This window comes from Ochotona princeps, chromosome 7 (assembly GCF_030435755.1).
Source record: "Ochotona princeps isolate mOchPri1 chromosome 7, mOchPri1.hap1, whole genome shotgun sequence".
NCBI classification, from domain to species: Eukaryota; Metazoa; Chordata; class Mammalia; order Lagomorpha; family Ochotonidae; genus Ochotona; species Ochotona princeps.
In genome coordinates, this window is record NC_080838.1 from 4,279,553 (window position 1) to 4,856,268 (window position 576,716).

Below are 576,716 nucleotides of genomic sequence, written 5' to 3' on the forward strand. Positions count from 1 at the left end.
CTGCTGATGGCCTAAAGAAAGCAGCAGAAGACGGCACACGTGTCTGAGCTTCTGTCATGCACCCAGGAAGCCTGAATCATTCTCCTGGCTTCTGCCCAATCCAGCCCTGATCTTTGTGTCTACCTAGGGAGTGAACTAGCAGTGGATGATCTCTGTTTCCTGCCCTCTACCCCTGCAACTCTTACAAATAAATAAATAAATATGTGTATAAAGATTAAATACCTAACTTATTAGAGGACCATTTATCATTCAAGAATTTCTCTTCTGTTGAATGGTTTTCCCCATATTTATCACATCATGGCTGAATTTGCTCCTGTGTGATTGTAAGATTTATTTGTTTTTATTACAAAGTCAGATATACAGAGAGGAGGAGAGAGAGAGAGAGGAAGATCTTCCGTCCGATGATTCACTCCCCAAGTGAGTGTAATGGCCGGTGTTGCACCGATCGGAAGTCAGGAGCCAGGAACTTCCTTCCGGGTCTCCCACACAGGTGCAGGGTCCCAAAGCATTGGGCCATCCTTGACTGCCCTCCTAGGCCACAAGCAGGGAGCTGGATGGGAAGTGGAGCTGCAGGGATTAGAACCGGCACCCAAATGGGATCCCAGTGTGTTCAAGGCGAAGACCTTAGCTGCTAGGCCATGCCGCTGGGCCCTCCTGTGTGATTGTAAAAGCTGCCCCCATTGATCTTCTAGGATGTTCTGGTTGCATTCTAAAGAGATGTGTCCCTCAGTAATTCAGATTACATCTAATGTTGCATTTATTTCTTCTCTTTATGTCAGATTGCTATGCTAAGGTCAGTGATCCAGCGGAAAACGCAGTATCACATGTGAGAGACACTGTGTCAGGCAAGAACAGAAAAGGAAATTTTCATGGGAGTTTGAGAAGAAAGCACTTCAAAACGACAATGATCAGCCATATTAAATACCACTCTAAGTCTAGCAAAACAAGGGCCAAGAAGTGACTACTGGGCTTAGAAGTTATTGGCCAATAGATGGAAATAATTAGTCCCAAATTTCCTGGAAAGAGAACACTGTGACTCCTGGGAGTTAAATATATTGAATAACCAAGGTTGTACTGACGATTAGATGTAGAACTGGGTTTAGAACCAAACACTAAACTCAGGCCTTCTGAAGTAAGTTCCGCATCATGGTAACTGCAGTCCAGTGAGGGGACTCCTGAAGACTAGCAAGGCTTTAAATAAAAAGGAATAAACTTCAATAAAATTATAGGACACAGGGCTTTGCATTTCATAGCAGAGTCAGAGCAAGCAACAAAAATGGACCAACCATTACAAACCAGGGTTGCTTGGGTCAAAACACATGAAGAAATCAAAGGAATGCTTTGCTGATTCTATTGTGCTAGATGATTCCCATAAAAGAAAGGAAGGAAGACAGGTTGCATGGGAGGGGAGGAAGAAGGAAGGGAGAGAGGGAGGGAGGGAAGAAGAAAGATAGGTTGGGAGGAGGAGAGAGTGGGAGGGAGGGAAAAAGGAAAGGCAGGTGGGTGGGTGGGTTAGGGTTAACCCACTCAACCTATGTTACTAGTAATACTCAGGGCTTAGATACTAGTAATCTGACTCCTCAATTCCTTTTATTCACATGTTCTCTTTACCAAGTTTTTAACAGAGAGAGAGAAATAGGGCAAATATTTTAATAAACATACATTTAGGAAGCCAGAAGCAAACACACACACATCCCCAAATCATTCAGATAAAAGTGTGGGGGGGGGGGCACTTTGTTTACTCACTTTTTAGTTGGACACCTATCCTTTGACTGGTTCACTCCCCAAGTGCCTTCAAGGACACCCAAGGAAGGCCAGAGCTGGAAACTCAATCCAGGTCCCCCATGAGTTCCAGGCATCCAAGCACCGGAGCCATCGCCTGCTGCTTCCAGAGGTCTCAATCAAGAAACTGGAATCAGAACCTGAGGATGTTTCATGTCCAGGCACCCCGCGATGCAGTCATCCGAACCAGAGAAAGTGCTGCTAGGCTAAGCCTGCCCTAGCCAAGGTTGGAACAGTTCCTTCCTCTTCCTAAAAAACCACAACCACCACCATCACCACCCAAAGAATCTCGTTGGATGACGAGGGCCAGGCTTGCTCTGCCATTTGCAACTCAGGAATCGGAGGTTTCGAGACCAAGGAGGGAAAACAGTATGGGCCTGCTGGCTGAGAGTCAAGCGGAGAACCCACCAGCTAGCAGAATGAGAGGAAGGTGGATCCCTCTCCAGGGATTAAGCAAGCCAGGAGCAGGCGCCCAATCCCCTCCACTTGGGGGGAGGAGAGGAGAGGTGGTGCCAAGCCAAGCTCGCTGAGGGGAAGGGCCTGGCGGGGGCTCTAGCTTCCCAAAGTCCAAGTGTCATCACTGGACCTTGATGTCTTTCCTCTCCAGGGATGCAACAACCCCTCTCACTTCCCTCACAGCCTTACCTCCCCGCTACAGAGGATGTGGGGTGCAGGAGGCTGTAGGGTTATGCCTCAGCAGGGCCCTTGAGCCCTGAGGGCCATCTCCAAGCCCATGCCTGAGTGTCCAACCTCCAAGAACAGGAGCTGGAGCCAGAACCCTACTGCCCACCACAAATACAGTGGGCACTAATCGCCCAATTGCTAGGCGACTGCACTCCCGAGGTAGGACTTCCAGAAGATTGGAGCAGTACCTGAGCCCAACTGGCTCTGGTCTCTGCTATGGTTGGAACTTATACTCCTCAGGTAGGCCCAGCCCCTTTCCCAATGCTGCCTCTGAGTATTGCAGATCCAACATGATGGATATGTGAGCTCCGAATTCACCCCCAAAGAACCCCGGGGATGGCATCCAGCCAGGACCCTGTTACGCGTGCCGAAGATACCAGGACCTCAGCAAACATTACTAGGTCCCTACGTACCCAACTAGGTACCAAGCAGGGTGCCCAAGAGGCATACTGGGGAGCTATAGCCTGGTGGTTAATTTGACAAAGAACTACTCAGTCTTAATTTTTTTGTTTGTTTGTTTCACACACAAATATATTTGTCTTTCTTTCTAGTCCCTTTGTCGCTTCTCTCTTGCTGGACTGAATTTAGGGAGGTGAACATTTTGGTCAGAAGCAGTACAATCTTCAAATAAAAGCAAGATAAAACCCAGGTTCGTTCTTTGACGAGATGGCTATTGAGGTTTACGGATTACCTGATTGCCTGGGCAGAAAAAAAATGTGGAAATAATAGTCTTACCCACTTTCCTGTAGCCCTTGAGCCTTTGTGCCCTAATTAACTATGTAAGGACTGTGAGAAAAAAAAAAAAAAAGAACTGGGCCCCCTCAGTGGTTAAGACAGAGCAGAGGGACAGAATTCCCAGATGCACATGGAAGATATCACAGCCCACTGGAGCCTAGAGAGGACATTTGGTACCATAACAGAGGAAGGAGGACAGAACAAATTGGTTAACTAGCCCAGGCAAGCCTTGGCAGCAAATGTCTGGCCCAATGGAGACTCTAAGGTAGACTATGTCAGCCAGTGGACCTTAGAAGGATTTCCTTATCTTTGGGTCAGCAAGACTGGCAGCATTTCAGAACTATCAAACTACTGAAACCACTTCAGCAGAACCCTCAGCATATGCTCCACAGTGGGGACTGTGGTATTACATTGGATGGTCATTCTCCATCCCTAGGTACTGAGGCTGCTGGGAGGCTAGGTGTGGCGTCTCCTATTCTCTCTACCCTTCTGCCATATACAGGAAGAAGAGAAAGGAAAATATGGAAGCAATGGTCTCATCCACTTTCCCCTCTGGGCCCTTCTTGCCCTAATCAACTATATAAGCATCCGTAAAAACAAAATTTTAAAAAAGAAAGAAAGAAATGGAGTTGGGATTACACACCCTAGTCACTCCTCTCTGGGGTATGATCTCTCAACATGTGTCTTGAGTCTGCATCCAGTATCTGAACCCATAGTTAACATTTACTGAATACTTACCAGAAACTGTCCTAAAAGCTTTACCTAAAAGAAGTCTTCAGTAGGATATTTTAAATGTTTTAAATGTATTAGTACATTCCATAAAAATCACCCAGTAAGACACATGATATTACTATTCCCATTGGACAATAAGAAAACTAAGAGAAATCAGAACCTTTCCCAAGGTTGCCCATCCGGAAGTCATCCCAACAGGTTGCTTCAATGAATATACTCAGTGAAAGAAAACTCACTGTAGTGTTATCCAACCAACAAAACAAGCCTATGGGATGAAGTTGACCCTTGTCTCTGCATCACGCACAAGACAGGGAGAGGCTTTGCAATACTCCTAGACCACAAGGTACTCAACAGTGCAGGTGAGATGAGAGTGGAAAGTGTGGGTCTCAGTGCACTGTGGGACCAAGAGGCCATTCTGTGACTCTGAACCACCACACAGTGGGAGAAAGAATTTACCATAATGGGTCTGAGGCTTTCATGACTAACCTGCAGCCGGTGCACGCCTGGGTCAGGCTTGGTGCCTTGGTGCCTTCATGCCCCTTCTCAGGCCTGACCCTGAGTTGACCTGTCTCATCTTGCCACTCCCCACTTCCTGCCAAGAATATAACAGGCCCTTGGCTGAAACTGGAGCCAGTCCAGTCCAGCCATGTAGCCTACAGCTGGGACAACCTTTCTCCTAGAAGAACACAGAAATAAGCATCCATACTGTTAGGCACATCATAAGCTCTTGCCCCTTTTGTGGCCTTCAGGATATTTCAGGAAAGGATAGTCAGGGACCTTTTCTCCCTACCGTGGAAAAGCCATTGCTTCCACAAGGGAAACCAGAATAATCAGTTGTGGGGGACTGGACAGGGTATCGCCTGACCACATGAAGAGCTGGAGGTAGCTTGGCCCATGACCCTGCATTCTCACTGGGCAGAGTGAGTTTGTGGAGGGCTCTGGGAACTAATCAATGGGGAAACACATGATCCCAGTGGTGACACACCCCTTCCAGCCCCCTGCATGTTCTCTTTGGCACATGCAATGCAAGGTGCAAGGGAGTTCAACACAGCATGTGTCTCCAGAGCAGCAGGTGGCAGAGCCTCATGAAGGGGTGTGGAATGAGCAGAAGGACTCCCAAGATCTGAGAAAGAAGCAGAGAGTGCATCCACATCTGGGTGATATCCCTCTGTCACCAGAAATGCCAGGTGGGTTCTTTCCTCAGCTTAGTGTAGACATACAAAGCTGAGAATCTGTTGCAGACAGAAAAGTCAAATTTGTGAAGGGACTAAGTGAGCAGGGAAGGAGAAGAAGCAGGGAAAACACCTCCCTAGAGAAGACTGGGAGGAGGGGTGCATCTTGAAAGTGGAGGGGGAGAAACATCAAAGATTTGAGGAAAGGTTTTGGGATTTTAAGTGTTCCCTGACCCCTCCTTGTTGGGCAGAGAACCTACAGGTAAGATGTTTCCCATTGGTGGTCTCTTAATCAGTTAGGTAATGGGTGGGCAATGCTGGTGCCACCCACCTGAAGGTGTGGCCAAGACCTCAGCAGGCCTGGATGGTCTCAGACCCCTCTCTTGAAATCCCACATCCTACTTCTGTAGGGGTAAAGGGTGATGATGTCGTCTGGCTACTTCCTGCTGAAACAGGGCATCATTCAGGTAAAGGGGCTCCTGGAGGCATGGGATCCACAGAGAAATGGTTCGAATCATCCAAGTTGCCATGGCAGAAGTTGGTCTGGTCGTCATACAAATTTGTATGTTTAAGGCCACCTGGAGTCTGAAGACCCCTAATCAGGAAACAAGCACAAGACTGAAAATTGTGTACTCCAAATGGAGCAGCCAGCATAGAGGTAAAGGGGCCCATCTAGACTAATTTTCTCCAATTAAAGGCTCAAAGCAAGCAGGCGGGCTGTAGCGTAGCAAGTTCTGGTTCTCAGAAGAATCCCAATATCTAAGGTGGCAGAGACAGAAACATCTCTGTTCAGGCCCCCATTTCCTGCGCCATGCTAGTTCTGGGACTCCAGCCAGTTCAAGTATGTCTTGGTTTTACACTTGGACACACTCGTCAGAATAGCATGTGCTGGGAGTACTGAAATGATACCTATGGCTAGCCCATGGCATCCAGATGTATGCTGAAAACCACAGAGGAAGGAGGTGAGGGTGAGAACAGCACACTTGACTCGCACGTGCTAGACCTCCCATGCCTTTGGGAGATTATCTCCGTTAGAACAAAATGTGCCCAGGAATGAACAATCTGCTCCTGTTGCCTGCACCATCCTAGACCTAGGCCTCTGTCTGATCCAAAGTGTTCCGGAATTTGTCTTAACCTCAAGTTGACAAGCCTGCTCAACAATGGGCCTGAAGCTATAAGCCTGCATGATGATGTTCTTAGGGCCCCATCCTGCTAGCTGCAGTGATGGTGTCAGGGGACAGGATGTGCGGAGGGCATATAGAAAACACTTATCTGTTAGGTGCCTTTTTGAAAAGCAGCTTTAAATCCTTCAGTTGTTCTCAGGTTGGTTTTTGCAGAATTCAGTTGACAGGTGGTGCTGAGCTCAGACCATAGAGTCAATATCTACCTCAGGGAAAACAGCCTTGCACATCAGGGCTTAAGACTAAGCCTGCAAGGACCTTCACCAATATACCTCATCCCCAGTAAAGGGACCGGTGTCTGTGGAATAACTAGGAAAGAGTGGTAGAAGTGGAGATGTCTCCAAGCACAAGTCCACAGCCAGAGATGCCTCATACAGTTACTTTGAATGGATCTTGGTCCAGGGGAGAAAGGCAAGGTAGAAAATTGAGCACGTCTGTCTAGCAAGAAATCGACCATTTGAGAGCCCACCACCAAGGATATCAGAGGCTCCTCAGTATGAACCCGATGGTGGGAACCTGGATAGGAGTCCCTGGGACCCATCACTGGGGGGTCCTGGTCAGCAGACCCTGCTTCCTCCGGAGCTGGGAGCACTCTGATTTCCAATGATCCCCCTTGCAGATGGGACATGGTGTTAAGTTATTTTAAAAAGGTTAGAGTTCTAGTTCATACGCTAGTATGATATTATTACAGGCAGCTAATTCCCACAACCTGGTTCTTTACCATGAGCTGAAAACACCAGACGCAACAAGGTATCTTAGGAGGTTTATTCCAGCGGGGCAGGAGTGGGGTGGAGGTGGTGGAGATCAGTGGGGAGGAAAAAGGAGAAAAGCGGAGGTGGAGGCACCTGGGTCCCTTTATGTCAGGTAGGCCTACAAGGCGTGGGGGGCGGGATTGGGAGCTATTGAGGACAGGCCCCAGGGGATTGGTGCCTGCAGGTGAATGCCTAGGGATGATTGGTGAGTGGGCGGGGTTAGGGAAGAGGCTGGAAGGTTGAGGGTGGGATTCTCAGGTGGAATGCCAGGTTACATCTGATTGGTGGATGGCTGGACTGGCGCGAACTTCGTGAGCTGTGAGGAAGAGGAAATGTCGCTGGGTCCAGGGTGGGATATTCAAATAACTCCTTATACATGATCCCAGAGGGAACTCCTGGCCTTTGGTTCGATGGTACTCCCTTCAAAAATGGCCTGGCCTCCCACAGTTGTAGCAGCACCAGAGGGTCCTTTTCCCTGAGGTGGAGCCACTCTTAGCAGCCATCATTTCACTGTGGCAACTGTCTTTCCACCTTTCCTTCTCAAAGTCTCAATTGCAATACACAGTATTAGCTGCCTAGATCAAATGGTCCAAGGAGGACTGATCAGAGTCTGTGATAAGTGTTTGCAGCTTTCTCCCGATATCTGGGGCAGACTGCACACGAAACTTGTCCTTGAGGACTGCTCCACCCTCCAGCGTATATGAGTCTACATCTGTGACACAATCACCCCCTTGAGGTGTTCCAGAAAAGTCGTTGGTGGCTCATTCTCCCCCTGATGAACAGTGGTGAAATGGCTATAGCTCAAAGGCTTAACTTTTGCTCTTCTTAATCTCTTCAAAATACAATAAATGAAGTGATTTCTTTCCCACGCATGTCTTTCATCCTCTGGGTCTCAGTTGGGATTGTTTGTGGGGATTGCCTCTGCTCCAATGGGGATATTTGCCTTGTCTCTGATGCTTCTCCCCCGGGTTGCATAATAAGTGTTTCCAGCACCCTCTCTTTCTCTAAGCAGGTCAGAGTGTTGTCTAACAGTAACATTACATCCTTCCAAGCTAGGTCATATGCAGACTGGAGCCATTCAAAAGTTTGTGCATATTGATCAGGTTTCTTGGTGTAACTGCCCAAATCATTTTTTATTTCCGTGAGTTCTTCAAGAGAAAGGTTTATAACCAATCTGTACACCAAATTCTCCTACCCCCACTGCTTGAACAGGCAGCATTGCATCTCCCTTCATGTCTGGAATAAAGTCTGGAATAAAGTCTGGAAGCTTTGTCCTTTGATGTCTGTGGATAAGGGGGGAGCAGGGTATCTCCAGGTGAGATAAGCAGGGATTAGGTCCATGTGGAAGAGGAGAGGATGATGGGATCCCTTCAGGTGATTCCTTCAAAGAGAGAGGAGAATCTTTACTCACTTGCAAATTATCTTTTTCCTTTGAATCTGAAAGTACCAACTCCCCAGTTGTCTGAACTAAGGTTTTTTTCTATTCTCCCATTCTTAAGGTGATCCCGGAGATGGATAAATATCCAGACATAGGAAATTTCTACACACCTTCCCCAACTGTCTACAATAATTGTCCAGTTCTGAGATAGTATGGTAATTAAGAATCCCTGTGGAAGTCCAAGTTTCAACATTAGCAAGAAAGTGTTTGGGCCAGGCCTTCATGCAGAAAAAGATAAAGTCCTTTTTGTTCACAATCCAGAAGCCAAATATCTCCCAATTTTTAAGGATACAACCAAGAGGAGTCCATGAGTCCACTCACAAATTCTGAGATCCCATCTGAGCAACAAAGAGGCAATGAACAGAGAGACTTGCTCCTTCTCCCTTGTCTATCCTATGCCAGAAGTCTGTGTCAGAGCTGGGGGCAAGTGTAGTCTAACCCCATACGCGGTCATTACAGGAGTGGGCCTAGTGTCCACTGGGTCGAGTTCCACGAGCTTGGGGATCACCACTATTATCCCTGCCTCACCCCACCTGTCCCTGACCATTGGCTCATCCCCTGTGGAGGCTCCAGAACCCTACGTAACCATTTCTCCACCATGATCCATTTTCCTGAAAAATGTAAAGTAGCTCCCAGAACTGATGCTTACTGCTTGAACTTTCTCCTTAGCCTAATCAACATGAAAGCCCACAGAACTGTGCGTGGTCTCAGTTTGGCTTAAAATTGGCAAGGCATCTAACGGGAATGTGGCTTATAACAGGCTTGCCCCAAAATGAACTGGTTTCTCAAATGGAGGCAGATAAGAATCACAATCGGAACATAAACAGAAGGAGGTCCTAAATGTCTCAAAGTTCAGATTCCAAGCATATCCCTCCCTTTTCTATGGCTGATTCTGGCTTCAAAGGGGATCAGGTTTCTACCTGGCTGCAGGTCCCCTGAATTCTTCAAAGACTCCCTGTGGCTATCAGAGCTTCTCAAGGAACAATCTCCTAACAGCGCAGCACCAAATGTGGCATCCCTTTCTAAGGCTGTTGGGTTTCAGAGGCAGGAAGCTGCTTAGCTGATAGAATGGAGACAGAGTAAGAGGACTGGCCTTTTCTCAACTCATCTGGGGATTGTAGTGGGAGTCGTCCAAAGCGCTGCGTGAGTCACTTTAAGGGATCAACCCGAGCCGCACACTCCTGGGTGTGGCCAGGACTCTCACTCCTCCTCCAGTAAGCCCACCGGGAGCTTGGCACTCACTAAGTACCCGTTCAAGAGGTTGGCGTTCAGAATCCACCTGGGGAGTTTCTAGTCACACAGAAGAGTGGCCTCTGCCAGAGACTGTCAGTCCTCCTCCAGGTTTCCTCCGAACACGCGCACCCACAACCTTGCTCCCAAAAACAAAATGAAGGTGACAGGAAAGGACAAATAGGTGGTTAGGGACGAGGGCCTCTGAACGCCTGAATAGCTGCCCTTCCTAACACCTCCCCCTAATAATCCAATCCCTCCAGAGGTTCAACCGTAACTAGGCCGAGACCAGGGGCTCCATGTTCATGCGGAGCCACGGGGTGCCAAGGGTCACTTCGACGGGTGCAGTCCCACTTGAGGGAAGGCGTACAGACCTTTGAAGTCTTCTGCCAGTTGAGTCACGTGGCTCCCATCCAAGTCACTTTTTTCACACCCTACGTTGGGTGCCAGGGAAAATATGTTACCAGAAATGCCAGGTGGGTTCTTTCCTCAGCTTAGTGTAGACATACAAAGCTGAGAATCTGTTGCAGACAGAAAAGTTTATTTGCGAAGGGATCAGGTGAGCAGGGAGGGGGAAAGCACCTCCCTAGAGAAGGAACATCTCTAAAGTGGAGGGAGAGAGGCACCAAAGGTTTGGGGAAGGGTCTCGGGATTTTAAGTGTTCCCTGACCCCTCCTTTGTTGGGCAGAGAACCTACAGGTAAGATGTTTCTCATTGGTGGTGTCTTAATCAGTTAGGTAATGGGTAGGCAATGCTGGTGCCACCCACCTGAAGGTGTGACCAAAACCTCAGCAGGCCTGGATGGTCTCCCCTCAGCAGCCTAGATCCCAGAGCTCCAAAAGCTAGCAGGGTCTTTTAGCAAGAGAGTCCCTCTGATCCATCCCTGTCAGTTCTCAGGGAATACAAAATGCACAGGTTCTCCATGGCTGAAAGCACTTCTCTGGGCTGTGTTGAATGTGACAGCTCAGAGAATACCACAAGGGCAGAGTTCCTGATATGTTTCTGGGATGTGTCGATAACCCCGGGTTCTCAGAAAGTCCCGAAAGTGGAGACTACTTATCACAAGAGGCTATCTCTTTCCAGGATGAGATCAGCTCAGGCAGTAAGCTGATTGGCCCAAGTTGGAATCTGGACATGGTGTTGGAAAGACCTCTTTGCCTGATTCAGTTGCTGGCTATTAGACAGGATGCAGATCCTATTGATTAGATGAAGTGCAACTGGGTATCTGGGTTTCTCGCCCCTAGAGTTGATTGGATAATTTGCATTGTACACTGACACTTGGTTGATTGCTGTCTTAGTTGATTGGATGATTGCTGCTTAAAAATTCCTGAACACAGGGCCTGGCATGATAGCGTAGTGGTTAAAGTCCTTGCCTTGAAGGTGTCAGGATCCCATAATCTAATCTCAGTGGCCCTGCTTCCCATCCAGCTCCCTGCCTGTGGCCTGGGAAAGCAGTCAAGGACAGCCCAAAGACTTGGGACCCTGCACCCATGTGGGAGACCAGGAAGAAGCTCCTGGTTCCTGGCTTCGGGTTGGCTCAGCTTCAGCCGTTGCAGCTACTGAGGGAGTGAACCATCAGATGGAAGATATTCTTCTCTCTATATCCGCCTTTCCAATAAAAGATAAAAAGATCCTTAAAAAAAAATTCTCGAACACAGCTGGTCAGGGATGCTGCCCTCTTGCATTTACAGTGGTATGGGACAGTCCACCAGTCGGCAACAGCCAATGAATAGACTCCCGAGCTTCTAAGAGTCTACCTCCGACTAATTGGGGGGATAGATCTGTCAGCTGACAACATGAACACAGTGGGAGGTGTGCAGTTTTGACTTTGGTGTTGCCAGGCTTTTGAGCTACTCGGTCCCTGCCAGCTGTGAAGCATTACAGACTTACAGACCCTCACACAGGGATCATTTGGAGATCATTGACACAGTTCCCTTGCCAAATAGAAAGTATCTCCAAACACTCAGAAGATCGGCACCCCATGAGGCCCAGATAGGACCTTAAGTCCCTCCCAGGCCTGTACACATCTGCATTCTGTGTTAGGGGTTTTGATCTGAGGCTACACTTTGCATGTGGAAGGTGGACATTGGGCATTGTGTGTGCCTCACCATCCCTGAATCAGTGAAAAGAAGAGAAACCTAACCTTCAGACAAGAATGTATACACAAAGGAATAGATGGGAGGATGTCTCAAAGACAAAAAGCCATATGGTGCTTCAAGGGGTGTGTACCCACCATGCGTCCTTCCTGTCTCGGAGTAAAATTGCTTCATCACCAGCAGGGGGCACTATTACATCAACTATTAAAGAGAATGCATCCGCCAACAGAGGACATTCAAATAAATAAGAATGTCTAAGTTCTTTGAGTCCTGAGCACGTTATAGTCTATGTAATCATAGATATCTATAATGAGATAAGCTATGTAAAACCACCCACACAACAGATATCTCCAAGCATCTCAGGAACTGCTGCACAACTAGATTAATTTTACAGAATCTGTTCATTAACGTTTAGTTACTAGACAACGACCCTATGACCTGAAGCAAGTAAAAGAACCATCACATGTACTGTTTGATGTATCATCAATAGCAAAGGGTTTTGCACATCCTTGAGAGTGCTTTAAATGTTCTGGGAAATGGAATCAAAGAGTAGGTGAACAGTTGGTGGCCTTTGAAGAGACTTTTTATTCAATTGAGAGAGTAAGGAACAAACACAGAGAGTTTGTATCCACTGGTTCATTCGCCAAATGCTCACGATGGCCAGGGCCATGCTAGGCACTCAGTCTGGGTCTCCACATGAGTGATAGGGACCTAGTTATTTGAGTCATCATTTCTGTCTCGCGGGATTTGCATTAGTAAAGTGCTTGAATCAGGAGCAGAGCCCAGAGTTCAACATAGGTACTCCAGAGTGGGGTGGGGTGTGTCAGTTGCTAGGTTCAATGCAAGCCCCTGTAAACTTCTGAATGTCCTTCGTGTGTATATTTAGGAGATATTTATTTTCTAAAAAAAAGCATGCTGACATGCAAATCATATCCAAGGTATTTCATTTTAAAAATCTGGAAGTCTTGGGCCCCACGCAATAGCCTAGCAACTGAAGTCCTCATCTTGCATGCACTGGAACCCCATATAGGCACCAGTTCTAATCCTGGAAGCTCCACTTCCCATCCAGCTCCCTGCTTGTGGCCTGGGAAAGCAGTCAAGGAGGCCCAAAGCCTTGGGACCCTGCACCCACGTGGGAAACCCAGAAGAGGGTCCTGGCTTCGGTTCGGTTCAGCACAGCTCCGACCTTTGCAGCCGTTTGGGAAGTCAATCAGCAGATGGAAGATCTTCCTCTCTGTCTCTGTCTCTTCTCCTCTCCATATAGCTGATTGTCCAATCAAAAAATAAATCTTTTTTTTTACAAAAAAAAAAAAATCTGGAAGTCTTTTCTGTGTCTATAAAATTTATGGAAAAATGGAATAAAACATAATGTGCATTTTCTCTGAGTTAGAAAAATACGTATTTATTCATCTATTTGAGAAGCAGAGAGAGGAAGGAGGTGAAGAGGGAGAGTTTGAAGCTGAAGTGAGAAGCCAAAAACTCAATCTAGATCTCCCACAATAGTGTTGAGAGCCCAAACCCTGGAGTTACCACTGCCCAGGTCTGCGGAAGCAGGAGGCCGAGTCAGGGCCTGTAGCTGGGTATCTTACCCAAGTGCTCTGCTGTGGGATGAGGCAGGGTAACCCCTACACCACACGACTGCTCTAACGGGTAGTTCTTGAGTGGACTTTGTGTTGCAAATAACAGCAGACACAAAGCCTTGCTTTTGTGGAGCTTACATGAAACACACTTTGGCTAATATAAGATTGTATTTTTTTAAAAGATTTATTCATTTTATTACAGCCAGATATACACAGAGGAGGAGAGACAGAGAGGAAGATCTTCCATCCGATGATTCACTCCCCAGGTGAGCTGCAACAGGCCGATGCACGCTGATCCGAAGCCGGGAACCAGGAACCTCTTCCAGGTCTCCCACGCAGGTGCAGTGTCCCAATGCATTGGGCCATCCTCAACTGCTTTCCCAGGCCACAAGCAGGGAGCTGGATGGGAAGTGGAGCTGCCGGGATTAGAACCGGCGCCCATATGGGATCCCGGGGCGTTCAAGGCGAGGACTTTAGCCGCTAGGCCATGCCGCCGGGCCCTAAGATTGTATTTTTACAATAATGCTTTGATATACCTCACTCCAATTAAAAAGACAGCTCTCAAATTGTGTTGGGCACATTTTTTTCCTTGCAGAAACTCAAATGCAAACCTGGGGAGTTTGCATTTATTGTAATTTCCCGGACATTCCAAGGTCCTCCATGGTAGCCTACAACCTCAGAGAGCATTAACTATGTATATACTGCTTTTCTTACATATGAATCTTTATGGTAAGTTTAATTCAGGAATTAAGCATGGTAACAAATGATAAAACATCACGTTAATATACTTCAATACAGTTTTAACACTTCCATGGTGTTTCATTCAGGAATTTCCCATTTAATGTTTTCAGACTGCATTGGATCACTGGTAACTGAAATCAAAGGATACAAAATCACAAGTGGGACAAAACTCTTGTAATTAGATATAAAACAGGGAGTCCTTGGTTGAGGAGAATAAGGTTGAGGAGAATAACATCATTGCTCTATAGCATTAACACATAGATGGCTTTCTTGTGTTGTCTGGTTAAATTTCACCAGGTTGCTCTCAAATTCTACTTTCCACTGTGCCTCCTTCCTAGGCTTGCCACATTTCTGAAATGCCAAAGATACATGGGAAGAGATATATTGCCACATCTCTGAAATACCAAATATATACACACACACACACACACACACACAGACATATGTAAGAGAGAGAAAGGCCCTCCACACAGGGACCTGAGGGTGACAACGCTGAGCTGACCATGAACTTTCTAACTAGCCCCCCTACAAACTCAGCAGATGCCACTCCATCTAAAATAGCACTCACCCCCTTTGTTCTTCTTGTTCATGACCCTAGTGACCAAGTGACACCAAACACAATTTTGTTTAACTTCTCATTCTCTCCACTAGAATACAAACTTGAAAAACAGGGGCTTGTTTTAGTCATTGCAATAAACAGGACCTGGCAAACAGCAGGTGCTGGTCTGGCACGCGGCAGAAGAACACCAAGGAGTGTCGTCTGTTAACCTGGCAACCAAATTTTGGGGTGCAATTTGATTAAGCATTATTTGAAGTGTTTTCCTAGAATCATGCCATATGATTTCTGGAATCAGAGGCTTCTCCAAGTCAGGGAGATGTGAGGAAGTGACGAAGGGGACTTCCAGCTCCATGAGATTGCACGGTATTAAACATTAGTGAAATTCCAATGGGAAAACTAACCTGAAACATTAGCTCATTAAGGCAGAGTGGGCCAAGAGGCCCGGAAGCACTGATCTCTATCAGGCTGCTCTCTGACCTAGGCAGGATGCAATTTCGAGCAGTTGGTTTCCTGGATCTTGGGTAACAGACTGTCCTCTGTGCTGTTCACAGAAGATGACCCATAGTCCTCTAAATGTTGGCTGTTTCTCAGCGGAAGAGCTTATCCCAGTTAGTTCTGCATGTAGGCTGTTCCGTGAACCCCCAGCCACAGCTGTTCTCAATCAAGACAGTGATTTACATTCTAAACGTTCTTGCAAAACATTCAACAAATATTTGGGTTTCTGACTTACCTCGTTTTGCAAATTGTCTCTGTGTTCACCAAGCAGAGGTCACAGGTTAACCAGTCAAGGTTAAACATACACGGCCATCGCCTTCCCCAGATGAGGCAAGGTCCTCAAAAATGTCAGTACAAAGAAAGTTTTTGTACACAGAGCATTCGATGGCTTTAAAACTTTGCAGGAAATCACATTACCAAAATAAGTGAACTGAGGTCGTTAGAATGTAAAACAAAGACCCAAATCTTCTGTTTTGTTGGTCCTCACTCAATATTGCCCGTGAAAGCACACATGAACAGACGAATGACATCGTTTTGTTGATATGATAACATCTGCTATTCTCCTACTTTCTTTCTTTTTGGGGGGATGCATAATGCTTTTTCCTCTTCTGATAATTTATATAATTAAATGAGGAGAGTTTTTGCCAGACAGAGGGATGTCCACAGGCGTTATTTAGAGTCACGCCAATGCAGTTCATTATAAAGCGCATTCTTATGCAGCAACATGGACACTTTGCATTCTTCATGATCTAACCCGACAATGCCTCAGTGAGGCAGTCATATTGCATGTACCCAGCAATATTTCTGTTTTTGGTTTATGTATTGAAGCTAAAAATCCTACTGTTCCTAGAATACCAAGAAGGCATTTTCATTTTCACTTTCTCTGAGCTATCTTTATGCACACAGCAAACATTCCAACAGACAATTGTCGTCTTGTAACTATTATGTTGAACTGGTTGTTGGCTATGCCCACAGGTTATATTCTTTCTGGCTAGTTTGAGAAAATACACTTCTGAGGAGCTGGCCTATACATTTACTGTAGGTCTGTAAATGGTTTGCATACCTGAAAAATAGATATATCATTGCCAGAATTGATTCAGACTTTCTCGGCCTACTCAGTGGATGAAAGGAATCCTATTGCGCATGAACCAGCGCTGAAAAATCACTTCTATAGAAAAATGACTAGAAATGCAAGCTAATTATAAAGCAGTTAAAATCTGGGCTTAAGAAAGACGGTAAAAAACTGTCTAGCCATCCTTGCCTTTAACCCCAAGAGGAAGATATAGAAGCAGACAGTTACATGGGTAGACAGCATTCACTCTCCCATACACATTTGTAACCATACACATTATTTTTTTTGAATTCATGAGCTGTACTAGGAGCTAAAACAAACAGTAAATAACTGCTAACTTGCTCTGTCTGTGTCCCACACTGGATTCAGAAGTTCTTCATGATTGCATCTAGCGATGTGGCTAAAAGCACAGGTGTTGGGCTCCCAGGTCTGAGTGTCTGTCTGTTCTTGCACAGTAACATTACAAAGATCACATAACTTCTCTATACCATGCAGATAATCATGTTTACCTCCCAATCTTATCATAAAGATCAAATGAGAGCATACAAAGCAATAACAACCCCCCCCCCAAAAAAAAACCAGGAGAACTGGGCAACAGTGTAATGTCAAGAATAATGTTTCCATTAGGACATCAGGCCTCTTTCATTTGCTACCAGATCAGAAGATCATTGTTAATAAATACAACATAATCATCAAAATGAAAACTTGACAAATAATGTAGGAGCAAGATGAACAAAGACATGAAGGGTCATAAAATGAATTATTAATATACTGGGAGACTTTAAAAAGTTTGTGATAAAAAAAACGTGTTTTGAAAAAAACTGTACATGGATTTTATTTTTTTTTTTTTTAAGATTTATTTTTATTACAAAGTCAGCTATACAGAGAGGAGGAGAGACAGAGAGGAAGATTTTCTGTCCGATGATTCACTCCCAAAGTGAGCCGCAACGGGCCGATGCGCGCCGATCCGAAGCCAGGATCCAGGAACTTCTTCCAGGTCTCCCACGTGGATGCGCACAGTGTCCCAAATCCTTGGGCCGTCCTCAACTGCTTTCCCAGGCCACAAGCAGGGAGCTGGATGGGAAGTGGAGCTGCCGGGATTAGAACCGGCGCCCATATGGGATCCCGGGGCGTCCAAGGCGAGGACTTTAGCTGCTAGGCCACACCGCCGGGCCCAACAACAAATATACTTTTAAAATCCATGTACAGGGCCCGGTGGAAGAGGTTCCAGGTTCCCGGCTTCGGATCGGCGCGCACCGGCCCGTTGCAGCTCACTTGGGGAGTGAATCATCGGACGGAAGATCTTCCTCTCTGTCTTTCCTCCTCTGTGTATATCTGGCTGTAATAAAATGAATAAATCTTTTTAAAAAAAAAGTATATTTGTTTTCATTACATTACTCACAAACTTTTAAAAATATCCTTGTGTAAGAAAGTTATTTCCCAATCATAAAATAAGCATTTAGATCGGATTGGGGAGGGGTGAACATAGGGTCTGGGCATTAAAACTTCCAGCAGCCTGTTGGCTGCTGGGGGGTGCCAGGCCAGAATCGTCTCCATGCTTGGAGCCCCAATTCCAGCCACTGTGTACATGCAGTGACCTGTCCTTGGGTGGCCAGTGTGCCATTAGGCACCAGGCTCTGCCTGCTGGCCACCCAGCGGCCAGATCTGGGGTTTGGGGCTTTGAATTGCTGCTTAGGTAGCTCCATGTCAAGCCCACTGTGCTTCTGGGATGTCAATCAATCCTAAAGATTCCTAATGACAGAGTAACTTTTCTTTTGAAGGTAAGCAAGGGTAATGAGACCTGGCAGGTTTGAAAAGAGGGACCAGATGATCTTTATGGATAAGACTGGTATACAAAACTCCTATGAATCCTGTGTAGAACTTGTTATCACTAAACAAAGCTGAGCACCGAACACCAGTCCATGCAAAAGCTAAGGCTCGGGGCTTGTCTAGCAGGATCATATCCTATTACCTGACATGAGGATGGATCAGGAGATGGGTCACGTTAGGCAAAGCTGTGACATTAAGTAGCACATGAAAGAACCATATCTGGGGGTAGATTCTGTGGGGCATGTGTGGGCCAAACCCTAGTATGGGGTGGTGATGGACTAAGTTAGGTGTGACTAAGGAGCCTGCCATCACTCACTGGTAAAGGAACCAACAACAGTCTGGACTGGTCAAGGCAGCAACACTCAAATGTGCATTCTGAATAGGGTGTAGGATGGGCCGGGCTGCATCATTCACCAGCTCATACAAGGCCAAATGGAAGGCCAGACTATGCTGGGCACTGGCCTAAAACCCACTGCCATGTATGAGAACCTGGTCAGGGAGTGGATCAAGTGGAGGAACGTGGGAAACTCCCCTGGTGAGTTATAGCTCCTGCTGGTGAACACATGGTCCAGACCTGGGGGGTTGGACAAGCTGGGCAAAGTAGCTCCAGTGGCTGGCAAATGTATGGGTTGGTAATGGAACTGGTTGGCCCAGGCAGGACTGAGCAAACCTTAGCTCACAAGCAAAATCAGAAATCAGGATGGAGCACAGGTCATGCCAAGCTAGGTTCTTACAGCTACTGGTCAGCTTGAGCCAGGAACACTAAGCCACAGCATCCAGGGCAGGGTCTGGAACAGGTGAGGGGCTGTGCCAAGCTGAATCACAGCAACCACAGGCATGTGTGCGATCTATGGCTGGGAACAGTTCTGGTTGGGGAGCTAAGGGGACACCCTAGCTGGGTTGAGATTCCTAACAAGGAGTGTGGGGGCTGGAGTGGGGGTGGCGTTCTGATCTGGATAGGGCTGTAGTCTTCCTTGGCACAGTGGATTCTTCAGTGACCTCATCGTGCTTGGAATAGCGAGACTGGCAGCAATTCATAACTGTGGAACTATCAAAACCACTTGAAAAAGACCCTCGGAGCATGCCCTACATCAGGGACCTGGGATGGGTGGGAGATTAGGTGGGGTTTCTCCCTTATCTTCCCTTTTAGCCCAGATACATGAAAAAAACAATGTGGAAATAATAGTCTTACCCACTTTCCTGTAGCCCTTGAACCTTTTTGCCCTGATTAACTATGTAAAGATTGTCAAAAATAAAAATAAATAAACATTTAGATTATAGGCAATGTGAGAGAGTATTATTCCAAAAAATAAGCCTACTGACCTCTCAATGAAATTAAAATATCATTTTGACATCAACACTTAAATGCTGTTTTAAAAAAGCTTGCAAGCTGAAGAAAACTGATTTAAGAAATATTCTTCTTTCCTGGAATTCATTAATCATTTACCAGATGAAAATTTGGCCCAAGCATAGAAGAGAACAACTGGTAAAAACTGATAAGCGAAGTGATACTAGACAGAATGCGGAGCTAATGTGGGCCACTAAATCACTGCGGTCCATTGCATCTTGTCCAACATACTTGAGACTGTGGTTCAAAAAGTAAATCTTATTTCTAAAACCGTGATAAGACATCTTATACACAAGCCAGTAAAAATGCAGAAAGTATAATACATCTGCAATAGAAGGTAGGATTGTACATGCATCTCTATATAGCTAATGGAATCCAACCTCCAGCTGCAAGAATTACTACCTTAAATTCAGTAAGTACATACCTTACATTCTTCAGAAAGAAGGCCACAGTGACAGCACGCTTTGAGCATACATTGCATCAAAGCTCTTATTAGCAGGAGGGGCACTCTCTTACAAGGCACATGGTCTGGTTCTACTACCTCTAGATTTTTGTAGAATTAGTGTAGGTAGAATCCCTGCCTAAATTGGACAATCAAGTGTTTTCTTCTTTAGGGAGCACAATAGAATTTACAGTGGGTAATTACAACGAATCATTTACTTTCTTATTATTAAAGATCTATTTACTAATTTATTTAAACCTTAAGGGACAGTGAGAGAGGAAGAAAAAAAAAAAAGAGAGAGAGAGAGAAACAGAGATCTTCAGTCCAGTAGTTAGTGTTGCAACACCTACAATAGCCAGAGCTAGGCCAGGCTGAAGTCAGGGCCCAGGAACTCTGACCAAGTCTCCCACACATGTAAGCCAGAAACCCAAACACTGGGTCCTTATTCACTGCCTCCCAGGAGCATTAGAAAGAAGCTGAAGAGGAAGCATGGAATTTAAACTAGAGACTCTGACATAGGACATGGTACTATAATACTTGGCACATCGAATCATCTATTAACGTGCACTTTCTAGAGCTCGAACAACAAAACTCATCCCCTATAAACCAAATCCACTGATGGTGGTACCTCTTACAATTCTAGCAAGTGAAATTCCCATTTATACAAATTTTATAATCAAAACATGTAGTAGCTCATAAACTGTATAAGCATTCACTTAACCCATTTCTTTTCATCAAAATGCCCAGCACATTATGCTACTAATCCTGACAACCATCCTGTGATGTAGATACTACATTGAAAATACTGTATTATTTGAATTTTTCCAACACAATAAAGACCACCAGGGACTTAAGCCACTTGTGCCCAAGAGACACAGCTGGTAAGTTGTAAAGATAGGACTCAAATCCGGGCCAATGGATTTGAGAGCTCTTAGTCTATGCGTATGCTGTGTGACTGGGCTATCCCCTCCTAACAGGCAGGGCAACGCCATACCTAACTGACATTTCCCACTAAAAATCAAGGCATAAATACTAGCCCAAGTAAATCACTGTGATAATTACTATTTTCAAGCAGATAATTTTAATGTATATTCCAAACCCTAAAGATACAAAGAAAATGAAACCTTCTGCCCCACGCCGTCCTTTATCTTCCCACCCTATCCCTACTACAGTAGCAAACGTGGATGAACTCTAAAGTATACCTTTGGAAATGCCCAATGTATACACTAGCATGCCTCCATATATATTCTATTGCCTCTTTTTAAAAGACGCACAAATAATAGAACACTTCCTTTTTTTTGATTTAACATATTTTGGAAATTGTTTCATATAAGTAGATAATCTGCTTCATTCTTTAAGAAAGCAGTTTCATATCCTGGTACATAGTCATTCCACCATTAATTTAACCATTAGCCTTGCCAAAGGCACTTACTTTTGCAATTTTGAATTTTTGAGAGGTATCAGAAATATAATCTTTCAAGGGTAACTTCAGTCAAATTCAATGTAAAGCATCAGATAATACTTGAGTGTTAAATATTTCTACATTGGGTACTGTGGCCATGAGAACACCTAATGAGACTGTAGTGGCATGTGTGTGTAACGTAAAGTTGCTATAAGTGCTATGGAAAAGGTTACCTGCCCTCCAGGATTTCTGGGTTTTGTCTTGGAGGGAAGAAGAATCATGAGGTATGCTCTTATGGTTTTGCAGGATTTGACAGGCAGAGAATCAAAGGTGTAGATGAAGGCAAATCAGGTAGAGGAAGCTATGAAGAAAGAAAGAAAGAAAGAAAGAAAGAAAGAAAGAAAGAAAGAAAGAAAGAAAGAAAGAAAGAAAGAAAGAAAGAAAGAGAAGAAAGAAAGAAAGAAAGAAAGAAAGAAAGAAAGAAAGAAAGAAAAGAGAGAAAGAGAAAGAAAAAAGAAAGAAAGAAGAAGAGAGAAAGAGAGAAGAAAGAAAGGAAGGAAGGAAGGAAGGAAGGAAGGAAGGAAGGAAGGAAGGAAGAAGAGAGAGAGAAACTATGTGCAAGCAAAGATGATGTAGGTGCACTATGAAGGCTGACATGCAGCCCCGTTTGTCCAGCTCTTGCAGGAATTAACAACAGACTGGCTGAGAGAGCAAGTAAAGGCAGCAGAGACACTGATCATGTCTCCACCTATTGTGATGGGAGACGGGGAGCCACTGAAGGATCTTGAACAGGTGATTGTCCCAATCAAAGCCACATCATGGAAAGATCAGACTAGCAGCAGTGTCACAGCTGCACTTTGCTGGTTTGGAGAAAGAAGAGCAGGTATTGCCAAGCAGAAGGAGAGAGGCCCTCCTCCAGGATGCCAACAATGTGAATGGAAAGGAAGAAAATCAAGATGACAGTGTGAAAACTCCTGAAACAGCAAGCTAGCTGTCTCTTCCACCAGCTAAGAAGATGAGATGGTAGAGCCTAAAGGGCAGAGGAGAGATATTTGAAAGAGGCAAGACCTTGGGTGATAGCTGTCACTGATCAGCATGGAACAGGAGCATTGTATTTGTTTTCAAGTTGAAATGTAATTCTTCAAATGTGAAGACTCTGAATTATCGAAGTGTTGCTGCTTCCCTCAAATTAGATATCTTTCTCCCACTAATCTATTTTCATTCTTGGAAGTAAGCTTGGTTTGTAGTAAGGTTGATTTCCGAGGAGGCCTTGAAGAATAGGTATAATAATAGCTGTAATACACATTTCAAGTTATCAGTAGGAGGTGATAACTCCTATTCTCTCAATACACAGGGGAGCTTTCCAGGGTAGAACAAAGACAATGGCCCAGTCCTGACTGCTTTTGTCCCTCTTCCTTCAGCTGTGCCTCTGAGAGTCAGTAGAAGGGAGGCAACTGGCCCTCCCTCCTGCCTCTCTATTGCATCTCTCCTTAGACAAAACCCATCAGACACTTAGGGAATGTCTGTATGGTGTAAACTTTTAATTAGGGAATCTCAACGGAACTTGAGCTGTGGTTATGCATCAAGGTGAAGGAATTCATGATGGGGGAAGGGTTTGGGGTGAAGGGGGGGGAATCCCAGTACCTATGAAATTGTGTCATGTAATGCAATGTAATTAATGAATAAATGAATATTAAAAAAAAAAAAAGAGGACTCCTGGCTTGCTTGCCCTGTGTGACAGGTGCAAAGTCACAGTTACTCCAGACAAAGAAAGACAGAGGGCTCAGAAGCCCCTGGGAACTGAGGCTCTCTGAAGAAGGCCAACATAGAGGGACAGCAATGTCATTAATTCCCAGCATAGTACACTGCCGACTAGGAGGAAGCAAACACTCCAGGTGCCAAAGCTGTGGGTTAAAAATAGTTGTTACCTCAGCCCTGAGCTAGGAAAGGTCTTGGGTAATTGCGTTTAGGTGGCAGGCCCCTCACAAGGAGGGGCTGGGCCCGCCCTGTGGGAGGTGGGATCTCTGTGTTTGCTGTCGCCTCCTGCGGGAAGAGGTTGCATCATCATGCAGTCCCTGGCTCTTCTCCCTCCGTATGGCAAAGTGAATGCTTCACCAACATTGGAGAAGCTTTTGGATCACAGGGAGGGGCGTGAGCTAGCCCTAGAGAGGAGGAACTAAAACGTGCCTGCAAAATCTCTCTCTCGGAAGCCAACAGGGCACAGGTGGCAGCCTGGGGAGGAAGGGGAAAGGTGTCCCCACCCTTCCCGGAAGGAGACCCCGTGATCAGCTCTGGCCACTGGCAGTCCTGCCGGCCACAGGCTGAACTCACATAAAGGGACAGTAGAAGCCCCGAAGGCCACAGTGCTGACACTGCAGGGCTCGGAGCACCGGGCACCCAAGACATCATGAGTTGGTCCCTGCACCCGTGGAGTTTCAATCTCCTCCTCTGCACTGTTTCATTGCTGTCTTCAAAATGCCAGGCCGTAAGTGTGCTGGTCTTCAGATTGTTGTAAGTGAAAAGCTGAGAAAATAAGACAATGTGTGATAAACCAGTGAAATTTATGGACTTTTTTTTTCCCCCTTTAGTATGTGGCTACCAAAGACAACTGCTGCATCTTAGACCAAAGATTTGTAAGTACCTTTTAAGGTTTCTCACTTGGAATTTGAACCGCAAAGGGGTGGAGAAATAGAACTCTCTCACTCAGGCCATTTGGCAGCTTGAACGTTTTAGAAATGGGGGGACTTCACAAAACTCAAGGAAAATCAAATGGAAAAATGAGAAGCATTTTTCCACTAACTCTTCAGAAAGAAGGGAGAGGAAGAAGAGGCTCCTCGTTGTCTAGGTTAACCTATTTTTATTTATATTGCCTTAAAGTTTTGATTTATTATTTTACTTGAAAAGAGAGAAAGACAAGAACAGCTCTGGCATGTGCTGGATCACTTTGCAAAGGCCTACAATTACTAGATCCCCCAGGCATCCAGGAGCGGGAAAGCCAATGTGGATTTCCCATGGAGGTAGCAGGGACTCAGCTGCTTGGTTAGCACAGCTTTTTTCCTGGGCAGGAAGCTGGGCTCAGAAGCAGAGCTTGAACTCAACCTTGCGAAGTCTTATCCACGGAATGAAGGCAAACTTCCCATATAGCATTTCATCCGTAGGCCAAATGTCCACACTGTATTCATATCTTATGTCCAGGTCTTGTCAAGATTTTCAAGCAATTTCATTGTTATATTTGCAGGGTAGTTTTTGCCCAACCACCTGTGGCATTGCAGATTTCATGTCTAATTACCAATCGTCTGTGCACCGGGATCTCGAGACGTTGGAACGCATGTTAGATCAAGTGGAAAACAGGTCATCCGAAGCCAAAGAACTGATCAGAGAGATCAAAAGCAGCTATAATCCAAATGAGCCCTCAGCACCAAGTGAGCACCAAGTGATCTCCAAATGAGATCATCTGCTAAGTTTTCTTGCGGGTGTATCTGTTGTCCTATCTGCGCATGTGTTTTTTACCTTACTGATCTCATATTACAGATAAGATAGAGAGTGCTACTCAGCAATCCAAGAAAATGGTGGAAGAAATAATGAAATACGAGGCGATGATTTTATCACATGAATCAAATATTCAGTAAGTATGCTTATTTAAATTACCTTCCGAGACTTAGTTTTTATTCAACATTCCATGCTCTAGTGGGAATATTCATAGCTGTTTTTATTTTCGTTTATAACATTCAGTTGACAGTATACCTGGTTATCTTGTAGCCTTCTTTAGTGCAGTATTGTACTGGGCATAATGGATTTTAATAATTATACAGGAGAAAGATGTTCTAGAAGTCTTCAAATTTGTTACTATGGCTATGTTTATCTAAATGCCTCCCCATATGTCTTGCAATATAAAATAAAACTCACATAAACATGTACATTGAAAATAAGATTCCCTTCATGACAATGTCATGAAAATGGTGAGAAATTGGCAAGTAGAAGTGTAAGAAGGATCTTGCCTACTAAAGCAAATAATACTGTAGCAGGAAAAAAATCTCAAGGAATAAGTTTGGTATTGTAAAGCTATGTGTCAATTGTGACACACCAACACACAATTCTGTATTCTGCCCCTTCATCTGGAAGTAAAACTTCCAAGAAATTCACAAGCTTTTTGAACACGAGACCTGATGAAATTTTAGTTTCTATTCTACTTTTATTTTTCCAAATTGTTCTCAAAGCAGCCTGAGAAGTTGAGGTCAAACATGGCTGCAGGGATATGGCCTGGCAGTTTCTCCTTTGTCTGGTGTTAGAAAGCCATTATTATTGTTGTTGGGATTGTCATCGTTATTGTAATTTGAACTTTTGCTAAAACTGGAGAGTGTTATACGGTAAGACAGAGGAAAGAAAAAAACAGCTGAAGAAAGTGAAGAATTTGTTTGCTTTCCTCTATATTCAAGAAAGACAACAACGGTTTATGCACTGTAGCATTTTATGCTTTATGCATATTTACAAGCGCCACAAAAGAAACCACAACATCAGGTGTTTTACTTCCTCCAGCTCTTTTCCCCAAGTTATGAAAGCAGAAACCCTGGAGGCAGGAAAGGGCCTGCTGTTTTAGGTGGGAAAATGGGTTGAAGTCAGTAAACAGTGCATTAGAGTCATAGGGAGAAAGCATGTGCGAACTACTGAACAGAGCCTTTCCTTCTTAATCACCCAGGGGTTTGCACTAGCTGGGCCCCTCGCTTGTGGAGGTGGTTATCTGTTTGCCCTTTGTGCACCTGGAAAAACTCAGCAGGATCGCTCACAGTGACCTCTGTCTGTTGACCAGGACTTTGTGTTCAGAGAGTTTAGGCAGAAGATGCACTTCAAATTTGTACTCCCGTTGTTATTAATCCCTCTCTCTCCCTTTCTCTCTCTCGCTCTCTGTCTCTCTGTATGTATACTTTTCAAAGCATGGAATTTTAATTCACCCCAATTTAGTAATATCCTTTTATAACTGTCCTAACAATGGAGTAAAAATTTATCAGGCAGTAGTTCCTGAAAAAATAAGAGGATTTTGAAAACTATGCAAAATTACTCTTTAGAAAGAGTTTCTCTTATTATTTTCTTGTTCTGTTTGCAGATTTTTACAAGACATATATGACTCAAATAATCAAAAAATCATTAACCTGAAACAGAAGGTAACCCAGCTGGAAGCCAAGTGCCAGGAACCCTGCAGGGACACGGTACAGATACATGACATTACAGGGAAAGGTAAGTGAGATGTTTACAATGCGATTATTTCCATCAGTGCAAATATACAAAGGAAAGCAGAGAGTACAAAGGGACTTCCAAAAAATTGTAAAGAATGGGACTAAAAATATAAGTTGATTTTGCAGCCAAAAAAAAAAAAAAAAAGCCTGTTAGAATCCATGCATATGAAGGATCTTCAATAAGTTCATGGGAAATGTATACATGAAAAAAATGCATGGATTCGAGGTCTGTCTCATGTGTGCCCAGGACCCAAAGACTGGGGAACCAAGCATTGACTCAGGGTCTAACTAACAGGCAGCTGAAACAGAAGCAGAGCAGCCAGAGCCCAAACCAGGCACTCCAATATGCGGTGTGGGTATTCATGGTGGCCACTTTACTCCTATGCCAAACAGCTATACCTAACATATTTTAAATTCCATTAAATCCGATGACTCTAATTTCTCATATTTTTCTTGAACACTTCAGTATAGTTTATGCGGGTGATGTTGTGAGAGCTAAGGATATATTGAGAAATGACTAGTTTGCGTTGTAAAAGCTTAGATTCAAAGCAGGCACCACCTTCCTGGATTTAGTAAAAAAAAAAAAAAAAAAATTCTCCTTCAGATTGTCAGGAAATAGCCAACAAGGGAGCAAAACAGAGCGGACTTTACTTCCTCAAACCTCTGAAAGCAAAGCAGCAGTTCTTGGTCTACTGCGAAATCGATGCCTCTGGAAACGGATGGACTGTGCTGCAGAAGGTAACTTTGGCTTCACCCCAGGTTTTACTGAACACCTGCAGTGTTTCAGCTGTCAGCCAGATGCTTTCCCAAGCCCTTGCTCCAGTACTCACTCCAGGAGTTGGGTTGCCTTTACCTTCAGAGCAGGAGACCAAGGTGCATGAAGTATCCTGCCCCAGATCACACAAGTGATAGCAGAGTCCAGATTTGAACCCAGGTGGTCTGGACCCAAACTTGTATGGGATGTTCTGCCTTCTAAGTCTGCCATTACAGATTCCTGAAGATACATACTCACAATTCTATGGTCATAAAGAACTGAAAGGGACTTCTCTTATCTTGTGTGTGGAAGCATTTGTCTCTCTGGAAGGTAAACTACCCCCAGAGGACACAGCCAGACCACTCCAAGACAGCGGCTGCTTGTTAGTTCTGCCACTTTTAACTCCTGTTGTAGGAGGTGCCCACCAGAGTGAAGGACAGATGCCATGGGTTGGTAAACACAAGATGCACACTGGGTGGACTTGCGCATCAGTATAAGACTCTGTCATAGCAAGCTTGAGTTCTGATGTCCTCTAAGTGCATTTTAATACTGTCACGAATTTAGAATCAATCATGTGCCAAGCACCATTTCAAGTATTTCTCACATTCTCCTGCTTAATCCTAATCCTATCAGCAACATAAGAACAAGCCTCCATAGGACTCTATTTGCTAGATGAGGAACCAAGGCAACTTTCTCAAGACCACTTAATTGATAATGGCATTAATAATGGCAAAAACATCTCTTTCCTATTTTCACCAAAACATTGATAACCTGTCCTTCGCGTGCACCAGTAATGCATTTCTCTCCTCTCCCATGCATTTGTGTAAATAGAGACTTGATGGAAGTGTGGATTTCAAGAGAAACTGGATTCAGTATAAAGAAGGATTTGGACATCTTTCTCCTACTGGTACCACAGAATTCTGGCTGGGAAATGAAAAGATTCATTTGCTAAGCACACAGTCTGCAATCCCATATGTACTAAGAATACAGCTGGAAGACTGGGATGGCAGGACCAGGTACTAATTACAATAAATGTTCAAACCGATCATTGTAGAGATTGCCTGGAAAATGTGTTTTCCACCTAGCAATAGAACAATGGCAAAGACAGCATAAAAAATTTGCAAGAAGAACATCCAGTCATGTTTCTCAAATTCTGTTTGGTTCTTAAGAAATCTAAAGCAGATTCTTTCCAGGATGGATCTGAGTGATTGGGAGGTACACCAGACTTACTCTAGCACCGTGCATAACTAAAATTGATAACTGAGATCTTACCATAGGTCAGAACTTGAGCATGGTGAATGCAGTTCAAAATAGCTGTTAAGAGAGATAACAACTGTTCTTCGTTCCCTTTGACCAATTGACTTGTCCATGGTCATATTGCTGGTAAATTGCACAGGGGGGACTGTTTTTCAGAGTTTGACTCTGGAAACTACCATGTTAATAACTCCTGGTTTAGAAGTAAATTCGGCTTTTTCGTGACTTTTCAGGGAGTTAGTGGCCCTTATTTCTCTCATATAATGACCCAGCTAAAATTTAATTGGCTAGCTCCTTTGATAATCTAGAGTCTGATATCTGGAGAAAGAGGTGGAGTATCTAATGAAGTTGCAGGAAAGTATACCACCCTTTTGTTGTATTTATACAATGGTGATAAATGTTCTGTCTCCAAGCATGAGGATTTTTGTTTCATTTTTAACCCAGGAAATACTATAGGCAGTAAATCTGTGAGATCGCCTTTCATTTTCAAAGTCCTGGAGATTGGGGAAGAAGCTAAATACTTCCTGGAAATCTCTGCTTACCAAGGCCCATTCTTCATTCTAATGCATGGGACTGCAGCCCTCTTTCATGACTTGCTCTTTTGGTGCATCTCGCTGGCATTCCTGTGGCTCCTGTTGGCCACATGCACATCATTCTATTTTTATGATGCTCTAGGGAGACCCCACTTCGTCACCACCACTCGTTCAGGGAAAGAAATATCGTGCCTATAAGATCTCCCCCTTCAAGGGATATGTGTGCCAAATGGAGCTGTAAGCATTCAAGTTTAGACTATTAGTTTATATAACTCAGACACTTTATAGTTACATTTGGAAAGCGAAACATTTACATGAAAGAGGAACTGTAAAATTAGATCCATCTTGAATCTCAGCTTGACATTAGGATTCAACAAGCAAAAAAGCATCTACCATAGGTAAAGATTTTGTTCTCATTGGGATGCCTTGCGGGCTTCTAGATTCATCCAAGGAAGTGCTGAGATCTGAACGGGTTTACACATTCACTAACTCTTGCAAGAATTGCAGAAAGCTTTGTTCAGACAACACATTTCAGCCTCAAGAAGCAAAGAAAAACTTCCAAGCCACTGTCCATGAGGAAGAGGTAATTCCAGAGACCATTGAGGAGGTCAAGCACATGATGTCTCTGTTCTCTTCACAGCACTGCAGACTATGCCATGTTCAAAGTAGGACCAGAGGCTGACAAATACCGCCTGACATACGCTTACTTCCTTGGCGGAGATGCTGGAGATGCCTTCGATGGCTTTGATTTTGGTGATGATCCTAGTGACAAGTTCTTTACCTCCCATAATGGCATGCAGTTCAGCACCTGGGACAATGACAACGATAAGTTTGAAGGCAACTGTGCTGAACAGGATGGATCTGGTTGGTGGATGAACAAGTGTCACGCTGGCCACCTCAATGGAATGTATTACCAAGGTATCATTGTATTTCTTGGTTTCAAAATGAAAATGTAACAAAGACTTTCATAGAATATGGGAAATAGGTATAAAGAAATGAAGTATGCTAGTAATGATAGTGTAATTTTTGGCATACAAATAGAGAGGAAGAAGCTTATGCCTAAAACTGACCCTTCTGTAAGAAATAGACCTGCCCCCCTCCAAAAAAAATATCTAGCAGTTTGTCACTGTGCCTGAAACTTCCATCACCAGCACTGATACTTACAGTATTACCTTTAGACATTCCACACCCACGATTTGGAGGCACTAACATTATTCATATTCCTTGAATTTGTTGAATACCACTTATGTGTGTCAGATACAGCCAGTGAGCAGTGAGTCGGGGATTGGAGGAATGGAGTAAGCAGCAAGGAAGAGCTGACATGGGCAAGGGCTCGTGAAAGCATGGAGAAGAGTCGAAACTATGGCATGTACATTTATGTTAGAATGAGGTTTGGAATATCATTTGTTGGCTGGAGTGGCTTAGAAAAATAACTTAACATTCTGAGAGAGCTGACCTGGCCAGTACACCTGCTAGAGTCCTCTCAAATATTACAGCAAACTTTCATCTTTCAGTTGCCAAAATCTAACTTTCTCTGTGTTCCAACAAACCACATGTCTAGAGGACTTTCTCAAGGAAGGTGCTTGAGTTGGATGATCCAGCGTAGCCATGTTGTTACCCAGCACTGTGCATTTGTGTTAGCCACACAACCAATCCCTTTAGAAAATCCCATGATACCTGGTGTCCAGGAACAAGGAGAACACAAATCTGTCTTTGCTTTACTTCGTAAGGAAGATGTAAAATAACATTCCAGAACTGTTTCCCAATACCCTCACACTGTCTTCAGTTAACCAGTGGTAATCATGCTTTCAGGTAACCTGAGACCATAGTCTAGTCAGGGAATTTTGGGCTCTTACCCTCCATGCTGATTGAGGAAAAGATGCTGAGATAAGATGGTTAAACAGGGAGAGAGCATAACATGGAAACTTGGGATCTAGTATTATTGGTACATTTGTGGGATCGCTGGAACTGTAAAGTGCCCCACAGATATAAAGAGTTATTGAATAACAAATATATTTTAATTGCTAATCAAAATTTTTCAAATCTAATAGATATTGTCAGTTAGTGTATAATAGTGTAAGAAATGATATGCCAAGCCATGTACTTTGTCATAGTTCTTTATAGACGTTCTGAGCTACAGAAATGCAAGAGCAGTGATCAACACATCTCCACCTTATTTCAGGCGGAACTTACTCAAAAGCATCTACTCCTAATGGCTATGATAATGGTATCATTTGGGCTACATGGAGATCCCGCTGGCATTCCATGAAGAAGACTACAATGAAAATAATCCCATTCAACAGACTTTCCATTGGAGAAGGACAACAGCACCAACTGGGGGGTGCCAAACAGGTCAGGCTAGACCAGCAGGTTGAAATAGAATATCCTTAATAAACACTCAGGAATGTTTTGTAAAGAGTTGACTATTAATTTCTATTGACCTACAAATTTCAAAACCTTCCAGAAAATGTCTTTCTCTTTTCTCTTGTCATATTTATTAATTTTATATCTTCTTAAAACAACATTTATCCTTAAGAGAACATTAAAACTTTCTGTGGATTATATTCCAAAATTACTAAAATGAGAGTATTAATGTTTATTTGACGAAAAAGCATTTTTACTTATTTTCTAAACATACAATAATAAAACTATGAGTTGTTTACATTTTTGTAATTATATTTGTCATTTTGCCTTGGCAACGTTTTGTTGTTTTGATTATTTCTTAGGTATTTTAGTATACAGTAATAGGAAAAAATTTCAGAGTTTTCAGATTCATAAGTATTTTGCAATGCTTGAATGCTTGTTACCCCTGAATAATTTATGCTTATTTCTTCTTTTTAAATGTAGAGAAGTATATCTTTTAACATATTTTTATTTCTGTTTATATATTCATAGGCTGGAGACATTTAAGAGACCATTTTAAAAGTGATGTGCTTTTTAAAGGACTTTATACGAACAGAAATATATTTTTCCTATGGGACAACGGACGTTTCAAAGCATCATTTCACTTTGAGTACAAAGAATACATGTTGAAGACTCCGCTAACCATTTTATGCTGGTGATAATTTATCTACATGCATTTGAATAAATACTTTGTTTCCTAAGACTAGCCACATGATACTTTTACTGATTATTAAAACCATTACTTATCATCCCTTTAGTTAAAGCCATTGGACAACCATGAGTAATTGCTGAGCCTTGGTTGTATGGTAAACATTATACTTGAATCTCAGGCAGTTATAAAGCTATTAGAAATCATGGCAGAGTACATGTAACAAACAGGAAATGAAACAATCTCAAAGGTGGTATAAGAACACAGGGACGAATGACAACAACACACTCAAGATCCACAGGGCCCTGAGGGCAACTGGACACAGAGAGGGCTTGGAGATTCTCCTAGTACTCCTTTAGAACCAAGCATAGAAAGCTCAGAGAACAGGACATACTCACTCTGTAAGACCAGCATCTCACAGCAGGGTGCTTTAGTAGATTTAGAATTACCTACTGGTGACCTGGAAGGTGAGTGGAATGGAGCAATTCATTCCTCCTAAACTAGAGACGTTGGGTGTCTAACTAGCTGGGTTCAGAAACCAGCTAGGTGTGTATGTGTTACTGCAGGTTGATTGTGGCGTCATGGCCTAACTTGTGAGGGAAGAAACTGATTGTACTGAAGTTCAGATCTTTGTCTTTAGATTTCCTTTCTGTAGTAACTTTCCTGATTCTCTCACTTCCTCACTGTCATGAGTCTCAATTTTAAAATACTCTGTAGATGAGGTAAAAATTTTTAAGTGAATGTCTAGGTATACAATCAAATACTGATGAATCTGTCTGATGAAACAGGAATGTTGATTCACTGTTTGAAGCACTCATTTGTTGATGTGTGCATAAGGCATTCATTCCAGTGCCTTGCCTGTAAGAAACACTGTGCTATGTGTTAGAATGTTCTCTATGCGAACCTGTTCTCTTCTATTCAGTTCTCTAATTTTCAGATTCCAAAACGAAAGTGGCACATCCCTTTAGATCCCCATTATTCCTCAGGTCTTTCAACTTGACTTCCTTAATAATTACTTTTCCTTTTTAAAGATTTCTTTCTTTCTTCTTGGAAAGGCATATTAAGAGACAGAAGGGGAGACAGAAAGATCTTCCATCTGCTGGTTGACTCCCCAAGTGGCCACAACGGCCGGAGCTGAACAAATCAAAGGCCAGGGGCCAAGAGCTTCCTCTGAGTCTCCCACCTAGACACAGGGTCCCAAGGCCTTTGGCCATTCTCTACTGCTCTCCCAGGTCACAAGCAAAGAACTGGATGGGAAGTGGAGCAGCCGGGACACGAACCAGTACCTATATAAGATTCCAATATATGCAAGACAAGGATATAGCCACTAGGACATTACGACGGTCTCCCTCCTTAGTATTTATTACCTTAATCTACTTTTCCATGTCTACAGCTACTATTATAGTTGAGATACACATTTTGCCAGGCTAATGGTGATCATACCTTCTGGTTGGTTGGTTGGTTGGTTGGTTGGTTGATTTTTTCTTGGCTCCAACCTCACTGATTCTCACCTTTGGTAAGGGTTCAAAAAAACTTTTAAATCAGAATTGAAGCAATCTACCGTTTGTGAGCCCACAAAACACTTTGGGTGAACTGTTTGGTCATAAATAAGGATGAGTTATGTAAGTTTTGATAGCATAACATCACTCCAATGATTTATCTCAAGACTAGCTTTTTTTTGCCTGAAATGTTATTTTTAAAGTCACTTTTTAATAAGAATATAGCTATATAGGAAAATGTAAATACAACAATAAATTTAATAGTAGTGGGAATTTTAGAAAATATTTGATGGTGAACAAATGAGCAAGAAAGGTGTTTGATTAGTATAAAGGAATACAATACAATAATCACACAATAAACATAATTTCTTTGCATGAGTATGGAAACACCCATGAAATAGTAAAGATTTACAACATTCTATTTATTTTCATGTTTTTATTTAATTTAAAGGCAGGTAGAAAGAGATAGAGAGGTCTCACCTTCTGGTTCACTGCTGAAATGTTTACCATCCTCTGGTTTATTCCACCGATGCTAACAGCTGGGACTGAGCCAGGCCAAAGCCAAGAGTCAAGAATCCCCATCTTAGTAACCCAGATGGCTGGCAGTGCCGCAACTACTTGGACCGAAACCCATTGACTCCTAGAGTGCATGTTAGCAGGAAGCTGGAATCGGGAGAAAAAAACAAGACTAAACTCAGGGACTCTGGAAGCCTGGAATGGGAAGTGGGCTTCCCAAGAGAAATTGGAACAAGTACTACAAATAATCACCCAAGTGAACTTTCAAGCTGAAAAAAAAAATTCTATAATAAGAAATATGCAATAAGTATGCATGTACTTTGAACAAAATAGAATCTTAACACATATCCTTTATACATACTTGTTCTTCAGCCAGTCTATAATATAAAATCTAGCACAAACAATAAAGCATGAAGTGGATATAAAGAAGTCCAACGAATGTGATTTTTTTCCATAACCACTTACTCACCATTTACACTACACTTTCAAACAACAGTTTAAAGTCCATGATTTGGTGGGTGTCCTGGGTACATATTTGATTTACCTATTGGGTAATCCAGAATAGAACGAGACCACTGACTTTTGCTTTAGATATAATGAATGCACATACATTTTGCAGTTTATTTAGAAATCCAACAAAGTAGAAAAATAGGGGAATACCTGCATTTCTGTTCATTATTAACATCCCGTGATAGTACTTTAGAGGTATGGGCTAAACCATGAAGCATCAGAAATTATTTCAGTCAGTCAAGACATGTCTCCACAACTAAAGTGGAATTGAAGTTATCTTTTTAAATCTACTTTATAGGAAAAGAAGATTGGGGGTCTCCTAAAGGCAGAGTGCTTCCTTCACACCTCAAACCTCAAATAACCATCATTCAGTCTTTCCTCTCACTTTTCTAAACACACGGAAGCACGAGTCACTGTGACATAGAAAGGCCAGGTGCAAAGCCTTACCCTTTGGAAGACCTGCAGAAGGAAGCTCCCGAAAAGGAAAGTATTCAGACAGATGTACAAGAACTCTGACTTCAAGCTTGCAGAGACACACACCAGTATTTCTAAATACGTGTCAGATGTGCCTGAGCTTTTCTCACGCTTGCTAATGTTTAGTGCTTACACTTTACAGATTGTATTGTAGATTTGTGGATGGGTTGGAAATGAATGGGAAATCAGACAGTGTATTTCCAACTCTTACCTAGCTCTAAATTCCATGACTCTAACTCTAACCTATATAAACCAGCCAAGGTATTGACAGCAGATGACTTCAACTTGTTGTGATGGTAAGGGTAAGAAACAAAGTACACATTCAACCCTGGGGAAAAACAAGGCTACCTGATCATTTCTTTTGCATTTTGATATAGTTTAAAAAGTGTAGGGGGAAAAGTTAAGGCCAGTAAGCGAAGTCAAGGCAGCTGCATACAACAAACTGACACAGGCTCAGTCAGACATGGGAGGTATTTCACTTGCCTCTGTGGGGTCTCTGTGTATGTGTGTGTGGGGATACATACTCTATAGAGAGAAGTCAAGTTCCTCATATATCTTGTTTGCCATCCTCACTGTTCTAAACTGGGAAATTTGATTGATTGTTTATTACTCATATTTTCTTTTCTTTTCATCTTCCTCTTAAAACAGCTTTAATGAGTTAGTCTTCATTTGCATGCATTTGTCTTAACCATGGATTGTTTCCTGTGAACAAGATTTTGAAATACATAACTGGGCTGTGAAATGGAGACTAACATCCAGATGTGAGGATACAATGTAGTATGCATTTCTGCTTCCAGACAAAAATGGACTTACAATGAAACTGTTTACTCTTTCTTGACAATAGGATTCTGGACTCTCTGCCATTGTCCATGCTCACAATGATGGACATGTGACTGTGTATGAAGAACTATATGTTAGTGATGATATAGAGGAACTAGGTGGGGGGGAGGGAACTGGGAAGGGGATAAGGGAATATGGAACTGTATCATCAAATGATAATAATAATAATAAAATGTAAAAAAAAAAAAGATGCCTGGGGCCTGGCAAAAAAATAAATACATACATGCATACATAACTGGCACCATGCCACAAATCAGGAGTCAGAACATGAATTCCCAAATTCTTTGTTACAAAAATGGCATGCAGCAATCTTTTTCTATATTATATTTGTTTTGATTATATTTACAAACATAATATAAGCATTTGGATCTAATAAGAAAATTAGGAGCCCTATGTTTTTAATTTCCTTCTTCTAAAAATTTTCATTTTTCTATTACTTTTATTGGATTTATTTCTTTTTATAATATAGTCTTTATAATCGTTTCTTTTATGTAATAATTTCTTGATTGCAATTTATAAAATATTAGGTATGTGGCTAAGTCAAAGATTTTTGCCCAAGTTAGTTCATCACAACAAAAACTTTGAAGATTGCCACTAAGGTTTTCATTGTAATTACTACTGTTAAAATTCCGCACTTTTTAAAAAGATCTATCTATAATTGAGTACTTTATAATTCCCTTTGATTTCTTTTTGAACCCAAGAGTTACAAAGTGAATGAGATTTGGTCCCAAAGCCAAATTCAAAGCTTGTAAATTCTGAAACAAATGCTTTCCTTTAATATCACCATTCCTGCTAGGGCGTGAGGTGGACTAAGCAGGGCTGGCCCATCAATCCACTGATGTGCGCAAGATTTGACACCGAGAGGTTCATCAGGAGGAGCTTGACGACTCCTCTGTCAGGACACAGTTCCTGCAGGTGAGCGCAACAACCACGACAGGGAACAGCCCAGACCAGGCCAGGGAATGGTACCCACCAGCATACATGTGGCTTACATCTGGGGCCAGCCAGGATAGGCCAGTTTATATCAGCCACTGGCAAAACTGAGAACCAGAATGGTGTATGGGTCAGGCTACTCGGGCTGTAAATACCAGCCAGCCTATATTAGAGCTAGGACAGGGGGCTGTCTGGGCTGCCCTGGGCTAGGTTGTAACCCCCACCAGTGTGAGCTGGAACTGGGAGCAGTACCTGGCTTGGCCAGGCTACAGCACCCACTGCCAAATGCCAAGATGAGGCAGGGCATGACAGAATGGGCATACCACTCAGCTAGCACACGTGATACTAGGGGATAGGGAATGAACACATTAGGAGCTGCCTGGAGCTCCCCTACTGGACCACCACTCTCAGTGGTGAGAAGGAGAGCTGGGATTGGGAATACCAGGTTGGGCAGGGCTATAACACCTGTTTGCCTCATGTGAGCTGGAGCAGGGGAAAGCCAAACTGGATTGACTATTCCTACTGGTGCACGCATAAGCAGAAAGGGTGTGGATTGGTCGGGCTTTACTGCAGCACCAGCTGGCAAGTGTTGGGACAGGGGGCAAATTCTGTCAAGTTAAATGGCAAAACCACCTGGAGAACACAAAATCCCTGACTGTGAGCGGACCCAGTAGGGAAACTGTGGGAAACTCTCCGAAGGACTGCAACCCCCACTGGTGAACATGAGAACCAGGACAGAGGCAGGCATGGCTAGACAGAGTGGCACCCGCCAGCAGATGTGTGGACTGGGTAGTGGAGCTGGTTTGGTTAAACTAGGCTTCAACGCCCATTGACATGTATGAGAGCTAAATGGGATGTGGGACAGACTGGACCAGTCTGCTGTACATAATGGCAAGCATGGGAATCAGGACAGGGGGTGGGTCTGGTTGGGTTATTAGGAATTGCTCCAAGCAGATTACAGCTTCCATTTGTTTGTGTGGCCAAGTGTGTGGTGGGCAGGATTGGGATGAGCTGCGACACCCATTGGTTTGCATAGAAGACATGGCTGGAGACAGAACTGACCCAGCAATCACAAACATCAGTGTGAGTGTAAGCGGATTGGGGCAACAGACTGTGCTGGACCCTGTATCAGTAAGCACACACAAGAATCAGGTCTGGGGTCGTCTCACAGGTTTCTTTGTGGATCCCTCAACTGAACCACTGATGTCAGAATTCCAAACATGAAGAAAATTACAGGGTCCATGATGTAACCGTGGAATGCTTGTGTCAGAGCTGGGCCTCCTAAGTGGCTACAACGAAAGAGTGGACAGTATGGCCGGCTGCACATGGAGGAGATGATGGTACATTAGAACCTGTAGAGGACACCTGATACCAGAACAGAGGATGGAGGACAGAACAAACTGATCAACTACCCCAGCCACATGTTGGCAGTTAAAATCTGGGCAAACAGAGATTCCAAGGTGGACTATGTCAGCCAGTGAATTTTGGAGATTTCATCATGCTTGGAGTGGTAAGATTTGCAGCAATTCAGAACTGTTGAACTATCAAAACCGCTTGAGCAGAGCCCTTGGCGTCCACCCCACATGGGGGACCCTGGGATGGTTGGGAGGCTGGGTGTGGCTTTCCCCCTTATCTCTCCCCTCCCCCCAATACAAGAAGGAAAAAAGAGAATGTGATAATAATGGTCTTACCCACTTTCCTGTAGCCCTTGACTCTTTGTGCCCTAATCAGCTATGTGAAGATTATCAACAAAACAAAAATAAAGGGAAAAGATTTTAAATGCTTTCCTTAAATTATTGTCTAAACTTACAGTAATATTGGGTATGATGGTTTGGTGGCTAAAGTCCTTTCCTTAAACGTGCTTGGATCCCATGTGGGCTCTGGCTCATGTCCCAGCTGCTCCACTTTCCTTCCAGCTCCCTACTTGCAACCTGGGAAAGCAGTGGAGGTTGGCCCAAGGCCTTGGGACCCTACACCCAGGTGGAAAACCTGGGAGAAGTTCTCGGCTCCTGGCTTTGGATTGGCTCAGCTACCACAATTGTGGCCACTTTTGGAGTGAACTTGAAGATGGAGGATCTTCCTCTCTGTCCTTCTCTCTGTGGATCTGACTTTCCAATAAAAATAAAAATAAATCTTTAACTTTGCAGTGATATGGTCAGAGTATAGCCCTGTTGCTATTGATTCTCAGGAGGAAAAAGTTTTGCAAATGATTTGGGGACAGAGGTTTATTGCACAATTAATACATCCCTTTAAAATGCAAAAATCATATTCATTCCACAGTAGCAATCTAGAAGTAAGAAGCCCAATCACATCTTTTTCTGATAAGAAGGAAAAATTACAAATTCAAATAAACCTTTACTTTTTGGCCTTGTTAACGCTAGCACTGATCACTGTAGCCATTGGGCTGTTCTGAGGTGGTGAACAGGTTGGTCTTTCAAATAAAAAAAAAAACAAAAAACCTCTCAGCTCTAGTGACAGAAGAGCTTTCTGGAAAGCTAGCTGGCACTGTTCCAAGCTCTTGTTCAGTTCAGTCTCACTGGGAAATAGTTGAAGACACAATAATGACAGAAGTTCAGGCTCATGACATTGAATCACATTGACAAGCGGGTCAGAAATGTATTTCCCCAAGTCAAAACTCGGTGTTCTTAGCTCTTACTCCCATTATACGCCTTTGCCCAGATTTTCACTGGCCATGGCAGAAGGCAAATGATGAGGCTTGAGGTAGATGGAGAGACGTCTGCCTAGATAAATCTGAATGTTGACTCTCCCTAAACAAACAGCACAGGACAGACTCCACTCTGTGACACTCAAGGACAGAGAGTTAAATTGTGACCTAACTCTAACAGACCTTGGACTAAAACATTCGGCTCTCTTTACAGCAAAAAGCTGCAAATACAGTGTTTCCTCAAACATTTAAAAAAATACCTGCCAAATTGTTAAAGATTATATACTGTTACAGTTTTAGTGATTTTGTGACTATTTTATTCAGTGAAGTAATTCTATTGAGTGAAATTGAACATCTCTTCATTTGATTTTTGATTTTATCCCTAGCCTGTTTCTCACGCAATTTTTTAAACTTTTTCACTTACTGAACATTATTTAGTGGAATATTAAGATTTTGACTCTAAGTTAAAAATGTTTTATCAAAGAAAATCTGTGCTGAGATTCCTGGATGGCTTTTTCCAAAATTTCTGTTTAACCAAAGACTTTACCCGAATTTCTTTAAATTGCTTTGATCTTAATAATGAACAGTCTATTAAAATGAGATCCCAATGAAAACCACAACAAATTAAATATGTATGTTGGTGTTCAATCCTCCCATTTTTACATGCAATTCCATGCTTACTAAGACTCTGTGAGTTTTATAGGTGATGTCTCCTCATTACATAACTGTTAAATTAATACCAAATGAAGTATAGAACTTGCTAATACTTATTCAGGGAATCCCATTGAAACCAGAAGAGCACTGTGCTTGAATACAACTGATTTAAGGTACGTGAGGTTAGGATGAATTCATGCTGTTGGTATGAACATCCCATTTAGTACCTGTATCATGGTTTTACTTTTCAAGAATAGCTTTTATGCTTATTATACATTTAATGTAAAAAATAGCTTATCTAGTCAAATCACATTATAGATAAAATGTGTTTATACCGAAAAATCAATTATTTAATTCATAATGTAGTTTGATATTTTAAAAAGGGTAGAATGATGCCTAGCCTAGTGATTAAGAGACCTGATCCCAAATTGGAATAGCTGAGTTTGATTACTGTCTTCAGCTCTCTGACGCCAGCTTCCTGCTAGTGTAACCCTTGGGAGGCAGCAGCAGAGGCTCAGGTAACTGTGCCCCTGCCACTCATGTGGGAGGTTTGGGTGGCATGCACAGCTCCTGGCTCCAGCCTGGCTCAGTCTTGAGCAGCATGGGCATATGTAGAGCAAACAAGTACAGGAGAGCACTGTGTGTGTGTGTGTGTGTGTGTGTGTGTGTGTGTGTGAGAGAGTATGTGTGTGACAGAATGTGTGTATGTGTGACAGTGTGTGTGTGCCTTTCTTTTTGACTCACAAATGAATAAATCAAAAAAATTTTTTTAAGATTTATTATTATTGGAAAGCTGGATATACAGAGAGGAGGAGAGACAGAGAGGAAGACCTTCCGTCCGATGATTCACTCCCCAAGTGAGCCGCAACGGGCCGGTGCGCGCCAATCCGAAGCCGGGAACCAGGAACCTGCTCCGGGTCTCCCATGCGGGTGCAGGGTCCCAAAGCTTTGGGCCGTCCTTGACTGCTTTTCCAGGCCACAAGCAGGGAGCTGGATGGGAAGTGGAGCTGCTGGGATTAGAACCGGCGCCCATATGGGATCCTGGGGTGTTCAAGGCGAGGACTTTAGCCGCTAGGCCACATCATTGGGCCCTAAATTAAAAAATTTAATGAAAAGAAATGGAACACATGGAAAAACTCAGTCTCCACTTTCAACACCCATCTGTTTCTCTCTCTCTCACGCCTATATGACATGTAAATGTGTGCAAATGTGTATGCACAGACTCATTACTACTTAAAGAAATCTTGATTTATTTTTAAATTATTATTTTGATAATCTTCACATAATTGATTAGGGCACAAAGAATCAAGGGCTACAAGAAAATGGCAAGACCATTATTATCACATTTTCTCTCTCTCTCTCTCTCTCTTTTCTGTACCCGTGGTAAAGGAAAAGATACGGGGAGAAGCCCCACCCAGCCTCCCAACCATCCCAGGGTCCCCCATGTGGGTCATGCTCCAAGGGTTCCGCTAAAGTGATTTTGATAGTTCAACAGTTCTGAATTGCTGCAAATCTCGCCACTCCAAGCACGATGAAATCTCTCCAGAATCCACTGACTGACACCTTGGAATCTCTGTTAGATGTTTAATGTTTAAGTAGAAGCCCATGAAAATATGCCTAAGTCCCACCCTCACACACACACACCAAAAAAAAAAAATAGTATTACACTATTGGAACATGACAGATCTTAATTTTAAAATGCTAAAATATTTTACTAAATGACCATTACTTTTGAGACAGTTACATCATAAGAAATAAGGTAGGTTTATTTCTTGACTAGAGAGACTAAAGCAATCTACAGTGTGACAGAATCAAGCAGCCAAAAGTAAACAAAACAAAATGTCCCCTTTTTCCTCCTCTCTTTCCCAAAGATGTTTCAGAATCATTTCCAGGCATTTAAAGAATTCCCATCTTCTCTGTTCTCTGAGGTCAGAGTTTTGGTGAGTTCTGCAAATAAGCCTTCCATTAGTCATTGCTCCGCAATCCGTGATCTGGAATCATTCACCTGTCACAAAAGTGGCTTGGTAAAAACCTTTGCAACACTCGTGCAAGGCAAGGGACAGACAGAGGAAAGAAGGGACATGGAATCAGACAGCTAGGTCAGTGTTTCCCTCTCATTCTTTATTGACAAGTGGATGTTGTGAAACCCAAGCAAGCATTTAAAATGCCAACCATTTCCCAAGTTCTTGCAATTTAGGCATTTCAAATCTAGAAAATGATTTTAGTGCTTCCTAGTAATTCATTTAATACCACGTTTTAAAAAGGCACTCTGTCCTGACAAAATTTCTATCATATTCTTATTATTCAGGAAGTAATAGGTATACAAAATCAAGCAGGGTTTGTTTTTTAAAGATTTATTTATAATTACTGGAAAGACAGATCTACAGACAGGGGGAGAGACAAAGATCTTGATTCTCTCCCCAAGTGGCCACAGTGGCCACAGTGACCAGAACTGAGCTGTGCCAAAGCCAGGAGCCAGAAGCTTCTTCTGGGTTTCCCACCCAGGTGCAGGGTGCCAAGGCTTTGAGCCATCTCAGCTGCTTTCCAGGCCGCAAGCAGGGAGCTGGAAGGAAGTGGAGGAGCTGGGACCGGAACCAGAGCCCATACAAGATCCCAACACATGCAAAGCAAGGATTTAGCCGCTAGGTTACCACACTGGGTCCAACCAAGTAAATTTTTTATGACAGAAGTCCAAAGTATTTTTCTTAAAGCAGCTTGCATTTTGAGACCTGAATGAAATCTAACAATTCAAGTAATACTTTACACAAAGTGAAACAAAGCACAAAGTATAAAATCATAAATCACTTTTTGCTCTGAGTTCCAACAGACTCTGAATGTATTTTACAGAATTTTTCTGTTGTTTCATGTTAGTTTAAACCATACAGAAACTGTATGTACTCTATGGCTTTACTTCCAAAATGTTAATTTTACATGGATTAATTATTAGCATTACACTTATTTGATTTGCTCACTGATTTTAAGCAATTTAAAGGTCAAAGATATACATTATGCCTTATCTCACACACAGTGTATAAGGCTGGTGAAATGGTGTGTATACAGCAAGCAATGATTGAATCAGACTTACTAAACTTAAAATAAATTGATAAAGAATGGAATGTTTCCCAATATCCATCTGTTTTATTCAAACATGGAGTGTTTTCCTATTTCCTACCATTTCATTCAAAAGGAAGCTGTTACTTTGTTTGGCTTCACATTAATCTGCTCTACACATGGTAAATATCTAGATGGTGTGATATATCGTACTTTTCAAGTGTCAGTTGTGATGGGAATGTATTCTTTATAACTGAGACATAATTACAGCTGCAGGGTTTCTGGTCTTTCCGTACATCGTAAACACCATATAAATAATAATAAAAAAAAAACTACTCCAGTCCTACAGATGTCAATGTGTGAATTCCTGAATTTAAATATTTCTAACTATGGGACATTGGATTATTTTCTAAAGAATTAATAAGTCAAACATTCCTCTCAGAGTTAAGGAAAATAAGAAAGTCTTAAAATGTTCATTGAACATGCATACTATGAAAACCCTAAAGGGATTCAAACTTTTATTTTGCACCAAAAAAAGATTATCTTTTCATTCTGTTGTTACACACACTTTTCAAAATATTTTCATTAATATGAGAGGAAATAGGAAATACACAGAAGATTCCAACTGAAGCAACTGAAAAATCTCTTTTTTTTTCTTCCTTTTTGCTTTTGTAAAAATACTCTCACACACTTTTAAAAATAATACCTTGAACATTTTTGGTTGTGCCTCCATCTGCATGCCTTCGTGTTTTTATGGGAAAACAAAATAAAGCTGTTCCTCTGTCTCTTCTAACACGGTTCATTCATGGATAGGAGGCCCAGGTTAAGAGCCTCCCAAAACCCCTGGCTCAGAAATTCTGACTGAAAGAGAACAAGGAACTTCTTGACATGAGGAATTGGAGCAACCAAGGTGCAATTCCTAGGCGTCCTACTGTGTGTGCGTCTGATAGGCTGCAGGTAGGATTTAATATAATCTTCACAGTACTCTTCAGAGTTAGTTCATTTTTACAGATAATTACATTAGTGCAAATCATTTAAACAGTTGGCTCATGTGACTTGATTGAATCCGGATCTCACACTCCATGAAGCCTGCTCTCCAGCCATCACGCTAGCTGCTGTCATTGTGTCATGGCAGACTGCCATTCCCAGGCTTAGTGATGGAAAGAAACATAAGCAACAGCCCGAAAAAGTGAGCAATTTTTAAAACACTGTTATTCGTTTATTTGAATAGTAGAGCGAGGGCTTGGCGTGGTAGCCTACTAGCTAAAGTCCTCGCATTGCAGGTACCGGATCCCATATGGGCACCAGTTTATATCCTGGCTGCTCTACTTCCAATCCAGCTCCCCGCTTGCGGCTTGGGAAAGTAGTCAAGCACAGCCCAAAGCCTTGGGAACCTGCATCTACATGGAAGACCTGGAAGAAGCTCTTGGCTCCTGGCTTCAGATTGGTTCAGCTCCAGCCTTGCGGCCACTTGGGGAGTAAATCAGCATCAGCAGAACAAAGAGCTTTCTCTCTGTCTTTTCTTCTCTGTAAAATCTGCCTTTCCAATAAAAATAAATAAATATTTAAACAGGAAAGGAAATGAAAGGAGAGGGGAGGAGAGGAGAGGAGAAGAGTGGAGAGGAGAGGAGAGAAGAGAAGAGATGAGATGAGATGGAGAGCGAGAGACCCCATCTGATTCATTCCCAAGTGTAAGCAATGTCCAGGTCTGGGCCAGGCCATTACCAGGAGCTCAGAACTCAATCTGGGTCTCACATAAGGATCACAAGAACTCAAACACTGAAGCAATTATCGCTGCCTGCACAGATGCACTCTAGTGGGAATCTAGACTCAAGAGCTGAACTGGGCATCAAACTCAGGCCCCCCAATATGGGAGATGAGTACACCAATCAGCACCTCAACCATCACACCAAACATCAGCCTCTGCATACAGGTGTTGCCCAGAGTCATGGGGCACTATGAAGACAAGCAGAGCAGGGTCCACTGAATCACACAAGAGTGGTCGCAGCTTACAGAGGGTAGCCAGAGAAGGCCTCTCAGTGGACATACCATGCCAGCTAATACTTGGGTGAAGGGAAGGGATGAGCTACACAGATGTTGGAGAGAGCCATAGAGGGCAAGGAGAATGCCCAGAGGAGGATCTTGGCAGTGCCCTGAGATGGCGCTCAACACTCCAGCTGTAATGTAAGGGTAAATAATTTATCCTAATCTTAAGTGTGTGATCTAGGGGAGCTCATAGCCAGCATTAATGTCACTGGTATTACACAGTGTATAGGAGCATAGAAGAACAAGAGAATCCTTTTAATGGGAGAGATTAAATCAGATGCTCTGTAAAACGTAAATATTTACTAGATATAAGCTACTATTTTTACCAGAATATGTTTCCTATAGGAAGCACAATTTGAAATAAAGTAAGGCTGAAACCAAATAATTTATAGAATTCCTAATGAAGTTTAAATTTCAGATAAGTAGAGTGGGCACTTGAGCTAGAGGTTGAGACTTCCATATACCATATTGGATGACCTGGGTTTGATAGCTGCCTCTGGCTGCTGAGTCCAGCTTCCTGCTAATAACACACCCTGGGAAGAATCATGACTCAGGGTATTGAATCCATGCAACCCATATGGGAGACCTGGATTGAATTCCCAGCTCTAGGCTTTGGCCCAGTTTGCTCTTTGCTGGCATTTAAGAGGTTGGTAAATGGGAGCTTTCTGTCTCTTTCTGTCTTTGCTTTTCTATAATTTCATTTTCTATAATTTCATTAATTTCGAAAAAGAAGTGTTCATTTTTCTTTCAAAAATAAAAGATGTGGAAAAACTTTTAGATAAACAACGAGAATGCAATCTGTGTGTCTCTACCACTGTCTGAAGCATACTTACACTCAAATGTCCTTGTTCCTGGGATGCCTTTGCTTTTTCACTGGCTTAGTATGTGACCTCTAACCCAAAGATTTCTGGCTTGTTTTAATGAAATATAATTGACAAATAAAAATTGTATTTTCTTATACTTACAGAATAAAATTGAGTATTTGGTTTGCACACACATTATGAACTGATCACAGTGAAGATAAATAGCATGTGATCATTTTGCATCCTGTTACTAACATCTCTCCAGTCGCCCGCCAGACCTGTCAACCACCATGCCACCATTCTGCCCTCATCTTGTCTGAGTATAGCTGCTTTGGATTCCACGTGTAAGCCAGATCATGCAGAATTTACCCTTTTACATCTGATTAACTTCACTTGGTGCAATCCCCAGATTCACCCATGCTGATACAAACAGCAGAATGCCATTCTTTTCAAATGAATTATATTTCTTTTTATGTATATGTAATCAAAAATAATTTTAAAATTCAGACTGTTATTACTATAATGTAATCAAAGGGTTTTTTTTAAAAGTTCAGATTGTAATTCCTAATTGTAATTCCTGTATCACACGAAATACTTGTACTATTTGCTAGATCACAATTTCACAAGGCCTCTCTGTCACCTGTCCTGTTCCTTCCAGGTCTGAGAAGCACGGATTCTCCCTGTCCTTTTCAAACTCTGTTCCTGAATGTGGGATTTTCCGCTAACTGCTGGCTAAAGCTTTCAATGCTGCTATTTACACCTGCTTACCAGAAGCAAACAAGCTTAGAGGAATTGACTCAGCATTTCTAGGACACCAACATTCTACAGGAACAAAACATGTGGAGAGGTTTGACTTTGATTGTCCCAACAGGACTAAGGTAATGATTAACAAAGGCACTTGCTGATTTAAGTGTGCTGGGGGATCTGAGAGCAGAAGCAAGCTCCCTTCCTGCTGTTGGAGTCCATCTCATGAGCCAGCCCCATCCTTGGGAAAGATGTTTTCCATGAAGATCTTCCTCTTGGTCCTGTGTGTGGTGGGCACAGTCTGGGTATGATCTCCTTTATTTTCTATTCTTGTTTTCTCTTTGGTGTTTATTCCACAAGGAATTTGGAAGTCTCAGTTCTATGTCATGACACAAGGCCTTACAGCAGGCCAGTTTCCAGAGAGGTGTCACCTTAGAGAACACCGTATAATGCAACCCAAAAAGGAAGACCATGGAACAGACCAAATTGTCCAAATATGTCATTCAAACTGAAATTCTTACAATGGAATTTTTTTTTAAAAAAAGGAAAAAAGACAAGAATTCTGTGCTCTGGGCATTATTCTTTAATTCTTAATTTTATGCCATTTGCTCATAATAAACAGAATTTGGAGGTTTAATATACTTTTTCTGAAGGGTCTTTGCTTTTTAAAGACAAAAATGCAAGTAAGCAATCTTTAGAAATATAGCAAAATCATAAAACCTTAGTTGATAAAGCAACATGTTTTTTAGAATTATATCCTTTTAAGAGGAGTTCTGAATATTGCAATAATTTCTAAAATTTATCTCTAAAGGCCTGAAAGAAGAAAAATTTTATTTGACAAAGTTCCTAAAACACACCAATCTTCTAAGAACATGATAAAACCTGTCCAAGAAACTCACTTATCCAGGACATAAATTATTCAAGTTTATTTCTTGCTTAGAGCCATTGATAAGCTTGACATTCAGAGCAAAGAAATCAAAGCTAAAAAAAATACATAACTTTATTCTCTCCCTTGCAGCAAAATAAATGAATTAAAAACACTTGCTAAAATGACATTTTGGATAACACACGAGCTAAAAATATTTCCTCCATGTCCCTTATTGGGACAAGTATTGAATTTGTGTTTGTCTTTTATTATTATATCACTGTATTCCAAAATAAGCTTGAATTTGTTATCTTATTTTATTAAACAAAAGAATTATACTTTTTGCCTTAAGCAAATTGTTCTTGAACCTCTGAATTATTATTATAGCTTGAGTGTTTCTAAAAATGATTCTATAAATATTAACTAATTCTAAGGATAAACTAAGTTACCACAGTACAGTTCCTGTAAACTGGCAGTAGAAAATGAAAATATCGAAAATCTAAAAGCCATCTTCGTTCATGTGAACTCTTGTTGAAAGTACTTTTCATATATTTTTTCACCTCTTGGTTCACAGAAAAAAAAAACATTAACTTTAATTGTAGCATTTCTAATAATGTGTCAGTAAATGACTAATACTTTCAGTGTGCTTTTTTCATTCCACATGAAAAACGAATTATTACACGAGTGAATAAAACTGCAAGGCATTTCCAAGTCCTCATTAGTCCATTTGTGTGCCTGGTAAATTTGTGTCTGAATTACGGATTTATCTCTAAAGGCTACAGTAAAAACTTGTAATAAATGTTAATAAAGTTCAGTGTTTTCGGATTTTGTTTGTTTTGCTTTTTTCTAAGCACGAAGAGAAAAGAAACAATTTTTCATTGCATTTTTTACTTGGCTTTCTGTCTGCAGTCATGAATAAAATGAAAAAGTGGAATTTAGTCTTGTGATTCAAATAGCTGTCTTTTTTTCACAAATCCTTGAAGACCAACACTTGTGTGAAATGATGAGCCCAGTTGTGAAATGTATACTCCTACACCTGTGTTCCTCATAACGCCACAGATTAGGTATTAGGAATCTTAAATGGTTTCATTTTACAACGATTCAGTTATACACAATGCCATCTACCTTTATGGGTTACCATGCGTATCTCAACGCATACACACATCAGTCAAATCAAGCAACCTAGCCTTTCCTTTCCCTTAGTTTTCCTCTATATTTCAGCCTGCCAGTTCCTCTTGCCCAGTTCTTTATAGAAACTGTAACTCTGTTCTTCCTCCCTCTTTCCCAACACTTTCCAACCTCAGGTTATCACTATCCTGAATCCAGACTGACTTTTTTTATTCTCACATATAAAAGAAAGCACAAGATATTTAGCATTCATTGGAAGACAAGCCACCTGCAGCATGGAGGCTCTCCCTTCCCACCCATGCCAGGGTTCTTAATCTCTGGGCATGTCTTTTCCTCCCTTGGAGTCACAGGTTGCTGATCTTTCCTCGCCTTCTGGCTAACCTGGCTTCTCTGTTTTGTGTTTGTGGATGAATCGTTGAAGACTACAGACCCTGGAGAAGGTGAATTTTTAGCTGAAGGAGGAGGTGTGCGTGGTCCAAGAGTCGTGGAAAAATCACGATCTACTTGCAAAGAAACAGACTGGCCCTTCTGTGCTGATGAAGACTGGGTGAGTCACTGACAAGAGGCTAGGAGCTGCCTTCTGAGTGATGCCAGAGGGATACACCCAGCATGGCCCAGAAATCTTTTCCTGTGGAAAGCAGTAAGCAAGACCTCGTTATGTGTTTCATTGAAGACAGCAAATGAGAATAGGAATTTTGTCCCAAGAGTACCCTGTTACTGCCTCCCTGCTTTGGTGGTATTTGGTGCTTGTGGAGTGAACATGTTGGAATTGAACTGCCTGTTTGGGCAAGTACTAGGAAAGCTCACGATACTCTGGGATCTCACTCACAATTATGCTAGTCCTCATTAAGTATCTCTCCCTATCCTCCTAACTAGTTCTCGAGTCTTCTATGAAGCCGTAGGGGATACATGCAAACTTGCAGGATTGTTCTGGATCCAAAAGGTAGACCCTTAATATACTTTTCTCTCTTCAACTTTCAGACTCAAAAATGCCCTTCTGGCTGCAGGATGAAAGGGTTGATAGATGAGATCAACCAAGATTTTACAAGCAGAATAAGTAAACTTCAAAATGCACTATTTGATTATCAGAAAAATAACAAGGATTCTACCTCTGTGACCACAGATATGTTGGAATATTTGACAGGAAACATGGCCCAAGCCAACAGTAAGTATTACATATTTAGTGGTTTGACTTTGTGGCGATGACACTGTGGCAACAACAAGCCTAGACAAATATGTCTTTTTCAAGCTACTGTAATTTTATTCCAAGTTACTTAGTATACAAACTTGCCATCATGATAATCTTGAATTGTAACTTTGGCTTCTTATGTTTACCAAGTAATACAGGTTATGTTAACTTGTTTAGAACTTAAGGTGAAAACTAGAATCTAAATGTGTCCAAGAGTGTATACAGAAAGTGACACAGGGCAGACCTTTTGAAAAGGTGCATTGGTTTCTGTCTTATAGAAAAAAGATGCTCAGAGGTCAGTGTACCTGCTCAGACACACAAAATAGGTGCTGTCCTATGACTCCACTGAGCAAACTCTGTAGATCTGAAAACTTTAAAAATAAGCGGAGTCACATTTCCCTTTTTAGGGCGAGTAAGCACTGCATCCACTCTGCAAATAGGCAGTGTGGCCAGTGGGGTTTCACTTCCTAAAGCTTTGTTTTCACTCTTTGCATCTTCAGGAGACTCTTGATTAATTCAGCACTCGTGGTTCAAGGAGCTTGAAAGTTAGAGAGCTTGTGACACCAAAAAGCTTAGAAACAATTGCAAATTCATAAGCAGGAAGAACGTTTCAGTGGGAAATTCCAGCAATACATCCAAGCCCCCTGAGTAATGATATACTGAAATCAATGGAATGTTTTTCAAAATAATCATTTTTACCTCCTGATCACACTTCTGAAATTCTGAAGAAATTTCTTCTGTCTTTATTTGGATTCTTGGTTACCAGGAGGCCCATTTAACTGATATCCATGGATGACTGAGGGACATAACATTGTCCAAAAATGAGATGTATAATATGTTTGAAACATACTGATTAAATGTCTAAAGGGCAACTTACAAACCAATAAGACATGGGGATATTTGGAAGCAGGTTTTCCCTTTCTGCTGGTCATTACAAGTGAATCATTCGGCAGTTAATCCCATACCTGTGTTTTCCGTTGCAGACTATGACAGCAATTATAACCAAGTGGCAGAAGAACTCAGAAGCAGGATTGAGGTCCTGAGGCGCAAAGTCATAGAGAAAGTAAAGCACATCCAACTCCTACAGAACAGCGTCAGGGCTCAGCTGGTAGACATGAAGCGGCTAGAAGTAAGTGCATGGCCCTGACCGTCCATTTCCACGTTTTGAATAACAGGGAGAAGGAAAGTGACAGCCACGCACACTTCCAACTGTGCTGTCTTCTGAGAAAAGTGTTATAGAAGCATCTTCTACCTAAAAGTAGGAAGTATGTCCCTCCACCCCAGATGAAGAAAAAAGTTCAGAGATGCTACGTAAATGTTCCAAGGGCACATAGTAGTAAACTGTGAGAGCAAAGGTTTGATCCCTGCCAGTTTGATTTCAGTCTCACCGTGAATGCCTTAACGTCAGCCACACTAAGAGCTTTCTCTGAATCCATCCCGAGCCTAGGGTGAATTGGAGAAGTTCCCATTGTCAGTGACAGCTAACCTTGCCATACTCAACTTTAGCGCTCCCCATGTGGAAACCAAAGCTATACAGATCAGTAGGTCACCACAGCAAATAAATGAGCCATGTTGCCAAAAAGTAAATTAACGGAAAGTCCACAGGTCTCCTGTATTTGTTTGTATGCATTTCCATGTTTCTATCTTTCTTCCTCTCTCTCCAGGTGGACATTGACATGAAGATCAGGTCATGCCAAGGTTCCTGCAACAGGGTTTTATCTCATCAGATCGACCTAAAGGACTACGAAGAGCAGCAGAAACAACTGGCGCAGATCATTTCCAAGGACTTGCTCCCCCCTACGGACAGGCGATATTTACCACTGATGAAAATGACTCCAGTGACAGATTTCGTTCCCGGAGAATACAAAAGTCAGCTTCAGGAGGCCATTCCAGAGTTGAAAGCGTTAACAGAAATGAAGCAGATGAAAATGGTATTAGAGAAGTACGGTAGAGAGGAGAGTGCCCGAGGAGATTCTGTCTCTTACAGCCCAGGATCAGAGCCCGGAAGCCACAGGAACCCTACTCCAGGAGGTGACGGACACTGGAGTTCCGGGAACTCTGAATACGGCCCTGGTCGTTGGAATTCTGGAAGCTTTGGACCTGGCAACTTCGGCACCAGGAACCCTGGAAGCTCTGGAGCTGGAAATACAAGACCAGATAGCTCAGGCTATGGGAACACCAGGCCTACCAACCCAGACTGGGGTACATTTGAAGAGACTCCTGTAAGTTCAGGGACCAGGAAAGAATACCACCACACAGAGAAACTGACTACTTCTAAAGGGGATAAAGAGCTCTTGATTAGCAATGAGAAGACCAGGCCCGGTAGCAGTAGCATATCAACCACTCATCGTTCCTGCTCTAAAACCATCACCAAGACAGTGACTGGTGCTGACGGGCACAAGGAAGTGGTGAAAGAAGTGATACACTCAGAAGACGGCTCCAGCTGCCCAGAGGTCATAGATTCATTTTCAGTGCCCTCTTTTATGTCCAAAGGTAGCCTGGATGAGTTCTCCCTCAGGCACCCTTCCGAAGCCTCTTTCTTCGACACTTCCTCGACTACGAATGCATTTGCGTTCCCAGGTCTACTCTCTACACACAGAGAGTTACTGGAGGGGACCCAGTCTGTGGGCTCAGACTCTGACTTCACGCATGCCAAGGAAACCACTTCTCATCACCTCAGTGTGCCTGACAGTAGCAAAACTACAAGAAAGCAGATGGTGACCAGTCACACAACATTTAGCAGAGGAGGCTCTGCTGTGGACTCCAAAAGCTACAAGCTGGCCGACGATGCAGGAAGTGAAGCTGACCGCGAAGTTCGCAGACACACCTATGTCACCAGCAGAAGCTATGCTAAAACCCGTCCTTCCAGAGGTATCCACACTTCTCCTTTGGGGAAGGTTTCTCTGACCCCCTAGGCTCCCTCAACCCCCCCCCCCCGTACTTCTTTCTTAACTCTATTCCACTTCATTGAAACTTCTTTGGGGGGGCCTATATTTCATGTTAGCCTGTAATGGGGACAGGGACATTGTCTAATCCGTTTATCTCTGTATTCTCAAATGCCTAACAGTGCAGTCAGGCATCACTCAATAAATGTGTGTGAAATGAATGTATGAATTCTTCTGCAACTCAATTCTGAGTTTGTTTAACCACATCCCTTCACCACTCAAAATCTGTGCTAATGAGCTGTCATCGGATAGTTGTGTCTCAGCTGATGTTTAGACAGGGTAAATACCATGGTGTATGTGTTAAATGAAAGCCAGTCACCTTTACTGATGACTTGCTATTATCAATATATGCAAGTTAAATTCCATATCCATTTGAAGGAAATAACTTACACTTTATAGGTGTAAATGCCCCTTCAATTGCATACAATTCTATTCCAATGTAAGCACATCCTTTTCCTACAGGGTGGAAGAGAGGCAAGGAAGGAATGAAGGTAGAAGAGCAGTACTTGTCTTCTTTAATCTGGGCCAGGCCTATCTTTCTGAAATTAAATGAGAGTAACTTCTTCCAACCAGCTTAATTTTTTTTTTAGACTGTGATGATGCCCTCCAAACACATCCTTCAGGTGCCAAAAGTGGCATTTTCAATATCAAGCTACCGGGATCCAGTAAGATTTTTTCTGTTTATTGCGATCAAGAGACCAGTTTGGGAGGATGGCTTTTGATCCAGCAAAGAATGGATGGATCATTGAATTTTAACCGGACTTGGCAAGACTACAAGAAAGGTTTCGGCAGCCTGAATGACAAGGGGGAAGGAGAATTCTGGCTAGGCAACGATTACCTCCACTTCTTAACCCTAAGGGGCTCTATCCTTAGGGTCGAATTAGAAGACTGGTCTGGGAGAGGTGCCTATGCAGAGTATCACTTCCGGGTAGGCTCTGAGGCTGAAGGCTATGCCCTGCACGTCTCCGCCTACCAGGGCACGGCAGGGGATGCTCTGATTGAAGGTTCCACAGAGGAAGGGGCAGAGTACACCTCTCACAACAGCATGCAATTCAGCACCTTTGACAGGGATGCAGACCGCTGGGAAGAGAACTGTGCAGAAATCTATGGAGGAGGCTGGTGGTACAACAATTGCCAGGCAGCCAATCTCAATGGTATCTACTACCCCGGGGGCCCCTATGATCCGAGGAATAACAGCCCCTACGAGATTGAAAATGGAGTGGTCTGGGTCCCCTTTCGAGGAGCAGATTACTCGCTCAGAGTGGTTCGCATGAAAATCAGGCCTCTGAGGACCCAATAGGCTGAAACGTTTGGAGTGGAAGCAGTTCTAGTTTCTTTGCTTGTTTAACAAAGTGGAGGGAAAGCAAGGAAGATGTCAAGATTATTTACAACCTGCTAAAAAACTTCTCAGGTGCTATTTTATTCTTCTTTGTACTGTAGCTAAATGTAACAGAGACATATTAGTGCTTTCAAAAATAAAGTTACGTGAGTTTTTTAATCTCTAAATAGCTCCATGGGTCTTAACGTTCTTATAAGAACATGCTAAGGAACTCCGGTTCACTCTCTCAGGAAGGGGAAGTCGGAGGGAAGCTTCCCTTTGCAATCCTGAGGGTTGCTGTCATGGGGCCAAGGCAAGGTACAAGCTCACTGCATTCATTAGTCTTAAATAGTCCCAACCAACATTTTAAGCAAAAACTCATCCTGTGGAACAGTGCCTGGACTCTGCTGAGGAATACACAAAATATGTTCTTCTCTGTTTGGGAACGCATCCAGGAAGGCAGGGTATTAGAGCATTCCTTACTACTAAAATGGAAACTCATTCCAGGTTTCCATTGGAGACCATGATACACACTCATTTTTTCACAGAAGTTAATCAATTTCTTTCCAAATTCATGAAAAACTCATTTAAAAGCTGGAGCAAGGTGGATGTTTGGCATATTGATTAAAAAGCATCAAAGAGCCTGAGCTGAACTCCTGGCTAGGCTTGTGATCCCAGCTCCTTGTTCATTGTGACACTGAGGGGCAGCATGTGGTGGCTTAGCCACCGTGTTCTCTACCAATCACATAAGAAACTCAGCTTAAGTTCCTAGCGCCTGGCTTCAGCCTGGCCTTTGAGTTATGTGGCCATTTGGGGAGTAAAACAGCTGATGGGGACTCTCTCTCTACCCCACCTTCCAAATAAATAAATTTTAGTCATGGTGGTCTTAGCCCTTACTTCCACTTATTAAGTTATATTATTTTCTTGCCAGAACTGCTTGTCCTGGACCTTTGAATAAGCATAAAACTACCCTAGCAAATAAATACATCACCATTACATGTATAGCTTCTATCCCAACACAAGTGCATCCCTTCTCTCAAGAACAGAATGAAGGAGGAAGAGAGTGGGAAAGAGAAAGGTGGGCCATGGCTGGAGGAGCAGAGAGGAGGTGATCATCGGAGCTTGTAAGCCTGAGACATTGAGCTCAGTATTCCAGCATTTTCTTTGGTAGAACTGAAAATTCTGGATAAAAGAAAGGAATGTGCCTCCAAAATTCTGGACAATTGGATAAGAGCCTTTTTCACATTAAAGTCAGCTTCATTTCTTTCAGACATCAGAACCCCATGGTACTTCCATCCCCATCCCAGATACACACACACGAAAGCCTCCACAGATTTACATCGGGCATGGGAAACATTTCCTTTTCTAGAAAAAAAAGCTCAGTATGTTGGAATAGAATCAGTCTCGGAGAGTAAAAGGGATTGTGTTTGAGAAGGATCATTCATGTCTAATTTGTCTTGACAAGTTTGAGTTACTATCAAAGCACTAGACAAACCTCTTTCTGTTTACTAGGTAATAGCCAATATGAGCAGAAACGTGACAAAGCAGGGTACAGCTTATGCAAAAACACACCTAATGTCTGTTCACCTCACTTAGCATTTTAATTATAACCTATTTTTCTATGTGTCTATTTTTGAAACTAGGTATTACCATAGTTTTTCTGTCACAGAAGCCCATTTCAACTTGATGCTCATGCAATTACTACTCTTAAAATTACTCCTTGTAAGTGAGCAGTAACTGTAAATTCAGATTTAGTGTCTTGCCTTCAATCCCTTTCCTGCTCAATCCTTTAAACCGCGTGATGCCAGTGTGCATCCATGCTACCTTTTGGCTCCAACTGTTTCTCTTGGTTTCTGGCATGCCATTCAGTCATGCTTGCAAATCCGGTCAACTGATCATTTCCTCTCACAGCACTCCTTAAATGCAGGCATTTCTGTGGCAGTAGCATTAGTGCTCATCTTTGTCAGCTCACATTAGGTCTGGCACATGTGGCTTCAACAGAGCAGAAATGCACTGGCTACTAGGAGAAGGGGTTCCAGGAATGGTGTCCCTAAGTCTTCAAGGAAGCCCTTGGTCTACAAAAAGGTTTCATCTCATGATCTAAACATCATGTTCTAGGGGGGTCTGGAAAAAGCAGAAAACAGAAGAAGAGAGGAATACCCTTTTATCAAGGAACATCCGTGTTTGTTTCACTTCATTAAGTTTTTTAGGGCATTAAGAGGATTTATCTTCATTTTCTAATGTCCAAGTGTTTGAAATGTTCTGAAAGACAGACAGCAAGAGGTCCTGTCCAAATGCTGAAACAGCTGGGACTGGCTCAGGTGGAAACTGGGTGCAGGTCTCCCAGTGGGTGTCAGGAATCGTCACTGCCCCAGCTCAGCATCTGTCGTGGCAGGTTTGCAGCCAGGGCCTGGAGGAGGGTGTTGAGCTAAGGCACTCTGACAGGGAATACTTGGGTCCCACTACTGGGGTAAATGCCCACTCCCAATTTCCAAATGTTTAGGAAATTGTCTTAGTTCAACCATTTTGTCCTAATTTTATTTTAGAATTTTTTCAGCTTCTTTGTGGACAAGAATATATCAGTTTTTGTAAAGGAAAGGCCAAAATCAATGTATATTGTTATGAGCTACAATATTTTTATATTATCAAATTGACAGTATTATTAAATACCTGTTTGCTTTTCCTGTTTTATGTCATTGTCCTATCATAGTTAAATAGATATATGAATATAAATTTGTATTTGCTTTGTGTATATGTATATTCCTATATGGGGTGTGTGTGTGAGAGAGATGGCACGCTTTTGTTAACATTCATGACTGCTGTGTTGTAAGAATTTTCCTTTCTTTGACTGAAACTCTCTTTAACTGAAGCACAGGCATTTATGGCCGTTTAATCTCCTGCTTCGAGGATACCTTTTTTTTAGCGATTTTAGAACGTTCCTCCTTTCATGCTTGTTATGATACAATTGAGTTCCACTTTGTCAAATATTAGTTTTGTCATCATTTGTGACTTTCCTTTGCATTTGCCTACATCTTTTGACACATCATTTTATCTCCAATAAGTCTGTTACTTTGTTTAATGCATTTCCACAATTTTACTTCATGTTTACTCTTCAATTTTATTGTTTTCCTCCTCCCTTCAATAGTTGCATGCCCTTTTATTTTCAAAGTTTCTTTTGAACTTAGAAGGGATTCTTACAAACTGCAAATGCACGTTTAATTTTACATTTACTTCTTAAATATTATTCTTGCCCTAACGCATTCATGAAGGCCCCTCTTTCTTGATCTCTAAGCTGTGCTTAGGTTATCATTTCTAAACAGCATTTAGTTGAATGAATCGGCAAAGAAACGAACATTTTGCTGTGGAAGCACATCTTTTGACACATTTCTGCTAGAAAGTAAACTCAGGACTTCTTATACCTAGACATGAGTATAAGAATATTCAGCTACATTTGAACAACATATCTTGATAAATGAATCCCCACCGTTTAGCTTGAAATCTTCAATGAGGCTCTATTTTAGTATGCCTTGGCACACCAAGCAAATGTTCCCAGCATTACTCTTACACGTCCCAACTATGTTTTATATCCAGCACGTAATGCAAACCCTGGCCATGAGTTAAGGAACCTAAATTTAAAAGTTTTAGATCATTTCTTTCATTCTCTTACTACATAATTAAGTCCTTTTTATTATGGTATAACTAAATTAATGCTAAATAAAAGAAAGTATCTACATTGAATACATACATTGTGTTTCCATATTTACTTTTAGCCATTTGAATTACTTCAGAACAAAGAATTATGAAAGTCCTTAAAATATAAGAACTATAAGGATGCTTTTAATTGATAATGAATGTGGATCCTTTCAATAAGAGTGAGAACATTGCTATGAATTGACATGTTGGATGAGAAAACAGGAAGACCCTAACATCCTACATATAGATTCCAAGCACCTAAATTCTGCACATCATTTATTCTGCATTCTGAAACACTGTTGTCTGATATAATCTTGTCATTATTTTCTCAGTAGTATTATCTATCCAACTATAATCTGCCATCGGTTCCCAAACAAGTTACACCCTCTTTTTACTTGCAGAGAGAGAGAGGGAGAATATCTTCCATGAGCTGATTCTCAGACAGCCACAACGACCAGGCCTAGGCCAGGCCAAAACCGGGAGCCAAGAGTTTGAACCACGGCTCTTCCCCACATGAATGGCAGGGCCCCAAGCACTTGAGCCATCTTCTGCTGCTTTTCCCATGCCATGAGAGGGAAGCTGCATCAGAAATGAAGCAGTGACACATGAACAAATATCCCAAGTGATGGTTTGACTCACTACACCACAGCATCAACCCCAGGGCAGTCCCTTTCTACTAAGAGTGCACCTGGCAAGTCAGAATCAGATAGCTCATCCAGCCAAGATCTTTAATCCACACTGTGTAAAGGAAATGATAGCATATCAATATAAATACAGATTGGCCACAAAAGTGAACTAAATCCAGCAAAGTAACACAACATTAATTATTTCCTGAAGCAGTCTGAGAAGCAACAATGTCCAGATTTGACTGGACATGGAAACAGTACAAGTTTCTTGTGGGTAATAAAATTTGCATATGGAAATTATCTTAAGATTCATTCATTTTTATTGAAAAGACAGTTTTACAGAGAGAAGGAGATACAGAAAGAAAGATCTTCTGTCCAATGATTCACTCCCCATATGGCTGCAACAACCAGAGCTGAGTCAATCTGAAGTCAGAAGTTAGGAGCTTCTTCTGGATCTTCTGTGTGGGTGCAGGGTCCCAAGCCTTTGGGCCATCCTTGACTGCTTTTCCAGGCCGCTAGCAGGAAGGGAGCTGGATGGGAAGTGGAGCAGCCGGGACACGAACCAGCACCCATATGGGATCCCAGCACATGCAAGTCAAGAAATTTAGTCACTGAACTATTGCACATAGACCCAGGAAAGTTGTTGTGTTTATTTTTGCACTTATTGATTCACTTATGTTTTTCCTTCTGATTTAATTCCAAGTACTTTATCAATCTCATTTATACAGAAACATCGTTAATTAATGACAGAGACATGAAGGGCCTTAGCCATCACAGAGTGAGAGGTGGGGGGGGGGAGTTGCACCTGGAAAAGGAGTACCTGGGAAGGAGCAGCAAACTCATTAATAAATAAAACCTGAGCATTATAGTTTCCTCTAATTTTACCTGGTAGAAGCAAGAGTTCAAAACTGCATAGGTAGAAAGCTCATTTGAACCGACCAAGGCCAAACTGAGCTCACCAGCTCATTGCCAAAGGGTTTGTGCATGTTGAGTGTCAGATTGTTCTGGAAATAATTTGCTAAGTTCCCCTTTGCCTTAGTCCCCACTGGGTCAGTGACCTCCAGGCCGCCTGCCTAAATAAGCTGTTGCAAAACTGCAGTGGGGCATCTCCTTCTGAGAGATAAGGCAAGCTCAGAAAGCGGTGGGTGAAGCAGGGTGAAGGCCAGAGAGGTATTCATTAAAGTTGTCTTACTGGTTTGTGGAACTGAAAAACTTCACAACCACAAAGTAGGCACAGAAATAAATGTGATTCTGTCAAAACATAAGATACACATGCCCATGTATCTGCTCGTGGCACATTCAGGTTGGGAAAAGCGAAGAAAGGTATAGTGATGAATAAACTTATCAAGGTTTCCGTTCTGTTTAAAGTGACGGGTAGTACATTTGAATTTTTTCTGTGCTTCAAAAAAAAAAAAATTGGGAAGTCCAAACTAGAGAACCATCTGAGATTCAGATTTTTAGTGATTCTAGCATCAAAACCAATCCAGTGTTGAACATAGGCCAACGGACGCCTATCAAGTCATGAAAATCTTCCATGCTGAAGAGCTCACCTCATGGTCACCCTTTGAGTGAAAAACAAGTCAGATAATAAACACAAGCTGAGGCTAGATATGTGGAATTGCAGCCTACGTCAGAAAGTCCCAAATTTGACCAGCACCAAGACATTGCCAAGAAACCCTTAAGGACATTTTATTTAAGAAAACAAGTTCTTAGGCTCTTTCCATATAGAGACTCCGAGGTAATAACCCAGGATTAGAACCAAGGATTTGGGCTTTATAGAAATCTGTGGTTTAGCTATACAATGTGTAATGGTTAATGGAAAATGTCAGTTGAGCTTCTGCAGCAGGTGGTGTCAACATCTCCTGTACTTTAGCCCCATGTCGGGAACCTGTAATCAGCCTGGGTCAATCCCTCTGTTATCCTGGTCAGCTATTTCCCTTGACTACAAATTCCAAATGCATCAGCCCTAATTGAATAATGAAATATATTAGCATTTTTGTACCATCTTCCTAAGGTCATGTGTTCATCTGTGTAAATATAAACCTTCAAAAAGTCCATGGAAAATTGAAGTGCAAACAAAATGCACTTTTGTGCAAAAAAAAAAAACCAAAACACTTAATGAGCCATGTATATGAGGGGCCTGCAAAAATTTCATGGAAAAATGTATTACATGAAAACAATTTGTGCATAAGTTTCAAAGGATTTTTTTCACTTAAATTAATTTATTTTTTAATTTAATTTATTTCCAATTTTTCAAAATTATCCTTGGAGGGTTATTCTTTCTTTTTTTTTTACATTTTATTCTTTTTATTATCATCTTATGATATAATTCCATAGGCTCCTGCATTTCACTTATCCCCTCCCAAATTTCCTCCCCCCCACCTAGTTCCTCTATATCATTACTAAAATCTAATTCTTCATACACAGTCATATGTCCATTATTGCGGGCATGGACAATGGCAGAGAGTCCAGCATCCTATTGTCAAGATATAGTGAACAGTTTCATTGTAAGTCCATCTTTGTCTAGAAGTAGAAATGCATGCTACATTGTATCCTCACATCTGGATGTTAGTCTCCATTTCACAGCTACTGTACATACCCTTAAATGAAAAGTCATAATACAAAATCAACAATAGAAAGACAGATAGAAATTTACAATGCCATGAAGTTAAAGACATGTTACTAGATATGACAGTCTCCATTACACAGCTACTATACTTCCCCTTAAATAAAAAACCACAAAACAAAATCAACATCCGGGAGAAAAAAGAAATTAACAACACCATGAAGTTAAATAACATGCTACTAAACGACTAATGTGTAACTGAAGAAATAAAAATCAAGAACCTTCTTGAAGAAAATGATGCTACTGTATGATCTAGGAGTCATTGAATGATTTAATCAAAAGAAAGTGTTTTGAAAAGATGAAACTAACAAAAAGCAACCAAATCCATGCAATATAGTTTCCATTGATTTTTGCTGGTGAAGTGTGTTCTTCTAGACAATAACTAGATGAGTTTTGATTTTTAGTCCAGTCTACAAACCTATGACGTTTGTTTGAGCTTAAGCCCTTTACATTCAGAGTTTAATATGTATGGATGGTACTTTTGTCCTGTCATTTTAGGAATGGGTTGAGCATTGGTTTAGTCTTCTGTTGTCATTTTACTGGGATGTTCTTCACATTTGCCTTTGCTTTTGGTAGTTGCTATTCCTCTTCTCTGTGAAGAGAACGTCTTGAAGTATCATTTGTAGGGCAGGTTAGGAAGAGGCAAATTCTTTTAACTTTTCTTTGCCATGGAAGAATTTTATTTCATTTTCAAAGATAAAAGAAAACTTTGCTGGATATATTATCCTAGGCCAACAATTTTTTTCTTTTAGAATCTGGAATATGTCACTCCATTCTCTTCTGACCTATAACTTTCCTCTGAGAGATCTCCTGTGATTTTAATTGGCATTCCTTTATATGTCAACTGATTTTTTTCACATGCACATTTTTTTATGATTTATTTTATTACAAAGTCAGATATACAGAGAGGAGGAGAGACGGAGAGGAAGATCTTCTGTCCGATGAATCACTCCCCAAGCGAGCGCAATGGCCGGTGCTGTGCTGATCCGAAGCCAGGAACCAGGAACCTCTTCCAGGTCTCCCATGTGGGTGCAGGGTTGCAAAGCTTTGGGCCGTCCTCGACTGCCTTCCCAGACCATAAGCAGGGAGCGAGATGGGAAGTGGAGCTGCCGGAATTAGAACCGGTGCCCATATGGGATCCCGGGGTGTTCAAGGCGAGGACTTTAGCCACTAGGCCACTCCACTGAACCCTCACGTGCACATTTAAGGATCCTTTTCTTATGTTCGATTGAAGAGAGCTTGATGATCATGTGTTGTGGTGAAGATCGCTTTTGATCAAGTCTGTTGGGAGTTCTGTGCCCCTCCTGGATCTTGTTTCCCAATTCTTTCTCTCGATGAGAGAAATCTTCCTTTATTATTTCATTAAATACATTTGCAAACTCAGCTTCTCTTTCTACACCTTCTGGGACTCCCATAACTCTTATATGTGGCCTTTTCATAGTGTCTTTCAATTCTTGAACACTTTCTTTTTTTTTTTTTTTATTCAATAAATGAGGTCTCATTAAAATAACAAATCATAGTAATGGATAAAGCTGGGGGTATGTGATGTCTTTTTTTTTTTCTAGGGATGCCAGTAAGACTGGCCCACATGAATAAAAGCACCAACAACACTTGTTGGCGAGGTTGCGGGGAAAAGGGAACCCTACTCCACTGCTGGTGGGGCTGCAGGCTGGTACAGCCTCTATGGAAATCAGTATGGAGAATATTCAAACAACTCAAATTCAACATACCGTATGATCCAGCAATAGCACTCCTAGAAATATATCCAGAACACTTGTTTTATGAGAAACCAACATGCACTCCTATGCTCATAGCAGCACAATCAGTAATTGCAAAAACATGGAAGCAACCAAAATGCCCATCAACAGAGGATTGGATAAGAAAGCTATGGTTCATCTACTCCATGGAATACTACTCAGCTATTAAAAAAAACAAAATGCAGTTCTTTGTGGCCAAATGGGCCAAACTGGAAACCATAATGCTAAGGGAAATGAGCCAATCCCGAAAGGTTAAATACCACATGTTTGCCTTAATTTAAGCTGATATGATGTTATGTATAACATGTTATGTTTTGAATGTTATATGTTGTGTATAAACTAAAATTGAAGTGTAGGTGAGGTGGTCACAGAAGGTGGCTCTTGAACACTTTCTTAAGCCTGATCCAGCTCTGCTACCTGCTTTTTGTTTGCTTCCCCCGATGACAGAAAATATCTTCCAATTCTGTGATTCTTTCTTCTGCTTGCTTCACTCTATTTTGGAGACTCTCCACTGTACTTTTAATTCGCTCTACTGTGTTCTTAATTTCTGATATATCAGCCTTGATTTGCTTTATTGCTTCCTTAAATTCCTTGAACTCTTATATATGCTTCTCATTGTTGATCAGAAGCTTTAAAATGAGCTTTATGAATTCTGTGTGCCCCATTTTCTCGATGTCTTCCTCAGTTAACTCTGAGATTGACATAGGGTTTTGCTCCTATGAAGGGGAGTTTTCGGTAATATTCGTTGTGCCTTTGTCTCTCCTTTTGTTCTTGGTCATTGTACTTCTGGTTAGCAGAGTCTTCTCTTTGGGGCAGGTTTCTAAGCTGTGTCATCCACAGGTCTACAATGCAATTTTACTTGTTGCCGTTGGTACACAACTTTTTGCTTTCAGCCACTTGTGCCTCAACCCCCAGTAAGTTCCAGGTCTGGGTTTTTATGTTAGATTTCCACCATGGTCTCTGTAGCCCCAGCTCTTGCCTCACCACTTTCCACCTCCTGGGATACCGTGCTGAGGCTGCACCATTGTCTCTGCAACCTTTCTCCCACTTCCGGTTGGAGCAGGTCCCAGGATTAAAGAGATACCAGGTGTCCTATATAGTTAGGTTGTTGGTGGAACTGATCTTGTCAGAAGCTGTTGGACATTAGGTCTGCGTGCCACATGGACCTATTTTGACCCATACGATGCCACACTTAGTATTATTTTCCTGTAGTACCAGTGCTATCCAAGGACCTCAGTGAGTTCTCCCAAGCTCAGCACACGCGCAGTTCACTGTTGTCCCCACAGTCCTAAAGCTATTGCCACAGTGTACAAAATGGCGCCTGATGTACCACCACTAGAGTTCTTGATCTGCTGGCACCCAGACCTGCTCCGGATGGAACCTATAGAATGCCACATTGCTGCAGTTCACTGAGCCAGAAATGAGTTCACTCCCAGCTCAGCGTATGCTCGGTCCTTTCCCTTGCCTTTGCCTCCTTATGCAAAATGGCGCCCAATTCAGCTCTAGGGGGCTGACTGGACTGTGAAATCCACCCTGTTCTCACACTGTCTGTCTGGGATCTGCTGCTCTGTCTCTGCTCCTGGTCAAATCAAACGGACCAGCTGGATGAACAGTTCTTTGTCTGGGCCCACCTCCTAAACTCCCAGTGAAAGTCGCTTCCCACCTGGTTGCTGGTGGAGTTCCGGCTGCTGGTAGAGTTCAGATCGCTGTTACTGAATGCTGCTGGAGTATCAGTCACTGCAGCACCATACTGTTGTGTCCGCTGCTTTCCTGTGTCTGTCAGTCTCCAGGTGTCCCTCTGCCATTAGTTTGTCCTTTCCTATTTCCTGCAATATGTCCTTCTCTGCTTCATCCTGATTAAATGTTTTTCCGTCCATTTAAACGTGCCATTACCCTATTCCACCATCTTGATTCTCTGGGTTATTCTTTCAATACTTAAACTTCCAACAGGAGGTAGGGACTGGTGAGCCAGGAGTTGGGGCTACAGAGACCATGGTTGAAATCTAAAGTAAGAACCCAGACCTAGAACTCACTGGAGGGAGTAGTACAAGCAACTGCAAACAAAGAACCATGTACCAACTGCAACAAGTAAAACCAAACTGTAGACTTGTGGGTGACACAGATTAGAAACCTGCCCCAAGGAGAAGAATCTGATAGCCAGAAGTATAATGACCAAGAACGAAAAAAGAGACAAAGGCACAAGGAATATTACTGAAGACTCCCCTGCAAAGAAGCAAAACCCTTTGCCAACTTAAGAGTTCATTGAGGAAGACATCGAGAAAATGGAGGTAACAGAATTCAAAACTCTTGTTATAAAACTTGCTGTCAACAATGAGAAGCACATAAAACAGGCATTCAAGGAATTCAAGGAATATGTCACACTGGAAATGAATCAAATGAAAGCTGATACAGCAGAAATGAAGACTACAATGGAACAAATTGAAAGTATAGTGGAAAGTCTCCAAAATAGAATGAAGCAAGCAGAAGAAAGAATCTCAAAATTGGAAGATATTTTCTGTCATCGGGGGAAGCAAACAAAAAGCTGGAAGCAGAGCTGGATCAGGCTTAAGAAAGTATTCAAGAATTGAAAGACACTATGAAAAGGCCACATATAAGAGTTATGGGAGTCCCAGAAGGTGTAGAAAGAGAAGCTGAGTTTGCAAATGTATTTAATGAAATAATGAGGGAAAATTTCCCTCATCGAGAGAAAGAATTGGGAAACAAGATCCAGGAGGGGCACAGAACTCCCAACAGGCTTGATCAAAAGCAATCTTCACTATGACCATGATCGTCAAGTTCTTTTCAATCGAACATAAGGAAAGGATCCTTAAATGTGCACGTGAAAAAAATCAACTGACATGTAGAGGAATGTCAATTAGACTCACAGGAGATCTCTCACCGGAAAGTCTATAGGTCAGAAGAGAATGGAGTGACATATTCCAGATTCTTAAAGAAAAAAGTTGTCAGCCCTGGCTAATACATGCAGCTATACTTTCCTTTGTCTTTGATAATGAATTAAAATTCTTCCACGGTAAAGAAAAGTTAAAAGAATATGCCTCTTCCAAACCTGCCCTACAAAGGATACCTAAAGATGTTCTCTTGACAGAGAAAAAGAATAGCACCCACCAAAACCAAAGGCAAATGCAAAGAACATCCCAGTAAAATAACAACTGAAGACTAAATCAATGCTCAACCCATTCCTAAAATGACAGGACAAAATCACCACCCTTTCATATTAACCCTGAATGTAAAGGGCTTAAGCTCAACCATCAAACACCATAGATTTGTAGACTGGATTAAAAAACAAAACCCATCCATTTGTTGCCTACAGGAGACACACTTCACCAACAAAGATCAACGGAAACTGTACCTCATGGATTTTGACTTTTTTTTTTGTTAGTTTTATCTCTTCAAAACACTTTCTCCTGATTAAATTCTTCAGTGACTCATAGACCATACGGTATTATCATTTTCTTCAAGAAGGTTCTTGATTTTCTTTTTCATTTCTTCAGCAACATATTAGTCATTCAGTAGCATGTTATTTACCTTCATGGCATTGTAATTTTTTTTCTTCCTGTTGTTGATTTTGTTTTGTGTCTTTTCATTTAAGGGGATGTATAGTAGCTGTGTAATGCAGACTATCATATCCAGATGTAAGGATACAATGCAGTATGCATCTCTACTTCCAAACAAAGATGGAATCCCAATGCAACTGTTTACTACATCTTAACAATAGGATGCTGGACTCTCTGCCATTGTTCGTGCCTGCAATGATGGACAAATGACTGTGCATGAAGAATTATATGTTAGTAATGATATTGGAGAACTCAGTGAGGGTTGAGGGAATTTGGGAGGGGCTAAAGGACATTCCAGGGCCTATGAAAATGTATCATACAATTATAATAATAAAAAGTCAGATTTTAAAAATAAATAAAGATCTACAGAACAGACAAGACCATGCTTAAAAAACACTTAGACTTCCAATATTTATTCTTTTATGAAAATCAGTTTTTATGGCAAGATGATAATTCTGAATTTAAGTTGAGTAAGTACTCATTATTAGTAAGTTTAAAAAGTATGAGTTAGACCAAGCACTGGCATTAACTGTTGAAAAATGACAAGAATGGTCCAAAAGTTTCAGGAGGTCTTCCTGAGGGAGTTGATGGTTAAAGCAAGTTTTGAAGATAAACAGTATTTTCTCAGATGGTGTGGAAGGGACGAACCTGTTACTGATAAGGGCATTATTAAAAAGGCCTGATCAGTGGTAATAGTACTGCAATGAATTACGGATGTGGGAGAGCATGTTTAGATTCTGGCTCTGTTTCTTCTACTCAGAAGTGGGACCATTGCAACGTACGACAGCCTCTGTTATTTTGAGGAACCTACATACTGTTGGCCATTTGGACTATAAAATTTTTACTTTGCAACCAATGCCATATGGTTCCACTCATATGAGCTAAATGAAATAAACTCACAGAAACAGAAAATAGAATGGTGTTTGCCAGGGATAGTTGTCAGAGGAAAATGACTAACCATTCAGTAAGCGTAAAGCTATGATTATAGAAGCTGAAAAATTCTAGAAATCTTCTGTCCAACATAGTGCCAATAGTTAAAAGCCCAATATCGTGTGCTTAAACATTTGTTAAGAGGGCATATTTCGTGTCAAATGTTCATACCACAACATGACACAACAAAATAAAACAAAGGGACACACAGACAATTTTGGTGGGAAAGGATATATTCAATACCTTGATTGTAATGAGGGCACATAAATATATGTATAAGCTTATTGAAGTGGATAAACTGAATGTACGTGGATTTCCAAAAATACTAATTATCCTTCAATAAAACCGTTGGGGTTATTTTTACAAAGGACCTGATGAAAAACCATTGTGACCAGAATGTGGGAATAGAGTGGACAGGACAGGAGATGGCAACAGGTCCTAGTAGTAACAATTTTTGTCCCTCAATAAAGAATTCTGATTCTAGGAATCTGCATATAGACACAGAGAAAAGTAATCTGACCTGACTTTCAATTTCTAGGATAATATATTTATGGCAGAATGGTACGTGAAGTATGATGGATGGGATATACAAGTGTGCCCGCCATGGGACAGACTTGTAACAAGGAACCCAGGTACATGTTGAAATTGGATCTGATGATTAGTGAAGAGAGTCACAGAAATCAATAACATTTCTTTAGGTCGAGGATCAAGAGGTTTGAGCTCTGCATGACAAGTTCTCCAAGAGGATAGGCGTGGTGACCCAGCAAGCAGGGAGTGTCCAAACCACAGGACTTCTGAAGTCAGTTATAACGAAGTCAGATATAGAAGAGAAAGTTCTCTTCTACTCCAGTTGTAATGTGACTACATGAAAAAGGATAAAATAAAGGAAAAAAAAAATAATTGAGGGCATTGGTAGACCTGGCTTAAATAGAAATGGGCAAATTCTGCTTTCTACTTTCCTATTTCCCTTAAAACACATGCAATGAAGACATGATCTTGTGAGCACAATCCACAACATGGTGAAAATAATGAATTTTCATTAAACATGCTAATAAACATGCTAATAAACATGCTACAAAAATACTAATGCTCTGTATTTTAGGGAATATATAGTGGAAGTTTGGCAGGGACTGATATGTTCAGATATGGAGACAAAGTGCTGTATATCTCTATACATACAGACCAAAGATGAACTCCCAGGGAAAGAAGCTAAAATATCCTAACAGTAAGATGATGGACTCTCTGACATTTTCCATGCTACCTTGTCAGGAAACACTTGAATGACAGCATGATGGACTTAGGACTGTTTATGAAGGACATCCATTGTCAAACCAGAAGGGAAATCAATGGGGGGAGGGAAGGGCACCGGCAGCCCCAGAGCCTATGGAACTGTATCATAAAACAAAACAAAATACTTTTGAATGTAAAAAAAAGACATGATCCTTATTGTAATTCCTGATACCTCTGTTTACCTAAGTGCCAGACAAATGGTTTTTCCATGGAACACAGTGAGATCTTTGAATCTTCAAATATTCAGTACTTTTAATTAGTAACTGAGGTTGTAAATATTTAATTTATTGGTCACATGCATCATAAAATAAGGAAGCATTAATTTATGGCAACAGAGACTGATTTAATGAACACATCTTTGAAAGCTTTCTTTAACAGATGTCATATAAATAGTTTTAGAAGTAGACATTTAAACTCAGGTTTTTAGCAGGTCTCATGGTTTTCCTACATTAAGGACAGGATATCCCTCTTTCAAATAAAAAACTTTCCATAGTGAATTAGAATTAAAATTCTGAACACCAACTCTGTCCACAGTTATCCTTTTAATGATTTCTTGGTAAACAAGATAAATAAAGGGTACAAAATAAAATTGTGTGATCGCTTTAATGTTGTTCATCCTGTACATTTTTCAAAAAGTCACACAGTTGTTTGAGAGTTTTAGAGGGATATAACAAATGAAAGAGAATTTCAATAACATAATGTACAAAAATGGTATCAACTATAGAATAAAAATGTATGTTTGCGCACTATTGCTTTGGGAAGAAGGGTCTGATTTTCATAGACATCTTCTTCAGTGAATACCATGACCCCTTCCAGTTCATCCACACTATGCCATCATCTGTGCCATGCTTTGCCATGTCCCAGCTGTACTGTCCACCCCAGTAGTATCTGCCATTTGGATTAGCTGCATGGCATCTGTTATACCACCATCCACCGCCATCCTCCTTCGAGCACTGCTTTTGGGGATCTGTAGTTAACCTGGAAAGAAATGTTTTGGGGGTTATTAGAAACAGAACTACAGGTGGCAAATTTAATGTTCTGCAGGACCCACGGAAGGGCGTTACACCCAGTCAGATGCAGTGCTCACTCCCCAGAGCACTGTGTGTAACAGATCAAAGGCCTTCCCTGCTCTGTAAGAAAGGGAGACATGGGCTCTGGATGACCAATTCATCCAAGGATTACACTGATTACTTTCTAAGGAAATGACACGACTTTCAATGTCTTAATGTTAGAAAATCCTGAAAAGCAAAGATTTCACTATATACATTAGAATATGGGATTTGGCCATTTTTGTACATGTTTACCACTCAGAAATATTTTTTAGGGACCATTAATGTGATGCAACAAGTTAAGCCACCAGCTACAGCATCCTTCTGAAATCCCGTTCAAGTTCCAATTGCTCGGCTTCTGACCCAGCTCCCTGCTATTATGTCTTGGAAAGAAGTGGAAGATAGATCACGTACTTGGGCCTCTGCCACCTCAATTGGAGACCAGGATGATGCTTCTGGATCCAGATTTGGGCCCGGCCTAGCCCCAGCTGTTGCTATTGCAGCCATTTGAGGAGTAAATCAGCAGATGTAAGATTTCTCCTCTGTGTGTGTGTGTGTGTGTGTGTGTGTGTGTGTGTGTGTGTGTCCATCTGTAACTCAGCCTTTAAAATAAAAATAAATAGACCTTTTTAAAAATCTGTACTAAATCCACTTTATCTCTTGGCAGTTGTGTGACTTTGGATAGACCTCATCTGTTAAGTGGAAAAATAACACATCGTTGAAATGTTCTAGAGTGGTGCATAGAAAGTTCAGCTCAGTGGCTGAAAAACAGGAAGTGCCCAAGAAATGGTGGTCATTTCCAGCCCTAGCTCTCATTGATGCTGAGCAGTCATGTTCGTAGGGAATCAAGTTTAAAATAGGAACAAAGCACACCACACATACCAGCCATCATTGTCTCTGTCATAGGTGCTGAAGAACATGCCGTTGTGAATGGTCATTGTTCTGTTCTCTCCCTCCAGCTGAGACGCTCCATCCATGAGGGCATTCCCAGCTGTCCCTCTGTACTTGCTCACCGAGATCTGGTATTTATTGGCCTCATTCTGGATCGTGAATCCTCCATAGTGAGCTTTCACCTTGTTTCCTGTCCAGTCCTCCATTTCAATCAAAAGTTCTGTGGGTCCAATCTTGGTAAGCTGCGAAATCTTATCATTTCCAAGCCAATATTCACCTAAAGGAAAAAAATAAATCTCACCAGACTTGCAATCCTTGGGGACCAAATGACCCTGCGTTTCTTATCCATTAATGTTTTAACTTTTCTGATGAAATTCTTCTTAACTGCCTAAAACCAGATTCCCAACACTGTATACTTTCTTTTAGTAAGGGGAAAAAACCTATTTTAAATAAAATGATTTTATCTTGTGCCCCAAGTCTTTACCTGGCAAGCCACAGTATTTTTTCCCATCTGCATTGCTTGCAATGTTTCCAAATCCTTCTTTGTATGGATTCCACTTCCTGCCAAAGTCCACACTACCATCTTGACGGTTCTGAATCACTGTCCAGCCTTTGGTTGATAGAAACAAAAATCGCACAGATGAATCAATACAAAATAATGTCATTTTGAAAAACATTTGAATTTCATGCATTTTATTTGCTTCTATATTTTAGTGTTCCAGAATAGATAAACTGAGAGACAAATGTAAGATGAAAATTCTTAGTTCTTGGTTATTACAAGTGATTTATCTGATTCCAAATTGTGATTCATCAGTATTTTACATTTTTCAAAGTATTAGACTGAATTTCATATCAAATGACTCATTGAGAGCTATCTTGGTTGTCAGTCATGTTTCCTGGCATTTTATGGTATCAACAAGATTTCAAAAACAATGCGTCAGTAGGAACCTAACACTTACCCCCGTTTTCTGTGGTCATATCACAATATACTCTATATGGTTTAACAGAAGTATCAGGCTGAATGAGATACATCTCTGATGTTTCACCTCCTTTCCTGATAATTTCCTCACATTCTGTAAATATAAGATAACACATGAAGCTGAAGAGCCTACAGTATAATAACTTGGTCCTTAGTCACCAGTTCCTTAAGATACTTGGACATCGAGGAGTTGCATATTATAGACACCTAAGAGTAATATAATAGAAGCTAGATCTTCCTTTGACTGAAAATTGCTCTCAGTTTTGAGTTCTGTCTGCCACAGTTTCGATTCCACCTGCCCTGAATATCCATTTACATGCAGAACACACAGGATGGAGAATGTCCTGTATCTACCCACAGAACTGCCATCAGCTCAAGCAAGTGAGTACATACATAGGCCATTCAACCATGGGATCACCATCTTTCTGTTCCACCTGGCTAATAAAAAAACTGGCAAATGCATCAGGCTAACGTAGAGCACAACATGGCAAGGACACATTTGGGTGAGATATGTCATTATGTTCTTCTGGGGGAAGTCTAGTCAACTCTTTTTGGTTTTAGAGAGTATGAGTTCCTTCGGAACCTTTTAGAAGTCTGCAGAACTAGATACCTTTTCCAGACACAACAGGAATATTACAGCTGACAGTGCATGGCGTGCGGCAGTAGTCCATCTGAACCGAGACATCAGATTCTAATTTTTGTATTTTGCTTCTCAGGTTTTCCAGGATTGCACGGAGCACACGAAGGTTAGTTGGGATATTACTATTCACAGTCTCATCTATATATATTTTCTGCTTTTCTAGCTCTAAGGAATACTCATTTATTACATTTTCATTATCTGGAAAAAAAGAGGTTTTATCAGAATGGTCAATATATTTTCATCATAAAAACAATGTGTTCGATTATATAAGCATTAGTTTTATTTTCTGAGTCTAAACTAATAAACATTAATCTACTATCAAGTAGCCACTCAATATATTACATTTATGTGAAATTATTAGATTTACATAAATTAGTTATGCTTAATGACCGCAATAATAATTTAGCATAGACATTAGCTAAAAAATGATAGCCAATGATAAATCAATATGATTTTTATTTCCTAGTAAGGGAAAAATAGAAAGTATCTTTCGCCTTTCATTTCAGTTCAATACTTGATGGCGTGGATACACTCAGTTTGCTTTTGCAGGCCACAGTACGTACTGAGGAGCTTTGGAATCTACAAGAAATGTCATGATTCTTTTGAAAATAGCCCTAATTTGAGTATGCTACCCACTGGGATGGCCATGTTGGGCTCAGGCCCTAGATGATTCCAAATCATTCTGTCAACACTCAGCAATCAGTTCTCAAAATTCATATCAGTTATCATCATCCACAAGTAATAAAACATGTCAAGAACCACTCCATCAAAACCTCCATTGCTAAACCTATAAATGCCATATTTTCACTCTGCAAAAATCATCTTTTCAGCCAAGGGACAAGCTTCTTGTGGACTAAAAATAAGGAATCACCGTGAGATGTTTCTGAGCCAGATAGTGTACAACTGGCATTTCGCAGGTAAATTGTGTGTGTGAGGACCTAGCACCATCTGGTCAAGCTTTTCCAGAAACATGGATCCACTCAGAATTATGCATACTCACAGCCGTGTCATTGGTTTTGATTTTATAACTGAGAGTCAAACAGAAAACACAGGAACATCTACCTTTTGCTTGCTTCTGCCTCTTTTTCCACATGTCTTTTAGCAGAGTCATATACTGAAAGGTTGTGGTAGAGCTTTGAGAAACCTCATTAACTTTGTAATTTAAATCATTAACGCTGTTTTTAATTGACTTCTCCTGTCTTAGCAATTCCTCTTGCAACTGACATCCTGTTGGACACAGCACTCCCTGCAAGAAAAAAACCAGCCTGCATTAGACAAAGTACCTGGGTTATAGGTACTTGTTAAATAGCACACAGTGAAAAGAATTTGTGTTATTAGTCAATATAAAAACACTATGTGATATTGCTTATATAAGATCAGAAACTCTAGCGGCACCGTCATACTCTCATGAATATTAAAATATTTTTCCAGCCAATATTGTGGCATGGCCTGTTAATGCCATTTCAATGGGCTGGATTGAGCCTCGTTGCTCCATTTCAGATCCAACTTCCTGCTCATGTACCCAGGAAAGATGCAGTCGATGGCTCAGGTGCTTATGTCCCTGCTACTCACATGGGTGACCCAGATGCAGCTCTAGGTTCCCAGCTGCAGCCTGGCCCAAGCCCAGCCATCACAGCCACTTGCAAGTCAGCTAGAGGATGGAGGATCTTCCTGTCTATATCTCCCTCTTTCTGTCTATGCTCCAAATAAATAAATCTAAAAAGTGTAGTAAACGGACAATAATATTCCTTAACATGTGAGAAATACAATTAGGGTCAGAAAGGACACTGGAAAGCTACGAAGGACAAAACAACAACTATGTATCTTAATTTGTTACTGTGGGCCCAGATCAAAGAAAACAAGAAAAGGGAGCCTAAAGGGAAGACCTCATACATTTATTTTGAATTTTATTTCCTCAGTGAATAAACAAAATGACGGGAGGCTCCGGAAGGTCAGTGAAGCCTTAGAAGCCATGATGGATATAGGCTTCCCTGAGGAGAAGCGGTGCTCACCAGATCTGGGTCAGCGTGAAGGCAGCCTCCCGCGTCAGGCACTTTCCTCTCCGCTTTCTGTGGCCTGGCCACTGCTGTGGCTGGACGAGCCCGATAGCCACTTCCGCTGATGGGAGGTGGGGCGGGTCTCAGGCTGGGAAGCGCTTCCTTCTTGTCAAGGGGTCGATGACCACGGGCGTCTGGAAGAAACTGCAACAAACAACATGCAGGTGTCAGAGCAGATCCGAGAGGTGCCCATTCTCACACCTTCCGTTTACAGTGGACATTGTTCCAAGGCTGAGTCTTCACTTAAGGCCCACCAGTTAGGATATTAGTCAGTAGGCTGCCTGAGTGGCCTCAGTAGCCACAGACAGATCACATACATTTGATACGCTTATACCTAAGGTAAGTTTTGAAGAGATACCCTCAGAAAAAACTACCACTTAAGAATTGTGACAGCCATTGATATCTGATTCCTGTGCAGTGGAACACACAACACTGTGAGGAATCTACTTGGTTAACAGCCAATATGCCTTATAATCATTGTTAATCATTTTCCCATTTCCAATTTTTACAAATCAGTAATTAGGCTAACTCCTGTATGGTCATATACATAAGACAGTAAAAAAATTAATAGAAGTGAACTTTATTTAGAATTGATTTCTAATAATACAAAATCTGGCCCTAATACGTTACAAGAGGAATAAGGTACTCTAGAGCCAGTCTGAACTGAATTCTTGATTCTGTCACTTTATCAGTAAGTCATTTATTTGTTATTTATTTTTGTTTCAGTTTCTCCATCCATAAAAAAATTACAGCTTGCATCTGCCTTAGGAAATCATTGGAAGAATAAAGTAAATTATGGCACATGACATTCTCCAAACGATATTTGGCATATTATACGTGTTCATTATTATTTGTATTAGAATAACCCACAAGACATACAATAGTCCAAATGGCTTTTTTTTTTACTACTAATTCCACTTCCTCTGTTAACAAAATTGTTGATTAAATGCTTCTGCCATATTTCTTACATTATTTTTTGATGAAACATTATGTTTACACATTTCAAATAATTCTCAGGTGTTTGTATGATGCTTACAATTGCTTTCTAGTTTTAAAATATTAAAGATAGTGATGTGAAAAATACACAACACAGTACAAAGTCTTAGCTTGCACAAATTGTGTTCCTGTGTCTTTTTCCAGTAGTTTTATGCTTAAGGGTTTCATTACAAAGTAATAAATGACAACATTTGAAACAGCAGTTGAGTTCCCTTAGAATTAGTTGGAAGTCGTCAAGTGGACCCTATTTGGAATTTTTGCTCACATATTCATGAAATTATTATCATTTAACATTCAGTGGCTGACAATAGGACTGAAACTCCAACAGGAATGTTCCAGGTTTCACTGTTGAGTCACTAAGCTGTATGCACAGACACCCTCAAGTCATAAACAGCAGGAGGAAAAGCGTATTTCGTGTCAAAGACATGGTTCAACTACAGTTTGTATGCTCCAACACAAATCATACAGTGTGATTCATCTGCCTACTGCAAATGGAAACTCTGTTAAAATTATTTTATTTTACAGTGCCACTACAAGAAGTAGAATCAATGGTCTCACTTAGCTAGAAAGAAGTGAGAAATATTTAAAGAACTTATGCAGGTACTTAAGTCCATAAGGATATTTAAATAAATAACCAAAGCTAGAAAATCCATTTTCATGCCTAAAGGTCTAAATGGTTTCCTAGAGAGTTTTGTAAGTAGGAATATGAAAATGCTGAGCCAGTTACGTTCAAAGATGTACTTTTTTCCATTCTCCGTATTTTTCTTACCTTTTAGAATAAGAACACTTGAACTCCCTTCATATTGAACACACATTACAAAATTGATTACTGCATGTAACAATCACTGTGTATTCTTATTTCCAGGGCAACAATAATGTGTCCTATCTATGACATCTGATCATAAGATTTTCACAATAAAATTTGAATGCTTTACATATTTACTTTCCTAAATGCCCCTCTGTAGTTTTGATGTCACACCAATCGTAATAGGTCAACCAAGATAACATTTACCAAAAAAATGTGATACAATGAAAACATTAGACTGAACTTTGTTTCACACTAATAATAAAAATAAATCTAATTTCAATTTTCTGCGTGTTCAAACAACCATGTTTCATTTCCCGTACTACCAATGTTTTATTATGCTTTCAATTTTAAGTTATTCTAATTCATAAACATTAAATCTCAGGAGCTACATGCTATCTTGTTTCCCAGAAGCAACCTCTCTGCTGCACTTTTTCTTTTACAATATTGTCCTGCAAAACCTTTAGAGTTCATCCTCATAATTAAAATGATGTATTGCTGGAATTAAGTGAAAATTACAGCACTCAGGATAACAACTGAAAAAAAACTAAAACAGGATAACAATTTTAAAAAATGCTAGTTAAGACATCATCCTTGGAAAATAATGGTGACAAACCAAAAACAAGAAAATATTTTCATTCAATGAGAGACACTATGAAAATACTCTTCAAATAAAATGGATCTCTGAGCATAACAATTCAATCTCATAATGACAATCAATGTTAGTTTCATTAAAATACAAATGTACAATTATGATTATTATATATTACATTAACAATGTTAGTAACAATATATATTTTTAAAAATCACCTCATCATCGTAGTCATCAGCAGCTTGGGATCTAACTATAAAAACACACAATAGTAGATATAAGAGATGTTTCATGGTTTTAAAGTTTTGGAAGTTCCAAGAAACCAGCCTTTGCTCGTGGACTTACTGAGAGATCTTCAAGCCTATATATACTGAATCCTCTTCTAGGTCTGACTGCGGGGAAGGTTACCTTCCTTTAGTTAAAATTTAACTGTGTGCCTCACTTGTTGGCTGAACCATTTTATCACTTAGGCAACATCTTCCCAGCAAGAGTTATTTGCTTGTCATAGGACTACTGTTCTCTGCAGACCTAATTTAGAAGCAGCGAAGTTCTCCAATTCCTCCAATTGGAAAAACTGATGGGAAATTAGCCTTTCCTAAGTGAGCTGTGTATCACGCTTCCTGTAAAGGAACGTGTGTGCTGCCCATGCTCACCAAGAGTGTGTGACAAGAGAGAATCTATACGCTGCAGGCTTGACTGTTCTGAAGGCTGAGCCAGGATCGCAACCACCACAAAGTTACCAGAAATACTTAGATTCAGAGGCAAACATGCGAATCAAAGGAAGTGTTTCGCATCTATTTTAGATCATCGGAGTAACATAATAACAATTCATCAGAAAGAAACATTAGAAAGAAAATGTTCAGAGTTCATTTTATTTTGCTTTGACCAGCTTTCATTAACATATGTTCTTTCTTTAGCATAAGTTAAATGTTAAATTCTAAATATCAGAGTAGTTACTACTAGTCTATAGGTTTCTACATTAAAATTGCTATTGTGGTGATTAGATACATGCTTAATGTATTATTTTAATGTTACATTATATTGTTATAAAACCAATGATAATCTACCAGTGGCAAAGCTTTCTGCATATATTTCATTAATATATTTTCACACCCCATGTGATACATTTCCTATCAATTTTCTTAACTCTCTTATTTGTATTTATTGCAATCAGGATTAACATTTATACAGAAAGGCAAAGTCAGCAACCCAAATTCCAGCAAACGTGTTGTTAAAAAGTATTTTCTGTATTTTGAATGAAAAGTGGAAAATGTCGTTAAATTTGACAATTCACTTTGTCTAAAAGCAGGTTTGGGGGTTTATGTTTTAAAAAACAAAGATTTGCAGAAATAAATTTAAAACTATCATGTTCTTTCAGATACTTTCTTTAGTTTTCATTTCTTTTAGAGCAAATGCTAAGAGAAAAATCAAATGTTAATATATGGAAAAATTTACCTTTACAAGTAACAGATGAAAGCCTGGCACAATAGCTCAGCAGCTAAATCCTTGCCTTACATGTGCCAGGATTCCATATTGGTACAATTTGTGTCCCAGCTCTTCCACTTCTCTTCCAGCACCCTGCTTGTGACCTGGGAAAGCTGTAGAGGACAGCCCAAAGCCTTGGGACCCTGCATTCATGTGGGAGACCCAAAAGAAGCTCCTAGCTCCTGGCTTTGGATAGGCTCAGCTCTGGCCGTTGCGGCCACTTGGAGAGTTAACAGGTGGACAGAAGATCTTTCTCTTTGTTATCTCCTTTTCTCTGTAAATCTGCCTTTCCAATACATCTTTTAAAAAAGATAAAATTTCTTTTAATGACATGCATGACCAATAGACATTTTTTATCTTTTGAGGAAGCATAACCACTAAATTTTCAACCACTAATATTTTAACAACTAGCAATAGGAGCACCATTTAGTTCTTAATTCTTTGTTTATTCTTTTGAGAGGCAAAGAGAGCTTTCCCATTCCCCTGGTTTAATTCCCATTTTCTGAGGGAAAAATGTCTAGGCTGGGTGACAGCCAGAAACCAGGAAATCCAATTGGACCTCCCATTCTCCCACGTGGTGGCAAAGAACCAGATGCCTGAGCTGTGTCCTCCAGAGCGCGTGTTAGCAGGAAGCTGGAGCTGGCAGCAGGGCCAGATCCTGAACCAGGCACCTGGACATGAGATGCAGACACTCCAAGAAGCACCTCACCAGCAGACCACATGCCTGGCCCTGACCCATCATTCAACTTCCAGGAGCCTGTCAATTTTTTGCTGTTCTATAATTTTTTTGCTAGCCTATAATAAACTCTTGTTCCTCAAAGTGCCTTTCCGTTCTCATTTTGTTCTACTCTGCCTGGCATTGTTGCTACCATTCAGGAAAAAAAAAACAAAAACAAAAATAAAAATCAGAACATGTGCTCATTCATTTTGTAAACAGATTTTGGAATCTTTCTAAGTGATTGGAAGTGTGCAGAGGGTTGGGGACACGTTGACAAAGTAGGCTCACAGTGAACAGTTTTTGAGTGAAGGATTAACAGTTCTTCATTACACAGGCCTCTGAAGCCAAACTAGGATAGCTATTCAGTTATTCAATTCTGGAAACCACTGAAATCTACAGATGACCATAGTGAAGTTGAGAGAAAGTAAAGTCCCCAAGAACATACAGGTGGTAACTGCTAGTCTCAGAAACTGCTCCCGCTCCAGGCCCGCTGCACCTGGTGTTGTCCACAGGTGTTAAAACTGGCCCTTTTTGTTGGTGTGTTGCTTTGTGGTTTGAGCTTTTGGGCCAGTCCCTCTTCTTGAGACACACCAACTCACACTGTTCACTGTTTCTGTTCTTGCTTTGGCTTGTATTTCCATCCTCGCATATGGATGCACTGAAGGGGCAGAGGTAATGAGGTTTTTTTTTTTTTTTTTTAATGTCAGTTCTTCGATATTTCATGCATAGCCACAGTAATAGCCCATATTGCCTAATATTACAAGGCCGAGGATATTTTCAAAGGAAAGTAGTATGTTAACAGATTCCATTTATTGAAACACTTAGATTTTCAGAATGTTGTCATTGGTGGAGGGACAAGGGAGTACTATTTGCTCAGCTACCTTTTGGGGTCAATAGGGCAGTATTCTTCCTATTAGCTGATGCGGTTGCTTAAGTCAAGGACAGTAAATCAGTGACAGAAAACAGATTGTTGCTGCTCTCCAGCTGTGCTCCGACGTGAAGGACAGAGACCTCCTTCTGGGAGCTGACTGTCAACAAACTTCTCATGACGTCCACAACGTTTGTTGGGCCTGATCCACACAACACAGGAAAATGGTGTGTAACAGCTGTTGACTGAGCACCTGCTTTGAAGGAGCTAGTGTGCTTGGTGCCAGAGACAGTTCAGTGAGCAAGACAAAGGCGCTATAGCCAGGACAACTTCAGCCTAGAGCAGAGGACAGAAAGTGGAAGGTACATACACAGCTTGCACTGAGCTTGAAACAGGGGAAGGGAAACTTGGGGGGACATGCTAAGGGAGACTTCCTCTCCCTTAGAGCAAAGGAGGCCAGACCTTGGGATTTGAAACTTGTGCTTTGTATCAATCATCACATGTACTTAACTCTTAGAAAGTACTTAATATTAACAGAGCAAGTTTATGACTCTATTTCCCTGTGTAAATAGAAAACACAATATTCTCTTTGTCTAAATTGGTATAGATTTTGAGTTACTTTATCAAGTCTGTGTATCTTCCTTGTATTACACTTAGCTACCATTTTGGAACCACTGTTTATAGAAAAATGAATACTGAAGTGGCTTGTAAGCCAGGTTGAAGAGGAGCTCTTTAGTTTAGCCTGAGACCAGTGTGGCAATGACATCTGCAATTCGTCAGCCACTCTGCCCAGCATGACATGTGCCAGGTGAGAAGAGCAGGCCACAGCTCTACATTTTGTGAAGGGACTGCCTGTTAGCACAGCAAATGTTTGCATTTCTTATGGGAGCTGAAAAAGATAATGGCAGTGAGAGACAACCGAGCATTTTCTTCTAGGACTAGCTGCAAACCACATCTAAAGAAAGGGCAGGTGTACTTCCTGTCCCAAAGGGCATAGTGAGCACCTCTTACAGGGCTCTTCCCTTCTCCCCTAAGGAAACCAAAATGGGAGAACAAGGCTGCAGAAGTCTTAGCCATCCACCAGCAACCTAACTACAAGTGGGCATATCCCTTACCTGAGCTAACACAGTGATTCTCCTCCCAGTGTCACATTGCCAAAGGTAATTAGACTAAGAACCAGGTCAATTGGCTTGATACCATTTTCACAGTAGCATGCTAGAGATAAGGCCTACAAAATGTGGTGGCTGAAGTGACCAAACCTTGAGTCTCCTGATGTCATTCCAACAGATAGGATGAGCTAACCTTTGATCAGGTTAGACTGAGATGGCTTCTGGGGTTGCCAACCTAATCCAAAGGCTAGTTAAGATCAAACTTTTAGGAATACAACTGGTTGTCTTACTTCTACACACACATTTCACCTTAGAAAAGAAGCTATTCAATCAATCACATTTGGATATACTAGGTTTATATTACCAGTAGTAAAAATGGGGAAAATTGAACGTTTTTATTTTGTTGCATGTCAGTTATACTCACTTCAAAAAACTTTCATCATTTCATAACTATTTGTTGAACTGAATGAGCAATATTTTCTATTAAATATTCTAGAAGGCGTAAAGCATTTTTAAAGATTTATTTTTCATTTCTATTTAAAAGGCAGAGTTACAGAGAGAGGAAGAGATAGAGAGAGAGATGGTCTCCCATCTTCTGGTTTACTCCCCAAAATGTCCTCAGTGTCCAGAGTGGAACTTATCCAAAGCTGGGATCCAGGGAGTTTCACCCAGGTCTTCCACACAGGTGCAGGGACCCAAGAACTTAGATCATCCTCCATTGCTTTTCCAGGTTATCAGCAGGGAGCTGGATCAGAAGTGGAGCAGCGGGGACAGGAACTTGCACTCATATGACATGCCAGCACCTTGGGCAAAGCTTAGCCTATTATACCACAACACTGGCACACGTAAACATTAAAAAAAAGGTTTAAGAAAGATTAGTAAACACTTTAATGAGAAAACATAAGCCCTGTAAATAAAAAAAAAGTGGACAAAGGATTTATACAAACAAAAAAGGAAATACACATACATATTTGAGGGAAAAATACTTAATCTCTGAATCAAAGAAAGTTAGAAAAGCTGCTCTCTAGTTACACAAATATTATGTCAGGCAAGGGCAGAAAGGGGCAGAAGAACATGTCCAACACCTTCACCTACATCATAGGTAAGAGCAACGCAGAGGTATAGGATCTTAACCCATAATCAGTTCCTTAGGATTTCTTCAGTATTTCAACTCACCTGTATTAATTAATTTTTGATGGACTGGATTTTTGTGGGGATAATAAGGCCTACTTTAAGTTTAGATCCCTATGAAAACAAGCTGCCTGGACATGACAGTTGACCTCTGGTTGTGGGACAATACTTCCTCAGCTTTACCCCTATTTCAAAAAAACAGTAAATGGGGCGACAACTGTACTGCAAGAAGCACTTACAGAGCAATTTATTCTGTGCCAATCACTGTTCCCTGAACTTCACACGTAATTCTTCCAATAACCCTGAGGTGGAAGAATACACTTATTCCCAAAAAATAAATGGGCATGGAGGTACAAGAGGGAAAGTGGCCAAAGCAATCTGCAAAAGAAACTGAACCCTGCCTTTCCAACTCCATCGTCTACACTGTATCTGCTCTGACGGGCCATTTCTTCCCATTACACACAAAGCAAACTGATTGCTTACTGTTACGGTGGTCCTACTCAGACAAAACAAGCGGCTATGAACATATCGTTGCATAATGCTAGGGTGCTGTACATCAACAAACATACATACACATATATATGAGGAGATACATTTACACAGGTCATCTTTAGAAAGTGACTCAAGGGCCTGACACAGTAGCCTAGTGGTTAAAGTCCTCACCTTACACGCACTGGGATCCCATATGGACGCCGGTTCTAATACTGGTGGCTCCACTTCCCATCCAGCTCCCTGCTTGTGGCCTGGGAAAGCTGTCAAGGATGGCCCAAAGTCTTCGGACTCTGCACCCGTGTGGGAGACCCAGAAGAGGCTCCTGGCTCCTGGCTTGGGATTGGCTCAGTTCTGCCTATTTCAGCCTCTTGGGGAGTAAATCAGCAGACGGAACATCTTCCTCTCTGTCTCACCTCTCTGTTATCTGACTTGTACAATAAAAATAGAAAAGAAAGTTACTCGAGATGGTGAAACTTTACTAGTTCATTACTAGCTATGAAAGATTGCCTCTATTTACACTCCTGTCAAACTTTCCTCTCACCCTCATTAGTTCTCATCAAACTTGGGGTTTCATCAAATCTAAAACTTTTTCTGTGAGGCAAAACATGATTATCCATTTTTTGGTTTGTTCACATTTCTTTCATTGGATTAGAGTCATTGAAGACTCTACATCACTAGTCACCACACTTAATTTTCAGTAGTCGGCCATTCTTTCATTTCTTTTAGACTGTTTATCTTATCACTTGATTTTTGAGATTTCTTTTAAGAAAATTAGCCCTTTGACATATGCATGGTGGATATTTTTCAAAACTTTCCATTTACTCTTAGGCCAGGTTTATGGTATATATTACATGTATTCACACATATGACAAATAAGCATGTGACCAAATTGTAAATTCTTTTCAGGCCCTCAGTTTGGTATTTTGCTTCCTCTATTCTAAAGTTATTAAAGTTGGAATAAAACAGTACACTGCCTAACAGCAGGGGTTCTGAGGCTAGACTACTTGGACTAGAAACAGAAAGAAGTAGTACTATCCGCAACTGGATACATAAAAAGAATCAAACTTCCTATAAAAATGTGATAAAAAGCTGATACAAAAGGCACTAACACCTATACACGTGACCTAAAATAAGAAAGGGCACAACAGTTGGAGAAAAGTAAAGATTTTCGGTGCAGATGAATTTTAAACATTGTTGGCTACCAAAGAGTCTCTTTAGAATTTTCACCATTGCTTTTACACCAACAGACATGCCAACACTGCCATTAAATAACTTTCTCCAAATATGTTTAAGGAAAGCCCTCAGAAGAGTAGTAGCGACACCTGCTGTTCAAATGAAAGTTTGGGATGTCCGGCCGGGCGGGTATTTTTAAGGTTTGGAGTTCGGGATCCCTTCACTATCGCAGTGAAACTCAAAAAGATGTCTTCTCCAAGCGTGGAAAGAGGAGGCAGGTTCACACACAAGTACATAATTTGCCTGTAATACACAGAATTAATGGGTCTCTGATGAGAGGGTCACTCGAGATTTGTATGTAGCTAACAAACTTTCAAGCAGTCCTATAAATTCACGAGAGCGTTTGAAAAGGAGCAAACCTTAGCACAAGTTACTTCAATCACACATTGCTTTTAATGCATCTTGGCTTATAAATATTATTTCCAGGACGATCAAATATCTGACAACTTCACAAGTCCTTCTATTGTCGTCGTAAGTACTTCCGTCATGTTTACATTCCTCATTCTGTTGCCATTTTAAGTCTTTCCTGTAGACATTATCATCTATAGGTAAGTTACAATGTTATGTAATGTTATTTTATTCCTGGGGCATTTCCTCGCCAAGTCAGCCTTCATAGGCCACTTCTACTGAAAATAAACTTGTCAAACTGGCATTCAAATTCAGGGATGGCAGCATTTTCTAGAAGAAACACATTGATGTTCTTCATGAAGTAACAAGTAATGAATTCCTAAGGGAGATTGTTGAATCACACTGCCATACTCTCGCTGGATGTTCCTCCCACGCCCACTGCCCTAGACAGTGTCAGGGGAGCAATGGATGGAGGTGGGATGTGTGTCCATCTGCTGGCAGATGCCCACCTGCAGCCACTTCGCGGCTGTCCCTCGGCATTACTGAACCCATATTCACGCAGAGAGCTAGGAAGCAGCCGAGAACCATGCGTGCAGCTCCGGGGCAGCAAAGTACAGGTGGGGCTGTGCTGTGTGCATCCTACACGTCAGATCTCCTCAGCCCGAGCCGGCTGTTGAGCAACAGGAGCTTAGAGCGCTCCAGGCGCTTCGGGCCCAGAACCCCGAATCCGGGAGGCACCCCATCAAAGCCAGCAAGATCGCGAAAAGAACTGAATCCACGCAGGTGCGCCGTCCACATCCACCGCGACCCCGTGCTGATTAAAACTAAGCAGGTCCCTAACGCACGCTCCCGTCGAACTGTCTAGCCGTGGCCCCAACGACTCCTGCCCAGCCAGGCGTCTTTCAGGCACTTCCGCCCTCAGTCTGGAGAAGCCGTCCCAGAGCCCACCGCGAGCTACCACCAGGCCGCGGCGCGCTGGCTTGCGTCACATCCGGCGCCGGGGCGCCCACTCCGGAAGTGGCCGGGCGGCGGTGGCGGCGACGGCGCAGAAGGCGCCTCGGTGCCAAGTGTTCATTCTGTAGCAGAGCTGCGGTCGTGGCGGCATCATGGTGGAGGTAGCGTGGCCGTTGGACTCTGCGGAGGCGTGTGGAGGGCCGGGGCGGGGAGGAAAGGACGGCGGCTGCAGGCGGACGCCGGCCCGGGGCGGGGCTGGGGACGCCCCCGGAGACGGGTGTCGGGGTGTCCTCCGCCCGGGTGCGGGCGGCGTCCGTGGGCAGCTCGGCCCTGCGGCTTGCAAACGGTCCTCTGCATCTGCATGTCCCTCTGCGCTGGCCAAGGCTGTCCTCCCTGCCCAGCTGGCACTGGGCAGCCTCTGGCACGGACACTCAGACCCAGCCCCGATCGCCTCGAGGCCCCGTGCCCTTGTGTTTCATGCACCTGTTCCTGAGCCCGGGGGCTGCCGTGGTCGTTGACTTCCGCAGGCAGGTGTTGTGACCCAGTAGGGTCTTGTAAGTGATGCCCACCGCCTGGCTCAGTCGCCCTGCCTGGGCCCCGACCGCTCGTAGCTGCGGTGGCGGTGTGGACTGTGTGCCATCGAGTGTGACTCTGGGGTGCCGCTTTCCTTCCAGGAGGTGCAGAAGCACTCCGTGCACACGCTTGTGTTCAGGTCACTGAAGAGGACCCACGACATGTTTGTGGCAGACAACGGGAAGCCCGTGCCCCTGGATGAAGAGAGGTGGGTACCAGCTGTTCTCCTGACAACTGGGAGAAGAGATCAGGGCCACGGAGACCTTTTTCCGTTGGCTTAGGAACAGTAACACAGCCTGTCTCTTGGACGAATGCTGTTTGGGCATAATTTAAGCTGCGTTAACCTTTTTGGGGGGGCCCTTTATGGTCAAGGAAAAAATTACATTAACTAATTGCATTCTACAAATATCCAGTTGTTAGGAGCGCCCCTTTTAGATATTTATTTTATAATGGGGCACTCTGTGCTTGCCTTCAGCTCCCCGCTGCTCTTAGCACTGCAGAGCTGAGCTTGTAGCTGGCCACTCCCGCTGCCCCATCTTCTCTCCTTGCTGTGACTAGGGCCGTAGTTTTTGATCCTGCCTCTCCAGGCTGCGATCACATTATGTACAGAGTTCCTTCTTTGTCCTTTGCCCTTGTTTCTAAAGCTTAAGTCCTCCAGCAAACCTTTCTGTTCTATTTGTAAGATTACGTTTTCATAAAAGTCACAGAAGAGCTTTTTTTTTTTATTAATTATTTTGCATTATGTGACAGTTTCATAGGCTCTGGGAATCCCCCCACCCCTCTCCCTCCCCTCCCCCCTGGTGGATTCCTCCACCTTGATGCAGTATTACAGTTCAAATTCAATCAAGATTCTTTCCTTGCAAACATATACCAAGCATAGAGTCCAGCTACTTATTGTCCAGATGGGTTGAACAGTTTCTTGGGGAGACCATTTCTGGTCTGAAGTTAGAGCTGGTAGAATATCATCCCAGTCAATTAAGAGTCCCAATATAACATCAAAAGCAATTTGCAATATTATGGAATTGACATGGTTTTGTGTAACCAGTATGTTAAAAAAAAAAAGCAAGTCCTAACCACAACCTCTAATTAGCTCATTGACATTTCAATTTTAGTTTATATACAGGACCGGCTGCTGTATACCTTAAAATGGCTATAAGGTACCATTCAGCTGTCTCGTGTCTATTTCATTTTAGTATTTAGCCATTTGTTGTGTTGAAGTATAATTTTGCTGATCTTGGCAGATTTTAGGATAATCTAGACTGGCTTGTAACTCTAACAAGATATTTGTCGACATTTAAGGTGCAGAACCTTTTTTTGGGGGGCGGGGGGGAGGTGTGCAGGAAAATCCTCAACACCATGGTGAGGAGTAACTAATCTGTGTCCCACCCAGCGAGGCATGAGCCAATCCACGCCAGCTACAAGAATATTTCTTAAAATAGAGAATTAATGCAGTACTTTGACTATATAGCTGGTTAAGGTGACCATATTCATTTTTACTGTTTTTGTATTTAGACACTTGAAGGAAATGTGTATGGAACTTGAGGTATTTTTATAAGTATGTATTAGTTTCTACATCTGTTTAAGTCTGTTTGACCCATGGTAACTCATCATGAAGGGTTTTGTTTGCTAGGTGACAAAATGTTCCTTGTGATACACTGGGAAGCAAAGGAAAGACCCATGATGTGGAAGTGCAGTTAGAAATTTCAGGCTCCTTGAGATTGTGTTTAAATTCTTACCTGAAACTTTTTTTTACATATTAGACAGACATTAGATATTAAGCTATTGCCCCTGTCTGACAACACTTGGTTTTTGTGAATGTATGTAAAGTGTTTATGGATGCCTTGTTATGTTTGTAATTTTTAAATAGTCACAAACGGAAACTGGCCATCAAGCGTCGTAACGAGTATGGTCCTGTGTTGCATATGCCAACCTCGAAGGAAAATCTGAAAGAGAAGGGCCCACAGAATGCAGCGGATTCGTACCATAAGCAGTATCCTGCCAGTCAAGGTGAGTCTGGTACTGTCTGCAGAGACAGAGTGTTCTAACAGCACTCCTGGAAGGACTCAGCACAGCCAGCCAGTATTTTATAATTATACCAGCACTATGGTGGAAGACTTGATTTTTGTCGTGTGAGTAGGATTTTTTGATTGATGGCTTTTTTTTTCTTACAGAAAATAAAAATGGTAGCACAATGACAGCATACATTCTGAGGAGGTGGGAAGGGTCACACTGTAACAAAAAACAACTTAAGGATGACTGCCTTACTGTGAGACTGCTTCCTAGTATTGAGATACAATTTAAAGACAGACTGAGCATCGTATGCCAAAATGCTTGAGGGCAGAAGTTTTTGGGTAGTTTTCAGATTTTGGAATCTTTGCATATATATAATAAACCCAAGTGCGTTACTAGGTTTCATATATACCTTTTATTCATAATTTGAAAGTGATTTTCTTTAGTTTGGCTGTGTCATATGAAGTTAGGTGTGAAATTTCAGACGTTGCATGATATTTCAATATTTAGAAAGTTTTGCAGCATTTTAGATTTTGGAATTTTGTGTTAGGGATTTTTGTTCCAAAGAACCATTTGGTTAAAAGAAAAACTGGAGTGGATTGCCACATGATAAGCTCTTTATATGATACGATCACTGGCTAGCAAGTGCACAGACTTTGAGGAACTTGTATCAGCAAGTAAGGAGGAACAGCTGTATACATGATCTGTGCAAACGATGGTCTGGGCGTTTGTCCTAGAGGTGAGGATGCCAGTTAAGATGCCTGGTCTAAGTCCCAGCTCTGCTGTCAGTCCTAGCCTTCCAACCCGTGTGTAGGAGGCAGTGAGCGATGGCTCTCGTGACTCTGCCCACAGGAGACCTGGATTGAGTGCTCAGCTCCTGGCCCCGTTCTGGTCAGGAGGAAGCAGTAGCTGGGAAATGCTTGGGTCTTGAATGCTCATAATGCTATTGAAAATGTAATTCATGTCTTGTATATCTGAGATTTTAGTTTAATGTGGAAAATTTGAGAAATCCAGTTAATAATGGTAATTGAAAAAGATGACTTGTATCTAAGCGACATTCACCAATGATTAATTTACTTTCTTCTTAGGACAAGAGGTTGAGTATTTGGTGTCAGGTCCGCATCCATACCCAGCAGGGCCTGGTGAGTGAGTGAAGAGAATGTCTTACTGTGTTGTTGTTCATGTTTCCATGAATTCCCATTATCTATAAAATACCAGTGGGCAGGCACCCACATGTAGCTTTTCAGATCATAGCTAACTGATATTAATCTACAGTAATTTTGCAGACATTTTTAAACCCTTGTGTTTTTTTCAGGCACTATATTAGGAATCAAGAGACAATAAAACTGCTCCAAGCCTAGGGAAGTTTATTATCTATCTGTTTACATGCTTCAGAAAGGCATGTAAAACACTGAACATGTACATATGATAGAATTATTAGTACAAGACTGTATGGTGGGAAGGTTGTGTGGCAGTTGGCAGGTAAGCAGTGTACCTGGCCTGAGAGATAGCGAGCGCACTTGGTACTTGTAATAGGAACTGGGAGAGAACTTTGTGCTCTGCTTGTGGTAACTTAAATTCACTTTCGGAGCTTTAGTATTTGAAGAACTGCTTGGTTCTTACTTATGAAGGCGATGTTGGAATTTAATAGGAATTTAACTTTACTAGCTGGGACAGCTTTAATGCTTATGAGCTGATGAAATTTGAGGTTTTATTGTTTTTGTTTTAAGATTTATTTTTGATTGGAAAGCAAGATTTACAGAGAGAAAGAGACGAAGAGAAAGATCTTCCAGGCCTCCCACACAGGTGCAGGCTCCCAAGGCCTTGGGCCATGCTCTACTGCCTTCCCAGGCCAACAAGCAAGAAGCTGGATGGGAAGTGGAGCAGCCGGACACAAACTGGTGCAGATAGGGAATTCCAGCGCATGCAAAACAAGGACTTCAGCCACTAGGTCACCGTGCCAGGCCCAAGTTATGTGTTGTTAAGCAATATTTTCATTAGAAAGCTAGAAACAGGCCCAGCACCATGGCCTGCCTAGTGGCTAAATCCTTGCCTTGCATGCCTGGGATCCCATTGGGTGCCGGTTCATGTCCCAGCTGCTCCCTGCTTGTGGCCTGGGAAAGCAGTCAAGGGTGGCCCAAAGCCTGGGGACCCTGTACCTGTGTGGGAGACCCGGAGGAGGATCCTTGTTCCTGTCGAATCCGCTCAGCTCTGGATGTCGCAGCCACTTGGGGCGTGAACCATCAGATGGAAGATCGTTCTGTATCTCCTTCTCCGTAAATCTGTTTTTCCAATAAAAATAAATGAAATCTTAAAAAAAAAAAAAAAGAGACAAGCAAAAGTTTCGCGATAAAAATCCTGACTGGTGTATGTCTTCCTGTAGTATTTTGTTTTAAAAGCATGTGAGTGAAAACGACTAATGAGATTTTTTTTCTTTTAATGTTAATAGGTGTTGCTTTAACAGCGGATACTAAGATCCAAAGAATGCCAAGTGAATCAGCCGCACAGTCCTTAGCAGTGGCGATACCATCTTCTCAGGCCAGGTAAGAAATGCTGTGCTTACTATAAAGATTCTGAAATCGTATTTCACTGTTCACCTTTTTCCATTATGTACATTTGATTCTTTATAACAATGTACTACATTTTCCCTCACGCTGGCTTAAAAAATTTGGAATTAAGCGTTGGTTTTGCCGAGTACATGACTAGAAAAGGCATTGCTCAGATGTGGCATTTCCTGTCTCAGGGTTGATGCAAATCGAACTGCTGGTGGGAGTGAGTACCGACTGCCTGGGGCTTCAGACCGTCCGCAGCCCGCAGCAGGCAATGCGGTAAGATTCCCTGTGTCCGCTAGCACGGAAGATTTCCAACTCTTGGTGTAGGTTGCCTTATTTACCTTTATGCCAAAAGTCTTGCCTTAAATACTGAAGAATTCAGTACATCCTTGCAGTAAAATTATTCTTCTACATGAGCATTTAGAAACAGCTAAGTGAATAATTAGTATAGGTGACTGAGAATTTGCTGTGTGGTTATCTAACATAAAAGGGCTTGGCTTCTGCAGCTTCTTACGCAGTAGGCTTTAAGACGTGAACATTTCATAATCTTCATTACGGGCTTTTTTTTTAAATGTTCCATTTTCAGTGCTTTCCATCTCTTCAGGAAGATGTAATCTAGGCTTTTTAGGGGCAAGAACCTTGTGGGCTGAAATATTTTGGGGATCAGTAGATGGTGATAATATATTTCAAAAGGAATCAGCTAGTGTACTTGTTGAAATAACTTGTAAATGTTAGGGAATTAATGGAAAGGAGTTATCTGCTAAATTAAATCAGTAATGTTGGGATGTGACAGTGCAAGCATGGTGACAATAATACGCGTAAAATGACTGCAGTGACGTAGGAGCTTACAGAAACCACGGACAGCTTTCTAAAGCCTCATAACCACTGTGGTACAGGCCCTGTACTTCCCACTGTGCAAGTGAGATCCCCAGAGGTTACATCACTTCAGTATCAGTCACCTAGGAGGCTGGGGTTTGAACCATACACACTGATGTCCACACTTAAATGTCCTTCCTCACAAAGGTGTTTTTAAGTTGCTTTTTTTAAAGTTGATGTACAGAAAGTATAGCAGCGCGATAAACATCTCATTTTGGTTTCTATTTGTTTAATTGATTACATGAAAGCTTTGGTGTGGTGTGTTTAATAATATAATTTGTTCCATGTGTAGATGATTGTGGAGAGTGGCAATACCAAGAACTCTGCACTGATAGCTAAAAAAGCCCCTACAATGCCCAAACCCCAGTGGCACCCGCCATGGAAACTTTGCAGGGTGAGTGGATCTCCATTTTACTCTGCTGTGTGAAGCGTGATCGTTGTGCAGTTGATAGGAGCTGAAGAACAGAGCCAGAAGAGAAAGGCGTGAACTTGAACATGGTGGAGTGCTGGGACTTGGGAAATGAAGAGGCTTAGGCAATACCTTAAAAGGTACTGGGTAGAAACTTGAAGTAGTATGTACACACTTTGTATAAAATACAGAATGCAATATCGATGGAAGGCCTTTAAGTGTAGAAAGCGTATGAAATAAGTTTAAGAAAGTGAGATATTGAATTTGAAGGCCAAGGTATAAAGCAAGCCTGTTAGGAAATTCCCTGGAACCGATCAATTATTTTTTCGACTGAAATAACTAATGTTAATGTAGCAAATCAAAAATAAAATGTATGCACTAGAAAGTGCTTACCTAACATGCATTTATTATGTATCTGAATTGTACGAGTAGTCTTCAAATGACTATGTAGTGGAAGAGCATTTTCTTTTGCTGTGCAGGTCCAGTGAGTTGAGAGGTGTGGGATCTGGGTGGCCTCTAACTCGAGATGTGAAAGTTACATCATCAGAAAGCAGCTGTCAGCCCTGTTTCATCCTTGGCAACTAGTTGGTCCGCTGTCTTTGTAGTGCTTTGGTTTTTTTTAAATTTTTATTTTTGACAATCTTTACATAGTTAATTAGGGCACAAAGGTTCAAGGGCTACAGGAAAGTGGGTAAGACTATTATTTCCCCATTTTTCCCCCTGTATCTGGGGAAAGGGGAGGTAAAGAAGCCCCACCCAGCCTCCCACCCATCCCAGGTCCCCGATGTGGGGCATGCTCCGAGGGTCTTGCTCAAGCGGTTTTGATAGTTCAGCAGTTCTGAATTGCTGCCAGTCTCATCATTCCAAGCACGTTGAGGTCACTGAAGAGTCCGCTGATTGACATAGTCCATCTTGGAGTCTCCATTTGCTCAGTTTTTCACTGCCAATATATGGCTGAGGTGGTTGATCAATTTGTTCTGTCCTCTGTCTTTTGATGGTTAAGGTTCTAAGTCCAGCAGTTCGATTAGGGAGATCCCCAAAGAAACTTTGTCTGAGGTGATCCCACATCAGATTCTTGTGTGTGCTTGGCAAGTACAGGGCCCAGTATAGGTCATCGCCCCAATCAGCTTGTGGTTGCAATTGCTGGAACGGTTCTGTTTCCAGCTTGTCTTCCACTGGAACCGATGGGTGTTGCAGTCCATGCTGATTCTGCCCAGCACACACTTGGCCCTCACATAAACCAGTGCGAGCTGCAGCCTAGTTGGAGAGACCTCCAATAACCCCCACCAGACCCGCCCCCTACCCTGGTTCCCGTTCTTACCACTACGTACAGCAGACCGCTCCAGTCTGTCCCACATCCCATTCAGCTCTCATACACATCTATGGGCATTGAAGCCTAGTTCAACCTAACCAGCTCCACTACCCAGCCCACTCACATGCTGTTGGGTGCCTTTCTGTCTAGCCACCCCTGCCTCTGTCCTGGTTTTTGTGCTCTGGTAGCGAAATCTTTTCTACTGTACCAAGTCAGTGGAATCATACATAGCCTTTTTAAAAACAAAACAGATTTCTTTATTATTATGATAGAGTGACAGATTGAAAGTACATCTTCTGTCCACTGGTTCATTCCGCGCCTGCGCCTAGGCAGGCGGAATCCAGGAGCCTCGAGCCTCAACATAGCCCCCCACGTGGGATGCTGTCTTCCTGTGCTTTCCCAGGCACATTGGCAAGGAGCTGGATGGGAAGCACTGCCGCTGGGGCTCCTTGAGTGCCGACAGGATCCGGTATTGCAAGCAGCTTAACGGGCTGAACCACCACACCAACTCCTGGATGTGTGCTTTCTGAGACTAACTTCCTTCCCTTTGAGATTCCTTTAAACTGTTCATCTATATTGATTATGCATTTGTTTTTATAACTGAAGAGTTGTCAGTCCTTTCTGCTGATGTACCATAAATGGTGTGTACTTGCACTCGTTGAGGATAATTTAGTGTTTCTGATTCTAAAATCTGATTGTCAGGCAGTTTCGTATTTTAGTAATCTTAATATTTTAAGCTGTGAGGATAGAAGTTTAACTTATGGCTGTGTTTAGAATTCAGTGTGTTAGTTTAAGGGTTGAGTCATGTTCTTCTGAAATGCAGGTTATCAGTGGGCATCTTGGCTGGGTTCGCTGTATCGCGGTGGAGCCTGGGAATCAGTGGTTTGTTACTGGATCTGCCGACAGAACTATAAAGGTAATGAGGATCTAGAAAATAAATGTACGTCACTGGTCACCGCAAGCTGTGTTCTGTTCTACATTATTCCCTGGGACAGGAATTGCTCCTGGGGTTCCTCTGGTTTCTTAGACCTGAATATGAAATAAAATATATCGTTTATACAAAAATGAGTTCCAGGGAAGAGGCTGTTTGAAAAGGGGCATGGAAATTGCAGTTTTTTCTAAATTTTCTTACTAATTCCATGATGTTAAGGTTCTTCCCTTGCCTCATTATAAAATTAAAGGAAATTAATCTATAGAAAATGTGGAAAACAAAGCGTAAAAGAAAGCGGCCCCATACATAAGCCTACCAGTGTTGGATATTTTGTTTTAGTATTTATTTCTGTTCATGGGTGTTATTCCAGTTACTTCTAAGGTTTCGCCTGTGTGTGTAAATGTGTCTTTTAAAAATCATTCTTGACAGTGTGATTTCGTATCCTGCCTTTTCCACTTAGCATCTTACCAGCAGCACTTTCTTGTGAACACTTTCATGTAACACACAGTCTAGTTAGTTTATGACCTATTTTCTAACTGGGCCTTAAAACTTTTAGTTTCCTGAGTTTTGTTTTTCTGTTTTTAAAATGATTTTGTTTTTAGAGATACCAAGGAATGAAATTAATGCTTTTGAGATTACTTTCCCAAGTGGGTGAACTGATGCTTGCAGGCCCAGAGAAAAGTCATTTCAGCATATTGATATACATTCCTTTAAAAAAAAGCACACTAACATAATAAGTAGCCTTTTGAAAGCTGTGGAAACAGCATTTCTGATGCAGTAAAGCTTTCTAATGTTTCTTTCAGGCTTTTTTTTTTTTATATCTATAATTAACCATCCTTGCATTTAATACCATTTATATTCTTATTAGTAATACTAACCTTGTCATCTTACAAACATATTCCCAATTTGAGCTTCGCTTTTCTTTTTTCCCCCTTTGCTTTTATTTGGAGGAGGGTCGCTCTGCACACCGGTTTCTTTGTGTATATTTGTATCATTTGAAGACACATTTCAGCTGCAGGATTTTGAAAGTTTTCTGTGCAGTAACCAACATAAAAGCAAGAGTCAGTGTCTTTGATTGCAGATCTGGGACTTGGCTAGTGGCAAATTGAAACTGTCCCTGACTGGACACATCAGCACGGTGCGTGGTGTGATAGTGAGCACCAGGAGCCCATACCTGTTCTCATGTGGAGAAGACAAGCAAGTGAAGTGCTGGGATCTAGAGTATAACAAGGTGAGAGCGTGAAGGCTCTGACGCACTGCAGGACCCCGTTTCTTTCTTGCCGTACATACTGGAACTCTTCCTGCTTTGTCCTCAGGTTATACGGCACTATCATGGGCATCTGAGTGCCGTCTATGGCTTGGATTTGCACCCAACGATCGACGTGCTAGTAACCTGTAGTCGAGACTCAACTGCGCGGGTAAACAAGATGGGAGCTGTGTGTGTTTGTACACGCTCTGTGTCTGCCAGTGGCATGTTCACATTAGGATCCCATCCTTCGGTAGAGACTCGAGGCTAGCTGTCTTGACTGCGTTACTTTAGTCCCTGCATTCCTGACGTCTTTCATCTTCAGTTCTGTCTTCATCACGTTTGTTCATGTTCGTGTCCTGCCTCTGAGATGGGACACCCTGCTTGCATTTTGTCACCGTGACTCTTACCGAGTAACTCTTACGTCGTAGTCTCATTCTGCCCGTTGAACTTTCTGTGTACTGATCTGTCAGCTTTTTGTTCTGTGGACACCACACAGCTTATGGGTTATTATCCTTCATTGAAACACTTCCTGTGTTTTAGTCAGGTGTGCTTGCTTAGTGAATCCCCCACCTTGAGTTGATCCAGTCACCTGCTGTGACATGAACAGCAGTGTTCTCTGATCTTGTGGCTGTTGTGTCTTGATAGATTTGGGATGTGAGAACAAAAGCCAGCGTACACACATTGTCCGGACATACAAATGCAGTTGCTACAGTGAAGTGTCAAGCTGCAGAGCCACAAATTATTACCGGTAAGATTGTTGCTAACCTGTCACCGCCGCCACCGCCCTGCAGCGGCAACACTAAAAACGCCAAGGCATACTCTTGAGGGTCCGGGAAAAGCTGGCAACCGGACCCTTCACTGCCAAAAGCGGCTGCGTTTAAAACCTTCTCTCCGCTGCGCCTGTCCCCATTGGTCTAAGCTTTCCTACCCGCTTCTTCCGCCACCCTTCCTCCCATGTTCTGCCATCCTTCTTCCCACATTTCTTCCTGTTCTCTCTGCTTCACTCCCCAGTCTTTCTCCTTGTGGCCCCCCAGTCTTTCTTTCTCGTCGTCGTCTGTTCCATCTGTCCGTCCTCCCACTAGCTTTTACCGGCTACTTTTATATAGTTCTCCACCAATCACTTCTCCCTGTGGGTCCACTTGACGCTATCTGATAGGCCAGCAATTGCAGTGGGGCAGGGGGTGGGCATTAGCCTATCCCTGCGACTTCCTGCTTACCTGCTGGCAAGGCCAGCTCCGGCTCCTGGCCCTGGGCCAGCCGCCATCTTGCAACGGCCCCTCCCAGTCCCAGGAGCGGCTTTAGCACCCCACTCCCCACACCAACCTTCAGCACATTTATCAGAAACCTTTATGCTCATGCCTTTTATATTCACTAAAACTCTTTTTTTTTTTTAAGATTTATTTATTTTTATTGCAAAGTCAGATATACAGAGAGGAGAGACAGAGAGGAAGATCTTCCATCCGATGATTCACTCCCCAAGTGACCGCAACAGCCGGTGTTATGCTGATCCGAAGCCAGGAGCCAGGAACAACTTCTAGGTCTCCCACACGGGTGCAGAGTCCCAAGGCTTTGGGCCGTCCTCGACTGCTTTCCCAGGCCACAAGCAGGGAGCTGGATGGGAAGTAGAGCTACCAGGACTGGAACTGGCGCCCATATGGGATCCCGGTGCGTTCAAGGCAAGGACTTTAGCCGCTAGGCCGTGCCGCCGGGCCCATATATCCACTAAAACTCTTGATTTGTATTCTATGTGTAGTGTTTCCATGTCATTATTATTTAGTTTAATCATTAGCTTTTCAAATTGTATATACTAAAATTTAATTTTTTTATGTCATACAGTACCTTATAATAGCGGTCTAGAAAAATGACTGTCAGTTAATAGTATTGAAATTATTAGTTTAGAAGATAGGGCCCGGCATGATAGCGTAGTGGTTAAAGTCCTCGCCTTGCATGCGACGGGATCCCATATAGGCGCCGGTTCTGGTCCCAGCAGCTCCACTTCCCATCCAGCTCCCTGTCTGTGGCCTGGGGAAGCAGTCAAGGACGGCCCAAAGCCTTGGCACCCTGCACCCGCGTGGGGACCCAGAAGAGGCTCCCGGCATCAGATCGGCTCAGCTCCAGCCGTTTTGGCCACTTAGGGTGTCAACCGATGGACGGAAGATCTTCCTCTCTGTCTCTCCTTCTCTCTGTATGGCTGCCTTTCCAATAAAAATAAATCTTAAAAAAATTGTTAAAAAAAAAGATTTAGTTTAATTTATTTGAAAGAAATACAGAGAGGGTGAGAGACAGAGAAAAAAAGAAAATGTTTCATGTGCTGGGCCGAACACAGGAGCCAGAAACACCTTTCAGTTCTCCTGTGTGGGTGAATGGCAGGGGCCCAGCCCAGTTGGACCAAACTCCACTGCCTTCCCAGGTGCGTTAGCAGGGAGCTGGACTGGAAGTGGAGCTGGTGTTGGAACCAGCCCTGTTAGGGGTGCCAGCATTCAATAGCACATCAACTGTTGTGTTGCTGCTTTTAAAGAACTAACCTGAAAAGTAAGCTAGAATTTTAGAGCTGTGAAGAAGTAATAAAACTTTCATTTACTATCTATGTATTCATGGAAAAGCATGTGTTTTGTCTTATTTTGCAGCCTTGACCAACCTGTGTTTTGGTGTACATTGTATTTTCATTACAGGAAGCCATGATACTACAATACGATTGTGGGATCTGGTGGCTGGAAAGACAAGAGTGACATTAACAAATCATAAAAAATCTGTCAGAGCTGTGGTTTTACATCCAAAACAGTAAGTGTGCTTATCTATTTAGGTATTTTCTTCATTTCTTAGTCCACTACTAAAAATGTCGATATGAACTCTGTTTTTTGACACTCGTACGTGTCATTTCCACATGTTCAGCCTGTGCCACTTGTGTGCGTTCCTCTAATTTTCCGTATTTACTATTGTGTCATGTCCCAGGTAAGACAAGGAAAGTCTTCTCATGGTAACAGATAATGTCATACAAGACAGTATAAGTAAATCATGGTTAAAAGTTAACATGTCAAAATTGAAGTGATAGCAACTGGGTTTAACTCTTGGATGTAAATTGTAGTGGCCATTGAGACATAATCTAGATACTCCTGCTCTGAGAAGGAGATGAGTGTATGTAGGGAACAATAGAACCATGAACATTATAATTCAAAAGAACAGCTTAACCTCACACCCCATAGTTATGTCAGATCTTGTCTGTTTTCCCCTCCCTACTTAGTCTCTTTCTCCTCCTTCCTGCCTCTCCCCTTCTTCCCTGCTCCACCTTTTTTCCTCCCTCGTTGTCCTGGTTGCTTTTCCTTCTCCCCCTTGTCCCCTATCCCATCAAGCTCATCCTTTCTCCAAAACAGTCATGTAATACTTTGCCCTTTATGTGAAATATGACATCTGCACGTTTATTATGTTAGCTGAGTGTACAACATTGAATTGAAAGACCAAAACTAAGCTAGAATTCAAAATACATTTTGAAACTGTGAAGATCAAGTTAAACTTGGGATAAATACCTTGATAATTTTGTATTTTATTATGACAGTATTTGGCAAAGCTGCATAGGTCATTGAGTACACGATGAAAATACAATTGGCTTTTTAGAACATAGTCTTATTTAGTTTTGTTAATGTTGCTATTGATGCTTCTTAATCTGATTGCAGTTACACATTTGCATCCGGTTCTCCAGATAATATAAAACAATGGAAATTTCCCGATGGAAGTTTCATTCAAAATCTTTCTGGACATAATGCTATTATTAACACCTTGACTGTAAATTCTGAAGGCGTGCTTGTATCTGGAGGTACAGTAAGCTCTTTACAGTAAATATGTTTTTTTTTTTCTACTAGTGAATGAGTAAGCGTTCATGAAGTTTCTGCCTGATCACACCTGTGTGGTGGTGGCAGGTGCTGGATCAGAATGTGTTTGGTCACTCACCTGTGTGCTTGTGCTTACTCGTAATACATGTAGCTTGTTCCATAGGTCAGCCTCCTTTGAGTTCCCACAAGATAAGCCTAACCTAGGGTTTATGATAGGAATTGCCTAAATGCTCCCTTGGGTATTCTGGAATTTGTTGTCAGGTGTGTGTGTGTGTGTATTTAAGATTTATTCATTTTTATTGAAAGTCATATACAGAGAGGAGGAGAATCAGATAGGAAGACCTGTCCGCTTGTTCACTCCTTAAGTGGCCACATGGCCGGAGCTGAGTGGATCTGAAGCCAGGAGCCTCTTCTGGGTCTCCCACACAGGTACAGGGTCCCAAAGCTTTGGGCCATCCTCAACTTCTTTCCCAGGCCACAGACAGGAAGCTGAATGGGAAGTGGAGTAGCTGGGGACATATGGGATCCCAAGCTTGCAAGGCGAGAACTTTAGCCAGTAAGCTGCCACGCTGGGCCCCATGTTTTGTTTTTGTTTTTAAGATGTGTACTTAATTCTGAACTAAGAACAAGCAGAAGATAAACAGTCTATTGAGAATCTCTAGTGCTTGAGTCTTTGTAGCTATAGTCACTGCTAGTTTTGGACCAAGAAGCTTGCCAAGCTGAGCTACTGAAGCACTGATAAGTGTCCACGGTTTTCCTTGAAGCTGACAACGGCACGATGCATCTCTGGGACTGGAGAACTGGCTACAATTTTCAGAGAGTCCATGCGGCTGTGCAGCCGGGATCTTTGGACAGTGAATCAGGAATATTTGCCTGCGCTTTTGATCAGTCTCAGCTTCGGTTACTGACAGCTGAAGCTGATAAAACCATTAAAGTGTACAGAGAGGATGATACAGCGGTAAGTTCTGTTTCCTGTATGTTTTAAAACTAAGATGAAATAGGTGCATAAGTTTCACAAGTATCCCGTCATTTAACTTCCATAAAGAAAAATAAGCTTTGTAGCAGTAAAGTGCTTGTCGTGTTCAGTAGGATTTGCTCATATATTTCTATTTTGCTTTCATTGATGCTAGTGAGCTAATGGAATATTTTAATTTTATCCCAACTTCATAAGTTGTTAGAAAAATAGTACATCAAATAAAAACAAATAGATTATTATATAAATTAATTTTAAAATCATATGCTGTGGTGCTACTGAAATATCTAAATAAAAGTTTTATTTTACATAAAGCAGCTTAAACTGAACTTGTAATAAGCCCTTCATCTTTCTTAGACTAAGATAATATTGAATATTTAATGCCAAGTAGTATGATTGAAAATGCATACCTTGTTAGTATAAAGTTGATTATTAAACTAATAATACTTTAACTTTCTCATTGTAGACAGAAGAAACTCATCCAGTCAGCTGGAAACCAGAAATTATCAAGAGAAAGAGATTTTAATGTGACATTGTCTTTATGGTGGTTCTTTTTTATTTTTTTTATTATTATTATTATTTTTTTTTTTTAAGCTTGGCATTGATGAGGAAATCCTCTCATCTTGTGCTCTGGCTGGGAATATAAAATAGAAACTCACTTGCTGGCGTCATTGCTGCTCTGTATTTGACAATAATCTGCCCCCCACCCGCCCCATCCCCTATGTTTTTATTTCTAAAATAAATGGTTTGTGATCCTTGCAAGTAGTATACAGGTTTATTGAGTATGACTGCTGTAGAGGTGGACTAGTTTTACAGTTTTATTAGATCTCCTTTTAAACAGTGAAGGCTTACAAGGTTGCTATGATAGGATATGTTTTAGAGAATGCAACTTTTTTTTTTCAAATAATCCTTTATAAACTAGTATTTGCCAAGTAGGAATTAAAAATCTTGCAGTCTTATTTTAACTTACCTATGCTTATTCCAAAAACAGGTTTTGAGTGCATGTTGTATGAAATTCTGCACTAGATACTGGGCAGGAAATAAACATGTCCTCCTAGACTTCCAGTTTAGTGGCTTCCTACAGAAATTCTGCAAGTAGAGGCACCAGGGAAATGCCGGGGCGCTGGAAGACTTGATAGAGTGAATGGCATATGAGCTGTTCCTGAAATAAACAAAGAAGGAAGGAGTATCGTAAGAAGAGACGTGGCATGAGTGGTATGCTCTAGAAGGATTGTCTGTAGCAGCCGCACAGTGGGGATGAGGCTGACTCTCAGAGAGTACATGCTGTGGATTTGAATTCTCTCGCCAGCAGTAGAATAGCAATACTGCTATCGGATCCCAGGGAAGGTAACTCGGGTGATGCCCATGGAACTGTTTAGAGTTGGAGCAAGGCCTGCCATCTGGATTTTACAGAGATGTATTGAAATGCAGGCTTTCTCAATCCTGCCCTTGAGATCCAAACTCCTTATCAGTCAAGAGGATTCCTCAGACTTCACTCTGTGTAACTGAACCATGCAGATACAAGAAAACAATTGTTAAATGATACTTCAAATTAAGGCATTGTACCTGATTTTAAACAAGTTTCTAAATTATAGGTTCCCTGTCATGCATTCTGTAGCAGAAGTGACAACCTGTAGAGTTATGTTTTGTGGGATTTATTGAAAATATTTGAATCCTTTGGCCTGCTAGCTTCATTTCGAGGGAAGTGCCTGATATAAACAATCTGACAGATGCATACAAGCGATGTTGTTGAACCTGTTTTCTTTCATGGTTTAAAGTTAACCTCGGTGTCTATCTGTAAGGCACTGCTGAAGTAAGTTATGAATACCTTTGTGCTATTGATTAACTGTCTGTTACCCAAGTGAGAATTACCTAGACTATGAGGGCAAGATTTTCAAAATTTATGCAAAAAGAAAAAGAAATGCAGACATTTTTGTTAAGGTACTTGATGCTCTTAAAATATAATGGAGAATTAATACCACGTTACTTAAACTAACCTTATGAGGAACTCGAATTATGGGAGGACTTTCATGATCTGCTTTGTGTATGTCTGTAATGTTTTGATTTTCTAAAAACATGTATTTTATAAGCTAAATAAAACAAACAGAAACGCTAGCTCCCCTGAGAGTCTAACATGCCTTTTAACAGAAGAAGCAAGTGAAAAATGTTTTCACTGGTCAAGAAGAAATTAACAGTAACTTACCATTTTATCTTTTGTTGTTTTTGTGATAAAGCATTTAAAGTCCCGTCCTGCTATTTTGAAATATGATATATATAATTACAGATTTAGTAACCTTTTATATATTCTTACAGTATAAAATCTATGGGTTTGTACAAATGCCATTGGTCAATTAAAAAAATATCTCTGCGATCTGTTGTGATGGCTCAGCTGGGTAATCCTTCACATAGAAGCGCTGGATCGTGTCCCGGATGCCTCATTTCCCATCCAGCTCCCTGCTTCTGGTTTTGGGGGGCACTATTCCTCTTCTCTGTCAAGAGAACATCTTTGAGTATGATTTGTAGGGCAGGTTCAGAAGAGGCATGTTCTTTTAACTTTTCTTTACCGTGGAAGAATTTTAATTAATCTTCAATGACAAAAGAAAGTTTTGCTGCATATATTATCCTAGGCTGACAGCTTTTTGCTTTTAGAATCTGGAATATGTCACTCCATTCTCTTCTGGCCTATAGACTTTCCGGTGAGAGGTCTCCTGTGAGCTTAATTGACATTCCTTTACATGTCAGTTGATTTTTTTCATATGCACATTTAAGGATCTTTTTCTATGTTTGATTGAAGAGAGCTTGATGATCATGGTCATAGTGAAGATTGCTTTTGATCAAGCCTGTTGGGAGTTCTCTGATCCTCTTGGATCTTGTTTCCCAATTCTTTCTCTCGATGAGGGAAATTTTCCCTTATTATTTCATTAAATACATTTGTAAACCCAGCTTCTCTTTCTGTACCTTCTGGGACTCCCGTAACTTTTATATGTGGCCTTTTCATAGTGTTTTTCAATTCTTGAATACCTTTTTTGGCCTGATCCAGCTCTGCTTCCAGCTTTTTGTCTGCTTTCCCCTGGTGACAGGAACTATCTTCCAATTCTGAGATTCTTTCTTCTACTTGCTTCATTCTATTTTGGAGACTCTCCACTGTACTTTTAATTTGTTCCATTGTAGTCTTCATTTCTGCTGTATCAGCTTTCATTTGATTCATTTCCAGTGTGACATATTCCTTGAATTCCTTGAATGCCTGCTTTATGTGCTTCTCATTGTTGACAGCAAGTTTTATAACAAGAGTTTTGAATTCTGTATCCCCCATTTTCTCGATGTTTTCCTCAATGAACTCTTAAGTTGGCAAAGGGTTTTGCTCCTTTGCAGGGAGTCTTCAGTAACATTCCTTGTGCCTTTGTCTCTTTTTTCGCTCTTGGTCATTATACTTCTGGCTATCAGATTCTTCTCCTTGGGGCAGGTTTCTAAGTTGTGTCACCCACAGGTCTACAGTTTGGTTTTACTTATTGCAGTTGGTACATGGTTCTTTGTTTGCAGTCGCTTGTGCCACTCCCTCCAGCAAGTTCCAGGTCTGGGTTCTTATGTTAGATTTCCACCATGGTCTCTGTAGCCCCAGCTCCTGGCTCACCAGTCTCCACCTCCTGAAATACCATGCTGAGGCTGCACTGTTGTCTGTACAAACTTTCTCCCACTTCTGGTTAGAGCAAGTCCCAGGATTAGGAAGACACAAAGTGTCCTATATAACAATGTGGTTGTTGGTGCTGATCTTGCCAGAACCTGTTAGCTGTTAGGTCTGAGGGCCACATAGATATAGTTTGACCCGTACAATGCCCAAGTTGGTATTATTTTCCCTGTAGAACCAGTGCTATGCACTGAGCTCAGTGCATTTGCAGCTCACTGTTATCCCTGTGGTCCCTTTGTTTTTCCATACTGTATAAATTGGCACCCGGTGTGCCACTACTAGAGTTCTTTTTTTTTTTTTTTAAGATTTATTCTTTTTTTTTTTATTACAGCCAGATATACACAGAGGAGGAGAGACAGAGAGGAAGATCTTCCATCCGATGTTTCACTCCCCAAGTGAGCCACAACGGGCCAATGCATGACGATCCGATGTTTGGAACCAGGAACCTCTTCCGGGTCTCCCACGCGGGTGCAGTGTCCCAATGCATTGGGCCGTCCTCAACTGCTTTCCCAGGCCACAAGCAGGGAACTGGATGGGAATTGGAGCTGCCGGGATTAGAACCGGCGCCCATATGGGATCCCGGGGCTTTCAAGGCGAGGACTTTAGCCGCTAGGCCACGCTGCCGGGCCCTAGAATTCTTGATCTGCTGGCCTTCAGGTCGGAGAGCTGCTAGGATCTATCTTGGGTGGAACCTGCAGGATGCCACGTTGTTGCAGTTCACTGAGCCAGAAATGAGTTCACTTCCAGCCCAGTACATGAGCAGTACTGTCCATAGCCTTTGCTTCACTATACAAAATGGTGCCTAGTTTAGCTCTAGAGAGTGGTTTGGGCTGTGACATCTATCCTGTTCCCACTCAACCTATCTGGGACCTGCTACTCTGTCTCTGCTTCTGGTCAAATCAAACAAACCACCAGATTGGGCGGTTCTTTGTCTGGGTTCACCTGCTGGGCTCCCGGGGAAAGCCCCTTCCCCCTTATTGCTGCTGGAGTTCTGACTACCAATGCAGTTCGGATCACCATTGGTTGAATGCCACTGAGATAATCTGATCACTGCAGCACCACACCATTTTGTCCACCTGTCTCCAGGTGCCCTCTGCTGTTGTTCTGTCCTCTCCTAATTCTGGAATGTACCCTCTCTGCTCCATACTGGCAATGTTTCGCCATCTGTTTAAATATGTCCTTACCCTATTCTGCCATCTTGATTCTCCCACACTTGAAAAATTTTGCAGTATAGATGAAGAATGGCAACCTTATGTGCTTTAAATGTTGATCTAACAAAGCTACCTAAATATACTTAAGCGCAAATAAGGGAAATTGTTTCCTTTTATTTACAAATCCATGGAAGTCTTGTAGTAAAATAAGTGTCACAGCTCAAGAACAATAGGAAAGCCAAGGTGGTTCACTAAGGAAAAAGAGCCGCATTTTCATATATGCTGAACAAGCATTTCAATATAACTTAAAATGTATTAAGATTTATTTATATCTCTTTTTTTTAAGATTTATTTTTATTGCAAAGTCAGAGATATACAGAGAAGGAGGGACAGAGAGGAAGATCTTCCGTCCGATGATTCACTCCCCAAGTGACCTGCAACGGCCGGTGCTGTGCCGATCTGAAGCAGGGATCCCGGAGCTCTTCCAGATCCTCCCACGTGAGTGCAGGGTCCCAAGGCTTTGGGCTGTCCTCGACTGCTTTCCCAGGCCACAAGCAGGGAGCTGGATGGGAAGTGGAGCTGCTGGGATGAGACCCAGTACCCATATGGGATCCCGGCACATTCAAGGCGAGAACTTTAGCCGCTAGGCCACTGCGCTGGGCCCAATTTATATTTGGAAAAACAGAGTTAGAAGATGAGACAGGTCTTCCAACCACTGGTTCACTTTTTTTTAAAACATTGATTTCTTTTTATTGGAAAGATATACAAAGAGGAAGAGAGAAAGAGAGGAAGATCCATCCCATGATTCACTCCCAAAGTGACCGCAACAGTCAGCTGAGCTGATCCCAAGCCAGGAGCCTCTTCTGGGTCCCTCACATGGGTGCAGATCCCAAGGCTTTGGGCCTTCCCGTACTGCTTTCCCAGGCCACAAGCAAGGAGCTGGTTAGGAAACGGGGTCTCTGGGATTACAACCGGTGCCCATATAGGATCCTGGCACCTGCAAGGCCAGGACATTGACCGCTAGGATACCACACTGGGCCCCACTGATTCAATCTTAAAATGACTGCAATGGCTGTAAGTGGCCCAACATGGAGCTGGGAATCTCATCTAGCTTTCCTGGGCACATTAGCAGGGAGCCAAACTTACCCATGTTGGATGCTGGCATTGCTTGCTGCACTAGAGCATGGGCCGCTCAAATTTGTTTAAGACACTCCTGCCAACACATGGATATTTTAATTGGAATGAATGTAATTAATGGTACTTCATTAGAATATTACTAGAAATACCACTAGTGTTTAACTTTTTCTTAGGAGAACTTTCTAACCAATTTATCCACAAGAAGTTAGAAAATAAGAAGAAATCAGGAAGGAATGTGGTTATTGGTAGATAATTATATGTTTTATTTGTATGTATGAGTTTATGCATATCTATAAATGGCACCATGCTTTATATATGGAGGTTAACTCTATTTTTTCCCCACATATACACAATTTTTGAGTACAATATGCAACCATATTATACCAAAATCTTCAGTTTACATTTCTATGTTTAAAAACAATCTCAAAGCATTATATAATAAATTCTCCCCTTACCCCAAAAATGAGACTACATCAAATATACGAAAGCCTGGTTAAAAGAGAATCTGTCAGATGTCTAACAGACCTATGAAAAGGTGCTCAGGCTCCCTAGCCATCAGAGAGGTACAAGTGAAAGCCACATTGAGGTACCACCTAACTCCAGTGAGACTGGCCTACATTCAGAACTCAATGAACCACACCTGCTGGTGTTGATCTGGGGAGAAAGGCACCCTCCTTCACTGCTGGTGGGATTGTGGCTAGTACAACCACTGTGGAAATCAGTATGGAGAGTGCTTAGAGAATTGCAAATAAACCTGCCATATGACCCAGCTATCCAACTCCTAGGAATATCCAATAGAAATGAAATCTGCATGTGAGAGAGGGATCTGTAATCCTATATTTGCAGCAGCACAATACACAGTAGCAAAGACATGGAAACAATGTAGATGTGTGTCCAAAGTGATTAAACTGTGGTACGTCTACTCCATGGAATATTATTCAGCTATTAAGAAGAATGAAGTTATACTATTTACAACCAGGTCATCCCAACTAGAGACCATTATGCTCAGTGAAATGAGTCAATCACAGAACAAATACCGTATGTTCTCTCTTATAAAAAAGGAAACCGGCATGGAAAGTGTAACTTCAATAATCCGATCCATACTGTTTTGGTTTTGTTTTGTTTTGGCGGCATCCCATGTGTTTTGATGGTTTCTATTTCAGTTTTATTTATTTCAAATACTCTCTTTTCTCTTGTTGAATTCATTCCTGGCTCACGGATTATACAGTGGCATCATTTTTTCCAAGAAACTTTTGTATGTATTTGATGAAGCAACTGAATGCTTGATAATCTGGAATAGTAATAATCCGTGGGAAAGGTTATGCTCTTGTCCCTAGAATTTCCTGATGGATCCTCAAAACCGTGGGTTTCCCTGTAGCTCATCTGACCTCGGAAGTTCAGCAACTCCCTTGAATACAACCAACACTGCCCCTGGAGAAGCTGGAACCCCCAGTGGAACTGTTTCTAAGAAATGAAAAACTAAATTTGTTTAATATTCCTCTTGTTCCACTGCAGGTCAGGAGTGCAGAGAAATTCTCCACCTTAGAATGTTTGAGGAAGACTTCAAGTGTAACTTATTATTTATAGATAAGAAATTCTTAACAGCCTTAGATATTAGAAAGGCCATAGAAATTTGTGATGGGATCCAAGAACAACCCTGACACCCTCTTAAAAGCAGGATGTATGGACCCAGTGCGATAGCTTAGTGGTTAAAGCACTCGCCTCACACGCACAAGGATCTCATATGGTCGCCGGTTCTAATCCCTGCGGCTCTACTTCCCGTCCAGCTCCCTGCTTGTGGCCTGGGAAAGCAGTCTAGAACGGCCCAAAGCCTTGGGACCCTGCACCCATGTGGGAGGTCCCGGAAGAGCTCCTGGCTTCGGATTGACTCAGCTCCAGCCGTTGCGGCCGCTTAGGGAGTGAATCATCAGACAGATCTTCCTCTCTGTCTTTCCTCCTCTGTATTTCTGCCTTTCCAAAAAAAAAAAAAACAAAAGGGAAGTTGTGCATACAGAGCAGGAGAGGACCTCAGGGTGAAACAGGAGGATAAGAGGAGGTCTGTATCCTAGTCCCGAAGACTCCCGGAGGCCTCCCAAGTGCTTTTGCCACAGAAGCGATGGATACTTCTTCTGAGAACCATATCCCAACTGCCTAGGAGATCACAGGGCATATGAATGCCCTCGGAGGCTGAGAACTCTGAGGTAGGTCATTTCCTGTTGGATTTCCCACACGGGATGGTAGCAGGCCCAAACCCTCTCATAGGGTCTGCTGATATCAGAACGACAGCCAGGAGCCCCTGGTGGCACTCAGAGATAAAAGGATTGTACATTTCTTTTTTTTTTTTTTAAGATTTTATTATTATTGGAAAGCCGGATATACAGAGAGGAAGAGAGAGAGAGAGGAAGATCTTCCATCCGATGTTTCACTCCCCAAGTGAGCCGCAACGGGCCAATGCATGCCGATCCGATGTTTGGAACCAGGAACCTCTTCCAGGTCTCTCACGCGGGTGCAGGGTCCTAAGGCTTTGGGCCGTCCTTGACTGCTTTCCCAGGCCACAAGCAGGGGGCTGGATGGGAAGTGGAGCTGCTGGGATTAGAACCGGCGCCCATATGGGATCCCGGGGCTTTCAAGGTGAGGACTTTAGCCGCTAGGCCACGCCGCCGGGCCCAGGATTGTACATTTCTTTCTGGACTCAGAAGAGGAGCTTTCTCTGGTCCTTATCTAGTTCTAGCCTTGGCTCCCAGGCCTCTCTTACACCAATCATCAGGGTTGCTTGTGAGCCCCAAAATTAGTTCAGATAGACAGAGACTAATAAAGGTCAATTAGTTGATAATCAAGCAGCTTGTACCTTACTGATTTGGCTTTTCAAATAGAGAGAGACATAGATAAAAAAAAAAAAGTCTGGAACAGCCAGGGAAAAGGCCAACTAGCCTATAATCCCCCAACCTGTACTTACTGGTCAGGCTCCCTATTTGCTTCTCCTGGACTTTACTAGGTAGGATGTAGAGTTAAATTCTTCCTCACTCACTGGGTTGTTGGGGATTTCCCTGCTCACCTGCCTAAAACTTTTCTACTCTTCAGTTGTTAAAATGCAAAGTTCTGTAAAACCATGCTTAATCACTATATACTGCAAAGTTTAAATTGCGGCTTAATTTTCTCCCCAAAATACTTTATCAATTTATGACTATTAATGCTACACAAGATATAACTGCATAGAAACTTTGGTGTTAAGTTTGCACTCAGCTGTTATATCTATGATGGATGTTAATGTTGGTCCTCCCACTGTTCCTGTGCCACTCTGATTTAGGTTAAACTCAAAAACGTGTTAGCTTGGGAGAAAAAAAAAAAGGGTTATAGCAGCTGGTTGTGCATATACTAAAATTGAGATGCCAAAGAAGTAGTTACAGGATGTGGTTAAGAACTTGCATTTTCTAACATATTGGTCCCTCAACACCATGTTAATTTGATATGTCATGATGTTGTTAATTTTGATGTTTCTTCCTGTTGTTGAAGTTGTGTAGTGACGTCTCATTGGAGATGATATTCTACCAGCTCTACTTTCAGACCAAGGATGCTCTCCCAATGAAGCTGTTTATCTGGACAATAAGAGGCTGGACTCTCCGCATGGTCCGTGCCTGCAATGAAGGAATCACGACTCGATATGATCTGTACTACTGTGGCTGTATGGAGGAATTCAGTATGGGGGGAGGGCTTGGGGAGGGGCTGGGGGATCCCAGAGCCTATGAAACTGTGTCATAAAATGATATGAAACGAAAAATTTTTAAAAAAGAATCTTAAAAAATTATAATTTAACAATTTCAAGACATCTGAGAACATTTCAGGATATAGAAGTCATGATAAGGTGAGACTTATCCATGGGCTGCTTACGAAGACAGTAACAGAAGGTCTTAGAAAGCTAGTAATTTAAAATTCGTTTTTAGCTATTGTGCTATTTAACAGTATTTTTGAGAATATTTTATGCTAATTAAGATGAGATGCAGATTTAGAAAAAATATATAAACCAATTGTTGCTTTAAGAAAAAAACCTGTCACTGAATGGCATCAGTTCTCCTGCTTAGAATGCACAATTGTAGTGTTAAAATATACTCAAAGCTGCGTGTCCACTACAGGGATCAGTTTAGGTCATTTTTTTTATCAATCCCAAAAGAAATCCCTTATGTCCTAGCAGTCATAGCCTGACTCCAGCCACAGGCAAGCACTGATCTGTTCTCTGTTTTCACGCTGGTCTGACGATTCTGAACATTACACATAAGTGTCTCCAGACACTGTATGGTTTTGTCACTAACTTATTTCCATTAGAATATTTTCAGATTTCATACCTGTGGTAGCATGTCACGGTACTCCATTTCTTTTTATTGCTAAGCATTAATTCTTTTTTTTATTAAAGAGTTATTCATTTTATTACAGCCAGATATACACAGAGGAAGAGAGACAGAGAGGAAGATCTTCCGTCCGATGATTCACTCCCCAAGTGAGCCGCAACGGGCCAATGCGCGCCAATCCAAAGCTGGGAACCTGGAACCTCTTCCAGGTCTCCCACGCAGGTGCAGTGTCCCAATGCATTGGGCCGTCCTCGACTGCTTTCCCAGGCCACAAGCAGGGAGCTGGATGGGAAGTGGAGCTGCCGGGATTAGAACCGGCGCCCATATGGGATCCTGGGGCTTTCAAGGCAAGGACTTTAGCCGCTAGGCCACGCCGCCGGGCCCCAACTAAGCATTAATTCTAACATAGCATATAGAGACACTTTTTTATCATTTGGACTTTGGGTGAGTAAACTTTTCTACATTTAAAATAACCATAAAGCATTTGCATTAAGGTAGAGGTAGCTATCTGGTTTGGAGGAAAGGTTATTTTAAAAACTTTAATTTGTTAAGTTCAAAAAAAAAATTCTATGCCTTCGACATTTGATCCAGTCTAACATTTTTGTTAGAATGTTATAGATAATTATCTGATAAAAGTTAGAAATTTAAAAAGCAACATGGCAAAATAAATATGCAATTTCTAGAAAACTGGGAAAGCTTGAAGTTGCATAAAAGGGATATCATAGCTTATTAAAATGCCATTCAGGGATTAGAGATTACCAGGAAGTGCTCATACTTAGACCCTCTGTTAACATTTCATTGCAGTTACTATCTTTGTAAGCAGCACATGGATAAATCTCACCTTCTTATCATATTATGTATCATTAGTAATTAAGGTACTTATCTGTAATAGTATACAAGGGCCTGGCACAGAAGCCTAGTGGCTAAGGTCTTCATATTGCACATGCCAGGATCTCATATAGGTGGCAGTTTGTGTCCCCATGGTCCCAGTTCCCATCTAGCTCCCTGCTTGTGGCCTGGGAAAGTGGTAGAGAATGGCTCAAAGCCTTGGCATCCTGTACAAGTGAGAGAGACAGAGAAGCAGCTCCTTGCTCTTGGCTTTGGATCAGCTCAGCTCAGACCATTGCGGCCACTTAGAGACTGAACCAGTGGAGAGAAGAGCTTCCTCTCTGTCTCTCTCTCTGTAGATCTGACTTTCCAATAAAAATTAAAATCGTTTAAGATATATATTAAATAATAATAGTACATAAAAGTAATTTTATTAGTAAAATTTCAAGTAAAAGAAAAAGAATAAATTGCAAGCATGAATGTTTCCATTGTGCAGTGTTTATTTTAAATGCAAATGAAATATGTTTTTAAACTTTTATAAGATTTATTTTTTTGAAAGGTGAAGTTATAGGGGATGGGAGAAAAGAGAGAGAGAGATTTTCCATCTTCTGGATCATTCCCTAGGTGCCACAACAGGCACGGCTGTTCCAGGCCAAAGCCAGGAGGTAGATAGTCCATCCAGGTCTCCCACATAGGTGGCAGGGACCCAGCACTCGGGCTGTCTTCTACTACCTTCCCAGGTACATTGGCAGGGAGCTGGGTAAGAAGTGGAGCAGCCAGAGAACAAATCAGTGCTCCTATGGGATGCCAGCATCACAGGTGGTAACAACCCACTGTGCCACCTTGCTGACTCCCTAGAAAATACACTAAGAAATCACATATTGGTTCAAAGTGGTTCAAGTCTTCCTCCTTAAAGTTTGGACTAAAGAATAGAGAAAGTAGTGAAAATGAATGGCTGAGAAATGTAGGGACAAAAGAGAAATCTGAAGTCTGCAGTTCTCAGCCACATTTCCCTTTCCAGTGATCTGGAAGCTGTGGCGGCGAAGGAATGTCCACGTTGCTTTGTAAACTACAGACACGTACCTTGTTTCGCAAGATGTCTCCACTAAGGGTACCAGTTTTGTGTAACTGATGACACTGTTGTTTGTTTCCGCCTCCTGTTTCTCACAATGTCCATCAGTTAGCATTCCCTGACCGCCCACCCATGATAGCTGCCATCGGGGGAATTGGAGCGCCAAGAGTGACCAAAAATTTTGAATTTTGTGTTCCTTTTTTTTTCACAAAATCATTGGGTCAGTAATAATTCTCTCTAAATGAAATGCATGCCTGCTCTGTAAGGCAATGCCAGTATTTCTCCTCTTCCCTCAAATGTGTTCTCCATTTATTTTTTAAAATTTGTTTATTCATTTGAAGGGAAGTGGGATAGAAAGTGATTTTCCATCTGCTGAGTCATTCCTTAAATGGCTGTGATGTCTGGGTCTCCCTCATGAGTGGGGCAGGGGCCTGCTGAGTACGTGGGTCATCCTCCACTGCTGCCTCAGTCCTGTTAGTAGGCATCTGGCTGAGAAGATGATCCTAGCCTAACGCTGGTGCTTTGAAATCAAATGTAGATAGCACGAGCAACAGCTTGGCCTGCTGCCCCACAAGGCTGGTCCCGTCATTTAATTTTTGAAGTCCACTTATAGAAATGACAAATGCTGGGCCCGGCGGCGTGGCCTAGCGGCTAAGTTCCTCGCCTTGAAAGCCCCAGGATCCCATATGGGTGCCGGTTCTAATCCCGGCAGCTCCACTCCCCATCCAGCTCCCTGCTTGTGGCCTGGGAAAGCAGTCAAGGACTGCCCAAGGCATTGGGACCCTGCACCTGCATGGGAGACCCGGAAGAGGTTCCAGGTTCCAGACATCGGATCGGCGCGCACCAGCCCGTTATGGCTCACTTGGGGAGTGAAACATCGGAAGGAAGATCTTCCTCTCTGTCTCTCCTCCTCTGTGTATATTCGGCTTTCCCTAATAATAAATCTTTAAAAAAAAAAGAAAGAAATGAGAAATGCTGTCTTAATTTTTCCCGCACGCATTCAAACTCCCACTGTTTGTAGTCTGCTGACCAGGTGTGATCTGTTTCTTTTCATTTTAGGAGCTATAAAAGCATTCATGGTACACACACAGACACACACCTGTTTGGGTCTTTGTAAGAAAAGATGGAGGTCAACGTGTACAAACTTTTAATTTTCTGTTTTTTTTTTCTGGAGTTTCTTCTGACCAGCAGGCCCCAAGGTCACCCAGAGGTGATGCAACATTGTTCTTATGCAGCAAAAACACTGGAGACAAACTGGTGGTGAAGGATGTATGTTTATTGAGAGAAGTCGCAAGCTTATATAGCAGAAGGGGGCAGGCAGAAGGGCAGTCCTGACAATACTTCTAGGCAACAGCATTGTGACTAGCTAACAGATATGTCTATCTCTCTGGACCCTCCAATAAAGTTGAAGATCAGGAAGCACAGGAAATTGTATCTCAAGGCAGGCTGTTACCTGCTGAAATGCAAGATGAATGTAACATTTGACTTCCTAGAGTTGTTTACAAAGAAAGTCCTAGCAGAGTAGGGAAGAGAGACTGAGATGTAGCCCATCGCTCTTGTTGCATGCTCAGTGAACTGGCTGTGTTGGTCTGTTAGCCAAGGGTACAGTGTGCGTGCGTCTATGGCCTCCCATATGGGGTAGGCAGGCAGAAATCCAGATCCCACAGTTGTTTAAGATTCATTTTTCTTGGAAAGTTAGGTATACAGAGAGAAAGAGAGACAGAGAAGATCTTTTGTCCACTGGTTCTCTTGCCAAGTGGCCGCAGTGGCCTAGAGCTGAGCTGATCCGAAGCCAGGAGCCGGGAGCTTCTTTAAGGTCTCCAATGCAGGTGCAGCGTGCCAAGGCCTTGGGCCATCTTTGACTGTTTTCTCAGGCCACACACAGACAGCCAGATGGCAATAGGGGACCACCGGGATATGAACCATAGTTAATATGTTGATATGGGATCCCAGTGCATGTATGCAAGGACTTTAGCCACTAGGCTACCGCGCTGGGTCCCAAACTTTTTTTGAATATTTATTTATTTTTATCGGAAAGTCAGATATACAGAAAGGAGGAGAGACAGAGAGGAAGATCTTCCATCTGATGATTCACTCCCCAAGTGACCGCAACAGCCATAGCTGAGCCAATCAGGAGCCAGGAGCCAGGAACTTCTTCCAGGTCTCCCATGCAGATGCAGGGTCCCAAGGCTTTGGGCCATCTTAGGCTCCTTTCCCAGGCCACACACACAGGGAGCTGGATGCGAAGTGGAGCTGCCGGGACTAGAACTGGCAACCACATGGGGTCTGGCTACTTCAGTTAGTTACAATGCACATATTTGAAATTATTAAAAGAATACATCCTAACTATTCTTACCACACACTTAGAAATGAGAAGGATGTCAGGTGATGGGTGTGTTCATTGGCCTAATCATTTCACCAGTTACACATTTATCAGATCATCCAGTTGTACACCTTAAATGCATTTCTACGTGTCAATTATACTTCAATGTGCCTGCGAGAGGGAACCCATGCAGGCTGACACAGTAGCAAGTGTTAAGTTCTTTCACAAAAGCTGTAATATTTACAATACAAATCTGCTTTGCTAAAGTGTGTTGATTTTTGGCTCCATCATGATTAAATGGATCAGACAGAATAATCGATACTGAAGAATAAGACATTAAAGTTTAGTTTGGCAAAATCTGAAGCATACTAAATCCTGTGTCCTTTAAAACTGCTTGAAAATTGTGATTCTCCCAACGAAAACATACATCCTTCCCTAGCTACCTCTTGAGTTTTGTATTTGTGAATTCTCACTATTGAATCTTTTTTTAAAAATTAAAAACAATATTCAAAATGTTAAAAAGAAAATGAGAGGAAGAATAAAGCAGAGGCATGTCTTCCTGTTCTTAGATTTGTGTCTACAAATCACTTTGAAGCTGTTAAGTACTTAAAAATTTTTTTGAAAGATTCATTTATTTGAAAAGCAAGAAAGCACAGAATTGGGGGAGAAAAAAAAGGGGGAGAGAAATCCATATGCTAATTCATCCCCTAAAAGGCTGCAAAGCCAGTGCTGGGACAGGACAAGGTCAGGAGCCAGGAGCTCTATCTGGGTCTCCTGCACGGGTGGTAGAGGCCCGAGTGCTTGGAACATCTGTTGCTGCCTTCCTGCGCACATTAGCAGGGAACTGGCTCAGAAGGAGAGCAGCTGGAACTTGAAGCGGAACTCTGCGAAGAGATTCTAGTGTCGCAACTGGTGGCTTACGCACCATGCCATTATGCCAACCCAGGTTCTTCTGGTTTTCATTGTTGCTTCTTTCAAGACATAAGCTGCGAATGAGCAGTGCCATCTTATTCACCCATTTTCCGGAGTGTGTATCTGTAGATAGTCAGCATGCTTTGTTAGGTAGATAACTGACGTCCAAAATTCTGCTAGAAAATCAAGCATCACTTTCCAGTGATCTGATTTGCATTTTCTAAAATTTAACTTTTAAACTTCTATTTTAACTTTATTAACAATTCATGACCGATGAAACAGTTGTTTGTTAGAACTCTTTTAAATGCAGCAAATTTATTCTCTTAGGAATAAGAAGTATCACAAACAGCACACCGGATCCCGGTGCATGCAAGGCAAAAACTTTAGCCATTAGGCTGCCACGCTAGGTCTGGCAATACCCATCTTAATAAGTATAAGGTAATATGTGTATCATTGTGGTTTTTAACTTCCATTTCCCTAATTATTAGTGCTGTTCGACCTGTTTTCAAGTGCTTGTTGTTTACTTGCGTATCTTCGGAGAAATAGCTATTCCCATTTGCCGTATTTAACTTGAGTTGCGTTATTATTGTTTAGTTGTAGGAGTTCTTTATAACTTTTGTACAATTAAACTCTTATCAACATAGCTGATTTACAAATACTTTCTTGTAGAACAACTGATCAGATCAGTAGGAAAACAATTGATTAAAGCAACGACATTGGGAATCCTTGCTAATGTGGAGCCGGGCAAGTTGCAATCCATGGAAATGAACAGGCAATAGATCAAAGAGAAATGCTTCTAAGAGAGGTGCTTACCCCACCTCTCCACCCCAGGTGGCGTGGGGGGCGGGGCGCAGGGGAGGAGAGGGTGGGCCGGAACTAAAGACTGAGGAAAGGACCTGCTAGATGAACTAGCTGTGTGCTAGGAGACTCCCTCTTGCTGTTGAAACGTAAACCCCTTAAACCCTCCTCCCTGATGTCTAGAGACCATCGTCTTTAAAAAGTCTGATGCTGTTAGTAAGTTTTGGCTATTGGCTGGCAGTCAGTAGTCCACGTGTGTTATTATCGGCTCCTGCACCAAGTCCATCGCTGCAGGACAATGGACACTCTCTCTTATTTCATTGGTTGCCTTGTTACTTCTTTCGGTTTCTCCTATGATGCTTAATGATCAATTTTGATGTCTGATTCTCTTGTTTGTAATTTTTTGCCTGTTCTTTTGGTATTAAATCCAATAGATCACTGTCCAATTCAGTATTATTAGATTCGCCACTGCCCAAATGTTAGATTTGCCGACCACTAGGGAAAGAATAACTCGGCCAAATATATAAAAAGGAAGAACAGTGTGGAAGAGACGGGGAAGGGCCTTGTTAAAGGAGGAGGTTAGGGGAAGGGAAGACAGCCTTAGAGCGGCCGCACCTGGGGATAATTTCGCCATCTGCTCCGGGTTTGGTTGGAAGCAAACTCTGCCCTTCTCCGGCCCCCGTGGCAGCCCCAAAGTATTTTGAAGCTTTTCTCTTAAGAGACTAAGAGTTTCAGAGTGTTAGTTCAATTTAAGACTTTTGTTCATGTTGAATTAATTTTTCTATTTGGTGTGAAGTGTCCAACTTGCTTCTGTAAGTATCCACTTTCTCCAGCATCACTGTTGAAAACACTGTCCTGGTGTTGGCAACGTTGTCAAAAATACTTTGGGTATATTTATATTTATATTTGCATTTGTATTTATATTTATATTTCCAAAGTGTATGTATATATCTTGTGCCTCTCCTCCAATCCATTATCTGTATGTTTACCTTTATGCCAGTACCACATTGTTTGTGTTACTATAACTTTGTAATATATTTTGATATTGTGATACTGTGATGAGGTCATCGCAGTTTTCTTCTGCAAGACTGTCTTGACAACTGCCTAGCTTGCTTTATACCTAGGCAAGTGTTACATCCTGAGAGAAAAGCAGCTAGTAGGTGGCAGGCATTATGATCTGCTTAATGCCAAATTTGTGTTATCTATACCAGTATGCCACCATATTTTTTTTTCTTTAAAGCTATGTGGATAAAGCAGGGAACACCAGGCTGGGACAGGCCACCCCAGCCCACAGGCCAGGAGATTGAAGATTGCTATGGGGAAGGGGTCAGGGACCTCTAAGAGTGAGAGCAGCAGAGGACATGTTTGACAGGGGAGGAATGACTTCCGGTGTCTTCCGTGGATCAGACACTGCACTTGCAGGTATGTGAACAAACTGAGACAGAGTGGAGGAGGCACACCAGAGGGCATGTCTGGGTCAGACCAAATTGCCTGCACATGTGGGAGACCTGGGATGGGCTAAACAGCATCACTTACTGCCCATTAGCACACAAAAATGCTGCTATTGAATATGCTGGCTGGGCTATACCATAATGCCTGCCTATGAGGGTTGGAGCAGGGGTTTGGCTTCTTCAGTCTGGCTGCAGTACCTACCAGAACACTGGAGGACCAGATCCAAGGGCGGATTCTGAAGGGGACTTGTCGACTTGCCTCTGTGAAACTGCAGCACCTGCTGGCTTATGCAGAGAGCTGGGTGGGGGTGATGGGTGCAGCCAGGCTGGACCACAGAACTCACCTGACAGGGAGCCACCTGACATCCGCTGGAGCTGGCATTAGGAGGCTGGGTAGGGCCAGGCTGCGGCTGCTGCTGGAATATTGAAAGGGCCAGGACTGAGGGCAGACCATACCAAGCAGGGGCACTGCACCCACAGACTGAGAGGTATCCAGGACTGGGAGTAGGTCTCATGGGAAACTTGGGAACTCCTATACTAGGCTGTAGCTCCTGCTGGGGGGCACAAAAGCAGAGCTTGTAGTGGGCCAGGCCAGGCAAGTCTGCAGCACTTGTTAGCATTTGTGTGGGCTGGGTCTGGGGTGGACTAGATTGGGCTAGGAGCCAGCACCTACCTACTGCCTCTTACAAAAGCCAAAATAGATGTGGGATAGGATAGGCTAAAGCCGTGGCACCTACCGGGTTACATGGGAGCTGGGTCAGGGCATGGGCCAGGCTTAGCTAGGCTGTAACACCCACTGGTGAGAACCATAATTGGGTGCAGGCCAGTTGGTTAGGCACAGTACCTGCTGATGAGTCCCCAGGACTCACAGCTGTTTCAGTCTGGGTAGCAACACCCACTGGCAGTTGTGAGACCCATTGCTGGGAGCAGGCATCATAGGAGAACTTGGGGAATTCTCCTGCTAGATTGCAGCTCCTGCTGGTGACCATGAGAGCAAGGACTGGGAGCGAGCTAGACCAGGCTGGGCTGCAGCACCTGTTAGCATACCTTTGCTTTGGGTCCAGGAGCAAGCTGGGCAAGGTCAGTCTGCAGCACACACTAGCATGATTGAGAGCCAAGGTAGGGTGCAGTCCAGACCAGGTTGGAGGGCAACACCTGCTAGTTCACACAAGGGCTGGAGCCGGGAGCAGGCCATACTGGGCTAGGCTGATGCACCCACTAACAAAAACTGGACTCAGGTATGGGCCAGGCTGTTACACCTGCTGCTGAATGCTGAGCCTGGGGCTGGCCATCTCAGACTGGGCCACAGCACCTGCATGCCCATGTAAGACCCAGCGCTGGGAGAAGGCCTAGTAGAGGAGCCTCCAGGATTCCCCTGCTGAGCTGCTGATTCCACAGATAAGCATGAGAGCTGGTACTGGGGTGGCCCAGGCTGGGTTAGAGCCCAACACTAACTGGCAAGTGCCAGGACTGGATATAAGTCATGTCAAGCAGGACCACAGTTCCCACAACAGGTGCAAGATATGGAGCTTGGAGTGGATCTGGTAAGGGGACTATGGGTAATCTCCTGCTGGGCTGTACCTACCACCAGTAGGCACAAGAATCAGGGCTTGGGGTGGGCTAGGCTAGACAAATTGGCAGCACCTGTCGACATATATGAGGACCGGGGTCTGGGGGTGAATCAGGCTGAATGAAGTTGCAGTATCCATGAGTGTGCACAAGAGCCAGAAAGGATGTTGGTTGGGCTATGCAGAAGCAGATGCTGGCACATACCAAAACCAGGACTGGGAGCAGGTTGTTGGGGGTCAATGGGGGTTGCCCCATTTTGGCTTCAGCATCCACTGGTATGCATGAGGGTTGGGTCTGTGGTGAAGTAGTTGGGCTAGGCCACAGCACCCATTGCTTCATAGGGCTGGGACAGAACTGACCAGAGACAGCTGCATCCACCTGTATGTGCATTGGCTACTGCAGGTCACAGACCCAACTTGACCCTGCACTGGCTGGTGCACATAAGAGTCAGGTCGGTGGTCACCCCAGGTGAGGTTTCTTGTAGAACTCCCCAACTAGACCACAGGACTCAGACCACGGCCACAGGGAAAATGACAGGAAGTGTGGTCCGACTTTGGAGTGCTTGTATCAGCTGTTCAGGGGTACACAGGGGAAGTGATGACCAGCTCATCAAAACCAGCAGCCAACGCCAACGGCCTTGTGTTGTCATAGCCTGGAAATCAGAACAGATCTGACCACTCTCTCGGCCAAGCTTTACAGCATGTTACTGGGTCTGTGATGCACTGAGGTGGACTTGGTCAACCAACAGGCCCTGGAAAGATTCTCTCAACCCTGGAACATTGAAACCAACAGCTTCTGAGAACTCTCAGAACCACTCAAATAACACCCTTACAACATTCTTCCCCACATCGGGGTCTCTGAGTGTTATCAAATGGCCATCCCCTCATCACCAGGTGCTGACATAGTTTGATAGCAAATAGTGGCTCTCTCCTACTCCCCTGCAAACACAGGAAACAAACAAACAAACAATAAATAAATAAACATTTGTCCCACCACGTTCCTCCATACCTGATCATCCCTGCCCTAATCAGAGATCCACATGGGTACGCATTCCTCTCAACTATGTAAAGAATATTAAAAAGAAAATTAAAACTTCAAAAAAGAGACTGTTGGACATTTTGGTTTGCTTTACATTCCATATGACCTACAGGATGGATTTTCCTGATTCTGTGAAGGGTACCATTATGATTTTAATATGGATAGCATAAAATCTGCACAAGCAGTATTCACATCGGTGTTCAATTTTGGTGACACTGATTTTGGTGACATTTGATTTCAGAGCCATTTTCAGTGCAGTGTGTTTCCAGAAATACAAATATCACAGGACATTTCCTGCATGCCTCCTGGCTCAGTAGTCATGTTTCCAGTAGAAACATGCAAGAACTGCTTCATCTTGTTTTCCAAACCACCCTTCCTCCTGCACATTCCTATAGTGGCACTTACAAAATTTCTGCTGCTCAATTGACAGTTCATTCAAAGAATACATCCTATGCACCCTCCATCCCAGAGGAAAGAGACTTAGTGAAAAATAATAGGCCCACAATCAATGCAAACATTGCTTCCCACGTAGTTAAAACTGCTCCCACGGAATATGGGATTGTTCATTTTGCCTTTGAATTTTATTCTATTTTTCAAGTCTGTGAATTTGAACCTTTTGACAAGCCTGTGTTTCAAAATATGTCATTATGGTAGTGCTTAATTATTTTTTTCAGGTCTTTAATAATCATTTTTCTCACTCTAAGTCCATTCATTCACCTGTTTTGTTCACTTAGCCGAAACCTAATAGAACATACAACATGATTTTCAAAGTCATTTTGAAATAATGGAAACCCTGCCCGATCCTTTAAAGAAATGTTAATAGATTTTGAGAGGTATCCTAGCAACCACTCCATAGTGAAATTTATCAATCTCTCAGAATTTGCACTAAATCCATGAAACAGACACATTAATTTTAGTTTTTTAAGATCATTTTATAAAAATATATTGTTCCAAGGATTGGATTTTCTTACATATCTTCACTCTTGAGACTTCATTTAGTGACCATTAAAAAAAAACATATTTGATGTTAGCCTGTTTAGGTTAGCTTCTTTAGGGAGACTGAGAAACCGGAAAAGGTCAGTATTGCTGTAATTGTAAAAGCAGCCAGAAACTTAGCACAAAACACAATGCACATTTATATATATATTTTTATTTCCTTAGATACAAAATGACATTCTAGAGACTTCTTGACCCCAAGGACAGCTGAGGCATACAGCGTGTTCACTCACATCAGTTTTGATTTTTCTGGGTGCTGTACATTGGAGAGGATGTATTCAGTTGTGTTATCAGATATCAATTATTGTCAAATTGAAGTTTTAAAAAATCAATGCAGTTTGGACTAGAAAAGCTGCCCAGGTGTGTGGGCAAGTCAGGCATGATGGCATGAACCAAGCACACGTTCTGGAAGCTCGGAATTGAGCAGGCTAGTAAAATCAAATAGTGATAACAGTGCAATGCTAGATAACCAGGGAATATTGTCTGCATAGAAAATTCATCTATGTGAGCCAGATTCATTTGGTCATTTTGCTATCTCACAAAGGAAAAATGTACATATGTCTATGGGGATTTATAATTCATGCATTGTTTACAGTTTTGCTATCCGATTTGCCTAGTTAAATATGGGGACGTAATATAAGAACATGCACTTATGTAACCATACAATTATTTTGATTATGATAACTTAAATAAGTTTACTAGCGCTGCCTCAATGCATGCTGGTGAGCAAATGAATATTTTTAACTATCCAAAAGATGATATTTACTCTTCTTTTGGCACAATACCCACTTACAGAACTGGAATTGACAGACAATATTTCTCCTCTTGACATGTTAGGTATTAGGTAAAGATTTGTTGATTTCACCATACTAAGTACTCCCCAAAAGATTTTATGGATTCTATGAATATTTCAAACTTCATTCCGAGTTACTCTTCAGGTGTCATTTGAACTCTCTAATATTATTTTTGCTTTTGAATTTGTTTTTTCTCCATCTATGTTTAACTTGTTCATTTGAAGGGTTGTTGGGTCCTTAGTCTCTGGAATCCTGCTGAATTTGTTTCTTTATATCTCTGGTTTCTGGAGGGAGTTGGGTTATCACTGCTGGTTGGTGTGCTGTTGATGCTGTCTGGGGAGCTGAGGCAGCAAGAACCCACACTGTGGAGGTGAAAGATGCGGAAGTCCATTCACTTCCCAAGCATGACCCTATTGGGCTCCATCCATGCACAGCTCCCCCAAGTGTTGAGTCCCCAAACTATCTTTTTTTTTTTTTTAATTTATTATTTAACTTCAGTAATTACATTGTATTATGTGACACAGTTACATAGATACTTGGGTTCTCCCCACCCCTCCCCAAACCCTCCCACCATGGTGGATTCCTCCACCTTGTTGCATAACCACAGCTCAAGTTCAGTTGAGATTTCCCCATTGCAAGCGTATACCAAACATAGAGTCCAGTATCTTATTGTCCCGTCAAGTTCAACGGCTTCTTAGGTATACCCTCTCTGGTCTGAAGACAGAGCCAGCAGAGTATCATCCCAGTCAATTGAAAGCTCCAACATACCATCAGCAAAAATTTACATCATTATGGAATTAGTTGACATAGTAATGAGTAACCAATATGTTAAAAGTAAATGCGAGTTCCCAGCCACCTTCTGTGACCACCTCACCTATACTTCAATTTTAGTTTATACACAACATATAACATTCAAAACATAACATGTTATACATAACATCATATCATCTTTAATCAAGGCAAACATGTGGTATTTAACCTTTTGGAGTCCCCAAACTATCTTAACCAGGATGAATTAAAATCCCACAGGTCAGGAAGGCTTTGGCAGGCAAAATTATCGCACTTGTTCAAATTACACGCTTAGTTTCCTGTCACCTTGGAGGTCCTCAATTCAGTCTCAGAACACAGCAATTGTTGCTTGAATGGCTACTGTGTGCTGCTGGTTTCATACATTACACTTGTCATGAACGTCTGTTTGGAACCCAGGAAGCACTGTCCAAAATGCATTTCCACCCTTGTGCCTACCTTCTCAAGACACCTGGCAAAAGCCCTGGAAACGTGGGCCAGTGGAATGTGTGACTGCTCACTGAATCCCTCCCCTGCTTCTTTCTAGGCATTAAAACAAAACAAACAAAACAAAAACCTGATACACTCAATTCCTTTCTGTATACCTTTATAATCAACTGAGAGATTAAGGAAATGTAAGCCACTCTTTCCAGGTTCCAGAGATCACCAGAGGAAGAGACAAAAAAACCAGGGCAGAATATAAACTCAGCCTCAGCTAGTTCCATTCGGAGCCCACAGGAGGAACCAGGATGAAGAATTCCATCAGAAGACCAGAGGAAAGCCCTGGCAGAGAGGGACACCCGTGTGGGTGGGCTGCAAGAGCAGAGAACAATACTCCCCAACTTGTACTCAGCTTTACCTTCAACAAAGCTAAGCAAATTTGTGAGCATTATCTTTGGGGGGAGGAAGGAGGGGATTAGTGAAAATGCTGTTAGCAATTCCAGAGAGTCAGAGCTCTTAAATGGAAATTAATCATACAGAACTGATTAGTCCTAAGAGTTTGACTCTTTGGACCATCTCAAGAGTTTTCCAGAAAGTCTTAAACGACTTAATCTGCAACGCCACCTCCATAGGGTCTGCATGCATCCAGTCGCTGGCCTGGAGAACCGCCCGTTGAAAAGCAATGAAAAACAGCATGGCAGGGTGGCAACAGGCTTAATTAAGAGAGAAAGAGCATTAAGCTGTGTGAACAACAAAACGCTGGTGCTTAAGGAAAGGCAAATCCAGTTAAGGAGGATGGAGGGATTCTGAATGGGACTTAGGGTTTCTTTTAAGTGCCTTGAAAGTTGGTGGCACGAATTGCTTTGGAAGTCTATTTCTTTTTGGTATTTCTATGTACATCTGGCCCACTGCCATTTTTCCCTATCCCCCACCAGAACTTTTTCCGTTTGGCTCACGCATGAAACAAGGATTTTATAATACAGAAAACGGGAGATATTTTTGAGGTAAATGGTCAGAAAGTGGGCAAAGGTGCAAAGGAGACACACAAGGGGATGATTTCTCAAAGCAGAGCTGAGAGAGTAAGGAGAAAAGCAAGGGAAAAAAAGATGTGAGCCAAGGAGAGAACAGAGCAAAAAGGAAGGAGGAAGTTAGGAGGGGAGAGGCAGCAGGTGATGAGGAGGAGTGTGAGGGGAGGGAGGCAAGGAAGTTTTCCTCTGTATTGTGAGGTGGCTCAGGGCAATTTCCAAGGCTGGGGTCCAGGGCGCAGTTGAGGACCCGGAAGTGAGTGCTTTACAACCGAGACACTTGGTCAGGGTAGCTTAATTCTGGCTGCATGTTAGCTTTGCCCAGAGTTCTGAAAACTGTGCAGGTCTGTCTCCACACCCAAAGAGACACAGTGCTGATGGACCAGGGGAAGGAGGGCCTGGACATTGGTATTTATTTTTTGAATTGAGACATAACAATTGCATGTATCTATGGGGTACAGTGAGATATTTCAGCACCTGTACACATTGTGAAATAATTAAATGAATGTAACTCACATATTCATAAAAGCTTACCTGTAAGTGCCAATGCTCAGCTGGGGAGAGAATTTGGCATGAAGCCTGGGGACTGGGGGGAGGGGTGCGGGGGAGTGCGGGGGGGGGCAGCATGTGACTGGCTTTGTGTTTGTGGGACACTGTGTATGTCCAGCCCTGCATCTAGCCTTTGTTCTGCATTCGGCCTCCAAAAAAGAGAACCCTGGAGCTTCTGCCCTGCAAGTTGGCTTCACAGAGCCCCAGCTAACCTGGAAAACCAGGGCATCCCACGTAGTCATTCACGGGTTCATTCAGCCACATGCTTACACTAGAAAATCTTTGTAAATGTTCCGAGTCCCCTTTGGGTGACTTTTCTGGAGCCTAGATATATGATGTTGAAACCTATCCACTTCACTTGCATAAGGGAAAAAAGACCTCTAATTTTATCTCAGGATTTTCCATTAATGCCAAAATGTTTACACAATACAAAATTCTAAAGTTGTTCAATGAAAGGTGACTGTAGTTGAATTTTTAAAGCAGGGGACAAGAACTCCGAAAGAAAAAAGGAAGATGTATTAGCCACATTAATAACGACTCTTTAACAAACACTATATGCCAAACATTGTGTTAGGGGAGCCATGTAGGAGATTTAATTTTACTCATACAACTCCTATTCTTAAGTGGAGAGGGACTCCGGTGTCATTAACAGTGTTTGTAAGAGTTAACCTAAGCGTTTAAACAAGTTTTGTTCCTATGTCCAGAGAAATCACTGTGGTATAATAAATCATGGACAGTAACCTGAGAAAACTTGCTGCAAAACAACTCCACCCAGACTAGTTAGAGGAGCTGCTGTAGAACCGCCAAGCCTGGGGCCACTGACCCAGCAAGCAGGGAGCCAATCACAGCACCATGTGGAGGAAAGACGCGGACTCCGGAGCCTGGGAGCTATTGCTTAACTCCTGGGTTCTCCAAGAAGTTAAGGGTAAAAGGTCTCATAATTTGAAAAAAAAAAAGGCTGAGAGGTATGTGTTCCACCAGTGTTCGAGTTGCTGGCTGCTCAGTGGCACCTGTGACCTTACTTGATTGGTCAGTGATGTCATACATTCTAGAAGTTATGATTTACAGACTTTATGATGGCCATGTGGGTTTGCTTGCTCTGTGGGGTTCCAGGGAAGAGTTGCTCCCTCTGCCCCAGACCTGAAGTTTCTCTGCCTGGAGCTAGTGTTGCCCTACACAAACTTCTCTGGATAATACTGGCCCCAGGGTTTTATCTAATGGAGAAGCAAATAACTTCTTATGTCTGATGATTGAAACCTTGTGGGATCAGCTATCTCACTTGCTCAAGTCAGTGAATTCCTTTTGATAAAGGACAGGCAAGGACACCTTGTGCCAGGGGAGAAAAGCTAGAGGCGGGGGTCTTGCCTTTCTTTATATTATACAGGTTTGATGTCAAACTTCTTGTTTCTCTAAGTTATGCTTCCTTTGTTTAATAAATGAAGCATGTGGGCTCGGCAGTGTGGCCTAGTGGCTAAGGTCCTTGCCTTGATCCCATATGGCCGCTGGTTCTAATCCCGGCAGCTCCACTTCCTCTCTATCTCTCCTCCTCTCAGTATATCTGACTTTGTAATAAAAATAAAATAAATCTTAAAAAAAAAAAGAGTCTATAGGCTTTAAAAAAAAATAAATAAATGAAGCATGTGGAGTCTGATTCTCTATCTTGATGAAAATCATCATACGTATTTTGATTAAACTGAGCCACTTAGTACAATTTAATATGCAAATAATTCAAAATATTCATTGGAAAATACAAAGGTCAGCTTCTTTTGATGCAAAAATTAAGAGATACCTACACATGGTTTTTCCAGAATGCGCGTATTCCATGAACTTTCTGAATACCTCATGTGTATTTTTAGTAGATGGTGCTTCCGAATTTCCATTTCCATTATAAATGTTACTCATTTGCTCCTCCCGCCCAGCTCCCTTGTGAGGCCAGTAGAACAGATATCACCTCACCAGCCGGGGGGACAAGCCTGGGAATGCAATTCTTTCTTGAGAAAATGCTGCAAGAAAGAGCAATCCCATTTTGTTTTCTTTCTTGGCGATGTGAACCAGTGGGAAAAGTAAATGAAAGCTTCTATTCTGGCTTAGGCAAACACACAAAGAAACGTAGCAGCGTGACTTGTTCGCTCTTCACTGCAAACATTTTTACAAATTTTCATTTTACTAAAGAAGACAATCATGTGAATTGTTTCCTGCCTAAGCACTCTTCTTGAAAAGGCAGTCCAGTCTCCTAGCAACCAGCACTTCTCCAAATGAGAAAAACGTCTGGAGGAAGGGAGGAACCACAATCAGACAAAGAATAGAGGAGAATTCTCATGAGCCTGGAGGAGAATCAGAAAGGGTGTCTCAGCCTTCTGCATTCTCCCGGTGATGTCCTGGGGGGGGGGATGTCTCCAAACAGGGTCTCCGCAAGGTCAAATGCAGCGGCCCACCCTGCTGAAGCCTGGTGCCTGAGTCTTCTCCCATCCCCTTGGAATTTTGCTTTTCCTAAAAGAACAGACCTGGAAATACTATGCAACAGTGCTGGCCAAATAGTGCTCGCTGACCTCATGTAGTTTTAGGGGTGGGGAAAGGAACAGTTTTTCCTCTTCTATAGTCACACAGCATTTCTAGTCACACACACACACACACAAAAAAAAGATTTTGTTTTCTTCCCCTATATTACCAGTCCTGCAGTTCTGTCTGCAGGCACCAGCTGAGTGTCTTGCAGCGGAACTCAGTTCTGATGCTACCTGCTTGGAGAGAGCATCAGATGGTACAGATTAAGGGCTCAGTCCTACAGGACTGCCTCCTGTCTCGGGTGGTGGTGAGTCTTGGGTGACCTTCAGCCACTGTTCAACTTGGTATGAACAGGAGATTCTTAAGTCTCCCTGTCACGCTGGGTCATTTGCTAAAAAAAAGCCCACAGAATTTAGGAGAACAGCTTACTTACTCGAGCACCAGTTTATGAAGAAGAAGAAGAAGAAGAAGATGCAGAAACAGCCAGAGCACCTTGCATGACGTGGGATAAAGGCATGACACTTCTAGGACATCTGTAGTACACCACCTCTCTCCCAGCCCGTCACTGGAAACAGGAGGCAGCCAGCTCACCTGCATTCCTTTTCACAGAGGAAACAGCAGATTACAGTTCCAAAAGGCAAAAGAGTTAGTGAAGCCAAGGTCATTGAAGTACATCCCAAAGGTGGATGAACCGGTTGAGAGAAACATGGCACCCTTTGTTGCTGGCTTAGAGTATGAGGGGATGTTGGCTGGTGATGTGGCCGTGATGTTCATGATGGACACCTGGGACTTGCATACTGAAAATGTGGCCATGTACTAGATTTTTTCTGGTTTGGCTAAGCTTCCATTGTAGCAGGATACTTTAAACTACAATGTAGGCAGTCCTGCATGAGTTCCTGCAGAGAGAGGAGTCCTTGGTTTTTACTGCCAGAAGAGGGTCTTGTGGCTCCTCCGCAGGCACTCATGTCCAGGTATATCCCTGACACCTGCACAGAATCCCCACCTGTCCAGTGGGGATTTTATGAAGGCTTCATTGTGTAGGACTTGGGCACCTAAGTCAGTTCAACACTCCACTCTTCCGTCCATGAGGTGGAGAAATGGGTGTGGAGCTGGAAACGCCAACCCTCTAACCACACAGTTAGATTCCATGGAAGCCAGCTTCCTTTTGGAGGCTAGCAGAATCTCCAGCCACCAATTATCTCAGCACACAGGAAACATGGGAAACAGGAAACACAAAGAGGCTTTTAAAAGTTTGTATGGGGCCTGGCGGTGTGGCCTAACGGCTAAAGTCCTCGCCTTGAACGCCCCCGGGATCCCATATGGGCGCCGGTTCTAATCCCGGCAGCTCCACTTCCCATCCAGCTCCCTGCTTGTGGCCTGGGAAAGCAGTCGAGGACGGCCCAAGGCTTTGGGACCCTGCACGTGTGTGGGAGACCCGGAAGAGGTTCCTGGTTCCCGGCATCAGATCAGCACGCATTGGCCCGTTGCGGCTCACTTGGGGAGTGAATCATCGGATGGAAGATCTTCCTCTCTGTCTCTCCTCCTCTCTGTATATCCGGCTTTCCAATAATAATAAAATCTAAAAAAAAAAAAAAAAGTTTGTATGAAAGAGAATTAAAAGGTTGTATATTTTGGTGTAAAAAAATATACAACCTTTGAAATCCTACATACCTTTTTCATACATGAACTTTTTGAGGATCCTGAATGTCTACAATAGCTAGACTGGGCATGGCTGAAACCAGGAGTCAGAAACATAATCCAGGTCTCCCAGATGAGTGTCAAGGTCCCAAGTACTTAAACCCTTACCAATCCCCCCTACATTCATAGAAGAATTAGAAAGCAGAGCGAGTAATCTAAATCCCAGGGTAAATGCCTACTGCTATGTGTCATACTTCTTATTATGTCACCAAGTCATATGAGTATTTAAGTTTAGCTAAAATTCAGTTCTTTAGACCTGTCAGTGCTCAATACCACCCAGAGCTACTGGCTGCCCTAGTGGACAGATCTGAATACTCCCTTCTTCCTGGCAATTCAAGGCTGCTCCACAGCAGTTCTAGACAGGGCCAGCCAAACAGATGGAGTTGGAGGAACTTTAATTAGCAAAGAGTTAGCTGTGAGAAGAACCTCGAAGTTGCCTCTCTGTGTTCTGTCTTCACTACCGAAGATCCTCCCCCCTCAACCTCTGCAATTGGAAAAGTCATTTTGAAAACTGGGAAGTTACATGGTAAGTGCAGCTAAGGTTTGCAGAGGGGAAGGATGGGAGAGGACAAGTATAGCTGCCCAATCACACAGATAATGCTTTCTGCAGACTTCAATCTATAAGTTTATAGCAGCAGGAAGACCAGCAGCAAGCTAGTCACAGCCTCCAGGATTCTACCTCAAGTTCACCCCGGGCAGGGTACTCCAAAAGCCTTAGAAGTGAGGATTTTTGGCTTCCTTCATTTGGCCGGAACATGAGGAAGAATGCCATTTGTGTTTGTAAACGAAGAAAGAGTTTTAAAGGTAGATTACAGCATCACTGCAGGCGGTGGCTTCACCAGCGCCACAGGGCCAGCCCTGACAATCTCCTTCATGGCAGCATTGTTCATTTTACTGGGTGAAGGGGACTCTGGGAATGCTGATTTAGCTGAATCCATATGTCACAAACCAAGAACATGTCACACGGTGCAGTTTTTCATATTAATTCCAGCACTTTTATAGTTAAGTCCTCTTGTATAGAAAGTGTCCTGTGCTACCAGAAACCAGATCAAAGTTGGTATTTTCTCTTTCATGCAACTAAAAATCCTTTCTTCAGAAAGTATCCTTCCCACAGGTAAATCTGCAAAAGACTTCCAAATGGAGGAAGTATGTGTCAGCTAGAGAGGCAAAATAGTAGAAGCTAAACTATGAATTTATGGAGACTTAGACTTGCTGGAGAAAACCATGGATCACTAAAGAAAGGCCAAATAGAAGGGCTGCAGCACCCTGTGTATCCTTACGATGCCAGACATGATGCAATGGAGCAGCTGCGTCCACAACCACTCCTGCCCTTGGGGAATTGATTTTCACATGAATCCCAAGCAGGACCGATGCATAGAGCTGCTGAGGTTTAAAACACTCCTCTTCCCATGGCCACGGCATGCAGAGGTGATCGCAGCAGAGAAAAGCCAGAGGCATGGAAATCGCTGAGAGGCTGGGGGTTGTAGGCTGATGATCCTGTTTCCTGAATAAATGGAATTGACAAAGTAGCAATCGCAAACAGAGTGAAAGGCAGCAACACACACCTTCCTGGAAATCGCTGACTAAAGCATTATGCAAGGGGAAGACTTTCAAGCACTCCTAAAACTCATTTTGTGCAAAAGAAATAGTTTTATGCAAGCCCTCATGACTGCCCAATAGTGGTTTCCAACTAACTAAATCATAGACGCATCTGATTGGAAATCAAATGATCAGGTCAGGATGTAAACTAGTACGATACAACTGAGAAGTTCTCCCTAAACACAAACACACACACACACACACACACACACACACACACACACACACACACCCCTGGCCATCTGCACCCTTCCCTCCTGTGTCTAAGGTAAGCAGCTCTCGTCTCCTGCTTGTACTCATACTTTCACAGGGATCGCTATGAAACTCACCCTGCACTCCACACAGGAATTGAGGTGTGGGATCTCTGTATTTTTGGATCCTCAGAAATGTTTGGGTCTTCAGCACTGCTTCACTGTGGAATGAAGGCACTGGTGATGAGATATAGGATGGTGAGAGGAAGGTACCAGGCATTTTTCTGGCTTCTCAATGCTTGTGGTTTGCATTTGTGGGTGCCTTTGCACCCTCCCACAGCCCCAGCGAGGCTGACCTGTGTCCCCTTGGGCAGACAGAACTGTGCTCACATGTCATGCGTTCTCCTCTCCTGGGACTGGCCATGTGCACCCATCACTCCTAGTGCTACATCCTCTGGCCCTTCAGAAACGCACATCCTTGTCTCTCTTCACAAAGCAGGCCTCCTGCCCATGCACACCTTGCCTTCCAGGGTGTCATTGCTGTGAAGAGACCCAGGAAAGCTAATTTAACATTCTAATGGATGTCTATGTTCTAAGTCTGACCCACCTTGCTCCTGCCATTGATTGGTTCAGTGGAGACCCCAGAAGCAGCCAGAATGTCTAGGTCATTGGGAAGAAAAGAAACTACAGCCCTGATTAGGTCTGATAAAACACCATGTTGAGGAGTCTGACGAGGCTGATGATGACGGTGTGCGCTGCTATATGCTGAGTTTTCTTGCCTGTTTCAAGTCACCCTCAAATCAGTTGCATGAAGAAGGCACTGCTTGTGTGACTTCACTGGCCACAGAACCCAGGCTTTGGAGCAAGCGGAAGTGGACGGGATTATCCAGCTGGGACCTAGAGAAGGGACATGGTATGTCTGGAGCCTTGTTTCGAAACTCCAGCCACACCTTCCTCTCTGGGTCTGCTGACCATCCCCAAACTACAGAGAAACTAAACAAACCATCAAAGCATTTTCAGCAGATGGTGGTAAGGAGTAGCCCTGTTCACACTCTCAAAGACAGATAACCCCCATGATGAAACTACACCAGAGCACTGAAAAAGACAAAGCGAACCAAATGATTTTCTCTGATACGGGAGGAAAACAGCACCCCAGGAACACTGGTGCACACAGGCGTATTTGGCTTTTGGAAGTATCTGAGCCAGTAACATTTCTAAGGATCTCTGTGTCATTAGGAGTGGATGGTGCTACTGGTCTCAGTTCATCTCTACTCCCTTAAATTCAACTCGTTCATACTTATATATTGTTGGGAAAGCAGGAGAGGATAGGCCAAAGCCTTGGGTCCCTGCACGCACATGGGAGACCTGAAGCAGCTCCTGGCTCCTGGCTTCAGATAGGCTCATCTCCAATCATTGCAGCCACTTGGGGAGTGAATCAGCGGGTGGAAGATCTCTCCCTCTGTATATCCTCTCCATAAATCTGCCTTTCCAATAAAAATACATAAATCTTAAAAACAAAATTCTCAAGGGTATTTTCATGTGGAATGGTGCCAACCATGATTATCTAGCAACTTAACTCCATTCCTTGACAAAGTTGGTTAGGAAAAACATTAATATGCATATCCAAGTTCTGTTAAAAGATTTGTTCAAATAAGACAACGTTTCTTCCTATCCAAATGGTAAGTCTCTGCCTGTAGATTTGTAAACAGGAGAATGAATGTACCAAAAAAAAAAAAAAATCCAACGTAAGCAAATGAAATGCCTTTCCTGCAGTTTTAGGGAGAAACCCAGGCCTGATACGGGACACCTGCTGAACGACTCCTGGGTGTGCCTTGTGCCTGGTGGAATTCTATGCTTGACCTACAGCAGTACCTAAGCTGAAAGGGCTGGGCTTTTTGCAGGTATACCTCAAAGCTGGGGATTCTCCCAGGAAAGGATGGTGAGCTATGTCTGTGCATATATGGAGTACAAGGAGAGCTTCCGTATACTATGCGCTCCCCCACACAGTCAAAATCAGATCATTCGAATTGTCAAATCCATTTCACAGCCTCCAGAAGACACCTCCTGTGCTCTCATAGAGAATATTTTTGCTTCATGTGGAGGAAATGAATGTGCCTTGGCCTGAGTGATGCTAATAGCTGCTGACACACCAGATGGAAGTCCATTTCCACTATGTTTGCTCAACTGTTTGCGTCTAATGGCAGCTGTGGAAGTTGGCTGGTTGTTAGCACCAGAATGAAATCTGGGGAATTAGAGAAGGCAGAGTGGCAAGTTGGCTGGTTCCTGAGTTCCACAATCGCTCTGGGCCGTGGAAGTCTCTAGTGCTGTTTAAATTCAAACACTGTTTGGAAGTTTTTTTCAATATCCAGGTTGTGTTTCAATGTGAATGCTGAAGTTTGTTCCCCGAAAGCCTACCTGAAAGTGAAACCTGTATGATGCGGCACCCAAGGGATGAAGGGTTTGCTGATGTCTCCTTGGGTTGTGTGGAAGCTGTGTGGAGAATCATGTCTGAATAGCAAATGGCTCAATATGGAAAATTGGTATTGCAGACAAATATCTTGGGCTATGAACTGAAACTCCACCGGAACGTGTAGACTCCAAAAGATGTCTCTTGCAGGTGCTCCTGGCCCCGAGGCCCCATCACCTGCACGCAGCATTGCAGCTAAGCCACCTTCACCTCATCTCACACACACTCACTTCCGCCTGCTTGTTTGTTTGTTTGGGTTTTTAACATCACAGGCAACAAATACTTGTGTTTTTTCCCAGGGTCAACTGCCAAGATAATGTCAGCGTTTGAGTGCACCCAGTTGGGTGTGTTTCATCAAGCTGCCCTGGCAGAGTGGCGCTTGATGCAGGAGCTACTCACAAGTGGCACAAGCAACGTCGCTTTGTGTGACTGGTACCTGCAGGGTGTGAGGAGAGCGAGAGAAGAGGGCCCTGGATCCCCCTCAGTGTCTGCCTCGTAGCTGCAGCGTCCGTTACTGTGGCCAAAGCAGATGCCTTAATCTTGAAAGCTTCATTCTTAAACCCAATAGAACTCATTTAAGGAGAAAAACTGGATTTCGAAGACAATGTTTCAGACACTCAGACGAGTGGAAATGCTGATAGGATGTCAAGGTTACCCCAGGTTTCAAAACTTCTCCCAGTTTGTCGCCGTGACTATGACAGCGTGAGCCTGCCCCACACTACGCGTCTGGGCATACTGTCCCAGGATGCAGAGCCAGCTTCACATTTTATAGGACCAGTGATCATGGAGCCTACGTTGTTGTGAAGTAACAGGTATCTCACATGAATTCTGACTCGAGTCTCAGCTGCTTCACTCGTTACACAGCTAAAGTCCTCACCTTGGGGGCCCCAGGATCCCCCATAGGCGCCGGTTCTTATCCCGGCAGCTCCACTTCCCATCCACCTCCCTGCTTGTGGCCTGGGAAGGCAGTCGAGGACGGCCCAATGCTTTGTGACCCTGCACCCACGTGGGAGACCTGGAAGAGGTTCCTGGTTCCCGGCATCGGATTGGCGCGCATTGGCCCGTTGTGGCTCACTTGGGGAGTGAAACATCGGATGGAAGATCTTCCTCTCTGTCTCTCCTCCTCTCTGTATATCCGGCTTTCCAATAATAATAAAATCTTAAAAAAAAAAAAAAAAAAGATGCTTGTCTCTGGGCAGGGCTGCCACACTGCTCTCCTTTTCCTGATTGGTTAGAATGATGATGGAGAGTAGTTTAAAAGAGATACCACTAACCTGAAAAGTCAGCCTGAGGTTGCTGGACTGCTCCGTTGACCAATCATTTCCATGATGAATCTACTCAGACTATCTTCTCATATTGATTTATTTATAGGGTTTGAACTGCTAATTACTTATTGACTTGTGAAACACAAATTATTTATCTAGCATCTTTCCTTTGATGTCACATGATGCTGGCGAGCTTTGTGAAGACTAACGGACCTTTCCAAGCAGCTCAGTGTACCTACGCATCCAAGCCTGCCGTGTGTACTATGCTGCCTCTGAGAAATCCAGGTCTAATTCACTTGAAAACAATCCTTCAGAGAACAGACTTTTAAAAATATATAAGCTAGTGCATGTAGTAAAATAAGTAGAATGAAAGAGACAGAGGAAAACCAGACAATTTTTTTTTCAAAGCAGTATCTACAGGAGTCAGTGATTGTGTAAGCTATACATTTACTTTACGCATATTTTTCTCTTTATAATGCCCCTGAGGAACTACACTGGGCCTGTTGCTTGCATGTGTGGTTTCCAAACACCTCTTAACAATACAGAGAAGCAGCACATAGGGACATTTTAGACAACAGTGTTCTGCATATATAACAGTTCCATTAGATTGTGTCTCCTAGTGACACAATCATCTTAGTTTGTAGACATGCACTCTATGATCTTTGCACAGTGACAAAACCGCTCATGAATTGCTCAAAGGCATTCTCACTATTAAGCCATGTGTGGCTGGAGTGTGCTTGCAGCTCTTGCTGGTTCTTGAGCACTCTGGTTTCTGGGAGCCAGGTCTCCTGCAACTCAGGATGGTTGGTTTTATGATTTTTGAACTTGGTTCTCATGTGAAAACGCACCAATACAATTGTTTCATTATTTTGTTCTTGTTTTTTTTTCACTTCCAGTGTCATTTTCAAACACAATTAAATGAGATTTCAACACCTTATTATAAAGCAGGCTTCCTATTAGATAGGTTTTTGCCCAGTTGCATATTAATATTGAGAGGCTATGGATATTAATATATTTTTGACTTAGATATTGTCTTTTTTTGTTAGTGTGGTATGAACCTGCATTTTCTTTTTGTTTTTTAAGCATCAACATTAACATCCATCATAGATATAACAGCTAAGTACAAACTTAGCACCAAAGTTTCTATGCAGTTACATCTAGTTTAGCATTATCAGTCATAAATTGATAAAGTATTTTGGGGAGAAAATTAAGCCACAATTTAAACTTTGCAGTATATAGTGATTAAGCATGGTTTTACAGAACTTTGCATTTTAACAATTGAAGAATAGAAAAGTTTTAGGCAGGTGAGCAGTGAGTGAGGAAGAATTTAACTCTACATCCTACCTAGTAAAGTCCAGGAGAAGCAAATAGGGAGCCTGGCCAATAACTACAGGCTGAGCGATTATAGGCTAATTGGCCTTTTCCCTGGCTGTTCCAGACTTTCTATATCAATGTCTCTATCTGAAAAGCCAGATGGGAAGCCTGATCAGTAAGGTATAAGCTGTGTGATTATCAACTACTTGACCTTTATTAGTCTCTGTCTATCTGAACTAATTTTGGGGCTCACAAGCAACCCTGATGGTTGGTGTAAGTGAGGCCTGGGAGCCAAGGCTAGAACTAGATAAGGACCAGAGAAAGCTCCTCTTCTGAGTCCAGAAGGAAATGTACAATCCTTTTATCTCTGAGTGCCACCCGGGGCTCCTGGCTGTAGTTCTGATGTCAGCAGACCCTATGAGAGGGTTTGGGCCTGCTACCATCCCGTGTGGGAAATCCAATAGGAAATGACTGACGTCGAAGTTCTCAGTCTTCGAGGGCATTCATATTCCCTGTGATCTCCTAGGCAGTTGGGATATGGTTCTCAGTGTCCATACTGACAATCCTTGACGAAGGATCCATTGCTTCTGTGGCGAAAGCACTTGGGAGGTCTCCGGGAGTCTCTGGGACTAGGATACAGACCTCCTCTTATCCTCCTGTTCCACCCTGAGATCCCCTCCTGCTCTGTACACACAACCTCCTTCTAAGAGGGTGTCAGGGTTGTTCTTGGATCCCATCACACATTTCTATGGCTTTTCTAATGTCTAAGGCCGTTAATGATTTGTTATCTATAAATAATAAGTTACACTTAAAGAAAAGATATTTTCAACATTTGATGAGTACATTAGGGGTGTATTTCTCAATTTGAGAAAACATCCGTATATCAAGATGGATTTCACATTTCAAAACAAAATGGCTATATTAAAAATATTAAACATTTACCCCCACATTTTTTTTAAAGATTTTATTTATTTTGTTACAAAATCAGATATACAGAGAGGAGGAGAGACAGAGAGGAAGATCTTCTGTCTGATGATTCACTCCCCAAGTGAGCCGCAACAGGCCGGTGCGCGCCGATCCAAAGCCAGGAACCAGGAACCTCCTCCAAGTCTCCCACACAGGTGCAGTGTCCCAATGCATTGGGCCGTCCTCGACTGCTTTCCCGGGCCACAAGCAGGGAGCTGGATGGGAAGTGGAGCTGCCGGGATTAGAACTGGCGCCCATATGGGATCCGTTGGTGTTCAAGGCGAGGACTTTAGCTGCTAGGCCATGCCACCGGGCCCTACCCCCCACATTTTTAAAGTTCTAATGCAGTTGCCATTCATTCATTCATTCATTGAATAAGGATTTCATGAGAACATTCTACATATTTTGTGTACATATTGGTAAAAGACATCAGATCATTGCTGTCCTTGCAATGGTGACAGCTGTGGCCTAGAGCATGTATCTGTGATTTAAACAAAAGAATTAGACAAGAACCTGATCCATGAAAAAAAGACTTGAAACTCATACTGGCTCAAGTGGATGTATTCTTCAAGTATCCTGAAATAACCCAGTCAGGGGAAATCAATACAACTTTACAAAAGGCTCACTAAGAGTTGAGACACTAAAAACAGTTTTATAATTTAAAGTTTGTCGTGCTAACCCACGAGACGACCGTTGGAAAGTCTGGGGAGATGAGTGATGAGCTAATCCCTCTGGTTCCCAACTCCTCTGTTTAAAAACCTCTTCTCAAGGGAGGATCCCTTCACTTTCCATCCTCTGTAATGATCACAAGATGGCAGTGTATCGGAGTTTGGCTGCCATCGTCACTTGCTGGGCAGTGTCACTGTCCTGCAATGATGGACTTGGTGCACGGAGCCGAGAATAACACGCGTGGACTATTGACTGGTGGTCAATAGCCGAAGTTTATTAACAGCATCAGCTTTTAAAGGCAGGTTTTCAGGTAGGCCTCCGGGGAGGAGGGGCTTGAACCATTTACATCTCAACAGCAAGCTACAGTTCCCCAAAACACAGCTAGCTCCTCTAGCGGGTTCTTTATCTAAATCTGTGAACCGGGAAGTATACTGCTCATTCGTCTCCTTATCAATTGTTTCTGGCGCCTTCAGGGGAGATTCAACTGGCTATAGTCTCCTGCAATAGTGAAGATTCTTTTTTTTTTTTAATAAAGATTTATTCATTTTATTACAGCCAGATATACACAGAGGAGGAGAGACAGAGAGGAAGATCTTCCCTCCAATGATTCACTCCCCAAGTGAGCCGCAACGGGCCGGTGCTGCGCCGATCCGATGCCAGGAACCTGGAACCTCTTCCGGGTCTCCCACGCGGGTGCAGTGTCCCAATGCATTGGGCCGTCCTCGACTGCTTTCCCAGGCCACAAGCAGGGAGCTGGATGGGAAGTGGAGCTGCCGGGATTAGAACCGGAACCCATATGGGATCCCGGGGCTTTCAAGGCGAGGACTTTAGCTGCTAGGCCACGCCGCCGGGCCCAATAGTGAAAATTCTATAGGGCAAAACACAACACAGTAGGAATAAATATGGAAGGGCCTCACTATGTGAAATAAAACTGACCAGCAAATAAAGATACATTTACTGGTTTTTTAAATTTGTGCTTTATTAGTTTGCTTTTCTAACAAGGTGGGAAGGTGAGTTTCTGCCTAGGACCTGAATGAAGATTATAATTCAAAATTATTTATTTATCTTCATCTACTTGAAAGGCAGGGAAGCACACACAGAGGAAAATCCCAGGCCCAATAGCAAAAAATTGGGTCAAAAACATTGGGGAGTGGCACAATGGCTCAACATACAAATCCTCGCCTTGCAAGCACTAGGATCCCATATGGGTGCTGGGTTCTGTTCCAGTGTGTCCTTGCTGCTCCACTTCCCATCTGCTCCCTGCCTGTGGCCTGAGAAAGCGGTCAAGGACAGTCCCATGTCTTGGGACCCTGAACCTGTGTGAGAGACCAAGAAGAAGCTCCTGGCTCCTGGCTTTGGATCGGCTCAGCTCCAGCCATTGCAACCACTTGGGGAGTGAATCAGCAGAGGGAAGATCTTCCTGTCAAAATAATAATAATAAACTAAAAAATAAAATGAGAATAAATACATCTTTTTAAAAATGATCTCTACAAAAGAAACTTGTAGAATCTCATAAAATTGAACTGCTCTTGTGTCCATCTTCAATTGGTTTGTTTTCTTTGATCAATTGAATCATCCAACGGTGCAACGTTTTCTAAAATTAAGTTTGCGTCTTTGTGCTCTTGAGTCCAAAGGTTGTAAAATTTCAGTCCAAATTGGCCACAAAAACTCCCCCTGACAACTTGCTTTAATGTTATAGCGGCTCATAATTTTCCTCAGTTTCATAAATCAACTCCCTATTTCACTCCGGACAGCTAACTCTAAATATAGCTGCTAAAATTTCCCTTTGAGGCCAGTCCTTTTTGTCATTGGGAGTGCATGTCATCTCCAGGGAGTATCACATTGAACCAAGTTCTGCTTCTGCACCTCCCGGGCAGGTGACTATTCCCTGGGCTCAGGATTGGCATTTTTCTTGTTATTTTGTTGCATTCAAGTCAGTATGTGGCACAAGCAAAAGATTTTGTTATATTCTCCAGGCTCCTAGCAAGTATTTGACACTGCTTCATAAAATCCATTTCTCTCTCTCTTTCTGTTCTTTTTTCTTTTTTTCCTTCTCCCTCCCTCCCTCCCTCCCGTCTTTCCCTCCGTTCTTTCTTTCTTTTTTTCTACCACTGTCCATGAGAGATACATCCCTTCACATAAAATTAGATGGGATTTAAAACCAAAGTTACAAAGTTGGCATAACTAGCCAATAAAAGACTTCCAAGCTGGGGTGAGATGCTTGACCGTCTTCAAGTGACCCCTGGCACGGAGGTTGGCTTCATTTCTGTAATCTGTAATTCTTTAAACCGAAGCGACAAGAGATGCTCCTTTATATTATAGTTTACTGACTTGTTATATTGTAGTTGCAAGAACAAAGTCATGTTGATATATCACAACTTAAAATAATTGCTCCTTTCAAGACAGGAAATTAGCTGGCCCAGTGAGTCAGCCCACTTAGGCAATCTGTCTCAAGTGTCAGCTTGCTATTCTCTGCACCACCTGCTGGAGTCCCCATCAGGGACACAGACCGATGAAATCCGGTAGCAAGCTATAGATCTTGGGCAAGTTAACTGGCTTGCTTTTGCCTGGTAATGAGGAGAGTGTCTCTGGCAAACAGGAAATTGGAATCTGTCACCTCTCAGCAAACTGATGAGTGATTGCTATTGTTTTGCATCTCTGTAGGGTTTGCACAGTATATTAGCTGTTCCTTAGTCCCGAGAGTTTATTGTCAGACCCACTTTACAGGCAAGAAATGAAGAAGGCTATTGTGTAACAGACTTGTTAAAACACAAAGCGAGAGCGAGTAGTTTCCCTGAGAGTCTTAGGACGCTAGATTTGTTGATCTGGTGCAATTTTAGCAATAGAAAAGGGAGGTGATTTTTTTCAAGGTGGTCTTGACTAGGGGCATAAATCAAAACACTCCTTGAAAGGGACTCAAATGCTTTCTCCTCTGGGCATGATTCTGGTACCCCAATTCCTGAAATAAGAATTCACAAACATCAATGCCACATGGCGTGAGACTTGGGACATACTCCATACTTCCTGATTCTGATTAGAATGTATGTGGGGTTTACAACTAGTAACTGAGGAGCAAGAAGGAATCTGAATGAATTTAGAGGAACCATTGTTACTGAACAAACTTGTTGGGAAGACCGCAAGTTTCAAGTCATTGCTTTATTCCATGACAAAGATACTTGGGGGTCAAACCACCTAATTGGTAAACACCTTAAAGATATTCAGTTCCTATCTCTTTTCATTCGGGTATTATTATTACTGTTACTTCTAAAAAGTAACAGTAATAACAAATGGTTTCACAGAAGCTATTTTTAAACACCAGGTCATGACTACTTAGTAGAAAGTACAGATTAAAAGTAACAATACTGGCCCAACACAGTGGCCTAGCACCTAAAGTCCTAGCCTTGAGAGCGTCAGGATCCCATATGGTTCTAATCCTGGCAGCCCCGCTTCGCATCCAGCTCCCAGTGTGTGGACTGGGAAAGGAGCCTAACTTGGCCTAACGCCTTGGGACCCTGCACTCATGTGGGAGACCTGGAAGAAGCTCCTGGCTTCTAGCTTGGGATCAGCTCAGCTCTGACCGTTGCGGTCACTTACTTGGGGAGTGAATCACTGGATGGGAGATCTTCCTCTCTGTCTTTCCTCTTTTCTGTATATCTGCCTTTCCAATAAAAATAAATAAGTCTTTTTTTAAAGTAACAATACACATTAGGAAAGCACATTTCATATTGGAAGGGTCAGTTGGATGTCCTGAAACTACTTTGGTGACATTATACAGGGTACTTCAGCCAGGCTGTGTAAAATAGGATTAAATGACAAGTTCATTTTTGGTGCACAGAATCTTAAAATGGAAGCAAAGTATTTTTGTAATATGTATGTTCCATGAACTTCCTTTAAACCGCTTGACAGATCTTTGTGTGTAGTTCGACAGAAACTATTTCTACAGCAGGTGGGCAAAGTTTAAAAACCATCGTGTTGCCACTTCAAGTATATGGAGCTGTGACATAATGGATTCTTTGTGCATTAATGGATCCCCTGCTTCTTGGGCCACTGACCCACAGTAAGTAAATTTCATGGCTCGTTATACCATTCTTCAGTTTGTTTTCTCAGTTAGGATTTATTTCTAACCACACTATATCCAGAACCCCATTTTCCAGCTATTTTACTAAGCCCCTTGACCTTTGTATCCTGAAATTCTCATTCCCAAAGCTGGTGTTCTTTCTCTGAGATCACTCACACCCGAATTCACATCTAGCCAAGTTTTCACCATCAGAACTGTGCTTTCTTTGCGAGGCATTTCTTTCACTTTTTAAGCAGGAGTGCTGTTTTGTCACAGAAATGCATCTCATTTTTTTTTTTTTAAAAAGAGAAAACTTCAGATAACACATCCAAATCAAAGAAAGCATCTTGACATTGTTAGAAATGTGTTCTCTGAAATAAACCTGCAGGAATTTCCCGCTGGAGTAGAACCCAGGGGATACCTTTGGCTGGAAGTAACACCAGTGCGGATCACTTCGCCTTCCTTGCAGCGAGAACCTGCAGGTCTTGGGAGGGCACAGGAGCACTGGCCCTGGGAACATTGGGCTTTCTTTACAAAGATTGTGAAGAAGGGGAAAAACCAGCCTTGGCATGGCTGAGGCACCTTGGCTTCCCTTCCTGTGGCCGCTATGACAAATTTTCCCAAGTTTAGTGGTTTAGAACAACAGACACTTACTTGCTTTACAGTTCAGTTTGACCCAGTCCTCACTGCGCAGCAGAACTGTTTTTCTTCGGAGTCGCCTGGGGAGGATGTGGTTTGCAGCCTTCGCCAGGATGGAGAAGCTGCCTGAGCTACTGGGCTCAAGTCTCCTCCTTCCCTCCAGCCTCTGCTTGCATTGTCTGGTCCCCTTCTCCATCTCTCTTGCCTTCCTCTTTCACCAGTAAGAACCCACGCAGTTGCTTTGGGCCCACCCAGATCTCCCCAGGATGTTTCTTCACTCACACCTGCAACATCCCCTGGTGTAGGTATTCATAGGCTCCAGGGACTAGGGTGCAGGCAGCCTTGGAGAGGGCAGAGTGCTTCTATGCAGGAAATCATGAGGAGGAAGGCCCAGTTGTAACGGAACGTGAGGTCATATATAATGAGCCAGTGTTTCTTGATTTGTATGGCCTCACTGCTGGTGCTATTCCTATCAAAGGGCCGAAGTATTGGAGTCGCTTCATTCAGGGCACCTGCCAAGCTCCAGGGTTGGCAGCTGTGGCCACTCTACAGCCACATACAGCTCTTTCCCCTCCTGGCCTGTACTGTTCACGCACTCAAAAGGGAGTGAGTTGCCTCTCCGATTGCTGGCGGTTGCTTTTCAGCATTTCATACCCGCTGGTGCCCCCTGAAGTTCTTTATGGTTGGACTCTTTAAAACATCTCTTCTAACCTACATTTTTTTTTTATGAGTGTTATTTTTAAACTCCCTTGTTGTGCCTGGATTCGATGCCAGGGCTTAAAAGAAGGGAGAACAGTGAATAAAGTCGACAGGTGAGGCAGGGCGGACGAAGGATAAAAATTCATGAAGAGGGAGGCTGGAGGTCTTCAAAGGAGCCTTGAAGATAAAGCACACTTCCAACTGTGGAGAGTGCATTCATAAATACAGTACAGGGCTACAGATGAAGGCTGGAGAAGGCAGCTCAGGATGAAGAGGCATGCATTTACGGACCACAGGAGGTGGCATTTGAAGAGAAACTCCTGCTCAGCCATCTCTGCTGCTCACTGCAGATACTCCAGCTTGACGACTAAACATGCAATGCGCAGTGGCCAGAATGCATGTTGTTGTCCATGGGATTTTGGTTTGCTCTCCCATAAACCTTGCAGGTTATCTTCCAGTTTTCATTTCTTTTTCTAAACAGAGATACAAATCATTGCAGGAAACAGGAACCAACTGTCAACAGAAAGATGAACAGCACCTGACCTCAAGGAGCTATGTTCTAGAACGAGCTTGTCTCCCATGGCCATCGTTGGGGGGAGAATCTCTCTGAAGATCTCAGAATTTTGAAAGCCTCAAACCACAGGTTACCTCCTTAGGATTACCTAAAACAAGAGCCTAAAAATATTTTCAAGAGGGATGAAATGCTGGTTGATTCCCAACAAATGGCAATAGCTATGCAAATCTCTCCCCCTTAAAGTAGGTAAACCTCAAGCCCAATGATGACTTGATTTGTGGAAACGTCTGCCTAATTTGCTGATTAGTTTCAGTGCCAACCGTGGTATTTTTAGCAGGAGTGCTGAAAGATTACTTGGAAAATGTCGTGGGAATATTCTAGACACGAAAGGAGCTATGTCAGAAAAAAAAAAAAGGTGGAAATATGTTTCAAGCATAAATTGTGATGATAGAGACAAAGCGTGCTTCCTCACTTCTGTGCACTCAAGCCTGAACATTCCTGTGGGGATTACGTTACTTTGTTTTTGATCTTATCAAAGGAGAACTGCACAATGGACTTATTGGATTTTGCATTTCTCTTTAGCTCTACCTGCAGCCGGACATGAAACATCAGGGCGGAATCTCAGACCCTTTGTGATCCAGGAAACTTGGTCACGGAGGAGCTACCAGATCCACCCATGTTCCAGGAGGATAGAGAGTGGTACCGGGGCAGGGCTAAGCATCTGGGGAGAAGCTCCCTCCCAAGTGTTGTGTGCTGAAGGGGTTTCTGGGAGAGCATATCTGTACCCAGACATCCTAGCATCTGTGTGTGCTAGTCATGAACTGCACGTGAATCCAGAAGGATCTGTTTATTTCCAGAGAAACTGCATCGTGACCAAATAGGATTCATGTGTGCGTGCAGTATGAGTAGACGCACGGGGCCGGATGTGGCTCTTTTCCCTGACTGAACTTGATTCGGTGAGATTCAGGCATTTTCCAACTGAACAGCTGTGGCTTGGGGAGAATCCAGGTGTTTTTCTCACTGAATATTTGTGGGATTGGCAGGGTCCTGGGTATTTCCTTTGCTTTCCTCTTGCCTGGAATTATTATAACATATCATGTATAGATTTTCGTGAGCTTTGGTTAGTCCTAGGAAAAAGACTGTCCTCCTCAACTTCACTCAAACAACAGTAATACCTAGAACAATAGATAGGGTTAAGTGCCATTTATCTCTTCCACGAACCAGCTATAGCCTTCAAGCTCTCCTACAAACACATAAATGCTCTAAAAATGCCTTTGTGTGAAAGCAGATTGACTGTCTATCCAGAGCGATTGTCTGCCCAGGAAGGTGTTGCTTTATTGCAATGGGTGTGTCACACCCGTTCAGACTCTCACTTGCTCAGAATCTGTTGGATTTGGCTTTTTCAACTGGAGCAGTCAGGTAGCCTCTCGAGGTTTGGCAATGCACTGATCCTGTTAGAAAACAGTATATGGTTTTGGTTTCCACGTCTTATATAATGTATAGGAAAATTGGAAAGAGTTCAGAGAGCAGGAACAAAATGATTAAAGGCTTGGGGAAATAAGGAGCTGAGATTACTTCATCTAAAGCACAGCTTTCAGGGGAAGTGAGATGTGGAATGTGCCAAAGACAGAGGCAGGGAAGCCAAGCTGTAGAAGCTCCAGGATCAGATAGCTTTGTGGCCTTTGCAGGCCATCCTGTCTGCTGCAGGGAGTGGGCAAAAGGTCTATCCACTTTCCCAACAACTGGCAAGGAGAATAAACAGGTTAGATGATGGGAGCAGATGTGGGGCAAATCAGACAGGAATTAACTTACCCCAAGTTTCTATCTCAGGCCTACTTACTCTACATCTTCAAAAGCAACACAAACTTTCTTACATGTTATTTTTACACGCCAGCTTCTATTAGATTTGAAAACATGGTTCAAGGGATAAGAAGCTATGCTATAATTACTTACAAGCATATGAAAAAAAAATGTTGGTTTAAAGCAATTACTGACCAGCTTGTCCCCATCTTTGAAAGGAATCAGAGGGAATACTTTTATGTTGCTACCTGAAAAAGATGAATACTAAATAAAACTTAATCACATTTTATCAGGCTAAGAAAGTAGAATGGGTTTGGGTTCTGAACGGTCAACAGAGAGGCAGTATCATCTTTGTGGGTTGGCTTAGATTCCAAGTCAGGGAGAGGGACTAGTTGACTATGATGTTGTGTTGTCCAGGATTCTTGGACTTGAAGTGTGTCACTATGAAATGCAGACTCCTGTACTGGGTACTAAATCACCTCCACTTGCTGTGAATTTGAGGTTTGTCAGTGCTGTTCAGCACATTGCTTCTAATGTAGACTGTTTAGTGTGTAATTATTGCACATATGCTTATTTACTTTTATGTTTTAAGTCACTGGCTCACAGAGTTTGGGGATATCAAGTCCAAAGCCCTGTAGGACTGGATTTCTATGTTACAGTCTGTTGGACTGGGTTCTTTGGGACACCTCTGGTGTTTCTCTTCAGGCTTTCAGCTAGTGGCATGAAACCCACTGAAATCGAGGAGAGCGATGTCATTCACTTAACCACTTACAGGTATAAAGTACATCCATAGACTACTTCTGAGCATCACTCACTCATTTTCATTAAAGTCATGACAGAGTGGACCCTGGCCCATTTGACGCATAAGCAGGATCGTTACAGCCTCCGTGTCTTCTGGCTCAATCCCATCCAAATAGAAGACACACGAGTCAGGCTGGCTAGGGGACTGCCTGGTGTCATTTGCCATTTCCAACTCTCAGGGGACCCTTGTGGGAGGAGGGGAAGGAACCCCTCATATTTCACATGAACCTCCCCACTTGTCTTTCCAGAGAGTTTGCTTCCTCCCTCCCCCATTACAAACAACCACTTCCCTTGGATCTTGGGGCTCTTTGTCCCGAAGCATGCTCCTCAATTTACTTTCTGCAGTTCCTTGAGATCTTTCCAGAATTCCACTTGCGGCATTACACGGAGGTTGGTAACAGTTCCGAATAGGCCAATTTGCTCCAAGGTGGAGACAATACAGTGAACACTATAGACACCAGAGCCATGTCATCTGGATTGTGGTGGCAATCCTATCGCTTCTCAACTCTGTGACATGGCTTAAATTGCTTGCAGTGGGCCTGAATCTCGGGCTGCTTGCACTTAAGTCAGGATAATCATCTTGTTTGTGTTCACGTGAAGTGCCCGCACTTGGTAACTATTTATACTGTTGACTCCAAAGCTGGAGCCTATTTATGTGATTTTTGAAACAGGCTGTATCACTATCATTGTACAACACCAGATGGAGAGCCATACCTTCCCTTTCCACATGTGATAGTTTTCTTTCACCACAATAAGACTTTTTTTAGATGTTCCTTTTGCTTTTACTGGGGCTCCAGAAATCAAGTTGACATTACTGAGACTTAAAATAACCCATCTAGAGAACAATCAAGAAAGGACCGAGGGAGTCACGTTTGTTGACTGCTTTGTGCAGGACCAAGCAACACATTTCTGTAAACTAGACGTAGCCTCTCCAACGCGATGGAGGAACCTGAAGCTGCCCCAGACTTAAATAACCTGCCAGGAACTAGAGAGCAGAAAGAGGACAATGGGCCTTCAAAGCGCAGAAAGGCCATTTGCATACAACCTGCACAGATGAATTGCTCACATCATCTGTTGTTTGCTCCCGTATTTGCGAAACGTTCTTAGTTCGTTTCCTTCACAAAATTGAACTCTGGATTCTGGAATGTTGCTCAGGACAAACAGTGATGGCTATTGTACTGTGGACGGGAGGTGTTGAATTACAACCCGAAGGAACTCTAGAGCTGAGAATTAATAGCAGGGGGGAAATCGGTGTTGGAAGCTCCTGACATTCTTAGTTGTTTCTGAAGAAAACCACTGTTTCTAAAGAATGTATGACAGAGAGATGCCCAAGATATTGCTTTGCCTGTGTATAGAGTGAAGCAACTACTTGACAACACTCACAGTTTACCAGAGAAGTTGAAGTTAAAAAAAAAAAAAAATAAGTCGGGGGGGGGGGCTTGGCGCAGTAACCTTGTGGCTCAACTCCTCGCCTAGCATGCTCTGGGATCCCATACGGGCACTGGTTCATATTCTTCCTACCCAGCTCCATGCTTGTGGCCTGGGAAAGCAGAAGAGGACAGTCCAAAGCCTTGGGACCCTGCACCCATGTGGGAGACCTGGAGGAAGCTCCTGGTTCCTGGCTTCAGAGAAGTTCAGCTCTGGCCATTGTGGTCATTTGGGAAGTGAACCAGAGGATGGTTCACTCTCTGTAAATATATCATTCCCCTCCACCCCCCCCCCCCAAATAAGTTCAGGAATCCCACAGTATGATTAAAATGAGATTGTGAAGACCCAGTCATTACAAGGAAGGCTCTTATCCTACTAATTCCTATCTGGATTCAAATCTCTATTTGATACATTCATTCGGCTGCCCATCACTTCTAGCAGCCTTCTTTTAGGCCATGGGAATAGACACCAACCAAATGTGGGCTATTGATCTAGCTACCAGGAAAACTCAAGGCTTAAGGTACATGAAGATAGATGACATTGTAACCGTAATGAACAAATGAATGAAACAGTCCCAGGAAGGCAGAGGTGCATGAAGGAGACAGAACACAAGGACCCAGGGTTTCTGGTGGAGGGCACTGGATCAGGATGAATAGGGAAGAGCTCTGAAAAGTTGGTAATTGAATGCTGACCTAATGAGCAAGAGCCAGAAAAGAGGAGAGAGAATGAGAGAGGTGGGTGGAGAAGACATACGCCTAAAGCTCTACAAAGTCAAAGGTATCAAAATCATAAATAAGGCAGGTTGCCTGACTCTCAGAAACTGGGGAGGACACTGCTCTGTCGGAAGGGGTCGGACAGTGGGATAAGCAGTGGGTAACACAATTGAAGTCACATCGATAACCACAATCTGGGTGCTTGGTGAAGAATAACTGAGGAAGGAGCAAGAGTGGACGGGTGAGATGCTGAAGCTGAGAAAACTCTACACTCACAGCAAATCTCCTTACTGGTTAAGAAGACCTCACTGGTGACGGGAAACTGAATTTGTAACAACAGCTCCATTTGCATGCAACTGCCACTGCAAAATAAATCGTCTTATTATTTTTTTGTTTTTAATCTGGCTTATTTATTTATTTATTTATTTATTTTTATTCATTGATTACATTGTATTATGTGATACAGTTTCGTTGGAAGTGGGAATCACCCCACCCCTCCCCCCGCCCCCCCCCCATGTGGAATATTCCACCTTGTTGCATATCCACTGATCAAGTACAGTTAAGATTCCCTCTTTGCAAGCATAAGCTAAACATGGAGTCCAACATCTTATAGTCCAGTCTAGTTCCTCAGCTTCCTGGGGAGACCCTGACCGGTCCGAGGGCAGAACCATCAGATTATCAACCCAATCAATTATAGGCTCCAACACACCCTCAGCAACAATTAACTTCGTTGTGTAACTAATAGTTATAGTATTGAGTAACCACTATGTTAAAGACAATTGCAATTTCTTAACCATCTTCTGTGATCACCTCCTTGTCAATTCAGTTTTAGTTTATACACAGCATATAACATAATATACATAAAATAACATGTTTTACATGACATCATATCAGGATGATGACCCAGGCATGCTGTGTAGTGGTTTCTACTCTTTCAGTTGCAAGCCGTGTTACTATCACTGTGCGGAACTGCCAGCACCGTTCTCGGTCTTCCCTGAACGAAAGGAAGATCTAGGGAATGAATTCTTCCCTCTGGCTGAAACGCAGCAGTGCGAAAGACCCCTTGCTAACAATGGCGCGCCTCTCTGAAGCGGATAGAGTTCTTCCTCCGTATCGCGAGGCCGTTCAGCAGTTTTGGCTGACCTTTGGGGATAACGGAAGGCAAATTTGCGACGCTGGCTACTGACTGCTCCTCCGCCCCCCACCTCCTTTCTGGCTCAGAGCGCAGCTAGTTTGGAAAGCGTCGTCAGTCTGGGCCGGGTCTGCAAACTTCCTTGCTGAGCGGAGGTGCTGCTGCAGCTAGGAGGTGGCACAGAGCCTATGTCACCCGCTCTTTCCGTCCATAAATAAGCGTCGTAAAAACATGTGCAAGTATGAACGACGGCGTGGAAGGCAGAAAAGGATCAGCAAGTCGACTCTATTGTCGTCATTGCTGGTGGCAGAGGGGAGTCACAGACGCCCCACGTCGCTGAGCGCGGCAGCATAAAGAGGGGTCCGCAGTGGGTCCCAGATCTCTCGGGTTTTCGCGAAGGTTTTTCCGATTCCCGCCTCCCTCCCCCGAGCCCGCAGTCCTCCTGGTCCCCAGCTGTGGGCAGGAGTTCTGAACTCTTTCCGCTTGGGCACGTGTCTCTGCCACCGGGAAAAAAAAAAAAGAACACAAGTTTGGCTCACCAAAGTGCTAGGAACCCCCACCTCCTCGGTGCAGAGTCCAGTGGGGCCGGGCTCAAGAAGCCGCTCCCATTACCTCTCCCGCAACTTCCTCTCTCAAACCCACAGCCCTGACCACGCAAAGCCTGGGGCACGCAGCCAACTTGCGCGTCCCCGCCCCGCGGGCCGGCTCCACGGCTCCGTCGCCCTTGGCTGCTCTTCCTCCGCCCTGCTGCAGAGCCGCGGCACGCAGGCCGGAGCAGTGCTCTCCCGTGGGCGCCGCGTCACGCGCGGGGAGCTCAGGGAGGCGGCGGCGGTGGAGGCTGGGTCCGAGCGGGAGCCGCGGGATCCCGGGTGCGGGGAGACGCGGCGGGAAGCGGCCGCGCCTCCCGCACGCCCCAGCCTCCACGCCCTTACTCCACCCCCTCCTGGCGGCCCTGTGTGTGCGCGCGCTTTCAACAATTTCCTTTTTTTTCTTTTTTTCTTTTTGGCAACTGCAATCATGCACCTGACTGTACCAGTGGGGGATCAGGCAGCCGAGCAAAACCGGGAACAGATGTAAAAGGGATCAAAGGAAAAAGCAAAGGAGATGAGACTCGGGCAAAGACATCCAGAGGCTGTGGAGGTGGCCGCCGCGGCAGCCTAGCAGCCCCGGCTTACTGCGCAGGCGAGCGAGCTGCGGACAGAGGACGGCTCACCAGTTGCAGATGTAGCCCTTGCTGACTGCGGAGTCTGGGGCTTGTCTGCCAAAGTCTCCTCTTTGGTTCAGACACTCCAGACTCCTTGATTCTCCCGTGTCCCCAGCGATCCCACCCTAAGCTGGCTGTCAGTTACCCGGGTGCCTTCCCAAGGAGCTGGAGGACAAACAAGCCCTTCTGGGCGGAGGATGGGTGAAGGGCGACTGCAGTGGGGGTCCCGCGCCGGGAAGCGCCTCCTGCGCACCGGGAAGACGAGGTTGTGTCGCGGCTGGCCGAGAGGCGGCGGGGCCAGGGCGTCGCGCTTCCTGCTCGGGCTCTTGGTGCACGCGTGGCTGTGGGCGGCCTCGGGCTCATCGGCCCAGGTGTTCAACCTCAGCCTCTCGGTGGACGAGGGGCTGCCCCCCGACACGCTGGTGGGTGACATTCGCGCGGGGTTGCCCGCCGCTCAGCAGCAGGACGGAGGCGGCTTTTTCCTGTCCGAGGACTCCGATGATTCCCCGCTGCTGGACGCCTTCCACGTGCACTCAGACACCGGCATCATCCGCACGGCGCGGCGCCTGGACCGCGAGCAGCGCGACCACTACAGCTTCGTGGCGGCTACGCTGCTGGGCGCCGTGGTGCAAGTGGAAATCCGCGTCAACGACGTGAACGACCACTCGCCCCGCTTTCCCCAGGAGTCCCTGCAACTCGATGTCTCCGAGCTAAGCCCGCCTGGCACCGTCTTTCGCCTGCCAGGGGCCCACGACCCCGACGCCGGGCTATTCAGCACACAGGGCTACACCTTGGTGCAGCCGGCCCACCTGCCCGGGGAGCCCACGGGACCGCTTTTCCAGCTGCGCTACGGCACTCCGGGGTCGGCCTCTTCGTCGCCATTGGAGCCTCTAGACCTGGTGCTGCTGCAGCGCCTGGACCGAGAGGCGGCGGCGACGCATGAGCTGCAGATCGAGGCGTGGGACGGCGGTCGCCCCCGGCGCACCGGGCTCCTGCGCGTGCAGCTGTGCGTGCTGGACGAGAACGACAACCCGCCCATCTTCGAGCGGGACGAATACCGCGCCGCGGTGCGGGAGGACGCCCCGCCGGGCGCTGAGGTGTGTCGCCTACGCGCCACTGACCGCGACCTGGGACCCAACGGCCACGTGCGTTACAGCATCCGTACGCGGCCAGGGTCAGGCGCTGGAGGAGGCAGTGGGGACACGGCCTTCTTCGCGGTGGATGAGCTGAGCGGCGTGGTGCGGGTGCGGAGGCCTCTGGACCGCGAAGCGCAAGCCTGGCACCAGCTGGTGGTCGAGGCCCGGGATGGCGGCGCTGAACCCGAGGTGGCCACGGTGCGCGTGTCCATTGCCGTGCTGGACGTAAATGACAACCGGCCCACCATCCATCTGCTCTTTCTTACAGAGGGCGGCGCCCCCTGCGTCTCCGAGGGTGCCCGACCCGGCGACTACGTGGCTCGCGTCTCAGTATCCGACGCCGACGGCGACCCGGAGAAGGTAGAGGACGCGGCGGCTGGGGAGCCGAGTGCGGGTCTCGGGAGCGCAAGCGTGTCTCTGTCCCTGCAGGGAGGGGAGGGCGTCTTCGCGTTGCGTCCCGGAGGATCCTCAGGGGTATTTTTCCTTTGCGTGGAGGGGCCCCTGGACAGGGAGAACCGTGACCTGTTCGACCTGCGACTTGTGGCCACTGATGCGGGGTCCCCGCCGCTGAGCACCGAGGAAACCGTGCTGCTCCGGGTGGCCGACCTCAATGACCAGCCGCCGGTCTTCAGCCGGGAGCGTTACCGGGCCTCTGTGTCCGAAGCTGCAGCTCCCGGCACCGCGGTGCTGAGGGTCACCGCCTCGGATGCTGACGAGGCAGGTACTGAGCATGCCCGGCTTCGTTACTCTCTAGAGCAGCTCTCGCCCGCCGCGGAGGCCTCGCCGCCCACCGGCCAGTGTAGGCCGTATTTCACCATCGATCCTGACAGTGGCGTCATCAGCACTGCGCGCACTCTGGACCGAGAGGTCCAGGAGTCTGTGGAGCTGCGAGTGATGGCCCAGGACCTCGGAGAGCCCCCGCTGTCTGCGACCTGCCTGGTGAGCCTCACTGTGGAGGATGTCAATGACAATGAGCCCGTCTTCGGCAGGCAGGTGTACAACGTCACTCTCCCCGAACACGCTCCTGTAGACCACTGCTTCCTGCAGGTGAGTGACAGCATCAGGCGGAGAGGTCCATTGGCAGGTGTGGCCAGGGATGGGGACGTTGTGACATCACCCTGGGAAATTGTGATGGGGCTATTTATTGAGCTGGCTCCCAAGCCAGAGAACCTGACCTTGCTGCCCAGATGTCGTTGCATGATCTCCAAGGTGCTTTGGATTTCACCTGGCGTTTACATGAAATATACACCCTTAAGGCTTGGTTATTCTTAGGGAAAGGAAGTTTCCTCTCCACATCCAGATCTGTTGGAGGATCACACCCATCAGTCAGCGTGCAATTGACCATGTCGATGCTGTGCCCAGATTTTGAGATCCCCATAAATCACCAGGAGCCTGAAGTCTATGCAAGTGCACAAGGACGGTTTATTCAAGGTTGGCATGTCCGAGCTTGGGTTCTTGGTTGAGAGCAGGCAGCCGGCTGGCCGAGGGACCAACACCTCTTTACCAGAGTGCAGCCCCGAACAGCACATTCCCAGGGTTTTTGTAGGGGCAGTCCACAATAGCCTGCAAGGTTAGAGGGGAAATACCACACATTCCCTACCTATCTGGAGGCTGGACAGCCCATGCCTCCCAAGAATTAAGGTACGCACCCACTTAATTACTTGGAGCCACCTGTGAGATAACCAGACTTAGCTGGGCCTTGATTCATGAGAATTGGAGCCCATCCGGGCTAAAGCTCACACAGTTCCTTAATAGCAATGAGTTCTGGACAAATGGTTGGGACCTTGAGCCTGAGGTTCCTCATCTCCTGGTTTCTAGCCCTAGTTTTCAGAATGACTAAGTGTGTCCTGCTTTGCAGCAACCTTTGCAGGAGACACTTTCCTGCCTCCTGTGTGCTTCCCACAGCTCACAGAGGTTGCTGGAGGGCATTGAGCATCGCTGGCGGGCGGAGTACTTACCGCTTAGCGGGGCAGTTACTTCCTGAGTGTTAATTAGAGAGTTCAGGCTTTGGCTTTAATGAGGTCTCTCTCCAATAATAACCCTGAGCTAAGTGAGGTGATCCTTTACAAGGGGTCTTCCAAATGGTGGGGAATGCATGTTGTGAAACAATGTGTATAGATTTTGAAATGTTTGTACTGACGTACATTTTCTTCTTGAATTCCATTTTTTTAAAGATTTATTTATTTTTATTGCAAAGTCAGATATACAGAGAGGAGGAGAGACAGAGAGGAACATCTTCCGTCCGATGATTCACTTCCCAAGTGACAGCAATGGCTGGTGCTGTGCTCATCTGGAGCCAGGAGCCAGGAACCTCCTCCAGGTCTCCCTCGTGGGTGTAGGGTCCCAGTACTTTGGGCCGTCCTCGACTGCTTTCCCAGGCCACAAGCAGGGAGCTGGATGGGAAGTGGAGCTGCCAGGATTAGAACCGGCGCCCATATGGGATTCCGGCGCGTGCAAGCAAGGACTTTAGCCACTACGCTCTTGCACTGGGCCCTAATTACACTTTTTAAAAACATGATGAAACAACTTATAAAGATGGATCTAATGACTGCTTCTATCTATGAATCTTTTGGGCAAATGGGTAGTAATTTTTACCTTGTTTTCTCCCACACCGGACGATGGTAAGTTGCTAGATTGTTAAAAAAAAAAAAAAAGGATGCTTGAAAATTCATGCGTGTTGTTGAAACAGACAATTTCATTAAGTATCAGGTACTAGTTCTGTCAGCTGGTGTTTCTCAAGCCGACTCTGACATGAAGTAGTAGATTGGTAGGTTGTTTGCTATTGGTCCATCCAAGAGAGAGCCAGGCATGGGAGTGGCTTCCCAGATATCACCCTCCCTCCTCCCATGGCACTGGCCAGGGCTCAGCCATACGGCCTCAGTGCCTTGCAGAGGCGGCTGAGAAATGTAGAGGGACCCAGGACGGCCCAGTGCCCACTGATAGTTTCTGACATATCCCTATAAATAAAAATCTTTGTGAGCGAGGTACTGGATTGGTTGATTGCTAAGATTTCTTCCATCTGGAAGACCGTAAGGATCACACTATGAAAAGAGGAAAAGCCTGGTTCCATTGGGAGGAAGGTGAGCAGGGAGGCTTGCTTGTTATTCTTTTCATCAGGACCCATTTCCAGAATTGTTCCTAGAAATATGAGACAACGAACTCTGCCATGTGGTGTGGGTGTACCCCATTATTAGGACTCGTGGTCTGGCAGATTCATCACAGTGAGCTGAACTTGGTGGTTACACGGCACCTCTGGCAAGCCCACAGCATCTTCTAGGTTGTCAGATGAAATTCAACTGTGCTGATTACAGCTTCTGGAAATGCTGCCACTCTGGCCTCTTAAGACTTGCAGAAGCCCCCTGACTCTCTGGAGGCCGACACGGTGGGGAGGTAACCCTCTTGCAGTGTCTGTGAGGCCTCTCCCAGTCCTGTCCCCAACTCCAAGGTGGACTTTGAAGGAGCATCTTCTCTCTTCAACCTTTTCTAGACTTTGGGTCTTAAGGCCTCTCTGTTTCCTAGGGCTTGATTGAATGACATTAGATAAGTGCTTTGCAGGTGTACATTTCTTTCTATCGCTCCCAACCGGCTTTCATGTCTGTTCAAGCATGCCTTGTCAAATGTCAAACAAAAGAAAAACAAGGGCAAAAATACATTTATTTCTTTTTTTTTTTCCTTGAAGGATTTTTTTCTTTTTTAAAATTATTTATTATTTTTAATTCATTAATTACATTGTATTATGTGACACAGTTTCATAGGTACTGGGATTCTCCCCACCCCTCCCCAAACCCTCCCACCATGGTGGATTCCTCCACCTTGTTGCATAACCACAGCTCAAGTTCAGTTGAGATTCCCCCATTGCAAGCGTATACCAAACATAGAGTCCAGTATCTTATTGTCCAGTCAAGTTCAATGGCTTCTTAGGTATACCCTTTCTGGTCTGAAGACAGAGCCAGCAGAGTATCATCCCAGTCAATTGAAAGCTCCAACATACCATCAGCAAAAAAAAAAAAAAAAAAATACATTTATTTCTTACTTCCTATCCTCTGATCCAATAAACCAAACTAAACCCCAACACAACCCTGAACCTTCTGGGTATCTTGGTGGTTACTCCACATCCATGATCTTTGGGAATCTCTCACTCTCATCACGGTTCCAGCTGCTTGCCACATCCTCCTCCATCCTCCTCTCAGTGCTGGAACTTTCCAAAGATTTTGAATGTGAGCTGACCAAAGGGAGTCAGTACTGAGTATCAGAACCATTGGCAACCTGAGATAGGCAGCCCCTGGCGCCAGTAGGTTCCTCTGTGGCCTTCCGGACACCTGCTGGCCTTGCTATATGCCCATCTCAGCTGGGAAAGCCCCTTCTTACCTCACCCAGCTCTTTTCAATCCCTTACTGTTGTCATGCTCAAAACGGAGACGCTTGACTCAGCAGACACTCAAGGGTTGCTCCTAGCGCTGCTGTCAAGCCCAGCATATTTATATACTTATTTTCTAAAGTTACTGCCAGCAAGGTCAGCTTCACGCACTGGAAAAGAGCCCCAATCCTATCCCCTGCTCCATACCTGCCGGTGCACTGTGCTCGCTCAGAGCCAGATCTGAAAACAGTGGAACACCGGTGTTCAGATTCAGTTACACGCAGACAGCTGAGGAACGCCAGCCATGTGTCCATGTATTGATTTGACCCAAGAACAGCGTTGGTTAAAGAGTTCAGAATGAATAGATGTTTCCCGAGTCACCTGCTGCATGCCAGGAGCTGTTCTTGCTTCTAGGTGCACTCAAGAGCCTACAATTGACAGTCCCCTGTCCAGTCTCCCTCACCGCCTACCTTGGGCATGAATGACATGCTTGGTCTTCACCTGCTTGGTGACTCCTTCCCTGCCTCGGCTGACCTTTCGCTACCACCGTATTAGATCCTGCCTCTCAAAGGACTTCTGTCTGCGTTGTTTCATTTCCGAGCCAATGGCCTTTCTAAACAGTAACATCCCACGTTCTCCCAGAAGTGTTTGAACTGCTGCCCGCCATGCTGACAGCATCTTTGGCCTGTCCTCTGGGTTGCGCCAGTCGCTCTTCCCTCTCCTGCACCTCACCTGCGTCCCACATGTTTCCAAAGGTTTGGTTTTTTTTTTTCTCTCTCGTTCCTTCCTACATTCTCTTCCTATACAGTCTGAGGACTCCGATTTTCAAAAATCTGCTCACTTATTTTAAATATCCAGGGTCAGCACCCCTTATAAACCCCAGATTGATGTTATTTTCACAGATATCCAAGGGTATTTCAAAAGGTTTGTGGAAAATGGAATTAAAATGTCAGTTCCTTCGGGTAAAAAAAAAAAAATTCAAAATCCATGCAGGTTTTTTTTTTTATTAATACACATTTTCCATGAGCTTTTTGAGGCACTGCAATGTGACATTCTGCAGTTTGAATGCATTTCCCTTCTTCCGGCCGTTGACCTGCCCGCTGCTGCTTCCCTCTGATCCCTAGGCAATAGTGTGATTTCACAAGAGGCTTGTCAGTCAACTCCAGCGTGTGTCGGGATGGTGGGAGGCTTTACAAGTGACTCAGGTGACCTGGCTTCTTAGGAACAAGCTGAGGTTTTTCTCAAAACTCGTGCTTAGTGCCAGCTAAGAAGCGAACAACTCTATTAAAGAAAAAAAGATGTTTTCTGAAATCTCGGTATCCTCTTGGATTTTACCTCGCCTGTGCATGTTAGCTGCCCAGACCTTCAGGATTTGCTAGCCTTTGCTCTTGAGCCATTCTTTTTGCTTGGTTCTGTGCGTTCACGTTTCTAGCACGCGTTGCCTGGCCTTCCTACTGCAGCACCTGTCGGCACGGCGCAAGGCGCGCCTCCACCCACAAAGCCTGTTTTAATGCTGTCCTGCTCTTTCTGTAGTGTTCTTTGTGGTATTGCTTCTTGGCCTTTGGGTAAGATCAAGTGTAATGACATCCTTTGCGGCGTTGCAATTGTTCAATTGTGTTAGTAGAAACAACGAGTTAGGAGCATTCTGAAGGATTAGAACTCACTGGTGTTTCAATCCCTTGCAATTTCTTAGCATCTCTACTCTTGTGTAACAGAAGATAAATCAGTCTTTTTTTTAAATTTCACCAAAGTACAGCATAGCAAAAAGAAAAAAAAAAAAGCTTCAAAATCCTAAAACCTGTGTTTTGCAGCAAGCGCAACAGCTCATTAAGGTTTTTGCTGTTTATTTGCTTGTGTATTAGCCTTATTGTAAAAAATTTTCCCCGATATGTTTTTATTGCCAGTTCTTCAAAATGACATAGTCTGAATCTCACTGCTTCTCCTAGATTTTTATTTCCCTTTCTCCAGCCCTAACACCCTGTTGTTGCTTATCTTGTTCTTATCTTGTGTTTATCTTGTTGCTTATCTTCCACCTTTGTGGAAGGATGGAATTAAAGCATGTGTTTATTTGCTGCCCCAAAGTTTTGGAATCATACCTGTCTTTTCCATGAATTTCGGTGACACCCCTCACCTAACAGTGTTGCATGTTGCTCTTATTTTGGCGCCTTGGAATGCAACTTGTCTGCCCGGAAGCAATTGTCTGCTTTAATCTCCGATGTGTCTAGTTCACCTGTCAGCCATTGCCTATCTGGGCTGGCCTACATCCTTGCGGTCTGGTAACTCTGCTTCCAGAAAGTGCTGTAAGAGCCCATGGCCAACTTTAGACACTTTGGAAAGATTATAGAATTATCTCAGACTTTGGTTTGATGTTGCTGTCTTTCGTGCCTCCCATCCAACTGCTATTCAAGACCAGTCAACAGGCTTTGCTGCCTTTTCTGTGTGAATACTGGAATCAGGTAATAACCATTGGCTCTGTAATGACAGAAGGGGGTATAATCTAGGATCTGTGGGCTGTGTCTCTAGTTGCAGTCCGTATGTAACTTCTAACTTGTCACTGTGTTGCCTGGGTCTTGGTTCTGTGAGTAAAGATGAGTGTTTTTCACTTGTTGGAGTGTTCATAGCCTTCACAGTTGAACTTTGTCAACTGCAGTGCTGAGAAGTAGCGGTGATTGGTGTGTGCTCCGTGTTGGGCCTCAGCTTTCCCATTTGGATATTAATGTGAACGTGGTAGAAGTTTGTGTGGGTAACCCACTAATATGTATGTGCTCAGAACATTGATTGGCTGCTGCCAACCAAGTGCTCCATGTGTGTCATCTGTTGCTCAACATCAGTAAATCAGAAATCTGGAAATGGTAAAGACACACTTTAGCCTGAAAGAGGTTCAGGAACAATTGTAAAAATGACACTCGAAGTAAGTATTCTCCTGCACCATGATCTCATAAATCAGCTTAAGTTGGATTTTAGGTATATATGTGCAGGTGCTTCAGGCAGTGAAAGCTATACTCTGTCTTACTGACATGTATTTTGTATTTATTTGGAGTATTTATTTGGAAGGCAGAATTATATATGCAGAAAGGAGAGACAAAGAATCTTTCGTCTGCTAAATGGCCAGGGTTAGGACTGGTTGAAAGCAGCATGTAACTCCGTCCACGACTTCTTATGTGAGTAGCAGGGGCCCAAGTACTTGGATCATCATCTGCTGCCTTCCCAGGTACAGGGAGTACATTGGAAGGGGAGCAGCCAGGGCTCAAGCCTCGTGCTCACATGGGATGTTGATGTCATGGGAGGCAGCTTAACTGGCAGTACCACAGCATCAGCCATGTAGCATCTCTCTAAGAAGGTTTTCACCTGTTAATGGTGGCTCCTAACAAAACGAAACTGTACAGTCCTAGAGGGACTATTACCTTTATTGACATATTAGGGACACAATGGACAGCAACACAGGACAGAACAGTCTAGGCAGAACAGCCAGTGGCTGCGGACAGGCTAATACTTCTCACCCTAATCCTCTCCCTCAGCATCGTCTACTCCCACCTCCTCATAATCTTTCTCCAAGGCAGCCATGTCCTCGCGAGCCTCTGAAAACACTCCCTCCTCCATGCCCTCACTCACGTACCAGTGAACGAATGCATGCTTGGCATACATGAGGTCAAACTTGTATTTCAGACGAGCCCAGGCTTGGGCAATGGCTGTGGTGTTGCTCAGCATGCATGCAGCTCGCGGGACCCTGGCCAGGTCTCCACCAGGCACCACAGTGGGAGGCTGGTAATTAATGCCAACCTTAAAGCCAGTGGGTCACCGGTCCACAAACTGGATGCTCCGCTTGGTCTTGATGGTAGCAATGGCAGAGTTGACATCTTTGGGAACTACATCTCCCCACAGTATAATAGGCAGCAAGCCATGTATTTACCATGGCGAGGGTCACATTTCACCAATTGGCTGTCTGGCTCAAAGCAAGCATTGGTGAGCTCTGCCACAGAAAGCTATTCATGTTTCTCAACAGAGATGACTGGGGCGTAACTGGCCAAAGGGAAGTAGATGTAGGGATAGGGCATCAAATTGGTCTGGAACTCATTCAGGTCAACATTCAGAGATCCCTGAAACCTGAGAGGCTGTGATGGGAGGATATGGCTTGGTTCATAAGGCGGTTCAGGTTAGTGTGATGGAGGTGCCCGAAATCGGGACTTTTCCAGCAGATGTCATAGATTGCCTCATTGTCCATCACGAAGGCACAGTCAGAGTGCTCCAGGGAGGTGTGGGTGGTGAGGATGGAGTTGTAGGGCTCTACCACAGCTGTGGAGACCTGTGGGGCTGAGTTGATGGAGAACTCTAGCTTGGACTTCTTGCCGTAATTGAGAGAGAGAGGCGTTCCATCAAAAGCGAGTATAGTGGATTGCCAACCACCAAAGTTAGACTAAGTAAACATTCGTCTGGATCCCTCTCAAATGTACAGGTATGACTGATTCAAGTGCCGTAGATCCTGTTTTATCAGTCATCATTATTTGGAGATGTTTTGAAAGCCTGACCAGAGAGAGCACTGGACTTCCAGTCAGAAAAGCTCGCTTCCAATTCTGGCTCAGCCATTTGCTGTCCCTGGTAACTTTTCTGGCCATAGTTCCTCATTCAGTAAATGCTATGCAAAATTGATCTTTCATTCACTGGGAGTGTGTTCCAAGATCCCCAGAGCATACCTCAAACCAGGGATAAGGCAAAAACTGGTTGATACTGTGTTTTTTTTTCCCCCTTTGTTTACATCTTTGCTAAAATTTAGTTTACAAATTAGGCAGACTTAAGTGAAAAATAGCAACATTAATAAGAAAAATGTTAACAATACATCGTGATAAAATTTATATAAATATGGTCTTTCTTTCAACATACCTTACTGGTCTAATGATGATGTGAGGTGATACTAAAAGGCTACACTTTCTGAACTCATGTACCTGAACTGCCAGCATCACTGTTCTTTTGCTTTGGAATTACTGTTGAGTAGGATGAGGGATATTTCAAAACAAGCATCATAATAGCACGATAGTCAAACTGATCACACATCGATGTTATTGGAGATAACTGCCGTTTTATGATAGGAACCAGTAGGGTCAGGAAGGGCTCAGGTGCCTTGGAGAAGGGAAAGCTTACTGTATGTAGGACATTGAGGCTCTCTGTTATGATACATACATTTTTTTCTGTAAGACCTGTCATGAATGCTTTCCCCTGCAGCAGCATATTTTTTTGTGCATAAAGTATGTAAGGCATTTCTACGTGTTTCAACCCCAAATAAGCATTTTGGATGGAATTCAGAAAGTTGTGATTAGTAAGATTCCCTTTCTGTGGGGCTTGAAACCCGACAATAAATTAATTTTATTAACAACGAAACCACAGGCTTCTGCTAATGGATTCCCCTCATCTTCTACATTGTAAATTAAAAGTGAACGGCTGTGGGAGTAATTTATACTTTCGTAACCATCAAGCAGATCATGCTAGGTCCATTTTTACAAAAACCAGATTATTTGAATCTTGCTGAATTAAAACCAGAGGAGCATAGGTGTGCCTCAGAAAAGTTCTTGCCCTTGGGAGGTGGTGAAGGAGGTTACATTTAGCTTTTCATTGAACTGAAAGTTAAAAAAAAAAAAAAAAAAAAAAAAAAAGCTACTGGACCCCAGAACAATTTTTAAACTGGAGTGGTTTGCTAAGCCTTCTGTGTGTTGTAGGGAAGAAAAAGAGTTTGTCTATTCCACTGTGCTCCCAGGAAACCATCACTTGGGCAATAAATGAATATTGTCTTTAAACCAAGGGTTAGGGACTTTCTCTTTTTGTTCAAAGAACTTCAGACATTTGGGACCACCTGGTATTCTGTCTTTTCACTGGCCGTATTGGAAGCAGTTTTGGTTGTATTGTATTGGGTTGTGTTTCCATGCCTGTCAATGTGTCATAGTCCTTTGTTGCTCAGATAAATAAATATTTGATATGCTTGAAACAAAAAAAAGATTTATTTTTATAGGGAGAGATATAAAGATCTTCTGTCTGCTGGTTCACTCTCCCAGTGGCTGCTTTCAGCCAGAGCTGAGCTGATCCCAAGCCAGGAGCCAGGAGCTTCTTCCAGGTCTCCCACATGGGTGCAGGGTCCCAAGGCTTTGGGCCGTCTTCGGCAGCTTTCCCAGGCTACAGGCAGGGAGCGGGATGGGAAGTCGGGCCGCTGGGATTAGAACCGGCGCCCATATGGGATCCTGGCATGTGCAAGGCAAGAATTTAGCCACTAAGCTATCATTGCCGGGCCCCTTCTTGGGAGAAATGCTCTTTAAAATCCTTTGCTTGTTTAGTCATGGTTTTATATTGCATGAACATAAAATGATATATTATGTTCAGTGTGATAGATAGAAAAAACATTTGAGATCCTCCTGTGCACATGGTGGCAAGCTCTGCTGGGCTGATGAAGGCATGCTTCGGGCCGCTTCTGACCGAGTCATTTGGTTTTCCCATTGTACAAGTTCCCCCAGGGTGCAGAGGTGTTCGGGAGGCTGGGTGTGGCTTCCCTGCTTCTTCCCCCCCTTGCCTCAGATATAGGAAGAAACAAGAGAATGTGGCAATGGTGGTCTCACCCACCTTCCTATAGCCCTTGACCCTTATGACCCTACAACTATCAAAAATAAAAATTAATATAAAAAATAAACTTGAAAACATCTGGAGAGGTGCAGAAATAAAAGAAAATGCCATGTTGGGCTGCGGGAGAGGACGTCTAGCTCGGATCCCGAACCCAGTCCGCCATGTGCCCATGGCTCATGGCGGGCTGGGCCCGGACATGCCTCGGTGCGGCCTGCTTCCTTCTGGGGTGAGTACGCCGAGGGGGGAGGCCTCCGTGACTGGGCATGTCCGGGACCCACCCAACACCCTCATTGGGTGGTGGGTGAACGGGATTGGGGAGGGGCGCAACCTCGGGCCTGCAGGATTTAACCTCCGGCTGCCAGAGGCGAGCCGAGGGCTGCGGGAGAGGACGTCTAGCTCGGATCCCGAACCCAGTCCGCCATGTGCCCATGGCTCATGGCGGGCTGGGCCCGGACATGCCTGGGTGCGGCCTGCTTCCTTCTGGGGTGAGTACGCCGAGGGGGGAGGCCTCCGTGACTGGGCATGTCCGGGACCCACCCAACACCCTCATTGGGTGGTGGGTGAACGGGATTGGGGAGGGGCGCAACCTCGGGCCTGCAGGATTTAACCTCCGGCTGCCAGAGGCGAGCCGAGGGCTGCGGGAGAGGACGTCTAGCTCGGATCCCGAACCCAGTCCGCCATGTGCCCATGGCTCATGGCGGGCTGGGCCCGGACATGCCTGGGTGCGGCCTGCTTCCTTCTGGGGTGAGTACGCCGAGGGGGGAGGCCTCCGTGACTGGGCATGTCCGGGACCCACCCAACACCCTCATTGGGTGGTGGGTGAACGGGATTGGGGAGGGGCGCAACCTCGGGCCTGCAGGATTTAACCTCCGGCTGCCAGAGGCGAGCCGAGGGCTGCGGGAGAGGACGTCTAGCTCGGATCCCAAACCCAGTCCGCCATGTGCCCATGGCTCATGGCGGGCTGGGCCCGGACATGCCTGGGTGCGGCCTGCTTCCTTCTGGGGTGAGTACGCCGAGGGGGGAGGCCTCCGTGACTGGGCATGTCCGGGACCCACCCAACACCCTCATTGGGTGGTGGGTGAATGGGATTGGGGAGGGGCGCAACCTCGGGCCTGCAGGATTTAACCTCCGGCTGCCAGAGGCGAGCCGAGGGCTGCGGGAGAGGACGTCTAGCTCGGATCCCGAACCCAGTCCGCCATGTGCCCATGGCTCATGGCGGGCTGGGCCCGGACATGCCTGGGTGCGGCCTGCTTCCTTCTGGGGTGAGTACGCCGAGGGGGGAGGCCTCCGTGACTGGGCATGTCCGGGACCCACCCAACACCCTCATTGGGTGGTGGGTGAACGGGATTGGGGAGGGGCGCAACCTCGGGCCTGCAGGATTTAACCTCCGGCTGCCAGAGGCGAGCCGAGGGCTGCGGGAGAGGACGTCTAGCTCGGATCCCGAACCCAGTCCGCCATGTGCCCATGGCTCATGGCGGGCTGGGCCCGGACATGCCTGGGTGCGGCCTGCTTCCTTCTGGGGTGAGTACGCCGAGGGGGGAGGCCTCCGTGACTGGGCATGTCCGGGACCCACCCAACACCCTCATTGGGTGGTGGGTGAACGGGATTGGGGAGGGGCGCAACCTCGGGCCTGCAGGATTTAACCTCCGGCTGCCAGAGGCGAGCCGAGGGCTGCGGGAGAGGACGTCTAGCTCGGATCCCGAACCCAGTCCGCCATGTGCCCATGGCTCATGGCGGGCTGGGCCCGGGCGGCCAGTGTGCCATTTGGCGCCAGGCTGAGCCTGCTGGCCGCCCGGCCGGGGAGCTCTGGGGTATTGGACGTCTGAATCGCTGCTGAGATAGCTCTAGAGTGACCCCACTGTTTCTGGGATCTGAGTCAATCCTAAAGATTCCCAATGCCAGTAACTCTTCCTTTGAAGAACTTCCAATCCCTCAATAATGCTGAGCTTTGAACACCTATCAAGTAAAAGATAAGCTCCGGCTTGTGTAGCAGGCTGGCACCTAATGGTCCTCGGAGCAACCACGTGCAGGTGCGTGATTTACAGCTAGGAACGGTCCCAAACTGGGATGCCACAGCTGGGATGAGGTTCCCACCAAGGGGTGTATGTGCTGGAATGGGGGCTGCGTTCTATCTAGGAAACAGTTGCAGTCACCCGAGGCACTAGTGTGGGCTGGGATTGGAAGCACCAGGCCGGTTCAGATCCCAGCACCATCTGGTGTTATGGAGAAACAGGGTAGATGTGGGACTGACTAGGCTGGGTCTCAATCCCCTTCTGAGCCATGTGTGAGCTGTATGTGGGTATGGACGAGCCATGGCTGGGCTGAAACATCCAACAACAAGAGTCAGAATGGGGTGAAAGCCAGCCAGGAAAAGCCACTGTTCCTGCTAGGACAGGAGGTGAACTGAGTAGGGTTGGCTCAAGAACCCCCTGGCAAGCGCAAAATCTGGCATTGGGAGGGGTTCTGATGGAGGAGCCTGGGCAACTCCTCTGGCAGGACACAGTCCCTGCAGGTAAGCGCGAGAAGCATGATTGGAAACAGCCCAGAATAGGCCATGAAAAGTTTCCCACTGGCATGCATTCGGCATGGGTCAGGAGCAGGCCAGGCTGAATCAGTTCATGTCATCCTCTGGCAAATCCGATCACCAGAACAGAGTGTGGAATGGGCCGGGTTTGGTTGCGACAAAACCAGTACACATTCTGGAACGCCAGGGCGTGGTTGCCTGTACTGGATATGAATGCAGCACCCATCCAGCACACGTGAGATCCAGGAAGGGAGGGGCAGAGCTGGCGGGGGGGTTAAGGGGCTGGTCCCCTCGCTGGACAACCACTCCCACTGGAGAGTGTTGGCTGGGATAGAGACAGACACGACTAAGCAAGGCTACAACACCTGTGCGCTGCATGTGGACAAGATCAGGGCCACAGCATCAGCTGGCAGAAGCTGGCACTGGGGACTAATTCTGTCGAGTCAAATCACAGGACCACCTAAAGAGTGCATAAACCGGGACAGAGAGACCTGGGAGGGAAAAAGTGGGTTCCCCCTTCTTGGGTCACTAGTCCCGTGGGAGGGCATGAAAACTAGGACGGGGGCTGGGATGGCTAGACAGAGGCACTCAACAACATCTGTGAGGGCTGGATGGTTGAGTCGATTAGATAGGACTAAGCTTTAATACCCATTGACAAGTACCAGAGCCAAATGGGATGGGGGACAGACTGGTCTTCTGCTACACAAATTGGCAAACCAGGGTAGGGGGCAGGCTTGGTGGGGGTTATTGTGGGTCACCCCGACTAGGCTGCAGCTCCCACTGGTTGATGTAAGGGCCGAACCAGACTGGACTGCAACACCCATTGGTTCCAGTGCAACTCGGGACTGAAAACAGAACCAACACAGCAATTGCAACCACCAGCTGATCAGGGTGATGGACTGTGCCGGGCCCTGTGCTTGCTAGAACATACAAGAATCTGGTCTGGGAATACCTCAAAGTATCTTTGGAGATCTCCCCACTTGAACTGCTGGACTCAGAATTCTAACCAAGAAAAGACAGAAGACAGAATAGGACAATCATTCATCTCAGCTACATGTTGGCAGCGAAATATGGGACAAATGGAGACTTCATGATGGACCATATCAATCAGTGGACCACCTCATCGAGCGAAACTGGCAGTGACTCATAACTGGAGAACTATTAACTCCACTTGAGCACATATCTCAGAGCATGCCCCACATCCGGGACTTGGGGTGGGCGGGAAACCGGGTGGGGCTTCTCCCTCAATATCCCCTTTTACCTCAGATACATGATGGAAACAATATGGACATAATAGCATTGCCCACCTCCCTATCCCCCTGAACCTTTTTTTTTTTTTCTTTTTCTTCTCTTTCTTGATTTTCCTTCAACTATAGTTAACTATGTAAAGATTGTCAACAACAATACAATAAAATGGATTATAAAAAAAAAAAAAAACCTTTAAAAAAAAAAAAAAACCTTTTAAAAAAAAAAAAAGAAAATGCCATGTTTTCAGTATGGGTCGGCAGGAGGAATAGGAAAAGCGGGTGTTGAGAATTTGCAGGATAAATGCTTCCTTAGTTGAATTTTTTCATATATTGAGTTGGAATTATTGGCCAGAATTCCAGAGACAAAAAACCTGAAGGATATGTTGAGACTTCACATCACAGTATGGGAGAGAGGTTGACTAAAGTTTGGGGCTGATACGTCACGTAGCAGTTAAAGCTTCTGCCTATGACGCCAGTAAGTGCAAGTTCACGTCCCAGCTGTTCCACTTCCCATCCAGCTCCCTCATAGTGGCCTGGGCAAAGCAGCGAAAGCTGGCTAGGAGTTTGGACCCCTGTCACCCATGTGGGAAACATGAATGAAACGCTTTGCTCCTGGCTTCAACCTGGCCTTGTGCTAGCCTTGAAGCCATCTGGGAACTCTTTCTTCCTTTCTCCCTCTGTCTCTGTGACTCTGATTTTCAAAATAAGTAAATAAATCTTATTTTAAGGTTGTTTAGAGAAATGAGGGTTATCAATAAAGTTCATGAAATATGTACGCATGTTATGATAAAGCTGTACATGGGTTTCAATTTTGGTTTACACCCAAACAGGTGTAAAACAGGTATGTCTCTTGCTGTTTGCGGCCAAAGAGATGAAAAGTCCATTCTTTGGATGCTGGCTGGTTGGAGGGAGGGTCTGTCCATGGATGTGATGCTGGCTGGAGGGGGGATCTGCCCATGGGTGTGTGATGCTAGATGGAGGGAGGGTCTGCCCACGGGTGTGATGTGATGCTGGCTGGAGGGAGAGACTGCCCACGGATGTGATTCTGGCTGCGGAACTTGTTCTGAGAGGAACGTGCTGCTTAGTTGCTCTCCACAGCACCATGGACCACAGTCTAGAGAAGTGGTTGACATTGTGCCCCATCTTCCGAGGTATTCCTACACTGTGGCATGCTTTCTGCAGTTAAGGACCATTGCCCCTGGCTCTGCCTTGCATATTCCCCACTCCCCTCTCCCTGCGCATTTGCTAGCCAGTCCTTCAAACACACTGAGGATGCTGACAGACTTGGGCCATGCTCTCTCTCGTCATTCAAGCAGTCTGGTCTTATCAGTGGACCAGTTTTTTTTTTAATTTTAATTTTAAGATTTGATTTTTATTCGAAAGGCAGAGTTACAGATAGGAGAGACAGAGAAAAAAAAATCTTCTGCAGATTCCCCCCTAAGTAATCCCAATGGTCATGGCTGGGACTGAGCTGATCAAAACCAGGAGTCAGGAACTTCTGACAGGTCCCCATGTGGTTGCTGGGGCCCAAGGATGTGGGCCATCTTCTGTTGCCTTTCCAGGCCATAAGTTGGATTGAAAGTAGAGCAACTGGAGCATGAATTCATGCTTAAACAGGATGCTGGTGTTGCAGGCGGAGGTTTAGCCTGCTACACCACAGTGCCGACCCCTAGACTTGGTTCACTGTTGCTTCTGCTCTGGGAACTGTATCCCATAGCCAGGGCCTGCAATCTGGAATCTTCTAGTACTGTTCCTCCTCTTAAATTTCAGTTTAGTTTCTCATTGTAGTCTCCTAGCCTTACAACTCTCTCAGTCTTTGATTTTAGTCCCTTTACTTTTCCTCTCCTTGCACAGGAGTAGTCTCCTGTGTTGCTAATTCCTGTCTTATCCAGCTGGGATTCCTCAATTCACCAAATTAAGCTTTGCTGTTCCATGCCTGTTGTACAAATCACTTACCCTACGTAAACAAGCTCTACATCTTCCACCACCACCACCACCACTTCCACCGCCATCACTGTCACCATTATAACCATCACCACCATCATAACCACCACCACCATAACCGCCATAACCACCACCACTAATACCACTATCGCTACTATCATCACCATCACCACTGTCTGCACCATCATCACGATCACTGTCATCAGCATCACTACCACCGTCACCATCACTGCTATCACCACCAACTCCACCATTACCACCACTACCGTCACCATCAGCATAACCAGCACCATCATCACCACTATCATAACCACCACCGTCACCACTATCATAACCGCCACCATCACCACCATCACCACCACTTGCATTGTGGAGAACAGCTGGAATAATTCAAGTGATGAGTCTATTCTCAAAACACATGGTATCTACTTGGGCCTTGAACACTCCTTGAGGAGCTCCCTTTAGCATCCACTTCCCCTCCTAAGCTTCAGTCGGAGTATCATACCTCGTTCCCTTACTCTTTACAGGTGAACACGCCTGAGTAATCAGGAGAGACCAGAAGACGAACATTTTCTGAGCCTTTGCTGCCCCTATTGGACTTTTCTGTGTCTAGACCATCCCAGTCTAAGAGCTAGGTGATTTTTATCTGTCCAAATCAAACCATCCACCCCTGGTCCACCTTTCACCTCGCTCATCTTCTCTGACTCTGTTTTACAATTATCCCTTTCTCTTCTTTCTCCTCTCTGGCATTAAATATACCCTTCTCATCATTTGCAGTATTCCCATATCAAGTCTATGGGCATCTTCCCTTTTCTGGGCCTTGTAACAATTGGCTTCTACTACCTGTTCACCCATCTCTTTCCAGATCTGGTTGTATGTTAAGACCCTGGTCCATAAGTCTGATAAACTGGCTTGATTAATGTAGCATGTTTCTTGATGATGAAATCAGCACTTTGCTTTAGCCTTTGATCCAAAGTGGTCTCCTTTTGCGTCTGTTAGTCTCATGAGGTTGTGAAGAAAATATAGCTGCTGAAGTGTAGCATGTGACATATTGAATTTATTATTGCCTGTTGTTTAATGTCACATCATGTGATTGATGAGGTTCATTAACTGAATCTTTCCTGTGAGAAGAGACAGTTGAATCTATTAACATGAAATATTCTATTGAATAAAGGTGCATTAGTCTTTAATATTGCTTAAATGGTCTTCTTATTTTTATCTTTTTATTGGATGACTTTGAACATACCTGGCTATGTCTGCTGTGGCACAGGGTGACCTCAGACTTAACTCTTGTGTGTGCCAGCCAGTGCCAGGTCAGTTTTGGTCTGTCAACTTGCTGGGGTCTGTGCAGTGGGAGTGGATGACATGAAGGTGTGAAGAAAATAGCTTCCCTGTTTGGCAAGACCCAGAGGAGTTTCCGGCTGTTTGGCAAGGCCCGGCGAATGTCTGTCCGAACACCTTGACGCAAATCACCCCCTTTTGCGTGGACACTCAATCACCCCGCTAGGAATTCTGTAACCTATTGAGGCATTGTTGTTTGCCCCTGTGAGATGGCTTTTGTAACTGGTGTGAGCTTGGGAGTTAATGTTACTGATAATGTGTTGGTGAGTGGGCCTTTAACTACACACAGGAGCACAATTAAGCCAAAGCTGTTTTCTGGACACCTTATTGTGCGCCTACCCATTGCCCTGGAATTTGGCCCAGACAAATAGCATGCCTTCTGGGAAATGGCTTGATAAGAATCCTGCAACCTAGTGGAAGTGATGAAAGTATGAATTGAAACTGCTATGGTGATAAATACAGTTACTGTGACCTTAAAGGCTAGGCTGTCTTTGCAGTTTCTTTGGAGCATAGGGAATGTATCTGTTTTAGCTTGTTATATAACTTTTGGCTAGAGGAATTAAAGGATGCTTTTATTAAAATTATGGAGATATACTTTTAGTTATTGTTTGATTGTTTATGGGGTTATAGAGCCTGTAGTTGTAGGGGGATTTAATTTTTGAAACTTTTGTCTTGGATTTTTATGTTTTTTCCTTGTGACATTTTTTTTCCCATTAAATGATGAGTAAATTGTAGAAATAGAAATGTGGTAGGAATGTATTACCGATTAGCAGGTAATTGCATTTGCCTTGCCCTCGGAGTCCTGGCTGCTACTCCATTGCTACTACTGAAGTATGAACAATGGCTTGCTTTGAAGAATATGCGTACAGTATTTTGCAGAATTATCTTTAAGGGCACCTGCTTAGCCATGAAGTGCAGAGAGAATGACCAAATGTCTATGCATGCCGCCTTAATATTGAAGTAAAAATAGAACAATTGTGATGTGGCTGGGTAAATAAAAAGGATAGCTTCTTGAGCTGTTAAGGCACTAAGTGTCTGTGTCTTTCCTATTCGCCAATGCCACACACCCTTCTTGAGCTCCAAACAGCTGGAGCTGGCCTCTGGCTGTCACTTGCACCAGCCGAAGCACATCTTGGTGGATGTAGCTGCCTGATCAGTTCCACCCAAGGTCCCATCTGTCACACAAACTGATGGCTGCTATGGCATAACCCAGCCCAGCCTGCTGCAAACCTGGTTTTCACACATACCAGCAGGTGCCAGAACTTAGTGGAGTAGTAACTCTCACCAGGCCTCCCCCTAGCCCCAGTTTTTGCATTGCTGGTATATTCTGCAGGTTAGCCTCATCTGTCCCACATTCCATCTTGCTCTCATGCACATCCATGGGTTCTGCAGCTTAGCTTAGCCCACCCCACCCCCAGATCTAGCCCACACATATGTCACTGGTGCTTCTGCTTTGACCAGCTTGGCCCTCTCCCAATCCTGGTTCTCATACTTACCAGTAGGAGCTGCAGCCCAGCAAAGGAGTGTCCACGGTTCCCATACCAGACCCACATGCAGCCCTGGAACTTGCACCTGCTCAGGGGTACTGCCTGACATGACTTACACCCAGTCCCAGCACTTTAAAGTGAGTGCTGTGGCCTAGCTCAGCCTGTCCCATCCCTAGACTGGCTTGCCCCCAGTTCCAGCTTTCACACCAGTGGAACCAGCGGCCCAGTGAGGGAGTCCCCAAAGTTCCATTAACAGGCCCATTCCCAGCCCCAGGTCCTGTTGCCTGCAGCAACAATTGTGTTTTGCAGTTCCTGTCTAAAAGCCTGGGTTGTATTAGCTTCATTTCAGATTTTTACCACTTTGCAGTAAACATTCAGATGTCAGTCCGCTGATGAAGTGTGTGGAAGCCCTTTGCTGGAGAGAATGGCGAGGTTTGCTAGTTCTCATTACTTCCAGATGTCCTTGATCTGGACGGAAAGAGAGTGATCTAGTTGACGGAAGACTGCTCAATGGAGTCGGGCAAATCTGGGTTGAAATTTCAGTCCTATCACAGAGTAGCTTCACCTTGAGCAAGTTCCCAAACCTCTGTAAGCCTTCGGTGTGTCATCCATAAAATAGGGATGACAAATAGGATCCTCACTGGAAGAGTTTGCGGGGGATCAAATGACATGATGCACCTTAGTGCTGGGTGCAGCGCCTGACACATGATAAATGCCCAGCAGTTGTTGCGGATAGCTTCATTTGAGCCTTGATTACACTGAGGAGCTACCTGAGAGTCTGAGAAGTAACTGTCCCTTGTTTTAAAAATCCCAATGGCTAGTCATGTCAGGTGGCTGGGGATATGATCCAGAACCTCCCTTGACATCCTAGGAATGTGTCCTGATGTGAGTATTATCTACGATGTCTGTCCTGAATTTAGTTAGGTGCTTGCCTTGGGAGCTTGACAGGAGCCGTATGAGCACGGGTGATGTGCTGGTCCTGTTGACTTGAAACGAAGACCAGGAGGGTGTGTGCAATCTGCACTCCAGCATTTTTTCTTGTTTTTTTGTCTGGTCATGCTTGCCTGTTCCATGTATTCCATGACCCTGGATGCTTCTCTGGCCTTCCAAAGTCAAGCATGTTTCAGAAGAAAGAAGCGCCACCAGGCTTGTTCTCACAGTTCTGGTCTCCTGAGAGGTAAAGAAGAAAAAGAAAACATGGACTTCTAAGATTATGGCTGATTAATGTCTGCTTTGTTTTTAAATTGATTATCCTGCAAACATCTTCATTCTGATTGGATATGGGGTGAAGGGAAGGAAGAGATGCTTTGAGTTTCCCTTTAATTAAAGAGGAATTGGCATCGAGAGAGAGAGAGAGAGAGAGAGAGAGAGAGAGAGAGAAAGCATTCCTACTTCCATTTACTTCCAAATGCCTACATTGATCCAAGCCATAGCCAGATTTTCCGTGTGGGTGACAGGGACCCAGTTATCTGAACATCACTGCCACCTGCCAGAGTTTCTTAGCAGGAAGTTTGAGCCAAGAACTAGAGCTGGGCGTTCAGCAAAGGTAACCTAATATGGCAAGACAGCAGCCTAACTGGTATCATTGTTGCTCTGCTAACTGCCTACCTCATTTTCTATTTTAGATGACTAGTAATTTTTAATTACTAAATATTTTTGCTTTGATGACGTTGTTGATTGGTATCATGCTAAATCCTCAGAAAGTCCAGTATTATCCTTGATGCTTTTGGAGAATGAACAAATATTCTAGCAAACACTGTGAAAGAACTGTGGTATACCTGTGTTTTCCCAGCGATAGTAAAAGGGAAGAACAAAACAAAGGAGGCCATTTCTTTCTTTTTTTTTTTTTAAAGATTTATTCAGTTTATTACAGCCAGATATACACAGAGGAGGAGAGACAGAGAGAAAGATCTTCCGTCCGATGATTCACTCCTCAAGTGAGCCGCAACGGGCCGGTGCGCGCCGATCCGAAGCCAGGAACCTGGAACCTCTTCCAGGTCTCCCACACGGGTGCAGGGTCCCAAAGCCTTGGGCCATCCTCAACTGCTTTCCCAGACCACAAGCAGGGAGCTGGATGGGAAGTGGAGCTACCGAGATAAGAACCGGCGCCCATATGGGATCCCGGGGCTTTTAAGGCGAGGACTTTAGCCACTACGCTAGGCCACGCCGCTGGGCCCCGGAGGGCATTTCTTATCACTCTGATTACTGATGACAGCTAATTCAAAACTTCAGTTCATAAGACCTGACTTCCACTTCTAAGGACTATTTTGTTTAGATTATTATAAAATTTATTTTGCCCTTCATTTAAGCTGTGTAGAATTAGGCATTGTTATGGCTATTTTGGGGAGATTAAATATTATTCTTAACCCTACTATAAATAGACTTAAACACTATTTGATTTTTAACAGTTGTGTGCTTAGAGAAACTTTGCATGTTGTGTATTCCTCATGATTTTACATTTGGAAACACAAAGGAAGTTATTGTTTATGTAGAGATGACTAGTCTGCTTCTTAGGAATGTCTGTTACACAAAAACCAAGTTTGGAGGTCAAGAGCAAACTAAGTTTATGCACTGTTTACTTTCCTTTGAAGTGTAGATGGTTTTAAATGCAAACTGTTAAAAATAATACAAAGGCTGTTCTATTGGATTATGCATAAACAATAACACAGTATTTCAGTGTGAGCAGATACTATTTCCCGAACTTATCTTGCACGAATTTTTATAAGGCATTTTCTTCCGTAGAGTCTCATTTTGACGCCTATGTCTAGTCCATTTCCATTGCTTTGACCAGTCTCCAGCATCGAGAGTGGAGGTGAGAGGAAGGACAGTATGCATAATACCTGTTCATGGCACTCAACGTAATCTGCTGGCTTCCACTAAACAAGTACTGCCGCAAACATTTCGGTTCATTCAGTAAAATGTCCTTGAGTCTTAAATCTTGGTACGTTTAGAAGGAAGATAATTTTTCTTTGGAATGTGGTAATACTCAGTTTTGTCACTTGAACAGAGAGTTACAGGAATTACATTTATACAAATTGAAACCAAGTTTCAATTTAGTGTCTGTTCTTTTCTGCTCAGGTCTCCCACATGGGTGCAGAGTCCCAAGGCTGCTTTCCCAGGCCACAAGCAGGGAGCTGGATGGGAAGTGGGGCCCCTGGGATTGGAACTGGTGCCCATATAGGATCCCAGTGCACGCAAGGCGAGGACTTTAATCGCATGGGGCCCTCAATTTAGTTTCTTAATGCTATTTTTTATTACTCTGTAAGTGCATTTTAACATAAAAGGTACAGATAACCACGTTTGTTAATTTTGTGAATATATATATATTCATATATATATGAAGAAAGTTAAATTTCTCACAAACACAGGGATCTTTTTATAAACTACTTTTTCTTCATTTCTACATTGTTTTGCTTGCCTCATTCTCTTTTTTTTCTCTGTTTCTTTTGTTTAAAATGATGTATTTATTTATTTGAAAGCATTGCAAAGTGAGAGGAGGAGAGAGCGAGAGCTTGCATCCACTGGTTCAGTCCTCACAGAAGCCAGGCGATTCTTCCTGGTGGCATGCGACGGGCAGAGGCCCGAGTCCTAGGGCCGTTCTCCCTGGTTCCTCATGCACACCAGCACGAAGCTGGAGCAGCTGGCACTCAAACTGGCTTTCCTCAAGGAATGCCGGCATTGCAGTCGCTGGCTTTCTCTGCTGCGTCACAAAATCCACCCTGCCACACTACACATACGTGTGTGTGAAACCTTTGGATCTGAGTTCTTGGGGCTCTCATCTTTTTCTAAGATTTACTTATTTGTGGGCCTGGCGGCGTGGCCTAGCGGCTAAAGTCCTCGCCTTGAACGCCCCCAGATCCCATATGGGCGCCGGTTCTAATCCCGGCGGCTCCACTTCCCATCCAGCTCCCTGCTTGTGGCCTGGGAAATCAGGAGAGGATGGCCCAAGGCTTTGGGACCCTGCACCCGCGTGGGAGACCTGGAAGAGGTTCCTGGTTCCCGGCATCGGATTGGCGCGCATCGGCCCGTTGCGGCTCACTTGGGGAGTGAATCATCGGATGGAAGATCTTCCTCTCTGTCTCTCCTCCTCTCTGTATATCCGGCTTTCCAATAATAATAAAATCTTTTTAAAAAAAGATTTACTTATTTGTTTTAAAGAGTTACACACACACAGGTGGTAGACGTCTAGGAACTTTGGCCATCTTCTACTGTTCTTTTCCTGGGCACTTTAGAAGAGAACTTGATGGGGACTTGAACCAGTGCTCCTGGGGGATTTTAGTGTTGCAGAGGCAGCTCAGCCCACCGCTCTGTGACACAGCTCCCCTAGCTTTCAGTGCTTTCCCTTCTATGTACCGGATAGTTGGTGTTGCCTGATTTTCAAGTTCATATCTGGTTCCTCACCACTACTCTGCTGTTAATCTCATTCAAGAAGTTTTTTTCAAATGTAACTTTCTTTTATAGAACTTCTGTTAGGCCTTTTTTTTGGGAGGGGGGAGTGGGTGGCTTTCTGTTGATATTCCACTTCTTTTCATTCGTTACAAAGCTGTCTTTCTTTACCCACCCCCCCCGCCACAGCCACAATAGTTGCTATAAAGTCATTTGGAAATCCAACATCTGGATCATCCTTGGATAAGCATCTTTAATTTTTTTTTTGTCTTGTAAATGTACCAGATTCTCCTACTTGTTCATGTGTTGAATACTTTTACATTGTACTCTGGCCATTGTGCATGTTATGCTGGGCAGGTTTTGGATTCTGTTACATTTTTCTCTGAATAGTGTTGGTGCTTGTGTTATAGCAGGCAGTTAACTCAGTGGGACTCGAAACTGCAAAGTCTGACTTTCAGGTACTCCTGAAAATCTCATTTCGTTTTTTTTTTTTTTAAGCTGGATTGCTTGCATTCTGCCCCATGGATATAGGGTTCAAGGCCAGAAGGAAATTTGGTAGAGTTATTCAGAGTTTGGGGCCTGTCTAGAGAGCTTCCCACCACTTTGAGGCTTCCCTCTTAGCTTGCTATTGCAATCATCGCCCTGAACTCTGCCTTCAGATTCTTTGGCACAGCAAAGCTGTGTTTCTGGTGCGGCTGTCCAGAGCACCCTGCGTGGGATCTAGGCTGCTGCTGACAGAAGAACTTCAGAAGATGGGAAACCCATTCCATGTGAATCATTCTTCTGGCATTTTACCCATACAAATCTGATGGCTTTTATTCAGCCTTTAGAGACTACAGGTGTTTTGTTGCATTTTAATAAAAGTTTATGGCTTATACCTGCAGGAAGCAGGTCTTCACAGGCACCTTCTCAGCCATACTAGATGCAGAATTTCTGCTTTTTTCCCCCTGAAATCTCAGATTCTGTTTCTTTTTTGGTTTTAATTTATTTTCGACATTGTTCACATAGTTGAGAAGAATGCATGACCGTGTGGGCCTCTGACTAGGGTGGGAAGGCTTGGTTATGGAGAAAGGTGGATGGAACAAATGTTTCAGTTTTTGAGTTTTTCTCCTGTGTCCACAGGGAAGAAGGGAGGTCGCGGCTCCTTGCTGTCAAACTACACCAACATCTAGCGAGAGGGGACAGTCATTTGATGCCATTTTAGAGACCCTGATGTGGGGAAGAATATTCCAAGGGTATTACTTGAATAGTTTTGATAGTTCTGAGAGGTTGTTGGTTTGGTTGCTCCAGGGCTGAGAAAATCTTTCCAAGGTCTAATGGCTGACCAAGTCCACCTTGCTTCATGCGTAGACCCAGGAACATGCTGCAAAGCTTGGCCAGGAGAATTGGCCAATCTTCTCTCTCCTCCACCCTCTGATGGGGCAGCAGACATCCCCTGCAGGCCTAGATGAGCTGGCCATCATGTCTCCCATGTACACCTAGGTATTCTGTCCACTGCTCAGGCATCAGCCACTGAGGAGGTCCAGACCTGATAACATGCATTCCAAGGTCAGACCACGCGTCCTGTGAGTTTTCCCTGTGGTGGTGGTCTGAGTCCTGCGGTCTAATTGGGGAGTCTCAGCTAGAGTCCCAAGAAACCTCACTGGGGGCACACTGCAAACTTGACTCACGTATGCCAGCCTGTGTGCCATGTCAGGTTTGGTCTGTCACTTGCACCAGCCAACAAACGTACTCGTACATGGAGCTGCCTGGTCAGTTTTGCCTCAGCCTTAGCTCTCATGTGAGCAAATGGGTGTTGTGCCCCTTCCTAGCCAACCCACCACAAGCCCATTCCTTATATACACAATGGGTGATGCATCCTAGGCAGGGAGACCCCCAGTATTGCCCTCAGCCCCAGTCTTTGCATGTGCTGGTGGGAGCTGCAGCCCGGCCCCGCCCAACTTCCTTGGAGCTCCAGCACCCGCAGTTGCCAAGTGGGTTTCTGTCAGGTTAGTTCTGTTATCCAGTCTTGCTGGACCCATCACCACCCCAAGCTCTCTATGCAAACAAACCAGCAGGTGCTGCAGTCCCACTGAGGCAAGTCCACAATGCTCCTACAGAATTTGCCCCAGATCTGGTCTCTCATGTTCTGGTGGGTGCCACGGTCTGGCCTGATGTGACCCGCCTGCTGCTCTGACAGTCACAAGTGGTTATGACAGCCTAGCCCTGCCAGGTATGCCACTGAGCCCCAGCTTTTGTTTGTGCCATTGGCAACAGATGGTGTTTAACCCAAGCCAGGTCTCCTATGTGGGCAGGTGCCTTGGTCTGACAAAAATGTGTCCTCGGGTTTCCCCCCTTCAAACCACTCCATCTCCGCTCCCTCACCCACCCTGTGAGTGCAGTGGCCCGGAGTGTGCAAGATCTCAGAAGTGATTCCTTTCCTGTTAAACATGCCTTTAGTCATTTCCATTCCAATATGCCGCTGGAGCTTCCTCAGGGCAACCCACAGCCCCGCCTGGTGGCCACGGTGGTGTGTCGCAGCCCAGCGTTCCCCACCCTCCCCACATACCCCCAAAGGAAAAAGAAATAGGTGACTATGCTGTTAGACACCTGGTACTGTTAACAAAAGTATGGAATTAACCAGGCCCACAAAGCCCTGCAGTGCTGGCTGCTTTTCTCCTAGCAATATAATACTTGCCTAGGTCCAAGGCAACCTAAGCGGGTATGTGCAACTGAGACAGTTTCTGTTTCAATGAGACATGATTAAAATCTAATAATAAAAGCTGATTGAGAAGAAAACCTGTAGCATTTAAACCTGCTCAATAATTTTTGTTCTTTTAGCACAATTTGTTAGGATTTAATAGTTTTTTTTTTTGCATGGATAATTGGTCTTTTTAAAAAATTCTTAATTTCTTATTATTTTTGTAGGTGTAGGGATTCCTCCCTCCCACTTCTTTCCTCTCTGCTCGTTCTCCGCTCTTGCCATTTTCCCCTATATTATCACAGTAGCAATAGTTTAGTGATAATTACAGGTTGAACTTTCTGCTATTTAAGTGTCTCATGGCATTTTAGGTACAAAAGTGGAACACCTAGCATCAGCCTGCCGAGGTATACTTAACTGTTTCATTGGGAGTCCTCTTGTTTGCAATGTAGACGTTAATTGTTCTGCAAAGGCTCCCTGGTTCGGGGTTTCATTGATTGACTAGTGTTACTACTAGCTGTAAATATCAGCAATTTAAAAACATATGGTCCACTGACAAGAGAAACTTCACCCATTTATGGTTCTAGAATTTGAGTTCAATGAGCAAATCCTTCATGACCAAGGATGGCTGGAAATCACTTTTAAGGTCAGCTGATGACACTTCCCACCGTGTGTGAGTGTGTCTCAGGCTGATGGGGAAAGTCATTGTGATCCCTTTGAGGAAAGTTCGTCATTAGCATTCCCAATCCAAATGCAAAGAGCCACAAACAAACAAACAACAGCAAAAGCAAAACCAAACACACACACATCACTGACTAATTTTTTAAAAATTTATTTAGTTAGTTTGACTCTGAGTTTTTTTTTTTTTTTTTTTTTTTTTTAAAGGAAGACAACAGATCTTCCATTGGCTGGTTCACTGCTTAGATGGCCACAGTGGCTCATGCTAGGTCAGGCTGAAGCCAGGAGCTAGGAGTCCCTTCTAGGTCTCCCATGTGGGAGCAGGGACCCAAACACTTGCCCCATCTTCAGCTGCTTTTCCCTGGGCATTAACAAGAAGGTGGATTGGAAACAGAGCAGCTGGGATGTGCTATGCCACAACGCCAGACCCTAGGCTGAATTTTTAACATGCCAAAGAAACTTTTACCTAAGTTGAAACTCGTTAGTGTGAGTAAAGGCTCTGGGGCCCAAAGTCATTAAAATGATCTCTTACTAAGGGGGTTGTTCTCTCATCACGTATCAGGTAAAAACCTGGTGCTTTGTTAACTGCTGTCTGAGTCTCCTGTGACTCGGGCCTGATGTTCTTACTTCTATTTGAAATGTTCTGCTTGGCTCTGTCTGCTTCCAAGACCCAGTATAAAGTCCCTGTCAATTGCCTTCCACCTGTCTGTCTTCAGAAAAGGCCACGTGCTCTTAATCACCCCAGGCGTTGGCTGTTGTGTGTGTGAGACCATCCGAATGTTCACTCTCTCCCAGATTGAGATGTTGAAGTCCTCAGCCCTCAGTGAATTGGCGTCTGGTGGTCAGGTCTCTGGGAGGTGAGTTAGGGTATGTCATGGATCTTAATGATGTGATGATTGCCCTTCTGAAAGAGGAGGAGGCCAGAGCCCTGCCTGTGGCCACCCTGAGGACCAGTCATGCTGGTGCTTACTGTTGAAAGAGTTACAGAGAAAAAGAGAGAGAGAGAGAGAGAAAGAGAGAGAGAGAGAGAGGAAGAGTCTCTTCTCTGTTGATTCACTCTGCAGACGTTGCATTGGTCAGGGCTGGGCTAGGCTGAAGCCAGGAGATTCATCCAGGTCTCCCACGTAGGTGCAGGAGGGCAAGCACTTGGCTCATCTGCTGCTGCGTTTCCAGGTGCATTGGCAGAGTTGAACCAGAAGTGGAACAACTGTGACTTGAACCACAACCCATCTGGGAGGTTGGTGCTGCAGGTGGTGGCTTTTATCTGCTGCGTTGCAATGTCAGCCCGAACATTCCTGCTGCTCCAGCCACCCAGGCTGTGACATCTTGTGTCAGCTCCAGCAGACGGGAGACACGCTGGTTCGTTCCCTTTATTGAGGGCGTGTTCTACTGATCCACTGTGCTATGTGCCTTCTCCCCAACAGCTAACTCTTACTTGTGCCTTGAAAATATCGCATTCTCGGGCCCGGAGGCGTGGCCTAGGGGCTAAAGTCCTCGCCTAGAACGCGCCGGGATCCCATATGGGTGCCGGTTCTAATCCTGGCAGCTCCACTTCCCATCTAGCTCCCTGCCTGTGGCCTGAGAAAGCAGCCGAGGACAGCCCAAAGCCTTGGGACTCTGCATGTACGTGGGAGACCCGGAAGAAGTTCCTGGCTCCCGGCTTCGGATCAGCACAGTACCGGCCATTGCGGTCACTTGGGGAGTGAATCATCAGATGGAAGATCTTCCTCTCTGTCTCTCCTCCTTTCTGTATATCTGACTTTCCAATAATAAAATAAATCTTGGGGGAAAAAAAAAAGAAAATATTGCATTCTTTTTTTTTTTTTTTTAAGATTTTATTATTATTGGAAAGCCGGATATACAGAGAGGAGGAGAGACAGAGAGGAAGATCTTCCATCCGATGTTTCACTCCCCAAGTGAGCCGCAACGGGCCGGTGCGCGCCGATCCGATGCCGGGAACCTGGAACCTCTTCCAGGTCTCCCACGCGGGTGCAGGGTCCCAATGCATTGGGCCGTCCTCAACTGCTTTCCCAGGCCACAAGCAGGGAGCTGGATGGGAAGTGGAGCTGCCGGGATTAGAACCGGCGCCCATATGGGATCCCGGGGCATTCAAGGCGAGGACTTTAGCCGCTAGGCCACGGCGCCGGGCCCAAGAAAATATTGCATTCTTGTCTCCGAATTATGTGAAACCAAGGTTATACACACTGTGCAGTTAACCTGTTTCTTTCCACTCCTGCACAAGGAAGCTGTTTAGCACCAGCTTGGCTGCTTGGTGCCAGCACCAGGAGGTGACAATACACGAAAGCTTCTTTTGTCTTGCTTAGTGCTAAGCACTCACCGAAATGCCTAGCACACAGTAACAGTAAGGTCTTTTCGATGACAACATGAAGTGAAGGGCGTGATAACCACATAAAGGAGTGTTGAGTGCTTCAGGAGCTGGGCGTGTCCTGCGGGGCAGTGGCGAGGTCTGTCTGCCATCGTTCACACTTCTGCAGCTTTTTGAAAAGCAATACTGTCATTGAAACATCTAGCAGAAGCGCTGGGAAACCGGAAGGCAGTTAATATCCTTTTTATGTTGCCATTCAGTACTGAGGAAGCTTTTCATTTTGTGCAAAAAGAGCATGCTGCGTGTCCGTCAGGGAGACTGGAAGAACATGCAGCTCTGGATTTTGCACGATTATCACGAGCGTGTGTTTGTTTCTCGTGTGTCTAAAGGTAATAATCAGCTATTTAGTGCTTTATCCTGGCTTTAAAGATGTGTGCGTGTGTATCGCTCACGGTTAACCGCAGAAATCAGATGGCTGATGTGAGACCACTGCAGTATTTAACTCTTTAGCTGACTTTATTTCTGCAAAAGGGGATTGCGGGGAGCAGCTAGAAGGGCTGCGGTTCCTTGGCTTTTGGAGGAGCGCCAAGGCTGTGGGCCAAGGCTGTGAAGTGCTTTCCCACATCCTTGTCAGCAGCACGTGAGTTGACATGTTAATAGTGTGATGCTCCATGGGGGCCGTTATGTGGGAAGGGCATACGCACCCCTCCAACTGGCTGTTGGGTGCATCAAACCTCACTGTATCTGGAAAATGGGCTAATAGCAACATATGTGCTTTGAAGTGTTATTTTGAGATTGTGGATAATATTATTAAAGCACTAGCACATATGTAATCACTTAAAAAGTTATAGCCATTGCTTCAAAGTGGAGACAGGGAAATTCAACCGGGCACTGTCCTTAGGCCTGGCTCTTCCTGGATGAGTGAGACTTCAGCATGAAGTAATATGGGAAGCATTTACTGTTTGCCGAATTAATTTTCCTTATTTCTGTTGGCTCTGCTGAGTTCATTTGTCTCACACATAGTGGAACTGGACATGGTTGCAAATGGTACTTCCGTATCCTGAGAACTAACCTGAGAGATGCTTGCATTATGCAGGAAAATGTGACTAATTTATTGCTTTAAGGTTTCAGCACTTTACGCTCATCAACTAAATGAATGTACACTTAACTTTATGCTTCTCTCCAAGGATTAATTCATAGCCTTGATGGAAGAACCGGATGCAGTTCTCTCGATACCTGCGTTTACTGATGTATTTTAAGATCTAGAGCTTTTCTTGTGTATCAGTGCAATTTAAATAGCAAATCCCCCTTTCTGGTTTTATTAGACTTAAGGAACAAAATTAGATAAATATATGTATGAATGAAAGGAATCCTATCATCTGTTTCTTTGATGTTGATAAGGAGTAAAACCCCATTTGTTTCTTTGCTGGCTGAAAATGAACTGATATAAAATTACGGTATGACCATAGGGACTTTTACAAAGTAGTAGTGGATTGGGCGCTTAATGTAGCAGTTACGTTGTTGTTTGTGACCTCAGCATCCCCGGTCAGTGTCCTGGGGTTCATGTCCCTATTCTGTTTCCAATCCAGCTTCCTGCTGTGGCACAGCTTGATGACTTAGTGAGGGTCGAGGTGGCTGGAGTCCTGCCCCCAGGTGAGAGACCGGCATTGAGTTCCTGGCTCCTGCCTGGGGCCGGGCCAGCCCTGATTGCTGCAGGCATCTGGGGAGTGAAGCAAATGAAAGTTTTCTGTGTTTCTGTTTCTGTGTATCTTTACCTTCCGCATAGAAACAGTAGTAATATTTTAATTGTTTACCATATTTGAGATATCAGAAATAATAAGAATTATTGCTTTTAGCTGATGCATAACTTAGTGGAAGTTGAAAAAACATATTAATATTAAAATCCAATCTTTTCCCCATCTGATTTGCTGCTTATTGAATGTTTTTTTTTTTTTTTTTGAAGAATATATACTCACAGTGGCAGCTGGTGGTTAACACTTGTCATATGTTTGCTGTGAGCCAGGCACTGTTCTAAGACTCTGGATTAGCTCATTCATTTCATTCTTACTGCACTTTGTATAGAAGGTACCATTCTGATCCTCGCATTATGGATGAGAAAAACCAGCAATAGCGACATGAAGTATCCTGTCCAAAGCTCTCTGACCAGGAAGTGGCCTGGGGCCAGAGAGCTGGGACTTGTGGGGAGGAGATTCGGAGAACCAGCCCCTTCTGGAAGCATCTCTGTGCTGGAAGGGCTCTTTGGATCTGTCCTGAGTTGAGTCACAGTCTGTCCCCAAGCCAAGGACCTAGGCTGGGGTGAGGCAGCCCCCAGGGAGGCACTGCAGCTGGCGGAGTGAACTCCTGCCTGAGCTGCGTGGAGAACTGCCTTCTCTGCTTGCTTATGGCTGGAACCTAAGGGAATTTTGCAAGTGAGTGTTAAGCACCTCCAGGTGACATCACGCTAGGGTGTACCCTGAATCCCAGGACTGGTTTCACTGGAGGAAGGAAAGGAAGGGTTGAGATGGAGGCAGAGGCAAGCAGACGGGACTGTGTGAAGATGGAGCTGTTGAGGTCCAAAAATCCTGCCACCGGGAACAGAGGAATTCCACACGAGCTAATGCAAAGGGCAAAGAAACTTTATTGCTAGCGCGCTAGGGTCCAAGTCTCATCCAACACAGTGGAGTCTTGACAAGGACCCTGCTCATGCATTTCACACAGTTTATATAGGGATTTTGTTACAATTCCAGGAATGAGCCATTAATTCCATGATTCATCAGTCCCTATCGCCTGTGTGGTCAGTCTCTCTTACCGTGACCACTCCAGTGTTTGGCCTCTATTGCCTGTGACCACTTGATGGCTAGGGACTTTCCAAGTCTCCTCTGATTGGTCAGCTCTGTCTAGGGTGGGTGGCATCCCACTTGGGGGAAGCAGGTGTTTCATCTCTAGGAACTGAAATTTAAGCCTAGTCTGTCCCGAGGCCTGTTATGGCTTTTGGTTCTAATTGTGGCAAGTGAAACACTCATTACAGAAGCCAAAATTAGCAGTTAGCTCAGCCATTGATCAATCAGCATCACTTTGACATCACTTATCTTATATTCTAATCATCATTATTAGTTGCTCATGCAGTGCTATCCCTTAACCTTAATTTCTATAATCAATGTTATCTTTTAACACTTACATATTTTTGCCATTAACTTTGTTTTCTTTATTGCTAGACATTCATTGGTTATTGAACTCTTTCTTAATACTACTCCCTGATACTATTCCTTATTATTATCATCCTAGTACTATTTATCTGTTGCTTCACACACACTAATTTCTTAATTCATCTATCATACCTCAATACTGCTTAGCTTTTATTTTAGCTCCACAGTCTCAGAGCCAGGGATTAGAGTTGTACTCTCACAGGGACATTAAAGAGATGATGGTTTTTTTTTCCCTCTTTGTAGAGGCTCAGGGCAGCGCCATAGTTTATCCAGCATCACACAATTAGGGAACAATTGAGCTGTTACGCAAAGACCCTTCCCTAATCAGGTGTTACCTGTTTCCCGTTATTCCACAGGTATTAATTTAACTTATGATAATGAGTTTGCTGGTGGCATTTAAATATGCATTTCTCTTGGATGATTTTCAAATTTGACTTCTGGGCACTGGAAATCCTTGCAGTGGAGCTTCGGAATCCCCTTTGGGTCCAGCTTCCTGCTAACACACACCTAGGGAGGCAGCACATCCTGCTTGACGTCATCGGTTCTTGGTCACCTAGGTGGAGGGACCAGATGAAGTTGTAGGATCTTGGCTTTGGCGTGATTCGGGCCACATTCAGATCTGGCTGTTTCAGGCATTTGTGAAGTGTTATAATGGACGGAAAATCCACCTCTCTCTCCTCTCCTTTTCTTTCTATGCCATGCAAACATAAAAACAATTTGATTTGTAACTACAATGTTATTTCTATAATGAAGCAAACTTTACTAGTTGTGGAAAATTTCTTTTTTTCTTTGTGTGTTGATTACGGCACAGGGGGTTAAGGGTTACAGGGAAGTGGGGAAGACCATTGTTTCTACACTAATATAATTTTTTTTTCTGTATCTGGGGTCAGGGGAGAAACAAAGGGAGAAGCCCCACCCAACCTCCCACCCATCCCAGGTCTCCCAATGTGGGGCATGCTATGAGGGTCCTGCTCAAGCAGTTTTGACAGTTCAACAGTTCTGTATTGCTGCCAGTCTCGCCATTCCAAGCACGATGAAACCTATTCAGAATCCACTAGCTGACAAAGTCTCTTTATGGTTGGGGTTCTGAGATCAGAGTTCAGTTGGAGGGATCTGCAAAGAAACTTTGTCTGAGGCGATCCCAGACCTGATTCTTGTGTGTGCTTGCCAGTACAGGGTCCGGCACAGTCCATCGCCCTAATCAACTTATGTACATGCTGGTTGTTGCAATTGCTGGGTCAGCTCTGTTTCCAGCCTCATCTTCCATGTGAACAAATGGTTGTTGCAGTTCAGCCCAATCTTGCCTGCTTCATACTCCTCCCTCCCGCAAACCAGTGGGAGTTGCAGCCTAGTTGGGGCGACTCCCAATAACCCCCAACAGGCCTGCCCCTTGCCATGGTTCCCATGCTTGCTAGTATGTATAGCAGACTTGTCCAGTCTGTCCCACATCCCATTCAGCTCTCACATATGTCTATGGGCATTGAAGCTTAGTTCAACCTAAACAACTCCACTATCCAGTCCACACACATGCCAGTGGGTGTCACTCTGTCTAGCCACTCCTGCCCCAGTCCTGGTTTTCATGCTGTCCAGTGGGAATGGTAACACAAGAGGGAGGAGCCCACTATTTCCCTCCTAGGCCACTCCCACTCCCGGATTATGCACTCCCTAGGTGGGTCTGGAGTTTAACATGGCAGACTTAGCCCCTAGTGCCAGCCTCTGCCAGCTGACGCTGCAGCAAAGCCCAACCAACCCTCACCCACTCGAATTTTTGCTTGCACCAGTCGGAGCAGTCAGCTGAGCTGGGCTTTTCCCTGATCTAGCACACATGAGGCCCACAGGGGTTGTGGCCTTGCCTGGTCTAATCCGCCCCCATCCCAACTCATGTTCTCCAGTGGGAGTGGCCGTCCAGCAAGGGAACCCACATTCTCCCTGCCGGCTTTGCCCCCTCCCTCCCTGGTTCTCACGTGTGCTGTTGGGCATTGCGGCCACAACTAGTAAGGCTCACCTCACCTTGGCTTTCTGTAATGTGTACTGGTATGTATTGCGACTGAACCTGGCCTGACCCACACTCTGTTCTGGTGCTTGGATTCGACAGCTGGTGATGTGAACTAGTTCAGCCCGGCCTGCTCCCAACTTATTCCAAATGTATGCCGGTGGGTATCTTTCTCTTACCTGATCTGGGTTGCTCCGTATAGTGGTTCTTGTGTTCACATGCAGGCACTGTGGCCCGACAGAAGAGTTTCCCAAACTCCTCCATCAGAACCTCTCCCTATGCCAGATCTTGCACATATCGGTTGGTCCATGGGCCAGCCCTTCTTAATCCACCTCCTATCAGGAACAGTGGCCTTTCCTTGCTGGCCTTCAATCCATTCCAGTTCTTACTGTTGGATGGTTCAGCCCAGACAAAGCTCATCCATACCCAGACACTGCTCACACATGGCTCAGCAGGGGCAGAGACTGAGCCTAGTCCGTCTTACATCTACCCAGGTTCTCCAAAGCACCAGATGGTGCTGGAGTCTAGCCTGGTTAGGTGTCCCCAGCCCCAATTCACACTTGTGCTAAGGGAGATTGCAGCCATATCCAGACCAGAATGCAGCACCCAGTCCGGTCCCTGCACTCACTAGGGGGATCCCCAGCCCAGCAAGATGCACTTTCACAGCTCCCCAACCAGGTCTATTCCCAGCCCTAGACCATGTGCGTGCCACTGATTGCTCTAATCCAGTTGACTTAGCCTTTCACCTGTCTCAACCTTTGCTTTTGGTGCTGTGGCCTAATATCCCTGGTTCATGCAGACCAGTCGGTGTAAGAGCCTACCTTGGCATGACCTGTGCTCCATCTTGATTTCTGTTCTTCCTTGTGAGCTAAGGTTTTCTCAGCCCTACCTGGTCTGTCCCCTTCCAGTTGCAGCTCAACCTACCCCACTTCCTGTTTTAGGATGCACATGTGGGCGCTGCTGCCTTGACCTGCCCAGACTGTTGTCGGTTCCTTTACCCATTCGTGATGGTAGGTTCCATGTTCACCAGTAGCTCAGCCCATTACCACCCCACCTGGTGAGCTAACCAGCGGGACTTAAATTTCCACAGGGTTGGGCCCACACTTACCCCACAGAATCTACCTCTGACCTGGTTCTCTCGCATGCCGGTTAGTGTCTTGACCCTGTGAAGTGTGACCCATCCCCTGTTCTACCACTCAGTCAGAGTGCTATTACCTAGCCCTGCCAGACAGGCCCCCAGCCATAGCTTTTGTGTGGACTGGTGTGTGGCAGTCACTGATGCTCTATGCTAACAGCCCATCTTAGGATTCCCATGTGGGCTGGTGAATCAGTCTGGCCCATATAGATGTTATGGACTCTCCCCTCCAAACCACCAGGTGTCAGTTCCCACATATGCTAGAAACTTCTGTGACCCCATTGCTGAGAATCACCCAGGAATCATCCCCCACCTACACTCACACTGGGCTTATCCATGGATGTTTCTAGGCAGCAATTACATACCCTAAAAACCCCAGAGCTCATCGCCGGGTGGCCAGTAGGCAGAGCCTCATGCCCACTGGCACACTGGCTGCCCAAAGCCTAGGACTTGATCACCACTTGGCAGCAGTGATCATGGCCAGAGTCCCCAGCATTGGATCTGGCCTGGCTGGGGCACCCCCTGCAGCCACCATGCTGCAGGAGGCTCCTTTGCTCCAGCCCCATGGCTGAACACTGCCCTGGCTCTTCCTGCTGCAAGATGATAGTGGCAGGGCTGAGTGACAGGGCTTCCCTCATGGTGTACTTACCCTGAGGGAAGAAGTCTCACAGGCCTGGAATTGCCTAGGACTTGGTCATCACTTGGCAGCATTGACCATGGCCTGAGTCCCCAGCATTGGGTCCGGTCTGATTGGGGCACCCCCTGCAGCCACCATGCTGCATGAGGCTCCTTTTGCCCCAGCCGCATGGCTGAACCAAGATTTCTTTTTGTGTATGTAGGGTAACATGTAGCTGTGAGTGTGTGATCTTATGTTTAGTAGAATTTTTGTATCTAAGGCAGCTTTACAAAGTGTTCCTGTTTCCATTGATGGTTAGTTACTTATTAAAAGCTAGATAGTATAAAAATGACTATGTTATATATAATAAAATACAGACTCTTTATGTCAAAACTCTGAGGGGAAAGACAATGATGTTAATATGTTAACTGAAAGGAAAGTGCTGTATAAACATGGCTTGAAAATGAGCCTACGATATCAGAACACATCATGAATGGTAACCAGCTATGCCAGTCTATAATGAGCATCACCAGGTACGATTATGTTGGGTTGACAGGCTTCCAGTTGTTTCTCTGTGAACTTTAAGCCTCCAGTAGAGATACTTCCTAGGATGCTTTTATGTTTATGAGATTTAAGTGAAAGCAATTGGAACTAAGATTACCTTTGTGCTCTCTTGTAATCACAAATGTTAGGCTTGGAAAAGAACTCAATACAGAGCATTAGCATTGTTGTCAAGGGTATAAAGAATAGAGGAGAAAGGGGCCCTTTTAAGCTGGATTATTTACATATGTGTGACAGTGGCCAGAGAACATACAGTTTCATATCCTGAGGCTGTGCTGTCAGGTTAATTAATGAATCCTTGCAATCCAAACTGCTTTCTTTGCCAAAGCTGCACTTTAAATAGCAAGTTGTTTTTGCTGGAGACTAGCAGGACTACATACACTATGTTTAGTGGAGGTTTTAGTGATACCAGTGTTAAAGTAAGAACATGATGACGTTTTTTCGGTCTGCAGCTCCAGCTGCATTCTTATCACCTACATGTGGGTTACTTGGAAAATCTGAGCTTGAAGCATTTGTTTTCTGCCTCTGTGTGCGTGCTTTCCTTTTCCCTTTGTGGAGATTTGGCATAGATTTGCATGGGTGAGAATCACTCGTCCAGAGAAATGTTCCACTTCAGACTCTAAAGCGTACCCCAAAGTTCAGGAAACAGAAAAGACTCAAAAAGGCTGTGCACATGGATGCGCTGTGGCTTCAGATGTGAGACGGAAAACATGGTGTCTCCCAGGGACGAGCGTCCTCTGAGGACTGTGTCTGTGCTCCAGGAGTTCCAGTAGACGTTGAACTTGGCCCTGGATGTATTAACTGGAAAGTTATCTGTGGCTGAGGACAGCCAACAAAGTACTACCATCAACCACTTCTAACTCCATGAGAACCAGAAGTCCTTTCTGGCTGACCTTGAAAATAAAGAGAGGCACAGTTTGATCAAAAGTAGGAAGCCTTTCTCATCAGTTACCCTCTTGCCATGGTATGAGAAGAGCAGTATGAGGAACACATTTTGTTTTGAGCCATAATTCATTTCAGTCCTATACTGGAATAAATAACACTCATGAGCCTGAACACATGCAAATAATAGGGAGTAATTTAGCACAATGTGTAGATTGGGGAGTCATTCTAAGACAAAACTGGGCAGTCTGAGACACCGTGGAGCTGAAGTGTCTTTAACGTTTAAGTTTTAGTAAGTCAGTGTGTCCCGAAGCCAGATGGCAATGGTTATAAACTGTAGCCAAGCATATACAGAAATAAATAATTGCTGTTAAGTTTTGGGTTGATAAATCAAAACCACTTGTTCTTTTCAACCCTTGTGAAGTGACTGAGGAAAGTAGACACTGAAGTTCAAGTGCATTTACAACACAGCTGCGAAGACCAAGGGCTCCAGCAGACCTTTGTCACTTCCAGGTTCCTTCCCATCCTTTTTATGTTGAAGACTTATTTTATTTATTTGAAAGACAGAATGACAATTGAAGAGAGAGGTCTTCCCTCCACTGGTTCACTCCTCAACTTGGGTTGGGTCAGGAACTCCATATGGAGTTCCAATGTGGGCATCAGGGGACCAAACCCTAGGGCCATCTTCCACTGCAAACCCAAGTGCATTAACAGGTAGCTGGATTGGAAGTGGAGCAGCTGGGATCAAATTAGAGCTCTGACATAGGGTGCTAGCCTTTCAGGTAGCAGCTTAACTGGCTGTACTGCAGTGCCAACCTCACTTCTCTTGGTTTTTAAGTACTGTTGCCAAAGTCTAAAGCCCAAAGTTCCCTCTATGCTAGAATGACTTAAGTTTTACCAAGTATTGCAACAGAAAAATGTGATAAATTCAGCATCTAGAGGCCTGCTCTGTCAATATGTTTGCTTGACAAGAAATGTGTTTTTAAATAGTTATATTTGTGGTAAAGGTAACTGAAATGCAGGTAGTGAGAAAAACATTTCCAACTTTGCCAGTAAGAGTTTGCTTATGATCGATTACAATGTGATGAGAGATATACAGTGGAGTTAATACTTTTCTCAGTAGATAAATAGGCTATATTTTGTCTGGCACCTTAGGTGAAGTAGTATCAAAATTGGCTGGCAGATCTTACTTAATATTAGCCAAAGTGGTAGGCATTTGGTGCAGTAGTTAAGGTGCTGTTTGGGATGCAACTCCCACATTGAACTGCCTGGTTTCGATCCTAGCTCCTCTGCTTCCAGCACAGCTTTCAGTTCATATGTAACATGGGATATAGCAGAGGAACACTCAAGCAGTGGAAGACTCAGGTGGAATTCCATGCTCCTGACGTCTGTCTGGTCCAGTCCCTAGCTACTGTGGGCATCTGTGGAGTGAACTAGTAGATGGGAGGATGGAAGATCAATCTCTCTCACTCTCTCTCAGTCTTTCTCTGTTTTTGAAATAAAATGATAATGAATACAATTTCTGGAAGCTGTTATCAGAAACACATTAGCTGGGCCTGGCGCCGTGGCCTAGCAGATAAAGTCCTCGCCTTAAACACACTGGGATCTCATATAGGCGCCGGTTCTAATTCCAGCAACCCCACTTCCCATCCAGCTCCCTGTTTGTAGCCTGGGAAAGCACTCAAGGACAACCCAAAGCCTTGGGACCCTGCACCCATGTGGGAGACCTGGAAGAGCTCCTGGCTCCTGGCTTGGGACCGGAGTAGCTCCAGCCAGAACGATCACTTGGGGAGTGAATCACTGGACAGAAGATGTTCCTCTTCGTCTCTCCTCCTCTCTATATGTATATCTGACTTTTAAAAAAGATTTATTTATTTTTATTGCAAAGTCAGATATTAGCCAAAGCAGTTTGGGCTAGTCTTAGATATCTCTTTTTTTCTTCTTTCTGTATCTTTCCCACTTTTCTTTACTTTCTTCTGACAACCACTCATTCATTATCTTTGATTCGTTCATCTAACATTCATTGCCCACTAACTCTGCCCCGTATCCTGGTGCAGATGCTAGTAATGCCAGATACTAACAGCCAGCACCTTTTAGGGGAAAAGATAGACAAAAATAATAGAATTTTTTTTTTAAAGATTTATTCATTTTATTACAGCCAGATATACAGAGAGGAGGAGAGACAGAGAGGAAGATCTTCCATCCGATGATTCACTCCCCAAGTGAGCTGCAACGGGCCGATGCGCGCCGATCCGAAGCCGGGAACCAGGAACCTCTTCCGGGTCTCCCACGCGGGTGCAGGGTCCCAAAGCATTGGGCTGTCCTCGACTGCTTTCCCAGGCCACAAGCAGGGAGCTGGATGGGAAGTGGAGCTGCCAGGATTAGAACCGGCGCCCATATGGGATCCCGGGGCTTTCAAGGCGAGGACTTTAGCCGCTAGGCCACGCCGCCGGGCCCAATAGAAAATTAAAATTACAGGCTAAACAGGCTGGAAAGAACTTAGAGGGTAGGTTTGGTTAGGCGTGTGATGTTATGGCTGAGTATCGAATGACAAGAATACGCTGCTAATACTTCCGGGGGAGGTGGCATTGAAGCAGAAGTGAACAGCACTGAGACAGACAAGAGTTGTTCATGGCAGAGGGGCTGAAGGCATTCCAGTACTGATGGAATGCCATGACTGAGGGGAGGGCAGAGAGGAGGAACGGATGGAGGTTGGGTCACGTGTGGAGCTGTAAACTCTGCGAGCAGTTTGGATTTACTCTGACTGAAGTGGAGGATATTGGACTGTTTTAAGCAGGGAATGGTTCGAAACTTCACATGTATTTTTAAATGGTTACTTATTTTAGGATTATTATGATTTGAAACCTGGAGGCAGAGAGCGCTGCCTCCTTTTCACTGTTGTACTCCACATGCCCACAGCAATGCCCAAACCAGGAGCCAGGCACTCCATCCTGGTCTCCCTCACGAGTGGCAGCGACTCAGGCACTTGAGACATTCGCTGCTACCTTCCTGAATATGTACTAGCAGGAAGACGCTGGGTCAGAAGCGGAGTAACCATAACTTTAAGCAGGCACTCCGAGAGGGGATACAGGCAGTCCGGGTGTGCAGCAAAGACAACCCCACAAATATGTGCCGTGCGTCACAGAGTTCTCAACTGATGAGGATATAACAGAGATATCGTTTGAAGTCTCAATGTTAGAGAAAATGTATAAAGCTGTTAAACACCTTATTTCTGAATTAGCAGCGCGAATCTCAATGTGCTACGCCCTCTAAGGAGTTCACGCACGGTTGGTTGGCTTAGCTCTCATCTCATGATTCTGTACTGTAGAGTTGCATACATTTTCTTTTTTCACGTTTCTAGATTTTACAGGGCTAAATCATGCATTTCTGTGTAAAAAAAAATAAGTCAACAGTATGAAAATTCATGTGCTGGGACTCTTTGCTTCCGTTCTTGTTGCTGCTCTGCTCAGCAATCAACCCTGCCCTGTTTGGTTAATCTTTTACACAAAAGGACTTCAGAAAGTGTGGTGTGGAGGGTGGATGGATGGAATGAAAAAGTAAGCTTAGGAGCTGGTGTTGTGGTACAAGCAGGCAAGCTGTGCTTTGCTATGCCAGCATCCTGTATGAGAGAACCTGTGTGAGTCCTGACTGCTCTGCTACCAGTCCAGCTTCCTGCTAATGCACCTAGGAGGCATCATGTAATAGCTAGTGGTATTTGGGACCCTGCCACTCATGTGCGAGACCAAGATGGAGGTCCTGGTTCCTGACCTCAGCCTACTTGTTGTATTTACGAAGATCTACCCCTCTCCCCATCCCACTCTGTTGGTTACTCTGCATAAATCAGTACATCTTAAAAAAACAAAGGTAAGCTTATTTTGGTGGAAAAATATTTTTTTGAAACCCACATATTTGGAAACCCAAAATGTTCACGAATAACTACGTATTCTGAGAAACTATGCATGAGTTTTCAAACATATTTTGCAAAAAAACAAAGTTTCATTTTTCTGTGAGCATTTGAAATTTCCTTTTATTATTTTCTTATGTCTTTCTAGTGTTTCTTTTCAGAAATACAAGCAAATATAAACATATCTATTTTTTTCCCAGATTAACTGAAATATAATTCACAAGTAAAAGTTACATACCTTTCGGGTGTGCAAATTGTTTTAATAGATTTGGACATCATGAAATGATTATTGCAATCAAATTATTTAGCATACCCATCACCTTACATAGTTACTATGTTAACATGTCCATAGTTCTGAAAGTGATCTGTAGTTTCAGTGTAATTCCGGACAAAATCCCAGTAGCATGTGACAGAAATTTTTAAAAACTAAGAATTGTAAAATTGAATTTAAATCACAAAATATCCTGACTATTGAGAGCAGTATGAAGCAAGCAGAATAAAGCTGGGGCATGACTTTCCTTGATTTCAAAACAAATTTTGAGGCAACAGTAATTAAAATACTATGGTAGTATTTTTTTCATTTTTAAAATAATTGTTATGATTTTATTAAACAGTTCCATAGGCCCCATCATTTTCCTTATCCAACCCCAAATCCCCCTCATCCCTGCCCCGAGGTCTCCCATATCATTACAACAGCATACTTCCTCGTAAAAAGTCGTAAGTCCATCGTTGTGGGCATGGACAATGGCAGAGTCCAGCATCCCATTGTCAAGACACATCCAGAAGTGTCACGGGGAGTCCATCCTCAATTCAGAAACAGAGATACACACTGCACCTTATCCTCACATCTGGACATGTCAGTCTCCACTACACAGTCACTATAAATCCCACCCCTCTCCCACCCCAAGTGAAAAACCACAAAACAAAATCAACAACAGGAAGAAAAAAAATTAGAATGCCATGAAGTTGAATAGCATGCCACTGGATATGATAGTCTCCAATACACAAGTACTATACATTCCCTTAAATGAAAAGCCACAACACAAAATGAACAGCAGGAAGAAAAAAAAAAAAGAAATTTGCAATGCTATAAAATTAAATAATATGCTCCTGAATGACTAATGTGTTGTAGAAGAAAAGGAAAATCAAGAACGTTCTTAAGAAAATGATGGTACTGTATGATCTATGAGTCAGTGAAGAATTTAATGAGAAAAAAGTGTTTTTAAGAAATGAAATTAAAACCAAAAATATCAAAATCCATGAGATAGTTTCCACTGATCTGTGTTGGTGAGATGTATTTTATGTAGGCAACAATTAGATGAGTTTTGTGTGTTAAATCCACTCTACAAATGTGTGATATTTGATTGATGAGTTTAAACCATTTACATTCAGGATTAATATAAATTGGTGGTAATTTGGACCTGTTGCTTAACAATGAATTGATCATTGATTTAATCTTCTGTGCTATTTTATTGGGATGTTCTTCACATTTGCCTTTGCTTTTGGTGGGTGCTATTCGTTTTCTCTGTCAAGAAAACATCTTTACCATTTGTAAGGCAGGTTTGGAGGAGGTGTTTTTTTTTTTTCCATAAGATCTTTTTTTAAGAATAGTGATTACATACTGTATCAGGGTAGGAAGGTTCGAGGGTTAGGGAAAACTGGGTGAATTCATTGCTTTCAGATTTGGTATTTCTTCTTGTTGTTCCTGGGGAAGTGGGGAGACAAGGGAGAAACCACTCATGACTTTCCACACATCCCAGATACACAGAGAGGAGGAGAGACAGTGAGGAAGATCTTCTGTCTGCTGATTCACTCCCCAAGTGCTGCAGTGGCTGTTACTGAGCTGTCCAAAACCAGGAGCCAGAAGCCTCTTCCTGGTCTCCCACACAGATGCAGGGTCTCAAGGATTTGGGCTGTCCTCGACTGCCTTCCCAGGCCACAAGCAGGGAGCTGGATGGAAAGTGGGGCTGCCGGGACAAGTGCTCTTGTGGGATACTGGCACATGAAAGAGACTTTAGCCACTAGGGTACCATGCTGGAAAACTGGAAGAGGCATATTCTTTTAACTTTTCTTTACTGGGGAAGAATTTTATTTCAATTTCAAAGATAAAAGAATGCTTTGCTGGGTGCTATTCTGGGCCAATAATTGTTTGCTTTTAGACTGTGGAATATGCTGCTCCCTTCTGGCCTGTAGTGTTTCCTGTGAGAGGTCAGCCATGAGTCTGATTGCCATTCCTCTATATCTCAATTGCTTTTATTCACATGCACATTTAAGGATCTTTTCCTTATGTTCAATTGAAGAGAGTTTAATCATCATGTGTCATGTGGTGAAGACTGCTCTACGTCAAGAATGTTGGGAGTTCTCTGCCCCTCCTGGATGCTGTTTCCCAATTTTTTATTTAGTTGAGAGAAATTTTCCCTTATTATTTCATTAAATACATTTGTAATCCCAGCTTATCTTTCTGTACCTTCTGGGACTCCCGTAACTTATGCTTGGCCTTCTCATAGTGTCTTTTAATTCTTGAATACTTTTTATGCTTGGCCCAAATCTGCTTCCAGCTTTTTGATCATTTCCTCATTGTGACAGAAATATTTTCTAATTCTGAGATGCTTTCTTTTGCCTCTTTCATTCTGTTATTGAGACTCTCCACTGGATTTTAAATTTGCTCTGTTGTGTCCATCATTTCCAATAATTCAATGTGATTTTGTTTCAGTGTTACTATTTCCTGTTTGACATATTCCTTAAATTACTTCAGCTCCCGTGTCTGCTTCTCATTGTTGATAAGAAGCATTGGCATTCTCCACTTTCTTTTTTGAAAATTTTTACTTCTTTTATTTAGTAATTTTATGATAAAGTTCCAGAGGCTCTGGGATTTCCCATAGCCCCTTCACAATTCCCTCCCCTATCACTGAATTCCCCTATGTGATTAATATAATATAGTTTTTCATGCACAATAGTATGTCCATTATTACAGGCATGGACAATGGCAGAAGTCCAGCATCCTATTGTCTAGATACAGTAAACAGTTTCATTCATCTTTGTATGGAAGTAGAGATGCATACTGCATTGATCCTCACATCTGGATGTGATAGTCTCCATTACACAGCTACTATACATCCCATTACATGAAAAGCCACAACACAAAATCAACAACGTGAAGGAAAAAAAAAAGAAATTTACCGTGCCATGAAGTTAAATAACATACTGGTAGATATGATAGTCTCCATTACACAGTTACTATACATCCCCTTAAAAGAAAAGACACAAGACAAAATCAACAACGGGAAGAAAAAAGAAGAAATTAACAACACCATGAAGTTAAATAACATGCTACTGAATGACTAATATGTTGCTGAAGAAATGAAAAAGAAAATTTGGAACCTTCTACTGTATGATCTATGAGTCACTGAAGAATTTAATCAGGAGAAAGTGTTTTGAAGAGATGAAACTAACAAAAACAAGTCAAAATCCATGAGATATCCTTTCCACTGATCTTTGTTGCTGAAACGTGTCTACTGTAGGCAACAAATGGATGAGTTTTGTTTTTTAATCTACTCTACTTAATCTATGCCGTTTGATGGTTGAGCTTAAGTCTTTTATATTCAGGGTTAATATGAATGGGTGGTAATTTTGTCCTGTCATTTTAGCAATGGGTTGATCATTGATTTAGTTTTCTGTTGCTACTTTCCTGGGATGTTCTTTGTATTTGCCTTTGGTTTTCTTGGGTGCTATTCCTCTTCTCTGTCAAGAGAACATTAAGTATCCTTTGTAGGGCAGGTTTGGAAGAGGCATATTCTTTTAAATTCTCTTTACTGTGGAAGAATTTTAATTAATCTTCAATGACAAAGGAAAGTTTTTTTTTAAAAGATTTATTATTATTGGAAAGCCGGATATACAGAGAGGAGGAGAGACAGAGAGGAAGATCTTCCATCCGATGTTTCACTCCCCAAGTGAGCTGCAACGGGCCGGTGCGCGCCGATCCGATGCTGGGAACCAGGAACCTCTTCCGGGTCTCCCACGTGGGTGCAGGGTCCCAATGCTTTGGGCATCCTCGACTGCTTTCCCAGGCCACAAGCAGGGAGCTGGATGGGAAGTGGAGCTGCCGGGATTAGAACTGGCGCCCATATGGGATCCTGGGGCGTTCAAGGCAAGGACTTTAGCTGCTAGGCCACACCGCCGGGCCCAGACAAAGGAAAGTTTTGCAGCATATATTATCCTGGGCTGACAATTTTTTTCTTTTAGAATCTGGAGTATGTCATTCCATTCTCTTCTGATCTGTAGATGTTCCTGTGAGAGGTCTCCTGTGAGCTTAATTGTCATTCTTTTATATGTCAGTAGATTTTTTTCATATGCACATTTAAGGATCTTTTCCTTATGTCCCATTGAAGAAAGCTTGATGATCATGTGTTATGGTGAAGATTGCTTTTGGTCAAGCCTGTTGGGAGTTCTGTGCCCCTCCTGGAAATTGTTTCCCAATTCTTTCTCTAGATGAGGGAAATTTTCCCTTATTATTTCATTAAATACATTTGTAAACCCAGTTTCTCTTTCTGTACCTTCTGGGACTCCCATAACTCTTATATGTGGCCTTTTCATAGTGTCTTTTAATTCTTGAATACTGCTTTTGGCCTGATCCAGCTCTGCTTCCAGATTTTTGTTTGTTTCCCCCTGATGACAGGAAATATCTTCCAATTTTGAGATTCTTTCTTCTGCTTGCTTCATTCTATTTTAGAGACTCTCCACGGTACTTTCAATTTGCTCTGCTGTATCCTTCATTTCTAATGTATCAGCTTTCATTTGATTCATTTTCGGTGTGACATATTCCTGCTTTACGTGCTTCTCATTGTTGATAAGAAGTTTTATAACAAGAGTTTTGAATTCTGTGTCCCCCATTTTCTCGATGTTTTCCTCAGTGAACTCTTAGGTTGGCAAAGGATTTTGCTACTTAGCAGGGGAGTCTTCAGTAATATTTCTTGTGCCTCTGTCTCTCCTTTTGCTCCTGATCATTGTACTTCTGGTTATCAGATTCTTCTCCTTGGGGCAGGTTTCTAAGCTGTGTCACCCACAGGTCTACAGTTTGAGTTTACTTATTGCAGTTGGTACATGGCTCTTTGTTTGCAGTTAGTTGTGCTACTCCCTCCAGCAAGTTCCAGGTCTGGGTTGTTATGTTCGATTTCTACCATGGTCTCTGTAGCCCCAGCTCCTGGCTCACCGGTCTCCACCTCCTGTGATACCGTGCTGAGGCTGCACCATTGTCTGTACAACCTTTCTTCCACTTCCAGTTGGAGCAGGTACCAGAATTAGGGAGACACCAGGTGTCCTATATTGATAGGTTGTTGTTGGTGCTGATCTTGCCAGAACCTGTTGGACGTTAGGTCTGAGGGCCACAAGGACCTATTCTGACCTGTACTATACCATAGTCGGGATTATTGTCTTGTGGGACTGGTGCAATCCATTGAGCTCAGTGAGTACTCGCGAGCTCAGCACATGCACAGCTCACTGTTGTCCCCTGCAGTGTTAAATTCTTTGCCACACTGTGAGAAATGGCACCCAATGTACCACTACTAGAGTTCTTGATCTGCTGGCTATCAGGTCTGAGGGATATTCGTAGTTGTCTTCGGTGGAACCTGTAGAATGCCACATTGATGCAGTTCACTGAGCCAGAAATGAGTTCACTCCCAGCTTATTGCATGCATAGTCCTGCCCCATAGCCCTTGCCTCCTTAACCAAAATAGCACCTAATTCGGCTCTAGGCAGGTGGACTGGCCTATGAAATCTACCCTGTTTCCACACTGCCTATCTGGGATCTGCTGCTCTGTCTCTGCTCCTGGTCAAATCAAACTGACCAGCAGGATGAGGAGTTCTTTGTCTGGGTTCACTTCCCAAGTTCCCAGTGAAAGTCCCTTCCTACCCTGTGGCTCATGGAGTTCCAGCTTCTGGCACAATTCAGATTGCTGTTAGCTGATTGCTGGTGGGGTATCAGTCACTGCAACACCACATGGTTGTATCTGTTGCTTTCCTGTGTCTGTCAGTCCCCAGGTGTCCCTCTGCCATTTTCTGTCCTCTCCTATTTCCTGGAATGTGCCTTCTCTGCTTCACACTGGCTAATATTTCTCCATATATTTAAACATGTCCCTACCCTTTTCTGCATCCTGACCCTCAATGCATTCCTCTTTTTGACAGACATCTGGGTTGTGTAATTGAACTTTTGAAAAATAAATATTAAAAATAGATCCTAAAAACGTATTAGAGAGAATATCATATAGCCCTTGAAGGAAACCCAACTATACTGAATAAGAAATTGCACAGGATAGGAAAGAATGAAAAGATACTGTCCAAGAAATAATAGAAAAAATTGTCAGGCCAAAATACTGTAGCCAATAATGCTCTCATTTACCAAGCAAAGTGAAATGAAACCTAAACCAGAACTTAAAAGAATCTGTGACCACAATGCCAACTTTATAAATGAAACTTAAACATGTCCTGCACATAGAAACAGAGATAGTCAACATTATGAAAGAATGTAAATGTAGAAAACTTCCAAGTAAATGTATACAACAATAATCCCACATGAACAATAGCAAATTTTAGGGAAAAATGGCAGGAACAACTCAGTAGCTACCAACAGTAACTTTGAATGCAAATGGTCTACAATCTTTAATTAAAACATACACACCAGGTGAATGGATTAAAAGACAAGACCCAGCTGATACTGCCTACAAGAAGCACACCTGCCCAACCAAGACCCACACAAAATGAAAGTCAAAGGATGGAGAAAGTTATTTCCTGCCCAAGGAAATAGAAAGGGACAGTCAGTAACCATCATAATACTTTACAAAATGGAATTTAAGCCAAAAACTATTAGACGAGACAAATAAGTGCATCAAGTATTAATTACAGGATTATTTTTTCAGAAGGACATAGTTATAGTAAAGTACATAAACCCAAAGCTAAGGCATCCAGCTATCTAAAGGAAGACGTGCTTCAACTCCACATAATGGGAGACTTCAACATTCCATTTTCATCAGTGAACAGACCAAGTAGACAACAACTAAGGAACAGCAGAACTAATGTACACTACTGACCAAATGGACCTAATTTGTATCTAAAGAATATTACTCCAACAGTCCAATCTACACTGCTTTTTGAGTGTCTGTTTGCTCTTTTGGCTGTATCTCATATGTTTTGATGTTTTTATATCGGTTTGCTTGCTTCCAAATCATCTCTTTTCTCTAATAGAATTCATCAAGTGCCCATGAAGTATATGATGGCATCATAGTTTCCTAAGAGATTTCTGTGTTTCCTTTTAGTTAAGCATGTGTTGCTTACTCAGTGGCACATTATTTTATCAGGGTGCTACAATTTGTTGTTGATGTTGTTGTTGTTATTGTTGCTGTGATCGATGTGGCTGTTATGAAATGAGGTCAATCCGAAAAATAGTAAAAAAAAAAAAAAAGTAATTTTCTTTGATGTTTTAATCATATTATGTCCCGTTAATAGGAGTATTTTCTTTTTAAAAAAAAATGATGTGTTCAAATTGTATGAAAGGCCCTTTCTTTGATGATGATGGTCAGGGTTTTTGTTTGCCAATTTGTTATAATAATATTTTTGTTGATTAGATAGGTATTAGAAGATGAACTGACCTTCCATTTAAGGGATATAAAATATATTGTCTTGATGTATTATCATTTTAAGTTTTGCCAGGCAAGACTTAACAACATTTTGTCAAGAATCTTTCTATCTTTATTTATGTGTTAAGCTGATTTATAATTTTACTTTGTATGTTGTTTCTATCATTTTTGGTATTTGAGGTATAATAATAAAATATGTTAAATTAAAAAAAAAGAATATTACATCCCACAGTGCAGAATACACATTCTTCTCACCAGTACATGTAACACTCTCTAGGATAGTTCATATGCTAGTTCATAAAACAAGTAACAAATTCTAATAAATTGAAATCATACCATGTATCTTTCCTTGCATGCCATGGAATAAAGCTGGAAATTAACATAAGAAATTTTAGGAATTATAAAAACACATGGAGACTGAATAATATTTTCCTTAATGGACAGTGGATCACAGAATAAATCAAAAGGGAAAGTTAAAAATTCCTATAAACAAATGAAGATGACAATGCAATATATCCAAATATATGGGATAAAGCAAAAATAGTGTTAAGAGGAAAGTTAAAAACCTACAGTGCTGACATCCTAGATGCTGGTTCAAGTCCTGGCTGTTCCACCTGCAATCAAGCTCTCTGCTAATGTGCCTGGGAAAACTTCATAGGGTGGCCCAAGCTGGGCTCCTGCACCCAAGGGAGACTCACAAGAAGCTTCTGGTGCCAGATCAGTGGTCACTGGAGGAGTAAACCAGCAGATGGAAGATCTTCCTAAATTTCTCTCGTGAAACTTTACCTTTAAAATAAATAAATAAATAAATATTTTAAAATAAAATACATCTAAACCTTAGCTCACAAGCAAAATCAGAAATCAGGATGGAGCACAGGTCATGCCGAAGTAGACTGTTACACTGACTGGTCTGCATGAGCCAGGGACCCTAAGCCACAGCATCTAAGTCAGGGGCTGGGACAGGTGAGGGGCTATGCCAAGCTGAGTCAGAGCAACCACTGGCATATACGCCATCTATGGCTGGGAACATGTCCAGTTGAGGAGTTAAGGTGACACCCTAGCTGGGTTGAGATTCCCGCCGAGGAGTGCAGGAGCTAGAATGGGGGCTGTGTTCTGATCTGGATATGGCTGCAATCTCCCTTAGCACAAGTGTGGGCTGGGACTGGACACACCAAGCCAGGCTAGACTCCAACACCATCTGGTGCTCTGGAAGACCAGGGTAGATGTGGGACGGATTAGGCTCGGTCTGTGCCCATACCAAGCCATGTGTGAGATGTATGTGGGAATGGACAAGCCTTGTCTGGGCTGAACCATCCAACAGTAAGAACTAGAATGGATTAAAGGCCAGCAAGGAAAGGCCACTGTTCCTGTTAGGAGGTGGATTAAGAAGGGCTGGCCCATGGACCAACCGATATGTGCAAGATCTGGCATAGGGAGAGGTTCTGATGGAGGAGTTTGGGAAACTCTTCTGTCGGGCCACAGTGCCTGCATGTGAACACAAGAACCACTATATGGAGCAACCCAGATCAGGTAAGAGAAAGATACCCACTGGCATACATTTGGAATAAGTTGGGAGCAGGCCGGGCTGAAATAGTTCACATCACCAGCTGTCGAATCCAAGCACCAGAACAGAGTGTGGGTCAGGCCAGGTTCGGTCGCAATACATGCCAGTACACATTACAGAAAGCCAAGGTGAGGTGAGCCTTACTAGTTGTGGCCGCAATGCCCAACAGCACACGTGAGAACCAGGGAGGGAGGGGGCAAAGCCGGCAGGGAGAATGTGGGTTCCCTTGCTGGACAGCCTCTCCCTCTGGAGAACATGAGTTGGGATGGGGGCAGACCAGACCAGGCAAGGCTACAACCCCTGTGGGCCTCATGTGTGCTAGATCAGGGAAAAGCCCGGCTCAGCTGACTGCTCCGACTGGTGCAAGCAAAAATTCGAGTGGGTGAGGGTTGGTTGGGCTTTGCTGCAGCGTCAGCTGGCAGAGGCTGGCACTGGGGGCTAAGTCTGCCATGTTAAACTCCAGACCCACCTAGGGAGTGCATAATCCGGGAGTGGGAGTGGCCTAGGAGGGAAATAGTGGGCTCCTCCCTCTTGTGTTACCACTCCCACTGGACAGCATGAAAACCAGGACTGGGGCAGGAGTGGCTAGACAGAGTGACACCCACTGGCATGTGTGTGGACTGGATAGTGGAGTTGTTTAGTTTGAACTAAGCTTCAATGCCCATAGACATATGTGAGAGCTGAATGGGATGTGGGACAGACTGGACAAGTCTGCTGTACATAGTGGCAAGCATGGGAACCATGGCAGTGGGTAGGCCCGGTGAGGGTTATTGGGGGTCGCTCCAACTAAGCTGCAGCTCCCACTGGTTTATGTGAGGGCCAAGTGTGTGCTGGGCAGAATCAGCATGGACTGCAATAACCATTGGTTCCAGTGGAAGACAGGGCTGGAAACAGAGCTGACCGAGCAATTGCAACCACCAGTTGATTGGGTTGATGGACTATACCTGGTCCTGTACTTGCAAGTACACACAAGAATCAGGTCTGGGATCACTTCAGACAAAGTTTCTTTGGGGATCTCCCTGATTGAACTGTCGGACTCAGAATCCATGGTCTGACCATGGAGTACAAGTGCCAGAGCTGAGCCTCCTCAGAGGCTCAGAAGGAGCAGTGGAGAGCATTGCCAGCTGCACATGGAGGATATGGCAGTCTATCGGAACCTGCAGAGGATACCTGGTATCACCACAGAGAGCAGAACAAATCAATCAACACCCCAGCCATATGTTGGCAGTGAAAAATTGGGCAAACGGAGACTCTAAGATGGACTATGTCAGTCTGTGGATTGTGTAGCAACTTCATTGTGCTTGGAATGATGAGACTGCCAGCAATTCATAACTGTTGAATTATCAAAACCACTTGAGCAAGACCCTCAGAGCATGCCCCACATCGGGGACCTGGGATGGGTGGGAGACTGGGTGGGGCTTCTTCCTTTACCTCCCCCTTTCCCCAGATACAGGGAAAAAATGTGGAAATAATAGTCTTACCCACTTTCCTGGAGCCCTTGAACCCTTTTGCCCTAATTAAAGATTATCAAAAATAAAGAGAATAAAGTGTTTATTCATGTAAAAAAATGCATCTCAAGGACAGAGAAACAAAGAAAAAAACAAAATTTTAAATTAGAAGGGATAAGTAATAAAAACCTGAGAATAAGTAAACAAAATTGAAATTTTAAAAACAAAGATAAAAATCAGTGAAACGAAGGGCTGATTTTTAAAAAATCAAACAGAATTGATCAGCTATTGATCTAACTAACCAAAATAAAGGGGAAGGCAGAAGACTCAACTTCATAAATTCTGAGTTAATAAAGGAGATTTGGGGCCAGTGCAGTGGCGTATCAGACTAACTTCAACTACATAACAGACATCCACATCCCTCATGTACACAGGCATGTCCTGGTTATTCCACTTCTGATCCAGCTCCCTGCTAGTGGCCTGGGAAAGTCAGTATGGAAATTCCTCAGAAATCTGAAAATAGATCTACGATATGGCCCTTAATAGATCCACATGTCTATAGGGCGACTTACTAAAAGAATTGAAGTCAGTATATGAAAGTTGTTTATATGCTCGTGATGACAGCAGCTCAATTCACAACATTGAAGAAATGCAATTAATCCCGAAGTCCAGCGACTGATGGATGACTGAATGAAGAAGATGTGGTAGGTTCACATCATAGAATACTAGGCAGCCATTGGCAAAAAATGAACTCCTGCTTACCCACACACAGAGACACACGTAGTGGTTGCAACTGGAGATCGTTACACTTAGTGAAATAAGCCGGTGCCCAAAAAATTCATTTTTGTGATTTGCAATAATCAATATAATACAGAAAATGTAATGTATACAAGTGAAACCAACGTCTTGCGATTTGATTAGTGCATATAGCCCTTGTGTGTACTCCTGAGGAACACCTGTCTGTTTCTTAGTTATTAAATTACTTATCTAGCAGAGGGTTAAGCTTGTCATTGTAAAGTAAATTAAAAGCATGTCACTGCAAAACTTAACAGGCAAATTAAAACCTAAGAAGGAGGGAGGATGGGCTGGAGAGAGGGAGTGGGAAGTATTATATTCTTACAACCATATATGTGAAATACATGAAATGTTCCCTTTGTAGAAATAAATAAATAAATAATAAAGCTAACATAGACTTTTTTGCAACATAAAAACTTCCTGTCTCCAGCTAGTAATTCCCCCACCATAGCTCTTCTAGGGACATTAATTGCATGACTTGGAAAAGAATCCTTTATTTCCATGAAGCTAATTCAGACCAAGCTTACCATATTTTTTTAACAGATCTACATAGGAGCATGCAATAAACATGACACACCAAAACTTTCAGAAGTTAGAAGGAAGTCTTTGTCACTTCAAGGGAAATCAAAGCATTAGGAAAACAGCACGTGAGCAGTGAGCTGTGAAAATACGAGGAGGGATTTGTCTTAATGTGCCCATTAGAAATTGGAGTCTTCAGGAAAACTAAGTGTCCTATGAGGCCTATTCTCTGTGTGTCTCTGTCTCTCACTCTCCCTGAGCTATTGTTCATCCAATACAAAAAAATCACCCAGAGTTCACGTCCACAAGCATAGAGAGTTCAGGTAGATTTCATGTGACTTGGAGTTTTGCTTAACCTAAAAACAAACTCCTTGGCATCATTACTAAAAAGCCTCTCAGGGTGCTCAAAGTGCTGATGGAAAATGGAATTACAATATGTTTATTTGGAGGCAAAATGTTTTAATGCCTGTGTACTTATGCACAAGTAAAGCATACCAACATTGATTTTGCAGGGAATAACAAATACTGTAAGAGATAAAGTATTGGGAAATATGGTATCTAGTTCCTTTTAACCCAAAAGACACCAAAAATACAACTGTTTTGCCACTACCACAGCTTATAATTAAATCAAGGCCCAAGTTAATCCCTTACTGCCCATGCATGTGGACCAGCAAACAGCAATGTCATTATTGTCAAATTGAGGATGTGACTAATATTTTGTTCCCAAAGACTGACGAAGGAAATAATTTGCAGAATGTATGGTTGAGAGCATACACAAAACCCTATAGAATGCAGTGAACTACTATCCGGAAATGCGCACAGAAGAAGATGCCCTGTGACTTCAGACATGCCCAATAGAAGATTGCCCCTTTATTATTGCTGAAGTTCTTTGATGGAGGAATGAATGGGGAGTTGGACTTGTATTACCAACAGTGGTAAAATAAGTAGTTCAGTTGACTCCTCTTGTAAAACAGCTAGAAAAACATGCAAAGCAATAAAAAGCTTGTACAGAGATAGGAGGGGGGCTGGCATAAGGCTCAGCTGGGTAATCCTCCACCTACAAGTGCCAGCATTCTACAATGGCGCTAGTTCTTGTCCCAGCCACTTCACATCTTTATTATTATTATTATTATTATTATTATTATTATTATTATTAAATTTATTCATTAGTTACATTCTCCCCACCCCTCCCCAAACCCTCCCAGCTGCTTCACTTCTGATCCAGCTCCTGGCTTGTAGCCTGGGAAAGCAGCAGAGGATGGCCCAAGTCCCTGGGCCCTTGCATTCAAGTGATAGACCTGAAAGAGGCTCCTGGCTCCTAGTTTTGGGTAGGCTCAGCTCTGGCTGTTGTAACCACACCTCACTCCTGCCCTACCTCAGGCATTGAAGGCATTTGATAAGCGAACTACTAGACAGAACTCTCTTTTTGTGGATGCATCTGTCTTTTGGTCTCATTGCCCTACCCATCAAATAAACTCCAGAATAGAAAGAAATCAGCAACTGAAAGCACAAAAGATGTTGCAAGCATAGTTGAGATCTAGTGGCAGGGGAGTCCAGTAAGATGTAGCACACATTTAAAGCAACTTCTGTTCATGGTAACTTAACCAATTCCAGGAGAAGATTTGCAAGAACCTGCTGGTGCTCAAGTCACAAAGATTTGAGAGGAGGCCAGCCCAATCGCTGAAGCTGGGTTGGGATCCCTGAAGGCTCTATCTTAGGAGAAGCTGAACCACAAGTAAGCTCTCCAAGGAGCTCCTAGTGAGCTTTTAATCATGCCTGATCCTGAGGCTGGTGTCTCCAGGCCTACTAGAATACCAGTACTCCCAAGTAAGTGTCAGAAATAAATAAAATCTAACTATTTAAAGAGATAATCATCTGTTTTATTACGTAAAAATTATTCAGAGCTGGGTGTCTGATTGATGCTCAAGATACTGGACGAGATTTCCATGTCCCATATCAGAATTCCTAGGTTCTAGTCCTGGGTCTGCCCCAAATCCAACTTCTGCTAATGCGCATCCTGGGAGGTAGTGGTGCTGGCTCTCTGCCTTGCACGTGGGTGCCTTGGGTTGAGTTCCTGAATCCCAATTTCATCCTAGCCGCCCCCCTCATTGCAGGTACTTGGCATGTGATTCACTGGGTGGGAATTTCGAGAAAGAGAGAGAGAGAACAATTATCTCACACTTAGTGACTTAAAATGAGAAGTTCCATCATCTCCATTTCTGTCGGTTAGGAATCCGACATTAGCTTAGCCATGTGGTTCTGCAGCAGGAATTCCAGCAGCTGGCGATGAGGTGCTGTAGAGGGTCACCATCACCTCAGCCTGGAGGGTCACCGCAAGAGTCACTTCAGAGTCTGCTCATGTGGTCGATGGCAGGAGCCTTTGCTTCCTCTCAAGGTAGCCTCTCCACTGGACAGCTCACAATTTGGACTGCCCCCATGAGGATCCAACATGGAAGCTGCAGCCTTGGATGACCTAATCCCAACAGTAGCATGCCTTTAGTCCTCCCTTTTCATTAGCACTGCCAGCTCAATTCTGAAGTGTTGCCGACCTGCAGCGACACTAATGATGAGGCACACTCTTGAGGGTCTGGGAAAAAACAGGAACTGCAACCGGAACTGGAACCGACCTCTTACTGCAAAAAGCTGCTGCTTTTATACAGCTCTCCACACATCACTTTTCCCTGTAGGTCCACTCGGTGCTACTTGATAGGCCAGTAGCAATGGCATAATCGCAGCGAGGGCATCAGCCGATCCCCATGACTTCCTGTTTGCCTACTGGTGGGACCAACCCCGCCTCCTGGCCCTGGGCCAGCCACCATCTTGCAATGGCCCTTCGTAGTCATGGGGGCGGCTCTGGCACCCCGCTCCCCACACTGAAGAGCCAGGTGGATGCCCGGATGACAACTACAAATACATTGAGGTGGAAAAGGTCATCCGCCTCAGTGTATTTGCAGGTGTCATCTGCAAGTGGACGGCAGGCCTGCTCTTTGCCTTGAATCACCTTGTCCCTCAAAGCTGCATGCTGATACATAAGCCAGGCAGAAAGAAGGCAGAACTTCGCATTCTTATCATAACCTGTAAGACGTGTGGGATCCACGGGAAAACAGGCCTAACCTAATGTTAACTGCATTTCATCAAAGTGATAGCTCTAAAAATGGAACTATTTTTTGCCAACTTAAGAAACTACACTGTTTATATTCAAAATGTTTATTTCAGGGAAGAAAATTAATGTTAACACTAAGGTTCATGAAATGTATCCAAGACTTTTTTTTAAGCTTAAGTGTGTGCTATAATTCTTCTACAAAAGGAAATTTAAGATTTACTTATAATTCCTTTTTATATCAGCTTCTTAAACTGACATATTATGAAAAATTTGATTGACAAAGTTCTAAGAGAGACTATTTGTCTTTTCCACATTCCACGGGAATTAAATACTACATGCAAATCTTTTGTCCATGCCTGGTATAAAAAGTTCTTTAAGTGCAACATCTTTGAAGATTACAAAAGATTTCTGGTTTTAAAAAATTAAGAAAACCTGCAGCAAGAAATAATTTTAACTACAAAAAATAAAGTGAAATGTATACAACAATATAAAATCAATACCAATGATTATAGTGTAGCAAAATCACATGTAGGCTCTATATGTCATCATGTGTAATGACTGTTGAGCTGTCTGAGAACAGACAGAGGTCATATCAACAGGTTATATATTTCGCTTGAGTCTTGCTGGGCCCGGTGCAGTACTCTAGCAGACAAAGCTGCTCCCTCAAGGCCGACAGCCCGATACAGGTGACAGTTCACATCTTCGTCACACCACTGCTGATCTAACTCCATGCTAGTGGCCTGCAAACAGCAGCAGAAGATGACCCATGTACCAGGGTGCTGAAACCTACTGGGAGATCCTGATAAAGCTCCTGGCTTCAGCCTGGCCCAACCCTGGCCATGGCGGCCATTTGCGGGGTGAACTAGCAGATGGAAGAGTTCTTTCTTGCCTCTCCCTCTCTCTTTCTCTGTGACTCTGCCTTTCAAATCAATAAAATTTTTTTCTAAAAAAGTATTATTATATATGAGCTGATACCATGTTATATATTATTAGCAAAATAAAGCAAGTCAATGTTATTTCTATTTAAATTATATTTTATATGATTGTAATACTAAACATAAACACACTAAAGCCACTAGAACCATTTCAATGTGGCAGCTTGTCTCTTTGACGAGCTAATATTTTGAAGATAATCAACAGATGTAGTTGACATTTCTTGTAAGGAGTTTTTATAAATATCTAAAGTTTAACCAGTATTTTTAATATTACCAAAAGCAAAGAGGTCTAATTATTTCCACACATAATATTTAAGATATTTACATATTTCTGGGAAAAGAGTTGCAGGAAAATACATATGTGTAGGTTGAATGATAATTCAAAATGCATGATAAAAATGATGTTTAAAGGCAATCTTGAAAACTGTATAATGGAAAATACTCATAAAAAATAAATAATGCAATCTTGAAGAAACCATTTACAAAGCTAGTAAGCTTTGTAACATAAGTGTACTTACAAAAATCAGACTTGTTTAAAGCAAGTTACATCTTCATGTGCTCCATAAATGTTTGCAGCATGATATTCAATATCATAATCCCTGGAATCTAATGAAAAAATTCTGTTCATGTGCTCATGCCAAGATTACTAAATAAGCCTGAAAACATGTTTTGAAGATCCTTGCACACTGTCTCACTGTGATGTGCAGTGTCTGGAAGGTAGTGGTTAAATTAATGTGACAAGGTCACTAACTTTCATGCATGACCACCGTGACCCCTCATGCTCTCCGATGCTGTGCCCACAGTGTTTCCTGATCAGCTCTCTCATACGCAAAGGGTTATTACATGTAGGCAGTGCTCCAGCCTACGCAAGGACTGGAGGGTTTTAGCGCACATACATGTTTCCTGAGTGATAGTATTACATTGCAAAGGTCCTAGAAGGCTTTATTCAGCTCATCTAGATATGAATAAGAAGAAGGCCAAGTTGGGCAGCAAGATGACTGAGTATACAATGGGTGATCGTATATTATTACACAGAGAAAAGTGCTAATGCTTGCATTTAAAGCCTGCCCAGGGTTTTATTTAAGCTCTGAGGTATCTGAAGCTCCTGAATGCAGAGTTTTCTCTCTCAGAATCATTCCTTTGCCTGGGCAGGTTTCCACGTTAGGCTTCCAGTTTAGTCACTGGACACTTCCTTAGGACTATTTTCTCTTACAGTTCATATTTTTCCACACCACCTAGGATTTGCATGAAAGTCATGGATTGGAGGAATAGCATGCTGGTTTATCTTGTAATAATGTTGCTTCATTTCTATTGATACAATGTGTCATCTTAAAAGAAAAAAATTTGCATTTGCTTAATGTATTCTTTTTTAAAAGATTTATTTATTTTATTGCAAAGTCAGATATACAGAGAGGAGGAGAGACAGAGAGGAAGATCTTCCATCTAATGATTCACTCCCCAAGTGAACCGCGACGGGCCGGTGCTGCGCCAATCCAAAGCAGGGAACCAGGAGCCTCTTCCAGGTCTCCCACGCGGGTGCAGGGTCCCAAATCTTCGGGCTGTCCTCAACTGCTTTCCCAGGCCACAAGCAGGGAGCTGGATGGGAAGTGGAGCTGCTGGGATTAAAACCAGCGCACATATGGGATCCCGGGGCGTTCAAGGCGAGGACTTTAGCTGCTAGGCCATGCTGCCGGTGTATTCATAAGTGTATTCATTCATTCCTTCTCTGCATACAACTTAGCTACATGACTTAATTTTGCCTAGGCTTACTAGTAACGGGTCTGCATTTTATTCACTAAAACATCAAATATTTTTGCCTATTTGTTCATCTAATTCCCTAAGACATATCAGCCAGGCTATTAGGAAGCCCACTCAGAATCCAGCAGAAGGGTTGAGATGTAAAAGAATAATCCTAGCCCATGCTGGTAAGCACTATAATGAAAGCACAAGTTCATGTGCTTATAAAACACCTCAGACAACAAATAATTGAGGTATCCTACAAGTAGATTAAATATATATGGGTATAAGTAAATAAATTTAAAAATTAATAAATAAGAGAGATGGGACAATGAAAACATGGATGAATTGATCCAGCAACTACAAGAACATCATAATTTACCAGCTTAGTGAAAGAGAAGACTCTACCAAATTATGTATTATCAAAGTACACTTTGACGTGTAAGAATTCATCTGACAGTTATATCTTGAAACTATAAAGTGGGATGTGAATAATGCTATATATGACGTGACATTTCTGAGAGCAAATTATAACAATGCAAGAGTCCATCAATGAACTCCAGTTATACTGAAATTAGTACTTCTACTTAGTGGGAAACTAGATTATGGTCAAACAATGAGAAAGTTCTCTGATTGCAAAAATGGAAAAATCTCCAGGTTCTTTTAGGCAAAGAAAGATAAAAATAGACACGCAAATGTACACACACCAAGGCAAGTACACTACCCTTCAAAAAGAAAAAGAAGGGAAATAAAATAAATATTTATTCACTTTTCTCCATCATGAACTATTGAAGATACTGTCTTTTCCTCACTGTGTCCCTGATACACTTGACCATACAAGCCTTTATTTCTTTCTGGATGCTATGTGCTGTTTCATCTTTCTAAGACTGTGTTTAAAATACTACCACAGGAGAATCAAGAGGGCAGAATAGGGTGAGGACATGTTTAAACATATGGAGAAAACATTAGCCAGGGTAAAGCAGAGAAGGCACATTCCAGGAAATAGGAGAGGACAGACCAATGGCAGAGGGACACCTGGAGATTGACAGACACAGGAAAGCAACAGATACAACCGTGTGGTGTTGCAGTGACTGATATCCCACCAGCAATCAGCTAACAGCAATCTGAATTGTGCCAGAAGCTGGAACTCCATGAGCCACAAGGTGGGAAGGGACTTTCACTGAGAACTTGGGAAGTGAACCCAGACAAAGAACTCCTCATCCTGCTGGTCAGTTTGATTTGACCAGGAGCAGAGACAGAGCAGCAGATCCCAGATAGGCAGTGTGGAAACAGGGTAGATTTCATAGGCCAGTCCACCTGCCTAGAGCTGAATTAGGTGCTATTTTGGTTAAGGAGGCAAGGGCTATGGGGCAGGACTGTGCATGGCTGCAATGAGCTGGGAGTGAACTCATTTCTGGCTCAGTGAACTGCAACAACGTGGCATTCTACAGGTTCCACCGAAGACAAGTATGAATATCCCTCAGACCTGATAGCCAGCAGATCAAGAACTCTAGTAGTGGTACATTGGGTGCCATTTCGTACAGTGTGGCAAAGAATTTAAGACTGCAGGGGACATCAGTGAGCTGTGCATGTGCTGAGCTCGCTAGTACTCACTGAGCTCAATGGATTGCACCAGTCCCACAAGACAATAATCCCGACTATGGTATAGTACAGGTCAGAATAGGTCCTTGTGGCCCTCAGACCTAACGTCCAACAGGTTCTGGCAAGATCAGCACCAATAACAACTTAGCTATATAGGACACATGGTATCTCCCTAATTCTGGGACTTGCTCCAACTGGAAGTGGGAGAAAGGTTGTACAATGGTGCAACCTCAGCACGATATCATAGGAGGTGGAGACTGGTGAGCCAAGAGCTGGGGCTACAGACACCATGGTAGAAATCGAACATAAGAACCCAGACCTGGAACTTGCTGGAGGGGGTAGCACAACTAACTGCAAACAAAGAGCCATGTACCAACTGCAATAAGTAAAATCAAATTGTAGACCTGTGGGTGACACAGCTTAGAAACCTGCCGCAAGGAGAAGAATCTGATAACCAGAAGTACAATGACCAAGAGCAAAAGGAGAGACAGAGGCACAAGGAATATTACTGAAGACTCCCCTGCCAAGGAGCAAAACCCTTTGCCAACCTAAGAGTTCCTTGAGGAAGACATTGAGAAAATGGGGGACACAGAATTCAAAACTCTTGTTATAAAACTTCTTATCAACAATGAGAAGCACATAAAGCAGGCATTCAAGGAATTCAAGGAATATGCCACACAGGAAATGAATCAAATGAAAGCTGATACACTAGAAATGAAGACTACAATGGAACAAATTGAAAGTACAGTGGAGAGTCTCCAAAATAGAATGAAGCAAGCAGAAGAAAGAATGTTAAAATTGGAAGATAGTTCCTGTCATCAGGGGGCAGCCAACAAAAATCTGGAAGCAGAGCTGGATCAGGCCAAAAAAGGTATTCAAGAATTGAAAAACACTATGAAAAGGCCACATATAAGAGTTACGGGAGTCCCAGAAGGTACAGAAAGAGAAGCTGGGTTTACAATTGTATTTAATGAAATAATGAGGGAAAATTTCTCTCAACTCGAGGGAGAATTGGGAAACAATTTCCAGAAGGGGCACAGAACTCCCAACATTCTTGACCAAGAGCCGTCTGCACCACATGACACATGCTAACCACGCTCTCTTGAATCGAACATATAGATCCTTAAATGTGCACGTGAGTAAAAGCAATTGAGATATAGAGGAACTGCAATCAGACTTACGGCTGACCTCTCACCAGAAACGCTACAGGCCAGAAGGGAGCAGCATATTCCAGAGTCTAAAAGCAAAAAATTGTCGGCCCAGGATAACATGCCCAGCTAAACTTTCCTTTGTCTTGAAAATGAAATACTTCTTCCCCAATAAAGAAAAGTTCTTCCCCAATAAAGAAAAGTTCAAAGAATATGCCTCTTCCAAACCTGCCCTAAAAAGGATACTTCAAGATGGTCTCTTGACAGAGTAGAGGAATAGTTGTAAAATAATAACAGAACACTAAATCTATGATCAACCCATTGCTAAAATGACAGGACAAAATTACCACCCTTTCATATTAACCCTGAATGTAAAAGGTTTAAGCTCAACCATCAAACGTCATAGATTAGTAGAGTAGATTAAAAAACAAAACTCATCCATTTGTTGCCTACAGTAGACACATTTCAGTAACAAAGATCAGCAGAAATGATATCACATGGATTTTGACTTTTTTTTTTTGTTAGTTTTAGGATGCTGGACTCTGCCATTGTCCATGTTGTCAATGATGGACATCTGACTGTGTATGTAGTACTGTACGGTAGTAATGATATTGGGGAACCAGGTGAGGGTTGAGGGAGTTGTGGAGCAGCTATGGGAAATCCCAGGGCCTCTTGAACTTTATCATAAATGATTATAATAAAAAGAATTTAAAAAAATAAAGCAAAATTATAAAAAAGAAGAATGGATTTCTAAAAAATCCTGTTGTATATCTACACCATGCAATATTACTCAGCCATTATAAAGAATGATGTTCTTCTATTTGAAGTAAAATGTTCCCAACACCATCATGCTTAGTGGAATAAACCAATCCCCCCCCCAAAAAAAACCCAAATATTGCATATTATGTCTGATATAGAGCAACATTCATGCAAAAATGCAGAACAGATAGATATGTAGATGAAGAAGTATTTGCATATATTCTCATAGGTGGACTATATAATGGAGACTAGCATACTGGGTAGTGAAGTTACACTGCAGTGGGCATCTCTATTCCCAAATGAAAGGACGCCCGATCAAACTGTGAAATACACCTCAACAATAGGATACTAGATTTTCTACCATTGCCCATGCCTACAATGCCATGATACATTTCAATGGCGGAGTGTCAGACTTGTGAATATTACTAAAGTACTATACTATTGTAATGAAATGGGAGGAAATGGTGGGCAGGGAAATAGTGGACGAAGGGAGAGGGAGTGGGGCGAGGGAATCCCCCTAACTACAAAATTGCATCATGTAAAAATAGTATTTTTTACAAGTTTGATTATAATGTGTTGTGGTGAAAATCTTAACTGTTCACATCTCTTAATGATATTATGCATTTACTGTCCTTAGATTTTCAATTTTTCCCCCAGTTAGGGAAATCTTCTGTTATTTCACTGAATAAGTCTTCTTAGCCATTCTGTTTTTCCACACATCCAGGTACTCCCAGGACACTGATGTTTGGTTGGTTGAGGATATTCCACAGATTTTGGTCACTGTTTTAGGGTTTTAAAATTTTTTTATGCCTTCTCTCCTCCTCCGTCTTCTCTGAGATGTTCCGCTTGTTTGTCTTCCTGGTCAGATGTTCTTTCTTCTGCCTCACTGAGTCAGTTAAGGCTTTCCACCGCTTTTTTCCTATTTGGTGTACTGAAGTCTTCGTTTTTAAATTTCAGTTTCATTTCCCTTTTTATCTCTATCGTTCAGGAAAAGATGTCATCCTTGAGCTGTTCAGATTTTTTAAAAATTCCTGTATTTGCTTCTGTGTGTTTTTGAGTGATCTTATGACCTTTTATAAAATTCTTTTTCAGAGATTTCATATGCTCTTTGTCTTAGTCTACTAATGAAGTACTGTTGTGTTACTTGTGGAGTATCACAGTATCATTTTAAAATTTCTTTTGTGTTTCTACATTTTGCTTTAAAGTAAGCGCTTATGGATAGCGTCATGGAAGTCTTCGTTCGTTGAAATGTGCCTCCATGACTTGATGGATTGGCTGCTGTTTCAGCAGATGTCCAGATGTGTGCGTGGACTGATGCCAGGGATGAAGATGACTGTCTACTTGGCATCGTAGATCAACAGATGAGAATGTATAGCCATGCTGGGTGGCAAGTTTACAAACCCAGTCCCTCTCTGCCTAGGGTGAGCGTACAGTGCCTGTGTACACCTTGCTATCGTGTAGGAACCACGCATGTGTTGCCTCCTGTGAGCACACAGTCCTCCACCCTGGCCCTCCTCAGAATGTAGAAAACTCCCAGCTTCTGGTTTGAACACAGCGATTACCCTTAGGCCCAGCCACAGCCTTTGCCCTGTCATTTCCTGTTCTATCACACAGTTACAGCCTGCAGGGCATGCACTCTCTGCCTAGTGAGCCCTGAGTCAGCACCTGCCTGACAGAGATGATCTGATGAGGGGAGGGGAACAAATTGTCCTCCCTTCACAGGGTTAGGTGAGACTCCTGCCCGGACAGACCTGTAGGCCAGACTCAAAGTCGGTGGGGCAGGTGAGGTTCTCTCAGAAAAGATCACCTAGAGCAGGTAGACTGCTGAAGATGTCTGTCTGAAAAGACGGTATCCCTATTGGCTGCAGGAGTTGCTGGTGGCATCCTGTCAGCCGCTGTAACCCTGTGGTGTGTCTCTCTTCTTTCTGCAGACTTTCCACTGAAAATAGCTCTCCCTAGCTGTTTCCTTGGCATGGGATTCCACTCTTGTCTATTTTCCTGCAGTCAAGATCAGCTTGTCTTTGCCCTATGCAGCCATCTTGGATTTCCCCCATATTGGTTTTTAAAGACATAAATTGTATTGTTTGACCTTGAAAAATGTCAACATCTTTGAAAAATTATTGTTAATTTTATTATTATTTTTACATGATGCAATTTTGTAGTTAGGGGGATTCCCTCGCCCCACTCCCTCTCCCTTCGTCCACTATTTCCCTGCCCACCATCTCCTCCCATTTCATTACAATAGTATAGTACTTTAGTAATATTCACAAGTCTGACACTCCGCCATTGAAATGTATCATGGCATTGTAGGCATGGGCAATGGTAGAAAATCTAGTATCCTGTTGTTGAGGTGTATTTCACAGTTTGATCGGGCGTCCTTTCATTTGGGAATAGAGATGCCCACTGCAGTGTAACTTCACTACCCAGGATGCTAGTCTCCATTATATAGTCCACCTATGAGAATATATGCAAATACTTCTTTACCTACATATCTGTTCTGCATTTTTGCATGAATGTTGCTCTATATCAGACATAATATGCAATATTTGGGTTTTTTTTTTGGGGGGGGATTGGTTTATTCCACTAAGCATGATATGGTCTCTGATTGGGACCATTTTGTTAAAAATAGAAGAATATTCTTTATAATGGCTGAGTAGTATCCCATGGCGTAGATGTACCACAGTTTCTTTATCCGTTTCTCGTTAAACGGGCATCTGGATTGTTTTCACATCTCTGCTATTATGGATTGTGCTGCTGTAAATAAAAGGTTGCAGATCACTTTCTCATATGCAGATTTCACTTCATTTGGATATATTCCCAGGAGTGGAATGGCTGGGTCATATAATATACCAATTTTCAGTTCTCTTAGCGCTCTCCATATTGATTTCCATAGTGACTGCATTAGCCTGCCCTCCCACCAACCGTGGAATAGAATATGTTCACCCCATATTCATGCCGGCAGATGTTGCTAGTAGAGTTTTTTTTTAAAGATTTATTTTATTCTCATTGCAAAGTCAGATACATATATATGTGTGTGTGTGTGTGTGTGTGTGTGTGTGTGTGTATGTATATATATGTGTGTGTGTGTAGAGAGAGAGAGAAGGAGAGAGAATGAGAGACAGAGAGGAAGATCCTCTGTCCAATGACCCAAGTGACCACAATGGCTGAAACTCAGCCAATCCGAAGCCAAGAGCCAGGAGCCTCTTCTGGGTCTCCCATGTGGGTACAGGGTTCCAAGTCCCTGGGCTGTCCTTGAGCGTCTTCCCAGGCTACAAACAGGGAGCTGGATGGGAAGCGGGGCTGCTGGCATTAGAACTGGTGCCCACATGGGATCTTAGCATGTGCAAGGCAAGGACGTTAGCCACTAGGCTATCTCACTGGACCTATTAGTTGAGTTTTGAACGTAGGCCAATGTCACTGGAGGTAGGTGGAATCTCAGTGTGGTTTTTATTAGATGATAACATGCGTATGAATAAAAGCTTTGGAAACTGTGAAATCATGTGCAAATAGAAAGTGATTATTTGTGGTCCTTTGCTTCATCGTGTGAAGTAGAGAGAATTGAGTTGAGATGCTCAATTTGCCAAGTGCGAGAGTGGGAGAAGCTGCTGAAGAAATCAGGCAATATTTATGAGCCTTGACCCCCCCCCCCAAAGTAAAAGAGCTGGCAATCTTGTTTGTCATTCAAGAAAGTAAAACTTAAGGCTTTGTCTTTTATGGGGTGAAGCATTCTGGATAATTAGATATGTTGGTTGTGTTGGCAAACGGACAGTGGCAGCTCATTCCGAGGGGTGAGGGGAAGGGGGATTTCCTGCCAGGTGGATGGTGTCCCTTTCCTTCCTGTGAGTTTTAGAGGCAGGATCTGCCTTGTGCGTGCTTGATTAGTGTATCATGCAGCACCGGGCATTGAATAGCAGCACTCGGCCTCAGGGAGAACTTTCTGGGAAGCTGTGCGAGACAAGTAAGTATGGGAAAGTCTTCCTCTGGACAGCTCCCCCTCCTCATCCAGTTCTTGTACAACCCACTGGAGATTTCCAAGGTTTGCTCTACATTCCTCTAACTGATAACTGCAGCTGCTTAAGCTCTCTCTGATAGGCCCAGACGGCAAGGATATTAAGGGCAGGGGAAGGCAATATCTTCAGCTCTTCTTACTGTCGACAGGTTGAAACCTGGCCCATTGAAAAGGTATTTCATTTTCGTTTATACACAATTACCTGCAGATCTGCTGTGCTAAGTTATGATACAGTATTGTACCACGTTGTAATCCTTTCCATTTTATATGCTTTCTTTCTTTCCCACCCTTTCTTGGAAAGTTCCTTAGGAGGACAGAAAAATAAATGTTATGTTTTAAAAGGTAAGTGATATAAATTTTCCACTGAGATATACTACATGGCTGACTATGTTCTGAGATATAAAATAGAAGTAATTGCTTTCATAGTTCCAGAACTGTGCTTTTCTTTTCTTTCTTTTTTTTTTTTTTTAAAGATTTATTCCTTTTATTACAGCCAGATATACACAGAGGAGGAGAGACAGAGAGAAAGATCTTCCATCCGATGATTCACTCCCCAAGTGACCGCAACGGGCCGGTGCGTGCCGATCCGAAGCCGGGAACCTGGAACCTCTTCCGGGTCTCCCACGTGGGTGCAGGGTCCCAAAGCTTTGGGCTGTCCTCAACTGCTCTCCCAGGCCACAAGCAGGGAGCTGGATGGGAAGTGGAGCTGCCGGGATTAGAACTGGCGGCCATATGGGATCCCGGGGCGTTCAAGGCGAGGATTTTAGCCGCTAGGCCACGCCGCCGGGCCCATGTGCTTTCCTTTTCTTAAAACGAGTTGCCTCAGGTTTATCTAAGCAGCTGTGTATTGGATATTTAACAAACTGGCATTGAAGGAGAATAGGAAAGATTTCACGGAAGAATGAAGATAAGTAGGTTCTAAATGAGAAACTACAGGTTCCAGTATCATCGGCTTAAAACTGGTTGGTGAGTGAGTGTTGTGTAGGTAGGTGTTGGAATGCCTCGTGCTTAAGCCCTGTTTGGGGTCTTTGGGGACCCCAAGGGGTTTTCTGAGGTCCTGCCTTGTTGCCAAAATCATGTGCGTCTCTCTCTCCTTGTAAGGAGTTATTTGAATATCCCATCCTGAACCCGGCGCCATTTCCTCTTATAGCTCACGAAATTCGCGTTAGGCCAGCTGTTCATCAGTCATATGTAACCCAGCATTTCACCTGAGAATCCTACCCCCAATCTCCCAGCCCCTTCCCCAAACTCACCTGCCTACCAATCATCCTTAGGCAATCACCTGTGACTGTCTCAGGCATCAATCCCCTGGGACCTGCCCTATTTCCCTCCCAATTCCAGCTCCCCCACACCTTGCTCACCTGAATGACATAAAATAGCCCCCAGGTGCAGCTCTGTCTCTCTATTCTCCTTTAAGCATCCTTCCCCTTCCTTCTCTCTCCTTTCCTCATCTCCCACCACCTCCATGCCGTTCTTGCCCCGCTGGAATCAGCCTTCTAAAGTACCTGGCTGCATCTGGTGTTTTCGGCTCACGGTAAAGAACCAAGCTGCGGGAGTTAGCTACGCATAATCATGTAAGAACTAGAACTGTAACTGTTTCACATAACTGATACTGCTTATGAAATTCCTTGTCCTTTCCCCTTTTAACTAACTTTTAGCATTTCTCAGTCTGGAAACCTTGGGTCACATTGGCATTCAGTGTAGAAAAGTTGAGGTTGAAAACAGGGTTTGCACGGCATCTGTGGATGTTTCAGACTGATAGCTTACGGTTGTTATCAGTGTTTTCTCAGACAGTGAAGAGCTACTGTTTTCCAGTTCGTTACATGAAGTTGTGACTGACAGTGGAAACAGTGCGTGTTCATTGATTATTTACTGTGCCCTTCACTGATGTATTTGTGTGATTTAATTTTCACCATAGCTCATGAGGTAACTACTGTTATAAAGCTGTTTTGTGACAGTGGAAGCCGGGACTTAAGTAACAGTGAAATAATACACTCCAGGTTAAACATGTCATAAGGTCAGGATGTTTGTAATGTGGAGTGTTGTTTGACAACTATCGAAGTATAAACTTCTAGATTTAGTCTAGCATGTGAAGGGGGTGGTATTATATCTAGACTTTACTCACTGGCTTCTAGGACTTAATCCACCTTGGCCTGGCAAGGTGGTTAGCACATTTTGAACTTCGGAGCAAATGAGGTTTGTAGGAGGACAGTTGACAAGATCTGTAGGAAAACAATTGGTTAAAGAGAGGACATTGGGAATCCTTGCCAGTGTGGAGCCAGAGCTAATTGCAATACTGCCCAAAAGGCCCCAGGAGCAGTCAATAAGGAAATCAACAGGCAAGAAACACCTTAGTCCTCATGTTTAGATAATAGATCAAAGAGAGGTGCTTCCTTCCCCAGGCAGGGAACAGGAATTAACGGACTGAGGAAAGGAGCCTGTTAGAGAAACAAATTGTGTGTTAGGAGACTCCTTCTTGCTGTTGAAACATAAATCCCTCAATTCCCCGCCCCCAGGCCTATGAGACCACCTGTCTTTTAAAAAGTCTGGTGCTGTTACTAAACTTTGGCTATTGACCACCAGTCAGTAGTCCACATGTGTTGTTATTGGCTCTTGTACCAAGTCCATCGCTGCTGGACAGTGAACAAAGGTGAAGCTCAGAGTGGGAGACAGCAGGAAGTGTTTTTTAGCTTAAGCAAGACAACATCAGCTCTGCTCTGTAGAATCAGCGTCTGGAGGAAGAGTAACCAAGAGCTGCTATTTTCCCACGAATGCTCAGGAAGCATGCAACTTCTGCATACTAGGGTTTTAGCCAAGTCACTTGATTCTATAATGAAATTCCCACTCCTTTAAAATACGGACCTGCCATTCTATTTAATCCACTAGCAAGTTTTATTTAGTAGAATAACAAATTATTGTTTCTGTTTAGGCCAAAGAAACATGTTCTACATTGAAATACTTAATTTTTAAATACGGAGAAATTTTGTATATGGCTTTTTAAACTAATTAACTAGCAAGAGAATGAGTCTATAGGTTTTATAAAATAATTTGTCTGTGCTAACATTTGTTTCTGTATTCAAAGACTGATATATGGGGGGAATTCAGCTTAAAGGCACATACTGATTTAATTAAAATTGTTTACTGATGGTGGGGCCATTCTATTTTTTCATTCAGTATCCATCAGCTAATTTTCTAAATTAGTGGTTCTCAGGGTGTGAATCTTTAACCAGCAACCTCAGCATCACCTGGGGACTTGTTAAAAACTGCTGATTCTTGAGCCGACTGTAGTGCCGGATTTTGAAATCCTCAGAAAATCATCAAGTCTGAAGTCAGTGCTAAGGCATAAAGGTGGTTTATTCAGGTTAGCCTAGGTCTCCCAGCCACCTCCCCCAGTCCAGCATGGCTGGGCGTGGGGGGAACAGCCGCTGCCCAGACTGCTGCCTAGGATCAGCAGGGAGGACAGAAAGGAGAGACAGCCAGGGAGAGACCCCCCAGTTCTTATATATTTTAGGCTATTAATTATACAGTCATGATTTAGCAGGCTTCTGTTAGTGGGTTTGAAGCAAGCAACTTTCAAAAAGTACAAATCGATGAGCTATAAGGCGGTGAATCTTATCAAACACCAGGTACCTCCTTCGTGAGGAGTGGTCTGCCTCCGTGACCTGCCAGGTGTCTTGCTGGGTGTTATGGGTGTCACATAGACTGTCAGGCCTGGAGTTCACACAGCCCCCAGCCAAGCAAGTAAGGCAGACATCACAAAAGGCGGAAAACATCTAGGTTCCTCACCGACCACAGGCTAACTGAACGATACATTCAATAGGAAAAAAAGAGAGATGCAATGAATGTGATGCCAAGACCGTCCCGTGGTACTGAAGACCAGAATAATGAGTGCAGTATCACATTGCTTGCCGATTCTGATCACTGTATGGTGGGTTTTCACCAGATGTAACAGATGGCATAATCTAGAAACATAAACTGAAATTGGACATTGGTTTGTTGACCTGTGCAGGTCCGTAAGTGGGGAGAAGAGCCAGTGTGACTGTGGAAGGGAGAAGCTGCTGACACAAGTGTCAATTTTTCAGTGCAGCCACTATGGCGTGAAGGCCGTGGCTGGGAGCGGTGGAGGAGCGTGGGCATAGCGTAATGCTTCCTGCTTTAGCCAAAATGGTGCTGGGTTAAAGAAAGTCATAAACAGGAAAGTGATTTGTACTTTGTAAAGCACTGTGTAATGGTGGTGTGTGAATTCATTCAGTCAACAAACTACATAGTGCTGGGACACCGACAATGCAGGGAACAAGTCTACACCCTCCTGGAACTCTGAGTCTGGTGTGGGTTGAGTTCTGTTTAAATATGTGCATATTGTAATTCAGCTATGAATGTACTTGCAAGTAAACTGAGGTTAATTAGTGGGGAAAAGTACAATTTGAAGTAGCCCCATGTGGCAGTGGCACTGTCTACACATCTAAGAAGAAGGGAAGAAAACGAGCCTTGGCCCACCCATGTCAGCTGTCGCTAAGTCTGTGCAGTAACCTCGCAGGCCTTTTAGCTGTGACTCAATGTTTACTTCTCCAGGAGTCTTACTTGACTCATAATCCTTAATTATCGACTTTATTCTAAGTCCCTCATGTCCCCTTAGTGGTTCATGCCTTTTCTGTTGCTCTTTTTCTCTGTGCCTGTAATGTTCTTACTTTTTTCTTCTTTGTTTAATAAAGTTGTGTATATCCTTGAAAATCCAGGTCAGATTTCCTGCCAGAGGCCGTTCCTAAGTTTGGCCAGCCCCAGCAGTCTCTCCACTTCTCATGCTTTGGGGCAGCTTGCCTTATCTGCCTTAGTGTCTGCAACCCAGTCCCCTGTGGGATTGCTCCTTTTTATACTCCTGTGCTTTGCTAGGTGGGACATTCCCAGAGGACGTGAGCCATGTCTTGTGGATCATGCACCCGGTGCAGCATTGCTGAGACGCAAAGGACCTGCAAAAATTATTAAAAAAAAAAAAAAGCCAAAGACTGACTATTTGTTTGTTATTAAAAAGGAAAATTTACAGAGAGAAGGAGAGAATGAAAGATCTTCCACCCATTATTTCACTCCCCAGTGGCTGAAGCTGAGCCTAGCCAAAGCCAGGAGTCTCTTCTGAATCTCCCCGGTGGATGTACAGGTCCCAAGGCCTTGAGCCATTCCTTGGTGATTTCTCAGGCCATAATTATGGAGCTGGATTGGAAGTGAAGCAACCACGACACAAACCAGGGCTGTTATGGGATGCCAGTGCCCGAAGGTAGAGGATTACATACCAGCCCCACGATTTCTTATTGAATCATGTATTTAACATGATACTCCCAATCCCACAGGCCTTGAGGGCTAAGAAACTAAGAAAGCTTCCTCAGCAAGGCATATATTGGCCATGAGGAGGAACTCCTGGCAGTTTCACAACAATGGACAAAGCAGAAAAGTGCAGCAAACTAGGGACCCAAGATAGATGACTTTATAACACAGCAAGTGACCCCCATTCACAGTTCAATTTTAGTTTATATACTACAAATGACATAATATCCAAAACATAACATGATATGCTTAACATCATATCATCTTAAATTAAGGCAAACATGTGGTATCTAACCTAGTTAAGAAATCGCATTTAATTTTAACATGTTGACTGCTCAATATCATGTCAATTAATTCCATAACGATGTTAATTGTTGCAGATGGTATATTAGTGCTTTTATTTGACCGGGAAGATACTCTGCTGACTCTGCCCTCAGACCAGAGAGGGTCTTCCCAATAAGTAGTTGGACTTGTCTGGACTATGGGATGTTGGACTCTATGCTTGGCAAATTCTTGCAGGGAGGGAATTTCAACTAAACTTGAACTATGGTTATGCAGCGGGGTGGAGGAACCCACCATGGGGGGAGGGTGGGGGGGGAGAATCCCAGATTCTATGTAATTACAACACAATGTAATACATTTAATAAAAAAAAAATAACACAGCAAGTGAATGAATGTCCAGAATTGTGCTCAAGTATTTAAGGTTTGTGGAAGTCTTTGCCTGAAAACGTTAACTGTCTAACACTGCTCCCCATTGCTTTCCAGTAATTGGAGCGCTAGTGCAACATAGCTTGATTATGCAAGTCTCAACTTACAGAATCCAGCTCAGCATTTTTAAAGTAGTTGAGGTGCTGAGAGACAGATGGAGTAGGGCAGAGAAAGAAAGAGATAGAGAGCCCGTCCACAATTTCACTCCCCAGATGCTTCCAATGGCTGAGGCTGGGGCCCTGTCAGGCGGAAATTGGGAGCCAGGAATTTAATCCAGATGTCCCACATGGGTAGCAGGAACCCAGTTGTTTGATCCCTTAGTGCTGCCTCCAGAATTCTGCATTATCTGAAAGGTGGAACAAGGAACTGCATTAACCCTAACCCTACTCCATTGTGAGATGTGGATGTCTTAAGCTCTAGGCTAAATGCACATCCCTATTTATTTTTGAAAAATAAGCACACAAGACAGAGTGATCTCCCGCCTGCTGGTTTACTCGCCAGATGTCTATAATAGCTTAGACTGGGCTGGGAGCCGGGAACTCAGTCTGGGTTTCCTGGGTGGTTGGCAGGCACCCAAGCACCTTGAGCCAGTACCTAAGACCTCTCTAAGTATACACCTGAAGCAAGCTGAAACCTGGAGCAGAATGGGGAATGATTCAGGTGCTCCAGCATGAGACGTCAGCATTCCTCCTGGTGTCTCCAGCCCTGGGCCACATGTCCACAACTCCCTTTCCACCCTCTTATGGAAGTTGCTTCCGACTCACTACGGAATTCAAATGGTGCTTCAGTGGATGGCATTTACTGGTTCATGGATGTGACGTTGCATTTTCATGACTTTCAGTTTGGTAGCTTTTTCTTCCAGGAGAAAACATTACATCTTAGAGTTAAGCTAGAGAAAATGTACTTTCATAGGTTAGAGAGACTTCTGAATTTTCTTTTCACAGTTATGTAACGTTTCAACTTTTTCTTCCTGTAATGTGGTAATCTTTAGTGATGAGAAAATTCTTCTTGAATAGCTATGAATACCTCTTTGGAATTTTGTGTGAAGTTGGAAGAAAGCAACATGGAGAAGCTTCTAGAGGCCTCTTCTTTGGGGTTCAATCCCTGTCCATCACGTGGGGTTGTGAGTCTCATGCCATTCCAACATTTCACCAATTCCCTCTTCCTTGAATGCAAAATAGCATCATTAATAAGCCTAGAACACAGTATTATTTTGACAATTACCTGAAATAATGTGTGTGAAAGGCATTTAATTAGTGAACAAAGATCACCTGTAGAAGTGGTGGAACCTGAAATTGCAAAGTCTATATTTAAGGCCAGGACCAAGCCATTGCCAGAAGTGTTTAATTTTTCTTTCTCTCCTCCTTCCTATGATATATTTCCTGACAATCTATGCAGTCAGAGGATTCTCTGTTTATACAAAATGGCCTACATCCAGTCTTTCTTGTGAGCTGCTCTGGATCATTCTCAAGGAGGCTTGTTACTAAACTTATGTGCTTAGTAAATGAATTAGAAATTCCAAGGAGGAAATCAGATATGGTTAAATGATCACCACCAACAGAAAACTGGCTCGGACCTGGTGAGTGGCTGAGATTTTTTTTTTTTTTTTAATTTTGATTTGAGAGAGAAGGAGAATGAGAACAAGATCCAAGGGGGAGCTGTATTGGGAAGGGTTGAAAGAGAGGAAGAGAGAGAGGGTTTTCCTCTGCTAGTTCCCAAATACCATCAAATGGCTGGGTCTGAGCTAGGCCACAGCTAAGCATCGAGAACTCAATCCAGATCTCTTACCTTGGTTACCAGGAGTCCAGGTAGTTGAGCCATGATGAGAAACTGGATGAGGAAGGTCCTCAGACGATTGAGTGCAGGCCCCAAGTTATAGCAATTGGGCATTGAAGTTCATGGCTTTGCCACTAAGAGCCCACACCAGTGGCTGGGATTTTGAAGACTTGTGAAACATGGTTTTCCATACCAGGCTTCTAACATATTTACAGACAAAGCAATTTTTCCCCCCTGTGTATCTCTGTTACTGAAAACTTTAATCTTTGCACCATGCCTAAGCAGCTGCCTCACGTTAATGTCTTGAAGACAAAGCCTACAGTAACACTTGTTTGGCAGGGAGTAGTTTGAAAGCTGCTGCTGAGCACGCAACTGAAGTCAGCTGTCCTTGGCCTGTCAGGTCATAGAAGCCTTAACTCTCAGCCATGCAGACCAGGCTGCAGGGTTAGCTGCATGGCTCCAAGGGCTTCCTGCTCTGGAAGCAGCTATGCATGCTAACGCCTTAGAACAGTCATCAGAAAGGCAGTATGCAGAAGAGCAGGGGCAGGGGCTGAAGGAAGAGCTTGGACACCTGCGGCTACTTCTTAGGCAATTACTGATGTGAGCATTATCCAGTTTGCAGAACAGGATTTTATTTGTGGCTAATTAGATTGCTGACTTATTCCTCTGCTTAAAATAATTTTCTTTGAAAGCTCTGAGCTTGTTATACATATAGATAGCCTGAAAAAAGTTCATATGCTGTTTGAACCACAAGGATAGGCAAAATTGTTGAACTATCTAGAAACAGTTACTGTTGCTACTTAATTGAATCTCACCAATTGCTGCTGTTAAACATTTCTAGTAATTGTAGCATTTGAAACTGAGTTGGCGTTTGTCACATGAATGGTTTGAAAAACAAGTATGTGCATGGCACACAGAAAAATTCATGTGCTGTGTGTTGAAATAACAAGGTTATCTTGTAATGAAGCCATATAGAAACCATCACAAAATCACACTGTTGGTTGTTCTGTTGGGTCAGGTGCTCTGAGGAGCTGGCTCCATGATGGTATTGGATGTGCATCAGTCACCAAGAAGGGAAGCTGTAGAGGGCAAAGGGTGAGGGAGGGGAGTGGGTGGGTGGGGCTCAGGCTGGGATGGTGCTCTGGCTCCTGTGAAACCAAACACGGGAAGGAAGGAGACTGGGGCAGAAGAAGCTCAGGCTGAGAACTGCTTTGATAAAGACTTGATCGGATCAAGGGTGTCCCAGGGTAAAGACTGCACGGCAGACAAGAGGAGCATTCGTGGGAATGGCTTGGTCCGAGCTGTGCTTGGTCATTGGCAGGAAGCAGCATGCAAGAATATGCTGCAAGAGGTTGGCTTGTGACACTCTGTAGATTTCAGTCCATCATTGAATGAAAATATGTTTCCTTAAATATTTATTTTAATTTATTATATTGGAAAGTCAGATTTACAGAGAGGAGGAGAGACAGAGAGAAAGATCTTCCATCCCCTAGTTCACTCCCCCAAGTGGCCATAATGGCCAGAGCTCAGCTGATCCAAAGCTAGAAGCCCAGAGGCCATGTGGATGCAGGGTCCCAAGGCTTTGGGCTGTCCTTGACTGCTTTCCCAGGCCACCAACAGGGTGCTGGATGGGAATTCGAGCAGCCGGGATATGAACCGATGCCCATATGGGATCTCAGGCATTTTAATATGGCATGCAACCATCTAAAGTGATAATTTAGTCACTGCACCAAACTATGCCATTTTATGGTGATTTGAATCTCCGTGAATTTTGGTATCTGGTAAGTCCCAGAATTCCTACTCTGGGTATCAAGAGACACTATGTTTTCCTTGAAGGAAGAGCTGAACAGCTCACTCTCAGGATTACCACAAAAAAGCCATGTTACAAACAAGTTAGCATTACTAGTTATCAAGACTTAAGATTCACAATCTAAATATTTAACATTATGAATCATCACTAGTAATTGGAATTGTTAGAAATACATTGGAGCTACGCAAAATCACAGTATAACTAACCCAAAATTGTATTGTTCCTGTAAACCTAGTGCTAATATTACTTCACTTGAAGTTTTGCCACTGTAATTACATTTCCATGCTTATTTTCTTCTATATTTAGGATGTAGAAAGTGCTCCAGTTTCTGTTAATTTCTCTTATTGTAAATAGAACACACACAACCATTTCAAAATGGGACATATGAGCTTTTCAAAAGGAATAAACACCACTCTTAATCCTACAACCTTAAGTGAATATGCAATTAGCTTTCTTGTGATGCTTTTATGAATTTTTTTTAAAGTACACATGTAATAGCATGTTAATGGTATTAGCAAATACCTATTGAATTGGCAGGCTAGCTTGTTTCTGCAAAAACACTCCAGCCCTACACCGATGCAGCTGGTCTGTGAGCTGGTGGCAGTGTCTGAACAGGCCTGTTCCAGGGGCTCTGGGAAGAGGTGCTAAGAGACAAAAGGCCCAGCTTGACAAAACTCTTTCCTTGAGAAAGCCTTCTTGGTGGGAAAGTAGCCTTGAGGAATGTCATTCATAAGCATCTGCTAGGCCTGAAGTGACTGTGCTCATGCCTGGGTCCCACAAAACTACCTCAGAAGTGCCCCACTCACCCAGAGCTTGGCTGGAAGCACCTTGGCTGGCTGGTGGTGCCCAAAAGTAATGAGGGTTCGCAGTGGCTGCTAGAGCAGATGAGCCATTGATGTTGAATCGTAGCCTCCAGTGGTCTAACCCTGTGTGTCCCAGCAATCTGAGAGGGCTACACAGAAGACATGTATCTTGTGTGTGTGTGTGCATGAGCACATGCGTGCACATGCCAAAAAAGTAGGCACTGAAAGGCGGAGGCAGAAAGACACTGAGATTGTATAGCTCATGGAGATCATGACTAATTTTTTTGCTCTGCTTATTTTTTTCAGTTACTGAATGCCTGTTTGCCCAATTCATTACATTTTTCTTGAAAACCTAATTTTAGAATGGATGTAGGATATCACCTCATGAATGTATTGAATTCTTCTACTATGTGTGTTTAGCAGTTTTATTCAATTGTAACACACGATGATATATGTCTTTATTGGCCATATCTCTTATCATATCAGTACTGATTTTTAATAAATTGATTTGTTGATTTGAAAGGCAGAACAACAGATAGCAGGGTGAAAAGAAGAGAAAGAGAGATTATTGATTGATTTTTTCATTCTGGCCAAAGCCCAGAGCCAGGATCTCCATCTGGGTCACCCATGAAGGTGTTGAGGAGCCAAGCATTGGGACCATCTTCTGACTCCTCCCTTGTGTGTGATCAGGAAGGTGGTTTGCCAAGGAACACCTAGGCCCAAGCCAGCACTCCAGTACAGGCACTGCTTAGCCCACAGCTCTGTAACACCATCCTGTGATTCCCAAAAACTTTTCAGTGAAGTTGCTAGATTAAATAGCTTTATTTTCTGATGTTTAGCACATACTATGTATTTGCTTGGAAACTTGCCTGCCTTCCTAAATATACTTTATCATTGTATGCAATTAAAAAATATATTCCAATTTGACCCAGAAATATAGTTATATACTGTTTTGCTAATTAGGTTGGACTTCTTTTTTTTTTTTTACTGTGTTTCTGTAGTTTTCTGTAAGCTTCTGTTGTTTTGCGTCTACAGAGTTGTTCACATTGGTTGGAAAAAGTTCTTTTTATTTTATGTATCAACCTTTGATATTTAGTCCCCTTTCATTTCCAATTTTTCTTTCTCCTTTGCATTGTATTTATAGTTTTCCAGTGTGGAAGCATTTCAAATCTTCCTCTTTGTTGCTTTTTTGATTCTTCTATCCCTGGATGAAAATATCAGTTAAGTACTTGGAATAAAATCAAGTTGGCACCTCAGACTAAACCACATGCCAGATTTAATTCCAGCTAGAATAAAAAATTAAATATAAAAAGGGCTGTAAAACTTCAGCTTGCCATAAACAGGGATTTGTGGGCCCCGTCAAGGTCTGGTTTGTGGCTGGCAGCAGCAGCAAGCTCGTCCAGGGAGGGTGATTTTACATGTGCAGATCCTTCTTGACTGGGCTGGGCAGCACAGTCGTGGCCTTGTGCCCCAGGGAACTTCTAAGCCAGATGTAGCTCTCGCCTTGCTGGTGGTGAACAAGGCTTTCTGAGTCCCACCTTTGCCGGCACACACAGGGCAGTCTTGATGTTTGGCTGCATCCACGGGACGATTTTCTCCATAGATTCTGCCCTGCCCACCTTGCAGCAGGGCCCGGACTTACCCTGGAACCCTGCAAGGTGTTACGCTCACTGTGATCATCAGCTTCTATTTGAGCTGCTGCCTAAGTGACTTTGAGAGTATAGGGACTGTCATGCCACTGGAGTGCCGCGCGTGTCCTCTCAGCTACTCGGGAAAACTTACCCAGGGGACGATGGTTTCGCGATGAAGCCGCCTGGATCCATTATACTTGTATTGGTAATAAAGGAACAAAGCCTGCCCTTTATCACAGTGGCTTTCTGTGGAATACTGTTGTAATGCTATATGGTTTCAAAAAATGTTCAGGGTTGTGTGGATGGGTTTTGGCTTTTCACTTGGGAAATAATGTGAAATTAAATTTAACCTCTAAGTTTTGAAGCCGTACTTACGAGAATACACTTAAATTCTCGACATGTTAATGACATGCGAATGCTGTGGACAGATGTTTCTCTTGTGTAGGAATGGTGCTAAGCTGTAGTGTTAAGCTATAGGGAAACTTAGTGCATCAGTAGTAGTTGCAGAATCTATGAGAGCAATTGTCTTCCTAGGTTGCTGTCATATTTATGTCATGGTGTATTCTGAGTCTTAAATGGTTGTGGTAATACCATGACTATGTTGCTCACAAGCCTTTTGAACAACACAGGGTTTGTCTGGGAAAAGTGGCATTTGGTATCCTACTCACTCGATATTGCAATCCTTCTCTGCTAAGACCACCATTTGCTGAGTATTTACAGGACACCCAAATATCTTTACAAGTCTTGCCCGCATACTTCTGTAGTTATTTCACCCGTTTTCTGATCCTGTTCTGTGTCCTTCACCCTATGGCCAGGTCATTGGCCGTATTTCCTGACTTGGTGGAGACTTGTGCCTCTAGCAGAATAAACAGACACACAGCTTGCAGCTCTGCCCTTGGCCTTCACTGCTGCCCCCAGAGAGGGGCTAGGCGCTGCCCGTGTCCAGTGGAGAGGGTAGCAGGACATCTGCAGAGCCACCTGAAGTGCACACCTTACTCATCACCTCAGGCAGATGTGGGGGAGAGGGAGGGGAGATTATGTAGCCTGAAACATGGGTAATGGGTAATTTGTGATTTCCTCAGGTACCTTACTCTGCCTTGGGGGTGGGGGCTGCTATTTTGAGCCTAGACTCACATGTATCACTTCAATTAATATTGAAATTATTATTGAAATATCGCTTGTACAAGCACTTTGTGGCTGCACAGGTCTGATACACATCCGGTTTACGATGAGCTTATAACATGGGGGACGCTGGTGATGTGAGCCACCGTTATTTTCTCTTGGGAGCAAGCCAAAGGCTGTTTCTTAAAAGGAAGACTAGTGTCTGCAGAGGGCAGCCGGTCTTTGCTCACAAATGCTGAGGACCTGTGCCATGGCTCATTCTAGGGGCCTGCCAATGGCTTCCAGCAGCATCTCTGTTGGCCTGTGAGGAGGCTAATAGAAATATGTCATGGATGATGACAAAATCAAAGGCAAACATGATCCCATAAGAGAAATTTACAGTACTGCCAGTTGTTAAGTTAAAATCCAAAGATTCCATTTATTATTTTAATGACATAAGAAGCCTTCATCCTACACATGTTCATTCACCTCGTAGTTGAGGATGAAAAGCTTGAAAGAACATAAAGATTAATTAAAGCGATTTTAGGCATTTCTTTTTACTTTTTAATTATCTGCAGAGATGAGATATGGAAAAATAGGATTCACTTAGAAAAATATAGTTTGCGTTTCTTTTATATTCAGGATATAATTTAGTAATCTTTAAACATGAATAGTGCTATTTAAATCATATCAGGAACAGTTTTATTCTTAAAATTAAGAATAAAGCTTAAAAGATAGGCCCGGTGTGATGGCTCTTATTGACTAAATTCTCACCTTCCACATGTCAGGATCCCATATGGGCACTGGTTTGTGTCCCACCTGCTCCACATCCCATTTAACTCCCTTCATGCAGCCTGGGAGAGCAGCAGAGGATGATCTAAAGCCTTAGGACCCTGCACCTGTTTGGGAGACCCAGAAGAGGTTCTGGACTCCTGGCTTCAGATCAACTTAGCTCCGGTTGTTGTGGCCACTGGAGAGTGACCAGAGGACAGAAGATTTTTCTCTTTGTCTCTCCTTCTTTGTCAATTTGCCTTTCCAATAAAAAAAAAAATAAATCTTCAAATCCTTTGATTGTTACCCACTCTAAGAACCATTTAAAAAAAAAAAAAGAATGCTTAGATGACTGATTTTATCATGATCCTCATTCTTTTCCCACACAAGGCATGCGGGGATAAGAGCAGAATGTTTGGTAATAATTACATGCTTGCCCTTCATCCATGGAGGGATTATGCCAAGAGCCTCAAGGACACCATAATCCGCAGAATCTCAAGACCTCATGTAAAATGGAGCATCTAACCTGCGTACATCAAATCACACATCTAACCTGTGCAATTCAACCTGTACGCATCTAATCTGTGCACATCCAACCTATGCACCCCTACCTGTGCACAAAACCTGTGTACACTCAACATGTGCACATCCAGCTGCAGATTTTAAGGCAACTGAAACTCATGCATGCTTATATTTCTTTCTTTTTTCAAAATAATTTTTAAATTCTATTTTGGACAATCTTTACATAGTTAATCAGGGTAAAAAAAGGTTCCAGGGCTATAGGAAAGTGGGTAAGACTATTATTTCCGTATTGTTTCCTTCATGTTTAAAGGGGGGTAGATGCTTATATTACAGAAGCATATGTGAAGAGGTCAAAGAGGAAATGTGGCCATTTACCTGCTTCCTTTCACTAGCTAGAAATTTACTCTGCTTTGGGAATCTGATCCCTCAAACTATCTTGTGAGATAGCGTTGCTGCTCCCTTCTGCCGGAGTTCAGCATGGTGGTAAGCGTAGATGCTGTAGGCAGCTAGTCTGGTTCAAGCTCCAGCCCTGTCCCTTACTGTCTGTGAGGCAGGTTGCTTTCCCTTATTCTAGCTAAGTTGTCTTATCTGTAAAATGGAGATGGCAGGATCTAACCCCAAAAGTTTTTCTTAGGATTAAATAGTAGGCTACATGAGCACCACCATCATTCTTTATTTAGCATTAATTCCTTGAAGATTGTGGGTTGTGGCAGTGGGAGCCCCAGAAGCTGACTCTGGGATGTATATTCCTCCCACTGTGTGGAGGAAGAGCCTCTGTGGACGGCAGACTTGATGCAACTTGGGTGTAAATCTAAGTATGCTGCTGTATGTTGTCACCCTGAGACACATGGGCTCAGATACCATTCTTCGATTTCACAGCCATGATACAAGCTTTAAAGATAACCTCTTCAACCTTCAAAATCGTAGCATAAGCTGTGACGGTGTAAGCATCTACATCTTTCCTCTGTCCTGATAAATCCTACTGATTTATTAAGAGCTGATACCATATCACAGGAGAGTGAGGCTCGTTATTGGAAAAGAAGGTGAAGTGCTTTCTTTTGACAGGCAAAAGGAGATGAAATTATAAACACAATCCTCCAAGGACTGTTCCCATCTTCTACACATTCAGTCTCAACACTCAGTTCCTACTTGTACTCTGGAAGAATAGGGAATCATTTTTTTTTTAAAGATTTATTCATTTTATTACAGCCAGATATACACAGAGGAGGAGAGACAGAGAGGAAGATCTTCCATCCGATGATTCACTCCCCAAGTGAGCCGCAACGGGCCGGTGCGCGCCAATCCGATGCCGGGAACCAGGAACCTCTTCCAGGTCTCCCACGCGGGTGTAGGGTCCCAATGCTTTGGGCCGTCCTCGACTGCTTTCCCAGGCCACAAGCAAGGAGCTGGATGGGAAGTGGAGCTGCCGGGACTAGAACCGGCGCCCACATGGGATCCCGGGGCTTTCAAGGCGAGGACCTTAGCCGCTAGGCCATGCCGCCGGGCCCAGAGTAGGGAATCATTTTTCAAGGAGAGTGGAAAGCATTATTATGATTAGGGTTTCTCAGTCAGCTTTTATTCAACTTAAGGGACACAGGCAGGCTCAAACAGAGGCTGGGGGACCTTTGTGTTCATTGCAAGCAAGGGTGACTTCCAGCTACTGACTCTTCGAGGCTATGCTCCCAAATGCTGGGAGGATCATGTAGAAGAACAAATTATACATGGAAGAAACCAGCTGTTTCCTTGGATTGCTGTGGTAACTTGAGAACTTGCCTCCCACTGCAGATACCGGAGAGAAGTGGAGTTCCTGTTTACATTGGGTTGGCTTCCCAAGAGCATGATAGTGAGAGCCTCACATTAATTAATTCGGAAACTATCAAGGCAACCCCAGGTTTTAGATTCTTTGTGAGGCCATAGAAGTAACAGAGTGAAGCAAGATTCAGGGCTTCAGGGAGCCATTCTGGTGGTAGGGAGAAAGGTAATGAAGGAGGGAATAGCCGGCACATGGCGTGTGACAGGTGCTGCAGGTAGAAGTGAAGCAGGATGAGAAGATAAAGTGACAGCTGCTGCTCTTTCAGTTACGACAGGAAAGGCTTCTCTGGAGGGGCGGCATTCAGTGTGAGAGGCAGAGGAGACCGTGGGTGCCAAAGCAAGCCCGAGGTTGGCAGGACTGCTAGGAGGGAAGTGTGACGGGAGCTGATGGGAGAATGAATGGTGAGCATGGAGGGGAGGAGCTAGGCAGGCTGCAGAGGGTCAGGAAGTCACCAACGTGAGGCATGCCTGTGGACCACAAAAAGGCGCTTCGCAGGTGCAGGTGAAGGGAAGAGAGCAGCGGCTTTGCAGGCTAGAGAAGTGACATGATTCCGTTTCTTTTTATTTTATTTATTTTTTCAAAGAGTTGCTTTTATTGCAGAGAGAGAGAGAGGAGGAGGAGAGAGAGAGAGGAAGATCTTCCGTCTGTTGATTCACTCTCTAAGCCACCACAATGGCTGGAACTGAGCCCATCTGAAGCCAGGAGCCAGGAACTTCTTCCAGGTATCCCACGCAGGTGCAGGGTCCGTCCCTGACTACTTTCCCAGGCCTCAAGCAGGGAGCTGGATGGGAAGCGAGGCCACCAGGATTAGAACCAATGCCCATATATGGGATCCTGGCTCATTCAAGGTGAGGACTTTAGCCCCTAGGCCACCGCACTGGGCCCAGTTTCTTTTCATTTTAAAGAAGATCAGCACCCACGGTGTGGAGAGGTGATGTGGCCCTGAAGGTGGCTGTGGTGGTGACAAGGAGGGATTTCCAGCAGGAATACCCTTAGGAGGCTGAGGTCATGCTGCAGATGAGAGCTGGTGGGGCCTCGGCCCTGGCCAGTAGCAGAGGAAGAACTGAGAAGACTGTGGTCTCAGAATGTATTCTGGCTGCAGGCACAACATTTACTGGTGGCTTGGCTATGGACAGGGCCTGAGTTTGTGCAAGACAGGAAGTAAAAAGTATCCGTTTTCTGTTATTTAGGGCCTGTGGGACACAGCCCTACACAGGTCACTGGTATGCGAAAAGCAATACTGGCGAGCAAACAGGCTTACCCTTATGTGCCTTCTTAGCCGATCATGTGCATAATTATTTTTACACCATGAAGTAACTTCGCTGGCTTCTTCAGGCAAATGAAGCTTTGATTTGTTAAAAGTTGCTGGAATTTCATCAACTGGAAGGAATGCCTGCGCAGACAAATGACGCATTTGGCCTCCCTCCACCCCATGGGAATTGCGCCTTTGGGGCTAGTGTCTTTGAAGATTCTGATTGGCATCATCCATCTGGAGGCAGAAGGAGCAGCTGGGTGAGAGAGACAGCCAAGGAGAATGTTGGGACCTAGAAGGAGAGAAAGGAAAGGGTGGAGAAAGAGTAAGAGATCCGTTTTATCAAGTGAGAATTGGAGAACGATGAGGATGAAGAGCTGGTCAGTAGCAGTGAACAGCCCATTGGCCATCATGAGGAGCAGGTGTTTTTCCTCCAAAGAGTAGCAGAGAGGAGGTAGACCTCAGTTCTTCCACCAGTTCTAACACTATGAACAACAGCAGTTCTGTAAGGAGCTATCAAATTAAGCTATGTCCTGGTATTGATGTGATGGGAAAATTCAGACAAGAGCATGAAAACATGTTTTTTTTTTTTTTTTTTTTTTTTGTGAGGTCTGGGTTATTTAAGGTACAGTGGGAGGGTTTGGGAATTTAGGAAGGATGTGTTTGAATAATTCAGAAAATGAGCAGAGCAATGTGTGTTAGGAGAGTGTGTCGGGGAGGATTGAGCTTCTTATGGGGGTCTGGAGTCAGTGCTGTGCTGAAGGCCAACAGCAGAGACAGTGCTGTAACTCTTCCCCTTAAGGACTGGTTATTTAGGTGACATCCCAAGGCATCATGAATAAGAAAGAAAAAATGTGGACGGACTGGTAGCAGGTATAGCTCTGGTGTAGCTGCTCTCAAAATTTGGTCATCAGCATTTATAAGGCTGAGGGGTCACCCAGATGAAAAGGCTATAGCAACCCACAAAGAAATGAAGGTAGTGTATTGGATGGAGATACAAAGGAGATGTTGATTAAGTGAAAAGTAAAACTCTGGGGAGCGGGGTGCTAAAGCTGCTCCTGGGATTGGTAGGGGCCATTGCAAGATGGCAGCTGTCCCAGGGCCAGGAGGCGGAGGTGGTCTTGCCAGCAGGTAAACACGAAGTCACAGGGTTAGGCTAATGCCCTCGCTGTGATTACTGGCCTATCAGGTAGCGCCAAGTGGACCCATGGGGAGAAGTGATTGGTAGAGAACGATATAAAAGTAGCCAGTAAAAGCAAGGCAATGGACGGACAGACGACAGATGGACGATGGACGACAAAGAGAAGAAGGATGAGCGGGAATAAGGGTGGCGGAGAGAGGGCTGGAGAAGCAGGGAGGAAAGCTAATACCAAAATGGGGACAGGGGCAGCGGAGAGAAGGATTATAAACGCAGCCGCTTTTGGCAGTGAAGGGTCTGGTTGCATTTCCGGCTTTTCCCGGACCCTCCAGAGTATGCCTCGTTATTTTAGTGTCGCTGCTGGCAGCAGTAAAAGTCAGTCTTTGACCCAATTCGTTACCAGGTGTGGAAGATAATAAAGATAAACAAGACTCATACTCAGATACAAGCCTTCATTCGTATCCTCTCTCCACAGCCCTTAATCCAAAACAGATAGTTGGTCATACATGGATATTTTTGTTTTTTCACAAGTAGCTTTTAAAACGTTTTATAAATGCAGAAATAGGAAAAAAGAGTCTAATAAAGGTTGACCTAGCTCCTTCTGCACATACAAAAACTTTAGACAGTTGTGCTAACCCTGATAGTGTTGTAGTATAATTTTTGTTTATTTGGAAGGCTAATTTTTCTGCCACATCATTGGCTTTCAAAATAAAAATGGGAGTTTTTACAAAAGGTTTTACCTTTAGCCAATGATCATTTAAGAAACTATAGAGCATTAATAGTTTTCCGTTTGCTTCTATTTTATAACAAATATTTTTGCATACTGGATGATTTTGAAAGTGAATATTACATGGAACTGATGTTGGTAGGCTGAGGAAGAGATTTTAAAAATTGTTTACCATGACTAATTTCTAAGCTATAATCCTTTAGCTTCCAAAGTTGTTGATCAACCCTCTTAGCTTTTTTGACTCTCAGAGACTCACTGAGTTGCTATAGTTGATGAAGAAACATTGTGAACATACGCTATTATCATATTGAAAAAAAAATTTGGCTGAAGTTTCAAACCATTTCCATTCAGCTTTTAAGTCGAGAAGGTTTTCCACTGTGTTTGAGTATGATTCTAACAAAGACCTAGCATCCTTTAAGAGTACCATAAAATCAAAGGACTGCCAGTACTGTAATTTCTCTTTATTTTTGTCTGTGCCAGAAAAAGTTTGAGTCATTTTTCTAAACTGCTGGTCAAGTTCAAAGAGACTTCACAGTAACTCAGCTTGCTGGTGAGATGTGTAAGTGTGCCTTGTGCTCATTCTAACTCCAGGCGTCCCATGCTTTGTCTAATGACATGTGGGGCAACAAACATGTGAAATACATTATTTGGTGAAATTGAGAGAGTCTGAATTATGTGGTGAGCTGAGTTCTGTGATTTTTTTTAAATGCCTTTCTCTTTATATGCTCTTTGTTCCTGTGTTCTTTGGTCTCATGGCTTTATTTAGTCTCTAGGGATAAGAAGAATAATGCCTAAGGATTTCTGTGATCCTAAGAACGACTTAGGAGTTCAGTGTTTCATTTAAGATGGAATACAGATATCCATGTGATTTTATCTAGGCTACGTTAAGAGTGAGAGCAAAAAATTGATTTTTGGGAAGCAAAACAAGAACACCAAAAATTTTTTTACAATGATGCTCTTCGATCTTCCGAAGGGTCATGGGCAGAAATTGGTATGTAATAATCTTTGGGGTTAAAATTTCATGGGAGGGGAGGACAATGGCAGAGAAATTAGAAAAAAACATGTGCCAAAGGTCTCCTTAGCTAGGGATAATTAGCCAAAAATTTGGGGGATGGAAAGTCAGCTCCATAATAAAGAGTGGATCACTGTCATACAAATACAAATGTTGAAATAATTTCCGGCGGTGTGTATCCCAACTAAAGTTTCATTTGTTTGATAATTACATCTTATACCGAGCTCACACTACATCTGCTGATCTTATCCTCACGTGAATCCTTGAATGTTCTAAGGCAGGGAGGATATTGAAGGCCTCCGCTTGGCCTCCCACTGTTTTTTTTTTTTTAATTCCTTCAGGAGCTGACTTTGAGTGGAAATGAGATAAGGAAAGTGAAACACATGGGCTGGAGTGTTCTACTAAGTGTAGTGTAGACAGCTGTGGGATCCCAGAGGAAGTATGGTGAGTTTTGCTGGGAGGTGGTCAGGGAATGAGTCAATAAAGAGGTGACGTAACACCAGAGATTTGCAAAGTGTATGGGAAAGCAATCACATCTTTGTTTTCAATTAAATCCTGCCTTAAATGTACTGCTTCCTGTAACTGCTACATGGCTTAGCTCAGTAGCTTTAGGAATACCTGTGCTTTGTCACAGATACAAATCCTAGCTAGTTCCGTAGCACAACATAGCTGTGGAAAAATACGTTGGAATATTGTTTGTGATCATCATCACATTAAAACTGCAGTAGATACAGGGTCTCTGGATCTTGTTAGTGAGCATGTTAATGAAGCACACATTTAGAAGTCTCAGACTGAGCTATGAAGTTCAAAGGAAGACAGGAGTCTGGAGGCCTCCCTCTGAGAAGCACAGATTCATGTCATAACAGCTAGAGTTCCTGCTCAGCTTGGCAGGGTTAGGGTTAAAATCACGGGTTATCCATTAGTGGCTGAGAAAGGCAGGCTGCAGAAATGTTGGTATGGCCCGTGCAGGTGTCTAAGCTCCTCCACACAATAATCATTAAAATAATGCATTAACCTTTTGGCAAACTGCCAACATTTGAGTGGCAGTGTAAAATAGAGTGTGGGAAAATGGACCCCTCCTGTTGGCACAAGGTGCTGAGTCTTTGTATTTGCTAGAAGCCGTCATCTTTCCAAATGCTTACAATGGTTGACCCAGAAATACCATTTTCCTAAATCTGTTCTACAAAAATGTAGGTGTGTATGCAGACAGATGTGTGTGCAGGATGTGTGGTGGGCAGTGTACCTCCACTGTGAGAGATAGAAAGTGACAAGTGACAACATATTTTTAAAAATTCCCTAAAGACGCTCACCAAATTCTTACTATAGCATAACATGCAGGTATTTTTTCGCATGCAGTAGAACAAGTGCTGTTATATTAGAAGTTGTAGGGCAAATATGGGAATCACATTTACTAAGATACCAGAAAGCAAAAGTACTCAATAAAACCTAGACAGCATGGAAGATTATCTTAATGGATGTGAACTTAACTCTTCCTAATGTTCCAAAGTATGCTGGGAGAGATGAAAACTGGCAGGATGAATAGCAAGGGAGTTTGTTTTCACTCTTTTTTTTTGTAATGCTTTGTTAATGACTTGACCCATGCATTTCTACTGCATTTCTAAGTAAAAAGGAAAATGTTAAATGATTGTACTTCTATAACACAAGGAGTATACACTCCTAGGACCAAACCTAGTGGGGCTTTTAAAAAAAAACACTATTAAATTTTATTGAGGTATGTAAAGTGAAGATCTTAAAAAATGAAGACATGTACTCTGTTGTTGAATTGTCTAATTCAGTCTAAGTTTGTAGATATTACTGCAACTCGAGTTAAAACTCTTGGGAAATTAAATTGTCGTAGAAGACCTTTACAATCATTGGAAGAACAAAACTAGTAAGAATAGCCAGAAAATCTAGAGACAGAATAATGAGAGCATGACTGTGCAATCAGGTACTAAAACGATCCTAAAATGAAAATAGTGGAAGTGGTGAGCCAGGGGTTCAGAATTAGATCAAATGATCCATTTGATAGCATGGAATCTGGATGTCAGATGGCTATCCCTGCCACTCTTGCCTAATGATATTATAGCCTCACTCCTTTGTATTTCCCACAGCACTTTCTGTCAATTCCATTCTGGGTGGCAAGCTGTGGAGGATCACCTGATTGCATCTACCTGGAAATGTTCTTTGGAGGGTGGATGTCTTCATGCTGTATCCCGCTTGGAGAGGTGCCTGCTTGCGGCAAGGGAGGAACATCCTGGGGGCCTCGGCCACCCTGGCCAAACAGCATTCTTAGCTGTAGCAACTGTTGTAGGGTTTTTTGACCCCAAATACAGCAGCAACCTCTATTCTCGTCTCACAGGAAAGAAGAATTTTTACGCAGACACAGTTGAGTTTTAAAGCAAGATTTATTAGAAAGGCTGAGAAAGGAGACTCCCATCCTAGTGATGGGAGGAGACTTTGAGAGAGAAAGAACCCGTACATAAGGGGTGTTGGGATCCTTTTAAAGCTTTACTTCAAAGGGGTTTCTCCAAAGACAAAAGGAAATTCCTGGTCCCCATGGCACCTGGCTTTGAGACAAAAGGCCAAAAAGGTGTCGAACATGCTACTTCTGGGTCCCTGTTCGAAGATAAGAACAGCCTGAGGCCCTCCCCCACAATGGCCGGAGACAATGGCTGATGCTTCAGGTGGGGAATTGGTGTGTTAATGTTGCCCTTGTGCCTTGGAAGAAATGTGCTATGGTGAATCTAAGACATGATGGGGAAAACACCATTTTATCTTTGAGAAGAAAATGGCTCGGGGACCCAGAATACCCTAACTGCCCACTACCCAGTCTAACTCCTCATACAACTGATAGAAATCTGTTGTGAACAAACAATGTAAAAGTAAGAGGGCTTTATCAGGCAAAGGTAAAGAGAAGGCTACTCCACAGAGCAGCTTCATGTATTGTTTCAGCTACTCTGGGGTTTGAAAAATCTGTGTTCACATCTGCTGGAATATTCATCTTTCTTCTGGAAAATGGGTGGTGGCTTCCAGGGATTAAGGATGCACTTTTTTTTTTCTCCTTATATAGGCAGTCACAGTAATTGTAAACTGTCATGCCACCAGGGGGAGTGGTTTTTAATATTCTAAAGCATTATAGTGAGGGTAAAACAGGGTTTGGTCCGCTTGAGGTTAGGTTTGGATGCCATGATTTCAACCAGTTCCTTTGCTTGTATCTTTCTACACTGGGGCTTGCCGTATGCTCTTTCTTGTGGGGAATCACTTTTGAAGTGAGTGCAAGCCTTTGCTTTATGTGCTGGAGGAAGTCAGAGGACAAAGGATTGTTGATGGAGTGTGTTTCTAGGTAGGAGGTGAAGGAGTACCTTTTTGTGGGCTGATTACCTGCAGTGATGATAAAACACCACTTCAGGGAAGGATTGGGAGAAGTGCTATGAACGAGTCAAGGATGTGCTACCAAAATCAAGGTTTGTTTACAGGAGGTGTAGCACAAACGGGTTACAAAGATTCTAGCATTCCGCCTCCAGAGAATCTTAGGGCATTCCTAGGGATCCACTTGGGTGGGGCTTACCCTTTTCTCCAACCAAGGGAAGCCCAGATTCAGTTGGTTTCCTTCGAAGCTTTCAGTAGATGGACAGCTCCCCACTCCCTTTTGCTTCTCAGGGAATTCATGCTTCCCAGCCTTTGCTCCTCAGCAGGCTGATCTGTGGCAAGCTTCATGGCAAAGGGTAACTCTCACTTCATGTCATGAAGGAGTCCCCTGTGCCTGAGGCTTCTCAACAAAAAGACAACGATTTTGTAAGTCAGGAATTCTGGAATTCCTGGAATTTAGGACCTGGAATTCTGTTTTGGGAAGCTCTCAGGTGAGCTCCCTAAAACTGATCTAGGGAACAGGCTTTGAATAGCAAGAGCCTAAACCAAAACAAAGGCAATAGCTTGGTTCAACTATAGGATCTAGGTCAGCACTATCCTGTAGAAATGTATCATGCAAGTCAAGTGGATGATAAAAACTCTCCAGTTACGCCATTGCAAGAAGGAAAAATACATGAGTGAAGTTAATGTTAATAACTTCACTAAAGCAATATATGAAATCTAATTGTGTCACATGTAATGAATATAAACATACATTCTGAAATTTTAACAATTTCAGATTTAGCAATTTACTTCATACGTAGACATTACATGCATTACTCTGTACATACCTATACCATTTTTCTTAAAAGTAGTTTTCTGATATCATATAATGTAGTGTTCATGACAATGATCATAAAATGATGACATGGGTATAGTGTCACGAGCAGTTCTCTTGCCTTCAAGTACAATGAAGGGACTTACGTGTTCATGTCTATGCGTTATTCCAATTCACCCAACAAACTAGCTTAAATTCTACTCAGTAATTTAACTTTAGTTGTAATCTGTAATTCACAGGTTCAATCCTAAATCTTTTATTCCTCTACCCAAAGACCTCTTGGGCCTCTTTGTCCCAGGATGGAGGGCACATCCTGAGATCGTTTGCTTACTTACTGTTTCTATATTCCCTGGATGGTGTGTGAGAGAGAGGAGAGGCAGTTGTCTCAGGGTCCCGGGTGGCATAGAGTGGTGCCAAGTTCCCTTTGGCTTCTGCTCAGGGCATTTGAGACAGTCTTGATTCTCTAAAAGCTAGCTGAGTGCAGTCTGTTCAACAGAGTCCCTTTAAAAAACATGTATTTAAATTATTTTTGTTTTAAAATTTTTTCCTTTAAAAATTTAGTTTTATTGGAAAGGCAGATCTACAGATAGGAGGAGATACAAGAGAAGGGTCTTCCCTCCAGTGGTTTGCTCCCCAAGTGGCCATGATGGCCAGAGCTGAGCCAATCCAAAGCCAGGAGCCAGGAGCTCCTTCCAGGTCTCCCACACAGGTGCAGGGTCCCAAAGGCTGTCCTCTCCTGCTTTCCCAGGCCACAAGCAGGAAGCTAGATGGGAAGTGGAGCAGATGGGACATGAAGTGGCTCCCATGTGGGATCTTGGTGAATGCATGGCGAGGACTTTCATCCTTTACACTGCCGTGCTGGACCCTAAATTTTTTTTATTATTTATCTTATGATACAGTTCCATAGGCTCTGGGATTTCCCTCTTCCTCTTCCCACCCCCCCACCAATGTTCTCCCTCATATTATTATAGTAATGTAGCCCTTCACAAACAGCCCTTAGTGTATCATTCTGCTGTTTAAGTGTGTCATGACAGTGCAGGCATGGACAATGGCAGAGTCCAGCATCCTATTGTCAGGATATATTTAACAGTTTCATTGGGAGCCCATCTTTTTTTGGAAGTAGAGTTGCATACTGCGTTGTGTCTTCACATCTGGATATGATAGTCCCTATTATACAGTTACTGTATATCTTGTTAAATGAAAAGTCATAAAACAAAAGTAACAACAGGAAGAAAATAGAAAATTGACAATGTAATTCAATTTAAATAATATACTACTGAATGGCTAATGTGTCGCTGAAGAAACAAAAAGGAAACTCAAAATCTTTCTTGAAGAAAATGATGCTACTGTATGACTTATGAGGCAGTGAAGGAATTAATAAGGAAAAACTTTATTGAAGAAGTGAAAATACAAATATCAAAACTCATGAGATGTAGCAAAAACTGTGTCGAATAGGGCTATTGATCCTATATATCTTGCATGAAGGTTACTTTATATCAGAAACTTTTATACCCACTCTCAGGGCCCAGTCTCTCCAGCACTTGTAGCTGATTGATGGTCTTTAGACTCCCTCTCCTACCTCCTCCTTATTTCTCCATACAGACTTCTGGTGTGGGGAGGTGAACCTTGTCCTGGCTATACACACTCATAAGCAAGTCCCAAGTCACAGACAAGTCCTGATAAGTCACGAAGTATTGATACCTATTCCAAGAGAAGTTACACACAAGTTAATGCTGTATTACAGTCATCTTTTGTAGGTCTCCCACACAGGTTACCATGATATTATATGGGACTTAATATTCTACACATTTACATTGTAAGGGGCTGAGGTCCACACAATAATGTTTTTGACAGGTTTTATTATTTTCATCACAATTGTTGTGTAGATAATATGTTACTGGAAAAGCTCAGTCATTTCTTTCCTCAGCTTACTATAAAAATATTAAAGCTGGGAATTGGTTGAGGACAGTGGAGAAGTTTTATTTGTGACATGAGCAAGGAAGAGGGGAAGGAGAAAGCATCTTTGAAAGGGAGCAAACCAATGGGCTGTCTCCTGAAAGGGGAGAGATGGACACGGGTTTCAGGAAGTGTCCTGGGTGTTTAAGATTTCTTGACCCTTCTCTGTGTTGCTCAGTTGGGCCAGGGTTTCTCTGTCAGATGCCCTCCTGGGAGGATCTAAGACCTCCTCCACACTGGTGGAGTTAAAAAATAGCTGGGCAACTTTTGAAAGTCACAGCCAACTTGGAAGTTGACTTTTCCTGGCTACCTGTTGAATTTCTCCAGCAAACAGCAGAAATTGCCTTCTGCTGGAGGGCTCTCTGAATTTAAACACTATCCTGTTTGCCAGTACTCTTAGTGTGTGTGAATGTGTGGCAGTGAGATTGTGGCCCAGGGACAACGGCCTCACAGGGCTTGCCCTGGGACCTGACACAAGAATTTAGCAGGCTTAGAGGGTCTCATAACAGTAACGAGAATATTACCAAATACTATGACATCCATCTAAGTTTTATATTCACATACTTATATTCTACATATAAAAGAAAGTGATGGGCTCGGCAGTGTGGCCTAGTGGCTGAGGTCCTCGCCTTGATCCCATATGGCCGCTGGTTCTAATCCCGGCAGCTCCACTTCCTCTCTATCTCTCCTCCTCTCAGTATATCTGACTTTGTAATAAAAATAAAATAAATCTTTTAAAAAAAAAGTGATGCTTGTCGCTTTCTGTGTCTAGCTTATTTCAATTCGAATGATACCTAGTTCCACCCATATTATTAAGATCTCAATATTTCCTTTCTCTTTTTAAAGATTTATTTACTTTACTTGAAAGTCAGAATTAGGGAGAGAAGCAGAGGGATCATCTGTCTGCTCATTCACTCCCCCAAATGGTCACCACAGCCTAAGCGGGGCTGCTCTTAAACCATGTGCCTGGAACTCCATCAAGGCCTCCCTCATGGATGCAGGGGCCCATGGACCCGGGCCATCCTCTGCTGACTTCCCCGACCATAAGCAGGGAGCTGGATCAGAAGCGGAGCAGCTGGGACATGAACTGGCACCCATGTTGGATGCCAGCACCACAGAGGATCAGCCTACTGTACCACAGTGTTAGCCCCAAGGATTTCAATTTTATGCCTGACAAATAGTCCATTGTGAAATTATACCATTTTTTTGCTTATCTGGTCATCAGCTGATGATAATCCGTGAATTCTTTATCTTTGCTGTTGTGAAGTGGACTGCTATAAACATGGGAGTGCAAATACTGATTGTGCTGACTCGACTTCCTTTGTGTGTATTCTCACAAGTGAGATGGCTAGCCTGTTTGCTAGATCTACTCTTAGGTTTTTGGAAAATCTTTGTTTTGCTTTTCATGCTAGTTAGACCAATTTGCATTCTTAGCATCAGTGTCCTTAGGGGATCCTTTTTCTGTATCTCACCGGTACTTGCTCTATTTTGATTTTTACAGAATAGGCAAATGAAATCTCATTGTGGTTTTATTTGCCTTTCCCTGATGGTAGTGATTCTGAGCATTTTGTGTGTGTGTGTGTGTGTGTCTGTTGCCGTTCGTGCTTCCTCCTTGAAAAAAATGTCTGTTTCTCTCCCTTGCCTCTTCCTTAACTGGATTGTTTGTTGTGGTTGAGTCTGATGGGATTCCACAGTTCCATTTGGCTCTATTCACTTTCTTCATGCTCTTTAAACGAGGCAACTTCAGCTATCTTACCTTTGGTTACTGATTTCATGTTTTCTTCTTTCTTCTCAGATACACCGTTGAATCCCTGTGTTGAATTTTTAATTTTTGTTGTTTTACTTTTCAGTTCCAAGATGCCTACTGAAATCTTTCTTCATAATCTATCCCTTTTGGTATATTCTCATTTTGCTCATAAATCATTTTCCTCAATTCCTTTGCCTCATGATTTCTAGATTCCCTGACCTTTTTGTGCAGGCTGTCTTCTAGCTAGCACTTTGAGAATGTTTCAATCTCTGTTTCATGAGTTAAGAAGCTGAGCATCTCTGGGGATTACTGCTCTGAATCCCCCAGCTCCCTTTTGTATAGATTAGGCTTTCCTGTTTCTGTGGATGCTTGTTAGGATTTTGGTGAAATATGAAAATATTGGTGAGCACACATGTTATGATTAGGTAACTCTGGGCTTGATTATCCTCCTGTCCCACAGCATTTGCTGTTAATTATTGAGGGCTGCACTTACAGTTTCAGAATGTTATCTGAACCACTTCTCTTTAATTAGATATGCTCTACTATGCCAAGGATTTGGTAACAGATTTTAAAGAACTAACTTTGTGCTGACAGATTTAAAAAATATTTTCTAAAAGTGACAGAGTTAGTTCTTGTGTTCCAGAAAAGTTGCAAGGATAGTGCAGATCTTCTATATACTTCTCACACAGTTACTTCTCTTATTAATCTCTTATTAATGTAGTATAGTGGTACATTTGTCAAAGCTAAGATGCTAATCTTGGTATATCACTATTAACTGAATTCTATATTTAATTTTAATTTCACTGGTTTTCTTGTCTGCTGCTTTTTTTTCATCCCAGTATCCCATTCAGAATACCACGTCACCCTTACATGTAATGTTTCTCTGAACTCCTCCTCTGATCTACAGCAGTTTTTTAGACTTCCCATGGTTTGACTCATCTTTGTAGTGTTGATAAGAACGGTCATGTATTTTGTAGGCTGTCCCTTAGTTTGAGCACATCTGTGTTCTCATCAATAATAGCCTGAGGTTTATGGATTTTGAGAACGAAGGGATCATTTTCATCCCATGGTATCAAGGGAATATGCGATCAACTTGACATATCATTGATTTTGGCTAACTTCTGAAATACTATTTTGTTGTGATGTATATAATTTTTTACTAGAATGTCTAAATTATGTGTGCAGTGGAAGAAATTCTAGTTAATAGAATAGCTGCATATCATTCCTCCCTCTTAGGAGACCAATGACTGGGACATTTTCTGTGTGTTTTGCATCCTGAATTTTTTTAAAATAATCAGTATGATAACCTTACAATGTACATATGTATCTCTAAATAATATAGTATCTCACCTTTTTCTGTTTATGGAGTTTCACATAAGCATGTAATTCTGTTTATGTGATTTTTTTTCTCCTCAGCTGTAGTTGTGATAGTTACCCTGCTTCAGGACTGACACTTGGATTCAATTTTATTCTACCATGTCTTAGGTGCTTTCTATTTGTCAAGCATTTACTGTTTCATTTCTTTCCTTTGCTCTCCTGCTTTTCTGTGTCAGTCAAGATCATAGCATGATGAACTCTGAGACTGGGTAACTGGAAGTAGGTTGTTTCAGAATCTTCTTACAAAGGTTTGTAGAGGGTAAGAAGACCCCAGGAGATAGTAAGGTGGTCTGCAGCTAGTAAGTGCCATTAGCTTTCTGTGACAGTCCAGCAAGGGGAGTATCTTAGGTTCATAGAGTTACCATGACAAGTTGCCACAAACTGGGTGGTTTGAAATGACAGGACCGTGCTTCCTCTGAATGTTCTAAAACAGGATCCTTCCTCACTTCTCCTTGGCTTTGGGGACTCCCCGAAGGCCTTCACATTGCTTGGCTTGTAGCTGCATCATTCCAGTCTGCCTTCATCATCACATGCTTTCTTCCCCATGGCTTCTTTGTGTCTCCGTGTCCAAAATCCCTTCTGCTTTTTTTTAATATAAAAAACGCCAGTCATTGGCTGCAGCCCCCACACAATCCAGACTCTTGTCATCTCAACATGATTACATTTGTAAAAGATCTTATTTCCCAGCGAGATCTCATTCTTCCGGACTGAAGGAGGGAAGAACATACCTTCCTATTGGACACAACTCAGCCCATGCAGGGAGGGAACCGTGTCTGGACTGGCTACATCTAGAGAGATCTACTGAGGCCTTCCTTCAGAAGATGGTGGCTTTCTGTGGGTGGAGCCAAGGAAGAAAGCCTACCTTTCCCCACCATCTTCTTTTTTTTTTTTTTTTTTTTTTATATATAATCCATTTTATTGTATTGTTGTTGACAATCTTTACATAGTTAACTATAGTTGAAGGAAAATCAAGAAAGAGAAGGAAAAAAGAAAAAAAAAAAAAAAGGTTCAGGGGGATAGGGAGGTGGGCAATGCTATTATGTCCATATTGTTTCCATCATGTATCTGAGGTAAAAGGGGGTATTGAGGGAGAAGCCCCACCCGGTTTCCCGCCCACCCCAAGTCCCATATGTGGGGCATGCTCTGAGATATGTGCTCAAGTGGAGTTAATAGTTCTCCAGTTATGAGTCACTGCCAGTTTCGCTCGATGAGGTGGTCCACTGATTGATATGGTCCATCATGAAGTCTCCATTTGTCCCATATTTCGCTGCCAACATGTAGCTGAGATGAATGATTGTCCTATTCTGTCTTCTGTCTTTTCTTGGTTAGAATTCTGAGTCCAGCAGTTCAGGTGGGGAGATCTCCAAAGATACTTTGAGGTATTCCCAGACCAGATTCTTGTATGTTCTAGCAAGCACAGGGCCCGGCACAGTCCATCACCCTGATCAGCTGGTGGTTGCAATTGCTGTGTTGGTTCTGTTTTCAGTCCCGAGTTGCACTGGAACCAATGGGTGTTGCAGTCCAGTCTGGTTCGGCCCTTACATCAACCAGTGGGAGCTGCAGCCTAGTCGGGGCGACCCACAATAACCCCCACCAAGCCTGCCCCCTACCCTGGTTTGCCAATTTGTGTAGCAGAAGACCAGTCTGTCCCCCATCCCATTTGGCTCTGGTACTTGTCAATGGGTATTAAAGCTTAGTTCTATCTAATCGACTCAACCATCCAGCCCTCACAGATGTTGTTGAGTGCCTCTGTCTAGCCATCCCAGCCCCCGTCCTAGTTTTCATGCCCTCCCACGGGAATAGTGACCCAAGAAGGGGGAACCCACTTTTTCCCTCCCAGGTCTCTCTGTCCCGGTTTATGCACTCTTTAGGTGGTCCTGTGATTTGACTCGACAGAATTAGTCCCCAGTGCCAGCTTCTGCCAGCTGATGCTGTGGCCCTGATCTTGTCCACATGCAGCGCACAGGTGTTGTAGCCTTGCTTAGTCGTGTCTGTCTCTATCCCAGCCAACACTCTCCAGTGGGAGTGGTTGTCCAGCGAGGGGACCAGCCCCTTAACCCCCCCGCCAGCTCTGCCCCTCCCTTCCTGGATCTCACATGTGCTGGATGGGTGTTGCATTCATATCCAGTACAGGCAACCACGCCCTGGCGTTCCAGAATGTGTACTGGTTTTGTCGCAACCAAACCCGGCCCATTCCACACTCTGTTCTGGTGATCGGATTTGCCAGAGGATGACATGAACTGATTCAGCCTGGCCTGCTCCTGACCCATGCCGAATGCATGCCAGTGGGAAACTTTCCATGGCCTATTCTGGGCTGTTTCCAATCATGCTTCTCGCGCTTACCTGCAGGGACTGTGTCCTGCCAGAGGAGTTGCCCAGGCTCCTCCATCAGAACCCCTCCCAATGCCAGATTTTGCGCTTGCCAGGGGGTTCTTGAGCCAACCCTACTCAGTTCACCTCCTGTCCTAGCAGGAACAGTGGCTTTTCCTGGCTGGCTTTCACCCCATTCTGACTCTTGTTGTTGGATGTTTCAGCCCAGCCATGGCTCGTCCATACCCACATACAGCTCACACATGGCTCAGAAGGGGATTGAGACCCAGCCTAGTCAGTCCCACATCTACCCTGTTTCTCCATAACACCAGATGGTGCTGGGATCTGAACCGGCCTGGTGCATCCAATCCCAGCCCACACTAGTGCCTCGGGTGACTGCAACTGTTTCCTAGATAGAACGCAGCCCCCATTCCAGCACATACACCCCTTGGTGGGAACCTCATCCCAGCTGTGGCTTCCCAGATTGGGACCGTTCCTAGCTGTAAATCACGCACCTGCACGTGGTTGCTCCGAGGACCATTAGGTGCCAGCCTGCTACACAAGCCGGAGCTTATCTTTTACTTGATAGGTGTTCAAAGCTCAGCATTATTAAGGGATTGGAAGTTCTTCAAAGGAAGAGTTACTGGCATTGGGAATCTTTAGGATTGACTCAGATCCCAGAAACAGTGGGGTCACTCTAGAGCTATCTCAGCAGCGATTCAGATGTCCAATACCCCAGAGCTCCCCGGCCGGGCGGCCAGTAGGCACAGCCTGGCGCCAAATGGCGCACTGGCCGCCCTGGCCCAGCCCGCCATGAGCCATGGGCACATGGCGGACTGGGTTCGGGATCCGAGCTAGACGTCCTCTCCCGCAGCCCTCGGCTCGCCTCTGGCAGCCGGAAGTTAAATCCTGCAGGCCCGAGGTTGCGCCCCTCCCCAATCCCGTTCACCCACCACCCAATGAGGGTGTTGGGTGGGTCCCGGACATGCCCAGTCACGGAGGCCTCCCCCCTCGGCGTACTCACCCCAGAAGGAAGCAGGCCGCACCCAGGCATGTCCGGGCCCAGCCCGCCATGAGCCATGGGCACATGGCGGACTGGGTTCGGGATCCGAGCTAGACGTCCTCTCCCGCAGCCCTCGGCTCGCCTCTGGCAGCCGGAAGTTAAATCCTGCAGGCCCGAGGTTGCGCCCCTCCCCAATCCCGTTCACCCACCACCCAATGAGGGTGTTGGGTGGGTCCCGGACATGCCCAGTCACGGAGGCCTCCCCCCTCGGCGTACTCACCCCAGAAGGAAGCAGGCCGCACCCAGGCATGTCCGGGCCCAGCCCGCCATGAGCCATGGGCACATGGCGGACTGGGTTCGGGATCCGAGCTAGACGTCCTCTCCCGCAGCCCTCGGCTCGCCTCTGGCAGCCGGAAGTTAAATCCTGCAGGCCCGAGGTTGCGCCCCTCCCCAATCCCGTTCACCCACCACCCAATGAGGGTGTTGGGTGGGTCCCGGACATGCCCAGTCACGGAGGCCTCCCCCCTCGGCGTACTCACCCCAGAAGGAAGCAGGCCGCACCCAGGCATGTCCGGGCCCAGCCCGCCATGAGCCATGGGCACATGGCGGACTGGGTTCGGGATCCGAGCTAGACGTCCTCTCCCGCAGCCCTCGGCTCGCCTCTGGCAGCCGGAAGTTAAATCCTGCAGGCCCGAGGTTGCGCCCCTCCCCAATCCCGTTCACCCACCACCCAATGAGGGTGTTGGGTGGGTCCCGGACATGCCCAGTCACGGAGGCCTCCCCCCTCGGCGTACTCACCCCAGAAGGAAGCAGGCCGCACCCAGGCATGTCCGGGCCCAGCCCGCCATGAGCCATGGGCACATGGCGGACTGGGTTCGGGATCCGAGCTAGACGTCCTCTCCCGCAGCCCTCGGCTCGCCTCTGGCAGCCGGAAGTTAAATCCTGCAGGCCCGAGGTTGCGCCCCTCCCCAATCCCGTTCACCCACCACCCAATGAGGGTGTTGGGTGGGTCCCGGACATGCCCAGTCACGGAGGCCTCCCCCCTCGGCGTACTCACCCCAGAAGGAAGCAGGCCGCACCCAGGCATGTCCGGGCCCAGCCCGCCATGAGCCATGGGCACATGGCGGACTGGGTTCGGGATCCGAGCTAGACGTCCTCTCCCGCAGCCCTCGGCTCGCCTCTGGCAGCCGGAAGTTAAATCCTGCAGGCCCGAGGTTGCGCCCCTCCCCAATCCCGTTCACCCACCACCCAATGAGGGTGTTGGGTGGGTCCCGGACATGCCCAGTCACGGAGGCCTCCCCCCTCGGCGTACTCACCCCAGAAGGAAGCAGGCCGCACCCAGGCATGTCCGGGCCCAGCCCGCCATGAGCCATGGGCACATGGCGGACTGGGTTCGGGATCCGAGCTAGACGTCCTCTCCCGCAGCCCTCGGCTCGCCTCTGGCAGCCGGAAGTTAAATCCTGCAGGCCCGAGGTTGCGCCCCTCCCCAATCCCGTTCACCCACCACCCAATGAGGGTGTTGGGTGGGTCCCGGACATGCCCAGTCACGGAGGCCTCCCCCCTCGGCGTACTCACCCCAGAAGGAAGCAGGCCGCACCCAGGCATGTCCGGGCCCAGCCCGCCATGAGCCATGGGCACATGGCGGACTGGGTTCGGGATCCGAGCTAGACGTCCTCTCCCGCAGCCCTCGGCTCGCCTCTGGCAGCCGGAAGTTAAATCCTGCAGGCCCGAGGTTGCGCCCCTCCCCAATCCCGTTCACCCACCACCCAATGAGGGTGTTGGGTGGGTCCCGGACATGCCCAGTCACGGAGGCCTCCCCCCTCGGCGTACTCACCCCAGAAGGAAGCAGGCCGCACCCAGGCATGTCCGGGCCCAGCCCGCCATGAGCCATGGGCACATGGCGGACTGGGTTCGGGATCCGAGCTAGACGTCCTCTCCCGCAGCCCTCGGCTCGCCTCTGGCAGCCGGAAGTTAAATCCTGCAGGCCCGAGGTTGCGCCCCTCCCCAATCCCGTTCACCCACCACCCAATGAGGGTGTTGGGTGGGTCCCGGACATGCCCAGTCACGGAGGCCTCCCCCCTCGGCGTACTCACCCCAGAAGGAAGCAGGCCGCACCCAGGCATGTCCGGGCCCAGCCCGCCATGAGCCATGGGCACATGGCGGACTGGGTTCGGGATCCGAGCTAGACGTCCTCTCCCGCAGCCCTCGGCTCGCCTCTGGCAGCCGGAAGTTAAATCCTGCAGGCCCGAGGTTGCGCCCCTCCCCAATCCCGTTCACCCACCACCCAATGAGGGTGTTGGGTGGGTCCCGGACATGCCCAGTCACGGAGGCCTCCCCCCTCGGCGTACTCACCCCAGAAGGAAGCAGGCCGCACCCAGGCATGTCCGGGCCCAGCCCGCCATGAGCCATGGGCACATGGCGGACTGGGTTCGGGATCCGAGCTAGACGTCCTCTCCCGCAGCCCTCGGCTCGCCTCTGGCAGCCGGAAGTTAAATCCTGCAGGCCCGAGGTTGCGCCCCTCCCCAATCCCGTTCACCCACCACCCAATGAGGGTGTTGGGTGGGTCCCGGACATGCCCAGTCACGGAGGCCTCCCCCCTCGGCGTACTCACCCCAGAAGGAAGCAGGCCGCACCCAGGCATGTCCGGGCCCAGCCCGCCATGAGCCATGGGCACATGGCGGACTGGGTTCGGGATCCGAGCTAGACGTCCTCTCCCGCAGCCCTCGGCTCGCCTCTGGCAGCCGGAAGTTAAATCCTGCAGGCCCGAGGTTGCGCCCCTCCCCAATCCCGTTCACCCACCACCCAATGAGGGTGTTGGGTGGGTCCCGGACATGCCCAGTCACGGAGGCCTCCCCCCTCGGCGTACTCACCCCAGAAGGAAGCAGGCCGCACCCAGGCATGTCCGGGCCCAGCCCGCCATGAGCCATGGGCACATGGCGGACTGGGTTCGGGATCCGAGCTAGACGTCCTCTCCCGCAGCCCTCGGCTCGCCTCTGGCAGCCGGAAGTTAAATCCTGCAGGCCCGAGGTTGCGCCCCTCCCCAATCCCGTTCACCCACCACCCAATGAGGGTGTTGGGTGGGTCCCGGACATGCCCAGTCACGGAGGCCTCCCCCCTCGGCGTACTCACCCCAGAAGGAAGCAGGCCGCACCCAGGCATGTCCGGGCCCAGCCCGCCATGAGCCATGGGCACATGGCGGACTGGGTTCGGGATCCGAGCTAGACGTCCTCTCCCGCAGCCCTCGGCTCGCCTCTGTCCCCACCATCTTCTTTACCTCTGTTGTTGGCTGCATTCCTTGGGAGTTTGAGAGCAAAAGATGTGATCCTGTCGTGTTAGATTTGCATGTGACAGGGTCCACCTTTTTTGAGAGCAAAGGATGTGATCCATGTAGTGTTACATTTGCAGGTGACAGGGTCCACCTTCAAGGGCAGGTAGAGACAAGATCTGGAACAGAACTTCCTGGATTGAAGTCTCTTTTACTCCCCTTTGTCTCATCTATCAGTCCATTATTCTGACTGTCTTATTCTCATGCTTGTCATTTCATTGGTCACCCTATTTATTTTAGTAGATATACTTTAAGGCTAAAGCCAAAGAGTGCCTTGCTCTCCCTCTGAACAGCATACTCCTGTCAGTCCCAACTTACGTGCTTTATGGTTTAAGTGAAATAGTTGTCACTATAGTTAAGTTTGTCTGAGGAAGCAGGGGCACTGGAAGCTGCGTGACTTGTCTGATGGCCAGCAGCATTCTGCTAAATCTCTTCAAAATGTTAAACTTTTTGCAGAGTACAAATGGACAAATTAATAGTTATGCATAAATCGAGTCTCTTTAGCATTATTGTATGATTCTCTCTAGGAATTTGTTATAACCATCATTAAGATGTCAAAAAATGAATTGCCTCTTAAACTTGATCTTTAGATAAAATAACTAAGCTGGTATATTTTAAAATTTGCCTTACAACCTCTCTGAATATCACACTTTTTGTACTCTGGATATTGCTGAAAGTATTTCCTGTGATTCAGCCATAATGCAGTGAGCAGACATGAAATAAAGTAACTTGGAATGGATCTAACAACAGGGAACAGCACAAACCAGCATTATGGATGTAACAGCTATGCTGTCCCTGCACCACGGCTGATGATGTAATCCAGTTGCAACTAGAGCTTTGTTTTCTACTTTTCCTTTCAGTTATATCCAGACGCAGTGGAGCCTCCTTTCACGTGAATTCCAACCCAGACTGCGTCTCTTTCTGATTACTCCAGAGAGCAGTTTTTTTGTTCTGTAGTCATACACACAGTCTTATTTCAGGGCCTAAAATCCTTGGCCCTCTCTAGAAGCCCTGTGATCCCAGTTGAGATCTGTTGCTCCTTTTCTCAGGATCATAAATTTGATAATGCTGTCTTGAGTTGATAAGTAAGTTCATTGGGATCCCAGGAAAGCTGTCAGTAGGGTTTGTGTTAGAATTCAACAAGCTGATCTGAAAGGTGTACATAAACACATAGGGGACTAAGAACTGAGAAGCCAGTCAAGGGAAGGGGTGTGAGCTGTCAGGTTGGATGACTCACAGTGAGAACATAGCAGCCAAGATTGGGCTGCCTTTCCCTAGGCTGGCAATGGAAGAGATGCCAGAAACAACCTTGATGTTGTGACTCCTTGGTTTATTTCAGAACTGAAACGGGGCAAGATGGTATCTTTTGATAAATTGTAGTGGAATACTTATAAATATAGTAGGGGGAAAATGAATTCCCAAGAGAAGCTGTATTGTATGATCCTGAAACTGAACCCTGGGAAGCAATTAAGGACTTGATACAGTGTTGGAGAATATTGATCTACTGTATTGCACTTTGCAATGCATGCTTAGATGTAAGAAGGTATGTAGTCTTTCTGGCATCAAGCTCTACCTTGAAGGCCACAGTACAAAGGGCTCCACAGCAGATAGCTCTGTCCGATTATGGTACACTCCTCATCCTGAGGGATTCATTCCACGTTCCCTCAGGGAGGAAGTCATCAGATCCTAATTGAATTTATTCTGTCTGGGCTATCCATGTGTCTGACCAGAACCCCTCGGGACGCTGAAATGATCCACTTTCCTGTGCGTGCTCTTGGCTTCCTGACACAGCCCAGACTTTTAATGAATGTCCTGTCCTAGTTCCCTCAGAATTTTGGCCTGTCAAATGTTAGGTGGAATCTGAAACTTTTTCATGGCTTAAAAATATAGCCTAATATTTCCATGACATAAATATAGCTGGTTTTACAAATTCAGAAATTATCATGACATTGGCATAATGATTGGCATGGTGGGTTCACATTTGTGGTATGCACGCTCATGGGTCTATGACTTTTCTGTTTGTGGAATATTTATTATGTAGGACTCTTCATTGCATTCTAAAGTGCCAAAGAGAAAGGTCGTGGCTTGTTTGTTGCCTACTGTTACAGTCAGTCCTGACATTTATGCCTACTAAGTGTCAACCCTGAGGTAGGTACTCAGAATTACCTCTTTTATTCATACAGTATCACCATGACCTGGGTCACTATTTTGACCCCATTTTTAGAGACGTGGAAATTAAGACCCCATGGTATGAATGACTTGACTGATCACAGGACCACTAAGGAACGGATGGAAAGGGACAAACTTAGCAAAGTCCTATTGTAGAGCCCTGCCTACTCACTACTGTGTTGCGTTTCTGAATTATGTACCAAAGAAATTGATTATGGAGGGGAAGTTTTGACATTTTTGGCAAGGGAAAACAACCCTGGCTATTCTAAGTAGAAAACAACATTCAGTTTCTTGGAAACGCATTGGGTAGCTTTTAAAAGTCAATTCCAAGTTCAGAGAAGTAGAATTGGGTTTGGGCAGAAATCGAGGGAGCCGAACAATGTTGCCGGAGTGATAGTTGAGAACTCTGTTGCTGCTGGCTGTTGCTGCTAACACTGGGTTCTAACCATCTCCTTGTCTTTGCTTTACTTACTCAAGAATTTATGTTTTCTTATAGAAACATCTGTTTGGCCAAGCATGGGACACCTGTTCTCGGCTGCATCTGCCAAGAGCGAGGAGCAGGAGTTTCTGGCCTTCTAGGACTTTAGCAGTGAGAAGCTGGACTTGGCTTCCAATCAAAGACATATTCCAAAGACTTCCTCCCCAGAAAGAAAGGGGTTGGGGGTTGAGCAGCCAAAAATCAACCCTCAGTCTTTACAGCTCTCTTGTTTGCTGTCATGTCCTCATCCTCCAGTATCAGTTCTGACTTCTTAAAGTGGCTTCCTGGGCCCTTCTATACCAGACCAACCAACAAACAAGCTGAATGCAGAAAGCTGAATGAAGATATTAAACAATAGCTCCTTCTGGTTGCACGGGAAAAGCTTGGAAAGGGTCCAGTGTATGTAGACATTGCTCTGATCATTTGAAGGTTTTCCTAAACTTTTTAGAATTGTGACCAAATGCCATGCTTTGACCTCAAATTTAATTTCATTTGTATCTTTTCATATTTACCACATCTTTTGGCATCTTTGAATCACTCAGTGACTCCTTTTTTTAAAAAAAAAAAGATTTATTAGAAAGACTGTTTTACAGAGAAAGATCTTCTACCTGCTGGTTTACTCCCAAAGTGACCACAATGACTAGAGCTGAGCCCATTCAAAAGCAGGAGTCAGGAGCTTTTTCGGGGTCTCCCATGTGGGTGCAGAGTCCCAAGGCTTTGGGTTGTCCTATGCTGCTTTCCCAGGTCACAAGCAGGATGCTTGATCTGGAGCAGCTAGGTCATGAACCAACAGCCATATGGGATCCTGGCACTTACTAGGTGAAAATTTAGCTTTGAGCATCACTCCAGGACCACAGCTCTAGTTCTGCCAACCCTATCCCCCGCACTGCCCACTGACTGTAGCCTCCTGAATTTGAGCTCATAGCACAACATTCTGTGGCTCCAGACAACATCTCCAACTCAGTTTCCCATTTACTGCCTTCATATATGCATCTCCCAAAGTGCATGAATTCCACATACTTACTGCTCACCACGTATAAGGAAACCACTTGACTACTGCTGCCTGTTTCATTGCAGCAGTCTCATAGAAAGGCCAGTTGCTCCATTTTATAAACATTGATGAGGCTGTGACCAGTGAGTAGTTGAGCTGAGCTTCAAAGGTTGCTTTTCCTGCTCAGAGGCCTGGGTATTCCTTATCTCTTCGCTTTCTTAGTTCTCTTCATCTGGAATCACTCCTCCCTTGATTTTGTGTTGGTGAAGTTTTCTCATCTTCAGAGCTGCAATGCAGATGCTTCAGGGTGAGATATTTTTGAGTCATTGTGGCTTGGAAGACTCTCTCCCTTCTCTGACTTCCCACACTGTTGTAGCTTGGTGGATTCTTTCCCCAGCTTAATAAAGAAATAAAAAGCCAGGAACTGGATGGAGACAGAGAAGTTTATTTGTGAAGGAGAGAGGAAGAGACACAGAAGGTTTGAGGAAGAGTGTTGGGATTTTAAGCGTTTCCTGACCCTTCCTTGTTGGGTGGGACCCTACAGGTAAGGTCTTCCCCATTGGTGGTCGCTTAACCAATTAGGAAGTGGCTGGGCAATTCTTGGGCCACACCCTTGAAGATACGGCCAAGATTTCAGTGGGCTTGGATGGTCTCACTGACCTAAAGGATGCTGTGAAACCAGTGATTTTTTTTTCCCCCAGCAATTCCAGGTTATTTCTGCTATCTCCAGCTCGTGGAAACTCTCTGTAAGACATACTTTGCATTTTCACTGCCAGCTGCAAAGAAGTAATAAAACCCAAGTGAAGGTAGAACAGGGTATGTTTAGGTGGAATAAGAAAAAATGAAAAATTTTCTCATTTCTTTGTCATCCAAAAATTTGGGTGATATAGCACAGTGAAATAAGGCAGGAGTGTGGCTAGGGGCTGGGGGATCAGGAGTTAGGTGCTAGGAAGAGTCCAATAGGTAATTCTGAGCTACGCAGGCTATACATTCATCCTGATATATGACAGAGGCCAGCAGGCAACCAGAAAAAGGAATCGAAAGCCCAGGGCAAGACTGAGGTGAATGAGGAAACATCCAGGGAGAGGCCATGTTCAGAGCCAGGTGCAGGATGGGACCCTCCCGTGTCCACATCCAGGGCAAGGTACAGGAGGGGACCCTCCTTTGTCCACATCTAGGCCCAGGTTAAGGATGGGACCCTCCCGTGTCCACATCAGAGAAGCAGGAGGGTCACAGGTCTAAACTGCTGTGGTCCTGGAGCAGTGAGATTTGTAACCCATCCTCTTGTTGCTCGAGGCAGCTCTCAGAGAGTGGGTGGTCCCACCAGGGAAACCATTACACATACTTGGCCAGGCAGAAGCACAGGCTGAGGAGCTGTTGACAATATTATTCTGTCAAAGCTCTGTTGAAGAATTGGTTATGGTTCATTTAAGTGCTGTGGCTTTGCGAGTTACCTCACTGCTCTGTGTTTTGCTTTTGTTAAGTGGAGCCTGATGAACCAGAAATGCACTTTTTCTGCTACATTGCGGAGACAGGCGGATTGGGATGAAAACTCAGTTCCTGCTAAGTGTTAAAATGCCAAGTTCTCCAGATGAGCGAACTACCATGTTGGTTGCAGAGCTCCAGTTGAAATGGGGGCTACTGATTGGTTCTTGGCTTCTGATCAGAGTTGGGATTGTGTATTCCTTCTCACAGTTTTCCATTTGGGAAATTCAAGTGACCCTGGTGCATTAAATTTTTCTATCTGGAAGAAGTGGACTTAGTTGAGAAATCTTACTTAGCTACAAGTTTGAAGCGTACAGAAGAGTGCTCCAAATGCCACTTAAGGGACCGCAAATAGCCAGGACAGCCATTTCTGACTGCACGATTCAGATGTACCAAACATCTCCCAATCCCTTGGCTCTTACAGCCTTGAGAAGTAGTTTGTCCCTTCATTCAGCTGTGACTTTGGGATGACTTTTATGGCCAATCTCCTTACTAAAGGGAGAGGCCCACTGGACCCTGTTGCACAGCGGCGGTGAATAATGGCTGTCATCTCTTATTCAGCCCTGATTCCTCCCAGGCTCGTGATCCTGTTTATCTGTCACTGTAGAGGTGTGCTTATCAGCAGTCGGCTGTCTGCGGCTCAGCCTTGCCTCATGTTTGGAAAAGACATTAATTAACAACAAAATGGAGCTGCCAGGAATGAGTTATTGAGTTTCAGGGTTATCTCTGAGCTCCATACCTGTTGTAGATGTCATTGTCATGGGCGGGGGCACTTTCTACAGGCAGACCCCCCTCAGCCGCCTTTACCGTGTAGCATTTCCAGATAATTCAATCCTGAGCCTCGGATAGGAGGCCCTGGATGAAAATTACCTTCCCGTGTCCTGTCAAACCTCTGATTTGAAGGAAAGGCTTTTACTTAGGCACACAGGCCTAACTAATTTAGTGAGACCCTATAAGACTTCTGACAAGTTGTGGTTTTAAAAATCCTTGGTGTCAATATTCATGTATTCGCTCACAGTTTGCCTGTGTGCTGTTTATCTGGAAGTCCAAGAGATTCCAGTTTGATTCAGTATTTCAATTTAGTGTCTGAGTGGCTCATTTTCTCAAAGGAGAATTTGCTCGAGTTGCTTAGATCTGTAGCTGGCTTTCATCCTCACTTGGTCTTGCCTGCTTTTTCGTATGAACAGTAAATTTTCGTTTTTCCTTTCTCCTATATGTTACCATTTTATTTGCTGCTTTGTGATCATTGCAGAAGCCCAGGTGAGGCTGCCTAGTTTCTTGTTTTAGCTCACACACACTTTAGCTTGGAATGTTGAAATTCCTTTCTGAATTCCTTGTTAAAGCTTCTTAAAGTCACTGACTTCTGTGACTTGCTTCTACTTACACCTCTGAACTGTTAGAGTTTAGAACAACAACTCTTCTTGAATTTGTCAGTCCTCAGATTCCAGATTTTACTGGCTGTTGCAGTTCTGTCTTCCATCGCTTGTATGCACGAGCCAGACCAATGGTATTATTTTTGGAGATGTCCTGATGGTTAATAAGTCTTTATTCAGCATGTACTTGCTAAATCCTGCTGTATGTGTCCTTAGTACAATTTATCATACATGTTATTAATATATTTGTAGATGGCAGTGGGGTTGAAGAAGATCAAGTGTGATGTTTTAAGGTCTTGCTGCTCAGAGTGTCATTCCTGAACCAGTAACTTTGGCATCACCTAGGAGATTGTTGGAAATGTAGACCCTAAGACTTCACCCAAAACAAGTAAATTGGAATCTGTGTTTCACCGGGCTCACCAGGGCTTATTTGTGCATCTTCACGTTTCATACAAGTGTATAGAAGTGTGCAATAACAGTTAAATGATTTGTTCCATGTTAACTACTTGCTAATTACCACAGAAACAGCTTCCAAAATGAATTCTATTATTTCACCGAAGCTCAGTTGAATGCTTAGCCTTTAAAACTGGAGTAATATATTGCATAATATATTGCAGAAGCTTTGAGCCAAGCTCACTTTTTGGATTTATTAGTATTTCCATAAATCACTTTTGGATGCCTATCTATGAGATAGAAGAAGAAGAGACATGGCCCTTAGTATTATAAAATCTATTTTAGCAGGAGAGACAATTATTTAAATATTCAAAATGATTTGGGGGTCAGAGTGCTTGAAAAAGCATTTGCCACTTGAGAACCCCCCTTCTGCCTTGGTGCTTGGTTCATGTCCTGGGTCCTGTGCGTTGCACCACTGTGTGCCCTAAGAGGCAGCAGGTGTTGGCCCCAGTCCATGGGAGGCAGGGATGGCTTCTGGCCCTCTGGCTTCTTTCTAGCACAGCCATGGCTATTGAAGGAATTTGAGGAGGATGTTAGCAGATAGACGATCTCTGTCTCTGTCTTTCTGCCTTTCATATGAAAATAAAAATGTATTTTTAAATGTCTTGGAAGCCATACAAAGGAGTGATGTATTGATACACACTGTAACCTAGAGAAAAATCGAAAACATTAGCCTTAGAGAAGGAAGCTTACAAAGCTGCAAAGACCATATACTGCATGATTCTTTTCATATGAAAAGTCCAGAATGGGGACAGGATGGAGTGGGTGAAAGGTTTTATATATATATAATATGTGTGTGAATTTCTAAGATGTATTTAGGTGGCTTTCATGATGGGTTTTTCACGAGTGGTAGGGACCCACATACTTGTTCCATTTTCTGTTGCTTTCCCTGGTGATTAGCAGGGAGCTGGACCAGAAGTGGAGAAGGTGCAGCCCAAACTGGCAGTACAATGGCATGCCATAACAGCTCCACTTACTGTAATGCTGGTCCAAAGGCTACATGGTTGATTTTCAAGGTGATGAGAATGTTCTTAATTGAAGTATATGAAGGATTGCATGGATCTACTAAATGTCCCTGCCTTGTATGCTTGGGTGAATCTTATTGTACGTGAGTCATTTTAATAAAGCTGTGAGGATTGCTTTAGGCAGGGTAATTGAGGTGAAGTATTGGTGTCTAGAGTGTAAAATGTAGCCTTCTGGCATAGGCAGTTTTGTGTATTGCTTCATCTAACCTGATGAACACAGGGGAATTCTTGGGCAGGGGCAGTGGGGAGGAGCAGCAGCTTCCAGGTAGGAGGGCAGAACTGCCTAGGGCCTACAGCAGGAAGCTATGAGGACTTGACAGGCTGGTGTGATGGAGCCTGGTGCCAAGGGAGGAATGTCAGGAAAGAGACTGGTGAGATGATAAAGACCAGGCCCTGAGGACCACATGGCATACAAAGAACTTGGTTCTTTATGCTAAAATACTGGAGAACAAATGTGCTTTAATACTAAATACGTGTGACTCACTCCTCACCCCGCCGCAACCTTTCCAAATAACTCTTGCTTTTGGGTGTAGCGAGGGTTGGATACAGACCAATAATGGTAACTGGAGGATCTTTGGGGATTGGTGTAGTAGGTCAAGGTCATAGAGACTAAATAGCTTGAGTAGAATGTATAGTGTGAAATGAGAAGAGATGAAAGGGAAAACTTCTGCAAAACTCCAACATTTCATGTCAGCTAAGGAAGAAGAGGAAAATCAAAGTGTGGTTCCATGAAATTGGAGAATTCATCATGAAGTGGGAAGTTGTGAGTTTTTGTTGAGTGATTCCATGAGAAGCAATAAAATGGAGAGTGAAAATGTTGGTTTTGGAAATTGAAGCTGTTTGTAATGCTTGTAAGAAATATTTTGATGGGGTAATGGGATTGTAACCCATACAGGAGCAGAATGAGGAGTGAGAAGTGAAAAAATCAACTGGGGAGACTGATTGAAACTTTCTGCTCTAGCAGAATGGAGATAAAATGGCTAGAATGGGAGATAGTGTTAAGTAATAGTTTTGTTGTTTAAAGGTTGAATTATTTTTATTGGAGAGGCATCTTTACAGAGAGGAGGAGAAACAGAGATGACAGTCTTGCACCTTCTGGCTCACACCCCACTTGATTGCTGAGCTAACCAAAAAAGCCAGAAACTTCATCCAGATCTACCAGGTGGGTGCAGGGTCCCGGGTCCCAAGGCTTTGAGCTATCTTCTGCTGATTTTCCAGACTATTAGGAGGATGGTGAATGGCAAGTAGAAGAGCTAAGGCATGAACTGCCACTCATATGGGATGATGGCACTTGCAGGTGGGAGGATTAGCCAAATGAGCCATCACATCATCCCAAAACTAGTGTTTTCATTTAGTAAATCAGTATGCTAAAAGGAAGACGAGAAAAGTCCAGTTCAGAGGGGGCATTCTCGTACTGTCCCTTAGGGGAATGAAGTTCATATGGCCACAACTGAGCCTTTTTCACTTGCTTCCTCATTATACAAGTTATACCTTTCCCAGCAATGATGTTAAATATTCAGTTGTGGTCTTAAACCTGTTTTCAGTACGTGTGATTATTGCAATAAGTTTGACAATAATTAGCATTTATGTTAACCACAGTAGTAATTACCGGATGTATTAGTCAGCTTTGTGTTACTATAATGAAGTGCCTGAAGCAACTAATCTTAGAATTTCACAGAAGTTTATTTATCATATAATTTTTGAGAATGAAAGTGCAGATGGCATGACACAATATGGTGTTGTGCCGGATTTTGAGATCCCCAGAAAATCATCAAGTCTGAAGTCGGTGCTAATGCATAAAGACAGTTTATTCAAACTAACTTAGGCTTTCTGCCACCACCCCAGCCCAGCAGGGATGGGGGAAGGAATGGCTGCAGCCAGGACAACAGCAGGGGCAGAAGAAAAAGGGAGCGAGGTTGAACAGCACAGGGTTCTTACACATTTTAGGCCATTTCCATATAGTTATACGTCATGATTGGTCAGTTGAACTGTTAACTGTTTCAAAAAGAACAAGTTGCCAGGCTGCTATTGCTGAGTTTGAAGCAAGCAACTTTCAAAAAGTACACATTGATGGGCTATGGGGCAGTGAGTCTTATCTAACACCAGGGATTTCCTACGTGAGGAGTGGTCTGCCTACGTGACCTGCCAGGTATCACATAGACTGTCAGGCCTGGAGTTCACACAGCCCCCAGTCAAGCAAGTAAGGCAGAAATCACTTAGGTTCCTCAGTGGCAAAGGCCCTTAGTGGAAGCAATGGAAAGAGGGCATGTTGGGACCAGTATATGAATAGAACATGAATATGGAATAGAAAGAGATTGGCATTCCAAAATCCTTTTCAAGGCCCACACCCTCAGGGTCCAGCAGGCCTCCTCTCCCATTAATGCTATGTGGGAGACCGAACCATTATGTGTAATGGACTGTCAGCTGGGCATACTTTAGTCATGGTAAAAGACAGCATTTCACTACTGTACACCAGGGGTTCGCATCCCTCATATAGTTCTCACATTTCAAAATGTGTTCACTCTGTTCCCAAGTTTTCCAAAGTCCTCACCGTTTGAGCATTAGACACACATCTGAATCCAAAGTCTTAGCCGACTGTTAAGGTAATTCTTCCAGCCATGAGACCCTGTGAAAACTAAAAAGCAAAAACAAAAAACCAAAATCCAAGTTACTTGTTTCCAACATACAAGGGTAGGACAGGCACAGAGAAAGCGTTGCTATTCCAAAGGGAGAAGTAAACAAATAGGAAGGAAATTGGCCTAGCACAAGACCAAAACCCCCAAAGGGGGAATAAATGTTGAAGTTCAAAATGCACTTTCTGGGCACATTGTGGGAACATCATGGAGCACATCACGGGCTTGGGGAAATCCTTTAGCTTTGCTGGAGACAGCTTCATGGTTGCTGCTTGAACCTGCAGGCAGGTGTGTCTGTAAAATTTCAAAGCTGTTGTGTTCTCCACTTTTTGGGGGGTTTCCTCTGAGTGTCCCTCCCACTCAGTGTCCCATGACTCCTCACTCTACTGGGAACTCCTGGCTGAGACTCTAATGCTTGAATTCATTTCCAGTCCTCCCAAGCTTTCCTGAGACATCTTAGTGGAAACCACCATGCCTCTATCACTGTGGCATTATGTACGTTTGTGTAACTAGCATCAGATAGATGATGCCATGGTCTACCGATGGATGAGCCCTGAGTTCACTGGTGTTAAGACTGCAGTGGGCACAGGTCATTTTTCCAACAGGGCAAAATTCCAACCTAGCCATACCCAGGAAAAGATGGATTGGGGATATTTGCTGAAACAAATTTGTAATGTTTGGTATTTAAGATTTCTAAGGTAGCTCTGGGGCATTTTTTTCTAGTGTCCTGGAGCACTAACTCACTTTTTAAAAATATAGATAGGTGGACAGAGCAAGAGAGGGAGAGACAGAGCACATATTCATCCAGGAGTGAGCTCCGATTCTGCCTCTCCAGATGTCTGCAGTAGGCAGGTCAAGACAGGTTGAAGGCTAAAGCTGGAGACTTTATCATGTTCTCCCATATGCGTGGCCGGGGTCCAGTACTGATTATATTCTGTTGCCTTCTCAGCCCCCAGGAGGTTGGGTCAGAACCAGCATGTCTACATGGGATGCTGACATTGCAAGATGTGATTTCACCCACGGTGCCACGAGGCTAGCCCCATTCAATGACTTTGTATTGGCGTTAGTCTCCACAGCAAGAAGGCCCTCAAGCACACCCTCACTGCTTACTCTTGTATAGGTTATTTTGCTCCTCTCTGGCCAGGTTGCAGATCTGACAAATTTGTTGCTCTCCATTTTGTCCCCAAGTCTCACTGTCAACCAATTAAAAACTGGCAGTAATGTCTATGCCACGTACGGAATGCTTGACTGTTTTAAAATCTTCCAGGCCAAAGAAACTAGCCCATTATTCTTAAGTTTGGCCCAATATAAAGTCTCAGGGCATACGCACAATACAGCTAAGTTCTTTGCCACAGTTTAGCAAGGATAGTCTTTAGTACAAATTTTAATATAATTCTTCTTTTCATCTCGATTCACATTTCTTAATAGCATAGCATTTACTGTCAATTTTTCTAGTAGCCTTCTGGTCATCTTAGAAGCTCTTACTTAGGATCATGTATGATACCAATGTTCCAAGATTTTTCTGGAAGACTCCTGTAAACATTTCTAACATGTACCCATTAACCAATTCCAAAACTGGCCCCATATTTCCAGACACTGTGATAGTGACCTCCCCATTTCAGTCACTTTTGTGTCACTACAATGAAATACCTGAGGCTTTATAAGAGAAGAAATTCACTTAGCACACAATTGTTGAGTCTGAAAACCCAAAAGGCATGACACAGGCTGTGGTGAAAACTCTATGGTGGATAATAATGGTGAGAGCATGTTTGGGGCAAGAAAGTGGTGAAATAGCAAATTGGGGACAGAGCAAGCCAGTGTCTGATAGTTTCTTCCAGTGGCATAGGCCCAGTGACCTGGGCCTAGAGTAGGCCTCACCTCCCAGAGGTGCGTCACCAAGTCTTAAATGCGATGATCATTAACGGGAGGCACAAACCAGGTTCAAACCATGGCAACAAATTACTGATAGGCAATGGTAAGGAGTAGTGTGGTTAGGCACCCATAACCCACTAAAGCCACAGGACTATCTTTTCTCCCTAAGGCCCTCATCTACCAGAAAGGATGTCCTAGAAGTGTGTGATGGGGAATTTTAGGTTTCAACCGGCCAGATTCAGGGAAACACAGATATCAAAATGTGATTTCTAGCTGTGTGAGGCTGTTTTCTGTAGGAGATTGCATTTGATGTGATAGATTGAATAAGGAAGATGTGTCTTCGCCACCGTTCTTCTCAGACTTCTGTAGCTAGAATGCAGTGCACTCCCAGCCTATGCATGGAACTCCTTAGCCCCCATAAGATCCCTTCTCTCACCTCTTCTTTCCTCTGTTTCTCTTCGACTCAGTGGCTGCTCCCAGGGAACTCCTTTTTGGCCCTTCTCTCTTTTCTCCACTGACCACCCCCCACCCCCGCCCCCAGTGCACCGAATCTGCTTCTAAATGCACGTCTAGTGTGCAGGCAGCAACTGGCTGCAAGTGCGCACTGACTCAGGGTTCCTGCATTCTCTGAGCCCTGTGCCTGCATCTTCCCTTATTCTCATCAGAGCTAACCCAGCAAGCTGCTAACGCATCTGCTTGTCCTCTTCCAAAGCATTGTCTATTACTACCAAAGAGAATGTTCTCAAACCTGGAGTGGTTCCCTCCACTGTCCGCTGCCTGCCTGTGCATGTCCGGCCTCAACTCACGCCTCGCATGCGTGCCAAAGTCATTCATAGTCAAGCTTTTGTCCACTCTTCCTCTGGATTTACTCTTTTTGTGTTGTTTGGCTCTATTTCTAAGCCTTAGTCCTAGCCCTCCCTGCATCGTCTCCTTCTTCCTCTTTCACATCTCCAGTCCAAGTCAGGGACTTCCTGTCCTTCCCGTGCCTGCAGGAATCCTGCACATCTTCCTAAAGGTCTCTAGCGCTTGTTAACCACTGTGCCTCAATTTCCCAGACGCTGGACAGTGTGCTTGACCTCATCCATTTTGAATGAATGGTTTGACATCAAAATGGGCAAAAAAAAAAAAAACCCTGCTCATAGTGATCTGTGTGTAGATCCTTGCTTTGTTATCCACATCAACCACAAAATGATTATTTTTCTACCTTGGGCTTCCTGGGAATACAGGTGTTAGATAAATTGGAGAGAGGTGATGCTTTGTTTGTAGCTTCACTATTTTGCCAACTGCACTCATGACAGTGTTGTTTATCACACTGGGTTACCAACCCAGAGGTCTGCCCATCTCCGTTGAACATGGAGATGTCTGGTCTGAAGCACAGACAAGACCCCTTGCGATGTTTGGTCTAAAGCACTCATGCCCGTGCAACATTCGTGCTCCCTCTGTGTGCACGCATTTACTAGTCCTTATTTTAAGATACAGAATTTGTGCACAACCACAATGTGTTCGCTAAAAATATGCAAAATTATCTACTTTCTTATGTTTTCCATTAAAGCTATAGACAAATAACTATGTTAGCTATGCATTATTTTAATTATAAATGACTTTTGTGTTCTTATATTGCAGTGAGGGTATTCTCTTGACTTTCTAAAGACCTTTTACAGTAGCAGAAGAAATATTACAAAACCCCTTTAACCAAACACGTGAGCTCTTACTTTGGTATACTGACTTTTCTAAAATATATTAAAATTCTGCATGTGCAACTCCAGTTTTCCTAGCACCCTTGCTGGAAACACTGTCCTTTTTCAAAGTGCAGTTTTAATTTGTTTCTCAAAGACTAGTTAGCTGTGGATGGAGGGTTAACTCATGGGGTTCCTTTTCTGTTCCATCAGGCTGAACGTCTGTTTTTGTGCTAGCAACAGGCTGTTCTGACTATAACAGCCCTGTAGTATTTATTGAAATCTGGTATCATGATGGCTTCAGCTTTGTTTTTATTAAGATTACTTCTGTTATGTAAGGTCTTTTGTACTTCATACAGGTTTTAAGGTTTTTTTTTTCTGGATTTGTGAAGAAAGTCCTTGGTATTTTGATATTTTGCGTGATATGAACATTTTGATTATATTCGTTCTTCCAATATAAGAACATGGAATGTTTTCCCGTTTTCCATTTTCTTGTGTCATCTTCTATTTTGCATTCTTTGTTAAATGTACCCAAGGTATTTATATTTTGGGTAGTGTCTCCAGCTGTTTCCTTCTGATGCATGAAGTGCTGCAGAGTGGACTTTCAATTAGTGTATTTATTCACTCTTCAATTACCGTAGCAATCTAAGTGCACATTAATAGTCTACGTGTATATTTCTAAACTGAGACAGGAATCGCCACCCAACATCAAACACCACTCTCAATAAAACCAATCTGTCTAGCTTATCACTCTAAACATTGGAAACTCATAAACCTCTTTGCCTCAACAAAGTAAAACGGAAGCCAATCTGCTTACCAGAATATCTCAGATCTGTGTCAGACTGTTCTTGACTTGGGTTGATTCTGGATTGTGGAACAGCAGTGTTGTGCCTCCTCTAAGGTCTGAACAGATACTTTGGTTTGTGGAGCCTTTCATAGCCTAAATTTTGTATCTGCATAGAAGATAGCTCTTATCTTTGCCAGGACGGACTCCTGTGTATAGTCCAGGCCTCATGTGTCAAGTGCTTGGCCCTGCCTGGTTATCTGTTCATAAAATATTTATGTATCTTTGTAGTTACTTGTCTAGTCTAGGCATTACATGTCTTCAGTGTGGACTTTTTGGGAAATAGCGTTAAATAGTATTACGGGACCTGGCGTGATGGTGTAGTGGTTAAGGTCCTCGCCTTGCACGCGCCGGGATCCCATGTGGTCTCTGGTTCTAATCCCGGCGGCCCCACTTCCCATCCAGCTCCCTGCTTGTGGCCTGGGAAAGCAGTCAAGGACGGCCCAAAGCCTTGGGACCCTGCACCCATGTGGGAGACCTGAAAGAAGGAGGTTCCTGGTTCCCGGCTTTGGATGGGCGCTACACTGGCCGTTGTGGTCATTTGGGGAGTGGATCATTGCACAGAGGATCTTCCTCTCTGTCTCTCCTCCTTTCTGTATATCTGACTTTGTAATTAAAAATAAATAAATCTTTAAAAATAAATAAATAGTATTATGTTCATCACAGGTAGCTATTCTAAATGGGACTGAATTTGTAAGTTCGTTCTCTGCCAGAATATTATTGGTACCTGAGAAAGGTATTGATTTTGTGTGTTGATTTTTATATTCTGCAACTTTGATGAAATGATGACTTCTAACGGTCTCTGAGTAGAATCCATGGTGCTCTCCCTATGTCTCTCATTCTCTCTCTATACTTGCCTTTCAAATAAGTAAGTAAACCTTAAAAACAAGGTAAGGTAGTATACATCAGTAAACATATCAGGTCCTGGGCTTTTCTTTGTTGGTCAGGGTGTTTATCACTGACTTAGTAGAGGTTTGTGGTCTTTTCAGATTTTCTTTGTCTTCATGCCCCTATTTGGGTAATTTATATTGGTAAAGTTAATTCTATATTTTCAGAATGTCGTCATGTATCTGTTTGTAGCAATTCCTAGTAACTCTTTGTGTTTCTGTGCTTTTATAACTTTTAGTTTTTTAGCTCTGATTTTTTTTTTTTGCATTTTCCCTTTTCTTTAATTGTTGAACTAGTGGTTTATCAGGCTTTTTTATTTTTTTTTTAAATCTGCTCTTAATTTCACTGATCTTTTGTAATTTTTTAAAAAATTTCCCAGCTTCATCCACTGTGCTCAAAAAAGATGCATGGTATGATTTCATGTGTGTTGTCTATTCTGGAGAATTTTCCATGTGCTGATGAAATTAACTTGTATTCTGCTGTTGTGGAATGAAAGGTTCTATAAATATTTGTTGTAGCATGGATGAATGGTGTATTTGATTTGTCCATTGATGAAAGTGCGGCTTGTCTTGCCCATTAGCACAATTAATATTTGTTTTCTAAGGTAGGGTGCCCAAGCATTGGGTGTTTATGCATTTACTCTAGTCACATCTTTTTGTTGAATTGATTCCATAATCGTTAAATAATGACCTTTTTTCCCTCTTTTTATAGTATTTCTACTAAGGTCTAACTTATTAGCATAATGTTACTTCTGCATGCTTTTAATTTCTAATTGCATGGAATATCTTTTTTTCCATAATTTCACTTTCAGTCTCATGTCGCTTTGCTGATGAAGTGTGTTTCTTGTAGGCAGCATACTGATTAGTCCTTTATATTTTCATCCATTCAGCCAGTCAATATCTTTTAATTGCAGGTTTAACCCTTTTCATTCAGGGTGATTACTAATAGAAAATGACTTGGTCTGCCCTTTTTCCATAAATATCCTTGTTTTTTATTTTAATCTTATTTATTTATTATTATTATCATTTTATGATACAATTTCATACTCTCCTGGGATTTCCCTTATCCCCTCCCCAATTCGCCCCCGCCGACCACCAACTAGTTCTTCCATGTCATTACTAAAGTATAGTCCTTCATACATAGTCATATGTCCATCATTGCAGGCATGGACAATGGCAGAGAGTCCAGCATCCTATTGTGAAGAAATAGTAAACAGTTTCACTGTAAGTCCATCTTTGTCTGGAAGTAGAGATACATACTACATTGTATCCTCACATGTACATATGACAGTCTCCATTTCACAGTTACTGTACATCCCCTTAAATGAAAAGTCACAGTACAAAATCAACAACGGGAGGAAAAAAGAAATTAACAACACCATGAAGTTAAATAACATGCTACTGAATGACTAATGTGTTGCTGAAGAAATGAAAAAGAAAATCAAGAACCTTCTTGAAGAAAATGATACCTCTGTCTGATCTATGAGTCAATGAATAATCAGAAGAAACTGCTATGAAGAGATGAAATTAACAAAAACAAAAAAATCAAAATCCATGAGTATAGTTTCTGCTGATTTTTGTTGATGAAATATGTGTCTCCTGTAGGCAACAAATGGATGGGTTTTGTTTTTTAATCCACTCTACTAATCTATGACATTTGACTGATGAGGTTAGGCCATTTACATTCAGGGTTAAGATGAATGGGTGGTCATTTGGTCCTGTCACTTGAGCAATGGGTTGTTCATTGGTTTAGTCTTCTGTTGTCATTTGACTGGGATGTTCTTCCCATTTGCCTTTGGTTTTGGTGGGTGCTATTCCTCTTCTCTGTCAAGAGAACATCTTGAAGTATCATTTGTAGGGCAGGTTTGGAAGAGGCATATTCTTTGAACTTTTCTTTACTGTGGAAGAACTTTATTTCATTTTCAAGACAAAGGAAAGCTTTGCTGGATATGTTATCCTAGGCCAACAATTTTTTTCTTTTACAATCTGGAATATGTCACTCCATTTTCTTCTTGCGTGTAGAGTTTCCTGTGAGAGGTCTCCTGTGAGTTTAATTGATATTCCTTTATATGGTAATTGATTTTTCTCACGTGCACATTTAAGGATCTTTTCCTTATGTTTGATTGAAGAGAGCTTGATGATCATGTGTTGTGGTGAAGATTGCTTTTGGTCAAGCCTGTTGGGAGTTCTGTACCTCTCTTGGATGTTGATTCCCAGATCTTTCTCTAGATGAGGGAAATTTTCCCTTATTATTTCATTAAGTATATTTCTAAAATCAGTTTCTCTTTCTGCACCTTCTGGGACTCCCATAACTCTTATAGTAGGCCTCTTAATAGTGTCTTACATTCCTACATTTGGGATAAGGGTGAAAAAGAAGTTGAAAGTCAAAGAAATAGCCATAGTCTATCCCAGGTCCTAATGTACTTTTAAAATCTTCAAATATGTGCATTGCTGACATGAGCTGAAATATAGGGCATGTAATATAGTGTATGACCTGTAGTCTGATTTAATGGGCCTGGTAGGCTGAATTAGGGACCAGTGACTTCGGGAGTAAACAATAAAAGAATTCAAAATGCACCTGCCGGAGACTGTTCCTCTCTGCTTTTTGGCAGGTCATGTCAGTCTCTCTTCACAAGGTTGGACACCCCTTTTTGTGCCTCACCCCACTGGTTGTGAAAATGTTCCACTGTGGTTTTTGACTGAATACTTCATTTCTAATATTTCTGGGTTTTTTTCAGTATATCTGTGAAATTTCTTGTCCATGCCATGTGTTTATTGCATTAGTTTCTCTGGTTTTTGACTTATTGTATCATCATTATTTTGAATAATTTTGAACATTTCCTCAATCTTCCCATCTTCGCAGTTAATATTAACTTACTGCGTTTTTATTGTGAGTCATGTTGACATCTTTGTTTCTGTTTCTGTTTCCATGCTGATGGGAATTGTTGTTACTATCCTTTCTGGAGGATAGTAGATAAAGGTTTTGTGTGTGTGTGTGTGTGTGTGTGTGCTTTTGGTTGAAGACTTTCTGGAAATGTAGCTGAGATTCAGTGAAATGCCTAGGGGTTTGAATTGGATTGGATTGGCCAGGTAGCCATAGCTCTCTGTCCACCATCTTGGATTGGTACCAGCCCCCAGTGACACCCACAGTGGCTGTGGTAGAGTGCCTCTGGTTAAAGGCAGTTGGGGGAGCAGAGGGGATGTTGGAGCCGTCAGTGAGTATCTTCATAACCCCAGGTTGCCTCTGTGCTAGTCAGCCAGTGATTCAGAGCCTAGCAGGAGCACCTCCCCTAGCCAGGGCTGTGGACAGTTGAGAGCACCTAGCCTCTTTACAGCGTGTCTGTTCCTCGGCGTCTCCGTGGGCTACATAACCTGTGTGTGGAGAACTCTGAGCCTCTGCAGTCCCACTGGGTGGGTGTGCAGAAAGCCAGCTGCAACCCTCCACCCTCTCAGTGCCATGGCCTGGAAATCTCTCCACCACTGGTGATTTCCCACAGCAGCAGGACTGCCCAGGACTCCCGAGTCAGGACAGAGTTCAGCTAGGACTCCACCACAGCAAATTTAAGCTGGCAATTTGTTGAGGAGAGACAAGGCAATGTGACCTCCCTTCAAGGGGCAAAGCAGTTTCCCAGACTCGTGACAAGCTCCCTGGGCCAGACTTGAAGCCATTGGGGAAACGCGTCAGTGCGGCAGTCTGTTCTCGCCTTACCCTGGTAAGATGGTGCTCCGAATGGTGTTTTAAAGCGTAACGTTTGTTCCAACTATCATGGAACAAAACTGCCTTACAAAACAGCTCATGTCAATGAAGCCACTAGTATTTGTGGGATTTTCTTGTGCGAGGTCCAAAAACATCACAAAGTTCCTTTCTTGAAGCAACTTCGAGGGGCTGTAGTCACGGAGGGAGTTAATTCAAACAACTGTGGAGAAGTACAAAGTGCTTTGGCTTCAGTATAAACACTTCTCAAATTTGGCCAAGGAAGTCTGAGAAGGGCTACTAATCTTGACCATAAAGCTGTCAAAAAATGTGCTCACAGCTCACGTGGGAGTCCACGGCGTAAACGAGCTGGAATGACTTGGAGTCCTGCAGTCCTGCATCGCCCTTAAGGAGCTACACGCTCAGGCCAGCCTGGGGTGCTGACAGGTGTTCTTGGTGTGGTTTTAAACCATGGAAGTCCCAATTACACGGCTTCTTACAGGGAATGACCCCGCCACAGTGGTGTTCATTTTAGTTCAACTTTGTGATAATCCATGCAGTTGGGTGCATGTAATTGGAGGGCAGGAGTGACAGGGACAGATGGGGTCAAGGTTTGGCAGTGGAGGAGAGATTTCATGTTAGTTTTGGCCTGGGAGCAGACAACATCTGGGGAAACAAAGATGAAGGAACCTGACTGGAAATGTGAGCCTTTGCTCAGACTGTGTAAGAAAGGTGCACCTGAGGACCCAGTGAGTGCTGCCCCATCCCAAGCCTTAGCAGAGACATGTGGTCACACGGCATGGAGGAAGAATAGGTCTTCTTATAAACATCTGTCAGTTCTGATTTCCCCTGCTGTCCTGTGGTGCTGAGTTAGTTGCTTGGGGAAGTGGTAGGAGCCACAGGATGTGAAGGGGCTGAGCCTGAAGTCCACATGTCCAATCTTGAGATGTTAGAAATATCCTCAGTAGGGCCCTGTATAGTAACCTAGTGGCTAAAGTTCTTGTTTGCATGTGCAGGGATTCCATATGGATGCTAGTTCACATTCCGGCTGTTCCACTTGCCTTCCAGCTCCCCCACCTCTGGCCTGGGAAAGCAGTGGAGGATGGCCCAAAGCTTTGGGACCCTGCACTCCCGTGGGAGACCTGGAAGAATTGATTGGCTCAGCTCAGCTCTGGGCATTGCAGCCACTTGGGAAGTGAACCAGTGGGTGGGAGATCTTTCTCCTTTTGTCTGTAAATCTGACTTTCCAATAGAAATAATAAAATAGGAAGAGAAAGAGAGAAAGAAAAAGAGGAAGTAAGGAAGGAAGGAAGGAAGGAAGGTAGAAAAAAAGAAAGAGAAAGAAAGAAAGAAAGAAAGAAAGAAAGAAAGAAAGAAAGAAAGAAAGAAAGAAAGAAAAAGAAAGATCCTCAGTAGAGCAGTAGGGGACAGTAGGCCTTTGGATGATCAGCTGCTGATACAGGGAAACAATAGTAATAGACACTGCCCTGTGTGAACACTTGACAAACAAGGAAGAGCTAGTGTACCCTGGGCCGGGAGTAGCACCAGAGAGCTAGAGGGAAAGAGAAGACATTGGATCAACACAGCTCCCTTGCCCTTTAGCTGGCTGGGACGGTGGGACAGTGAGGTGAAGGAAATAGGAAATCCAGCAGATGGAACTGCCTTGATTTTGTTGGGGTGGTGGTGGTTTCCTAGTGGTCACCTCCTCTGCTGTTTTTGGTGTGGACTCTGCTTCCAGGCTGCCCTGGAAGTGTTCCCTAACCACACAGGGTTTATCCTGGTCATATGGCCTGGCACTGTCCTTCATTGTGTCTTAGCTTTTTGTCACCACAGCAAAGGATAAGCTACTTGGGAAAGAATGAGTCTCTTGAGACTTGTTCCTGATTGGGGTGGCTACCATGCCCCAAGCATTGGTGAAGGTGTCCTTGCTGGCAGAGTCTCAGGGAGATACAGAATGTCCTATGGCCAGAGGAAACGCAGGTCTGCTTTGCAAAGCACCAGGAGTCTATCTGGAGGGGCCTAACCCCAGGGCCTAATCCCTACCTAACCACTTGCTGAAGGCCCCATCTCTAAATAGCTCAGTTGAATTAACTTCACACTCTCTTAGTACCATTAACATAAGATGTTGGGGACCTTTCTTTAACTCTATTCTTTAACACTTGGGCATTTAGCGGGACACAAAAACTAATATACCCAACCAGTGAGTGCTGATCTTTTGGGATCCCTCTGTTCTGCTACATCCACCTTCACTGCTTCACTGAATACACTTAATAACCAACAACTCTTTTCCAGTACATGTTTATTTTTGTATAAACCACAGGCAAGGATTTATATATGTAGGCATAAATGAATACATAGATTTAAAATAGACACTCTAAATAGTTAAATAAATATTTAAAATATGACAATGGAGGAAGTAAAAAATTTACTAAAGTAGGCTTGTGTTTTTTTTTAAGGATTTATTTATTTTTATTGAAAAGTCAGATATACAGAGGAGCAAAGACAGAAAGGAAGATCCTCCATCCGATGATTCACTCCCTAAGTGGCCACAATGGCCGGAACTGAGCAAATCCAAAGCCAGGAGCCAGGAACTTCTTCTAGGTCTCCTATGGGGCTGCAAGGTTCCAAGGCTTTGGGTCATCCTTGACTGCCTTCCCAGCCTGCAAGCAGGGAGCTAGATGGGAAGCGGGGCTTCTGGCATTAGAAGTGGTACCCACACGGGATCCTGGCATGTGCAAGGCAAGAACTTTAGCCACCAGGCTATTGCCCTGGGCCCAGGTTTATGTTTAATACAGCTTTATCTAGTTTGTCCTCCTGGGGAAACTTTGGGGTACACCTGCCAGCCTTTGGAGAGCCTTGCCAGATGAGCTGTGGATGCAGCTGAACCTGAATCTGGCCCTTTATCAAGACCCTTAGCCCTTACCAGTCTCCCTTTTCTTCTGACAGTTCTCCTGGTACCCCAGTTCACCACGTTTACTTGCGATCTTTGACTAAAACCAACTTCCTGCTTGTCCACCATTATCAGGAGGCAATGATATATACAGTAAGAGCGTTTCTGGCTGCTTTGCTGAGCAAGAAGGAATTCTTGCTCAACACTGACTCATTCCAGAGCACATCTGGGGACTGTATTAACCAAGTGATTGTGCTACTCAGGACTAGCATATCCCTAGGCATTCAGAAAGGCCAGGCCCCTGAGAAACCAAAGGCTGCTCAACATGGGCGAAAAGTTACAGAGTTGTGTTCCAAGTAAGTCATGGGCTCCGGTTAAATAGATACACAAGTGAGTATGTGTATGGGTCAATAAGATATGAAATAGCTCATCAATATCTGAGAAAGATGATTAGAAATGAGCTCTATGGAGTAATTGAAAATATCATTCAAATTGCTAGCAAATTTCTTGAAAAAGTGTTTATGCTTAGCGTCCTCAATTTTGATTTGTAACCACCAACTACATCACTCCCTCCTGGTCTTCCTTAATAAAGTTCAGTGGTGACATGTTTAGCCAGAGGAAAACAGCTATATGTTAAGTAGTTGACAGCTGCTGAGGAGGGCAGTATGTTATGAGGGGTGGACCCCTACCGCACCCATAAGAGCTCATCTGGGAACTGTATCCCCAGTTTCCCCCTGCTAGCAGCTGTCAGGGAAGGGAAGAACTTCCGTTCCTGAATGAGTTGCTGCATTCCCCAGTGGAGTGACTGCCAAAGCAGATTCAGAACATTCTAAGGCATTCCCTTTGCTTTGTCCATTCTTGGTCTTCCCTTCTCTTTTTTTGTGCACAGGATCTTATATCTGCTCTTTCCTCTGCTGTCTTTAATACCTGATTCAGTTGTCAAGTATTCATGTAAGAAATGACCTATCCCCACCGCTTTTGGGAGGTATTCATGTCTCAATGATTTAAAAGCAGATTTTTGGATGGGGAGGCCGTAGTGTGATGGCAACCCAAGGACAGTTCATCATAAATTTTGTTTTGAGTAGGCAAACAAATGCATGGTGATGTCAAGGAATGCTTCTTGAATTATTACCTACTTTTTTTTTTTTGGCAGATACCACATTTCCCCTGGCCAAAAAATAAGAAAAAGAAGTTGTTTGGAGTCATCTCTTTGCCTGCACTCTGTGTTATGCTCGATGAGAGTATTCTGGTTTACTTCCCCTAGTGTTAGAAGCCCCACTTCACCAGGATAATGTGCAGTGTGAACCATTTTGTGCTGAGTGGATCTAAAAAATACTTCATTCAAAGTCAGAATTAGCATTTTGTTGTAAATCTTGAAAGAGTGGATTAATAACCAATTTAGTGTTCTGGAATCTTCTTCCAAACTTGAAGAAATCTTGTTTTGAACCGGACTGTATATATGTACTTACCTATTTATTTTAGAAGTATTCATTAACTGTTTCTCTGTCTGGTACTATTCTAGAAGCTGGGAGTAGTAGTGGAGCATATTGTGATTCTTATAGGGTATACAGTGCTGATATCAGCAGATAGAGAAACAAATTAGGAAAGTTGTTTTAGATATTAACAGGAGAACAGTGGGGAAGATTTGTTCCTTAGGGACTCAGCAAGTAATAGGGACTATACTATTGTAATAATGTGGAGGAAAACAGTAGGTGAGGGGAGGAATGAGGGGGTGGAGAAATCCCTATGTCTATGGAACTTTATCATGAATATTAAATTTAAGCAAATAAACTAGCAATAGGAAAAACTAAATATAGGTGATAAAAGTAGTGCACAACTTCCTTGTAACATTTGTGCTTAAAAACAGGAAAGGATTGCTTCTGTTCTGGAATATGAGGAAACATTTTTCTGGAGAAAATATAATTGAGTTCCATCTGAAGCAGTGGATAGGTTGTTAATAATTAGCAAGGAAAATGGAAATGTTCTAGGAATATCAAATATGATGGCCACCGTGCACAGATGGGGCATGTTTGAGGAGTACATTGGCAATGATGGCTGCATGATTATGTCATTCTTTCAGAATCAGATTTGGGATTAGAAATAAACCTATTGCCTTCTCAATGCTCTGCCAATGGAGACATGTCATGAGCTGGAACTGTCTAGCTTCCTGCTCTTCCCCGTCTTCCTTTCCTTCCATACTCCTTCCTCATTCCACTCCTTGTTCATTACCTCTGGTCCTTTCTGTGAGCATTGGTTGAGAACCCACAATTTGTGTGGTGGCAGAAAGAAAGCAGAAAGTCACTTTATTGAACAAACTCATGTAGTGACTGAGTCCTGGAGTTTAGTTTGAAACATTCCAGAGGTTTCTCAGTAATTTCACAAGGTAATCATGGCTAACACTTAGAATTTGTTACATGCCAGATACTGGGGAGTCCTAAGTTGTGTGATGATGAATATATTAAATCATAGGAGAGAGAATCAAGATAGTGAAATAGGGTAAGGACACATTTAAATGGATGTAGAAACATTTAATCAGGATGAAGCAGAAAAGACACATTCAAGGAAATAGGAGAGGACAGAACAACAGCGGAAGGGTACCTGGAGACTGACACACACAGGAAAGCAGCGATAACAATGGTGTGGTATTGGAGTGACTGGTACTCCAGCAGTGTTCAGCTAACAGCGATCTGAACTCCACCAGCAGCCGAAACTCCAACAGCAACAAGGTGGGAAGGTACTTTCACTGGGAGCTTGGGAGGTGAACCCAGACAAAGAACTGTCCGTCCTGCTGGTCTGTTTGATATGACCCAGAACAGAGACAGAGTGGCAGAGCCAAGACGGGCAGTGCAAGAACAGGGTGGATTTCACAGCCCAGTCAGCCCCCTAGAGCTGAATTAGGTGCCATTTTGATTAAGGAGGCAAAGACAAGGGAAAAGACTGAGCATTCTCCAAGCTGGGAGTGAACTCTTTCTCTGACTCAGTGAACTGCAGCAATGTGACATGCTACAGGTTCCACCCAAGACAGGTCCGGGTACACCTTAGACCTGATGGCTAGCAGATCAGGAACTCTAGTAGTGGCACATCAGGCCCCATTTCTTACAGTGTGGCAAAAGTTTTAGGACTGCAGGAACAACAGTGAGCTAGCTGTGCATGTGCTGAGCTCGCGAGAACTCACTGAGCTCAGAGGATTGCACCAGTCCCACAGGAAAATAATAATGAGTGTGACATCGTATGGGTCAAAATAGGTCCGTGTAGCATCAGACATAATGGCCAACAGGTTCTGGCAAGATCAGCACCTCCAACAACCTATCTATATAGGACACAGGTCTCCCTAGTCCTGGGACCTGCTCCAACCAGAAGTGGGTGAAAGGTTGTACAGACAAGGGTGCAGCCTCAGCATGGTATTTCAGGAGGTGGAGACTGGTGAGCCAGGAGCTGGGGCTACAGAGACCATGGTAGAAATCTAACGTAAGAACCCAGACCTGGAACTTGCTGAAGGGAGTGGCACAAGTGACTGCAAACAAAGAGCCATGTACCAACTGCAATAAGTGAAATCAAACTGTAGAGCTGTGGGTGACACAGCTTAGAATCCTGCCCCATGAGAAGACTCTGATAACCAGAAATACAATGACCAAGAGCAAAAGGAAGAACCAAACACAAAATGAATATTACTGAAGACTCCACTGCAAAGGAGCAAAACTCTTTGCCAACCTAAGAGTTCATTGGGGAAGACATTGAGAAAATGGGGGACACAGAATTCAGAAAACTCATTATAAAGTTTCTGATCAACAATGAGAAGCACATACAAGAGTTCAAAGAATTTAAGGAATGTGTCACACAAAAAATAGCAGCAATAAAGCAAATCAAGGCTGATATATCAGAAATTAAGAACACAATAGAGCATATTAAAAGTACCGTGGAGAGTCTCCAAAATAGAATGAAGCAAGCAGAAGAAAGAATCACAGAATTACAAGATATTTTCTGTCACCAGGGGGAAGCCAACAAAAAGCTGGAAGCAGAGCTGGATCAGGCAATAAAAGCATTCAAGAATTGAAAGACACTATGAAAAGGCCACATATAAGAGTTATGGGAGTCCCAGAAGGTGCAGAAAGAGAAATTGGTTTTACAAATATATTTAATGAAATAATGAGGGAAAATTTCCCTCATTGAGAGAAAGAATTGCGAATCAACATCCAGGAGGAGTACAAAACTCCCAACAGGCTTGATCAAAAGTGATCTTCACCACAACACATGATCATCAAGCTCTCTTCAATCAAACATAAGGAAAAGATCCTTAAATGTACACGTGAAAAAAAAAATCATTTGACAAATAAAGGAATGTCAATTAAACTCACAGGAGACCTCTCACAGGAAACTCTACACGCAAGAAGAAAATGGAGTGACATATTCCAGATTGTAAAAGAAAAAAATTGTTGGCCTAGGATAACATATCCAGCAAAGCTTTCCTTTGTCTTGAAAATGAAATAAAGTTCTTCCACAGTAAAGAAAAGTTCAAAGAATCTGCCTCTTCCAAACCTGCCCTATAAATGATACTTCAAGATGTTCTCTTGATAGAGAAGAGGAATAGCACCCACCAAAACCAAAGGCAAATGGGAAGAACATCCCAGTAAAATGACAACAGAAGACTAAACCAGTGAACAACCCCATTGCTCAAGTGACAGGACCAAATGACCACCCATTCATCTTAACCCTGAATGTAAATGGCCTAACCTCATCAGTCAAATGTCATAGATTAGTAGAGTGGATTAAAAAACAAAACCCATCCATTTGTTGCCTACAGGAGACACATATTTCACGAACAACCCAGCAGAAAATGTATGTCATGGATTTTTATTTTTTTTTTTGTTTCATATATTTAAAACACTTTTTTCAATTACATTCTTCATTGACTCATAGATCATACAGAGGTATCATTTTCTTCAAGAAGATTCTTGATTTTCTTTTTCATTTCTTCAGCAACACATTAGTCACTCAGTAGCATGTTATTTAACTTCATGGTGTTGTTAATTTCTTTTTTTTCTTCCTGCTGTTTATTTTGCTTTGTGTCTTTTCATTTAAGGGGATGTATAGTAGCTGTGTAATAGAGACTGTCATATCTAGTAACATGTTATTTAACTTCATGGCATTGTAAATTTCTATTTTTCTTCCTATTGTTGATTTTGTACTGTGACTTTTCATTTAAGGGGATGTACAGTAACTGTGAAATGGAGATTAACATTCAGATGTGAGGATACAATGTAGTATACATCTCTACTTCCAGACAAAGATGGACTTACAGTGAAACTTTTTACTACTTCTTAGCAATAGGAGCTGGACTCTCTGCCATTGTCCATGCCCGCAATGACGGACATATGACTGTGTATGAAGAACTATACTTTAGTAATGATATAGAGGAACTAGTTGGGATAGGGTTTGGAGAGGGAATAAGGGAAATCCCAGAAGCCTAGGTAAGTGTATCATAAAATGGTAATAATAATAATAAATAAAAATAGATAAAAAAAAAAGCATAGGAGAAGGGCTACTGAAATAACCTCTCAGCTATGTTCCTACAGAGCTGGGATTCATTGTTTTCAAGGTGGAGTTCATTTGTTGAACACACTCAATTGATGGGAGAACTTACCAGGCATGTACAAGAATTCAATATTGCATACATGGAAGAGAATGATTTTTCTCATTGAGAGATGTGTGAAAGGTAGACTGTGCAAGGTGATTATTTTCCACTCAGCGAGAGAATTCCTTTCTTCTTTCTGAGATTCCTGGCCCAAGGGGCTCTTCTGGAGATGGGACTGTAGAAATGGCTGAAATTGACAGAACCTTCATGTTGCTCCATTTCCAAGGAAGTGAGGTACATCACTTTGCTGTATGTGCTAGGAGAGGCTGGTTCAGGGATTTGTTGAGGCTTCTGTTTCCAGTATCTGCAAGGCAAAATTCAGCTGGAGAAAGAAAGCTCTACATGAGTCACAGCAACTTTGTGCTTTTGAGAACTCTCTCTGGAATCTGGATTCATCTCATCCCTCTTATCTTTGTAACCTCTTAGGCCAGTTTAATGAAATAAGTTGTATACAAAGCGTAATCTTTAAAAAGTCATTGGTAGTGGTGGCTGATATAATAAGAGACCCTTATATTCTATTTTTCCTGATCAACACATATGATTTATGGACTGGTCTCCTATGGAAGGTTTTCCTCAAGAGCCATTAACCTTTCTAGTTTAATAGTTTCAGTACTAGTCTTATTAAAATTGTTCATTAACTGAAGCTCAGGCACCATCACAACATTTAAATTACAGTAATATCAGGCAACAAATGAGATATTATTAATGTGATTTTAAAGTGATCTGGCTGAATGTATTTCACACATGAGAGAAGTGTTTGAAATTTGCATTTGTATCACTAAAGCCTCAGAATAGGAATGTAGGTATTTGAAAAGTTAGTGTTGACTTAGCCGAGACTTGTCCATTGTAAACTTCTAAGGATAATACCACATCAAATAGACTTGAAGATAAAAAGTTAGTGGTGAGCAGTGTCCCAAAGGAAGTGCCCTTGGCATGAGCATTCTAAGGGTAAAAGAAGGATGATATTTGGGGCTGGTGTGAGGACTGCAAAGAGAGTCAGGTTTTGGAAGAAAATGGTAGGATGGATGAGAATAAGGAAGGGAGAGAAAATGGAGGATGAGGTCTTAAGAATGCATGGAGAGTGGCTTTTGCATTGTCTTACTGGTAGATCAATTACCCTAGGTCTGCCACACAGAGCTTACACTTCAGTAGGCTTTATAGTCATGAGCTAGCCAGATTGCTAGCCATGGAGAGATTCACAGGAATCACTGTGCAAAAGACTCGAGCTAGAGAGTCTGGAGACTGTGTGTGCACCTCACTGCCATGGCCTGGGCTTACCACAGTCGGTGCACATGGTCATGGCAGACAGTGAGCAGGACCACTGTCCATGAGGTGAATTGTATCACAGCTTTGAAGCAAGAATGGAGAAAGGAGCGGGTGTTTCTGGGACTTCTGAAAAAAAAAATTCTAACTGCCTGCCATCAAGAAGGAGCAAGCGTCTCCCATAGGCATTCAGTGTAAAATGTCTCTATGCTCTAGGGCAGAAACTTGGCCGCCTCTGAGTGTTTGGCCTTGGTGATGGAAGTTAGCATTAATGTCAAAAGGGAGGAGCACACAGCACATCAAAAGAGACCAAACACGAGATATCTAGGGGAATGGGAATGTTAGAATGTGAAAAAGAATGTTAGAAATGTAAGAAAGCATCACAGTCGGAAAGGAAAGCTACAGAGCCTTTAGGCACCAGCAGAAAGGCCCCTCCAAGTCCAAATCTGGGTACGTGATCCTACGTTCGGGCTTCCCCATGTTACCCTAAGGAAGCTCTGTGATTGTTTTGTTGTTGACTTTGTAGCTTTCAGTATGTGTAGGACTGGGTCATAACCACCTAGGACTTTGGGAGTGTGGGTGCCTTTCTGTTTCCTCTGATGTTTAGTGTCCTGCTACATTCACAACGGAAGGGAATGGGTGGACCTGGTGTCTTTTGTCTCCTCAGAGACATTCAGATCCCAGAAGAAAAGTTTGGAACCCATTTGGTGACCATTCCTGTTCTGAGGCAGTCACTGTTATCCTTGATCCAAGAGTTTTTTTCCCAAGAAACGTTGATGTATGCAGTCAGGTGCAGTTGGGAAATTGGCAATGTTGTCCAACACCATACGTAATAGCAAAATAAAGGAGGATGGGAGCTGTGTGCCAAGGCAGAAGAGATTTGCTTTTGCTCAGTTGACATAACATGAAACTCCTCTGAGAAAACCACGCAATCGACGTGTCAAGATTCCAAGAAAGTTTCTTAGGGCAAGATGTAAGGAGATAGAAATTTAGTCCTTAACTTTCCTGTGTGGGCTCCATTCTCACAAGAAGCAAAATGTTAGGGGCTATCAGTTTCACTTTGACCTGCAACAAAGTAATTCATGCTGGCCTTGTTCTCCCGTCAGAAACAACTCCAAGAACGAACAGGTCATGTGGAACACCTGTTTACCGGTGCTGGCTCGTGGGAAGAGCAGGACTGAGACTCTAGAAAAAATGGGAACTGTGAAATGAGCCCCTTAACTTGCCCTGGTTCTTTTATTCAGGGCACTTCTCCAATTGCAGCAAAACCAAGAGGAAGCTAAGAGGAGTTAGAGGGCTTGTCAAATTGAGAGGCGGTGGCTGACAGCTGCACCTGCTAAGCTTTGGGGTAGAAGCTTGAAAAGGAAGCAGTTACTCCTAGGGGAGTCTAAGAAGTCTGTGTGGAGCTGTTCCTGAGTTCAAGTAGGCTGAGACCAAGGGCAGCAGCCAGCAGTCACTAAGGGCATGCGGGGCAGACATGGGGACATCAAAGTCCATCCCATCTTTGAAAATATTATCCCGTGGCCATCATAGTGAGATCTGGCCAAGCAGCCCAAGAATGATCTGGAGATGACAGAAAGCCCATATCTGTGTACTTAAGGCGAAGATTGAGGTCAAGACCATGGCAAAGGACAAAACACCAACATTTTAAGGCAAGATGACTTCCTTCAGGTTATTTACAGCACATGGCACACAATATTCAGCTTATGATGATAAAAACCTTTTACCAGGCAAGTGAAGAGGCAGGAGAATGTAACCACAAGACAAGACTGATGTCATACTGATCCAACAAGGACTTAAAGTAAACTATGGTCCTAATGAGGGAACATGTGGGAATGTTAGCAAAGAAATCATAGGAGCTATACATGTCCAGATGGAAACCTTAGAATGAAAAGGATAATAGCTGAAATAAAAAGTCTAATCTGCAGAATAGAATGAGGTGTTTATAGATTAAAAGTGAAAACAAACAAAATACCAGGAAAAGCACATAGATTTGAACAGCTCTCCTCCATGGAACACAAGCAGCATGTGTTGAACCCTCTAACAGTTGCAGAACAATGTTCTCAAGTGCAGTATGGAAGAGGCAGCATTATTAATCATGGGATAGCCTCAACTCACTTAGTTATTGAAACCCTAGACTGAGCTCTGTGAATGGAATTAGGAAATCATTGGCAATAGGATGTCTTGGGAGGAAACACCCAGATATTTGAGAACTAGGCAAAATTCTTCTCAATAAGTCATAACTGAAAAATAACCTGAAATATTTTGAGATAATAGCAATAAAAATGGAAGGTTCAATTTAGGCGGCACTGCTCAAGCAGTTAATAGAGATGTACTTCATAAACATAGACTGTTGTGCCTAGTTGAGATCCCCAGAAGTCAGGAGTCTGAAGTCAACGCAAACGCATAAGGGTGGTTTATTCAGGCTTGCCTGGGCTCTCCTGAACAGCAAGTAGGGACTGGGCAGCCCCGGGGTTGGACAGCACAGGGTTTTATACACTTCAGGCCACTCCCACTCAATTACTCAGTCCTTATTGGTCAGTTTAACTGTTAACTTTTTAAAAGAGCAAGTTGGCAGGCTTCTCTTGAAGGGTTTGATGTGAGCAACTTTCAAATAGTACAAACTGGAGGGCTGAGCAAGTCTTACCTAAAAAGCACACCAGGCACCTCCTTCCTGAGGAACGATCTGCGTGACCTGCCCATGTGTCATGTAGGCTATCAAGCCTGTGAGCTCACACAGCGCCCCCAGTCAAGCAAGCAAAGCAGAAACGTAAAAGCAGAAAACAGCACAGTGAGCAAGGAGCAAAAGGCAAATGGTTCGGATCCTGACTCTGAGGTTCCTCAATATTAAAAAGCAGGAAGGGGCTGGCACTGTGGTGCAGTAGGTTAAGCTGCTGCCTGCAACACCCACATCCCATAAGAGCAGCTGTTTGAGTCCCAGTTGCTCTACTCCTGACCCAGCACCTGGACAGATAGCAAACGATGGGCAAGTGCTGGGCCACTTCCTCCTTTGTGGGAGACTTGAATGTTGTTCCAGGATCCTGGCTTTGGCCTGGCCCAGCCCTGGTCATGGCAGCCATCTGTGGATAGAAGCTAGTGTATGGAAGATCTCTCCCCCTTCCTTTTCTCTCTCTCTATTTGTAACTCTACCTTTCCTTACATAAATAAATGATTCTTTTTAATATAAAGATGTAAGATAGAACAAAGTGTGTAATAGAAAGAATTATAAAGAGAAAATCTCATAAAAGAGAGCATAAATATTAGAGAAAATTATTGTGGGAGAAATTTTTCAAAAATGTTGATAACTTCTAGCAAGAATGACCAAGGTAAAAAAGCAAAAAGTGAATTGTCAATGCTTGAAATAAAAGTGAAGGTATCACTGTAGATTCTACATCAGTTAAAGAGAATATGCAGGGACCCGGTGCAGTAGCCTAGTGGCTAAAGTCCTCACCTTGAACATGCTGGTATCGCATATGGGCACCGGTTCTAATCCTGGTGGCCTCGCTTCCCATCCAGCTCCCTGCTTGTAGCCTTGGAGAGCAGTGGAGGACGGCCCAAAGCCTTGGGACCCTGCACCCGCGTGGGAGACCGAGAAGAAACTTCTGGCTCCTAGCTTTGGATTGACTCAGTTTCAGCTGTTGCAGCCATTTGGGGAGTGAGTTAGTGGATGGAAGATCTTCCTCTCTGTCTCTTCTCCTTTCTGTATATCTGCCTTTCCAATAAAAAGAAATCTTTTAAAAATGCATATATAAAAGATGATTCAAACCTGCATACTAAGAAATTCAGCTGCATATGTGAAGTGGACAGTTAAGCAATTCACATAAAAAGGATACAAAATGGAGACAAAGAAATAAGCTCGATACTCTAAATATTCTTTAAAAATAAAATTTAAGTCATTATCCACTCCTCTTCCTCAAAATACCAGCTTCAAATTATTTTATTGGCCAACTCTGTCAGATATTCAAGAAAGAACTGAGGTATATCACTCACAAACTCAGAATATTACTGGGAAGAAGCTACCTTATGTATGAATAGATTTCCAACCAGCCTCAAAATATTTAAAAATCTATCCCAATGAAAAAGCATAATGAAACTGTAGGATTTACACTGCGATCTAAGGTGGATCGGTACTTTGGGATCCATACTGAGTAATCACAAAAAATTCATTCATCATTTGAATGAATGCAAAGTGAATGAAGCGAGCACTTACTCAAGATTGAAGAACAGTAAAAATAACATCCGTCGCCAAGCCTGAAAACAGCTTCCAACAAGGACATTCACAGAAGAGTGTTGTTTTACTTCCTCCGGAATGCGAACATTGGGATGCTTTCCTCCTAAGATCGGGAAAAAGATGAGTCGCGCCTTCTCTCTCCTTTTGCATTCGATACTGTAATATGAAGACAGACACGAAAAACAACCACATGAAACAAAAGGCAGAATATTGGAAAGGAAGAAATAAAATCGTCCCTACTCATGGGCAACATGATTATGTGTGTTGAAAACTCTGATCTATAATAATTTGCTAATAAACTGTCTTAGCAACATTCCAGGATGCAAGGATTTAAAAAAAAAGGTGCTTTTCTATGTAGTGAAATGAAGGGTAGCAAGTGAAATTTTTAAAGTTAGTTTTAAAAAATGTGTTTATTTTAAACAGTTCTGTAGACTCGGATTTCCCTTTCTCCACTCCAAATCCCACAACTCCCACTCTTCCCCCTATCTCATTACAACAGTAATTACAGTGTAGTCATTCAGAGTCCTAAGTCCATTGTTCTGCTATCTAAGTGTGTCCTGACATTGTAGGAATGGACAATGGCAGCATCCTCTTGTCAAGATACATTCAACAGTTTACAGTTATTTTTTAAATAGTATAAAAGTGAGATAGTTAGGAATAAATATAATCACATGCATATAGGATCTCTACGCTGGAAACTACAGAGCTTTACTAAGAAAATGAAATCTAATCAATGGAGCAGAATAGAAACACCAGAAGGAAACCCACACAGATACAGCCAAATAATCTTTGACAAAAAGACAAACGACAATCCAAGCAAATGGGAAGGTCTGTTCAATAAATGCTGTTGGGACAACTGGTTGATAGCCTGCAGAAACAAAAAAATAGATCCACATCTCTCACCATACACTAAGATCAGATCTAAATGGATAACAGATCTAAACCTACATCCAGAAACCTTCAAACTTTTGGAAGAAAATGTTGGAAACACACTGGAACACTTAGGGATAGGCCCTCACTTCCTAAAAAAGACTCCAAATGCAGTAGAAATCGAGACCAAAATAAACAATTGGGACCTCATCAAACTAAGAAGCTTCTGTACAGCTAGAGAAACAATCAACAAAGTAAAAAGGCAACCCACAGAATGGGAGAAGATCTTTGCACACGACTTAGGTGATAGAGGGCTGATCTCCAGAATATACAAAGAGCTACAAAACAACCAAAATGTCAAAACAAACAAGCCACTCAAGAAATGGGCATGGGAAATGGGCAAACACTTCACAAAGGAACAAACCCAAATGGCAAATAAACATATGAAAAAATGCTCAAGTTCCCTGGCAATAAGGGAAATCCAAATTAAAACATCAATGAGGTACCACCTAACGCCAGTAAGACTGGCCCACATGAATAAAAGCACCAACAACACTTGTTGGCGAGGTTGCGGGGAAAAGGGATCCCTACTCCACTGCTGGTGGGGCTGCAGGCTGGTACAGCCTCTATGGAAATCAGTATGGAGAATATTCAAACAACTCAAATTCAACATACCGTATGATCCAGCAATAGCACTCCTAGGAATATATCCAGAACAATTGTTTTATGAGAAACCAACATGCACTCCTATGTTCATAGCAGCACAATTAGTAATTGCAAAAACATGGAAACAACCAAAATGCCCATCAACAGAGGATTGGATAAGAAAGCTATGGTTCATCTACTCCATGGAATACTACTCAGCTATTAAAAAAAACAAAATGCAGTTCTTTGTGGCCAAATGGGCCAAACTGGAAACCATAATGCTAAGGGAAATGAGCCAATCCCAAAAGGTTAAATACCACATGTTTGCCTTAATTTAAGATGATATGATGTTATGTATAACATGTTATGTTTTGAATGTTATATGTTGTGTATAAACTAAATTGAAGTATAGGTGAGGTGGTCACAGAAGGTGGCTGGGAACTCGCATTTACTTTCAACATGTTGGTTACTCATTACTATGTCAATTAATTCCATAATGATGTAAATTTTTGCTGATGGTATGTTGGAGCTTTCAATTGACTGGGATAATACTCTGCTAGCTCTGTCTTCAGACCAGAGAGGGTATACCTAAGAAGCCGTTGAACTTGACTGGACAATAAGATACTGGACTCTATGTTTGGTGTATGCTTGCAATGGGGGAATCTCAACTGAACTTGAGCTGTGGTTATGCAACAAGGTGGAGGAATCCACCATGGTGGGAGGGTTTGGGGAGGGGTGGGAGAACCCAAGTATCTATGTAACTGTGTCACATAATACAATGTAATTAATGAAGTTAAATAATAAAAAAAAAAGAAAAGAAAATGAGATCTAAATACATAGGAAGAAATAAAATGTTCATGTATTAGTATATTCGTATTTAAGAGTTAGTTTTTCCCAATTTCATGTAAATTAAGTTTTAAAGAGATCTATTTTTTCATGATACAGATTTATAAGCATGGGGGAGCAATAAGGCTGTGAAAAATATTTCAAAGTCATTAATCTTCGGGAAGATAAAAAATTAATCATAATCATATACATGATAATGGGTAGAGTTAAAAACATCTAACAACACCAATGTGAAGTATTTGGGGTTTTCTGATATTAGGAAAAGTGTTTCATAGTTTCTTCCAAAGTTAAGTCTACGATGTACTCTAACTTTGAAATTCTGCTCCTACATTTTTACCCAAGGAAAATGAAAACATATGTCCACAAAAAGACACATATATAAATATTCACAGCTGCTTCGCTTATAGTAGCCCCCAACTAGAAAACACACGTGTTCATGGTTGCATAAGTGCATTATGGTGCATAGAGTTAATAGAACACTATTCAATAATGTAATGGGATACATTCCTGAAACATGAAACAACATGGATGAAACTCAGATAAACCTTATGATGAGTGAAAACAAACAAAAAGTCATCTGTGAAATTGAGAACTTGTAAAATTCATACATGACTTGTAAAATTCATATATGACATAAAATTAGAACTTCGGTTGCTTATTGTGTTAAGTAACTAGTAGGAGGGGTGGGAAACTCTAGGTGTTTGGAATGTTCTCTTTTACAATGATTGTGTTGGCAATCTGCACACACTCATACACACATAGGTATATGTGTTAGCCGAAACTCATCTAATGTTACATGAAGGTCAATTAGCTCACCGTAAATTTTACTGTAATGAAATGAGAGGAAAGTGAACTTCATTTCTTGGAGCTGTATGCAGTTGAAAGCTTACAAATTGAGAGCATGGCAGAGCTGGGCAGGGACAATGTGGTTGTTATAGGGAAAAGGCAAATATGAGGGCCGTCCAATGCTGGAGAGAGGGCAGAATGTCGGAGCATTTGGGGGCAGAGGAAAATACGTCAAGAGTTTGAGGGGGCTTATTTTCAGTGGTGTCTGGATTCTCATTATCCTTTCAAAAAAACGTTGACGTGAAAAGCTCCATTGGTCTTGACTTTCACGGCACACTGGGATGAGATGTGCTGAGAACTCAGACCTGTGAGGAATGCTGGGTAGCATGGCTGTATAGTTCCTACTCCCTCATTTAACTAGGGCATGTTTGACTCGACACCCTGGTGACAGGGTGGGCCAGAGTGAATGGACAGACTGATTGAGGAACTGTACATTTCTTGTTTCCTGAGTGAGAATGATCTTGGGCAGCAGGTCTGCTGGGGTCTTACACCATTAAATAGAAAAGGCTAAGTTTGAAAATCTAACCATCCTTACAGGGATATCTTACTTGTGCTTCATAAATGAAAAATCTTGGTGATGTCTTCATAGTTGCCTGTATGGAATGAAACACCTTTTGATTTATGTGCTTGAACCCTCTCTGTTCCTCGACTCCTGGAGGGGGGGGGGGGCTTAGGTTTCTCCTGTTTTTCTGGAGCAGCTTGGAGCTGTGAACATCTCGGAACAACATGCTGGACACAGCTCTTGACGGCTCAGCCATTATGGACCTGACATTGCTTTCGGATTCAGCTTTGATGCGTTGATCTCTTTGCCACCAACTCCCTCTGCTGGCCCTGGATTTGCAGCAGTAAGCAATGTGATTTTTGTCTCCAAGGAGGGTAAAGGTAGCAGTTTCAAACAAAACTAAACTGATGTCTGATCCTGTGTGAGCGCTCAGTGAAGCTTAGGCTATTCTTTGCCATTCTCATTTCCTTTTCTGCTGTCTTGAGTATCCTCAGCCCCTCCAGCCCCTCCGTACTTGCACTGGGTGGCTCTGTGGTTCAGAACAGCCACACCTCTGGCCTGGGTCATTGTCAGGGTCAGCAATCAGCCATATCTCACATCATATGTTCTCTTTCCTTTTTCTGTTCTAAATGTAGACCACTTAAAATATGTGTTTCCATAAACTGTCTCTAACTATTAACAGATTTTTTTGCTTACTACTTTTTTATATTTTGTTGGTGGTTTTTAATGTTACAATCTTGCATGCCATCTGATTTGGGGGCAGGATTAAAAGCAAAACCGGGGAAGGGGGACAGTAAAAGCTGAATTATTTTTGAACAGTTCTGGGAATGATACCATATTTTAAAAATCAATCCAGAATGGAAAATGGAAATTGCTTTCAGGCATGACAGTCTAGCATTTACAGCTCATTTTCTGTTTCCAGTTCTCCCTGAAGACAGATAAAGTGAAATATTTCATGAAACTCCAATTCTTCTCTTGAGATAATTTTTTTTTTTTTTGGAGGCATGGAAAAAGACCTCCAGACCTTGAGGGCCCTCGAGAAAGGGCCTGCTTCCTGTTCCCCTTTGACCTGGAGAAAAGGGGGCAGGAGGGGACCCTAGTCATACCTAAGAAGGTGATGGTAGCAGAGCAGGTCAGTGTCTCCATTTCCTCTGCTGGTGTTAACCAGGTGAGGTGTACAGGCCTGTCATGAGTGGTGGTGCCTCTTCACAACAGCCTCCTGCGTTTGGGGATCATACATAAACCTTTGGACACAGCTCTGAGTTCTGAGTAAGAACAGAGGATTAAACATCTTCAGGGAGCAAATGGGCGGCGGTACCTTAGTGACGGCAGCTAGCTGTGAGTTTGTGGTGAAGGATGAAACCTGAGAGCTAGCTGGAATGACAATGACAAAGAGCCCCACTCATCAGGGGGGATGGCTTTATAAGGTGAGAATCTGATCATGTTTGATTTTCCCAAGCTCCTTCAGAACATTTGGCAGCTGTCCTGTTTCATGAGCATGATATGTAAAGCACACCTCAATGCCAACCCTGACGATGATGTGTTGGGGTGTGGTACATGAGGCTGCAAGACCGTTCCGTGTGACAAGACCAAGAGCCACGATTCCAATGGGTAAGAAAGGAAGACTGATGAGCAGTGCGAATAGCAGCCCTTAGCTATTGTTGACTTTATTGTGTGCTTGCTGTGCGGATTTCATCCATGTCATTCAGCATCTCCGGCAAGTGGCTCTTACTTCCGTTGACACAATGAGCAAATGCAGGACCTGGGATTCAGACTCCCTTTCAGTATCCCTATTGTTCAAGGGCACTGAGAAAATGCAGCTGTGTGGTGCTTCACTTAAGTGAAATCATAGTTGTATAACAAATATCCACTGATCACTGCAGAGGGACTTTGGAGCACATAGATTTCAAAATTTCCCCCCCCAAAAAACCATAAAAAGCAAACCTGTCTCAGATGGAATTTCTTCCAAGAGAAAACCAAAATAAAAGCCTCACTGCTTCGACTCTTTTCTCTCCCTCCCAATCTCATCTCAGTCCTTGGTGACTTTGTGAACACTTTCACATCTTCAACCTCCTCTCTCATCTGCCGTCTTCCCTCCTCCACAATTTTGCCCCAGCTGCCCCAAAGATAAGTGAAGACTTTGAGACAATGTGCCAAATGTTCCCTTGGGGGTGGGGAGAGTGAGAGAGGAAGGAAACCTGTTTCTGAGCATCTTCTCTCGTGTTCTCTCATTTTGAGAAGCTGTTACTGTGAAACCGAGGCTTTCGAATTCACTGGAAAATGTGAAATGTAGCCTTGAGAAGTGATGCTTATAAAAAGGACATCTCCTGTAAAAATCCTCCATGTAGTGGCAGGATTCAACCACGGAAGGGGTAGACCTCAGACTGGTTGGCAGCATCAGGCCTGAAAGTAGGGAAAGGTTGCCCAGTGGGGAGGAAATATTGCCTTAGAAATTGGGGGGCACTTGTCATGTACTTAGATGGTTTGTCACAATTTGATGAAAAAGCAAATAGTATTTGGTAAAAGGCATAATGTGTATAAGGGAACAGTTTTTTTCTTTAAAAAATATTGATTTAAAAGGTTGAGTTACAGAAATCAGGAGTTAGCGACAGATTTTTTCATCCACTGGTCACAGCCACCTGACCACTATGATCAGGCCATGAAGATGGCCGGAGCCGAAACTTCATCATGGCTTCTCACACAGGTAGTGAGGGCACCAGCTCTAGGGCTATCTTCTGTTACCATCCCAAGCACATTAGTAGGGAACTGGATTGAAAGTGGAACAGCTGTGCCTGGCAAATTGTCTATTGGCTAAATCTTCGCCTTGCATACCTGGATCCCATATGGATGCCAGTCTCAGTCCCGGCTGCTCCGCTTCGCATCCAGCTCCCAGCCTGTGGCCTGGGAAAGCAGTCAAGCCTTGGGACCCCGCACCCCATGGGAGACCTGGAAGATTCTCCTGGCTTCGGATCAGCTCAGCTCCAGCCATTGCAGCCACTTGGGGAGTGAACCAGCAAATGGAAGATCTTTCTGTATCTCCTTCTCCCTTTATATCTGCTTTTCTAATAAAAAAAAAAATTAAAGTGGATCAGCTGAATGACAAAGTGGCACTTACATGGGATATTTGTGTCACAGGTGGCTGCTTAACCTGTTAAACCACACAATGTGAGTTCTAGAACTGCTTTTATTTTTTATCTTAACAATACAATTATTTATTTCAGTTGAGCTGATATGCTAAACTGGGCCAGTTTCTGGAATACAAATGAGCTTTGTCTATTTATTTATTTATTTATTTATTTATTTATTTATTTATTTATTTTGCTATAGTTCCATTGGCTCTGGGATTGCTTCATGAATGTAGAATAGTTTTCCTGGGCCTAGGGTAAACCTATTTCAAAGTTTTGGCTTAATTTAAGAAAGCAATTAAGAGTAGAAACAGAAATATAAGTGATCGAATCTTAACCCATATGGTAATTTTGGATAAAATAGGATTTAAAAAGCACTTAAGAATCTTTTTGCCTATGTCATGTAATCCACATAGCTACGAATGGTCCTTCCTCATTTCAGCTTTTTTCCAATGTCACTTAAAGAAAAAAAGGAGCATGTTTTCCTACTTATTCTGCTTAATAATACAAAGTTCCTTCCTACTTTCGGCTTGGCCTACTTGCCTCTGAGTCCCTACTGCTTCACAAATGGACATAAGTAGAAGGGCGTGGCTCCTATGTTTTCCCTAAGGGCTGATCATTTCGCCAGGGATTCCTCTTCCTCTCCACCATCGCGTACCCTCTCCCTTGTCCCTCTTCTCATGCTCCTCCTTTTAATGATTCAGTTCATCCCAATTCCTTCACATGTATTTGAAAGTTTCAGACAGAATAGATAAATATGGATTATGAGTATTGGAGTGACTCAGGGATGTGAGAATTCAGCAAATGGAGGATTAGTTCAGCTCTTGGCTTGAAGAAGTCTTGGAGGGGCAGCAGCTGCACTGGACCTTTGTGCTCAAGCAAATGAATTCCAAGGAGGGTATGACCACAGTGAAGTGGAAGGGAACTTGAGAGAGCTCACCAGGAAGCCATCTCTTGCAGGCCCTGGGGTGGGAATTGAGTGGAACAGTGTGGTTATATCTTCTGTCAGCACAGGCACAAAAATGACATAAGGAAATAGACTACAAAGATGGTTTGGGGGATCCTGAAATTATGAGTGAAAACTGCTGACATTTGAGTTTCCATAGTCTTTCCAAGTTCTGAGCCAATTGGGAGGACTTAAGAATCAAGAAATTGTGCTTTTATTTCTGTATTTGAGTTTTTAATAAATATGTATTATTAAAAAAAACAAAAACAAATGGTTGAGTCCCTGGCATCCGCATGGGAGACCTGATTGCATTCTTGGCTCCTGGCTTCAGTGCCTGCCCAACAACAGACACCATAGGCACCTGCAGAGTGAACCAGTGCCTGGGAGAGCCCTGCTTTCCTTCTCCTACCTAGCTGTCTCCATAATAATAATAATAATAATAAAGATGTGTTATCATGTTAAAAGAAAAAGAATCAAGAAATTGGGATTATAATATCATCGTTGTTGCTGCTAAAGCTGGTTAAGGAATGTCCTTTTAAACTGGTAGCCAAGTGGGCTTGCTAATGCCTCACCCCTAAGTTAGAATTACCAAACAGCTGAGGGAACTGCTGCCAGTTAGATTTGCCCGACTATCCATGAAGGAGCACATTAGCCGAGTACAGAAAGAAATAGAGAAGGCCTTTATCCAGGGAAACTCCATTCTCAGGCCTTTCTCCCTTACAGTGGGGAGACAGATGTGGAGAAGGGAGGTGCAAAGGAACAGAAGGGCAAGGAAAGAAACATGCAGGGGTTTTTAAACCCTCTTGGTCTGGAAGCTGAAGCAGGTGTTGCTTTGGTCGTTATTAGGTGAGGAGTGATGGTCTGTGTCCATCGTTGGTCCTGCACTAGTTCAATACACTTTGTCAAATAAGCTGCCTTAGGGGTGTGTCAGATTTCTGCTGTCCTTTCCGAGTTCCAGTGTGAGGTCAGAGTGACATGCTGGGTTCAGAGCAAGCTCCACCCTCCTCCTGTAACCACGGGAGCCATCACCAGTGAGGCTCCCCTCAGCTGAGGGCACCCCTTGATATGAAAGACAGGAAACGGTTCCTTCTTGGCTTCCTCTGCACCCTGCTTCTCTCATCCACATTGACTGAGTATCTATTATGTGCCAAGAACTCTTGCTGAGGACAGAGTATTGAACAAGAACATAGACCTTGTATTCGGAAGCAGACCAGAGATCCCTAAAAATCTTCAGCTGATTGTGTTCAATTTCTTCTTCCAAACTCAGGCTACCATTTAACTGCAAACATGACATATGTTACCTCATCCAATTTTCTAAATTACAACGTGGTACTAACAGCTATTCCCTTGAATAACTTCTCCATTTTTAAAAACAAATGGAAGTTCATTGCAAATGTTAGTGTACTGTTCACACACAAAAATCTATTGTTTTTCTGCTCTGTTCTTCTCCTTATTTAGGAACTCTTTTTTTTTTTTTTTTTAAGATTTTATTATTATTGGAAAGCCGGATATACAGAGAGGAGGAGAGACAGAGAGGAAGATCTTCCATCCGATGATTCACTCCCCAAGTGAGCTGCAACGGGCCGGTGCTGCGCGCTGATCCGATGCCGGGAACCAGGAACCTCTTCCAGGTCTCCCACGCGGGTGCAGTGTCCCAAAGCTTTGGGCCGTCCTCTCCTGCTTTCCCAGGCCACAAGCAGGGAGCTGGATGGGAAATGGAGCTGCCGGGATTAGAACCGGCGCCCGTATGGGATCCCAGGGCTTTCAAGGCGAGGACTTTAGCCGCTAGGCCACGCCACCGGGCCCCAGGAACTCTTAATTCTTCTTTGTCATCTGCTTCTGTTACTTTCCCCCTTGTCTGATATTCTCAACTAAGTAGATCTGAAATCCTTTCCATGAACATCTGTTTCTTTCCCCACCCTATACTCCGAGTTACCTAAGAAATGCTAGAATTTGCTTGTACTTTGAGAATGGTTTCACTCATCATTTAGATTTGATAAACTTCTTCAATTATAAGTACAGCTTGACCAAAGAGAAACAAATGGAGTACTTTTTAAAAAAAAAAATTATTTATTTTTATTACAAAGTTAGATATACACAGAGGAGGAGAGACAGAGAGGAAGATCTTCCGTCCGATGATTTCACTCCCCAAGTGAGCCGCAATGGCCTGTGCTGCGCCGATCCGATGCCAGGGATCTCTTCTGGGTCTGCCATGCAGGTAGGTGCAGGATCCCAATGCATTGGGCCGTCCTCTCCTGCTTTCCCAGGCCACAAGCAGGGAGCTGGATGGAAAGTGAAGCTGCCGGGATTAGAACCAGCGACCATATGGGATCCCGGCGCATTCAAGGCAATGACTTTAACTGCTAGGCCATGCCGCCGGGCCCCAAATGGAGTACTTTGACTGGACCGTCTCGCACTGAGGGAGACACCTGTGGACTCTCCTTGCTTGTGGGCTATAGGGGAAGGCAGACCACAGGTTCAATACTGGAAGCCATCCTGGAGAACATGAGGTTCCCACAAAGTGCTTCTTAATGATTTTTAAGCGGGCTGGCTTTCAGGGAAAAGGGAATCTTCAGTGCAGTATCATAGAAAAGTGTACCTGCCTGAGCCCCACAGTAGCACACTCCTACATGCGCACATGATGTTGGCAGAAACACCAGATCCTCAAAGTGCAATGCAGTTCAGTAGGTGTTAATGACCTTCACATTTAAATAGTTTTCATTTTCATTTTATTTGAAATTAATTACTGAAATAACATGTTATACTCATGCTCATATTTGTCTTTTATGATACCCTTAATAATACAAACGGCTTATGTATTTGTTTTTACTGCTTCAGCATTGCACTGAGCATTATATACTTGATGAGAAATGTCTCATTTAAAACTCAAAATAGCTTCAAGATGTAGAGTAGCAAAGACTACTGATCGCCTGTCCAGTCATCTGCCTCTTTCTCATAGCCCTAGAGCTGCCACTTTTTTCACCTTTCTCTAGATGAACATATTTGTGCAGGCTCCTGCTCAGTGCAGTTGGCCTGCGGAACACTGAGCAGTTCAACACACGTTGTCAAATAATCGGCTATGTCTGGGCAAGCTTTGGAATTTTATATCTTGAGGGAAAAGCCAGTAGGAGTTTCTGAGAAGAGGTTTCTTACTCTACAACGGGGATTCAAGGAAGTCTGTTCTCTGTTCTCTCCCTGGCTGCTGTCATTGACAAATGATGCATGGCAGCACAAAATGACTCAGCCCGATACGAGCACCAAGCTGAGCAAAACAAGCCAGTCCTCAATGTATCAGGCATGGTCAGGGAGCTGAAGGAGAGGATGAGGTACTAAGAAATGTGAAGGGATGATTGAGCTGCTTAATTAACCAGCCTGGAACTTCCTACCCCTCTCAGCTCTTTGCCCACTCAGACTAATTGACAACAGGAATAATAGAAGCCCTTATTGGTTAAAATATTCAGTTGGGTTTCAATTGTGTGCTTCCATTTTAATTGAATCACAGAGAAGTGAAGTGCTGACCATGATCTTGCAGCTGGTGAGAAGGAAAATCCAGGTTGGAGGAATCCCGAGTTCTGGGGGGGAGCCTGGTGTTCCATCAGCGGCTGTTACTCATTGGAGTTTTCTGTGAGAAGAAAAGTCCCGATGAAAGTGCATCCATCTCCAGAACAAAAGTTGTTGATTATTCTTCCTGAAGTAAGGTGCTGGTGTTCCTGAGGTCCTTCCAGCTCTGCTGCCCTGCATTGTCACCTCGGTGAATCGGCAGGAGAGAAATGTGAATGCCCCCTCTGTCATTGCTGTCCTTCAGTACCCATTCATCTGTGATTACAGATGTGAGGGAAAATCAGTTGAGTGGATGAGAATTATTTTGGTTTTTGCCTAACTACGTGATAAAGATGTTTAAAAGTCTCGGGTGTGTATGTGTCTGCAACCAAGAATTATGCTTGATGTGTAGCACAAGTACTCATATGCAAAAATATTATAGTCATTTGTCCGTCACATGATGGCATTTAAGTCAATAAGACACAGCATATGCAACTGCAGTCCTATAAAATTGTGAAGCTCACAGTTTCTTTTACCAAGTGACATCTGAGCCATACCTCTCCTGTTTACCTTTTGTGTTGATTGACTTAGGGGAGACCACAGTAAGTGATTGGCTCATACCATGTTGATTTGTATAGGTGCACTCTTAGGTCTGTACAATGGCTTGGTCAAATAATGATGTACTTCATCTCAGAATGCGTCACCATCATGAAGCATTTCATGACCATTTTTCTGTAAATATATTTTATTTTCATTTTTTCCAGAAATTGTTTTCTCAATTTAAATTTTAAGTGGCAGAAAGAGCACTCCTGCCACTGGGTTACTCCCCAAATTGCCCACAACGACAGGAGCTGAACCGCACCACAAACAAAAGTTGGGAACTCAGTCTAGGTCCCAACATGGGTGGTAGAAGGACAGTCCTACTAGAGCTCTGTAAAGACTAGCCTGCCTAGAGCTCGAACATGGTATTGAACTTAGAAAATCTGGTGTATTGGATGTGAACACCCTCACTGGTGATTTAGCTTCTAGACCAAATGCCTACCCCAAAGTATGACTGTTTAATGAACACCAGTATACACAATACAGACAAAGCCACCTAAAGATTGGTGCCTTGTCTTTGTGGAGACACCATCATTCTGGTAGTCCCTGTAAATATTGTTTGGGCTGGTATGTGGTGCTTCTTGGATTTCAGAGTTGTGGAGAAAATCCCATTAAAATTAGTGTGAAATTATAGAAGAGTGGCCTTGGTGGAATATTTCTAGAAAACTGGAGAGTTATATCAGCATATGATACAATTTAAAAAAAACCTCTGTGGATCACCTTGGCAGGAAAATACTGCCTTTTAGCTTAAAACACAGATTTTAGTCATAATCTTTTAGGTTAACACTTAGGCAATGGGATTAGGAAGGCATTGCAACATACTCCCATGGGATAAACATCTAAGGAAACTATTATATGAAGAGAGTGGTTTTACAAAAACATTCACTGTGCGTTGGTCCCATAGCCTGTTCATGGCTTAATATATGCATGGACTCATTATTTTTCCCAACCAACCAATTTCATGTCCAATTACTGACTTGCAGTGAGTTGAACAGCTACAGACCTGGGTTCTCAGTCAGCAGATAAAGTTGTAGCTTGAAGGGGTGAGTGTTACGTTTAATTTATTTAGCCTATCATGTTCTGTTAGTCACTTTTGGCTTAAAAACATCCCTAGAGGAGAATCAAGATGGCAGAATAGGGTAAGGACATGTTTAAGCGGACGGAAAAACATTAACCAGGGTAAAGCAGAGAAGGCACATTCCAGGAAACAGGAGAGGACAGAACAACAGCAGAGGGGTACCTGGAGACTGACAAACACAGGAAAGCAGCAAAAACAACCGTGTGGTGTTGCAGTGACTGATACCCCACCAGCGTTCAACTAATAGCAATCTGAACTCCACCAGCAGATGGAACTCCAGCAGCAACCAGGTGGGAAGGAATGTTTACTGGGAGCTTCAGAAGTGAACCCAGACAAAGAACTGCTCATCCTGCCCGTCTGTTTAATTTGACCAGGAGCAGACACAGAGCAGCAGATCCCAGACGGGCAGTGCAGAAACAGTGTGGATGTCACAGGCCAGTCCGCCTGCCTAGAGCTGAATTAGGTGCCATTTTGATTAAGGAGGCAAAGGCAAGGGAAAGGACTGAGCATTCTCCAAGCTGGGAGTGAACTCATTTCTGACTCGGTGAACTGCAACAATGTGGCATCTGACAGATTACACCCAAGACAGGTCTGGGTAGATCTTAGACCTGATGGCTAGCAGATCAGGAGCTCTAGTAGTGGCATATCAGGTGCCATTTCTTACAGTGTGGCAAAGAATTTAAGACTGCAGGAACAACAGTGAGCTGTGCATGTGCTGAGCTCATGAGAACTCACTGAACTCAATGAATTGCACTGGTCCCACAGGAAAATAATGTCCAATAATGTCATATGGGTCAAAATAGTTCTGTGTTACCCTCAGACCTATCGTCCAACAGGTTCCTGCAAGATCACCACCAACAACAACTTAGCTATATAGGACACCTGATGTCTCCCTAATCCTGGGACCTGCTCCAACCAGAAGTGGGTGAAAGGTTGTACAGACAACAGTGCAGCCTCAGCATGGTATCACAGGAGGCGGAGACTGGTGAGCCAGGAGCTGGGGCTACAGAGACCATGGTAGAAATCTAACATAAGAACCCAGACCTGGAACTTGCTGGAGGGAATGGCACAAGCGACTGCAAACGAAGAGCCATGTACCAACTGCAATAAGTAAAATCAAATTGTAGACCTGTGGGTGACACAGCTTAGAAACCTGCTCCAACGGGAAGAATCTGATAACTAGAAGTACAACGACCAAGAGCAAAAGGAGAGACAGAGGCACAAGGAATATTACTGGAGACTCCCTGCTAAGTAGCAAAACTCTTTGCCAACCTCAGAGTTCACTGAGGAAGACATTGAGAAAATGGGGGACACAGAATTCAAAACTCTTGCTATAAAACTTCTGATCAACAATGAGAAGCGTGTAAAGCAGGAATATGCCACACTGGAAATGAATCAAATGAAAGCTGATACATTAGAGATGAAGAATACAGTGGAGCAAATTGAAAGTACAGTGGAGAGTCTCCAAAATAGAATGAAGCAAGCAGAAGAAAGAATCTTAGAATTGGAGGATATTTCCTGTCACCAGGGGGCAGCCAACAAAAAGCTGGAGACAGAGCTGGATCAGGCTAAAAAAAGTATTCAAGAATTAAAAGACACTATGAAAAGGCCACATATAAGAGTTATGGGAGTCCCAGAAGGTACAGAAAGAGAAGCTGGGTTTACAAATGTATTTAATGAAATACTAAGGGAAAATTTCGCTCATCTAGAGAAAGAATTGGGAAACAACATCCAGGAGGGACACAGAACTCCCAACAGTGTTGACCAGAAACGATCTTCACCACAACACATGCTGATCAAGCTCTCTTCAATTGAACATAAGGAAAAGATCCTTAAATGTGCATATGAAAAAAAAAATCAACTGACATGTAAAGGAATGTCAATTAAACTCACAGGAGACCTCTCACAAGAAACTCTACAGGTAAAAAGCGAATGGAATGACATATTTTAGATTCTAAAAGCAAAAAATTGTCGGCCCAAGATAACATATCCAGCAAAGCTTTCCTTTGTCTTTAAAAATGAAATAAAATTCTTTTTTTAAAAAGATTTATTTATTTTTATTACAAAGTCAGATATACAGAGAGGAGAGACAGAGAGGAAGATCTTCCATCCGATGATTCACTCCCCAAGTGACCACAATGGCCGGTACTGCACCGATCCAAAGCCAGGTAACCAGGAACCTCTTCCAGGTTTCCCACGCGGGTGCAGGGTCCCAAATCTTTGGGCCGTCCTCAACTGCTTTTCCAGGCCACAAGCAGGGAGCTGGATGGGAAGTGGAGCTGCTGGGATTAGAACCGGCACCCATATGGGCTTCCAGTGCGTTCAAGGCGAGGACTTTAGCCGCTAGGCCATGCTACTGGGCCTGAAATAAAATTCTTCCACAGTAAAAAATAGTTAAAAGAATATGTCTCTTGCAAACCTGCCCTACAAAGGAAACCTAAATATGTTCTCTTGACAGAGGAGATGAATAGCACCCACCAAAACCAAAGGCAAATGGGAAGAACATCCCACTAAAATGACAACAGAAGACTTACACAATGAACAACCCATTGCTAAAATGACAGGACAAAATTACTACCCTTTCATATTAACCCTGAATGTAAAGGGCTTAAGCTCAACCATCAAACATCATAGAATAGTAGACTGGATTAAAAAACAAAACCCAACTATTTGTTGCCTACAGGAGACACATTTTAGCAACAAAGAACAGTGGAAACTGTATGTCATGGATTTTAATTTTTTTTGTTATTTTCCGCTCTTCAAAACACTTTCTTCTGATTAAATTCTTCAGTGATTCATTGATCATACAGTAGCATCATTTTCTCAAGAAGGTTCTTTATTTTCCTTTAGATTTCTTCAGCGACACTTTAGTGACTCAGTAGCATGTTATTTTACTTCATGGCATGGCAAATTTCTATTTTTCTTCCTGCTGTTTATTTTGTTTCGTGTCTTTTCATTTAAGGGGATGTACAGTAACTGTGAAATGGAGACTATCACATCCAGATGTGAGGATACAATGCATTGTGCATCTCTACTTCCAGACTAAAGATAGGCTTCCAGTTAAACTCTACTATATGGTCATAGGCTGATGGACACTCTGCCGTTTCAATGCCCACAATACTGGACATATGACTGTGTATGAAGTACTGTATTTTAGTACTGATTAAGGGGAGCTAGTTGGGGTGGGGGAGGCAAAGTAGAGAGGGAATAAGGGAAATCACAGTGGCTTATGGATCTGTATCATAAAATAATAATAATAATAATAATGAAAGATTTTTAAAATCCCTAGAATTACCTAATTTGGTCATTTATGAATCCTATGGCTGTTGTGTTTATCACATCCAATTCTACTGGCTCCCTTGCCCTCTCATCCTTGTGTCTGTTTGAATGTGCTTCTCAAGTAAATAAATACATTTTTTTAACATGGGAAAACGGAAAGTGACATGAAATCTTACGATGTCACTAAGAAGAATGCAGAACATGGAACTGTATTCCACAAGATTTTGCACATTTTTTAAGGCTGGTGCTGAGTCACTGTAGTGGCAAGGCTCATGAATTTCTGGAGTTAGGATATCTCACTCCCCAAGAGAACTTCCACTGGCTTTTCCTGACACTAAGGCCGAAGAGAATGGATTCCTGTAAGGCTTTATATAAAGGAAACACTGAAGCATAGGCTAAATTCCCTAAATGCTGTGTTTACAAGAAAGACATTACAATGAAGATATTTGGAGTATTGTATAAGCAATGGTGTTTGAGGGACACCAGATGAGACAGTGCCGTCCTGGCTCTCACCATTGGATCTGTGTATGCTGCTATTTCATTTTGTCCACTACAGCCAGCCTGTTGGGAAAAGGCTCAATCTCCCAACCTGACATTTGTGATAGAATTCTTGGGCAGGTGTGAAAACTGCAGGTAAGATCCATTAAGTCAGAATCCATACTGGAACTTAACATTCCTTAAGTTTATATTGTGGACTAACTCCTTCTGCCTTCTTGCTGGTTTCATTACAACCTTTCAAATCCAGAGGCCTCCAATGTGCTTAGAATGTATCGGTTCATGTTTGTATCTGGGGAGTGCATCCTTCTACTGAAACTGAAGAGACTTCTGTGCATAGATTTAGGATGTTTCTGTTCTAGCAAAAACATAAAGGAGAGCTACAACTAAAAGATAAAAATGTAATGATTCCTATTTATGATATTGAATCCCCCAAAAGGACATGTTTTAAACATGAATCCTCTAGGGAAAAAATCCAACAAACAGCTCCCTTCTCTAGACCTCACAGGCATTGCAGGTAGCGTTTGCAGGTGGGGTGGGGTGAGTGTGGCCCCCCACAGTCACATGGAATGAAACAAAGCAGGCTTATTATAAAATGTTCCTTGTGATTGCATCCCAAGGGAGAACACCTGTTAGTGGTTTGGGGCCTATTATTTAGATTTTAATTTTCTGTGAAAATAGCATTTTGTAACTGCATAGTGAGCTTCTATCTTCAGTTAGGATGTTGGTCAAAAGGAAATGAATTTGCTTCTCAGCAGCTCAGGTGGGACCACATGTCCCATCCGCCGCTTCTCGGACCCTATGAGGTGAAGTTATCTGGTTTCTTCTTTGTCTAGGGAACCTCTAACATGTCATATCACCGTTCGCTCTGGCTCCTTGCAACACAATCCCCAGTGCATGTGGTTTCAAACAGGGTGGTGAGGAGTCAGGCGAGGGGTCAGCCAAGTTGCCTGTTTGTCCTGCTCCGAGTCCCTGACTTCTCCTCCGAATACAGATGACTGCTGTCTTAAAGAATCAGTCCTGGGCCCGGCGGCATGGCCTAGCGGCTAAAGTCCTCGCCTTGAATGCCCCGGGATCCCATATGGGAGCCGGTTCTAATCCTGGCAGCTCCACTTCCCATCCAGCTCCCTGCTTGTGGCCTGGGAAAGCAGTCGAGGACGGCCCAATGCATTGGGACCCTGCACCGGCGTGGGAGACCCGGAAGAGGTTCCAGGTTCCCGGCTTCGGATCGGCGCGCATCGGCCCGTTGCGGCTCACTTGGGGAGTGAATCATCGGACGGAAGATCTTCCTCGCTGTCTCTCCTCCTCTCTGTATATCTGGCTGTAATAAAATGAATAAAATCTTTAAAAAAAAAAAAAAAAAAAAGAATCAGTCCTTTCGATACTCTGCCAGCTCCACCATCAGGCCAGAGATGGTCTCCCCAAGAAACCGTTGAGCTTATCTGGACAATAAGATGCTGGACTTTATGCTTGGTATATGCTTGCAATGAAAGAATCTCAACTGAATTTGAACTGTGGTAATGCAACAAGGTGGAGTAATCTACCATGGGCGAAGGGTTTGGGGAGGGGTGGGGAGAATCCCAGTGCCTATAAAACTGTGTCACGTAATGTGTCGCTGTCCCGCACGGAGCCGATAATAACACGCGTGGACCCTGACTGATGGTCAAAAGCCGAGGTTTATTAGTAGCATCCGACTTTATACTCTGAGGGTCATATAGGATAAGGGAGGAAGTGCTGAGCTTATCAACAAAACCATTAATGCTTGTTTGGAACTTCTTTTGTATATTCCACCAGGTGTTCTCATATACATATGTAGATGATATCCAATAAGGTATACAAAAGGTAGCCATTTGGTTATTCTCCTCCAAATATTATCCAACCAACTGTAATCCTGTGCTCACTGACCTTTTAGGGTCACAATGTCCTCCTACAGTAATGCAATGTAATTAATAATAATAAAAAAACTGCCAAGCTTACACACACACACACACACACACACACACACACACAGAATCAGTCCTTTGCCTTTCATCATCTTTTTTGTTTTTAACCCTTTTCTTCTTCAGCATGTTTGGTAAACCTGACATTAGCAGTTTTCTGGTGACATGTCTGATTTTGGTTCTAGAGTTGAAAAGGGATGGTTCTAGTCTGGGGGGTGGGGGGACAGATGAGGAGAAATGCCTGCCTCTGACCTTATTATGGTAGTATACCCGGGGAATGTTCTGACACCTCTGCTAGTCTCTAAATTTTAAAGTGTGAGTTTTCTGTATCCATGCAATTGGACAGCTTTAATTCTTTACATAGTTTGCTTTTCTAGGTCCTATGCGTTTGAATTGCTCTTTTAACAAAATGCACAGTAGTCTACCTTACTGCCACAAAATAAATCAACTTCATGTTAGATTTTTTTTTAATGAGAAATGAAGAAAATCTTCCAATCACAGCTAGACCTAGCATTTCTTGTCGTTCCAAAACTAAAATACAGAAATTATAAACAGAAAAAATGAATCAAAGTTGAATTATATTGTTGAAGTAGTCCTGTGTTTTTATGTACGTTTATGGCCTGTTCTCATCTGACTTGACCTCTCAGAATTATTCTATGATTTCTACAGCCTAAAACAGAGAGAGACAGCTCATCTACAGTCACTTTCCTGGGAATCTCCCATGAAGTTTGGAGAAAAGAAAAAGTTTTGGTTTGGACATGTTCTCTGTGAAGTGTCCACGTGGCCAGCTGAGGACAAATCATAACATACGTGAATCTGCAGTGCAAGCCAAGTGTGTATGCTGTGCTAAGGAAGTTCAGGCTGTCCTTAAACAGGAAGCTGAATGAGCTCACTGAAGCAGAGAATATAAAAGAGAAAGATGCGTACCCAGCAGATCCAAAGTACTGATGGCTGTAGGCAAGAGGCTTGTTTGAAAAGAAACCCCAATGAAACAACTGAGAAGTGTGCTGAATGAAACAGGGTGTGCAATTTTATAGCTCTGTGAGTATTTTAGGTTTGGGGAGGACGTACAACATATATGCACTGATACTTCCTGATTGGGAGCTGGCGTCGTAGCATGAGCGTTAAGCTGATGCCTGTTGTGTCTGTGCCCCACACGAGCTCTGGTTCAATTCATGAATTATCGGCTTCCGATTCACATTCTTGCCAATGTGCCTTGGAGGTCAGCAAAAGAGGGCTCATGTGCTGGAGCTCCTCCCATGCCTGTGGGAGAGCCAGATGGAGCTCCTGGAGTCGGCCTGGCGGAGCCATGGCTGCTGTGGGCATTTGGGGAGCGAACCAGCAGATGGAAGATCTCTCTCAATTCCTGTCACTCTATAACATTGCCTTTCAAATGAGTGTATCAGTTTTTTTTAAACAACAGAAAAAAATCACGGAGAATAGAATTACAAAGATAAATTTATTATGGTAGAAACATTTTGACGTCCATGCATCATTTTCTTTCTATAAGATTTTTAAAGGATTTTTCATGTACAGTTAAAAGTTACTTCCAGATGGGCTGTGAGAATGAGTGCCTCTTAAATGTCTTCTTTTAATTATTTTAACGAATAGCAATTTGCATGGCAAGAATATTATTTACTTTTTTATTTGTTTGACTTCTGAAGGCTGTAAATATTTCTTTTGTAAAAACTATTTTTCATGTCCTTTACTTATTTTTTGTCTTCATTAATATTTTTATTTTTAAGTACTTTTTCCATATTTGGGATGTTAACTTCTTCATGCATATTGGCTGAGGATATCCTATGTAATTTGCCTCTAATTTTTTCGTGTATGATATTTGGACATACTGGAGTTTTGAATGTTTATATAATGGTTGTTTTGCCTTTTTCCTCTGTGACTTTCATCCATCTGTTTTAGTTTTGACTTTCCTTTTTGCTTTAACTTTTCTTTCCAATATGAGGGTCAGCATTTTCTTCCTTTACATATTCTTTGGGCTTTGAATGATTTCATTATTTACATGTATCTGTGTAGAACATATTTTTATTTGAGGTTAATATCAGATTACCAAATTTGTTTTTCTGAGTACTTCATCAATGTTTTAAACTTCTTTTGCGGTGGATAAACCCTCATTCCTCAGTGGTTACCTTTGACAGATTAAAGTTTTGCTTTTGCCAAGTTATGTTTCAGGTCTTGCTTTTGTGTGGGATTGATCTGCCCACACAACAGCTCTTTTCCTGTTTGGTTTAGTGTGGAACTCTTCACAGGAAAGTTGCTTCTACACCTCTGTGTGGCACTCGTCTCTGCATAAAGATTGCTTGGGCTGGCTTAATGGGCAACACAGAGGGGATGATAATTCGGTAGTACGTTAGTGATTGCTTACTCTCACTCCTCAATTAAGGCAGTAAAAACATGTTATAGCACTTTCAGCGGGTGGAGGAAGACTATCACTTGAAGATCAACCATATTCAACTATCACTGAAAATGCATTTCGAGAAAGTTCAACTTTAGGGTCAGATCAGACACAGTTTGGGACATACATCAGAACAACTGAGTCTTGGTTCTGTCTTTTGTCCATGCTGGCCTCTTGGTGATGTGCACCCTGAGAGGCCGCAGGTCATGGCTCAAGCAGTTGAGCCCTTGTTGTTGATGTGAGACCTGGGTATAGAGTTCCTGTTCTCAGCTTCAGCATAGCACAGCCCTGGCTTTGGTATGACCCCAGCACTGGCAGCCATGACATTTCGGAGTGAACTAGTACAGATGGAAGATCTCTGTCTCCTTTGAATGAAATAGAATTAATGGATCTAACATTCAAAAATTTAAACAGAGCAGAAAAAACAGTTCCAAGATTGAGCTTAGGAGTCCTCCAGGGGTCAGAGGCAAGGAGGAGACCTAGATGGTACAGGGCATTGGAGGAGGTCAATAAGGTTCAAGGGGACGGGATGGTTGCCTCTGTGGGAAGCTCCTGATTACTCAGAAAATGAAGGCCAAGTGGATATTGTCATTGGGAGGACACAAGTTGCTGGTGGCGTTGTGCTCATAGAGCCACTTACTTGCGTTCATGTGACTCCGGTGCTCTAGCTTCCCTGGGGAGGTTAGCATCCAACTTTAGCTGTAGGGTCAGCAGTTGGATGGGCCTTTCAGAAGTAAAAGGTTGTTATTTCACAGTTTCTTCTTATTTCTTCATTGACACTCTATGTGACATACTGTTAGTTCCTCAGGTGACTGTGAACTCATGGTAGAAATTTTGGAATTTTAATAGAAAAAAAATAAGTTATTATAAATCGTATCTGTAATGTCACCATTTTTCCTAGGACTTTTTTTTTTTTAAAGCAGGCTCTAAGTTTTACTAAAAAAAAAAAAAAAAAAAGAAATCTCACTGAGTTAAGACGTAGTTTGCTAAGGATAAGGGAAAGGACAGTGTTAAAGGTCACCCTGTGGCTCTTGTGTCAGGTCCATCTGATTTAAATGGCTAAGCATGGGACCCCTTAAGGTTATCCAGCCCCTGGCAAGTAAAGCTTTCCAAATGAGGTTGACCATGGCGTGACTAGCAGCCAAGTAGACCTGTCCCACTTGTAGAACAGCTAAGAGATGAATGCTTCAAGGGACAGTGTTCCAAATGTGTCCCTTGTCTGTGATAATTCACAGGCAAGAATCCTAACCCAGATGTTACTATGAGGGAAATGATATCAGTTTTTGTTTTTTTCAATTCTGGAAAGCTAATCATGAAATCAGGATACCCTTAACATTGCACTGATATTTTGTAATGTTATGAACTCTTCATCAAACTGGGATTAGGTCGGCTACAATGAGCTCAGTACCATGTCAGATTATGTTTTCTTTTTAAAGATTTGTTTTTATTGCAAAGTTAGATATACAGAGAGGAGGAGAGACAGAGAGGAAAATCTTCCATCTGATGATTCACTCCCCAAGAGACCTCAACAGCCTCTGCTGCACCGATCTGAAGCCAGGAGCCAGGAACTTCCTCCAGGTCTCCCCACATGGGTGCAGGGCCCCAAGCTTTGGGACGTCCTCGACTGCTTTCCCAGGCCACAGGCAGGGAGCTGGATGGGAAGTGGAGCTGCTGGGATTAGAACCGGTGCCCATATGGGATCCCAGTGTGTTCAAGGCAAGGACTTTAGCCACTAGGCCATGCCGCTGGGCCTGTCAGATTATGTTTAACGTTAAAGCTGCCAGATGCGTCTCACCCTAGGACAGGTGTTTTGAGATGGATAGAGTCAGGAGCGCAGGGGTGCTATTGAGAATGTTATAGGATGGAGCTGAGAGGAAATCCAGGAATCAGACTCTTCCTGATCTCTAGATCCCAGTTCATGAGAACTTGCTCTGATATAAACAGATACCTCTGGATAAAAGGTCTAGTGAATTCATTTACTAATCAGGACTTCTTCTTGAAGCTTTTAAAAGTAATTTCCATTTTATGTTATTCAATTTGCTTAAATTTTATATATATCTTCCAATAGCTTCTGATACAAGCCCTGAAGTTGCCTAACGAATTCAAGGCTTTCAAGATGCAATTCATAAATGGAATAGATGGTTAGGAAATAGTATGTCAGTAGTAGAGGATGTTGAGTAACACCAGGAAAGAATGCATTCTTATTTTATGATTTTGAAACTTGGAATCTGAACTGCCAACATAAACTCATGTCAGTACTCTTATCACAGTTTTTACTTTTGATAGTTTGCTTTGCCAGCAGTTTGCCTCTTCCAAATGAAAGAATGGTCTTGAAAGTGAGAGTAAAAACATTTGTTTTAATATAACCCAAATGACTGGCTATTCCTTGTTACTAAAGGCTGAGAGTGGGTTTTAGAACTTAAGTCAATTATATTTGTCTTCCAATCAAATCAAAGTTATTGAGGATCCCATATGTTGTAGCAGATATATTTATTGTCTTTGGGAATTTGAGGTAACTCACTTATCAACAGCTTCTAGAATAGAATAGACCCAATATGTTTGGAGTTAAGTTCTTTGTAGTAAGAACATTTGTGGATTTTCTGGTTCAGCTCTTCCCGTAGGAAGAAAACCTCATAAATACATTAGTTTTTGTTTCTTTTTGGTACAGGAAGAATGCTTTTACCAAAGACTGTGAAATTGATGAGAGTGAGGGTAAAAGACTTGTTGACAAATATAAAGGCAATGCAAGTGGGAAAACAATTATCGCCAGTTGCACGAGGCCTCCACCTCTACACTGTTGGCATTTGAGGCCAGATAATTCTTTGTTGTGGAGTCTGCCTTGTGCATTGTAGGGTGTTTGGCATCACACCAGGTTTTAAGCCCCCAAATGCCAGCAGAAATATTTTCTTGGTTGTGAAAATCTTAAAAAGTCGCTAGACATTTTGAGATGTTTCCTTGGGAGGTGAGTGTGCCCCTGGTGGAAAACTACTGAGGTGGACTGCACAGATAGTCCCAGAGGTCACATTCCAGTTACCTGCTGAGGATCGCACAGCACAAAAGGCAGGTGAATGGAGAGCCGTCCTTGGTGGACCTGTTTTCAATATGTGTTTTCCTTTGGGAAGTGTTGAAACAGACACAGCTCCTACATGTATATTGTATTGACTGAAAGTAGTTCTTTGTTCTCCTTTTCAGTTTAGAATTAAATCAATATAATGGGAATACTAATAGTGTAGTTGATGAAATGGTCTTCTATTTTTCTGCCTCAGAAAAGTCTTAAGTAAATTGGGAGGACTGTCAAGAGTTTTCCTCCAAAATTAACAGTCATAGGAAAGCCTCCTGGGTGTAAGTTTCACTTGGCTAAATGTTACTGCACAGTAAAAGCTACTTGGAAAATCATGACATCGTTGGTGTCTGTCTTCAAATGTTGTAGGCTAATGTCATTCTGCGGCAGAATCTGTCAGTAGCCACCACGTAACTTTTTGATCTTTCGCATTTATGAGCCTCCTTTGCAGATAAGTTGGGAGTTAAGTTGGGGCCAATGAAATGGGATACAGAGTTAACTTCTGGACTGAGGAAATTAAAAGCCAGAGGGCCCCATGCCAATATACATGCTTATAAACCAAAGAGACAGCTGGCCCTCTGTTTCAGGGTCTCTGTCATTTATCCCCTTTCTGAGACATTTATCGCTTGGGTGTCAGGCTTTCTGAATTGATCTGTTGAATTATCTTGTTTAACTAAATGCCATCATTACGTCGATTTTGCTTTTTACAATTCAACCACATAGAGTAGAAGGCTCAGCTCAACTTGGAGAGCACAGGTGCCTACCTGTTGCGTTCCTGCATGTTAGTGTTACTATGGCGAGAAAATCATATGAGCTAAATGATTATTTGGGATAATGCCCTACATATTCCAGCACGTTCTACCATGAAACCGGGTCAAAATATTTGGGGAGTGTTTACTCAATTGATAAAGGATGCAGTGACAACATTTCATATTCAGGAGACAGTATATAGACCATGACGGTTGACAGCATGGTCTCTGGTACTGACTTTCTAGATGCAAATCCCAGGTTTGGAATTTAGGAGGTAAGGGATCTTTGATGAGTTACATTAACTCTCCAACCTTGACCTTTTGATCTGCAAATGGATTTAGTAGTTTGTGGTTGTTTACAAAACTTTAGAAGAGTATCTTTTCTGTAAGATAATTCCCATTCTCCCTCTTTCTCTCTCACTTTCTCCTTCTTTCTCACCTCTCCTCCATTCCTCTTTCCCTTCCCCTCTCTATCTCTCTTCACTCTCTCCCTCACTTTATTTCCTTCTTTGGTAACCTCCTGTGGATTTACCGTGTATGTGAGATGGCTCCCCCTCACTGGGTCATTCTATAAATACTGGCAATGACTAGGGTTGAGCTATATCAGAGTCAGGGCTAGGAGCTCAATCTGAGCCTTCCACTTGCATGATAGACACTGAAATGCTTGTTACTAGTATCTGCTATCTCTCAGATTCTACATGAGCAAGAAGTCACCCTCAGGAGCAGGGCCAGTACTCAAACCCAGGCAAACTGACGTGCGATGCAGCTGTCCCAAAGGGTGTCTGAAATGCTAGACAAAATAGCCAACCTGTAAAGTACTTCTTTTGTTGTAGATGCTATGTATCTGTTATCAGTTGAACTTGGAATCAAAAGAATTATAGGGAGCCTTTGGGGTCAAAAACTTTTTTGATCCTTTCTGTGAGCCTGTCTTGTTTTCTCATTGTATTTCCATAGTTAGCATGACTCAGCTAAGTGTTTTCATCATTGTAATTGCTTCATCTTTGCTTCTCAACGCAGGGCTGCTGCTAACTCACGGGGTACTGCAAAGGCATCCATTGCTCTGGGCAGTTACACATCCCCATCAGCATTCCTCACGTGGCTAGCGGCTAGCAGAGCTTGAGCTAGATTTCATTCCCCCTATGCCTGTGGGGCAAGCCCGGCTGTTTTCAGTCTGCCAGAGGCCAGTGCCATCCCTGGGGCATTATTTCCAGGAAAAAACCTGGGGAGTGGGGACTCACTCACACTACAGCATGAACTGATGCACTCACTTGTATTGAATTTCCAGTCATCACAATTTACTGCTTTGACTTCTTTTGCTGCCCTGAAAGACTGGGGGGTCTTGGGAAGGAGGAGTTGCACCAAACCATCACATGAAATTCTAGGAAGGAAAAGCAAACAACAGATGTGTCAAAACATGAGCCATGTGGATGTTGTCACTTGAGATGGGAGGTAGTCACTCAAGTATGGCGAAAGGTAAAAGAAGAACAAGGAACTGGAACTGTGGCCTGAGACCCCTAGATTTTCAGAGATCACCAGAAAGTGTAGCAGTGGGTGAAAGTGCTTGAAAAGAAAAGGAGAATATGCAACTTGGAAGAGGAAGATAGAGGGGTAGTGACCCTCCCAAAAGAAATGGAGAAGAAATAAAACCAAAATCTGTGCTTTCTTAATAACTGTGGGAGCCACACTTGGTTGTGCAGATCATCATACTAACCTATGGTCTGCTCAAAGCAGTGCTAGCATTCCTGTTTTCTCATGGATCACTCTCGTGTCTTGCAGGTGAAGGCCTCTGATGAGGATGCCGGGCTCTACGGCCTTGTGGAGTATGAACTGTACAACGGGTTCCAAAGCCAGGAAGCTCCTCACGCATTCCGCATTGACCCTGTGGATGGGCAGATCTGTGTTTCTCAAGATATGGACAGGGAGAGGGATCCAGCCACCTATGATCTCCTGGTGAGAGCAAAGGATGGGGTAAGTCTCTACGTGTGAAATTCTGAACATATTCAAAAGCAAATCATTGCCAATGATCATTGCCAACTGGTTAACCTTGTTTTATGTATCACCTCCACTTTGCTTTCTTGAAAAATTTTGAGGCAAATACCATGCATTATACAGATTTTGTCCTTAAATAGTTCAATAATGTCTTTAACAGTTAATGACTTAAAAACAAAACTGCAATATATTTATAATAATTCTGTGTAAGAAAATATATAGGAATGAAATAACTAAACAGAAATTCTTCTAACAAAAGAACTAACTTCATTGTGGTACAAATTTTCATGAAACTCATCCATAGCTTGTATAACACATTTTTGCATGAACTTTCTGAAGAATTTTGAACACACAGAAATATTAATCTTTTCCCTTAGAAATACATAGATTCTGAGACAATTGTAGATCATCCTGGAGTTGAATACCCAGTTTAAATACAATACAGCAGTGACCAAACATCTAATTAGTCTCAGAAGATCATGCTCATGTTAAAATTACCTTTATTCGAAAAAGATGATTTAGTTTCAAAGTATCTTGTGGTCTAAGTAGTATACTAATTAGGAAAATTGACAGTGGAATATTAAAATTGCTTTTGTCTATTTATTTTCATCTTCTTGAAAGGCAGAGAGAGAGAGAAGACAGAGATCTTCCATTTGCTGGTTCACTTCCCAGATGGCTGCAATGGGCAGTGCTTGGCCAGGCTGAAACCAAGAACCAGTAGTAACTCAATCTGAGTCTCCCATGAGACTAGCCAGGACAGGGTTGCACATTAAGAGAAAGCTGGATTGGGACTTGGAACAATAGCCTAATGGTTAAATCCTCGCCTTGCAAGCACCGAGATCTCATGTGGGCACCAGTTCATGTCGCTGCTGCTCCACTTCCCATCCAGCTCCCTATTTGTAGCCTGGGGAAGCAGGAGAGGATAGCCTAAGACCTTGGGACCTTGTACCTCATGTGGGAGACCTGGAAGACAGACCCACTCAGCACTGTCCACTTGGGGAGTGAACTAGCAGACCAAAAATCTTTGTGCTCTCCTTCTCTCTATGGATCTGATTTTCCAATGGAATAAAGTAAATCTGAGAGAGAGAGAGAGAGAGAGAGAGAGAGAGAGAAGGAGGAAGAACTGGATCAGTAGCATAATAGCTGGGATTTGAACCACATACTCCAGTGAAAAGTGTGGGCTTGTCAATCATCAGCTTAAGGGTTGTTGGGTCACATAGCTACCTCATGCAGCCATATGTGTCATTTAAAACTGCTTGCTTGTATTTCCATATTGAGCCTACTCTAAGGACTCTGTGAAAAAAAAATTTTTTTCTTTCCCTCAGCATCCTATTGTCAATGGTGTCATTAAATCCATCGTTAGCTATAAAATTCCTTCCTAAATCTCTAGTCTGCCTCTCCATTTTTAGATTTTCTTCCTCCTCCAAATCCATCTACTTCAGATAATCTTAATGTTTGAATACATTTCCACCAAGGTCTTTGAGGCTTCTGTCTTTCATAATATTCAGAGTCATTGAGCGTTTCCACTTTCTTGCCTGCTTTTTCTCTTTTTGCATCTAAATTCATTTAGCTGTCACATAAATCAACAGTTCTTTACAGTCTCATTGAGACACAGGCCACTAATGCAGTGATTCTACAGGCATTCCCTGTTTTTTGGCGAGCCCCCAAGGGTAGGCGTTGGTGATTCAGGGCCACAGTCACCTGAAAGCCAGCCAGCCAGACCTGGTGGTGGAGCTTTATCCCTAAAGGCTTAAGTCCTTTCCAACCCATTGACTTTCTTTAGAGCAGGGACATACCTGCTGGTGGGGTACATGTGTCTACACCTTTTTTGATGGTTTCCAGGAGCTTCCATTGGTGTGAATGTAGTCTGGGATAGTAACAGATATTGAGTGACCTGTCCTGGGTGATAGCCAGTCCCTCCTGTGGACAGAATATTGCCCTGAATGTCCTGGTTCAGGGCATCTAAGTCCTTGTAGTAATTGTCATCCCTGCACTGTCAGGGAAGCTGTGCCTTTGAGGTTGACATCTGACATATACTCTGACCTACTGGAGTCATTACTGCGTGGGCTTTCTCCAAAGTCAGGATGACCACATGTAGGACCAAGCAATGCTTGTCGTGGGAGAACTGAAGGCCCACAGCTCTCACAGGCCTGCAGCCTCCACCATGGCCTGGGGAGCTGAGGTCCTCTCCGAGGTGGGCATGGGATTTCTGTTCATTTTTTTCTTGAACTCAAGTTCAAGAGACTCTTCTGATAACGCTCTTTGTTGTTACACAAGTAAGGGTTGGGCCATGAAAATATTCCCCTCTGAAAAGGATTAATCCATTGTTCTTGGGATCTGCAGAGAATGCCTTTGACCTTGATGGTGGTGGATAACATGGTGCGTCTCCAGTTAGAGTCTTTTTAGCTTATGGTGTATGGAAATAAGTTATCTGAGCCTCAGGGATTCCTCCTTGCCTGAACGCTCCAGTGCCTTCTCCATTTTCATGGTCACCTTCTCCGTCTTGCCTTCCTGTTCATTTGGTGCATCCGAGGTCACGTGCAGATCCAAGGAAGAAACTGCACACAGGGACCTCCTGGAAGCAGGTGATCAGCTCAGAGCATGTTGCACCAGAGCCAAAGGTGAATTTGCATTGTTTATTCATTTATTTTAATGATTTGGAAGGCGGAGAGACACGGAGAGAAATCTATCCACTCACAATAGCTTAGGATGACTGGGGCTGGGCCAGGCCAAAGCTGGGAGTGGAGCACTCCATCTGAGTCTTCCAGGTGGATGGCAAAGAGCAACTTACTTGAGCCCTCCCCTGCTGCCTCCAGAGACATATCAGTAGGAAGCTGGAGTCAGGCGCAGAGCCAGGACTCCAACCTGGGCACTTCTGATACAGGATTCAAGCATCCCATGATGTGTCCTCACTACTGCTCTAAATGTCTGCTTCAAGGAGGCGTTTTAAAGACAAATTCTAGAAAAACCTTTCTTCTCTCCCTCCTTTTCTCCTTGTAACAGCTTCCTGATGGTCTCTCTGCTTAGACTTGAAACTACCTCTAGCATTCTTGATGTTCATTTCAGAATACATGGAGGTTGGGCAGCATACACGTATCTTGTGAGTCTGTGTGTATGGAAAAACATAGAGAACACACCAATAGACACGCATACACAGGTGATGGTGAGGTATAGTGTTCATTCTGTTGGCTACAGCATCTTACTGGCTTTCCTCTGTGATAGACTGGGAAGTTTCAGTGGGCTGACATCTGTATGTGTTGTAATTATTCTGGGCAGGGTCTGCCAACAGCTCACGGCTCTCTGAAAGCTACAACCCGGACAGGGCCTACGTGAAGATCACAGTGTTGGTGATGACTTAGTCGGCTGCCTCTGAAAGCAACCCCAATGACATGTAAGCAATAAATGATTCAGGCAAGATGGTTTAGATTCAAGATGCTGAATTCCAAGCCATAATGAATTGTTTAAGACCGACTGTCTTGGCCAAAGTCCTTTCACTTTACCTAATTACCTCAACAATCTGTGTTTTCTTCTCTGATCCTTTCTCTGTTTAATAAATGTCCTGAAAGCCCTTTGGCAAAAACAGACAAACAAACAACAACAACAACAACAACAAACCTGCTGAGAACCCATTTGTCCATGATCACTAAATGATTTTTACCTGCTAGTAAAAGAATTTCTCTTGTAAAATGGTCTTTGTGCTGTGGGCTTCTCTGTCCCTGCCCTATTTATCCTTGTGATGACTGTCAATAGTTTTTAGCTCCGTGATTTCTCCTACTCTGTTGAGATTGCTTCTGCAATATTCTATCTGCAGCTCCTCCTGTGATTCATCTGCCACAGAGAAGTCCTCAGAATGCCATAAAATCATATAATGGATCATATAATGGGATCAAATAATTGAATTACATCGATAAGCCAATGCTTCTTCACAACAAAGTCTTATAATCTAAATATCACATCCTTGTATTTAATTTCTTGCTTCTTTTCTCCATTTCTTTAAAGAAAAGTTGTATTTATTCTTTGAAAGTCAGGGAGAGGGAGAAAAAAAAGGGAAAGAGAATGTGTGTGTGTGTGTGTGTGTGTGTGTGTGTGTGTATGTTTGAGAAAGAAACAGATCTTCTTCACTCCCCATGTGATTGCACCAACCAGGGGTGGGCTAGGCTGAAGCCAGGGTCAGGAGCATCACCTGATTTCCCAGGGGGATGCAAAGGCCCAGACATTTGGGCTGTCATCCTCGGATTTTCCACGCACATTGTCAGAGAGCTATACGGAAAATGGAGCAACTAAGACTTGAACTGGTGTCCATGTGGACTGCTAGCACTTCCTGGGCCACAGTGCCAGCCCCTCCCTGTTCACGTTTACCAAATGAATTCTGATGTGTGATGCGTTTGTATGTGTGTGTGTAATACATAACCATGGGTTTATTAACATTCTTTCTGAGGAATTTGGTACATGCAGTAACTGAGAAGGTGTCTGAGATAAGGCATTTGCACTCTATCTCACCACTGTAGGCTTAAGGGAGGATTTTATCAGAGCAATTTATAAAGTTAATTGATTTAGCTCTTTACCATTGCACTAGGATACACTCACGGTGAAAAGTTGGACACTGAAATTGTCCTAAATAGTTGGTGTGCAATACAGGACTCTAATAAACACACTTGCTGAATAAAAGAGCACATTCATTTTAATAGATGTGTATCTCATTTTACGAAAAGTGTTCAACTGTTGTGTTTTATTTCCTTGGTCACCATGACCTACCCATTTCAGGAATCAGCAGTTCCCTACTTGCCCGGTGTTTTAGAACTAGCTAACCGGGTCAGTGTCTTAAAATTGATTGCCTGCCACCCTTTAATATATGACCAAGATTAATCTCCAGATGTCTTCTTACTCATGAAAGCTAAGTCTCCCACCTTTCTTTATGATCCACATTTTCATTCCTGCCCTGTTCAGTTACTCCTTACTCAGAGTCCATCCCCTCCCAGCACAGCCCTTCCACCACGCCCTCTGGAGCTTCCAGTCCATCCTTCAGCAAACTCGCACATACATGCAGCCTGATCGACTTTATCGTCTTGTGCTGGATGATAATTCACCGAGCGGACCAATTCTTCCCTGGTACCCTGACAGGCCCAAGTTGGTAAGCAGACAAAGTGTTGCTGTCTGCTGATTCACTCCCCAGATGCACTGATTCACTCTAGAATTGGAAGAGGAGCTTTTCCCACAACTCTAATCTCGGGCACGTGGGGATGGGAGTTGTGCAGCTAACCTGCCAGACCCTATGCCCGTCTCTTAGTTCAATGTCAAACTATATCAAACAGACCACTTTTTGTTGCTTTTATGTTTCATTCTTTAAAGAAAAAAAAAATCTTTTTACTGGAAAAGCATTTACAGAGAATAGGAGAGATGGATCTTTCATTTGCTGGTTCACTCCCAAGTGGCTACAACAGCCTCTGTCTTTTCCTTCCTGCTGTAACTCTGCCTTTCAAATAAGTAAATATTGGGGCCTGCATGGTAGCCTAACAGGCTAATCCTCCACCTACAGTGCCAGGAACCCATTTTTCCAGTTTCAGTCGAAGTTGATCCATTTCTTATCCAGCTCCCTACTTATGTCCCAGGGAAGCAACAGAGGATTGCTCAGGGTCCTTGTACGCATAAGGGATAACCAGAAGAAGCTCCTGTCTCCTGGCTTTGGGTCATTGCAGCTGTGGCTTTGTGGCCATTTGGGGAATGAACCAGTAGATGGAAGATAGCACTCTTTGGATCTTTCCTTCTCTCTGTAAATCTGACCCTCAGATAATAATAAAGCTTTAAAGAGTAAATTAAATAAACAAATCCGAAAAACCAGAAAGAATGAACCTCGAAGAAATGCTTGCTTTGTTGCCAAAGAAAGAAAAAAAATGAAACATTAACATGTTTTTTTTTTCACAATAAGCATTTCCAGGAAATTTTTGAAGAGCCTTTTTTTTGCTTGAAGTTTGATTTTTTTTTTTGCTTCAAAATAAATGTCTTTTAATCCCATTTCTATGAACTTTTTGAAGTACTCGTATTTAATTACCTATTGCTGAAAAAAAAAAAAAAAAGAGCCTAGAGCAAAATGTAGCCAGGAATGTGCTAGCAGCTGAGCTGTGTGGTTCAGGATCAGAACCTGTCATGTGGCTTCGTTGCTATAAGCTGGATACAAGAAAGAAAAACCGTAAAAGGGGAAAATGCACATAAAACACATTTAATACATACTCATTGTGAGGAGTGATTCGAACATCCCATCTTGGACCTGGCTCCACTTCCTGCTTCCCCTTCCCACTGCCAGCGAAATTTATGCCATTCTGGTTATCCACCTATGAGATGTAACCTCTTGTTTTACCTGGAAATCCCACCCCCTCCTCCAGTCTCTCGCAGCCCCTCCCCCTAGTCCCCACAGGCCTATCTGTGTCTCAGATAATCTTAGTCACCAGTCCCTGGGGCCCGCCCACAGCCCCTCCTCCCAATTAGGTCCCCAAGCCCCTGCCGCATCTTGCAGGCTCACCTATGTTGTGTAAATGAAGCTCCACGTGGGCCCCCTCCTCCTCTTCTTTTCTCCTCCCTCCTCTTCCCTTCCACTCTCTCCTGGCTCTCCTGTCTTCCATCTTGCCCCCTTCCCTTGTCCTGGAAGCCCCCATCGCGCCACCATGGCAGGACTTCTTCCCCTCCACCCCCACTCCCGTTCTTAACCCTGCTGAAATAAACAACCTAGCAAGCACCTTGTTGTGTCTGGGAGTCTGGCTTGGGGTAAACTAATCATGAAAAGAGGACTTGGCTGTGGGAAATTAGCTGCGCCTAAGTACTTTAAGAATGTAAGAACTTGAAGTGCATTTAAAACCTAACATTCGTAAATGATTATTCTAAGAGGAAATTTTCACTATCATATTCTTAGGATTGTTAAGTGTGGGGGCCAGCGTTGTGGTATAGCATATAAAGCCACACCCGAGGCACTGTTATCCAATACTGCACACTGATTTGAGTCCTGGCCGCTGCACTTCTTTTTAAAAATTTGTTTTATTTTTATTGAAAAGGCAGATTTATAGACAAAAAGTGAGACAGAGGAAAAGATTTTCCAGCTGCTGATTCACTTCCCCCCCAAGCAACCGAACGGCCAAAACTGAAACTGAGTTGAAGCCAGGAGCCAGGAACTTCTTCCAGGTCTCCCACACGGGTGCAGGGTCCCAGAGCTTTGGGCCGTCCTCAACTGCTTTCCCAGGCCACAAGCAGAGAGCTGGATGGGAAGTGGAGCAGCCAGGACCTGAGGTGGTATTCATATGGGATCCTGGCACATGCCACGCAAGGATTTAGCCACCCTGCCAAGCCAAACTGCTCCACTTGTGATCCAGCTCTCTGTGATGTGCCTGGGAAGGTAGCGCTAAGATTTCCCAAGTGCTCAGGCCCCTGCACCCACATGGGAGATCTGGACAAAGCTGGTTTTGGCCTGGATCATGCCCAGGCTATTGTGGCCATCTGGGGAGTGAACCAGTGGCTGAAAGATTTCTCCTTCCCTAACTTTTCCTTCTTCTCTGTAACTCTACCTGACAAATTATTATAATTGTCTAATAAATAATTATTATAATTAATCTACTGTAAGCGAAAAACCAAAAAAGTAAATGTGATCCCTAATACTTTTCCTGTTTTCATTCTTTTTGTCAGTAAGTTTTTCACTTTGCTCATGTACCATCTGCTTATGTTTGATAGCATTGCCTGGTTTAGGAACTTCACGGGAGATCTAGGAACTAAGTTTTTTGGTGTAAGATCTTAAGGTAGAACAACATGTATTTCTTGACTTATTCACTGTCTGACTTCACTTTATGTCACCTTTGAACTTGAGAACACGTGTTAAAGACAGGGGGGAAGGAAAGCAGAACTGAAAGGCAAGGCATTTTGCAGCAACCTGGGTCTATTCCATGCGGTGGTACTCTCCGTATGTTGTCATCAGGCTGTGGTCCCATTCAGTATGCCGTGCCTGGATGCCGGCAGGCTATTGAAGTTTGCTGAAAATATGAGTCCACTCTGCAGTTTATTTTTAACTGGTATATTAAAATGTATACATTTAGGGCTTGTTATGTAGTATTTCAAAATATATAAATTATGGCATGTTCAAATCGGGATATGTACCGTTTCCTTATGGTGCAAACATTCAAAGTCCCATAAGCTTAAAAATGAACACTTCTTCCCTCTTACTCCAAGTAGCCTTTGAACCTTCCTCCCTCATTCTGTTCTCAACTTTTGTGAGTTCAACTTTTCTTAGCATGACTGAGATTGTGTAACAGCGGACTTCCTGTGCTTAGCTTACCTCACTTAGCACAGTGTCCTGGTTCCATATGTCATTGAAAATGACAAGGTTTTGGGCCTGGTGGCGTGGCCTGGCGGCTGGAGTCCTCGCCTTGAAGGCCCCGGGATCCCAAATGGGCGCCGGTTCTGGTCCCGGCAGCTCCACTTCCCATCCAGCTCCCTGCTTGTGTCCTGGGAAAGCAGTTGAGGACGGCCCAATGCATCGGGACACTGCACCCGCGTGGGAGACCCGGAAGAGGTTCCAGGTTCCCGGCATCAAATCAGCGCGCATCTGCCCGTTGCGGCTCACTTGGGGAGTGGGTCATCGGACGGAGGGTCTTCCTCTCTGTCTCTCCTCCTCTGTGTATATCTGGCTGTAATGAAATGAATAAATCTTTAAAAAAAAAAAAGAAAGAAAGAAAATGACAAGGTTTTGTCTTTTTATGGCTAACTAAAATTCTCCTGTGTGTATATATACCATAGTTTTTTGGTTGTTTCCATTCTTGGCTGTTGTGAGTAGTCCTGCAACTTTAATGGGAGTTTGGACATATCTTCAACAGGCTTATTTAATTTCCTTTGAAAATGTCTATGTGGGCCCAGCAGCGTGGCCTAGTGGCTAAAGTCCTCGCCTTGAACGCACCGGGATCCCATATGGGCACCGGTTCTAATCCTGGCAGCTCCACTTCCCATCCAGCTCCCTGCTTGTGGCCTGGGAAAGCAGTCGAGGACGGCCCAGAGCACTGGGACACTGCACCCGCGTGGGAGACCCGGAAGAGGTTCCTGGTTCCCGGCTTCGGATTGGCGCGCACCGGCCCGTTGCGGTCACTTGGGGAGTGAATCATCGGACGGAGGATCTTCCTCTCTGTCTCTCCTCCTCTCTGTATATCTGGCTTTCCAATAATAATAAATCTTTAAAAAAAATGTGCACACACACACTCAGACACACACAGCAGTAGCAGTATGGGATCACATGGAGTTGTACTTTTAATTTGTATAGCGCTCTCAATGATCCACCAGGACTGTGCTAATGCAAATTCCCACGCATGTTGTGAATGGTTTCCCTGTTCTCTGCATCCTCCCCAGCACTGATCCTGCTTTGTGGGTTTTATTGTTAATAGCCAGTCTAACTGGAGTGAGGCTACATTTCTTGTGGTTGTGATTCACACTGGCCAGATCACTAGTCATGGGAGCATCTTTTCACGTAACTGTTGGGCATTGGTGTGATCTATTCTCCACTTAAAACGTAGACGATTTTCTTTGGGTGATTAAGTTGTTTGAGTTCATTCTGTATATATCATTCCAGATAAAAAGTTTGCAAATATTTTCTTCTGTTCTATAGGTTTTCACATCCCTGTGTTAACTGTTTTCTCTGTTGTGCAGAAGTGTTTTAGTTTGGTGGAATCCTACTTGTCTGTTTTTATCTTAATTTTCTGTGCGTTTGGGCTCTTATCCAAAAATTTTTGCCCATGCCAATGTCCTGAAGCATTTCTTCTGTTTTCTTCTAGTGGTTTTATAGTTTTAAGCCCAAAATGTAGGTCTTTAATCCATTTTGAGTTGACTGTGTCCATGGTGAAAGGGGGTCCAGTTTCACTTGACTGTGAATATCATTTTTGCCCAGCAGTATGGATCGATGAGAGTGTCTCCTCTCCATTATGTGTATGTAGCATCCTTTGGAAAATCAGTTGGCTTAGATGTGTAGCTTTTCTTCTGAACTTCCTAGTTGGCTCTATTGGTCCTTATGTCTGCTGTCATGCCAACACCTGCTGTTTCCGTCCCTGTGGCTTTGTAATACATTTCAAAATGAGGTTATATAAGTTCTCCTTGGTGTAAAAATCAAGATTTCTTTGGTGATTGATATTTTGATAGGGAGTATAATGGACGTGTATAAAATTTTGGGTGGTACTAATCATTCCAATCCGTGATTATGGACTGTCTTTCCATTGCTCTATGTCTTACTCAGTCTCTTCCATTCGTGATTTATAGTTTCCATTGTAGATATCTTTCGCTTCTGTAGCTAAATACATTCCTATGTGTTTTGTTTTTCTGATAGCTGTAAGAAATGGGATTTTTTTCTTACATGATTCACTATTGATGTATTGTAACTCAATTTTCGTGTAGTTTTTAATACTACAATTTTGCAGAATTCATTTATTTTAATAATTTTTGTGACAAACTTGTGATCTGCAAAGAGTGATTATTTGAACTTCTCCTTTCCAGTGTGGTTGTCCTTATATTGTTTTCTCTCACTTATTTGCTCTGGCTAAGGCTTCCAATATTTCATTGAATAAAGTGGGAAGATTTGGTATTCTTTTGTTTTTCCAGCTCTCACAGAGAAAGTTTTCAGCTTTACTCTGATCGTATATCATTTTGGCCATTGGCTGGTTATTTCTGGTCTTCATTATGTTGAGATGTATTTCTTTAATACCTATTTTTTTGTTTGAGAATTTTATCATGAACGAATGTTGAATTTTATCAGATGCCTTTTCTGCATATACTGAAATGAACCTTACTTTTGTCTTTTATTCTGTTGATATGGTGTATCATGCTTATTGATTTGTGTTTATAGACCTAATCTTGCTTTCCTAGAATGAATCCCAATTTATCATAATGAATTATCTGTCTAATGTGTGGTTGGATTCAAATCTGCTAGTATTTCATGCATGGTTTTTAATTTTATGCTCATCAAGAATATTGGCCAGTAGCAGTTAAAAAGGGTTCATGGATTTATTTATTTATTTGAAAAGCAGAGTTAAAGAGGAAGGAAGAAGGGAGGGAGTGATTGATCAGTCTTCTACTTGTTGGTTCACTCCCTAACTAACCAGCTAGGGGTGGACCAGACAGAACGAGGAGCCTAGAATTCCATCTGAGTCTCCCATGTGGGTGACAGGGTCCCAGAACTGGGGCCATTTCTGCAGCTTTTCCAGTAACATTAGTAAGGAACTGGTTTGGAAATGTTGTTGCTAACAGATGCCAGTGCTGCGGGAGGCTGCCTAAGCCACAATGCTGGTGCCTCCTCTAGCTTTTTTGTCTTTGCTGTGTTCTTGTCTTTGTTTTGTTTTGTTCTGTTCTGTTTTGTTTTGTTGACTTGTATCAAAGTCAGAGAGGGAGAAACAGGAGAGATCTCTCATCTACTGGTTCATTCTCTAAATGGCTGCAATGGCCAGTGCCTGGGTAAGCTCAAACCAGGCATTGGGTCCCCCAGCTAGATGGCAGGGGCACAAGTACTTGGGCCATATTTCACTGCTTTGCTAGGTCATTAGCAGAGAGCTGGGTTGGACGTTGAGCAGCCAGGATGTGACCCCAGGGTCACAGGTTCTGCTTTTACCCACTAGGACACAACCAGTTCCTAAGACCTTGTGTGGTTTTAGTATCAGGGTAATAATTCAGGTCTCCTGGCATGAGTTTGGAAGAAACTCTTTTCATCTGTTTTTTTTTTTTTTTCTTTTTAAGAATAAACAGAAATGGTGTTAGTAATTCTGTAAATGTTCCTTGTATCTTACCAGTGAAGCAGTCTGGTCCTGAGATTGTCTTTAATGAAACATTTGTATTACTGTTTCAATGTCATTACTTGTTATTGAAGTAATTGTTCAGATATTTTGTTCATCTGTAATTCAACCTTGGCAAAGTTTATGTCTCAGATGTCATCCCTTGCTTCTAAATTGTCAAATTTGTTCAGTAAGTGTTCATAATATTCTGTAATAGCCCTTTGTATTTTTGTGGAGTCAGTTGTAAAAGTATCCCTTTTCATGTCTGAGTTTGTTTTCTCTCAGTAACTCTTAGCTAAAAGTGTGTCGGTTACATTTATCTTATTGAATAATTCTTGTTTCTTTGATCCTCGGTATTGTTTTAAAAGTCTCATTTCTGCAATGAACTTTAGCATTACTTTTGTTCTGATTTGGGACTTGGATTATACTTTTTTCCTAATTCCTTTAAGTGTAGCAATAGGTTGAGATCCTTGCATAAAGTGCCTTAAATGCAAATTTGGATTATTATAAGTTTTCTCTTGGTATTCCTTTGAATGTTTCAATAAGGTTTTGTGGTATATTCCATTTCAATTTATATTGTTTGAGAAATCTTGAAAATTCCTTCTTCATTTCTTCCTTGGTGCACTGCTTTTATGGAAGTAAGTTGTTTAATTTTCATTCTATTTTTTTGTCTAGTTGCCAAAATTTTTCTAGTGATTTGTACTTGTTTTTCATTATGGTCAGAAAAACGACTTGATACGATTTTAGTTTTAAAAATTGATTGAGAGTTATTTGGTGACCCATTATGTGATCTGTTCCGGAGAAGGTTCACTGTGCTGTTGGGAAGAATGTGTGTTCTGCAGCTGTTAGATGGAATGTTCTAGAGATAGATAGCTGCTGGGTCCAGGTGGTCAAGGGTGAGACTTAACTCTGGTGTTCCTCTCCTTTGCTGACTGGATGGAATGTTCACTATTGAACGTGCGGTGTCATAGTCCACTGTTGATTGTTGTGTTAGAGTCTAGCTTTATCTTTAGTTCTAGTAATATTTGTTTTATATATAATTTGATGCCCTCTATTGCAGTGCATATACAATTATTTCCTCTTGCTTACTTTGTCCTTTTTTTGTGTATAGTAACCTCTCTTTGCTGCTTCTGATTTAAAAATCTATTTTATATGACCTAATTATGGTCACTCTGATTTCTAGTAATCCATTTGCATGAAATATGTACATGAAAGATTTATTTATTTATTTATTTATCTATTTATCTATTTTGAAAGTCAGTGTTACAAGGGGGAGAGAGGCAGAGAAAAAAGGGAAAATTTCCAAACTGCTTATACACTCTCTGATGGTTTCCAGGGCAATGGCTGGACCAGCTAGAAATCAGAGCCCAGGAGCAGCATTTGGGTCTTGTATGTGGGTTGTAGGGCTCAAAAACTTGAGTCGCCTGCTGCTGCTTTTTCCAGGCCATTAGCAAAAAGCAGGATCAGAGCTGGAATAGCCAGGACACGAGTTCACACACTGTGTGGCATGCCGGCATTAGAGGTGGCAGCTTTACTCACTAGGTCTCAATCCCAGCTCATGCATGGAATTTCTTCGTCTGTTACTTCGGTTTAGTCTACATATGTGTTCAAAAGTAAAGTGAATCTCTTTAAGTAGCTAGTAGTCAGATCGTACCATATTTACAGTGATTTGTGCTAGGTAAAGTCTTACTGCTGCTATTTTGTGACTTGTTTCCTAGTTTTACTGTAATTCTTTTCTTCTCCCCATTCTTATTTTGATTTCCTTTTCTTTATTTAAAAGGAAGAATTAGAGGGAGAGACAGAGTTTTCCACCCACTGGTTTATTCCCCAAATAGCTGCAATGATCAAGGCTAGACCAGAACTAAGCCAGTATCCTGGAACTCCATCTAGCTCCCCCCCACGGGGGGCAGGAGCCCAAGTACTTGCGTCATCTTCAGCTGCCTTCACAGGCACATCAGCAGGGAGCTGGATTGGAAATGGAGTAGTCAGGACTCAGACCAGTTTTGGGATGCTGGCATCCCAAACAACATCTTAATCCACTGTGCCACAGGCCAGCCCCTCTCTCCCCCTTATAGTTTTCCTTTCTGGTTAGTGGTTTCTCCAGCAGCATTTTTTTTTGTTTTTTGAGTCTCTGCTTATACTTTTGGTTAGTCTGTTATAAGTTTTTGCTTTGTATTTACCATGAGGCTTACAAAATGATCTTCTAATTATAACAAGCTATTTTGAAATCACAACGGCTTAATACTGAGCATTAACATAGGAAAATAAACTAACAGACATTTAGTTAGAATTCTGTTTTTAAAATCTGTACTTGCTCTCTATTCCTCTCCATGTTTGAGTTTAAATATTTGCTTACGTTGGCAGGTGGAGAGAGAGAGAGAGAGAGAGAGCGAGCAATCCAACCAGTGTTTCATTCCCCAAGTGCCCACCACAACCTGGGTTGGGTCAGGATGAAATCAGAAACCAGGAATTCAACCTGAGTGTTCTATGTGGGTTTTGGTGACACAGACACTTGAGTCATCATCCACATCCCCCTACTATGTGCATGAACAGGAGGCTGGAATAAAAAAATGGAGTCCAGACACATTGACATGGCATTCAGATGTTCCAACTGGCATCCAAGGATGCCAAACATTTGGCCCACATTTCGAGTTGTTTATGTTCCATCTTAAACGTTGCCATGATACCTGTCTCTTAAAATATTAGTGTAGTTATTATTTCTAAAATGATTTTTAGTCTTCATTACTTAAGACCTTAGTACTCCTTCCAGAGTTGGGCAGCTTTCTCATATTCTCTTCTAACTCATTAACATCTTTATCTTTCTGTTTGAAGAACTGTTAACAATTTTTATGGGGCAGTTCTGGGTTAATAAATGCTCTCATTTGTTTGTGTTTGAATGTCTTTACCCCTCCTTCACATCTAACAGGTAGCTTTGTGGGGTACCAAGCTATTTGGCAAGCCTTATTATTTGAGTTCTGTGAACATCTCATTCAACTGCCTAGCATCTCTGGTGTCTGCTAAGTCTGCAGCACATGTAACTGGTTTACCTTTATTTGCTACTTACTTCTTTTCCCTTTCTGCCTTAGTAGTTCTTTGTTTATCTTTTACCTAAGATACCTTGATTTTATCTTGAGATAGATGTGGTTGAATTGAATCGAATGTAATCTTCTGCCATCCTGAGCCTTGAATCTTGGATCTTTGTTTATATTTCAAAAGATTTATTATCTCTGGGAAAGTGCTTTCTATCTTTTTGCAATCCTCAGTTCTCTCTCAACCCCAATAAAAAGTCAGATATTTGCTCATTTAAAGCTATCTCAAAGTTCCTATAGGTTTTCCTCATTGCTCTTCATTATTTCTTTCAGATAATCCTGTCTCCAGCTTCAGAGATCCCTTCCGTTGGATCTACTCTGTTGATGCCCTCTCTCACATTTTCCATGAACCCTTTGAAGACCCTTTGATATGCATGGATTGAAGAAACGTTTGCAACCCCAATACACTTCTTATTCTCTATTTCCATGAACTTCTTGCAGTATTCCTGTATTTTTAAGGATGGGAATCCCAGTTCTGCTATTAGTACCCAAAGAGTGGAGAGCATGGATCACAGAATGTGAGAGCCATTTCCACATGTATTGTGAGGCTCATCCCAAACTAAAGTCCTCTCCTCACCCTCCCTTGCCCAACAAGTGCTTCCCTTATGTCTGCAGAACAGAGCCCTCCCTTCATCTCTTGCCACATCATCTCCTTTCCTGCCCTTCTTTTTTGTCTTTTTTCAGTGCCTCCCGTGCAACTAGACAAAAAAGAAAGGGAGGGTAAGTGAGAAAACCAGGCAGTCGTGACTTACCAAGGGTTTTTTCTCAAGGCTGGAACTGTCAAACTGCACCACATAGGAATGAAAAATGGGAGCGTATGTCCTATTGCAGAACGTTAAAATTACTGAGGAGTATTTTCCCCTGTTTGGTTCACTCTTCTTGTATTCAGATGGAAGCAATAATATGTATCTTCCAGGAACGTTTTGGGAAACCTGTGAGCTTTTTCTTTTTTTTTTTTTGGAGAATCTTGACATAATTAGGGTAAAAAAGTTCAAGCGCCACAGGAAGATGGGCAACACAATTAGTTCCATATTGTTTCCTTAATATATATGATGTAAATGGGGATTTTAAGGGAGAAGCCCCACCCAGTCTCCCACCCACCCCAGGTCCCTTTTGTGGGGCATGCTCTGAGGGTCTTGCTCAAGTGGTCTTGATAGTTCAACAGTTCTGAATCGCTGCCAGTCTCACCATTCTAAGCACAATGAGGTCGTTGAAGAATCCACTAACAGACATAGTCCATCATAGAATCTCTATTTGCCCAGTTTTTCGCTGCCAACCTATAGCTGAGGTGGTTGATTAACTTGTTCTGTCCTCTGCCTTTTGATGGTTAGGGTTCTGAGGCCAGCAGCTTGATCGGGGAGATCCCCAAAGCAACTTTGTCTGAGGTGTTCCCAGACCAGATTCTTGCATGTTCTAGCAAGTACAGGGTCCAGCACAGTCCATCACAATCAGCTGGTGGTTGCAATTGCTGGGTTGTTTCTGTTTTCGGTCCCAACTTGCACTGGAACCAGTGGGTGTTGCAGTCCAGCCTGCTTCTGCCCAGCACAATCTCAGCCTTCACACAAACCAGTGTGGGTTGCAGCCTAGTTGGAGTGACCTACAATAACCCCCACCAGGCCTGCCCCCTGCCCTGGTTTGCCAGTAGTATGTGTAGCAGACTAGTCCAGTCTGTCCCACATCCCCTTCTGCTCTCATACATGTCAATGGGTATTAAGGCCTAGTTCCATCTAGCCAGCTCAACTATCCAGCCTTCATGGATGTTGTTGGGTATCTGTCTAGCCACCCCAGCTCCTGTCCTAGTTATCATGCCCTCCCGTGGTAGTGGTAACCCAAGAGGGAGGAGCCCACTATTTCCCTCCCAGGCCATACCCACTCCCGGATTATGCACTCTCCAGGTGGTTCTGTGGTTTAACTTGACAGAGCTAGCCCCCAGTGCCAGCTGATGCTGTGGCTAAGCCCAAACAACCCTCACCCACTCTAATTGTAGATTGCACCAGTAGGATCAATCAGCCCAGCCTGGCTTTTCCCTGATCTAGTCCACATGAGGCGCATAGGTGTTGTAGCCCTGCTTAGTCTGGTCTGTCCCCATCCCAGCTAACCTGTGAGCTTTTTAAACCAGGAAGAATTCAGAATTCCAAACCACACAGGGCTCCACGTGGGTGGGATGTGTCCTCACTATTTCTTTTTTTCACTCAGGCCTCCCTCCATCAGCTCTGGACTTGGTTCCACGAGCTTCCCCGTGGCCTCTATCTCCCCAGTTTATTGTCCTTCAGTTCACAGGGAGAATAGCAGCTCAAACTGACCTCAGGCTGCTGGCTTCTCTGTTGTCCTGATCAGGCCAGAGACACACCCTGCACTCCTGCCTCAGGACCCTTGTTCCTGCTCCTTATTCTGCCTGCTATTCTTTCTTCCAGGTAGTTGGAGCCTAGCCTCCCTAATTTAGGTTAATTCATACTTTAATTGTGTGTTCTTAGTATGGCTTTTAATGCGTCCCATCCTCTGCCTCCCCAATCTCCCTAACTGCTTCCCCCCAGCACCAGCTTTCATTTTTAAATTAACTTAGGGATAAAAGTGATATTCATTTCTTTTTGGCTGTCAGAATTTCTTTGGCCTCTATTCTGTCAGTTTTTGCCTCATTGGGACTTTCAGCGGTAGCCTCATTTATGTGTAATCGCCAGTGCTAATGTTGTAGGGTTTTTGACCCCGAATACGGCAGCAACCTCTGTTAGTTATTTAAAAAGATTGTGGAGGAGTTCTAGTTCATACAATATTACGATATTATTATGCGCAGCTAATTCCCACAACCTGGTTCTTTAATGTGAGCTGAAACACACCAGACGCAACGAGGTATCTTAGGAGGTTTATTCCAATGGGGCAGGAACAGCAAGAAAGAGGGGGAGAGAGAGAAGGGTAGGAGAGGGATAAGAGCGGGGTAAGAGAGGGGTAAGAGAGCGGGGTAAGAGAGGGGTAAGAGAGCGGGATAAGAGCGGGGTAAGAGAGCGGGATAAGAGCGGGGTAAGAGAGGGATAAGAGCAGGGTAAGAGAGGGGTAAGAGCGGGGTAAGAGAGCGGGATAAGAGCGGGGTAAGAGAGGGGTAAGAGAGGGGTAAGAGCGGGGTAAGAGAGAGGGGTAAGAGTGGGGTAAGAGAGCGGGATAAGAGCGGGGTAAGAGAGCGGGATAAGAGCGGGGTAAGAGAGGGGTAAGAGAGGGGTAAGAGCAGGTTAAGAGAGGGGTAAGAGTGGGGAAAGAGAGCGAGTTGCACCTGGGGGGGCCTTTTTGTCTTCCAGGTGTAGGGGGTGGGGATTGGGAGGGATTGAGGGCAGGCCCCCAGGGGATTGGCGCCTGCAGGTGAATGCCTAAGGATGATTGGCGAGTGGGCAGAGTTGGGGAGGGGGCTGGAAGATTGGGGGTGGGATTCTCAGGTGTAATGCCAGGTTACATCTGATTGGTGGATGGCTGGACCGGCGCGAACTTCATGAGCTGTGAGGAAGAAGAAATGGCGCCGGGTCCAGGGAAGGATATTGGAATAACTCCTTACAACCTCAATTCTTGTCTCGCAGGAAAGAAGAATTTTCATGGGGACACAGTTTAGTTTTAAAGTAAGATTTGTTAGAAAAGTTGAGAAAGGAGACTCCTGTCCTAGTGACGGGGGTGGGGAGTGGGGTGGAGGGCTCTGAGATAGAAAGGGCCCTTATCACCTGCTGTAGTGCGGATTTTGATATCCACAGAAAATCATCAAGTCTGAATTCAGTGCTAAGGCATAAAGGGTGGTTTATTCAGGTTAGTCTAGGGCTGGGCTGGGGGAGGGGCAGCCGCAGCCGAGGCTGCTGCAGGATCCGCAGGAAAGGCAAAAAGAGAGCACAAGCCAGAGAGAGAGAGAAAGAGCCTGTGCCCCCCAGTTCTTATACATTTCAGGCTATTAATTATACAGTCATGATTTAGCAAGCTTCTATTGGTGGGTCTGAAGCAAGCAACTTTCAAAAAGTACAAATCGATGAGCTAGCTATAGGGCGGTGAATCTTATCAAACACCAGGTACCTCCTTCCTGAGGAGTGGTCTGCCTACCTGACCTGCCAGGTGTCCTGCCCGGTGTCATGTAGACTATCAGGCCTGGAGTTCACACAGCCCTCAGCCAAGCCATTAAGGAAGAATCACAAAAGGCAGTAAACATCTAGATTCTTCACTGCCATGGTGGCAGGAGGACAAGTGAAAAAGAAGACCCTATTAAATGTGGGGAAAGCATCTTTTAAAGGTTCCCCTTAAAGATGTTTCTTCATAAACAAAGGAGAATTCCTGGTTTCCATGGTACCTGGCCCTGGGACAAAAGGCAAGAAAGGTGTCACTGGCCAACTTCCTTGGTCTCTTTCTAATGATAAAGAGGGGAAGTCTGAAGCCAGAGACAGAATTGGGCTGAGGCTTCAGGTGGGGAATTGATATGTTAATGTCACCCTTGTCTTTTGGGGAAGCATGTTTTTGATAAGATATGCACTTGACATGGTGGGGAAAATACCCCTTTATATTTGAGAAAAAAATGACTTGGGGACCCAGAATGTCCTAACTGCCTACTACCCAGTCTAACTCCTCTCTCACTAAGGTGCTAGATATTGTGATTTTTGTTAGCTATTTAAAACAGTGTAGAGTTCTAGTTCATATGATACTATGATATTATTATGTACGATATTACGATATTATTACATGCAGCTAATTCTTGCATCCTGGTGAGCTGAAAACACCAGACGCAATGAGGTATCTTGGGAGGTTTATTCCAGTGGGGCAGGAGCAAGGTGGAGGGGAAGGGGAGGAGGGAAAGGGAGGCCGGAAGAAGATGGGGAGGAAGAGCAAAGAAGAGAGCGAGCCGCACCTGGCGGGTGGGGATTGGGAGGGATTGAGGGCAAGCCCCAGGGGATTGGCAACTGCAGATGAATGCCTAGGGATGATTGGCGAGTGGGCGGGGTTGGGGAAGGGGCTGGAAGATTGGGGGTGGGATTCTCAGGTGGATGCCAGGTTACATCTGATTGGTGAATGGCTAGACTGGCGCAAATTTCCTGAGCTGTGAGGAAGAAGAAATGGCGCCGGGTCCAGGGTGGGATATTCGAATAACTCCTTACGATTTGTATGTATAAACTCATCTGTCTGTGTAAAGAGATGTGTTTATGTGTGTGTACCTACATGCAAACATGTGTGTTTTGCCTGGCGAGACTGTTCTAGGGTTCTTGTCAGCTCCATATCCCAGTGCTGAGCAGACTTGTAGGTAATCACTGTTCATTCACTCCGCAGGGTGGGCTGAGCGCCCAGGCTTTTGTCCGAGTGGAGCTGGAAGATGTGAATGACAACCGTCCCGTGTTTAACCCAGCAACCTATGTGACAAGCATCAGCAGGCAGACTCCGCCAGGCACCGAGATCATTAATGTTCTGGCGACGGACTCGGATGTTGGGCGTTTTGGAACAGTGGCTTATACACTCCTTCCTGGAGAGCTCTCATCCCTTTTCACCATTGACTCCACCACAGGTAGGTGACGAGGAAACAGTTTTTGCTCTCTGTCTGTTCTGTTAGTTATTTAAAAAGATGCAGAGTTCTAGTTCATAGGATATTATATTATTACGATATTATTACGCACAGCTAATTCCCACAACCTGGTTCTTTACCGTGAGCTGAAACACCACACGCGACGAGGTATCTTAGGAGGTTTATTCCAACGAGGCAGGAACAGGGTGGAGAGGAAGGGGGAGGGGAGGGGGGAAGGGAGGTCGGAGGAAGATGGGAGAGCAAAGAAAAGCAAGAGAGAGAAGAGAGAGAAGAGAGAGAAGAGAGAGAAGAGAGAGAAGAGAGGGGTAAGAGCGGGGTAAGAGCGGGAGGGATAAGAGCCGGGATAAGAGAGCGAGCCGCACCTGGGGGAGCCTTTTTGTCGGCCAGGTATAGGGGGTGGGGATTGGGAGGGATTGAGGGCAGGCCCCCAGGGGATTGGCGCCTGCAGGTGAATGCCTAGGGATGATTGGCGAGTGGGCGGAGTTGGGGAGGGGGCTGGAAGATTGGGAGGTGGGATTCAGGTGGAAAGCCAGGTTACATCCGATTGGTGGATAGCTAGGCCGGCGCGAACTTCATGAGCTGTGAGGAAGAAGGAATGGCGCCGGGTCCAGGGAAGGCTATTGGAATAACTCCTTACATGTTCACCTTCAGCTTACCTGTTTCCTAGCCGGGAAATTAGAATAATTGGCCTTCCCCGCCCCCCCTCAGTTGCAGAACGCAACCTTCCAGAGAGTCCAGAGACTGTGAATGGGGTGGACTCTAGTTGGGTGACACCCGGGTGTGAGTGCCAGCCTTACTTGGGGTCTGTTCTGAGCCGTTCCCTCACCTTTACATTGGTTCTCATACATCGCATATTGCAAAGTTTTTATGAAGACTGAAGGATTTAAATTATGCGGAAACAGTTGATCCAAAGGATTTGGTTCTGCAAATGTTCATTTCTCTTGGTTTGCATGATTGCACCATGTAAGAGTGACTCAGCATATTCCCAATGGGTTTACAGGTTATCATTTTATAAAGAATTGTACAGGCACTGAAAGAAGATGTCTTCTTTGTGCTGGGTCTAACATCCTGTTAGTCTCTGGCTTCTAGTTTTCTTTATTTTATTTTTTTTTGTTTATTTTTTTAAAAGATTTATTATTATTGGAAAGCCGGATATACACAGAGGAGGAGAGACAGAGAGGAAGATCTTCCATCCGATGATTCACTCCCCAAGTGAGCCGCAACGGGCCGGTGCTGCACGCTGATCCGATGCCGGGAACCAGGAACCTCTTCCGGGTCTCCCACATGGGTGCAGGGTCCCAAGGCTTTGGGCCGTCCTCAACTGCTTTCCCAGGCCACAAGCAGGGAGCTGGATGGGAAGTGGAGCTGCCGGGATTAGAACCGGTGCCCATATGGGATCCCAGCACATTCAAGGCGAGGACTTTAGCTGCTAGGCTACGCCACCGGGCCCCTAGTTTTCTTTATTTTAAAATGATACCTAAACCTCCTTTTAGTTCTCTAATGTGATAATTGCATATGTGTCAAATAAGGAAGCAGACAAATCGACTCTTTAAAAAATAATATTTAAGAGGTTATCTTACCTTTTGTATTGATTTGCTGCTACCAAAATCATGTTTGTAGTATTTGATTATGACAGAATATGATACTTATTGCACCTACTATTACAGTTCTCTAGAGATCCTTAGAAGTTTGGGGGCTTAATGAGTACAAAAAAAAAGATTTGAAAAATACCTTTCTTTTTATTTCTTCACCTGATCCCAATAATGAGGAGAATACATTTCTGTTGTGATGATGATGTGCTAGAACCAGTAATTCACATTTTCTGTATATTGTCTGATCAAGTCTTCACCATACTATGTATGTTGACCAAATATGTGAGCAGTAAGTCATCATTTACACTGGGAAGCTAGTTAAATTTGCTGTTGTCCTGAGCCTGGGGAGGTAGAGTCCGTGACTCTGCTTGGAGAGTGTGCTTCATCTGGCCTGTGTCACTGCTTGGAGGATTAGTTGTTGACACTGGCAGTCTTTATAAGGCAAATTTTTCCTTCCTCAAAATAATCCACTGATGTGGCCTCTTTCACATTTCAGAGATCAGAAGGAAATAGTTTCACAGGAAATTGGTCTGCTTATCCCAGCTTTTTCCAAATTCATCTCCACTGCCTGTCAAATCATCAGACCCCTGAAGGCACCAGCATTGCCAAAAAATATATAGGTCATGCAATCATCAAGGTCTAAGATCTAAGAGCACTTTGCAGATTGTTTTGAAAAGGCATCAATACACTCCTCATCCGTCCAGTTTTCTCTGGAAGGGGTTGAAGAATGAACTGTCCTACATTCTGTTTTTAGAAGACTTCTCTTGCCCTCTTGGCTGCGGTCAGCCCCCTACTTTCTTTCCTGGCCTCAGCTGTAAGACAAATGCCATTGCTAATTGCATGAGTCATGATGTAGGAAAGTATCATGGGATTCTTTCTTTTTCTAAAGCAAAGGCCACATTCACAATGAAGTAGCCTTGGGTTATTGTTCTTGGCAGTTTTGATATCCATGCACTGAGGCTGAAGATCTGTCTCCAAAAGGGCCTGGAGTTTGGTTATCCTTAATCACAAGCATGAGAAATTCGTGAAGCCAGATAATGCTCTACTTCAACTTTTAGTGGGACAGGAAAGAGCTTTATGACTAGCCGTGGAAACACGTTGTCTCGACAAAGCTTTGTCGTCTCTCATTTGGAAAGACTGAATTCCACAACTTCATTAGCTGGTTGACTGCAGCTGAGAATGTACTGCCACCTGCAAGAATTTGCAATATATGTGGTGATGTTTTGTTACTTATATAGAGTGTGAAGTGATTAGATCAAGCTGATTACTCTCCGCTACCTCATAGACCCATGATTTTTCATAGAGATAACATTTGAACATCTACTCTGTCATCAGCTTTCAGGGACACATTATTATTATAGTCACCGTGCTGCAGAGTGGCTCTTGAGGACTCATTCATCCTTGTAGAAGCATTGTGCCCTAGCCAGCTTCTCCTATCTCTTGCGTCTCTAATTCCAGCCACCACTGTTCTACCTTCTGAATTGTTTGTTTGCACAAGTCTGTGACAAAAGATAGAATTTGTCTTTCTGTGCTTGGCTTTCTTCCCGTAGCACAGCATCCTCTGGATCCTCTGCATACTCTGGCAGAGTAAATGATTTTGAAGTCTAAATAGTATACCATAGTCTTTTTTGCGGAGGGGGGGAGGTAGTGGTATATTGAAATACTATGCATCTTCTCTGCTGCAGAGTATTTTATTCACTGAACATGGCATAGTTCATTGTTTTATTCTATGATTGGTAAAAACTTGGGTCCAATTTAGGGATATTGTGAATGTGGCTGCCATAAACATCGTGTGCAGGTCTTTTGACTGCTTCTCAGCTGGGGTTAGAATACTTGGATCACAAGGTATGCAAAATTCAACAATAGGAAGTTCTATGCACTTGTATTTTTTCTTTCTCTCTTTCCCTTTGTGATACAGTTCCATAGGCTTAGGGTTGCCTCTCCCCACGCCCCAATTCCTCTCCCCCCACATTTTTTTTTACCCATTCACTTATTGGTGGTTGATTCCTTTCCTTTGACTATGTGCCCAGATCACGTGATAGTTCTACTTTTAATTTTCTGAGGAAATCTGTATTCTCTGAAATAATGACCATATCACATTTTCCTTAGTATTTTTTTTTTAAATGACCTTGTTTATCTTAAAGGAAGAATTAGCACAGAGAGAGATCTTCCATCCATTGGTCCACTCCCTAAATAGCTGCAAGGGCCAGAGCTGGGCCAGTACAAAGCCAGGAGTCAGGAGCATCATCCATGTCTCCTGTGTGGGTGCGGGGGCCCCACCACTGCAGCTATCTTCTGCTTCTCTCTGTCTCCCTCCCTTTCTCCTCTTCTCCCTGTCTCCTCTTCCTTCCTTCCCCTCTCGCTCTCTCCCTCTCCTCCTTTTTCTCTCTCCCTCTCTTCTTTGCTTCTTCCCACCCCTCCCTTCCTCTCTCCTTATCTTCCTTTCCCTTTCCTCTTGCTTCCCTCCTCCTCTCTCCCTTTCTCCCATCCCCCCTCTTTCTCTCTCTCTCTCTCTGTGTCTTTGTCTCTTCCTTCTTCCTTGGAACTCTGCCTTTAAATAAATGAAGTGAACCTTTAAGAAATATCCTCTGAGTCGCTACATGGGAAGCTCTCTGATGGCTCACTTTACTGCCTTTACTCCCCTAAACTTTCTGGCGTTCTTCTTCTAGGGTACTTAGTGCTGACGGCTGGTTGCCCCATTCCCTCCCTTTGAGAATTCTTTTTAAGCCATTCTTAATTTCTTTCAATTATATATTTTTTCTCTTCAACCTAAACATTTACACTGGTAGGTTGAGGAGAGATAGTTACATGATGTGAGTAGGATATTTATGAGGCTATTTATTTTTTTCAACCTATTTATACTTTGTCACTGCTTCATATACTCTAAAATTCCCTCTTGAAGACACTCATTCTTACACTCGTTCATCTGTTCATCCTTTCATTTTGATGACTTCTGTATCAGACATGCTACTGTCCGAACGCGTTTCGGGCTCATGTTTTCCTGGAGTAATTTCTCATTGGTCTGTTTGTGCTGGAACCAAGACTTGTGTATTAAAAATAGAGCTCTTTGGTTGACTGTGTTTCTCTGGTAAGGAAAATGTTTTGGAGAAAAGGTGAAGGGGTGTGGCAACCTTGTGGTTGTTTTCTCTTGTGGGTTTATGTTCTTTTTTTTTTATTATTTCTTTTTTTTTTTTGGTTTCCTAACTTGTTGAGTCAAAGAACGTTTTTATAAAACGTGTTTACGCACCAAGAGATACTCATTGATCCTTCCGTCCTCCTGTTCTCAGTTCATCCATCTCCTTTGATGTGGGCACGCTGCAGGCCACATTGTTTGGAGCTTTAAAAGGAGGAAACACAAGAGGCGTATTATTAATAGTTCTTTTAAAAATATATTTCAAATTACGAAATGCATGTGGATTTTTGTCTCCACTGAAGTACCCTCTTTAGTGTCAAGGAAAGAGCACTTTTTGTTTCTTTGTTGAAACTTCTGTGTTTGTCTTATTTAGTAAATTTATAATGGAAAAAATTTGACGGCTGATGCACATTTCCTTGCCGTGGAAAATAGGTTTCAAGCATTTTTGTTAACCATATTTTCGAAACTACTTTTAGTTGTATTTCCGTAATTAAACTGTTCATATAGAAACAAATTCTTGACATGACAGAATAGTCAGTAACAGCCTTAGAAGAGGAACGCTTGGCTGTTTGTGGCAGAATATAGAAGCAAGTTCACTCAAGTGAAACATGCGTATACTGTTGCATAGCAGGCACTAGTCTTCATGTTTGGGATACGCTGGTAAATAACCCAGGCAATAATACCTACTCTATCCAGCTTGCGTCAATAAGCTCATGTTGCCTGTGTTTCCTGTAGTTGTACTCAAAGACCGAGTTTAGCGTTGTATGAAAACAACAATCAAAAGGGTAACTGACTGCTGGATAGTGGGTGGCTATGCCTGAGGGTTTTGTTGTAATCTTTTATTTATGTAGATTGTGTGGATTTTAACATGGCCTAGGAGTAATGTAGTATACATTCTATTTTTTTGTTGTTTCAAAGAGATTGTTCTCTAAGTTTTAAGTTCTCAAAGTTTTATGTTATGTAATAATTCTCCTAATTCTTTGTGATTGCCACTTTCCTGCTCTTAACACTTTGAGATGTAGATAACAAGTTAATACCAGACTTTATTGCATGAGAACAATGAGCCAGCTTGGGCCAAATGAGTTATGACTTTGATTTGCCAGACACAGTCTAGAATTAATCTTGCGTATCTAATCAGTGTATGTCACTTTCATAGGATATGGGATGTTGGACAACTTTCTCATTAGCTTTACCAGTACTAACTCATAGACTCATAGATGCAGAGCCACCCAGGTTAGCTACCTCGTTTAGTGCAGGAAGAAATTGGGTGAAGGGGTTCAGTAGCTTGCCTGAAGGCGCATTGCTGGTCATGGCAGAATTAAACTCCCCTTGACTTGTGATCTCTCCCAGCTTGCTCTTTCAAGTCTGTTCTATGTTATTGCTGTTTTATTGTAAAGTCAGATATACAGAGAGGAGGAGGGACAGAGAGAGAAGATCCTCCATCCACTAGTTCACTCCACAGGTGACTGCAACGGCCGGTGCTGTGCCAATCTGAAGTCAGGAGCCAGGAACTTCCTCCAGGTCTCCCCACATGGGTGCAGCATCCCAAGGCATTGGGCCGTCCTCGACTGCCTTCCCAGGCCACAAGCAGGGAGCTGGATGGGAAGTGGAGCTGCCGGGATTAGAACCGGCACCCATATAGGATCCCAGCACGTTCAAGACGCTGACTTTAGCCACTATGCCACCGTGCCAGACCCATTACTCTATTTTTTTTTTTTTTTAGAGATTTTTCAACTCATCTATTTATTTGAGAGGTAGAGGGGGAAAAGAAAAGACTAAGAAAGAAAGGCTCTCATCTACTGATTCATCCCCAAAATGCGCGTAGTGGAAAGCTGAGGCTGATGGCTGGGAATTTAGCACAGGTGCCTCTCAGCACTGGCAGGAGCCCAAGGACTTCACCATCTGTACTGCCTCCTGGAGTCCACAGTAGCAGAAAGTTGGAGTCAGGACCAGAGTAGCAACAGAACTGTTTCAGCGTGGCCATGGGGGCTCAGCTGAGGTCTTAACCACTACTAGATCACTCCCATGGCTCTCATGTTCTCTCCTGTAATTTTATATATGTGTCTATTTAAAATATATCACAGCATGCTTTATTACATTGGAGTGCTAAGATTATCTGCCTCCCGTATTCCATGACATTTGCAATTATTATCAAACAGGAGAGTTCAACTTTAAAAATTTGCAGAGCACTGGTTATGACCTCAGTTTGCCCATGCTAATTAAAATATGCAGAATTATTGGTTTATGTACTTCAATTTTTTATTTAACCACAGAAAGTTGCAGAGAAAAATCATGGTTATTTTTTAAAAGGTTCTCAGTTAAAATCTAATACATACCTTCCACACATTTTATGGATGTCTATATACTTAATCATGGTCTTCTACTAAATAAGCAACACTGATTTGTAGAATCAAATTTTCTGGAGGCAGTGGAATACTTGTATTAGAGGTGGCAATTCACAGAAATTTTTTTTGAAGATTTATTTATTTTTATTGGAAAGGCAGATTCACAGAATGAAGAAGAGACAGACAGAAAGATCTTCCATCCGCTGGTTCACTCTCACAGCGGCTACAGTGGCTGGAGCTGAGCTGAGCCGATCTGAAGCCAGGAGCCAAGTGCCTCTTCCTAGTATCCCATGTTAGTGCAGGGTCCCAAGGCCTTGGGCCATCCATAACTGCTTTCCCAGGCCACAAGCAGGGAACTGGATGAGAAGTGGAGCAGCCAGTATATGAACCAGGGCCCGTGTGGGATCCCAGGCATGCAAGGCGAGGACTTTAGCTGCAAGGCTACTAGGGTTGGCCCAATTCACAGAAAATATTTAGGGAGAGTATTTGGCCTAACTGTTAAGATGCTTGTCAAGATGGCTACACTTCATCCCGGAGTACCTGCGTCAAGTTCTATCCCCTCTTCCAATTCTAGCTTCCTTGTAAGTATATACTCTCAGGCCAACACATAACGGATCAAGTACTTGGGTCCCTACCACCCAAGTAAAGACTTGTTTGAATTCCTGGTTTCCGATTCTGGCCAGATCCAGTCCTGCTCTTTGGGGGGCTTTTGGGGAACACATTAACAGATAAGAACTGTCTATTTTCTCCTTGTCTCTCTCTTTCTCATTCAAGTGATAAGTAAATGAGAATTTTAAAAAGCAGGGCTCAGTAGGTTATTATGAAATGGTTAAGTTATTGAGTAGTGAAAAGTCAGAATCCTGACTTTTACCATGTATGAAGTCTGTAAGTATGGTTTCTCAACAGCAGATACGCAATAAAATCTACAGGAAATGACACACACTTACTACGATTATTGATGCTAATGAATCCTCCCCTATGTTTGTGAGTACAGGGGAGCCTAATCCACAAATGGGTGAGACTGCGCTGTTTATTTTTCGCAGAGATATTTGTCACAGAAATCTCTGTGACCAAATTGTAGTGGCTGAAAGGACTAGAAAGGCCTCAAAATTCTGTCTCGTCTTGACAGCAAAACAATTCTTTTTATTTACTTATTTATTTTGTATTACAAAGTCAGACCTACAGAGAGGAGGAGAGACAGAGAGGAAGATCTTCCGTCCGATGATTCACTCCCCAAGTGAGCCGCAACAGCTGCTGCTGTGCCGATCCGAAGCCAGGAGCCAGGAACCTCCTCCAGTAATTTCATTCTTCTGTTTCATCCAAGTACAGGGATAAGCTTCTGCTGCTTTCTCAGATGAATTATATTAGCAAGAAACTGAATTATAAGTAGAACAGCTGGGACTTGAACCACCCCTCTGACATAGGATGCCACTGGCACATGGGTTAACCAGTTGCACCGCAATGCTGAGCTCCAACTTACCGTTCAAATCATTTCCCATGAATTTTATGAAGTATCCTTGTACTTACTAGTACATTTCATGTTAAGGATGTTAATTCAAAATAGTATTTGTTGGAAATCGAAACTATAAAATGCTATAATTTTTTCTAACCAAATTTCTGGATTTCACTTACATGTAGACATATGAAAGTCTGCTAAATAATTTTTGAAGTAGACACGTGAAGCAACTTTAAAATAGCTTTAATTTGGAAGAGGTCAACCAGCAAATGTGTAGCAGGATTCTCACAGATGCGATACCACTTTAAGATAGTATTTCTGTTTCATGTGTTTTGGAATCAACATGTACACTTACTCAAGTCAACCTCAGAAAGGAGACAGCTGGCAACGTGCCAATACACAATGTCCTCCTCAAGTTGAATTTTTTTTGAAACTAACAATTTTCAAATTGTAGATGACTTCTTAATGGAGGAATGACTTGTTCAAAATGTTTCTGGAAGCTGCCTTGCAGAATGCAACAGGATCTTCTGCATGAAGGTAGTTCAAACAGATGTTGGGGTTGCCTGTCACTGGGATAGAGTCATGTGTTCAGAAAGTCCCCGAGGGACTGTCTCTGCACTGTGTCTTCTGAGCTGCCCAGCGCTCCACGGGGAAGGTGCCATCAGTTCCTGTCTGCTGCCTGTCAGGAAGCAGGTGCTCAGAGAAGCTTGGTGCCTTGTCTCAGGTGACACGTAGCTGAACAGCCAGTTATGGCTCCTCTTGTCACAATGCAAAACATGTCACATGGACAGAGTCTAGATTCTGAGAGAACCAAGACTGTTAGAAATCAAAAGGTTTGTGTATTTGATACAATTACAGGGAGAGCGCAAGAGACAAAGATAGTCCCTCCACTGCTTTACTCCTCCAAATGGATACACTGGCCAGTACTGGGCCAGTCTGGCACCAGGAGTTTCATCTGGTTCTCCTATGTGAGTGACCGGGGTCCAAACACTTGGGCCATCTTGTCCTGCTTTTCCCCAGATCATTAGCAAGGAGTAAGATCTAAAGTGGAGCAGATGTAACTCAAACTAGTGGCCATGTGGGATGCTGGCATGACAGGCAGCGGCTTTAAAAGAGGCAGAAAGCATTTTTGGTTACCATCATCAGATAGATGTTCCTTCTGGAATTAACTATGCATTTTCTATCTTTTATTTTCACTGTAAATACATAAGCACATCTAAGAGTCCACTCTTCACCATAATGGGAAATTGGCAACCACTGGGTTGTTGGGATTGGCCTTAGGCAAGGCTTGATTCAGGTTCTTGTCCCTACAACAGAAAGACTTAAAAGAAAAAGCAGATAAAAGTGAGAAGCAAGATTAATTTAGAGCAGCGGTGCAGACTCAGGACAGAGTGCAGGTAAGTTGAAGAGAAAAAGCTGGAGCTACTGTCAAGGTTCAGGGAGATCCTGTGCTTTGTGGAAGCATAGTAGGTTGTGTCTGGGGGTGGAGCTTAATTGTCACTTATTTCTAGTCCCTGTTTTGGAACTCTTCAAAGTGCTGCCCTATCAGGTGCATGTTGGGTAGGGGTGTCAGTCATGGGCATTTTAGTACACGGATTTTATTATGGCCTCAAGGTCACCATGGTGACGTACCCTGCAGCCATAAAGGAGATTGTCCAGACCTGCAGGACACGACCTGAGGGTGGACTGGGAATGCCTGGCTGCTAGCCCCCAGGCTGCTAGCTCAAGAAACACACAGACACACTTGGTGAAAGGGAAAAAGCCAATCCTCTTGATTTTATTCTTGCTATAATATACTTTCTTTAGGGAAGGAGGAGAAAGGGAGGAGTTTCCTGAAACTAATTATCTACATTAAAAACAGGGAAGGACTTAATTATCTTCATTGAAACAGGGAGGGAACTAATTATCTACATGGAGAACAGGAAAGTAATCTTGGGTAAAACATCTGAACGGGAGGGCGGAGGTTACCGCCCGCTCAGCAAGTTCTGTTCCACTTGCTTTGCACGGGATGTTCTAGCCATAATATCCTGTTTGCTGTGACCCTGTTTTCCCAAGGCAGGATTTGCAATGCAGCAGGCTATCAGGCAGGCCAACAAGTCTGAGGCCCGTAAGTCTGTGGCTCCCAACAGCAGATGTTTTGCTGGCACGGGTTCTAAATTTACAAGATTGAAGATTTTTCTGCTACATAGAAGGTGCAAGAAGGGGCATAGAAGGGGATTTGAACAGTACTCAGAAGTGAAGTGTGATTTGAATGGTACAACACTATGTATCTATTTGTGATGCCAGTGGGTTTTTTTTTACCTGGGCTGGTCAGTCTATCAGAACTATGAGGTCAGCTTGGGCCGCTTTGCTATAGGCTGGGCCGCTGCGCAGGGCTGTGGCAGGCTGATGGGGTAGCTGTGCAGGGATGGGGCAGGTTGAATGGGCCACTGGGTTGCTGCCCAGGGCTGTGGCAGGCTGACAGGGCAGCTGCACGGAGTTGTTGTGGACTGATGGGGCAGTTGCGCAGGGCTGCAGTAGACTGATGGGGCAGTTGGGCAGGGCTGTGGCAGGTTGACAGGGCAGCAGGATTTTGCTGGCAAACCGCGGTTCTTCTTGCTAACATCACTACCTCCTTGATAATTGGTGGATTAGCAGTTGGTACCATTTTGTTAAGTTGGGGGGTGGGGAGAATGGACATGTGAATAAATATGATTAAAGGCTCCTCCAAAATGCTCCTTGGTACTTTCAGTAAATAGGTTGCTCCTTCGTACTCTTTACAGTGAAGAGCTGATGCTGCTCCACTCTCTCCAACCTTTCTTGGAAGATGTTTTGCTCATGATCAGTACGTCCTTGGTGCATGGAGTTACTCACCTAGGACTTTGTAGTCCTTGAGGGAGAGAAGAGAACCAGCATTGTGCTACGGAGTCAGTGCAGGTCAGGCCACGTGGATTGGTAGGATGCACCAGTTGCCTTCACTGCGATTTGTTTACCATTTGAGCTGCACAGTGAATGGGACTGATCTGATGCTAGAATGTGTTTACAGAAATTGCTCAAGATGAGCATGCAGATTGGTAGAACCAGGACTGAAACCAGACTCTTTTTTGCTCTGACGGTCAGAGTCTCTGCCCTTTCATTATTTGATAAACTCTAAAAGGATAGATTTCCTTGAAGAAGTAACTCCCCATATGGAAGACATACATGTAAGATGCCAGGTTTATGTAAGAGTCTGGTTCTACCAAAATTTAATCAAAATTATTCACAACTCAATGCAGCACTCAGAACATAAAATTAGCATTAAGAAACTAACAATCTAGCAACCATAGCATTTGAAGGTAAGGAATAAGAAATCACAGACTACCCATTGCAAAGTACTGCATGCATGAGCGTGACCGATAGTCCAAGGTTGCCGTAATGATTGTATTTTTGAGTATATCCCCTTAATTGATTTAATCACATTCTAGAAATTATTTTATAATTTTAATGTCATTATTTGGAACGGAGTGAGAAATAAACACCTCCCAGCTATTTGTTTTCACTCTGCAAATGACAACAGCAGCCAAGGCCTTAGTTAGGAGTAAGGAAGGCAACCCAGGGCGTGGGCTGCAGGAGCCGAGTTGGCTTGAGCTGCTCTGCTGCATCCGGGGTTTCCTAGGCGGGGCTGACGCCAGTAACTGAGTGCTCAATCCAGGTTTCCACAGGCGTGGGAGGGGCTCAGTCACTGGAACCATCTGTGGTTGTGTCATTGCCACATTGCCCTTAAGCTGGAATCAGGAACAGCTCCAGATCCCAACAGAGCACTCCGATGTGGGATGCAGACCTCCCACGGGGCGTCTTAATCGCCATGCTGAGCATCCAGTCCATAGTAATGCCTTTAACACAGCATCCAATCAGAGTCGGAAAAGACAGATCTCACGTCAGATGTTTTTATTAAAAAAATCGCCGTATTGTTTTAAGTGTTTTTCACCTAGTAGTGGGGAAGACAGAAGTGGTCTTTGTCCTGTGAGCCTTTAACTGCAGAGCACCAACCAAAACCAAGGAAGACACAATGCCTACAGATTGTGCTCAGTTTCAAGTTAATGACTGCAGAGTTAAGATGGAGAAGAACAGAGGCCTAGATGACGTAAGAAGGAATGAATCAATACGTATAGTTTTCACCTGCCGCACATTTATGCGTCTATTATTATTTTTTGTAGGAGCAGGCCAGGTGAAGAAATCACACTAAATAAGCGTCATATCATTCAGAAGACAGTATCAGTTAAGCTAACCAGCAGCTGAAGTTAGCCCACTCAGAATCAGTGATATTTGTACCAGTGAGGGAAACAGGAACATTGATGGCATTAGAATGGCAGTTGGTGAAGTGGATAATAGAAGATTAAAAATGCAAAAAACAAACCAAGGTTTACACTAAGAAATTATGACAAGTTGTTTCAACAGTTTTTGGAAATGGAATTTAAAAACAAGCTACTTTGTTGCAAAAGGTGGAATCCATGCCTACAACAGGTCTTCAAAGTGTTCATGGAAAGTAAATATCATGAAAAAAAACTAGACGTGGCTCCAAATATTGTTTTGCACTAAGTAAACTTTTAATTCTGCTTTTATTCTGAGAAGATTGAAAGCACCCTCATATTTCACAGAAGCAGCTATCACCAATGGGATGCAGAAGCTGATTAAATGTTGACATCATTAGGCCTGCTGCTAGCCCATAAACCCTCCAGTGCTAAAGGCATAGCTAGGTTGGTCTTGGTGTCCTGACACACCTTGCACCGGCTGCCAGGTAGATTATGCCCATAGCAGGCACTGGAGGGAATGGGAAGTCAGGAGCAAAAGAGGCTTAATTCAGCTTTTCTTTGATCAGAATTCCTTTTGCATTTTTTGGTACAAATTGCATCATTTATCTCAGAATGAGGCCTACATGACCTTAATTCCAGAACTGAAAAAAAAAAAAAAAAAAGAAAAGGAAAAAACTACACGCCAATCTCCCTGATAAACATAGATGCAGAAATCTTTGACAAAATTCTAGCTATAATATGATTCAACCACAAATCAGAAATGTCTTTTACCCGGACCAAGCAGGATTTATTGCTGGTATGCAGGAATGGTTCAACATATGCCAATCAATAAATTTGATACATCGCATTAGCAAATTAAATAATTAGAAAACATTATTTTTTCAACAAATGCAAAAAAAAAAGCCTTGATGAAATACAACATCCTCATGATAAAAACCTGAAAAAGAAGGAGTATTCACGAACACAATGGAAGCAATGCGTGACAAACCCCAGCCAACACTATACTGAACAAGGAAACTTTGGAAGCAGTTCCACTAAAACCTTGCATGTCTGCTTTCACCACTGCTATGCAAAATAATTCTGGAAATTTTTGATATATTAGACAAGAAAAGGAATCAAAGGGCTACAAACAGGAAAGGGAATGTAAAACTCTTCCTGTTTAACGGTGGAATGATCCTATATGTAAAAACAGCATTCCACCAAGAAACTACTCGTAAGAAGTTAATAAAATCGCAAGACATGCAATCAACATATAAACATAAATAAATAACATTTGAAAATACAATGAACTTATAAGATGTGAAAGATCTCTGCAATGAAAGTTACAGAACATTAAAAAGAAAAATAGAAGTCATGCAAGCCTTCCATTTTTGTGGATTGGAAGAATGAATGTCATCAAAATGTTTATACTACCCAAAGCAATTTACAGATTCAATGCAATCGCAGTCAAAATACCAACAACATTCTTCTCAGATCTAGAAAAAAAAAAATCTTAACCAAAACAAAGCTGAAGGCATCACAAGGCCAGATTTCAAGACACATTGCAGAGTGGTTTATAATCAGAACAGCCTGGTACTGGCAGAAAAAGAGGCATTTAGATCACTGGAACAGAATCAAAACTCCAAAACTGAATCCAAGCATCTACAACCAACTGATGTTTGACAAATGAGTTAAAAATCAAATCCTGGAGAAAGGACAGTTTTGTGACCAAATGTGCTGGGAAAATTGTGCCTACGCATGCAGAAATATGGAACAAGACCCATACCTTTCATCATATACAAAAGTCAGTTCACAATGGATCAAGGATCTAAATCTATAAAATGATACTATCAAATGAGTAGAGGAAAACCTGGGGGAAGCTCTGGAAGACGTTAGTGTAGGCAAAGACTCTTAGATAAATCCCAGAGCACAGACAACCTCAGCAAAAATAGATGAGTGGGATTATGACAGGCTAAGAAGCTTCTGCACCACAAATATGGAACCAAGTGAAGTGCTAAGAGAATGGGACAAAAATATTTACAAACTATGCAACCAATTAAGGTTTAATATCCGGAGTCTATAAAAATGTCAAGAAATTCAACAACAAGGAAGCAAACAACCCAGTAAAGAAGTGGGTGAGGGACATGAACAAACATTTTACAAAGGATGAAGTTCCAATGGCCAACAGACATGAAATACTGCTCAGGATCACTAGCCATCAGGGACATGCAGATGAAAGCCACCCTGAGGGTTCACCTCACCCCAGTTAGAAAGGCTAGGATGTAAAAACTAATCATAATAATTAATGCTGACTGTGATGTGGCGGAAAAGGTCCACTGATCTGTTGGCCAATGTGTAAACTAGTACAATTGTTATGGAAGACAACGTGGAGATTGTGCCACTCCTACCTCCCTCCTTTTCTTAGTTATCTCTTAAATTTTATAGTGACATACTCTGAACTTTCTTTATAGTCACAAACTTAACCCTCCACTGAATAAAGAATTCACCAAGTAACAAGTAGAAAATCCACACATCTCCAAAAAGGCCAACAGATATTTTCCTTGATTTGGGGTAACTAACATATGAAGTATGGAGAAAGTTATGTGTATGAGGGAAATTTATTTCTTTGAAAGGCTGTTGTACGCAATGTTGTAAGTTAAGATTATACACACACACACACAAACACACACCCTTCCCCCCAGGCTGCAACCCAGGTAGGGGATGACTGACATCTGTGTAGTTTCACTCTTTACCTGTAACTTTTAAATGTGTCGTCCTCTACTCACTGCAATGGAAAGTTTATGCATACTGACTGTGCTGGCATTAGTGGTCAGCTTAGGTAGGTTGTTAAGATTTTGGCTTCTTGACAAAGCTTCCTTGTATAACTGTCTATATATGTGTGTCCTTTTTCTTCTTCCCCTGCTGTCATATTTACTGAGGACCTGTAATGTGAGAAATAGAATGGAGCTTCATTAGTGAAACTTTGTGAAGATCTCAGTGAACCTAATTTTGCTGTATGAAATAACATGGCAGCAAAGATCACAAATTGAACATGTCATTTAACATATGCATTGCTTCTTACATGCTGTTGTCACATTGGTGGGAAGCCGCGGGCCTTGTTATTAAATCGAGACTTAAAATGCCACTTGATAAGTCTGAAGACGACAGATCCCATGGTCTTCCTAGAGAAGACACTTCAAATGACGTCATGAAAGTGGTCAGTTGTTAATCCTATTATCTCTCCGTTTACTATGTGTTATTATAGCATAGTTTGCTAGTTATTTGAGCATTTAAGACATGTTTTTCATTTTCAGATTTTTACAGGCAAATAATGGAACGTGTTTATTTTAACCTTGGGGATTCATTTAAGGGAATCTAGTTTTCTTAATCACTTCACTTGCGGGTTCGGAAATGTCTGTTTTTCTTCATCCTTGAAGCTTTATACATGATAAGGATTCTATTTTTAGAATGGTGTCTTGTGCGGTTATTTTGAGAAGCACTGATTTTAAGGTCTGATAAAATTTACTGCATGTAGATTGCAAGATTGCTTCATAGCCTTAAAGTATAAATATGAGTGTGTATTTATATTTTAAGTAAACTATGTAATCTTTTTCTTTGTATTTTTACTATTGTAATACGTATGTTTACATATTATATATTATGGAGCTAAGATGTACATTTTAAAATGTTTGAATTATATGATATAAGCAGTAGAAAGTGAGACATCCTGTAATCTCAGTCCATAACGAAGCAGGTTTATCTCTTTACATTTCCCAAGGTGCATATTTCTGTGTTTTCTATACATTTAGCTTATGTGTTAATGTTAATGATTATCGTTTATAGTCTCTGTAATTTAATATTCAGTGGAATTCCATGAATTTTTTCCTTTATTTTTTAATAGAGATATTCTGTCCCCTTTTAACGTTTATATGGTGTGAGGGAAGCTTGGTGTGTTAACCTGACTGGCGCAGGAAGCGCATATAGCTGGCTAAGCATTATTTCTGGGTATGCCTGTGAGGGTAGCCTTTCCACTGGTAGCATGAAGAAAGCAGGTGGCCCTGTCCACTGCGGGTGGTCATCAGCTCGTTCAGGGAAGCCTGCACGGAACACAGAGTGATGGAAGCTGTGTTCCTTTCCTCTTTGCTGATGGCCTAGCTATTCCATCCATCTTGTCCTGCCGCAGTGTGCCAGGTTGCCTGCCTAAAAGCTCCCCCATCCAATTTTTGGCCCTCATGCCTTCCCTGCACCAGCAGCCTTCTGACTTCTCTGACATGCAGGTGGCAAGTGTGAAGGACCTTCTCAGCTCCTGAATCCTGCCCAACTCCGTACAAAGAAATCTGAATTTATATCTATAGCTAGATTTCTCCTGCATGTCATATTGGCTTGTTTCTGTGGGGAGTACTGGCTAATAGACGTAGCACTAACTTTTTTGAACACAACAATCTGATATTGTAGACTCAACCTTTATAATTTCTTTTTCATATAAAATACAGCATGCATAATATTTCTAGATAAAATGTGCATATATGCTTATTTTTGATGCTATACCCATTCTGTTTATTGATCAACACTATTGAATGAAACATGAATTATTTCTCCATTTTAGAATTTTTAAAAAATTTATCAAAAGGCTTTAGTGATAGAGAAGAAGATAGGTTAACTCCTCAGATGGTCTGAACATCCCGGGCTGTACCAGGCTGAAGCCAGGAGCCAGAAACATTATATGAGTTTCCCACCAAGGTGACAGTGACCCTGGGCATCTTCATCTGCTTTCCAAGGTACATGAGCAGGGAGCCAAACTGGAATTAGCAAAGTCAGAACTCGAACCCATGTTGCAGTATGGGATGCTGGCGTCACAGATGTTAGCACTGAGCCACTATAGTGACTCCTGTTGTTTCCTTGGTGATCATAAAGAAAAGCAATACCTGTGGTGTTGCAAAGAACATCCTATCCATTTATTTCTTTGAACTTATGCGAGTATAGGGTAGACTTCTAAGTTATTGAATAAGAATGATTTAAAGTTTGGTAAATATTGGCGAAGTTCCTTTTGAGAAGTATCAATAAGGATTAACCCTGGGTGTTACCACTTAAACATATAAAGAAACATCAGAGATTAAAAAGGGGGGGAGGGATCAGTGTTGTAGCACAGTAGGTTAAGCTGCCTCCTGTTGATTCCATCAACCTATGTTAGCACTGGTTCAAGTCCCAGCTGCTCCACTTCCCATCCAGCTTCCTACTGAGTGTCTGGGAAGGCGGTGGATGCTGGCCTAGGTACTTGGGCTGCTGCCAGCCATGTGGGAGCTCAGAGTAGAGTTTCAGGCTCAAGCTCAGCTAGTACCACCATTTGGGTGGTAAAGCAGCAGATGGAAGTTCTGTCTCTCTCTTTCAAATAAATAGATTCATCCTTATAAAGAGAGAGATACAGATAAAAACAAAAGATAATGGTTCTATGTTTGCATTTGCATTATCACTAGCGAGCTTGAGTAAAGTTTATTACTATTTTAGCCTTAACCATCTAAGCAATTTCTGCTTGCCCTCTTCTGTCATAACTTTAAGTTTACCTGTGATTTTTCATCTTGCTTTCAGAGCTATTTATTATGGGGACTGTATTACTTAAATATTTTCTAGATGTTTTCCTTAGATTTTATTTTAAATCTTTGAGTGCATGCATAAAGAAATAAATTATAAGATAAAAACGGAAATTTCAGTACAGTGTGTTAAGTTTATACTAGCCGTATGTCCCTCGATCCCATGGGATCATGGGAGAAGCTGTCTGTAGAGCTGAGTGGAGGGTGTGAGAAGGTCACCTGCACAGAGTGAAAGATTTGACATTGATAACTGAGTAGATATCATTAAGTCAGGCAAAATGAAGGAATTCCTGAGAAAGGAAATAGTAATCCAAATAGAGACGGCTTGGTCCATTCAGAAATTTGTAAGCACTTGAGTTTGTTGATAGCCAAAAGTGCAATATGGGAAGTCATGAGCTGCGGATATAGAGACAGAGAATGTGCGAGTTATAAGTGGCAATGCATATTCAAGTGAGACATTTGCATTTTACCCTAAAATGTTTGGGGTAGCATATGGATTTCAGGAAGCTTGCCCTAACATAGTATGAACAATGCCAGCAGACAACAATCTTGAGATAGGAAGACAAGGTTGTATTTGGTCGATGACAATGCTACATTTTTCATTCACATAATCACTAATGAGATAACATGATATTTCTTCAAATATATCTGCAATTGGAACTAAGTTAACTCTGAATGAGTGCATACTTACGGAGTGGCGATGGATGAGAGTAGAGGAGCTTTGCCTTTTCTTCTGTTGATAGTTCAGTAATTTTGTTTACAAAATTAACCACAGACTTTAGTAACAGTATTTTAAAAAATATGCCAATAAAAGATGAGAAATATCTGATTTGGAAATTTATGTGGTTGATAGAAAAAATAGCATGATCTTACTCTTTTTTAATGATTTTTTAATGATTTTTTTTTAAATTTTTTGATACAGTTCCATAGGCTCAGGGATTTTCTGTTCCACCATGTCCCACTCTGTTCCCCTCGTTTTTCCCCCCTATATTGTAACAACAGTTTAGTTCCTCAAAAACAGTGACAAGTCCATCATTTTGCTGTGTAAGTGTATCATCACATTGTAGGTATGGGCAATGGTAGAAAGTCCAGCATTCTAGTGTCAGCATGTATTTAACAGTTTCATGGGGATTCCATGTTTTATGCAGAAGTAGAGGTGCATAATGCCATGTATCGCCACTTCAGGATATACTTGTCTCCATTATGGAAATCCTCTGGATAAATAGATGTATATACATGCTTACCTGTTGATATTGTATTTTGCTTGAACGTTGCCTTATATAAGAGAGAACATACGATATTTCTCCTTTCGGGATTGGCTTGTTTCACTGAGCATAATGGTCTCTAGTTGGGACCATTTTGTTGCAAATGGTAGAATTTCATTCTTTTTGGTGGCTGTAGTGTAGATGTATTATGGTTTCTTTAACCACTCCTCTTTGGACAGACGTCTGGATTGTTTCCCTCTGTTTGCTATTGTGGACTGTGCTGTTATAAATATAGGATTATAGATCACTTTCTTGTAGGCAGATTTCATTTCATTTGAATATATTCCCAGAAGTGGGATAGCTGGTTCATATGGTAGGTCAGTTTTCTGTTCTCCTTGCACTCTCCGTACTAACTTCCATGGTGGTTATACTAGCCTACATTCCCACCAACAATGAAGGAGGGTACCTTTGTCCAATATCCACACCAGCAGGTGTTTTTTTGTAGAGTTCTGAATGTAGGCCAACCTCATTTGAGTTAAATGTATACCTCAATGTGGTTTTGATTTTTATCTCCTTGATAGATAAGGAGCCTGAGCATTTTTTCATATGTCTATTAACCATTTGAATTTGTTCTTGTGAAAAAATGTCTAATCATACCCTTCACCCGTTTTGTCATAGTGTTGTTTGTTTTGCTGTCATTGCGTTTCTGAAGCTGTTTGTAAATCCTGGGTATTTGTCCCCTATCAGTTGTGTAGTGTGCAAAGATTTTCTCCTGTTCTGTTGGTTGCTTCTTCACTTTGTTAATAGTTTCCTATGCTGTAAGAAACTTTTCAGTTTGATGTATTCCAATTTCTCTATTTTGGCTTTGACTACTTGTGCTTTTGGTGAATCCTTCAAGAAATCTTTCTTCAGTCTGATATCTAAGAGTGTGCTTCCTATGTTTTTCTCTAATAGTTTGATGTTTTTCTCTAATATTTTGATGTTTTTAGGGTGCAGATTTAGGTCCTAGATACATTTTGAGCTGATTTTTATGTGAAGTGAAAGATGTTAGTCTTGTGTCTTACCTCTGTAGGCTGCTATTCAGTTGTCCCAACAGCATTTTTTTTAATTGACCAGGCTTTTTCCCTGGATTTTTCTCAGTTTTCTTGTTAAAGATGAGTTGGCTGTACATGTGAGAGCTCCCTTTGGGGCTTCTGTTCTGTTCTGTTGATGATATGACTCTTACGTGGAATGTATAAAAAGGGTGAGCTCACAGAAGACCAAGTGGTGACTACTAGGACTGTCAGGTGAAATGGAGAGGACAATGAGTAAAGGTTGATTGGCAGATACTAAGTTATAGCTGGAGAGAATTGGGAAGTTCAGGGATTCTATTGCATAATAAGGTGCTATATATGTTAATGTATAGCACATTTGTGAATAGATGTATTTTACTATGGAGAAATGATAAATGTTTCAGGAGATCAATATATTTACCCTGAATAGACATTGTGCAGTATGAATATGCATCAAAATATTAGTGGTATCCCAATAAGTACAACTTGTGTGAGTATGTTATAATATTGTAATATAGGAATTTTTGGAAATTTGAAAGGGGCCAACACCATGGCTCAAGAGGCTAATTCTTTGCCTTCAAGAATTGGCATCCCATATGGAGATGCTAGTTCATGTCATGGCTGCCCAACTTCTGATTCATCTCCATGCTTATGGCCTTGGAAGGCAGCAGAGGATGGCCCAAAGCCTTGGGACTCTGCACCCCGTTGGGAGACCCAGAGGAGTGGCCTGACTTCATATCAGTTCAGCCATTATGGCCATTTGGAGAGTGAACCAGCAAATGGATTATTTTTCTTTCTTTGTCTCTGGAAATCTGCCTTTCAAATAAAAATAAGCATATCTTTAAAAAAATTGTATAACAGGTTTTGGGACATTTGTTAGACTATTAGAGCCGACTGAATTCTTACTCGAATACAGTGCAGTAATAGTTGCTGGCTATTTTGTTGGTTCTAAAGAAGAGTGTTTGCACTGTATTCATAAATTTTATCTAAAGGCATGTGTTTGAGTGCAAAGTTTGGGCATGCTCATGAATAACATGAATCAAAATGAATTGAAATGATCCAATGAATAAAAACCCTGTGAGACATGGAACCATAACATGATAACAATTCACTGTGTATGTGTACCTTTATATTATACATACCTTGCCATGATTGGCACATGATTTGGCTCCTGAGCGCATGCAAGTGTTTAATCCCCAGGCATAAGAAGATGACACTTAGTGGGTGGGAACTTAACCCAATTCTGGTGGTGAGGAAATAGATCTCACACTAGGAAGTTGCCACATTAGCCAAGCCCACGGTTACTGAGAGTCTGTGGGAGCCTTTCCTATGCTAGTTCCATCCTTGCTAGTTGACTGCATTCTTGGGAGCACTTGACCTTCCAAACTGAACCAAAGCAGCCTTTGTTCTTTATAAGGAGACCTTCTTGGGTGGATGTTAAAGTGACAAAGAATTGACTAATGTGTGCATAGATGCCAGCTCATCACATTGTATGTTTGAAATGTAGAAGATTTAATTTGTCAAATATACTTGAATTAAAACTGGGGGAAGAAAGAAAAGAATTGAATACTGTGTCCGGAGAGGACCATGCAAGACATTTGACTTCAGCTGTTGATGCTGTATCATGCCAAAGACAAATAAGGCATTTCATTGAAGTTTTTACAGCAATATGAATAAGTTGCAAAAGGGCAGGTTTCTTCTTAAAGAAACTGAGTGGGTATTGTTTTGTCTGTGGAAAACTTAATATTTTTGATTGTGTCAGCTTCTCACAAACTAGCAAAAAAGGCAAAATTCATTCTTTTTGAAAATATCTATTTACTTTTAACTGAAAGGCAGATTTGACAGAGAAGTAAAGATAGAGAGGTCTTTGATTCACTGGTTCACTTCTCAGATGGCCATAATGACCAGCGTTGAGCTAATCTGAAGCTGAGAGCCAGGGGCTTCTTCCAGGTCTAGCTTGTGCGTGTAGAAGTCCCGGTTTTGGGGCCATCCTCCTCTGCTTTCCCAGGCCATAAGCAGAAAGCTGGCTCAGAAGTGGAACAGCCAGGACACCAAATGGCACCCATATGCAATGCTGGCACCACAGGGTGGAAAATTAGATTGCTACACCACCATGCCAGCCTTGCAGTATTTCTTCCTTAAAGCGGTAGTTTTGGCCAGTTAAACCATGGTTGATTACAAGGAGTACAACTGTGTGTGTTTGTGTGTAAATTCATTGAATACACTTACATATTTTTTCTTTCTTATTCAATAAAGTCAAAAAGTTCATTTCATACGTTGGTCAGTGAGCCCTATCTTCATGTTTTCAGGTTAAGAGTACTTTTTGTCATTACTGTTGACTCTCCCCTTGACTTATAAATACCAGCTGTGTTCACACACACTATGAACTCAAGAATAAGTTGCCACATTTTTATGTACATAATAGTTTTGAAGATTTCTTGTATCCAGCCATTGTATTATGGTTTATCACCAGTGAGGATAGAATGGAGACAATTAAAAAGAGAGGCTCCTCAGTGAAATGGAGAACATCTTGGAAGGTACAGCTTTCATTTTAACCTGTTGACTTAGGATTATAGTGGGGGAGATTGTAATTACACTAGAACCTCAAATTGACCCCACATTAGGATACCCTGTACTATGGTATATGCTTTATTGTTCTGGGAGTAAGATCTTTTGAAAACAATCATACAACTTTTTTTCTTCCAGGGAGCTGGTATATTTCAAGATGAGTAAGGGGCCAGGAAAATTGTGTTTACCTTATAGCCTGTGCACCATCATTTACAAATGTGCTTAGGTTCCCTGCTTGGAGAATAGATGTATCTGGAGGAGAAAGCTGAGGTTTTCTAGAGAAACAGAATCAACAGGCTGTGTGTGTGTGTGTGTGTGTGTGTGTGTGTGTGTGGTTTAAAACTATGGACGTGTGTATGAAGAAATCTGTTATTAAACATTGGTTCAAATGGTAATGGTACCTTACAGGAATCAAATTTGTAAGGTCAGTCAGCAGGCCAAACTCAGGGAAGCAGAAGGTAAAAGTCTAGTCTGAGCCTCAAGACATGAGAACCAGGAGAAGCAATGACTCAGTGCCCAGTAAGCTTCATTGTTTCCATTTTACTGTGAAGTCATGAGCAAAGTATTTAAAAGGTGGTATTCCAGTTAGAAGACAACCAGGAAAAAGGAAGCCTGTCTTACTTGGGAGTGGATCTGCGTTTGTATTTTCCTCAATACCTCAACTGATTGGATAAGGCCCAACCACAGCAGGAAGGGCAATATGCTTTGTTCAGCTGTCCAAAAAAAATCTCATAGACACAGAGAAATATTTCATCAGATGTCTGGGCATCTAAGAACATGGTGAAGTGGGTATGTAACATCACAGTAGTCCTCACAAAGGTTTTACTATATAGCTCATTACTATTTATGGCATGCTGTTCATTGCTGTGGATTTTTCTCCTCCAACCCACTGCAGGAATTATCTACTCAGCATCAATGCTCAGTCATTTGGAATCTGCCACACTGTTGTTGATAGTCAGTGCTCAGGACGGCGGTGGGCTCACAGCTGACACAAATGCTCACGTCACTCTCCACCTTCTCCAGACCATGCTGGCACCTGCTGAGTTTGAAAGGCCCAAGTATACGTTCTCAGTTTATGAAGATGTGCCCATCAACAGTCTTGTTGGAACAGTGAAAGCAAGAGAGCACTTGAGTAAGTACTCATTCCTTACACTGAATCAGAGCCCATTATTGGAATATTTCCCATGATCCCTGAGGCTATGGCATCTTTTTTAATTTTAATTTTTTTTAATAATACAGTTTGATAGGTATTGGGATTTCCCATCCACCTCCCCAAGCTCCCTCCCCTTCCCACTGATTTCCCCTCCAGTTTTATAGTGGGTGTCCTTCATGAACAGTCGTAAGTCCATGATACTGTTAGGCTATAGAATTTTTAAAATTTTTTCTTTTGAATTTTGAATTCTATGATGCAGTTCTGTAGAGTCTGTGCCCCAACATTGCTGGTACAGACAATGTCAGATAGTCCAACATCCCATTGTCTAAATATGTCCAGTAATTCCATTGGGAGTTCATCTATGATCTGGAAGGAGGCATGCGTATTGCAATGTATCTTCACATCTGGACATGGTAGTCTCTACTGTGCCATCATTATACATTCCCTTAAATGAGAAGCCACAAAATAAGGTCAAGAACAGGTATGAAATTAAAACAACACCAACAACAACCAAAAAATTACAACACCATGGAGTCAAAAAAGGTGCCACTGAATAATCAACATATGGGTGATGAAAAGAAAATACAAAAGCCTAATTTGCATGATGATTTGCTTATGTTACAGAGAAAATGTGATATTTGTGTTTTTGGAATGGCTTATTCTACTGAGCATAATGGTCTGTAGTTGGGACCATCAGGTTGCAAATGATATGATTTCATTCTTTTTAATGGCTGAGTAATATTCCGTGGAATAAATGTACTCACAGTTACTTTATCCACTCCTCTTTGGACAGACATCTCGATTGTTTCCATGTCTGCTACTATAGATTGTGCTGCTGTAAATATAGGTTCACAGATGCCCTTTTTATATTTAGTTTTTATTTGTGTATATTCCTAGGAGTGGGTTAGCTGAGTCATACAGTAGGTTTATTTGCAATTCTTTATCACTCTCCATAATAATTTCCATAGTGGTTGTACTAGTCCACACTTCCACCAGCAGTGAAGGAGTGTACATTTCTCCCCACATCCACATCAACAGGTTTTGTTTGTAGAGGTCTGAAAGTAGGCCAACCTCACTGGAGTTAGGTGGAACGTCAATGTGACGTCCTTGACAGCTAGGGAGTCTGAGCATCTCTTCATGTGTCTTTTAGTCATTTCAATCTGCTTTGAAAAATGTCTATTCAATTTCCTTTTCCCATTTTTTCACTGTCTTTTGGTTTCTGCAGCTCTATAATTCCTGGATATTAGTCCCCTATCACTTGTGTAGTGTGCAAAAATTTTCCCCCGTTCTGTTGGTTGCTTCTTCACTTTGTTAATAGTTTCCTTTGTTGTACAGAAGCCTTTTAGTTTGATGTAGTCCCACTTGATTTAGATTCTTGAACCATTTAGAGCTGATTTTTGTATCAAGTGACAGGTGTGGGTCTTGCTTCTTAATTCTGCAAGCTGCTACCCAGTTGTCCCAACAGCATTTGTTGAAGAGCCCAGCCTGTTTTCCTGGATTGTTTTTAGTTTTCTTGTCAAAGATTAGTTGGCTATACATATGTGGGACCCCTTCTGGTGTTTCTATTCTGTTCCATTAATCTTCTCTGTTTCTGTACCAGTACTAGACTATTTTGATGACCACTGCTCTATAGTATGTGTGGAGGTCTGGGATTGTGATTCCCCCAGCTTGGATTTTGTTCTTCAGGATAGCTTTGGCTATTTGTGGTCTCTTGTGTTTCCAGATGAACTTTTGTATCTTCTTTTCTATTTCTGAGAGGAATGTTGTTTGAATTTTGATTGGGATTGACTCTGTATATTGCTTTTGGTAATATGGACATTTTGATGATGTTGATCATGCCAATCCAGGAACATAGTAGGTTTCTTCCTTTCTCAATATCTTCTGTTTCCTTTTTAAATGTTTTATAGTTTTCATCATTGAGGTCTTCCACATATTTGGTTAGCTTAACTCCTAGATATTTAACATTCCTCTCCTCTATTTTAAAGGAGACTGTACTCAACAATTTCTATTTCAGCCATGGAAATATTTGTGTACACTAATGCCATAGATATATGTTCATTAATTTTGTATCCTGCTACATTGCCAGAGTTTCTTTTGAATTCTAGTCTCTTGACTGAGTCCTTTGGTTCTCCTATGTGGAGGGTCATGTCGTCTGCAAATAGAAATAATTTCAGTTCCTCATTTCCTTTAATTGCCTTTTCTTGTCTAAAAGCTCTAGCAAGGACTTCCAATACTATATTGAAGAGTAATGGAGACAGTAGACATCCCTGTCTGGCTCCAGATTTTAGTGGAAAGGCTTTCAAATCTTTCCCCATTTAGTGTGATGCTGGCATTGGGTTTTTCATAAATTGCTTTGATTGTATTGTACAGTGTTCCTTCTATCTTGCTTAGGGTTTTGAGCATGAAGTTGCGTTGGATTTTATCAGATGTCTTCTCTGCATCTATTTACATGGTCATATGGTTTATTTTTTACTATGTTGATGTGGTGTATCACATTTGTTGATTTGCGAATGTTGAACCATCCCTGCGTGCCTGGGATGAATCCCACCTGGTCTGGGTGAATATCTGCCTGATGTGGCTGTTGGCTCCTGTTGGCTATTGTTTTGTTGAGGGTCTTTGTGTCTATATTCATCAAGGATATTGATCTGTAGTTTTCCTTTTCTGTTGTGTCTTTATCTGGCGTTGGTATTAAGGTGATAATGGCCTCATAGTAAGAGTTTGGAAGGATTGCCTCTTTTTCTATTGTTTGGAAAAGCTTGTGGGTATTGGGGTAAGTTTGTCCTGAAATGTTTTGTATAATTCTGCAGTGAAGACATCGAGGACTTTTCTTGGTTGGGAGGGCTTTAATTACTGATTCAATCTCAATCCATGCTATAGGCCTATTTAGGCTGTTGATTGCTTTTTGATTCAATTTTGGTGGATTGTATGTGTCCAAAAATCTATCCATCTCTTCTAGGTCTTCTGATTTGTTCGCATATAGTTTCTTGTAATAGTTCCTGATGATTCTTTGTATTTCTGAGGTAATGTTGTTATATCTCCTTTCTTATCTCTGATGCTATCAATGTGCGTTTTCTCCCTCTTTTTTTAATTAGTTGGGCTAGTGGGGAGTCTACTTTGTTGATTTTTCTCAAAGAACCAGCTCTTTGACTCATTGATCTTCTGTATAGTTCTTTTGGTCTCTGGTTTATATTCTACCTTATTTTGATTATTTCTATTTTCCTACTAATCTTGGGTGTGCTTTGCTATTGTTTTTCTAGTTCCTTCAACTGTAAGGTTAGCTCATTTATTTGGTGTTTTTCTAATTTCTTAACATAAGCATTGATTGAGATGATATTAACTCGTAACACTGCCATGATTGTGTCCCTTAAGTTTTTATATGTTGTGTTGATGCCTTCATTTGTTTCAAGCAAATTTTTAATTACCCCTTTGATTTCCTCTCTATTCCATCGCTCACTTAGTAACATATTCTTCAGTCTCCATGTAGTTGTATATCTTAGTGGGTGTTTTGATTTCTTGGTCTCTAGTTTCACTCCATGTTGGTCTGAGAAGATGTGTGGTATAATTTTGCTTTTTAAAAATTTGCTGAGGTTTGTTTTGTGGCCTATAACATGGTCAGTTCTGGAGAAGGTCCTGTGTACTAATGAAAAAAGTATTCTCTGTAGGATTAAAGGTTTGGTATATTTTAATTAAGTCCATTTGCTCTAGTGTCTAGGTGAGTTCTTTTTTTTCTTTGTTGAGTTTCAATCTTGTCAATCTGTCCATTGATGATAATGGGGTATTAAGATCCCCCATGATTATCATATTACTATTTTCCACTTTAAATCCATAAATATTTGTTTCACATAGCTAGATGCCTTAGCCTTTGTGCATATACCTTTACTGTGGTGATCTCTTCTTGCTGAATGGATCCTTCAATCATTATGTGGTGTCCTTCTTCATCCCTTTTAATTTTCCACATCAAAGTATGTATCATCTGATATAAGAATGGCTATACCTGTACGTTTTTCCTTACCGTTAGTTTGGAATATCTTTTTTTATCCTTTCACTTTCAGTTTCTTCTGATCTTTGTTGGTGATGTGTTTCTCCTGTAAGCAACAGGTTCTGTTTTTTGATCCAGTCCTCTAATTGATGATGTTTGATTGATAAGTTTAAACCATTTACCTTCAGTTTGGTCCTGTCATTTTAGCAATGGGTTGTTCTTTGACTTAGTCTTCTGTTAGCCTTTTAGTGGGATGTTCTTCACATTCACCTTTGGTTTTGGTAGTTGCTATTGCTTTTCGCTTTCACAGGTACATCTTTGAGTATCATTTGTAGGACAGGCTTAGAATAGGCGAATTGTGGAGTTTTCTTTCACTGTGGAAGAATTTTATTTCACTTTCAAAGTCAAAGGAGAGCTTTGCTGGATACGTTATTCTGGGCTGAAAATTTTTCCCTTTTAGAATCTGTGTCACTCCATTCTCTTCTGGCCTGTAGTGTTTCCTCTAAGAGATCAGCTGTGAGTTTGGCTGGAGTTCCTCTATATGTCACTTGATTTTTTTCATGTGCACATTTAAGGATTTTTTCTTTTTTTTTCAACTGAAGAGAGCTTGATTATCATGTGTCATGGTGAAGTTCGTTTTTGATCAACACTGTTGGGAGTTCTGTTACCCTCCTGTATATTGTTTTCCAGTGCTTTCTCCAGATGAGGTACGTTTTCATTTATTATTTCATTGAGTGTACCTTTAAATCCCAGCTTCTCTTTCTGTACCTTCTGGGATTCCCATGACTCTTATGTTGGGCCTTTTAATCATATCTTTTAATCATATCTTTTAATTCTTGTATACTTTTTTAAGCTTGACCCAACTCTGCTTCCAGCTTTTTGTTTGTTTCCCCCTGGTGACAGGAAATATCTCTTGATAGTGAGATTCTTTCTTCTGCCTCATTTATTCTATTTTTTAAAAGATTTATTCATTTTTATTACAAAGTCAGATATACAGAGAGGAGAGACAGAGAAGAACATCTTCCGTCTGATGATTCACTCCCCAAGTGACCACAATGGCCGCTGCAGTGCCGATCCAAAGCTGGGAACCTGGAACCTCTTTTGGGTCTCCCACATGCGTGCAGGGTCCCAAGTCTTTGAACTGTCCTTGACTGCTTTCCCAGGCTACAAGCAGGGAGCTGGATGGGAAGTGGAGCTGCCAGGATTGGAACCGGCACCCATGTGGGATCCCAGTGCGTTCAAGGCGAGGACTTTAGCCGCTAGGCCACACCGCTGGGCCCTTATTCTATTTTTGAGACTCTCCACTGTAGTTTTAGTTTGTTCCACTGTATTCTTGATTACTGATACATCAGCTTTCATTTGATTCATTTCCTGTGTGACATATTCCTTCAGTTCCTTATACTACTGTATCATGTGCTTCTCATTGTTAGTCAGAAGCTTTATAATAAGTTTTCTGAATTCTGTGTCCCCCATTTTCTCAGTGTCTTCCTCGGTTAACTCTAGGGTGTAGAGGCTTTTACTCCTTTGCAGGAGAGTTTTCAGTAACATTCATAGTGCCACTGTCTCTTCTTTTACTGTTTGGCGGATTCTGGTTGGTGGATTCTTAGTACAGATTTGTAAGATATATTACTTACAGGTCTGCAAGTCAATTTTTATGTTCAATCAACGTCCTGAATTAGGAATATGCCTTAATAACTGATTTGTCAGCTGTGCTGATCTTGTCAACACGAGCTGGCTCTTAAGCTTGAGTGCCAGCTGGAATTACCCTGGACGGAGTCTGTGGAATGCCACCATGGAACTGTTTTTTCTGCATAGCCTATGCAATGCTCTAAGCTGGAAGTGCTTTTGTTGCCAGCTTACCTCTTGCACAGCTCAGCAGTCTTCCCTTCAGTCTAATATTGCCTGGTCCTGTGAAAATGGCATCTGAGCTGTACTGATTAAGTGCATTTGCAGTTTACTGCTGCTCCTCCTAACATCCGAGCCCTTGCCCGTCTGTGCAGGACAGCACCTGACAGGGCACCAATATAGATCTGGGGCTCTTGGCTGTTAGATCTGGGGACCACACAGACCTTGCAGGATATGAGGCTGTTGTTGCTTTCCCTGTAGGCTCAGCTCAGTGCTGTTAGCTAGAAACAAACTCATTCCAGGCCATCCCTTGTAGTCTGCACTCTCTGTCTCACTACACAAGATGGCACCCATTAATGCACTGGCTGAGCATCAGAGCTACTGGCTTTCATAGATGGGGACCACATAGACCCTACAGGATGCAAAGCTGGTACTGCCCTTCCCGTGGGATCAGCTCTGTGTGATCCATGAGAAACAAACCCACTCTTAGCTGTTGCTTAACCCCACACTTACTGCCCCACCACACAAGATGACGCCCAAGCTGTGAGTCCTGTCCTGCCACTGGTATGCCCCCTGAAGTCCACAGCTCTTTTTCCGCTCATTGCTGAATAGTTATTCAGCTGGGTTGATAAGTATCAGGCTCTATTCGCCTCTCAAGCTCTCCATGCAAACCCAAGCTCCCAACCTTGCTGCCGTAAGAGCCTAGCTGCAGCTGCCTCTGGATCCCTGACTCTTGCTGGTGTCCAGATCCACTGGTTGGTGGATTTTCTGTTCACTGCCATTCTGCTCTGCCGTTGCTGCCGATGCCCCGTGTCCAGAGGGTCTCCAGGTAGATGCTGAAATCTTTTTTGTTCTTTGTCCATTAGACATTTTCCTTGTCAATCAAAAGATCTAAAAGCATGTGTCACCATTTCAGTAGGCTTTGGAGAAATAAGTTATTGCATAGTATGCTTATGGATGTAATATGTATTAGTTCTCAGTGTTTCTATTAGGTAATATTCCATGGATGTAATATATATTAATTCATTCCGAGTGTTTCTAGTAGGTACTATTCTATGGATATAATACATATTCATTCTCAGTGTTTCTAGTAGATACTATTTTAGTATTCTTTCAGATACAGTGATAGCTCTCTCTGCCTCTGTTTCTTGGCAGATTCTTCAGAACCAAACGAGTACAGAATTTCCTCTGGTGACCTGGATGAAACCTTCTCCATTCACCCGTGGCTGGGCACCATTCACACCCGGAAGCCTTTGGACCATGAAACACAGCCCGTGGTGGTGCTCACGGTGCAGGCGCAGCTGGTAGGCTCATCAGCCTACAGTAACACAGAAGTCAACATCACGGTCATTGACGTCAATGACAACCACCCCACCTTTCCAACAGCCTCAGATGAGATTAAAATATCACAGAACACTGCTCCTGGCACAGCCCTCTACCTTGCACGTGCAGAGGACAAAGACAGTGGGCTAAATGGGTTCATCCGCTACAGCATTGCCAGCCCAAATCCCAGCGTCTTTGCCATCCACAGAGAGCTTGGCGTGGTACACCTTAGTGCGAGCCTGGCCGGTGATGGGCTACGTAACTACACACTCACTCTCAGGGCCCAGGACCTGGGTACTCCTCCTCGGGCATCGCTGTTGGTCTTGACAGTGGTTGTAGAGCCTCAAGATCAAAGCCGACCTTTGGCTTTTCAAAACTTCATCTATCAAGTGGAAGTTAGTGAGTCTCTTTCAGTGATGACACAACTCTTGCAAATACAGGCCTTCCCATGTGGCCCACAGGCCACAGCCTCTCAGCCTGCATACTCCCTGGAGCCTGGCTTAAGCTCTGCCATGTTCGGGATCCACCCTTACACAGGCTGGATTTATCTGCGGCGACAGCTTGACTATGAATCCATACAAACATATAGTTTCAGAGCCTTTGCCTGGATCCCAGAGGATAGATTATCGCAAAATGTGAGCACTTCAGTAATTGTTCATGTCCTGGATGCGAATGACAACCCCCCTGCCTTCTTGCATGGTGTGTTGTTTTTGAAAGTTGAAGAAAGCCCTGTTCCCCAAGGGGTACTGGGCAAAATTACAGCAGTTGACGCAGACTCTGGAAGGAATGGACAGCTCTCATATTTCCTTTTGTCTGATGGAAAATTCTTCAAGATGAATCCCAATACAGGTAGCATTCTGCAGCTTTCACCTTTTCTTTTAAAATCGGGGTTGAGAAAACTGGAATCCGTAGGTGTAGTGTTAGTACAAAGATACAGTTACAGCTTTCTGACCATGTACTGTATTTGATTACTATTGGTTTAGGGTTTTAGAATGTAACAAGAAATAGGAGTAGAATTTCATCTGTAGTCATTTGTATTTCTCTTGGTTCCTGCTCACTTTGCCAGTACGGAACATGAACTGCCTAATGAGGTTTTGAACAGCAAACCACATAGGTGACTGTGGTCCTATGGAGTTATAGTGGAGCATGAAATACTACTATATAATGCTTTTATATGTTTAGATACACATTTATTTATTGTCTTGTTACAATTGCCAAAAGTACTCGGAGTAGCAGTTTGTTGCATAGATTTGTACCCTGGAAGCAGTAGGCTGTTACCGTGTTGCCTAGGTGTGTGGTAGGATGAAGGGGGGAGAGGGTTACAAAGTACACTCTGTGACACCCTGCCAACAACAAAATCCTCTAAAGCAGCTTTTCTAAGAACAGATTCTTGCGCCATGAAGTGCTGGGCCTGGACTAAATCCGTGCAAGTCGGTTGGTTCGCACCCATTATTCTTTATCATTTGTGGGCACTTATGCGGTATTAACGTCTGTCATATGAAACTGGAAATTAATCCAGTTCTTAAAATTTCAGAATCATTCTAGTAATAGTAACCTATTTCTCAAATTTTCATTCCTGGAAGGAAAGGGGGAAGAATGAGAGTGAGTTTTTTTTTTATGAGGTCTTCAGTTAAAAACTAAACAGGAGAAACGATGGCATTTTAAAATGTGTATCACGAATACTTCAAGACTTTGTAGCCCACAACACATGTGTTTATATTACACTTATGCAGCTGGGGTAGCAGAGACTCTGAGTACAAGTCACAGTGCAAGTAGGAGGTGTGAGGAAGCCACCGTCATCTGCAGTGGGTGATGGCCAGTGTAAGGGGCCAGACTTTGAATTGACTGCTGGTGGACTCTGTCCCTAAGGCCCCCCCGTGTGCGCGGCTGCGCAACAGCCAGAAACTTTCACACTGATGCATCTGGCTTCCAAGGAAGGGAGCTGTGTCAGTTAGGAGCCCTTCTGCGGGACACCAGTTGATCAGGGCACACTTGGCCCTGCTTGCACTGCACTGTGCAAAGTGTTCTTGATTGTCCCTGTGATTATGCAAATTATTTTTAATGTACAAATTAGGGTTACTTCCTCCAGGATCTTCTTTCTCCAGTTAATCCAGCCCCCAGAGTCAGGTACCATACGTTCATTCCTTATTTTAGGGAATGACTTGAAACAAGCAGGTGAATTTCAGAACTTTTATTTCCTTCACAGCAATGGGGAGCAATCCTCTGTGAGCTAAAAAAAAAAAAACAGCTCACCAATGTATGAGAAGGGTTCTGAAAGGACTATGCAATGGGAAGCCATTTCCATTCACAGGTAACAGGCAGTATGGCAAGGCAGGGATGGAGGGAATCCTTCAGAATGTGGTAACCAGCCTGCCCTTGGTGTTCTGCTACCTGGAGCACTCCTCACAGTGGTCAGGACTCCAGTGCCCATGGCCGCCACCCATCCCCGCCCACCCCAGCCTCAGGCTGGGCCTGTGGTATTTCACATGTCCTACCACTGAACAGCTTCTATGCATCAATTGGGGTCATAAAGTGTGAAGCATCTTCAAAACATTTTCAGAAAGTGTCCATTATTAAAAAGACACTATGCATGAACTTCAAAATATTTTCTGACAAAATCAATTTACCTGGTAATTCTGTTTATTGAGAACTTTTGGAAATACCGTTATAAACATGAATTTGCCATTCAGAATTTAGAGTGTTCAAGGACTTACTGTTAGGAACTTTTTTTTACATAATATTTTATTATTTTTGAGATAGCATTTTTAATTTACATTTTAGTCAAAGGGTTAATGGGATACTAAATAAAAAATCACCAAATGAATAGTGTAAAAATCCAGTGGGGAAGTAGGCCAGGGTTATAAAAGGTAATCAAATGAAAAGATATTCCACTTCAATCATTAAAAGTAAATATTGAAACTTGCAACAAAGATAATGCAAGTCTCGAGCAGCTGAAATGGGAGGCCGAACGTGACAACCGGCTGCACAACAGAGATGTGGAAAGCATCCTCAGGAAAAAGAAACATTTCAAAAAGAAGAAGCTGAAATTCACTCAAAAAACTAAAAAGCCAAGGAAATGAGTTATTTATTAATTATGAATTAAAATTCTACTTTTAGTTTTTGCTGTTACACCACATTTCTTGAGCTTGTTCTCTGATCCCATACATTCCAGACTGTTCAACTGATTTGTAATAAACTATAAATAAAACACCTGTCATTTTACAAGAAAAAAAAATGTAAATATTGAAAGCCATGGAATCATTACAACTATAGTAATATATGGCTCCTTTTTTTATTAATTATGTTGTATTATGTGACACATAATGCTGTGGGACTCCCCCACCCCCTCCCCCCCTTGGTGGATTCCTCCCCCTAGTTGCATTACCAGTTCAAGATCAGTTGAGATTCTTTCATTGCGAGCACATACCAAGCATAGAGTCCTGCATCTTATTGTCCAGATAAATTCAACAGTTTCTTTTTTTTTTTTTTTAAAGATTTTTATTCATTTTATTACAGCCAGATATAACAGAGGAGGCGAGACAGAGAGGAAGATCTTCCGTCCGATGTTTCACTCCCCAAGTGAGCTGCAACCGGCCGGTGCGCGCCAATCCGAAGCCGGGAACCTGGAACCTCTTCCAGGTCTCCCACGCGGGCGCAGTGTCCCAATGCATTGGGCCGTCCTCTCCTGCTTTCCCAGGCCACAAGCAGGGAGCTGGATGGGAAGTGGAGGTGCCGGGATTAGAACCGGGGCCCATATGGGATCCCGGGGCGTTCAAGGCAAGGACTTTAGCTGCTAGGCCACGCCGCCGGGCCCAATTCAACAGTTTCTTAAGGAGACCATCTCTGGTCTGAAGGTAGAGCTGGCAGAATATCGTCCCAATCAATTAGAAGCCCCAGCACAACATCAACAACAATTTACAACATTATAGAATTAATTGCCATAGTATTGAGTAATCAATATGTTATAACAGTGCGAGTTCTTAACCACCTCTGTGATTACTTCATTGACCCTTCATTTTTTGTTTGTACTCAGCACCGGCTACTATATACCTTTAAGTGGCTATAGGGTACTATTCAGCTGTCTCGTGTCTGTTTTCATTTGTTTATTGTGTTGATACATAATTTTGCTGAACTTAGTAGATTTTAGGATAGTCTTAAACCGGCTTATAAATCTAACCAGGTCTTTGTCTACAGTTGAGGTGCAGAACAGTTTTAGGAGGGGTGTGCAGAGAAATCTTCAATACCCTAGTGAGGAGTATCTTTGTGTCCTATCTAGTAAGGTTTATGTGGATCCACCCTGATCGTTTCCTGTTTGGTTCTAAGCTTTCATTGTATTTCCCTGACTATCCTATTTTTTTATTTTTCTATTGTTTATTTTTTATTGTTTTTTTTGGGGGGGGGGTGATCCAGGGCGGTCCTGATGGTCATTGCTAGAGAGGGTGGGGACCCAAAGCTGGAGCTAAGCAAGGACCAGAAGAAGCTCCTCTCCCTAGACCCGAAGGAAGTTTGCTGTTCTTCTGTTTCTGCAGATCCCTCAGGGCTCCTGGCTGTTGTTCTGATGACCTTGGATCCTGTGAGGAAGGATTCGGGCTTCTTCCATCCCATGTGGGAGATCCAAACGGGGCTGGGTGACCTTGGAGTTCTCAGCCTCCGAAGGCACTCCAATTCCCCGTGGTCTTCTTGTCTGTTGGGATGTGGTCCTTGGTGCCCGTACTGATAGTCCTTGGTGAGGATCCGAGTCTTTTGGGTTGGGATACAAGCCTCCTCCTGTCCACCTGCTCCACTCTGGGGTCCCCCCCTGCTCTATGCGTATGACCTCCTGTTAAGAGGTTGTGAGGATCGCTCTTGATTCCCCCATATGTCTTTGTAGTTTAACTGTTGTTTAATGCTGACTTGAGTCTGTTGTCTATGAATTACCTGTTATGTTTCTTGTAGGTTATAGTTTACGTCTTCCTCACACATTCTAAGGAGATGGAAGATTTCCCTGTTCTTCCACTCCATTTCCGAGTAGCTTAGGGTCTTAAAAGTATATTAGGTTTTTACAATTCTTTGATGTAGATCATAAGCAGTGTGATTCACATTAATTGTATGTTCATTGAATTCATCACAGTATCTCAATGCATTAGATACAGACTGTTTGAGGTTAAAATAATATTACAATACATGGGTACTATTTTCTGAATTGACATCCTTTTATTTTATATTAAGGCAAACATGTGGTATTTAACCTTTTGGGATTGGCTCATTTCCCTTAGCATTATGGTTTCCAGTTTGGCCCATTTGGCCACAAAGAACTGCATTTTGTTTTTTTTAATAGCTGAGTAGTATTCCATGGAGTAGATGAACCATAGCTTTCTTATCCAATCCTCTGTTGATGGGCATTCTGGCTGCTTCCATGTTTTTGCAATTATTGATTGTGCTGCTATAAACATAGGTTTAGGGTACTTTGGTTGGGATTGCATTGAATGTATATATTGATTTTGGTAGAATAGACATTTAATGATATCGATTTTGCCTATCCAGGAGCCTGGGATGTTGTTCCATCTTTTGAGGTCTTGCTCAATTTCTTTTTTAAGGATTTTGTGATTTTCTTCAAAAAGGTCTCCTACATTTTTGGTTAGATTTATCCCCAGATACTTCATACTTTTCTCTGTTATTTTGAATGGTATCTTGCTGGTTAGGTCTTTTTCCATCTTTGGGCTGTTTGCATACACTATGGCTGTTGATTTTTGTTCATTAATTTTGTATCCTGCTACTCTACCAAACTCCCGTATAAGTTCTAGGAGTCTCTGTATTGAGTCTCTTGGTTCTTCTATGTAGAGGATCATGTCATCTGTGAATAGTGAAAGCTTGACTTCTTCCTTTCCCATTTGAATTCCTTTGATTCCTTTTTCTTGTCTTATGGCCTCTGTGAGTACTTCTAGTACTATGTTGAATAGCAGTCATGATAGTGGGTATCCTTGCCTTGTGCCAGATCTCAGTGGGAAGGATTCCAATTTTTCTCAATTCAGTATGACGCTGGCATTGGGTTTTTCATATATTGCTTTGATTATGTTGTGGATTTTTCCTTCTATGCCTATCCTGGTTAGGGTTTTTAACATAAAGTGATGTTGGATTTTGTCGAAGGCTTTTTCTGCATCTATTGATACTATTATATGGTTTTTGTTTTTCAGTTTTTGGATGTGGTGTATCACATTTATGGATTTCTGTATGTTGAACCATCCCTGCATTCCCTAGATGAATCCTACGTGGTCTGGATGTATGAAATGTCTGATGTTTTTTTTTGAATTCTATTGGCTAGGATTTTGTTGAGGATCTTAGCATCAATGTTCATCTCTCAGATTGGTCTGTAGTTCTCCTTCTCTGTTAATTCTCTAACCGGTTTTGGGATTAAAATGATGTTGACTTCATAGAATGAGTTTGGAAGGGTTGCTTCCTTTTTAGTTGTTTTGAAGAGCTTGTAGAGGATTGGGGTTAGCTCTGTTTCGAATGTTTTGTAGAATTCTGCGGTGAAGCCATCTGGACCTGGGCTTTTCTTGGTTGGGAGCTCTTTAATCACTGACTCTATCTCTGCTTCAGTTATGGGTTTATTCAGGTCTTCTGTTGCTTCTGGGGTGAGTTTTGGTAAGTGGTGGGAGTCTAGGAACCTTTCCATTTCCTGGTGGTTTTTTGATTTGTTGGAGTACAGGTCTTTGTAGTAATTTCTAATTATGTTCTTAATGGTTGTAATGTCTGTTGTTATGTTGCCATTTTCATCTTTGATGCTGTTAATTCTCGCTTTCCCTTGTTTTTGCTTTGTCAATCGGGCCAGTGGGGTGTCTATTTTATTTATCTTCTCAAGAAACCAGCATTTTGATTCATTGATTTTGTGTATAGTTTTTTAAATTTCTATTTGATTAATTTGCTCCCTTGTTTTGATAATTTCTTGCTTCCTATTGTTTGTGGGGTCATTTCACTGCTGTATTTCCAATTCTTGGAGGTTTGTGCTTAATTCCTATATTTGATGCCTTTCTTGGGCCTTGACATGAGCACCAATTGCAAAAGGTTTACCAAGTAACACTGCTTTGGCTGTGTCCCACAAGTTTTGGAATGTTGTATCTGAGTTTTCATTGGTGTCCATAAATTTTTTGATCTCATCTTTAATTTCTTCCCTAACCCATTGTTCGTTTAATAGCATATTGTTCAACCGCCAAGAGTTTACGTATTTCCTGGGGCATTTTGAATTGCTGATTTCCAGTTTCATTCTGTGATGGTCTGAGAAGGTACATGGTATGATTCTGATGTTTTTTTGTAGTTAGGCTTGCTTTGTGTCCTATCATGTTGTCTATCCTGGAGAAGGTGCCATGCACTGCTGAAAAAATGTATAATCTGCGGCCTTAGGATGAAATGTTCTGTATATGTCTACTAGGTCCAGTTGTTCTAATGTTTGTGTGAGCTCTGTAGCTTCTCTGTTGAGCTTTTGTCTCATTGATCTATCTATTGGTGTTAATGGGGTGTTCAGATCTCCCAGGATTATCGTATGTTAATCTGTATCTCCCTTTAAATCTATAAGTAATTGTTTCATGTAGCTGGGTGCATCTGGACTTGGAGCATAAATTTTTTTTATTATTACATTGCATTATGTGACACAGGTTTATAGGTACTGGGATTCCCCCCCACCCCTCCCCAAAACCTTCCCCCATGGTAGATTCTTCCACCTTGCTGCATTGCCACAGTTCAAGTTCAGTTGAGATTCTTTCATTACAAGCATATACCAAACATAGAGTCCAGCATCTTATCGTCCAGATAAGTTCAACGGCTTCTTGGGGAGACCATCTCTGGTCTGAAGGTAGAGCCAGTAGAGTGTCATCCCGATCAATTAAAAGCCCCAACATAACATCAGAAACAATTTATAATGTTATGGAATTAGTGGACAGAGTATTGGGTAACCAATATGTTAACAAATATACAAGTTCTTAACCACAATGGAGCATAAATGTTAAGGATGGTAATTACTTCCTGATGTATCTTTCCTTTTAACAATATAAAATGCCCTTGTGGGTCCTTTTTGATGTTTGTCATGTTGAAGTTTATATCATCTGAAATTAGGACCGCTACACTGGCCTTTTTTTCTCATCCGTTGGCATGAAATATCTTTTTCCAACCCTTCACTTTCAGTTTCTTAGCATCTTTTCTGGTTAGATGCATCTCTTGTAGGCAGCAGATAGTTGGGTCCTGTTTGTTGATTCCATCTGTTAATCTATATCTTTTGACTGATGAATTTAGGCCATTTGTGTTTAGGGTTAATATTGAGAGGTTGTGATTTTGTCCTGCCATGCGTGTGTGTTTTTGAGGGTGTTGGTATCTAATTGTTTTTCCTTGCGTGGACTTTAGTGGGGAGGTCTTCCCATTTGCCATCCTTGCTTATGGTTTGCTTCCTTTTTCTCTGGGAGTAGTGCATTTCTAAGGAGATTTGGTAGAGCTGGTTTTGTGCTGGCATATTCTTCTAAATTCTCCTTGCTTCTAATTTCTCCTTACTATGGAAGTATCTAATTTCATTCTCAAATACAAATGAGATCTTTGCTGGGTGCATTATTTTTGGTTGACAGTTGTTCTGTTTCAGTATTTGAAAGACTTTATTCCATCCCCTTCTTGCTTGGAGCGTCTGTTCTGAGAAGTCAGCAGTGATCCTGATGGACCTGCCTCTAAATGTAAGCTTGTCTTTGCTTCATGCTAGCCTCGGGATTCTTTCTTTGTATTCGTTGGAGGGGAGCTTGATTACCACGTGTCTGGGTGAAGATCTTTTTGGGTCATATCTGTGGGACGTTCTTTGGCCTTCTTGGATTTGTATTGGGCTCATGTTCCAAGTGTTTTGGAAGTACTCCTGTATAATTTCATCGAGCACCGGTTGTACACCTGTCTCTCTTTCCACTCCTTCTGGAAGGCCTATGATTCTGATATTCGACTTCTTGATGTTGTTGTTCATCTCCTGCATTGCTTTGTTTTGTTCAGTTGTATCTCCAGTTGGTTAATAATCTGTCTGCTTTCATTCTGGGAGTCTTCCAATTCGGATATCCTGTCTTCTGCTGCTATAATTCTGTTGGCTAAGCTCTCAACTCTGTGCTTCAGGTCAAGGATCTCATTTTTGACTAATTTTGTTTCTGTGATCATGTGGTTTTTGAATTCCTTAAGTTCCTCCCATTGTTTTTCATTGTCTCTGAAGAGTTTCATAATTATTTTTCTGAACTCCTTATCTGATATGTCTTCAATTTCTTCATCTGTGATCTATGCAATTGACCAGGCCTTTTGGCAACTTTTTGGGGTGGCACTGGCTCCTTGCTCTGACTCATTTATTTTCCTGTGACCTCGCCCCATGTTTGTGTGATATAGGGTATTGCTGGCTTCAATCCCTTGACCTCTGCTGTCACCTAGTGGGTGGCTTGAGGTCTTGCTGACCTAGATTTTTTTTTTTCTTCTTTGTGGCACCTGGATTCCCCTCCCCCTACTTCTTCAGTCTGTGGTTTTGTGGATTCTTTAAAACCGGGATTTATGGTAGCTTTTGAGAGTCCCTTATGTGGAGTTCTCGTGGCCCTGGGATTGGCGCCGCCCAGTGCTGGGGAGCTCCAGCTCCCAGGATATTCCAGGCTCTTTGTTTCCGTGCCTAGATGCCAATCTGGCCCATCTGCCCAGGTCTAAGTCTACCCAGATCCGAGCCAACAGATTAGGCACCTTTCACCGTGTTTTTGTCCCAAGTTCCTACTGCTAAGGGCAGGCACTTCCCTGTGTTAGTGACTCACCAAGGTTTGCAGTGTCACTTTATTTGAACTAGGAGGATAAATTCTTGGTGGTCAGAATCTTGGGCAGCCACTTGGTGCTTTCTCACACACAGAATTTATGGCTTGCTGGCTGGCTGACACCCTGGCTCACTTCCTAGCGGGTGCTGGCTGCTGCAGGAGTTGCTGCCGACAGAGAAAGGCAGCTGTGATTTGAGGCCTAATGCTCCATGGCTGACGCTTGGGGGAAAGTGCCACAGGTACTGCATTTCCAGGCAAGGGTCTGTAGGACTTCAGAATGAGTCAGGATGTTGCTGCCTGTGGCTACACATTGGTTTCGTGAGATTTGAAAAAGCCCGGGATATATGAAAATCAAACTATTGCCAGAAGAATGCTGTGTGACTCTCCAAAAGCATCTTGCCATTGTGCTAGTGTAATACTTGCCACGTGTAATGTAATCTGCAGCTTACAGAATGCTTTTGGATCTGTGGTTTTATTTGCCTTGTGATAACAGCCTCAGGAGGTAGATTCACATAGAGCTTAGACTGGGGTATGGGTGAGAGGGTGGGTGGGAACTGGGGCTCAAACCTAGAACTTGTAATGCCAAACCTCATGTACTTTCCATTATTCTATATGAAGGGTTTTAAAAATGCAGATTATGAAAAAAATGAATGGATTTCAAAATTTTTTTGCATTTAAAAAACTTCTCTGAACACCGACTTTCCATGAACTTCTGGAAGTAACTTCCTGCTGCAACAAAAAAGACGACAGTCATTTTGAATCTTTATTATTACTAAATTCTTGCAGAGATTGTAACATGTTTTATGAATCTGGTTTTTCAAAAAAATTGGAATGGTTGATGATAGACTCTTGATATACAAGTCTGACCATTTAAAGTGGCGTTTTCAAGAGCCACTTTAGAACAGAGCCAGACAGCTCACTACGCGGCCTGGAAAGCTGTGCTTTTGTCCAAATGCTACTCTTAGTTTCTCCTTCCTGCAATTTGTTTTGGAGACTGTTCATAGCGCCAGTCTGGTGCCACACAGCGTGCTCATGGCTTCGGCTCTGTTCTGTGTTCCTCAGGCGAATTGATGAGCTGGCTGGCACTGGATCGGGAGCTCCAGGGGCACCACCGGGTGACTGTCCTGGTGACTGACCATGGGTCGCCTCCGCGGAACGCCACCACCACAGTCCATATCACAGTGTCCGACGTCAATGATAACAGACCCTTCTTCCCGCAGTGTCTCCCTGGAGGAGAACTGCACATCAAGGTTTGTGGAGTAGGAATGGCTTATGCAATGAACGCGTAGTATCCCAAGTCACTTGCTTAGAGCACCATCTTGTGGTAAAAGCTGTGAATTTATCAAATTGGTTTTGGTGTGGCAATGCATACATTTTAAAGACTTTAACAAGGAGAAAGAGATGAATGTATGTGTCTGTGGCTGAAGAGACAGAAGGAGTGTGTCTTTTGTGTGCAAACGCAGTGGCTTGATAATCTTGTCCTTGGAGTCTTGTGGCTGAAACACCCGGAGCATCTGAGGGCAGTTGGCCTCCAAGCCGGAGTTCCACTCCGCGCTTGATTTCGATATTCCAGGAGCGTGTCTGCTCATTTGAAAGAGGTTTCCTGAAGGAAATTTCCTGGTTTTCTGAAGCAAGCATATTTTAGTCCATCACATTCGCTTTGTAAACAATATCCTTAAACACTGATGAATGCTCATTTTTTTCCCACGGAATTTATGGAAGTGTCTCAGATAATTCATATTAAAAGCACTTCACCTATGTAACTTTTGTACGGTAGACATTTGAATTGTCTGCGGAGTTTTATGTGGGTTTTCAAGGAGCTCTAAAGATTCGTAGCTTTAAAAGTTCTTAGTGTATGCTTGAGTTCACAGGTCTGTTGCTTTGTATTTTTTAAAGATATCACTGACTCCTTTGCAAACCTTGTTTTTTTTTTTTTTTTTTTTTTTCTGATGACAGGTTCTGGAAGGGCAGCCCGTAAATATGTTGGTTACAACTGTGTTTGCGAAGGATCTGGATGAAGGCAACAATGCAGAAGTTACATACTCAGTGTTGTCAAGAGGTACAGGCCATTGTTAGGTTTAAGAGTTTTTCTGGGAAAATAACTTGTATAACAATTTCCCAGATTACTGTCTGTGGTTAACTTTGAAAATAACAACCAAATTACAAGTAAGATACATTTTTAATGTAAAAAAAAATCAAAGGTATTTTGTAAAAAAATTTCTTTCAAAAGCCTAATGAAAAATACGGCTTTCTGGGTAGGGAACTTTTGTCCCACGAGCCATGTAAGGCCCCATTAAGTCATTCTATCTGGCCCTGGCTAGGCCACAGCAGACAAGACTCAAAATCCAATAAATCTATAGTAGGCTAATTTTCAAGTTGAAAGTTTTTTCATGACCCATGAATTGTGTTGTAAATAGCCAAATGACCCTTGACAGAACAAGGTTGCCCATCCCTGAATGGTAACCATCTATCCTACATGAATAGCTTACAGTAATCTGAAGTACATATCATCTTTTATTAAAAAGAAAGCAGGAACTACTGAATAAGAAGTGGTATTGAACATGACTACAAATGCCAGAAATCTGTGAAGTCTATGAAAGTTACTCTTAGAGTCAGTCATAGCTGGAGAATATCATGTACGTATGTCTTGCCAGGTATGCAAACATGGGAATTTTATTAAGAGAGATTACACTGTGTCATTTAAAGAAAAAGATTTATGTATTTATTTGAAAGTCAGATAGAGGGGGAAGGAAACAGAGAGAGATGATCTTAAATCCACTGGTTCATTCCAAGATGGCCCCAGTGGCTAGGGATAGGCCAGGTTGAGGCCCAAAGCTTCATCCAAGTCTCCCACATAGATGTCAGGGGCCCAAGCACTTGAGTCATCTTCCACTGCTTTTCCTAGGCCATTTGCAGCGAGCTGGATCAGAAGTGGAGCAGTGCAGATTTAAATTGGCACGCTGATGGGAGGCCAGTGTGGCAGCAGCTGTATGTGCTATGCCACAGCACTGGGTCCACTTTTTGCTTTTCTCTCTCTCTCTCTCTCTCTCTCTCTCTCTTTTGTTTTTTAGTAAATACAGGCCTTAGGCTTGCTTCAGTCGTTAAATTTAGTTGGTTTTGTATTTTAAGCTATTGTTAATATTTTTTTTGTTTGATTTTTGAAATTTCTGACAAGTTATTGAGAATTAATGCTCCATTAAATAGTTCAATAAAGTAAAGATTGGTTCATCATAAATCTAGGCAAGGAATATAATAATAATTAAATGAGAAAAATTCATTCACATACATTAAATTTTAAAATAATCACAGATCACTAGAACTATGGTAGTATACCCTTCCTAATGATTTGTTACAATAAGATAAAAACAAAGTTTGACAAAACTTTGCTAAAGACATCTGTTTCTTTCTTGTGTTTGATGCATATATAGGAAAGCAAGAATCAGCATTGCCCGTATCTGTAGATAAAATCTAATCATCTCTGCAAAAAACCCCAAAAGACGCTCCAGGCAAAGTGTTAAAGCCTGCCAGGTTTTCTGGGAGGAGTGCCAACCTACAAAACCCACTTGCAGCGCTAAAATTCAGCACCTTAGATTCTAACAAGAAAGGATCCAGTTTTGTGGTGTAGCTAGTTCAGCCACCACCTGCAGTACCAGCATCCTATGTGTGCATCAGGTTCAAGCTGTGGCTGCTCTGTCTACCAGCCAACTGTGTTTTAATGCTCCTGGGAAAAAAGAGGAAGATAGTCCGAATGCTTGGGCCCCTGCTACCCATGTAGGAGTTTTAGGATCCTGGTTTCTGCCAGTCTAACCCAGGCTATTTGGACCATTTCGAGAGTGAGCCAGTGGAGAGAAGTGGTCTGTCTGTTTCTCCCTCTTTGACTTTCAAATAAACAAATTAAAATCATGGAGTACAGGACAGACTTACATCAGGGAGTGAAGACCTTCATTTTGAGCCCTTTCATTTGATTTGGCTCCTCTGGGGGATGGGAAATGGATCTTGTGTCTATATGATATTATCCTGCTGTTCTCAAAGAAAGACACATTATAAAGCTTTCAGAACTACCTATGTCATCATATGTCCTTGAAACAGAAAATTCCAATGAATATATACAAAGAAAGAAGACAGTTTTAGATAAATACATATTTATTACCTGATTTGGCCAGTACACAATACGTATATGTGCCAACATATCACATTGTATCCAATAAAAATGCAAAATTATTATATGCCACTAAAAATGAATCTTTAAAAAGGTACAAAACTTTTGGGTGAAAATCAACAAAATATTAAGGAAGAATGTAAAATACCCATATGCCATGACCCCAAGAGCTTCTGCCTGGCCCAACACCCGAATGGCATTATTTTTTTTTAAAGATTTATTTATTTTATTACAAAGTCAGATATACAGAGAGGATAGACAGAGAGGAAGACCTTTTGTCTGATGATTCACTCCCCAGGTGAGCGCAACGGCTGGTGTTGTGCCGATCTGAAGTCTTAAGCCAGAAATTTCCTCTAGGTCTCCCACATGGGTGTAGGAACCCAAGATTTTGGGCTGTCCTCGACTGCTTTCTCAGGCTACAAGCAGGGGGCTGGATGGGAAGTGGAGCTGCCAGGATTAGAACTGGCGCCCAAATGGGATCCCAGTGCATTCAAGGTGAGGACTTTAACTACTAGGCCACCGCTCCAGGCCATCAAATGGCATTATTGAATTGAGTTTTGAACATTTAGTACTGCTCATTTTGGGCTTCAAGTTACGCCAGCAAGTCTTAGACAGGAAATCTGTAAAATTAATCTGCAACTTTCTATTCTACTAGATACAGAGAGGGTCTAGAGGACTACTAAGTTTGTGTCCAAAGGACCCAGGATCAAACCTTAGGAGGATTTCAGTGTTGAAGGTTGGGACAGTTTTAATGTCAATAGGGGTAATAAAGACAGTAAGCTAGAACATGATTACCTACCATGCTTAAGGATTCTTAAAATGAAAGCAAGCTGTAACTTTGCTTATCCCAGCTGTAACATGAGAGACTAAGAAAAAGATAGCCTGTTATTTAAAAAACTATTAAGTAGCAGTTTAGCATTAAATATGTATCCTGCCTTATCTGTAATGAACTATTTCACTGGGTCCCTCCCTCACACTCCTTCCCCCCGCAAAAAAAGATGGGACCAAGTTTTTCTTGACTGCAGCATTCCAGCTAATACAAGTAGAAGTGATAATAAACCACAATACTGTACTTTGCTGCACTTAATGAATCCTTAGGAAATCTATGCTACATATCAACAGAGGCCAATATCAGGAACAAAAACCAGCTAGGTATTAGGCTCTAGAAGGAAACACAGCATTTGTGATACATCTTACCCCCTTCCCAAATCAAGCCTGAGCTGAGTCTGAAGAATTCTCTAATTTTGCTTCTAATTTTAAGGAAAACACATTGCACAGAGGAACCTAAACTACAGGTGGAAAATACAACAACCAAATCTAGATAATGGGAAACTTCAGAAGCCATGAGCCTGCTTTCTTTTTCTTTTCTTCTTATTTTCAAATCAATTAATTGCAAGGTTTAAAAAAAAAAAAAGATGGCAGGAATCGGTAGATTGAAGAAATATGCAATAAATGACCCGCATTTTGATTCTAATTTGAAGAAAAAACACAATAAGGTACTTAAGAGATAATTAGATGTTTTGAAATGTGTTGGCCATTTGGTATTAAGGAATCATATACCACTGTGGTTATGTTTCTGTCACTCTTATCTTTTGGTGATACATTTGAAATATAGCCAGAAGAATTAGTATAATTTCTGGGGTTTACTTCAGAGGAAAATTGGGAAAAAAAAAAGCCTGTAAATAAAGAGCATTGAATAAGACTGGCTATCAGTTGATCATGTGGGAGTTGATTTATCGTTTTGTCTACTTTTCTTGTTTGAAAATACCCACAGTAATTTTTTTAAAGTGCTGTAATATTCCTCCTCTGTAATTTGGTGAGTTTTTATGTTTATACCTTTGGAGAGTTTATGGAAGTAAATGTTCCAGATTATCTCAAACACACTGGATTAGTTGATTTTTTATTTCTTCCTTGTCAGTTAGCACTGATTTCTTCATTTTGTGTGTCTGTATGTAGATGGTTCTGATCACTTTAAGATTGATGCCAACAGTGGTGAAATAAGAACAACCAGGATGCTTTCCTATGCTTCCCGACCCTCCTTCAAGCTGATTGTTGTGGCCAGTGATCAGGGGGTGCCTCCTCTCCAGGGCCAGGCAATTATTAATATTCAGGTAAAGCCATCACCATAAATTGCAGGCAGGTGGACTGAAGGTGTCATTTGATTTTTTAATAAAGATACATATTTTTTTATTTTGTTTGAAATGTGGAGCTATAGAGAGAGGGAAGGCTAAAGTGAGAGGGAGAGAGAAAGAAAAAGATTGTTCATTGATTTGTTCCTCAAAAGGTCTCAATAGCCATGGTTGGGTCAGACGGAAGTCAGGAGCTTCTGGGCCTCCCATGTGGGTGCAGTGGACTAACCGCTCAAACTGGACCTGCACCCAGGTGCATTAACAGGGAACTGACAAGTCAGGGCCCATATGTGATGCCAGTGTTGCAGACAGCGGTTTAACTCTCTGTGTCACAACACCAGATTCTCATTTGGTTTTTGTGTAAGCATGTAGAGTGACTATATAGTCTTTATAAATACTATTTTAAGAGCACATTCTATACAGGTTTACCATTGTGTCACTCTGAGTATTTAAATTTAAATAATTCAAGTTATCTTTGTACAACTCTTTACAAGTTTTTCATTTCTTCATGAGCATTGTGCTTTATGATGGAAAATAAAAGTGAGCCTTGCCTTTTACTTAGTGAGGGCCTGGAAAATTTGTAGGAGAACCTTGTATGTAAACAAATGACCATGTAATAAATCACAGGTTTTTACATTTTTTCTAAAGGTTAGCAAGGTTGCTCAAGACCCGCTTTTGAGGATGTTACTTTGTGTCAAGAGAACAAGTTATAGGATGTTTTCCTGCTAGAAAAAAGTACTACAAACCAACAACAGATATGACTATGCATAACCAAATTCTTTTCCTGAAGCAGTATGTCTGTGTGTGTGTGTGTGTGTGTGTGTGCGTGTGTGTGTGTGCTGAAAATTATGTGTCCCTTACAGTTTTATTGCTAAATCATATTTTTTCAAGACTGGATATAGGCGAATTATGAGAAGCATCTATATAGCCAACCTTGAAGTTTCTTGTTTCGCACAGAGATACAAGATGCTTACATGTAAACATAGTTGTCACGTTGCATAGACTCTTCTTTTTTTAAGATTTATTTATTTTTATTGGAAGGGCAGATGTACAGAGATGATGAGAGACAGAGAGGAAAATCTTCTATCCAATGGTTCACTCCCCAAATGGCTGCAATGCTGGAGCTGAGCCAGTCCGAAGCCAGGAGCCCAGAGCTTCTTCCAGGTCTCCCACGTGGGTGCAGGGTCCCAAGGCTTTGGGCCATCTTCTGCTGCTTTCCCAGGCCACAAGCAGGGAGCTGGATGGGAAGGGGGCCACTGGGATTAGAACCAGTGTCCGTATGTGATCCTGGCATGCTCAAGGCAAGGACTTTAGCCGCTATGCTGGCACACCGGGCACAGTAGACTATTTCTTAGGCTTAGGGCCTGTACACACACACACACACACACACACACACACACACACACACACGTATATCACACAAAAGGAAGACTTTAGCTTCTTCTATACAATAGTCTGTATTGATCCATCTGTCTTAAAAATACCCCAAGTGAACAGTTCCATTTTATTCTGATTTCAGGTGATCCCGCTTTCCAAAGGGAGTGTTATCATTTCTCAGATGATTAGACATTTAGTCATACCAGAGAACTGGAAGCCTGCAAAACTACTGAGCTTGATCAAGTCACCTGACCACCTTCAACAGCATCGTCATGGAGAGCTGCATTTCAGTATTGTTGCAGATGACAAGGAGGGCCCCTTTGAGATTGACAGCACAACCGGAGATGTGTTCCTTGCTAAAGAACTTGACTATGAGATGACACCCCATTACCTTTTCAGAGTGGTCACTAAAGACTATAGCCAAGACCCAGCCCCAAATAGCACCATTTTCTTCAGTATTGATGTGGAAGACCACAATGACCACTCCCCGTCTTTCCAGGATGACTTCATTGTGATCAGTGTGGAAGAGAACGTCCCCGTGGGGACACTGGTGCATGTCTTCAATGCCAAAGATGGTGATGGCAGCTTTCTAAACAGTAGGATTCAGTACTCCATCGAATCCCACCACCCTGGAGTGAATCCTTTTCTCATCCACCCCTCATTTGGCACGCTGGTCACCGCGTCTGCCCTAGACAGAGAGAGTGTTGCGGCTGTCAGCCTGACGGTAACTGCATCTGATCGAGCTGTGAATGTGACGGACCGGCGGGTGGCATCACTCACCGCCAGAGTAGTGATTGTGGATGTAAACGACCACAGTCCCACTATTACATCTCTCCCCATTGTCCAAATTCGAGAGGATGTGGTGGTGGGCTCCTGGGTACACTGGATCACTGCTAAGGACCCAGATGAAGGAAGGAATGGGCAAGTGACATACAGTATCCTCTCAGGAAATGAAAACCTGGCCTTCGTGTTAGACAAATCATCAGGTGAAGTTCTTGTTTTATTTTACAGCAGTGACAAAATTTAACAGGTGGCCCGCTGTTGTAACAGAGCTTTAAAGGTATGGTACGATGTTGTTGGCTTCAGCTACAGTATTACACAGCAGATCTCTAAAGTTTATTCACTTTCATGACTGAAAGTTGTTTATCCCTAGTTCCCCTGCCATTCAGCCTGAGACATTGTGTTCCACTCTTTGATTCTATTAGATTATTCTAGATGCCTCCTGTTAGCCAAATCCTGTAGCATTTGTCTGTGAGTAGCTCATAACACTGAGTGTAATGTTCTCAAAGATCTTGCATGTCGTCACATACCTTTTCCCCCCTTGTTTAAATTATTTTTTGTGATACATTTTTGTAGGTATAGGGGATTTCCCTCTTTCCCCCCTCTTCCTCCCCATTTTCCCCATATTATTAGAGTAGCAAAGTCCTTTAGTAAGAGTTACAAGATTAACATTCTGCTATTTTAGCGCATCATGGCATTGTAGGCATAGGCAAAGATAGGAAATTTTGTATATATTTACAAGGAATATTTAACAGTTTCATTAGGGGTGCTCCTTTTATTCAGGAGTAGAGATGTATACTGCAATTTATCTTCGCTTCCTGGCATGTTCAGAAACCCGCTGATGTATCCCTTGAGACTCAAGTTCTTAGACCTCTGTCACCCACGGGAGGGGTCCAGGTTAAGTTCGGGGATTATGAATTCAGCCTGTACTGGCCCTGGCTGTTACAGGTATGTGAGGAGTGAACCAGTAGATGGAAAATTTCTTTCCAAGAAAAAAAAAAAAAAAGATATAGTTAAGGTACTCATGTTCCATACAGGAGTGTCTGGATGTAATTCCAGTTTGCAACTCCCACTCCTAATTCGAGCTTTGTGTTGAATCAGACACTGGGAGGCCATGGTGATGGCTAAATGAAGCACCCCTGTTGCTTCCAGAGTCATTAACAGGAAATTAGAACCAGCCAGACTTGAGCTCAGGCACTGGAATATGAGATGCATGTGCTTGGTAGTGTCCTAGTCACTGTGCCTGATACCCTCCCAAACTTTTATGTCATCTGAGAGGGTAGTGTGTATCTGTACAAAGCATCTGTCATGTGATTTTAAAAATAAATCTGTCTCTGCCTAATCTTTAGGGAATGTTAGAAAATTAGTGGATTACCATTTCATTCTCCGAAAGAGAAAAATCACTTCTACATGGACCTAAAAAAGTAGGAGCATTCTTGGCATTGGGGCTGGATCTGTAGGACTTTGAAGTCATGACTGTAGCCTAGCTATGTTTTGGGAAACTTCATCCAAATGTTTATTAGATGCTATGCACGTGATCACATTCTGACGAATGCATGGACATGACCTAAGCATCCACTGATCAAGAGGAGGTTAGAAGAGGCTGCTGATTGCTGTGGCAGCTGTGGTCTTCACAGCCTGTTCCCAGTGATACTCAAGATGGTGTCCACAATGGCTAAGGAGGGTCTATTTCAAACTGGTACAGAACCGAGATCATTAGGATTGTGTCCCAGTAATGGGAGTGCCATGGGGTTTGAACCTTTGCGGGGGCGGGGTGTGTGTGTTCAGTGGAGATTTTTTTTCAAAGACATTAACTGGTCATTGCCAGATGCATTCGTATTTCTTTTTGCCTCTGATAAGGCTTGAATTTCTTATAAAGAAGACAGTAGTGAGTTTTTCAGTAGCTGTAACTTTGAAATATTGAATAATGTGTAATTATCAAAAGTCACATCTCTGTTACCCACCCCCCCCGGAAAAGGAGGATTCCAAATGAAACTGTTAAATGTGCCTTGACAATGGTAGATTTCCAACCACTGTCTACCTGCAATGCCATGATGCACTTAGATAGCAAAGTGTTGGACTTGGGACTGTTGTTAAAGGACTATACTGTTGTGATAATATGAAGGAAAGCAGCGTGTGGGAGGAGGATGAGACAGGAAGGGGAGGTGGAGGGAAAATCCCGGTACCTCCAAAACCATATCATGGAGCGAGAAAAAGGCAATACTTAATTAATTAATTTTAAAAAGGAATCTGACTCAGTAAACCTCTTCATTGATTAGAAAAAAAGTTCGTAAAGGATGGCAGGAAGTAACATGAATCTTGATAGAAAATACAGTCTCTGGATTCTATGTAATGGCTACCAGTGTGTAACACTTTACATAAATAGAGTATATGTTTAAACAGCAGTGGATAAAGATAGGTTTTACTTCTTACACATCTTGTCTTCTGTTCGTCAGTGTTCATTTTGAAGACTTTCCGAGTATAAAGACACTACGCCTGTAACAAACATCAAGTGTCTTAAAGAGCAGTGTCGTGGTCAGTATCTGCAACTTTTCACATGGGAGGAAAATGATATTGTGCCGTAGATACATTTCAAAGTGGAAGTGTATTTGGAATGGATAAACCAAGTTATTACATGATTCTCTCAAATAATGGCATAAGCCAGATTTTGCAATAAAATCTTCCTTTGTTTTTTACTTTACTTTTTGTTTAGAAGGTAGACATAAACAGGTCTTCTGTCTAGCTCATTCTTTTGCAAAAGACAGAACGGGGCCAGGCTGCAGCCAGGAGTTGGGAACTCCAACGGTGTCTCCCACATGGGTCACACAGGGAGCCAGGTTCTCATCAGGGAGTCGCACTACTGGAAAGCTGGAGTTGGAAGCTCAGGACCTGGTACTCATAGCATGTACTCCCATCTGGGATGTGGCCATGCCAACAGGGAACCTAACCACTGTACCTGCCATGAGCCCCGCGGGATGACTTTTCTAACTACTGTTCACATTTTATTCCGAAGAATCCATAATGTGATTCACTCTTGACCAGTTGAAAGATGAAGACTCATTACCCACTACAAGGCACCGGTAAGTAAACATGACTTCTCTACAGACTAGATGTGTCATGTTCCTTTCCTCTCTGCCCAAACAGGCTTTCTAAGCACTGCCTGCTCCTTGGATTACGAAACTCAATCACAGCACTTGTTGACTCTCTTGGCCCTGGATCATGGCACCCCAGCACTGTCCTCAACGCAGACATTGACAGTCAATGTTGTTGATGTAAATGACGAGGCCCCAGTGTTTAAGCAGCACATTTATGAGGCTTCAGTGAAAGAAAATCAAAACCCAGGGGAGTTCGTCGCAAGGGTGGAAGCCGTGGATGGAGACTCAGGTAATCTGCAAATGTGGAAGCAAAATCATTAGTCCTTAATGACGAACACACAGAGAATTTTTCACTGGTGTAATTTAAAGCAATTGTGGCCTGGAAGAAATGAAGAGTTGCCATTAGCTCAGACTTTTAACTCATCTTTCCTTTGCATTTGTATGACCACTCACATGTGTGTAAACAGAATGTATGTTTTTTGAGAGCAGTTGCTTATATTGATCTTTATTATTTAAACGAAAGTGATGCATAGCTAATATGCAGCATCTTGATACAACTTTGATAGGAAACAGAAGTACAGGCAAAGCATTGCATTTCTGTGAGTGTAACACAAACATTGAGTGTAAGAAGATAAATGGTTCTTATTTCCTATTTTCGCTCCCTCTCTCTCTCTCTAGTAAATCTCAAAAAAATAGTAATGAATCTCATAATCTCTATCAATCTCATAATGAAAGAACTGTGGTATTCTCATGAGGCTACCTGTTTTTTGTTTGTTTGCTTTGTGGTTGTTTGTTTTTGCTTGCTTTATTTTTTTTTTCCCCTCAGTGGTCAGCTTTCTGGACTTGAATCCTAAAGTTGTCACTTAAATTGCTGAATAGGTTGATCAGGTTACTAATTTTTTAGTATTTTTCTGCCTGCGTATAAAATGGGGATGATAACAGTATCTGATTTGTGGTTCTATTATGAATGAATTACACATAAGCAGCACAGACAAGTGCTTGGCACAGCAAGTGGCGTAAAAAGGCTAGCCTCCACCATCCCTGTTGCTGCTACTGCTATCATTATTGAAATTATAAACCCCTGGTCCAGAAAAACAACTCAGAAGGGAAGAGCTACTGTTCACTAGGAATTTACAAATTTCTAGGACTGGCTTTTCAATATAAATGTAGATTTTTTGGCATTTAAGTTTTCATAGATGTAATAGTACTGTTTTTATATAAAACAAAGCAATAAAATTTCCAGTGTGGTATTTCCTGTTAAAAACATCTTCATGTATCAACTAATATGAATAGTTTGATAAACCAGTGATTGAAAATGTACATGTTTAATATAACAAGCAACATTACATTTGGTGTATTTTGTTCTAGTCTTATACAAGAATTTTAATAGATATTTTATGAGATTAATAGTATTAACACCCTTATTTTTCCCCAACTTGTTAATAAAAAGAGTGAAAAAAAGCACCTTTACTTGAACTTTAAAACAAAATTATGTGTCTTCAGGTCTTTCTCTCTTTGGGGAAAGATTTTCTAATGAGATACTTTTTTTTTTTTTAATTATTTATTATTTAACTTCAGTAATTACATTGTATTATGTGACACAGTTACATAGATACTTGGGTTCTCCCCACCCCTCCCCAAACCCTCCCACCATGGTGGATTCCTCCACCTTATTGCATAACCACAGCTCAAGTTCAGTTGAGATTTCCCCATTGCAAGCGTATACCAAACATAGAGTCCAGTATCTTATTGTCCCGTCAAGTTCAACGGCTTCTTAGGTATACCCTCTCTGGTCTGAAGACAGAGCCAGCAGAGTATCATCCCAGTCAATTGAAAGGTCCAACATACCATCAGCAAAAATTTACATCATTATGGAATTAATTGACATAGTAATGAGTAACCAATATGTTAAAAGTAAATGCGAATTCCCAGCCACCTTCTGTGACCACCTCACCTATACTTCAATTTTAGTTTATACACAACATATAACATTCAAAACATAACATGTTATACATAACATCATATCATGTGCATCATGTTGGGAATGTTTTGAAGGGCCAGACTAATTTTCCCTTTTGACCAGAGTGGGGCAGTATGAACAAAGAATTTTTCTTACCATGCACCAAGACACATGGCTAGAGCATGCTGACAGACCTGTATCCCAAGCTGTGCTTAAAGACTGTATTTAGCACATTTCTGGCAGGCTTCCTTCTTAAGCATTCAAAGCAATGGCGACTATATCCAAGCTTTGTGCTCCTCAGTGAGTCCAACACAGGCGAGTTCTCTGGAAGCATTCTGTGCTGCCAGCAGAGCAGGATAGGACTCTCAGCAACATGCAAACCACCGTCCAAAGTAGACAGGCAGGCAAGGGCATTGTAGAAGTTTATGGAACTGGACTGAAAACTCAAGTTATTTTGATGCAAAACACCTTGAAATCCATACATCAGTTTTCCCCAGAACATGCATTTCCATGGAGTTTTGGAAGATCCCTTATATGTATGAGATTGCACACTTTTATACCCTACACTTAATTTTATTCCATGTTTCCATGATCTTTTGGAAGTGCTGTTAATTACTGAGTATGTTGCTGACGTGTGCTTTAGCAGTTGTTGGGGTACATAAAACTCCTTTCTATGGTCTTTATTTCATAAGTTTTATCTTTCTGTAATGAACTCTGAAAGAATTTCTTTTACATTAGTGGTTGAAGAGAGAGAAAAGAATTTCGCTTAAATGTCTGCACGTGTCCTCTAAGAGTGTTTGCTGTGCATATACTATTATGATTTCTGTCAGCTTGCCTATTCTTAGTATTGTTTTGTTCAGAGTGAAAGTCTGTAGCCTGTTAATTATAATTGAATTAAAAGTTCATTGTTCTGGAGAATGTGGTTGGCCAACTGTGAATTTAGTGGCAAAAATTATTGTTTTCCTGGCTTTGCATTAGTGGATGTTTGAAAACACACACGAACGTCTTTAAATTCGTAAGTTTCATGTACCCTTACATGTGTTGGAGACAATTTTGAATTCCTGGAAATCTCTGTATTTTTAATGAGGCCGGATCTGTTAAGCAGGTGGTTATGTAAATATATGTGAATATTTGTGTGTATGCGTGTATTTTTAAATATATTTTCCCTTCATTTTTTTTTTTCTGACTGGGTTAAAGCATTGAAATAGGATTATGCATGAGAATTAAGTGATGTAGTCAAGATTTTAACATAACTGGCATCACACTGGAATTTATGAATGGTTTACTTTATACTACATATTTTTAAAAATACTGCAGCATTACTTAATACTGGCAGGCGTAACATGTTTTCTAGCATTCTACAATGCAGTTGCAAACAAATGTTAAGTGTGCTGCAGTGTTTGGCATGCAAACCCACAGGGACTGGAGCACTGAATGTTTATAGTGTATGACTCACTCTAATTCTAACAGGAGTTTCTTCTTGCATTACAAGGGGGAAAAACCTTCTACCAGATTTTAACTAAGGTATTAAAACTGCTATAGCAATTGGTGCTCTGAACAACAGCTCCATTGTTAACAAGAAATCTCTCCCACTGAGACTCCTCCTATCCCCAACCCCTGGAGAAAAGGGTGCCCCGGCTGGGAGATAGCTCCCTTCTGCCTCAGGCTCAGGCATCTGCTCTGTCATGGTGTTTCTGATGTTACTTAACTCTGCGTTGCCATGTAGACATATGTAGAATTCGTTAATGAGTTACTTCTTGCCAGGTTGTATTATTTTGGGGTATGTTGAAAAAGCCCTACAGCTGTTTTTCAGGGTTGCCCATGCCTTGCACATGTACAGGTATATGTGGAAATGAATTCTCAGGTGATGAGATGCACTTGACTAGGAATTTTGCCTGAGTAGGTGATAGAGGGGGAAACATCACTCCCTACAGAAGCTGAGTGTAAACTCAAAATTTTGAGAATAGTTCACTTGAGTGCTGACTGGAGTGGGAGGATTTTGTTTGTTTTCAATGAGATTTACTTATTTGATTGTTGTTTTAGTTTTTATTTGAAAGACTAAGTGGTCAGAGAATCTTGCACCTGCTGCTTCACTCCCCAAATGACCACAACTGCTGGTCCCAGCAGCCTGGAACTATACCTGAGTGTCCCAAATGGGTCACAGGAGTCTAAATATATGTACTGCCTTCCACTGCCTTCCCTGACACATCAGAAGGGAGCTGGAGCAGCAGCACCTTGGCCAGGACTCCAGCTAGCACTCCAATAAGGAAATGCTGGCACCACAAACAGAAACTTAACCCACAGTGCTGGCCCCGAGAGAGAGATCATTTTTACAAAATATAGCAGATTCTCATAGTTTAGGAACCTTAATCTGTACTCTTCGCGTGTGTACAAATTCTGAAGGATATATAGGGGGGTACCTTACTTGTACAACTGAACCCTAAGCTTATACTTTGAGTCAAGGAGAAGTACGGCATTTTATTCAATCTAAGACACTATTAGTTATAAGATTAATATTAGAAATGTCAGAATAAGGTAGTGTCTTGAGGGGCCAGTGCTGTGGCATGTCATGGCCTGCAGGACCTTGCCAGCATCCTGTATGGATGCTGGTTCGAGTCCTGAGTGCTCCACTTCAGATCCAGCTCTCAACTAATGTATCTGGGAAAGCAGCAGAGGATGGCCCAACTCCCCAGGACCCCTGCAACCATATAAGAGACCTGAATGAGCCCCGGCCATTGAAGCCATTTAGGAAATAAGCCAGTATATGAAAGAACTGTCTTGCTTCTGTTACTGCAAGTTTGCCTTTCAGATGAAAATAAAATGCATCTCTGAAAAGATGTCTTAAACTTAATGTCGATAAGAATTTCTTGCTTTAGCCTTTGTAAAGCACTCAGTAGGCATACAGTTTTATCTTCATGGGAAATTATACTACTGTGCCAATGTAAATGAAAAACGTCTTGCTATTCTTCTGAAACTTGATGCTGTCTCTCTGAGCTAAATTTACACTTGGGTACTTATAATATCTTGAAATCTGACACTGGTTACCTATGTATTCCTCTGATTAGAAATCCCCTTAGAAGGTGCCTGTTGACTCTATCATTTGGGGTCTGAAACTTCCAATTCCTAACTATGACGTTAACTTAGAGTGTAAAGTCTCTCCTGTAATATTAGGTAAAATGCTGTAGTATTTAAAAGCAGTCACTCTGCATCACATGAGGACATTGGAAAGAAAATCTCATCTCAGGGTAAATGGAATTAGAGACGAAGTTTATTTTATGAAAATATTTTTTGCAGTTTGTTTATCATATGCACTTTCTATGTGCTTTTGATGACCCTTCATAATGCCTTTTGTTATCATCTGGTCACAGTCAATGCCATTTTGTTCCCTGAGGAATAATCCTTTTATAAAGCCCTTTAGTTTGAATTTTTTATTAAAGAACTCAAATGCCTTTATCATCAACACAGGAATAGTTTAATTAATGCTCATATCACTCCAAGGGTTGAGTTACCAGGATTCTACTTCCCAAGGTAAGGGGCACTGTATTCTATCAAGGCCAAAGAAACAACCCATCCAGTGTTAGAATCTCTGTGACCTGACACCCACACCTGGCGCCAACACCCCAGCAGCCATCTGCCATTTGCTCAGGAATATGAGATACTGTAGTACAAGACAGCTGAGTGAACCAAGAGGGTCCTGGGGGTCATTTAGAAAACTAACACTAGGCTGTACCTTGTGCCACCAGTACCTGGAAAGAGGAGAAGAGTTGGAGTGTCAGAGCCCAGGAAGAAAATGGGGAAAGGGACTATTGTTGGCCCTGGTATGAGAACACATAGGCTGCTGGGCATGGCTGTTGGGGACAGAGAGCAACCTGCAGGAAGGAAGCCTGGTTCCTCCCAGTCTGTCTCTCAGTTCCTGCTGTGTCCTTTAGTAGCAGGCCCATAGAGGCTAAGGAAACCCTTGTTGGCTATGAAGAACTAGGCTTTGCAGAGCTTGGCCCCAACATTACTGGACAGAGGATGGAAGGGGCGAATTTAGATCTGTGACACAAGAGATGAAAAGTTAGTATATCTTAGGAAAACACTGGGAAAGGAGCAGGCAGAAGGAGCTGCAGCTACTGAGACCCAGCTGTAAGAAACAGCATATTCAGAGAACAGCGGGGGGTGGGGGGCAAGTTCATGAGAAGACATGTTGAGGAAAAAGGCAATCGTGACAATATCCGGGCCTTTGTAGACCATGGTAAGGTTCTTCAGTCTTGTTTTTTCTTTCTTTTTTTTTTTTTTAAAAGATTTTATTATTATTGGAAAGCCGGATATACAGAGAGGAGGAGAGACAGAGAGGAAGATCTTCCATCCGATGTTTCACTCCCCAAGTGAGCCGCAATGGGCCAATGCACGCTGATCCGAAGCCGGGAACCAGGAACCTCTTCCGGGTCTCCCACACGGGTGCAGGGTCCCAGTGCATTGGGCCGTCCTCGACTGCTTTCCCAGGCCACAAGCAGGGAGCTGGATGGGAAGTGGAGCTGCCGGGATTAGAACCGGCGCCCATATGGGATCCCGGGGCTTTTAAGTTGAGGACTTTAGCCGCTAGGCCACACCACCGGGCCCCAGTCTTGTTTTTTCACATTACTTATTGTCAACACAATGTTGTGCATATTTGTGAAGCACCGTATGATGTTTCAGTATATGAATACATGGTGTTATGTTCAAATCAATATAAATGCATCTGTCTGTGGAAACATATATTATTTCCTTGTGGTAGAACACTTCTAATTGTTTCTTACAGCGTTTTATTGTTTTTTAGAAAAATGCATAGTGCATTGTCATTATTTATACCTATCTCACTGTGCAGTGAACTTCCGAGCTAATCAATATTTACCATCGCTTCTTGCTGTTTCCACCACTCTACTCTAAACATCTACTAGATGAACTTTTTTTCAGCTGAGATCATGCAGTACTTCTGTAAATTTTCTTTTGAATTCATTCAAACCTTTTTCCCTCATGTTCATTATCTTTAAGATCTCAGAAGGTAACGGAATTTAGCACATAGAATTGAAGTTACTTCTCTGTTTTCTGTGTCATTTCTGAGCTCTAGAAGGGTGAAAGATTGGTCTTATTGACAGCAGTTAAGTTCTTAGTACCGGGCATGGTCTCTTGACACCTACTGTCACTCTACATGTGTTTGTGACTGAGCTAATGAATAAACTTTCCTAAGTACATCATTACTGATGCACTTTATCTGTATTTTTATGTCTGCTGTAGTGTTCTCTAAATCACTGACTGGATTGTATTCCCACTAGAAGGCAATTCTCATGGCCAGGATTAGTTATTCTTCAGTGGTATTTTTTCTGTGTCTGGCTCCAAAATGTAAATATGTGTTACTTCAGTGAGTACGTGAATGAATGAATCAGTCAACACAGTGAATAATGGCAGCTTGACCCACCTGGTGTCATTGAGTAAATGTGTGAATGAAAACCATGAGAGTGGGAGAGGCTAGAAGGATTTATGCCAAGCAATCCCTGAAGTGTAGTATCCACTGAAGTAACAGTCAAGACCATCCAGACTTTAACATGAAAGACGCTAACACTGTCTCCAGAGGGTCAGAGAAAAATATGTCATAGAGGAACCAGCAAATTAAAAAAAGGCTATTTTTTTTTAACTCCTGCTTCTCTTCTGCTTCCTTCCCTGCCTTTCTGTCTTTCGAATTAATCAGTGTCATGGAGAAGGGGGGGATAAGAGCTCGAAGTAGCCATCAGTTTTCTAACCAATACGTCAGGGATCACTGTGCAAAGAGCCAGGGAGGACAGTGATTTTTAGACTAGCAACAGAGAATGGTTATTGTTTTAAAAGAAATTCAGCTATATAGAGGAGATGAAAGTTTGATTCTTAAAATTAGGAAAGGTTATAACTAATAAAGAAGAAACTTTCAGGAACAGGACTAGAACTAACAAGAAAATTCCTGTAGAACGCCTTTGAGGAATCAGCTTTGTCTCTGAGGTGTAAGCCAGGGTTGGAGTTGAGGATAGACGTGGATGAGTCCAGTGCCTGCTTCTTGCTTGGGCATAGCAAGTGAGTGATGAGGGGGAAGGCCCTTGGTTCAGCCAGGAGATGTGATGGGAGAGAGGAAACCAAGAAGTGTGGGAAGATTGCCAGATGACAATAATTTTTCATGTGCCCCAGTCCGCTCCAGTTATCTGCTGGCTCTTCAAGGGAGCCAAGAGAGAGATATTTGAATGATGCTGGTCAGGGGCTTTGCTGAGCATCTTTGGCACAAAGATAAAGGACCTGAGCAGATAAGCAAGCTTGCTGAAGATACGGTTCCTGGCACTAGATGGGACAGAGAAGTGGACTGAAGAGAGTGGTTCTGGAGCAGCAAAGTGGGACTGGAGGAGTTGGGGTTTGAAAGCAGATACACCCTGGGTCTTCAAAAATATTTCATGGGAAATGCATATGATGAAAAAAAAACAGTGAGAATTTTCAAATTTATTGCAATAAAATAAAGTCCTAATTCTGTTTTCCACAACCTTTTAAGGTGTCCTCATCTGTATTTACACACACACACACACACACACCCTTCACCAAGAACATGTCATAAAGCTATCACTAAATATCTGAAACATTTTTATCAAGAAGATAAAAATAAGACAGATAATTTCTATTTCACTTTTTTTTCTGAGTTTTCAAGTTTGATAATGCTGTGTTCTGAATATTAAAACACAGAAAGTGAAAATAAACATATGAACAACTGTGTGTACTTGCCTCCTGAATCTTAAGAATGGAGTTCTATAACTGAGCATGCTTTTAAAAAAATAAAAAAAAAATTTATTTATTTGAAGAGAGAGAGAGAGATCTTCCATCCATAGTTTACTCCCAGAGTGGCTGCGATGACCCTGGCTGAGCCAGGCGAAAACTAGAAGATAGATTCAGTCTCCTAGATGGGTGACAGGTACTTGCACACTTGGGTCATCATGTGCTGCTTTCTCCATGCCAACAGCGTGGTACTAGATTGGAAGTGTGGCAAGTGGGACAGAATCTGGTGCTCATGTGAGATGCTGGTATCATAGGCAGTTCAGCCACTCCCTCACAACCCCAGTTCCTGAACACGGGCCTTTTAAGCAGCGTCAATCCACAGAGAGTGTCTTTGCCCTACAAGCTGGCACTCACATTATTAAACCCAATGAGGAGCTTTAGGAGGACTAATTAGAAATAGGTTGTGGAGTTGCGTAGTTGTAAGACAATTTTTATGGGAGGGAAAAAATCCTAAGCATTCACATGGGCAAGTCTCTTAAGACTCTTGCAGATGAAATATTTCAGCTCATGAAGCTTTTATTTAGTAAGAGCAGCCAAAGCATTTTGTGGGGATTTGGTCTCTGTACTTTAATTTGAAGAACCTCACTTTTTTTCATGTATGGCCTAACATATTCACAGGAAAATAATTGAATAGGTTCTTAAGACATAGTAAGTTTTTCTTTATGTTTCCTTAAGGAGTCAATTCCAAGCTTCAGTTTGAAATCATGCCAGGTGCGTCATCTGACTTGTTTGAGATAAATCCTGATACCGGGGAGATAGTCACCACCACCATGTTTGATAGAGAAGTTCAGCAAATCTTCACCCTTCGAGGTAAGGGACTTGTTGCATGCTTCAAAAATAAAAGTTGAATGGTGACATTTGACATTTCAATGGATGCTTTTCCATGAAATTTTGCTGACCCAGCACCACACGATTAATTAATGCTATGGTATTAGAATATTTATATTTTAGACATGAATTAATGCCTACCATATGTGCCATCTTTGTTTCCCATGTCAGTACTTGTGCGAGATGGGGGAGTCCCTTCCTTGTCAGGCACCACTACAGTTCTCTGCATCATTGAAGATGTAAATGATCACGCCCCAGAGTTTATCACCGCCAGTCATGACATTGAGATTCCTGAAAACCGAGAGCCAGAGATTATCTCCACTGTTTGGGCCTCTGATAGGGATGCTGGCAATAATGGAGCTGTCACCTATCACATAATTGGTAAGTACTTTTTTTGGTAAAATTCTCCCCACACTATCACTATAAGGGGATTATTCTGTATTTGCTCATTTGCTTGCTGTATTTTGCTAGACAGCATGTGCCCTCCCTCCCTTTGCCACCCTGAACCACTTCTCCTCTCAATTCTTGGAAAACTTGACCCTTCGGAACGCTTGTGACTTTTGTTCTGTGCTACCATAAGTGGGTACACGGCTTTGCTTTATGGTGTTTCAGTCATATAATCAGTTGTTTTGCTTTGTGCCTTTTTTTTAAAAAGTTTATTTTGAAAGAGTTACAGAAAAAGAGAAGGAAACAGATATCATCCATTTCCTGGTCACTCCCTAGTGGTGACAAAAGCTAAATCTAAGCCAGGCTGAATCCAGAAGCTTTGAGTCATCTACATGGGTGATGGGGGACAAGCTCTTGAACCAGCTCTCCATGCTAGTTAACAGGAAGCTGGATTGGAAGCAGAACAGCCGAGATACCAACAGGCACCCATATGGGATGCCAGTGTTGTAGGTAGCAGCATTACCTGTTCCATCACAATGCAAGCCCTGATTTTATTTTTCCTGATTTAATATTTTCTTCCTGTATTCTTGCATTTTATTCTTATATTTTATATTCTTGTATTTTATGTTCACATTCTTACACATTTTTGTATTTTATATTCTTATGTATTTGCATTCTTGTATATTTATATTCTTGTATTTTATTCTTATATCACATTCTACTAGGCTTATATACTTAAAAGCTAGATTATTATTTTTGTCAATACTCAAACTATGTGTGTGTAGAAACTTAAGAGTTTCAGACTATTCCAGAGACTATCGTGTCCAAGTTCAAAAGTTATTTTGGGTGAAATTATTATTATTAATACTGTAAGGTTAAAATAGCCAAAGTATCTTTCAAATTTTGATAAAAATACGGATAGTGATATAAACAATAAAATTCGATTGGATGTGGCATCTCTTCATGAGACGGGTGAGTTTATGTATGTGTCCTGCTAGACAGGAGCAAGGCACAGCAACAAGCCCATGACTGTGTTTCTTTATTAGAGAGGTAAGCATGTACCATCCTCACTCACATTTTTTCAAATGGGGGAAATTATTATTACAGAAGGAAATTTAGTTCCTGAATTCCTTCTGAGTTAGATGTTCAAAAAAAAATCAATGAATCATCTTGGGTTTCAGGTACCTCTATTGCCTAGAAACTCGAGTAGGAACTGCTTAGAAACTCTGTGAGAATAATATGTGATTTAATTCATAGCAAAGATTTTTTTTTTCTAACTGAAAATTATGGTTTTTCCCAAGCGTTGACGATAGTTGCTATTTCAACATCAGGCACCAACACTAGGAATGACCTTACCTGGCAGCCTTTTATGTGGGTCAAATGGGAGGCGTTTTAATCGGTGAGGGGGGTAATTATAAAGACAAATGTCAAGCTAAATATGCTGGGTCCTAGGTGAACAGAAGAGACAGAAATTGATTGCTTCCATCCATTGGTTCACTCCTCAAATGGTCACAATGACGGGGCCTGGGCTAGTTGAGAACCTAGAATTCCAACATCTCCCAGATGGATGGCAGGGGCACAAACACTTGGACCATCTTCCTCTGCTTTTCTGGGTGTGTTAACAAGGAACTGGCTATAAAGTGGAACATCTAGGCCTTGAACCAGCACCCATAGGGACGCTGGCATTTCTGGCAGCAACTAAAACCATCGCATCACAGTACCACCCCTAAACCACATTTCCCTAAATAATCTTCAGGATTATTTAAAAATACCTTAGAAGCTTTTCTGTCTATGTGTTCAACTTTAACTTTCATTCTATTTAGTACCATGGAAGACAGTAAAGTGTAGATTCTTTGAAAGATCCAGAGATGAATAAAACATTAATGTTGCTTATATTGTGGAAGAAATAGACAGATGTGCTGCTGATTTTCTTATGACTCGTGCCCAAAGTTCCATAGGAATGTACAAGAGGAAATTTGTAGTGTAGCTGGCGTAAGATTTGAGGGGAGTAACCATGGGAAACATTAATACATTCTGTTTTATTAATGATAGCTGAAAATTGACATTATATCCTTTTTCTTATCCCCAACCTTTGTTTTATTTCCGTAGACGTATTTTAATAATTCCAAGCAGAAACTATGTGAATAGAAACAGTTGTGGATGGAGTCCAGTGCAGTGGGGCATGAACCAATCCACACAGGCAATTAGACTTTCTGTTTCTTTGTCTTTATCTTTGGAGCCTCCCAGCTGCTCTCTTCCCTAAAGATGTCCAAATATTGCATCTTGATCCAATTTTTAAATGAACTGATGCTGTGAAGACTAAATAAAGTAAAATACACAAAGCATTTTTTTCAAGTCCAACACAGATACCAAGAAACTCTCAACTGTGATTTGTTGTTATTGAAGATGAAGATGGTGATGTTCACCGAAAACCACACTGATGCATGATGAAGGCTCCAGGGATGGGGTTCCTGCCACTCATGTGGGAGACCCGGATTGTTTTTCTGGCTGGGAGCCATTGCAGGAACTGGGGGGCACTGAACCAGCAGAAGGGTGCTTGTTCTGTCTCCAGAAATGGGGAGGACTGTAGGTGGGGTGGAATGAAACAACACAGCTGTTGAAAGTCAGGTAAAACATGTTATAATTATTGATGGAGTTACGACATCACTGGGATTACATTAGTTTGTGTATCCCTTGCTACAAGCTTGATAGAAGCTTATAAAGTGGGCATTTGGCACAGTGGTTAACACGCCACTTGGGACATCCACATTCTAGAATGGTTTGAGTCATTACTGCCACCCTGTTTCTTACCCAGCTTCCTGTTAATTCAGCAGATGTGAATTAAGTAGCTGAGTCCCTGCCACATGGGAAACCTGGCTAGAGTTCTGGATTCCTAGTTTCTGCCTAGACTTGCCCTGGCATTTCTGGACAACGGGAGCATGAACAAGAGGATGAACTTCTTCTCTATCTCTATTTCTTCCTTTCAACTTTAAAAAATTAATTTAAGAATTGATTGTTTTAGAAAGTTCATAAGGTCTAGGACTATGTCGTGTTCACTGTTTCCATTGAACTTGCAAAGTTCTAGGATGCAAGGATCTGAAAGTGTTCCTTAACACATAGAGAGAGCTAGCAAAAGACCGCTCTATTTTTGTGAGTCAGTTGAATTTTCATTTTGCTTCTTTGGTAGGTGGAAATACTGATGAGTACTTTGCCATTCATGAAACATCAGGAGAACTGTCGACCACTCGTGCTTTGGACCGGGAGCAAGTCAGTTCTTTTACCCTTGTCCTGCTGGCCTCTGACCTGGGTGTTCCCCCCAGGAGCTCCATACTGCAGGTGCACATTAGGGTTTTGGACGACAATGATCACAGCCCTGCCTTTCCCATTCTGCACTACCAGGCCTCTGTGGCGGAAGATGCTCAGGTGGGAACGCCCGTGCTCGTGCTATCTGCTGTGGATGAGGATGAAGGTCTGAACGGGCACATCGAGTACTTTCTGATGGACGCAGCTTCCGGTACATTCACCATTGACCACGCAACAGGCACACTGAGAACTGGCCATACTCTGGACCGAGAAGCCAGATCTGAGCATACATTTAGGGCAGTGGCCAGAGACCGTGGTATGCAGGGCTCAAGGAGCACGACCATCACGGTCACTGTGCATGTCATGGATGTTAATGATAATAATCCTGTTTGGGGACAGAACCCCTCTGATGTTCTTCTTTCCTCCTGGTCACTTCCCAACCAGAAGGTTGCCATCTTGAGAGCCAGTGACCTTGACTTGGGGCCCAATGGAACTGTGATTTTCTCTTTTGCAGAGACTCAATCCATGTTTTCTATTGACCAACATACAGGAGAAGTCAAGCTGCAGCAAAATTTGTCCCAAGAAAATTTCCCCATGTGGTTGCATTTAAGAGTTACAGATCAAGGGGTCCCAGCCAGGGCGACCACTGGTCTCCTGGTTGTCCACATGGAAGGAGAGGATGTCAGGATTTCTTTCAGTGACCCTCTGTATGAAGGACTTGTGATGGAAGATTGTGAAGCAGGTGAGTGTGCCCTGGAGTTTATTTGTATATTATCCCCGTGTGGGCAAATGGCTTGAAACTACAGATACTTTAGGAGTGCTATTGCATATTCAGTTCTAAAAACTTGAGCCCAGCCAACTGTTGGCATCATACAGTCAAAATAAATACAGCTAAAGGTAGGATAGGGCAAAATTATCTGTCACTCTAATGGTTGGCCCTTCCATTGGTGTCTCTGTGAGAATGCTACTACTAAGCAAGATGATGGGGTGCCTTCATCCTGCTCTCCACATCGTGTTTTCTTGATGCCTAAACAAAGTCATCTTTCTTTGTTGCCTTACATTTGGAATTGGTTTGTTCAAGTTGACTCTTATTCATAGAACTTTGTGCTGTCAAACTCTGTTTATGGAGAATTTTCTGGAAGTAATAGAAGCAAACAGTACCTGTAAACATCCAGGCAGGTTTGTATGGCAAGACATCAGTGAGTCGGGACCTCTCTCTGGAGATCGACGAAGGGCAAAAAGGGACTCCTGTGAGGCTATGAATGCTTACTTATTAAATGCCACCAAGCAGCACCAGGGCTAGCAGGAGTTGATAGGCCCCCGGGTCATGTGCTGACACTGATGGAGGTTCAAACTGGCTAAAGCTTCCTGTAGGACCGGAAGTTTATGCCCATATGGACTGAAAGATCCTATCAGACACTCAAAGGCGATTTTCTTTATCTTTTTTTTTGAATTCCAGTAGTTTTAACAGGTTGCAAATTCATTGATCAGTGTTAGAATAGCTTTGGTATAACTTGTTCAATGGCATGTTATAGCTTTCAGCATGTTTTTTTTTTTCATCAAATATGCCTGCAAGTTTAACTTTGTATTTCAAATGAAATGTATATGCCTTTGGGGAGCTTTTTGTTTATTTTTTCTTTCTGATGGGACACTCAAAAATCTTTTCAGTAGGTGCCACTTGATGGATATTATCATAAATTCCCATCACTCTAAACTGTTTTTAATATCTCATGGCCTTTTTATAAAATGAAAAGGATTAAAAAAAAACCTCCATCCTATTTATATTGGCTTGACATTTTCTTATTGGAGACCCTGAGGGTTCAGGTTTTGATTAACATTACATTCATCTAACAACATCAAACGTAAGGCCTCAATTGTTAAAAGCCAAGTAAATTTTCCTTTGTAAAAGACGTCCTCCTTTGGTAGATAAGATCTCTTGAACAGGAATGTCCACATGGCCTGTGGGAAGCCTCAGTCAGCTGTCACTAGTTGCCTGTGAGCCTGGGTCTGGCCCCAACACATCGTGACTGGAAAATTATTGACCCCCTCTCACATCACATCCCCCTCTGCCTGCCATCCAGCGCCCTCCCATGCCCTCCCCCACCATTCTCCCTGCCATCCCCCACAATCCCCTGCCATTCCCTGCCCTCCACATCGCCATTTCCACCCCCAGCCAAAGGAAAGGGGAGTTCACCTTCCTGCAAATCACTGTTGCCCACAGTGTTTAAATACACTAAACATTTTTTAGCTATTATTTTATTTTGGTTATCTTTACATTGTTGATTAGGTTGCGAAGGGTCAAGGGCTACAGGAAAGTGGGTAAGACCATTGTTTCCACATTCTCCTTTTTCCTTCCTGTATCTGGGGGAAGGGAGAGAGAGCGGAGAAGCCAAACCTAGCCTTCCAACCATCCTAGGGTCCCCTATGTGGGGCATGCTTCGAGGACACTACTCAAGTGGTTTTGATAGTTCAGCAGTTGTATATTTGTGCCGATCTTGCCATTCCAAGCATGATGAAATCTCTCCAGTATCCACTGGTTGGCATAACCCACCTGAGATTCTCCACTTGCCCCAATATTCACTGCCAACACTTGGCTGGGGTAGTTCATCAATTTGCTCTGTCCTCTATCATGGTACCAGGTGTTCTTAGCAGGCTCCAATGTACTGCTATATCCTCCAGGCGCACCTGGATATGCCGTCCACTGCTCCATCTGAGCCACTGAAGAGGCTCAGCTTTGACACAGGCATTCGACAATCAGACTATGGAACCTGCAGTTCTCTTCATGGTTGGGATTCTGAGTCTAGCAGTTCAGTTGAGGGGAATCACCAAAGAAACTTTGAGGTCATCCCAGACCTGATTCTTCTGTGTGCTTGCTGGTACAGGGTCCAGCACAGTCTGTCGCCCCAGTTAGCTTATGCATATGCTGGTGGTTGCAATTGCAGGGTCAGTTCTGCCTCCAACCCTGTCTTCTACACAAACCAATGGTTGTTGCAGCCCAGCCCAATCCTGCCCACCACACACTCCTCCCTCACACAAATCAGTGAGAGCTACAGCCTAGTTGGGGTGACCCACAATAACCCCCACCAGGCCTGCCCGCTGCCGTGGTTCCCATGCTTGCTAGTATGTATAGCAGACTTGTCCAGTCTGTCCCACATCCCATTCAGCTCTCATATGTGTCAATGAGCACTGAAGCCTAGTTCAATCCAACCAGCCCCAAGGTCTGACCCACACATGTGCCAGAGGGTGTCACTCTCTGTCTAGCCATGCCTGCCTCAGTCCTGGTTATCATGCATTCCAGTCAGAGTGGCAACCCAACAGGAAGGTGCCCACCCTTTCCCTAATGGGCCCACTCCTACTCCTGGATCATGCGCTCTCTAGGTGGTTCTGCAGTTTAACTTGACAAAATTAGCCCCTGGTGTCAGTGTCTGCCAGCTGATGCTGTGGCAAAGCCTTGAACAACCCACACCCACTCTTGACTTACGCTTACATCAGCAGAAACAGTCAACTTAGTCTGGCATTTCTCTGATCCAGCTCACATGAGGCCAGCAGGTGTTGTATCCCTGCCCAGTATGGTCTGCCCCCATCGCAATTCATGCTTTCTAGTGGAAGTGGTGGTCCATCAGGGTAGTCCCTTGTAGCCCACCTACCAGTTTTTGCTCCCTCCCCCCTGATTCTCATGTGTGCTGGTTGGGTGCTGCGACCCAGTCTTGCATGGTCCATGTCAACTTGACATTTGCCAGTGGGTGCTATAGCCTTGCCGGGCCCTGCCTGCCCCCAGTTCCTGCTCATGCTGGTAGGAACTACAGCCTAGCCCAGCCTAGCTGGCACCCAATCCTAGCCCTCATGTGTACTGGCATGAGTTACAAGCAAACCTGACCTGATCCACATTCCATTCTGGCGCTCTGATTTGCCAGCAGATAATGTGGACTGACCCTGCCTGGTTCACCCAAACCTGCGCCAAATGTATACCAGTGGGTACCGTTCCCTGGCCTGGTCTGGGATGCTCCCTGTCATGGTTCTTGCGCTCACCTGCAGAGACTGTGTATCAATAGAGGAGTTCCCCAAGCTCCTCCATCAGAACCTCTCTCCCAGTGCCAGATCTTGCGCATAACAGTGGGTCCATGGGTCAGCCCTACTTAGTCCACCTCCTGTCCTAACAGGAACAATGGCCTTTCCTGACCAGCCTCCAGCCCATTCTGGTTTTTTTATTGTTGGATATTACAGTTGGAAGCTCCCACCACCGAAGCACCGAGGTAGAACCAATGTGCTGAACATTTTAAAGAAACCTTCTAGAATCCAGTGACTTAAGGAATCAGGAAATTGAGAGGGAAGTAGAATTTTAGCATTATAGGTTAGACATAACTCAGAGTGTAGCAAGGTGCAAAATGAAGAAGTGTAGACAGGAAATTCTGATTTTCAGCAGCTTGGGCCATTTGGGGACAGACAGGAATATGGGAAACCCATTGGCTAAAGGAGGGTCAGAGTAGGTCTTGCTCTGTTTTTCTAAGATGGAAAGCATTTGGGCCCTTAAAATTTGTGGCACTTTCAAGTGTATGAGGAATTTGTAAGTGAAAATCAGAACAAAGCATTTAGCAGAAATATCAGAGTTGCCTTTGTTTCGTTGTTGTTTTTCATTAGCACCTATTGTTTCTGGCTGTTGGAAGCCTGGTTTCCTATTCTTTTGAGGATAATGCTGTCTGCAGAGCTGCTGTGACAGGCACATGGAATCATTAAATAGTGTGTGAGGATTGTGTTCACATTGCTTGCCAATTAAAACCATATTAGAGACGTTTCTGTAAGCGAAATGTAATGTTAAGTGTTTTGGGAAACATTTGCCTCATTAAAAATAATTTTTGGAGCTATTTGGAAAGATGCTGAGTGTCTCAGAATCAAGTGGAGAGTTTCTTAGACTGAAATAATGTACAGCCTTTCTCCCTCAACCTGTATGGGCTCAAGGTTCTGGCTGCGCCAGGGGTCCAAAGGACTTCCTTTGACAGTCCAGGGACTCTGTAAATTGAGGGTTCTCCAAGGATGGGCAGCCTGGACCGTGGCCAGGCAGTGGGAGACACTAGCAGGCCATGTTCACGAGCAAGGAATCGGAAGGAGAATGATGGAGGGAGGGAAGGAGGAAGGGAGAGAGAGTGACCAGCTGACAGAGATCTTTACTCCTACTGGGACAGCTGGAAGCCAGGAGCTTTAGCTGGGTGTCCCACATGGGTGGCAGGGACCCCAACACTTGAGCACCTTCTGCTGGTTTTCCCAGGCCATCAGTAGAGAGCTGGAGCAGAAGAGGCTCAGCCAGGATACAAACCAGCAGCCATATGTGTTACTGATATCGCAGGTGGCAGCTTTACCTGATACACCATATCAGCCTCTCTAAAATATTTTTTAAAGGAATTTGTTGTTAATACATTAGATTCGCATGGTAACCACAAATGACTGGTACTTTTCATAATTGTTCATGTGAATATGATATTATTTCAGTGAGCACAGATTCATGGTAGTTTATAGGTACAATTCTAATAATAATTCTTCCTCTCCTTCCTCCCTTTCTGTATTTTTAAAGATTTATTTATTTTTGAAGGACAGATTTTACAGAGAGGAGACAGAGAGAGAATCTTCTATCCACTAGTTCATTCTCCAAGTGGCCACAAGCCAAAAGTGAGCCAATCTGTAGCCAGGAGCCTCTTTTGGATCCCCCAAATGGGTGCAGGTGCCCAAAGACTTGAGCCATCCTCCACTGTTTCTCAGGCCATAAACAAAGAGCTGGATCAGAAGTGGCATAGTTGGAATATGGACTCGTACTCATGTGGGATGCCTACACTATCAGGTGGATATTAGCGTGATATGTCGCCGTGCTGAGCTCACTGTGTTTTTTTTAACGTGAATTTTAATGATCGTATAACAATCCTGTTGTAGATAATCATAGCTCATTTCTTCTTAAACGCATGTCTACTTTCACATTTTAGCATCTCTGAAAAAAAACTTACAATTAATAAAATGTCAAAGTGTAAATTCAAGATGCTTTCTATTTCGGTGTTACATACAATAATAGTTTGTCACTGATCTCTTAGATTTGCTCAAATACTTGACAACATAATTATTCCCTATTGTTGAACATTCACGTTGTTTTTGAAGTTTTTGCTGTAAAAATAAAAGGGAACGAGAGGGAGAGAGAAATCTTCCATTTATTTTTCACTATGCAAATGGTTGCATCAGCCGCGACTTGGCCAATCTGAAGCTAGAAGCTTCTTCAGCTCTCCCATGTTGGTGCAGGCTCCCAGGTACTTGGCTCGTTTTCCATTGCTTCCTAGGGCACATTAACAAGGAACTGAATTATGAATGGAGCAGACGGGGCTCAAACCAGTGCCAATATGGAATCCTAATGCCCCAGGCAGCAGTTGTACTTGCTGCCCCACAGCACTAGCCCCGCTGTCTGCCTTTCATTCATTTTTGATTTGTGTTGTAGTCACCGGACAAATGTTCCACTAAACAGAGTTCAACAAGCAAAATGTAAAAAGACCCTGTGTTCAGCAGGAGTTAGGCAAGGGCTATCAATGATAATGAAATGAAAGCAGGATTCTTTCACTTGTGAACAGTAAGCTTCAAAATAATTGCAGATCGTTAAAATTATAGTATAGCTTAAAATTCTTGAGCTTTGGTTTGACAATGATATAAAGCCAAATTTGATAAAACCGTATGATGCATATAAGCATTTCTTTTCTGTTCTTTTTTTCTTCTTTTAGGTTTAGCCCCCACGTATAAGGAACATGTGGTATCTGTCTTTCTGTGTCCACCTCATTTCAGTCCATGATGCTTTCCAGTTGCATCCGTTTGATGCAAATGATAGCGTTTCAATATTTCTGTAGCTGAATAATATTCCACTAGAAGTATATGTCATATATACAGCTATACCTTTATCAATCCTATGATAGACATCATGGTTGAACCCACATTTAGCTAGTGTGAAAAGTGCTGCTATAATCATGACGGTATGGGTATCTCTTAGACAATGGGCTCATGTCTTCTGGACCACCTGGCAGGTGATGCCTGATTTTCAAAGAATTCTCAGTACATTACCGTGACGGTGTGTAGGAGTTCCCCATTCTCTACATCCTTGCCAGCATTCGCTGCTGTCTGTGTGATGGTAGCCATTCTGGCAGGGAGGAGGTGATAGATCACATTATGTTTTGGACTTGAATTTCCTGTTAGCTAGTAATATTGAATATTTTTCCTATAATTGTTGGCCATTTGTGTTTCTTCTTTTGAGAATTGCTGGTTGAGATCCTTTACCCATTTCTTACCTGGATAGGCTGTTCTGTGGTTGAGGTTTTTGAGCACCTGATATATTTTGGATAGTAATTATTTAGTAATGGATACTAGTTATTTAGGAAGCTTTCAAATATTTTCCCCATTATGTTGGATGGCTTTTCACTCTGTTTTTCCTTTGTTGTGTAGAAGCTTTCAAACTTGCTATGACCCCATTTTTCTAGTTTATCTTTTGCTACCTATGTTTTGGGGACTTTATCTCAGAAGTCCCGAAACATACCTGTGTCTCTAAATGTTACATCCACACTTTTGTCCAGTAAGTTCACATTATCAGGTTTTACCTTTAGAATATTGATCAGCAGAGTCAATTTTTATATATTTGAAGAGGTGGGGATCTAATTTCATTCTGCATATATTCGTGGAGTTCTTTAACCACCATTTATTTGAAAGATGACCCTTTCTCTAATGAAAGATCCAGGCAATTTGTCAAAAAATCAGCTAATGAAGTAACTTCTAGGCTCTCAATTCTGTTTCATTTATCTGTGGGTTAGTTTTTACGCCAGTACCATGTTGTTTTAATTACTACAGCTTTGTCAGATTTTATGATGCCTCAAGCCTGATACATTTTGTTGTTGTTATTGTTGTTATTCTGGATCATTTGGCTATGATTTCATATGAGTTCCACATGAATTTTGTGATCTTTTTCTAGTTCTGTAAAGAATATAATTGATATTTTAATGGACATTGCATCAAGCAGTATAACCATTTTAATGAGACTGAATTCTTCTAGTCCATGAATAAGGAACTTGGCTCCTTTTTTTCCATTTTACACTTTTCATTATAGAGGTCTTTCACATATTTTGTTAAATTTATTCCTGAATATTTGATTTTTTGTGACTTTTGTGAATGGGATTTGTTTTCTGATTTTTCTTTTAGTGAGTTCTTGTAAAATGCTACTGTTCTTAGTTTATTTTGTAATTTTCAGCTTTACTGAACTGGATTTTACACCTAACAGCTTTTGTTGGAATGTTTAGGTTTTTCCATGTGCAAACCATCATGTTATGTACACATATGGATAATTTTACTTTTGCTTCCCAGTTTTTCTGCCTTTTCTTTCTTTCTACCTAATTGCTCTTGCTAACACTTCTAGTGAGAAAAATGGCTAAAATTGGACAGCCTTATCTTCTTGAAGATCTGAAGGGAAATGGCTTCAATTTTCCATAGTCAGTATAGTGTGTGTTGGTTTATCACATGTAGCCTTCATAATTTGGAGATATCTTCCTTCTGTGCCCAATATTTGGAGGTATTTCTCATGCAGGATATTGAATCGTACCACATACTTTTCTCTGCATCTATTGAGGTGACCATATGGTTTCTGTTTTCATCATTTCATGTGATATATGACATTTATTGGTTTGCAAAAGCTGAGTGGTGGTCACCCTTGTATTAGCTGTTATTATCTCTAGGATAGATTCCCGTTGATCATGACAGATGATTGTTTCGGTGTGGTTTGGAATTTGGTTTCCTAGTTTATGTTGACTTTTTACATCAGTGTTAGGTGTGTAGTTTTTGCGTTGTGTCTTCTTTTGGTCTAGGGTATCAGAATGATGTTGACTTCATAAAAAGAATTGGTCAGTTCCAGCTTGCTCAGTATATGGATTCATTTGAAGTGTGTATGTTACTTCTTACGATTCTGTCTGGTTCTGTAGTGTAACCATCATGTCCTGAACTTCTCCTTGATTATAGAATTAATTAGTTTTAATCTCATAGCTTGTTATGAATCTGCTTTGATTTCCTGTGTATTCTAGATATACTCTTGCTAGTTGATATGTGTTCAAGTTTATTTCTTCTAGTTTTCCTAATTTATTAGCAGATCTTTGTAGTAGTTTCTGAAGATCCCTTGTAGTTCAGTGGTTTCAGATATAAAGTCTCCCTTCTCCTCTGTAATTTTACTTGAGCTTTTTCCCCCCTTCGATAGTCCAGTTGAAGCTTCTCTATTTTGTTTATCTTCTCAAAAACAGATTTTTGTTTTGTGCATCTTTTGCAAGGTTATTCAATTCAGTTTCATTTATTTCTGCTCTGATTATTTTTCACTTCTTGATAATTTTAGATTTGTTTTGTTCTTGTTTTTCCAAGTTTTCGAGTTACATCCTTAAATCATCTAAGATTTTTTTTCCTAATTAATCACTTAATTCCATAAACTTCCTTCTGGGAAATTTAATCCGTTGACACTCAAAGTTAGTATTGATAAGTAATAACTAACATTTGTTGTTTTCTTGATTGGTTCATGATTTTATGCAGCCTGCTAGTGAATGTGGTGGGGTCATGTGTTTTCATAATGTTTACTTCTAATGCAGGACTTCCTTCAGAATTTGCTGTAAGGCTGGTCTTGGAGTGGTGAATTGTCTCAGTTTTTATTTATCTGGGAAATAACTTATTTCTCCTTCACTTCTAATGGATAGCTTTTCTTGATAATATTCTTGGTTGGAAGATTTCTTTTTCTCTTTAAGACCCTGATTATACCATCCCAGTGTCTTGTGACCTATAGGGTTTCTGATGATAAGTGTACTTTTAACTTAATTGGTTTTCCCCTACATGTAGCTTGATGCTTGTTGTTTGCTGTCTATGGGGTTCTCTGCTTACGCTAAGCTTCTGACAATTGGACCACACTACAACTTGCAGTAGATCATGGGGGTTGAGTCTGCGTCAGCTTCTTTAAGCTTCCTGTATCACCATGTTCATTCATCTTGCTGTTTTGCTTTTCCTGTGTTCCTACACCGATACCATATGGAGCAGGTTTTTTTGGAAGAGTTTATGGTTTAGAATGAGGGGTATCACTTTACTTGTTGCTTTGACTTTGATGCTAAGTGAGTCTAGTAACATTTGACATGGGTTCCACTTTGCTGTTTTCCTTCCAATAAGGCCAGTGTGACTTGTGTTGATCCCCAGTCATGTACCAGCTTAAAGAAAGGGATATCAGGGAATACATTAGAGAGATTACCCATTGTGCTGTGATTTTTTTAAAATTAATCTGGAATTCAATGACTTCTTAGCTGATTGTGCAGGTCTCACAAAGGCTTTTTGTAACATGCATTGTTATTAAGTCAGTGCTTCTATGGGAAAGAAAATCTGGGGCTTCCTATTCTGTTATCTTGCTGATGTTTCTCCAAATTTGCCTGCTTAAATGTTGGAAATATATTTAGAGTTTCATTGATTAGACATTTAAGAAATAATAGGAAATTTAAGATTATTGAAATCATTTAAATTCCCGTTCTCTAGATTCACTCATCAATAAGAAAACATTGGTATTACCTAGAAGCAGGAACCGTCCGACTCTAGGATCATATTCTTGGCCAGAGCTCTGAATAATATAATGTTTTCATCATGATATAAGCCAAGTATTTTCATGACCTCTAATTTGTAGTCATACAGTGTTAATTATGTACTTCTGGGGCTGGTGTTGTGGTGTAGAGGATGTAACCACCAACTGCAATGCTAGCATCCCATTTGGGTGCCGATTCAAGTCCTGGCTATCCCACTTCCAGTCCATCCACCTGCTCATGGCCTGAGGACAGCAGTGACAATGGCCCACCTGTTTTTGTCCCTGACATCCACATGGGAGAGTGGGAGCCCTGGAAGAGGCTCCAGCTTTTGCTTGGTGCAGTCCTGCAGCCACCTGGAGAGTGAACCAGCAAGTGGAAGAGCACTAGCTCTCTTTCTGCCCCTCCTCCCTTTCCCCCTTTTTCCATCTCTCTCTCTCTCCCAGCCTCCCTCCCTCCCTCCCGCTCTATCCCTCACTCTCTAAACATTCCCTGTTTTTCTCTTTCTCCCCCTTTCCCAGTTTAGCTCTCCCTTGCTCTTTCTCTCTCTTCCACCCACTGTCTCTCTCCCTGTTTCCCTTCTTCCTCTCTCTTCCTGACTTCCAAATAAACAAATAAATGCTTTAAAAATTATATAATTCTACTTTCAAACTGAGAACTCACGGCTGTTCTGTATAATATGTGTTTTTAGTTGTTTTTTTGTAAAACCAAAAAAAAAAATAAGAACAACCGATACATTACATTTTTAATAGAGATTTATTTATTAGAAAGAGTTCTACAGAACAGGGGAAAGACAGAGACCGAGATCTTCCATCTGCTGGTTCACTTCCCCACGCTCGATAGCCACAAGGGGCAGCACTGGGCCTTCCTAAGCAGGCAGTCAGTAACTTCATCCAGGCCTCTCATGTGGGGAGCTGTGGCCCCAACAGGAGAATGATCTTCCACAGCTCTCCTAGGCCATTAGTGGAGATCTAGACTGAAGTGGGACAGTTCCAACTAGAATCCGTGGCTCAATCAGATCCTGGATTCACAGGCAATGACTTTGCCTTTCCTCCACAATGCTGGCCCCTCATCTTTCTTCTTTGACATGCGGGCACACCGCATGTTTTCCTTTGTAATTGGGCATGTAATAAGCATTCTAAGGCAAAAGGCCGCTAGAGGGACTATACATCTTGCCTGCTGAGCTGTTTCTCACTGCCATTCCTAAGAATATGTGACAAGCCAGTTGAAATAACATTTCCTGTGTTTAAAAAATAAATTGTGTCAGAAAGCGCAGAACTGTGATTGAATGCTGAAAATAAAATGTATTACACCTCTGTGAAGGTGTAATTCTTTCAGGAATGTTTTCAAATTAGCCACATCTCCTGAAACGCAGTAGAATAAGCAACAGATTACCCTGTAGTTTGAAAATGTTCTGAACATGTGTGGTAACTTGATTCTGCTATGATTGATTAAAATCCATTACTTTGTTGCTAAATGACTTCATAACTAGCTTGAAAAGAATTAGCAGATCCTGATAAGCATTCTTTACACTTGATCACTCTTTATATTTAGCATGTTTCTTAGAATCATCTATTGAGTTTCAGTTTCCTTGTCTAGGTTTACAGATCGTTTTCACTAAAACCTCCAGCAGGATGGATTGGGGCTGGGCAGTTGGTTTTGTGAAATGGCTTGGCAGAGATCTCCACCAGGTGCTATTAGTATTATTATTATTTTTTAAAATGTTTATTAGAAAGTCAGGTGTACAGAGAGGAGGAGAGAGGAGAAGATCTTCCATCCGATGATTTTCTGCCCAAGAGGCTGCAATGGCTGGAGCTGAGCCAATCCAAAGCCAGGAGCCTGGAGCCTCTTCTCCCACGAGGGTGCAGGATCCCAAGGCTTTGGACTATCTTCAACTCCTTTCTCAGGCCACAAGCAGGAAACTGAATGGGAAGTGGGGCCGCTGGGGTTAGAACCGGCACCCATATGAGATACTGGTGCGTGCAAGGTGAGGACTTTAGCCACTAGGCTACCTTGCTGAGCCTTAGATGCTATTATTTTTAACTGCTGTTAATCTCACTTTTCGATGTGGTTTGATAGCACTGATTGACTTATTTTTTTAAAGATTTATTTATTTTTATTGTGAAGTCAGATATACAGAGAAGAGGAGAGACAGAGAGGAAGATCTTCCGTGGGATGATTCATTCCCCAAGCAGCCGCAATGGCTGGAACTGAGCCAATCCGAAGCCAGGAGCCACAAGCTTCGTCCAGGTCTTCCACGCAGGTGCACGGTCCCAAGGCTTTGGGCCATCCTCGACTGCCTTCCCAGGCCACAAACAGGGAGCTGGATGGGAAGCACGGCCGCCAGGATTAGAACCGGTGACCGCATGGGATCCCAGCACGTGCAAGGCGAGGACTTTAACCACTACGCTCTGGCGCCGGGCCCCTGATTTATTTTTTAAACATGATCTGCTCAGAGCAATCTAGCTGGAAGAGGCTGTAATGTCTCTAGTTTTTCATCCTAAAAAGAGAAAGGATGCTTAGGTTTCCTGTCATCCTTCTGATTTCTTCTCTGTCTTGTTCATTACACACCCACTGTACATGAAGCAATGAACTTTTGATGCTAGGACCACACGTTTTGCTGTCAAAAATGATGCTCATTAACAGGTGCCATATCCTGCAGATTCCAAAGGCAAAACTCATGTAAAGTTATCGAACTATTCTGCAGATTATAGGAAGAAAACCTCCTCTTGTGCTGGGGGTTAGTTCAGCTTGAGCAAGCAGATAAATCTTTCAATGTGTCCACCCGAGGCAATGAATGACAATACAGCAGCCTAATCTAAGTACCCAAGTTAATATGATACTACTCTGCAATAAGAATAGAATGAACTTCACTAGCATACTTCACTATAAGAAAATAGATGCTGAGAGAAAGAAGCTTTGTATTGGTTGATGCACAAGTGAATGAAATTGTACAGGCTGAACTGGAGTATAGAAAACAGTTTAGTGATTGCTGAGGCCGAAATGACAGAAAACTGAGTGCTAAGGGCACAAGGATCTTGTTTTTTTATTTTAAAATTTTTCTTAAAGGTTTATTTTATTTTCATTGCAAAGTCAGATATACAGAGAGGAGGAGAGACAGAGAAAGATCTTCCGTCCGACGATTCACTCCCAAAGTGAGTGCAACAGCCGGTGCTGCGCCGATCTGAAGCCTGGAGCCAGCAACTTCTGCTAGGTTTCCCACACAGGTGCAGGGTCCCAAGGCTTTGGGCTGCCCTTAACTGTTTTCCCAGGCCACAAGCAGGGAGCTGGATGGGAAGTGGAGTTGCCGGGATTAGAACCGGTGCCCATATGGGATCCCGGCACGTTCAAGGCGAGAACTTTAGCTGCTAGGCCACGGCACTGGGCCCGGGCATAAGGATCTTCACATGTTGCTGGTTATTCAGGTGGTCATACTTCTTGAAGGTTTATAGAACCGTGTATTTTAAATGTGAATGTGATTTTATGTAAATGCTGTTTTGAGGTTTATTAAGTTAAACATATTTTAAAAGCATAAAGCAGAAAGTGAGGATAGGGAGACAAATGAGCCATCAGGGCAGGAAGCAACCCAGAGATGAGCCACAATTGACGCAAGGTATCACGGAGACATCGAAGCACTAACTGTACAGCCCAGTGGGCCCCTGGGAACCCATCTGGCTGCTGCACACGCCTTTCTCAGGCCACAGTTGTTTGCCTAATGAGCATGCAGCATCTCCTCTTGGCTTATCAATGTGTAAGAACGTTTCCATTTTCCCTCCACTGCTTCCCATCACCAAAGGCTAGGATCTACTTCATTTTGTAATAACGTTTTATTGAAACACATTTATACTCAATTTTTTACATATTGTCTGCGACTGATTTCATGCTTTGATAGCACCATTGGATATTAGCGAAAGACACTGTGTGGCTTGCAAAATTTCAAATACTCGATACCTACCCCTGTAGAGAATAAAAAGTGCTGACCATTGACATAAAGCTTCCATGCTCTTGCCTTACCATTTCTCCCTTCCTACCCCCACAATTTTCTATCTAGATCTGTTCTCCATTCCAGCCTTGTAAAAGCTCCCTCAGGTCAGTGCAATGGTCCTTTTGCTACTATCATGATCCTCTTTCGTGTGGGTAATCTGTGTGTTCAGCCAAACTGCTTCCCTTACCAGCTTACTCGATTTCAGTTTCTTCTTGGAATGTATCATTTTCTTATTTGCATTCCGATATGTTCTTTAAAAATTACAACCTTTTTTTTTTTTAAGACGTGATGTATAGTGTGGCATTTTACTGCATACATGCAAACATGTAGATTAGATCAGAGAGATCAACATTTCTTCCTCTGTCATTCCTTTATGATTGGGACTTTTGCTCCACATTAAATCTTGATTGGATTACTGACAGGCAGTAATTGTGTTCTCCATGGGTTGCTTTAGCTACAGTCAGACTAGAGGCTGATTTTGGGGGGAAAAGGGTGTTGTTTTTCCTTTTCCGCTATATCCTCTTTTCCCACCCCATCCAAAGTTCAGGGTGGGATATGAAATCTATCTGTATTTTGTCCACTTTGTCCCATCTGCCCTCTCACAGTTAGGAGTAATTCTTTTAATCTCATTTAGAGCATTGCAATATAAAGTTAGTAGTCTTTCTGCTCTGTTCTTACTCCCAATCTTTCTCTGTTTGCTACAAAATGTAGTAATGTTTTTAAACACAAATCATTTAATTTCACTTTATTCCCTAAAATGCTTCTGTGGCCTGTGATTGCATCTAGAATAAAATCTGCTCCATACTCAGCTTACCATCTTTGTCGTCTTCTTTTTTAATCAGCTTACCAAAATACACACATTTAGTAACATAGGGAATATAAACGACATTGAACCAGAAATTGAAAAATCAAATCAACCAATGAACAAAATTCACAAGCCAAACCTGCAGGCTCAGACTTGTGGAACATTCCAGACTCTCAAGGAAGAAAAGCATTCCTCCATTTCCAAGGTGCTCACAAGGTAGAAAAACAGAAGAAATACATTTGAATTTCTTTTCTGAGTTTAGCATTACATGGATGACACAGCTGGATTAGGACATGAAATAAGAAAGGAAGTTCAAAAAGCTTTATGAAAAGATAGACAAATATTTTAAGCAAATATTAGTAAGCTAACTATGACAACAGATGAAATCAGTACCAATCAGGATATGCAAACAAGATGCAAAGTGGTTAACATTCCAAAATTATCAAGGAAGTAATTCATGCAGAAGGCAGATATTCAAAAGACCATTAATATTAAATGTTAAAGCTTTTAAATAAAATTCAGCTTCTAATTGTAAAAGAAAACTGCTAGCAGAATAATAAAAAATAGCAATTTCCTTATTATAATTAAGGCTACAGTACATCTATAATGACCAGCATTGCTAACATACAACACTGAAAGTTTTTCCCTTGAGTAAACCTAGACAGCTTCTTCTTCTAACTTTGTCTCTTAAACATTGTTCTGGGTGTGTAATCACAAAATTAACACAGAAAGGAAATTGTATGCATAGTGGTCAAGTTTTAAGCAGAGGAACTATGAATCTATACCAAGGACCCTATTATGTATAGAGATAATGCAACAGAATGGAAAATAAACTTAACCTGATGAGAGAATCAAACCACATTTCTATGTACTAATAAGAAACAGATATGGAACAATATTCAAGTACAAAATACAGACCATGAAATGAATATCAGTAAGAGAAATGAGGTTGAAAAGATTAATTTATACTATATTTTCAAATATTCTGTATTTTTGATGATTTTTACATAGTTGATTAGAATGGTAAGGGTCAAGGGCTACAGCAAAGTGGGTCAGATCACCATTTCCGTATTCTCTTGTTTTCCTTCCTGTATCTGGGGGAAGGCAAAAGACAAGGAGAGAAGCCACACCTAGCTTCCCAAATGCCTCTGCACCCTAGGTCCAGCCATCCAACACCACCCCAGGGCCCCCAGCTAACCCATTGTTTTATGTAGAAGACAGGACTGGGGACAGAACTGACCCAGTAATTGCAACCACCAGCATGTACATAAGCTGGTTGGGGCAACAGACTGTGTTGGACCCTGTATTGCCAGGCATACACTAGACTCAGGTCTGGGATCACCTCAACCAAAATTTCTTTGGGGATTCCTCCAACTGAACTGCTGATCTGAGAACCCCAACCATGATGGGAAGTGCAGGTTGCATGGTCTGACCATGGAGTGCATGTGTCAAAGTTGAGCCACCTTGGAGGCTCAGACAGAGCAGTGGACTGCATATCCAGGTGCACATGGAGGATATGGCAGTCCATCAGAATGTGCAGAGGACAGCTGGTGGCACAGCAGAAGATGGAGGACAGAGCACATTGATCAACTACTCCAGCCAAGGGTTAGCAATGAATGTCAGGACAAACAGAGACTCTAAGATGGACTATGTCAGCCAGCGGATTTTGGAGAGATTTCATTGTGCTTGGAGAGGAAGTATTTACAGTAATTCAGAACTGTTGAACTATTGAAACCTCCTGAGCAGGACCCTCAGAGCATGCCCCATCTTTGTCTTATACCATTCCCTTTATTCAGTACATTTCACCAAGTCATGACCCTTGCCACTGTCTAGCCTGATTTGTAATGGCTCTTCCTTCTAGAATCACCCATGGATCTGAGCCTTCACTGTGTCAGCAACTCCCCGTAGAAGTGTCTGTCTCACCCTCAGCATTGCCTTATGTCACACACTACAATCTGAAATCTACCTAGATGATATATGTAGTCAGTGTTTTATATTCTGCATCCATCCACCCTTTTATAGATGCCATGAGAGCAGAAATTTTTTCTATCTTGTTTGTCATCATGTTCCTACTCGCTACCTTGAAATCTGGCATGAAGATGAATAAATGAACAGTGAAAATATAGTACCCAAATAACAACTGTTCAGTATTTTTTTCTTTATGAAAATTGGTTTTTGCTTTAAACTGTTTATAATCTGATTTTTACAGGTACTTCCATTGTGACTGTAAAAGCTTTGGCTACTGATTCAATTCAGGACAGTATTGAATATTCAATTTTTAGTGGAAATGAGGACAAGACTTTCTCCCTGGACTCCCAATCAGGTAATGCTGCTAATATAAAATAATCCTGCAAAACTTGAAAGGGAAAAACTGTTAAGGTGAAGTGATTTTAAAGATAATCAGAACTTTTCACAGTCATTCATGAAAAATTATGGGAAATAGAAGATCACTTTCTTTATAGTCATGAGGAATTCTGTTAGATGCTGCATATCCTGCTGTTTGAACTTTTGAAGACAAATTATATTCCACTTATACTTTATCTCTCTGTTGGAAACATTTGGAAATGTGGTAGGGAATTGTGATAGTGAGTCTGAACTGAAAATAAACTCACATGTCTAGCCTCAGGGAATTTTCATCAGAGATTCATCTGATCTGCCACTGAATGTCAACAAGGCAACAACGAGACAGCTGGGAAAGTTTCTTTGTGGCAGTAATTACTTCCAACTACAGCATGTATTAGATTTAGCTTTAATAAGACCATTATTGTGTTTTAAATGAATCCAAATTGATTATTTGAAACATTTTAAACCAACAATTACGTAGTATATACATATCCACTGCATCACTGTCAAACATCAAAAAGAATGCTTTTAGTAATTTGTGTGTTACGGTACAACTGTCTTACTTCATCTATACTATGTGTATATGGGAAGAATCAAGAGAGAGCACTTTCTTAAGGAAATGCTTTCTCATCCTGGATGATATACAGCACTTTGGCCCATACAATCTCTGGTCAGCACGTTTTATAATTCATAATAGAGGAAGCATTCTTCTCCCATTATTGGTTTAAAAGAAGGTGCTAGATAGAATCAAGACAATAGAATCCGATACGGACATGTTTAAACAGAGAACTATTAGCCATGGTGAAGCAGAAAGGGGACATTCCAGGAAACAGGAGAGGACAGACCAATGCCAGGGGGGCACCTAGAGATGGATGGACACAGGAAAGCAGCAGCGATACGGTGTGGTGTTGCAGTGAACAGATACCACAGTGGCATTCAAACAGCAGTGATATGAACTCCACTGGAGGCTGGAACTCCACCAGCAACCAGGTGGGAAGGAACTTTCACGGGGAGCTCCGGAGGCGAACACAAAGAACTGCCTGTCCTGCTGGTTTCTTTGATTTGACCAGCAGCTGAGACAGAGTAGCAGATGCCGAACATGCGAACACGCGGTGTGGGGACAGGGTAGATGTCACAGCCCAGACCCCCACCAGAGCTGCAATCAGAAATCATTTGTGTAGGGAGACCGGACTGTGCATACACTAAACTGGGAGCGAACTCATTTCTGACTCAGTGAAATGCAACAATGTGGCATCTGACAGGTTCCACCCAAGATAGGTCCAGGTAGACCTCAGACCTGATAGCCAGCAGATCAAGAACTCTAGTAAGAGACACATCGGGCACCATTTCTTATAGTGTGGCAAAGAATTTAAGACTGCAGGGACAACAGTGAGCTGCGCATGCGCTGAGCTCACAAGAACTCGCTGAGCTCAATGAATTGCACTGGTCCCACAGGAAAATAATACTGACTATTGCATTGTATGGGTCAAAATAGGTCTCTGTGGCCCTCAGACCTATTGTCCAACAGGTTCTGGCAAGATTACCACCAACAATAACCTAGCTATATAGGACACCTGGTGTCTCCCTAATCCTGGGACTTTCTCCAGCTGGAAGTGGGAGAAAGATTGTACAGACAACAGTGCAGCCTCAGGATGGTATCACAGGAGGTGGAAACTGGTGAGCCAGGAGCTGGGGCTATGGAGACCATGGTAGAAATCTAACATAAAAACCCAGACCTGGAACTCGCTGGAGGGAGTGGCACAAGTGACTGCAAACAAAGAACCATGTACCAACTGCAATAAGTAAACTCGCACTGTAGACCTGTGCATGACACAGCTTAGAAACTTGCCCCAAGGAGAAGATTCTGCTAAGCAGAAGTACAATGACCAAGAGCAAAAGGAGAGACAGAGGCACAATGAATATTTCTGAAGACTCCCCTGCACAGGAGGAATACTCTATGCTAACCTCAGAGTTCACGGAGGAAGACATCGAGAAAATGGGGACACAGAATTCAGAAAGCACTTGTTATAAAACTTCTTATCAACAACAGGAAACACGTAAAGCAGGCATTCAGGGAATATGTCACACTGGAAATTAATCAAATGAAAGCTGATATATCAGAAATTAAGAATACAGTGGGGAAAATTAAAAGTGCAATGGAGAATCTCCAAAATAGAATGAAGAAGGCTGAAAAAAGAATCTTAAAATTAGAAGACATTTCCTGTTGTCAGGGGAAACAAAAAGCTGGAGACAGAGTTGGATTAGGCCAAAAAAAGTATTCAAGAATTGAAAGACGCTATTAAGAGGCCTAATATAAGAGTTATGGGAGTCCCAGAAAGTATAGAAAAAGAAGCTGGGTTTACAAATGTATTTAATGAAATAATAAGGGAAAAATGTCCCTCATCTAGAGAAAGAATTGGGAAGCAAGATCCAGGAGGGGTACAGAACTCCCAACAGGCTTGATCAAAAGCGATCTTCACCACAACACATGATCATCAAGCTCTCTTCAATTGAACATAAGGAAAAGATCCTGAAATGTGCACGTGAGAAAAAAATCAACTGACATATAAAGTAATGTCAATTAAGCTCACAGGAGACCTCTCACAGGAAACTCTACATGCCAGAAGAGAATGGAGTGACCTATTCCAGATTCTGAAAGAAAAAAATTGTTGGCCCCCAAACATATCCAGCAAAACTTTCCTTTGTCTTTGAAAATGAAATAAAATTCTTCCACACTAAAGAAAAGTTCAAAGAATATGCCTCTTCCAAACCTACCCTATAAATGATACTTAAAGATATTCTCTTGACAGAGAAAAGGAATAGCGCCCACCAAAACCAAAGGCAAATGTGAAGAAAATCCCATTAAAATGACAACGGAAGACTGAACCAATAAACAACCCATTCTTAAAATGACAGGACCAAATTACCACCCATTCATATTAACTCTAAACGTAAATAGCTTAAACTCATTACTTAAGTGTCATAGATTAGTAGAGTGGATTGAAAAACAAAAGCCATCCATTTGTTGCCTACAGGAGACACATTTCACCAACAACCCAGCAGAAACTGTATGCCATGGATTTTCATTTTTTTAATTTGTTTCATATCTTCGAAATACTTTTTTCTCATTAAATTCTTCAGTGACTCATAGATCATACAGAAGCATCATTTTCTTCAAGAAGGTTCTTGATTTTCTTTTTCATTTCTTCAGCAACACTTTAGTCATTCAGCGGCATGTTATTAATTTCACATGTTGTTAATTTTTTTCTTCCTGTTGTTTGTTTTGTGGCTTTTCATTTAAGGGAATGTATTATAACTGCGTAATGGAGACTATCACATCTAGCAGTGTGTTGTTTAACTGTATGGCATTGTAAATTTCTATTTTTCTTCCTGTTGTTGATTTTGTATTGTGGCTTTTCGTTTAAGGGGACGTACAAAAAAATGTGTAATGGAGACTATCATGTCCAGATGTGAGGATACAATGCAGTATGCATGTGCTTCCGGACAAAAATGGATTCCCAATGCAACTGTTAACTATATCATGACAATAGGATGCTGGACTCTCTGCCATTGTCCATGCCCACAATGATGGACATAGGACTGTGTATGAAGCACTATAATATAGTAATGATATAGGGGAACTCAGTGAAGGTTTAGGGTATTGGGGAGAGGATAAGAGAAATCCCAGGGCCTATCATAAAATGATAATAACAAAAAGAAGTGAAATTAAAAAAATTGAAATAAAAGGCTAGAACATTAGGGGGGGGGGCCATTTATATCCCTAGTCTCCATTTTCCCGTATTTGTTGTTGTTACTATGTCAAAATATAATATGTGTAGCTGAACCTATCTAATGAATACATGAACTCAGTGTGTCATCTCAGAGGGAGTCAAAAACCTGAATTTGGAATTAATCACTAGACTCTTTTTTTCCATTTTGATTTTCCCACCCTGAATCCCTATACGATATCGTTTACTTGATACATAAGCTTGATATGATATCACTTACTGGATGATGAAAGCTTCATCATGGAATTATGCTTTATAGTATTTCATGTCCTGATTGTTCCACTCAACATTTTTACTATGATTTTCATAGTAAATGAATAGCAAAGGCTGCTCTGCACCTGTTTGCATACCTCCTGTTGGATTTAGCTTCAGCACCTCATACTTTTCTTGCTAGAGCAAATGAAAACATGGCTTTCAACACTGCCGGTATGTGCAGGGATACTTAGAAATGCTTCATAGAAAAGTAAAATTAAAAGAGAGTGTATGTTACTAAAAAAAACCTGTAATTTCTTTCAAAAAGTTCATGAACATACATTTTATGAATAAACTATGCATGAATTTCAAAGTTTTCTTTGTTCTTAAATACAGTTATCTTTTCATTCATTTTTCTGCAACCTTTTTGAAGTCCCCTCATATAGTGAAACTATTTTTTTATCTTTTTTTGATTAAAAAAGATTATCAGCCTTTATTGCTGTCAACATTTTTTGTGCACTCAACGTATGCCATTACATTAAAATTCCTTGTGCTGATTGGACTTTAGCTATTTCTGCTCTTTAGCTATTTTAATGAGTTTGAAGTCCAACAGTAAATCAACATCCACTCCCTAGTAACACAGGGACTTGGAATTTTTAACTTTTGAATATTTCTCTATCAGTTTGCATGCTTTTGTGTCCACAGTTTGATTTCTTTCAAAGTGGACAGTGTTGGGAGTTTTAACAGATTTAGGAGCCCCTTGCTGACATCAAGGAATGTCTCTGAGTATCCTTCAGGCCTGATTCATCGGCTTTAACAAGGATCATTGTAGCAAGCTTGCTCAGATTTTTGTTGACTAAAAGTTGTTTTTCTTGAATTCTTGTTTTTAACTTGTCTTTTTGCTGGTCTTGCAGTTCTGTTTCACTGTATTGTGCTTTCCGGTCACATCCTACTGTGTCCTGGCTTCCTATTGGCCCACTGAGAAGTCTGTCACGGATCTAAACACCACCCATTTCCTTTTTGGAACTCTAGTGGTGCAAATACTGGTGCAAATGCTGGGCTGCGTGCCTTAGTCCGGCATCTCATTTTCATCTCTCTCTCTCTTAGTCACACTGAAGAGAAGCTCTCTTCTAGAAGCTCTGTAGGCTTCTATTTTCAATTCTTCTAGATCCTTCACAAAATAATCTCTCGTTCCTTGCTTGTATTCTCAGTGTTCTTTTGAGTGTATATTTAGGCATCATAATAAGTTTGTGTCCAGTAACTCCAGCATCCTGTGTCTTCAAAGGTGTATTCTGTTAGCTGCGAACTTGATTAATACTGGTCATGTCTCCATGATGTTTCTACCTCTAGGCTATGAGCTATTCCTTGTGAAACTTTTGTTCTGAGGATCTGTTAAAACCTGGGTTGAATTTGTTCCCTTCAGAGAGAATTTTCTTTCCCTTCTGCCGTTCACTTGCAAACACTGGACACAATCTTTTTTAAATTTAACCACAGATTCTTCCTGTCAATCAACTTCAAGATCAAAAACACCGAGTTTCAGTATACTGATTTTTAATTTGTCCCCCATTTTCTTTTCTAATATTTACCACTTATAGGACAGTATCCTTTGGGTTTCCATTGCTGGCTGTTTTTATTCTATTGGCTCTTCAGTAGTATTTTTTTTTTCTTGCCTTGTTGTTAACCCTGTGTGACTATGAGAAATGAATCTCAAGGTAGATTATAGTAGGAACACTTAAGGAAAAAATGAGCTTTTCCTGCTTGTTTACTCCCCCAGGATTTTGGTTTTGATTTCGTTTTTGTCCTCTGAGGGTTCCTTGCAACTCAACTTATTAATTTACTCTAACACACATACATATACGCATGTATGCAGCATGTCTGCATGTATAATCTTTAAGAACTTTAGTTGTATACATCATGAGGAATGTTGAAGTACATACTTTACCGCACTGGTATCAAGAAAGCTTTTTGCGGGGCTCGGCAGCGTGGCCTAGTGGCTAAGGTCCTCGCCTTGATCCCATATGGCTGCTGGTTCTGGTCCCGGCAGCTCCACTTCCTCTCTATCTCTCCTCCTCTCAGTATATCTGACTTTGTAATAAAAATAAAATAAATCTTTAAAAAAAAAAAAAGAAAGCTTTTTGCAAACTGTATTATAATTAGATATATCATTCAGGGTACTTTTGGCATATAATTAAAACTGTATATCTGAATGTGCCTAGCATAGTTTTTCTGATTACATGTATTTTAAATCACAGATCAGTTTAAATAAAAACTCTTGTATGAAATGATACATGAGTGATACTGATCTCTAAGGCTGTGGTCACTTGCACTAAAGATAATTACCATAGAACTCTTTTACAAAGCTGTAAACCAAAGAGTGAGTTTTTGTACTCAGAGTGCATGCCATTTAATAACTGTAACTGCTTAAACCAACAGGAATAATAGAGTTTGACTATTATTGTGTGTGTAAAAAAACTAATGACAGCACGCATCCCACTGAAGTGAAGCAGCAATGATCAAATTTTAAATTTTTTAAAGGCAGTTTTCACAGAAAGTTTCAAAGCTGCCGGATAACATACACACGCATGCGTAGAGATTGTAAGTATCTGAAGTCACTTGAATAATTTATGAAGCTTATAACATTTGAAGAATCTTAATCTCATTTGGATGTGTATCTCCTAAGCCAGACAGAGGTTGTGTATGTCCAGATGAGGGTACTTCAAAATGCCTTTGGAAAAGTGCAATGAACCAGTAAGCTTATTTTAATGCAAAAACTGAAATTCACACAAATGAGATATCCAAGAAGTTTGTGGACAATGAGTATTACAGAAAACTTCATGGATCTCAAAAATATTTGCACCAAGGTAAACTCAGCTTTTAATTCCACTTCCCATAATTTTTTGGCAGTGTTCTCCTATAGTAGAAGGAAGCTGTTACAACAGCTTTGTTTTCAAGTTATTACATAACTGGCACACTGACATATAAGCAAGAACATGAGGTTGGTATTTGTGATGCTTCTAACTCCTAGGAAAATGTGAATTCCTGCCCATGCTCTTAGAGGCCGGTAGTACTGCCAAGTTGCTGACGACAGTGCATCTTGGTGTCTCTGAGAAACAGGCACATGTTTCATCCTTGACGAAACGTGGATGTGGTTGGCGTGCCAGCTTTGAATCATCTCCAAGGCTGCCTATTGTTTTTTGCATTCATGTAGCATTCACAGCATATGCCAAGTATTATGCCAAAAATAAAACCCAAGCAGGGAAAGCATTAGAACCACAGATCCATTCCAAGTGTAAAATTCCAACTATCAAAGCCCAAACACAAGACTTTTATTAAGAAATCCACTTTGATCTGTGTTGTAATTGGCACACTTTCTCCTAAGCGACACTGACAATTGAGTGTTGCATTTCCATTTCAGTTTTCTTTCACAAGCAGTGACACAACACAATAGCAGGATAGCAGGATAGTGGAGACAGCAGTGTGGGTGAGAACCCTGGACCCACCAAGTTGCTGGGCTCCTCTGCCCTTAGCTGAAGGTGAGGTGCTGCCCTTCGCTGAATGCTGGGGCCATGGAGGGTTCTGAAGGCCAGCCACCCTCATCAGTTGCCCATCGAAGTGCCTCTTGACAATTTTCCAGCTGCTAAAAGTTACAACTCTGGATTCCTTGTCAGGAGTGTGGGTGACAGCAGCCTGTAGTTTGTAAAAGTTGTTTGGTCCTAGAACTACATTGATACTTGAATCTGATGTTGCAACTGAGAGTGATTTTAACATTTTACATTCGGTAGAACGATTTTCTTCATATATAATCTAAATTATGAGTGTTTAATTTTTTACAAATAAGATATAAGCTGTTTCATCTCCCCCAAACACTCAATGTGAAAGATAGTGTTAGAAAAACATAACTCCCCTGGGAACTAAGTGGGTGCCAGAAGATCTGGAGGCTTTTTGCACTAGACTCATTATCTGGTGGAACTGCTTCAAATAGAGCATTAAGATTGCCAGCTTCCAGGCAGCATTTCCCAAAACAGTACAAACTCTTACATGGGAAGAAAAAAAATTGTTGACATCTACGGCTATTAAATTATTTCTTTCTAAATGAGTTAAACATGATAGTAAACCTGTATCTGATGAAATAGGGTAGGCAGATAAGGGTAAAACATTGTGGATTTCTTTTTTTTAATATTTATTTATTTTTATTGGAAAGGCAGATGTACAGAGAGGAGAAGAGACAGAGAGGAACAGCTTCCATCTGATGATTCACTCCCCAAGTGGCCACAGTGGCCTGTGCTGTGCCGATCTGAAGCCAGGTGCCAGGAACTTTTTTCCGGGTTTTCCACACAGGTGCAGGGTCCCAAGCTTTTGGGCCGTCCTTGACTGCTTTCCCAGGCCACAAGCAGGGAGCTGGATGGGAAGTGGAGCTGCCGGGATTAGAACCGGCACCCATGTGGGATCCCGGTGCATTCAAGGCGAGGACCTTAACCATTACGCTATCATGCCGGGCCCCAACATTATGGATTTCATGTATAACTGTAGAGAAACATTCCTTTTAAAAGAAATTATTTATTTAAAAAGGGTTAGAGAAGAGAGAAAGGGAGAGAAAGAGGAACTCTTCCGTCTGCTTGTTTCACTCCGCAAAAAGGCTGTAATGGTCACCGCTGGGGCAGGCTGAAGCCAAGAGATGGGAATTCCATTGAGATCTCTCAGGTGGGGTGTCTTCTACTGCCTTCCCAGAGCAGCAGCAGGAATCACAAATGAAGCAGTGTAGCCAGGACTCAGATACTCCTAAATGGAATGTTAGCAGTAACATGTGACACCACGTGAATGACACCACCAGCCCTGCTGAGAAACATCCTGTATACAGCTTCTGTGTCACCCTTCCGATCACGTTTTATGGAACAGGAGCCCCCAGCTTTACACAATGTGAAAAGAAACCTAGCCAAAGATGTGGAAGACCTCTATGACAAAAATTACAAAACATTTTAAGGGAAGTAGAAGACATTGAAAAATGGAGAAATTTTCCATGTTCTTGGAACAATATAGTCAACATCAAGATGTCTATATTACCAAATTTATTAATCTGTCACATAGATTCAATGAGATCCCAATCAAAATTCCAACAACACTCTTCTAAAAAATTTTTTACTATCATTTTTATGGTACAGTTCCATAGATCCTGGGATTTTCCTTACCCCAACTGGAAGTCCCCTTCCCACTCACTGAGTTCCCCTATATTATTATTACTATAGTATAGTTCTTCATACACAGTCTTATGTCCATCATTGTGGGCATGGACAATGGCAGAGAGTCCAGCATCCTATTGTCATGATATAGTTAACAGTTGCATTGGGAATCCATTTTTGTCTGGAAGTACATGCATACTGCATTGTATCCTCACATCTGGACATGATAGTCTCCATTACACATTTTCTGTACATCCCCTTAAACGAAAAGCCACAATACAAAATCAACAACAGGAAGAAAAATAGAAATTTACAATGCCATGAAGTTCTCAAGAGGTTTTGATAGTTCAACAGTCCTGAATTACTGTCGATCCCACCACTCCAATCGTGATGAAATCTCTCCAGAATCCACTGGCTGCTATGGTCCACCTTAGAGTCTCCATCTGCTCAAATATCCACTGCCAACACTTGGTTGAAATAATTGATGGATTTGTTCTGTCCTCCATCCTCTGCCATGGTACCAGGTGTCATCTGAAGGTTCCAATGTACTGCCATATCCTCCACGTACATTTGGATATGCTGTTAACTGCTCCATGTGAGCCACTGAAGAGGCCCAGCTCTGACACCTGTACTTCACAGACCACGAAACCTGCAATTCTCTCCATGATTGGGATTCTGAGTCCAGTGGTTCAGTTGGTAGGGAATTGCCAAAGAAATCTCATCTGAGGCCATTCCAGACCTGATTCTTGTGTGTGTGTGCCAATATAGGGTGTGGCAGAGTCCGTCACCCAAATCAGCCTACACACACACTGGTAATTGCAATTTCTGGGTCAGTTCTGTCTACAGCCCCATGTTTTATGCAAACAAATGGGTGTTGGAGCCCAGCCCGATTCTGCCCACCACATACTCGGCCTTCACGCAAACCAGTGGGAGTTGCAGCCTCATCAGAGCGACCGTCAGTAACCCCCACCAGGCCCACCATCTACCCTGGTTTCCATGCTTGCCAGTATATATGTACAGCTGACTGGTTCCATCTTTCCCATATTCCATTCAGCTCTTGTACATGTCAATGGGAATTGAAGCCTAGTTCATCCCAAACAGCTCCACTAGCTGGCCCACACTGGTGCCAGCAGGTGCCACCATCTGTCTAACCATGCCTATGCCTGACAGAATTTACCCCCCCATGCCAGCATCTGCCAGCTGATGCTGCAGCAAAGCCCAACCCACTCACGCCCACTTTGGCTTATGCACGTACCAGAAGGTACAGTTAGCCCAGCCTGGCTTTCCCCTGATCCAGCTCACATGCAGGCCATCAGATGTGTGGCCCTGCCCAACCTGGTCTGGCCCCATCTCAGCTCTCATGCTTACCAGTTGAGGTAGTGGCGCAGTAGCAGGATCCCGCATTCCCCCTCCCCCACTGGGTCCGTCCCCACCAACCCCCAGGTTTCACATGTGCTGGTTGGGTGCTGAGGCCCAGTCTGGCACAGCCAGCCTCGCCTCAGCATTTGCCAGTGGGTGCTATAGCCTGGCTGGGCCTGACCCACCCCGAGTTCCAGCTCATGCTGGTGAGGGGCTAAACCCTTGCCCAGCCCTGCCAGTTCCCTAATGTGGACTGGCTGGTATCGTGTCCCAACCTGGCCTGACCCACACTCCGTTCTGGCACTCGGATTTACCAGCAGTTGATATGAACTGACCCAGCCTGGCCTGCCCCGCTACCTGCGTCAAATAGGCTGGTGGGCACCATATTTTGGCCTGATCTGGTCTGCTCCCCATCTGGATTCTTGCACTCACCTGCAGGGAGTGTGTCCCAACAAAGGAGTTACCCAAGCTCCTTCATCAGGATCTCTCCCAATGCCAGATCTCACGCACACCAGTGGGTCAGCCCTACTTAGTCTACCTCCTGTCCTGGCAGGAACAGTGGCTTTTCTTGACTGTCCTTTGCCCATTCCAGTTCTTGTTGGGTGCTGCAGCCCAACCAAGCCTAGTCTGCACCCAGACATAACTCACACATGGCTCAGCAGGGAGACCTAGCCTAGCCTGTCCTACACCTACCCTGGTTCTTACGAGCATCAGTGGGTACTAGCCCAGTCCAGCTCATTCCATACCCAGCACACACTCATGCCGAGGAATCCTCCAGCCATATCCAGACTAGACTGCAGCCCCCACCCTGGCCCTCGGGTTCACCAGTGAGAATCATGCCCTAGCCAGGGCATCCCCCTTTGCTCCCCAATCTGTCCTATTCCCATCCACAGATCTCATGCATGCCAGTGGTTGCTCTAACCTGGTATGGCATAACCCCTCCTCTGTCAGCTTGTGCTTTTGGATGCTGCAGCCTGGTCTTGCCTAGCCAGTCCCTAGTCCCAGCTCTCACTGGCAGGTGCTGCAACCTGCCCCTGCTCAGTCTGCTCCCATTCCTAGCTCATGTAAACCAGTAAGTGTGATACCCTAGACTGGCATGCCCTGTACTACAACCTGGTTTCTGCACTTGCCAGTGGGCTAAGGTTTACTTGGCCTTCCTTTCCTGGTCCACCCCTTTCAAAACCAACACACACATTTGCTAATGGATGATGCCAACCCCTACATCTGGACCACATGCTCACCAGTGGGAACTATGGCATTGTAGGGGAGTTTCCCAGGTTCCCCCACTCGGCCCACTGCCAGACCCAGATCTCAAATGTGCAGCAGGTGCTAGGTCCTTGCCTGGCATAGCCTGCCCCTCCATCTTGGCCTTGTATGAGCTGGAGGATGTTGCGGCCCAGGCCACCCCACACCCTGTTTTAGGATGCACATGCAGGTGCTGCAGCTTGGACCTGCCCAGCCTATTCTTGACCCCAGTACCCGTGAGTGTTGGTAGATTCCATGTTCACTCCTAGTTCAGCCCATCACCATCCCAACTCCTGAGCTAACCAGCAGGACTTGTATTTCCACAGGGTTGGGCCCACTTATCTCCCATGTAATTTACCCCTGGACCTGGTTCTCTTGTGTGCTGGTTAGTGTCATGGCCCTGCCTAATATGACCCATCCCCTGTTTTGACAGTCAGGTACTAGGATCTAACTGTGCTAGACAGGCCTCCAGCCATAGCTTTCATGTGGTATGGCATGTAGTGGTCAGCTATGCTCTGTGCTAACAAGCCCTTCTCAGGGTTCCCTTGTGGGCTGGTGAATCAAGTCTGACCCATACAGATCTTCCAATCTCTCCCCTCCAAACCACCAGGTCTCAGCAGCAAAGAGAGGTGTAGTCAGAGACTTCCTATCTCCTGGTTTGTTTCCCAAATGCCTGCAACAGCTGGGACTGGACTACCCAAACCAGGAGCTAAGGGCTTAATCCTGGACTCCCCATGAGTGGCAGGGAACCAAGCACTTGAGCCATCACCTGCTGCTTCCCAGGGTCTACACTAGCAGGAAGCTGAAAGCATGAGCAGAACTTAGTATTGAGCTCAAGGCATCTGGCGCGGGATTTGGGTGACTTGGTCACTGGGCTGACCGCCCACTCCTGTGACCCTTCTTTTGTATGAGGGTGTGAGTGTGTCACTAGGAACCTCCTCCAGGGTATCCTCTGAGCTGGGCCCTGGGATTATGATGGGATGTAAGAGGTAATCTTCACCTTGTGCCACCTTTTATGCAAGAGGAATAGCAGGACTGAAACACATCAGAAAAATGATGCAGGAACTTTGTGAGAGCCTGTTGTAGATTGACAGTGATGGTAAAAAAAAAAAAAAAAAAAAACAACTGTGTGGTCTGCGAGGATCTCTGAGGAAGGATGGAAGCAGAAGCCATATCCCAGGATGTGGAGGCCTGGGATGCGGATTTGAGAACCAGAACATGGTAGAGTATTACTGCCAGAGCTGAAAGGGCACAATTGAGAATGACATGAATGGGAGTTCGGGGGAGGGAAAGCTTCAGCAAGCAGAACTTGGCGATTGAAACGACTAAGCTTTATCATTCCAGCTGTGGGAAGAACTGAGCAATTCTGTATGGGACAAGGATGGCGCCATGGTTTGTTTGATTCAGAATGGAAGGGAGGGCAGAAAAGTACAAAGAGAGAAAGATGCTGGTGGCTTGGAGGAGGGTAACAATGGTGGAAGCTGGGAGAGCTGGATTCAAGCAGTGCTTGGCAGGTAGACTCTCCACACCTCACGACAGACTATAGTATGCGAAGGACAACCTAAGGGACAGCTCCCAGATTTCAGGTTTTTCATAGTTTCTTTCATTCTGTTTATTTAAACTCTGAAAATCTGTGAAAGTGCTCAACTTGATTCTCATTGACCCTGATCAGTAAGGAAGGGAAGCTGGCTGGTGGAGGATCCGGAGGAGCAGGTGAGCACAGCAGCATAGGGATCAGCCAAGGTGAATTGGAATGTTTTTAAAATAATTACAACATCTGTTTTCAGTCCCGAGTTGCACTGGAACCAATGGGTGTTGCAGTCCAGTCTGGTTCGGCCCTTACATCAACCAGTGGGAGCTGCAGCCTAGTCGGGGCGACCCACATTAACCCCCACCAAGCCCGCCCCCCACCCTGGTTTGCCAGTATGTGTAGCAGAAGACCCGTCTGTCCCCCATCCCATTTGGCTCTGGTACCCGTCAATGGGTATTAAAGCTTAGTTCTATCTAATCAACTCAACCATCCAGCCCTCACAGATGTTGTTGAGTGCCTCTCTATCTGGAATACACTTGGCTCGGGTTGGGGCAGACCAGGCTGAGTCGGTTCATGTCATCCACTGGCAAGCCCAAGTGCTGAAACTGTGTGGGGGTCTGGCCGGGTTTGGTTGCGATAAAAAAAAAAAAAAAAGTACAAAACACAAAATGCCAAAGTGAAATGGCCTGTGCTAGTAGGGAATGCAACACCCGACCAGCACTCCTCCCACTGGTTTAGGTGAGGGACGAGAGTGTGATGGGCAGAGCCGGGGAGAGATGCGATACTCATTGGTTCCAATAGAGGTCGGGGCTCAGAAGAGAACCAACCCAGGGGTTAAAACCATCAGCTGATCGGAGTGATGGACGGAAAAAAACTGGACAAGGGGAAACCCTAAGATGGACTATGTCAATCAGTGGACTCTGCACCAGCCTCATCATACCTGGACTGTTGCTGATGATATGTTGGAGCTTCTAATTGATCGAGGTGACGCTCTGCTGGCTCTGCCTACAAACCTGAGAGGGCCTCCCTAAGAGGCCGTTGAACTTGAACTGGACAAGTGGGATGCTGGACTCTGTATGGTGTAAACTTTTAATTAGGGAACCTCAACGGAACTTGAGCTGTGGTTATGCATCAAGGTGAAGGAATTCATGATGGGGGAAGGGTTTGGGGTGAAGGGGGGGAATCCCAGTACCTATGAAATTGTGTCATGTAATGCAATGTAATTAATGAATAAATGAATATTAAAAAATTAAAAAAAAAATAATTACAACATCATCATCTTCTCTCCTTTCTCCCTGGGAATCAAAACAGGACAACTCACTGTCAGAAACCCCAGGTTTCTTGATTTTGAAGTCAGGAGCGAAGTACAACTCATCATTGTAGCTGAAAGCAGCGGGCAGAGAGCCTACAGCAAAGTCAAAATCTTGATCCAGGATGTGAATGATAACGTACCCTACTTTGGGCAAAGTGTCTACCAGGCATCAGTGTCTGAAGGCCAGAGCCGCAAAGCTCATGTCATACAGGTAAAAAAAAAAATGTGTTTGTTGAGTTTGTGTGAGTACTGACCTTCAGTGTCATTGAAATACGTTAGGCCTGTGTCCCACACATAATTTTAAATACCAGTGTTTCCAAGGTGTGCTCAGTGCTTGGTGGGTTAGAGCAAGCCAATTCTGAACTGTCTACATTCTCTCTTTATTCACATAGGACTCACGTGCTGCCTAGGTGATTTCTCTAGGAAGCCCATGTGTGTTTTTAGGGAGAAAGCAGGAACACACACCAAAAAATGACTAGTGTAAGTTCTACAATTCAGTGGAGAAGTCAGAAATGTGGGTATATGATGTGAGTGCTGCATAATTCGTTTTCTGCCAGAAGTGTGCATTTACTGTCATGAGAGAAAAGAGGAAAAACAAATTCTTATTGGAGGAGGAGTATAAGGTCTCAGAGAGTGACATTTTCCCAAGATTTTAAGCTGGAATATGGTCCTTTTGGCCCACAAGTATATCAAGCCCGGAAAACATTTGGTCTGACCCTGCCAGACCAAGGCATCTGCAGGCAGGATTCTACCTTTAATAAATTGGGCAGGCCTAGACTGCTTAGTGTGCACTGATTGAAAAGGAAGACACCCAGTATACCACGTGGCAGAGATGTGAAAGCCCGACTCAAGGGCAGAGACAATGAATTTCATTCTTTCCATCTTTAGGTCAAGTATACGAAATCTCAAGAACTCTGTCAATGTCCCCTTAGAGAAGATCTGGACCCCACTGATGTGTTTGGCTTAGTAATTATAATTTAATGTAGATCAGACAGTATAAAAAGCCACATCAAAAGTTCACAGAAAAATGTAACTAAAGCATGAGCTTAAATTCAGGCTTATGAGGGGGTCTTCATGAAGCGCATTGAAAGTGTGTATTAGGAAAAACTACATGTAACTTTAACAAAATGCAGCAATATAAATGTATCATTCAAATTCATCTTCCACTTTTTATAAGTTATATATTTATTTACTTGAAAGGCAAACGACAGAAAGAAAGCATGAGGGATCTCTTATTCACTGGCTCAATCTACAAATAGTTGCAACAGCCAGGTGTGGGACAAGTTGAAGCCAGGAAACAAACTCCTTCTGGCTGACCAAGGGTTCAACATCCTCCACTGACTTCCCAGGTTCGATAGCAGGGAGCTGAATGAGAAGTAAAGCCACTGGAACTTGAACCAGCACCTTCACAGAAGATGACTAAAATTCTCATCTCCATGGAGATGAGGCAAACTTTTTTTTTACACTTAATACCACTTTGATAGCTCATTAAGTACATGATCTGCATCTCTATCTGTTAACACCTGAGTCTGAATTTTGTTTTATTTTAAAGAGATCTCTGAAAAGTACAACTTAATCCAAAACAAAAACTTCACACATGGTCTATTTTATAGGAAATGTTTTAAGCAGAAAAAAGGGAGTCAATAAAAAAAAAATCATTTACTGTGTGAAGATTTTTCTGGATTTCTTTCTTTTTCTGCTGGAATGAATCTGTTAGTGCTAGAAACATTCCATTCAGAAAACCATTTTGTTTTGCAAGTAATTTTTCCTCTTTGATAAAATTACAGCTCAAACACGCAACTCTTAATGAAAGCTATTTGGAAGTTGCATGGATGAGAATACAAAGTTCTCCGCTGCTCATTCACTTTTATTAAAAGTAAGCTTCCACAGGGCTTGGTATCCCTTTAATGACTTTCTAAAATGCATTTGTCCATCTGTAGGTGTTCTCCATGATGTATTTCTCTGGAAAATAGGTCTAACCAACATTGTAGGCGCAATCTTACCTAACAAAAGTTGGCTCCTCACAGGTTTTTGCTACTGACCCAGACAGTGGTTTGAATGGCCTCCTTGAGTATTCCGTCATCGCTGGCAACCATGGTGAGGTGTTCTGGATTGATGCACAGAGCGGCATGATAACGACGAATGCAGTTCTGGATTATGAGGCCAGCAGCTCCTACAGGTATGTCCAGCATTCAGTTCTATTTGAGCAAATGTCCTGCTTGGTTTCTTGCCAGCATTGGTGCTGGGGGCTTGGCTTTGTGCTGTGTAAGCTTGATTATAAAATATGTTTTCCCTTTGATCCAACTTAAGATTGTCCTTTAGGAATTATTTCATATTGGCAAAAAATGATTAGACTATAAGAACTTGCATGTCTCTCATTCTAAGGGTTTAAACATTTGTGATGCTCTGAAGTGCCATTTAAGAGACATGATAAAGGCAGTGGGAGCTGCCTACTTAACTACAGAGCCCTTAGCAAAGGCTTCTTGCTTTTGGTTTTAAAAACAAATGAAGGCTGAGTGATGTTTCTCCTTTTATTTTAAAAACAAATACCTGTTTACAATGTGTTGTTCCTTTTTTAAAAAGCATCGATCGTTTGATTTGAAAGGGAGAGAGAAACTGAGATGATCTACCCATTGTTTATTTCCAAATGATCACTGTGGGACCAGGTTAGTCTGAAACCAGGAAATTGGAACTCCGTCTCATTCTCCTATGTGAATATCAGGGGCCTATGTGTTTGGGCCATCATTTGCTACTTATTCATTAGTAGGAAGATTGGATCAGAAATGGAGCAAGCAGGAATTGAGCAGATACCTGGCTGGGATGTTGATGTTCTTGGTGGTTAGGGCATTGATAAATTTATAAAATTCTTGATTCTTAATTTGTGTATGAAGACATGAACTTGTTATCAGAGCCTTGTTCCAGTTCCAAAAGAGATGATCTTATTCAGAGCAAAGTTCAGCATCAACATTTTTCATCTAGAGTCCAAGATAGGCTGGCCTTCTGTGATATCCTATAAAGGAGGGAATATAATTATTAGGAAATGTCAGTGCTACAAAATCTAGGCTTACAGCAGACATGTGTGCAGGATCAGAGTCTGTGAAAGCAAATGCCAGGGAGACACCTAGAAGGTCTGTGAGTGGGGTCTGCTTAATGCCAGTAGGCATGAGCTTTCCATGAAATAACTGGGAACTGATTTTCTGGAAAGAAGGTGGTGTGAGACATGTGCTTGGGTGGGTGAGGAGCTGTAACATCTGGCACTGTGTGAGGGAAACAACAAGCTGTGCACCAAAGCTCTCACAGCATGGCTGTCTGAGGAGCAGCATGCCCTGAAGTTTTGAATAGTTGTGGAAAAAAAACATAAGAAACCGTTGACTGTGTGTGTCTTCAGGGTGGCGGTTGAGTAGGCTATGGTCAAAGAGAGACATACCTTTCTCATTGTGCATCTCGATGTGTTCATGTTCGTGTTGGACCTTTGGAGATTTTTTCCTAAAAGCCTTTGCATGTTCTATACAGTAGTTCCGCTTCTCTGTGAGGGGTTCACCCCAAAACCCTAGTGGATGCCTAAAACTTCAGGGAGCACTAAACCCTGAATGTCCTGTGTTCTTTCCACATGCCTTGCAGCATGGCCAGGTAGGAGTTCTGCAATGAACTCCTATGTTATATGGCCTACGCCCTACCTCCTTTGCAACAATACTATTGTGGTTGGGGGCTGTTAGTGTATGCAATAAGAGTTACTTGAACACACACTGATAGCTGAGATGGCCACCAGGTAGCTACTGGGAAGGTAGCGTACACAGCATGTATATGTGCGACAAAGGGCCAATTCATGGAATGTGATAGCATGCAATTGAAAACTTGCATTTGTTTTCATTTAATGCTTTGGGAAAAGAGCTGATTAAGGGTAGCTGAAATAATAGGAAAGCCAAATCAGCTAAGTGGGAGCTACTATATTTCCTTAACAAATCACATCCACTTGAAGAGGAAGTTCAGATAGGTAGTTTGTTATTTACTGAAAATAAGTAACAGAGGTTCAGTGACTGGCTCAGGGTCACAGTGGTAGTTATACTAGGCCTGGCATCTGGGCAGTGACACTGTGAGTTGCACAAGCTGCACAGAAAATATTCCTTTTGGGAAAAAAGGCAGATATACAGAAAGCACACATCAGTGTTGCCTCATGCCAGACGACTTTCATGTTTTATGAGGAAAGTACAATATGTTCATGTGGTTGAACCATGAGAAGAGATTAGAATGGAGTAAGTTACTGGGTGGATTGGATTAATTAACCTCTGAAAACCCTTGCATCTCTAGACATTTGATTAGTTTCTTGTTTAATACAGTTCAAATGATTACTTCAAGAATACTTTAAAAGTAGAAGACCTCACTCCACAATAATACTGAGGAATTTTTTTTGTTAATTAAGGAGTATGGTCCTTGCATAAATTTTTGGAAATCGATTGCTGCTCTATGGTTTCTATAGTAATTTCCGTCTGGCAGCTTCTCTCCCCTCCCTAGACAGCTGCAGGTAACCCCAGCCCAGTTGGAGCTGAGTGCTTGCACATCAGACGCCACTAATGGTCAGCCGGGCCCCCAGAACGAAGCATTTCCTGATGGGGATGACTTTCCGCTCCAGTGTTCTTTTTCAATGGGCCCAATTAACAAATCTAACTTCTTTCAACTTTTTCCTATTTGCGTCATAGCCACTATGTTCCCAACGTTTAAAATTGGCCCCAATATTTAAAGGAGCCTTCCTTTAATTTCCCGTAAAGAATTTAATTCAAGGCTTAGAGAAGCAACATTTGAGAGCAGCTCAGTCCTATACACACTGGTCCTAAGGAGGACACACAGATGGCCACGTGCACGCATGCGCGCACACACACACACAGACGCTATCATACACGTGCTCACATGCACACACAGACACTTTGACTCACATGCACACAATCTGCATCACCATCCAGGCATGTGAATATTTTCAACATCCTTCTATCTGGCCTTTCCTTTCGCTCACTCTGATCCCTTTCCCACCTTGTTGTTTCTGTCGAGCCTTAGTGCCTCGTTAATATTTATTTATTCTCGCGCCGCGGGTCCCAGCAGCTCAGGAGGTGGGAGGAGCAGCAGCGGCCAGGCCAGCCCGGCTTCCTGAAGGCTCTAGGCATGCTCCAAGGCCTGCAGGCACCCCGCCACAGGCGCTTCCCGCCGCCAAGAAGCCCAAGAGGAAGGTCAGCTCTGCTGAAGGGGCGGCCAAGGAGCCTAAGAGGAGATCGGCCAGATTGTCAGCTAAACCGGCTCCTGCAAATGTGGACGTGAAGCCCAAGAAGGCAGCTGGCAAGGGAATTTCAACTGTACTTGAACTGCGGTTATACAACAAGGTGGAATAATCCACCATGGGGTGAGGGTGCGGGGAGGGGTGGGGAGAATCCCAGTACCTATGAAGCTGTATCACATAATACAATGTAATCAATGAATAAAAAAAATTAAATTCAATTCAAAAAAAAAAAAAAAAGTCGTCAGACAAGAAGGTGCAGACCAAGGGCTGGGGAGGGGCAAAGGGCAAGCAGGCCGAGCTGGCCAACCAGGAAACGGAAGAAGTGCCCTCGGACACTAAAAACGAAGAGAGTCCCGCCTCTGACGGAGCCAGAGCCGAGAAGGAAGCCAAGTCCGAATAAGACCACACACCCGTCTTACCAGTGCTGCCTGTCTCACTTCTTGTACAATCCAGAGGAATATTTTTCTCAACTATTTTGTAAATGCAAGTTTTTTAGTAGCCCTAGAAACATTTTTTCTTTTTTAAAATTATTTATTATTTTTAATTCATTAATTACATTGTATTATGTGACACAGTTACATAGATACTTGGATTCTCCCCACCCCTCCGCAAACCCTCCCACCATGGTGGATTCCTTGTTGCATAACCACAGCTCAAGTTCAGTTGAGATTCCCCCATTGCAAGCATATACCAAACATAGAGTCCAGCATCTTATTGTCCAGTCAAGTTCAACGGCTTCTTAGGTATACCCTCTCTGGTCTGAAGACAGAGCCAGCAGAGTATCATCCCAGTCAACTAAAAGCTCCAACATACCATCAGCAAAAATTTACATCATTATGGAATTAATTGACATAGTAATGAGTAACCAATATGTTAAAAGTAAATGCGAGTTCTTAACCACCTTCTGTGACCACCTCATTGACATTGCAATTTTAGTTTATACACAACATATAACAAACCTAACATAACTTGTTATACATAACATCGTGTCATCTTAAATTAAGGCAAACATGTGGTATTTAACCTTTTGGGATTGGCTCATTTCCCTTAGCATTATGGTTTCCAGTTTGGCCCATTTGGCCACAAAGAACTGCATTTTGTTTTTTTTAATAGCTGAGTAGTATTCCATGGAGTAGATGAACCATAGCTTTCTTATCCAATCCTCTGCTGATGGGCATTTTGGTTGCTTCCATGTTTTTGCAATTACTGATTGTGCTGCTATGAGCATAGGAGTGCATGTTGGTTTCTCATAAAACAAGTGTTCTGGATATATTCCTAGGAGTGCTATTGCTGGATCATACGGTATGTTGAATTTGAGTTGTTTGAATGTTCTCCATGCTGATTTCCATAGAGGCTGTACCAGCCTGCAGCCCCACCAGCAGTGGAGTAGGGTTCCCTTTTCCCCGCAACCTCGCCAACAAGTGTTGTTGGTGCTTTTATTCATGTGGGCCAGTCTTACTGGCGTTAGGTGGTACCTCATTGATGTTTTAATTTGGATTTCCCTTATTGCCAGGGAACTTGAGCATTTTTTCATATGTTTATTTGCCATTTGGGTTTGTTCCTTTGTGAAGTGTCTGCCCATTTCTTGAGTGGCTGCTGAGATCTGGAACAAGACAGGGATGTCCACTTTCTCCACTACTATTCAACATAGTCCTAAAGGTACTCGCTGAGGCCATAAGACAAGAAAAAGAAATCAGAGGAATCCAAATGGGAAACGAAGAAGTCAAGCTCTCACTATATGCAGATGATATGATTCTTTATGTAGAAGAGCCAAGAGACTCAATACAGAGACTGCTAGAACTTATACGAGAGTTTGGTAGAGTGGCAGGGTACAAAATTAATGAACAAAAATCAACAGCCATAGTGTATGCGAACAGCCCCAAGATGGGAAAAGATCTAACCAGCAAGATACCATTCAAAATAACAGAGAACAGTATGAAATATCTGGGAATAAATCTAACCAAAAGTGTAAGAGACCTATTTGAATAAAACTACAAACTACTTAAAAAAGAAATTGAACAAGACCTCGAAAGATGGAGTAATATCCCATGCTCCTGGATAGGTAAAATCAATATCATTAAAATGTCTATACTGCCCAAAGCAATATATACATTCAACGCAATCCCAATCAAGTTGCCCAAAACATTCTTCATGGAACTGGAAACAATGATCCAAAGGTTCATCTGGAAACACAAAAAACCACGAATAGCCAGAACCATCTTGAAGAACAGGAAGTTAGCAGGGGGAATCACAGTTCCGGACCTCTGGACATACTATAGGGCAGTGGTTATCAAAACAGCGTGGTACTGGCACAAAGATAGAGAGGAAGATCAATGGAGCAGAATAGAAACACCAGAAGGGAACCCAAACAGGTACAGCCAAATAATCTTTGACAAAAAGACAAACGACAATCCAGGCAAATGGAAAGGTCTGTTCAATAAATGCTGTTGGGACAACTGGTTAATAGCCTGCAGAAACAAAAAGATAGATCCACATCTCTCACCATACACTAAGATCAGATCTAAATGAATAACAGATCTAAACCTACATCCAGAAACCTTCAAACTTTTGGAAGAAAATGTTGGAAATACTCTGCAAGATCTAGGGGTAGGTCCCTACTTCCTAAGAAGGACACCAAAAGCAATAGAAATCAAGACCAGAATAAACAAATGGGACCTCATCAAACTAAGAAGCTTCTGTACAGCTAGAGAAACAATCAACAAAGTAAAAAGGCAACCCACAGAATGGGAGAAGATCTTCGGGCACTATGTAGGTGATAGAGGGCTAATCTCCAGAATATACAAAGAGCTACAAAACAACCAAAATGTCAAAACAAACAAGCCACTCAAGAAATAGAAACATTTTTAAGAAGGAGGGAAGCCCACCTCATCCCATTTTTTTAAGTGTAAATGATTTTTTTAAGAGGTGAAATCATTGCTGGTTGTTTATTTTTTGGTACAACCAGAGAATAGTGGGATATTGGATTAGGGGAAGCTCTGCCTGTGTGGGTGTCAGCTTCACATTCCACCGGTGGGTGGTTTTTCTATCCTACAACACACTGCATACCAAGTGGCAATTCGGAGTCGCAATTGTGCATTTCATCTGTCTTGGAAATTTTCAGTTGCTTCTCCCGTGTTGATCAGTAGAGCTGTTTCCTACAGTAAACCACTCCTTGTTGCTCTGTCAGAACCTTGTGTACCCTGTTACACCTTTGGCTGTGGGAGTCCAGGGTTCCTAATCGTTAACGTGCTGTAAAAGACTGAAGACTTGCGTGTCGTGTATGTGATGTTCAGTCGTGAGTGGGTGGGATTCACGTGACAGTAACTGCAGACACTGGTACTTGGTAGCCTCTGCCGGAAGGGCTGCCTGCAAATTCGAAGCTGAGAAGTCACTGGAATAACTTCAAAAATGACAATTCACGGCTTGTTAGACTCTTGGTATGCATGTTAAGCGTTGTATACAAATTGAAATGTCCATGTACTGATTCAACATCAATAAAATCTCAGTTGTGAATCGATGGTTTAAAATATATATATTTATTTATTGTCTTAAATTTATTTTTATAGAGATTTAGTGTATTTTATTGGAAAGTTAGATATACAGAGAGGAGGAGAGACAGAGAGGAAGATCCGTCTGTGGATTTACTCTCCAAGTGGCCAAAGCAGCTGCACCATTCTGAAACAAGGAGCCTGGAGCATCTTCCGGGTCTCCCATGTGGGTACAGGGTCCCAAGGCTTAGGGCCACCCTCAACTACTTTCCCAGGCCACAAACAGGGAGCTTGCTGGGAAGCGGGCCTGCTTTAATTAGAACTAGCACCCATATGGGATCCCAGCACATGCAAGGCAAGGATTTTAGCCACTAGGATACTGTGCCAGGCCCTATTTTTCGTTTATTAAAAAAAATACATTTTCTTTTTAATATTGTTTCCATAGTGAGAGGGATGTACGCATGTTTACCTCTGATTAAGGTGGACCAAGGTGGGTGGAATAAATGTTTCAGGTTTCTTTTTTCTCCTGTGCCTTTGAGGGAGGAGAGGAAAGGAGCCACTCTTTGCTGTCGAACTATGTCAGCACCAGGGGATGGTTATTCGATGGTGTCTTAGAGACCCCGATATGGGGACGAGTGTTCTGAAGATATTAGTTGGGTGACTTTGATGGTTCTGAGAAGGTGTCAGTTTCATTGTTCCAGGGTTGAGAAAATCTTCACAGGGTCTGTTAGTTGACAAAGTCCACCTTCGTGCATCCACAGACCCAAGAACATGCTGGAAAACTTGGCCAGGGAGAATTGTCCAACCTGCTCCGTTCTCCATCCTGTGATGAGGCAGTCAGTGTCCTTTGTTGGCCTAGGTATGTACCCTGTGTGCATCTAGGATGCTGTCTACTGCAAAGACATCAGCAATGACTAGACCCAGTCCTGATACATGCACTCCAAGATCAGACCAAACATCCTGTGATTTTTTCCCCCTGTGACCATGGTCTGAGTTCAGTTGTCTAGTTGGGGAGTCCCAGCTAGAGTCTCAGTGGAAGCAGCAGCCCAGCAAGTGAGTCCCTAAAGTTTCCTAGCAGGCCAGCAAGTTCTCATTAACCATCAAAGCCACACTCTGGGCAAGGTTAACAAAGCAGTGGGAAAACAACGCTACTATTCCTGTGGAGTATACAAAAACGCTATAAACAATAATCAATTCTCAGGATGTCACTCTCACTTATACATTATATTTTTGTACTCTGTTAGTTATTACATATAAAAAATATACTTTGAAGAACTATATTTTAGTAATGATATAGAGGAAATAGGTGGGGAGAAGGGAATTAGGGAGGGGATAAGGGAAATGCAAGGAGCCTATGGAACTGTATCATAAAAAATAATAATAAAATGTAAAAAAAACCCCAAAATTCTTTTAAAATGCAAAAAAATTATATTTCTTCCTAATTGGAAGAAACATTCTAAACCAACAGTGGATTAGAACACCTTTTACGCCACATCCTTGCCAGCACTCACCGGTTTGTTTTGTTTTGTTTATGATAGTCATTCTCAGTGGGGTAAAATGGACCCTCATTGTGGTTTTTATTGCATTTGCCTGATGGCTACTGAACCGGACAATCTTGCATATGGTTATTAGACATTTGAATCTAATCTTTTGAAAAATGTGTGCGTCCATTGCCCACTTCCTTTTTTTGTTTGTTTAAGATTTATTTATTTTATTGGAAAAGGCAGTTTTACAGAGAGAAGGATAGACAGAGAGGAAGATCTTCGATTTGCTGACTGTCTCCCCAAGTAGCCATAATGGCTAGAGCTAAGTCAATCCGAAGCCAGGAACCAGGAAGCTTCCTCCAAGTCTCCCATTTAGATGCAGGGTCCCACGGCCTTGAGTCACCCTTTACTGCTCTCCCAGACCACAAGCAGGGAGCTGGATGGTCATCTGTGTGTCCCTCTGGACCAGTGCCCATATTGGATCCTGGAGTGTGCAAGACAAGGATTTAGTCACTGAACCATTGTGCTGGACCTTTGCCTATTTCTAGCTGGATTGTTTTGCTGTTGATTTTTTCACCTCTTTCTAAATCTTAGATATTAATTCTCTATCAGTTGCGTGGTTTACAAATATTTTCTCCCATTCTGTCAGCTACCTCTTTATTCCTGGTTTCCTCAGCAGTGCAGAAGTTTCTATTAGTGTAATCCAATGTGTTTATTTTTGCTTTAATTGCCTATGCTTCTGGGATATTTTCCAAGAAGTCTTTGTTTGTCCCTAGGTCTTGCAGAGTGTAATGCCTTCTTCCAGTAATTTGATGCTATCAGGTTCTAGATCTAGATCCTTGATCTTTTAGAATATTTTGTATAAGATGTAAAGTAGGGATCTTGTGTCATACTTCTGCACATGGAGATCCAATTTTCCCGGCACTATTTGTTTAAAAAACTGTGCTTTCTCCCTGGATTGATGTCTGCTTGTCAAAAATCAGTTGGCTGTAGATGTGTAGTTTCATTTCCTGTGTTTTTATTCTGTTCCGTTGATCTCTGAGTCTGTTTTTGTGCTAGTACCAGGCTGTGTTGATTACAACTGTTCTTGTTAAACATCTTGAAGTTTAGTATTGTGATGCCTCAAGCTTTGTTTTTGCTGTTTCAGGATGCTTTGGCTATTCAGGGTCCCTTGTTTTTCTATATGAATTTAAACATCATTTCTTTTCTAGATCTGAGCAGAATATCATAGGTATTTTGATTGGGATCACATTGAATGTTTTCATTGCTTTTGGCAGTATGTAAATTTTGATATTAATTATTCCAGTCTATGAATATTGAGGATTTTTCCATATTTGGTATCTTCTATTTCTTTCATTTTCATTGTGGAAATTACTCATATCTTGGGGGGTGGGAGTTTGTGGGGGAATCCCAGCCTATACAAAAATGTACCACATAATTCAAAATTCAAATTAAAAATATTTTTTTAAAAAAGGAAATTACTCACATCCTTAGTTAAATTTATTCCAAGGTATTCAATTTTTTTTCAGTTATTGTGAGTAGGACTATTTTTTCTTAGCCATAGAACTGTTGGTGTATACAAAGGCTATTGTTTTTTGTGTGTTGGTTTTATGTCCTGCAACTTTACCAAATACTTAGGAGAGTAGTCTCTTAGTCCTTTGGTTTTCCTATGTGGAGAATTCTGTCTTCTGCAAACAGGGTTGTGGTAAATTTGTCACAAAAAGTGAAGCTACATTTACACATCATTATAACCATCATCCAACTCAGTTAGGATGTAATTTTGGTGTTACACATTGTGAATGCATTTTTAGTCTCTGATTTCTACTGGTACATTCATACATAACTATTCCTCAATCTACCTGTTTCTCCTGGAAATTGTTAAAATTTCTCACATATTCTACCCACTAATATCTTCTCCTACTTTCTTTTAGCCTTAAGGACTTAGACCTTATTTATTTATAGCTAACATTCAAATGGAACTTCTGGAGGAAGAGGAGATAAACTCAGATGTCAGTCTGGTGCTGTAACCAGGAATCACAATCTTTTTTCTGTAAATGTTTCTAATATTGGCTGATACATGTATTCCTGAGACTTTCAGGAGAGAATCAGACATTCATGGTAGACATTTAATTTGTATTTGAGAAAGAGTTTTGATAAACCTACTCACAACTTGAGAATTTGTCAAAGCAATGGAAAAAAAAGGAGATCCCAGTTGGAACCAGTATTTGGTATAGATTATTGGAGTGGGGCTTGGCTCAGTCTCCTACCAGAGTGTCTTGGCTGCAGTTCTGGCTCAACATCCAAGTCCAGCGTGCTGCTAGTATACATCCTAGCAGGATAGTTAGGACTCAAGTCTTTTGAGTACTTGCCACTCGAATGGTAGACATGAATTGAATTTCCATTTCCTGGCTTCATCTTGGTCAAGCACTGGCTGTTGCAGGCATTTGGAGAAGAGAATCAACACATGGGAGCTTGTTCTCACTCTTTCTCTCTGTCTCCTTTTTCCCTCTCTCTGTTTTCCTTCCTTCATCCTTCTTTCTTTTTGTCTTCCAAATAAATAAATAAAATGCAAAGAAAATATCCTTCCCAGGCAATGGCCCCAATTACCACCTAACATTACAGTAGGAACTTCGCCTGGTTGGTAGAAAAGGGGAAATCTACCCTGGACATTGAATATTTGGAAAAAGGTCTGTTCTAAATCTACCCAGTTTCAGTTATAATCTCCTCTGATAATGCTAATCAAGACAGCCGTTCTGGAGCATGGAGCCAGTTGGACCGGTTACAACCAATAGTTTCACAACAACTGCCAAGGAACCGCCACAGAGGGCTTGAGGGCTCGCAGACGCTGTGTGCAGTACCTCAGCAGATCTGCCTTCATAATTTCTCATTTGTTGTTTGAGCGTTGATAAATCTTTTTCTTGTCTTTCTGCTTTGGAAGTGAATAATGTATTTCCTTCTGTATCAAAGAATTCTACCATTTTTTGGTCATCTGACATAGGCATTACAGAGAATCGCTGATGGTGTAATGCTGTGAAAACAGGGGTGATTACGCATAGAGTGGAAGAGTGGATCCGACTTTATCTTTGATGTTTTGGTTGAGACGCTGGACGACACTGGGGAGGGGCAGACAGCTGAGGAGAAAACATGATTGATTTTTTTTGAGCCAATTAGTTCCATATGGATCCGGCTGATACTGATACTAGCAAACTTGCCACATGGACTTATTCCTAGTCTCCAGGAGTGTGAAAGCAAAGTGGTTATTTTACTGATGGCCCAACTGACAGCACAGAAAACAATGCATGGCTGTGCATTTGGTAAACGGTAGAAAAACCATGATTTATTGCTTGTTAATTGGAACTCAAACCAAGAAAGAGCTGCTGCTCATTTCATATCATTTGAAAATTTTAGCGTTAGAAAGAGAGAGCAAGCACTTTTGGTTAACTTCATTGAGAAAGAGATTAAAAATGTGTCAACCCCATGGCACTTCTAAAAAAAGATTATTTCTTTTAAAAAAGCTGTGTGTTTGACAGAGCAATTTTGCAGAGGAGGGATGACAGTGATCCACTGGGCTCACCCCCTAAATGGTTGTAATAGCCAGGGCTGGACCAAGCTGGACCAGTACCTGTGAACTCCATTCTGGTTTTCCACAGAGATGGCAGCGACTCAAATACTTGGACCATCTTCCACTGCTTGGCAACACACATTAACAGGAGGCTGGATTGGAAGCAGATAGCTGGCACACAAACTGAGATGCCAGCATGGCAAATAACAGCTTATTTTGCAGCCCCACAATGCCAGCTCCTGAAGAGTATTTTGATTGACATCTGTTACTTCCCAGCTGCCGTTCTAGATTAGCAAGTGTGTAGAGGGTAGCAAAAAAAAAATTAAATAAATAAAATAAACTGCTATTTCACATTGCCATACATCCAGAATTAATACAGGCTTGTTAAGGAGCATTCTGCAGTGGAATGCAACTTTGCAGGAGACCAACACCTGGTCTTGTACTTATTTCTGTCATGCACTATGTGTGCACCCTTTGTAAATCGTGCACAGCAAGCACTCACAATATCTTAAATAAAATAATATAACGTAGACAGAGGCATGAAGGGAATAAGTATAGGGACATCTGAATCAGAAAAGCAGCCAGTGAAATCATACTAGAGGTGTGAGTTCAGAAACACCAAGATGATGCAAAAATAGGGATTCCTGGCAGAAATCAGGATATAGAAGGTCTAGGAGGGTAGAACAGACTACAATAAAAAGATTGGTAAGTTAGTAACTATTTCAGGTGAGAAAGACATGATACCTGTACAGCATTACAAGTAAAATTGGCAAGAGCCCAAGGCTGCAGGCAACAACTTGTTTGAGTGTCCCAGGACTTTTCTGAATTCAGTCCTGTAAAGGCCCACATCCCAGTTTGATTCAACTTTCCTGGTTTTAGAAAAATCGCATGTCCCAGAGATTGAGGGAATGTTTCATGCCCAGGCAAAGTTGTTTGCCTCACCGCTGTACCCAAGTCTCTGAAGGTAGAGGTGAAACAGGTAGGATCACTCAAGCAAGAGTGACTCAGAAAATGCAAGCGGGAAGATTCGTTAGTAATTGGAAGTTGGAAGCACAGTGAGAGAAAAGGAGAAGTTGAAGATTGAGATAAGGCTTGGGGCTCAGTTGATGAAGCAACTAGAGAGATCACATCACTGCATGAGCATTCTATCAGATCATGAACCTGTGCCTGTACTTTACAGCAACCACCAACTGTGCAATTCTGCATGTACAGTCGTTGTAGCAGCATGTTCATTCTCTGATTTCATGGAGTCACCACTTACAGCTGAAAAATATCATCACAAAGGCAGCCTTTGCTGGTGTGTTTGGGGATACAGCCAGACGGAACAAGGCAGCAACATCTAGGTCATGTGTGGAGGGTGGAAACAACTTGTTCACAGTGTAGGTATTGCTGATGGTATTTTTTAACTCGTTGTGGGTAGAACAAGATTGAATTTTACAGTGAATCTCACAGAAGAGATCAATTTATTCTGACAGTAATGTTTCATGATCCTTGGAAGATTGCTGGATTTGGTTCACTAACCATGTCAACAATGAATACATCTCAGGCTACCGTTATTATGAAATAAATCTTACATGGTGTATTTCAGAAAAGCCAAGGGAGAAATAAAATAGGTAGGCAGCTGATTTTTAAATTTTCAGTTTGATATTTGGTATGTATGTTGTTTACCTAATTCCTGGACAGTGGATAACATTCCTTGGTTCTCTCCCATACCAGCTTAGTTGTGCAAGCTAAGGATGCAGGGACACCCAGCCTTTCTGCTACTACTGTGGTCAACGTACAGGTGGTTGATCTGAATGACAACGCCCCATTTTTTCTTCCCCTCAAAGCAGTGGAAATTGCAGAAAGTAAGTGTGGCATTTTGGAATGATGCATTTTATTAAGTTGCTTAAGATCATTTGCTGCTTTTTCGTTTTATTTTGCTTCGGGTTTTTTGCCTGCCAGATATTATATTAAATGAGAACTCACCCTCAATGTTCATGCATGCTAGACGGTTTCTCACCTTTATTGCACAGAAGAGAAAACATCTGACCATAAGTTCAATGTCAGATGTCAATGGATTGCTTTATCAAAGCTGAGTTGTGCATTCAGTTATGCATGGCCTAAGCTTCTACGCCATGACCCATATTTTCTGCAGCACCTGTGTGCATGTGTTTCTTAAAAATGAAGTCAGCTGCATTTGGAAATATCTTGTATTTACTGTGGTAAATGCTGTGAACCTCATCTGAGAAGACTAGGTGCTCTCAGACCCATAATTTTGTTGAATATTTGCAGGATATGAATGATAGGAAGTGAATTGTGTATTGGTTATAAAAGATCATTTTCCACAACCTCAGCTTCAACATATGAGCCACACTAATGATAAAAGTTCCATATGTAAAACTTCAGTAGAACGCATCCATCTGCGTTGTTTTGGTCTCTGGATTACAGGAGGATTCCACAGACCCTGGTCAGTGGCTGCCCTGGTGAAACTCAACTCTGTGTGGCTGAAGTTGTGAACAGTCCATGGCAACCTCTCGCCTTTCACTCTCAGCATTACACTCATTTTGCAGCGCTGACTTTCCAAAGTATTATCACCACCATTTAGGGATGGTACAATCCAGAAACCTGTATACAAAGGCTTCTACACATGCTATGTTTCAAAACAAGAATAGCCCAGCTTACCTTCCCAACTATTTCATATATTACAATTTGAGTATATTAAACTATTCTTTAAGAAGAACACATGTCAGCATCAAAATCTAGTGATGTGCACAACATAAATATACCATCCGAACTAGCTATGTAAGAAAAAACAACCTCAGCAGGGTGAGGGTTGTTTAATGTGCATCAGGAATGTTTGCACCTGACAACTGAACTTTATACAATAGAACTCACATGAGTATCTCAGCATTTTCTTTCCACCTACAACATACCTATCAGGATAACAAAGTCCCTTCCATGAGCATTTGTGTTGAAGAATACGCATGATGCAGGAGGCTCTAAGCATGTCATCTCTGTCATATTTTTGGTGAATAATATCACAGATTTGGTCTTAACACATGTGCTATTCATACTTTATCTTTCTAGCAGCTTAATAACCCTGAGTCAGTCTCAAGAGAAGAAGGCATTATGCCTTCCACTCTGAAAGAAATCATTTTATGAAGATAAACATAAGGAAATAATTTTATAAAAACACAAGGCTATAATATTTCAGTTCCAAATTTTTTTTGATAAAACCTGCTTTTCAAAAGTTTGTGTTTTCTAGGTTTTGAGTAATACTGTTTTCCCACATACATTTCCCCATGAATGTGATTCTGATACAGAAACTGTAATATAAACAAGTTGGTAAGAATGTTTGTTAGTGCTAGAATTGTTAGAAACATATGATGAAAATAGTCATAAAAAGCAAATGTACCCTACTACTCAATTCCCAGCTCTATGGTAAATTTTCATTTTTATTGTGTTCATAAATTCTTCAGTTTTGGTTCAGCCCATAAATGAACTTTGTATGGGAAATCACGCCAGGAAAGAGCAAATCATGTTGGACTTGGAATAAAAATGCTTGGGTTGAACTTTTGGAGAAACACATTTCAAAGGATGCATTTTAATTGACACTGACATTGGTCATGACTATTTCAGATTCCTTGCCTGGTACAATTGTGTCTCGGGTATCAGTTCATGATGTGGATTTAAATCCAGCCTTCGTCTTCAATTTCATCAAAGAAAGTGATCCTGGAAACAAGTTCACTATTGATCAGAATACTGGAGAAGTGCTGTTGGTGAAAAATTTGGATTTTGAAGAAGCGAGTGAATATAAGCTGCTCATTCAAATTTCTGATTGGGTGCACATCACAGAGTGCGTGCTCACGGTCCAGGTGTTGGACATCAACGACAACCCACCGGTGTTTTCTCAGGATTTCTATCAGGTAAAGAGTTTACAGAGGCGCTGAAAGCACAACCCAAGCTGGACAGAGCGGAGAAGAAACTTTCCATTGTTGGCCGCCTAACTTGGGCTAACAGTACCCTCTGCTCCCAGTACCCAAGATAAACTTGTGAGTTTTATACTTAATGATGTGCAGACGATCAAAGCAAACAGAACCCAGTGACTCATTCTGTTTGTTAAGCATTTACACCATTTTTCTTTAAGCTTTTAGGAATTGGAAAACTGTTCATAATAATTGGAGTTTGCCTAGTATTTGCAAAGCCACAGATAAGATAATATGAAGTTTAAGTTATCTGCAGTTCATTTGGGAAAATTCTTTCCTAAGCATAGTTTTAAATGTAAGCATTTTACAGAGACAAACTGGAAAAGTGGAAATTTTGGTTTTCAGAACATAGCATACATAGGTTTATAGAAGTATGGGGAATGACAGAATACTACTGAACTTGGATTGGACTCAGGGCTCATGGACACAGCAAATTCAGGATTTAAGTGTAAACACATGGAGAAACTAATGTAAGCTGTGATGTTCTGGGAGGCCTTGCTTAAATTACGCAGCATGTAAAATAATGAAGCAATGTATTAGTGAATATGGTAACTATCCTCTACTGCTCAAAGATAGCTGGGGAAGAAGACTTTTTTTGTAATGAAAATCAACACAAGTTTTGAAAGAAACTTGTTTTTATTCCTGAGTCCAAAGACTCTGAATATGATCTTTGTTATAGGTCTGCTGTATAAATTAATATGTCTAAGAAGGTGAGGTTATAACATAGAGAAACTGTTCCTAAAAATACCCTTTACCTTTCATCAGCACAGCAGCTTCTTTTCCCTTTTTGTCCCAGGTCACAATTCCTGAATCAGTACCCGTGGGATACTCCGTGCTGACCGTGTCTGCCACAGACATAGAGAGCAAGGAGAACATTTCTTACAGGATGATTTCTTCATCTAAGCACTTCTCAATTGATCCGAAGAATGGTAAGTCATGTGTCGTGGTTTTAGTGCTCATGCTACAGCATGGAAACCTGAAATAGTCTTTTCCAAGTGCTCGTAAAAATAATCCCACACCTCTATTCCCTGGAATTACAGGCACCACCCTATCATTGATTTTTTGGTCCTATACTGAGATAGCACCAGGCAGTGTTGCTGCTCTTCTGCAACACCTCTGGGGCTGGATAATAAAAGCCACTGGACAGGTGCTGACAGCTGCTCAGCAATCAGAGCCCAGGAAGGCCGACCTCCAGCTCATGTGCCTGGTCAAGCACAGTTTAGGTACTGATCATAACCCTCCAGAACATGAAAATTATGTCAAAAGGATTCAACCAGAAAGATTTGCATTGCTGGTGTTTGAAAGCCTCTCTTGTAAGCCGAGTTTAAAAAATGACATGTAGTAATAAAAAGATCTTGTGTTCAATACAGCAAGCATCATCAAAAATGGAAAATTACTTAAGCTTCTCTATGAACACAGACTATTGTATTCTTCTGTATCTGATGTCTTCTAAGACTCTTTATATTGTTATCCAAGAGACAAGTATCTGTGGTTTTGAAATGCATTTAGGCAAGTGGTTCCAGATTAGGTCACTGCAAGCTGAATGGACATTGAGAGATAAATTTGATAAAGGTGGATGATTATCAAACAATGTCCTACCGAAATACCCTGTACAAAAAAACTAGGCAAATCACACAGTGTTTCCCCACCGCTGCACACCCTTGCCGCATCTTCTGAGAGCTGATTTAGAATCAACCTCGGAAGACCCCGTGAAGCACCACGGAGAAGTGAGTGGATGCTGCCACGTGGCCTACAGCTACGTGGACAAACACATTGGAAAGTTGACTTTTCCTTCCTGCTTCTCCCATCTCAGGTAATGATACATGTGCCCCTGACCACAGCAAATCGGTATGCTCCAAGGTGATCCCTCTGAAAAGTCAAACCTCAGCCACACTGATGTTTGACACAGGTTATCAAAATTTTGCAATAAGATACTGATGAGCCTGTTTTCGAAATATTAAATGTAGTCGGTCAATGTAGTTCATGCCACAGATTCTTGAAATGTGATCTTTCAATATCTGCTTTCCATTCCTAAACCACGTTGATCTAAGAAAAACAATGCCATTTGTAGAAATAATATATTTGTATAACAAGTATATAAAATATCTCATTAGTAAGAAAAATTTTTGTTGAGTACCATGAGTTCTCTATAATTAAGCAGTTCTGCCTTATCATGTTTAATCCTTCCATTAGGCTAGAATGAGTGTCTACCAGTATTTCTCGAATATTAATGCATGTACTGAAGAGTGGGGTAGAGGTTTTTCAAATAAGACATTTTCTTTAAAAAGCATGCTATTGGAACAAATTAGAAAAATCATAGAAATGTATGGCCAAGGCACCTCAAACAATGCAAATATTTCACAGAATGAATGCCTTCAATACTTGGACCCTAAGTGTTATGAAAGTTGACAAAATGTCGAACACAGGTGGCTAGCCAGCATTTGCTGACAGAAAGGAATCATGGAAATTCAATTTCTCAACCCTGAAATGTATATCTTTTCTTATAGGCACAGTATTTATTACCAATCCAATATTACTTCTGGATGAAATATCCACGGTTCAATTCCTTGTTGAAGCCAGTGATGAAGGAATTCCTAACCTGAGGACTCTGGCCTTAGTGGAGGTGAAAATTCGAGATGTCAATGACCATGCCCCAGAGTTTACAGTGGAATGCTATAATCAGAGCTTGAGTGAAGATACTGCAGTTGGAAGCGTGGTGCTCACGTTCGCCACCCTTGACCAAGACTGGACCCGTGAAAACACCTATGTTGAGTATTCCATCCTTAGTGGTGATTCACAGAACAATTTCTATGTGGGAACCAGTTTCACCGATTCAGAACATCCTTCTCAACAAGCTGGTTATCTCATGTTGCTTCACAGTCTGGACCGAGAAGTGGCTGCCAGCCACCAGCTTGTCATTCTAGCATCTGACCGTGGCTGCCCTCCACTGAGCTCCACGGCTGTTGTGTTCATAGAAGTCCTGGACGTCAATGATAACCCTCCTGAGTTCAGCAGCCTACAGTATCATGCCCAGGTCAAGGAGAGTACCCCTCTAGGGAGTTCCCTCACTGTGGTCTCAGCAGGTGACCGGGACACAGGGTTACGAGCACAGATCATCTACACAATCATCTCTGGGAACGAGAAGGGGCAGTTTCACTTAGAAAAAAACACTGGCATCCTCTATTTGATGAAGCCTCTGGATTACGAAGACAGGATCCGGTTTACACTAACCGTCCAAGCTGCAAATGAAGAAATGGAACACTTTTCCTTTGCAAGTGTCTTTGTCAGTGTCTTAGATGATAACGACCATGCGCCTCAGTTTCTGTTCTCAAGCTTGAGCTGTGCAGTTCCTGAAAACCTGCCTGTTTTCTCCACCCTGTGTTCGGTGAACGCCTTGGATTTGGATGCGGGTCCCTATGGAGAGTTGACCTATTCCATGTCCTCACCTTGCCATGTCCCTCCTGGAATGCCTTCTGGGTTTGATCTCTTCCGCATTGACTCTCTCACAGGAGAGATCCATGCTAAGCAGGCCCTAGATTATGAAAACGGCAGTAAATACTGCCTCGTGGTGGAGGCCAAAGATAAAGGTGACGCGACAGCTTCCATGGTGGTGTGGGTGGATATTGAGGGGATAGATGAATTTGAACCTGTTTTCACACAAGATCAATATTTCTTCCACCTGCCAGAAAACAATGAAGTCAGCCCGCTGATTGGCAGAGTGGAAGCCTCGGATGCAGATGCCGGGCTCGATGGGGTTGTTCTTTACTCCCTTAGAACTTCGTCTCCTTTCTTTTCAGTAAACGCAACCACAGGACATATTTATTTGGTGAGATCCATTCCCCTTGTCCAAAGTCAGGTCAGCAAAGACACCATGCTCGAAGTGAAGATACTTGCTCACAGCCCCAAGGTGGACTCCAGGACTGCCGTGTGCACTGTTTTTGTGAATATGTCCCTTCTCCAGGAAGGACAGCACTCCGTAGCCACCCACAGCAGCTTCTTCGTCAGCCTTGCTGTCTCTGTTCTCATGTTTCTGCTCCTTGTCTGCATTCTGCTGATGTTGATTTTAAGACACAAACAGAAACACACAGTTGACGATTACAAGAAGAAAACATCACTTCCCTTGGATGCAAGTTTGAGACCAAGTGTGGATGCCAGTGCGTTCAAGACCTTCCAAGAAGACAATGACCGCAGGGTGGAGGTGGTGCCTGTGGACCACACGCCTGAGTGGTTGAGCTTGCTAAGTGTCATGGAGAAGGACTTGGCCACTCTGTACCGGCACTCCAACTCTAGTGGCCACTGTTCTGTGGAAGGAGAAACTGCAGAAGATAAAGAAATCCAAAGGATCAATGAGCATCCTTACAGAAAGGACCTGGACTCAGTTCTGAGTGACAGAGAGTCCCGGGTGCCTGACTCGGGAATCCCCAGGGACTCAGACCAGCTTTCGTGCCTGTCTGTTGAAACAGATGTGACAGTCACTGCTGAGGCAGCAGACATCAGCTCCATGGTGGAGGGAGCAGATCGAGGAGCCAACCACAACACCACTTGTACACCCAAGAATGGGTCACCCCAGGCCCTTCAGAAAGGAGAGACCAAAAAGGACATCCTGGCGGATGTTACAGGAGACTATCTGTCTGTTCCAGGTGTTCGGGCAGCAGCAGGGTCAGCTCTTCCAGCTCTGAGAACAGCTGACCCTGAGGGGCGAAGCAGCTACCCTTGGGATTGCCTCCTGAGTTGGGAACCCAAGTTCCAGTCGCTGTCCTCAGTATTTTATGACATAGCAAAGCTCAAGGATGAGCATTCACAGAGGCCTGGCATGAGCAAAGGGAAGAGCTCTGGTGTTTTCCCACCACCTTTGATAACGGCCATAGCGCAGCCTGGGATTAAAGCAGTTCCACCAAGAATGCCAGCTGCTCCCCCAGGGCACGTGCTTCAGAGACACCCCCGTTCTCCTCTTCTGTACCATCTCGCCTCAATGACAGAGGCCATGACTCCCAGTGTTTCTCCATCTCTTTCCATGCTGACCCTACAGAACCCTGCCATGTCTCCACTGCTGTCAGATGGAGACATTTTAGGACTGCATGTGAATGATACCCACCCTGAACTGAAAGCAGAAGATGAAGTCCAAATATAAAATGGTTGGGATGATGCACTGGCTCACCATCGGTCACTAGTCTCAACCAAGCGCCTCTCAATGGAATTTGTTCTTTTCTGAAAGCCAGAATTGTGATCTAGTCGGGGCTTTTGAAGTCTCCCCTTTACATTTCTAAATGTTTTATTGTTGTTCTAGCCTTAGTGAGAGATTATTTTCTCCTATAGTCTTTTAGGCTTTCTTCTCAGGACTCACATCTGTATCCATCAAGTAATATATAGTCTGTCCTAGGAGTAGGTTTCCGAAGGACATGATGTACTTGACTAATGACCAAAATACTGATACGGAGACGAAGTCTGGTGTACTCTGATGACATAACTGCTGATTGTGCTGCTAGCTCTAAAACCAGTGAAGGCTGAATAGGGGCAAGTTCAGGACAGAAAGTAACAAAGGGGAAAATTGAGAAGCATGTGCTTTGAAGATAAAGCAGGGTCTGTGGATCTGACCTCTTTCATACAACTTTACATCGTCCTCAGACATCCCTGCCATGGAGCATAGCCATAATCTGAACGTCAAATGAGGATTGTCCTACTCTGTGCCCAGAGGGTAACACAACTAAGACACATATTCTTGATTAAATGGACCAGAAATACATGTCCTGCTAGAGGCCAGAGTTAAGAGTAGCAATGCTTACGAGGGTGTCCACCACCCAAGACATGCTACCTTGGCCTTCTTTACCCGGAGACTGATGGTCTTTGCTCCCATGCTCTGCTTTGTCATGTATACAGGTGCAGACATTAAACTTCAAAGATTAATTTATAGAAGTTTCTTCATCTTATTTTATACTGATACAGTAAGTTTGGAATAATTTATCTACTCACGGTCAGGTTTTAAAGTTTGTGTAGATAATGATTTTGTTATTAGCTAATTATAGATTTCATAGAGCAACTTAACACTATATTTTTAAATGAAGGGTTTTTTTATACAAATGTTTCTACTACAAAAATTAACAATGGATGCCGAAGTCATTTTTCTGATTGCTTCCATTCAATGCACTTTCATTGTCCTTAGATGGAGCAATTGGTAGCATGGTTACAATAATACTGTTTGGTACCTTCATTTCAGAAGTCGAGTTGAGTGAAGTTCACCTTCAGTGCCATACTTCTCACTGGTGGGATGGAGGGCCTGTCTGAGACTTCTCTCCCCCTTCAGGAAGGCAGAGCATATCCTTGTGAAGATAGTCCAATACTCATCCACCCAGGTTGGCCCTCACATCTGGCTTCGGGCTGCCTGGGATGTGGAAAGGACAGCTGGTCAGGTGTTCACAGTAGTGAGAATGGCCTGCTGCTATAGAGATTTGTATTTTGTCCCCCAGGGTCTCATTTGCAACGTCATGTGAGATCATTTCTCTTTCCTAAAAAACATTGCTGGTACAGTGTTTGATGTCCAGTTTTGTAGATAAAGAATTATATGGCTTCCTGTGTTATGATCTGTTATGCTATATCTTTGCTGGCTCAAATTCAAACAAGTGTATGATAATATCAGAAATTACATGAAACCTGAAGGATTTTGAACAATATGGAACATTGAAACGTAGGACTGATACTCTGTTCCTATGTTTTCTGACATTTGTGTAAAAGAACACATCAAAGTGTCTCAGTATCCAATATTTATTATCTTTGCCTTTTCAAAATATTGCCTTGCACATATGAAAAAATTCTGTAATATTTGTTTTTTTTTAAATATCTATGGAAGTTTTATTTCTTGGAAACCAAGAACATTCTGTTGTTTTTGAATAAAAGGTTCTTCACATTCATTTATGCTTCCAAAGTTTCTTCCTAAGTAATTTGCCTGTGATTTATTACTGGACATGAATCTGTATTTTTTCCTGGCCTTTTCAGAAAAACAGAATACATGAAGTCTCAAGAGCTACTTACCAATATTTAGTGGATCTTTAATTGATGTCTTTATTAACACTGTACCTGCTCTGTTACACATCCAAACAAGTGGGATGAGGGTAACAATGTGAACACGCTGGGTGAGTGTTTATAATCCACCATGTATCCGCCCTTTTGCTATGTAAATGGTGTGCTTTATACAGTTCTCCTTCGCGTTCAATACCAACTTCCAACGTGCCTCGTATATTCCATGTTTTAACTTTCCTGGCTTTAGCACTCTGGAGGAGGCACAGAACTTGTTAGTGGAAAATCATATTAAGCCCTGAATACATAAGTGATCAAATAAAAGACACTTTTCTCTGACAGAATTTTTACTGCCTGGAATTCTGAATTTTCTTGTTGGCAGCCTTCAAAAAAAAAAAAAAAAAAAGAATGGTGTAAATCAGTACCAAATGGATATCAAAATTCCATCCTAGTGGTCAACAGATTCCTGGGTAAAGAAGGGAAATATGCTGTGTCTTTAGGGATTAGCCCACTGAATTTTTTTTTAATGTGAAGATGTACTATATTACTGACGTGTATGTATTCAGTCTACAATAAATGACCAATTCTCTTAACCCCACCAACAAACTCTGCATGCTGTGCTTTCCAGAAGCTTCAGGGATGAAAATAATCATTTTTGAAGTTAATTCCATGCAAACATATGCCTTGCTACTTTTTTTGATTATGCTGTGATATTGTAGACAAGCTCATTGGATTTGTTTCTATAGTGTGCTTTTCCTCTCTCAAGTACAGAACTCTGTCACAGCTGAAAAGACTTCAAATGGAAAAAATTCCTTGGTACAGAGAGATTCCAGGATGAGTGGCTTTGTGAGCTAAAGCCAGGTATTCCAATATCTGTTGGTGCCCTTTATGGAGGTATAAAGAAGGAAGGTGGCAAAGATGGTGGAGAGAATTAAATCTGAAAAGGAACGGTGGTGAGACCAACATGAGGGAACAGTGATTTAAACAGCCCCATATGACACTACGAAAACATATTGGGTCACTGCTTTGAGTACCAGCTGCTCCACTTTGAGTTTAGCTGCTGGCTTCAATGTGCAGCCCCAGCTGTTGTGGCCATTTGGGGAATACACCAGTGAACTGAAGATGATATTTCTCTTTCCCTTTAACTGCCTTTTATACAAATATATATATATTTTAAAAACAGATGTTTTTAAGTGAAGCTACAAATAGGTCTGTAAAGGTGTTAGATTCACTGCTTGCCAAATGTTAGATTCCCAACCACCAGGGAAAGAATAACTCAGTCAAATATATGAAAAGAATTTAGATGGCCATTATTTCAGGGAACCACGGTCATGGGCTTCCCTTCCCCAGGCAGCAGAAAGACAAAGGTGAGGGAGTGGGCTGCAGAGGAAGAAGAACATGGAAGAGATGGAGAAGGAGCCCTTTTAAACTCTCCTTGACATGGAAGCCCAAACGGGGGATCGCCGTGACGCTTATTGGTAGGGTGATATGGGTCTGTGCCCTTCATTGGTGCAACGGTGGTCTCACTGCCTTAGGGGCCTGCCAGAATTCTGCCATCCGTTCAGCGTTTGGTTGGAGGCAAACTCCACCCTTCTCCGGCCACTGTGGCAGCCATCAAAAGGTAGATAACCAGAAAGTCAGGTGAAGGTAGAAGTGGCAGGACAGTATTTCCTTCTATTTCTGACTAAAAACAGGAGTGCTTGATTTTACCCGAATTCACAGTGTCCAGGTACAACAAGATTAAAGGGAATTTGAACTCAGCTATAGCCCCGCTACCTCATCTGTTTTCCCAGCATACTACTGGAGATTTCAGTAAATATGAAATCTATTTTATATTTACCGCTTAAGGTCACCAACAACCTAGTAATAGCAGAACTGACAACACAGGAAGAGTTAAGGCAGGATCTGTTTTTTATTTGTTATCTTTTTTTTTAAATTTCCAATAGTATTTTGTCTTCTATTAGGTAATGCAAGGATCTGGTATGAGAATTTAATATTAAAATGAGAAAAAGAAATAACTGAGGTAATTTATATTTCTACCAAGAGATAAATTTCTTTTGCTAAGCTGTGAAAATGCCCAAGTTGTTGATCATTCAATAACTGTTTCTCTTTAAAGAAAAAAAAATTTTTTTTTTAGATGCTAGAAAGAGTTACAGATGGAGTGATCTTAACAACTAGGACAAAGGCAGGATCCAGGAGATTCATCCAGGTCTACCATGTGGGGGCAGGTTGGGCCATTAGCAGGGAGTTGATCAGAAGTGGAGCAGCAGAACTCAAGCTGGCACCCACTGTAGAATACCAGTGCTTTAGGTGGCAACTTTATCCATATGTCACAAAGGAAGCCCCAAACTTTTGAATGGTTTTAAAAGACAGGTAGACTGATGCAAGAAACAGAAGGATTCACAGTTGTGTAAAGCAGTGCTAGCCTGAGTAGGTTTGCCTGACTCCTCTGTCCTTTAGAGTTGCCCTAGAGGAATCTACTCCATTGTCTTGCAATTTCAGAGTAACAAGTTGTGAACCTTAAATCTATGTGGTATCAAACTAGAATCTATTTGACCATGAAAACTTAAGTTATCACATATTTTCAGTTATTTTTAGATATTTTTGTTTCTTGGCAAATTTTAGGAAGAAAAGTTACAGTTATCTTGCCTTATTTTCCACTTCCTTTGGCATTTCACTAACTGGCATTTCAGCTTAGCGTCTTTAAGCAAGTGAGTGGAAGTTCACCAGGTCTTTGTGACAGAAGATGGTCTTTTGATAGCTGATCTTCCTGGGATCTTTTCCAAAAAATGAATTACAGTAAAATACTGCATTGTATGTGACTATGTAACCCCATTTAACAATGTATAGTGGCTAGTTCATTCTGAACTATTTGGATTTGGGCAACAAATCACTTTGCTCCCATGTAGATTCAAAAAAATCATTTGTCTGTTAGAATTATAGCAATCTTAGAAACATAGCCAGAGTTCAAACTATATCATTTTCTTTTAAACTCATCACTCGCCTATTTGATGACAATTATCACTTCCTACTGTTTGAGTGGACATAACTCATTTCAGCCAATACATTTGCTAAACCAAAACTGTGCAGTGAATAAAGGAGACAAGGAAGGCATGCCAAATAAACAGCAGAGGCACAGCACATCTCCAGAGTGAAAAAGCATTAGTTTGGTTAGAAAACTAAATAAATGGATTTTGTTGTTAGGTAGCAAAGCCGCAGGGCAAAGGCCTGGTCTCCAGTTATATGATGAAGTCCAGATGGTTTTTAGAAGGAATAAGGACATGTGTGTATGCAAGAGCTCTAAACGAGGGTGGGACACACAGCCTTTCAGCCTATGGGTGGGAATGTTTTTTAGTTTAGCCAATCACAGGGACCATCTTAGGGAAAGTTAAAGAAGCAGGAATTCTTCTTGTTGGTATTCTCTGTCTAGCTTTCTGACAGGTATGTTGTGTGATTTGTAAACATGAGGAGCATGCTTTATGTGGCATATCAAAGCATTTTATATGAAACAGCAACCTACATGGCCAAGCTCATTCGGTTTAGTTGCAGAATCTGTAATAAGCCATGAGTTCCCTGTAGTTAGCAATGTGAAGTTGTAGCAGTGTGAGTAAACAAACTGCTTACAGCTTGGTAGAAACACCTATAGTATTTTTATCAAAAGGTATTAAAATTGGAAGGGCAAGCAATAGGATGACTTTGAGAGGTATTTTGGATGTACACGTAGTTTGTATTACAAATAACGTTTTAAACGACAGCAGATGATGTATTAAAGGCATGCTGGGGAGTTGACAGGGGATAAATGTGAAGTCATTTTTCTTCACATGCTAAAAAAAGGTTTGAATTGAATAAATGACTAGAAAGTGAAATGAAAGTATGAACTGAAAGGAAGCTACAGAGTAAAGGGTGGCAAAGATTTTTTTTTTTAGTATGAAAGCTTAAAGTGGAGCATTTGAACTGAAGTGCTGTAATAGAGATTAGATATGGTAATCAAGAAATACTTAGTAGGTTTAAAGAAATATTTTTCCTGTCGTGGAAAAAGAAGGATCTGGAGGTGCTAGCCTTTTAAAATGTATGTAAAATGAGTACTTTTCAAACCTTATTTTTGATCAAGAAGGTTAAAAAACTCCTGGTTTTAGGCGTGACCGTTTGGCGAGTGAACCAGCAGATGGAAGATTGTCTCCAAGCCTTTCAAATGAAAAAATATATATACTTAAATATTTACTTCCTTTTAAAAATACAGATCCATGTATGATTAGTAGTCCAAAAGTTTATACAAAATGTGTAATATATGTGAATATTCTTCCAATAATTCCTGGAGTTCAAACACTTGATGAAACAGTTTCTTTGGAGAAATAAATAATAACCAGGGAATATTGAAAACTGGGATCTGTGTATGTGTACATGCACTAACTTTATGAGGTAATAAAATATACCATACATCCAATAATTAAGATGGAGTGGCCTTGGAACAGAACTCAATAGACAAACATAATAGAATAGAAAATACAGAGATGGTGCCAAGGGCATTCAAGACGGTTGTTTTACACCAAACCACTCTGCTGAGAACAACAACAAGATCTGGATCATCAGAAGAAAGAAGCAGAGGGGGAAAAAATCATTTTGCCTATGTGTGTGAGAGACATCAATGAAAACTTAATTCTGGAGAGAACAAAAACATGGTTGGGTAAACCTGATAAACTGTGCTTCTGACTTCCTTGAGACTGAGCAGAAAATGTCAACTGCAAGGTTAAGAAGCTCATCAGAACCACTGGCAACGTTGTCAGGGTTAAGGGCTGGCCAAGAAGGAGGCTGTGGTAAATACAGCAAAGTAAAGATCAGAATGGCCAGAAAGTGGCACCTCGGGAGTGTCTACCGGAAGCGTTAAGCTCTCACAATGTATGTAGCCAAGTTCTAAATAAAATCAATGACATATCTAAGTGTGGTGATCCATCTCACCTCTAATTGCCTGCCAACACTAACATAGTCCCCTCTAGAGAGTCAAATTATTCAGAACATCTGTGACTATTCACAACACTATCCAGAAATCAATCCAAATTTTTTTTGGTGCATGATCAAAGCTAAAAGAAAAACAGAAAGAATTACATAGGCTGTCTGTACATAGGCATTATCTCATGTGAACATTAAAATAATTGTTCAAAAAAATAGGCACAGAACAAAGGAGCTTCAAGAGGAACTGAGAAGGTTTGTTGTTGAAAAAATCCAAAGGAGATTACATACTGTAAGATACTACTACTTGACACCTACTAAAGTGGCAATAATAAAAGATAAACTGCAGCAAGTGTTGTTATTGAACTCAAGAAACTAACTTTTATATACTGGTTATGGAAATGTACAATGGCCAAGTCTGAAAGAATACACAGAAATGGCCAATGAAGTTACACAGAGTTATCATATTTAACAATTCCACCCCGATGATAAAAATTATGTCCACACAAACACTTGTGTATTGCTGGGGTCTGTATGATGGATGTGGAAGACAGGAAGGTGTGAAGAGTATTGTTCCATTGCAGGCAGGGCCGCAAGGAACTTCCTGCTGTCTGGCAGGGCCCGGTGGATGTCTCTACAACCACCTGAATGCAGCTCCACCTCCCTTTGCATGGACACCGGACAACCCCGCTGAGATTTCCATAATTCATTTAGGCGTTGTCTGCCTCTGTGGAGTTAATGTTTCCTACCAATGTGAGCTTGGAAGTTGCTACCGGTTTAGCAAAAGGGCCTTTTATTGCTGCCCCCATTGACCATATGCTAATCAAGGGTGCTAAGTCCCCAGGTGTAGTGGGAATCTATTCTTTCCCTCTTTCTTTGATCTTTTTTTCTTACTTTTTTATTATTATCATATTTTTGACACTCTTTATATAATTAATTACGGTAAAAGATTCAAGGGCTATAGGGGAATAGGTAAGACTATTAGTTCCATATTGTTTCATTCATGTATCTGAGGTAAAGGGGGTTATTGAGGGAGAAGTCCCACCCCAAGTCCCGGATGTGGGGCATGCTCTGAGATACTTGCTTAAGTGGTTTTGATAGTTCACCAGTTATGAATCGCTGCCAGTCTTGCCACTCCAAGCACGATGAGGTCGTTGAAGAATCCACTGATTGACATAGTGCATCATAGAGTTTCCATTTGCCCAGTATTTCGCTGCCAACATATAGCTGAGGTGGTTGATTGACTTGTTCTTTCCTCTTTTCTTGGCTAGGGTTCTGGGTCCAGCAGTTTTATTGGGGAGATCCCCAAAGAAACTTTGTCTGAGGTGTTCCCAGACCAGATTCTTGCATGTTCTAGCAAGCACAGGGCCCAGCACAGTCCATCACCACGATCAGCTGGTGGTTGCAATTGCTGGGTTGTTTCTGTTTTCGGTCCCGACTTGCACTGGAACCAGTGGGTGTTGCAGTCCAGCCTGCTTCTGCCCAGCACATGCTCAGCCCTCACATAAACCAATGGGAGCTGCAGCCTAATCAGAGCAAACCAAAATAACCCCCACCAGGCCCACCCCCTACCCTGGTTTGCCAGTATGTGTAGCAGACTAGTCCAGTCTGTCCCACATCCCATTTGGCTCTCGTACATGTCAATGGGTATTAAAGCTTAGTTGCATCTAATCAGCTCAACTATCCAGCCCTCACGGATGTTCTTGAGTGCCTCTCTGTCTAGCCACCCCAGCCCCCATCCTAGTTTTCATGCCCTCTCTCAGGAGTAGTAACCCAAGAGGGAGGAGCCCACTATTTCCCTCCCAGGTCTCTCTCGATCCCAGTTTATGCACCCTTCAGGTGATTCTGTGGTTTGACTTGACAGAATTAGCCCCCAGTGCCAGCTTCTGCCAGCTGATGCTGCAGCTAAGCCCAAACAACCCTCACCCACTCTAATTTATGCTTGCACCAGTAGGAGTAATCCGCCCAGCCTGGTTTTTCCCTAATCTAGTCCACATGAGGCACACAGTTGTTGTAGCCCTGCTTAGTCTGGTCTGTCCCCATCCTAGCCCACGCTCTTCAGTGGGAGTAGCTGTGTGGTGAGGGGACCACCCCTTAATCACCCTGCCGGCTCTGCCCCTCCCTTCCTGGTTCTCACGCATGCTGGTTGGGTGCTGTGGTCACATCTGGTACAGGCAACGTCACCCTGGCATTCCATATTGTGCACCACTTTTCATGATGAACAAACCTGGCTCGACTCACACTCTGTTCTGGTGCTTGGATTTGCCAGTGGATGACATGAACTCATTCAGCCTGGTCTGCCCCTGATCCATGCCAAATGTATACCTGTGGGAAACTTTCCATGGCCTATTCTGGGCTGTTTCCTATCATGCTTCTTACGCTTACCTGCCGGGTCTGTGTCCTGCCAGAGGAGTTGCCCAGGCTCCTCCATCAGAACCCATCCCAGTGCCAGATTTTGCGCATACCAGGGGGTCCATGAGCCAGCCCTACTCAGTTCACCTCCTGTCCTAGCAGGAGCAGTGGCTTTTCTTAGCTGGCTTTCAACCCATTTTGGTTCATGCTGTTGGATGTTTCAGCCCAGCCATGACTCGTCCATACCCACATATGGCTCACATATGGCTCACTAAGGATTGAGACCTAACCTAGTCCATCCCACATCTACCCCGGTCCTCCAGGACACTAGACGGTGTTGGGGTCCTGCCCAGCCTCGTACATATAGTCCCAGTCCACACTAGTGCCAAGGGAGACTGCGATTGTTTCCTGGTTAGAACGCAGCCCCCATTCCAGCACACGTGCCCATTAGTGGGAACCTCAACCCAGTTAGGGTGTCCCCTTACTTCCCAACCAGGCCTATTCCCAGCCATAGATCACGCGCATGCCAGTGGTTGCTCTGACTCAGCTTAGCACAGCCCCTCACCTGTCCCAACCCCTGCCTTAGATATTGTGCTTAGCATCCCTAGCTCACACAGACCAGTAGGTACAAGAGCCTAGCTCGGCATGACCTGTGCTCCATCCTGGTTTCTAGTTTCGCTTGTAGGCTAAGGTTTGCTCCATACTGCCCAGTACATCCTGTTCCATTACCAATTTACACATTAGCCATTCGAGCTACTTTGCCCAGCTTGTCCGACCCCCAGGTCTGGACCACATGTTCACCAGCGGGAGCTATGATTCACCAGGGGAGTTTCCTAAGTTCCTCCACTTGATCCCCTCCCAGACCCAGTTCTCAAACATGCCAATGGGTTTTAGGCCAGTGCCCGGTGCAGTCTGGCCTTCCATTTGGCCTTGTATGAGCTGGTGAATATTGTAGCCCGGCCCACCCCACACCCTGTCTAGGATGCACATTCGGGTGCTGCTGCCTTGACCGGTACAGACTGTTGCAGTTTCCTTTACCTGTGATTGATGGCAGACTCCTTGGTCACACCTAGCTTAGTCCATCACCAACCAAACTCTTGAGCTGACCAGTGGGGCTAGAATTTCCACAGGGTGTGGCCCACATATCCCGCACAGAATCTACCCCCGGATATGGTTCTCGAGTGCTAGTTAACGTTATGGACCTGCCTAATGTGACCAGTCTCCTGATCCATCATCATTTCAGGCAATAGGATATCCTGCTGGACAAGCCCCGACCCTTAGCTTTTGCATGAACTGGTGTTCAGTGCTCAGCATTGTTCAGTGATTACAAGTTCTTCAAAGGAAGAGTTACTGTCATCGGGAATCTTTAGGATTCAAATTTTTTGGATTCAAATCCCAGAAGCATAGTGGGATCAACCTGGAACTACCTAAGCAGCGATTCAAAGAACCAAAACCCCACAGCTCCCTGCCCAGGTGGCCAGCAGGCAGAGCCTAGCGCCAAATGGCGAACTGGCCACCCGGGGACAGCTCACCATGTGCACATGGTGGCTGGAGTCGGGATCTGAGCAAGACCCCATCCTGAGGCCCACCCTCTTTCTTTGATCTTTAGGTCCTCCCTTCTGTGATGCCTGTCCTCCCTTAACTGATTCAAGACTAAGTTGCAGAATGAGGGTTGTAGTAGGAATGTGTTACTGATTGATATGCACTATCTATTGAGAACTTCCTGACCACAGGGTCAGGATGTATAACATCCTGCCTTAAGGTGAAACAAATGGCAGAACTATCCTTAGAAACACCCATTTGACCATGACGTAAAAAGCCTGAGCCAGAGTTTGACTGGTTCTGCATAAATAAAGCAGACAGCTTTATTGCATTGTCCACGATGATCTTGGAATTGTAGTGGTCCATCTCTCTCTCTCTGCGCCTCATCCACGCACTCTTCACGAGTTCTGAACTCAGCTGGAGCTGGACTCCAGCAGTGTATGAGCAACATTATTCATAACTTAAAAAGTAGAAACCCAATGTTGATGAAGTGATAAATGGGCCCAATGTAGCATACACATAAAACGCCTAATGATTCAGTGAAAACAAAGAATATTGAAATAGATAACTTCAAAACAGTGTGTTAAGCAAAAGAATCCAGTCCTAAGAAACCAGATGCTGCCTTATTCTGTTTCCATGAACTGTCCAGAACAGACAAACACATGTGAGGCATGGCTACTAATGTATTTTTTTATGCTGAAATTTTCTAAAACTCATTATTATGGTTGTGCATCTCTCAAAATCCTAAAAAACACTAAACTGTACTTTTGAGCAGGTAAATTGTATGACATATATATTCTATCAAAGCTATTAAAATATAACTGATATTAAAAATCTAATGTATGTACCAAAATAATATAGGTACAGAAGAAGAGAACATGAAAATATGAGAGTATAAAAATAAGACATGTAGACCACAATATGAATATGTTTGGAAAATACCAGAAAAAAGTAATAAGCAAGCAGAATCAGGTTTAGAAAAAGGCCTAGGGGCTAGTATTGTGGTATAATATAATCAGTGAATGGCAGCACAGGCTTACCTTATGGGTGCTGGTTCGAATCCTGGCTGCTCCATTTTCAGTCCAGCTCTCTGCTACTTTGCCTGGAAAAGCAGTAGAAGGTGACTCAATCCTTGGGCCTCAGTACCAATATGGAATAACAGGGAGAAGCTCTTGGCTTCAGCCTGGCCCAGGTCATTGTGGCCATTTGGGTGATGCATCAGTGGAATGAAAGGTGGATGCCTCTCAGTTTGCCTTTCAAATAAAAAGTTTTAAATAAAAAGATCTGACGTAAAATGTAATGAACTCTTGAGAAGAGACAACAGCACAGAGGGTATACTATTAAAAGATGGCTGATGAAAACCTTAAAAACTGCTATGAAATCACAATCCTAAAAGTGCAACAAACTCCAAGCATGGTAACTAAAAGCAAGCACAACGGAGTAAAACAAACAAAAATGTAACGGCATAAACAGAAATAAAATTATGCTCCAAGAAACTGATACCCATGGGCATATAGTCAAAGAGAAATCATGAGGAGTGGAAGAATATTTGTAAATAAGGTTGGAATCACTGAAGAACCATGTGGAGGACTGACCTGTTCTTCAGACCACACACCAGGATGAACTAGCCAAATAAACCCACAAACACTAGAAGAAAACTGAGTGTATTTTTTTTATATTAGGAATGGGCACATTTAAAAGCAATCCGTAGGTTTAGTGGCGGTAAATTTAAATAGAAACCACCTTTAGCAGGATGCAACTCAAACCAATCCGAATGTTGCGGATGGTGTGGGGCCTGGCCCTGTTACTCTGTGGTGCCGGAGGGTCAGTCATGTGGGCAGTAAGCACTTGGTGGCAAAGTCACGCATCTTCACCTAACTAGATCCCGTCCACACGTTGTACACTCACTCACAAACCTCATTTGTAAATTAATCACCTTAAACAGGAATTCATCAGTAAGACACAAAGTGAACTTCACGTGAAAAGGACTTCTAATGTTGGCAATTTAATCTTCATACAATCTTTAGTTGTTTTTCTTTTAAATTTGCTTTTCGTTTTTTGTTGTTTCTTTTTTTAGAAAAAGAATTTATTTATTTTCATTAGGTAGATTGAGAAAGGGGACAGACAGTTCTTCCATCTGCTGCTTCGCTTCCCAAATGGCCTCAACAGCTGGTCTGAGTCAGTCTGGAGCCAAGAGCCAGGAACTTTTTCTGGGTCTCTCACATGGGAATAGGGTCCCAAGGCTTTAGGGAATCCTATACTGCTTCCCCAGGCCATAAGCAGGGAGTTGGATAGAAAGTGGAGCTACTGGGACACCAACCAGCACACCCATATGGGATCCCAACGCTTGCAGAGCGAGGATTAGCCAATTGAGCAATTATGCCAGGCCTTTTTTCTGTCACTTCTAATCTGTCATTTCTTTTTCGCTTCAGCTAATATAAAATGAAGATAACTTTTCTATTGTGAAATATTAAATTCTCTATACCAAGATGAAATCAAACGGACTTTACTTGATAAAATGCTATTTTCCTGATTAATTTATTTAAAACACAGTTGCTATTTTTAATCCAAAATTTCTGGAAAATGGAGGCAGATGATGTGGCACTGTGGGTTAAGCTACCACCTGTGACACCAGCAGCCTATGCTGGCCACTGAGATGGAGTTCCAGGTCCCTGACTTCTGTTGACCCAATCCTGGCTCTGTGGCCCTTGGTGGAGTAAACCAGCACAGAGTAGATCCCTGACTCTCCCCGCTCTGTCACTGATTTTCAAGAACAGTAATATTTTAGTATTTTCCATGATACAGTTTTGTAGGTTAAAGGCTTCCCCCTTCCCTCCCATTATTTCCCCCCCATGTTATTACAGAGGTATAGTCCTTTAGTAACAGTTACTACTTTAACACTGCATTTTAAGCTCACTATGGCATTTTAGGTAGAAAGGAAATCTAGTTACTATTATTGTTGATACTAGTTAATATACTGCCAAGATATTTTTAACTGTTTTGGAAGATGCATATTCTGTATGTTAATTCTGAAAAGCATGTGCCTGATTTTATGAAGGTTAATTAGAAAGTAATGAAAATAAAAGACTTCAGATTAATGTTACATTTTATGTCATATAAGTGGGAAATATATTAACCTTTTCAAATGTAAGTAAGAACTAAAATTTATTGAGTGTTGGTGATATGCCAAATATTTTATGTTTAATATATTTGGTTTAGTCTTCAAAATAACCCTTAAGGGCAGGTTCAAATAATCCACCTTAACAATAAGGCAACCATGGCTTCAGGAACTGGTAACTAGGAGAACTTGGAATCCAACTCAGGGTGGTGACTAGTAGTTCTTTTCCGATACCCCTCCATAAATTGTTTTACTCTTAAACCCCTAAAAGTGTTTAATCTTTTTCATTGTGAACCTCCAACAGCCTCATTTTTTAAAAAAGGTATATTTGAAAGACTAAATTAATGAGAAAGGGGAGGGGCAGATAACTAATCTTGCTCTTTAATTCACTATTTTATATGTTAATGGCAACAACCGACTGGCCTGAGTCTGACAATGGCCAGGAGTAGTCAACTCCATCCAGGTGTCCTGGCGGTAGGGGCCGAAGTGCTTGAGGAATGCGTCCACTACTTCTTTCCTGGTTGCATTAACAAGCAGCTGAATCAGAAGAAGGGAGGAGGCCAAGAGTTGGACCAATGTTCATTCAGAATGCCAGCATCACAGACCACAGCGTACTGATGCCTCACAGAGCTGGCCCATGCATGGACTTTCTAAAATTCAGTAATGCAGATCATGTGAAGCAGGCCACAAATAAGGCACCTGGCAGGAATTCGTTTGTGTTATGGACTGTACAGTCCTAACGAACTCACAGCAGAGGGATTATTCAATAGGCACATGATTTTTCTAATTTCACTTTTTATTGCACACCAATAAAAGTATTCTTAGGAAAGTTCTGATAAAAATCCTGGCCCAAAAGGCTTAGGAATTTGAAGTATCCTGTGTTATTCCCCGTTTCAGCAAATGGAAACAAATGAAATGCTTAATGCAGAAGCAAGAGGACACAGACAAATTGAAAAACAATGTAGTCATCTCCACGGCAATGCCCTTGGTACTAGGTTAACTCCATTTCTAGGAACATATTTAAAAGAAAAACCTCCCATGACTTTGAACAAGAAAGAGGCAGAAGCTCAATGGGCTCCCTGTGCTCTCGGAAGCAGACATTGCTGAACACAGGATCATGAATTTATGGCACTCGATGCTATAAAGGTCCCATGTAAGACTGGAGCCATAAGCAAGCCAGGCACGGAGAAGGCTGCTGAGTGCTCTCTTTCCAAAAACAGTATAGACAAAAAGGCTGTTGACTGACTAGCTGGGACACTGGGGACCTGAAGGAATGAAATCATTAATAAAAATTAACTCAGTGATTATCCCATAATATCGCAAAATTACAGAAAGATATGAGGCTTTGAAAAGACATGCAAGACCTTGTTTTGGAATAGTATTCTCATTATTGTCCAGAAACAGAAGGCTCTTGTGTATTACTACTTAAAACTTAGCTGTATGTAATACATACAACAGGACCAGAGGAAAAGGTGCACACAAAATCTGAAAAGGAAGAGATCAAATAGTCACTGCACAGGAGTTGTACTCATATACATCAGCAGGAAAAAGCAGTGGGAGAAAAGCTTATCCATCCCTTCACACACAGGCTACGAAGTCACTAAGAACACATCTAACATTTTGAGGGCTTCTTGGAAAACTCATAAATATCCATGAAATCAATACCTAATTAAATGCAGACATATAGTGGAAAAGAATCATCATTCAAAAGTCATAGTGCTTTATGATCCATCCACAAACTCAGTGCAATTCAGTCTGAGGACAATCTAGGTATGTCAAGATAGGAACTACTATTTAAAAATTCTCATATAAAAGGGGTCAGTGTTGGGACCCAGTGGATAGAGCTAACAGCTGCTGCACCATTTCATGTGGGTACCAAATCGTGTCCAGGTGCTCCACTTCCCATCAGCTTCCTGCTAGCAGCCTGAGGATGGCCAAAGTGCTTGGGCCCCTGCAACCCATGCAGAAGTTGGGGTGGAAACTCTTGGCTTCAGCCTGGCTCAGCCATGCTGTTGCAGCCACTTGTGGCCTGAATCAGCAGGTAAAAACCTCAATCTCACCCTCCTTGTAACTCACTATGAATAAGTAACCTTGTTTTTAAATTAAACAGTTTTCCAGAACAAAGACCTAATAATGAGGAAGACTATACTGAAGGAAAAAAAAGGAATGGAAAAATATCTCAGAAATGGGGAGATGAGAGACATTACAGAGGCCTAGAAAAAAGTATCTGCGTTGAAATTTGATATGCAAATGGTTTGGTATAGAAGGTGGATGACTTGATATCACTGAGCTGATGAGCTATTTTAATAAAACTGCAATTAAATAGGCTCTCTTCCTAATCTATACAAAACGAAAGTAAAAATTACAGTTTTAAACTTTGAAAAGAATATGTAAGACTGTCTGTATGACCTCAGAGTAGGCAAACATTTTTCAACAAGATTGAAAAAATGCATGAAAGATTGATAGATACCTACTAAAATTAAGAGCTAAAGACCCCATATGAACTTGCCTGCATGTACTCCACTTCCATGTAGGAAGACTGCTTTACTTTTGGAAAGTGGGTGTTTCCTGTAGGCAAACCGTGGCAACCAATGTTCGAGTATCCAAGTGCTGTGGAAATTTTTTTCACGCAGTGTGCTTTAATCAGCATCTTCTGGCAGTGATATTTTTTCTTTGCTTTCACATGATAAAGAATGCCAGGGGAGTGGATACAATCATGTAACTCCACATTACCAGGGGCGAACCACAGAACCCGAGAATGGTCGGCTTTTTAAAAAATACAAGTTGTAATTTTTAGCCAAAGAGCCCCTTGTGTCTGTGATGAATATGATGTGGCACGTTCTGATTGGCAAGTGACCCACTGAAAGCACACAGGGAGTGATCATGTCACAGTCCAGATTCACAATGAAGAGTAGGTTTTTCTTGCGGCCTTAATTGCATTTGTTGGAAGCTGAGTCCTTGATTTCCCAATCATGTCTACATTTTTACTTGCCTATGTAAAAGTGAATCAGAAGAGGTACGTCTCTGAAGCAATATGGATTTGGGAGATGTGTTTGGTGTGCAGAGCAGGAGCATGTTCGGAGTATTGTTGAGCTGCTATGGTCTTCTTGGTAAAATGCTGAGCCTTTTACCATCTGAGCCTTTAATGAGAACACAGTGTTTGTCCTTTGTGCTAAATGCTGCTAATTAGAGACTTCCCTTGAAGCATCCTCTTCTCACCCACTTCCTATGCTACACGAAGCATCCAGCTCCTTGACGGCTCTTTATCCATGCAGATGTTACATTCTGGCACAACCACAAATGACGTCTTTTCTCCAGAATGCTATTAAGGAGGTGAAAAAGATATAAACATGTATGGAACAGTGACTTGTGTGCTAAAGACTGGGGTTACAAGTGTTGCATAGCAATCCTGGAGGCAGGCAGTGCTCAACGCCAATTCAATTTACAGTTATATTTGTATAATTCTGTATTCCTTGCCTTTAACAAAAGAGAAGACGTAAGGGCAGAAGACAACCAAGGAAAGCAATGTCGGGCTTCTTTCAAACAGAGGTGGGCAAAGAAAAGGCTGTGGCATTCACTATGGTCCAGCAAGTCCCATTTTTTTTTTTAGGAGGATGAAACCATTGCAAGCCCACAATCAGTGGCTGGCAAGTAGCGGGTTCCCAGTGTACTCATGCTAATTCCAAAAATGTAATTACGCCCAGATGAGTCTGTTGGGGAACACAGAGGTCGCCTTTCTTCCTACAGTTCAGCCTGCCAGCCCATGTGCAAAATCAAGTTCATTTCACCAGCAAACAAAGGCCATGACGCCCCTTTCTTGTAGAACGACAGACTGCTACCTCTGTCACAGATGCACGATCCTCTACAACCCATTTGCCTGAAATTCTCCACAGTCCCAACCCAGGAGCCAGTTGTGATTCACAACACAGGTGTGGCTTTAGGAAGTCAGAAGGCATTCTTCCGGACACTTCTGCTTCACGCAGAGGTGGCAATAACATAAACAAGATCCCCAAACTCGTTGTATGCAGATTCTTGTCAGTGCAGTCCCGAAAGATGTCACCTGCATGGCGCACAAGCTACTGTGCTAGAGATGAAATATGTCAGCTTTCGCCTCTGCTTTTCAGTATTTTATCTGCAAGCCTAGAATGCACAAAAAGGTACACAAAAGCCTGAGCTGATGTTCTGCACATGTTTTGTGTCAACTTTCATAAGCAATTCTGCTGCAGTATTTTCCTCCCTACCTTTCCTTGGCCAGGACTTCCACAACAGCCTTAACTTCTTGCTTTTTTGGAAAACATTTTGCTGAGAATTAAGCAGATGTTTTGAGAAGAAGGGAAAATAAGTGACAAGAGCAAAACCTTCTGTACTCCCAGGAAATGCTGAGAATATGCAGAGGAAAATGGATTCAGGCAGAAGGTCCCTGGGGTAGAGGAGGGCAGGCGAGGACTCAGAGCAAAGACCATTTTCCTCTGCACCATGACAGGTGTGTATCCACTTGCTGAACATTTGCAGAGCAGCTGAACTCTAAAATAATGTTATGTTTACTTCATGCACTCTAATCAATACACTAAGATCCAGCAGAGTTTCCTATGAAGGTGAACCGCACAGGCATCCTGTAATTGAAGGCAAGTTCATGGTGGACATGGCCCATGTTCATTTCTGCCAGGATAGTGTCTTTGGAGAGTAATTGCTAGAAAGACTATCCCTTGTGCACAGTACTGTAGCTTTCTTCCCTCTGGAGTATTGAAAACAGAACTTTCCCTTTCTGCAAGGTTTCCTAATCAATTTGCTAAACCAGTGTATAGGTACTGACCTCAAGTCCTGAGATGGATCAGGAAGCATTGATGGTAAAACACATCTGGAGTCAAGACAGAAGGTATCTTTCTCACCTCTTCCTACCTCCAGCTTGTCTTGGTCTTAGAAGAGGAACACGGGTCACATCCTTTGCTTCTGATGATGGTAGTAAAAGGATCCTCAATAAGCAAAGCAAAAAGAATTACCCCTGATGAGTCACTGTTAAGGCAATGAAGAAGCAGTGACCCTGGCGATGAGCTCAGGGGGTCTTGGCAGCCTCAGAAATGTTTGTGGAACTAGCAGTGGGCCACTGGCAATATCCCATTAGTGAATACAGAGGCCACTAAATGGGGAGTGGCCAGCTTTGCAGTCGTCCACCCTGGTCTGGGCTCAGCTCTCTGTTAAAGACTGCAAACGTGTTGTCTAAATTAATCCTACTAACCACCCAATAAAGTACTCTGTGCAAGTAACATGTTTCTTTTTCATTCCTGGTGTCTGGCCTGGGCTTTATTATTCACTTACCAGCAGACATGGGGCTCAGAAAGCTTGACAGGGATTCTCCATTCTCATAAGTGACAGAATCTCAACCATGGATGGCTCTATGTTGGTGGTTTGGCATGATGCACTCTTATGTTAATTTGGTTAAAAACAAAGTGGAGTACTCTATAATATTTCAGTCCCATAGAACTTTGACAAGATAAGAACATTTTATGAGAGTCCCTGGTCACCCAGGATTAAGCACTCAAAGTATGGCTAATGTGACCGAGCACAAATGGTCACTTCAGGCATGTCCATGATGGTGTACATTTTTGTGGTTATCTCTGCGAAAGTTGTTTTTGTTCCAAACAACCCATCCTCTCTTTAGTCAAAATTTTGAACTTCAATTTACTGTTTAAAAGTTCTAGTTAAAATAAAATACTCATATATTTCATGAGGGACAGTGCAATATTATAACATCTATGAAATAAACCAATCAGACCAAGCATAAGCCTGACCATTTCCTTATAATTTCTTTGTGTTTGGAACCTACCAGTACCTATCTTCCAGTTCTTCTTAGACAGCATGGTATGTTATCATGAACTATATTCTCCCCATGGTGTACAGTCTATATTTAAAATATGTAGCATATAGTCTTGGGCCTGGCGATGTGGCCTAACGGCTAAGGTCCTCGCCTTGAACGCACTGGAATCCCATGTGGGTGCCGGTTCTAATCCCGGCAGCTCCACTTCCCATCCAGCTCCCTGCTTGTGGCCTGGGAAAGCAGTTGAGGACGACCCAATGCACTGGGACCCTGCACCCGCGTGGGAGACCCGGAAGAGGTTCCTGGTTCCTGGCATCGGATCGGCGCGCACCGGCCTGTTGCGGCTCACTTGGGAGGTGAATCATCGGACGGAGGATCTTCCTCTCTGTCTCTCCTCCTCTCTGTATATCCGGCTTTCCAATAATAATAATAATAATAATAAATAAAATATGTAGCATATAGTCTTACACAAGGAAAACTCTTCTGCCTAAAAGACAGCTATTAATAATCAAACTTCAATAAGACTGATCTTTCAAAGCCTTGTTGTACATTCAATAAGTTAATTTTTAACAGCTCTGAACACTCCACAGAAATAAAAGTGAGTATGTACTGAAAACATAAAACACAGCTTCGCAACCAGAAGTCAGTGGGAAAGGTAGTAGGGAAAAAGTATAATGTTCAGACTTTTAAACGGGAAGAAAACAAAACACTACATAAAGCAAACTAGCCAAACTCATTTCCCTTTGCGCTCTTCTCTGCCTTCTGCAAAGTCCCTCCCAGCAGTCAGTAAGCCCTGGCATAGCAATCACTTTCTTCACCAGAAAGTATAGATTTACTACTCCATGTTCAAAGTGTAGGGTCAGCTTCTGTGACTGTTCCTCTCCAAATTCCTTCAGTTTCTTGGACAGCTGCAGAAAGCTGTCCAGGCCTGTCGCCCAAGCTCTCATTGGGTCCAAGCAAACGGCTGTGCAGAGCAGTTCTTCCTGGGAGGAGATCAGGAGCTACTCTTCAAGGTATGACTGTCGTTTTATATGAGCACAGATGACCAGAGCGTGTTGGTCACTGGCACCAGCGGGCAGCACAATACCTGAGGCACCAGCATCCCACATGGATGCCATTTGGTATCCCAGATGCTCCACTTCCAATCTGGATCGCTGTTCATGCACTGGGAAAGCAGCAGAAGATGGGCCAAGTGGCTGGGTCCCTTCCACCATGTGGCAGACTCAGATAAAGCTCTTGACTCCTGACTCCTGGTTTTGGCCCTGCCCAGCCCCTGTTGTTGCAATTATCTGGGGAGGTAAGCCAGCAGATAGAAGACATCCCTCTCTTTTTCTCTCTGCTATCACTTTCAAAAACAAAAATACATCTGTTTTTAAAAAGTAGAAAATAATAATAAAAGCTAATCCTTATCACCGTTCATGGTATGGGATCAGAAGTTTTGAGTCCATTTAAAGGTTTGCATATGCTTCATTTAGTGGAATGCTAATCAATGATCTAAAATATTCTGAGCGATGATAATGCATGGAAATTTTTTCCTGGTTAATGCCAAATTTGTGTTAACTGTAAATGCATGGAAATTTTTACAAGGCAGTGTAACAAAGGATCCAGACTTTCCTTCTGAGCTGCAAAAACTTTGCCAAATTCTTCAGCTCTTGAGACTCAATTCCCTCAACAGTAAGACTGAAGCAGTGATAATGTTTACCTCCTAGGATTGTTAAAAATCATGTGCTTTTAAAGTGATTTGAATTCTTCGGAAGAAACCATACATCTGAGGGTATGTGAAAAGGTTTGTGGATAATAACATTTAAAGATGAGTTTATTTTGGTGCATTTTTTGAAATGGCATATATAGAAGGAGTTTCAAAAAGCTCATAGTAGTTAAATATTAAAACAAAACTAGGTGTAACTTTCTTTTTTTAGCTTTTATTAAATTTTCTATGAACTTTGGAATTAATCCTCATATATGGCATCAGCATAAATGTTTTGTAATGTGTTAAGGAAGATTGATTGTAGAAAATATGTAGAGTGCTACCTTGAACATTATGGATGTTAGCTTGGAAGGCAGTCAAGATGCTTGGGGCTTGTTGCCTCCCTCTAAGGCTGTGGCTTTAGAAAATCCATTCAATCTAAACATGGTTCCCTAATTTAGTTGAGGAGAGCGTGGCACAGTAGGGTAAGCCACCAGTTGGTTGGAAGCATCTCATGTTGAAGCATGGTCCCGGGTCCTGCTGTTTGGCTTCTGACCCAGCTCTCTGCTAATGGATGCACTCAGGAAGGCAGGAGAAGATGGCATAAGTCTTGGGCCCCTGCCACCCATGTGGGACAGCAGGATGGAGCCTCCTGCTCCTGACTGCAGCCTGGCCCAGCCCTCTTGCAGCCATCTGGGGAAGATCTCTCTTCTCTTGCTTTCTCTTGTCCCACCTTGCTATCTTCCTTTCTGCATTTCAAATAAATATAGTATATTTTAAAATAAAAATAATGCATTGGCAATGTGGTTATTCCCAAGATCCTATTCCAATGCCAGGATTCCATATATTTACTATTTTTACAGAAGCCCTTAATCAACTGCTTTTTTTTTTTTTTTTTGGTCAGCTAATATAGAATCAATTACATTTGTCCTTGAAATACAGTTCTTGCAACTGAATCTGTAAAATACATAGTCCATTTTACCCGGTACAAATACCTTTACTGGGACCTCAATTTCAAATTCTTTATCTCATGGAATACCCATGGTAATAACAATGTCTAAGGGGCAAGATAATCGAGCCTGGAGGTTGAGTGACTAGCATTGGAAGATACAACATGGAAGGATGAACAGCAACGCACAGCATTTTTCATTATCAAACATTGAATATTTTTATAACTGGGTGTTGTAAAAACACTTTTCTTAAAAGTGCAATGTGTCTGGTGCAAGCAGAAACAACTAAAATGAAAAGCCTCCTCATGTTTATAAACCTCCAAAAGCGGGCTGAAGTGTGCTATGGAGACTTGCACAATCCCTGAGACCACCTGAGAGAATTGAGACATGTACTGCAGTTGTAGGCAGTCAAGGGAAGAGCCTCATGCTGTGATGGGCCTGTCTTCCAGACCCCGTATCACATCAGTTAGGGAGGCTGGAACCTTCCATCCTCTGGGACTTGAGCCTATCTTCTGTGGCTTTTAGGAGGTCTTATCCTGACTGGTTCTCCTGAATTCTTAGTTGGCTGTTTGGCCTGGCCCTGTCCACCACCTGCCTATAGCTTGCTGACAAGCAGCATCACTTACTAGCAGTCTGGGTAACCGCGCCTTTGTCCAGCCTCTCCCACTCTCCAGATTTTGCCACCTTCTCACTGCAACATAAATCATACTCTAAATTATAAGTCTAGTTCCACGAATCTCCAGATGCCACCTGCCAGATACCTTGCACAGTGGGCACAATAACAAATCAAGAGTCTTTCCTGTCCAAAGTTGCTCAGGGATTAGGACCTCGGTTTTCTGGTCTGTGGTTCATGGTTATCAGAGGCCTCTGAAACATCATATGTGCTCTGGTTATTTCCAATCATAGGGTTAGTTCTGAGGTTTGAGGTTTTGCTTTTGTATCTGTTTGGCTTCTTTCTAGAGAACATAGTCCACCCTAACTGCTTAAGAAATGTGTTCCAGTGATAATGACTAAGATTGGAGCAGCTTCTGCCTTCTATGGAGAGCATTTCACTGTTAAACGAGGGCATTGTCATTTCTTTTTCATTTGTCACCCTTTAAAGAAAATACACATAACGGTAGACTTGTGTTACACAATTAAAATGCTGTAAGTCACTTGATATATTGTCCCCAGATGGGAGATATAAAATAGGCTGCTTGCCCACAAATCCTCTTCCAAAACTTTGCAAACAAGTGGGCAGGAAGGAACACAGTTCGCCAGTCCTCTGGATGGATTTATTTAATTCATCTGCTCACAAAGCATTTCTGTATCTGGTTTATTTTTACATTTTCCAGGAAAGATATTGACAAATGAATTCTGAAATTCTCAACTTATGACATGAAGAAGCTGCAGATACGCAACAACAGTGCTCCTGGGAACAACAGGGTCTGTTGGTGACAATGCTGAGCCCGGGCTTGAGTGGCACCAGTGGTTCTAGCGTATGGGATCTTCCCAGGTCTGCTTCCAGATTCTGCCCATTCTGCCCGCCAGCCAAGCTTAGCGGTCCAGGAAATCCTTTGTTTCTTGGCCCCGCTAACCACACATCCAGACAAAGGCTGATGAGGCGCTTACTCACTTTTTCCTCAGAGCTTCTATTCCTAGCCCCAAAGGAGCATTGACCATAGGCTTTTCTCACTTCCCCAAGGGAGCTGTTTAGTCTCCCAGGAGCACATAGACCCACTTAGAACCCTTCTTCTAATATCATCCCCAGAGGACTGAGAGGAGGAAGAATACAGAACTCAGAGCTCATTCACCCTTCCTATACAGAGGAACTTGGTGGAACACAGTTATACCTAAGCTGGACAAGATTCCCACCTGCATAGAGGAGTTCAAGAAAGCTGTGTGAGTGGTGAGCAAAAGCATGCCTGCTACTGGCACTGGGCTCAGTGGGTACCACCATCCTAATCATCCCCTCCACACCTGTTGCTCAAATGCTCCTGGAAAGTCACAAGGTGGGAGTAAGACAACTCATAGTAACCATTCTGGCCCTGATCCCAAGGCAGTTTCCAGAAAGGAAAAATATATTGAGTTGTTCATAGGAAGTAGCAAAAAGCCATACTAATCTAACTGCAGCCTTAGAGAAGCAGGGTCTCCCAAATGGTGTCTGCAGATTTCTCCCTTGGTTTTAGAGCCCAGCAGTAAATAATGACTGTCTCTCAGACAGGAAGTGGCAGACACCACTTCCAATGACTATACATGTCCCTGCTCACTGCATTTATATTGTCTGAAGCAGACATGGCAACACAGAGCTACTAACAAAAGCCTTTGTGCTCCTCTTGCTTTAGCTTTGATTGTATGATGTTGGAAAGCAGCAGCAAGGTTGAGGATTTAGGTCAAATACCAGAAGCAGAAGCCAAGGCTACCACCCAGAAACTTGGACCAGCACCCATCTGCTCCAGGATCCTCTGGTAGGAGAGGTGGCCCTGTAGAGCCCTGCTCCACATGAGGATGCTTAGATCAAAGGCACACCACATATACCACAGTGTTCCCATAACACTAGAATAGGGCTGAGAAATTCCTATCACCTAGTATCACCCCAGCCTTCCTACTGTTAGGGAGTACCACAACACCCAGGTCTTCCTGGAGTTGCTGATGGACACACATCCACTTTGCTGCAATCAGTTTACTTAGTCTCAGGAATTACATCCAGAGGTCATGTGCAACGGCAGATCTGTGCCAGCTAGGTCTGTGTAAGCATACTCTGTGATGGCCACACAATGACAAAATCACTTGGCAATGGCGTTTTCACAACTCATCCCCAAACTCAAGGAACAGAAGACTGTGTTTCCTTCATTTGCTTCTCAGGGTTGGGACTGGCACACAGAATCCCATGCGGTCCCAAATCCCATGTGGAAGCCAGCTGGGCAGGGTGGTGATGGGTGTGTCCTGCCACCCTGTGGCAGAAAATAAACCACAAATCAACAGCAGGAGACTTACAGTCAAGAAAGGGGATTTTTAGAATAGCTCCTGGTCCCATTATGGGACCAAGTGTGTCAAAACCAGATGATCCCATTTGTGCTGAGGGGAAGGGAAAACATGATTTGGGGCATTCTGAGTGATCTGCCAGAGGATCTATCAGTCTGTAGATGCGCATGGCTGAACCCCTCCAAAATGTAACACTGGCATCATCAATAAGGACCAGTGGCTTTATTCTTTTAGCCCACCAGGTGTAGCGCAAGAGCATCCTAAACCCTGGGAGATTCTCAGGAATAAGGGCTGCTTATTTCAGCAAGACTGTTAGTACAGAGGTCTCCTAGAAAGAAACTCTAGTCTTTTTCTGCTCCATCCCAGGTCCTGACCTTCTCACACCCAAGCAGGCAGATCACCTGAGTCTAGAATACAGTTTTCAGGGTCATTTTCTCTGACTAACCTGAGCCTCACTTCGGTTCTTCCAAGTAATGGTAGCTAAAGAGATTTTAAAAGCACCTCAGTAGAAGAAGCTGTGTAGATCAGCTTTCGAGGCAGATAACCATGGTGAGCATCAGCTTTGAAATGAACAGCAAACACAAGCCACTCACAGAGCTCCCACATGACATGTCATTTGGACTGCACTGTTCACAGCCTCAGGCTAGGTGGGTACCCCACAGCAAGAGCACTGGGTTCCTCTGCATTGTGGAACTGAAATGGGTATTTCACTGGGAAAGTGACCTGGTGAGAAAACTAGACAGAAATTGAACTGAAGCACTTGCTTCATAAAAGTACTAGTAGGGTGAGGTATCCAGAAAAACCGGCTCAGAATTAGGTTTCTGTCTCATCATATTTACTTATTTAATCCATTTTAATTGCTAGAAATTTACACATTTAACCTGCAGAGCATGTTTTAAAATATTAATTTAACTAATGGGACTAGATAAAGCTCATTAACATATACATTACCTTATAGTTAGTTTTTATGGTGAACCTAAAGTTAACAGTTTTCATGAATATGATACGACAAGTCATGGAAATGGGTATTATGAAGAAAATTCAACGCGTGGATTTCTAAGTGTTTTTCAACTAAAATAAACATCCATTTAATTTTACTTTTTCCAAAATGTTGTGAATACCCTCATATATCCAAAATAAGTGAAACCAATATGTCAAAAAGACACCTGAACTCCCACATTTCTTGCTGTCCTGTTCACAAAAGCCACGGAATGCAATGAAGCTGGCTGTTGATCATCTGGTGAGTGAGTAGAGAAAACGCAGTCTGCATATACAATAGAATCCTGCGGAGTCTTTGAAAGTAGGATTCTGCCCTTACAGTTTCTGCCTGATAGGTTCTGAGTCTCACATTTACTTCTCTATTACAGCAGCTTGATATGAGTGAAGGGAAGATGAGCAGCAAAAGATGCTGCAATAGTGAGTGGATTCCATGATGTTCTTTGTCCTAAGGCGTTCTTTACACAGACAAAAACAATACTGGCAATGGTTGGACAATGATACGAATGCAGTTGCCATTGAATTGTATCCTTGAAAACAGCTATCATGGGTAACTGTTATGTTATATATATCTTACCACAATTTCAAAATCTGTGAAAATAAAACCAGCTTTGGATAGGAAAATGAATCTTTTGTAGATGGAGGGGGATTGGAATGTTCTGTTCAGTTTGGCTTCATGTGCTGGACAAGATGCGTAAGAGTTTATTTGCTACCCCAGCACTAGTACTGTGTCAGTGGAGATGAATACATTTTGGAGATAGGTGGTAGAAACATGGCATAAGGTTCAGGTTAGGCTTTTGGACTGGCACAGATGTGGATGGCCAGGTGGCATGACTCTCTGGGGGAAGGCAAGTCTGGCTGAGCCCCAGCCCCTGCCCCTTGCCTGGGCGGCTTTTGGACTGGCACAGTGTGGACGGCCAAGCAGTATGACTCCCCAGGGAAGGAGAAGCCCTGGATGACCTGGGTGACAATGATCTAGCCCTACTCAGCACACATGTGTGGGTATCCACTGGGGAAGCAGAGACTCCACTAAGCCACAGGGTGTATTTCAAGGATAAAAGTCATCAGAGAAGAAAATCAACAACCAAACATGCCTAAAAACAAATATAGGAACACAAAAACAGGGACAAGGAAAACAGTGTGATTCCCCAAAAGGAACACAGCAACACTGCAGTATTAGCATGTGTGAAGATCTTGATGAAATGCCTGAAAAAGAATTTAACAGACTGATCATAAGATTACTCAAAAACTCCAAGAAGCAAAGAAATGTGATATGATGAAAACTTTTACTGAGAGAAAGCTATTGAAGAGAAATCAAGTTAAAATACTAGAAATATAGGATTCAATATGTAAACAGAAAACACAGTAGAAAACAGTCTAAGCTACAACATGAATCCTTATAAACATCTCAAATCAGATAAAAGCACAGAGAAACTAAAAATGGTGGGTCAAATCTGTGTGATACTGTCAAATGACCAACTGTACATGTTTTAGGAGTTCCTGAAGGCAGGGAAAGAATCTATTAGAAGGCCTTTTCAGTCAAATAGTGGTAGAAAACTTCCCTAATCTGGAAAAAAACAATAGGGACATCCAAGGACAGGAGGTGCACAGAATTACTAATAGAAATGATCAGGAAAGATCTTCACAACACATCAGATTCAAATTTTCAACGGTAAAACATAAAGATTCTAAAATGTGTACAAGAGAAACGCCCCATTTCCCTCACATCTCCACTTACATATGCAAAGGATTTCTCATTAGAAACTATACAGGCTAGGAGAGAATGGAGAGAGATAGCTTAAGTCCTAAAACAAAGAAACTAAAATGAAAGTGAAATAAATGTTTCAAAAAAAAAAAAGCAAAAATTCAGAGAATTTGTCATGATTCCACCAGCCTTACACAGAAAGTTGTGCTACACATAGAAACAGAGCAATAATCATTATTAAAGAAGGTACTGGCAGAGTCTCCTAGTAAAAGCCAAAGGAAATCTAGAACAAACAATGGTAATATTTAGGAGAAAATGCCAGGACCAACGATACTTATCAAGAATAATTATGGATGAAAACAGCTAGACACTCCAATTAAAATTGGCTGAAGTTTTTAAAAAATGTTTTTCTGTTTGCAGCTTTGTTCTCCAAGTGGCCTCAAAGACCAGAACTGAGCCAATCCGAAGCCAGAAGTCAGGAATTGCTTCTGGGTCTCCCACATGCATGCAGGGCGTCAAGGCTTTAGACCAACCTCCCATCCAGGGAGCTGGATGGGAAGTGAAGCAACTGGGACACGAACCGGCATCCATATGGGATCCCAGCAGTTACAAAGTGAGGATTTAGCCATCAGGTTATCATGCCAAGCCCAGATTGCCTGAATTTACGAACAAGAGCCATCAGTTTGCTTCCTACAAAGAAACATACCTCAGTACAAACCCCAGCAACTAATTCACGCCTCTGCAACCAATGAACCTTTGACAAGTGAGCTAAAATGAATCTCTGGAGAAAGGACAGACTCTTCAACCAATAGACCTGAAAAATTGGATTTATGTATGCTGAAGTATGAATTAAGACCCTTACATTACATTTGATGTAGAAATCAATTCAGAAAGACTCAACGCTTTACATTTAAAACCTGATACCATAGTAGGGGGAAACCGCAATATATTAAAGGCACCGGCAAAGACAGCACAGGCAACAAAAGCAATAAACAAATGGGACTGCATCCAGCTAAGATGCTTCTGCACTGCAAACAAACACTCAGCAATACAGAGAGGCAACCAGGAGAACTGCAACTCTCTGCAAACTATGCAACTGATTAAGGATTTATATCCATGCTATAAAAAGCTTAAGTCTCTTCAACTCAACAACAAAATAGGCAACCCACTAAGAACGGTCAAAGGAAATGGACAGTTTTTAAAGGATGAAGTTCAAGTGGTTAATCAACACAAGAAAAATGCTCAGGATCACAGGTCATCAAAGAAATGCGAATAAAAACCACAAAGAGGCTTTAGCTCACCACAGGTGGGATGGCTCTCATCCTGAAATGAAAAGGCTGATTATGATGTGGGTAAAAGGTACCGCCACTCAATGGCACTAGGGAGGTAAACTAATACAATCATAGAATGTGATAGAAATCTGTCATTGGGCCCATCATCCCAAGGCAGGGGTTTATCAAAATGAAATGAAGTCAGCACCTGAAAGCATTGTCCATGTCCTCATTTATATTGCAGCTCAAGCTGAAGAACCTCAGTATCAAAATCCCAACCGTTTGTTCATGGCTCATTGCTACTAAGAAACTGTGTGAGCTTGTGGGCCAAACTGCTTATGTGACCTTTAGCACTGCTGGGCCTTATGAATCAAGCCCGCCTAAGTTTGGTCTGAGATAGTTAGGGAATGGGTGGTATTTCCCCTCACTTTGCAGGCTATTGTGAATTGCTGTTTTTCAAGCTATTGTGGACTGCCCCTATTAAAACCCTGTGAATGTGCTATTTGGGGCCACACTCTCGTAAGGGGTGTTGGTCCTGGTTGGCCGACTGGCCAGTGGGTCAGCCAGCTGCCTGCTGTCAACCAAGAACCCAGGCTTGGATGTGCTGAGCTTCAATAGACCATCTTTGCACACTAGGATCTTCTTCAGACTCCCGGTGCTTTCTGGGGATCTCAAAATCTGGGCACAGCAAAGTCACAATATCTAAGTTGTACAATCAACTCAGGTATCAATCAACTGATTACTAAATAAAGCAAATGAGTTATATATACGTTATGGAATACTCATCCACAAAATAATAATAGTAGTAGTAGTAATAATATTAATAATATTAAAACCTTACCCTTTGCAGCAAGATAAATGCAACCAGAAGCCATTTGGGTTATGAAATAAGCCAGTCAACAAAAGGCAAAGCACCACATTTTCTCTGATATGTGGCAGTTAATATGAAGTGTCAAGGGTTATATCCAACATCTTTTGATATGATTGTCATTTTTAATCCCTTGCCTACACTCCTGTGGAACCGTGGTCCTCTCACATTTTACCTGTTAGTGGTGAATCAAGTCTGTGATTATAGAGTGGGTTTAAATTGCTTTTGCAGGGGCTCAGCATGGTAGTCTGGCAGCTAAAATCCTCACCTTGCATGTATGTAGATCCCATATGTGTGCTGGTTCCAACCATGAGCTGAGCTGATCCAAAGCCAGGAGCCAGGAGCTTCTTTCAGGTCTCCCACATGGGTGCAGGGTCCCAAGGCTTTGTACTATCCTCAACTGCTTTCCACGGTCACAAGCGGGGAGCTGGATGGGAAGCGGGGTTGCCAGGATTAGAACCAGTGTCCATCAGGAATCCCAGTATGTGTAAGATGAGCATTTTATGCTGTTGGGACAACTGATTGATAGCCTGTAGAAACAACAAGACAGACCCACATCTCTCGCCATACACCAAGATCAAATTTACATGGATAAAAGATCTAAACCTACGTACAGAACCTTCAAACTTTTGGAAGAAAATGTTGGAAATACCCTGCAAGATCTAGGGGTAGGTCCTGACTTCCTAAAAAGGACACCAAAAGCACTAGCAATCAAGACCAGAATAAACAAATGGGACCTCATCAAACTAAGAAGCTTCTATACAGCAAGGGAAACAATCAACAAAGTGAAAAAGCAGCCCACAGAATGGGAGAAGATCTTCGGGCACTACGTAGGTGATAGAGGGCTAATCTCCAGAATACATAAAGAACTTCAAAACAATCAAAATACCGAAACAAACAAGCCACTCAAGAAATGGGCACGGGAAATGGGCAGACACTTCACAAAGGAACAAACCCAAATGGCAAACAAACATATGAAAAAATGCTCAAGTTCCCTGGCAATAAGGGAAATCCAAATTAAAACATCAATGAGGTACCACCTAACACCAGTAAGAATGGCCCACGTAAAAAAAAAAACACCAGCAACACTTCTTGGCGAGGTTGCGGGGAAAAAGTAACCCTACTCCACGCTGGTGGGGCTGCAGATTGGTACAGCAGCTATGGAAATCAGTATGGAGAACACTCACACAACTCAAAATCTGCATACCGTATGATCCAGCAATAGCACTCCTAGGAATATATCCAGAACACCTGTTTCACGAGAAACCAACATGCACCCCTATGTTCGTAGCAGCACAATTAGTAATTGCAAAAACATGGAAGCAACCGAAATGCCTGTCAACAGAAGACTGGATAAGAAAGCTATGGTTCATCTACTCCATGGAATACTACTCAGCTATTAAGGAAAACAAAATGCAGTTCTTTGTGGACAAATGGGCCCAACTGGAAACAATTATGCTAAGAGAAATGAGCCAATCCCAAAAGGTTAGATACCACATATTTGCCTTAATTTAAGATGAAATGATGTCAATATGAAAAATAGTACCTGTAAAATGTAATATTATCTCAACCTCATGTGGTTAAGAACTTGTATTTTTTTTGTTGTTGTTAACATATTGGTTACCCAATACTCTGTCCACTAATTCCATAACATTATAAATTGTTGCTGATGTTATGTTGGGGCTTTTAATTGATCAAGATGACACTCTACCGGCTTTAACTTCAGACCAGAGATGGTCTCCCCAAGAAGCCGTTGAACTTATCTGGACGATAAGATGCTGGACTCTATGTTTGGTATATGCTTGCAATGAAAGAATCTCAACTGAACTTGAACTGTGGCAATGCAGCAGGGTGGAGGAATCCACCATGGGAAGAGGGTTTGGGGAGGGGTTGGAGAATCCCAGTACCTATAAACCAGTGTCACATAAGGCAATGTAATAAAAAAAAAAAAAAAAGATGAGCATTTTAACCACAAGGCTATTGCAATGAGTCCCAGGGCATAATTTTTTACATTAATTATTAGATATGAACTTTCCAGAAATTTTTCATTCTATATTCTTGAAGGATGTTAGTTTTAACTGTATATCTAATTTTAGCATCAACTCAATATTCTATTAAAAAAATAAAGCCATTAGGAAACATGGCCCATTGTATTAAGCTACAACATAGGAAGCCATCATCACACACAGGGGTGTTCATCACTGTCTCGGCTTTCTTCCTGCTGACATGCCTGCTAAACATGCAGAAGACTGCCCAAGCTCTTGGATACCTGTATATGAGTATTTCATTATCTCCTGCTCTTTATAAGATTGTCTCAGCTCTTGATACATTTTATTTGGGTAAACGCACATGGGATTCTCAGTAGGGTTTCTGACTCCCTGCTTAGGACCTGCCATGTGGAGGAGCAGATGAAATCCCAATCTCTCTCATCTCCCCCAAAACAAGTCTTGATTTAAAAGGCGCATAACTCATCCCCCCTCTTCTCGGGATGTATGTTGATCTGTCATGGTTACTTCCTTAGATGTCTGTCAGTGTTCATCTGTTTAGTAATTAATGTCAACCTGGAGTTTTCTTTACAGCAAGATTTCTAATTATGAATTTAGCACCTTTACTTATGTAGAATTATGAAGCATGTCTTTCTTTTTAAGTGAGCTTAAGAGTTGGTCTCTTCAATAGGATGCTGGACTCTGCCAGTGTCCATGCCCACAATGTCAGGATGCACTTAAATAGCAGAATGACAGACTTATGACTGCTTATGAAGGACTATTCTATTGCAATAATATGGGGGAAATCAGTTGGGGGGGTAAGGAATTTGGAGAGGGGTTAAGGGAAATCGTATCATATGGAATTTTATCACAAAATTAAAAACAGAAGAAAAAAAGTTGGTCTCCTCAATTTCAACTGAGTTGTCAAATGTACTTAAAGTTGTTTTTTTTTTAATTATTTTAAAACTTCGAAGAAACATAAGAATTTTCCTTCTGTCCTTGATACTGATAGTTCCCTTGCCGCACTCCGTTCCCTCCCACCCCCACATAATCTCTGAAAATAATAGATGGAGAAGAGTCCCTCCGCCTCAGCAGAACTGATGAACTTGTCGCATGGAAGCCTTCTTTGTTTTGTTGCAGGGCATGTTCTGAACGTTATGGGATATCACGTTATCAATGAGGTAGAAGTAGCCACTACAAACCACTAATTGTGTCCCCCACAAATGTCTACAGATGTAACCAAATGTCCCTTGGGATGGATACTATCGCCTTTGATTAAGAACACTGGCTTTGGACTAAAGATTTATTGAATTTTGCTTGCTTGGTTTTTGAATTTGTTTGTCTGTGAGCATTTCATTATTTCCTGCTCTTTATAATTGTTTTCCATTTTTTTTACAGTGCATGTAATTTTTCCAGCTTCATTAGCTTAACATCTGTCTTATTAATACAAGCATCTAATACTGTATATGAGATAGCTGAGACCATCCAGACCTGCTGAGGTCTTGGCCACACTTTCAGTTGGGCGGCACCAGCATTACCCACCATTTTTGAACTAGCTAAGAGACCACCAATGGGGAACATCTTACCTGTAGGTTTCCTGCCCAATAAGGAGGGGTCAGGGAATGCTTAAAATCCCAAGATTCTTCCTCAAACGTTTGGTGTCTCTCCCTCCTCTTTTGAGATGCACCCCATCTCCCGACTTCCTTTCTGGAGGCGCTTCCCTTCCCTCCCTTCCCTGCTCACCTGGTCTCTTCGCAAATAAACTTTTCTGTCTGCAACAGATTCCCGGCTTTTTATTTCTATACTAAGCTGAGGAAATAACCCACCGGGCATTTCTCATAACATCGGGGACTTATTTTTGACAACAGTAGTGCTGAAAGGTTATCAAAGATAAATAGTAAAGTAGCATTTAGGGGCAAATAATAGTAGTAATACTAGTAAAAACACACGAGTACTAAGCAGTGAGAAGGGAGCTTCTTAACTGTTAGCATAACCGCTGTGTTTGGCTTCTGTAATCATTGCTTGGCTTTGCTGAATAAAGGACAGAACTGACGCCATGATAGGCCAAAGATCAGAGAGTAGGCCTAAGTCTCACTTAGTTGGAGTTGGCAGGGGTAACGGACTTGGAGATGGGACAATCGGGGGCATGCACACGTCTGCAAATGGAATGCGGCCTACACCAGTATGAGCTATATGTGACCAAGATAAGGACGGCACAGCTTGCTGGAGACGTGTTATACGTGACTAGGAGGGAATAAAAACAGTTCATAAGAGACAAGCGGGGTCCTTGTCAAGACTGCGTTGGATGAGACTCGGACCCTAGCTCGAACTAGCTATAAAGGTTCTTTGTTTTTGCATTGCTGCTTATGGAACTTGCCTGTCTGGTTCCGGGATCTTTTGAACCTAACACTTTGACCTATGGATTATTTTTAAAGTAAATGGTTGGGAACACTGTCACATTATTTTGTTGTAGGGTTTTTGACCACGAATACAGCAGCAACCTCAATGCTTGTCTCGCAGGAAAGAAGAATTTGCATGCGACACAGTTTAGTTTTAAGCAAGATTTATTAGAAAAGCTAAGAAAAGGAGCTCCCATCCTAGTGACAGGAGGGGCTTCGATAGAGAAAGAAGCCATACCTCCTGACATAGTGGCATGAGGAAGAGAGAAAAGTACCCTAGACCTCTGCCATAGTGGCAGTAGGAAAAGTGGAAAAGAAAAACCTGTATTAATGTTAGGGATAGCATCTTTTAAAACTTCACTTTAAAGGAGTTTCTTCATAAACAAAAGAGAAGTCCTGGTTTCCATGGTACCTGGCCTTGGGACAAAAGGCCCAGAAAGGTATTACTGGCCAACTTCCATTGTCCCCTTTTAATGATAAAGACACAAATCTGAAACAACCCCCTTGGCAAAAGTCGGAGACAGAATTGGGCTTTAGGTGGGGAATTGGTATGTTAATGTCGTCCTTGTCTCTTGGGGAAGGATGTTCCAGATATGTTAAAATCTGCACTTGTCTCTGGTGAATCCAAGACATGGTGGGGAAAATATCTTTATATTTGAAAGAAAATGATGACTCCGGGACTCGCAATGCCCTGACTGCTTACTACCCAGTCTAACTCCTCTCTCACTTTCTATTACTTACTCCCAATTTAAGTTTCTTGCAGTGACCACACATTTTACATTTTTAAAACATTTTGTTCATTTCTTAAATTTCAGATGTTATTTTAATGAGCATTCCAAGCATACTTGGAAAATGTGTTTTTCTGATATTGGTGGAATAATATAAAGTATTCGTGGAGTGATCCTGGTGGAGTGATATTGGTTCAGCCAAGCTGGTTGTATCCCTAATTTCTCCTGTAGTCCTACAAATTTTCCATTGTGCCTATCAACAGGGGAGAAAACTTAAAATTCTATGATTTTTTAAATTCTAATATTTAAAAATTTTAAATTTTAAAATTAACCATTGGGGTATCAATATTGACTTTGTGAATTTTAATATATTGGCATTATGTGAAACAATTTTGAATTTGTCCACTTTTGTTATATGTCACTGATTCAATGATTTGACTTGGGTGTTAGAAGAGAAGTGGGGAAAGTTATGGGGTGCAGCCAGTGATAACCAGCACCCACTGACAGTGGGCAAATGAAATGTGGCTGTGTCCCCCACCCTCTATCCTGAAGGTGGGTCCTGACAGCAATGGAATGTTAATTCCATCCTTAGCCACTCCCCACTCCCACCACCTAGGTATTTGCTCCTGCCTACCTGTGACTCACCTATCAACTCAGACTGGACAGTATTGCATTGTTGTGTAACCACTCCCCTCACAAGCCCCTTTTAAATGACCTGTGAAGTGGAGGCTTGCTCTCTTTCTGGTCAGGTGCTTCCATTACTCTGGCACCTCGACTCTTGGCTGACCCAGGACAGGTAATCCCCTGTGTATGGTTCCTGCTTAGATGGGAGTATGGATATAGCAGTATTATTTCTGGTTTGTGTACCATCAGGAGTTCCAGGAGAGATGAGGCCTAGCAGTGATGGAATGTGGGCAGAGAAGCCAGGGAAAGGTGAATGGGGGAGGGGCAGATGCAGCAAAGCCTGCAGCCCAGGATCAGCAGGGAGGACAAAAAGGGAGAGCAAACCAGAGAGCCCCCCGGTTGAACAGCCCAGTGTTCTTATACATTTTAGGCTATTAATTATACAGTCATGATTTAGCAGGCTTCTATTGGTGGGTTTGAAGCAAGCAACTTTCAAAAAGTACAAATCGATGAGCTATAGGGTGGTGGATCTTATCAAACACCAGGTACCTCCTGCCTGAGGAGTGGTCTGCCTATGTGACCTGCCAGGTGTCCTGCTGGGTGTCACGTGGACTATCAGGCCTGGAGTTCACACAGCCCCCAGCCAAGCCATTAAGGAAGAATCACAAAAGGCAGAAAACATCTAGGTTCTTCACTGCAGCTTTGTAACTGTGCCCAAGTTGAATATTCATTGCGTGTCTCTTAGGATAACTTATATTGTTGGGTAAGCTGAGACATAGGTCTTCAGCTTAACAGATGGATTTTAGAGTAATGACCATTTGTTCCTTTGAGGATTAGGATTGGTTGGACTATGATTGATTGGATTGCCATATGGACTTGTGATTTGCTCTTTCTGGAATGCTCTATTATCACCAAGCTTTGTTAGTAAAGACTCCTTAATAAACTTTAAACATTTCTGGTGTGATCTCGCTCACACCTCATAACATTTTCACCAATTTTTATCCTCCACATAAATTTTCACAAATAAGAGAAAATATATTTGTCTTTCTGGCTCTGACTTCCTTTGCTTAGCATATGAGAATATCATACTTTTTTATGGCTGAGCAATACTCCATTGTATGTAAATCACATTTTCTGTAATCACCAGTTGATGGATATCTAGTTTGGTGCACACAAAAATCAATTTTATTCTTATGTACCAACAATGATCTGGCCAATAAAAAATGTGCAAGTCCTAGTCACAATAACCACACACACATAGCACTGAATACCATGGAATACATCGATCAAGGATGTGAAAGATCTTTGCAGCTAATATATAAAGCATCAATGAAAAATATAACACCAAGAAAAAAATTGGAAGTCTTCCAAGTTAATGGACTGGAAGAACTGATATTATCAAAATGTACATATTACTCAAAGCAATTTACACATTCATTGTAGTCCATCAGAATTCTAAGGACATTCTTTACAAAACAGCAAAATTCTAAAATCCATATGAAAGCCAAAAACTCCTAAATATCTAAAGCAATTCCAGAGACAACATAATACCAAATTTCAAACAAACATTGCAAGGCTATTACAATCAAAATAGTATGGGGCTGGCAGAAAAACAGACATGTAGACCAATGAAACAGAATTTGCTGGCTTGATGAGTTGATTTTATGAGTCATGATCTCATATTATTAAGGAATAATATTCCTTGTTCTGAAATCTATTGTTGAATAGTAAAAGAATCACTTAAGTTTTAGATAATTAAGCTTCATTATATAACTTTTAAAAATTAATTTTATCTGAGAAGCAGAGAGATAGGGAATTTGCATACAGAGAATTTTCATTAATTAACTTAGTCACCAAATATCTGCAAAGGTTGGGGCTGGAGAAAGAGCAAAGCTGGGAGTTGGGAATGCAATCCATGGGGGTATCCCCTAACTACTGTAATCATCACTATCCTATCCCAGGGTCTGAATTAGAGGAAGCTAGAGTCAAACACTGGGAATTGAACCCAGGGACTCTGGTGTGGAATAAAGGCATGTTAATCACGAGTCTAAATGTGTTTCATCTCTTATTTCAGTTATTTGAGCCTTCATATTTTTAAAGTCAGTTTATTTATAGAGAGAAGGTACTTGAACCTTTTTTTTTTAAATCAAAAGTATGCTTTTGAACGAGTGTATTTGAGACAAACTCAGATTGCACATTCTGTCTTTGCTGTTGAATGGAGCAACAGAAACTCCCATGTCTTAGTCTCAATGTGACTGCCTGTAGCCTAGCCCATGAATGTGTTGTTTGGAAGCCAGCCGGAGCCTTGAGCTGACCTTACACATTCAGACCTGGCCTCTGGGTTTTCTCCCTTCCAGGTATGGATGACTTTCCAGCTTTTACTTGTTTTTGCATGCTCTTCTGTGCCTCCAAGTGTAGAAGGACATTGTGAATCTTTTACCATGCAAAACCAGAGCTAGTGGTTGCCGGAGTCCAGCTCCAGCTGAGTTCAGAGCTTGAGAAGGGTGCGTGGAGTCGGCGATGAAGAAAGACATAGACACTGACACTTGGTGCGCTCTCACAACAGCCCAAGAAAAAGCTGTCTTTTTTATTTACTCAGATGCCTCACAAGCTTCTACACAAAGAACTAATTATTCTATTTTTACTTCAAGACTAAGGGGGCATGTACAGACATTTGGTCACTCCGTCTGCACTTCAAGACTAAGCAGGTGCCCCTAAAGATAATTCTGCAAAATACTGTATTCATATTCTTCAAAGCAAGCCATTATTTATTCTTCAACAGTAGCCATGGAGCACAGGCAGGACTCCAAGGCCATGGACTATCTGCTGATTAGTAGCACATTCTCACCATATTTCTACTTCTACAATTTACCCATCATTTAATGGGAAGATAGGTTACAAGGGAAAAAACCTAAAATCCAAAACAGAAATTTCAAATATAAAGTCCCCCTACAACTACAGACTCTACAACCCCATAAACAATGAGACAATAATCAAAAGCATTTTTCTTTAATAAAAGCATCCTTAATTCCTCTAGCTAAAAATTATAAAAGTGGCTAAAAGTTACATTTTCTGTGCTCCAAAAAAATTGCAAAGACAGGCTAGCCTTTGAGGCAACAATAACTATATTTATTGCCATAGCAGTTTCAGCTCTCACTCCCATCACTTCCATTACTTTGTAAAATTCTTATTAAGCCATTTCCCAGAAGGCACGCTATATGTCTAGGCCCAATTTCAGGGCAATGGGTAGGTACAAAATAAGGTGTCCAGAAATGGCATGGGTTTAATTTTACTCCTGTGTGCAGTTAAAGGCCCACTCACTAAGACATTATCAGTGACATTAACTCTCAAGCTCACGCTGGTGGCAAAAGCCATCTCACAGGGGCAAACAATGCCTCAATAGATCACAGAATTCTTAGTAAGGTGCTTGAGTTTTCATGCAAAAAGTTGGTGAGACTGTGTCAAGGTGGTCAGAGAGACTTCCGCTGGGCCTTGCCTAACAGCTGGAAGCTCCCCCGGGCCCTGCCAAGCAGGGGAGCTGTTCTCTTCACACTTTCCTGCCATCCACACCTACTGCACAGACCCCAACAAGTGGCAATTCCTCCAGATGGTACCAGGAGCAGTTTATATGGAGATGAATGAATAGGAAACTTGCTGGTTCACAGGTTTAGATAAAGCACCTGCTGGATAAACAAGTTGTGTTTGGGAACTGTCTCTTGTTGTTAAAATGCAAATGGCTTAAACCCCACTTCCTGGATGCCTACCTGACAACTTTCTTTTAAAAGCCTGATGCTGTTAATGAACTTTGGCTATTGCCAATCAGTCAGTAGTCCACGTGTGTTATTTCAGGCTCTGAGCACCTAGTCCATCGCTACAGGAGAGCAAACATCAAAGTGGTTGTTTTCTCCAAAGTTCATAGTGTTGTGCCAGATTTTGAAATCCCCAGATAATCATCAAGTAAGAAGTTGTTGCTAAGGAATAAAGGTGATTTATTCAGGTTAACCTAGGTCTCCCAGCCACCTCCCCAAGCCCAGCATGGCTGGGCGGGGGAGAGGCAGCCACAGGGAAAGCAAAATGGAGCTCATGAGCCAGAGAGAGAGCGTAAGAGCCTGTGCCCCCCAGTTCTTATACATTTCAGGTTATTAATTATACAGTCACTATTTAGCAGGCTTCTATTGGTGGGTTTGAAGCAAGCAACTTTCAAAAAGTACAAATCAATGAGCTTTGGGTGGTGGATCTTAATCAAACACCAGGTACCTCCTGCCTGAGGAGTGGTCTGCCTATGTGACCTGCCAGGTGTCCTGCCGGGTGTCCTGCTGGGTGTCACATAGACTATCAGGCCTGGAGTTCACACAGCCCCAGCCAAGCCATTAGGGCAGGAATTACGAAAGGCAGAAAATACCTAGGTTCGTCAATAGTTGCTATTTGAACGATATTTGGGAGAGGTGGGATATTTACTTCCCTTCCCCCAACCACTACCATAAGTTGGACTTCTTGTTCTGGCTTGATTTCTCTCCTCTAGCATTAAGTACAATGCCTCCTGCTCTATGTCCCATAAGCAGTGATTTTTTTTCAGTGCCTTCTCATGGATTGATCTTCAGAAATCTATTCTCAATGATCCCAATGGATTTAGTAACATGAAATGGTATGAACATCCTACTACCTTATCTATCCTCCACATCATTTATTATTTTATGGAGTTCGTATAGAACTCGTAATTCCTGTTCTGAGAAGAGGTTTAACTATACCTTCTATTCCTATCTAAGTGTCTTACAAGACACAATAGATTCTTGACTGAGAAGTTACAGAACTCTTCCTTAAACAATTTCTATTCAGAGAAGAGCATGTTCACTTCTGCACTTTATTCCTTATCTCTAAGTGTTTTATGAGTTCAAATAGTTTCTTGATTAACCACAACCAGAGTTTGAAAATAGCTTCTGTGGAAGTTTGTCAAAAGCTTTTAGAAACTGACAACTGGTTCTCTAAACTTACTATTTATCCTCATTCTTTCTTATCTGAGGACATCATAATTTATCAGTAATGTCCTTTAGAAGAGAACTCATGTTACCTTCTGGGTTCATTTTCAGGAGTTTGATCATTTAGTCTTTCCTGAATGTACCTTCTCATTAGCTTGTCTGAAATAGCAATGAAGTGTCATAATATAAAGCCCTTTGGCTCTGCTTGGGTTTACCTACTTTTATTAATATTATTTTTTTAGTCGTCTTAATTCCCAGCACATGGCAAGGGACACTTTACGATTTGGTCAAGTACCCTTGGTTTTAAACTATAGTTTCCTTGAGAGTATCACATGCTTTTGCTGATTTCAACTGAATTTGTTTAGTCCACAATGGCGAATTTTCTGTGGACATGTCCTAGATGCCAGTCAATGTTTTAAGTGTGTGATTTCCTTTTATTCTGCAGTAACCCCACAAATCACCTTTAATCCCTCTGTAGATAAAACGCTGTTGAGCAACATTCTGGGTATTGACCACCATTTGTGCTAACACTTCTATTTATTACACTTGGAACATATTTGAAAAATGCCTATTTTGTTTCTCCATAAACCTTCAAAATACATTATTCCATGACCCATTATTTTAGCTGATTCTATTACAATAAAATCATTCTCTTCTGAGAAAAACCTTAAAGAGGAGAAATGGCAGAGGCAGGGGATTATCACTGAAAAGTAGAAAAGCAGAGATGGACTAGTGGTTGTAACATCATAAATAGTATTTTATTACTTTCAGATTCTCATTCTTTTATTAATGTTTGAAATAAGCACGCATATTTTATGTTTCTTCCATGTGTCTCTGGCTCATTTTATTTCCCCATGTATTTTGCCTCTTCATTTTCCAATTTCAAGTTACAGTTTTTCTTGTTTCTATAATTCATTGTGAAATATCCCTTTGGGCCCATTTTTGCTAGTAAGACATCTTTTTTTTTTTTTTAATGGTCCTTCGTTTGGAAGCGTCTGTTCCTTGGTCATTGTCTTGTCACAATGCCGTATGATTTTTCCATCCCCCCTTTGCCAGGTTAGGTCATTCCAAATTGCTTTGCTTCCTTGTTTTTAATCCAAGCTTCCCTCCCTGCTGAGTGACTGTGCTTGACTCCCCTTGTTGGCTTGTCTCTCTCTCCCTGACGTGTGCATTGTTCTGCTGTGTTCACACAGTGTGTTGAGCTGCAGGAGCATTTGTGGTTTCCCCTAGGTGTGGTCCTTCTCCTTCCTCCTCACTTTGTCTCTTCTTCATTTCCTCGCTAGCTTCAGTGATGTACTGGGCTGAAAAAAGTGATTCTATCCCCTTTCAACTGCTCCCACTGCCTCTGTCATTCCTTGGCTTTGCAGAAACTTTGTGAAATGATGTACTCTGCTTCAAGCTGTAATTTTCCCTCAGCTTAGGTAATAATATGCCAAGTGCAGTCACAGTTGCCTGCCTGAATCAAATAGATAGTGTATCCGGAACAAATGCCTGTCAGAAGGTCAGGGTTCAATTGCAAAAGCCATTCCTGAAGAAAGCAAGGCCCTGCTGTGTCCAGAAGGGTCGGAAACATTCCCTGTAAGCAACCAGAGATGAACCATCATTTTTATTCCTCTTGAGAGGAATAAACAACTGAAAACAGCAATACTGGATAATAAACTCTAATATTTCCTGGGTCCTCACTGTCTTGATTTGGTGACAACCTTTCAGGCCAACTTACATTTGTTTGCTTCTTATTTCTTAAAGGCTTCTGATAACACTTCAGGAAAACCTCTCATTGCTTGAGAATAGCACAAAAGCAGGTGCAGGTTTCAGGCAAGCTGGCTCCTCTGCCCTGACACATCATGGCAGAGTTAACCAGGCTTTCAGTCAGCCTGTGGGGTCCTGTGTGGCCTCAGTGTTCATGCTCTGGCCATCCTCCCTGCCATGCCTCCATCCTCAATTCTGTATCCCTGGTTACCTTTCATGCTTACATGAGATCTCGTACATCTATTTCCATGAAAACCAGAATGAAAGTGAACTAAATGAAGAGAAAAGAAAGTTGTCACAGTTTCTATGTTCACCAAGGAATGTTACCAATACTCTGTAAGGGTACAAGTAGTTCGTAATGAAGGAAATGGAGAGACAAGTTGCCTAACAGATCACTTGGGATGCCCAGCTCCAGTAGAAGAGTGCTTGAATTGGAGTCTTTGCTGCTTTTCCAATTCTAGCCTCCGTTAATGTATACCCTGGGCAGCAGTGTGATGGCCCCAGGTGTTGGGTCCCTGCCATCTACCTGGCAGGCATCAATCGTGCTTTTGACTCCTGGCTGAAGTTGGGCCCAACCCCAGCCTTTGTTGATACTTAGATAGTAAGCCAACAGATCAAAACTTTCTAATATCTCACATATTATAAATAATTTTATAAAGTCTTTTACAGTACATTTTTTGAAATTCATACAAAAATGTTTAAGTTTTATATAATATTCATGTTCAAAATGAGTTATTATCTCTGAGCAGTTCCTAAAATAATTTAACATGAAGACAAGCCAGAGGAACCCAAGATGATGATGGAAGAAGGTATGTCCCACAGGTTGGTAGGAAAGAAGGCTCCACTTTGGGTCATTCTGAAGAACAAAAGGCCAAGTACTGAGGTGCCACTTTCCCTGCCTTTGTTGTTTTTGCCTCTGTGGCTTTCTTGTGGCATGATGTATGCAGGTGTCCAAACTGGGGCTCTCATCGCCCCTGGATGAAGCGAACAAGGGACCCCTCCCCAGGCACTCTTCTTTGACTATAAACATCCAAAATCTCTTTCTGAAGATGTATCAACGCACTTGTTTTGCTTGTAAGAGCTTCAGGACACCAGCAATTTCTCTTTCACTATCATAATAAGCTTGGGCACAAGGTCACTCCTTTCACTGCTCCAACATCATTGTAGCTGGCCCTAAAGCCACACAGAGAAGACCTAAGTAAGGATCTGGCCTTGCCCACAACCTGTTTGATTTTGTTTGGCCTCCTTCAGGACTTCTTGCCTTCACACATTGTAGCATACACATTTACTTCTTTGACTTTCAGGAGGGTGAAGCCAAGGGAACACAGCAAGTAGATAGGAACCAAGAAGCAAACAGCAGATCCACTCTCTGGCCACCCAACGCTAGGAAAATGGCTGATCGTCCCTTTGTACTAATTGATAGGAGAGGCCAGGCTGGATGGTAGGGGTCTTGGCTGATCTAAGTTGGTGAAAACAACTCTTGGAAAGAGTCGGTTTTCAAGTGAATTCGGATGACAAATCTGGTGTGAAAATATAGTTTGTTCTGTTTTGTTGGCGTCAGTCACTTTTTAGATTCTATTCTGGAATACAACCATTCCAGATAAATATTGTCTGCCTAAGCGGAATAACTATATATTTCAAGTGCCAGTACCATTTTATCTTGAGAACTCTGTTTTCCACCAGCCTACATGGCCCAAGAAATGGCTAAATAAATTGTCTTTTCTGTGGTCAAGAAGCCTCAGTCATACAAATCAAGAAAAATATATTATGAATGGTACTGTAAGTAAACAGTTTTGGAGACAGTGAGAACATTTTATTCATCGAAACAAAGACAGAACTGCAGGGACCTGCTTTTAATTCAAGTTGTCCATGAAACTGAAGTAATGCATTCATACTGATTTTTCATGCTTATTGAAGGTATTTTAAAATGATCGACTTCAATTGCCTATTACTAGCCTAAGTTGTTCAACTTTAAGTCTGTTTTTAACCAAGAATTAAACAAGTATGTTAGAGGGCCAGCATTTAACATATGGCCCATAGTCTCCCTAAAAAATACCATTTGTCGGGCCCGGCGGCGTGGCCTAGCAGCTAAGGTCCTCACCTTGAACGCCCCGGGATCCCATATGGGCACCGGTTCTTATCCTGGCAGCTCCACTTCCCATCCAGCTCCCTGCTAGTGACCTGGGAAAGCAGTTGAGGATGGCCCAAAGCCTTGGGACCCTGCACCCATGTGGGAGACCTAGAGAAAAGTTCCTGGTACCTGGCTTCGGATCAGTGCAGCACTGGCCGTTGCGGCTCACTTGGGGAGTGAATCATCAGACGGAAGATCTTCCTCTATCTCTCCTCTCTGTATATCTGACTTTGTAATAAAAATAAATAAATCTTAAAAAAATACCATTTGTCCTCAAAGAGTAGTTAGAGCTCCAAAAAAAAAAAAAAAAAAGAAAAGAAAAAATGAAGGTGTATAGGTAGGCAGCCACATCCCATAGAGCTGAGTGTTGGGGTTCAATTGATAGCTCCATGTCCTGATCCCAGCTTCCTGCTAATGCACACCCTTGTCAGACATTAGTGATGGCATTGTTGTGGGGTCCTTGTTTCTCACTTCAGAGACCTGGATGAGTGCCCAACTCCCAGCTCCCCATGAAGACAAGGGGTGAATCTACATATAAAGTATCTGTGTTTCTTGCACGAGTGAATCAATAAAATTTGCTTGTGTCACTAACATCCAGGTTCTACAAATGTTTTCTGTAAGTTCCTGAGTTGTACAAGCCAGCGACATTGTTCACTTCTAATTTTAAGCAGCATTGACATGTTTTTCTTTATAGAACAAGATGGTCACGAAAGCATAAGACTAGATTATAGAAAATTTAATCTATAGAAATTCCATAAGGAAATCTTATTTTTCCTTTTATGAATAGTATACAAAGTAGAACTATTTATTCAAAAATGAAATGAAGTGAAGAAACGACTATTCTCAACAGTCTTACTCTACAAACCCCAAAACCTTTATATTATTTAAGGGGACTTTCCCTGTCCCACACTTGAGCATAAAGCTAAGAGACCCTTTAGTTTTTCAGCTGAAGAAAATGAGAAACTGCTCTAAATATCAAATATTTTTCAGACTTCAAAATATTTTCAATCAGCAAAGGATTTTAAATTTTCTATTAAATAGGAGTCATAGGAGTGGTGTTTAAGTTATGTAAAATTCCAGATTAGGGAGTGCAAACTAAATATGAAATTATAACCAAATAGAAACAGATTTACAACCTTAGCTCAAAAAAGCACTTGAAAAATTCAATCCCAAAGCAGTGTTTGGGAAATATGTGAATACCGAGTGACTGCGAGTAACAGCTGTTGTCTGTGTTTGGAATGGGCTGCACGTCTCATAGAATGCCGTGTTGAAATGGCTTAGCAAGATTTCCCCAGAATTTAGTTGGAGGGAAAGATGGATGTGAGTCTCAGAGCAACAATGAGCAGCTATGCTTTTGCCATGGGGGAAAAAGAGGACTTATAACTCAACACATATGATAGTTATTTGCTATAGTATTAATGCTTTTGAACTTAAGTACATCTAGAATTACAGATACCATGTGAAGCAGCCATTCTTGCAGCTGGAAGGAGCTCAGATAAAGGATAAATGAATTTCCATGGACAAACTTTTCCCATTGCTCCCCTAGTTACTGGTCTCCTTATCCATCCATTGTGAATCACACAAGCTCACATCACAGATGTAGGAAACAAGCAACAGTGCTGATCCTAAGCCAAGCTTTCAATTAACCAAGACAGCAAGGGTCTTATGACTTAAGATCAGAAGGTCTGATTTAGTAGTAGCAAAGCTATTTGGGCAACAGAGTAAGAGCAGGCAAAATGAGCTTGATATATCCTAAACTCAGTGCCCAGCAGAGAACATAAGCCTTCTACATTCACACGACTTCATAGAAAGAAAGCAAGTGCCCAGTCACCTCCCAAACCCACAGGTTACTTCCAGCAGCAATAAGAGCTCCAGAAGATTCATCTACATATCAAATATGTACTAAAGTCTGGGGATCCACAAACTCTTTCCAGAAATCCACAAAGCAAAAACTGCTCTTTGATAATAGCATTGTTGGCCTTTTTCTCTCTTGTTCTCACCAGTGTGCCGGGGTGTTTTCCAGAGATTGTGTGATACAGTTTTGTAACAGATGAAATGCAAAATCCATAGTCCTACAGACTCCCATTAAGCCATTTAAGAGATTTTTTAAAAAGTGAAACAATGCCACTTTTCTTTTTTTTTCTATTCATTTATTCATTAATTACATTGTATTACATGACACAATTTCATAGGTACTGGGATTCTTCTCCCTTCACCCCAAACCCTTCCCCCATGTTGAATTCCTTCACCTTAATGCATAACCACAGCTCAAGTTCCGTTGGGATTCCCTAATTACAAGCTCACACCATACAGAGTCCAGCATCCCACTTGTCCAGTCAAGTTCAATGGCCTCTTAGGGAGGCCCTCTCAGGTTTGAAGGCAGAGCCAGCAGAGCGTCACCTCGATCAATTAGAAGCTCCAACATATCATCAGCAACAATCCAGGTATGATGAGACTGGTGCAGAATCCACTGATTGACATAGTCCATCTTAGAGTTTCCCCTTGTGCAGTTTTTCGCTGGAAGCATATAGCTGAGGTGGTTGATTGATCTACTCCATCTTCTATCTTTTCTTGGTTAATGCTTTGATTCCTCCATTTTGTTCAGGGGAATCTCCAAAGAAACTTTGAGGTGTTCCCAGTCCAGGCTTACGTCATCCACTGGCAAATCTGAGCGCTGGAACTGTGTGGGGACCTGGCCAGGTTTGGTTGTGATAAAAACAGTACAAAACACAAAATGCCAAGGTGAAATGGCCTGTGTCAGTAGGGAATGCAGCACACAACCAGCACACCTTCCACTGGTTTAGGTGAGGGACGAGTGTGTGATGGGCAGAGCCAGGAAGAGCTGCAATACTCATTGGTTCCAATGGAGGTCGGGGCTCAGAATAGAACCAACCCAGGGGTTACAACCACCAGCTGATCGGAGTGATGGACTGTGGCGGGTACTGTGCTTACTAGTACATGCAGGAGCCTGGACTGGGAACAATGCCACTTTTCTAAGTCGTTTCTTTAGTTGTTAGCAAGTGTTCTAGAGAAATGATTTAAAACATGAAGAGTAACAAAGATAGCACAAGCTGTTGCTGTTGAGTCTTCAGCTAGTGTTCCGTAAGTACTTCATATAACCGTGATGTAATTACCAAAACTGAGAAATTAACACCAGTCTTACACTACTAATCTAACTATGAAATCTGTTGTGATTTCAGATTTTTTTCAATGCTGATTCAAGTTTCAAACTAGGATATCACACAGCATTTAGTTGTCCTATCTCTTCATTCTCATCTGCTTTCCAGTAATTCAGTCATTTCTTGTCCAACATGGCCTTAACATTTCACATAATATTGATCAGCTGCTTTGTAGAATGGCTCTCAATTTGAGTTTGTCTGACAATCTCTTGTGATTAGATCTGACTGATGGATTTGGGTGAGGAATGCCAGGCTTGGTGAAACAGCCTTCTCTATAGTGATACACGATATCAGCATATTTATGGATTGTTCCATATTAATATTACTTCTTGCTTTTTTCTCTGTAATCAACAAATATTTTGTATCATGTCCCCCAAACTTTTGCCTACCAATTTTACTGTTCCTTGGTGGACTGCCTGGAGTGATAGTGATAGTGTACAAATGTTGATTTTCTAGATTTTACTCTTCCCATCTACAGTTTGATTACATATCTCTTAGGTATTGTACTTTCTCCCTCACATATTTGCAGTCATTTATTTATACCAGAAAGGGCTCTAGGACACTTATTCTTTGCATTACATATATTATTATAATTACTCAAAGTGTTCTATTTTGGATGTTGAGTTTTTCCTTCTTGGCTCACATGTTCTTGAGATTTTCTTCCTGTCTGACCACACACAATGTCTCAGCCTCATTTTGATTTGCTGCTATGCTCTGGTGAGTTTAGAAGGGCCCAGGTAAGTGCAGTTCACAAGTATGGGGCCCGGGGAAGGCAGCGACACCAAACTAGGGCATTAGGAATGTCCAGACAGCCCTCGGATGATCGTAGTATTAATGGGTGCATGCATGAGAACAAAATGATGGTATACAACACCCCGAAGGAAATTCCTTAAAGGAACAGCCAAAACTAGAAGAAAACACACCAGGCTTTCATCTCAGCAGTGAGACAAAATTTATCCTAAACTAAAAGCGCCTTTGTTAATAGCAAGCAGAGAGCACATGTCAAGGTATATCATGTATGAGGACAAAACAAGTCTCAGTACATTTAAAAAATTCAAAATCAGATAAAACATTCTTTAGAAAAAGCAAAATTGTTATAAAACAATAACAGAAAGCACCTGGGGGCTGGCACCATGCTTCAATAGACAAATCTTCCACCTTCAAGTGCTGGCATCCCATTTGGGCCAGCTACTCCATTTCCCATCCAGTTTCCTGCTTACGGCCTGGCAAAACAGTTGAGGATGGCCCAAATCTTTGGGACACCTGCACTCGTGTGGGACGCCTGAAAGAAGCTCCTGGCTCCTGGCTTCAGATTGGCTCAGCTCTGGCCATTGCAGCCATTTGGAAAGTGAACCAGTGGATGCAAGATCTTTCTCTCTGTCTCCTTCTCTCTATAAGCCTGCCTTTCCATCAAAAAAATAATTTGTTTAAAAAAATCTGCAGGACTATCAAATATATAGAAACTAAATACATTTTGGTAACCTACTGATCAAAGAATACATCAAGAAAAGCAAGTGATTTTAAATTAAATGAGAATGAAAATCCTACATAATAAATGATCTAACTTAGTGATGAGACAAATGTGTTGAACTAAGAAAGCTCATAGGGGAGGAATGTTAGACTTTGAAAAACTAAAGAAGACAATTCAGGTGAGCGTGCAATGAATTTGAAAACAAGAGAACAAAATCATCTGTTCATTCTTTTTTATTTTTTATTTTTTTTTAAAGATTTATTTTTATTACAAAGTCAGATATACAGAGAGGAGGAGAGACAGAGAGGAAGATCTTCCATCCCCAAGTGAGCGCAACGGGCCGATGCGCGCCAATCCGAAGCCGGGAACCAGGAACCTCTTCCGGGTCTTCCACATGGGTGCAGTGTCCCAATGCATTGGGCCGTCCTCGACTGCTTTCCCAGGCCACAAGCAGGGAGCTGGATGGGAAGTGGAGCTGCCAGGATTAGAACCGGTGCCCATGTGGGATCCCGAGGCGTTAAAGGCGAGGACTTTAGCCGCTAGGCCACGCCGCCGGGCCCCATCTGTTCATTCTTCAAATATATTACTAAGTTGTTAAATTCGTAGCCAGACTAACTAGGAAAGAAAAAGAAACCTAAAATTCCTGTATTAGCAATTGGAGAAAGAATGTCATTACAGAGCCCACAGTTATTGCAAGTGTAAGAACCTCCTGAGTAACTTTTCCTACTACACTCAGCAACATAGATGAGATGGACAAATTTCTTCAAAGACCTTGCAATCATGATGGTAAAAGTACCACAAACTCAGTGACTACTAAGGGAAACTGTTGGTTTCCAGATTCTGAAATTTAGAATTCTATACCTCGAGTATTGGCAGGGTTGATTTCTTCTGAGGACTGTGAAACAAAATCCTTTTTTTTTTAATGCTAAGTACTTTTTTGAGAATACAAAAAAGTAATCCTTGAAAATCAGAATACATAACAGAAAAGGGCACAATAACTTAAGTATTAAACATCTGTAGGAAATAACTTGCAAAGTTTGACAAAAAATGCACACTTAGAACATGCGGTTATTAAAATAACAAAACAGAACGCCACTCTCTTGTGCAGAGCCCACGTTATTCACCACCAGGAGAGCACCAAGCAAGGCACCATTGGGAAGACAGCACACGGAAAATCTATAAACACAGTCAATGCTAATCTGGTCGAAAAACCGGTGTCTTTGGTAAAAATTCTATGAGGATGACTTTCTGCTGACTTCTGGTGGTTAACTGTCATATTTTACATCTCTTGGCCAAGAATCTCTACCCTCACCTTCATTTTGTGGTCTCCTTGGTCCTTATTTAGAATTCCCTCCATGTGGGTCTCTTTTCCTCATGTGATACTCATATAAAAACAGCAGTCACGATGGAATAAGGGCCAACCCTGCTCCTGAGCTCCTTTTAACTGATTATATATGCAATGAGTACTTCCAAATGAATTCACTTAATGTGGATTTCCACATATAAATGGTGGAAGGGGGAGGCAAATCCTTCAACCTATAGCACAAACAAGCTATTAAAACTCACTCATGGAAAGAGATAAACTGATTGGCCCTGTATGTATTAAATAATTGAATTTGGGTTTGAAAATTTGCCCCAGGGGCTGACTTTGTGGCTTAGCAGGTACAGCCCCAGGCTGTGATGACGGCGTAACTTATAAGCATCAGTTCACGTCCTCCTGTTCTACTTCCAGTGCAACTCCTGCCAATGGCCTAGGAGAAGCAGGGAAAGATGACCAAGTGCACGGGCCTCTGCCACCCATGTGGGAGACCTGAGTGAACTGGCCTCTGGCTGGCTCAGCCCTGGCTATCTGGGGCGAAAACTACAGGATGAAAGTGCTCTCCCTGTGTCTACATCCTGATCCCCTACTTCTGTCTGTCTCTTTCTGATTTTCAGATAGATTAAATCTATCTCAAAATAAATAAAAACCCACTCCCCAAAAAACTCCAGAATCAGATGACTTCACTGGAGAATTATTCCATCAGTAAATAATGGTAATTTTACACAAAACAATACACAAAATTCAGGGAATGTTTCCCAATGCATTTTTTGAGGTCAGCTTTCCTTGATACCAAAATCAGAAGATAATACAAGAAAAAAAGCTACAGACTGGTTTTCACCATAGAGACAAAAACAAAAATTTGTAATAAATGATAGTAAGCTGAAGTGAATACTAAATAGACAAGATAATGCTGGCTAAGCCAGTTGGGTTCATCCAAGGAAATCAAGGCTGAAAACCAGTTAAATGTAATTCATTATACTGTAGACTAGAGTAGGAAAACTGCAAGATTAGTTCAACAGATGTCAAAACCCACTAAGCAAAAATTTATGTTTATTCTCAGTAACTTTTAACAACTGAGGGATATGAGGAAACTTTCCCAACCTTGAAAGGGACAAAAACACAGGGATAATGTATTTAATGGAGAAATAGTGAATGCTTTTTTCCTAAGATTGAGAACAATACAAGGATGTCTTCTCTTTCTTTCCCTACTCAGTATCAAACTTTTAGGTCACGTTTAGCACAATAATGCAAGAAAAATAATGAAAATGTATATTGATAGGAAAGGAAGAACTGAAACTCTCTATACTGGCATCAAATCTACATAGAAATGCCAAAGAAATTTCAAAGACAAACCATATCCTAATATGTTAGTTTAGTAAGACTAAAGATACATCCATATACAGAACTCAAGCACAATCTTATATGCTATCAATTACCAAATGGAACCTGTAAAAAAAATCCAATTTATATTAGAATCAAACTCATGCAATGCTTGCACATAAACCTAACAAAATGCATACAAGATTGATATTTTAAAAGTTTAAAAAACAATGATGAAAAATATTAGTGAATACATAAAAGGGAAATATACAACGTCCACGAATGGAAGATTAAATATGCAAGATGTCAATTCTCCACAAACTGTCCAATAGATCCAATGCAATTTCCACCAAAACACCAGAAAATTTTTTTGGTAGTAATTAGTAAAGTGGTGGAAAATGTTTCTAATTAATCAAATGAACTAGACTGACCAAAAATAAGTTATAGAAGAATAGAGTTCACTCTACTTGTTTTGTGACATACTATATAATGTTATAATAAGACAGTAATGAATGCTGTGGCATATTGGGTTAAAGTACCACCTGCAGTGTTGGCATCCTGTGTGAGAGCCAGTTGGAGTTCCAGCTGCTTCACTTCCAATCCAGCTTGCTGCTAATGTTCCAGGCAAAGCAGGAGATGTCACAGTACTCAATCTCCTACCCACCATATGGCAGAACTAACAAAGTTCCTGGCTCCTGGCTTTGACCCGACTCAGCCATTTCAGAAGTAAGCTAGGGGATGGAAGATCCCCGTATCTCCTCTCTGTGACTCTGCCTTTCAAAGAACGCAAAAACAAAAACAAGAGATTGTGTAGCGCTGAGGAAAAGATGGGCGTATAGATTGATGCAACAGAGATGAACATCTATCTACTCATATACAAGTGGATCTTCAACAAAGTGCAAATACAATTCAATGGTAAAATATTATTTTCAACAAATGACACTGGATCAATATTTGATATGTAAAAAATAAGAAGGCACTTCTATCTGTGTTTGTATTCCATACCAAAACTAATTCAGTGATTGGTCATGAATGTCTAAATATCAAACCTAAGGTAAAGTTTCCTGTATGAAAATCATATATTGCTTTTTAAATGAAGAAAGGAAAAATCTTAATAATGCGACTATTAGTAGATGAAACCCACACAAACATAGGTCTTTTCGCTTCAAAAAAATTTAGGACTATAACGGCTCCCCATTCCCCCCAAAGAAAAAAAATATGTAAGGGCTGCTAAAACCAGAAAGAACTACAGATCTAGTAGAAATTCCCCCATACACAAATGAACAGTGGGAAGTGTTTCCTTCTCAAGTTCCTCTCTGGATTGCTTTACTTGGCAAGGCTTATGGATAATTACAATTCTCCTATTTAATGACAATGATTATCATCTTATTTTATTTATTAATTTTTTTATTAATTACATTGCATTATGTGGTACATTTTTATATGCACTGGGATTCCCCCCACCCCTCCCCAAACCCTCCCCCCACAGTGGATTGCTCCATCTTATTGCATTTCCACAGCTCAAATTCAGTTGAGATGCTTTCATTGGAGGTATTTACCAAGCATACAGTCCAGCATCTTATTGTTCTGGTAAGTTCAACAGTTTCTTGGTGAGACCATCTCTGGTCTGAAGGTAGAGCCAGCAGAGTATCATCCCAATCAATTAAAAGCCCCAACATAATATTTACAACCAATTACAACATTATGGCATTCATTGACATGGTATTGATTAACCAATATGTTAATAGTAAAATAGTAAAATAGTAAATAGTAATTGAAGATTTCTCTGCACATTCCTCCTAAAAATATTCACCTAAACTGTTGACATATGTCTTGTTATAGAGTTAGACTACCAAAAAAAAAAAAAAAAACAAAAAAAACCAGCCAGGTTCAGAGAAACCATGCTTCAATGCTATAAACTGCTAAATACTAAAGCTAAAATAGACATGAGACAGCTGAATGGCAATCTATAGCCATTTTAAGGTTTATAGAACATGGTAGAATATAAACCAAAATGGAAATGTTTATGAAGAAGTCACAGGTTGTGGTTGAGAGCCTGCATTTTACTATGATTGTCATTTGAAAGGGTTTCATGGTTCTCACAAGAATTGTATATACCATTATATTTAATGCCAGGAGTGGCCTGGGAAGGTTTCAAGACCATCTCAGAAAGATGAAAGTGAAGAGATGGGGGAGTTTTGGAGTTTGGGATACATCCCTTTTGCCAATATGATGAAGATTTAAAAACTGAAGGAATAGATACACAATACGGATATAGGGAAAATGTTACATTCACAAAAGGAAGAAGGCAGTGTTGCTGTATTGGGACAGAAACTATAGATGTTCCCATTTCTAAGGTCCATTTTTTGGAAATCTGCACAGTCCAAGTTGTTGTCATAAGACTTTATCATGATTTCTCTTACTGTTGTACAAATACAGGGGATTTTTTAAAGGGTTATGTAACATGACATTACCTTAAAAAGTTCATGGGCAGTGGGATTAAAGGCAAGTTTATTTTGTTATGCAAAATTTTAGAGACCCAGGTATATGAGGAATGTTCAAGAAAGCTCCCGGATGATGCATATGAACAAAATTATTATGGACTTCCATTTTGGCACTAAAACTATTTAGCTCCATTTTCCACGAAGGCTGTGAAGTGCCTTCCTAACAATCCTGCAGCAGATACGAGCTGCAGAAGCAATTGTAAGAAGCTGGAGATCAGGGCCTGGCATGGTAACATAGTGGTTAAAATCCTCACTTTGTACGCGCCGGGATCCCATATGGGCACCGGTTCTAATCCAGGTGGCCCTGCTTTCCATCCAGCTCCCTGTTTATGGCCTGGGATAGCAGTTGAGGACGACCCAAAGCCTTGGGACCCTGCATACATGTGGGAGACCTGGAAGAGCTCCTGGCTCCTAGCTTCGGATTGGCTCAGCTCCAGCTTTTGCAGTCACTTGGGGAGTGAACAATTAGTTGGAAGAACTTCCTCTCTGTCTCTCCTCCTCTGTATATCTGCCTCTCCAATAAAAAGAAATAAATCTTAAAAAAAAAAAAAGCAAGAAGCTGGACATCAGACCCACATACTGCAAAACAATATTACCATTTCCACTAAAATTCTATCATGTTCCAGAAAATAACCTAATTTTCATAAATATATTTTCTAACTTGAAATGATTTTGTATTATTGATGTAAATAAATAATACAAATTTCAATGGACAAATTTTCTATATATCAGATAAAGAAAGCTCACTGGGACCTCAACAATTTTAGAATGTGTGGAGCCATTCAGACATCACTAAGTTTGAGGGGAGGGGCCTTTAGACTAACACTTTAGATGTCACACCTGCATTGGAGTGCCTGGCTTCAGTTCTCGGCTCTGGCTCCCAGCTCCAGCTTTTTACCAATGCAGACCCCAAGAGGTAGCGATAATGGCTCAAGTGATGGTGTTCCTACCACTTGTATGGGACACATGGACTTCATTCCTGGCTCCAGCTCCAGCCCAGCCTCAGCCATTCCTCACCTACAGGGAGCAGCAGAGCAACAGGTGGGAGCTCTCTCCATCTCTGCTTTTCTTATACATATCTTATCTCCATCTCATTCTGATATAAATGGAATAACTTTTTAAAAAAGTTTTCACTGTTGAAGGACATTCAGAACCTTTGCAATTGTGTGAGACAGAGCCAGTTGAATCTCCTCTGAAAGGCCCAGGATAAGGACATGAATGGACAGGAAACTTAGATAAAAGACCTGCTAGAGAAACAAGTTGTGTGTTGGGGCACTGTCCCTTGCTGAACCCCCTCTCCCTGGATGCTTGCATGACGACCTACTTTTAAAAGTCTGATTCTGTTAATAAACTTTGGCAGTTGGACATCAGTCAGTAGTTCATGCGTGGTATTATCAGCTCCATACAGCAAGTCCATTGTTGCAGGACAGTGAACATTTTACCAGCTGATGGAACCACTTAAAATTACTAAGCTGCTTTTACCCAAAGTAACCAATACCTGGCTGAGCTCCCACTCAAAGTGAGGATTTCCCACTCCAGATGTTTCTGCAACATCATGTGACCCTGCTGTCTTTCACCCTGTACCTAAGTGATCAGCTGTAGCCACTGCATGTAAAGGCACACTGGGTTTGTTTCTGATTCTCATTACAGGAAGGGGTCACAACTGGTCGCAAGCCACACTGACCGGTGTCTCTCAACATAGAAGACCTCTCCATCCTCACCTGGGCTGCAAGTACTTTCATTAAAACTCAATCTTGATGAGTTTAGATAGAACAGTAGACTGGATTAAAAAAAATAAAACTCATCCATTTGCTGCCTACAGGAGTCATATCTCACCAACAAAGATCAGCAAAAACTATATCTCATGGATTTTGGTGGGTTTTTTTGTTGTTGTTAGTTTCATCTCTTCAAAACACTTCTGAATGAACTTTTCACTGACTCATAGATCATATAATAGCCTCATTTTCTTCAAGAAGGTTCTTGACTTTCTTTTTCATTTGTTCAGCAACACATTAGTCATTCAGTAGCATATTATTAACTTCATGTGTTGTTAATTTCTTTTTTCTTCCTGTTGGTGATTTGTTTTGTGGCTTTTTATTTAAGGGGATGTATAGTAATTGTTTAGTAGAGACTATCATATCTAGTAGCATGTTATTTAACTTCATGGCATTGTAAATTTCTATTTTTTCTTCCTGTTGTTGATTTTGTATTGTGGCTTTTCATTTAAGGGGATGTACAGTAACTGTGTAATGGAGACTAACATCCAGAAGTGAGGATATAATGCAGTATGCATCTCTATTCGCAGACTGAAGATGGACTCCCAATGAAACTATTCATTATATCTTGACAATAGGATGCTGGACTCTCTGCCATTGTCCATGCCTGCAATGATGGACATATGACTGTTTATGAAGAACTATACTATACTAATGACATAGGGGAACTCAGTGAGGGCGGGAGGGAATTGACGAGGGGCTAAGGGAAATCCTAGAGCCTACAAAACCATATCATAAAATGATAATAATACCAATAATAATAAGTAAAATAAAAGAGTCTATTGAACCAGATTGTTTTATAAGGATTTATGTGATTTGTTCCTTTCATGGAGCAGAATGTTAAGAAGTGAAAGCCTCTAAAACCCAAGTGTTCCTGGATTATGTATTTTCATTCCAGTCTTTATAGACTTCTTGCATTAGAGAGAGCTAAACTATGTGTAAGGCTACTTAAAACATAAGAGGAGAATATTCGTTCTAGTTTATATAATAAAATGTTGCCTGATTCTAGAATTGGAAATAAAGCCAATTAATTTCTTTCCAAAAAAAAAAAAAAGCTCAATCTTTTCCCAGAAGGCAAAAATTGCAAACAGAATTTGAATCTTTCCACCATTCATGGTACTCATGGAGATGTTCTCTTGAGACAGTCTTTCTCAGGTATATCTCTTCTTTAAATCTTTCACATGATCCCATGATCCTGTATTCGCATGAACAGAGCTTTTCCACAAAGGGACTCTGGAAATCTCAGCCTGAGTCAAGGTTATTTAGAAAACACACGGAAGATACCTTTATAAGGAGTGGCTTAAACAGAAGCCGTTAGACTGACCCCAGCTTCCTGCACTCAGTGCCACCTTGAATGCCTGCTGACCTAGTACTCCCTTAAATCCCCTAGGTCTCCATTCCCTTGAATAGCTAGCTGGTTATCTGGCACTACTGTAAACCTCCTAGATCTCAACCCCTTTAAGGCCCACTTGCCTAATTAAGCTTAGATGATCTTCATATTCAAAACATGCTCTGCACCACCCCCTTAAGGCACATATTCCTGGTGTTCACTTACAGCTGCCTCTGCCAAACCCTGACACTGTACTTCCCATCCCCACCCTGAGGCTGTAAAGATGGCTGTTGCCTTTGTGCTCGCTCCTTGTGCTCTCTGTCTCTGCTCTTCTGTCTCTGCTCTGCTCTTTGTCCGTCTCTCTGCTTTCACTCTCTTCCTACCCCACACCACCTTCCTTGCTGAAATAAAGGCCTCTTGTACGGCTCACTTGCTGTGTCTGCTGCCTTGGGTCTGTGGAAAAAAAGCTAAGAGTTTTCACATGAGGGGTGGCAGGAAGGACACCATGTCCCAATCTTTCACTCCTTGGAAAAGAAAAGATGTCCTTGTTGTGGATGTGAATGGACAGGATAATCTGTTAGAGAATTTTGTGTTGTCTTTAGTCAACAACTAAGAAAATAAATAAACTAGCATCTTTGTGGCCAAATGGGCCAAACTGGAAACCATAATGCTAAGGGAAATGAGCCAATCATAAAAGGTACCACATGTCTGCATTAATTTAAGAGGATATGATGTTATGTAAAACATGTTACTTCATGTATATTATGTTATATGTTGTGTATAAACTAAAACTGAATTGACAATGAGATGATCACAGAAGATGGTTAAGAAATTGCAATTGTCTTTAACATAGTGGTTACTCAATACTATAACTATTAGTTACACAACGAAGTTAATTGTTGCTGAGGGTATGTTGGAGCCTTTAATTGATCGGGTTGATAATCTGATGGTTCTGCCCTCGGACCGGACAGGGTCTCCCCAGGAAGCTGAGGAACTAGATGGGACTATAAGATGTTGGACTCTATGTTTAGTTTATGCTTGCAAAGAGGGAATTTCAACAGTACTTGATCAGTGGATATGCAACAAGGTGGAATATTCCACATGGGGGGAGGGCGGAGGGAGGGGTGGGGTGATTCCCAGTTCCAACGAAACTGTATCACATAATACAATGTAATCAATGGATAAAAAAAAAAAAAAGAAAAAAAGAAAGAAAATAAATGAACTAGCAGCCAGCACCATCATGCCTCAGGTCAAATGGCTGGAGATGCCAGTATTCAGTTTGTGTCTCTGTTGCTTCACTTGCAATACAGCTCCTTGCTAACTGTCTGACAATGGAAGATGGCCCAAGTGCCTGGACCACTGCTACCCAGGGGGGAGGCTTGGATGAGTTCCTGGCTCCTGGCTTTGGCCTGATCTAGCCTTGGCCACTGGGGCCACTCAGGGAATGAACTAGGTGAACAGAAGATCTCTCTCTCTCTCTGCATAAAACTCTGCCTTTGAAATAAATGTCTTGGGCCCGGCGGCGTGGCCTAGCAGCTAAAGTCTTCGCCTTGAGCGCACTGGAAGCCCATATGGGCACCGGTTCTAATCCCGGTAGCTCCACTTCCTATCCAGCTCCCTGCTTGTGGCCTGGGAAGGCAGTTGAGGACGGCCCAATGCATTGGGACACTGCACCCGCGTGGGAGACCCGGAAGAGGTTCCTGGTTCCCGGCTTCAGATTGGCGCGCATCGGCCATTGTGGCTCACTTGGGGAGTGAATCATCGGACGGAAGATCTTCCTCTCTGTCTCTCCTCTCTGTATATCTGACTTTGTAATAAAATAAATAAATCATTAAAAAAAAAGAAATAAATGTCTTTCAAACAAATCTATGCCTTTCAAATGTATCTTTAAAAAGGGAAGGAGAAGGGTCTGGTGTAGTAGCCTAGCCTTGTTCGTGCTGGGATCCTTTATGGGCACTGGTTAATATCCTGACTGCTTCATTTCCCACCCAGCTCCCTGTTTGTGGCCTGGGAAAGCAGTCGAGGACAGCCCAAAGCCTTGGGATGCTACACCCACATGGGAGACCTGGAAGAGGCTCCTGGCTCCTAGCTTTGGATCAGCTCAGTTCCAATCATTGTGGCCATTTGGGGAGTGAATTAGCTGATGGAAGATCTTTCTCTCTCTCTCTTCTACATATCTGACATTCCAATAAAAATATAAATGAATCTTAAAAAAAAATTTTTTTTTTTTAAAAAAAGGGAAGGAGAAAAGGAAACCAAGCCAGCAGATAATTGCAAAGACTCTTTTTCCCAGCTGGCAACATAGAGCACTTTTGCCTAAGGTAAATGCAAGCAGCTTTGAATCTAAAGACATACTTGAAAACACTTTTAAACTGTTGATGTTCACTCACTCACTGCTAGATCAGGCAAGCTGGCGGCACTGCTCATGAGCCATGCGCTGGCCTTCTAGACTGAAGTCACAACTCATGTGAACAGCATGGTCCCTCTGAGCTCAGCCTGTGCCATAGCTTTCTGGCTGGCACCTCAGTGATATGAACAGCCATCACACTGGTTCTATTTGGTGTATTCTCCTCTCTAAATTTAATTATTAATAATGTACTAAACACTCTTGATAGTTCCCTTGATATTTTCTGAGCTTTTTAAAGCTTTTTTATTTGATGTTTTAATACATTTCCTGTTTCTGTTAGCAAGGGGTTTATTTTGGGTCACTGGTAGGGACACTAACGGGGCAGTCAAGTAAGGAAAAGAGCTCAAGTTGCTTCAACTGGAAGGGAAAAGCAAGAAAAAACAGAGTAGGAGGGGTGGAAAGGCTTCAAAAACAACCTGCTCTTTCCATATCCCAGTGTGCTCTGGTGCTGATTGATATGAGAAAGGCAGTAATCCATCCCATAGCTCTATCACCATGACCCGAATGCCTCTGACCACTACCACTGGGCGCCAAGACTCATCATAGCGTTGATGGAGCCAAACAGACTCTTATTGTAACAGAAGGTGTATTTGCTGTGGACAGTCAATGAAAGTACAATTCTTGGATGGACTTGGGCGAGATAATGTGAAGTCAGCAGAAACCTTCCATTGACATATGAAGAACTGGAACTCGGTCCCAGGTGGCTCAGGGACTGATTTCAGTAATTAAGTACCAATCTAGAGGAAGAGCCCACAATCTGATATTTTTTTTTCTTAAATATGTATTTATTTATTTTTTTTATTGTTAATTATTTTGCATTATGTGACAGTTTCATAGGCTCTGGGAATCCCCCCATCCCTCCCCCTCCCCTCCCCCCGGTGGATTCCTCCACCTTGATGCAGTATTACAGTTCAAATTCAATCAAGATTCTTTCATTGCAAACATATACCAAGCATAGAGTCCAGCTACTTATTGTCCAGATGGGTTGAACAGTTTCTTGGGCATAATCTGATATTAATTAATACTATTCCCAGAGAAATAAATCCCCAGCCAGGTTGTAAAGGCACATTGCTCATTCCCACAGGACATGAAAGACCTGTGTACGTTCGTTGGGCCTTCAAAACTGTCACAGGTGTCAGCTTAGGCTAACTCCTTCAGGGACCATTTCTGCAGAGCACCGCAGTACAACAAAGCCAGAGATAACGGGGCTCCTGCTCCCAGACGAGGATAGGGAATTTCAATTCCTGCCACTCCATGCTTGTTTTCATCAAACCTTGTAAAAAGTTATTTTTCTTTACAGGAAGTACTTATCCCTATAACATTTAAGTGACAAAACAAAACAAGGAAAGCAAGTATTTGGACATTTTCCAACCATTTCCATTATTGAAAACTAAAAACCAAGCAAAACATTTATAGGGAAACACCTGAGAGATAATCAAGTTATGGACAAGGCATTTTAAGGTCATCAGTGCATTTGCAAGCATACAGGTCAGTGGGTACAACAACGGGGAGGAGAAGAGCATACTTGGGAATTGAATCTTACCTTACAGCGCTCTTCCTATAGAAAAGGGGAGAAGCAGGAACAGCTGGCATGTCATTTTCACATCTCTATTTCATTTGGCACAGAATTATTGCACTATTCTGAAACCCAAGGTAATTCAGCACCAAGTTCATAAATGGATATACCAGACAAAGGTAACTGAAGTCTTTTTGTTTAAACATTTAATAATTAAGTGCCTCTGGGAAGTACAAAGCTTTCCAAGTGGTTTCTGAGTAACACACGAACCATACGACAGGCAACTCTGGGCCAGCAGGCACAACTGCCAAAGAGTGAAATGTTGCTAATGGAAAATGTGACCCTCAATACATTGGTATGTGGCAGTGATGCCTGCCAGGCAAGTCGATGATGTGGGGGGAGAGTGGGTTTAACAGCCCTGCCTTGCCACAACCTGCAGGTATCAACGGTAGAGACCCCCCAGATGAAATGTCAAGGCCCTCCGTCAAGTAAGGTAACTTGAACAAACTCATCGTGAACTTCTATCTCATAATAGGGTAAGAGAGGGTAGAAGCAAATGTTTTATGATCCTGGTGATAAAGGGAAAAATGCAGCTTTCTCCAGAGAAAATCACTTTTTGTTGTATATCATCTTATGGTTTATTGCTAAATAATCCTAGACTAGAGGATTCCACTATATTATTTTGGAATGGGAAAAGATGACAGCGGAAGCATAAAGCATCACGTTTTTGCAATTATTTCTCTCTTGTCTCCCTCATCATGCTTTCCCAGCTTAAACATAGGCTTGGGTGTCCAAGCTAAGAGTCCTACCATTCCCACAGTGAGGACAAGCTGATTTTGAAAGGTCAAAACAAGCACCAGTAATAGAGACTCACTGATTACTCAAAGTATAGCGGTTAACTATTGATTTTAATTCAATTGAAGTCTGTAAGAAGATTCTGCTTATTCTATACATAGCTTTGACCCAGTTAGCTGGGGAGCTAACTCCTTTATGGTTTGGCCTTTCGTAGGGAATTTGGAAATAATGATAAAATTGATGTGGCCTCCTAGGACATCTTATAGGGAACACTGGGTAACACAGAATTTTCCTATTTTCCTTTTTCTATTCTTTTATTCTTTTTTTTTTTTTGCTCCTTACATGAAAGAACTGATGAAGTTAAGTGAATACAAAATGAATGCTTAGTCTTTGCTCAGTTTTTTTAAAAAAACTGATTAAGTAGGAAATAATTTACCAACAACTGAGAAGCGCATAGAACACGTGTGTGTTTCCTAGCTAAAACATGTTAAAAAAATGATAAACACCAAATGCAGAGGTCTAAACAGAATGATGGCCTAGCACAAACATACACGCACACTTAAGTGTGAAGGCGCAGAAGTGGTCTGTATGTGTGTTTGTGTGTTTAGTCATCACTGCCTCAGAAGTATGAGGGACCTACAACAGACAGCACTTACAACAGCCATGTGTTTGCCTACATTAAAATGCAAGTTTTAGGTTATTAGAAGCATAAATAGAAAATGCAATAGCCATGTTGCTGCATTTTTAAAGGGATATTGACTCTAGTATTTTGAAGGCTGGCAATGGGCTCAGTAAGAGATGTCTGTCCAGTTTAAGGACTTGCTCTTGAGATCAAGCTTTGTGGGGAGGCTGAATGGTAGGAGATGTTTCCAGAAATAAACGAAAGTAGGGAAGATGCAACAAGACAAATCAGAACCCCAGAGAAGGATGAACGCCCCAAGGGAGTCTTTGGGCATAGGCTGGGAATGGAGTTTGAGAAACCAGGGCAAATTACAAATGAGAAGCTAGATCGAGCATTGGGAACCAAAGAGACTAGGTTCGAAGAACCCAAAAACTCTGGTCTAATATGGGTAAAAACTAAGGTATGCCTGCCTTAATCTTTTGTATTTCTCAAGCAGAAGACTAATTTCTAAAGAATGGAAATTCACCCCTTCCCATTGTGGAGGCCTCTTGGAATTTAGTGAGGGCCAGGCTGCATCCTTACCTGAGCAGAGGCGGAAGGACACAAGGGAGGAAGCTTGTTCAAAAGATTCTCCTGTAAGGTAACGACACTAACCCATTCATAGGGGTGGACCCCCTCATGACTTCCAATAAAGGCTCCAGTTCTTACAGCTACCACAAGGAGCACAAAAGCTCAGCATGAGACTGGGAGGACACCATCCTTCCATACAACAATAGTGCAATACAGTTCAGATCAGGAAGGTGTATGTGGATGGGGGTGACATGATGGAACCAACAGGAAACAAGCCATGTCCTTTCTAAGCATCAAAAAGGCCAGAAGCCTCAAGATTCTAGAAGCAAGCCTGGGGATGATCTCATAGCCTAGGGAGTGGATTCCTGAACAAAGGCAAAGTCATTCCCATTTTACAAGCTCTAAAAGGGCAGAATTTTCTATTTTGTTTTTGATGGAGAATTATTTCAGCTTCTATAATAGGTGTAAACCATAATGGAAATTACAAAGACATATAGGGAGAAGCAAGAGTGATTTGGACAACCAACCTTTTAACAGGAGGTCATATGCACAGAGCAGGGGGGACCCCAGAGTGGAGCAGGTGGACAGGAGGAGGCTTGTATCCCAACCCTGAAGACTCGGATCCTCACCAAGGACTATATCCCAACAGACAAGGAGAATGCGGGGAATTGGAGTGCCTTCAGAGGCTGAGAATTCCGAGATCACCCAGCCCCATTTGGATCTACCACATGGGATGGAAGAGGCCCAAATCCTTCCTCACAGGACCCAAGGTCATCGGAACAACAGCCAGGAGCCCTGAGGGATCTGCAGAAATAGAACAACATCAAACTTCCTTCGGGACTAGGGATAGGAACTTCTTCTGGTTCTTGCTTAGCTCCAGCTTTGGATCCCCACCCTCTCTTGCAATGACCATCAGGATCGCCCCAGAGGGCTCCCTCCCCCCCCCAAAAATAGAATAGATAGTCAGAGAGATACAAGGAAAGCTTAGAATCAAACAGGAAATGATCAATGTGGATCCACATATACCTTACCAGATAGGACACAAAGATTAGTTACTCCTCACTAGGGTATGGAAGATTTCTCTGCATAGCCCTCCTAAAACTCAACTGTTGACAAAGGCCTTGTTAGATTTATAAGCCAGTTTAGACTATCCTAAAATCTACCAAGTGCAGCAAAATTATGCGTCAACACAATAAACTGCTAAATACTAAAGTGAAAACAGACACGACACAGCTGAATAGTACCATATAGCCACTTTAAGGTATATAGCAGCTGGTTCTGTGTACAAAAAAAAATTGAAGGGTCAATGAAGTAATCACAGGATGTGGTTAAGAACTCACACTGTTATAATGTATTGATTACTCAATACTATGTCAATTAATTCTATAATGTTGTAAATTGTTGTTGATGTTGTGCCGAAGCTTCTAATTAATTGGGACAATATTCTGCCAGCTCTACCTTCAGACCAGAGATGGTCTCCCCAAGAAACTGTTGAATTTATCTGGACAATAAGATGCTGGACTCTATGCTTGGTATATGTTTGCAACGAAAGAATCCTGACTTAATTCAAACTGTAATACTGCAATTAGGTGGAGGAATCCACCAAGGGGGGAGGGCAAGGGGAGGGAATGGGGGACTCCCAGAGCCTATGAAACTGTGTCACATAATGCAACGTAATTAATAATAATAATAAAAACCCAATGGGAAAAAACAGTTATAATGTATTTACCCAAGTGTGTGCACATCTATTTTTTTTTTAATCTTACGTTAGACAAAGTCATCAATACATTCTCAAAAGGCAAACACACAAGCAAATCCAAGCTGGATACTAAAGTCATTTAACTGCAATGTAGGCCATCTCTGAAGGTGTGCTGAACATCCTTGGAAAGCAACATGCCCTAATGCTTTTCCTTGACATCACTTTTCCTCCTGGAATTCCACTGTTCAAAGAAGCTGCTTCCTCCATTTTGCAGCAAGTGGAGACAGGGCAGTGTTTGGCCATGGGGCTGGGGTGAAAAGAGCCCTTTGTCAGTGTGCCAGCTGCGGGGGGTGCCCCAGCCAGGCTGAAACCCAATTCTTGGGACTCAAGTCAAAGTCACTGCTGCCACATAGTGACTGAGTCTTAAGCTTCGGGCTGCCAATGTGCCTGTTTGGCACCAGGCTCTGCCTGCTGGCCTCAAGGTAGCAAATTCTAGGGTTCTAAGGGTATGAAATGGCTGCTATGAACATCCATCAATAAGGCCATTGTGAGTGTAGGGAAGGGATGAATCCTGTGTGACTTCCAGTGACAGGGTCATGGAACTTGCTGGCAAGTGAGAGGACTGAGACCTGGTGGTTTGGAGCGGAGAGTCCCTAAAATCTGTTTGGGCCAGACTGATTCACCAGCCCACATGGGAATCCTGAAATGGGCTGTTAGTGTATAGCATCAATGACTGCCACATACCAGTCCACACGAAAGCTATGGTTGGGGGCCTGTCTGGCAGGGCTAGGTACCAGTACCTGAATAAGTGGTGGAACAGGGGACGGGTCACACTTCGCAGGGTCAAGACACTAACCAGCACATGAGAGAACCAGGTTAGGGGGTAGATTCTGTGGGCCAAATCCTGTGGAAATATAAGTCCCGCTGATTAGCTCAAGAGTTGGGGTGGTGATGGGCTGAGCTAGGTGTGACTATGGAACCTGCCATCACACACAGGTAAAAGAACTGACAACAGTCTTGGCAGGACAAGGCAGCAGCATCTGAATGTGCATCCTAAAAGAGGATGTGGGGAAGGCAGTGGACCAGGCAGGGCTGAGCAAATCTTAGCTCACAAGGAAGAACAGAAATCAGGATGGAGCACAGGTCATGCCGAGCTAGGATCTTATACCAACTGGTCTGCATGAGCCAGGGATGCTAGGCAACAGCACTGAAGGCAAAGGTGAGGGGCTATAGCAACTGGGTCAGAGCAACCACTGGCATGCGCGTAATCTATGGCTGGGAACAGGCCCAGTTGGGGAGCTATGAGAATACACCCTTGCTGGGTTAGGGTTCCCACTGGTGAGTGTGGGGCTGTAGTGGGGGCAGCGTTCTGCGTTCTGGTCTGGATATGGCTGCAATCTCCCTTGGCAGTGTGAACTGGGGTTGGATGCACTAATCTGGGCTAAACTCCAGCACCATCTGGTGCTTGTGAGAACTAGAGTAGATGTAGGATGGACTAGGCTAGGTCTCTGCCCCTATTGAACCATGTGTCAGCTGTGTCTGGGTATGAATGGGCTGAAACATCCAACAGTAAAAACCAGAATGGGGTGAAGGCCAGTCAGGAAAGGCCAGTATTACTGCCAGGACAGGAGGTGGACTAAGTAGGGCTGACCCATGGACCCACCAGTATGCACAAGAACTGGCATAGGGAGAGGTTCTAATGGAGGAGCTTTGGAAACTCCTCTCTTGGGACAGAGTCCCTGTAGGTGAGTGCAAGGACCACAATAGAGAGCAGCCCAGACCAGGCTAGGGAAAGATACCCACCAGCATACATTTGGCACAGGTCGGGGAAGACCAGGCTGAACCAGTTCACCTTACCCATTGGCAAATCTGAGCACCAGAATAGTGTGTATTGGGCCAGGTTCAGTTGTAACACATACCAATGCACATTATAGTGGGGATTGGGTGCCAGCTAGGCTGAGCCTGGCTGTAACCCTCACCAGCATGAGCTGGAATAGGGGGTGGACCAGGCCCAGCAGGGCTAAAGCACCCACTGGCAAATGCTGAGGTGAGGCAGGCCGTGCTAGACTGGGCCTCATCACCAACCAGCACATGTGAGAACCAGGGGGCAAGGGGCAAAACTGGTAGGGGGAATGTGGAGGACTCCTGTTGGATACCACTCCCATTGGAGAGCATGAGTTGAGAAGGTGGCAGACCAGACTGGGCAGGGCTACAACACCTGTGCGCCTCATGTGAGCTAGATCAGGGAAAAGCCAGCCTGGGCTGATTGTTCTTACTGGTACAAGCATAAATCAGAGAAGGCAAGGGTTCATTGGGCTTTGCTGCAGCATCAGTTGGCAGATGCTGGCACTGGGGGCTAATCTGTCAAGTTAAACTGCAGAACCACCTGAAGTGGGAGTGTCTCAGTAGGGAAACAGTAGGCACCTCCCTCTTGGGTTACCACTCCCACTGGACAGCATGAAAATGAGGATTGGGGCAGGCATGGCTAGACAGAGAGTGACACCCACTGGCATGTGTGTGGGCTGGATAATAGGCCTGGTTAGGTTGATCTAGGCTTCAATGCCCATTGACATTTAGGAGAGCATGGGAATCAGGGCAGGAGCAGGCCTGGTGGGGGTTACTGGGAGTCACCCCAAGTAGGTTGCAGTTCTCACTGGTTTGTGTGAGGGCCAAGTGTGAAGTGGACAGAATCAGGCTTGACTGCAGCACCCACTGGTTTTTGTTGAAGACAGGGCTGGAAACAGAACTGATCCAGCAATTGCAACCACCAGTATATGCATAAACTGGAGCGACAAACTGTACTGGACACTGTACTGGCAAATACATACTGGAATCAAGTCTGGGGATCACCCCAGATGAAGTTTCTTTGGGGATCCCTCCAACTGAACCACTGATCTCAGATCCCCAACCACGAACAGACTATTTCAGCCAGTAGATTCTGAAGAGATTTCATTGTGCTTAGAACAGCGAGATTGGCAGCAATTCAGACCTGTTAAACTATCAAAACTGCTTGAGTAGGACCCTTGGAGCATGATTCACATTGGGGACCTGGGATGTGTCAGAGGCTGGGTAGGGCTTCTCTCTTTATTTATTCCTTACCCCAGATACAGGAAAAAAAAATAATATTAATGTGGAAACAATGGTCTTATCCAGTTTCCTGTCGCCTTTGACCATTTGTGCTCTAATCAACTATGTAAAGATTATCAAAATAGAGGCCTGGCACGATAATGTAGTGGTTAAAGTCCTCGCCTTGCATGCCTAGGATCCCATATGGGCATCGGTTCTAATCCTGGCATCCTTGCTTCCCATCCAGCTTCCTGCTTGTGGCCTGGGAAAGCAGTTGAGAATGGCCCAAAGTCTCGGGACACTGCACCCACGTGGGAAACCTGGAAGAAGCTCCTGGCTCCTGGCTTCAGATTGGCTCAGCTCCAGCTTTTGCGGTCACTTGGGGAGTGAACAATCGGATGGAAGAACTTCCTCTTTGTCTCTCCTCCCCTCTGTATATCTGACTTTGCAATAAAAATAAAATAAAACTTAGAAAAGATTATCAAAATAAAAGAATTAAAAAAAAAGAAGCTGTTATCTCCTCACTTGCCCCTCTTCTCACCTGCCCACCTCACCCCCTCCTGCCCTCCTCTCCCTCTGCCTCTCATATTGGCTTCCACTCTTGGCTTCCTCTTTTGAGGCACAATTTTTGGCCTTCTTGGCTTTTTCCATTCTCCCCATCTATTATTTGTTTGTTCAGCAGAACAAATTTAAGGCATGTAACATGACAAAGTGTGCCCTCGTTTTAAAGGACACGAGCTGGGAAGGAGTTTAAGAACAGATGTTACTTGACTTCTGATGGGTTTATGTCTTGAAAAGCTCACCACATGCTGAAAACATTGTGAGTTGAAATGCACTGAAAAGCCCTGGTGCTCCTTCTTGTGACCAAGGGTTGATTAGAATCTGCGACTGTTGTCCCTGCGTGCATGAGACAAAGGATGACACTGCCTATAGCCAGCTCAGGACAAGATCAAGATTCCAAGTGTGAATCAAGTTTTCTATTGAATACGTAGGACTTCTGCACAGCAAAGTTGAAAACTCACTAAGTCAAACTAAATTACTTTCCCTATCAAATAGTTTTAATTTCTGACTCAGCATGACACACACTGGAACCAAGCATTCCAGTTTAGATGCTGGGTTGAGTGGAGAAAAGACTGGCCCAGGTGCCACCCCTCAGCCAGAGTCCCCATTCAGCACTCAGAACAAAGGCTGTGTCCAAGGGAGAGGACTGAATGGAGCTTTGTCCAGAAAACAGTGTGGGTGTGGACAGCAATAGTGTCAGTGACAGCCAGCACTTGTGAAAAGCATCAGAGATGACATATCCCTTTCCCTATTTATCATCTCATTACATTTTCCTGCTTTCTGATGCACTGGAGCACCTACTGGATAGATGGTTACTAGAGATTTTATCAGGCATGTTGTCCACAGCTGTAGTTAGAGAGTAGCAAACACAAATACCAAAGTCAAAATTGCTTCATGTCCAAACATGAAATTTTAGTACGTAGGACTAGATGATGCAATTGCTCTCCAAAGCCTTTTATGTATCCACCAAACACAAACAAAAAATAATTATCAGTAGACTCAACAGTTTTAGGAACAATTTTTTTTAATAAAAACTCATTCCCAGGTGCTAATTGTACTACACAGACATCAGATTCCATTTTCTTTTCTTTGCTCAAGGCTGAGATTTCATAGATGACCCTGCTCTCCGAATCAATATGCTGGTTCAGTAATTCTTGAAATGTGCTTCCAGAAGAACTACTTTGAAAGCTTTTTAAGGGATCTGTAATCCTATATTCACAGCAGCACAATCCACAATAGCCAAGACATGAAAACAAACCAGTTGCCCATCGAAAGAGAAATTATTAAACAAACTGTGGTACATCTACTCCATGAAATACTACTCAACCATCAAAAAGAGTCAAATTCTCTCCTTTGTTACCAAATGATCAAAACTAGAGACCATTATGCTCAGTGAAATAATTCAGTCTTAAAAGGAAAATATCATATGTTCTCTCTGATATAGGGCAACTTCCTTGCAAAAATTAAGATCAATAGCCCTTTCAATACTGTTTTTTGCTACATCTCAGTGCATTTGCTATTTTTGTTTTTATTTTGATTTCTTCACATGCATGTTTTTTCTTTTATTAAATTTTTCAATGACTCATAGATCATACACTAGCGTAATTTCCTTTGAGAAGGTTCTTGATTTTCTTTTTATTTTTTTCAGCAACACATTGATCATTCAGTAGCATGTTATTTAACTTCATGCTATATTTTTTTTTTTACTTTTGTTTATAGCTTTTCATTTAAGGTGATGTATAGTAACTGTGTAGTAGAGTTTATCATATCCAGATGTGAAGATATAGTGCAGTATGCATTTCTACTTCCAGACCAAAGATGGACTTCCAATGCAACTGTTAACTATATCTTGACAATAAGATGTTGGACTCTTTGCCATTCTCCATGCCAACACTGTCAGGATACATTTAAGTAGCAGAATGATAGGCTTATGCCTTCTTATGAAGAACTGTAGTATTGTAATAATGTAGGGAAAACCATTGGAGGGAGAAGACTTTGCTATGGATGCTGGAGGGGACTCTGGCTGAGGAGTAGTACCTGGGAAAGTCTTTTTTCCACTCCATCCAGCATTTAAACTGGGGAATGGCTAAGGGAAATCTCAGGGCCTGTAGAACTGTATTATAAAGTAAAATTTAGAAGAAAAAAAAAATGAGGCCGTTGTCCTAGAAGTTCAGGTGATCTGGAGTCAGGGGCCATGTTACTGATGCAAATGGTCTCAGGTCAATATTTAAAATGTGACCCTCCAGGGAATCAAGATGGTGGCAAAGGGTGCAGACATGTTTGAGATGATGGAAAATTATTAAACAGGATAAAGAGCAGAGAGCAAATTACAGAAAATGTTAGGGGTTAGGAAGTCAACAAGGAGGTACCTGGAAAACCCTTGGACACAGGGAAGAGGCAAAAATGGCAGAGCAGTGTTACAGGAAACAGAAAGCTCAGCAGCCACCCATCAGCTGTGATCCAACTCCAACGACAATCAGGAATCCAGAGGCGGCCACAGATCAGCCCTTGCAGCAGCCAGTGAGAAGCACATAATACAAGAACTCAAAGAATTCAAAGAATTGAATTCAAAGAAATGAATCAATTGAAAGCTGACATTTCAGACGTTAAGAATACAGTGTAGTCTAAAAAATAGAATGGATGAAGCAGAAGAAAGAATATCAGAATTGGAAGATATTTCCTGCCACCAGGTGGAAATAAACAAAAAGTTGGAAGCAGAGCTAGGCCAAGCTAAAAAAAAAAAAATCCAGGAATTAAAAGATATAATTAAAAGGCCCAACGTAAGAATTATGCAAAAACATGGAAACAGCCAAAATGCCCATCAACAGAGGATTGGATAAGAAAGCTATGGTTCATCTACTCCATGGAATACTACTCAGCTATTAAAAAAAACAATATGCAGTTCTTTGTGGCCAAATGGGCCAAACTGGAAACCATAATGCTAAGGGAAATGAACCAATCCCAAAAGGTTAGATACCACATGTTTGCCTTAATTTAAGATGATATGATATGATATTAAGCATATCATGTTATGTTATGGATATTATGTCATTTGTGGTATATAAACTAAAATTGAACTGTGAATGGGGGTTCACAGAAAGTGGTTAAGAAATCTCATTTATTTTTAGCATGTTGACTGCACAATATCATGTCAATTCAATCCATAATGATATTAATTGTTGCAGATGGTATATTAGTGCTTTTATTTGACCAGGAAGATGCTCTGCTGACTCTGCCCTCAGACCGGAGAGGGTCTTCCCAATAAGTAGATGGGCTTGTCTGGACTATGGGATGTTGGACTCTATGCTTGGCAAATTCTTGCAGGGAGGGAATTTCAACTAAACTTGAACTATGGTTATGCAGCGGGGTGGAGGAACCCACCATGCGGGGAGGGTGGGGGGGAGAATCCCAGGTTCTATGTAATTACAACACAATGTAATTAATGAATAAATTTAATAATAATAATAAAAAGAATTATGGGATTTCCAGAAGGCACACAAGGAGCAACTGGGATTAAAGGTGTATTCAATGAAATAATGCACGAAAACTTCCTTAATCTAGAGAAAGAATTGGGAAACAACATCCAGGAGGGGCACAGGACTTCCAACAGGGCTGACAAAAAGCGACCTTCACCAAGGCACATGATAATCAAGATCTCCTCAGTTGAACACAAGGACAAAAATCCTTAAATGTGCACATGCCAAAAAAAAGTGACTTATAGAGGAACCCCAATCAAACTCACAGCTGATCTCTCAGAGGAAACATTACAAGACAGGACAGAATGAAGTGACATATTCCAGATTTTACAAAGGAAAATTTTTCAGCCCAGAAAAATGTATCCTGCAAAGCTCTCCTTTGTCTTTGAAAAATGAAATAAAATTCTTCCACAATAAAGAAAAATGCCAAGAATTCTTGTCCTCCATACCAGCCCTACAGCTAATAATCAAGGATGTTCCAGTGAAAGAGGAAAGGAATAGCAGCTACCAAAATCAAAGACATATGTGGAGAACTTCCCACTAGAAGGCCAACAGAACTCTCAACCAAAGAACATTATATTACTAAGATGACAGAACCAAATTGCCACCTATCCATATTAAAATTGAATGTAAATGTTTTAAGTTCATCAACCAAATGCCATAAATTAGAGGAATGGATCAAAAAACAAAACCCATCTATCTGCTACTTACAGGAGACACATCTCACCAACAAAGATCACAGGAAACGGAAAGTGAAAGGATGGAAAAAGATATTCCAAGCAAAGAAAAAACATGCAAGGGTAGTTATTCTTATATCAGACGATATAGACATTGATGTGAAAAACATTAAAAGAGATGAAGAAGGATACCATATAATAATCAAGTGATCCATTCAGCAAGAAGAGATCACCATAATAAATATATATGCGCCAAATGGCAAGGCACCTAGCTAAGTGAAACAAACATTAATAGACTTAAAGGGAGAAATAGACTCCAATACAATCATAGTGGGAGACCTTAATACCCTTTTAACATCAATGGACAGAACAAAAAAACAGAAACTCAACAAAGAAACAACAGAACTCACCCAAACTCTAGAGCAAATGGACTTAGTTGATTATCTATCAAACCTTTCATTATACAGATAGAGAATACACTTTTTTCATCAGTACATGGAACCTTCTCCAGAATTGACCATGTCATAGGCCATAAAACAAGCCTTAGCAAATTTTTAAAATTTAAAATTATACCATGCATATTCTTAGACCATCAAGGAGTGAAGCTAGAGACCAAGAAGTTGAAACACCACAGAAGACTTGCAAACACATGGAGACTGAATAATGTGTTACTAAATGAGCAATGGATCAGAGAAGAAATCAAAGGGGAAATTTAACATTTGCTTGAAACAAATGAAGGCATCAATACAACATATCAAAACTTATGGAACACAATCAAGGCAGCGTTAAGAGGAAAACTCATTTCAATCAGTGCTTACATTAAGAAATTAGAAAGACATCAAGTAAATCAACTATCATTACAGTTGAAGCAACTATTAAAGCAACAGCAAAGCAATCCCAAGATTAGTAGGAAAAAAGAAATCATCAAAATAAGAGAGGAAATAAATCAAATAGAGAACAAGAGAACTATATGTAAAATCAATGAATCAAAGAGGTGGTTCTTTGAGAAAATCAACAAAATGGACCCCCCCACTAGCCCAACTATGAAAAAAGAGGGGGAAAGAGGGAGACAATAAGCATCAACAGTATCAGAAATGAGAAAGGAGATATAACTACAGATAATTCAGAAATAAAAAGAATCATCAGGGACTATTACAAGCAACTATATGCGAAAAAATCAGAAGACCTAGAAGAGATGGATAGATTTTTGGACACATACAATCCACCAAATGAATACAAGAGTCAATTAGCAATCTAAATAGAACAATAACATGCATGGAGATTGAATCAGTAATGAAAGCCCTCCCAACCAAGAAAAGTCCACAGGGATGTCCACTGTTACCACTACTCTTCAATATAGTATTGGAAGTCCTTGCCAGAGCTGTTAGGCAAGAAAAAGCAATTAAAGGAATCCAAATTGGAAAAGAGGAAATGAAATTATCACTATTTTCAGATGACATGATTTTCTACATAGGAGAACCAGAAGACTCAGTCAAGAGACTATTGAACTCATAAAAGACTTTGGTAGGGTAGCAGGATACAAAATTAATGAATGCAAGTCAATGGCCTTAGTGTACACAAATAATTCCATGGCTGAGAAAGAAATTATAAGTACAGTCCTCTTTAAGATAGAGGAAAGGATTTTTAAATACCTTGGAATTAAACTAACTAAATATGTAGAAGAACTCTATGGTGAAAACTACAAAATATAAAAATAGGAAATAGAGCAAGACCTTGAAAAATTGAGAAACTTGCCATGCTCCTGGATTGGCAGAATCAACAACATCAAAATGACCATATTACCAAAAGCAATATACAGATTCAAATGAAATCCCAATAAAAATCACAACAACATTCTTCTCAGAAATAGAAAAGATGATACAAAAGTTCATCTGGAATCACAAAAGATCACAAATAGACAAAGCTATCCTGAAAAATTGAAATCAAGCTGGAGGAATCACAATTCCAGACCTCAAAACATACTACAGGGCAGAGGTTATCAAAACAGTCTGGTACTCTTACAGGAACAGAGAAGAATATCAGTGTAACAGAATAGAAACACCAGAAGGGAGCCCAACTAATCTTTGACAAGCAAACTGAAAACAACCCAGGCAAAAAGCCTTGTCTCTTCAACAAATGCTGTTGGGACAACTGGATAGCACCTTGCAGAATTAAGAAGCAAGACCCACACATGTCACATTATACGAAACTTAGCTCTAAATGGATCAAGGACCTAAATCTACACCCAGAAACCATCAAACTATTAAAGGAAAACATAAGAAGCACTCTTCAAGATATAGGAACAGTGAAAGACTTCTTAGAAAAGACACCAAAAGCAAAGGCAATCAAAGCCACAATGGACAGATGGGACGCCATCAAACTCAAAAGCTTCTGTACAACAAAGGAAACAATTAACAAAGTGAAGAAACAACCAACAAAAGGGGAGAAAATTTTTGCATACTACACAAGTGATAGGGGACTAATATCCAGCATCTACAAGGAGTTTCAGAAACCCAGGGACAGCAAAACAAAACAAAACACCAAAAACAAACAAAATAAAATAAAACAAAACAAAACAAAAGCCTGTGACAAAATGGGCAAAAGAAATGAACAGACATTTCTCAAAAGAACAGGATCAAATGGCTAACAGACATATGAAAAGATGCTCAGGCTCCCTAGCCATCAGAGAGATACAAATGAAAACCATGTTGAGGTACAACCTAACTCCAGCTATACTGGCCTACATTCAGAACTCAACGAACAACACCTGCTGGCATGGATGTGGGGAGAAAGGCATCCTCCTTCACTGCTGGTAGGAGTATAGGCTAGTACAACCATGTTGGAAATCAGTATGGAGAGTACTTGGAAAATTGCAAATAAATGTGCCATATGACCCAGCTAACCCGCTCCTAGAAATATACCCGATAGAAATGAAATCTGCATATGAGATGAGGATATGTAATCCTATATTTGCAGCAGCACAATCTACAATAGCAAAGACTGGGAAACAATCCAGATGTATGTCCAAAGAAGAGTGGTTAAAGAAACTGTGCTACATCTACTCCATGGAATATTATTCAGCTATTAAGAAGAATGAAATTATTCTATTTACAACCAGGTGGTCCCAACTAGAGACCATTATGCTCAGTGAAATGAGTCAAAAACAAAAGAACAAATACCATATGTTCTCTCTTAAATAAGGAAATCAACATGGAAAGTATAACTTTCATAATCTGATCCATACTGTTTTTGTTTTGTTTTGGCTGTATCTCATGTGTTTTGATGTTTTCTTTTTTTTTTAAGATTTATGTATTTTTATTGGAAAGGCAAATATACGGAGAGGAGGAGAGACAGAGAGGAAGATCTTCCGTCTGATGATTCACTCCCCAAGTGACCACAACGGCCAGTATTCACTGATTCGGAGCCAGGAGTAAGGAGCTCTTCTGGGTCTCCCACGCAGGTGCATGGTCCCAAGGCTTTGGGCCATCCTCGACTGCTTTCCCAGGCCACAAGCAGGGAGCTGGATGGGAAGCAAGGCTGCCAGGATTTGAACTGGCGACCATATGGGATCCCAGTGCATGCAAGGCGAGGACTTTAACCACTACACTATTGTGCCAGGCCCCATTTTGATGTTTTCTATTTCAGTTTTGTTTATTCCAAATACTCTCCTTTCTCTTGTCAAATTCATTTCTGGCTCATGGATTATACGGCGGCATCATTTTTCCCAAGAGACTTTTGTATGTATTTGATAAAACAACTGAATGATTGATATTTTGGAACACCAACAATCTGTGGGAAAGGTTATGCTCTTGTCCCTAGAATTTCCTGATGGATCCTCAGAACTGTGGGTTTCCCTATAGCTCAGCTGACTTCGGAAGTGCAGCAACTCCCTTGAATACAATGCTGTCCGTGGAGAAGATGGAACCTCAGTGGAAGTCCCTCTAAGAACTGAAAAACTAAATCCGTTTAATATTTCTCTTGTTCTACAGGTCAGGAGTGCAGCGAAATTCTCCACCTTCTTGGAATGTTTGAGGAAGACTTTAAGTGTAACTTATCATTTATAGATAAGAAATTCTTAACAGCCTTAGACATTTGAAAAGCCATAGAAATTTGAGGTGGGATCCAAGAACAACCCTGACACCCTCTTAAAAGGAGGTTATGTGCACAGAGCAGGAGGGGATCTCAGGGTGAAACAGGAGGATAAGAGGAGGTCTGTATCCCAGTCCCAGAGACTCCCAGAGGCCTCCCAAGTGCTTTTGCCACAGAAGTGATGGATACTTCGTTGAGGATTGTCAGCATGGACACTGAGAACCATATCCCAACTGCCTAGGAGATCACAGGGCATATGAATGCCCTTGGAGGCTGAGAACTCTGAGGTAGGTCATTTCCTGTTGGATTTCCCACACAGGATGATAGCAGCCCCAAACCCTCTCATAGGGTCTGGTGACATTGAAACTACAGCCTGGAGCCCCAGGTGGTACTTAGAGATAAAAGGATTGCACATTTCCTTCTGGATTCAGGAGAGGAACTTCCTCTGGTCCTTATCCAGTTTTAGCCTTGGCTCCCAGGCCTCACTTACACCAACCATCAGGGTTGCTTGTGAGCCCCAAAATTAGTTCGGATAGACAGAGACTAATAAAGGTCAGCTAGTTGGTAATCACACAGCTTGTACCTTACTGATCAGGCTTCCCATCTGGCTTTTCAGATAGAGACACTGATATAGAAAGTCTGGAACAGCCAGGGAAAAGGCCAACTAGCCTATAATCCCCAAGCCTGTAGTTATTGGTGAGGCTCCCTATTTGCTTCTCCTGGACTTTACTAGGTAGGATGTAGAGTTAAATTCTTCCTCACTCACTGGGTTGTTGGGGATTTCCCTGCTCACCTACCTAAAACTTTTCTATTCTTCAATTGTTAAAATGCAAAGTTCTGTAAAACCATGCTTAATCACTATATACTGCAAAGTTTAAATTGTGGCTTAAGTTTCTTCCCAAAAAACTTTATCAATTTATGACTGTTAATGCTAAACAAGATGTAACTGTATAGAAACTTTGATGTTAACTTTGTACTTAGCTTTTATATCTATGATGGATGTTAATGTTGATGCTCCCACTGTTCCTGTGCCACTCTGATTTAGGTTAAACTCAAAAACGTGTTAGCTTGGGAGGGAAAAAAGTGTTTATAGCAACTGGTTGTGCATATACTAAAATTGAGATGCCAAACAAGTAGTTACAGGATGTGGTTAAGAGCTTGCATTTTCTAACATATTGGTCACTCAATACCATGTTAATTAACTTCATGATGTTGTTAATTTCAATGTTTCTTCCTGTTGTTGAAGTTGTGTAGTGATGTCTCATTGGAGATGATATTCTACCAGCTCTACTTTCAGACCAAGGATGGTCTCCCAATGAAGCTGTTTATCTGGACAATAAGAGGCTGGACTCTCCGCATGGTCCATGCCCGCAATGAAGGAATCACGACTGGATATGATCTGTACGCCTGTGACAGTATGGAGGAATTCAGTATGGGGGGAGGGCTTGGGGAGGGGCTGGGGAAATCCTAGAGCCTATGAAACTGTGCCATAATATGAAATAAAATGAAATAAAATAAAGTAAAATAAAATAAAATAAAATAAAGTAAAGTAAAATAAAATGCAACCCTGCCTTTCAAGCAAATGAAATAAAGATTTTTTTTTAAGAAAGGAAAAAAAAGAGACAGATGTTTTGGTTCCAGCAAGATTTTGATGTCATTTGTCTGGGTACAACTGAAGTATCAAGAGTCATGAAAGCTTTCCAGAAGATTCTAGCATGCAGCCAACATTGAAAATCCTTGCTTTACAATTTGGCTGTTGCTAGCTCTGCTAAATAAGAAAGGCATTGTGTTTGCATCAGAGTCAGCACTGCAGTTTTTAAATAGAGCAACCAGTGAGGTTCAAAGAGACTGCCAAACCTTATTTTCCATGTTACTAAACTCCTGGAGATACAGGTGTTTGATCAAAATGTAAGCTTTTCAGAGCAACAGCCTGATGTCTTGTGCATTGGCTTCTGATGCAAAATCCCTAGGTCTAGATAACAGTGAAATGATGGCAATCCTTCTGGTATTTAACATTCATGTAAAAGCTTATGGCTTATTAAAACGTGAATTAACAGGAATCCACAAGCCCACAAATGGAGTCTTTAACAGAGTGTGGACCAGTTCCTTGCAGTACAAAGAGTGTTTTTTTTTTTCCCTTTGTGTTTGGGTCTTGGGCTTATGCATTTTTATAATTTCCACATATGTAAGATTTCAGCCATAATGTTGCCTTTGCAATAAATGAGTACATCACAGCTGAGTGTTCTGGTAAGACTTCCCAGCATTAGTCTCCACATGGGCTGAAGTTTGACACTAACATATAAATGTGCTATAATGATCTAAAATAAGGGAAAGGAGTGAACAATCCAACCAGCCACAAAGGCATTTTGAAGAGAGATAATATTTGGAATGGTCTGACATGTGTAGTGTTCTCTAAGGTTCAGTCCAAGATTCACATGGTCTTTCATTTTCAAAGTGTACTTGTAAGTAAAACAGAAATAGTGATATGAGAAGACTAGAGACAGTGAATCCATAGCACTCTTACAGAAGAAATGAGGCACCTGCTTGCTCCTTGGCTCTACCAGCGTCACCTGCAGGCATCTTAGAACTCCTAGGCTGTGTGTTCACTGAGTCTATAAGGGTCTTGAGGAGTTAAGTTGCCAATATCCCACATGGGCGCACCTGCTGATGCAGGCCTTTAGAGGCAGCAGTAATGGCTCATGTAACCAGGTTCCTGCTGCCCATGTGGAAGACTGGGAGTGGGGTCTTGTCTCCTCACTTCCAGCCCAGCAACTGGGAAGTAAACCAGCAGACAGAAGAGCTTTCATTCTTCTCCTTTCAAACAAACAAACAAACAAACCAATAAATATTTAAAAGAAACAAATGCATATTTTAGAAATTATATGCTTAGTTTTCATTTTTACACCAATAAACGTATTTTTAAATAGCATTTTCCATGAACATTTTAAGTATCTTTGTAGTTATGGAAAGAGATCTAAGACAGCAGTTGGAACCCTCCAGAATGAAACAGTTAATTTCGACATGCTTGACAACAAAGCCCCCCAAATTTATCATTGACATTCATTCAAGGAACAAGCTTCTGCAAACCAAATCCAATGACCAAACCAGAATCCAGGGTTGTCTACAGAGAAGCTGCCTCTTTCAAGTCTAAGCAACATTTTCCAGGCAAATCACCTTTTCAAAGTGAGAGACTGAATAGCATATCAAGATTCAGTTGTGCAGGCTAGTGAAGCTGGGAGGGACTCCCTGCTCTGTCATTAAGTATGGGACTAAATCAGCTACTGATCCTCTCAGAGAACCTGCTGGTTCACTTGCAATGTAGGGTTACTCATGAACTGGAGTAAAGATCAAATGGAATTATGAATATGATGCGCCCAGTTATAAATAACAGGGCCAAGTAGCACCACCATGTTTGGTAGGAGCAGTGATCATGTTATCAGAGACTTGGTATTGAATGAAAATTTGTTGTGGGGCATAAGAAAATTTAAGATGACTTTTAACATTGTGCTTAGTACCCATATCTCCCTCTTTCTCTGTGTTACTGCCTTCATGCCCAGGACTGTCTTGGGGATTTGATACTTTTCCCCAACAATTTAAGTAGTCAATTTTAAACTGGGTTTATTTTTTACTTTTCTACCAGTTACCTAATTGCAGCCCTTCTGTTTCCCCTTCCTCTCAGGCATGTTACTGGGTAATGTTTCAGTAAAGGAACATCCTTGCATCTCAACAACCCCAAAGACGAGGCTCAACGTAGATGCCAGGATATCAGGGCCTGACACAATTGGGTTCTTCCATTCTCAACAAACCCATTAGGGACAGAGTGGGTAATTAAGAGTGCTCTGTGGCTGCCCAGCATTTGGAGTCTCTTCCCAGGTTTGGGTATTCTTTCACTTTCTGGATCTTAATTGGAAATGTACGGCCAGCACCTCAGAAAGCTCCAAATCCCCTGTGCTCCCAGGACTCTAGCAACTGGGAGGGATGGAAACTCAACTGTACAGGTGCTCACCTAGTGTCTACGCCGGTAAGTGTTACATGAGCAGCAGAGCTTGTTGACACCTCCTAGACCAGGCAAAAAACACACTCCACACCTAGTCCATAGAGTGTATCAGGGTCAGGAATCTAGCACTGCAGCGGGGGTCTGTCATCAATATTGTGATCTCACGTATATTTTGCCTAAATCTTTTGTAGATCCCAGCCTCTTGAGCTCTCTGCCCATTTTTTTTTAAGCCAAGATCTACAGACTTTTGCTGTAATTCAAATCCATAATAAATTCCTTTCCTGCTTAAGTTAACCAGTTAGTTTGTATTATTTTCAAGTATGAACACTAACAAGAGAGAGGGATGTTGGCAGAGGTCCATGAAGGATTACTATAGTTCTCATCATTGCTGAACCATTCAATGATACCCTAATTAGTGAGTCCTGTGACTAGTCTTGGTAGAATAATAATGATCAATGACATGATTTGGGTCATTTTTTACATCCTACAACCCATCTAAGGCCTATTATGGAACAGACATCCAATAAATACTCTTGTTGAATGGATAAGTGCAAGCAAAAATGCAATGACTGACGCTAAAAACACATCTGATGATCTTGACACCGGATCGGGCAAGAAAAACAAGTGGATTGGAAGTGAGCTGAGTCCAAGATTTCCAGGCTGCAGCAGCTGCACAGAAACATAAGTCTATGGTTTCTGTCCCCATGAAATTTACCATCTAGCTAAGACAAAGAGGCATTTGTGAAAAATGAAAGACAGAACAGAGTATTTAAATAAAGGGTAGACTGGGAAAATCATGGAAGGATGTGCGCACTTGTGTATGTTTGACATTCCTCTTTGGGTGTTTGTCTGTCAAATTATCCCTTGTTTGCCAAGGAGAAAAATGTGGGCGGGAAATGGTGCAGAACAGAATATCCATGCCTCACTCCTGACATTAGATTTGAATGATGTCAGCTAAAGCATTTATCCCCTGGGATCTGTGTATTGACAGAGCCATAATACCAGGTTTGTCTGAGGCAGAATTGAGGTTAAGTTTAGAAATGGTTATTTTTCTCTCTAAACAGTGGTATGAAGAACAACAGGCCTCTCCCATGGAAGCCATGGACTCAAACCAGCATTTGTTGGTCCCTCTATGCAGCAGCCAGGCATCTTTAAGCAAGGTTAATTTAAATGAGAATTGTTTCAAGATGTCAGGAAATCAGAAGCCATGGTGAAACACTTGTGCATTATGCTACTTCAAGGGGACAAAGGTGACTCCCCAAACACTGGCAGGACAGTCACGCAGAAGTGACCACAACCTATGGACCTTGAATTAAGGGAATGGGTTTTCCTGAGAAATTCCTGTTGAAATAGAGCCTGGAAAATCAACTGCCTGACCTCACGCTCATCGCTAACTCACTGGATGAATTAGCCTAACAAGCAGCCAGAGGACATAAAAGACCTCCAGTCCTTCCATGTGGGTCAGAGACAACAAGCAGACGGAAGAGGGAGGAAATAATTTGGAGTGAAGAGACCCTCTCTAGCACACAAACAGTACAGTGATTTTCAAAGTGATAGACCCCTCACCCAATTCAGAGGACACAGGAAGGTTTTCCCAGGAGTGCAAGGCAAGAATAGCTTCAATAAAGTTCTAGCTTCTGGACTCGCACTTATAGTATTTCCCAAAATGTATCTGCCTGCCAATATGCCTTTGCTTGAAGCTACATCTTTCCGACTCTCCCCTTCCACAGTGCCTTTCAGCACCTTTATGAAAAGACATAATAGCTCAGCCACCTGGATACAAAGGTGTATGCACCTCTTAACCCAGTAGATGTGTTAACCTGAGGCATGAGAGCTTTTAAAATGACAAAGGGAGGATTTGAAACAATGTCTTTTATCAGAGTATACAATGTCTTCCTTCCATAATGACTGTGAACTAACAAATTTGCAGTGGTGACTCAAACCAGGAGAAAAATGTGTTAACATTTAAAGCAATTCCCTACACAGTATAACTATTTGGATGGATTTAAAGATTTCTCAGTGCCAAGACTTGGCCCCAGACCAATGAAACTAGACTCCCTAGAGGTCAGCTCTGTACATCAGCTATTTTAAATCTCCCTAGGTAAGTGAAATATGCAATCAGGAGTGAAAACCTTTGAAGAATAGAGACCACTCTTCCTAGGAAATAAATACAGTAAAATTTTTGTGTGTGCCAGTTTAAGAAAAAACTTACAGATGATCAAGAACATCTAAGTCTATAGCTATGTCATCTTGGGATAGTAAATTCTATAGGATTCCTACGGATGAAACATGACAAAAATATGGAAGTACCCAGTTCAAGGAAAAAAGACTATGCAACTCAACAAAAAATTTCTGAAGAAGTAAAGTGCTAGTTTCAGGAGTCTCGGAGCCCCAGAGACCAAGATGCTCAGAAACCACTGGAGGAAGTTTAGTTCAAGTCCAAGATTCCCAGGGAGGCCACTGGAAATCAACATTGTAGGAGCAAAGGAAAACAGACCAAACCCCACAGAGCTGAGACTCAGCCTTGAGTCAGTGTAGGTAGTCACTGACTAGACTGAGAGTATTCAGACACCCTGGCAGACACCCTGCAAGAGCTCCAGAAAGAAACATCATCTAGAAACTCCATACTCCCTCACACACAAGGTCTCCCATTCGTTCAAAAATTGCCAGGCATATTACCCAAACTAGGGAGAGGATGAATGCATGGGTCAGTGATTGCAAAAGTGGGGAGGAATACGTCAAGTTGGAGCACTCCAGACTTTCAGAGTCATAGAACTATTTTGTTTGGCAACATGATAGTGGACATCTGACAGTATGCGTGTACTCATGTACTCATGTACTCATGCTCACAGCATGAGTAATACCAGTAGTGAACTGCACCATCACCAATGGATTGAAAGTAATAATGCTGTGTCAATAAATGCACCAGCGGTAACAAATGGAAGGTTCAGTGCAGGCTGCTGGCAGAAGGGAGACTGCGTGTATGGGAATAAGGAGAATATGAACACAGGGCACTTCACTATTGAATTTGGAACACATCTAAAATTTCTCTAAAATTAAGTATCCCTTTTCAATTGGCAAGCATAGCACAAATTAGGGCCAATAAAAAAACACATTTATTTGTATCTTGACAATAGGATGCTGGACTTTCTGCCATTGTCCATGCCCATAATGTCAGGATGCACTTAAATAGCAAAATGATGGAATTTGGATTGATTGTGAAGGACTATACTATTGTATTGACATCGGGGAAATGCGGCAGGTGCAGGAATTTAGGGAGGGGTGGAGAGAAATCCCGGATCCTATGAACCTGTATCATGGATGAATAAAATAAAATTTTTAAACATTCATTTTTAAACATTAATGTTGTGGTGTTTGAAGGAGGCCACCACTTGCAATCCTGGTTTCCAATACTGGAACACTGATGTGTTCACTGATGTGAATCCTGGCTGCGCTACTTTTAATCCATCTTCTTTCTAATATGCCTGGGAAAGTTAGGGTTAGAGCTAGCATTAGGGTTAGGGTTAGGAATAGGGTTAGGGTTAGGTTTAGGGTAAGGGTTAGCGTAAAGGTTATGGTTATGGTTAGGGTTAGTATTAAGGTTAGGCCCAGGGTTAGTATTAGGCTTAGTCTTAGGCTTAGGGTATACAATAGGGTCGTGATTAGGTTTGGTTTAGGGTTACAGTTACTGTTAGGGAGAGTGTAAGGGTTAGGACTAAGCTTAGTGTTCAGTTTAGGGTTTCGTTTAGGCATAAGCTAGGACTAGGGTTAAGGTTAGGCCTAGGGATAGGCTTAGGGTTAGCATTAGATTTAGTGTTAGAGTTAGTCTTAATGCTAAGTTTATTGTTAGAGTTGGGCTTAGGATTGGTCTTAGGGTTACAGTTAGAGTTAGGCTTAGGTTTAGGGTTATGGTTTGGCCTAATTAGGGTTTTGTTAGGGTTAGGTTTGTTGTTAGTGTTATTATTAGTGTTAGGTTTAGGCTTAGGATTAATTTTATGGTTTGGCTTTGTGTTAGGGTTAGGGTTAATGTTAGGCTAAGGGTTAGGGTTAGGGTTGTGGCTAGGCATAGAGTTATATCTATGGCTTGTTCTAAAGTTTGGGCCAGTTTAGGGTCAGGGCTAGAACTAGCATAGGGTTAGGGTTAGGATTAAAGTTAGGACTAAGGTCTGGCTAGATTTAGTATTAATGCTAGCATTATGTTTAGTCTTAGGGTTATGTTATGGTTGCATTTGTGTTAGAGTTATGGTTATGTTTATGGTTCGGTTTAGTGTGAGGTTTAGTGTTAGGATTAGTGTTAGGGCTAGGGTTAGGGTTGTGGCTAAGCTTAGGTTTATGTCGATAAACCTAAGGTTTATTGTTTGTGTTAGGTATAGTGTTTCCTTTTTGGCTAGGGTTTGGTTTAGTGTTAGAGTTAGGACTAGGATCAGGTTTAAGGTTAGTGTAAGGGAGTGTTAAGTTTAAGGTTAACAAAAGGGCTAGGTCTATGGTTAGTTTTAATGTTACGTTTAGTGTTAGTGCTAGGGTTAGGGCTAGGATCACTGGTAAGGTTAGGGTGAGTTCTAATGTTGGGGTTAGGTTTATGGTTAGAGTAAGTGCTAGAGTTAGGTTTAGTTTTTGGGTTAGGGGTAGGGTTGGGGTTAAAGTTATGGTTATGTGTACGTTTAGTGTTAGTGTTAAATAGGTTTAATATTAGGCTTAGGGTTATGTTTAAGGCTTTGGCTAGGGCTAGGTCTAGTGTAAATTTTAGGGTTATGGTTAGGGCTAGATCTAGGGTCATGGTTAAGATTAGAGAGAAGTCTAGGGTTAGGTTTAGGGTTAGGGTTAGGGTTATGATTGGGGCTTTGTGTAAGTTAAGAGTGAGGATTACTGTTAGGTCTAGGGTCAGGGTTATGATTGGGGCTTTGTGTAAGTTAAGAGTGAGGATTACTGTTAGGTCTAGGGTCACAATTAGGTTTAGTGTTAGGCATAGGGCTAGAGTTATGTTTTGTGTTAGGGCTAGGGCTAGGGCTAGGGTTAGGGTTAGGATCAGGGTTATGTTTAATACTAGGCTTAGTTTTATGTCTTAAAGCTTGGGCAAGTGATAGGGTTAGTGTTAGGTTTAGGCTTAGGGTTAGGACTCTGGCTAGGGTTGTTGTTAGGATTACTGTTAGATCTAGTGTCTGTGTTAGGTTTAATATTAGGGCTAGGGTTATGGTTAGGTTATGTTTACCTTAGAGTCACATCAGGGTTAAGGTTAGCATTGGTTTAGGGTTAGGGTTCTGGTTAGGGCTAGTGTTAGGGCTAGGGTTAGAGTTAATGTAAGGTTAGGGTTAGTGCTAAGGCTAGGGTTAGCATTAGTGTTAGGTTTAGAGTTAGTGCTGGGATTAGGTTTAAGGTTGAGTTAGTTTTAGTGTAGGAATTGGGCTTGGGTTAGGGCTAAGGTCATGAGTAATGTTAAAGTTAGATTATGGAAATGACTAGTATTTTGGTTTGATTTAGGATTAAGGCTAGGTCAGGGTTCAGATTAGTGTTAGGTCTAGTATTAGGGTTAGGTTTCAGGCTAGGCTTTTTTCTATTTCTAAGGTTTGGACTAAGTCTAGGGTAGTGTTAGGGTTAAGGTTAGGGTTAGGGCTTTTGTTAGGTTTAGCGTTAGGCTAAGGGTCGGGTAAGGGTTAGGGCTAATGTTAGATTTATGGTTACATTAGGGTTATATTTAGGGTTACTTTTCGGGTTAGGGTTTGTGTTAAGGTTAGGGCTAGTGTTAGATTTAGTGTTAAGTTTAGGTTTAGTCTTAGGTTTTGTTTTATGGTTATCATTATATTTAGAGTTCTGGCTAGAGCTAGGATTAGGGTTGGGGTTAGGCTTCGTGTTAGGGTTAGTGCTAGGGTTAGATTTGTCACTAGGCCTAGGATTATGTTTAGGGTTAGTTTGGGGGCTATGGTCAAGTTAAAGTTTCAGGTTAGGTCTATGTTTAGGGTTAAGGCTAGGTTTAAGGCTAGGCTATGGGTTATTTCTAAGGCTTGGTCTATGACTAGGGTATGTTAGGGTTAGGCTAGGGTTAGGGTTAAGGTTAGAATTAGGGTTAGTTCTAGTGTCTGGGTTAGGTTTAGTGTTATGGCTAGTGTTAGGGTTACAGATAGGGTTACATTTAAGTTAGAGCTAGTGTTAGGGCAATGGTTAGTGTTATGTTTATGGCTTGGTTTAGTGTCACTGCCCAGTTTGAGGTTAGGGTTAGTGTTAGTATTAAGGCTAGGGTTAGGGTTATGGCTAGGGTTAGGGTTTCATGTTAGTGTTAGTTTTAGGGCTAAGTTTAGGGATAAAGTTAGCATGTGGCTAGGTTTTGGCTTATGTCTTCGGCTTCAGCTGGGGCTAGAGTTAGGATTAGGGTTAGAGTTAGTGTTAGGTTTAGGAATTGGGTCAGGTTTAGTGTTAGGGTTAGCATTAGTGCTAGGGCTAGGATTAGGTTAGGACTAGGGTTAAGGTTAGGACTATGTTTAGGTTTAGCGTTATGGCTAGGGTCAGGGTTATGTTTAATCTAAGGTCTATGGTTAGACTTTGGGTTAGTTTTAAAGCTAGGCTTAGTGGCATGTCTAAGGATAGGACTAGGGCTAGCGTTAGTGTTAGGTTTAGTGTTAGGGTTATGGTTTGGCTATAGTTAGGGTTAGGATTAGGGTTCGGACTATTGTCTGGGTTAGATTAAGTGTTAGGGCTAGGGTTCATGTTAGGTTTAGGGTTGCATTAGGTTTATGATAGGGTCAATGTTATTGCTAGGTTTAGTGTCAGGATTAGTGTTAGGGCTAGGGATAGGTTTAGGGTCAAGGTTGTGGTTATGTCTTAGGCTTATGTCTACAGCTTGGCTAGGGTAATGGCTAGTGTCTGGGATATGCTTAGTGCTAGGGCTATGATTAGGGTTAGTGTTGTGGTAAGATTAGAGTTATGGTTATGGTTAGGGTTAGTTCTAGGGTTAAGTTTAGTATTAAAATTTGTGTTAGGACTAGGGATATGGTTAGAGTTAGGGCTAGATTCAGGGTAATGTTAAGTTTAGGTCAAGGGTTAGGGTTAGGATTAGGATTAGGATTAGGTTTAGGTTCATTGCTAGGCTTAGGGTTATTTCTTTTTTCAAAAAATATTTTTATTTTGAATTTTGAATTATGTGGTACAGTTTTGTGTAGGCTGGGATTCCCCCCCTCAAACATGCACCCCTGTCATATTTCCCATTTTATTACAATTGTGTAGTCCTTCATAAGGAATCATAATTCTATCAGTTTTTATTTGAATGTACCCCAACATTGTTGGTACAGACAATGTCAGACAGTGCAGCATCCCATTGTCTACACATGTCCAACAGTTTCATTAGGAATCCTTCTTTCATCTGGATGCAGGGATGCATGTACCATTGTACCCCCACGTCTGTATATGATCGACCTCAGTACTCCATCACAATACATTTCCATAAGTGAGAAGCCATAAAACAAGATCAACAACTGGTATGAGTTAGAGCAGCCACAACAACAACAACAACAACAACAATAAATTATAGCACCTTGAAAAAATAACGCACCACTGAGTAAGCAACACATGAGTGACAAAAAGAAAACACAGAAATCTCTTGAGAAAAATGATGCCATCCTATAATTCATGAGCACTTGATGAATTAAAGAAAAGAGATTATTTTGGAGGAACCAAAATGAAATAAGAACATCAAAGCACATGGGATATAGCCAAAAAGCACACAATCAAAAAACAGTATGGTTGGGCTATTGGAGTTACACTTTCCATGTTGGCTTCCTTATATAAGAGAGAATACACGGTATTTGTTCTTTTGTGATTGACTCATTTCACTGAGCATAGTGGTCTCTAGGTGGGAAGACCTGGTTGTAAATAGAATAATTTCATTCTTCTTGATAGCTGAATTCCATGGAGTAGCTGTACCACAGTTTCTTTAACCGCTCTTCTTTAGACGCACATCTGGATTGTTTCCTGGTCTTTGCTATTATAGATTGTGCGCTGTAAATATAGGATTAAAGATCCCCTTCTCACATACAGATTTCACCTCTATCGGATATGTTCCTAGGAGTGGGATAGCTGGGTTATATGGCTCATTTATTTGCAATTTTCCAATCACTCTCCATATTGATTTCCAACATGGCTGTACTAGCCTACACTCCCCACCAGCAGTGAAGGAGGGTGCCTTTCTCCCCACATCCATGCCAACAGGTGTTGTTCGTTGAGTTCTGAATGTAGGCCAGTATAGCTGGAATTAGGTGATACCTCAACGTGGTTTTCATTTGTCTGAGCATCTTTTCATATGTCTATTAGCCGTTTAAACCTGTTCTTTTGAGAAATGTTTGTTCATTTCTTTTGCCCATTTAGTTACAGAGTTTTGTTTTGTTTTGTTTTGTTTTGTTTTGTTTTGTTTTGCTGTCCCTGGGTTTCTAAAGCTCTTTGTAGGTGCTGGATATTAGTCCCCTATCACTTGTGTAGTATGCAAAAATTTTCTCCCCTTTTGTTGGTTGTTTCTTCACTGTGTTAATTGTTTCCTTTGCTGTACAGAAGCTTTTGAGTTTGATGGAGTCCCATCTGTTCATTTTGGCTTTGATTGCTTTTGCTTTTGGTGTCTTTTCTAAGAAGTCTTTTACTGTTCCTATATCTTGAAGAGTGCTTATGTTTTCCTTTAATAGTTTGATGGTTTCTGGGTGTAGATTTAGGTCCTTGATCCATTTAGAGCTAAGTTTCGTATAATGTGACATGTGTGGGTCTTGCTTCTTAATTTTGCAAGGTGCTATCCAGTTGTCCCAACAGCATTTGTTGAAGAGACAAGGCTTTTTGCCTGGGTTGTTTTCAGTTTTCTTGTCAAATATTAGTTGCCTATACATGTGTGTGCTCCCTTCTGATGTTTCTATTCTGTTACACTGATATTCTTCTTTGTTTCTGTACTAGACTGTTTTGATGACCAGTACCAGGCTGTTTTGATGACCACTGCCCTGTAGTATGTCTTGAGGTCTGGAATTGTGATTCCTCTAGCTTGATTTCAGTTTTTCAGGATAGCTTTGGCTATTCATGGTCTTTTGTGATTCCAGATGAACTTTTGTATCATCTTTCTATTTCTGAGATGAATGTTGTTGGGAGTTTGATTGGGATTGTATATTGCTTTTGGTAATATGGTCATTTTGATGATGTTGATTCTGCCAATCCAAGAACATGGTAAGGTTCTCCACTTTTCATGGTCTTGTTCTATTTCCTTTTAAAATGATTTATAGTTTTCATCATAGAGTTCTTCTACATATTTAGTTAGCTTAATTCCTAGGTATTTAAGATTCCTCTCCTCTATTTTAAAGGGGGCTGTATTTACAATTTCTTTCTCAGCCATGGAATTATTTGCGTACACTAATGCTACTGACTTGTGTTCATTAATTTTGAATCCTGCTACTCTGCCAAAGTCTCTTATGAGTTCCAATAGTCTCTTTTTCTCGAAGATTTATTTATTTATTACAAAGTCACAGAGAGGAGGAGCGACAGAGAGGAAGATCCAATAGTCTCTTGACTGAGTCTTTTGGTTCTCCTATGTAGAGAATCATGACATATACAAATAGCGATAATTTCAGTTCCTCATTTCCAATTTGGATTCCTTTAATTGCTTTTTCTTGCCTAACAGCTCTGGCAAGGACTTCCAATAGTATATTGAAGAGTAGTGGTGACAGTGGACACTCTTGTCTAGTTCCAGATTTTATTGGGAAGGCTTCCAATCTTTCTCCATTTAGCATGATGCTGGCATTGGGCTTTTCACAGACTGCTTTGATTGTGTTGTAGAATGTTCCTTCTATGCCTATCTTGCTTAGGGTTTTCAGCATGACATGGTGTTGGATTTTATGAAATGTCTTGTCTGCATATGATTTTTATTTTTCAATCTGTTGATGTTATGTATCACATTTATTGATTTGCAAATGTTGAACTATCGCTGCATGCCTGGGATGAATCCACCTGCTCTGGGTGAATGATCTGTCTGGTGTGTTGTTGGATTCTGTTGGCCAGTATTTTATTGAAGATCTCTGCATCTATGTTCATCAAGGATATTGGTCTGTAGTTCTCTTTTTCTGTTGTTTCTCTATCTGGCTGTGGTATTAAGGTGATATTAGTTTCATAGAAAGCGTTTGGAAAGATTGCCTCTCTTTCTATTCTTTTGAAAAAGTTGTCTAGGATTGGGATAATTTCCTCTTGAAACACTTGGTAAATTTCAGCAGTGAAACTCTCTGGTCCAGGACTTTTCTTGGTTGGGAGGGCTTTAATTACTGGTTCAATCTCCATGCATGTTATTGGGCTGTTTAGATTGTTAATTGCCTCTTGATTTCAATTTTGGTGGATTGTATGTGTTCAAAAATCTATCCTTCTCTCTAGGTCTTCTGATTTGTCGCATATAGTTGCTAGTAATAGTTCCTGATGATTCTTTGTATTTCTGAGGTAATGTTGTTATATCTCCTTTCTCATCTCTGATTCCATTGATGTGCATTTTCTTCCTTCTTTTTTTTTTGGATTAGTTGTTCTAGTGGGGAGTCTATTTTGTTGATTTTCTCAAATAATCAGCTCTTTGATTAATGGATCTTATGTAGAGTTCTCTTGGTCTCTTTTTGATTTATTTCCTCCCTTATTTTGATGATTTCTTTTTTCCTACTAATCTTGGGGTTGCTTTGTTTTTGCTTTTCTAGTTCCTTCAGCAGTTAAGGTTAGCTGATTTACTTTTCTAATTTCTTAATGTAAGCACTGATTGAAATAAGTTTTCCTCTTAACACTGCCTTGATTGTGTTCCATAAGTTTTTATATGCTGTGTTGATGCCTTCATTTGTGTCAAGCAATTTTTAAATTTCCCCTTTGATTTCCTCTCTAACCCATTGCTCATTTAGTAATATGTTATTCAGTCTCCATATATTTGCAAGTCTTCTGTGGTGTTTCAACTTCTTGGTCTCTAGCTTCACTCCTTGATGGTCCGAGGAGATGCATGGTATGATTTCAACTTTTTAAAATTTGCTGAGGCTTGTTTTTTAACCTATAACATGATCAACTCTGGAGAAAGTTCCATGTACTGGTGAAAAAGTGTATTCTCTATATGTAGGATTAAAGGTTCAATAGATGTCAACTAAGTCCATTTGCTCTAGAGTTTTTGGTGAATTCTGTTGTTTCTTTGCTGAGTTTCTGTTTTTTTAACAACCCATTTGCTAATGGGGTATTAAGGTCTCCTACTATGATCGTATTGGAGTCTATTTCTTCCTTTAAACATGTTAATATTTGTTTCACATAGCTAGATGCTTTGGCATTTGGCGCATAAAAATTTATCATGGTGATCTCTTCTTGCTGAATGCATCCTTTGATCATTATGTGGTATCCTTCTTCATCTCTTTTGATGCTCTTTATGTCAAAGTCTGTGTTATCTGATATAACATGGCTACACCTGCACGTCTTTCCTTTCCATTTACTTGGAATAACTTTTTCCATCTTTCACTTTCAATTTTCTCTGATGTTTATTGGTGAGATGTGTCTCCTGTAAGCAGCAGATAGCTATGTTTTGTTTTTTTAATCCAGTCTTCTAATCTATGGCATATAACTAATGAGTTTCAGCCATTTGCATTCAGAGTTATTATGGATAAGGGGCAGTTTGGTCCTGTCTTGTCAGGAGCCATGTACTATGGCCACACTGAAGCCATTTTGAATATAGACCTATGGGCCACTGGAAAACCCCTGGTTGGCTAGATGCTTGGGAAAGAGGTTATGAAACTAATAACACACTTAATTGCAATTGTTTCTAGCAACTGTTTCAGAATGTGATTTATGCTGTACCTGCCAACATATTGTTACTTGTTACCTATACTATTGTTGATATGGTGGCTGCTCAAAAACAATCTGTCTTCAGACCATGGCTTGTGTCCTGGTTTCTCCTTCCCACCCAAAGCCTCAGTTACTGAAGAATATAAAAATCCTCAATCGAAAATAATAAAGTGACAGCTTTATCAGACCTACTGTCTTGCTGTCCATTCTTTGTGTCTCTTGTCGCTTCATTCTCTCCTAGGTTGGTTGCAACCCCCGTTGACTGTCCTGCTGGACGGTACACTGTCTTTTTGGCAATATGTTGTTCTATGATTGAGTCTTCTGTTAGCCTTTTAGTGAGATGTCTTCCACATTTGCCTTTGTTTTTGGTGGTTGTTATTTCTTTTTTCTTTCATGGGAAGATCTTTGATTATCATTTGTAGGCCTGGTTTAGAGGAGACAAATTGTTGAAGTTTTTCTTTATTGTGGAAGAATTTTATTTCATTTTGAAAGACAAAGGAGAGCTTTGAAGGGAAGTAAATCTGGGCTGAAATCTTTTCTCTTTTAGAATCTGGAATATGTCACTCCATTCTCTTGTGGCCTGTAGTATTTCCTCTGAAACGTCAGATGTGAGTTTGATTGGATTTCCTCTATATGTTGTATGTCACTTGATTTTTTTTTCATGTGCACATTTAAGGATTTTTTTCTTTCTGTTCAACTGAAGAGAGCTTGATTATTATGTGTCGTGGTGAATTTCATTTTTGGTCAATTCTGTTGGGAGTTCTGTAGCCCTCCTGTATATTATTTTCTAAGACTTTGCTTAGATTAGGGAGTTTTACTTTACTATTTCATTGAAAACACCTTTAATCCCAACTTCTCTTTCTGCACCTTCTGGAACTCCCATAACTCTTATGTTGGACCTTTTAATAATATTTTGTAATTCTTGGATACTTTTTTTAGCTTGACCCAGCTCTGCTTCCAGCTTTTTGTTTGTTTGTCCCTGGTGACAGGAAATATCTTCTAAATCTGAAATTCTTTCTTCAACCAATTTGTTCTATTGCTGAGACTCTCCACTGTAGTTTTAATTTTCTCTATTATGTTCTTAATTTCTGATATATCAGCCTTGGTTTGACTTATTACTGCTATTTCATCTTTGGACTCTTGTTTGTGCTTCTCATTGTTGATCACCCCTTTATAACGTGTTTTCTGAGTTCTTTGTCCCCCATTTTCTCAATATCTTCCTCGGTTAACTGTGAGAGTTGGCAAAGCTTTTACTCCTTTCTTAGAGAGTCTTCAGTAACATTCATGGTGTTTTTGTCTTTTGTTTTACCTTTTGTAGTTGCCAATCTGGTTGACGAAATCATCTCTAAGGTGTATTACCTACAGGTCTACAAGTTGATTTTTTTTATGTTCAATTGGTGCTGTGGGTTTGGGAAACATAACTATCCTGAATAATTGCTTTGTTGGTGGCACTGATCTTGTCTCCCCCTTCTGGCTGATAAGTCTGAGTACCTCCTGGAGTTATTTTGGATGTAGTTGGTGGCATGCCTTGTTGGGGCTGTTTTTTCTGTGGAGCCTGTGCAGTGCTCTAAGACGGAGATGATTTTATTCTCGGGCAGCTCAACTGTCCTCCCTTCAGTGTAACAGTGGCTGGTCCCGTAACACTGATATCCGAGAGCTGCTGAATTAGCACATGTGCAGTTTACCACTCCTTAGGGATAGGTTTAGGTTTACAGCTATTGCTGGTTTAGTTTTAGATTTAGTGATAGGATTCGGGTTAGAGTTATGGTTAGGTTTACATTTAGGGCTTGGGCTAGACCTAGGTTTGCGGTAGGTCTAGGGTTAGGGTTAGGGTTAGGGTTAGAGTTATGTTTAGGTTTAGTTTAGCCTTAGGTTTTTGTCTACAACTTGGATTAGGGCTAGGGCTAAGTTTAGGTTTAGGTTTAGGGTTAAGGTTAGGGCTGAGGTTTGGGTTATGTTTAGGGTTAACTTTAGGATTATAGTTAGGGTTAGTGTTAGGTTTAGGCTACGGTTAGGATTTGGGTTAGGATTAAAATTACTGTTAGGGGTACATTTAGAGCTATGATTAGGGTTATGGATAGTAATAGTTCTAGGCTTGGTGTTAGGGTATGGTTATCATTAGGTTTGTGTTTAGGGCTAAGGTTAGAGTCAGTATTCATCAATGGCTATGGCTAGGTTTATGGTTAGAGCTAAGATAGGTTTAGGGTTAAGCCTTGGGCTAGGGCTCAGGTTAGGGTTATGATTATGTTTATTGCTAAGGTAAGGGTGAGTGTTTCCGCTATGCTTAGGGGTATGCCTAGGACTAGGACTAGGGCTAGAGTTAGGATCAGGGTTAGATTTAGGGCTAGAAGGTTAGAGCTAGGGCTAGAGCTAGAAGGTTAGGTTCAGGGTTAGGGCTAGGTTTAGAGCTAGATTTAGGCTTAGCTTTCTGATTACGGCTATGGCTAGTGTTAGTTTTACAGTTAAGACTAGGGTTAGGAATAGCGTTAGGGTTACATTTAGGGTTATGATTAGGCTTAGCTTTATGGTTAGGGTTAGGATTAGGATGAGGATTGGATTAATGTTTTGGTTACTATTACTGTTATGGTTAGGTCCAGGGTTAGAAATACTGCTAAGACTACCATTGGCCTTAAGGCTAGGATTAAAATTAGAGTTAGGACTAAGACTAGAATTAGAGTTAGGGCAAATTTAGGGTTAGTGCTAAGGTTGGACTCTTGTTTGGGGTAGGGTAGAATTAGTGTTAGGGTTAGATTTAAGGTTATTGTTAGTGCTAGGGTAGGGCTAGAATTAGGGGTAGGCCTTGGGCTAGAGCTAGAGTTAGTATTAGGGTTATGATAATTATTAGGGTTAGCATACTGCTAGTGTTAAGGTTATGGTGAGGGGAGGACTGAACCTATGGTTAGGGCTAGGTTTACGGTCAGGTCTAGGTTTAGGTTTAGGGTTAAGGTTAGGTGAAGGCCTTGTGTGAGGGTTATATTATGTTTAAGGTAGGGTTAGGGCTAGGATTAGGATTAGTGTTAGGTCTAGAACTAGGACTACAGTTAGAGGTAAGGTTATCCTCATGGTTAGGTCTAGGTTACGGTTAGTACTATGGCTAGGGCTGTGGCTAGGTCTAGGGCTAGGGATGGGGTTGAGTTTAGGGTTAGGTTTAGGGTTAGGGCTTCAGTTACATTTAGGGTTAGGCCTAAGATTAGGTTTAGGATTAGCCCTAGGGCTAGAGTGTAGAGCTAGATTAGGGTTAGTGTTAAATCTAGGGCTGGGGTACGCTTAGGGCTAGTGTTGGGGTTAGACCAATGGCTACGTTTTGTTCTAGGTTAGGGCGAGGGCTGGTTCTACATTTAGGGTTAGGGTTACTGTTATGGTTAGGACTAGAACTTTGCTAAGGCTAAGGTTAGATTAAGGCCCAGGATTAGGGTTAGGTCTAAGGCTAGTATTAGGTTTACATTTACGGTCAGGTTTGATGATAGGGCTCGGCCTAATTCTAAGGCTAGGGGTAGATACATGGCTAAATTTAGGTTACGGTTTTGGTTAGGGCTAATGCTGGGGCTAAGGTTAGAGTAAAGGTTAGGACTAGGGTTATGCTTATGTTTGGGGCCAGTACTAGGGCATGGGCATGGGCTAGGGTATGGTTAGGTTTATAGTTAAAGTTAACGTTAGGGCTAGCGTTTGGGCATGGGCTAGCTCTAAGGATAAAACTAGGGTTAGTTTTAGGTATAGGGCTAGAGTTAGTGTTAGGGTTAGCACTATGTGTAGGGATAGGTCTAGCGCAAGGTTTAGGGTTAGGGCGAGGGCATCAGTTTGGGATAGGGCTAGGGTTAGGTTTAAGAGTTATGTTTAGGGATAGGGTTATGGTTAGAGCTAAGGCTAGGGTTTGGGTTAGGGTTAGGGCTAGGGATAGTGTTCGGGTTAGGGTTAGGGTTAGAGCTAGAGTTAGCAGAGTTATGGCTATGGCTAGTGCCAGCACTAATGCTTGGGCTAGGGTTAGGGTTACATAGGGCTAGGATTAGGGTTATGGTTTGGATTATGGTTTGGGTTATGGTTAGGGCTAAGGCTAGGGTAAGTGGTAGGGTTAAGATTAGGGTTAGGATTAGGGTTATTTTTAGCTTTATGACTAGGACTAGGCTTAGTGGCAGTGCTAGGGCTAGGGTTAAGGTTTGGGCTAAAGTTAGGGTAAGGCCAAGAGCCTGGGCTTAGGTCTAAGGCTAGTGCTAGGCTTAGGTTTAGGGTTATGTATAGTGTTAGGATTTGTAGTAGACCTATGGATAGAGCTAAAGCTAGTCGTAGGACTAGGATTAGGTTACAGTTTCCGTTACTATTTTCCCTTTTTCATCTTTGATGCTATTGATTCTTGTTTTCTCCCGCTTTTTTTGTTGTTGTTATTTGGGTCCATGGAGTGTCTATTTTGTTTATTTTTTCATAGCACACTTTTTGATTCATTGATTTTGTGTATGGATTTTTTGGTCTCTATCTGGTTAGTTTCTTCCCTTCTTTTGATAATTTCAAGTTTGTGTTCTTTGGGGGAATGTTTTGTTGTTGATTTTCTAAATGCTTCATATGTATACTGAGCTCTAATGTCTGTTTTCACTCCTGCTACTTGACATGGGCTCCAATTGCAATAAATTTACCTCTCAAAACTGCCTTGGCGGTATCCCACAAATTTTGGTATGTTGTAGTTGAGTCAACAAGGGTTAGGTTGGTTTCAAGGAATTTTTTGATTGCTTCTTTAATTTCTTCTCTGACCCATTGCTCATTTGGTAGCATGTTGTTCATCTTCTCAGAGTTTACATATTCCCTGAGGTGTTTTGATTTGTTGATTTCCAGTTTCATTCCCTGAAGATCTGAAAAGATGCATGGCATGATTTCTATTTGTTGAAATCAGTAAGACTCGTTTTGTGCCCTATCATGTGGTCATCCCTGGAGAAAGTGCCATGTGCAGTTGAGAAAAAGTGTATATTCTGTGTCCGTGGGATGGAAAGTTTTATATACATCAATTAGGTACTTTTGTTCTATTGTCTGTGTGAGTTCTATTGTTTTTGTGTTGAGTTTCTGTTTTGTTGATCTATCTAGCGATGTTAATGGGATGTTAAAATCTGCTGCAATGAATGTGTTGGCATTAATGTCTCCTCTTAAGTCCATCAATAATTGTTTCATGTAGCTAGGTGCTCTCGTGTTTGGTGTGTGAACATTTATTATTGTTATTTCTTTACTTTCTTTTTCATTATGAAGTGTCCATTTTTATCTCTCCTGATATCTCTTATAGTGAAGTCTATGTCATATGAAATTAGAACAGCTACACCTGCTCTTTTTTCCTTTCCATTAGCATGAGATGCATTTTTCCATTCTCTCACTTTCAGCTTCATTTTATCTTTGTTGATTCAGTGTGTCTCCTGTAGGCACCAGATAGTTGGGTTTTGCTTTTTGATCCATTCTGCTAACCTATATATATTTTGATTGAGGAGTTTAGGCCATTGGTGTTCAGAGTTAGTATTGATAGGTTGAGATTTAGCCCTGTAATGAGTGTGTGTGTGTGTGTGTGTGTGTGCATGTGTGTGTGTTATGCTTAAGGTAAGGCTAGGGTTAGGGTTAGAATTAGGGTTAGGATTAGCACTATGCTTAGGATTAGGGCTACAGTAATGGTTAGGGTTAGAGTTACAGTTATGGTTTGGATTAGCATTAAATTAGGGTTAGGTTACATTTAGGAATAAAGCTAGGGTTATGAGTCGGCTTAATGCTAGTTTTAAGGACAGGGTTAAACAGTGTTAAGGTTGGGGATAGGGCTAGGTTTAGGGTGAGGCCGATGGTTGAGCATAGGTTTAGAGTTAGTGTTAGGTTTAGGGTTAAGCTTACAGTTAGGGCTAGGATTAGCATTAGGATTAGAGTTAGGTTAGGGTTAGGCTTAAGGTTAAAGTGAGGTTATGATTAGGGCTAGATTTAGGATTACTATTACAGTTATGTTTACAGTTAGGATTAGGGTTAGGGTTAGGAATTGGACTAGTGTTTGGTTTAGAAATGGTGTCAGGGTTAGGGTTAGGGTTAAGTCTAGGGTTAGGGTTAGAGGTTCTGTGAGGGATTAGTTTTAGAGTTAGTGTTAGAATTAGGGTTAGGTTAGGATTAGGCCTTTGGTTATGGTTAGGGCTACAGTTAGTGTTAGTGATAGTGTTAGGGTTAGGGTTAGACTTACACTTAGGCTTAGAGTAGTGTTGGTGTTTGGGTAATTGCTAGGGTTAGGGTTACAGTTAGGGCTAGGGTTGGTGTTTGGGTTAGAACATGGGTTAGGGTTACAGTTAGGGTTAGGACTAGGGTTAGGGTTAGTGCTAGGATTAATGTTAGGGTTAGGTCCAGTGTTAGGGTTAAAGTTAGGGTTATTTTTAGGGTTAGGGTATGTTTTAGGGCTAGGGTTAGGATGACTGTTAGTTTAGGATTAGGTTTAGGATTAGGCCTATGGTTGTGCTTAGGGTAACATTAGGTCTAGTGTTAATGACAGGGAAAGGGTTATGGTCAGGGTTACAGTTAGAGTTTGGATTCTCATTATGGTTAGTTTTAGGTTACAGTTAGTGTCAGGCCCAGGGTTAGATGTAATGTTAGGGTTAGGGTTAGGGTTTGGGTTAGGCTTCGTGTTAGGTTTAGGTTTAGGGTTAAGTTTGTGGTTTTGGATAGTGTTAGTGTTAAGGTTAAGTTTAGGGCTAGGCTTAGAGTTAGTATTAGACAAAATGTTAATATTAGTATTAGGTTTAGGGTTATCGTCAGGTTTGGGTTTATGGTTAGGTTTAGTGTTAGGCTTAGGCTTATAATAAGTTTAGGATTCGAGTTAGAGTTAGGGTGAAGCTTTAGCTTAGTGTTAGGTTACGTTTAGGATTTAGGGTTATGGTTATGCTTAGGGTTATGCTTAGGTTTATCATTATGATTAGAGTTAGAATTACAGTGTGGGTTAGGATTAGTTTTAGGCTTAATATTCGCATTGGTGTTAGGATTAAGTTTAGTGTTAAACTTTGGCTTTGGATTGGTGTTAGGGTTCAGACTTGGAATTACTCTTAGTTTTAGGGTTAGGGTTAGCATTAGTTTTAGCACTAGTATTAGGGTTATGGTTAAGCTTATGATTAGGGTTAGACTTAGGGTTTGGGTTAGCCTAAGGGTTAGGGTTAATGTTAGGTTTAAGTTTAGGATTAGGTTTCTGGTTAGGTTTACACTGAGGATTAGTGTTAGGGTTAGTTAGTGTTAGCATTTGGGTTATCCTTAGGGTTAGTGTTAGTGTTAGGGTTAGAGTTAGGATTAGGGTTAGGTTTACGATTACACTTAGAGTTGGGGTTAGGCTTAGGATTAGTGTTAGGGTTAGGATAAGGACTAGTCTTAGGTTTTAGGGTTCAGGTTATGTTTAGGCTTGGTTTAGTGTTAGGGTTAGCATTAGGCTTAGGGTTAGGGTTAGGAGTAGAGTTTTGGTTAGGGTTAGGCTTAGTCATATGCTTAAGTTTAGGCTAAGGGTTAATGTTAGGGTTTAAGTTTGGTGTTAGTCTTAGAGTAAGGGATCGGGTTAGGGGTAGCATTAGTGTTTTTTCAGAGTTAGAGTTAGGCTTAAGCTTAGGTTCTGGCTTAAGGTTGATATTAGGATTATTACTTGGATTACGGTTGGGGCTTGTGTTAGGGTTATGCTTAGGGTTAGGGATAGGTTTATGCTTACGGGGGCTTGGGATTAGCGTTATGGTTCATGTTAAGGTTAGAATTTGATTTAGGGTTATGGTTAGGTTTAAGATTATGCTTATTGTTAGGGTTAGGTTTATATTTGTTGTTAGGTTTAGGGTTAGGATTAGTATTAGGGCTTATGTTAGGTGTAGGGTTAGGCTGATAGATAGGTTAAGATTAGAGTTTTGGTTAGGGCTAAGGTCAGGGTTAGGGCTAAGGACAGGGTTAAGGTTAGGCTTAGGATTAGGGTTACATGGTTAAGGTTAGGCTTACCTTAAGTTTAGTCCAGGGTTAGGGTTATTTTTAAAGTTATAGTTAGGGCTAGGCTTAGGGTCAGGCTTAGTTTTTCACTTAGGGTTAGATTAGGCTTAGGCTTAAGTTTATGGTTAGGTTTAGTGTTAAATTTAGGGTTAGGCTTAGCCTTAGGTTTAGAGTTAGGCTTTGGGTTAGAGTTCGTTTAAGAATTTGGGTTAGGTTTAGAGTTCAGAATGGGGTTAAATTTGGGTTAGCATTAGGATTATGGTTACTGTCAGGGTTAGGGTTTTGCTTCAGTTTAGGGCTAGGACTAGTATTTGGGTTAGTATTAGGATTAAGCTTAGGTTTGGCTTAAGCTTAGGTTTAGGCTTAGGGTTAAGGTTAAGGTTCTGCTTAGGGTTAGGTTTTGACTTAGCATTTTGGTTAGTAGGTTTAGGGTTTGGGTTAGGCTTGTTGTTAGGGTTAGGGTTATACCAATGGTTAGGGTTTGGCGTAGTGTTAGCTTTAGGTCTAGGGTTATCTTTAGGGTTGTGGTTAGGCTTAGTGTTAATGGTAATGTTAGGGTAAAGGTTAGGCTTAGGCTTATGTGTAGGTTTAGGGCTAGGGTTAGGTTATGACTTAGTTTAGAGTTAGAGTTAGTGTTTGGGGTAAATTTAGGGTTAGGTTTGGCTTAGGGTTAGCGTTTGGGTTAGGGTTATGATTGAGTTTTCGGTTAGGGTTAGGATTAGGTTTAGAGTTAGGGTTAGGCTTGGGGCTAGGGTTAGGTCAGTCTTTGTGTTATTGTTAGGGTTAGTGTTAAGGAGCAAAAGCCTCGCCCACCCTAAGAGTTTACTGAGGAAGACATCGAGAAAATGGGGGACACAGAATTCAGAAAACTCATTATAAAGCTTATCATCAACAATGAGAAGCACAATACAAGAGTTCAAAGAATTTAAGGAATATGTTACACAAGTAATAGCAGCAATGAATCAAATCAAGACTGATATATCAGAAATTAAGAACACAGTAGAGCAAATTTAAAGTACAGTGGAGAGTCTCAACAACAGAATGAATGAGGCAGAAGAAAGAATTTCAGAATTGGAAGATATTTTCTGTCATCATTAAGAAACAAACAAAAAGCAGGAAGCAGGGCTGGGTCAAGCTAAAAAAATGTATTCAAGAATTATAAGGTATTTTTTCATTTTTGACCCCAAAATTCTATTTAGTAGTATACAAGAAGAATTGAGGAGAAAGACACAAACTAACATCAATGTTTGTAACAGCATTTTTTTTTAAAGATTTATTCATTTTATTACAGCCAGATATACACAGAGGAGAGACAGAGAGGAAGATCTTCCGTCCAATGATTCACTCCCCAAGTGAGCCGCAACGGGCCGGTGCGCGCCGATCCGAAGCCGGGAACCTGGAACCTCTTCCGGGTCTCCCACGCAGGTGCAGTGTCCCAATGCATTGGGCCGTCCTCAACTGCTTTCCCAGGCCACAAGCAGGGAGCTGGATGGGAAGTGGAGCTGCCGGGATTAGAACCGGCGCCCATATGGGATCCCGGGGCTTTCAAGGAGAGGACTCTAGCCGCTAGGCCACGCCGCCGGGCCCTGTAACAGCATTTTTTCAGAACATCCAAAAGGTAGAAATAACCTACATGGCCACCAACAGAAAAATGAACAAACAAAATGTGGCTTCTACGTGAAATTCAGCACTACTTAACCTTAAAAAAAGAATGAAATTCTGATATGGCACAGTATTGAGAAATCTTGAGGAAGTGAAATTCTACAGATATGATAGGACAAATATTATAGTTGTCACTTGGTTTCCTAGATCTCTGCAAACATGCACAAATTCACAGATGTTCAATACCTGAGTGAAATGGTATATGTAGTTGGATTATTCCCCATGTACCTCTTTCTGTACCTATGCGTGTTCAGTATAGATGCAGATTTTATATATACATATATATATATGTTTATATATATATATTGCATTTCATTTTATAATAACGTGTCATAGGCTCTGATGTTCCCCTATCCTCTCCCGGTGCCCTCCCCCCATGGTGGATTGCTCGACCTTATTGCAGTATTACAGTTCAATTCCAGTCTTGTTTCTTTCATTGCAAGCATGCGTCATGCATAAAGTCCAGTATCTTATTGCCCACCTGAATTCAACAGTTTCTTGGGGAGACTTTCTCTGGTCTGAAGATATAGCTGGCAGAATATCGTCCCAACCAATTAAAAGCCATAACACAATATCAACAACAATTTCCAACATTATGGGGTTAATTAACATTGTATTGAGTGACTGATATGTTAGACAATGCGAGTTCTTAACCACATCCTGAGACTACTTCATTAACATTTCAATTACAGTTTGTATACAACTGACTTCTGTCTACCTTAAATTGGCTATAGGATACCATTCAGCTGTCTCATGTCTATTTTCATTTTAGTATTTAGCAGTTTATTGTGTTGAAGCATAATTTTTACTGAACTTGGCAGATTTTGGGATAGTCTAGACTGGCTTATACCTTTAGCAAGGCATGTGACACCTGTTGAGGCATAGAACACTGTTGGGAGGGGTGCGCAGAGAAATCCTCCATACCCTAGTTAGGAATAGTTTATTTTCGTGTCCTACCTCATAAGGTATGTATGAATCCCCACTGATCGTTTCTTGTCTAGTTCTAAGCTTTTCTTGTTCTTCTCTATTTTAATTTTTTGTTGTTTGTTTTGTTTTGTTTTGGGGGGGACTCCAGGGTGACCCTGATGGTCACTGCAAGACAGGGTAGGGGTCCAGTATTGGGACTAAGTAAGGACCAGAGAAAGCTCCTCTCCCTGGTGTTGTAGGAAGTTTGTTGTTCTTCTCTTTCTGTAGACTGCTCAGGGCTCCTGGCTGTTGTTCCGGTGACACTGGGCTCTGCGAAGAGGGATTTGGACTTCTTCTATCCCATGTGGGAGATTGAAATGGGAATGGATGCCTTAGTCTCTGAAGGCACCCTAATTCCCCGTGGTCTCCTTGGCGGTTGGGATGTAGTTCTTGGTGCACATACTGATAGTCTTTGGTGAGGATCCAGGAGTCTCCAGAGTTGGGATACAAGTCTCCTCTTGTCCACCTGCTCGACTCTGGGATCCCCCCTGCTGTGCATATGACCTCCTGTTAAGAGGTTGTCAGGATCACTTTTGATATCCCCCATATGCCTTTGTGGTTTTGCTATTAGCTAATGCTGATTCGAGTCTGTTGTCCATAAGTCACCTGTTATGTTTTTGATAGGTTGTGCTTTACATCAGCCTCACACATTCTAGGGAGGTGGAAAATTTCTCTGCTCTCCTTCCCCATTACTGAGAAGCATGGGAGCTTTTTTTCCCCTTTTTAAAAATTAATTACGTTGCACTATGTGATACATTTTTATATGCATTGGGATTCCCCCACCCCTCCCCAAACCCTCCCCCCATGGTGAATTGCTCCACCTTGTTGCATTACCGTAGTTCAAATTCAGTTGAGATTCTTTCATTGGAGGTATTTACCAAGCATAAAGTCCAGCATCCAATTTTCCTGATAAGTTCAATGGTTTCTTGGTAAGACCAACTCTGGTCTGAAGGCAGAGCTGGCAGAGCATCATCCCAATCAGTTAAAAACCCCAACATAATATTTACAACAATTTACAACATTATGGCATTAATTGACATGGTATTGATTAACAATATGTTAATAGGAAAATGCAGGTTCTCAACCACAACCTGTGGCTTCTTCATAGGCATTTCAATTTTGGTTTATATTCAACCACGTTCTATACACCTTAAAATGGCTAGATTGCTATTCAGCTGTCTCATGTCTATTTTAATTTTAGTATTTAGCAGTTTATATCATTGAAGCCTGATTTCGCTGAACCTGGCTGTTTTTTGGGTAGTCTAACTCTATAATTCTAACAGGACATATGTCAACAGTTTAGGTGAATATTTTTAGGAGGGGTGTGCAGAGAAATCTTCAATTCCCCAGTGAGTAGTATTAATCTTTGTGTCCCACCCAGTGAGTTATAAGTGCATCCCTGTTGACCGTTTCCAGTCTGTTTCTAAGCTTTCCTTGTTCTCTGTCTATCTATTCTAGTTTTGTTTGTTTGTTTGTTTGTTTGCTTGTTTGTTCTGAGGGGTTTCTGGAGCGATCCTGATGGTCATTACGAGAAAGGGTGGTGACCCAAAGTTGGGAGCAGGAAAGGGCCAGAGAAAGCATAGGATCTTAAAAGTGCATTAGGTTTTACAGTTCTTTGATGTAGATCGTGAGCAGTCTGCCTCACATTGATTGTTGGTTCAATGATTACATCACATTATGTTGTTGCATGAGATACAGGATGTTAGAGGTTGAAATAATATTACATCTTACAGGTACTATTTTTCAGATTGACAGCCTTTCATCTTAAATTAAGGCAAACATGTGGTATCTAACCTTTTGGGATTGACTCATTTCCCTTCGTAGAATGGCTTCAGTTGGGCCTATTTGACCACAAAAAACAGCATTTCATTCTGTTTTTTTTTTTTTTTTTTTTTTTTTTTTTTAATAGCTGAGTAGTATTCCATGGAGTAGATGAACCATAGCTTTCTTATCCAGTCTTCTGTTGATGGGCATTTCAGCTGCTTCCAAGTTTTTGCAATTATTGATTGTGCTGCTATGAACATAGGGGTGCATGTTGGTTTCTCATAAAACAAGTGTTTTGGATATATTCCTAGCAGTGCTATTGCTGGATCATGTGGTATGCAGATTTTCAGTTGTTTGAGTGTTCTCTATACTGATTTCCACAGAGATTGCACCAACCTGCAGCCCCACCAGCAGTGGAGAAGGGTTCCCTTTTCCCTGCATCCTCGCCAGCAAGTGTTATTGGTGGTTTTGTGAATGTGAGCCATTCTTACTGGGATTAGGTGGTAGCTCATTGATGTCTTAATTTGGATTTCCCTTATTACCAGAGAGCTTGAGCATTTTTTCATATGTTTGTTTGCCATTAGGATTTGTTTCTTTGTGAAGTGTCTGCCCATTTCCCATGCCCATTTCTTGAGTGGCCTGTTTATTTTGTTGTTTTGGTTATTCTGGAGAGCTCTGTATATTCTGGAGATTAGGCCTCTATTTCCTATGTAGTGTGCAAAGATCTGCTCCCATTCTGTGGGTTGCTTTTTTACTTTGTTGATTGTTTCCCTTGCTGTACAGAAGCTTCTTAGTTTGATGTAGTATCATTTGTTTATTTTGGTCTTGATTGCTATTTCCTTTGTTTTTTTTTTAGGAAGTCAGGGCCTACACCTCAATCTTGCAGGGTGTTTCCAAAATTTTTGTCCAAAAGTTTGAAAGTTTCTGGATGTAGATTTAGGTCTTTTATCCATTTAGATTTGATCTTAGTGTATGGTGAGAAATGTGAGTCTATCTTCTGGTTTCTGCAGCCTATTAGCCAGTTGTCCCAACAGCATTTATTGAAGAGACCTTCCAATTTGTATGGGTTGTCATCTGTTTTTTTTTGTCAAAGATTATTTGGCTGTATCTGCGTGGGTTTCAATCTGTTGTTTCTATTCTGCTCCATTGGTCCTCCTCTCTATCTCTATGCTGTTTTAATAACCACCGCCCTATACTATTTCCAGAGGTCCAGAACTGAGATTCCCCCATATTAACTTTCTATTCTTCAGAATGGTTCTAGCTATTCGTGGTTTTTTTGTGTTTGCAGATGAGCCCTTGTATTATTTTTTCCAGTTCCATGAAGAATGTTTTGGGTGCTTTGATTGGGATTGCGTTGAATGTGTATATTGCTTTTGGCAGTATGGACATCTTGACGATATTGATTTTTCCTATCCAGGAGCATGGGATGTTTCTCCATTTTTTAAAGTCTTATTCAATTTCTTTTTGAGTTCTTTGTAGTTTTCTTTAAAGAGGTCTCCTACATTTGTGGTTAGGTTTATTCCTAGATACATAATTTTCTTCCCTGTTATTTTGAATGGCATTCTGCTGGTTAGATTTTTTTTCCATCTTGGGGCTGTTTGCATACACTATGGCTGTTGTTTTTTGTTCATTGATTTTGTACCCTGCCACTCTACCAAACTCCCATATTAGTTCTATCAGTCTCTGTATTGAGTCTCTTGGTTCTTCTATTTGTAGGATCATGTAATCTGCGAATAGTGAAAGCTTGACTTCTTCATTTCCCATCTGAATTCCTTTAATTTCTTTGTCTTGTCTTATGGCCTCTGCGAGTACTATGTTGAACAGCAGTGGTGACAGTGAACATCCTTGTCTTGTTCCAGATCTCAGTGGAAATGGTTGTAGTTTTTCTCCATTCAGTATAATGCTGGCGTTGGGTTTTTCGTATATTGCTTTGATTATGTTGTGGATTGTTCCTTCTATGCCTACCTTGGTTAGGGTTTTTAGCATAAAGTGGTGTTGATTTGACAAAAGCTTTTTCTGCATCTATTGATACTATTATGTGAGTTTTGTTCTTCAGTTTTTGGATGCATTGTATTACATTTGTGGATTTAAAAACATTGAACCATCCCTGCATTCCAGGGATGAATCCTACGTGGTCCGGATGAATGATCTGTCTGATGTTTTTTTGAATTCTATTGGCTAGGATTTTCTTAAGAATCTTAGCATCAATGTTCATCAGGGAAATCAGTCTGTAGTTTTCCTTCTCTGTTAATTCTCTATCCGGTTTTGGGATTAAGTTGATGTTGGCTTCAAAGGATGAATTTGGAAGGGTTGCTTCCTTTTCTATATTTTTGAAGAGTTTGTAGAGGATTGGGGTTAGCTCTGCTTGGGATGTTTTGTAGAATTCGGGAGTGAAACCGTCTGGACCTGGGCTTTTCTTCGTTGGGAAATCTTAAATCACTAAATCAATCTCTGCCTTGGTTATGGGTTTGTTCAGGTGTTCTGTTGCCTCTGGGCTAAGGTTTGGTAAGTGGTGGGAGTCTAAGAACCTTTCCACTTCCTGATGACCTTCTGATTTGTTGGAGTGTAGTTGTTTGTAGTAGTTTCTGATTATTTTCTTAATGGTTGTGGTGTCAGTTGTTATGTTGTCTTTTTCATCCTTGATGCTATTAATTCTTATTTTCTCTCATTTTTTCTTGGTCAAATGGGCCAGTGGGCTGTCTATTTTGTTTATCTTCTCATAGAATCAGCTTTTTGATTCGTTGATTTTGCGTATAGTTTTTTTGATTTCTATTTGGTTTATCTCTTCCCTTGTTTTGATGAATGCTCGTTTCCTTTTGTTTGTCGGGTCATTTTGTTGCTGTTTAATTTCTGGAGGTGTGTGTTTAATTATTATCATTGGTATCTTTCTTGGGCTTTGACATAGGCACTGATTGCTATGAACTTACCATGCAACACTGCTTTGGCTGTGTCCCACAAGTTTTGGGATGTTGTATTTGAGTTTTCGCTGGTTTCCATAATTTTTTTTTATCTCGTTCTTTGTTTCTTCTCTGACCCACTGTTCATTTAATAGCATATTGCTCAGCCTCCAGGTGTTTACATACTCTTGGGGCAGTTTGATTTATTGATTTCCACTTTAACTCCTTTGTGGTCTGAGAAGGTGCATGGTATGATTCTGATTTTTTTGAAGTTAGTGAGGCTTCCTTTCTGCACTATCATGTGGTTAATTCTGAAGAAGGTGCCATGCACTGCTGAAAAAAAATGTACATTCTGTGTCCATGTTGTGGAGGGTTCTATAAATGTCTACCAAGTCCATTAGTTCAGTGGTCTGTGTGAGTTCTACTGTTTCTCAGTTAAGTTTCTGTTTCGTTGATCTGTCTATTGGTGTTAACGGCATGTTGAGGTCTCCCATGATTACTGTATGTGCATCTATATTCCCTCTTAAGTCCCTCAGAAATTGCTTTACGTATCTGGTTGCACTTCTGTTTGGTGCGTAGATGTTTACAATGGTAATCATTTCCTGCTGCAAGGTTCCCTTCAGCAATATGAAGTGTCCATCTCTGCCTCTTTTGATGTTTGTCACATTGAAGTCTAAGTCATCTGAGATTAGAACAGCTACTCCAGCCTTTTTTTTTCCCTCATCTATGGTGTGAAATATCTTTTTCCATCCCTTCACTTTCAGTTTCTTAGCATCTTTTTTGGCCAGATGTGTGTCTTGTAGGCAACTTATGGTTGGGTTCTGTTTGTTGATTCATTCTGTTAATTTGTGTCTTTTGATTGATGAATTTAGGCCATTTGTGTTCAGGGACAATAGTGAGTGGTTGTGATTTTGCGCTGCCATGAGCGTGTGTAAGCATGCAAGTGTGTATTTGCATCTATTAGAGTCTCTGATTGATTTTCCTCATATGGATTTCAGTGAAGAGGTCTTCCCATTTGCCATCTTTGATTTTGATTTTCATTTTTTCTTTCTGGGTTTAGCACCTTCCTAAGTAGATTTTGTAGAGCTGGTTTTGTGCTGGTGTATTCTTCGAGTTTCTCTTTACTGTGGAAGAATTTAATTTCATTCTCAAATAGAAATGAAAGATTCAGTGGGTATTTTATTCTTGGTTGGCAGGTGTTTTGTTTCAGGATTTGAAAGGGTTTATCCCATTCTCTCCTTGTTTGGAGTGTTTCTTCTGAGAGATGGGCCGTAATTCTGATTTGCCTTCCTCTGAAAGTAATCATATCCTTTCTTCTTACTTGTCTTAGTATAGTTTCCTTGTATTTGCTTGAGGGGAGCTTGAGGACCACATGTCTGGGTGAGGTTCTCTTTGGGTTGAATCTGTTGGGGGTTCTCTGTCCTTCCTGGATTTTTGCTGGATTTATATTTCCAGTGTTCTGGAAGTTTTCCTGTATTATCTCAATGAGCAACTGTTGCAAGCCTATCTCTTTTTCCACTTCTTCAGGAAGGCCCATTATTCTAATATTTGACATTTTGAGGTTGTCTTTCATTTCCTGTATGGACCTATTGGCTTTGTTCAGGTTTGTCTCCAAGGGTTTGATGATTGTCTTCCATTTCTGATATTCTGTCCTCTGTTGTATTCATTCTGTTGGTTAGGCTCTGAATTTTGTGCTCTAGATCAAGGATTCCCTTTTTGACTTGATTTATTTCTGCAATGACATGGTTTTTGTATTCCTCGGACTCTTCCCAATGCTTCTCGCTGTCTCTGATGAATTTCATCATTACTTTCTTAAATTCCTTATCTGGTAATTCCTCCACGTCTTCATCTCGCATCTCAGAGATTGAGATTACTTTTTGGTTTTTGGGGGGAGAATTGCTTGATCTTTCTTCTGAATCATTGTTTTTTCTGATACTTCTCCTCATTGTGTTGTTTCTTGTCATTTTGGGATTTTAGCCTCTAACTTGCTTGTCCACAGCTGCTGCCCTCAGTACTGCAATCTAGAGTGGGTGCGATCCAGCTACTGCTGCATGGAATATTGGCAGAAGCATAATTCTTCTTGCTCTTTTGGGAACACCAGGCAATGGTAGGGTGGGTGTTGGGTTGCTTCTTTTGCCCCCAGGTTTATATCTTTGCAACCTGGTTCTGTTGCGGCTTGTTGGGGTTCGTTGTTGTCTTGCATGTGCCATCGGGATAGAGTGTAGATGAGAGACTTTGTAAGCTTGGGCTTCTTGTCTTTGCTCTGGGTAGATGTAGAGCATGCGGTTCCACTCCTTACTACACTCTCGCAAATGTGCTCCCCTGTTTGGAAACACGCTGCTGTGGCCCTGCTTGCCTGTGCCTCTGCCTGGGTCAGCAGACTCTGTTGAGTGGTGCCCCTGCTTCTGGGGCTCTAGCTGATCACAGCAGGGAATTATGCTGGAGATTCCAGTGGCTGGCTGCTAAGAGTCTGCAGCCCCGGAGCTGGGTCAAGAGTTCTGCAGCCTGGCCTTCCTGTTTCACTTTCTCCAAGGTGTTCCCCTGTTGGGAGGTACACTGCTGAGTCCCCGCTTGCCTGTGCCTCTGCCTGGGTCAGCAGACTCTGTTGGGAGGCACCCCCACCTCTGGGGATCTAACTGAGTGCAGCAGGGAATTCCACCTGAGTCTCAGCCACTTGCTGCTTGGAGTCCACAGACCCGAGCTGGGTCAGGAAGTTCTGCGGCCCTGCCCTAGTGCGTGGCTCCTCTCCCTGTTACACTTTTTTTTCAAAGGTGTTCTCCTGTTGGGAGGCACACTGCTGTGCCTCCGCTTGCCTGTGCCTCTGCCGGGGTAGGTAGACTCTGTTTAGAGGCACCCTGCCTGTGGAGCTCCAGCTGAGCACAGCAGGCTATTCCTCCTGAGTCTCCAGCCGCTTGATCCTCGGAGACTGCAGCCCCGAGCTAGGCCTGGAAGTTCTGTGTCCTGCCCTAGTGCGCAGTTCCAAGTTCCTAGTGCGCACTGTCTCAAAAGTGCTGTCCTGATGGGGGACACACCGCTGGGACCCCACCTGCTTGTCCTCTACCTCTGTACAGGTTGATGGCCCCTATGTTCAATTCTTCAGTCAACTCTAGGGTCTCCAGCACTCCAGTGGTCTGTGGCCCCCGTTAGTGCAGGTACTTGTTTTTCTAGCTGCCTTTTGCTTCCCTGGATCGGCTGAAACTCCGCTGGCCTTCCTCCCTGCCTGGGATCACAACTCAACAAGTTTTGCGCGGTGTGCTGGCTTTCCTTTCTTTCTTTTTCTGGCTGTCCCTCACAGCTGTGTGGATCTTCTTAATTCAGTGAAGTCCAGTGACCTTCCCGCTCCTCTCCATGCAATTGTGTGTCTCCTGCTTTGTTCCTCTGCTGGATCACTCCCTCTCTCTCCATACTCCACCTTATACCAGCTCTCCATGGTTGGCCATCTTCCATCACTATTACAAGATATTATTAAAAGGTCAAACATAAGAGTTATGGGAGTTCCAGAAGGTGCAGAAAGAGAAGTTGGGACTAAGGTGTATTCAATGAAATAATAAATGAAAACTTTCCTAATCTGGGGAAAGAATTGGAGAACAATATACAGGAGGGCCACAGAACTCCCAGCAGAGTTGACCAAAAATGAGCTTCACCACGACACATAATCAAACTCTCTTCAGTTGAAAAAAAAGAAAAAAAAAGTCCTTAAATGTGCATGTGAAAAAAAATCGAGTGACTTATGGAGGAACCCCAATCAAACTCAGAGTTGACCTCTCAGAGGAAACACTATAGAGCAGAAGAGAATCCAGTAACATATTCCAGATTCTAAATGAGAAAAATTTTCAGCCCAGAGTGATTTATCCTGCAAAGTGCTCCTTTGTCTTTGAAAATGAAATAAAATTCTTCCACAATAAAGAAAAACTTTAACAATTTGTCTCCTCTAAACCTACCCTGCAAATGATAATCAAGGATGTTCCCATGAAAGAAATAGCAACAACCAACAACAAAGGCAAATGTGGAGAACATCTCACTAAAAGGATAACAGAAGACTCAATCATAGAAAAACACATCACTAAACTGACAGGACCAAACTGCCCCCTGTCTCCATAATAACTCTGAATGTACGTGCTGTAAACTCATCAGTCAAATGCCATAGATTAGAGGAGTGGTTCAAAAAACTAAGCCAAGCTATCTGCTGCTTACAGGAGGCACATCTCACCAACAAAGATCAGAGGAAATTGAAAGTTAAAGGATGGAACAAATATTCTAAGCAAATGATAAGGAAAGATGTGCAGGTGTAATCATTCTTCTATCAGATAATATAGATTTTGATGTGAAAAGCATCAAAAGAGATGAAGAAGGATACCACATAATGATTAAAGGATCCATTCAGCAAGAAGAGATCACCATAATAAATGTATACATGCTGAATTCCAAAGCATCTAGCTAGTTGAAACAAATATTAACGGGTTTAAAGGGAGAAATAGATACCAATATGATCATAGAGGGAGACCTTAATACCGCATTAACAAATGGACAGATCAAAAACCAGAAACTCAGCAAAGAAACAACAAAACTAACCCAAACTCTAGAAAAAATGGAATGAGTTGACATCTTTCAAACCTTTCATCATACAGAGAATATACTTTTTTTCATCAGTACATGGAACCTTCTCTAGAATTGACCATGTTATAGGCCACAAAACAAGCCTCAGAAAAATTTTTAAAAATCTAAATTTTACCATGCATCTTCTCAGACCATCAAGGAGTCAAGCTAGAGACCAAAAAGTGGTGTTTTACCCAACAATACTTGTAAACACATGGAGAATGAATAACATGCTACTAAATGAGGAATGGATTAGAGAAGAAGTCAAAGGAGATATTTAAAAATTGCTTGACACAAATGAAGGCATCAACACAACATATAAAAACTTATGGACACAATCAAGGCGGTACTAAGAGGAAAGTTCATTTCAATCAGTGCTTATGTCAAGAAACTAGAAAAGAACCAAGTAAATCAGCTAACCTTAACTGCTGAAGGAACTAGGAAAGTAACAACAAAGCAACCCCCAAATTAGTAGGAAAAAAGAAATCATCAAAATAAGGGAGGAAATAAATCAAAGAGAGACCAAGAAAATTATACATACGATCTATCAATCAAAGAGCTGGTTCTTTGAGAAAATCAACAAAATAGACCCCTCACTTGCACAACTAATCAAAAAAAGAAGGGAGAAAAGGCACATCAATAGTATCAGAGACAAGAAAGGAGATATAACAACAGATACCTCGGAAATACAAAGAATCATCAGAAACTATTACAAGCAACTGTATGCAAAAAAATCAGAAGACCTAGAAGAGATGGATAGATTTTTTTTTAACAATCTAAACAGCCCCATAACATGCACTGAGATTGAATTAAAGCCCTCCCAACCAAGAAATGTCCTGGACCAAATGGCTTCACTGATGAATTCTACCAAATGTTTCAAGAGGAACTTACTGGACTCCTTCACAAGCTTTTCCAAACAATAGAGAGGCAATCTTTCCAAATTCTTTCTATGAAGCAAACACCAAAGCCAGATAGAGCCACAATAGAAAAAGAGAACTACAGACTGATAACCTTGATAAACGTAGACACAAAGAGCCTTAATAAAATAACAGCAACAGAATCCAACAGCACATCAGGCAGATCATTCATGCAGACCAGGTGGGATTCATCTGAGGCATGCAGGGGATGGCTCAACATTCACAAATCAATAAATGGGATACATCACATCAACAAATTGAAAAATAAAAACATCATGATCCCCTCAATAGATGCAGAGAAGGCATTTGATAAAATCCAACACCATGTCATGCTGAAAACCCTAAGCAAGATAGGCATAGAAGGAACATTCTACAACACAATCAGAACAATTTACGAAAAACCCAATGCCAGCATCATACTAAGTGCAGAAAGAATGGATGCCTTCCCAATAAAATCTGGAACTAGACAGGAGTGTCCACTGTCACCATTACTCTTCAATATAGTATTGGAAGTCCTTGCCAGAGCTATTAGGCAAGAAATAGGAACTAAAGGAATACATATTGGAAATGAAGAACTGAAATTATCACTATTTGCATATGTCATTATTCTCTACATAGGAGAACCAAAAGACTCAGTCAAGAGACTATTGGAACTCATAAGAGATTTTGGCAGAGTAGCAGGATACAAAATTAATTAACACAAATTCATGGCACTAGTGTACACACATAATTTCATGGCTGAGAAAGAAATTGTAAATACAGCCCCCTTTAAAGTAGAGGAGAGGATTTTTAAACACCTAGGAATTAAGCTAACTAAATATGTGGAAGACCTCTATAATGAAAACTATAAAACATTGAAAGGACATAGAAGAAGACCTTGAAAAATGGAGAACCTGGGCCTGGCACATGACCTAAAGGCTAAAGTCCCCATGTTGAACATGCCCGGATCCCATGTGGGCACTAGTTCTAATCTTGGCAACTCCACTTCCCATCCAGCTCCCTGCTTGTGGCCTGGGAAAGCAATTGAGGATAGCCCAAAGCCTTGGGACTCTGCACCCACATGGGAAACCTGGAGGAAGTTCCTGGTTCCTGGCTTCAAATTGGAGCAGCATCAGCCATTGTGGTCACTTGGAAAGTGAATCATTGGGTAGAAGATTTTCCTCTCTCTCCTCTCTGTATATCCACCTTTCCAAAAAAGTAAATAAATCTTAAAAAAAAAGAAAGAAAAATGGAGAATCTTAATGTCCCTATATTGGCAGAATCAACAACATCAAAATGACCATATTACCAAAAGCAATATACAAATTCAATACAATCCCAATCAAAATTCCAACAACATTCTTCTCAGAAATAAAAACATGATAGAAAAGTCCGTCTAGAATCACAAAAGACCACAAATAGCCAAAGCTATCCTGAAAAATGAAAAATCAAGCTGGAGGAATCACAATTCTAGACCTCAAGACATACAACAGGGCAGTGGTTATCCAAACAGCCTGGTACTGTTACACAATCAGAAGAAGATCAGTGGAACAGAATAGAAACACCAGAAGGGAGCCCACACATGTATAGTCAACTAATCTTTGACAAGCAAACTGAAAACAACCCAGGCAAAAAGCCTTGTCTCTTCAACAAATGCTGTTGGGACAACTGGATAGCACCTTGCAAAATTAAGAAGCAAGACCCACACCTGTAACAGTATACAAAAAAGCTCTAAATGGATCAAGGACCTAAATCTACACCCAGAAACCATCAAACTATTAAAGGAAAACCCTGTAACACAATGAGCAAAAGAAATGAACAGACATTTTTCAAAAGAACAGGTTTAAACGGCTAACAGACGTATGAAAAGATGCTCATGCTCCTTAGCCATCAGAGAGATACAAATGAAAAACCAGATTGAGGTACCACCTAACTCCAGTGAGACTGGCCTACATTCAGAACTCAACGAACAACACCTGCTGGCATGGATGTGGGGAGAAAGGCACCCTCCTTCACTGCTGGTGGGGAGTGTAGGCTAGTACAACCACTGTGGAGATCAGTATGGAGAGTACTTGGATAATTGCAAATAAACCTGCCATATGACCTAGCTATCCTGTTCCTAGGAATATACCCAATAGAAGTGAAATCTGCATGTGAGAAGGGGATGTAATCCTGTATTTGCAGCAACACAATCTACAATAGCAAAGACATGGAAACAATCCAGATGTGTGTCCAAAGAAGAGTGGCTACAGAAACTGTGGTACGTCTACTCCATGGAATATTTTTCAGCTATTAAGAAGAGTGAAATTATACTATTACAACTAGTTGGTCCCAATTAGAGACCATTCTGTTCAGTGAAATAAGTCAATCACAAAAGAACAAATACCATGTATTCTTTCTTAAATAAGGAAACCAGCATGGAAAGTGTAACTCCAATAACCTGATCTATACTTTTTGTTTGTTTGTTTGTTTGTTTGTTTTGGCTGTATCTCATGTGTTTTCATGTTTTTTATTTCAGTTTTGTTTATTCCAAATAATTTCTTTTCTCTCACTGAATTCATCACTGACTCATGGATTACACGGCGACATCATTTTTCCCAAGACACTTTTGTTGCTTCCTTTTCGTCATTCACAAAGTAATAACCATAAAGGAAAATTAATGAAAATTGGTTTCCATCAAAATGAAGAACTTTTATACAAAGGTAACCACTAGTAAAGCAAAATTGAAACCCAAGAGACAAAGTGGAAACTGGTAACATGCACCTCAAACACAAACAGAGAATGTATAAAGAGCAACAGATCAGCAAAAAAAGAAAAGAAGTGGGAACCCAGGTTGAGACTTAAATATACATGTCACAAAAATGAATACAAATTGGAAAAAAAATCACCAAATTTATATGGATCTGAAATGCTTACCTGTTGTTACTACTAACTACAATTTTTTGCACATACTTTGGGGAAAGGCCAGCAGTGATTAAAGAAACTGGAATGAATGCAGATCTCTTAGTTTTACCCACCCAAAATGTCTGTATACTTCACTAAAAAGCATGTGTCAAAATATGTGTAGCAGTGCTACCCATATAGCCAAAACAGAACAGAAAACAGTCATTAACAAAGTACCCTGAGATATATTCCTACCAGGGCCTCCGGTAGAACTCCAGCATCCAACAACATACCTTGCTAACACAACTCTGAGAAAGTCACCATCCCCAAAGGGCCAGCTATTGTGAAATCCAGGGATGGGTAGTTTAACAACCTTTATTTTAAAAAATTAACCTTAATGAAATGCACACAAAACTAGAAATGAATAAAAGAAACTACTCCTTGATTCGAAAATCATAATGGTTTCTTTTGGTTTAAGAACCTTCTGGGAAATAGGGGAATGGGGTACTTTCTTAGGTGTTTGGCATGTGGCTGCTTTTGTGGGTTAACTGTGAAAAGTCACTAGGAAATACTCATATGATTGGTGGATCTCTTGTAACTTCAGATACTTCAACAAATGCTGCTTTAAAAGCTCCCCATAGTGTTTTGGCATCATTAGTATGTTAAACAGAATGAAGTAGTATTTTGAAATATTTATTACAACACACTGGGAGTCAGAACTTTCATTACCATTTGTAGTTTTGGTGAAAATTCTTCTTGATCACTTGAACATTCAGGAGAACTTATGCTTGCTTCTTCGGATGCGTTGACTGGATCTGAAGTTGAAGACCAACCACTGCTTGATGTACATAACTCAGTAGGCAACATGGATCCTTACACCCTGTTCATATGGGACTCTGGGCCTGAGCAAGTCACCTGACAGTAAAATACACACACGAAGTTGGTGACTGAAGCTGATAGTTGCTTAGCTAATAAAAAGCCCCTGACTAGCTCAGCAGTTGCAGATCACACCAGCATGGCTCAGGATCAGCAAAGTCTCCGTGCAGAGCAGCACAATCCTGTGCAGATGGTTCTCTCTCTCTCTCTCTCTCTCTCTCTCTCTCTCTCTCTCTCTCTCTCTCTCTCTCTCTCTCTCTCCCGCTTCCACTGGAAAAGCAGGCTCTGGAAGCAAATGGTGAAATAACCAATTTACGCTCCAAAACTTGTAAGAAACTGTTCCTAGAAGAGCAAGTGAGGCAATGTTTCAGTCTCAACTTTGGACATATTTGGAGTTAAAGTCAAGTAGTTATCGTTTCCTGTGCTTCTAGAAATGTCTATTTCCAGCTCTTAGAACAAGTCACCGCGTTTCTTCCCCCTATCAGCACTTGATGTCCAGAAGAAAACCCATCCACATAAAACCAAATGACACTTCAAAGACCTTGAGGAAGATGGAATTAGCAGTTCATTTTGGTGCCACAAAATATTGAAATAAATGCAATCTTTCATGATACATTTTCCATTTAATTTTTTATTGGAATGTCAAATTTACAGAGAGAGGGAGACACAGAGAAAAAGGTCTTCAATCCACTGATTCACTTCCCAAGTGGCTACCACAGCCAGAGTTGAGCTGATACGAAGCCAGGAGCCAGGAGCTTCTTCTGGGTCTCCCTCGTGGGTGCAAGTTCAAAGCTCTTGACCATCCTCCATTGCTTTCCTAGGCCACAAGCAGGGAGCTGGATGGTAAGCGAGGCCACGGAGACATGGAAACACGAACCCATGCCCATATGGGATCCCGGCACATACAAGGTAAGGACGTTAGCCACTAAGCTACTGTGCTGGGCCCACATTTTCCATAGTTTTTGAAGATCCTTGCTACTGATCACTTTTATGGTTGCATGTATGTATTAGCTCCTGTGTGCATGCCCTCCAACTCCTGAACTTCAAAATCTATTGGTCTCTTTCTCCCCTTACTTGTTTACCTATTGCAATGATCTCAACAATCTCCCCATTTCTGACTCAGCCATTATACCAACCTTCTATGTATCTTCATTTCCAACTAATTCTTCCCTTTTGTTTTAACTAGACCATGTTTGACTGTTCCTCCAACATTCCCCCATTGTCACCAATACCCACCTTGAGTACCACCATTTACTAGCAATATTTCGGAAAGGAGAGAGTCTGGTCCTGGAAACATCACTTCCCTTTCTACTATTTGCTACGTCAACTTAAATTTTCTGTATCCTGCCTGGTATTTCTTTCCACAGAGGCTCTCATGAAAAAATTGTCAATGACCGCTTTTCACTAAAAATGCAGTTTTAACTAAATTGAATGTGACAGAGGAAGCACTCTCCCATCCACCAATACACTTCCCACATACCACAATGACCAGGGCTGAGATACTGGAGCCAAGTACCTGATCAAGGCTGTCCCAAGTGGCAGGGACCCCAGTACTTGAGTGTCACCTGCTGCCCCCCAGTGTCTGCATAAGCAAGGAGCTGGAGTCAGGAGCCAGAGTTGGAACAAGGAATCTAACTTGAGCACCTCAAGTGGGACACAGCTACTGTCCTGGCATCTTGACCTCCATTCACCACCAGTGACCTCTGAATTGGTAGAGCCACACTCCTATCTTCAGTGACTCGCCTAAACCACTTTCCTCTGTAAACCTCTTCAGGACTTTGTTATGTATGTATGCGTGCTTGACACAAGAAACTATACTCACCTAGTTGTCTTTCATCTACTCTGTGTCACCTTTGTCATTCACCCCTGTAAAACAGGGTGTTCCCTCATTGAGAAAACCTGTTTTTTTTGAAGTTCTGAGATGCTTTATGCCCACATCTCATTTGTTCCTCCAGTAGTGGACAGCAATACACAAGCCAAGTACATGAGGCGTCAACAGGGTGCTCTTGGGTAGTATCTGTTGTGTGACAGGCCTCCAGAATTTGCCGATTCTGTCTCCAAGAGGATATCTGAGGGGGATGGGGGGGTTCATCATGCACTTACATTGTTCTCAATGTAAAGGGACCCAGGGCAGAGGCCATGCAGAAATGACTTCTCATATTTTACAAGTGTTGATGGTGAAGTTAAAGCTTTTAATTCTTTCATGCACACCATCACCACCTAAATGGGGTCATTTGCCGT

General features: G+C 42.5%; 6 protein-coding genes and 1 pseudogene across 6 annotated transcripts; 5 read left to right on the plus strand and 2 right to left on the minus strand.

The window, feature by feature from the left end:
* Positions 1 to 23,652: 23,652 nt before the first annotated feature.
* Positions 23,653 to 32,141, plus strand: FGG (fibrinogen gamma chain). Its single transcript, XM_004598482.3, has 10 exons — positions 23,653 to 23,756; positions 23,860 to 23,904; positions 24,510 to 24,693; positions 24,803 to 24,896; positions 26,373 to 26,503; positions 27,107 to 27,240; positions 28,088 to 28,272; positions 29,684 to 29,961; positions 31,226 to 31,395; positions 31,939 to 32,141. The coding sequence occupies exons 1-10, from the start codon at positions 23,679 to 23,681 to the stop codon at positions 31,951 to 31,953; spliced, it is 1,314 nt and encodes a 437-aa protein (XP_004598539.3). The 5' UTR covers positions 23,653 to 23,678; the 3' UTR covers positions 31,954 to 32,141.
* Positions 32,142 to 47,081: 14,940 nt separating this feature from the next.
* FGA (fibrinogen alpha chain) lies at positions 47,082 to 54,354 on the plus strand. Its single transcript, XM_004598475.3, has 6 exons — positions 47,082 to 47,135; positions 49,245 to 49,370; positions 49,805 to 49,988; positions 50,996 to 51,141; positions 51,677 to 52,883; positions 53,548 to 54,354. Exons 1-6 carry the CDS (start codon positions 47,082 to 47,084, stop codon positions 54,255 to 54,257), a joined length of 2,427 nt encoding a protein of 808 aa, XP_004598532.2. The 3' UTR covers positions 54,258 to 54,354.
* A 14,705-nt stretch (positions 54,355 to 69,059) lies between these two features.
* On the minus strand, positions 69,060 to 75,489 carry FGB (fibrinogen beta chain). The gene is made up of 8 exons (XM_058666669.1): positions 75,357 to 75,489; positions 74,344 to 74,532; positions 73,394 to 73,577; positions 72,302 to 72,529; positions 71,672 to 71,785; positions 71,197 to 71,322; positions 70,704 to 70,989; positions 69,060 to 69,750 (listed from the first exon to the last, which is right to left on the minus strand). Exons 1-8 carry the CDS (start codon positions 75,387 to 75,389, stop codon positions 69,519 to 69,521), a joined length of 1,392 nt encoding a protein of 463 aa, XP_058522652.1. The 5' UTR covers positions 75,390 to 75,489; the 3' UTR covers positions 69,060 to 69,518.
* Positions 75,490 to 85,147: 9,658 nt separating this feature from the next.
* Positions 85,148 to 100,715, plus strand: PLRG1 (pleiotropic regulator 1). Its single transcript, XM_012930716.3, has 15 exons — positions 85,148 to 85,280; positions 85,794 to 85,900; positions 87,560 to 87,699; positions 88,791 to 88,844; positions 90,152 to 90,245; positions 90,446 to 90,530; positions 91,423 to 91,524; positions 93,675 to 93,767; positions 94,864 to 95,013; positions 95,099 to 95,200; positions 95,677 to 95,779; positions 97,704 to 97,812; positions 98,703 to 98,842; positions 99,623 to 99,816; positions 100,298 to 100,715. The coding sequence occupies exons 1-15, from the start codon at positions 85,272 to 85,274 to the stop codon at positions 100,355 to 100,357; spliced, it is 1,542 nt and encodes a 513-aa protein (XP_012786170.2). The 5' UTR covers positions 85,148 to 85,271; the 3' UTR covers positions 100,358 to 100,715.
* Positions 100,716 to 150,355: 49,640 nt separating this feature from the next.
* On the plus strand, positions 150,356 to 458,821 carry DCHS2 (dachsous cadherin-related 2). Its single transcript, XM_058666741.1, has 20 exons — positions 150,356 to 152,570; positions 315,225 to 315,416; positions 335,578 to 335,809; positions 359,912 to 360,148; positions 367,149 to 368,165; positions 378,152 to 378,339; positions 379,046 to 379,148; positions 383,205 to 383,359; positions 384,897 to 385,740; positions 388,679 to 388,918; positions 398,072 to 398,206; positions 398,396 to 398,605; positions 401,799 to 402,656; positions 419,503 to 419,616; positions 434,240 to 434,451; positions 436,268 to 436,419; positions 449,757 to 449,887; positions 451,662 to 451,948; positions 452,805 to 452,937; positions 454,516 to 458,821. The coding sequence occupies exons 1-20, from the start codon at positions 150,585 to 150,587 to the stop codon at positions 457,137 to 457,139; spliced, it is 10,050 nt and encodes a 3,349-aa protein (XP_058522724.1). The 5' UTR covers positions 150,356 to 150,584; the 3' UTR covers positions 457,140 to 458,821.
* Positions 159,366 to 168,562, minus strand: LOC105942510 (tubulin alpha chain-like; annotated as a pseudogene).
* LOC118759008 (non-histone chromosomal protein HMG-14-like) lies at positions 437,024 to 439,906 on the plus strand. The gene is made up of 3 exons (XM_058667320.1): positions 437,024 to 437,078; positions 439,413 to 439,571; positions 439,740 to 439,906. Exons 1-3 carry the CDS (start codon positions 437,024 to 437,026, stop codon positions 439,904 to 439,906), a joined length of 381 nt encoding a protein of 126 aa, XP_058523303.1.
* Positions 458,822 to 576,716: the final 117,895 nt, after the last annotated feature.

Coding starts and splice junctions, on each gene's coding strand:
- FGG (XM_004598482.3), top strand. CDS start 23,679: ATGAGTTGGTCCCTGCACCCGTGGAGTTTCAATCTCCTCCTCTGCACT. Junction 24,897..26,372: donor TCACATGAATCAAATATTCA/GTAAGTATGCTT, acceptor TTCTGTTTGCAG/ATTTTTACAAGACATATATG. Junction 29,962..31,225: donor CAATGGAATGTATTACCAAG/GTATCATTGTAT, acceptor ACCTTATTTCAG/GCGGAACTTACTCAAAAGCA.
- FGA (XM_004598475.3), top strand. CDS start 47,082: ATGTTTTCCATGAAGATCTTCCTCTTGGTCCTGTGTGTGGTGGGCACA. Junction 49,371..49,804: donor TCTGTGCTGATGAAGACTGG/GTGAGTCACTGA, acceptor TTCAACTTTCAG/ACTCAAAAATGCCCTTCTGG. Junction 49,989..50,995: donor AAACATGGCCCAAGCCAACA/GTAAGTATTACA, acceptor TTTCCGTTGCAG/ACTATGACAGCAATTATAAC.
- FGB (XM_058666669.1), bottom strand. CDS start 75,389: ATGTGTAAACATAATGTTTCATCAAAAAATAAT. Junction 74,533..75,356: donor ATGTTTCATCAAAAAATAAT/GTAAGAAATATG, acceptor TGTTTGTTGCAG/TTTCTTCCAGACGCCCGTGG. Junction 73,578..74,343: donor TTCACGCTGACCCAGATCTG/GTGAGCACCGCT, acceptor TTTTTCTTGCAG/GGAGTGCTGTGTCCAACAGG.
- PLRG1 (XM_012930716.3), top strand. Junction 95,014..95,098: donor GGGATCTAGAGTATAACAAG/GTGAGAGCGTGA, acceptor CTTTGTCCTCAG/GTTATACGGCACTATCATGG. Junction 99,817..100,297: donor ACAGAGAGGATGATACAGCG/GTAAGTTCTGTT, acceptor TTCTCATTGTAG/ACAGAAGAAACTCATCCAGT.
- DCHS2 (XM_058666741.1), top strand. CDS start 150,585: ATGGGTGAAGGGCGACTGCAGTGGGGGTCCCGCGCCGGGAAGCGCCTC. Junction 383,360..384,896: donor AGGCAATTATTAATATTCAG/GTAAAGCCATCA, acceptor TTCTGATTTCAG/GTGATCCCGCTTTCCAAAGG. Junction 452,938..454,515: donor CTCAATTGATCCGAAGAATG/GTAAGTCATGTG, acceptor CTTTTCTTATAG/GCACAGTATTTATTACCAAT.
- LOC118759008 (XM_058667320.1), top strand. CDS start 437,024: ATGGAGCAAGCAGGAATTGAGCAGATACCTGGCTGGGATGTTGATGTT. Junction 437,079..439,412: donor GGATGTTGATGTTCTTGGTG/GTTAGGGCATTG, acceptor CAAGGCCTGCAG/GCACCCCGCCACAGGCGCTT. Junction 439,572..439,739: donor CAAGAAGGCAGCTGGCAAGG/GAATTTCAACTG, acceptor AAAAAAAAAAAA/AAAAGTCGTCAGACAAGAAG.